Raw genomic sequence first — 576,716 nt, 5'->3', positions numbered from 1 at the left:
TCGAAAATAGAGCATTACGTTCAGGTACAAGTTTTTTGTATTTTTGCAATGAGAGCATATCCGAATCTTAGTACAATTGCCGTTAAATGTTACAAGTTACAATGAATTTTACAAGAATTATTTAAATATTTCTTTCAAAGTCTTAAGTTACTTTATACTAAACAGTTAAACGCAAAACTTGTTCAAAACATTCATAGTATAGCGGTACAAAGAATGTGAACCTAGACGTAGCTTTTATCCACTCATAACATACATGCTAAATGCTTATACTCGTTCGTAGGTGTGATGATAAAAAAGGTTCTAAACAAAAGAAAATCACATCGGAAATCTTCGGTAGGCGTGTGTGCGGGCGTGCCGAAGACCTCCCATTGGCTGATTGGATACCAATCGATAACCGATCAGTGTCCATACGCGTTCCATATTCGAAACCCTACCACGGTATTGGCTAGCTGGATTTTTATTTTCATAATTTTGTCACTTATCAGAGCGGTTTGCGGATTTTCTTTATTTAAAAATACGCTTTAAAAACTTAACGGCGTCTCCACTTAAAGGTAAGTTAGTTACCAACTTTAAATGGAGATACGTCAGTTATAAGCTGTCGTTAGTATTAGTTAGTTTTTCTTCAAATGTGATAATTCTGATGATTTATAAGAACAGACAATAATCATCATCATCATCATCATCATACATATCGTCAAGACGTACCTATAGTCTTCAGGTATCAGTCTTTCTACACAGTAGGTACCTACATATTGTTCTACAAAATTTGGTCCTTCGAACCGAATTATTTTCTTGCTCGAAACTATTGACCTAAATATATCCCACGCGGCACAAACGTTTCTACTTAAGGTTAGGTCTTCCTACTTAGGTATGTGAACTACTTTCAAATGTTTTAGTTTTTGGAAGTGAAAACCTCTTTAGACGTGTTAGGCGACCTTAGGATGGGTAAAAACTTCAAGAACGCTTCACTCACATGCTAATGCATGCAAGCGAGTATAGAATATAGAATATAATATTCGAGTATAGAAATAATAATTATATTTATTTTGATTTTCACTTCTATAAAAGGACTTTTAAATGCTGCAGCATTTCTAAATTATAAACACTTGTTTTTACCTCCAAACATGGTGGTGTTACCTCTATTTACACCAACTCATTATTAACACGAAACTGTCGAACCGGGCGGTAATTAACACTTTAAAAAAGGCAAGCAAACAACTCGTGGTATTAGGTATACACCCCTACACGAACAGGGGTACAAATGTCCAGGTGCCCGCATTAAAGTTCAACCCTTGCAGGGTCGTTAGGACCGGCCATCTTAATTCAGCCCTTCAAAGGACAATCGACTTGACCCTTGGGATTGGGGGATGGCAAACTAATTATTGTTATAGTCCATTATTAGTTGTTCATCAGTAATGTATGTTTTATTGCTGTTTGATGTGATTTTTTTAAGTCTCAATTATTGACTTTTGATTACCGACTTTGTCTTTTTTAAGAATACTAGCTTATGCTCGCGACTTCGTCCGCGTGGACTACAAAATTTCAAACCCCTATTTAACCCCCTTAGGAGTTGAATTTTCAAAAATCCTTTCTTAGTGGATGCCTACGTCATAATAGCTATCTGCATGCCAAATTTCAGCCCGATCCGTCCAGTAGTTTGAGCTGTGCGTTGATAGATCAGTCAGTCAGTCAGTCAGTCAGTCAGTCAGTCACCTTCTCCTTTTATATATATAGATTAGAACGTCATATCACATTTGTGCTTGTAGGTAGGTACTTGGACGACATAGTTTAATATGTAAGATTTGCTCATGACCTTTTGGTTTTCATTTCATTGCATTAATTTATTTCTTTATTGCTAATTTGCTTTAATTCAGACCGTCTCCTAAAATACTGAAACTATTAAGGCTCTACTCTGTTTTATTTTTGAACATAAATCTTCGTGTGTACTTACTTAGTTAATGCAATCACTACACTTTCAAGCACAGTGAAAAATATTATAATGGCGTACTAATACTTACTGGATATCAGTTCAGCCTTCAGCATTAGATCAAAGGTATGAAGTTTTTATCAAACAACGACCTTTTTTAAGAAATCTCCTTTGAATAACAAATAGATATGCTATATTATTGGTCGAACCAATCCCGACCAGTTAATCAACAAAGGGCTCGAAACGTTGTTTGTGAAATCAACTCGACCAGATAAAAAAAGACAATCGCCCCTTTTTCTTCCCTTTGTCCCTTTATTTTTTCTTAATTTCGACTTGATCCCAATCAGGAGTAAATTATAACGGCCAGTTAACTAGAAGAATGTCCCTTGTATTGTCTTTGCTGATTTCTTTTCCCGTTAAAAATCATTGGGATTTACATAGAGTGTTTACTAAAATTCAGAACAATACTTACCAGTTATTATTACAAACACTTTATTATGAAAATTAAACTGATTTGAATTTTTTTGTAGATGTGGGTACCAACTTAATATTTGCACCAGTTTAAACATCAATAGAAATCTTAAATAAATATCTAGTATTTAAAAAAAAATCTTACCGATTAATTTTTGTATGAGTTGTAATTTCATTTTTAACCGACTTTAAAAAAAGGAGGAGGTTCTCAATTCGTCGGAATCTTTTTTTTTTTTTTTTTTTTTGTATGTTCCCCGATTACTCAAAAACGCCTGGACCGATTTTGAAAATTCTTTTTTTGTTTGAAAGGGTATACTTCAAAGTTGGTCCCATTTCAATTTGGTGAAGATCTGATGAACATCTTCGAAGATAGATACTGGAACTCCTCAACGGATAAGAGTAAATTGCTCGCGATCAGTGTAATAGCTTAGTAAACAGTAGATTTTTAACCAGTCATAGCATAATTCCATGGGGCCACTAAAAATTGTGAAATAAAAATTTTTTACAAAAAAAATAAAAACCGACTTCGTTACATAAACACTAAAAATTGAAAAATAATTTAATTTATTACCGAATATATTATGTATACAAGAGTTAATATAGTTCCATAATAATATTTTTTGGGGTCCGTGCCAATGAGGTGCCATTGTGGAGTCCCATAAAAATATGAAGTCTAGACGATTCGCGCAGCTAAAGCTAATTGGCACCGGCACCAAAAAGTATTATTATGGAACTATATTAACTCTTGTATACATAATATATTCGGTAATAAATTAAATTATTTTTCAATTTTTAGTGTTTATGTAACGAAGTCGGTTTTTTTTTTTTTTACTATATCAATTAGAATAACGATTAGGAAACTGTTCAATGAAAAACTTATTATGATATGGTTTTATTATAACACTATTCTATCATAATGAATAAACTTACAGTAGCCGGTAAGAAATATTGTACATCGATCTTAAGAATGAGATTTCGGCTTTGTAGAGCGTTGTCTCTGTCACTCATACCTATGTGACCTTATGTCGGTCCTAACGACAGAGACAAAGTTTCTAAAGGTCGATGTACAATATTTTCTGCCTCGTACTGTATATCTATAAGTACTCTAACTATTTCAATTCATTGTGGCTAGTTCTATAAAGTATAGGTCTAAAGCTTTCCTTTCATAACACTTGCTAGCGAAAAGGATAGTATATTTGGCTCCTGACAATTTATTTAAGTAATTTTGATATGTGTGTGTTGTTTGAATTAGCTATATATCACACTAATATTTACTCAGTCACACTAATACAAGCTCGTAAGAATTAAAATGAATACATAGATACATAGAAGAATTTTCCGCGTCGCGATTTCGTTTCCTCGCTCGAACTTAAATTAACTTTTTTCCTTTTTTTGTTTATCATCAGCCATCTTAACCCTTCCTCTGTTATATTGACGATGACATTGTAAAGGATCTCCACAATGGCGTGGACCAAAATTGAATTTTTATCGAGATTAAAATTTGTATGCCGACCGGCTATTCGATTAGCTTAAACAAAATACAGTCGAAGTTTTTTGTTTTTATTTTGTGATCTAGAAATCTCAAGAATTTCTCAACTACCTATAATGCAGGCTCCAATTATGAATTAAGTACTTATTCTACGTTAGGTAATATATTTTTAACCAGCTATTAATTTCAAGATCTGGAAAAAGTTTGCTTTTACCTTCCAAACAACAAGCCCAGTCAAGCAACTTCAAAATTGATGTTAAGCAATCAAAGTGTGACAATAACACATCCTTGGATGAATGATTACCTATCTCTATGAACACATCATCTAAGTACCTATGTATGCAAAGATTTTTTGCATGGGTATAGTTGAAGATCTGAAGAGAGTAGGCTACTTTTTACCCCGGAAAATCAAAGAGTTCCCACGGGATTTTTAAAAACCTAAATCCACGCGTACGAAGTCGCGGGCATCAGCTAGTTTTTCAATATAACGATATGATGATACTATAACTTAAATTAAGGAACTTAACTTAAAATAATTAAGCTCATATCGTTTTATTGAAAAATGGTCTAACTATATTATATTGTTTTGTCAAAATATTTTTTTGTATAGGTACATAGACTCATTAGTTCGCGCAACTTAAAGCTGCATTTTTTTTAGAATTCTATACGTCTGTAATATAAAGTACCAGGACTTCAGTCCACACTGGAGGTTGCATTAATTAACCGCGAGTGAATGTCATCTCCACACTAGGGCACTTCTCATTGAAAATAAACCTAGCTATTAGGGATTTTTAACACTCAATTGCGCGTTATATTGTACGGGCAGAATGATATGTCGAGGGTTCCCGGGATGATACACTGTTACATTTATGTGTGGGATTAATAAAATAAAACAATAATTCTGTTCTGCCTAGATTTAACATTGAGTGTTGCTTCGTATCCAGAACAAAAAATCTCATTAATTTTGAAAAAGTTTTTAGAACTTTTTTCTCTGAGTGTCGTTCGTAACATGTTAAATACAATTCACATTTAATGAAATGTTGGTCCAAATCTTTTCATCTAACATTTAAAATATAGTGTTCTATTAAAATCATTAGAATATCTTCTCTATAATATATAAAAACTAGAGACCCGCCCCGGCTTCGCATGGGTGCGAAATGAGAGGATTTTTTCCGACCTAATTCACATTATTTCAATTTCCCTAGGGATCTCTAACTTTTTGAGAATTAAACTATACCTATAAACCTTCCTCTTGAATCACTCTATCTATTAGTGAAAACCGCATTAAAATCCGTTGCGTAGTTTACAAGATCTACGCGTTCATACATACATACAGACGCGGATAGCGACTTTATTTTATACTATGTAGAGATGAATCGCTAATTGTTGCTGATCGCAAATCTCGAGAACAGCTGAACCGATTTCGCTAACTCTTTTTTTTAATATTCCTTGAAGTACGAGGATGGTTCTTACGGAGAGAAAAATTTAAAAAAATTTAATCGACTGTTAGGCGGTACGAAGTTCGCCGGGGCAGCTGGTTATTAATAAATTTATGATCGGTGTACCTATCAGAAACCGAAGCAAGAGTGAATAAGTAGGTACCTTCTAGGCAGGTGCGCTCCAACCAAGACCTCATCATCAAGCATAACTGCTGTTAAGCGCATTTGTGATTTCTAACATCTTGTAATTTAAAAAACTCAAAGTCAGGCACACTTTCGCATTTATAATTTTAGTATGGATTACGCAGTGTCTACTCTTTAAGCTATGTATGTACGTACATAGTTGTTAATAGTACAACATTTTATTTAGTTGATCCCGCACACATTCGTAGCTAGGCTGTGTAATAGCATATTACTATACCTGATATACAATTCAAAACAAACTTTCGTTCTAACCATGTTTTTTGAGCAGATATCTTAATAAACCGCTGCTTATTATTCCTTTAACAATTCTGACGTCATATACTGCAGATAGCTGAATCGCATCATCAGCCAAACTCATCGACTATTAGGCCGCAAACGGCATTACGGTTCAGCATTCGACCGAGATGCGACTTATCCGCGGAATTTGAATAATTTTTACATTTAAAATCATTCGCAACGACGACATCCAAAGGGTAACCACGAATCGCGACCATTGCGAAGAGATAAGAAGAAAGCTGGGGGACTTGGTCTAAGTTATAGAAGTTCAAGAGCTAAAGCCAAACCCGCTAGAGCTAAACCCGCCAAAGCAGGCCTGCTTTGGCGGGTGCCGTTAGCTGGGTTGCAGTTGAATGCGTTCGTGTCTTTGTGCCCAGCAACAACTGACGAGACTGAACACCATGGGGGTTTAGTCGGTAAGAGTCCGACACTGTGCCTCCCCAAGCGCGGTGGTATCCATGAGGATTTCCCTACGATAAAAAAAGTCATAGACGAAAGCGAGTAAATCTAAGTGTAAACTACAGCGGGCTGATGCAAGTTATATCGCATCCGGAATATACGGCTGCATAATTGTATTGAAACCACAGATTATCCAAATCTGTACTTTTAATTACATATCTGTCATAAATATGAAAGTGTGTCCGTCTGTCAGCTAGCTTTTCACAGCCTATCACATCTATTTAACCGATTATGACGAAACTTTAAATTTGGCACAGAGATAAGCTTGTGTCTTGGTAATATACATAGAATACTTTTAATTCCAGAAAATCAATGATTTCCCACGGGTTTTTAAAGGTCAACCAATTTTGACTAAATTTGGGAGAGATACGAGGTATGTCTGTATGACTCCAGTACACAATACCAGCTAATGAGTAAGTAAGTGATATTAACGAATTGGTCCAAGAGTTTTTGATATACCTATATAAGAGGAAATACACAAAAGTCAAACCAGGACTGTCCGTCCACACGCAGAAAATATACGCAGAGTAGCTCCCCAAGGAAAGTTGGCTGCTAGAGCAGTCAAGGCTTTTTAGAAAAACGCTTTACGCTAATGACTTGCAATATCAATGCAAATAAATTCCGAGTGATTCTTTTAAATAAGGATTTTAAGCAGATTTTCTGTGGAATAAGTAAAAACGAATCCGTCAGTCCGCTAAAGGTTTAAGACGCTTCTTTGAATATTTATAAGTTTTTCTATTATTTCATTTAATTATTTTTCAACTTCGGTTTACAAATTCAAATTAAACGCTTAGCCCTTGGCAGTATACTGATATTTACAAATCGCTTTTGGTTATTTACATAATTAACGTTTAATTTTTAATTTGTTTTTTATAATCGGTATAGGGTACCGGTAGGGTGGTAGGGTATCGGTATCGCTCTTGGACGATCTAACCTACCTATCGTCCAAGGTATCGCTACATGTGTACTTACACCTACTTTCGAACTTTTAAAGTTGATAAGTACCAATTCAACTGAGAAGAGGCGCACAAATTTAAATCAAAAAATTAAAACCGTAAGTAAGATTTGTGTAAATTTAAGCGTGAATAACCCGTATTTATTTAAATTATCGCAATTTTATTTATAAAAAAATTATAGCACAAAAGTTCAGTATTCTACAACCTTAGAAATCTAAAACTTCTAAACTAGGAGATAATTATATACCTAAGCGTTTACTTTCTTAAGAACTTGCAGGTTCTAGTTAGTGCCTGATCTAAAGTGCCTGCAGTAAATTCATAATGTAAGCCAATATCAGTAAAACACTACTAATTGCTTTAGCCCGCACGCCCGTGCAATTTGACTGAATAGACGATGACACTCGCGTTGAAAAGCTTTTAATATCAAATGAACCGAAAATTGGTACGTGTCAAACGACATTATTAGATGGAATTTACAGAGGGGACATTACTGCTATAGGAATAGATTTCATTAGTTTCCTCAGCCTTTTTTGGAATATAGCAGCTTCAGACGTGGTTTCACTACTGTATCTGTACCTCAACCTGAAAATTCGCGCCGTTTGATGCGTTTGTAAAAATCTTAATTAAATTTTAACCTAAAGCACATTTCACACTACGGAATATAATACTTATTGTAGTCCGGTCAAAATAGACATTCAAGATTACAATGATTCGCATAGAGCTAAAAATTGGTACGAATGTTGGGAACACCAATATTGACCGGACTAAGTATAATTTATATCCCGTACTGTTAAATGAGCTTTGAGTCAAAATAGACATTCAAGGTTACAATAATTCGCATAGGGTTAAAAATTGGTACAAATGCTGGAAACGCCAATAAATAAATGAATTGCGAAAAGTCCCCATCGATTTATATTGATATTTAGCCTTATGCGAATTATTGTAACCTTGAATGTCTATTTCGATCGGACTAAAATATAATTTATATCCCGTAGCGTTAAATAAGCGTAATAATAAAAGATAAAAGATAGAATACGGGCTCTCTATTTCATGCAAAATTGTGTTTTATAAAGTTGTCGAAACTAGTATTATAACACTGGACATCAAATTGTAGGTAAAAAAATAGTTGCAGCCTATGATTAACCAGCCTGCAATTTTTTTTGTTCGGAACAGAAGATACAAAAGTCGCTGGGGCCAATGACATTTTAACCAAGACATGGCGTATGAAATCGTTCTTGCTTACTTGAGTTGGAACAAAAACTTTTAGTTCTAAACTTATATATCTAACATTTCAATAAAAAGAAGAAAAACTTCGGAATATCAGATTTTTTTTTGCTACATTAGTAAGACGTGCCCCTACGGCCATTTGTTAATAATCCATACTAATATTATAATAAATGCGACGGTATATCTGTCTGTGTTTTTACGGTCTGCCCGTTTAACGAAATTTGGTAGGTTACAGAGATTATATACCTTCTCTTGCATCCCGGAAACGGACATAGGTTTTTTAAAAACCTAAATCCATTTGGATGACTTCGGGCATCATCTAGCAATCGCTACCCCTATTATAAATGCGAAAGTGTGTTCGTTTGTTGGTTTGTTGGTGTATTCGTTTGTTGGTTTGCTGGTTTGTCCTTCAATCACGTCGAAACGGAGCAACGGATTGACGTGATTTTTTGCATGGGTAGATATAGTTTAAGACTTGGAGAGTGACATAGGCCAATTTTTATTCAGGAAAATCAAAGAGATTTTTAAAAACCTCAATCCACGCGTACGAAGTCGCGGGCATCAGCTAGTTCACAATATATTGTAGTTTGGGGTTATCAACAGCTCTTGCGTTATATCGGCATGATCATTGAAGTAGAACTAGCTGGGCACTAAATAATGATACTTTAGAACGTAATCACGTATTATGATCGTGGCGAGATGAGTTTCGCTGCGGACTCGTCTTTCTGTCATTGCAACCGACCTAGGTCGGCATGAGCTCATTATTTTGTGAAACAAGTAGTGTAATTTAGGTGCTTTACAAAATTTGCCTTAATAAAGTAATTAAAATAAATAAAATAAAGTAATTATAAGGTTAATATTAATAGGAAAATAATTAACGTTAGAGTTCTAGACCGCTGTACAAATCAAATTCTACGAAGTTAGAAAAACCTTACGGCCTTCACTAATAAATATTTTTTACATACTGCGTAAACATACATAGTTGACGCATGTCGAAATGTATGACGAAAATAAGTTCTTAAATGTTATTAGTCATAAACTAAAAATAAATATTTTATGCAACTTCACAAGTTTGTTTTTCTTTCAAGCTCTTTTGACTTTGTTTTTTCAGCTATTTTTATCACGAACTACGAGTATAGGTATATACTACTTCAAACATTTTTTGTCCGTCTAGTGTAATTTCAACTTTTCTGTAAGACTTTTTCAACGAAGACTATATAAGGGTATATGTCTCTTACATTTGTAATTATTGTTATAACAAATACGCTACATGCATATCGAATTCATTATAGATAGGATAAAGTTATAAAATAATGGCAACTACATATTCAGGTCGTCTTGTAAAATAAAGTGCCGTGATAATTGCAATCATAATTAGCAGCGCAAACTACCTCCGCGTAATGCGTGAGCCGTTTTGAAAATTTGATAACTTTATCCAAATTCGCCTTTGTAGGACACGTTGGGGAAATCTCGCTCGCTCATTATCGCTCGCGCGGGCTGGCGGGGTGCGTTGCTAATGTACGCGCACCTTATCAAACGTGCAGCTGAGAAACTGTACCACTTTGGATATGCTAATGTTTCAAAAAGAAACCGGAAAAAGAAACGTTTGAAGAACTGTTCCGTCGGTCCGACGACATCACCAAGCTTGCGGGAAAAACTTGGGAAAAAAATGGCACCGACATAGCACCAATGCAACCTCAGTGACACTCTGGATTTCAAACGGGTCATCGGTCACATCTAAAAGGTGGCGCAGATTTATTTGGTTTCTAAATCGTGAAAAATTTTGTACGCTTGACCAGATCTTGTCATTTATATTGATGCCAGAATCACATTTTATTTCGTAGCGTCGTAGCAAGAGTTCCTATTTTTGTAAACGTCTTTGCTTGCCGGATTTACGCTATCCTACGCAAATATGCAAGAGTTGTCACAAAATTGGGATTAAAATGATTTTTGTTATTATTAATGTCATGTTATTTTTATTAACATAATGTTATGCCTGCCCGGACGGATCCCACCGGGCACTTGTAGCTTTATACCTAAGGCGCCTGGCCTTTCTAAGGAAAACTAAAGTACCTACGAGTAGGTATATCTATAGTAAAGTATTCTGTGGTATATAGATATCAAGTAGGTACTTATTTACCGGATGATATTATAACAAAGAGTTAATGCCACATTTACTTTCATCATACCTCCTTACTGAATGTAGAGAGTCCACAGTTTAGCATCAGGAGAGCCCTTAAGTGACAAAGTCGGAGATGGATTTTTGCTGTCGGCGCCTCTTAGCCTGTTAATATCGGACATATTTATGTCACACAAGTTTTGGGCCTGTCCCATACACATTACCTCTTGTGTAATATTGAACAACACCACGTAAAAGCTTAGTAGGTAATGTGTTGTGTTGCAAAGTGAAAAGTCCGGTAGTGACTTATTGTGGTACCTAAAATTACTTTGTAACTCCGGAATTACAGAGTTAAATGTACATTTTGCAATACAACATAAAACTACTTATGTATATAGATAATATTATAAATGATGTATTATACAGATGATAGATATAAAAGTAGGTACATCATCATCATCATGATCAACCCATCGCCGGCTCACTGCACGGGTCTCCTCTCAGAATGAGAAGGGTTTTGGCCATAGTCTACCACACTGGTGGTAGGTAACAATTTGGTGTGATTCGAAGTATGAAAGAAAGAATTTTTTTATCCTCATCTGTACTCTGTAGCCCAGAGATCTTTTTACCGGAAACCAACGGCAATACTCTGAAGATAAACTATAAACAATGATACGAAATAAACATTAAGGAGTTATAAACAAAAACGAGCCAGCAAACGATAATTCTCACTTACCCGCGACAAAAAACGGCGCGAAGTTTAAAAACATCCCATTAAAATCGTGAATTATTAACGCATATAAATAACAGTTATTTTATTGTCGCACCTTCTGTCTGCGAGCAAGTTTCGAACATTAATAGCAAAACAACGCCTTTTCAAGGGGGTCCGGATTAACGAAGTGAGATTGTAGAGCGTCTTAATTAATAGCAGTTCTAAAGAAAACAATATCATTTTATTAGCATAACTTTAATGGTGCGTTCACACGATTTGCTCATGTTGCGCGGACGTGGACGGCTGAAAATAAAGACAGCTCCATGTTTACCACCGTCCACTAGATATTAAATTTGGAAATGTGTAGGTACTTACTAGGAGACGTGTATTAAATCCACTATTAGAATCTCTTTATTTCGATAGCTATAGCTCTTCTTAGCTCTAGTAGAAACGTTAATAATTCATTAAACTTTGAAGATGTCTAGCAATGCATGACGTGATTTGTAATAGGTACTATTGTAAAGAAAATAAAAAAAATGAGTTTATACTTTGGCGTAAGATTTTTTACATCTTTATTACCTGTTATCTCCCAAAGCCACCATGATTCAAACAAACATCCGAACAAACGTTTCTCCTAGTGTTGGGGACAATACGCAGATAAACTTTCAGCTTTTTATACAATAAGGAAGGTCTGAAAAGGAAGGTAAACATCTTGTAGATAAATGTTGTAAAATAATTCAGTCTTCATCACTAGTTGTAGTCCAATTGGTTATGTCTTTTAGATGGACTGAAGTGCATTATGCGGCAAAATAGATTTACGAAGTTATTGGAATAAAAACCTAGGTATACTTAGCGTTAAGGTTCTGCAGCTTAGGGGCTTTGTTAAAAACTGAGTTGATAAAAATACCGCTACGATCACTTCGATCAGTGTGAAAGAGCCTTGCAGAAGCGCTAAATAAAGTCGCCGATGACAAGTTTGGAAGTTCGCGGAGTTTAGCAGTTAAGGCCCTTTTTTAGATAAACATACTTTTTGTTCGCCATTTTACGACGCCATTAAAAGCACTTGTTAATGAAGACAACAATGAGTTCGATATTTCGTTATTTTTTCGCTTCTATTTTACCATTTTCTTTAATGTTATTTACTGTACGAACAAGTTTAAAGAGAAACTTAATAACTTGGAAATAATTAAGTAATCTTTCCTCACTCCATAATCATAAAAAATATAGAATAACATTATTTATGTCACATCTAAAAAATCTTATCCAATCTTATTGCTCAGTAATGAGGCCAATGTACCTAGGTACTATATTATCTAGAATATTTTTTCTTCTAGTCAAAAATCCATCCTTCATATTATGCATATCACCGTATAAGTGTATAGAAAAACCGCCATATATCTTCGGTTCCATTTTATTAGAATATTCATAACAATTGCAATAAAATTGTTACAAAAACGCAAAAAAAAACATTAGGTAAGAAACTAACTTCCAAGGGATTCTGCGTTAAGACCTACAAACAGAAATAAACCCCCAAATCATTCAAATTACACTAAAAGCTTTGTAATGTTGTTTAGGAATTTCTAAGTGTCACCTAAAACAAAACCTCGTAATATTTTGAGCAATGCAAATGAAATCAAACTTGGAAGTTATGATCTCTCCGTTACAACTATGACAGCTATTAACATAAAACAATACTTAAAATTCCAAACTGAACCCTTTTGGATAATAAAATTACTGTAGCCACTGCCTGACGTTTGAACACTTTTTACTTTTGACGACAATTCAAAAGTTAAATGGGCCGATTTTTCAAAAAAGCCAAATGTAACTTCTATCCAAGAAATTTTGACGTTTTGCTAGTTTTCGTACAGGAAATCTGTAAAAAAAATTCTTAGTTAAATATCTTTACTTACTTTTTCATAAGTTATTAAAATGTTCCCTCATATAAAACTTGCACGTGGATATAGATCACAACGTGTAGAGGCTAATCGAGAGATTTAATCTTTATTATAACCTAACTGCAATATTAACTTGATTAGGGCACAATTGCTATTGTAACCACTTCATCAAAATAACGACCTAAACACAAAAAGTATTTAATAGTCGTCGAGTCTCGAGTCAGAACGAGACTGGCTTAAAAACCTTCAAACACTGGTATTTATACAAATCGATTCAAGATGGCTTCCCCGCCACAGATCGCGTGACATCGGATGAGTCAAATATTGTCTAATTCATTAAACTAACTTCAATAAGCTAACAATTTAAACGAGCAATTCTTGTGTAATCCTACCAATAAATATAAAATATCGGTGTTAAAAAGTGTATTTGCTTGTTGGTTTGTCCTTTAATCACGCTCCAGTGACGGATGGAAGTGCTTTTTCATACATATGTACCTAATATAATATATATAGTCAAACGACCTGACGATAATCGATTAAGTAAGTATTACTATCATTTATCTGAAATCTAAAACTTTTGCATTTTTCACTGAATCTGCACGATTCACTGGCTGGTCATTCCACGGTCATTCATACGAGGGCATACTGTTGGAGGAATGTTGACCGACTATGAATGATTCGTGTGCTACATTCCAACGTTCTAGCGCAATGGCACTAGTAACTACATATTGAACAGACGATGATTATTTTATTCGAAGTAAATATTAATAGATAGTTAGTCTTCTTAATTTTTCAATTTTCAGGTACGCCAACAGAATTTTACTTTTTTCTCTCTCTCCGGTCGTTCCTTTGGTATCGTGGTCGTATCGGCTCTCAAATGGATCAGCTGTTTCCTTTTTCCCCTGTCGGTGGCTAGCTTAGTCAGCTGGTCAGAATGTGATGTTGGTGAGTGGTTGCTATTTACTTTAGATATAATAAATATTAAAAAGATTAGGTACAAAATAATAAATTCTTAGTGAACTAAATAAACCAAATATTGTAAAGATAGTATTAGCAGGGGCATTACATTAATTTTTAAGTAAACTACACAGGTACCTAAGCTAGTAAGACTAAAGAAAACAATCGATCGATGTCATGTTTTACCTTAATAACACGCTGTTGTTAAAGTAAAACATGACACAGTTCGTCAGTATAGTACATGACAGCTTGAGATGGCAATCGGGGTGGGGCCACCCCGCACACCCCCCGTGCAAACTCGATGCCGGCGTCCCCCCGCTACATATCTTGAGCTGTCAATGCTGTTAGATTGCATAAGCCAGCACGCCAAAGGTGAGTGAGTACACAAGTAATCAGGTGCTATTGAAGGTCGTCAGTTAGAGCAGAAAGATCAAAGAATTGTCTACTAGTCAGCAGTAGTCAGTACGTTGTATTCCATGCATTGAAACGCTTTCAATAAGCTGAAACATGACATATTTTGTCATTACGCTAAACAAGCCAGTCGACGTAAAGGCAGCACGGCGAAGGCACACAGGTAATCAGGCGCTATTGACTGTCGTCGGTCAGAGCAGAAAGAAACGTCTCCCGGTCAGTGTAAACAGCGCTTATAGACTCCATTCACTACGAACACGCCACATTCCATGCATTTGAACACTTTCGATAAGCTGAAACATGACATATTTTGTCAGTACACTAAACAAGCCAGTCAGAGTAAAGGCAGCACGGCGAGGGCACACAGGTAATCAGGCGCTATTGACTGTCGTCGGTCAGAGCAGAAAGAAACGTCTCCCGGTCAGTGTAAACAGCGCTTATAGACTCCATTCACTGCGAACGCTCCGCATTCGGTGCATTGAAAGTCTTTTCGATAGTGTGAAATGGTCAATTTCAGAGGCCTTTGAAGTTCTCTCGCGGGAGATGGGTTTTAATTAATTTTATATTAGTACCGTTTCGATTTTAGCCTATAGTGTAGTGGTAGTGACTAGTGTTTATTTTGTGTCTGAGCTGGTTTAAGTATTTGCTAACATAGATACATTTCTGATTAATTTAAAGCTCGTACTTATAATCATCATCATCATCAACCGATAGACGTCCACTGCTGGACATAGGTCTCTTGTAGGGACTTCCACACGCCACGATCTTTCGCCACCTGAATCCAGCGGCTCCCTGCGACTCGTCTGATGTCGTCCGTCCAACTAGTGGGGGCTCTTCCGGTGCGAGGTCGTCATTCCAGCACCTTGGGACCCCAACATCTATCGGTTTTACGAACTATATGCCCTGTCCATTGCCACTTCAGCGTCGCAACCCGTTGAGTTATGTCGGTTACTTTAGTTCTCCTACGGATGTCCTTATTTCTGATTTGATCACGTAGAGAAACTCCGAGCATAGCTTTCTCCATCGCCCGCTGAGTGACTCTGAGCTTCTTATGAGGCCCATAGTTAGCGACCATGTCTCGGATCCATTTGTCGTCACTGGCAACACCTACCTATCTATAATCTACGTACCTATAATAGATATACATATTATATACTTTAACTAATTTACAGCGTTTATTATATTATAGAAAATCCTGAGCAAAGAAAAAACCAACTGTAAAAAAATATCTCTGAAAATCGTCTTTATCCACGTATCTAATTACTCTAGCTCAAGGTTACCTACTACATAGATAACAGAACACAAAAATATTTTTTCTACTGATTACATTCTTATAATTACGTAATAATTATAAGCATTATTGTTATCTAACCATGCACCGGAAGACGCAGTGCTGGACCCCCTACCAGATGCCGGATGGATTCAGGCGGCGCAAGACCGTGTCGTGTGGTCAGTGGAAGTCCCTACAAGAGACTTATGTCCAGCAGTGGACGTCTATCGGTTGATGATGATAATGATGATGATTTTTATCCAAGTGGACAGAAGATAAATTGCCATTTCACTAGTATGTATTTTATAGTAGTACAATCTTAGTCGAATTTCAATTTCAGGCACTATTTATCTTTTACATTGCTCCCAATCCTAAGGCTGCTTTCACGCTTTGCGTGCTTCTTCTTAATCCTATCGCATAATAATTATCTTTAAGTATATACCTATATTTGATACTCATCAATTAATAGGCTATTTCAAAATTTTCTACAAAATTATATTGAAGAGCAGACTCTACCCAACACAATATGAATGACCAGCTTATGCTCGCGACTTCATCCGCGTGGACTACACAAATTTCAAACCCCTATTTCACCCCCTTAGGGGTTGAATTTTCAAAAATCCTTTCTTAGCGCATGCCTACGTCATAATAGCTATCTACATGCCAAATTTCAGCCCGATCCGTCTAGTAGTTTGAGCTGTACGTTGATAGATCAGTCAACCAGTCATTCAGTCATTCAGCTTTTTCTTTTATATACAGGGTGTAAACAGAACGCGTATATAGCGATATACGCTACGTGTAAGATCAGCCTTACTCGCTGTAACCGCTAAGCGTGTATCATCACGTACAATATAGCAGCTCATCAGAATGTTTGAGCCGCGTGTTGACACAAACTTGCGTCCCTCGCTTATTGAACAAGTTGTTACGTTCGATGTATGTAATATGTACTCGTATATTAAGTACATGTTTATTGTACTTGCAAGTTTGTATGTAGACAGGACCGGGTCTTAATGGTAAATTAAATTTCTTTGGCTTACAGGCAAGTTATCTGTGAGGGAATTTAAAACAGCCAACATGTAGGTACGTAATTTTAGCGAATAAACGTAATATTATCATCAACTAGGTGATGCCCGCGACTTCTTCTGCGTGGATTTAGGTTTTTAAAAATCCCGCGGTAACTCTTTTCTTTTCCGGGAGCCCTTCCCCGGGGTGGAATTTAACTCTATACCTACCTTTATCAATATCGGTTAAACTGTTGAGCCTTGAAAATCTAGCAGACAGACAGACACACTTTCGCATATATAATACTACTAGCTTATGCTCGCGACTTCGTCCGCGTGGACTACAAAATTTCAAACCCCTATTTCACCCCCTTAGGAGTTGAATTTTCAAAAATCCTTTCTTAGCGGATGCTTACGTCATAATAGCTATCTGCATGATAAATTTCAGTCCGATCCGTCCAGTAGTTTGAGCTGTGCGTTGATAGATCAGTCAGTCATTCAGTCAGTCAGTCACCTTTTCCTTTTATATATATAGATTAGTATGGATGTAATCTCGCTGATCACGTTTCATAACGTCACTGGTGCAGTGGTGAGTGATCTTATAATAATTTCTAATGCAAGGTCATGGGTTCTATTCCCAGCAGGGTACTCTGAAATTCGTAGGATTTATGATTTCCCAATTAGTAGGTACTAGGAAGCAGTGAGAGCCTAATGGTTAAACTTCGGCCTCTTATTGGGGGGTCTAGGTTTCGATCCCAGCATCTATGACTTTGTAGATTTATGTGCGTTTTAAGTAATAAATGCCATTTGCATTAACGGTGAAGTAAAACATTGTGAAGAAACCTGCATGCCTGAGGAGCGAAGTCTGCCAATCAGCTCTTGGCTAGTGGCGTAGTGGACTGTGGCTTAAATCTCATTCTCAAAGGAGACCCATGCTCAGTATGGGCTCAGGATGGGTTGAGATGATGATGAGGTACTAAATGAAAACCATAGAACCATTTCATCCATCACATCTTATATCCATGTTGCTTAACTAAATCAATACGGTATCTGACAACTAGTAAAATCAGTAACTTTTATCAAACGTCAAAACGCGCACTTAAACGCGCGATATTCTATGAAATACTGGAATGTGACGTCACATCATAACGACGTACCTTTACGACGTAGTTTAATCGATAATTTAAAATAGAATAACTATTTTAATATATTTTGAAAACTTAAAACTAACAAAGGACGTGAATTTTACGCATTTTGGAAGACCCTCTATTTAATAATCACTGAGAAATAATTTATTTTTGATGTAGTCAAATACCCAATTGTGCTGACGCTACAACAGTGTTTTATTCTATGTAAGTGATTTCTATTATAATTATACCATTAACGTAAGCCAAAACCAAACACCTCAAGTTCCCCATCCGAGTAAAGTCCGGATTGATTAGAACAAATCAAATAACCCTTAAGGTGGCCCTCCTGTCTGACCCTGCGAACTTGCAAGTGCCTCTGAGTACACGGTTAAGGGTGACCATAATAATTATACACTCGACAATCCCAGGTACCGAATACCCGACTTAAAATGCTGGATGTTTTTGTTTAATTCTTAGTCGTATAAAATACAAGCTGACCTGCCCCAACATAGTTCGAGTGAAGTTTTTGAAAACATGTGAAGGGAAGTAAAAATCCTGAAACATGTATTTCTTTATTTTTAACTAAACCCACAAATAGCAATTTTCATAGATATAATATGAAAATGGCGGACTTTCATACAAACTTTCATTCCCTATTTAACCCCTTTAGCAGTAGATTTATATCCAAAAATCCTTTCTTATTGAGTGCTTACTTCATAAAAGAAATACACTCTCAAAATTTTAAATTTCTAACTCTAGTCGTTTAGGCTGTGCGTTAATAGATCAGTGAGTCAATCAGGACATCATTTTTATAGATATAGTCTTAAGATGCATTTAACAATGCAAAGGGTCGTAAGAAAACAATAGTTTACTTTAAACAATAATGTGGTAGACTCCCAAATTCTTTCAACTATGACTATTATGACTACAAATTGAACTTGTATTACCAGATAAGGTTTTTACCGCTACCTCGTCAAATTTAAGTTTTTGAAGACCCCTCATCATCAACCGATAAACGTCCACTGCTGGACATAGGTCTCTTGTAGGGACTTCCACACGCCACGGTCTTGCGCCGCCTGAATCCAGCGGCTCCCTGCGACTCGTCTGATATCGTCTGTCCACCTAGTGGAGGGTCTTCCAACACTGCGTCTTCTGGTGCGGAAGAAACCTACATCTTATAAAACTATTCGAAACTTCTGCAAACGTGGTCACCCGTTGTATGAAGATTCAGAAGGAAATGGCAGCATATTTGCCGTTCAAGTTACTGACCTATATTGACTCAACCGATTTACTAAACCTGGTAGTTTGTGAGTTATTAGGAAACAAACAGTCTAATTGATGTTTGCTCAGGTTAACTGTTATGTGGTAGAAAGACACACTAAATGGCCCATACCTATTTATTACCTACTGAATTTTCCATAGGTACCTAATCTACATTGATCATCATTATGATCAACCCATCGCCAGCTCACTACAGAGCACGGGTCTCCTCTCAGAGTAAGAAGGATTTTGGCCATAGTCTACCACCAAGGCCATTTGCGGATTGGTAGAGAACTCTCAGGCCTGCAGGTTTCCTCACGATATTTTTCTTCACCGTTAAAGTGAATGATATTTAATTTTTTTAAATGCACATAACTCCGAAAAGTTAGAGGTGCGTGCCCGGAATCGAATCCTCGACCTCCGACTAGAAGACGGACGTCCTTAACCACTAGGCTACCATAGCTTTTAATCAAATCATACCTTACCTATAATTTATTGCAATAAACTTTTTGTAGTAATTATTATCAGCTGTAATTGTTTAGTATTCTAGACCACACTTTATGAATTCTAAGGGTTTGATAGTTGAAAAAATAATATGTAAGTAAAGAAAGAACGTTTCTCTTACACTGTAGAGTTTCAAATTAAAATCGTAATTAAAAGCGTTTCATTTGCTGATGATTGAAGTAACTCACTGTCGCTTTATTCTGTTGTACGCAATCTCTAAGCAAAACTACATAGAATAATATTATTGACTCGTCTAAACCTCGTACTATTATTTTCTGTGGAGTCAGTTTATGAAAGGGACAGCAATACATTAAGACCTGTCATTTTAGTTCAGAGATTGTCTTCTACAGAATTAACACCTCAAGGTACATATAAAACATAGATGTCTATGTTTAGGTACTCCTGATTCACGCATATGAAAAATGTTCCAGCTCTAGCAATGCGTTTAACTAAAGTTGCAATTATGCTACATCACGTATTTTTATAGTTAGTTCAAAAGTCATGGTTTATTTCCATATGTGCGCACGATCCCACAATATTTGCACGAGTAAGAAATAAAATCAAAAAATAATTAAGGTCACGTAACACACACGCCTAGCCCATAAATCAAGCCGCAAAGCAATCGTCTAATACGATTCCGCCCAACTAATAGCCGAGAGGACATATTTTATTAATTACCGAGCGTTATCACGAAATATTACCTTTATGTCCCATATTTGCATATCGTGTTAGTCTATACGAAATAGAGGGCGCGGTGTTAGCATGCGATCGTAAGTTGCAAGTAATAGGCTCTAGCGTTTTCTTCCTATCGCTAACTAGCGTTCGCCTGTGGGATTTGGAAAAATAAGGCCTTACCCTTTTTTGTTTTATTTTATTCGGATACAAGTTAGCCCTTGACTGCAATCTCAAATGGTAAGTGGTAAGTGATAATGCACTCTAAGATGAATGCGGGCTATCCTGTCTATATTACAAAGGAATCCTATGTGATTTTGAGTTTTCAAGTTCCAAGGGCTGCGCGTTGATAAGTCAATCAGTGAGTGAGTCTGCAGGATTTTTATTTTTGTAAATTAATAGATGTGTACGTGCCACAGATATCTGAATGGTATTTAAAGTAATAATTGGGGCCGATTATCTTGTACACAATCTTTAAACTAAACTAAATTAACAGGTCTAAATCTAGTGTTATCCTTTTCCACAAGCAAAATTATTTAAGGGATAGCAATAGATTTAGACGTGCCATTTTAGTTTAGTTTATAGATTGGGTACAACGGAATTAGCCACATTGTAAGTGTTATAATATGACAACTCTTTCTTAAAATTTTAAAACTATTGTTATTTTAACCTTATTTTTCTAATGTGCATGTAAAATCCTGCAATAAGAAAAGTAAAAGAAATGAGAAGTAAGTTTTTAAAAGAAGAATTTTAATGGAGAATTGATTGCGATAAAATAATCAAAATTGAAAATATGTACAAAACAGCACATCTGCATGGAATGACTATCGGGGTGATTCGCTAACTGATTAGTGATAACTTAATGATTGCCATGAAACTCATTTAACATTGGTTGGTTTGACATTGCTGCTTCACTGAGTAATATTAAAATAATGTCTTGTAGATAACCTTCAATGGATTAAAAATATGTTTTCCATGTAAATAAAACCATTCACATTAGTTTATAACTTGGACAGTTTTACATGTTTGATGGAAATTTGGGCGTATCCATAGTACGAGCGCGACTGTCCTCGGGTTATTTTTAATGATTTTGATAGACGCCACGGTGCCACGGAGCGATTTATATTTGACGGTTAATGATTAGCGCGATTGTTTCATTACTGGGAAAGGTTTTCGCTGTACCCCCATTAATGATAATTTCGGCGGTTATCGGCTGAAGTATTTGAAGGAATTCTTTCGAATAAAAATGGGGTTAGTTTTTATTATGATAGCCGTAATTACGAACGTTGTAAGATCTACGATTCTTTAATATTCCATTGACGATATTTTCTGCAAGATATTCCACAGGGTTTCAATTTTTAGCTATTAAGAATTAGGTGAGTCGTTTCGCTGGATATATTATCATCATCATCATCATCATCATCATCAACCAATAGACGTCCACTGCTGGACATAGGTCTCTTGTAGGGACTTTCACACGCCACGGTCTTGCGCCGCCTGGATCCAGCGGCTCCCTGCGACTCGTCTGATGTCGTCCGTCCACCTAGTGGGGGGTCTTCCAACGCTGCGTCTTCCGGTGCGAGGTCGCCATTCTAGTACCTTGGGACCCCAACGTCTATCGGTTGTATATCATAGGGTCAAGTTTTTTACCGTTGAATAGGGATCCGACGTAGTTTAATGACTTGCTAAGAACCTATCGGCTACTCTATTTTTTTGTAACACCAGCTGTATAATTTTAATATAAAAGATAGGTATACATACCTACAGGTTTATAGTTTCTTTATTCATATAATATCTACCTTCTAGGTAACCAAACCACAGGAATTCATAAACTTTAAAACACATTAATACGAATTGAATGGCTATTTCAAACTAAAATCCTGTTTTATGAAGCTATCAAAATTGTTATGACACTACACAAGCTGTAATGGACTAAGAGCCAGTGCGTGCCAGACCTTCATTATTTTATAAAAGCTGAAAGTTTCTCTGCGTATTATCCCCAACACTGTTGTAGGAACGTTTGTTTGGATCATTAAAAATCATGATCACAGTACAAAAAAAGAACCTGTTTCATGTCAATCTAAAAAGAAAAAGGTAAAAAAAAATGTCGTGTTAAGCTATACAAATTCTCCGATAACCATATCGGAGGATTGCCAGCGAAACATACATAAAAAAATAGGCTTTGGAAGATAATAAACGTGTAAAAAATCTTACCTCAAAGTAACTATTTTTTATATTTTCTCCAGAACGGTATTAGAAATCACGTCATGCATTGCCAGACACTCAGTATCATGGCAACCCACTGCCAGACACCTTTAAAGTTTAAAAATGTAAGGGTTAGAGATCGTTGCTTGGTGAAGATTGGCAAAACCTCAAACAAAATATTATTATTATGACGTATTTGTAAATATCAACATTTGTAAAACATCGTAACATTTAGTTAACGAGCAAAACGACAAAAATTAATAACTATGAACCAATCGCATGCCTATATACAATTAACGTGAAGGAATTTCGGGACACGGAAATTAGATTTAATAGAGAATTCGGACTAAAAATATACCTAATGCGGCTTGTAAAGTGTAAATTTGGAGGTTTCGATCGTAAAAGGGTTTTTGTGAAATATTTTTGCGATCTACGAAATTGGATGGAATACAACTCAAATTAAATATTTAGTGATTTAATTTGACTATACCTAGTGAACTCTATATTGAAACTGGGTGTTTTTATTGCGAAGTCTTTGCTTACCCGTAAGCTAGTACATAATATAGGTAAGTATATAATCACTGTTTGCCGCCGATAAGTGTCATACTATGCAGGGTGTAACCAGAACGCCGGCAAAAACGAAGACAGGTGATAGTACCTACTGATGGTTATTGATATACCACAAAAAAAACGGGAAAAAATATATAAAAAATCCTATAATTTTATAAAAGTTTACGATATATTTTAAATAAAATATCTGACTGACGCTAGAGGTCAACAAACCTTGCGTAAGTAGGTCACTCGGAGTCAATGCCGCGTTGCAGGCGAAGTATTGAGCCTAGTTTTGCACGATATACATTGCGGGTATGAAAAATACTAAATCATTAAAACTACAAAATGGGGCAAATATTTATTGGTATTGGATTGTGTTAAGCTATATAACAACGCTTAGTTTTTGTTAGCGTTCTGGTTTCACCCTGTATTTAGGTACCTACCACTTTGTATGGCGAAAATCAGACAGTTCCCAAGGGATTTTCTAATTCACAGGACAAAATCTAACTCACGCGGATGAAGTCGTGGGCATCATCTAATATTAATAGAGCAATTTTCTATATTGTACCTATATTAATTTGTCTGGTGACTAAGCTTGACCACCTAACCCTTTAATTATCTTAAAACTATAGAAAACAAAAATAAATGACACATAAACGAACAGTCATGGTCGTTTGTAGTTTATTAAAAATCACTTTCGAAGGTGTGGCATACGAGAAATTTGTATTTCGTGATATTCATGTAATAAAAGATAGCCAATCTCGCGTGGGGGTAAGTTTTAATTTACTTAATAGATTTTAATATATGGCATACTATTTTGTAGAGCATTAGTCCGTGGGTCGGTCATTCGTTTAGATATGAAAGGTGTATTAATTTTATAGGTGTATATGGGGAAAATATTCATTAAGTTTTCTGTGTTTGTAAAGAGATACTTATATCTATAAAAGCCTTGTAGCAATTTTAAAGATACTCATTTCAGAAAATACTTATTAAGTCATTAAGTTTTTTTTGTTTGTAAATAGGTAAATGGTATATTATATATAGGCTTGTTGCAATTTTAAAAGTATATGAGAAAATATTATTTTTCATTAAAGTTTTCTCTGTTTGTAAATAGGTGGATGCTATATTATAGTCTTGTTGCAACTGATAGGTATTTTATTGTTAGCTTAGTTATGCTCCTCTAGGTAGGTACTTAGAGTTGTTGTCGTTTGACAGATTTTTCGTTTCGTCAGATTTTTGTTTCGTCGGTTAAAGAACAATCACAAGGAGCGATGGATTTCGTTGAAGGATTTAACTTTTCACGTCTTCTCCCGTGTGATTTTTTAGGGTTCCGTACCTCAAAAGGAAAAAAGGAACTCTTATAGGATCACTTTGTTGTCAGTCGGTCTGTCCATTTGTCCATCTGTCGTGTCTGTCAAGAAAACCTGTAGGTACTTCCCGTTGACCTAGAATCATGAAATTTGGCAGTAGGTAGGTCTTATAGCACAACTAGGTAAATGATAAAATCCGAAAACCGTGACTTTGAGGTTAATTATCACAAAAAAAAAATTTGTTCACAAAAAATATAAATTACTATATCATCACATATACTTTCTTATTCATAGTAGGTAATATTATTTTAGTAGAAAAGTTAAAAGAAAGAAACAGAGAAAGGATAACCACGTAAAAGATAGTTACCTACCTAGGTTAACAAACAAAAATATGCCGCATCTTCACAAACATAACAGTATCTCAAAAAGCAAATCCCCAAATGTTACTTATCCCTGTACGTATAAGATCATTGTACCAAACCATTAAACTTTTAAACCCTATTAAGAGTCTCAAAGCGAATGACATACGAAGAAAAAATCACTTGACATCCGCCCTACTGAATTTTTCATGTTTCATTAAGACCTGTACCAATTTATTTTACGTTCGCGGATATCACTATAAACTTTATGTCTATCGTGATAAGTAGATATTAAACGCAAAGTTGTGTTTGTAAGTACGGTCATGCGAATTTCGGGAACTTTTTTCGATACCATGGGATATGATTCTTACAGTGCTAATGATGGTTCAAAATTCAAATACAACGGAATGAATGAAGCTTATATCCATGCTAGTAAGGCTTTGCCTGCAACTCATACTGACTCTAAACTAAACGTAGACTAACTACACCAAACTCATACCCCTTAGGTATCGGTTTCTACGCGCCATCGTGCCGGAACGCAAAATCGCTTAGCAACACGGCCGTGTATATAGCCACCACTGAAGCCTCCCACCAGATAAAAAGTAAATCTAGCTATTTATTTCCCACTGTAGTAGGTATAATAAAATAACAACAACCCAAAAACTCATTCGCATACGAACAGCGCTCTTGTGTTCGTAATTTTGCAAATTAGCCCATACAAATCGAAACACTCCATTCGTATGTTACAGGCCAAAAGTGAAACGGGCTCTTTTCAGAAATACCCAATCCTGACGAATTCATTGAAAAATAATCCGGCACATACACAGGTTAAAATACTGGTCCTCAGGCTCTCGCATCTCGACATCGGTCGTTCATTTTTCATGAGGAATCTTTTGATATCCGCCCGCCCCCCCTTTTCGCCCTACTCAGATAATACGCGTGACACACGGAGCCGGCGAATACTCATGACGTCGCTTACAGTAGAATCATTTTATTTTAACAGGCCATTTTTGACATTTTAAATTAGTATTGCCATCCTAACTTTGTATGGGCAGCCAAAATTTACGCGGGCCAAGACCGTCCGCAATAGCTAGGTGAAAATATCTGATATAAGTATCGGCCCGCCATAGTTTAATAGTGTATTTATGATGTAGGCCAGTCATATAAAACAATAAGCTATCAAATGTTTCTGATAGATCACACCTCGGCCCTTTGTTAAAAAGTTTAGAGAACCTTAATATAAATGATGCCTGCGATATGTAGGTTTTCTTTACAAAACATAGGACGTGTTTTAATAATGAAAGCCTAAAGAAAGTAATATTAAAGACTAGCTTATGCCTGCGACTTCGTCCGCGTGTACTACGTAAATTCCTATTTAATATTATTAAAACGCCTATTTCTTCCCCTTACGGGTTGAATTTTCAAAAATCCTATCTTAGCGGATGCCTACGTCATAATAACTATCTGCATTCCAAATTTCAGCTCGACCCGTCCAGTAGGTTGAACTGTGCGTTCAATCAGTCAGTCAGTCAGCTATTCCTTTTATACATATATTTAGATAATACATACTTGGTTTGGTTTAATTTTGCATTTGGTTTACTTTTGTTAAATTACAGTAAATCCTTTTTGCGTCTAGTCCGTGTGTCCCCATACAAAATCCCACCGACGCGGTCGGTTCGTATTGAAATTTTTGAATATGCCAACACTCGAGGACTCGGCACTCCAGAGTATCCGAAAATTTTCGGCGTAATTATACAGTCGAGAGCATCTCGATTTAGTTCGTCGATATTATGTTTGGAGATCTTTTGCTCATTTGCAGTTCGGTGAAATATACCCCATCCCCTATCCCTTTTGTTTTTATTTTGTTATTGAGTTCGTAGGTACTTTATTTTGGCAAACATTCGTTTACTACCTAAGTATTTTTTATTCAATATTTTTGTAGGAAATATTAGATTCAACCTTCTTTTTCTTTTTATGCATGATTAGCTTTTTAACGAAACAGAATTACTAGTACGTACTAATACGCACTAATTACGACCACGCAAATTTCAAACCTCTATTTTAACCCCTTAGGGGTTGAAATTTAAAAAATACGCCATAATAGCTATCTGCATGCCAAATTTCAGCCCGATCCGTCCAGTAGTTTGAGCTGTGCGTTGATAGATCGCAGATCAGTCAGATATGTTTTCTACCTTACTGTTATTTTAGGCCACACCGTCACTTTCCATCAGGTGGTCAAGATTTTGCCTATAATGAATAAAATAAAAATAAAGTCAGTTAGTCAGTCAGTCAGCTTTTTCTTTTATATACATTTAGATTGTAATTATTAGACCACAAAGGCAGTGGCATAATCTAAAAAAGTTTGAAGATGTACTTACGTCACCATCCAGGACCTGTGTTTCCTAACTTTTACAACTGGTTTTTCTTTTAGAAGAGTGAGTAAGTAGGTAGGTATCTTCTAGGTAACTAGGGTCATCCCATCCCATCTTGGGCCACGTCATAATCTCTTTCCATAGTGACTAGTCATAAGGCGAATGCCGTGGCTATAGTTACTATGTATTGTAAAGAATGGGTTTACCTAGATAAGTTAAATTGATACTTATTAAAGTTTTAGATAACAGTAGGTACCTACTTAAAATATCACGAATAGTTCCTAAATAACTACATATAAGTTACCCTCATATTATTATAGTATAGTCTGCCGAGGTTGACTTTTTCACCTTTTAGCCATTCCAAGTTTCAGCCCCAATATTCGTTCTGAATTTAAAATTTAAAGAAACAATATCGAGTGTGAATATTCTATCCCCTCCACCGCCATCAGGATGCTTTACGACCGCGCAGGGAAATACGACAATTCTTTTTTAAAACGATCTTTTTTTTACTTGAAACAAAAAAAATGCATTGGAAATAATGTTTTGCTGCACCAGAGCTAGAGGCAATGCTTAATTCTGGAAAAGTTGAGTGGCTGATTGACTGACTGACTGATCTATCAACGCACAACTGAAACCAATGGACGGATCGAGCTGAAATTTGGCATGCAGATAGCTAATAAAATATAGGCATTCGCTAAGAAAGTATTTTTGAAAATTCAACCCCTAATGGGGTAAAATAGGGGTGTGAAATTTGTGTTGTCCACATGGCCAAAGTCATGGGCATAAGCTAGTTAGTAATATTTTTTACAAAGTAGATATATTCATTTAAAAATTACAAAAATAGTCAAAAATTTAATCACAGAATACAGAATAAGTAGGTGACACACTTACTTATTCTGTATTCATTTAATCACAGAATACAGAATAAGTAAGTGTGTCACCTACTTATTCTGTATTCTGTGATTAAATGAAAAAATCTGGTAGGGGTGTACTTGAAATAATAAATAAGCTTTCTGATTATGGACTAAGAGCCAGCGCATGCCAGACCATCCATATCCATACTATGCGAAAGTGTGTCTGTCTGTCTGTCTGTCTGTCTGTCTGCTAGCCTTTCACTCATGGAACTCAAAACGTAAAACACACAAAAACTCAAGAACTTTTATTTAAAACAATTGCGTATAAGCAACGTGCAATAAGAACGCACTTAGGTGTGAAGTATTGCAAAACTACAAAGGTAAGTACATATTCACAACGCGTACCTGATATCAACGGAGGCATAGACAAACGACAAATTTACTATACCTAGATGGGTATAGACAAACGTATTGTCTCAATGTCTGAATGAGGCGTGAGGGTGTTTAGATAATTGCAACTCGCACAAATCCCTCGTTTAAGTGGTTGAATGACAGATTAAAAACGGAAGAGTGGATTTTTTCTAGGCGTTTCAGTAACACCCTTGCACTATTTTTACATTATAATACGAGTAACTAGCGAATTTCCGCTACTTGTGATGCGTAGGTGCTTTATTTTTTCTATTATTATTCTGCTAGTTTTAGGTCTGTTTAGGCCCTGTTTTCGCCTGAGCGGGGGCGGTGATGAGATATTGTTTTCAATTGACCAACTTAATTATAACAGACTAGCTTATGCTCGCGACTTCGTCCGCGTGGACTACACAAATTTCGAACCCCTATTTCACCCTCTTAGGGGTTGAGTTTTCAAAAATCCTTTCTTAGCGGATGTCTACGTTATAATAGCTATCTGCATGCCAAATTTCAGCCCTATCCGTCCAGTAGTTTTCGCTGTGCGTTAATAGATCAGTCAGTCAGTCAGTCACCTTTTCTTTTTATATATTTAGATGACGTGATAACTTTTAAATCTACCTAGTACCGAGATTCTCATTTTTAATAGTCATCATTATTATCATGATTTCAACCTATTGCCGTTTCACTACTGAACAGGTCTCCTCTCCGAATGCGAAATGTTTAAGCCATAGTCCACCAAGCTGCTACTGCTAAGCGTGGATTGATAGACTTCACATACCTTTGAAAACATTACGGAGAAGGTACCTACCTACTCTCAGGTATGTAGGTTTAACAGCGGATTAACAAAAAGTGATATCAAACCCGATAGAGATTTTTATGGTATCAGTACGTACCAGTGTAATACCTGACTAAAATACCTCTTTCTCGACTGCAATTAAATGAACGCTTGTGCTAGAAGCCAGAAGAATGTAGGACAACAGTTAGGATTTTTGAAGTCAATTTGCTCTATGCTCGTTGAGGCTTTGATATTTGATTTTGTTTGTTTCCAATCCAATCCAATCCATCAGTCTGTATGCATGGTCCGTCTACTGCTCGACATAGGTCTGTCTGACATAATTTTAAACTCTTAGGGCATCAATACATAATTAGATAAGTAAATTAAAACCTCCTCCTTTTTTGAAGTTGATTATAAATACAAAACAAATAGAAGTCCAGTACTATACCTATAATTCTGAGCTTCTATTGTCGGTTTGCATTATCTACAACAAATACAAAACAGCCGGCATTGCGTGAAAACGAATTATTAAGGGCGAAATGCAATTTTCCTGGCCAAGGCACCGATATGTCTCCGGGACGGCCGGGAACGAGCAAATGAATAAAAATCAACCGCTCAGACGCGGCAGTTTGTTAGAGCGGGAGGAGGGGTGGGGGGATCGAATACCGACCCCTATGGACAACACTGGTTAAAAACTGAACAATAGTTCCGTAAATGCTATACACGATTTCAGGGAAAACCTGCGCTGAATCTTAATAATGCTCAGTGGCACTGTAAGTTTGCATGTTAAAAATTTGTCACCCGAATCAGTGTGAACTAGAGAGAACTTCAGGGGAACTCTCGGTATGATCCTGAATCGACAATATGTCAAATATTAGGCTATGGTGACGTGAAATCATAGAAAAAATAGGGCCACCTTAGGGCTACCTGCGTCAAAATGTGTACTAACATTTGACGCTTGCCAAGACGTCGAAGCCTCGACGTTTTGTTAGAAGTTCTCTAAACTATTGTCGTGACTGTGCCTGAATTTATGTGGAGATGACAAATAATGTCAAAGTTTGTCCGTACCATACTATGACTGACTAGCTGATGCCCACGACTTCATCCGCGTGGATTTAGTTTTTTAAAATCCCGTGGGAACTCTTTGATTTTTCGGGATAAAATAGCCTATGTCACTCTCCAGGTCTTTAACTATATCCATACAAAAAATCACGTCGATCTGTTGCTCAGTTGCGACGCGATGGAAGGACAAACAAACAAACCAACAAACCAACAAACAAACACACTTTCGCATTTATAATATGGGTTAGTAGTTTAACAATTTACCTTAACTTCCATGTCAGGGAAAGATATAAATATTCATCAATATTGTATTAATAAGAATATTTTTTCTAGGTGCGAAAAGGTACGAAAATAAAAGTTCGCTTCTTCTGCCAATATTCTAGTCTCTATTAAAGAGAAATAATAATAATATCTACTTATTTAGAAAGCCGAATAAATGAAGTTAAAAAACGCTATTTCAGCAGTGCTAAAATATGCATAGACTGAAACATTTAGTTATAATAGAAGCATACAGACAGAACCAACCTTATTAGAAAAAACTTCATCGGAACGCGGTATTCCGAGCCAAAATATTTTTGCTTTTAAAAAATTGGAATTCCTAATCTAACCATCCGTATAACAAGGAGATAAAAGCTACTTTGTGTTGGGTTAGGTTTTCTGAATCTGTAGATTTAGATTTGCAGGTTTATAGTTAATATTGACTCGTCAGCATTTCGTTTGAAACTTTTCTCATTTCGAACCGAGTCCGGACTCAACTTGAATGCGTTGAGGGCGTCCTTTTCTCTCAGTTTGTACTTAGACACTGTAATGATTAGTTTTATCAATTGTCGAAAAAAGTCATTTAAAACTTTATTGCTGGACATGGACCTTTTCAAGAGCGCGCTCCCGAACCAGGTCCTCTGCCTTACTCACCCGCATCGCGTCACCTTTTTCAGGTCTTGAAAAAGTCCAGCAGTGGACGAATAGGTACCTACAGGCTGATGGATTGGATTAGATTGGAAATTTGTTATTTATCAGGAAAAAGATTCATTAAAATCAATTAAAAGATAATTAATTAAGTAAACTTATAGCTACGAAGAAGCCCACAGCAAACTCAGCCGAGTATTCTTTTTATTATCACCATTTCTCAATATTACTTGAAACTTATTAGAACTATCAGAGCTTTAGAAAGGTTTTGAACTTGAAGTAAATAATCATGTTAGTGATAATAAAAACAGGAACTGAGAGCTCAAGGTTCTCTCCGAGATACGAAGGCAACGAATACTTAGGCCAATTTTGGACCTTCAATAGGTCATTCATCCAGTTACTGACTTGGGTCTCCGTTGCTTAACAGTTGCAATGCGTTGTCACAATTGGAATGACGACTATGTCAAAAACAAATTCTTTCTTAGGAACCATGTATTAAATAGAGGGTCTTATATTTTATTTTTATTTTTTATTGAACCACCAAGAGAATTGTACAAAAAAATTACATTAAGTAGGTATTCAAATCCTAGGTGCTAAGTTAAGTATAATTCAAATGAAATCTACTCCATAAAATCCACGCCCGCTGTTAGTTCTAAGTTTGCTAACCATTTTAATTGTAAGTAAAAAGGTAAGTAAAATTAAAAAAAAAAAGTCGCTGATTTGACTAGTAGTCATCATCCCTATTAGGCCAGAGTCCCTTCGTTGAGCTATTGACGCTAATAACTTTTTAAATTTGAGCTTATCTTACTATAATACTTGATATTTAGTAAGACAATTACCTCATTTTCATACTCCACCACATATAACCATATTTGCACAATAGATAAGTTCCATAAACGTTACGCTTCCATTGAATGCCGCGAAGACGGATCAGCTCTTAGTCTTGGGATCACCACGAACAATAATCTCATTGTTACGACGTAGCCCCTGACCGGCGATAAACCATATATTCGTCCTATTGTATGTTTATGAATAACACGGACACACGAGCACTTTGAACAACATACTGGAAAGTAATGTGAATTGACGTTTTGATTTAGAAAACGTACCTACGGTACCTAGCTCGTAGCTACGGTGTCATTCCCAGTTTTTTTTCAGTTAGTTGATATTATATTATCACGGCTTGATATTAACAAGAGATATAGGATATCATATAAGATTAATGGAAAGAGGTCACACCTTCGGCAATGAGGAATACCTACGACTATAAAGAAAATGATTCAGTTTGATAGAGATTCAAGAAAAGTTGCCCCTTAACCACAAAATAAGCCTAATCATTTGTTTTTATCTTTCATGAACTTAACTAAAATCATGAAAATTGTAGTAAATTCTCCGATGAGATGATAAAAAATCTCTCAATCTACAACTATTTAACTAACTAAAATAACAAAACCGTCTTAGAACTTTTTTAATTGTATCATAAGGCCAGCGCTTGACGACAATCATGCTTAAAAAGCAAATACCTAAGTTGGAACGCGCTTGCCTTCAATTAATGGCATATTTTTAACATTCGACGCGAATCCTTTTGGTAGGAAACACGAACTTTAAGTACCTATATTTCTTTTACTTCTACTAACTACTTCTAAGAAGCTGTGGTAGCCTAGTGGTTAGGACGTCCGCCTTGCAATCGGAGGTCGAGGGTTCGATCCCGGGCACGCACCTCTAACTTTTCGGAGTTATGTGCGTTTTTAAGTAATTAAAATATCACTTGCTTTAACGGTGAAGGAAAACATCGTGAGGAAACCTGCATGCCTGAGAGTTCTCCACAATGTTCTCAAAGGTGTGTGAAGTCTGCCAATCCGTACTTGGCCAGCGTGGTAGACTATGGCCGAAACCCTTCTCACTCTGAGAGGAGACCCGTGCTCCGTAGTGAGCCGGCGGTGGGTTGATCATGATGATGATGAACTACTTCTTCAAGATTTTGCTATTTAATACAATAGGTACCTGACGCAACCAATGTTGCATGTCTTGATGTCATGTGTGTCTCATATTCAATTCAACAATTAAGATTCCTTAGCTCATTCTAATTACACCGATGCGGGTTTCTTAATGAAGTTAAAGGGAATTAATTATTTTAGGGGTTATAAATTTAATTCGCACCGGCCTTTGCTTATGATGTTCTGGGCCTTTGCTTGATTACACTTTATCTTTGTTTTGCGATCTCAGGATCCCATGTTTAGCTCCAGGATGACTTTCATGTTTAGTGATATACTTACCTTCTCTTTTTTACGCTACTTTAATAATGCAAAAGTTTAAATAAACTGGTCAAGTGCGAGTTGGACTCGCACACGAAGGATTCCGTAACATTATACAAGAAATAACACTTTTTCCACAACTTTACCACAAAATCACTGTTTTTGAATGCTACCCTTTACTTGTGCTATGAGAAATTGCTAGTGAGAGCATCAGAAAACCGTCTAAGTAAGTATCTTCTTTCTATATATAAAAATGAATCGCTAAATGTGTTGCTGATCGCAAATCTCGAGAACAGCTGAACCGATTTCGCTAATTCTTTTTTTATAATATTCCTTGAAGTACGAGGATGGTTCTTACGTAAGACAAAAATTTAAAAAATGGCCTGAAAAAGAATCGACTGTTGGGCGGTACGAAGTTCGCCGGGGCAGCTAGTAAAATATTATAAACCCATCGAAATGCAAATGAATATCCCTAACATCTATAATTTTAGTACTTTTGGGAAAAAAGATTTGTATTAGGAACAAAAGTATTGCCATACGGTTACACCATTTATAATTAAAATAATAATAAAACCCATACCATCCATACTAATATTATCAATACCAAAGACATAGGCTACTTTTTATTCCGCAAAATTAGCGATTACTTACAGGATTAAAAAAATCCACACGGACGAAGTCACTGGCATGGTCTGTTATTTTATACATTTTTTTATAGCAATGTCATGGTCAAGACAAAGATGATATCATGAAAATGAGGAATCATATTTGTTATTATCATCGATGGTTATTATCTAAATTGGTACCTAGATAAAATATACTAGGACATTGATAATATTGCTCACTGTGTTGAAAATTGTGCTAAGTCTAATCATATAAAATCGTGATGACCTTCAAAGTAATTTAAATCATTTTAAAATTGCCGATACTGATAAGAAAATTACAAACAACTGATAGTAAAGTTATCGTACGACAATGCGACTCGCTAAACTAAGATAAAATTATGTTTATCTGTTGATAAAAAATTTCGTTATATAAATGTAGAATACGACAAAAATAATAGTATTTCAAACGAATAGAGCAGAGAACTGTGAAAATTATGAGTTTTGTTAATAAAGTTGTTCTTATAACTGGTGGCAGTTCTGGCATAGGAGCCGCTTCAGCTATAGCTTTTACTAAAGAAGGTGCAAATGTAGCAATAGTGGGAAGAAATGAGGAAAAGCTAAAAGGCGTTATAGAAAAATGTACAAGTGCAGGAAAAAAACCTTTATCGATCAAAGCGGACATCACAAATAAGGGCGAACCGGAAAGAATAGTTAAAGAAACAATTGAAGCATTTGGAGCAGTAGACGTGCTTGTTAACAACGCGGGACTCGTAAGATTAGCCAAAATCCTGGACAGTAACATTTTGGAAGCGTATGATCTTGTCATGAACACAAACCTTCGCGCCCAGATTCACCTGACACATTTAGTTGGTCCTTCTTTAATTAAATCTAAAGGGAATATCATCAATATCTCCAGCATAGCCACAAAAACAAGACCAACCCATACAGCAAACATTGTTTATGGTATATCAAAAGCAGCGTTTACGCACTTCTCCCGCGCAGCCGCAGCGGAGTTTGCCCCTCATGGTGTGAGAGTAAACTCCGTCAGTCCTGGGCCAGTTGAAACTGATATTATGGATAACGCTGGCGTAAATAATATATCCTTCTCTGATATAAAAGATCAGTTGCCACTTCGTAGAATATCAGAACCCGAAGAAATAGCTGATATTGTCCTTTACATCGCAAGCGATAAAGCAAAAGCAATCACTGGATCGGATTATATAATAGATAATGGATATTTATTGAAATTTTGATAATGTACCCACGTACTACATAAGTACATAATATATTTTGTGGTCAATATATATTTTTGTATATATATTTTATAAATATAACTCACCATGTGTTTTGAATGTGATTCCTAATTAAGTTTATTAATTCCATTAAACTATAATGAAATCTTCCCTTATAGCTTACTAGATGATACCCATGCCTTCATCCACATGAATTCAGGTAATTGAGAATCCTGTGGGAACTCTTTGTTTTTCAAGCTAGCAAATCCACTGGACCTATTGAGATATAAAACTTTCATAGTCAGAAAGCGTTATTATTTTATTATCTAAATTATTATTAAATATATAAAAGGAAAAGGTGACTGACTGGCTGATCTATCAACGCACAGCTCAAACTACTGGACGCATCGGGCTGAAATTTGGCAAGCAGAGCTATTATAACGTAGGCATCCGCTAAGGAACGGTTTTTTAAAATTCGTCTCCTAAAGGGGTGATATAGGGGTTTGAAATTTGTGTAGTCCACGCGGACGAAGTCGCGAGCATAAGCTAGTACCTAATAAGGTATTGGTTCACTAAAACTTATGGAAGAGCTTAGACGAATTCTATGGCAATTTTTCGGCACTAAATCATTTATCAAAATATAAGTTAGACAAAAACTTCGAACATAATTTTTAAATTTATAGGTTCGAATCCTGTCGGTTCCGCAATCAGTACCTCAGTACCCTTATTAAAAATGCGAAAGTGTGTTTGTTTGTTTTCCTTCACTGTTTTAGCAAGTTTTGAAAAACGTACATAACTCCGAAAAGTAGGGGTGCGTGCCCGGGATGAAACCGAGATATTGATTATTATTAAATTAATAAAACATTTAATATAGCTAAGCAATATTATAAGCAATTTTTTTTTTTAAAGCTACGGAATTCTTTTGCGCAAGCAACTATTTGACCAATTAAATGATAAAGTTTATATCATTTTGATATGATTTTGATAAATTGTGTGTATTTTTTCTTGATATAAGTTGAAAATAATATTATAAAAAGTCAGTCTTGATCTGAATTTTACGGAGGTTTTTTTTATAATGAGTTTTGCAAATAAAGTCGTGATAGTTACCGGCGCAAGTTCAGGCATAGGTGAAGCTACAGCACTACTGTTTGCTAAAGAAGGTGCAGATGTAGTTATAGTTGGACGAAACGACATTAAACTAAAGGTAGTCGCAGCACAATGTGAAGAAGTCGGTAAGAAACCACTAAAGGTCATAGCAGATATTAGCAAAGAAGACGAGGCAGTGACGATCATTGGTCAAACGATTAGTAAATTCGGAAAAATAGATGTCTTAATTAACAACGCTGGTATTATACGCTTAGGAAAGATAACAGATGGAACGATCATGAAAACCTATGATGAACTTGTAAATACAAATCTACGATCCGCCATACATCTTACTACATTAGTAACGCCACATATTATAAAGACTAAAGGAAATATAATCAACATTTCAAGTGCTGGATGCTTAAAACTTCAAACCCCATTGTTATTAGCTTACGCAATTAGTAAAGCTGCTCTTAATATATTTGGTCAAGGCGCTGCTATGGAACTAGCTCCACATGGGGTAAGAGTCAATACCATAAGTCCTGGACCAGTATACAGCGATATTTGGGATAATGCCAATTTACCATCAGATGCACTAAAAGGCGTAGATTTCAAAGTGCCTTTAAATAGAGTGTCAAAACCTGAAGAAATTGCAAGTTTAGCATTATATCTTGCAAGTGATAAAGCTGTTGGTATCACTGGATCAAACTATTTGTCTGACAATGGATATGCTCTAACGTAATTCGTATGAATAGTAAATATTACAATATCTAAATATTTTTGCTATGAAACTGTTTTTCATTTTCATGGGGTTATTCAAGGGGCGGATCAACTAATTCCAAAAAGGCATAACGCGTCGGCGGTTCCTCTGGTGCTGCAAATGTTCATGGGCGGCGGTAATCACTTAACATCAGGTGACCCGCCTGCTCGTTTGCTCGCTATCTCTATTTTTAAAAAAAGATATATCCGCAATATTAGCTCCACATCTTGTCAAGTCAACAAATTCTAATTATAACTAGCTTTTGCCCGTGATTTTGTCTGTATATCGCAAGTTTTTTAGAAACCCCATAGAAACTCTTTGTTTTTCCTGGATAAGTAAGTCTAGATCATTTCTTGCATAGCCATCTATCTGACTGCAAAAGTCTCGTCAAAATCCATTTAGCTGATTCTGAAATTAATCAATTCTTAAAACAAATTCTAAGTTGAAAATAAAAATATTATGATAAGGTGTAAATCTGGTGATTTAATAAGATTAAATTATTATAGAAATAACAGACAGACACTTTTATTTTTATTTGTAAAGATTTCTTATCCTCTATAGAAATTTGATTAGTTAAACAGTAGTTTTTAAAAATAATCCTTAACGTATTCCTGTACAGGTATGAGGTATATCTATAGTACGCGACAGGTCGAGATGGCAATCGGGGTATGAGGTGGGGGGACGCCCCGCACACCCACAAGTCACCCGCGCTCGCCCGCACCGGGTTTAGCGCGGGGGTTGTGCGGGTGTGCGGGGTGTTCCCTCTACGATTGTCATTTCGACCTGTCGCGTACTATACCTACCTACATCTTATTGAGAACCAACTCTTTATTGCGAAGTCTGTTTTAAATTCACGGATGCATTCATTTTCTTCGTGCTCGGGTACAATACCAAGATCTAGGCATTATTTACACCTTTGTCTCAAAAGAAAATAGGTCTGTTCATTAGTGGATGGAAAACACAAAGAACAGGTACGAGTTAAATATGTAACATCTTCACCTCTTATGGAACTAGTTAGTTTTTCTAAGCTTCTCTACTAAGAGCTAATCAGAAATGAGATCTGTAGGAGAACCAGAGTAATTGTATTAAGAAGTAGACGGAATGACACACTTTTTAAACCTTCGTGGCTTTTTGCTGTCTAACGATACGATTCAAAGATTAACCCAGTCAAAAACGAAGTTCGATATCGAGGTTAAGAAAGTTGACTTCAAGGCAAAAATGATCGATGTCCAGGTAACGAAGGTCAGTGTCGAGGTAGCGATAGTCTACTTCGAGGTATCGAAGGTCGATGTCGAGGTAACAAATATTGACTTTGAAGTAACGATGTTAATGTTGAGGAATAATAGATATCGAGGAAACGAAGGTTGACTTCGAAGCAACGAAAGTTTATTTCAAGAAGTTCTATACAATGTCGAGCAAGTTTAAGCGACTAGCGATTATACTCAGAGATATACCTATAATCTAAATATATAAAAGGACAAGGTGACTGACTGACTGACTGACTGATCTATCTATCAACGCTCAGCTCAAACTACTGGACGGATCGGGCTGAAATTTGGCATGCAAATAGCTATTATGATGTACACGTCCGCTAAGAAAGTATTTTAGAAAATTCAACCGCTAAAGGGGTAAAATAGGGGTTTGAAATATTTGTAGTCCACGCGGACGTAGTCGCAAGCATAAGCTAGTATATTATATTTTAAAAATGTTGTATTAAATGCAACAGTAAAAAATAAAATAACAGTGATTGCTCTGGGTGCGTAATTATAGATAATAATAATATTTTAACCTTGAAATGGCCTTTTTTAGAGATGCTTAGCGAATGGCAATAAGCCTCACGTACCTATTATCCATATCTGAGTAAAAATAATTTAGAGCAATTTATGGCCACAAAAAAAATATTGACTCTACATACTGTTATTGTCTTGGAGGATAAAGTATGTACTAATAAAGTCATTGAGAAAACCAAAATGGGCAACACTAAACTTGTTTTTGTAACTATCTTAGTTTATAGTTGTGAACCTAAATAATATTTTTTTTAAAATAGTAACTTGACATTACCAGGTATCACGTAGAAACATTATTTAAGAGTTGATATTAAAGCTGTGGATACAGAACCCTTTTTCTATTTTTAAGATAACCTACTTGTTAATTACAAGTAGGTATAGTGCGCGACAGATCGAGATAGCAATCGGGGTATGAGGCGGGGGGGCCACCCTGCACACTTACACGTCACCCGCGCTATCCCGCACCGAAATAGCGCGAAGGATGTGCGGATGTGCGGGGCGTCCCCACCCTAATTGCCATCTTGACTTGTCGCGTACTATAGGTAATAATAGCAAGTGGCATGCATTATGGTTTTACCATTGTTTGTTTAAAACCTCTTATTACTGTCTCGTATTTAAGAGCAAGTCAGTCTCGCTAAACGATTCGACGAAGTGTCATCATAATGAGTTTCGCGAATAAAGTCGTCATAGTTACCGGTGCAAGTTCAGGCATAGGAGAAGCCACAGCAATATTATTTGCTAAAGAAGGTGCCAATGTAGTTTTAGTTGGAAGAAACGATGTTAAACTGAAAGTAGTAGCGGCAAAATGTGAAGAACTTGGAAAAAACCCGCTAAAAATCACTGCGGATATTAGCAAGGAAGATCAGGCAGTCTCCATCATTGATCAGACTATTAATAAATTTGGAAAAATTGATATGTTAATCAACAACGCTGGTATTCTACGCTTGGGAAAAATAATTAACGGAACAATTATGAATATTTATGATGAACTTATGAATACGAATCTTCGACCCGTAATACATCTTACTACAATAGCAACACCGTACCTTATACAGAGTAAAGGGAATATAATCAACATATCCAGTGCAGGAGGTGTTAAAGTGACAAGAAACCCTATGTTTTTAGCTTATACGATTACTAAAAATTCTCTAAATGTATTTGGTCAAGGTGTTGCAATAGAATTAGGTCCACACGGTGTTAGAGTCAATACCATCAGTCCAGGTGCTGTGTACTCCGATATTTGGGAGAATTGCAATGTAACTCAAGAAGAAGCTATGAAAGATTGTGAATTTAAAGCGGCGCTTAATAGAATGTCAAAACCAGAGGAAGTCGCAAACTTGGCATTATATCTAGCAGGTGACAAAGCTATCGGCATTACTGGATCGAATTATTTGGTTGATAATGGATTTGCTTTAATGAATTAAATGTTATGTCTATATAAACATTTTATTTACGATTACCTACCTATAACCTAGCTTCGCTTTTGTACATTTACCAACATTTTTCATTTCTTAATATTACTACCCATATTTTAAATGCGAAAGTATGTTTGTCTGTTGGTTTGTTGACTTATTGGTTTGTCTTTCAATCACGTATAGTTAATGTCACTTTCCAGGTCTTTAACTATACCCATGCAAAAAATCACGTTGATTCGTTGCTCCATTGTGACGTGATTGAAAGACAAATCAATAAACCAACAAGCTAACAAACAAACACACTTTCGCATTTATAATATGGGTAGTGATACTATAATAATAAGGCATTCGCGCTCGCAATGTAAACCAACGCTAAAGACGACAAGATGATACCAAGGTACGCTCGTACGCTCACGAGATAGTGCTCGGGGGTCATCGCAAACAAATGAGGGGTGTAAATCCACCCCACTTCCCCCCCTTTCCCCCAGGTAGCACTTGCTTAACCCTTTCTTGGCTAACATATGTACGTACCGCACACGGCAGCGGTTAAGACACACTTCAAGTGTTTCGGACGTACTTGTGGATTTATGGGCGGGCTGTATTGGTTTTGTTTTGTGAGGGTAGGAGAGGATAATAGTATATTAAGGAGAAGTTAAGATAACAGACGCTAAGGTTTTTGTCCATCTTATTGTATCTATATATCTACTTACCTTTACATAGCATAATTACTTGACAGAAATTACTGTTCAAACTCAAGTCTTCAAGTCTCAATCAGATTCGGTATTATTGTAATATTGGGTATTATTGTTACATGCTGAATTTGCAATACAATGATGTAGTAGTGATAAATACGTCAACTTAAAACTAAAGCTACGATGGGGAGGGTTAATGTTTTAATGTATTGTTGGAATAAAATTAATTGTGAATATTTGTTTTCACGACTACATTTTAATTACCATAAAAAATCTTTTTTGGAACGAAACGGTTTATTGTTTTTAATGTGCAATCAGATTTGTAACAAAGTCATTAAATGTAGTTTTGTTTTGAAAATTATTAATAAATGTATGGACACTACTTATAACAATACTTACACTAGGAATAACGAAATGGCATGGACACGACGCGCCCTACATGTAAGCTTAATATTTATGGGTATTTCAAGAAACTCTATTTTAATTTTAATTTTTAAACTACATAAACGTGTTAAGTAGCGAATTCTGATTAAACAGATTTTTTATGGTAGTAAAAATTAATCGTGTATCTCAGTAGGTCTGATAATAATTATGATTTATCTAAACTTTCTCTGCAGGAAATATTGAATACATCAAGGGAACAAAATTAATACAATGCACGTAAACTTTATAATATCGTGTGACGGTTGAATCAATCATCGTAATCAGTCGTTGTCCTCTAAAAGGGACAAAAACTAACTATTTTTTACCATCCAGTCCCAAATTCCCCGACCGGGGAAAAGTAATAGATAGGATACGGTGGAACAATTCTGGCTGTAATTGGGGTAGGTGCCTCAGAGGACCTGTGACACGTTGACGTATGACAATATTGTGTAAATTCTATCTCGTTTCTTTCGTGTCGTAAATATGTGCTCTTACCCCAGTCTCGATGACACTTTTGTTAGGAAGTAATGGAATAACAAATAGTAATCATTACTTCGTGAGCACCCCTGTAAATCTATATGTGGGAGGGAATGTCCCGCACACCCGCACAGCCCCCGCGTTAACCCGGTGCGGGTGACGTGCGTGTGTGCTGGGCGTCCCCCCGCCTCATACCCGGATTGCCATTTCGACCTTTTTTGGTACCTACGATTTTGGTACCTACTTTTATAAGACAATAATAATCGTAGTACCTAATAAACAATGGTTTTGATTTCTGTTCCGTGGGTTTTGAAGATCGTTTGAATATTTTTGTCAAATACTTACTTTGTACTCCTCGAATATTAAAATACACATTATCATTATTTTGATTTTCCGGGATATAGCCTATATCCGTATAAGGGATTCAAGCTCTCTGTGTACAATGTGTAATAGTTTCGGACTGCATTAGAAGTCATTAAAAAGTCCGGCGCAAGATTTCAATCAAATATATGAAAACTAGCTTATGCTTGCGACATCGTCCGCGTGGACTACACAAATTTCAAACCCCTATTTTACCCTTCTAGGAGTTCAATTTTTAAAAATCCTTTCATAATGGATGACTACGTCATAATAGCTATCTGCATGCCAAATTTCAGCCTGATCCGTCCAGTAGTTTGAGCTGTGCGTTGATAAATCTGTCAGTCAGTCAGCTTTTCCTTTTTGAAGCTAAATAAAACTGTTTAAAGTAAGAGTATTGTAGCTTTTGAATTGGACAAATTTTACCGTCAATTAAAAGACCTAAAAATGTTGTTTAATCTCCAGAAGCCATACAAGGGTCTCAGGGCGATTTTTCCGCTAACAACGAGAAATTTCCACGGCTGAGATCGATGTCAAAACATCGTACTCTGAATAAAATATAAGGCGAGACGAGCGCTCAGTTTTCGCGATATAATGTTATTGATAAATTTACCAGCGTCTCTCATATGATATTACGGGGTGGGGGTACACCCCGATCTATTATTATGCCGGGCAGGTCGCGACGTATGATAGCTAGGGCTGCCCCTTGCAATTTTCTACGATCACAGTTAAAAAATGGCCAGCTGAACGGCCAGTCCAATTCGTGCAAGTCCTACACAATCGCTAAAATGGCCTCGACAGAGGAAAATGGACACAGCTGATGAATGGCTGGGTACTTGCCACATGCCAGGACCATGATCTTCAGTAAGCAGTAAGTGACATAGGCTACTTTTTATCTCGGAAAACCAAAAAATGCACACGGGGTTTTTAAAAACCTAAAATTCACGCAGACGCAGTCTAATAGTCAAATCTGCTAGTTTATCTAAATGTATAAAAGTGTTGACTGACTGACTGATCTATCAACGCACAGATAGCTATTATGACGTAAGCATCCACTAAGGAAGGATTTTAGAAAATTCAACCCCTTAAGGGTGAAATAGGGGTTTGAAATTTGTGTATTCCACGCGGACGAAGTCGCGAGCATAAGCTAGTCTTTATATAAGTATGGGTTTATGAGTGATTTTCCTATTTCCAAGTGCCAACCCTGGGCTGGGCCGGCGGGACGGCACCGATGACTTGTCATTAATAACGACAGCGGAAATGTATCAAAAGGTGACGCGTGTCCTCCTCCTCCGTCTGTCTCAGCCTTGTTTATGATGCCAACAAACAATATTTATTTCGTTTAGATCCATCTCCACATTAGCGCGTATTGTTTTTGGTAATGGACATTGAGTAGGCTACTCTGTTACTTTGATGGCTATGTTGGTTTTTTGTGACCTCTGGAATTTGTCTCTATTGATTAGCTTTTTTCTTTCTCAAAATAAGCAATTAGGTAGCTTTTTTTCTTTCCAGTGGTTAAGACGTTGACCTCCTATTTAGGAGGTCGGGAGTTCGATTCGGACATGCACCTCTAACTTTTTGGAGTTATGTGCGCTTTATACAATTATTATATCATTTACATCAAACATCGTGACGAAACCTGCATGCCTGAAAGTTCTCCATGATGTTCTAAGATTTCAAGTCTGCGAACCGCACTGGACCGGCGAGCGTGGCAAACGATGACTTAAACCCTTTTCATTCTAAGACGAGACCCGTGGCTCAGATTCTGATGTTTTCTCTAAACTAAATTTAGAGTATCTGCATCTTTCTCTTTTTAATATTGCTAAAACAGTACGGACACTCTACAACAATAGGCTCACGACTGGCACCTAAAGTCATGAGGTTTGTCAGATCTTTTAATTCATTGGTAAGAAAAAGGCTTGAAACGCTAAAAGTCAGCAGAATCAGTATACCATTTGGATTGATTAAAAAAGAGTTGTTCTTTGTAAGATTGTTCAAAGAAGACGAAATTAATTAATAAAATTAAATATTACCCGTTGATATGTAAAGCTATCATCTTAAATGTCCTTACACGCAATTCAACTAACGACTTACATCCATCCCAGCAAACCTTTAAAACGGGGAATTTAAATTACACAGCGAGCGTCCTCACAAATCTCGGAAAACGAAATTTATCGCTGCCTATATCTTGGTTTATTTATAAGAAAGCAAGCACGAGATGAAATTACGTGATACCATTTGGAAGCTGAGTGAAATACTGAACAATTCCTCACCCACCTATGCCGGTGTTATATTTTCATTCGCACCTACTTAGCCGATTGCTTGTTGAATGCCCTTTTCCCAAGATTACAAAGTATTAAAAATTATGATTATCGGTAACTAGGTATATTTCGCAGGAGTTTTACATGCGATTGGATCAATTTCAAGGAGATTACCATATTATTGCATCAGATCCTTCGATTTTTCATGTTCGTAATCATGGTTATAAATCTTATGACAGATTTTTCAATAATTTTAACTGAACCGATTCTAAAAGAAATTAGCAAACTTTCAATGTCACGACCGAATTCAATATCTTTCTAACTTATCTATCTAAACTTGTATGCTGTAACCGCCTATAATTTGAATTATATAATAACTTAGTACCTAGGATTTGAATAGTGTATTTTTTTGTATGATTCCGTGTGTGGTTCAATAAAAAATAAAAAAGAGACGGCATAAACTCAACAGTAAGTAATTCTTTTTAAAAAGGAATATATTAATAGGTACAGTATTAAAGGACATTGAGACCACTAGATCTGAGGAAAAATGGCGTTCCCCCCAACAATTTGACCACTTAACGAAAGCTCATAATAAAACAAAACAATGAACTTACAATGGAGATCGGAAAGAGGTCAATTCCTTAGCCCGCTATTAATCTCACTTGGAACGTTACCGCCGAATTAATTACCCTCTGACCATACGATCTAATGGGTTTCCTGAGGGACTCTGAGGTTTCCGATTAAATCACTACTTCTCATAGGGCGATTTATAGTGACCAGTAGAGTAGGTACTGTACGCGCAGATGTCTCAAATACTGGAAGTGTCTTGGGATCATCCGCATCGATGGAAGTCACATTTTTTGTAAAGACTAGCGCTTGGCTGCAATCAGATCTGCAAGTGATGGTGCAACCTTAGATTGAGTGCGCTTGCTTAGAAGATGCCTACTCACTCTTGACTTGCGCATATTAAAAGTGGAGGGCAAAACAGATGCCGGAAAGAGAAAGTTGCTAAAGAAGTCTAAGGTACAAAATCATTTAGACTTTGCCAGGCTAACGCTGAGTTGTTCGAAATAAATTCAAAAATGTAAGTGGAGATTAAACTAATTTAATTACGAGACTCCATAGAATTGTTCTGATTAAATTTAAGTTTAATCTCCATGGTAAGTGAATTGATTTTCATTACAGCTATAAAGAGTTATTTGAACAGGCACAGATCTATTGCTTTACAAAAAAAATAGAATTCTATGATTCTATGTGACGCATAAGCTACAGTAATTTCACTAAATTACATTATTACTTGGAGCTGAGATTAAGAATAAAAAATATTTTAGGGTCTCTACCTTTTCTACTACGGTGCTTTTAAATTTCTACTAACTTTCTCCTAGGCACATCACCATCTAATCAATTCTCAACGAGGCGATTCCAGATAAATTTACTGCGATGCTTTTCCCCTTTTGCCCTTCTTGTAACCTCTTGCCTGCCCGATTGTTAATCTTGATTCAATCTACTTGTGATTTTCAATAGAATTAAAACATACCATCTTTAAGAAGTTATTTCTAAATTGAATGAATTTTTCATGCAGGACAGCCTGTGCCACTTATAGTAATGTCATGACTCTATCAACTGTTCGGAAAGCAGATCTACTGAAAAGAGTTGGCAAGAAACTCAGCAGTTGCTCTTTTCTGAAACTTTAACTTAATAACTTTGTCGTTTACTGAAAATTACTTTCCAAGTAAGTTTTACTCAGCTAAGTAGTCCTTGCATACAATCTAAACACTTACTTGTTCTCTAAGTAGGTAGTATTTCAGTAATTCATAAATCATTAATGTTCCCAAGGCCCAGGTGGCTAAGACCAAAGACCAGGTAAGATAAAAATGTACCAACAAAATTACTTAGAGTTTTGAATGCACAAATTAGGTACATACGCATTCCACGCTCTTTTTTTCTCACCTCTAGAGTCTCGTTGAAATCATGTAACAAATTACTTATTTTATAATGTCATCATACACCTGTCTTTCCAAGTTTTCTCGAGGCAAGCAATTTCCTTTAAAGATAAATGGCCATATCTCAAGGAGGGTGCCATTTAACCAAATTGCCTCCATCAGATAGCCGATGCTAAACTTCGTGCCGCCGTGGCTCCACAATTTACCTTGCCTCTTTAAACCTAAACCAAATATTGTCACAATTAGGAGATACCATCGGCCTATAAACATGAGGACCAACTGTGCCCTTCGGCGAATCTTGAGACCGACCCACTGAGGATTTGGTATAATTTTAAAGGTCTCGGCGATTTGGCTAAAATCTTAGCATAATGTTTATGAGATCGTGTGCTTTAAAAATTTTTTGCAATGTTTTTCTTTTTAGTAAGCTAGAGTAAGCTAGTTGTACAAGGCACTATTAAGTAGAGGAGTTATATATCTTCTTACCTTCCAATGATTGCCGTGAAAAGCTAGCAGACAGACAGACACACTTTCGCATTTATAATATTAGTATGGATAATATTGTAATTGATCACTTGATAAGAGCAACCGCCGAGTTTCTTGCTGGTTCTTCTCGGTAGGAACGGCATTCCAAACCAGTGGTAAATTAAACCAGTTGATGATTCAAAAGCACTTGTAAAAGTTTACTTGAATAAAAATATATTCCATTCTATTCTATTCTCGCCACTTCTGTATCTTGTCAAAATCTGTTGAATGGTAACAGACAGATATACACGCAGACACACTTTTACATTTACAATATTACTTAGTAAGTATGTATTTATAGTCCTATAGTATTCATCTCGCAACAATGAGACAATTCTCTTTAACTTCGGTTGTAGGAAGTCAAATATAAGCATCCGAAGCGAACTTCGGCCGAGTTATACAGATCTTCCTGTATAGAAGGCCCAAATAATCCTCAAATAATACCACCATCTAACCTCTTAACATCATTAGGGACCATCACACGTAGCGACTTTTCCGTACGACAAAATCGCACGGAGCATCTAGCAAAATCTAGCACCAGCGACCGGTCTTGACTTCACCGGGGTGCAATTTACTATTTACTTAATGAAGTAAATGAAAAGTGTATTGAGAGATAAGTAATTACTTATAATAATTTCCGACTTTTCCGTTGAATTTTCCAAAAAAAAATATTTTCATACAAATCTTTACCAGAAGATACTTTTTACCTTATTTTAGCAATAGGTTACCTACGACAAAATATATCGTTGCACTATTTGGGGTTTGAACCAACCACCAGTTAGATTCCAGTACGCTCCTTGACCTTAGGGTATTGAGGCTTTTATTGACTCAGGTATATGTCGTTTATTTGTCGTCTTTGTTTCGACCATGTAGAAGCCTATTTCCTATGAAACTGCAGGTCAATAGTGAAAGTGTTATGGTGGGTCTTCATATGCCGCCGAGTTTAACCCGCCGACCAAACCCGGCGGCATGTGTGATGCACCATTAGGCATCAGCAAAGGTTACAATATACGTTACACAAATTAGCCTCTTTTCTTCTAAGATGATTGGCCCAAACAATCGTATTGTGTAAAGTCTCTAAAACGGAAACGAGTTATCGCTGCCCTCCCTTAACAAAGAGCGCTAAGACGTTTTCCTCCGCGCCTTAAGATCGTTTTATTGCCAGCCCGGATGGACTTCTGGATAGATGGTCGGGAATGTAAATTTAGTGTACGGAACCGGACGCGAGGAGGTGAGCATCGGATTGTTTTGTTTTCGGTCCGCCCGCATTAAGGCGGCCGCCTTATACACCGATCTGTTAACTTCAAAATACAGCGTGTTTTTTTACTTGGGCAGTATGGGGAAATCCAAAACTATAGGAGGTACAGGGAAAATGTCTTAGGAAACTTCAGCTCTGAAACTGTCAGCTGTGAAAACAATTTTCGCATAGTAATTTTTTTAGGTCAAATGTGAGTTGTCCATAAATCTATAAAAATTAATGAAATTAACTTAATTTTTTTTGATGCTGATCGACTCAGTTTTACGTAAGGATCATTTCATTGTATCGGAAGAAAAAATCAGGACTGCAGAAGTTGGTCAAATTTAAGTAAAAAAAATCCTATAAAAGGAGGAACCAATGTTTTAGTACGAATATCACAGTCGAACTATTTACTCAAGCACATATCATCCAAAAAGTGTTCCACAATTGAATTTCATGTCGATAAGTACTACGTAACCCAGTAGTTGACTCCAGCTTCCTATTCGGAGGTTCGAGGTTACCTACTTGGATAATATGATTGATTCAAGATTAGTTCTATTAATCCGTGTAGATATACCTATTACAATTCAATATACCCTCGTCTTGAAACTTATGATGTACTCTTTTCTTTTACTATGTTACGCCACTGTGTAAACATTATTGTGGTCAATCCTTTAACTAAACTTCAATCAATTTTATACCTACACTAGTAACTAATTAAGTTCAGATTTGTAAAAAACTATTTTCGAAGAGCTGAAGACGATCGCATGTTAGTAAGCATTTCGCCAAGGCCTTTGTTCGGACGTGTTAGATCGATGTGCTTAATGTATGGGAATCGAAGTGCAGTAGGTTCAACTTTAATTTGCCGGCTGTCCATTTGTTCCGATTGTGGGCTTATTTATTGTGGCGTACCAAATTGGCGTATTTGGTAGGAGTGAACTAGTTTCGCCCTTTGGGGTAAAGAGATGAATTGCTGCTAGTCATTGTAGCATTATTTTGTTTTGTAGTTATGGTTCTGTTTACATCAATTAATATAGGTAATATTATTGTAGAGTCAATCATCCCGTCCATTCAAGAACCCGGTCCTGCGAATAGGAATCCGACATCTTAGTCGCTAGGCTATGACCGCTTCGTAGAGTCAGTACCACGGGGGTGGGGTGGCCTTCCAACATCAATGGTCAATACTATGCCTACTTCAATTCAATACAATAAAAAGTAGTATTTACACTAACACTTAGAGATTATTAATTTAATTTTACACCGATACATACATACATTTGCAAAGATACACTTTAAAAATAGTAGCTTCTTTTTATGTCCGCACTAAATCATTTCAAGAATTATTCGTTCCTAATATTATATGTAATAATGAACCTTCGTAACACTAGGACAATGTAATTAATAGGGCACCGTATCACACAATGGACGTTTATTTAATCAACAAGTTGGGATCATCGAAGCACAACACACGTGATCCCAATACGAATATATTCCGTGTATCGATATATGGTCCTTCGAGCCGGATTAAGGACCCTCTCAAGGATTTGTTGGCCCGAGGCGAATTGGTCCGTTCTTTGTCTAAACCGATTGCTTCGCCTTGGGACAGGTGCGGGCTTCCTTGCGGATTTTAATTAATAATGTCTCGATAGTGTATGGTGTGAGGTACTTTAGTGATTTAATCAAACAAGGTAATAGTTTCGATAGTACTCGTACGGAAGGATTTTGTTGAGCAAGTTTTGGGGTTGTATAAATTTTGCATGTCTTATAATTTTAGACTCAATTACCTAGCCTTCTTGAAGGCTTTGTCAATACACTTCCTTCCTCAAAATAGAAAGACTATGTTTCTTAATATTTTAAATCAATGCATAGTAAAATTATATAGGTTATATAGGTAGGTACGTTAGTATCTTATTACCTATTTAATTTCCGCCTCGGCTTCGCACGGGTAGCTTATTACAATGTTCGTAGGGATCTCTTTTTTAAATAGATTGCGCGTTGCTGGATCTAGCTGCTGGTCAAGCACGCTCTTTTATCATTTAGATAATCTTTAATTATGTAATATGCTTTTTTCAGGAGCGTACTTAAACTTGTGTAAAGGCAAATACAAACATACAAGTATCTAGATAACATCATTATTGCACCACTCAGGATATTCGCGTATTTAGACAGACAAATTACTTAGCCAGGATACTTAACAGGTTTCCCTTAAGGCTCTGAATACATGTTAATAGTGTTCAGAGCTTGCCGAGATTAAGGAACTAGTCTTCCTGCGCTTGTTGTGTTGCTTCATGCAATTGTAAATTGTTCATTTGCTTTATCTCATTATACGGAAACACCTGACTCTCTATAGGTTTTTGTTTTGAAAAAGGAATCCAAGAGGTGCTAAAACAGACAGGTGCTGTAGAGTGTTAAAAGACAGGTGATAAAACAGGTGATTACTGGTATGACACCATTAAAAAAACGCGAAAAATAAACCTACATTTTGAAAAAGTTCACGATATATTGCAAATAAAACATCTGAGTAACGCTAAAGGTCAACGGACGTTGCGAGTAGGTTACTCGGAGTCAATGCCGCATCGTAGGTGGGGCATTGACCCCAGTTTTGCACCCTATACATTGCGGGTTTGAAAAATACTAAATCACTAAAACTACAAAATAAGGCAATTGGTTATTGGTATTGGATTGTGTTTAGATAGTATAACAATAACGCTAAATTTTTGCTAGCGTTCTGGTTACATTCTGTATAATGTTTTAACGTTGCACCAATGTCTTAACACCGATTTTAGCACGCTCCCAAACACGGTCGGGGGACGATTGAAATGTTGATTGAAATGGTTTTAGTGACATAGTGTGAGATGATTTATATTAGGTCATGTAAAGCATCGTCCAAACCTGCGCAGTGACTACGAAGCGGTCCAAACATTCGAACCTACGTGACTACCACAGTCGCTTAAAATTGCTCTATAGATTCGCGTCATGAACGCGGAAGCGTTGGTGCGCAGGTGTGGCTGTGGCTTTATGTCTGTGCTATGTTCGGGCTCAAACGCATCAATGGCGTAATCAATGCATAATCGGACGGGATGAACAAGGAGCGTTATATAGATCCATCCTTCTAGTAGTAAAATTGTTACATCCCACTACAAATCTTCTAAAAAAGCAAATTTTTGGTAACTATAAATTTTTGACACTCTCCGCAACACAATACAACCGCAAGATGTTCTTACTACGGTTAACTCCAATATTCTATAGATTCTGGACAGTTACGTAATTTTAACCGTAAAATGTAAACATTAATTCCTCACATAGGATTACTATAAACATTGTAGCAATCTTATACCGTATTTCTCAAGCAATTTACTTCGATCTATAAATCTAGACGGCGAGTGTGAACCAGCTTAAAGCTAAGACGGGACTACCCCCCTACCCCCCCAGCTATAGCCTCACACGGCTAGCGAATATGTAAGCCCACGGGTGTTCATTAACTGAGCATGTTAAGCCGATGATCGTAGATAGAGCTGGTAACGTTTTCATGAAACCTGGGACCCTGATTGAGAAAAGCGCTATACAGAATAGAGTTTGAGACCATGGAGATGTAGACCTCAGACGTTAAAAATCGCCCTCACCTACGAGTAGTTATACATACAAATATTTTGACATACCTAATAATTTTAGTGTTTAAACTATCGTGAGTGATTTCCATTATAAGTAGGTATAGAATGATTGTTATGGCTATATACTCTACTAAACATGTGAGTATAGCCGTAACAATCTATATCTAATAATGTATGACGGCGAGCGTGATCCAACTTAAAGCTAAGACGAGTCCCCCCCCCCGACCCTTCCCCCACGGCATTACTATTCCAAGAAAATAAATATTAATTGAAAAGGGGTCTCGACCATCAATGAGTAGAGACTCTTGTCAAAAATGTTGTATGATAAACTAGATCATTTGGTTTGATTTAGGTTTTTAATAATCCAGTGGCAACTCATTGGGATAAAAAGCCTATATGCATTTCCGAGATGCAAGCGATCTCCGTACTATTTAAACGTCAAAATTGGTTAAACGGAGTACAGATGGGCTGTGAAAAAGTAACAGACAGACAGATACAAATTTGACATAAAGCGATAGTAATTAAGGAAGTAAATGCAAGTTTATTTCCAGTTCACTGACGGATTGGTCCTCTTGTCCCCCAGTCAGGTTGAGGCAGTTTTTCAAAATATAACTGCCTCTAGTTTATAGCACCTCTCTCACATACGGTACGTCTTAAATGTGTATTAGCGGATGAATAGAAAGGCACGAATTGTTTAGATGTACCTAATACGTTTGTATGAAACGGTCTCTATGCAGGATTACCTTTAGGCTCACCTTTTGATTAAGTCCTTCCAGTTACGATTTTATATTTCAATGTTTATTATTTAATGACTCTTATTCAGGCTGAAAAGATATTTTATTTTATTTTTATTTATTATATTTCAGTACACCACCAGCAATTCACCAAGCGCAATGAATAATACACAGTCTTTTTTCTGTGTGAAATGCAACTTATAGGTACACAGCTATTGATTATCTCAGATTCAACCTAGCAATCAATCTGGCTTCAAATCAATGTGTGACTCAAGTCTATGACTGAACGAGTAGTGTTTGACAATAAAAAATAGGTAAGTAGGTATCGAAATCTTCAGCTTCTATCTCGTCAGATTAATTATATAAAGACAATACACATAAGTACAAAAATCAAGCTTGAACTTTTCTGTAGGTAACTGTACCTGTTCTTTATTTGAAAAATGTATTTACCTATCCTTTCACTATAAACCAAAAGTTGAAATCATTATTCACATACAAATAAAATAATACAGCCATGCCTACTCATTAAGAATTTAACACTCATAATTTCATGTCTACACTCAAACGAAAACAAAATGGCGTCATGTAATACGTACATCGAATACTTGAGACTCGTTCTTTTCCCGCCTCCGAGTGTCGTTGGCGGCATTAAATCTTAATAAAACCCGTCATGCATCACGATGGCGTCCTTTGATTTCTCACTCGGCAAACCGCGTCTCCGCATATCAAAGAAAATCACAACTCTTTTCATTGCGCGCCGATAGAATGTTCACAAAGACCAGCTTAATTGATCCCCACATTCCGCCCACCGCCTTTAAAAATGTATCCGGAGAGGGAACGTGGAGCGATACCACGGGGGCCTCGATAGCGTGGACATCGTACCTCCAATTTACTAATACAAATAAGCGAGCCTGGTCCTTCGGGCCCCAGCTACTGGCGACGCTTTCAAAAGAAGCCTCTATTGTGCTCTACCCTCAATCAGGGTCTCGATTATCGAAAAGAAAACACTCATCTATATTTTAAATAATGATCAGGGCACGGGTCGGGGCGAACAATTGAGAGTGATGGATTGTATAGACACCGGCTATAAGAGCTCCTACTACTTGTGTATTGTCACCCTTGGTTCTTGTGGTTAATTGGAAAATGTTTCTTGCTTTTCTTTTGTAAAACTACAGCAGTTTTTCATTTACACTAACTATAGTCTTCCATAATATTATATTGATTTATAAGGATTGTAATTGGTCTGAGAAGTCAGAAATAATAGGTATGATCCACCAATCTTCAGTGGGTCAACGTGGTGGATTAGGTCCAAAATAATGCCCCTATTACGTCATAAGATTCTTTTAGTTTCAACACATAATGAAACTTTGATCATATTTTATCAGTTTTCATCAACGTTTGACCGCTAACCGTAATAATTGCAATTACCTCTGATTAACTGACAATCTCTTTAAAACAATTATTGCAACAAGAATACCATAAATTCAACCAACTGCAATAACCATGATAAATGCAACGTGATACTTAATGACAATTTCCATGCTAGCCCCCCGAATTTATGGAAAGGGATTTTTTTACATTTTTAATTTTGTTAGTTCCATTGGGAACAACTTTTAAGCACCTGTATTGAATAGAAGCAAATCGAGTCATTAGCGCCCAAAAAAAGGTCTGATAAGCAAGACGACACGTAATTAGATTCGCCCAGCCTGCCCTTTAGGGTGTGGAAGGTATACCCGTACTTACTAATCAACAGCATTCACAGAAAATATATTCTCAGAAGAGAGGCCTGAAATTTAAAAAAAGGGCGTCGTCAAACAGCATTTAATGAACGCCCCCCCCTCCCATACATCATTAACTGGTAGGGGTGTCGCGCAAACAATCTCGCTCCAGTTTCGCAGGGACCGGTTGATAGTAGGCAGTAGTGCATTCGTTACAGAAGACGAGTGGTAACCATTGTGAGTCGAGCACGTCTGCGCTGTTGTGTCCGAGATGCGGATAATTGCCCCCGCTGCCTGAAGAAAAAAATATGTTTCATCGGGAGATATCATCATTGTTCGCCTGGATGTATGCAGCTACAACGTTGGATAGCTCGACTTTTTGTTCTTTTAATTTGGTCGCAATTTGTATAACTTTTTCCATCAATAGCAAGTTTTGTACTTGACTTTGATGTATTTCAGGGAAAATGTTGATGCTATACATTTATTAACTATCTTACTTGTTGGTGACGAAAGTTAGCCAGTTACCATAATTACAGCAAAACACTGCTGGCTCTTACCATAAAACCGTAGGCTAAAAACTTATCCAAAACTTAGAACCTATTGCAAATCGAAGCTCCTAATCCATATCCATACTTAATATTATAAATGCGAAAGTGTGTCTGTCTGTCTATCTGTCCGTCTGTCTGCTAGCCTTTCACGGCCAATCCGTTCAACCGATTTGAACGAAGTTTGGTACAAAGATAGCTTGCATTCCGGGGAAGGACTTAGGCTACTTTTTATCCCGGAAAATTAAACAGTTCCCACGGGATTTTTAAAAACCTAAATCCACGCGGACGAAGGCGCGGGCATCATCTAGTTCTTTATAACATTGTCAAAGAATATTGTATATATTTTAATGCTTGGTGTGAAACAAAATTATGCCATGGTAATATCACATTAGGTTAACTTAAGATGTAAAGGGTCCGAATTTATTGATCCTTAATTAAAATCTTTACGTTCAAATTTTGATAATACGCTCCGTAGCCCTTGTAATAAACAGACTTCAATATTTGGTACAGTTTATATGCCTTTAATAGGATCCCACATTTGCGTATTGTTCCTCAAGATGCTTTAGGGTGTCCCTCGAACAGGTAATGGCGTTATTTATTGGCAGTAAACCAAGATTTAGGCTGGAGGACAAAGGGACTAAATGATCCTAGAGGTTGCGGGTACCCCATTAACGGCAGGAATTTTAATAGTTTAGGAATTTGATAAGTTGCTTCAGTTCCATTAAAGGTTTGCACCATTAGTGATGGGTCGCTAGTACAGTATAATAATGGACGGTTCGATGGCGCATAAAGTTTTGACTGCATTGTCCCAAGATACCTCAGCCTACTGATTCACTTAAACTGAATTCAGTTCAACACGTGGACGAGCTCATGTGACATTTATTTTTAATCCATTGAAGTTTTCCTACGAAAAATTATTTTAATATCACTCATTGAAGCAGCAACATAGAACCAACTAATGTCAAATGAGCTCAGTGGCTAACATTCAGTGTAGACACTGAGTTAGCAAGTGGGATTTTATCACATAAACTGCCAGATGTATTTGAATCAAATGGAGAAGAGAAACGGTGATAATATATAAGTTACAACGAATATATGAAGATGTCCCGTGGTGCGTATGAACACAGTGCATAGACGTATACGTCCCGCAAATTTCTATTGCGCTCATTAACATCGAAATAACGCCATTTTGACGTCATTTGACGTATATTTAAGTGAAAATATACCACCAGCTCGTAACTTCAGTCTAGTGCTGATGTCACTAAAATAGCGGCCACCCCGATTAGCAATTTGCGGGACTTATAACACACAAGCGCAGGAGACGCATACTTAGATAATATTGAAATATAATATTGTGTGTCAGTGACGCTGTATTTAGTAAGCGCAGCGTGATTTCGTTGCATTTTAATTCGCATTAAGAAATAGGTAAGTTGTGTTGGTAAGTAATTTACAAAAAAATATTGTAATTTAATACGCTTGAGAATTTCATCCCAGATTTCACTTTTTGATTTCAGGAGCGAAACCCTTAAATAGTGAGTTCGTTCTTGTCCGAAGTCTTAAAAAAATAATGAATGACAACATCTTTATAACGAAGACTTTTGCCCCGGGGGGCCTGATAAAATCAAATTGGAATTATTCAGGGTGAAAACCCACCATGGCATCTTGAAGTCAACAATGGCTTTCGACTTGTTCTTTGCGTTGCACCGTTATTAAAATCTCGTGAAACAATCGACTCGAAAGCGCACTTCCGTTCGCTACGTACAGACTTGGAATGCTGGGGAGAAATTATCGGGAAATAAGTTATTCTTGAAGATCTCTTTCAACCTTTGTACCTAGTGAATGTTGAAAAATCTTTAAAAAAACATTTAAAAAAATAAAAAGACATTTAGCACAGGTATTATAGGAATTGTGAATTTCTTTTTAATTCTTTTACAAGTTAGCCCTTGACTGCAATCTTACCGTGGTATGTTATTATGCAATCTAAATGGAAGCGAGCAACTTGGAAGGGGTATGGCAGTTTTATTAAACTCATCCCCTTATTGGTTTTTACACGGTAAATCTTATAAGCCAAAAAAATCTGTGATAACTCAAGTGATACCTCATTGAATAAATTGTTTAAAAATCTACAGTTCTTAAAAAAATTTTTGTTCACTAATTAATGATGACCGTACTGTCAGAGTTTTTTAGCAGCTAGCATGACTCTACTCTAGCTAATTTATGTGTGTTCTGACATAGGTACACTTTTATTACTTGTTATTTATTACTTGTTTTGGTTTACACTTCAAATAAATTACAAAACTAAATAAGACTAAATGGGTCATATCATTCAGACATTCAACAAGAACGAGGACCTCATACCAAACGTGGTATGACACCTAGGCATATTTTGAAATCTTTTTTAGAATATGTTGCAAAATAGAAACTTTTGAATCTCAGTATCTGTATCAGACAAAATCGTATTTGTACCTACTTTACGTAAACATACTGCCTGTACGCATAGCATAATAGGATTGTGAGATCAATTATTTCAACTTCACTGATTTCTGTAAGCAAGATTTCAAAGTATGAACGAGCATTCAATGCATGGAATATTAATACCAGGTCCACACCGATGGAGGCACCGAACGAATCATTACAGGACAATTATAACGCCACTTCACAGGAAACTGGAGGGGCTCCACTCGGAAATCTGATTCCTTTTGTTTTTTGTGACGGAAGTCAAAAATTCTCAAAGCCGAGCGTTGCCATCGAAAGAGAGGGTTTCTCAAAATTTCTTGTGAAAGTTTTCCCGGTTTTTTCAAGAGGTGCAACGTATTAATATGTTCATTAGAAAATGCTTGCGAAAATTATGTGCCCAGATGGTATAATTGGGTAGTTTATAGCCCCATGCGGGATAATATGATGAGGGTATTTATTTTCACGAAGTTTCTCAACAGCTTTACTTTTTAGATTAGTAAGTATTTCGGTGCTAAATCTGACTGAGCAGTGTCGCTAACGGCCTAAATCAATAAATAAATAATAAATAATCTATTCAATAATATGTCGCTAAGTTTCTTGGTAACATTATTATATTTTATCAAAAATCGTATGGTTTTTTTGACAGTAACTTATTGGCAAATTACAGATGAATTGATTATTATTATTAATTTTGGTTTAAATCGCTTTAACGGAGAAGTAAACTATCGTGAGCGAAGTCCGTCAACCCGCACTTGGCCAGCGCGCAGCGTGGTGGACTATGGCCAAACCATTCTCTAACTGAGAGGAGACCCGTGCTCTGTAGTGAGCCGGCTATGGGGTGATCATGATGTTGTTGATTAATTTCATGAATAAAGAAAAATATTATATTAGAAAATTATATAGAAGGCAATCTGTTATCTGTATAAAATAAACGATTTTTTCCAATATTTTTTTTTCTGTAACAAGACTGCCCAAGACTGGGCCAAAAACTGTGCCGTCTCCTGTGAATTTTGTTGATAGAGCTTGTAAAAAAAGCTTGTAAGTAAATAATTACTATATTAATTGTAACAGTATATAATATGTGCACTCTGGTTACCGTATACGTCGCCCACAGTACCTGATCCTCTGCAGCGGTCGGTTGTTAAATAGTTCAACAATAGATGTGGCCGGTGGTTCATTAATGATGCATCCCTTCGGTTTCTGACCGTCTTTTGTGTGATCTCCGTCTGTTTGCCTTTCGTTAGAAATGTGTTTGATGGTTATTTTACATTCGTCTTTCTATGTACGGTTCACGTGCGGTGCATAGTTAATTACTATTACTTCGTACTTTTCTTTATTTGAGCGTGTTGTTTGTTTTGGCCGAAGGTTTTGCTATTAGCTGAATGAAATGAGTGAATATTTAAGTGGTTTAATACAAAGCTTTTCAGTGTGTTTGTGTAAGAATGAGTTTTACTGCAAAACTTAAAACAATGTTGCCTATTTGTAAGCTGAGAGACTTTCGTAAAAACAATCGTGATTTTTTTTCGTATGGGTTGTGGATCTTAACAATAGTTATTATGATTATATTTTAATCTAAAAACAAGAAAAGACCTGATTCACTGACTTATCAACGCCCAGCCCCAGCCTTAGGACCTGGATAACTTAAATATTGCATAGAGATTCCGTTTATAAAGTAGACAGCAAATATTGCCGTATTTTTCGAAATTCCCACTGGGTAGGGAATAAAGAGGATTTATATAATATATGCCAAGTGAAACTGCGCGCAATCGTTGGTCTTGAATTGATTAAAGAAAAAGGAGTCTTTTCATCCAAATGTGAAATAAATCCATGTACTTACAATTTAGGAATGTTGGTTAAACTTAGTCACCGTTGTGACCAGTGATCTGTCAGCTCTTGAAATCCATACTAATATTATAAATGCAAGTGTGTCTGTCTGTCTGTCGGCTAGTCTTTCACGGCCCTTCCGTTCAACTGATTTTGACGAAATTTGGTAAAGCCATAACTTGCGTCTTGGGGAAGGCCATAGGCTTTTATCCCGGAAAATCAAAGAGTCCCCACGGGATTTTTAAAAACCTAAATCCACGCGGGCGATGTCGCGGGCATCATCTTGTAATAAAATTAAATAAATTGACAAATACGGTTTAGATTCATCTTTGATCTGAATCGCCTTTCGTACCCTAGGCCAAATAATTAGCATAAGCTTCCATGTAGCATTGTCCAGTACATTGATAAGGGTATTTCTTCCTTATAGAAATCATTATAAAGTTTACAATTGCGCGTATCCATTAGTTTAACGCACGAGTCATTTCGTCGCCGGACCTAAGGCATTCGTCTCACCGCCGACAATTAGTGAGAAGCGAGTTGAGCTAGCTTGAGCTAGCTTAGCTAAGCGAGTTTTTTCTTTGATAGCTTTTATTGCTGCATCAGACTAGTGGAAAGAGAGTTATCACATAGAGTGCGTACAGTCGGCGATCAACTTATTTTATTTTAATTAATTAATTTAATGAATTACAAATTAATTTATTTATCTCTTGACCAGCTTATGCCCGCGACCTCGTTCGCATGGACTACACAAATTTCATCCCCCTATTTTACTCCCTTAGGGATTGAATTTTCAAATATCCTTTCTTTGCGGATCTCTAGTTCATAATTATTAAGCTAATAAGTGTACATATATTGTGTTTTGTTGCAATAAGGCTTTATACTTACTACTACTGCTATTCTTTTATTCACACGGAATTAATACATCGTTTGTGGTTTCTTGAACAAGAAAATAGTCGATAGCTAGCCGCTTCCTCGTCGACGGTGGGACAGTTGCCTTGTTGGGAACATTGTTTGTTCACAAGCAAAACTCTGACCTTTCACGCGTAAAATTACTATCACCTCCACCTAAGGTAAATATGTCGGCAAGAAATTCGCTTTGAACCCTTGCGGTCCTTTGTTGTTCAACTAAAACTATTCTCAGTTAATCCCTGGATAAACAGTACTTGCTAATAAATTAGTGTGTTATTAATATATGTTACTGTGACCCTATGGTTGGCAGGTGTCCCCCCGGGCTGTTTCGTATTCAACAAAGGAAACGGCAAGAAGCGGTCTCGGTTCACCGGTAAATATTGTACAGGCAGGTTTTTGTGATGTTTAAATAAATGAGTGACTTACGCGTGACCGACGGGTGGCTTTAGATTTTATGCTAATATTTCGTTGAAAATTCTCTTAGTTACCCTGAGGTTGGTACCAGCTCCTATGTTTAGATAACGATATGTGTATACTGTATATCTGAGATAACTTAAACCTTAACGAAGTCTAGATCCTTTTTAACTAGAACATAATATATTATATTTAAATCATTTTTATTCCCAATGCTTGATTTAATTTTTTTCAAAATTTGGGGACTGAAAATTACTATTTTAGACTTAGTCAAAGGTGACTCGCTGCTGAAGTTCATAGTCGAGATGGCTTCTTTAGAGGACTATTTAGACGATATAATGTCAATTTTTATGCAATAAAATGTCATCTGATGGTCACATAAGGAAGCCCTTATCTTGACTATGAATTCCAGTAAGTGGTAAGTGTGGTCTAAACTCCAGAATGCAGGAAAATTAATAATTCGCAAATATCCAAATTGTATGGTTGTAGTAATAAGTTTTTTTTAGTTTTTTCTGTATGTATACTAGCTTATGCTCGCGACTTCGTCCGCGTGGACTACAAAATTTCAAACCCCTATTTAACCCCCTTAGGAGTTGAATTTTCAAAAATCCTTTCTTAGCGGATGCCAACGTCATAATAGCTATCTGCATGCCAAATTTCAGTCCGATCCGTCCAGTAGTTTGAGCTGTGCGTTGATAGATCAGTCAGTCAGTCAGTCAGTCAGTCACCTTCTCCTTTTATATATATTATATTATATTTATATATATTATATATAAATTAAAGAGAATTATTTAGAATTGTACAATACATACGATATTTTTTCTGATTCGGGATGATTCCAAACTTCAACACATACTTAGGCTCTAAGTTAATAAACAGCGGAAAATCTCGGTCAGTCGGAGGGGGAGGTGGCTAAGTGAGTGCTTTACGTCATATCCGAAATCCCGGTAAAGTGAGTCCGGTAAAGCCGCCGCTGTTCGATGGCCGAGCTCGTTGCGATCTCAGTAATAGCAATAGCTTTGTATTAAAGCCGCTCGGAAGACGTCTTGGTGTTTGGTACAAGAACTATCGAGAAAATGGCTCAATATATTTATCAAAATTCCGTTATAGTATTTATTATTTTTAGTTTTCTAGCATTAGTTATTATTATCTCATCGTCGAGAGAGCATTAGGTACTGTAGCTTACCATTAGGTAAATAATACTAACCCAACCATTGACCCTTAACCTTAATATAGAAGCAGACCTGACTTGGAGCCCAGTGTTAGGTGGTGGTACAGAAAGTAATTGTATGAACTTCAAGGTGAAGAATAGATTATCTCTTTTGGTTGTCAGGTCAAAATTATGCAATTACAGTGCATCAGTATACAAAATCCCTCAACTTAAAACAATCTTTACTCAGAAATTCGTAAATTATCTCGGTCCTAAACTATACAATGCAATATGCAGAAAGATAATGCTAAAAGATTTTACAAGTAATAAACTGAAAACGCAATTAATAAAATATCTCAATGCTCTAAATTATAACGAAACTGAGGATCTTCTGATTAAAATAATATGATTGAAACAAACTAGCTACTATAAACAACAAATAATAAACATACACACATACACACACACATACACACCTTAACACACACACACTCGCATACATGCACACCACTATCACTTGTAATAGACACCGGTATAACATGTCCGACCTTAGCGCACCAAATTGTAATAACATTTATTCAAGTTTTTAGAAATGGAGAAGGCAACCCACTGTAATACAGTGTTTACTAGTGCAGGGGTTGCCCATTCATACGTCTACTAGACCTAGGTCTACTTAATTATTACTTGTTTTTTATCTATATTATAAGTATTTTTTTTGTGTTCCATATATGTAATTTAATATGTAATAATATCCAATAAATTTAAGTTAATTTAAATTTAATTACTTCCAGTACCTATATTGAATTAATGTGTGTGTGTTCATTTGTTCGTTATCTATGCTTTTGTTCATCATTAATCCTATTCAATTTTTTCTTGATAGACATGACAGACAGACGGACAGACAGAAAGACAACAAAGTGATCCTATAAGGGTTCCTTTTTCCTTTTGAGGTACGGAACCCAAAAAAAAAATTAAAACCGCTTAAATCTTGTGGCATAGACACCACCGCTATATCGGCGTGGCTTAGCGCTTTTTCATCAATCCTGCTTTATTACAGCGGATTCGCTTTTGTCTACGTCCGGATGCCGGTCATTTAGTCGGACCGCGCCGGGCCCTATTACAGTCATACGATTCCATTCGTATCTGTCGCGAAAGACCGCCCGAATCCGTCTTCGGACGTCATCGCCTCAGTTATGCCTTTCCACGATCCTACTTTTAGGGCTCCGCTGACCAATTTTATAAATCATCAAGTTCTTACTGTAAAATTATACTCGATATGAGGGGCATTCTAAATCAGTGGTAGATGCATTTCACGATACAAAAGTACCTAGCTACTTGTAAAAATTCTTTTATATACAAAATTCTAATTATACATAAGCTACAGATTTAATCTTCGCAGCATTCTCTGGTATGCATAAGCAATGAACTATATGAACTTACTCATTATTTCTACCAAGGTGCTGGAATAGAGACCGCGCACCGGAAAGTGCAGCCTTGGCAGACCCAAACTAAGTGGACAGACGTCATCAAACGAGCTGCAGGGAACTGCTGGATTTAGGCGGCGCAAGGACGTGGTTTATGGAAGTCCCTACAACAGACTATCCAGCAACGGACTTCTATTGGATTATGACGACGATTTACTATTAAGGGAACATCTAGAAAATCCGAGTGTGAGTTCATTAGAGCTTCAGGTTAGCGCAATTATTAGAGTCTAAAGGTATCTAGCAGTATATCCTGTCAAGCACATACATCTTTTTTTTAATTAAGCATGCGCTTGACTGCTAACTGCAATCACACCAAGTAGTAAGTGATGATACAGCCTAAGGCACGCCTGCCTACAAGGTGCCTTTTTACTCTTGCTTTGAAGGTCCCAATATTGTAGCTGGCGGGGAAACGGAAGACGAAATCTTAGAAATAAAAAGCTGCGGAGTCTTTTATCCTACCACCGTTTTACGCTTGACCATTTTTTCTTTTCTTTTTAAGCCACTTGATGTATAACCGTCCATTGTCCGTTTGTTTTCTGTTTGGCGATTTTTAACAAGATTACACTTTTCTTACTTGATCACGTCTCTCGCTTCCCTCTATTTATGGGGCAATATTTTAGGGAATATCGAGTAAAGTAGCCTTTAATCTACTGATATAATGGGGTGTTAGCTGACTATCTCCTACGGGTTCAATTGTGTTCGGATTCTTATTGCGTGGGGTATACGCTTTTAATGTCCGGTCTTATGATTATTGTATTTACGGATGTGATTCAGGACAGTTGTAAATGTTGTGATATTTTCTCGAAATCGAATATTTCGTGACTAGGTTCCTTACAGTAATTGATGTCCGCTAATAAAAAAAATTGTCCAAAAAGACAGTTTATTATGTATTTTAAACCTAACCAGGCGTATTTTGCAGTAATTAAGCTCCCAGAAAACATATTATTGGAGATATCTCTCAACAAGTTCAAAGATTTTATAAAACGCAAATCCATTGAAAGACTATATTACTACTTATAATGATAAGAAAGGATGGGAATGTGTTACTATATTAGCTTTGATAGTACTTAGTGATAATAAAAATAAGATCCGGCTGAGTTTGTTCCTTGTTTGAAACCCTCGTAGCTTTAGTTTTAAGTTTATGCAACGGCATTCCGAACCAGTGGTAAATTAAAACTACCTGACTATTCATAAACACTTGTAAAAAGTTTACATGAATAAAAGAACATTCTATTCTATTCTATTCTATTCTATGTAATTAATCACCAGTAGGTACATCAAATTCAACAATACTTAATTGACATTCAAAAAGTATACAATGGTAACAAATTTTTGACTTTGACTTAAGTATAGTATGGTACGCGACAGGTCGAGATGGCTATCGGAGTATGAGGCGAGGACGCTCCGTACACCTGCACGTCACCCGCGCTATCTCGCACCGAGTTAGCGCGGGGGTTGTGCGGGTGTGCGAGGCGTCCCCACCCCGATTAAAATCTCGACCAGTCGCGAACCATAGGTGGATCTACCTTGTATCTATATATTTTTTCAAGCAACTGCGCCCGTATTAACAACCTTATACTCCGCTTTATAACCACCGCCACCGTTCCGATATTCTCCGGCACTTGGCAGCGTTCCCAATGTAATGGGATTAAATCATGCGACATTAGCGTCGTTCCGCAACGCCGTCGTAAATAATGCGCCTTTTATTAAACTCGAGATAAATGATTATAGAGTCCAGCCACTGTCCCCCCTTACTTGGTCGCTTCGACTATTGTCATCCTTTATTAATTGTACGCTGTTCTTATATTGCGTGCAGTACCCTTCCGTATTTGGTACCTAATACTTTACATTCTAACGGAAAAAATCATATTCTTTATAAACTTTTGAGTTTATGATTGGCCGTGTCCATACTCCATACCATGACTATGCATAAGCTTGCGCGGCAATTGTTTCAATAGTATGACGTACTTACCTTGGGTACTGGGGCCAAGACAGCGTACACACTACACTTTTTTTAAACTCGCGATAAATGAATTATAGAGTCCAGCCCCTTGCTTGGTCACTTCGACTATTGTCATCCTTTATTAATTGCACGCTGTTCTTATATTGGGTGCAGGTCGTTTTCGTATTGGGTACCTGATCCTTTTCGTTCTAATGGAAAAAAGTTGTGAGTAAGGTATATGTATGCCGTGTTCATACCATGTCGGTGTTCGGCTTGCGCACCCAATGTTTGATTGGTATGAACGTTTGGTTGGGCACCGAGCCGAGATAGCGTAGGCTACACACTAGACCGGAATAACCGAAGATATGTCAACAGTTCACACCAACAGAATATAATATTATTGAAACAGTGTGAAACTATACTGTGACCATGATGAGAAATCATTAGGTACCTATGTAACTATGTACCTACTAAAGATATGCACTGTTAAAGTTATTACTTTAACAGTGCATACCACCACTAAGCATGGATCTCCTCTCAGAATGAAAAGGATGGAGGCCATAGTCCACCGCACTTTCCAAATGCGGATTAGCAGACTTCACACACGTCTGAGAAGAAAAGTCTGAAAGAATACTACTTACATAACTAACGAATGCACAGGTAAACCATGACAAACTAAAAAAATGTGCATTACTGTCATAATTATAGTAAGGAATTATAAAGATGATCATAATAATAGTTATTCCCTAGGTTCCTCCATACATTATCTATCATTAGTTACAAATAATCGTCAAAGAATGCAAAACGCAGCAGACATGACACCGTGACACGTTCCATTCAATTAATTGAAAGTGCATTTAATCAATTATCGCTAAAACTATGAAGTGCCCAAATTACCCCCCTCGGGAATCGTAACGATCGCTCGCGCTAATGGCGAACGATGTTTTTACAAATAACAAATTGACTTTTTTGTCTAATAATAATTCCTAGTAAAATACTGTTGAAACGGTGATAGCCTGGTTGAGATAAGGTTAAGATTTTGGACTCCTTTTTATGCTCATTCAATCCCGGGTACATCTCTATATTTTTGAACTTAGGTATAGTACAGATCGAGATAGCAATCGGGGAGGAAAAGCCCCGCACATACGCAAAGCCCCTCCCCCGCCTCATACCCCGATGGTCATCTCGACCTTTCGCGGACTATATATGTATATGTTTTAAACATTTAAAGAGAAGAAAAACATAATGTGGAAACATACATACCAGAGCGCATGACTGGGTGTCACAAGACAAAAGAAAAATACCTATACTAGGCTAGAATATATTGTTAATGATAGAACATAATGTAAGTATTTTGGAGCAACTTGAATTTCTTCGACCATTAAAGTCATTCTTAGTAAAATTTGAAAAGTTTAGAAATACATTCGCATATAGGTACCTATATGTAAAAATTTGGTGCTTGCTTCGCTCTGCCAATATTATACCACCCTATTTGCTCCAAATTATTTACCTATTACATCCCTAAAAAGTTCTTTTTCTTTTACTTCAAAGTAAAGACTACAGATTCTTGTTAACTCTAAGGTAAATTATAAAGGATGAGTAGGTATAGATTATGGGTTGGTAGGTAGGTATATATATAATAAGTGATAACACGTTGTTGATTTGACGAAACTCGTTAAAAAGCGAACTGATACGGTCACGGGATGGTCTACGGGTATCGAGGCAAGGCAATTTCATTAGAACACAAATTACCACGTCAATTAATATCGTCGTTTGACGGCTTCGCAGGCGCGACGCGTTATAGATGATAGCTGGTAATTAGTGATGTGTTTATATACTGACGAATAAAGCTCGTCACTGACTTAGGAGAAGTGCTAGTAGTCGGAACACACTCCTAGATTATAATTTTTTCTTTGTTTACTTGGTAAATTTTTAAATGAGAATCTTCGAGTATCACATTCAGCTGGCCTTGGCCAATCGTGGTTTGATCTCAAAACTATGTTGCCTACCCCAGCATGTTTTCTCAGTTATATAATTGCTACCTAGATTATTTTGTATTGGTCTAGAAAATCATGCTCACGCTTCTTATCTCATCTCTTTACCGTTGGGTTAGTATCAAAATCTACGACAGCGGTGGGATGGAACTTCGAGAGGTTTTTAGTCGGTAGGTTTTCCGTCATCCACTGTGCTCCCCCGTGGTCGGTGATATACATAATGGATTTTCCTCACAAAAAAAGGATCAACATGTATTCTGGTTAAACATCGGTAATATTCGCCAAAAAATTAAAGTTACAGTTGTAACTAACAATGTTAGAAGATAAGGAAACACAGTAAGTCGGATAATAATTAAAGCAGCCCTAGAAACTATGCACAGTTCGGATCTGTCCCAAGGCGAGGCCACGTCTATCGATAAATCATCGCGTCTCGAATAAGCTTCTTGGCGTCTTGGGTTGTTAATTAATATACTCGCTCCCATACATACGGAACAATAAGGTAGTATTTATACAGAAGCTGACGTGAAAGGGACGTGGCTGGGACGTGATCTGCCAAAAATATAATTTTACTGTCATGTGAATAGGTATATTCTAGGCAAGCGCGCTCCATCTTAGGCTACCTCATCACTTGCCACCAGGTCTGATTGCAGCCAGTATATAAATTTAAAAAAAATGTGTTAGCTTTGAGCTTTTATAGCCTAGCTGTGTAGACGGTAGATTATTGCTATAACTCTTCTTATTCTTAGAGAAGACCCATGCTCTGTAGTGAGCCGGTCATGGGTTAACCGTGATGATGATGATGAGGATGATGATGATGATGATGATGAAAATCATAACACTCCTATATCGTATCAAAGTAAAAATAAATAAGAATTTTTCATAAGCTGTGTGTACACTGATGTTGTTTAAACAAAGTTCCACTCAGAGTACAAATGCAGGTCTGCCGTCACTCCCAAGTCCAGACCACAAATCGTCCTCCCGGGGATATGTACGGGGTGTTTCATCTCAGGAACACAGCGATACCCTTAACATATTAACATGACGGGGCAAGTCACGAATCCGTACTATTGTTTGTTATAGACTACTAGGTATCGAGATATATTTATATTCATTGAGCTGTTGGTGGCCCATACGGATTATTGATTGTTCCGAAATCATGAGTTCGACTCTTCTTCAACTTAACCCACTAGGGCTTACTACTAGGACTTATGTATTTGATAATACACCTACCAGCAACCCGCCCGGCTTCGCGCGGATAGTACTTACATTAGAGAATACTATTACCTACTTAGATCTGCTGACAAACACTGAAAAACTTTGAGAAAACTTTTTGATCATGTTAGAGCCCTGTTAATCCCTCAAAAATAATAACTTACTTATTTACTGTAATAGATTCTGAACAACCTTTAATAAAGCCTTTTATCTACCTATCAATTTCATTTAGATTCCGTATCTTACAAATCACTAGAAATCTTTGTACCTTCGATCAAAAAAAATCTTTTTTTTTTTTCATTAAAATTTAATTCACACGTTAGTGTTTCACTCAAATTGTGCTAGCGAATACATGCCAACAACAATAATGTGAGACATCATCTACTTTACCACGATCAAAGAGTTATCACGGGATGTTAGATTACAACGTCGCCTGAAGACACGACTTTCCAATTTGATGGCCATTAATTTTTAGCCCAAACACTCACGGCAATAACAATTATGATTCCGAACCACGCACCCGTCATTACAACGCTTTATCTACCAGCGCAGTTTCAACCCTTTAATGTCTAATCGTGAATTATACGCCGTAATAAAATTCTTTAATCAAAGAAAACAACCGAGCCACCATTAAGGCGTGCACACGTCGCCACCTCGAGTCGTTACAACGAATATTTACATACATGTGTCATTATGCCCCCTTCTCCCCCATAATTAAGGGTATAAGGGAATCTTAGCGTCTTATTACGCGAACGTAACGGTATCCTTTTAGAAAATTGTAACAACAGTGTCGTTACCGGCATACACAGTATACACTCCCCCGCTTCCCCCCTCGATGATCACCTCGGAAATTTGCTACCGAGTTAAAATATTCCAAGGAAGCTAAGAGCACACACGAAACTTAAATGTGAAATATCCTCTAATGAATCAGACAATATTTTAAGGCGTGGGAGGCAATAAAATCTCCCTCCGCCCGCTAATGTGTACCGACACTGTCTCTGTTTTGGGAAGGGGTGATCGTGTAAATAAATATCGACGCGGACTCGCGGCTGTGGCCACGGCTGCGGCGAACCAAGTATGTACGCGCCTTTACAAAATTTAATTAGTAAAAAGTTACTTAGGACCTACGTATACTTTTTTTCTCTTAACTTTGTAGCAAGAGTTGTAGTAGAAAGTGGAGACCGCGTACCGACCGACCACTGTAAAAACGTGGCGAGGAGTGGGTGGATGTGGAAGGCCTTGAACGGTGTTTCAAGCACACTGTTAAAGGCCTATGTCCAGGTGTGGATACAGGCTGATGGATGGATGATAAGTGATAACAGAAATTAATAATCAATCTATCGGTCAAAGCCAAAGAATTTTTATAAGGATTATTACCTCCTATGTCGATGGTCAAAGCAACGTTGTTAAATGTCAAAAATCCTTTTTTTGGCAAATCAACAGTTGATTGTTTATTAATTTTGGCCGTTAGTGGATGGTGATGAAATTAACGTAAGACGAGACCAATAATTAATCTATGCGTAAGACACAATTTTTACATGAATAAAATGTATAGTTGAAGACTTACATAAGTTAGGACTTTTTATACCAGAAAATCAAAGAGATTCCACTGGATTTTTAAAAACCTAAATCCATGCGGATGAAGTCGTGGACATCAGCTAACAATACATATTTCGGAAAATCATGATTGTTCATATGTATCTCGACGCTAAGTGGGTTAAGAGTATTTTTGTGAGTACTTAAGTACATACATTTAACGCAAGATTCTTCGTTCTGATTAAAACATTCACAGTGGGCCATAAAATCTAATATGCAAAGGAATCGCAATGCGTCCGTGTGTTGTGAATTTGCGACTGAATGTTATTGCAATTACACAAAATTACCTTTTTACATTCTGGCTACCGCTTACCGTTACCGCTAGAATCTAAATGGAACTGACCCCTACACATTCGTTCAGCGCGTTAAGGACGGGGCATGTAACCTCATCATCATGATCATCCCATCGCCGGCTCACTACAGAGCACGGGTCTCCTCTCAGAGTGAGAAAGGTTTTGGCTGGCCAACTGCGGATTGGCAGATTTCACACACCTTTGAGAACATTATGCAGAACTCTGAGGCATACAGGTGTCTTCACGATGTTTTCCATCACCGTTAAAGCAAGTAATATTTTAATTACCTACTTAAAAATTAAAAACGCACATAATTATGAAAATGTTAGAGGATCGAACCCCCGACCTCCGATTAGGAGGCGGATGTCCTAACCATTAGGCTATCATAGCATGTAACCAGGTATTTATAATATTACTAGATGAATTTAGGTTTTTAAAATTACCGTGAGAACTCTTTGATTTTCCGGGATAAAAAGTAACCTTTTTACTCTAAGTAAGCCCTTGACTTCGATCTCACCTGCTGGTAAGTGATGATACCTACTGTATAAGATGGATGCGGGCTAACTTGGAAAGCGTAGAAGTAGCAGTTTACTACGTCTTTTTCCATATTCTTCAAGCACAAAAATCACGTCAATTATCCATTACGGCATGATTGAAGGGCAAATCAACAAACATAGATACTTTCATATAATAATATGGATAGTAAAAACATTGAAGCTTGATCATTGGTCAAAGCCTTGAGGTGTAAGTATGAACGAAATTATAATACTGTAGTTCAACTATTCCAAGCGAATTTATGGAATGAACTACTTACGATCCGACTCGTCACTGGCACTGCTTAGCAGAGAGTAAAAAGACTAGTCGTAAAGCAAATTAAAAGTAAAAATAGGTATCTATCTATCTACCATATATCGTACAATTACGAACCAATTAAAAATGTCACTTGAAAAGCGTGGCAAATACATTGAAACACGTAATCAAAGATACCAATTACTGCTCGCACTCAGCACAGCACAAAGTGACTGGCAACCGATCGACGGTGGCCATAGTCTATAAAAATCAGACAACAAACTTTAACATAAGCACGTAAATCAAAATTGCAATATGAAAAGTCATGATCATCATCTAAACCCATCACCGCGCTAGCCCACTACTAGCTAGGGCTGAGAATGAAAAAGGTTAAGCCATAATTCAGGACGCTAGTCATGAAGTGCGGAAAAGCATACTTTTGTGCACTCATGTAAGGCGACGTCCATCACAGCCCTCGCTTGATCTGCCCATCTCTTGGGCGATCTACTCCATACTCTAGTACTCTCCATTCTTCCTTTAAATACTATATGTTCAAGGGAGACATCGTATTAGATATTTTATAGTGCGTAAAGTTTGAGAAAACCACACAGACCAAATTGGACCTTGGCTTGCAAACTTGTCCATTGAAAGCGATCAGATGCAGCTTCTTTCCAGCTCCGAATTGCCGAAACCCTCATCTTTTTCCACTCCATCAATATTGGACTTACTGTTGTTTTTACTCTGTGGTGACCAATCCACAACATTTTTACTGCGCGTTTACCGCAGATCGCGATCGTAAACTGCCGGTAAGTGTTGCTCCCCCGTTCAGGTGCCTCATTAGACCCCACGAGTGCGTCAAAGGCACTTGTAAAGCGTGGCCGTTTGATTATGACTTCGGAGTTTTTCATATTTCAAAATATTTTATATTGTTAAAATTTTCTACGTGTAAAAGAGATGGTAGAGTTGCTTGTAGAATAATGAAATGCAGCGTTGTTGATCTTCTTGAAAATCATTCTTATAAGGTGGAAAGGCTTATAGTATAAGTATAAGGACATTTATGTCTGCGACTCGTTTGACTCGTCTTTCCATTTAGTGTGGGGTCTTCCAATACTGCGCTTTGCCATCCAGCACCTTGATCAAAGACCAACGTCTATCAGTTTTTTGAACTACTTATTATGTGCTCTGCCCCTTGCCATTTCAGCGTCGTAATCCGCTGAGCTATGCCGTATGTCAGTACTCCTACGGGTCTCCTCATTTATGAATTGATTACGCAGAGAAACCCCAAGCATATCTTTCTCTATCACCCGCTGAGTGGCTGTAGGAAAGGGCCCTAGATTAGTATTAATGTCACTGTGTCAAAGAGCTTGAGTTCCAAATACCTACTAGTGCCGTTAAACCACTGTGCCGTCGCCAGAAAAGGCGTGGAAATATTATGGAAAAAGTGTTTTGGCATCAGTCAACCGCCAAACTGTACACTCAAAGGTCGGTGACGATGAGACTTTTGAGTGTAACATCAAACAGGTACTCGAGCCCCCCTCGGGGACATTATTAGCGACACGGAATTTATCGAGCAGTATCAGCTCGGTAACGGCGCACAAAATGCCCAATTAAAATATTAATTACTCTGAGTTTGTGACACGACCGCTCCTCCTTATAGACATCAGGGGTGTTTGCGGTTCAGTGTGGCTTACCTAAGTACATAAGCGCGTTTAAAGTTAATAATGCTCAGGCATTTATTGCGCCACAAAATACCCATAAAAATTGTTAACTTCGGCTAGCTAAAAAACTGCCGCAAACATATTAGGATACGATCTCTATGTACTAAATTAGGACTGGTACATCGGTCATAAACATCTTCCTGCTTCTAACATTTTAGTATTACCAACTGAAGTGGCAACACAAAACTTGTATATCTAGGCTATGGCAGATATAGGTAGGTTGGTAGGTACTTGACGCGAAGGAATCATAAGCTTCTTGGATCAATGCAAGAACTTAAACAGCTACTTAGTTCTAAGGTCCTACCAGATGATGCCCGCGGCATCACCCGCGTGGATTAAGGTTTTAAAAATCTCGTGGGAACTCTTTATCCTTACGGGATAAAAAATAACTAACAAAACATTTGAAATAAATAGTATAAGCTGAAGACAATCTTCCGATTAAAATGAGCGGGGTTTGGATTGGATACTAGATAGCTAGTACCCATAAAAACACACAGGTAATAATTTGCGAAACTCCTCGATCAACAGAGGAAATCGTTAAGCAAACACATCGCGCCCCGCAGTACTAAATATTAAGTGTTAATAATGTCGCCGACACCCGTCCCGACTCCCGGCCCCGCTCCCCGAGATCAAAAATTCAACATTCGTTCCACCCAAGTTGGCAGAAGGGTTGCGGCGTCGATTTTCAAACTCGTTACCCATTCATCGGATATCGGGACTCTAATAACTTTATCTTGGATAACAGAGTTGTTTTAACTTTTACTAATTCGGTTTTGTTATTGGATATTACTAATCAGATAAAGGCAGACGTTGTTATAACTTTTCATTTATTGTATTTTATAGAAAATCACTCGATGCTTATTAGAAAGAGCTCTATGCTCGGAGTTTCTCTACATGATCAAATGAGAAATGAGAAGATCTGTAGAAAACCCAGAATAGATACCCGCGCGACATAGCTCAAGCAGTTGCGATGCTGAATCGACAATTTGTGGGGTATATTATGTAGCTCGGAGGATCCATTGAGGACCCATGCAGCTAGAATGGCGACCTCCTTCTTTCTGGAAAACGTAATGCTGGTAGGTCCTCCAAGTAAGTGGGCAGGCAACATCAAAATAATTGGATTGTCAGTGAGATGTCAATGAGAAAAATTTGCTCGTTTCAAAATTTTTATTTATTAAATATTTGGCTCGGTTATTCTGGAATAATATTGGCATCAAATTGGCACTTATTCGCGAAATACCCCGTGGTATTATTTTCACGCCTGATATGCGATACTAACAGCACTTTTTGTTTCAGGGGCCTCAACGGGCAGCGCCTGCTCTGCAGGCCTCCTGGTTGCCGGTGTCGGGGCTCCGCGCGCTTATAGACGCTATTGTGTAGTGTTTTAGTGTTTTTATTTTTACGTGTTTCGAAGTATGAACCCCAGTGCTTCTCAAGGTGAATACCTAGAATGCCCCCACTGTAGCGATGGCAGGCAGTTTAAGGGTCGCAAAGGCCTTAATATTCACATCGCACGTTGTCACGGACCGCCTACACGGCCTCTTACTTGCCCAAATTTGATGTGCGATCAAACCCAATCAGGAAGCGATAACCAGGTACCATTTGAAATTTTATTATCCAAATACAGTCAAAATATTCCATTAATAAAACGCATTCCGCGAGGAGCTAGGATATCGTTAGCTAGATCCTTATCACATACAATCCAAAATGTGCTATCAAATTCACTTTTAGATTGGCAAAACCTCTTTTTTTTTGCATATAGACATTTCTATGTTAATAAGTCAGAAATCGGGTCGCTATGTACAAAATTAAAAAAAAATAGTTTGGCTGATCGCGTTTTTCCAATCCCTGACTGCTCATTTCGAACACAAAATTACAATTTGAAGAAAATTGTGGAAAACAAGGTTATGGATGGGGATCTTAAAAACGCCGCCCGCATTTTGTTTTCTAGTGATACACTGGCTCCATTCAATGATATAACGCTGGAAGCCTTACGTGACAAGCATCCCTTACCAAATACCGATTCTGTGCTGCCAGATCCACCTTCTAACACTTCTTATTTACAGATAAAGGATGAAGAAACTTACGCTGCGATAATGTCGTTTTCTAGTGGCTCTGCTGGTGGCATGGACGGCATAACGCCACAACATCTTAAGGATCTTGTGGGAGTTACTGCTGGGGACGCCGGCAAGGCGCTACTGAGCGACATTACCAGACTATGTAATTTCATGTTATCTGGCGAGGTAAATTCATCCTTTCTACCATTCCTTTATGGCGCGAGGCTTTGTGCTTTCAATAAGAAAGATGGTGGCATCCGTCCCATCGCTGTTGGCTGTACTTTTCGCCGTTTGGCGTCAAAATTAGCGTGTAGTCACATAGTCTCTACCCTAAAGGATAAATTCCAACCTATTCAAGTTGGATTCGGCAGTAAAGGAGGTTGTGAAGCAGCAGTTCATTCGGCTCGTACTTTCTTAACGAATGGCGAGGTTGAGGTACTGCTGAAAGTAGATGTAAAGAATGCTTTTAATTCTTTGGACAGGGCAACTTTGCTGACAGAAGTCTCAACGCAACTTCCTGAAATTTACCCATATGTTTGGCAATGTTACAGCTCTGCTTCTAAATTATTCTTTGGAGATAGCGATATTAAGTCTTCTGTAGGCGTTCAGCAGGGGGATCCTTTAGGTCCGGCCCTGTTCAGCTTAGGGATCCATAACCATATCTCAAATTTAACATCTAAATTTAACATATGGTATCTTGATGATGGAACCATTGGGGGCAACGTGGATGACGTTCTAAAAGATCTTAATCATATTAAGCAACAGTTTGGGAAAATTGGTTTAGAACTTAATTTTTCGAAATGCGAATTGTTTTTTACAGAAAAACTGTCGCAAGAAAGAATTCTATTGGCCTCTGAATTATTCAATGAAATTTCACCTAATATTAAAATACTTGATAAACGTTCACTTTGCCTTCTCGGTGCTCCTCTTTATAATGAATCCATACAACCACTCTTGGATCAAAAAGTCAGAACATTTTCGGCTAATACCGACAAATTGGACACTCTAAATTCTCACATTGCATTTTCGATCCTAAAATATTGCCTTTTTGTACCTAAATTAATTTACATTCTCCGCGCGAGCCCAATTTGGAAATTTCATGGACTACTCGATAACATGGATGCCACCCTTAAAAGTACACTAGAACAAATTCTAAATTTAACTTTTGATGAGCACTCCTGGAACCAAGCAACTTTACCGGTCAAGTACGGTGGCATCGGCGTGAGGAAAATTTCCAGTGTAGCTCTTCCGGCTTTTCTGTCCTCTGTGCATAGTATAAAAGAGCTTAGCTCTCAAATTCTCAAATCCAATTCATCATTGACCTATGCCACAGAGGCCCTAGAGAGTTGGAAGGTCAGATGTCCCAATGTCGACATCCCGAAGGAACGTACTACACAAAAACTTTGGGATTTGCCATTGGTTCAACTGACACATACGAATTTGGTTCAAAATCTTACAAGTGACAGAGATCGTGCCAGGCTTCTAGCATTATCCGAAAAGGAATCTGGGTATTGGCTGCATGCCTTGCCATCAAAAAATCTCGGCACACTTTTAGATAACGAAAGTTTTCGTGTGGCTCTAGGTCTCAGATTGGGAACACCACTGTGCCATCAGCACAGATGTCCGTGTGGAAAAGAGGTTGATAAATTTGGAATCCACGGACTCTCTTGCCAAAGGAGCTCCGGTAGGCTGTTTAGGCATGGCTCTCTTAACGATACAATTAAAAGAGCTCTTGCCACCATAAATATTCCTGCGCTCATTGAGCCGGCAGGGATTAGTCGGGATGATGGCAAGAGACCTGATGGATTGACGCTGGTTCCCTGGGAACGGGGACGGGCGCTAATGTGGGACGCAACTTGCGTTGACACATTGGCCCCGTGTCATATCAGGAAGACAGCATCAAGACCGGGAGCCGCAGCAGAAACAGCTGAAAACGGCAAGCGGCGCAAGTATGCCTCTCTTATAGAGAGTTACATTTTTGTGCCGTTTGCCGTGGAGACCCTGGGGCCATGGAGTCTTAGTGCTAAAAATTTTTTACGAGACATTTCACCGCGATTAATAGCCTCAACTGGTGACAGAAGGGCTGGCTCATTTTTTGCGCAGCGGATCAGCCTAGCTGTCCAGCGCGGAAATGCAGCCAGTATTCTTGGCACCATTCCACGCGGTCATGATTTATATAGTAATTAGATAAGGCTAGCTTTAAGTTTTATTGTATTAAAAAAAAAAAAACATAACTAATAAAAAAAAAAAAAAATTGGTTGATGCTAATTTTTCGCTCTCACAAATTCACAGCTGAATTACTCTTCAAATTATCCAAATCTGAACTTATTCAAAGAAAATTTTGAAAATGTAAGTTTTAAAACTGTATTGGTATTTTATTGAAATGAATTGATCATGTATTTAACAAAACTCAAAAACCTTCACACTTCATCGGATATTATACACAAAACACAACACATGCAACGTTTTGCGAAACTTTCTAATCAAACCCTATGAATAATACATCACTTATCATCCCCAACCAGCACACATAATGAACCTAATCAATATATAACGCAATCAAAATACCTAATTAAAATTGCTCCCGCGGTATTTGCATATGAAAACCTTTATAATTGATCGAGATCCCCGTCAAGACAATGAGGAAGGGGGGTGGTTGCACTAAACAAATTAGGCCTCAGGAACAACAGACAGAAACGGATGTTCCGAACGATATGAGGATGAACATTATATTTCATATTTTGTTGTTAATTTGTAATTTTATGTAATGCTTACTCAACTCATGATATGTATTCAGTCTTTATAGGTCTAACTTTGCTATTTGGGAACATTGATGAATATTATAAATGCACAAGTATCTCTGTCTGTCTGCTAGCCTTTCACGATCCATTCGTTCAACCATTTTGACGAAATTTGGTACATAGATAAAAAAGAATAAAAAAGAATTAGATTGTTTATGGATTGAAAAACTTGTGCTTCGGCAGATCCCATACAATGACATACATTGTAGGGGAGTCGGAGTCGGTGGATGCCACTGGATATAAGTGGCATAAGATCTTGTTCTATATAGATTCTGCAAGCAGTGGTGCTGGACATAGGTGAACGCCTATCGCTTGCAACAAAGTTACTGAAAAAGTCAAAGAATTTAAAACAAAGAGATTGTTTAATAGTATTATATCTTTGGTCAGTTAATTAAAAACGCAGGAAGGCTGCCAATCCACGAATAGGTACGTCAATATTCGACACATATGACTGCATATTATGGCGTTAATATCATAATTGCTAAACTTGCGCCGAGACTAAAAGCATTTCCGAAAATAAGTAACATTTCAGATGTGCAATAAACCCTCGGGTTCATTTTAATTTGAACGCAAATTAAGTCCTATAGCTCGAGTAATAAGAATGTCACGAGCATAATATACAACGAATCATTAAAAATATTACCGTTTGATAATCTGAAATATCATGCGAACTCCATATTTTACCCGCCACGATATCATGTCTGTGCATTGCTCGGTGCTGAGCCATGAAAATAGCGGTTAAAACCAAATAAAAAACAAATGACACTAAATTGCTATCCTTTTAAAAGTTTAATGACAACAACCTAATGATAACAAGGAGATAACCACATCACTGATAACAAGTCAATCAAATCAAATAATATTACTGGACAGTTTTGCTTCTAAAAATACCATCAGTTATTGTTATCAATGACTATTACAAAAAACGGCCTAGTTAAAAGACAGAAGGCTTCTAAATTTGGTGGTGTTATATTATAGAATCATTTTGAAAATGTTTCCATGCTATATCGTGGTATTTGAGTAGGTACTCATCTTATTACTGTAACTCTAATCATCACCTAAATCTGAATTAAATCAAAAAGTCGGAAAGCAAAGACACAAAAATACAATAATGAACATTAAAACGAATATAGTTTAGTAGTATTATAGAAATGTTGCCTATATCAAAAATGAATTATTTTTCAAGGATTTAAAAGGTCTTATAAAAGATGAAGAAGATCTTCTTATTTGATTATTTTAACTCGCTAACTGATATTAATTGTCAGTTTTAATACAAGAAGTTCAAACTAATGTCCTTCCAGCGTATTTCATAGCCCTATACAGTTGGATAGCGCGTCTACTACACTCGCGACTGTCTGCTCGCCCGCGGCGACGTTTCAAGAGCTACATACAGCTCTCTGAAAAATTAATATATACTGAGTTTTATGTGAGCGCCGAGCAGTACTGCGAATGGATTAAATGTTTGGCAGGTATGCACTTTGGATAATGCAGCTTCGTCTTCTCATTTGTTCCACGAAACTGTCCTAATGGATTTCTCGAGTGCTTATTTGGATATAATAATAAATTTTTTTTCAAATTGAGTTAAATCAGAGATATCGTTATGAGCTCTAATTTTAAACTTAATCATTCATTTACAGATATAATAATATTGCGTTTGCGGAAACCCGGAAGAATATTACTCTGGGCTTAAATATCACCTTGAATGTTACGAATTAAGCCCCAAATTACTGTTTTACTTACATAATTATCTAAACGCCGTAAAATTGATGACCACTTTAGAACATACTGAAATAATAAAATTAACTGCAAGAATACTTTTCACTTAACTCAACACCTTGCATAACTTCTATCCAATAGCCATCCAGGTTCATCCAGGTAAATGCTATCTATCTCAAACCTATTGAAGGAGCAACACCGTAACTATTGATAAATAAGATGAGATTTTGAAGCAAGCACAAATCAGTAAAACACTGTTCACTGCTTAGTCAAGATTTCATAATATAATAAAAAGCCCAAACTATTAGTCAACATGACATCGCAGTGGTACATTAATTGCTTTAATATCCTACTACTATCATTATGTAGGAAGCCAATCACTCCTAAGTCCTCCCATAATCCTTTCCTAAGGATCCACAAGCAGAACATCCGCTCTAATACACAATAGACGGTCTGAAACCCTGAAACAGTGCGATAAGATACGCCTTAGAGACATTAAAATATTGAAAACGATGTCGCCTAATGAAAATCCGTTTTAGCAAGACGATTACGCCGGGTTCATTGAAGGGTAACTATTAACTCGCCATAAATTGCTCTGAGGTCTCCCGATAACACCTTATCGAGTTGTTAAGGGCCAATATCGGGCCTATAATTGTATCCTGCGGGGAGGCGGTTCATCAAGCCTATTATGATATCAGCTACCGCTACAGTGCACTTTCTCTAATGTTTTGATACATTGTGGAACTATTGTTTAAGTTTGTGGTTTCGATGACTCTGCTCCGACTAATCATGTCTGTGATATTCTGTGCCTGCGTATTCTATACAAGGTGTAACCAGAATGCTAGCAAAAACTTAGCGTTATCGTTATACTACCTAAACACAATCCAATACCAATAACCATTTGCCTCACTTTGTAGTTTTAGTGAGTGAAACTCGAGTCAATGCCCCGCCTAAGACGTGGCATTGATTCAGAATGGCCTACTTAGGCAACGTTCGTTGACCTCTAGCGTCTGTCAGAGGTTTTATTTGCAATGTATCGTGAACTTTTACAAAATATAGGGTTTTTTGTTGGTGTTATCATATCAGTAATCGTCAATCATCTGTTTACATCCTGTATAAGGGACTGGTCCGACTCCCGACAACAAGCAAGAAACGAGTTGAGCTAAAAACCAGAAACGAGTTGGCGAGCAATGAGAAGCGAGTGTTTTATCACTGGGCTTGAGCATGCTATGAGTATCGATATAGAATCTAGTACAAGATTACGCATCATGAACGAAAACTCATAGCTCAAATGACCACTTTTGCACACATCTATATTTCTACGGAATGTAGAAAAAAGTTTTATAAAATCAACAATTTGAGGAATATTCTTTTTTTCGTCGCAGGCTATGAGCGAACGTACGAGTGCAACGGTATGGTATATTTTTGCTGCAACAATGCATTTTAGCCAATAGCGAGAGAGTATCGTCCAAAGATTATACTGACACTGTTATTTTACATCGATGAGTTCTTCGAGAGTTTCATTTTGTGGCAGAATTCAACTATTAGCCACCTCATCGATCATGGTTGAATATTATGATGTAGGAGTAAAGATCTAACGTAACCTCACTCATGTAGGCTTGGGTGTGAGATGAAATTATAATTAAGTCCTGTCAATTAAACAGATAACCAACAGCAATATCTACTGTGTAATAACAAACAAACGTCATCTATCACGTTCAATATAACACACAGTTTGAGCTCGCCCTAGAACCCTTATCCAAACTTATCGCCAACCATGACCAATAAACTTGAAACAGAATTTAATTCACACCGCAACAAACGTACACAAATACATACATATTTTCGTCGAAATAATACGACAGTAGTAATTGAATCGGCCTCGGGCAAACTCGGGGTATGTCGTTAACGTTCCTGAGGGTTCTTGCTATGGCTGTACCCTAGATATGCACTAGAATGCTCCTACAAAACAAAGTGGAAACGCGAGGGCAACATACGTTATTAAATAGAATGGAAAGGGATGGAGCGAATGGAAAGTGTTTATTATAAACAAAGGATGTAGTCTTATTGGTACTGCCGTTTTAATAGTCTATTGGACACCCGTCGGCGAAAATTTCCACCTTAGGAAGACGACACACAAATTGTTAGGGTTGGGTAACGCCAATGTTTAGTCAGAGGCGATTTCGCTCTGAGCGTATTAAGATGTCCTTTGATGTTTTGCGGTCCAAACGTTGGGTTTGACCGGTTAATTAAATGTAGATACTATCGCTCTACAGACGTGTGCCTTGATCGTTTTGTAGGATTAAGTGCTCTGTTTTTGGCATATTGCTGCTTTTGAGCATGAGCACCAAAATTGATATTAAAATGGCAGAGTGAACCAACATTGAACTTAGCCGCATCGAAAGTCGACAATTAGGAACGTAAGCTTACGTTCCTTATTGTCCGTATTCCCGCTATATTTCGTGTATCACAAACCATATTAACAAGGGAAGATATGAGCTAGAAAATTCGCCTGTCATCAATAAATAACAAAGACATATATTCGTAAAAGGTTTCCGGGCGCCGCCCAATATTGTTTTCTGACAGGTGAAGAATAATGGACTCAATCCAAAGGCACTCCGCCGTCGAACGACGATTGTAGAATTGAGCGATGATGGTGCCAAAAGCCCATCTAGTGGACGTCCGATCCATCATAACAGCTATTTCGTCTCACCAAAGCCACTTTATATAGACCCTTGCAAACATCAAACCGTTCACTAAAAGGAGTACACCAGGGGAGTACACTAAGGACGGTAGAGTTCAAAGTATACTGGACTAGTTCCGGTGCAAATTATTTTCAGTACAAGTCCGACCTGACGTTTCGATCTGTTTCCAGATGGATTAATTTGATTTGCGCCCAACAGATGTTTCTAAGCTCTGTTTATCGGACGTGAGAAATTAATATTTTGTTGCTGTTTTAGTGCTGCACGTACCTACGTGTATATCAAACAAGCAATTTATACAGTGTGTATTATTCATACGAGTAGGTATTATGAGACCATAAAGTTTAACAACAAAAAGTAATTAGATATATTATATTATGTGCTTGTATGTATTGTGTCAACAAATAATAATTACAGAGTTATTAAACTCCCACAGAAATTGAAAAATGCAAAATTCTGTCATCTCATAACCATTTTTACCAACTTTTTATTATTTAATATTTAAGTCTATGATAATAATACAATTTGGTAGTTAGGTAGGTAAAAAGAGAAAGTCTACATACGAGTCTTTAGACTTCACTTTAGTGAAGACTGCCAACTAAAACTCATGTTTCACCTCGGAGTAATTAGTAAGTGTTGCACAAATTTAAAAAAAACTAGGTAAAGAACAAGGAAAATCATGTGTAAGTATTCTATTATTTTATTTTATTTCTAACTAGCTGACCCGGCGAACTTCGTTCCGCCTAACAGTCGATTCAAATTTTTTTTTTTTTAAATATCAATTCACTATCAGAAATTCTAAAATCCCCACGATTTAGGACTTCAGTACTTTGCAGCATCAGGATTGAGGAGTTAGGATCCGAAGTTCAATGATGTAGCCTATGCTTGGTACCTAAAATAATTTTGCATCATCCGCAGTTCCTGAAACATTATAGTTTAGGAGTGCTGTACCCTACATCATCAGGGTTGAGGAGTTGAGACTTGAAGTCTGAGAATAAAGTCGTTGCTTGGTACCTACAATATGAATTCACTATGAACACTTCCTGAATCTTGATAACTCAGGCGGGCAGTAACCCTGCAGCATCAGGATTAAGGAGTTGAATCCAGAATTTTTTATGTGAACACCACGAAAACTTTTTTTGTTGATTTAAAAAAAAAATTGCAAATCGGTCCAGAAACCTCGAAAAAATCGATGTAGAAAAAAGAACCACCTCCTTTTTGACAGTCGGTTAAAAACCAATGACCTTGAAATATTTACGGAACAATTTCTAAAATATCCCCTTTCTAACAAAAAAAGAATGAATGAAATCGGACTACGCGTTAATGAATTACAACTCGGTATACATTTTAACTTTCATCCCCTCTCCTACGGGAACCATGCTGAATTTCGGGATAAAAAGTATCCTATATTCTTCCTCATAGTATGACCTCAAATCGTACCAAGTTTCATTGGAATCCATTCAGTAGTTTCAGCGTGATGCGCGGCCGTGATACAGACAGACAGACGGACAGACAGACAGACAGACAGACAGACAGATAGACAGACAGACAGACAGACAAAAATGAAAAAAATTACAGTTTTGGGTTCAGTATCGATTATAGAGTGCCCTCGAAAAAATATTTTCAAAATATCTTCAATGTACAGAATTTGACCTGTTACAGTTTTATTATAAGTATATATTGATTGATGATGATGATTATTACTATACTCAATGAGTAAGAACGGATTTCATAATTATGTACTTATGGTAGTAACGCGCCTGGTCGAGATGGCAATCTGGATGGGGACGCCCCGCATTCCCCCACAGCCCCCGCATTAGCCCGGTGCGGGATTACACGGGTGACGTGCGGCTGTGCGGGGCGTCCCCCGCCTCATACCTTTACATGTATTGTCTTGGTTAAAAGTCATTGACCGGTTCTATGCCCACTAATGCACGAAAGACAATAATAATAAATTGTCCGCAGACTCCGGCATCACTGCATTCTTCCCTAAATCAATTAGGTTTTACGCGATTCCGCCGCAGTATCTCCGTACATTCAATTTTCTAGCCCATTTCCGAATACTATAATTAAATTTGTCCGATCCGAGCTCCGTCGGGCGGCCATTAAATTTTCCAACTGCCTTTGACCGTCCGCATTATCGAATGATGTTATCTTACAATTTTGGACTTAAAATTATATAGTCTTACGAAACGTAGTTTTTGCCTACAGCTTCACCCATTTTTTAGACGTACAAGCTCGTTTCTGTGCTGGACTACATCACAGTCGCCTGAAAATGTGATATAGAGTCAGTTGTTTCCTTTACCTTTAAAAGGGAAAGTTGCTACGTGATACCGCCTATTATAATCATCACCATCATGATCAACCCATCGCCGGCTTACTGCAGAGCACGGGTGAGAGTCTCCTCTCAGCTTAAGAAGTTTCCTCACGATGTTTTCCTTCACCGTTAAAGCAAGTGATATTTAATTACTTATAACGCCCACAAATCCGAAAAGTTTGAGGTGCGTGCCTAGGATCAGACCCCCGACCTTCGATTAGAACCACTGGTGTATCACAACTACTGTAATGGCAGCTACTAAACCTGACCACTAGTGGTTAAGTCACTAGACGTTTCTTTTGACTAGAATTTAAAAGAATCAAAATAGTATTTCAATCTATTCTTCTACAATTGAGGTGATGCTTAAAAGTAACAATCTTAGAACTCTTAAATGTTATTTAGGAACAGGTATATATTTCAGTCTCGTTAGCCAATAAACGTGGTAGAAGCCAGATCGCTTGCAATGCGTTTGATTGCAATCCTGAAACCCAACATCGAATTGCTTCACATTCCTTGGTCCAGCTAAGATAAACTATAGTTTATGCAATCTTCAATTTAAACCTAACTAAGTACTAATAAATAATTTACTTTACCGTACCTCTTAGGACCTAGATTTTTATGCTACATTATGCACTATAAGGCACTGAACATTATTGTTTGGACCATTATATTTTTTCATTTGTTGTATGAATAATCTCGTTAAAATTGAAATATCATTGGAATATTAATATTTGTTAACAAAACAAAGTATCGTAAAATCTAATCAACTTTTGGCATCAGAATCCTTTGGAACAAAAGCAAGATCCCTTAAAGTTTTATTGCCCTTATCATAATAAAGCTTCTTAGCTATTGAAAATATGGCTCCGGTCTCAAGGAAGCGCGCCCCCCCGGCGAAAAAACAATAAATCACAAACATGCAAATCCCGCTAATAACTTGCACAAAACCGAAAACCATTTCACGGCTGCCGAAGCTTTCGTAAAGCAAAATGTCTTTTAGATAACACGTGAAGGATACGATACGACTTTTATAACGATATTGAGATATAACTCTACTTAGTAATATCCTCCTGACCGAATTTAGGGCATGACAGGCAACCTCTGTAGAGATTAGCCAACTGCGCGGGAGATATTAGAGTGTACAAGTGTGTGCGCAAACATAGGTGTACTCTCTATTCCGTCACTCTCATAACCCGATGAGACAGTAATCTGACACGACCGGAGAGAAATCAGTCGCAGGACCAACGGTTTTACGTGCTCTCTGAGGCACGAAGGTGCAACACCGCCAACTTTCTAACTCCGGGGTAGTGAACCCGCACCCTACCTTATGACTTTAAGCCATTTCAATGAAGCGGTTCATCTATGGCACCTGTAATTTATCGACATCGTGTCGTCACGTCACAAAAGTTCCTAATCCAGGAATATTTAATACAAGTACGCAATATACACGGGGGCGGCTGCTCGCGGACTCCGGGGTGCTATTTCCATGCTGATGTTTAATAATTGATAATACCCCGCGAAAAACGCGGTGGGGGACAGGCACGTGTCAAGAGCTGTTAATACTACCAAATTATTCTGATCCAAAATATAACCTCCAAAATCCAAATATACCTACTTACTAATTACTTCACTAGCTGAGTGACCCAGTCTTCTACATAATATTTCCTTCTACATTGACTTATAGTTCATTTTATACCTAGAGAGGGACTAGGCTTCCAACACTGAAATGGCATTGTTTAATTATTTTCAAAAGGAAAGAAAATGTTACAACTTTTTATTGCTTTTCCTCTTGCCTTCAAACATATTGAGCTCGTGCAAAAATTTATTATTGCAATGGTGCTAATTCGGACTCTGCGTTCATCTTATAAAAGTTCAGTTTATAATTTTATCAAAATAATAATCTGGATACTGAAAGTAACAGACATATAATTTATTAAACTCCTTAAAGTATCGGTTATTTGGAATGCACCCACCTTCAAACCAAAGAAACGCCTAACAATGATTATTTTTTATTATTTACCAACAATCTAAACACACGAATCACTGCCTATATTATAAATTTGAAAGTGTGTTTGTTTGTTGGTTTGTCCCACACGTGAACCAATTCGCGGGCATCAGCTAATACGCTTATAAGAAATATAAGCATACTAGCTGATGCCCGCGACTTCATCCGCTTGGACTTAAGTTTTTAGAGATCCCGTGGGAAGTCTTTAATTTTCCGGGATAAAAAGTAGCCTATGTCACTCTCCTAGTCTTTGAGTATACCCATGCAAAAATCAGGTCAATCTGTTGCTCCATTACGACGTAATTGAAGGACAAACCAACAAATAAACACACTTTCGCATTTATTATGGAGGTACCTAGTGATAAGCTAATCACATCAACCACTCTATGTCATTCCACACATACCTGATTCGTAGTATCATATTATCAGCCTCCTCGACTTGTAAACTGAGCAACACAATCGATAATCATCTCAAACAAAGTCGGGGAAGACGCTCTTGTTTTTATCTTACCAATCATCATCTTTTGTATTATTGCTACAGAAAAGCGTCATAGGGGAAATCCAAATGGATGTGGTGTGTCTGCGAGGTACCAAATTAGCGCTTGACTTCAATCTCACTTGATGGTAACAAATAAAGAAAAAAACATTTATTTAGTAAGTTGTGCCACACATCACTTATTTAACTTTATACCGAAGGACGAAATCTACGGAAGACGGAAGTACGCTAACCTGCATGGTGTATGTCAGTTTATTAAACTCATACTCTTTACACTGTGATACTTTAAGCTGTGATAGAGAGTGTTTAGTTTTATACCGATCACAAGCACCCGGCGTCCCTGGAAGCAGCCTGAACAAACATGACAAAATCAGTAGGCTGACTAATCTTTTCACCACGACGCGACGGCTACCTTTAAGACCGAGCTATCGCGGTTGAGTAACGACTTTGCCAGTGGGGTGGTAACTAGCCATGTCCGCGGCCTCCCACCAACCTTGACCAGAGAAAATTTAGGAAACAAACTATTCATATAATTTCCAAATTTCCCCTGCCGGGAATCGAACCCCAGACATCCCACTAATAAGACAACAGCACTCACCACTGCGGCTGCCAGGGAGAAAAGTATCAGTACCCTTATTATAAATGCGAAAGTGTGTTTGTTTGTTGGTTTGATGGTTTGTTGGTTTGTCCTTCAATCATGTCGCAACGGTGCAACGGATTGACATGATTTTTTTCATGGGTATAGATAAAGACCTGGAGAATGACTTTTTATCCCGGAAAATCAAAGAGTTCCCACGGGATTTTTGAAAAACTTAATTCCACGCGGACGAAGTCGCGGGCATCATCTAGTACTTAATAAATTATTATGAACAGGTACAATATCCCTGAAAAATTCAAGACAGCTAACAATTTTTTATAAAAAAGCAGATCCCCACGATGGGATAGGGGATACAATGTACATACTCGCAAATGAAGTCTTACCGTCGCAAATAAGACTGCGCATAGCGGCTTTGTGGGGTATCCTGTATCCCGGAAAAATAAATTAAACGCCGCGGTGGCGGCGAATGGATCCCGGGACATTATTGTATCTATAAACATTTCAATTGCGAAACCCGATTATCTCGGAATGGATATCAGAGATCGGTGGTTTGATACTTGTATAGTAGGTAAAACTTTCTTGATACATTTTTATTTCAATCCTAGATGATGCCTGTGGCGTCCATGTGGATTTAGTATTTAAAAATCCCGTGGGAACTCTTTGATTTTCCGGGATAAAAAGCAGCCTATGTCCTTTCTCGGGTTGCCAGCTATCTCTGTTCTAAATTTCACCAAAATAAGTTGAACGGATGGACCGTGAAAAGCTAGCAAAGACAAACAAACAGACACACTTTCGCTAGGAACTCTTTGATTTTCCGGGATAAAAAGCAGCCTATGACCTTCTCCGAGCAAGCTATATCTCTGTACAAAACTTTGTTAAAATAGTTTCAGGATCATCATCTCCTCCAGCGAGAGGGGGTTGGACTTGAGTTTCGTGTCGAGGCTGCGGTAAAACGGTTTGAACGGATGGGCTGTGAAAATACATACAGACATACAGACACACTTTCACTTTTATAATATAAAAATAAAGTAGGTATACCTAGTAGTCCTATGCTGGATAATGTAAGCTATCAATCAGGAAAAATATCAGGCTCGAATCATTAGTTCTGGAACCCTACAAACAAACTAAACACCTTACATACAAGCTGACTTTTACCTCTTCATAATATGAATTAGTATGGATTTAAACGTTGTCCTTGTCAGCCATTTACAACGAGCTTAGATTAAAATAAGATTACTCTCTATACGAAGGAAATAGACGGCGAAAGCCGCACCGCTAAAATAATTTTTACCCCAGTAAATAAATATACACATGGACACATCACGAGTCCTCGGCAAATAGACGCGATACGCGAAACAGTGGATTATGCGGGGCGAATCATTTATTTTATTATCTGTATAATAAGAGTGAAGCCACACGATGCGTTGCGTTGGCGGTGCGACGACGCCAGAGCGGTGCCGCTGCGTCATCCTACATAGAAATCGCTGCTGTACCATGCCACACGATGCGTTACGACGTCGTGCGGCGCCGTACCCCACACGAAATGGACTTTCGGGCGGGGAGGTGTAATGCGGTGCAACGGCATACTTTCTGCCAGCGCGGCAATGCAGTGCCCGTGTGGTATCCAATACCGCTGCTCGATTGTGGTAGAATGACAGCTACAATGTTACGATCGCAATCACCTCTGATTGGTTGATGCTCGCTCACAATTGGCTACAATGCATTGTTGCAACAAGAATAGCACAAATTCAGCTAATGACAACAATTGAGATTTTAATAATGATTGATTGTAAGGGTGGTAAATTGGGCGGAATAGAAATATACCCGGATACGGAATAATCTACCACCTTACAAAGATTAGAGGAAAAAAAAAATAATTTTACTTACTTGATCTATCTACCTAGTAAAGAATAGAAGCTAGCCGTCGACTCCCTTGTAATGTATATGAGGTGTTATAAATGAAATTTGCTAGATGTTAGGCAAAATTGTTTTCAATGTAACTTTTACCGGGGTCGCTTAATACATAGTGATGGCTAATAATGCTTAGTTATTCTAGCTTAATGCCAAGACTTAATTTAGATACATTAGAATGCCTTAGGTAGATAGTACATAAAATCTATGTTTTAAATTTAAGATGCCATTGGCATGGAATAGACAATGACACAGTACTATTCATAAAATTGTTTCAAAATAAAAGCTCAGTAGTAAAGACAGGGTTCTTACTGTACACATACACTAAGAAGGTTCACTAAACTGTTCCAGGATACAAACATTTGCTTACTTGTAGGTGCGAAGACTGCAATGTAGCTGGACGGCATCGGCCAAGATCCAAAACTCAATTTAACTTGATTCTTCACAACCGAAATGTTTCCTTACAAAGATTTTCACCAAGTCTTATCCATAGAAATTAAGTTGCCAACGTGAATGTGCAAAAGAAATAAATACGGAAAACGAAAGCAAAAAAAAACGGAAAACCGAAAACTAAAAACGGAAACGCAAACGGAAACCCTGCAACAAAGAAAAAACAAGATTATAATTTGTGCTGTGTGAAAATTTCGACACGTGGAATTTTCCCGATCAAACACAACTCACCTATTGAACTCCTGGCCACCAATGGTTTTCAGGAGTCCACCCACAACCCATTATCCTCATTTATTTGGGAAGGTAAAATAACTGGAACTGAAAGGGAAATCATGAAATTAGGATTTTCTCTAACCAAACCGCCATTTTGTCGAATCCACATTACTTGATTTTTCACTCACCATAATTGATGAAACATTGAAATACGTTAGGATGACTAAATTTATAACTATTGTATTTTCCCAGGCGAAGCCATGGGCGAAAAAGAGTGAGATTTTCCTGGAACGAAAAAATTCGTCTTCACATGTTGACTCCAGAAAAATTCTAAATCTCCCCAATCGGTGTTGCCAGACGCAACCCGAGTGTGGCCGCTCTCATTTAGTTTGATCATGAAGCCAATTCATTTTTGAATATTTGCGGAACCTAAGGATATATTATAAGAACCGTTTTGTTAATGACTTAACAATAAACAAATGATATTATGGTTTTATTTAATTATTTTTGTTTTATTTTTACGACAATTAACAACGAAGCAAACGCCATCTATTGTGGCTCGAATGAACTCTGAACATCGACCCACGCGTAGTTCTGCACCTTGATGCTAGGTGGCACCAACATACTTTGAACAAAATAGATTTTAATTAAAAGCGAAACGCTAATTAGTAGTTCAAAATTTACAACGTCACAATACTTCCCCTCCTACGAAAAGGTTCAACAGGTTGAACCACGCTGCCCTCAGCGTCATCCAACAACTACTAACAATTTGCCTGAAACAAACAAACAAAAAAAACACAGAAGTTACGCGTGAACGCACATCTACTACTAACAAGGAAAATTGTCTAACAAAATAAATATACTGAAAACAGTGTAAGGTTTTATACATTATACTTAACTACACAACCCTAACTTCTAAAAAGAATATATACAAAAAAACTTCATGGTGTCTAAGACACTTGAGTGGAAACATCTTGGCATCATTCTTCAGCTGACTGATAGAATGCGTCTAGGCCTACGGTGGTTCACTCTTTTAAACTACCATCTTAATATTTGTTACTCAACAAATACGGAAAAACTGGTTGTGAACGGGTCCATCTGATATGGCAACCGTTCTCTATCCCATTCGGAAAAATAAAACCGAATCAAAATCGGAATATGAGAAAAAAAAACGAAATAACTCTCCTAGAAAATAGATCTCGGAACAGAATCGGAAAAATAACAGAAATGATCCATTATCTAGAAGGAAAACGAAAACAAAACACAAAACCCCCCCTTTTCGTTATCCCCAAAGTACGATATTTGCATTTTTACTTTCTCTACCGGTTGGTCTACCACAAGCATTCCAATCATCACATATTCATCCCTACATACATCCACTACATTCCTCCTCAACTGAACCATGGTAATGTAACTGTTAACTCAGAACATCACTACACTCATTCAAATTCCTAATTGAATATTGATAACTTAAATATTCAAACAGTTTAGACCAAACTAAGTAATGGCAAATATCTACTTCTTAATATCCTTAATATGCCAAGTGCCTATTGGGTGGTTGTCAGCTACTCTAACTAGTTCGTAAACCAAAGGTGACAAAACCTTGACAACCCTGCACTTTTCATACTTAGGTGCCAGCTTAGCTGCGAAAAAATTTGTAGCGTCGCTTTGTGGATAGGTCTTTTTCCACACTATATCCCCAACAGAATAGCTTGCAGACCTACGCCTTAAGTTGTAATGCGTTGCATACTCTGCATGAGCCTGAAACAAATTTCTCCTAACCTGACCAAATATGTCCTCCAAATTTCCAAACTTTCCTGCGTATTCCTCCCTTGGAATTCCGGCCTCGTACTCCTTATCCGTGTCCTTATAGAAGGAACCATTTAAAACCGGTTCTCTAGCGTGGACAAGGAAGAACGGGGAGAATCCAGTGGATTCATTAACCGCACTGATTATGGCGAACTGGACCTTGTACAGGTTTTCGTCCCAGGACCTGTGGTTATCTTTCACAAAAGCGGCTACAGCAGTCATAACAACCTTATTGTACCTCTCAACAAGGTTAACTTGCGGAGTGTACAGTGGTGTGTAGTGTAATTTCGGAATATTATAACGCTTAATGAGATTACGGAATTCAGATCCTGTAAATTGGGACCCATTGTCCACAATCACAGTCTCTGGAACACTATGGTTCAAAAATACAAAATTCTCTAGCGCTTTAACAACAGCGGCACCTGTGGCACGCCGTAACGGAAACAACATTGTATATTTCGAAAAACAACACGTCACCACAAAAAGAAATGTAAATCCTGATTTAGACCTAGGCAAAGGTCCGACTAAATCAGCCGAAATGACCTGAAAAGGTCTCTCGCAGACTTTAGGCTTCCCAAGCAGACCTGGAGTGGCTGATGTCGTGTGTTTATACGCAGAGCAAGTATCACAATTCTTAACGTACTCAACCACGTCCTTATACATACCACGCCAAAAATATCTGAGGGATAATCTGCGATGAGTTTTGAACACACCAAAATGACCTGCAGTTGCATCTGCATGGTTTTGTTGCATAATTCTAAGGATGTCGTTCTTGTGGACTACCTCTTTCCAGTCGAACTCACTGAGAAGCTGGTATTTACATTTACTGTAACGATATAGTTTATCGTTCAAAATACTAAAATTCGGAAAATTTGCTGGATTGATTTTACAGCCATTAAATGTTTTGTCATACCAGTCATCTACCAAAACTTGTTGACTAGAGTTATCATTACGATCACCAACTACATCTACGTGTATGAGTCTCGACAAGGTATCCGGAACTACATTATCACAACCCTTCCTATGTTCGATAACAAAATTATACTGTGATAATCTACAACCCCATCTGGCGAGTCGTCCTGAGGGATTTTCTAAATTTAAGAACCACTTTAGGGATGCATGGTCTGTGATAATTGTGACTGGCTTGGAACCAAAATAAGCCTGAAATTTCTCCACTGCAAAAATCACAGCTAGAGCCTCGCGTTCCGTCGCGCTGTAATTCCTTTCGTTTTTATTTAGGCTCCTACTGACATACGCAATGGGATGATCGCAACCATCGGTTTCTTGCGTCAGCATACCGCCAACACCATATGCAGAAGCATCACAATGTATTTTGAATGGTTTTTCAAAATTCGGTACCGCAAGAACAGGTGCGGTTACCAACGCATTCTTCAATGTATTAAATGCTACCTCTGCCTGTTCGCTCCACTCAAATTTAGGTGCGTTCTTTCCTTTACTCGTTAGTCTATTGAGTGGTGCAGCGATGGTTGAAAAATTCCTAATAAAGCGCCTGTACCAAGAACAAGTGCCTAGGAAAATCTTTACCTCCTGTGCAGTTTTTGGGGTCGGAAAGTTCAAAACTGCGGCAACTTTTCCAGGATCTGTGCGTAAACCAAATTCATCCACTATATACCCTAAATATTTCAAAGAGTTTCTAAAAAAATTACATTTATCAAAATTTATGGATAGTTGAGCCATTTTTAGTTTATCCAGAACTCTGTTTAATAAAATTAAATGGGTTTCAAAATCAGCAGAACAAATAACAATATCATCTATATAACAAAATACTATTCCATTTTCAATATCACTACAAAAATTTTGATTAAATAACTGGTCCATTAACCTCTGCTGTCGTGCTGGTGCACCGCATAGGCCAAACGGCATGACTTTAAATTTGAATAACCCTCTACCAGGAACTGTAAAACTGGTTTTTTCCTGAGAGTCGTTAGCTAACGGAATTTGCCAGAAACTTGAACTTAAATCAATCGATGATAAAAACCTTGCCTCTTTCAAGCTATCCAGAATTTGTGGAATGTACGGTATTGAGTATGAATCCCCCTTTGTCACTGAATTTAATTTCCTGCAATCTAGGCAAAATCTCCAGTCTCCATTTGCCTTTTTCACTAATATTGCTGGGTTATTCCAAGGGCTTTCACTCGGAGTAACTACGTCCATTTCCAGCATCCTATCTAACTCTTTACTTAAAGCTTCCTTCTTTTCGGGAGAAAGTGGATATTGTTTTATTTTTATTGGCAAGGCATCACCGGTGTCAATAACATGTTCAATTAATTTTGTTCTACCCAATCCAATTTTCTCTGAAGAAATATCTAAAAATTTATTTACTACAGACTGGGCTAATTCTTTCTGTTGAGATGATAAGTTTTCAAAAGAAGTGATGGTATGAATTTGTTTATTATCAATCGCACAAATATTATAAAATTGAGAAGGTGCCTTAATTAATTCTAAATTATCAAAAATGCCAGGGGCTAACTGAAATGTTTTCCAAAAGTCACAGCCAAAAATAACATCCGCTATTATAGAGGGTACTACAAAAAATTTTATTATGTGAGTTACGGAATTATAAGTAATCGGAATAAACATATAACCCATGCAATCAAGTTTGTCTCCATTTGCCACTGAAAATGTGGTATCAATACTGCTATGCAATTTATAACCGAATTTCAAAAAAACCTTGTGCGCCTGGTTACCCAAAATTGACGCGCAAGCACCGGAATCTAGTAAACCTGTAATCTCAAAACCGTCAACAAAAACCTTTAAATGTGGCCTAAAGTCTCGTTTATCCACTGAATACAGAACTGTGTCAGGTAAAAGGGATGTTTTGTTGTTAATGACCAAGTTATTTACTTGTGTCTCTGCACAGTTCTTACTAATTAGTTTTTTGAATTTTTGTCCGGAGCGGGTTTACTAATCGCCTTTTTACTACAACTTGGACATGTCTTTACTGTAAAGTTCTGACGTCCACACGAAAAACATCTAATAAATTTCGGAACTGTCCTGCAAAATTTAAAGGAATGGTTACCCTTGCCGCACTTGTAACATAGTTGTTTATTTGTTTTCGTAAAATTAGTGCCTTTACTTGTATCAACCTTAGGTGCAGGTGTGACTGAAAGTGTGTTTATCTGTTTTGTCACTTGTTTGTAAGCAAACTCTGAACTTAAAGTTGCCTTACTGTTAGTAGGCTCAGAAAATAAGGCGGAACGCTGCCTCGCAGCCTCTAGTTTGCGACACTTTTCCTTCAACATTGCGACAGACTTAATGTCAACAAGAGCTAATTGTTCTGAGTAAAAAGGGCGAATATTATGTAATAAAATTTGTAACTTTTGTTCTTCGGAAAGTGGTGTTGACAACCTTGAAAACATGCCAAACATTACAGCGAAATAGATAGACACAGGTTCTTCAGAGCCTTGTGTTCTTGCTCGAATTTCACCTAGCAACCTGTAGTCATAATCTACTGCATCAAATTCCTCTAAAAATAAAGTTTTCAATTCTGACCAAGACGAAACTTGACATTTGTTGCCTCTGTACCATAACAATGCTCGGCCTGTAAAAAGATGAAATGCAGAAACAAATAATTTTCCATCTGAAACGCCATAAGATCTTTTATATTCCTCAACGCGTTCGATGAAACTGCGCGGATCACCCTGTCCGTTGAAATTTAACTTCCACTTGGCAACATTTTTATCACCAGTGCAGTCAACGGCGGTACTCTCGGAATCCAGTGATTCGTCGTGAGACGACTCATTGTCAGCATCTAATCTGGAAATCAAACTCTGCAACTTTGTATGTAATTCACTCTTCCTACTTATTAAGCTGAGTTCGGAACACTGTATTCTCAAAATTCTAAAGTACAAATGTGAAGCTAAAGCTTTAGACCTACAGAGGGCATGTCTATCTTTAGTGTCAGAACACTTTTTTAATAAATCTTGTCTTGAAGTTTTTTAGTAATAACCCCTAACTCACTTTCAGAAGTGAAATCCGTCTCTAAAATTGATTCAGAAGGAATTTCCTGAATTAATTGTTTTAACTGTTTCTTTAAACCTAGCACTGTAGGTGCTGGAGTTTCGGAACGAATGGATACCTCATAACACAATTCGTCCTTCAAAAGTGAATGAAACTGGGCAAAAGTCTGTTCCATTGTGTTAAGTCAAAACACATTTAACAAAATATCGAGCTTGTGTAACTGTCTATGTTTAGCCTTATACAAATTGGTTAAACACAAACACAAAAGAAGTTATTTAAACTATTAAATATACACAAGCAAAATACACAACAAAAACAATATTCTTAAGTCTATCCTAACTATTTTATCAATTATGTTCCTATTCCAAAATATTGTTAATAATACAAGCACATATTATTACTATAGTAAACAAAATATAACAAAATAAACTTCCCAAAATTGAATAAATGATTGTAAGGTGCAGTATCACCTTTATGAGTACACAGTGTGTTACAACCTTTACAATTACAAAAGTAAACAGGCAACAAAGTTGCAATGAACTCTGACTAGCATATTATCTTTCAAAAAAAACAAAGAGATTGTGCAATGGTTTGATGGCTGTTACTTTACACTTTTAACACATAACCTAAAATACAACAAAATCTGTTTCTAAATGTCACTTTAAACTACCAGCATTCAATTAAACTTAACATGTTTTGTGTGTGAAGTAGCTTTTATCATAACCTTAACACAGCTCTAAACAAAATTTCAACAAAATAATGAAGTATCAAGTCACTGAAAAAAAAATTGTTCATAACTTCATACTTGAACTTAATGTAATCTCTGAATATAGTTTATATATTTAGTTTCACAAGTTGTAACTCTTAGTATTTATAAATGTATGTGTGTAACTAGTTAACAGGACATAGCGTTTCAAAACTTTAATTATACTAAGTTACCGGAATTTTCAAACATAAGATGTACTTACTATTGAAAGCAATACCCAACAACAACTCAGTTAAGCAATGTTTATTACTAAACTGAAGGCAAACATTCACTTATACACCTCCAAGGTAAGTCAAATAACATAATTGAACGGCATAAGCACCATTTATAATGTGTTAATTAAATAAGAAAAAACCACTGTTGGACTATACTCAGAAAATTACTTAAACTATCAAACAAAATTTCTAACTATTAGTTATTATTTAGTTAGTTAACCATAAAAAACAGCTTAGTGCTCTTTGCAATGTGTCACTACTTAGAAAATTGTACAATCAGCGGAGTACATTTCATAAAATTCACAAAATTTCTCAAAATATACTGAAATAACTATATAAAAAAACGTTCGGGCGCCATTTGGTAGGGGTGGTAAATTGGGCGGAATAGAAATATACCCGGATACGGAATAATCTACCACCTTACAAAGATTAGAGGAAAAAAAAAATAATTTTACTTACTTGATCTATCTACCTAGTAAAGAATAGAAGCTAGCCGTCGACTCCCTTGTAATGTATATGAGGTGTTATAAATGAAATTTGCTAGATGTTAGGCAAAATTGTTTTCAATGTAACTTTTACCGGGGTCGCTTAATACATAGTGATGGCTAATAATGCTTAGTTATTCTAGCTTAATGCCAAGACTTAATTTAGATACATTAGAATGCCTTAGGTAGATAGTACATAAAATCTATGTTTTAAATTTAAGATGCCATTGGCATGGAATAGACAATGACACAGTACTATTCATAAAATTGTTTCAAAATAAAAGCTCAGTAGTAAAGACAGGGTTCTTACTGTACACATACACTAAGAAGGTTCACTAAACTGTTCCAGGATACAAACATTTGCTTACTTGTAGGTGCGAAGACTGCAATGTAGCTGGACGGCATCGGCCAAGATCCAAAACTCAATTTAACTTGATTCTTCACAACCGAAATGTTTCCTTACAAAGATTTTCACCAAGTCTTATCCATAGAAATTAAGTTGCCAACGTGAATGTGCAAAAGAAATAAATACGGAAAACGAAAGCAAAAAAAAACGGAAAACCGAAAACTAAAAACGGAAACGCAAACGGAAACCCTGCAACAAAGAAAAAACAAGATTATAATTTGTGCTGTGTGAAAATTTCGACACGTGGAATTTTCCCGATCAAACACAACTCACCTATTGAACTCCTGGCCACCAATGGTTTTCAGGAGTCCACCCACAACCCATTATCCTCATTTATTTGGGAAGGTAAAATAACTGGAACTGAAAGGGAAATCATGAAATTAGGATTTTCTCTAACCAAACCGCCATTTTGTCGAATCCACATTACTTGATTTTTCACTCACCATAATTGATGAAACATTGAAATACGTTAGGATGACTAAATTTATAACTATTGTATTTTCCCAGGCGAAGCCATGGGCGAAAAAGAGTGAGATTTTCCTGGAACGAAAAAATTCGTCTTCACATGTTGACTCCAGAAAAATTCTAAATCTCCCCAATCGGTGTTGCCAGACGCAACCCGAGTGTGGCCGCTCTCATTTAGTTTGATCATGAAGCCAATTCATTTTTGAATATTTGCGGAACCTAAGGATATATTATAAGAACCGTTTTGTTAATGACTTAACAATAAACAAATGATATTATGGTTTTATTTAATTATTTTTGTTTTATTTTTACGACAATTAACAACGAAGCAAACGCCATCTATTGTGGCTCGAATGAACTCTGAACATCGACCCACGCGTAGTTCTGCACCTTGATGCTAGGTGGCACCAACATACTTTGAACAAAATAGATTTTAATTAAAAGCGAAACGCTAATTAGTAGTTCAAAATTTACAACGTCACATGATGCAGGTTTTACGAAATCGACCTACTGAAATCCACAGCAGTGCGGTGCGGCAACGCACCGGAAACGCTTCGTGTGGCCTCAGTCTTATTTTATTATCTGTATAATAATAAGCGTTACGTGGAACCACGTTCATTACGTTTGGAATCCATACAAATGTCTACATTTTGCCATGGAGTCGCGGGTCGCGGGAAACGAAATTATTCGACCTGTTTGTTTGTCATTTCTTTTGCTTTGGAGGTTTTTTCGTCTCATTTTTGCTAGATCAAGCGATATTAGCTGTATAATAAATAACAATTATTATGTAGCCAGTCAGTTCCTCCTATTCTACAAAAGAAAGATTCATCTTCATCAAAATCAACCCATCATCAGCCCTCTACTGATTATGGGTCTATAGAAGACTTCACAAACCTTTGAGAACTGAGGCATGCAGGTTTTCTCGCGATGTTTTCCTTCGCGATTAAAGAAAATGTTTTGTTGTTTTCAATATATTTTTTAACAACCTACATAACAAAATTAAAACTAAGTAATAAGGCAAATCAAAGTAGTGTTAATCTAAATAATATATAAAAGGAAAAGGTGACTGACTGACTGACTGAGTGACTGACTGACTGCCTGACTGATCTATCAACGCACAGCTTAAACTACTTACCGGATTGGGCTGTTTGACATGCAGATAGTATTATGACGTAGGCATCCACTAAGAAAGGATTTTTGAAAATTCAACCCCTAAGGGAGTAAAATAGGGGTATGAAATTTGTGTAGTCCATCTGAACAAAATCGCGAGCATAAGCTAGTTTAATATATTTACAAGGCTCCTTCAAAGTAATATAAAACGTGCCTGCATTTCATAGAAATAAAAAATATTAATATACTTTCAACTATTCAAGAAAATCTTTAGCCCAACACGATTAATAACACGTCCCAGTGCGTTTCAAAATGCTCCGTGTAATGAATACTTATAACATAAAAAGGCTTTACATGGCGCGAATAAAATAAAATGCGAATTTACATACTCCTGTAAAAAGAAAATGGTTATACATCGAAAGGTAGTTTCTGAACGCTCTTCAAGCGACCTCGTTACAGCTGGCGTATTTTAGTTTTAAATACTTGATTGTGGACCAGTGGGTTGATGGAGGTACATTTTAAGACGATGATAATATAAAACTTATATGTAAAAAAGTAAACACGTTACATACGTGTCTAAAGTGTTAAAATATAAAGACTTAAAACTTGCGCATCTGGCAGCATAGCCAACTTAATAGATTTAAAAAAAAAATTATTCAATCCATAAATGTATTTTTAAAAAAGTGACTGATTGTTTTGGAACTAAGCTCTATATTGAAGGTATAGTGGTTGAATGTTAAAAAATCCTTTCGTAGCCGATGCCTATGTCATAATATAGCTATCTGCATGCCCAGCCTGATCCGCCCAGTAGTTTGAGCTGTACGTTTATAGATCAGTCAGTCAGTCAGTCAGTCAGTCTTTTTATATTTTTATACCTTTTCCTTTTACATATTTAGATATAGGTAGGTATTAAACGTACAATCTATAAACTCAAGCCCCTGTTTTATACGATTCAGGTATTATAAATTACTCGCTAAATGTACCTACTTTATACTTCGAATGTGTTATTTTTACTGCTGAAAATTAAGCACGTAAAAACGTAATAAACAGTGGTTGGTTAGGGGAGTGATACAACGTTTGTATAGCATTTAATGTATTTTTTTAACAGAAGTGTCTGTCGCGACACGTAACAGTGAAGTGACGAGTGCCGCCTCTCCTGCTTAGCCGCCATTTTGAAAACTAAAGGGTTCGCGGTGCGCTTAAAGAATTTTTCTATTCCACTTTTTTTCTCCTGCCCACTTCACGATTAGTGGTTGTAATGTAAGCGGGATTATGTAGAAACGGTTCGACTTATTTAATACAATATTAGAATAAATCAAAATATCAATATTAATCAATTACGGAGCGGCGCGGCGGGCGGCTACTTCTTACCTAAAGCGGAAAGGGCAAAGAGGCGCAAATATTATGGTACAACATCCATACTAATATTATAAATGCGAAAGTGTGTCTGTTTGTCTGTCTCTCTGTCTGCTAGCTTTTTACGGCCCACCAGCTTAACCGATTTTGATGAAATTTGGTACAAAGTTAGCTTACATCCCAGATAAGGACATATAGGCTACTTTTTATCCCGGAAAATCAAGGAGTTCTCACGGGATTTTTAAAAACCTAAATCCACGCGGACGAAGTCGCGGGCATCCTCTAGCAGAAAATGATTTCATATTTGTGCCTTTTGGGGTGGAAATCATGGGTTCGTGGAACGAAGATGCTAGATTCTTTTTAAGGACCTGTCATCCCATCTCACGAAGTCCACGGGTAAGCGGAGGGCTGGCAGTTACCTCGATCAGCATATATTTTAGTCTGGTCAACTAGGAACCAAGATCATTTTCCAGGACAGGTGTCACAAATCACATTAAGCAGATGTGAACAACCCGCCTTTTTATACAGATGAAATTTGAAACCTTTGCAACACAGTCGCAATTTCAAAAGATATAAAAGTACTGAACTGATTCTATCTCATTACGAAATCAACCTCTACCTACGTAAAAATATCAAGTATTCTTCTCATAATATTATTCTCATTAATGTCTAGGTATGTACATGTTCATAATCCAATTTAAAAGTGATACAAGCAACGATGATACAAGAGACCTCGAAAATAACCTCATTCTATAATGAATCGCGTATATTCCACCTGCCGATATTTTAATGATACCTCTAAAAACATGCACATTATTAAAATATACAAGTGGCTTATTAGTAGCAACAAGTACGTCGTCAACATAGTTTTTACCCTCGACTCTTAAATCAATTGTGGCATTTTTATTCATTTTTGTATCTTGTATAAGTTTAATAAAGGTTGTTATTGTGTGGCAGATGGAAATAATTATTGGGAGAATTAAAATGTTCCATTACATTTGAGATGCGATGCTCTCCTATTAAATGGCAATAAGATATGTCTCATTTTGATATGTAGACGTGGCCTTATTAAGTATACCTACTCATTTTCATTGTTTTCGTATATTAAATATTGTTATTTAATACATCTTTACGTTTAAATAGAGCTATTGTTTCTTACAAAGAGTAAATTATTCATAAAAATAATATCGTAGTTAATTTAATTTTCTTTAGTTTATAAGACTATTTTTTTCTTGTGATGTAACCACAAATTGACGGTTTTCAGATTTTTCCCCGCATGTCTGCTATAAGACCTACCTTTCTGCCAAATTTCATGATTCTAGGTCAACGGGAAGCACCCTAGATTCTTAACATACAGACAGACAACAAAGTGATCCTATAAGGTTCCGTTTTTCCTTTTGAGGTACGGAACCCTAAAAATCATCATCATCATCATCATAAATCATAAATCATAAATCCTTTATTTTGCTAGAATACATGTCACAATGATAGTTAATTTTTAAGGTAAGTAAGAATCAATGGAATCAATGTATCATCAACCGATAGATGTCCATTGCTGGACATAGGTCTCTTGTAGGGACTTCCACGCGCCACGGTCTTGCGCCGCCTGAATCCAGCGGGTCCCTGCAACTCGTCTTATGTCGTCCGTCCACCTAGTGGGGGGTCTTCCAACACTGCGTCTTCCGGTGCGAGGTCGCCAATCCAGCACCTTGGGACCCCAACGTCTATCGGTTGTACGAACTATGTGCCCTGCCCATTGCCACTTCAGCTAAAATCAAAAAATAGCAAAACTAACAAATCTTAATCTAAATTATTCCTTATCACCTCCAATACTCCCTTATAAAACCACGCAATAAAAGCGTATCGTGTTTTTGCGTAACAAGCATTCTAAATTATGACAATTATTCAATGTTGCGCCGTTATCGGCAGTTATAAAATCGGGAGACACTGGGGGGACCTCATTAAGGTGCAACAAGAGGGGAGACACCTCGTATTTTCACGATGTAGTTAAAAAATTCCGAGAGCACGAAAATTGGGACCATCGCGGAACGTCGGGCCAGTTACGTGGTGCTTGAATACAGTTGCTGTTTTTTGTTTTGTTGAAAAATTGGTACAGTTTTTATAGAGTACTTGGTAATTTGCTGCCGTTACGATGATTTGCCTACTGGTAAGAAGGTTTGTAGCTACAAACTATAATGCAATATGTAAGTACAAGTATGGGGCAAAAAATAATTTACATCGACCTTTAGAAGGAGATAGCGGATTTGTAGAGCATTGTCTTTGTCGTTGGGACCGACAAAACGTCATATAAGTTTCCGTACTAGTAAAGAGGTCGTAAAAAAACAGTGATAGCCTAGATAGGCTAAGACGTCGAATTAGCGTTCAGATACGATGCCGTGTAGAAACCGACATAGACACGCGAACACGAACTGACACGCGTACACACCACACGGATCCACAAATCCGATCTCTGACAGGGACCCATATCAGCATCGCAACTATACTTCAAAGAGTTACGACTAATTGACTGAATTCATCACGCCCGGATGCCCGGCGAAGCCACGTTTCGAACAGACTTTAGAGATTTGCTTTTACTCGTAGGTTAGTAGCTACATCTATCTCAAATCGCTTGATGTCTCAATGATTCTTGCTCTATGAATTATTATGAAGTTGGCGATGGGCGAATTGCAAATTGGGCAAAGCAAATCGTAAATTGTTCTTGATTGTAAATCGAAATATCGAATGAACAATTCTTTAAAGTTTACGAATTAGAATAAGGTAAGTTGGTTTTCTGATGTCGTCCGTCCATCTAGTGGAGGGTCTCCCAACTCTTCCAGTCCCTACAAGAGACCTATATCTAGTAGAGTCTATCGGTTGATGATGACGAAATTGGTTTTGTTAATAACGGGCGTCCATAAAATGACCTTCCATTCCTAAAATTAAAAGAATCTTAGTACCAGAAATATTTGAGTTTCTTTTTAAACACTATAAAGCGTCTATAGTGAGGATACTAATAAACCTATCAGTACCCGTAGTATAAGATTTTACGTCTCACCAAACGTTGCTACAATTCGAGAGTCGAAACAAGTACAAAGTAAAATGGACCTAAAGAGCCTTGAATTGAAGTCAAATATTCAATGCCACTGATTTAAATTTCGCAATGTTTCCGCTTGGAGCACTGGCTGTAGAAGTGTAGACAAACTTGAGCTTTAAAACAAGACATTTAAGATCCAGTTTACTGTAGCGCAGAAGTATTTCGACTCTCGAATTTGGTTTGGTTTGGTGAGACGTAAAATCTTATACTACGGGTACTGTTGTGCTAGTAACCCAACGACTGAATAACCCTTGGGCGGTTATGTCTAGTCTAGTCTCTTCTCTAAAGTCCAAATTGCGTAAACTGCTCGATAAAACAAACTGAAAACATCAAACACTTATACTTTAAAAAAATCATCAATATCTTCACCAAGTAATCACAGGGCATCAATAACTTAATTCTTTTAACACTATAATTTTTCGCGCCCCACCTGCCCCCGTGGGCTTAATAAGGCGTCGGTCGTTTGACGCGAGTTTTTACTTGGTCCTTCGTGCCGGATACGCGCCCCCGGCTTTATGGTTTTCATTAATGAAGGCTTTAGGGCTGATCATTCGAGCCTGTATCGAGGCTTGATCATGGGGTGACTCGCAGATTGAATAGTCTATAATATTTTTTAAAGATAAGGGTGAACGCCTTCATAATTATCTCGCTCGTAACACGGCCGAATAAATTCAGTATTGATGACTTTCCATAAATTGGGCAAGCGTTTCATAATATATTTTATATCACTTGTTTTTTTTAAAGAATATGTATGCCACTTTCTTTTAGCGTTTAGCATCACGTAGCGAGCTGAGCTGAGACCCTGTGAAAAAGGACCCCGGATGGGTTCGAAACTAGTCGGGCTTAAGTCGACTACATACATGAGTATAGCTGGAAGAACCTATATTTATTATAATAATAGCCACGTTAATAATGACCAATATTCCCTGTTCCCCTCCAACAAAGCATAAAGCTTGTACTAGGAGTTGGTACGACAATAGTGCAACGGGTGGGGTTTGAATTTGAAACTCCAACTTTCAAAATTCAGTCCGCTTCTGTTACCGTTGAGTTATTGAGGCTCTATGTTTTGCGCAACCAAAAAAAAATGTCTAAGGAAGTCCTACCTTTATTGAAAGAAGCAGTTATGACCAACCGCTTCACGCTGCTATGTTTACTGCAATCTCATACACGAAACTGCTTGAACAGTTGACAAAAACTGCTCAAGCATTCAACAGCCGTTCTTATAGTGATTAGCTTTTCACTGCAACTTCATGTACCTATATCGGTCAAGTGCGAGTATGAGTCACACTTAACAAATTTTTTATCCAAAATATATCATAGTAGGGATCTACACTCTACATTATGGAGAGAGACCCTTGTGATTTGAGCCACAAGATGATATTATATCGCACAGTCAGCGTCTCCTTTTATTAATAGAAATTGCGTAAAAAGTAACTATAATAGCACCCACAAAATAACTCAAAATATTCATAGTTAATGGTATTCTAATCTTTTTTTAAACCCGGATGTTCTATATTTCAATTAATATGCGAAGGGGCTTCAACTCGATCCCTACGGTCCATCGTACCCGATTCTTTATTTAAATCGGATATCGCGCCATTTTCTTGCACGTTTGAATTACAAATCGGAAGGCAGTTTCTTTCGAATTTCGAATTTAAATTCGGGTACTCCCCCCAAATTGCCAGTTTGATTGCCGCTTTTAATGCCACCTCCGAGTTTTCTCTTCGGGATTATGGAAAATTATTAGCGATGCGATGGGCGAGAAGTATTATCCAATTTTTTGGCGCGCAAAACAAAAGACGGTCGCCGGCAGCCCGATGAGTTCGGGAGTTCGGACGCAATTGTTGTTTCCGTTTGATCTTGATTAATTAGCTATTGCAAACGGAATAGATTATTAGGCAGCTGATGGGTGCTTACGCCCAGTAATTATACGTCAAACCACCCGAATAATTAGTCATGTTAACATCGATTCTGACGGCCCGTTTTAGATTCGGGGAGGCAGATTAGAATTTTTCTATCAAGATCACCTCTCGTGTTACAAATTACAATACTTTGTCCAAATAAATTAAGTTTTATTAGCCCACTACCGACGAGGAAGCGACTAGATATTGACTATTTTCTCGCTTAAGAAATGTACAATCGATGTTCGATGTACAGTAATTCCGTGTCGATAAAAAAGATTACTTAGTTGATCGCCGATTGTGCAAAATTCCGGCGAGACTCTATTTCTACTAGTTTGTCGTAGTAAAAAGAGTTATCAAAGAAAAACACACTCAGTGATCCTCTCTTGGTGGTTCAGTTTGTGTAGGTAATAATAAATAATTTCAATATTATTTTAATGTATGACAGGTGATTACTCGCCCGTTGAACTCGCACACTCGCTAAAAGCCCAGCGAAAAACTTTCCCAACTACACAGTCACTTCTCATTGCTCGCCAACTTGTTTCTAGTTTTTAGTATCGTCGGTGGTTGGACAAATGCCTAAGCTAATTTTGACTTTGATCGAGTGAGCGTAATTTTTAATCATGAGATTAAAAATTACGCTCATCCGATACCAAGTATGATAATTTTGAGCGTTTAAAACTGATACATTAAAAGAGTCCCGCGGCGAGCTATTACCATCTCCAAGACGTCCGGGCGCTAAAGGGGGTCTAGGGAGACCGTTTTTTTTTCCAAGTCGTCAGATAGATTGGATGACACTCGATCTCCCCAAGAGGACAAAATTAAAACGCCGGCGATGAGCCAAGCCAAACGAGCGGCGAATTATTTTCCGTTGAGTGATTCCCGGCCATAAAATTTCTGATTGATCAATTCATCCCGTGTTTCCATTTCTCTTTAATGAAGAGCACGTTCTTGGTGGACATTTTTTCGCTCCCCCGGCTCTATTTTTCCGCCTGTTTTCGCTTTAGTGGATGTTTTATTAATTCCTGCCGCTGCTCAACCGATGAGTACGGCAATCGAGAACAGGTTTGTGCTGATGATATTGGTTCCAGTGATTTACTTCACTTGTATCTATATCATAGATATGGTAGAAAGGAAATTCTGACTGACGTATTAACAAACAGCTCAACCCGCTGGGTCTCAATACTTGGGGATTTTGTATGTATTTTGTATAACTTAGATCTTCGAAAAAAATTTAAGAAATTCCATCCGAGCGAAGATAGGGTACCATTACCTACATATAAAATTATAAGATGTCCTTAAATTCCGTATCTCTATTGGCATATATTTACAGTAACTCTCAGAATGCATTTTAAATACGACAGAAATCTGGAAGATTTTTATCCAAGGGTGACCAGTGATCTGTAATAACTAATAACATTAAATATTTAAACTTTACACAACTTTGATTTTACTTTTCTCACTTATCAAGTTTCCGTGCCCCTACTGGTAATACTTTGAACCCCCGTGGGATAAACAAATTTACAGCAAACCCTTCGAAAAGCAAACGGATTTCTATCAGTTAGTGGTATTTTACACACATTTTAGTGAAAGTAGGTTACAGGCTCCACTCGTTGTCACTCGATCGGGTGCGGGAATTTTATAGCGGTCCTCCAGGATATTAAGAGGGAACGGGGGGATAATGGCGCGATCGGACGGACAATGTCGCCGGCCATCATTGGCCTCATTAAAAACAACAATAAGCAAGATAATGGTTGTTCGACCGTGTTTCGCGTGATTGGGATCGTTTCTCGTCCAGCTGTATTATTAGGTTTGTATTATGACTATTGTCGTAATAATTTTCTATACATATATCATCGACCTGGATAAAGCTGTGATAGCCTTCTGGTACGGACGACCGCCTCCTAATCGGAGGTCGGGGGTTTTTTGTTAATAACTTTTCGGAGTTATGTGCGTTTTTAAGTAATTAAAATATCACTTGTTGTTGCTTTAAAGGTGAAGAAAAACAACTCTCCATAATGTTGTCAAATGGGTGTAGACTTGACTTGGCCAGCGCGGTAGACTATGGCCAAAACCCGTCTTACTCTGAGACGAGACCCCTGCTCAGTAGTGAGCCGACGATGGGTTGATCACGATGATAATATCATGGACCTATAGATATATAAAAAGACTTGTGTTGACTGACTGACTGATTTATCAACGCACAGCCCCTGGGGTTATAAATTCCCAAACATCCTTTCCTTAGTGAGTGCTTACATTAAGTATTAAAAAAACTTACTGTTAAAATTTCATGATTCTAAACCCAGCAGCTTGGAGTTAGCGTTGATCGACCAGTTTTTTCCATATACGTACGCGACAGGTTGAAATAGCAATCGGGGAGGGAACGCCCCACACTCACGCACAGCCCCCGCGCTAACCTGGTGCAGGCGAGTGCGGGTGACGTGCGGGTGTGCGGGGCGTCGCCCCGCTTCATACTTACCCCAATTCCCATCTCAACCGTCGCGTATTATTTTTCGTATGATAATTAGTATGATATCAAATATAATGAAATCGTGTATTGAAAACAGTTCCTAACCGATTTTGAATTTAAAAACTTTTGCAATCAAATCCTTAAACCTAACTTCGTAAATAAATCAGTACTAATTGAATCGCTACCCACTCCTTCAGTAAATGAATTATATCAGGCCATTTTATAAAAAGGCTGTTTTTATTAAATTTTAACCTCACTTCTGCCTTTGATGTCAATCTGAGAATTTCCGATCTCCCGATAAATAGAGATTAAACAAACAAAAAACGGGAACGCAAAAGAAAAGAAATGATGGCCCGTCTTATCCTTGCCTCCCCTTGCTGACATAATTTCATTATTATTTGTCATGACTATGCCTACTGAGGTATATAAACTTGCTTTAACGGAAAGATTATATAGTGAGGAACCCTCCTAGCTTTAGTTTAAAGTAACTATCACCATATTTAGTATATCGTAATTTACAAATTCAACAACAGACGACCATTAAAAAGTGTACGTACAATATACTTGAATAAATGATTTGACTTCTGACTTTTATTCCACACATTATTATGTATTAAGCTTATTTAAGCACATACACTAACTAGATGATAACTTTAATATAATGTATATCCCGTAGTGTGAAATAATAAGCTTTAAGCTTTTGAACTACCTCATCGAAGTCCTGGAGTTAATAATGCATAAAACACCTGAAAGTCGGGAGCGCAAACAATTTAATTTACTACAAGACGAGAACACGCCCGATATTGTACATTCCACCCCTCGTTAATACGAATTTCAGGGGCCATCTCACGCCTTACACACCTAAGAAAACAAATTAAAAAATTGGTCCAATACGAGTTTATTTAGTGTAAGAGTTCCGTAGAACAAAAACATAAAAATTGATAAGTTATTTCTGATTACTTAAAAGGGTTTTGGGGTTCCCTACCTCAAAAGGATAAAAGTAACCCTTCTAAGATCACTTCGTTGTCTGTCTGTCAAGAAAACTATAGGGTACTTCCCGTTGACCTAGAATTATGAAGTTTGCCAGGTAGGTAGGTCTTTTAGCACAAGTAAAGGAATATATCCGGAAACCGTGAATTAAAAAAATTAAAATGTGTTCATGAACAAATAATTAGCTTTTTCAATTTTCAAAGTAAGATAACTATACCAATTGGGGTATCATATGAAAAGGCATGTACATTCTAAAACAGATATTTGTTTATTTTTATGCATAACGGTTTTTGATTTATCGTACAAAATGTCGAAAAAATACTAAATATCACTTGCTTTAACGATGAATGAAAACATCGTGAGGAAACCTGCATGCCTGAGAATTCCCCATAATGTTCTTAAAGGTGAGTCAAGTCTACCAATCCGCACATGGCCAGGTGGTAAACTATCGCCAAACCTTTCTCACACTGAGTGGAGACCCGTGCTCTGCAGTGAGCCAGCGATGGGTTGGTCAACATGATGATGATAATTAATTAAAATAAGTCGTAAAGTCGTATATCGTCGTTCATTTTAACGCGTACGTTATGAATATGAAAGTCTCAAGTAAAATAATGACTTTTCTTTACAGTACTCTAAAACAGCGGAAGGACGACAAAGAGAGGCGACTAATAAACGCGGCGTTCGGTAATTCATCATTGTTTTTTACTAATAAAAACATGACAAAGACACGTCTTCCTCCCTCCAAGGGGGAGATGCGATCCGATAATATTATTATAATACATAGCTAGTAAGATATAAATCTTTGTATAATTTGTTTATCTTGATAATACCACTGTATAAAATTTAATTTTATTCCTAACTAGCTGCCCCGGCGAACTTCGGACCGCCTATTTTTTAAATTTTTCTCTTCTTAAGAACCTTCCTTGTACTTCAAGGAATATTATAAAAAAAGAATTAGCGAAATCGGTTCAGCTGTTCTCGAGATTTGCGATCAGCAACACATTTAGCGATTCATTTTTATATATACAGATGTAAGCCTGAGACTATAGTATCGCCTGGTGGAAAGTGATGATACAGTCTAAGATGGAAGCGGTCTAACCTGGAAAAGGTGTATTATAGATTAATTAAACCCATAGCCCTGATCGGTTTTCCACAACGTTCCACAACGCTAAATCACTTGGCAGTACGGCTTGCCCAGGAGGATGGTAACAGTAGTAATTAGCCACGCCCGAAGCCTCCCACCAGACCAGTTAAGAGACAATTTACTCATATAAACTATAAACTCAATCCAATTTTTTCTCAAAAACTCTATATTTATAAACCCAGTTTGGGAAATACCGGACCCAGGACCTCCCGTTCATAAGATCACAGCGCACACCACTGTACAAGGGAAGTCGTATTTTTGTTTTGATTATTTTATTTTAACCTTTGCTGGTTACATGACATGATTTTCATTATTCAGTAATTAGATGTGTTTTAATTAAATACATTTCATAATCAAATTAACTATGTTGCAATTTTTTTTTCCACCTCTAGATCGAGTTCTACGAGTTCTACGTGATTTGTAGAGCCACTACGCCGCGTGCTACGTGGTTACGAGCATGACTACGATAATGACGACAATAAATTATGACACTTTTCATTGACCGTCTCAAACTAGATTACTTGATCAGCAATCAGTTTTTGAATTCTGTATATTTACAATTTGCATTAGGTATCTCAAACTAAAAGGTCTCATATACACACCCAGTTTAAAGACGCTTAAGACGCTTTTACACGAGCCGCTAGACGGATACGGTAACGGCGCGCTTTGAGATACTAGATGGAATTTTTAATGCAATAATTCCGATAATTTATCGCTAGATAGCGCTCCTTTGTGTCTGGGGGAACAGAGGCAATTGCGTTTACTTTTTACTTAGGTTGAAAATGTGGCTGATTCCGTTGAACACAATCTCTAAACTAAACTAAAATGGCACGTCTAAATCTATTGCTATTCCTTTCATAATGTTGCTTGCGGAAAAGGATAGCACTACATTTAGACCTGCTAATTTAGTTTAGTTTAGAGATTGTGTACAAGAGAATCGGTCCCATTGGCTGCCTATAAATAAAGGCACCTACTTGCTGGAAAAACTTGTTAGTCTATCTCAAAAAATCTGCGTATTTTGGCATTGGAAGTCAGTCTTGGTTCTTCTTTTCTTGCTGGCTGGTCACTACTGAGCACGGGTTTCCTTGCAGAATGAAGAGGATTTAGGGCATAGGCCACCATGCTGGCTAAGTGTGGATTGGAAGACTTCACTCACCTTTGAGTACATTATGAAGAACTCTCAGGCATGTAGGTTTCCTCACAATATTTTCCTTCACCGTTAAAGCAAATGGTTTTAATTATTAATATTATGGTCCAAATGCACTTGCACTGCGCTGCAAACATTGTTTAGGTTTATGAGTTTGTATGGATCAAGTCGTACCGTCGCGTCGCGCAGCGCAGCGCAAATGCGTTTGGACCTTTAACATTCAATTCCGAAACGACACCCAGAGATGCGTAGGCTATGTAATTAAATACGTGACGTCACAAGGACAGCAGCCCGCTAATTTAGTGAAAATGGAAAAACGCCCGCGGAGATAACGTCCGAGGTCCTGCTTTTTTATTATTAACTACTAGGACGTGATTGTTTCCCGGTCGTTTTAAAAGACATGGGGATTAGTTAAAACATGGAAAATAAGCGATTTTTTGCGGTAACGCGGTATTTTTACCGACTTCAAAAAAAATCTAAATTCTGTGGGTATTTTGCTATAAATTTCGTTCCTTTTCCTTTCTGTACCAACATTTTAAGTTTTCCTTTTTGTAACTTGTCATTTTCTGTTTTGTGGTGCAATAAGGTATGCACAACATACGTACATAAATTAAAATTGAACCGCTTCCGAAAATTGCGATTTAAGGTACCTACCTAAGTACAAAGTTTTTGTAGTGATTAGACATAAAAATATACCTCGGTATTTTGTTCTAGTACCTACCTACAAATAATATTGGTAAACTTTGCATTACCGAAACCTGTCTTAAATACTATTTACTTGCATGTAATAAGTAAGAAAGTCATTGTATGTTGACTGACCTCATAAATAGTGTAAAATTAAAGGTAAACTTTGTGGTATTATTTAAAAAAACTTTATCATTTTCCCAACTACAACTTTTACAGCTAAAAAACAATGCCACCTATTTGGTGCCAACTTGGATACAGTCAAGCGCGAACGGGCGCGCCGCCAACTTGCTATCGTATCGGCACAAGCAGCTGGAATCGCTTATTTGTAACAGCTTAACTGAGAATTAGCATATTTGCGGGGATTTCTTTCATATTATATGTCCTGAGACTCCGCCTTTCTAAAAAGTCTCCTCAAAAAAGACACTTTAGTCCTCAATACCTACCTTAATCCATACTTCTATACTAATATTATAAATGCGAAAGTTTTCACAGTACATCCGTTTGAATGATTTTGACGTAGGGAGATCATTCACAGCCCATACAAAAAATAGCAAAATTTTAAAGTGCCGGGCAACCTATAATATTTTACCTAAAAATTCTAAAAGAATTATACATACCTACCTATATTACTATCTAGACGGTAACAAAAAACTCACACATATCAGTTTTAGTGCAGGATTGTACATTCAATTTATTGGAAATTAATCGCAATGTTGATACATTGCGATTCATTTCCTCGCAATAAAATTCACTCAATTCCAAAGATATCTATGTTCAAACCATTCTATACGAAGCAGAGCTCCGTGACAAAGTCGCGAGTCGTTTACGCTAAAACGCTCAAAGCTCTCGCCTACCACCTGTCCGCGAACCACCTAAGACGACATCAAGCGCGAATAGTTGGCCAAACTCCGCACATAAATCAACGGCAAGAGAACTACGTACTCTCTCTCGGGCCATTAGCATTTTTTATGCATAGAAATCGATCCACCGACCGTCTAATGCCTCCCGCGATACATTAATATCTTACTTTTTATGACTCTTCTGTAACAATTCGTCTCGACTTCGACGACGTAACCCCCAAACGACTAACATACAAAAACACACCGTAAGTCTTTCCAATTAAAGTACTCCGTTGTTTGTAGTGGAACACTGAACTGTAGAAGCCGGTTCTGAAATTATTCGAGTTGCAGGAGTTGATAATAGGTGGCGCTGGCGATTTCCTTAACGCCTCCATTTTTCTTTCACGGGCACTTTGAGATTAAAAGTTTGGATAATGAAATGAAAAGTTAGTCAGCCAACGCTTCTGGTTCGGTCGTATCGGACTTATTGGGGGATAAGGTTTCCAGAGACGAGAGAGTTTTACGGAAAATCTCAGACATTTTCATATTAAACTTTCAAGATATTTAAATGTATCTATCCACTTGAGTTTTCACTAAAATGTATGTTAAAATGTACCTTAGTAAAGATTTTTGAGAATACATCAGAATTTTGTTACATGCTTCTTACAAAAGCAAACTAATAGCCTTATCTCGTAGCAAAGGTCAGAGAGTAAGTAAGTAATTCTTTAAAACTTTGCCTATCAAATCAGTTTAGAATAATAATGATCGCATACCTTAGTATAACGGGGCAACTTGCACATCATATTATCTAATACCACGCTGTATTTATTATTAGTTTTAATTTTGACAATGCATTGCATGCACCTTTTCAGCTTTTTGCGTTCTTGAGGATTGTCTCGTGATACACCTCTTTAAATAGCAATGAAATGAAATGAAATGAAATAATTTATTTGTATGAATATGGGAAGACAAGGTGTTTACAATAGAGAGTTAAGCCACATATCCAGTCAGGAAACCCTGACGTACAAATGTTTTGACAAAGTAGGTAGCATGAAATTGATCAGCGCGCCCTGCCCCTTCTTCGGAAGAAATTTAAGCAAGGGTGCACAATCTTAAGTTTAAACCTCGGTAGCATAACGATAAAATTAAATATTCAACTCACCTTCATTTTACCCCATCTTCTGAAATCTTCTCCTCCTCTTCTACTAGACTTCTAAGATAATGCTTACATGAAGTGGAAATAGGAACAGAACACGCAAAGTTAGGTTTACGATAGCATGCCTTAATTTTTCAATTGGATATTTCTACCCATCTGATATCTGAGATTTAGAAATTAGAGGAGTAAGAATATTCAATTTTACCTATGGCATAAAATCCAAGCCATAGGTAGGTGATACAGCATAAATTCCCATATTCCGGGAGTGACTGTCCAGAACCGTATCAGAGCTTGGAAGCTGGCCAACTAAGCACAAGCTATATCGCTTTTCATTTTGCGAGGATAATATCGTGATGTAGAGATATTCCGTAATTAATAGCTAGTTGCTTTTAATGTGTGCTGTACGTGGAGAGATCTTAGTTTTTAATTACAAGGAGTTAGAAACAAGTAGTTAAGTTACAAATAAGAAAAAAAACAAAATTCTTAAAAATTAAAAAATTCAACAATATTTAGTCCTGTAGTATTCTAACTTACACTGTCAACAGCAAAAAAATAATTTTGACGAAAATTGGTACAGAGATAGCTTGTATCCGGGGAAGGACATAGGCTACTTTTCATCCCGGAAAATTAAGTTCCCACGGGATTTTTAAAAACCTAAATTTACGCGGACAAATTCACGGGCAGCATCTAGTTTGCAATAAACCAATCAACAAAAAGCAAAACTTATAATATTGTAGGTAGTTTTTGATATCAGCGCCAAATTCGTTATTTATTTAATCGCCTACTAGTATTTTTTCCCTTCTTGGTTTGGCGTCAAACAGCACAGAAATAGCTTGCATCCCGGAGATGAACTTTGTTTTACCGTGATAAAAAGTATTTTATCCCAGAAAATCAGAGTTCAGAGTTCCCACGGGCTTATTAAATAAACTTATATCGCGGAAGTCGAGAGCATCATTCACTAATTAAAAAAACAGTTGACCAGTCCATTTCCTAAACTTACCTAATTAAAATATAAAGACAGCAAGTAAATTAAAATTACTGATTCTTGTTAATTTAGCCCTAAGTGTAAAAGTATTCAAGTTTATGTGTAATTGTAACATCGTACGCCATCTAGTAACGGGTAGCGTAAATAGTCCGTTTTCTGATGAAACCATAATATAATAAAATAAATTATTACTAAATTGTTTTACTTAGGTGTTTTTTTTTTTACCTAATTCTATTTCTTCCACCGAATGATCTCAAAAGTAAAAAAAATATATGATTTATTTGTACATCTACGGTTGTTTTGTTTTTAGGTAAAATATTATGCTTACATTATATTATAATATGCTTACTTACCTGTTTGAAGTAAATATTTTTGAAGGGTTCCAACCATGAATTAAATTGCCATAGGTGGCGAAGTGCAGGTCAAAGTTTTAAAGACTAACTGACTTACCGACTGAATCGCCCCAGCTTCTTGTGGATGAAACTTCTGAAAATCTTACTGAAGACTTACTATCACCAACATTCCAAGCGAGATCGTGGGTCATTATCATCATCATCATCAACCGATAGACGTCCACTGCTTGACATCGGTCTTTTGTAGGGACTTCCACACGCCACGGTCTAGCGTCGCGTGAATCCAGCGGCTCCCTGCGACTCGTCTGATGTCGTCAGTCCACTTAGTGGGGGTCTTGAGGTGCTGGAATGGCGACCTCGCGACCTTGGGACCCCAACATCTGTCGGTTTTCCGAACTATATGCCCTGCCCATTGCCACTTCAGCTTCGCTACCCGTTGAACTATGTCGGTTACTCTAGTTCTACTACGGATCTCCTCATTTCTGATTTGATCACGTTGAGATTGTGATCTTGGGTAAAATCATCCAATTCATTAGCCCTATAGGCCTTTCTGAAAGCACGCCACCAAACGCAGTCCTCCGCCTCACTCATCCACCCGCTTCCCACTACCTTCTTCATGGTGAAATAATTTTCAGCATAAAAATTACAACAAGTACAGTTATTATGATAAGTATTTTTTAAATTAAAACACAATTACCTTGACGTAAAACAACAACACAATCTCTAAATTATTTAAACACGAGCGCTTGTATAATCTTCGCAAACCGCATCTCCGGTCACGTAAAACAAAATGGCGTAAAAAAAAATATGTATCTGTCCGGGCCACCGATAGCGATACACGCGCTGACGCGGGTTGAATATTTTAATTTTTTTATTATTTTATTAAATATGGAAAAATAACCCAGCCACCGCCGCGGGGGGTGAGATGGACCCACCTTGGTTTAATTGTGGACGGCTTAGCGGTGTACGTGCATCTCGAATTTTAATACCCCTACCCCGCAAATCCCCAGCCTTTATTTTTACTGTACTGTAGGGGAAAGCAGGTAGGATTCGTACACTTTTTACTCTAGGTAATGTAAAAACAAAACTAATAAATATTTTAAAATAATTTCAACGCTGCTGGATTACCTAGTTATCTGGCTTTAATTATAGCGTAGTTCAGTGTTGATGCAAAGTAAGATGACAAAGCTATGATGAATTTCCCAAAAAATGGAAATCGTACGAAAGCACCCCACACGCGAGGTAGCTTCGTACATCGACTAGGGTACATTCGTACATAGTGGGGAGCCTTCGTACACAGGAATTAAAAAGGCTATTTTATATGAAATTAAACATTTATTGATATCAAAATTAACACAGAATCAACCTTAAACATAGTAATAACTAACAATATGGTGTTTACAAACAATTTGTTACAATTTAAGTCATTCATTAATCAACATTCTAATTTACCGTTATAGTAACTCGCGTTTCATCTCTTTAGCCTTCTGTTTTCTCTCTTGTTCTTCTTTTTTCATCTTTTTTGCTCTTTCTTTTTCTATCAGTCTATTTTTTTCGGGATTATATGTTATATCCTTAATTTTTCTAATACTTTTCCTTTCTTTGTGTCTTTTTAGGTGCATTCTCATTCACTTTAGGCTAAGGTAAAAGGTTGCATAATTTCTGGCGTCATCATCCCACAGTTGATGTAGATGGTGATGGAGGTGGCAATCTTGATGATAGATCTTGTTGAGTAAGAGTTATTTCTTTGGGAGTTGAATTGGGATAGCGCCTATGTCAAAAATAAACGATTTCTTAGTAATTATTATTAAACAGAGGGTCTTCCAAATTTCGTGAACTCCACGTCCATTGTAAGTTTTAACCATTACTAAACTGATTCTAAAGTTGTCGATTTAAATATAAAGAGTACGTCAAATGTTTATGACGTCATATCTATGTATATCTTTTATACAAGCTGCCATAGGTACCTACTAAGCCAGCGTTTTGACGTTTGATAAGAAGTTGCTGATTTGACTTATAGCGCAGCTAACCACAGGCATGAAACTTCGAAGAAAGAAAACATCGAGGTTTCACCCACACTGGCAGGCGTCAAATGTCACCTATATTTGACGCTCGGTAGGCTATGAAACTACTAGGTATTTTTGATTTAACGACACCCCTAGCCTAATATTTAGCAGATGTCGATTTCAGGATCAAACCGAGAGTTTCTTCACTCTAGTTCTACTCTGGCTAGTCAAGGCACCACCACTATTTGTTGCATGTTATCATCTGGGAGTGGTTTAGAATTGGAATCCCATAACCCAGTTAGTGCAAAAACGATCCTGAACTCACGCGGGGTGCATTCGTAAAGTACGAATCCACCCCACTCCTAACTGCACGAAGGTACCCCAACTAAAAAAATCAAACAATAAATTTAAAACAAAAATAACGGTGAAGGTTATCCCAAAATTAATGTTTACACATGAATCTGAGGCACTTATCCAAAGACTATTATATGTTACTTTAACAATTTGAGCCAAGCTTATTACGAATTAATGTCGTCAAAGATGAGTCGAAAAATTATTTTCGCGGTGTGAAAACACGTTTTGACTTATTCTAAAAAAACTGACTGTTGTACAGCCACTGCACTTAGCTGTGAGCCTATGAATATGAGCGGGCCTCACATATACAAAAACACAAACGCGTCACCATGTAGCATAGTGTAGATATGACTGTTGTACGAATGCTCCCTCTGTACGAATCCTACCTGCTTTCCCCTACCTACTTATGGTGGGAAATTTGCATATATAATTTCGTTTTACCACTCGATGGTCGTTCATACCGAGTTTTATGGGATCAATCGCCAATATAACATTGTCTTTTTTTAATCCAAATGTTTTGCATTTATGGCTTAATCTCGTACTAGCTTATACCCGCGACTTCGTTCGCGTAGACCGCACTAATTTCAAAGCCCTATTTTACACCCTTGATAGTAACATTTTAAAAAATCCTTTCTTAGGGGATGTCTACCTCACAATAGCTATCTGCATGCAAAATTCTAGCCCAATCCATCCAGTAGTTTAAGCTGTAGTTAATAGATCAGTCAGTCAGTCAGTCAGCTTTTCCTTTTATAGCTATAATAGACGAGATGAACACGCAACGGAAGGAGAAACAAATTAATTAGATCCACAACTGTGGGTATTTAAAACATGTCAATTTTAGGAAATAATGTTTAGATTTAGTTTCTGTCATTTTAATTTCTAATTCAATAGACACGTCCGTTACTTATATTGCTGCTTCTGTGCCCCCTTTTTTGGAGATTTTATGTCTCGTGACTGTATTACTTCTGTTATTATTGTCATTATCTGCAGCTATGTAAGTCTAACAAAAAAATAAAAAAATATACTGTCTTAATGTTTGTTAAAAAGATTAAAATTACTAGTCAGTAGCAATTAAGATAACTAAGTATAAGATTTAAAAAAAAACCGTTTGTGGCTGGTTTTTATATCAAACTGGCGTGGGCGACCCGCTCCGGCTTCGTACAGGTGTTTAGATTTGTAATTTTATTATGAAACTTATAAGTTATAATTATAATATTTATTTCATATAATAAAGCACACAATATTTTATGAAATAAATTAATTTATGGAACAATTAATTGTGAACCCACCCCGTTCCCCCTTGGGCCCCTACCGCGGGTTTTAACGACCGCACCGAATTTAAAAGGGTTAACTTTGGTTCTTATCAATAATTACTGACTAATGCACATCTCTTTAATCCAGATGCAGAAAGGTGTGTTTATTATCATGAAGATTTGTTAGTTACAGAGAATATTTGGATATTTCTATATATTGGACTAGATGGTGCCTGCGACTTTGTCCGCGTAGATTATGGTTTTTTTTTAATCCCTTGGGAACTCTTTGATTTTCTGGATTAAAGGGTACCTAATGTTAGTATCCAGGACGCAAGCTACAACTACTAGGCAGAACCATCTTGTTTTTCATTTTTTTTTAATAAGTACTGCTTGTTAGAAAAAGTATGGCACCACTGGAAAAATAGCAATTTGGACTTTCCATCATTTTTTTAAAGAATATTGACCGCGTTCAAATCATGACTAATATTCCCCTTTCCCCTCCAACTAAGCTTATGCTAGGACTAGGTACGACAATAGTGCAACGGGTAGGGTTTGAACCGGCGCGGTAAACTTTCAGATTTCAGTCCGCTTCTTAACCATTGAGCTATTAAGGCTCTAAATTTCTTTCTTTCTTTTCTAGCATTTTTCTCAACTTGCAGGCTGCATCACCGGAATATTCTCTGGAGCTATGCCCAGGATTTCACACTTGACGATCAGGATAACTTTTTCAATTTCCCTGTGAAATAAGCGGACCGCGGGCATCAAACGATAAGCGATTATAAGTATGACGTAAGAGGAAACGAGGCAAGGCGGCGGTGTAATGAGAAATAAGGCGAAAAGAGCGCAAGTGTTTGAACACCTTAGCGACTTTTTGTTTTAAAACTTTTGCCCTGTCAGCTTGATAGTTTAATCCAATTATAATCCGGGTATCTTTAAAACAAGAGTGAATAGGCACCTTCTAGGCAAACGCGTCCCATCTTAGGCCACATCATCACTTCCCATCAGGAGTGATCGTGGTCAAGCGTGGGCCTATAATGAATAATAATAATAAAACTAAATTCAAAACAATGAAGAATTTTAAAACATTTTTTATCAGGCATCGTTTCAACGAAGCCAGTCGTAAGCATGAAAATTATGGTTCACTATACTAAATCACTATGAATGAAATAGAGCCCAGGCCAGGACGTACTTTTACCTAGAGATGATCCATCTGCCTCCACAAATTACGGAATTTAACACAGAGTCGACTCGATTTTGTTATGCGCTTTTCCATAGAAGTCATCACAAGCAATTCTGCTTACTTTGAAATAAAAGTTGACGTATTATAACTACATTGCAGCATATTAATAACTAACGACCGCCCACGTCTTCGCTCCTGTCGGAATTGCGAACAATTCAGCCATACTTCTTGTCTGCGTTAAGGAACCTATGTGCAAAATTTCTGGGCTATGCGTCAGTACTCAGTCAGTGAGTGTGTTGGGAATTTTGTATTTTTAAATTTAAGCAGTTTTAACGATACCATTATTAATCGCCGTTTTTATTATACTCGAAGTTCCAAATCTCTCTGACTCTTCCATAAGTGAAAAAACGTTTTCCTTTTCTGTCGGAGTCATTAAAACTATAAGTACCTAGAATTTTCTCACTTATTTGATAAATATTATTAAGTAAATAGTGAAGTTTGTAGTAGGTACAACTTTTTTTCGAGCAACATTAATTCGATAGTGTGACACGACTCTGGCGAAAAAAGCACAAAAAGCAAAGCAGAAGCGAGGAAGCCCTCCGCCTTGTTCTTTTTATTGATTAAAAAAGTTTCTTAATCATATTATTCCTATGGCGCCGAGATAGTTCCCTATCTATCAGCGATAAAATTATGATTGTATTGCTATTTTACTGATGGATTTTACTCAAAGCCATCCAAGTACACCAATGTTTTCCCAGTAAGCAACCTTCCTCCCTGACGACCTCCCTGGCGCAGTGGTGAGCGCTGTGGTCTTAATAGTGGGAGGTCCCGGGTTCGATTCCTGGCAGGGGTTTGGAATTTTATAATTTCTAAATTTCTGGTCTGGTCTGGTGGGAGGCTTCGGCCGTGGCTAGTTACCACCCTACCGGCAAAGCCGTGCCGCCAAGCGATTTAGCGTTCCGGTACGATGCCGTGTAGAAACCAAAGGGGTATGGGTTTAGTTAAAACTGCCATACCCCTTCCAGGTTAGCCCACTATCATCTTAGACTGCTTCATCACTTACCACCAGGTGAGATTGCAGTCAAGGGACTTGTATCTGAATAAAAAAAAAAAAAAGCAATTGAATTGTAACCAGTAAGATTGCCAGTGATAGCCTAGTGGTTAAGACGTTCACGACGTCGAGGACTTCTTTTCGGGAGGTCGGGACCCCGAATAAGTCGAAATCTGAATTACTAAGCTATCACCACAGATAAAAGAATTCACTTATCTGTGGCTATCACAGATCACTGCAGCCAATTCGCACTTAACCAGCGAGATGGACTATGGCCTACAAACCCACCCTTCTCATTCTAAGAAGAGATGAGGAGGAGGAGAGAGTTGAGATGATATTGATCATATAAGATAACCTTGTGGCTTATGCAAAAAAGCAAAAATGTAGCGTAAACTCCAACCACCATATTTCATTTATAATTTGATACTTGACTCAACAAACAACCTCCTACAACCTACATCTACAACCTACAGAGATCTATATCGAGTGGCCGTCTATCGGTTTACGAGGACGATGAAGTAGAAGAAGCCTACTGCAACCATCTGCTTTAGTTTCTCGACAACTAGGAACATAGACCGTTATAGTATGGAAGCAGTTCTTTTAGAAAAAGATCAGTATAATCTATGTGACGTTTTGTCAGTCTCAACGACAGAGACAATGCTCTACAAAACGCTATCTATTTCTAAAGGTCGATGTACATTATTTTCTGCCGCGTACTGTACTTTTGCTCGTAATTAGGCTCTGATTAACTATATTAACACACTAAACTATGACGAGAATAGTTAAAACTACCGCCCTACAATCGTTAAGGCTTATGCAAATACGATGCATCCATTTTTTTGTGTCTTTATTTATCTAGTAAATATTTAAGTTATACCTACTATACAGATTTTTTTTCCTCATTTAGTCTATGGTAGACTATGGCCAAAACCCTTCTCACTCTGAGAGGAGACTCGTCCTCTGTAGTGAGCCGGTGATGGGTTGATCATGATGATGATGATGATACAGAATTTATGTTTAACTATCATTTATATTGTACAATTATTGTTTTAGGGTTCCGTACCTCAAAAGGAAAAAGGAACCCTTATAGGATCACTTTATTGCCTGTCTGTATGTCTGTCCGTCTGTCCGTCTGTCTGTCGTGTCTGTCAAGAAAACCTATATGGTACTTCCCATTGACCTCTAGAATCATGAAATTTGGCAGGGATTATGGCACAAGTAAAGGAAAAAATCCAAAAACCGTGAACCATTGCAAAAAATTAAAATGTGTATGTGATACTTATAATTACTATTTTCAATTTTCAATGTAAGATAATTATATCAAGTGGGATAACAAGTAAAGCCCTTTCATTACTACCCCTATTATAAATGCGAAAGTGTGGTTGTTTGTTGGTTTGTCCTTCAATCACGTCGCAACGATATTTTTCATATATTATGTATATAATTATTTATTATAAGTATTATTATTGTATATAAGTTGATTAGGGTATTTATTATAAGATATTTATGTAGTTTATTAGATTCTAGTACCGTAGACCTATTCCACTTCTTGATACGCCTTACTCATAACCTTGAATGGGAAGCTGGAAGAAATATCTGTGAGATAAGCATTTCCAATGTAACTTAATTTAGTATTACTTTGTAACTACAATTTTGGTACATTACTTGTGTATTTTGAAGCTGTTGAAATTTTTGTGCACGCTTCGTAGTGCGAATGCTTTCATACAATTTCATGTTTTACCTTCTAGAAGCCGTGTTGGACAGGTTCCGTCGCGCGTCCTGTTTGTTTTAGCCTTTAAGTTTTGGAGGTGCTCCTAACCGCATTCACTAAACTAAACCAAACACCTGGAATCTAATAACCGCTGATAAGTTCCCGAGAAAGCCGGCACGTAAGCATCGTGTATTTTCTACTATCACGGTAAATTTTGAAACCTATTAAGCTCCTCGAAGCGGCTATAATGTTAGCCTGAAGTAACGATTATGTCAAAGATTATGAAATGAAACTCGTTTTGCAGATGATGCGATTCTATCAGTTTAAATTTCTCTAGGCTCAAACAAAGACAAAAAGTTAAGTACATATTATTAAAATGCTTCAAGTAAGTAATTTTTGGTTACAATCGAATCAAATCAAAAGAAAAACAATTAACTACTAAAACTTAGTAGTGAAGTTAGTAGTTAAAACTTAGTAGTTAATTTATTACTTAGTTTCTACTTAAATACATACTAAGTTGTATGGTAGTAAATATATGACTTCGTTGTTATTACAGCAAAACTTTTGTAAATTATATTAAATTTCACTTAGTTTTGTCACAAATACAAAACAGTTTAGTAATTTTTGGTATATATCTTTTTTCTCAGTTTTTATCATGATATGATATGATAAAAGCCTACTGCTACTCTTAGATCTCTGTCAAGGATAACTAAATAAGGTCTTATGCTGGCGCGTTTGTGTCCAGTGACCTACACAAACTCGCTTGAGATCATCTGTCCACTTATGGGCTTCCGACGCTGCGTTTTCCGACGTGGGGTTGCTATTCTTTGGGCTAACTTTTAACAGTTCTTCAAGCTATGTTCCCTTATCTATTGCCATGCTAGCCTTGGTTATTTGAGTCTTGTCTTTTAGTTCATTCGTTGAAACTCTATGAGTCCAACGAATCTTAGGCATAAACTAATTCACTTTCAGAGGTTCTGAACAATTTAGCCATCTACTGTTTTGCGCGCCCGAGTCACCACTCTTTTGTACATGTTATTAGGCGGCTATATCTTGAAATTTGCATATTTCGGCAGTAAAATTAATTCGAAGATTTGCCCGCATCCACCACTTAGACGGGGGTGGCTCTGGGGTGGCGGTTTTTGGATTTGTGCATTTGGATTGAGTTTAACCAATATACTAGTAGATTAGGTACTATAGTAATATTATAAAGAGGTAAAGTTGGGATGTAGGCGGTATAACTTCGGAATAATAATCCGATTCTGAAAATTCTTTAACTAATAGATTGCTAGGTACTTTATCTATGAGTGTTATAGGCTTATCATGCGGATAAAGTCACCGGAAAAAGCTCATATATTATCATATTGTAACAAAACTGTACAAACTAATTTTTGACTTACGTGGCTATAACATATTAATATCCTTAGCTATCTCATAAGACAAGAAAAATGATCATGTAGAGAGTTCTATTTCCACACATGATTGGAGAGATACTACCTATATCGCTTTGCTTACATTTTTTTATCAATCAATAATTTATAATCGAATCAAGAAGCTACATAAGAATTATAAAAAAATGTCTTTAATATGGCATCAAGGTCAAACATGTTGTATTCCGCATTATCCGTCAATATCTGCATTGTCAATTCCGCATTTTGGATTTCCCATGTGATCTATAAAACGAATAGTTTCATAATTAAGGTACTAAAGTAACTATGGTATTAAAAATGATTCATCTTAAAAAGAATTAAGCTTTACAGGTACAACCCTTCCTTAAATGCATCAAAAATGTAATTCTGATGATCCCAAGCTAGCGCTTAGAGCAAGGGTGGCTTAAGATAATCTAGACGGAGGAAATTAGCATATGATCCGTTCGACTAATATAAGCTATAAACGTTAAATCAAAACGTTAATTTAAACTATCTTTAGTGTGCATGTGTACGATACGATATAGGTAGTTCAGCAAGTTTTTCTGAAGTAGGTATTTCTTACCCAACCATTTATAGGAACCCTGGTAACCGGCAATTTTTGAAGCACACTTAAAGGTGCGCAAACTTCGCGCCAATATCTATGTAATCTGTGTCGCAACGTGTATGAGTCATGCACACAACAAAAACATACGAATAAAATAGACACAATTGTATGAGCTTTGCTTACCTGGAGTTTTATAATATCTTTGGTTTGAAGTAGAAACAAAAGCAGTATGTATTAGGTATAGGAACAGATACCACATGATTAGATATCAGATACCATACAGCCCGTTTTAAAACGATACGATATCGTATAATAGAACAACGACCGATCGCAACATTTAAACAACCAGACAGACTTATGATAATAGCCGTTAAAAGGCGCACTACAGCTCCTCGGCGTTGGAAATAATCCTTACAACTAATATTAGCAATAAACAGCCCCTTTCCCACTAATTATGCTAAGATGTTTCGGCTAAGTTGTCGGCTGCGTGGATTTTGCAGTCGGCGTTGACAGCAACAGTTTATGGACGTATCGCATAACCGCAGAGCAAGTTTTTATTGGACTTAAAACTTATCTCACACCTTTACCCTCACCTTTTAAGAGGATCAGATAAGAAGAACAACTTATAACTTGGATGATACCCTTGACATCATCCACGTATTTAGGTGTTTTAGAAGTCTAGTGAGAACTCTTTAATTTTCCGGGATAAAAAGTAGAATGAGTACATGGGTGGTTATTTTAGGTTTTTGCAAACTGTCTTTGTTATCAAATAACGTTAAAATCGGTTTAAAGAATGGGCCCAGTAAAGGTAGCAGACTGACAGACACATCTTTCGCATTTAAAATATATGGAAGTATGGATAAGTATGGATTAGATCAGGTATGGAGAGACTCCAAGCATAGCTCTCTCAATCGCCCACTAAGTTTTTTCTTTTATTTACAATCAAGCGTATGCCAGATAATGTACATTGTTTGTCTCTCGCCAAACTGGTGAGCCACGACTCAAGTGACTCTCTTTCTTATGAAGCCCATAGCAGATGTCTGGAATCCATATATTATCACTGACACCACGCACTGTTCGAAGACTTTGGTATTCAAGCACTAACTAATTTTGAACGAAAAGACATCTCGAAGCTGCCCGAACGCTACCCAGCCAAGTTGGATTCGGTGGCTAAATTCTTTCTCGAAATTAGAAAAATCTATGAACCTAGTCAGGTACATACGGACATTTATTATCGCACTTATTATTTACCTTAATTAGCAGCAGAGCTAGCAGAGCATTTGTTAAAACATTTTAAGGCCAACGTATATTAAGCGTCGGGCGTCGCCATAATTTCTTTGATAACTCCTTATCGCCGGCCGCTGCAACGATTCGAAGCAAATATGCCTTTCGCCTTAAATACCAAATATTTTAACGTTGTTATCGCGATGGGAACATATTAATGAGCTTAAATATTTGCATCGCATAAGCGGAAAGATAAATTTTCAACATATTTCAGGTCTTCTCATACCTAGTAGCGCTCCTAAAACCATAGGTTAACATGAACCAAGAAAAAGAGATAAGTAAGTAAGTTTATTATGTTTTTTTTTTTTACTAGTACTCCGGATCCCATGAATAGGAGACCGATGTCTAAACCACTAGCCTATCACGGCTTTTCTATCCATAGCCATAGCAATGATACATTTTTAAAGTACTTAATTCCGTGGGAATTCTTTGATTAAAATTAACTTAGGTCCGTCTCCGGATGTGCAAGCTATTTCTGTACCAAATAGATGATGCATTGTAATCCACCTGGATTTAGGTTTTTTAAGGATCTCGTAAAATCTTTTTAATTTCCGATACTAAATGTGCAGCCCCGGGATGCAAGCTATCCCTGTACCAAATTTTGTAAAAATTTATTAAGCAGTGGACCGTGAAGAGCTAGCAGACAGATAGACACACGTTCGTATTTACAATATTAGTATGGATTCATCTTTAGTAGCCTCAAATTTTTTCCATTACGTTCGTTGCTTCAATTTCTTAGACCACAACAAGTAATTAAATGTTCACATGTCGCAGACGGATGCCAAACAGTATCCGATCCTGTGCAAACAAGCGGGTTTCACGCGGGAATAGAACCCACGCCCGCTCCGCCAACTTTATTTCGTTCTTGTTAGCTTTCGATTGTAAAGGCTTTATTGTTCTACAAAGTAATGCCTCATTGTTCGTTTCCCGGTTTTGTGACATTGTTTTTTTTTTGTTTTTTCTCACTTGCTGAATGGGTGGGAGGCCGCAAAACATAAGCAAACAGTTAAGAAATTCCAAACTCAAAAATAATTCCTTGAAACGTGAAAAGGGAAAATGAACGTTTCGCAATTAGAAAAATCATATCTATATAAATTTATATAGGTAGGTATATTTTATGCGTCACTGAAATTATAAAATTACGTAACAACATTTCACATCCATACAAAATTTACCTCTTTATAATATTTATTATTAATAAATACTTATTATAAAGAGGTAAATTTTGTAAGTTTGTTTGCAGGAAGTAATCTCTGGAACTACTGAATCGATTTTGAATATCACTTCACCAGTAGAAAGCTACATTATTCCTGAGTGACATAGGCCATAATTTCAAAAAATTACAGATCCTTACGAAAATCGTAATAAGCTTCCCGTGCGAGGCCGGGGCGGGTCACTAGTAAGTTATATAACCCAACTAGCTAATGCCCGCGGCTTCGCCCACGTGGATTTAGGTTTTTAAAATCCCGTGAGAACTCTCTGATTTTCCGTAATAAAAAGTAGCCTATGTCACTCTCGTCATTTATAATGTGGGTAGTAATATGTGTATTGTAATGATTTTCAATTTGAAAATATTAAAAAAAACTACCACTCTAGGTAGGTGCTCCGCCATATCAAAAGATTAACCCTAAAATACACCGCAAAATCCACAAACCATATCAAAGCGAACGCGACAAAACAAACACTTGTTCCCTGATCAATAGATAGATTCCCATAATCCTTTGACCGCCTCCACAACATCGTAAAGCGAATGATCCTGTAAGACTCAATTACGGCTAACCCTGATTTACCCACGACCGATCCAATTTGTAAACGGCACCCGATCGGAGAAAACTATCCGCAAATTCGTCCAAAAAAATTTCAACTCTATTCTTCCACACATACAGTTACATTTCCTTTTAGCAATCACAACCGTCACCTTCGAAGTCGATATTGCCTAGTCATGCGAGTGATGACCACACTTGTAAACTTGCCCACTTAAAATGAACTCTATGCCATTGCATTTAAGTATAATTTGCCGAATCCAGTTGAGGCGATGGACCAATGCGACCTGAACCCCAATTATAGACCAGAAACTGTTTTATCTAACGCCCTGTGACAACGCTAATCTTATTAGAATCTATTGGAATTGAATACGTGGTTTTCTTATCGGGACCCCTTCCTATTAATAAGTAGTTCTCGAACTATTGCAAAGCACGTAAAATATTAATTTATTCAGTCACTAGCTGATACCCGTGACGTCACCCGCGTGGATTTAGATTTTTAAAAATCCCGTGGGAACCCTTTGGTTTTCCGGTATAAAAAGTTGCCTATGTCTGTCTCCAGAATGAAAGCTACACGTTGATTTAAAGATCCCGTAGAAACTCTTTGATTTTTCGGGACAAAAAGTAGCCTATGTTCTTTCACGCGATGCAAGCTATCTCGGTATCAAATATCGTCAAAATTGGTTAAACGGATGGGCCGTGAAAAGCTAGCGGACTAACGAACCGACGAACGGACGGTCTAAGAACATAGACAAATACACAAATCAGTAAATTTTATAATACTTCTTTTTGCATCGGGAATTTAAAATATTCCAGATTATTATCGAAATAAGACCAACTTCTATAATAATGATAATAATCATCAGCCAGCAATCGATTTTTGAACATAGGTAATCCTCTTACGTTTTTAATAGTACATATTGAAACAATTATTTATTCCTAAACTAATGTGTTCTCACAAAGCGTGTCTAGATATCAATTGATAGTTGAGCGCGTGATTCGGCTTAACCAATTTACCGGCTAATCCGACCCGGGAAGATCAGACGCCTTTCGGATCACCCCATACGGATAGAGACAAATTGACTTGTGGATTCCGCGTCTTAGGGGTAGGAATAACTTAGATTTTACAATTATTTTGATCAGAATTCGATGATTTTGATTAGAACTTACAATCACTGATTGATATTTGAGGAAATAATCGTGAACTACAGAAACAACTGAGATAATTAATATGGTTTACCTACCTGCCACAATTTTCCTAGGTATATCTAGGTAGGTACTATACCTAAGAATGTATTTTATTAATTCAAATGTTGAATCTAGATAAATAGACAAAAATTAGTATTAATATCAATAATTTAAAAAAAAATTACGAGATATTTCACCGCGGTTACGATGACAGAAGTGCTGGTTAATTTTTGTTCAAAGGACTGGCCTGGCTGTCAGCCAGTACCTACTCTTGGCACCATTCAACGCGGGCATGATTTATTCAATAATCAGATACGTTTTCAATAAAATTCTAATTTAACACATTATTTAAATTTACGTTGGCTAATATAATTTGTCGAAATCACTTCATTCAATTAAAGCTTTGAGTGATGTAAACAAACACAATCCCTCCTAAACTAGCCGGTAGCAATCTTGCAGGAACATTTGCAAAGACGTCCGATGTCCAGTTAAACATGTCCTGAACAAACTGGCAATGTTTGCATATCGGCCACTTGGATATTTGTTATGGTGTCTCTGAGATTAACATGTCATAAATGTTGAACACAATTTACACAGTTTGGATTGCTTAGTTTGTCTTATACATTAATCCTTCTATCCTCGGAGACACAGCTAAATTAAAATCAAGCTTATAACTCCAAAATTCTAAACAGACAAACTTTTTAGCTGATATCGGGACGTTCGATAAATTTTAAACGCATAAGTATTATGTTAAGTTCGGTTTTAAATTATTTCTAAACTTGTGTTTAATATATTGTGTTGGACCAAAAATAAATTCATATATTCAAACTTTAAACAGACAGACGGGAGGACAGCGGAAACTTATTAGTAATAGAGTCATTTTGCCCTTTGGGTACGGAACCCTAAATAGATCTATGTTACTCAAAGTCTTTAATTCTATAAGAACTACTTCTTGGCCGATTGTATAAAGCTAGTTTTGGATAAGAATTTTGGCATAGGGTAAATTAAGTATTTGGTGAGTTATAACTTTTTTATACACCTGACTCTAAATCTAAGCTAATTTTATTTACTTTAAATCTAACAGTTGCCACAAAATACAATCTTATTTCAATCTGATAAGCCTAAAACTGAATAGAAATATATTTATTCTACCACCAATGGGGAAGTTTCCCACGATTCTCAAGTATTCTAAACACCCCGATTTGTGGGTAGATCACACAAAAAGTCGTCCTTTTATCCCTTTACCTTGGGGAGGAACCCTTACGCCGGACTGTGTTACCAATATCGATGGCAAATTGGGGTTGCTATTTCTTATAAGCTTTAAGAGGGCTTCTGAGATACTTGTAAGGAGCTTTTTATTGGTTCCCGAATTTTCGTAGATTTTATTTTCTGTTGTAATTGCTTCTTAGGGTCAAGTGGTCTTAAAATTGAGGTTTTTGGTAAAAGTAGTTAAAGCGTTATCTAGATATGAGATTTCTAAGTGGTAAGTAGGATTCATTACAAGAAAGATTAAAATCATGAGTTTTAGAGCTTCTAAGTGCTAACTTCTACTTGGCCGGGCAAAAATAATAGTCGCTCCTAAGTGTCTCATTCATCATCATCATTTTGAACCAATAGACATCCACTGCTGGACATAGACTTGGACATAGGTCTCTCGTAGGGACTTCCATACACCACGGTCTTGTGCCTCCTGAATCCGGGCGGCTTCCTGCGACTCGTTTATCTATCTTGTCTACCTTATACTGATCTAACACTTTATTAAACTTACAATAATAAGCATTATAAATATAGCTGATCCTTCACAATAGTTTAAACGCTAAAACAGCAATAATCATTATAATCATGTTACGTTTTCTTTGTTTACATTTGTTAAATATATGATAGCAATGAGATATGTAAATAAATGAGTGAAAAATTATAACTATCATTATCATAACACACACAATTATATCGCAATAGTAATTGCACACAATAATCGCTTCAATCAACACCGAATGCGAGAATTCAAATTGCTACATAAACAGCGAATAAAACAACGTAAAGTTTAAAATTAAAACTTCACCAATGAAATTTCACAGGTGGTTTCGCCGAGCAATTAACGATGCCGCAATTCGGTTTAATTCAAACGTCCGCTGCAAAACATACGCACCGACCGAAAGGGAATGTGATGAAAAAGGCCCCGATGTCCACAATCCACGTACACTTGAGGAGTAGCAATGAAATTACAAGCGGCGGTCGCGGCCGGTGGTAATATCATTCCACGCGAGTCTTGAAAACGAAATTAAATTTTGCATGAAATGAAACAAAATACAAAGAAAGTGGGCACAAAGGCCGACGTGGGGCTGCGGTTAGTTAGTCCTGCGAGTGGCCAGTCGGACTTATCGCGTGTGTGTAATTCGTTTCTAATCATATTATCTTTTGTTTTCGACGCTTTGCCCTGCTTCACTAGTATTGCAAGATGGAATGTTATTAAAATTTACCATCGGTTAACGTTGTAAATTCATTCAACTTGTATTGCAGTCTGCTCACATTTCTATGTAAAGTTAGTTACACATTGCTGGAAGAAGCACAAGAGTCAATTCTCAGAAAACTCGGAACAATTTGGCAACATCAGTCGACGACCGAAACTTCCCTTCGGCGGAGTTTCCACTAGATTATAATATGGGGTTATTCAAGGGGCGGACCAACAAATTCCTGAAAAGCTGGTAATGCTTTGGCGGTTCCTCTGGTGCTGCAAATGTTCATGAGCGGCGGTAGTCAGTGTCACTTGACATCTGGTAACCCCTGCTTGTTTGCTTGCTATTTTCATTTTTAAAAACTTCACTGTGTTTTAGCGCCCCTTTTGTCTCCTGCGGGTCAGCTGTTGACAATAAGATGTCCTTGCTTAGAAAAATCTTTTCAGTGACCTTGTAAACTGAACCATCCAAGGAAGTTACCTTCACCAAATGGACATGGAAGCCTATTTGATTGTACATGCAACTCTTATCACACATTAATAAATCACATAATAGACTTATCTAGTGACAGATCATTTTTACAGTGCTCCTTACTACTTTTTCTGCCACTTTAGAGATTTCTCTACAACCGAATATACAACCAATACACCAATATCTTACTTTTAGGACTACGTTAAATTCGTTATCATTTTCTCGTAGTTCGTCATTTCAACTAATAGTTGTCCTACACTGTTGCATATAGGTCGTAGAGATTTCCATAGAACATGGTCTAGTGCCGCTTCAAAAAAAGAAAGAAAAGAAAACGTTTATTTTTTTAAAGTTGAGCCACACATCACCAGTTATGCCTAAGGGTTTGGTTATCCTGGTTACACTTGATCGTTAAAGCCAAAAGGCCTCAAGTAGAAGAAACGCCAGAACTTGCGTCCAATTGTTTCCAGCTGGCTTGATATCATCCATCCAACGTAAGTTCGTTATCATTTAACACTCTTGATCCACACCATCTCCGCTAATGTGCACATCACTAATGCAATCTACATTATTTCACGGAGCAATTGTGGAGTCTACGAGCTAAGAACATCCGAAAGCCCCGACCGTATTAATATTATCACATATCCGGCCGACCAGAGCTCACTGGGAGAATTTTTAATGGCACGCTTTAATTATTTTGCTGCGGGGTTCTGTACTCTATAACACGTTGATGTAAAGAATCTAAGATACACATAAATGTAGAACCCAAATGTGTCCTCATATATTCACTAAGGGCAAGCATAGAGGACAGACTATTGTCACAGAGTAAGGGTAGTATGTACATACAGAGGCAGAGCAATTGTTCGGTAAGGGAGCGATCCGAGATGGCCCCAGTAATTGAGTTAAGTGATTGATTAATATATATCCTCGGTATGCTTACATATAAAACATCTGACTGACGCTAGAGGTGAACGAACGTTGCCTAAGTAGGTCACTCGGAGTCATTGCCACGTCGTAGGTTTGCAGTTTTGCAAACCCGAGTTTTGCACGCTACGCTATACATTTTGGGTTTGAAAAAATCTAAATCTAAATACTACTAAAACTACAAAATGAGGCAAATGGTTATTGGTATTGGATTGTGTTTAGGTAGTATAATAATAACGCTAAGTTTTTGCTAGCGTTTTGGTTACATCCTGTATATCTTGCATAACTAATACCAACGTTGTACCACTAAGTTCCATTCACATTAGAGATTTCATTTTTGCTCACGGAGGCACCTGACTTTTGAATTATTAACGGGTGTGCCGAAAACTGAAAATTGCCCGAGATCACTGTACGGCACATATTTATAACTGTTTGGGAGGGATTCCGAAACCGTTTGTACATTATGAAGGGACCTAATTAACCGACCGACGTGCTGATATTAATAATTTACTAACTGCCGACTAGGTAGTTCTTCAGTAGACTCTCTAGCTTGTACAGAAGGCTGGAATTTAGACGTAAATTTTTTTGTAATTTGGCTATTTCTTCTACCAGTCTATTAATGCATTCTATAGGACGATGCTCCATTAAATTGTATTATTAACTGACCCTGTTTGAATTTTAGAAAATCCTTTTTGATGAAATTTAACCCAGCTGTTTGACCTGTACGCTGATATATCAATCAGACAATTTCTTCTTATTTTTTTACTGAATCACAAAAAAACTCAAAGTAATGAATCAAAAATGGCATAAAAATATGCGATTGCCTGCTTACAGCTTATCGGACTTTCTTGTCAAGAGTAATCTCAGACTAACCATTTTTAATTTGCTGGTTAGTAAGTATATAGGTTTAATCGATATTTAATTGTCGGTTGAGTTACTGAGATATGTTTTAAGCCAACTTCACCAATATAATATGAAAGTATCGTGATAGAGATTGTAAAAGTAATTTTAAAAGTTCCTATCAATTATACTTAACTAGGTATCTTTAAAACAATTAACAATTTTAATTGTAAGTAGGTATCTTTAAAACAAGAGTGTACATATTTAAGCCAAACGCGTTCTATCTTTGACTACACATAAACTTCCCATCAGATGTGATCATGGTCACAAACTTGGTGAATAAAAAAATTAAAATTCACAACTAAAAAAGAAAAGTAGAATTTACACTTCCTTAAAAACAAAGTGAAATTATTTTTCAAACTCGAAACGCTGTAGAAACATATAAAAATATTTCCATTTCGTTTTTCAATAATATGGAAGCTGAATATCATTCATGCAACAAAACGCAGTTAGTTTCACAGAGCCCATACATATTCATTGCGCACCGTCGCATCTGTTACCAAATTGGGGGTAGATTTAGAACTAACATACCTATCCACGTGTATAAAACACTTTGTAAAAATATAAAATGTGGATCAAATCAAATAGAAACTTAGCAAACTCAAAAAAATCCTGGGAAATACTAAGTTAAAAGAAAAACGTCAGTTAGAAGAAAACATCCAGCTGTAGGAAAACCTCCAATGAACTCCAAGAATAAACCTATATAGTCAAAATCAAAGTCAAAGTCAAATGATTTATTCAAAATAGGTAATAAATTACTCGTATTGATAGTCTGGTATGGTGTTACATTTGTAAGATATAGTGGTGATATAATACTAACTTCTTCCGTGCCTCTTCTGCGACTTCTTCCGTGTGGACTAGGTACATAAATTTTAAACCCCTATTTCACCCCTTCACCCTAAAAGTCTTCTCTTTAACTCCTACGTACTAAGATTTTTTTCAGAAATAGATATATTGTAATATCAGTAATATATGTAATATCTTCTTCTTCTCGGCAGGAAAGGCATTCCGAACCAGTGGTAGATGCATCCGACTATTCGTAAGCACTTGTAAAAGTTTATACGAATAAAAAAGATTTTCATTTTCATTTTCATTTTTCATTTTCAGGGGAGCACCAATTCTGCGTGGTATAGACTAAACACAGAAGTATAATAGGTATTTATTTCCGGGCGCGTTTTTCACTAGGTATAATCTAAATATATATAAAAGGAAAAGGTGACTAACTGACTGACTGACTGACTGATCTATTAAGCAGTCAAGTAATTATCTGCGACTTAAGAAGTCCATTTTTACAAGTGTATAAATGACTACATAATCTAAATTTATAAAAGGAAAAGGGGACTGACTGACTGATCTATCACCACACAACTCAAACTACTGGACGTATCGGGCTGAAATTTGGCTTGCAGATAGCTATTATGACGTAGGCATCCGCTAAGAAAGGATTTATGAAAATTCATCCCCTAAGGGGGTGAAATTGGGGTTTGAAAAGGGTTTTGTCTACGCAGACGAAGTCGCGAGTATAACTTAGTTTATCATAATAATTTGAAACATGTACCTACCAGACAAAATCAATTTTGAACGCATCACCTTACACAGGTATCATTAACATAATATTTTTGCGATGCCCCGCGCTATATCAAAGGGACCGAGTTTCAAAAATACGGCGACACGAGCTCTCATTAACTTTGGATCATAATATAAGGAGTTACACTGAATACTAATTCTTGGCAAAGATTTGATATGTATACAGATGTGTCATAATATCCCACGTAGAACAAAATTGCTTCGAGGTCTAATAAATTAGTAGGTAGCTAAAAGAAGAGAAAGAGAAACATTTGAATTATTATATTTTTAATAATTTTTATGACAGTGTTTTTACTTATACTTCATAATAGAATTTCTAAATAGTTTTTAAATACATATCGAAAAATGCGCAACCGGCAGGATTCGAACCTACGTCTTCTGGTTCAAGTCCTGCCGGTTGCGCATTTTTTTGAGTATTTAAAAATTATTTTTAAATACTCCTTCTACAAGAATTTCTTTCCCAATATCGATTTCTCTATTGCCTAAGTACAAAACCTACATCTCACAGGCCACGAAAATCTGGTCTCAATATGAGACGTTTCATGACTAAAAATACCCGTCGCAACAAGGTGTCGAATATTTGTGTAAAGCAAATTTCCGGGGTAATACCCACCAATACCTATCATGGATTACAAAAAATGTTACCAGCAGTAGTCGATCAACTTCAATAGAGTTCAGTTAAATTTACTTCCTCTTTCTTAATTTGATCTGCTAGAATTTGAATTGGAATAAATTGGCATTTTCTAGGCAAGCGCACTCCACCTTAGATTGCATCATCAGTTGCTAGCTTTTTGATTGCAGTCAAACGCTAGTCTATAAAGAAAAAAAATACTCCAAAGCACAAAATGGGTACTATACGTAGGTAACTATATAGACTTTAGAAGTATTTGGCAGGTCTACGATATTACTCTATCACATTCGACCAAAAGCCAAGGGTGGCGAAGGGATAGGTACGATGATGTTAATTATACGATTTTCTTTGAAATAAGTTAATAAATATTGAATAAGGGACCAACCTCCCACACCTATTCGTTCTGAACATGAGCTGCAGATTGATCGTTTCATGTACTTTTTTCTATATTTTTTCATAAAAACAATTTTGTAGTGGTTGCTACGTCACTTTCTGTCTTATCGTATCGTAAAACTGTAGTTAGGCTATGATTAGGCTGTGTTGAAAATAAACCTTGACAAACTTTTAATATTTTTTTGTTTAACTTTTAATCATAAAAGCCTTGCCAATCTCTAAGTAAGCCAAAAAATCACTAATAAATAAATAAATAAAAATCTTTTTTATTCGTATAAACTTTTACAAGTACTTACGAATAGTCGGATGCATCTACCACTGGTTCGGAATGCCTTTCCTACCGAGAAGAACCAGCAAGAAACTCGAAACAAAACACTGTCTGTCACAACCAATTTGTCCCGAATCTATTGGCCCGATTAAGTTTAAATGCGGTGCACATAATATTATTATTAAATAGCTTATTCCTGCTATTTCATCCGCATAGTAAACCCCTATTTTACACCTTTAGGAGTTGTATTTTCAAAAATCCTTTCTTAGCGGACGTCTGCGTCATAGCAGCTATCTGCATGCTAAATTTTAGCCCGATCCATCTAGTAATTTGAGCTGTGCATTGATAGATCAGCCAGCCAGCCAGTCAGTCAGTCAATCAGCTTTTTCTTTTAGGTATACATTTAGATTTCTGTAAGCACAGACACTTATCTATTATTATTAACGTAAATAAATGAAGTTTGAAAATGGGTGTCAATTTTGGGGTGTAAAAAAATTTAAACGTATACCTATATTAATAGTGAAAAATTACTATTGTTTGGTGCAAGAATATAAACAAAAAGTCCACAACACAAATTCACACGATGCCTCAGGCTCGGAAGCAGGGTCGCTACCCCCTGACCCTATTAAGGTGAAAATTAAGATGTTGATTGCAGCCCCGCTCTGCGCGCGATTGATTGGAATTATTTATTTGCCCCCCGGCTCTACTGATGGCGTTTTGCATCTTTTATCTATACGTAGAGGGTTATTTGTAAAACTCTACTAGCATGCATAGTCCCCGCTATAAAAATATACGTATAGAACTGTCATCTGCAACTTTTATTTTATTCGTAGTTTTTTTTTTCCAAATAAATCATTTTATCACTTTATTGTATTTTTGATGTATGTAAAGTAATTATAGACATGTTTAACTTACGGGGGGGCATAGTCTATACCCTATGACTATACCCCCAAAAAAAAGAGAAAAAATCACATAACTAGAGCTTTTGCTTGCGACTACGTACGAGGTACGCGTGGCAATACTGGACAAGTATAGCCTGCCACTTCGCGTGGATTTGGTTTTTAAAAATTCTTAAGGAAACTCAAATTTTCGGAATAAAAACTAGCCTACATTCGTTTCTGGAATACAAACCTTATGTGTAGGTACCAAATAGATAACCGCGTCCAAGTGAATTAAGGTTTTTTTATTAATTCCACGGGAACTGTTTGTTTGTTTGTGTGTTCAAAAAGTAGGTACAACGTTGTCCGTCCCCGAGATGCAACCTATTTCTTTAAAATTTGTTAAAAGATCTAATAAGTCTCCTAACATTATAATTATTATTGTTCCGATATGCAGCGAACATCGAATAACCGAAAAAAGCTACCAGTCATTCAGTCAGTCATTTGCATCACAAATCCTGATAGACACGTCACATCCCGTCCCGATACAGTGACACGGGCGTGTTATTAGCCCGTATCTCCATCTTGTCAACCCCGTTTTACGATCACTCATTGTTTTGCGAGCACGTCACGGCAAGGGAGCGAATTCGAATCGACATTTCGCGTAAGAGCTTGTAAAAACTCCATACGGCAAAACAAAGTTACCACATACGCCTACAACTCCCTATCATTGTAATATCAACTCTATAACGATTCATATAAAGTTCAAAATTTTAAAGTAACTAAAAGTTTGAAGTAAAAAACCTGAAGTATGGATTATGCCTGAATTATTTAGATGGTAATCGTGCGTCCGTATTCTGATCGTTTATCTCATCGAAATGTTATGCATGTCTTTTGTCTCTGAATTATTGGTTGTGTGTAAAAGGGATGGGGTTAGACGGGTTTTGTGTTTTAACTTTTATGTAAAAGTGGATACTCGGGGTCGCAATGTTTCAGTTATTATTGGGTAATATTTATTTGTGTGAGCTGTTCACTTTCTGTAGCTATGCAACACCATTAGGCTCCTGTAACAGGACAGGGGAGTGGGCAGCATAGGATAGGTTGGTAAATCTTATCCTGAGATATTTGCTTCTTAGTACGCTGGTGGCCAAAAAAAGAACAAAACTTATTGGGAAAACTAAATATGAATCAAAAACCTTATAAAATCACATTAGGTATACTTAAACAATGTTTTCTATTTTGTAATTGTTATAGGCACATCAATTTGGGTTTGTATCTAAAAACCAGCAAGTGTGAGTCGGATTCACGCACCGAGGATTCTGTCCCTTGGAAGGGTTCTGTATCTTATCCAACTGCAAATTTAAGTTAGTGCATAAAATTAAAAAATGTATTATTATATGTTATAGTATTATTTTATTTATTTATTTATATAGGTAGGTACCTACTTCACTACAATCTAATTGTTTTTGGATATATTTACTTGCGCTGTGAGATCTTGCTTCTTATAAAATTTCATTATTCATGATCAACAGGAGATAACCCAAAGCTTTTAAAATATTTGCGAGTTTTAAAATATGCGGCACCTATGGCCGTGTTTATAGAATCTTTGATGGTTTAACAGCTCCAAGTGATAGTAAACCTAAGTAGGTAACAGTTGGTACGGCAGAAAATAATGTAGAAGGAGATAGTGGATTTGTAGAGCATTGTCTCCGTTGTTGAGACCGACTAAACGTCATATATAGGTATGAGTGACAGAGACTAACTACGCTCTACAAAGCCGAAATATCATTCTAAAGGCCGATGTACATTATTTTCTGCTGCGTACTATATTTATATTGATTTCTACCTTGACGCACTTGTTTTGACAGACAGGCAAGTAGATAGACGAAAGACGAAGTAACCTGCAATTTGGTTTTTTTCTTTTAAGATACGAAGCACTAAAAACTACACAGAACATGACTAGTAATCATCTGCAAAGCATAAAAAACTTCGGGGAAAAAAACACCTAACAAATTACCTTTCTTTCATAGGTGTCCGTCGATTTGCAAGACATTTTTCCCGGCTCTGGCCAGGGGCCGCTCCGTAAATTAAAATGTGAATAATTAACACCACCCCCCCTCTCACCCTCCCCCTACGGTGGCTTCCTCCACTCTCCCAAATGTATTAGTTTTAAGCTCGTCGTGTGAACGAGATTTAGTGACGCGCTTTCTGAATTAGTTGATGTTTGGATTATTGAAATTTTTTTCAGTCTCCTTCAAGACTATATATTTTTACACACAACAGTGTTTTCTCCATTTTTATTGTATTTTACTTCTGATGAAGCTTCTCTATATATATTTTTTTTCCTACCATAAAGCACCATTATAAAATGGTAGCTTCTCTATATGAAAATTGTTTTGTTTCTTTGTATCTGTACCTACTTAATAATTATTTATTATAACACACTCGCGATGGATATTAGGCCCAGGGTACCCTGGATGGTAAATGGATGCTACACCCTGACAACAGCTGCTTTTTGTCCCGGAAATTTAAAGAGTTCCCACGGGATTTTTGATAATCCTGATTCCACGTGGAAGAAATTGCAGGCATCATCTATTTCGTACAGAGATGCCTTGCATCCCGTATACGGACATCCTGATCATCATCACCATCATCATCAGCCTGAGGAAGTCCACTGTTGGACATAGGCCTCCCCTAAAGAGCGTCACCACACCCGGTCCTCAACCTTCCTCATCCAGCCACTTCCCGCCAGCCTCTTTATATCATCAGTTCATCGTGTCCAGAGGAGGGCGTCCCACACTACGCTTGCTTAAACGCGATCTCCACTCAAGGACTTTCCGGCTCCAACGGCCATCGCCTCTACGACAGGCATGACCTACCCACTGCCACTTCAGCTTGCTAATAGTTTAGGCTATGACAGGGACTTTGGTTCTCCTGCGGATCTCCTCATTTCGAATTTTATCCCTCAGGGAAACTTCTAACATAGCCCTCTCCATAGCTCGCTGAGCGACTTTGAATTTGTGAACAAGGCCGTTTGTCAGTGTCCACGTTTCAGCACCATAGGTGAGGGCGGAAAGAACAAACTAGTGCAACTTTTTATCTCGGAAAAGTGATAAGTTCCCTTGGAATTTTTCAAAAACCTAAATCTGTGCCAACAATGTCACGGGCGTCATGTTGTAACCTAATAAAAGTTGGTTTTAAATGAGTACTATGTCTTTTTGTGAAAACAAATATTCACTTAGGTACATTGTTTTGTACCTAGTAGCTAATATATTTATGAGTGAAATAAAGGCAAAGCCTCCCAGAGCGGAATATAATATTGATCCCAATTCCAGGATTGTCGATTTAAACGGAAAAACTGGGGCTTCCCACATTGGGATAACGTTAATTATTAATTGCGGAGTACAAAGAGGTACAACCTTTACTAGATGCGACCAATATATTCCTCATTTTATTAAACACGATAGGATTTTTTTGGATACATATTAACTATTGCAGTCAATTAAATAATTTAAGTTAGACAGCTACAGTACGATGATTGCAGTCACTTTGAGATTTGCACTATTCGATAAAACTAGCTTATGCTCGCGACTTCGTCCGCGTGGACTACAAAATTTCAAACCCCTATTTCACCCCCTTAGGAGTTGAATTTTCAAAAATCCTTTCTTAGCGGATGCCTACGTCATAATAGCTATCTGCATGCCAAATTTCAGCCCGATCCGTCCAGTAGTTTGAGTTGTGCGTTGATAGATCAGTCAGTCAGTCAGTCAGTCACCCTTTCCTTTTATATATTTAGATATAGAAGATGTAGAGACAGTTGTAACAAAAATAAAAAATAAGATGATTGTAATATTTGTGCTTTACTACCAGTTTCTTTAGCAGAGCTGATCTTTCTGTAGTTTTCTAAAGACATACCTACAAATAACAATAACATTAGACCATAGACTTAAAGTTACGACAGTACGCAGCAGAAAAAATTGTGCATATTAGAAGGAGATAGCGGATTTGTAGACCATTTTTTCCGTCGTTGAGACCAACAAAACGTCATATAAGTATGAGTGACAGAGACAACGCTCTAAAAAGCCGAAATGTCATTCTAAAGGCTTCATTATATAAACTTGTGCTTGACTGCAATCACACCAAACAGGAGGTTATGCAGCCTAAGGTGTAGCGCACAGAAGGTGACTGCCTATTCATTCTTCTTTATAAGGTACCAATATTATTACTAGCGGGAAAAAGGGAAATATTCTAGCAATGCGTACCTATTAAAAACGAGAAAGCAAATACGAGTCCGTGGGATTTCAACTATGTAGGCGGTTCCACAGTAAAGAGTTCCATGTAAGGGTAGGAAAAATATGTTGTTACCGACAGAAGTCGTAAAGTTGGCCCCGCTGAAGTCAATTTGCAAACAGATATTTTATTCGGATCTGCCCGATCCTGCGCTCTTTGTTGCCACCGGCTCAAGACCGGCTCATACATTTAAATGTTTAAAGATAATAACATCGATACGAGTTCAGAGTTCTACCTTCCGAGCTCATTCCTGGCTTTTGCGATAATTTGGTTCTCTACTCACAAGATGTTTTTTCCACGCACATTACAAATTGTGGGACCAACTCCCCTGCGCTACCCGATGCGAGATAACGCAAGTGACGTGGCGCCGGCGGTGTGCGGGGCGTCCCCCACCTTATACTCTGATTGCCATCTCGACCTGTCGCGTACTATAGGTATAAGAACCAACTCTATCGATATAAAGTGTCACCGTGTCCCCTTCGCGGGGTCATGCACTCGGCACGCATATTAATCGCACGCAATAATAGAATAAATTAATAATATTCTATCGTTAACCCTCCCTCGTAATTTAACTTTCTTTTAACCGCCCTAGCGCAATGGAACAAACTTCACTAGCAGGGTAAAGCGAGTTCGATTTCCGATAGGATTAATTAAAAAAACTATCCTTTCTAAACTAGCATTAGTTAGATGGGATAATTGAGCTGCAAGCTATTAATAGTCTTACTTGCAAAACTGCTGAGTTCAGAGTACTACGTTCCGCGTTCATTGTTGCCAAGTTTCTTGCTGGTTCTTCTCGGTAGGAAATCATTCCGAACCAGTGGTAGATGCATTTGACGATTCAAAAGTAGGTAAGTACATGTAAAAGTTTAATTGACTAAAAATGTTTTTATTTTTCCATTTATTTACTGTGCAATCACCTTGGATCTCTACATACAAAAGCAAATTTAATAAACCTACTCACGATTATAATGTTACATACTTACTTGATTCTTCGCGTTCTATACCTACTGTAGATTATTTCTTAGTTAATAGGTACCTAATCGTTGCAGCTAGTCACTGAGGAAAAACCTCTGTGGTTTTTTCGGTGTTTTTAGTTTAAGCTTTTTGATTGTATGGATTTTGATTTGATGATAAATAAAAATAAAAAAAAAGTTGACCGCGATTATAAAATAAAATTGAAAACTTTTTGATGCATTTGTCTTTGATTGGTCAGTTTTGATATCAGAATTTTAGTCCGCTTATGTGGTCTCAACACCTATTGGAGTTCCGGTACGAAATGATGTAGGATTACATCAAGACTAGCAACTAGCAACCTCTGATATATTTATTATCTTGACAGTTCTTTACCAAGTCAACTAAGCTTAATTAAGTAAGTAAAAGATTTTATAATATTATGATCATAATAAAAGCTAAAGAAATAATATACCTAAAGGAGGCTACGTCGTAGAGTGGCTACAAAATGCGTACCATGGGTTTTTAAATAGTAAGTGCCAAGTCGTAGCGTGGATTCCCAGAAGCATTAAAAACTTAGGTATCTTAGGAAAAAAAGACTAATAAAATGCTTCGCCTGTATGGAGTTTTATAATATCTTTGTATAAGTTAGCCTATGTAAAAAAACAGATGAAAATGATGTTGACTCTGCATCATTCAAAACTAGACATAAATACATCGCCCAAGTCTATTTTGAGTATCGTTCTTCTTCTAAATAGAAAACTTTTTGATATAATATTTTCACTTCCCATTTTTTATCGTCAAAAAGGGTTCAAAATTTTTACCCAATCTCTCATTTTTTTATTAAACACCGCTCGAATATTATCACCACTTCACAATTCATATTATTTGATTGCATACCGTCCATCATAGCCTTTTATTGGCGTTAGAAAAAAACGTACCACCCAATCGTCGCCCATTGTCCCGTTCAAATAATCGTAAATTCCGAACGGACAAAATATAATAAATTGCCGATGAGATCTGTGCTAACACTTCAGCAACACCAAACTTGAAGCTCATAAAATTACACTTAACTCTTAATGCCAAAGCAGTGAAGCCTAAAACTGAATGTCAGAGACTTTACCGAACGCAAAAAGCTAAAATTCAGTCTATATTTGCGCTGTGTACCCTCTGTTGTCGGCTTTTTTTCGGTTGTTTCCGCGTAGAGGCTGATAGAACACGTTTTCAAATCATTAAACAGTTTCGACCGCGGCCGCCGGTTGAAAAAGGAAAGGCTTAAAAAGAGAATAGGAAAAATCGCTGGCTGCGACCGGCCCGAGGTGATCGTTGTAGCGCCACGATAATATCCTACCGCGCTGGAAAGCTCTTGAACTGTGTAATTTATTTTTTTACGAGAGGGCAGACAGCTAACAGCATGGGATATTCAAACTCCCGGAAAAAAAAAGAATGGGGATGATGCCTGGGTCAAAATTAAATAATTTCTTGGTAATTATTAAAAAGAGGGTTTCAAAAAATTCGTAAAATCCACATTCGCCACTAGTTTTAGGTTTTTTAACTATTTAAAATTATTAATTTAACTAAAAAGTACGTCAAATTACTTCAAATGTGTATGACGACACATCTGTGTATGTAATTCAAGCTTTCATACTAGGCCAGCGTTTTGACGTTTGATGAAAAGTCGCTGATTTGACTAGTAGCTATCATCCTTATTGGCGGAAGAAAAAGTGCCACCAAATTGCTTTGCTTTGAAAGAGCCTTGAGAGCAGACAGCAGTATACAAAAGTGACTGCTACCTTAGGTACTGTCGAATAACACACACACACACAATACGACGACAAACAACACCCGAATAAAAATTATAATGTGGTTTTTTGAATCCGTGAACTCACAAGAATTTTTGTAGTTACAATTATAGGATTCATTAAGTTCCTACACAAATTATTATTTATTAACTTGCTCTCCTTAGATATTATTTCCACTAGGTTATTATTATTTATTTATTTATACTAAGTTGTAGCCAGCAGCTATGGACTACTTTTAAGTACGCAATGCCAATATCACTTAATAATAAAATCACCTACTGTATTTCTTTTAAGTACTTAACGTTTTATAAATCACGGTTAAGTACCAAAACTGTTATCGCACTACACAGTCCCGATCGCTGCAGCGTTTCAGCTATCGACACTCGCCCCGCGTGATTTTCGCACTCGTGAACACGGGCTGAGTCAGCAAATTCGCAAGCAAATTTAATTTTCATGTTGGCTAACAAGTGTAAAAAATATTTCAAGTATCAAAACTGTTTGTCGCACTACATAGTCCCGATCGCTGCAGCGCTTCAGCTATCGACACCCGTCACACGCGATTTTCGCACTCGCTAATATGGGCTGAGTCAGCAAATTCGCAGTTTTCGTGTTGGCACAGCTTTAACTTGATTATAACCGGTCAAGGGCAAATCAAACTTGCACAGACCTGCGGGACATTCTTTAATTTGTTCCTAGATTTTTATTCCATTCTGTTCGCATTGACTATAGTCTGCTAGACGTGTTTTACCATTAGGTACGCTCTTACTTTCTATACCTTCTCGCACATCAAGGCTAACATATAGCCTAAGGCTATATGTTATATAAGGCTCGTATCATTTGAATAAGCAATCGCATATTTTCAGCATCTAAACTGATTTTCAGTAACAAACCATAAACCCGGGTGCGGCGGCATTTGAACATTTCTTAACAGCAGCAGAGAAGCTTGGGATTATTTTTGAGATGCTGTACGGCCACTAGAGTCATTAATGTAGGTAGTTGTATATAACAACTAGACACTCAAAATGTAGGTTTAAAAAAATTACCCGTGTCAAGAAACTATTGTTTCACAATAAGGGATGCTTTGAAAATCATATTGTGTGTTATCAGTCTGGTACAGAGATAGCTTGCATCCTGGAGACAGACAAGGGCTTCTTTTTATCCCGGAAAATCAAAGAATTTTCACGGGATCAAAAAAAACTAAATATATATTCTAAGAAACAACTCCACTCTGATATTAAAACATTTGCTAAGTGATTGACAAGAAATTACTTTAAAAACTAATTGTTGACTTTCTGCAATCCAAAAAGAAGACGAAAAGTACTTAGAATTCATAATTTTTTGCACCAAAGGTTGTTATAATATTAGAAACATCGATCTCTTAAAGGCTATATAAAAACAAGCAGGTCAAGTAAGGCGGGGCGAGCTTATCCGATGCACCGGCCAGCAGCACCGAGGAGCAAGCTCGTCAAGCGCGAAGCGTGCGTCCACATAAATTGCCCGCCCCGCGACGCCGCAAAACTTTCGCACCATTAATTCTTTCCCGCCACCTACTGCATTTTTACCATCGTTTTTCATACAAAATGAATCGCTTTCCTATATGCAAAGTGAGCCCGAAAAGGATCCCTGGATCTATACGGATCCAAATCATATAAAATATTGGGGTATTTTTAACGTTTTATCGGTCTGCGGGATTTCGGTTCCATTAAACTTTTTTCGAATTTTATGTTACGGAAGATATTGTTCTTCTTGTTCGGATGTTTAATGGGGGATGTATTGGCGTTGTTTTGTCTCCCCTCCGCCCGTTATAGATGAAAATGCTAATTGGACTCGACGTGCCTCGACTCGGATGATATGTAACTATATACAAACACGAACAGGTCATGTTGAACAGTTGAAATGTACGAAATATATCTTGATTTGTAAAGTATCGAAAAACTTTCAAAGCGAAAGAATAAGACTAACTTCCTTTATCTTTTTCACGAAGCAATATGAACGACCAGCAATCAAAAACAGACGGGAGGTGTCAAGGAATTCAATAAAGCACTTCGGCCCTGCATCAAATGATCGCGGATTGCCACAATCAATTCTCATTTGCGGAGAATAGAAAAAATTCGTGGGCAACCATTTTTAATCGTCGAAGAACCGGAAAGAAGAAGAATGCGTGGCAGTCAGCCGCAGACAAATCGAGGATAATTAATGACGTGCGTTTTTCACTCCGATACCGATAGAAATAAAGGAAGGGACAAAACAAAACAGGGCCGAGTGTCGAACGAAAGAAGAATTTATCATCGAGACGGCAGCGGCAGTCGGAGCGACCGCCAATGTCCATTTGGATAATGCCCAACGCGATTAAAAATATAAAAATACCCACCACCCCAGGGAGAAGGGGGTTTGACGGAGGACACCGCACTGAGGACACAAAAGGATTATAAATGAGAAGGAATTTTAGATAATATTTGTACGCTGGATGTGGATTGTAATGCTGGCAGAGATCGCCCGGCGGCGGGCGGCCCCCCCACGCCGCGGCGCGGTGCGGGGCCGCCTTGCGATCCGCGCCTAATGAGTGTTTGTATCAATTTGTTAGTATTGTATTTGAATATTTTTGTGCGTTCGTTACGATTTTAATCCCCTGTGGTCGTGCCGGTCCGGACTCCGGATCGATGCTTTTTGTTTTAATATTTCACGGTTCACTTGTATATTATTTTTATTTTTAATTCCGGTCTCGTTTGATCGCGGCGCCCGCCCGTTTGTGTTGATTAAAGGCGTCGTAGGTGTTTTCCGCGATATCTGGACCGCTGATGGCGGGTTTTGTACTTTTTAGTTTTGCATTTGGCAGCCGCCCGATCAAACACAAAAGGCATTAGCATTGTTAAAGAAGTAAAAGGAGTATTTTTTTACGTAAAAGATGTGGTTTAAATGACTTCTAATGTATAGAAGTCATTGGTATGGTATCAAGTACTACCATGTAAGTTAAAGTCAAGTAATCTTTAAGTTTATTTTATTGTTAATGTAAACTTTAAGTATTTTTAGTTAATATTAGCCTTATATTCTAATTATTGTACAAATCATGCCCGCGTGAAATGGTGCCAAGAATACTGGCTGCATTTCCGAACTGGACAGCCTGGCTGCTCCATTGCGCAAAAAATGAGCCAGGCCTTTTGTCACCAGATGAGGCTATTAATCGTGGCGAAATGTGATCCACGAGTGTTTATCATTACAGAATTATGTAAACGTAAAAAGACCAAAACTCTAATGAAATAAAAATGTTTAAATTATATTTTTATACTTAACTCGTTCGGAAGTGGAACCGTTGTGTGTCGACGATAGCACAGAACGAAGTAAGATAAGCTTGGAAAAATAGAATTCATCCTCATAATTAATACACACATTAAAATAATAATTTATTTTTTGGCTTTTTTGCGCGCCTCGTGAATCCGTACGAGCGCGAGAAAAGAATAACAGAGGCGCGTCGCGACGCCCGCGCGACGTGTTTTCAATTCATTATCTCAAAAACAAAAATTTCATTAGCCCCGAGATTTCCTTTTTAAATTTAATTATTCATATTTAAATTAAACAAAATATAATAGAGGTCCGCGCGGCGTAAAAAAGCGGCTTTATCGTATCATATTTTATTAACCGAAATTTATAATTCTCCGCCGATTCGGAGCGCGGGACGCGGGGATCCATCCGAAATATTTATGAATGCGGAGCAGAAAAATCCACAATAATATTTTAGGGTGGACGTCCGACGGTCTTTACTTACCCTCTCTGATCTATTTAAAAAAGAGGCCCGGAAGGACAAAGGGCTGCGGCTCGTAAAAATACTGGACACGTATAGAGGTCGACCGCCCGAGCTCGCGCCCGCCGCACGGCATTGTCTGATTCTTATTTTTTACCGAATCGGAACCTTTCCCGAGTTTTTATCGGTTTTTGTTCCGGAGACACCGGGCCCCTATTTGTACGGCGTTTGTTCTAATGTGAGGTCGTTTGTAATTCTATTTTTTCGACGGTAAAAAGTAGTGACCCTTTGGTATGCAAAAATTCTGTGATTTACGTTCGCAGACGGACCGAAGGTTTTTCTTCAACCGGTCCTTTAAACGGTCTGCGATTTAACTAATTGTGTTCTTTGTTATTTTTACATCTGTTTGTTGAATAAGATTAGGCTTAAGTAGATAAATGTTGTTATCATTTACAGTGCTGGCTTTTTAAATATCACTTACTATTAATAGGTCTTTAAAATGATGGATCACTTACTTGTAATTACAAAAATAAATATCAGACATTCTTTGAAAATTTTGGATAATGGTAATCATATTCTGTGAAAATGGTCAGATATTTCGAGCGCTCTTCGCTCGAGATAATTTTTCTCTAACTTTTCCATTTTTGTCTATCTATCTATCTATCTAATCTGTCAGATTGTACGTACGTAACAACCACGTTATTTTTTCAATTGGTAACTGCATGGTTGTAAAATTGTTCGACATAAACCTACCGAATAACAATTGAGTATCTTTCCATTTAACTTTTGTATTGATAGTACTGAAGTCAGTAAAACTCTTTAAAATATCGTCATCATCATGGTCAACCCACCTGCTCACTACTGAGAACGGGTCTCCTTCCAGAATGAGAAACGTTTATACATAGTCTACCACGCTGTCAAGTGCAGATTGGCAAACTTCACGCACCTTATGAAAATATTATGGAAAACTCTCAGGCATGCAGGTTTCTTCACAATGATTACCTTTACCATTAGATAAAGCAAGTGATTGAATTAAATCCGAAAAGTTAGAAGTGCGTGCTCGAGATCTAACCCTCGACCTCCTAAATAGATGACCGACGTCTTAACCACTAGACTATCACCGCTTCTTTAGCGTTTAAACTACCGTGAGTGATTTCCATTCTAAATAATATCTGTCCCGGCTGTACTCACGTGTTTAGTCGACGTTAGCCCGACTAGTTTCCCCTTCTAAAACGTTCTCGTTTCGTTAGTTTCTCCCTTGAAAAAGAACCCCGGATGGGTTCGAAACTAGTCGGGCTAACGTCGACTAAACACGTGAGTACAGCCGGGACAGATATTATTTAGAATATCACCGCTTCGCTAAAAATATATTAGGGGAGGAATAATATCCTTAGTTCCGCATTATACCTACCCCCTTACTCGCACGCCAAATCGGCGTAACCAGGTGGTTTTTACGCTGGCCATTATCAGGAAAAAACCGGGCTTCATTCATTATTCCCGGTGATAAATACCCGGCAGCATCCGCGGTCTCGCCCTTAGGTCGCTGTGATAATGTGATTGCGGCTAGCCCGGCCATTTTGTTTTTACTTTTTACAATTTTTTAATCGAGCGCTGAGAAAAATGATTAGATTGAGGCCTGAAAATTCATCCTTAGTACTTGTACACTGTTTATTAGTCACGTGCGTCGGGGGCGCGTGCTATTCTATAATATTTTTTTCTATTCTGATATAAGTTAGCCTTTGACTGCGATCCCACCTAGTTGTAAGTGATCATGCAGTCTAAGATAGAAATTGGGTTTCTTAGGGGGTAGTTTCAATAAACCCATACCTACCCCTGATACCGATTTCTACGCGGTATAGCACCGGAAAGCTAAGTCGCTTGGCGGTATGGCTTGGTGATAGCTAGCCACGGCCGAAGCCTCTCATTAGACCAGACCAGAGATTATTTAGAAATTATAAATTCCCAAATTGCCCTTGCCAGGAATCGAACCCGGGACTTCCCACTTATAAAACCACAGCACTTACCACTGAGCTAGGGAGGTCGTCAAACCTTGTGTGCACAAGTTTAGCACCCAATGTTTTGTAGAGTTGTGGCCTAAATGTTTCTAAGTTCTAGACCACAGATTTCTGACAAGACACCTACATACTCTTTGCTCTTATGCGAAATTAATATAAAGCATTCTTTCAAATACTTAATTATTTATTCGTTGAAATAAATAATCCGACGGGTTATGAAAACTGCATTCTGTACAAGGAACCAAAAGCTTAATCACTACCCATATTATAAATGCGAAAGTGTGTTTGTTTGTTGGTTTGTCTTTCAATCACGTCGCAACGGAGCAACGGACCGACGTGGTTTTTTGCATGGGTATAGTTTAAAACCTGGAGGGTGACATAGGCTACCTTTTATCCCGGAAAATCAAAGAGTTCCAACGGGCTTTTGATAAATCTAAATCCACGCGTACGAAGTTGCGGGCAACAGCTAGTTTGATATAAAAGATTTTTTACTAAGTACGTGATTTAATAAATGAATTATCTCGAACTAAAATAAGTACTTATCTCTCTAAAATAAGTATTATCTCTTAATTAAAATCTAACGTCACTACAACATTTGATAACAAATTTTCGGCTAATTCCTAATCACTTTGGACTAATAAATCAAAATATCTTGACACTTGCTTGCTCTTTTAACCAACTACAATGATGATGATTTTTTTGAAGACAAGCTAGCTCTAGATTAGGTACGAATGATCTTAGCTAGTGGTAGGTAAATTATGAGAATGTTGTCTAAAATGATAGTGGGCTAACATGGAAGGAGTTGTCATCATTATCATCAGCCTGACTACCGCAAAGCCAAAAACAAGCGTTATGAATTTGGCAGTATATGTATGTATGTAGGTATAGGTATATGTTTGTATTTATGTGTTTTCCACTGTATTTCCACAGATTTTGATACATGAGGTCCGAGTGACATAGGCTATATTTTATACGAACAAAATCGATCGATTGATGGCCGATGTTCCATCCAAAAAAGTGGGGTCTTTAATTTTTTTTTTTTGCTATTGTATCGAGTGGGATGTCAAATGAAAGAGAAAAAAAAACTGAATTCATAAACAGAAGTATAGTATACTATTGAAATATACCAAGCGAAAGTAACCCAATTTTACTATAATATTTCAAGACAATCGTAGTCGGGTTTTAGGATTGCACCAGCTATTTAAGAAATACTCTTAGATTAATTCTGCAAGAAATCAAACCCAGGACCTACCACTACCATCTAGTAAGACCATATCGCTCACCACTGCGCCAGGAAGATCATGAATGAGTTATCTTTTTCGATAATCTAGTTACAGCACACGGTTGCACTAATTATCTAATTCAGCAATGACAGTAATTAATTATGATTAGTAATGCATTTCGCGTTTCGATATTTTTCTATAGACAAGCAGATAAGTAATGTTAATCTGCTTATCACCAGTAATTGATGTGTTTTTAAATATTCTTAAGCAAAATATGATGCCCGAGACTTCGTCCGCGTGGATTTACGTTTTTAAAAATCCTATGAGATCATTTTGATTTCCCGGGATAAAAAGTAGCATATTCCACTCTCCAGGTCTTTAAGTACATAATTAATATACATGCGAAAAAAATCATGTCAATCCACTGTTTCGTTGCGGCGTGATTGAATGACGAACCAACAAACAAATACACTTTTGCAATTATAATATTAGTAGGATTAGTAGGATACTTAATAATTTAATAGTAGGTAGATGATAACGAGATGGTACCTATATAAACAGGTATTTAGCTAGAGGAGCTCCGTGGTCACGCAGTGGTAGTAAAATGAAAATCCTCGTGGTGTTATCCCTGGTCGCGGTGGCTGTGAGCCAACCTATAGAGGAAGACGTTGCCACTACGTTCAATTACCACGAGCACACCGGTGTCCACGAACTAGCAAGAATCAAGGCGATTGAAGATGCGATCGATTTTGATGGAAGCAGAATCGTGGGTGGGGGCCCAGCCAACCTTGGGCAGTACCCATTTTTGGTAATATAATTTCTTAAAACATTATATTTTATACATTCAAAAGGATGTTAAGTTTTGTTTTTGTTCATTTGCTTGGGAACCCTGGAGCCTATTAATACCTACCAAGAGTCTTAGGCTGAGATCTATAAACCGCACTTTGACTTTGCTCAGACTTAAGATTGAGTTAAAACGAGACAGATTTATGTGAGAGATATAGCTCTGTCTCGTTTTAACTCTGTCTTAAGTCTAAGCTAAGTCAGAGTGCGCTCTATAGATCTCACCCTTAATGTTAATTTTTATGAGACATTTCATAGCTGTTAATTCATAATTGCCTCATCTGGTGATCAGGTCCTGATTGTCCAGTGCGGAAATGTAGCCAGTATTTTTGGCACCATTCCAGGCGGGCATAATTTATGCAGTGTTTAGATAAGATAGGCTTAGTTTGATTGTAACAATTTCAATTAAAAAAAAAGTATATTATTAGGTGTTGCAAGTGCCGTGCAATTGGGTTGAAATATTGACAAATAAAAACAAAAATTTATCGTGGTATGTACCCGTTTTATACATTAAAACATATTAGGTGTGTATAAGTACATTTTGTGTACAATTTAGAACGATCCACATATTTGTGTCATCATTTATTATACATTATATTACTTTCACTTTTATTTTTAGTTTTACTGTGGTCATTATATAGGTACAAATAATAATTAATAAGCATCGTTTTTATAAACTTAAAAAAAACGCGCTCGCTTTGCTCGCGGGGATATATTTCATGATATTATTAGTTCCTGCTTAAATCTATTGAGCATATTAAATGATTCGGTGTATTCAAATTCTTCTTATCTTTTCTTTTTACTGGTAAAATTTTTTAGTACGAATATATTTTAAAAAATACTGATTTTCTGTTTGTTTTCTGTAGTGTAACGTGGACGGTAGAATGTAGACATGTGTCCGCTATAGCTTAACGTAACTGAAAACAGTTGCCGTGCCTATAGCGTACTGTATCGTTATCGTCGTAGCTAGCAACGGTTATCAGCTATCATCTATGACGAACCACCTGACAACGCAACGCTGCCAACTGGCAACTGACAATGCATTGTTTGGTTTTATGGTAGCTAGAAACGCAATAAGTATGGCCTTCTTTTTCTTTGTTTCTTTGTTCCTTTGTTTTCTCACTGAAAGCTGAGAAGGAGCGGTTATTGGCTACCGGCTTAGTAACTAAGAGCTTGATAAACCAAAGCCAACCTTATCTCTATTACGCTAAGGCTTAACTGTACAAGTAATTGTCCATTACACTTTGATCTATCAATCTTATTAAAGTTAGCCTTAGTGTAATAGAGATAAGGTCCTCTTTCGTATATCAATCTTCGTGAAATGTTTTTGGTTAACTGGACTGTGGCAAACTATCCGTGCAGGCGTCCACTATAGTTTGACCTATGTCAATGATCCTTATAATTAAACTTTGCTGCTATGAACTTAAGGTTGTTGTTTGTTGTTTGAACTTCACGATATTCATGAAAGTAAAATAGGTTTTATTTTACTGAAATATGCGCGCGCTTGCTACAGACGGTATTGATACGGCAGCTAGCTTAGTTACTGTAACGGTTGAAACACAAGTCTGATACCGATATTCGGCAACGGTTATCAATATCGGTATTGAAACGAAATAACTGCTGGATAACCGTTGCCAGAAATAGCCAACAACGTCTAGTAGAATGTTAACTAGTGTAGGTACGCATACGTGTTTCTGTGAAAGTAAAGGAAACTTGTCGAACAAAACATCAATCCATCTTCAAAAATCAACTGATGCTTACTAATATTAATAAAGGACATAGGCTACTTTTTATCCCGGAAAAATTAAAGTTCCCACGGGATTTAAAAAAAAACCTAAATCCACGTGGACGACGTCGCGGGCATGTCTAGTTTTCAATTAAAATGACCAAACGGATGGTCAAGTTTTGGCCTAGGCCCTCAATACGGTTCAGTCCACGTTGATATAACCGTTCCGTAACCAGCTACGAAATAAGATTTATCTTCGTCTTTTCGTAACTGGTTATTAATGAAGAATATATTATCCAGGTTCCTAACGAGGAAAAGTATTCCGTTGAATAAGATTGAAATTAGGTACATAGTTTCGTACCTAGTAACCAGTTACAAAAAGACAGTATAAAATATCTTATGTCGTAGCTGGTTACGAAACAGAGCCTCAATAGCTCAGTCGGTAAAGGACTGGACTGAAAACCGAAAGGTCCGATTCAAACCCCGCCCGTTGCACTACTGTCGTACCTACTCCTAGCACAAGCTTGACGCTTAGTTGGAGAGGAAAGGGGAATATTAGTCACTAGCTTATGCTCGCGACTTCGTCCGCGTGGACTACACCAACTTCAAACCCCTATTTCACCCCCTTAGGGGTTGAATTTTCAAAACTCCTTTCTTAGCGGATGCCTACGTCATAATAGCTATCTGCATGCCAAATTTCAGCCCGATCCGTCCAGTGGTTTGAGCTGTGCGTTGATAGATCAGTCAGTCAGTCAGTCAGTCAGTCAGTCACCTTTTCCTTTTATATATTTAGATTTAACATGGCTAATATTCTTTAAAAAAAAAATTATTACCATCGAGGGCGGAAGCCTGCCCACGACACCTCCCGGTTTGTTTTAAAGATAAATGCATGTCATTTCTCCTACTTCACCAGGGCGGTCTCATCATCACACTCGCCGACGGTCGCCAGTCCGTCTGCGGTTCCTCCCTCCTGACCAACACACGCTCAGTCACTGCCGCCCACTGTTGGTTCGACGGCAGGAATCAAGCAAGGACATTCACCGTGACCCTTGGTACCGTACGTCTCTTCACTGGCGGAACTCGCATCAACACCAACAATGTTCGTATGCACCCCAACTGGAACCCAAGGAATGCCCAGAATGATGTTGCAATTATTCATATTCCACATGTCGGATATACCAGTATGTGTCTCTTTCATATTTATTAAAAAAAAATTAAATTTTTGACCAGTTCTCGCCTATCAGTAAGTTTTATATTTCAGACAACATCAGAAACGTGAATCTTGCCACTGGCAGCAATCAATTTGCCGGAGTGACCGCTTATGCTGCTGGATTTGGTCTTCAAAGAGACGGTATTCACCTTATAATAATTGAGGAGCTGACAAACAAAACGGTGTAATTACTCGAAATAAAATTTACAAAAGGAGCAAATAACTGGGTGTCTGGTGCACTTCGACCGTCCGCTGCGCCATTTTTCTTTCCACGCACGTGCAAACTGTCGAACCAACTCCCATCGGCGGTGTTCCCACTAGATTGCAACATGAGGGTTATTCAAAGGGCAGACCAACAAATTATTAAAAGGCCGGCAACGCATCGGCGCGCGGTTCCTCTGGTACTGGTTCATGGGCGGCGGTAATCACTTAACATCAGGTGACCCGCCGGCTCGTTTGCTCGCTATATCTATTTAAAAAAAAAACTGAATAAAAGCTTCTACAACTTTTAAAACTTCACTGTAATTATGTCGATATACAAACTTTGAACTCAGTTTTGGCCGTTTGAAGGAAATGAGTTCAAAAAAACAGTGTTCCAAAAATGTCCGGATTAAAGAAAAAAAGTACCTGCCTAGTTTGATCAGAAGCGTAATTACACCATTTTATTCGCCAGCTCCTTAATCATTATTATCCTTCTTTAACTTACTTTCTATAGCTTCAAATTTTCATAATAGTACCTAAACGATAATCTAGGTGCATTTATAAAAAAACTTGTTCTGCCAGACCACTAGACTGACTGAGATTTATCTATCAAACGTAGGTACAGCTTACCCTAATGTGGTTAGAAACTAACTTGTAACATTAGTTTCCTTTTATAACGTACGTAGGTAGGTAGGCATTAGACACTCAATAAAAAAGGATTTAGAAACCACCTCAAGGGGGTTATATCTATTATATAAAAGGAAAATCAACGCACAGCTCAAACTACTGTTAGGATCCGGCTGCTTAGGTAATCCTCTATTGACCAAAATCCATTACAACAAGAATATCATAAATTCAGCAAATCACAACAATTGAGATTGTAGCAATGATTGATGCAGCTTTTGGTAATGTTCTATCCAACAACCAATATTAACTTGCAGGTGGTCAAATCACTCAGCAACAAACAAAGCACCACGTAGCACTCCAAGTAATCACCAACCAGGTGTGCCGCAACACGTACCGACTGATTGTCGTCGACTCCACACTATGCACCAGCGGCGCTGGCGGTAGGAGCACCTGCAGTGGCGACTCCGGTGGCCCTCTGGTCACTGGCAGTGGCGCTAGTGCTCAGTTGGTTAGTACCTTCAGTACCTTTTCGCTTGTCGTACTTAGCATTCTTCAAAAACTATTGGGTCTAATGATTTTAAGCTTATTTCGTGGTTTAACGACATATTTTAAAGTAGATATGTAGATATGTATAAACGAGTACATACCACGATTAATTTGAAGTTTTTATTTGTCGATATTTCAACCGAATTGCTCGGGTCGTGGTCACGATGGGACTGCGGTGCTGCGAGAGATATCGACAAATAAAAACTTCAAATGAATCGTGGTATATACCCTTAGCTGTGATGGCCTAGTGGTTAGGACGTCCGCCTTCTAGACGGAGGTTGGGGGTTCGATCCCGGGCACGCACCTCTAACTTTTCAGAGTTATATGCGTTTTAAGAAATTAAATATCACTCGCTTTAACGGTGAAGGAAAACAATATCGTGAGGAAACCTGCATGCCTGAGAGTTCTGCATAATGTTCTCAAAGGTGTGTAAAGTCTACCAATCCGCACATGGCCAGAGTGGTAGACTATGGCCAAAACCCTTCTCACTCTGAGAGGAGACTCGTGCTCTGCAGTGAGCCGGCGATGGGTTGATCATGATGGTGATGATAATGTACCCGTTATCTACATTAAACTAATGGGTCTGATCTTTATTTTCCAATCACAGGCGAATATTGTGGAACCAACTCCCTTTGGCGGTGTTCCTACTAGAAAACAATTGATAGCTGAAGGTTATTTAAGGGTCAGATCAACAAATTCTTGAAAAGCCTGCAACGCATTAACGGTTCCTCTGGTACTGAAAAAGTTCATGGGCGGTGGTACCTACCTAATCACTTAACATTTATGGTTACCTGTCTGTCCGCTATTTTTATCCGACTGTGGTGAAGCCCAAAAGGAAGTTTATGTTTTTGACCTATATCTATAGGTGTTTTTTGTAGGTATGTCCGCTCGTAACTACTTAACGGCTCAACCGTTTTTAAAAAAAAGAGGAGGAGGAGGAATTCGTCGGAATCTTTTTTTTTATAAGCGATACCTCATTAGATTTATTTTGATGGCACGAGTGTCTCTGTGTACATTAAATTCTCAAAATCAAAATGGCGGATTTTATATGCTTTAATGTGCGGGCTGAGAAAGATGCAGTCCTAAACGTAATCGGGGTTTTTTTGAAAACTTTTTAAATTACTTACTTGTAGGTATATTTTAAAATAGATAGTCTACTCTACGATACTGTCACAACAGTGGTGAGCGTTGCAACGACGAACCGTTTCTTAAGACCGTTTTCCGTTTTCGTCGTCGCTCGGGAATACGGCTGCGTTTCGTCCGTCAAAATACGACAACGACCCATCACTAACGTTAACTAACAAATTTTATGTATAGTGCTAATACTATTGCGCTTGATAAATGCGTCTTGTTTTCCAGATTGGTGTCACATCCTTCGGATCCCCACGCGGCTGCCAGGCCGGCGAGCCAGCTGGTTTCGCCCGAGTCACCTCCTTCGCAAACTGGCTGCGATCATAAATTCAACCTATATCTACCTACCTACCTACCATAAGCATTCATTTGGACAACTGATAAAATATGTTATACAATTTAATTTATTATATTTTCATGTTTTATTTATTACTACCCCCTACCCTAACCCGAATCAATTGGCTTAGGTAAACTATAGGTAATTTATATGCATCTACTATTAGTGGTACCTACTCATTGACGTCATAGTGGTGGTTTATAGTAAAAACTTAAAATTAAGCAGTCATAACTCATAATAGGTACTCATAATAGTACCTAGGTTCTGTTGACTTCTGGTGTATCACACCCGCAACGCAATTTGTGGTTCACGGATTCTAGGTCAACGGGATGTACCCTTTGACAGGCACGACAGGCAGACGGTCAGACAGACAGACAGACAACAAAGTCATCCTTTAGGGTTCCTTTTTCCTTTTGAGGTACGGAACCCTAATAAACTATGTAAGTAGTACCTACCTAAATGTCTCCCGTAAAAAAGTCTAAAACTCGTATTTTTAATGCTGGTAACCCGTTTATCATGAAGTGGCAGATGGCAACCCTAGTTGTGGTGCACTTGTAGTGTGTTATGGTTGTAAATTAGTACCTATGTACTTAAAATGATTTGGTTGTAAGTTGTAACACGACAATTGTGTACGGTTTATTCAAAAATCTGCACAGTGTACACCAGTATGTTGTGTTCCGAATTAACGAACAAACAACACTACAATTATTATAATAGCGTGAACAGCATACCTAGTTATGTATTCTCGGAGAAGATAAGGAAAGCAAGAAGAATCAAGCAGAAGAAAGAAAGCCGTAGCTTGGTTGAATGTGTGGCCGATTTTTTTATTAGCTAATGCCAGGCCTGCCTTGCTTGCAATGTTTCTCGTACGCCACCTATTTACGTTGATGGTACTAACTACGTGAGAAACCCAGACCTTTATGCAAGTGCCAACATCAACTGTACAAAGTTAGCCCAAACAGTAGGTTAACATTGTTATAGTACAAAACCTGACAAAACCCGGTTTAAAAAATCTTTTAGTACAAAACACACTTTAAAATAATTTACGCAATTTTTTTAAGGACCTATCATCCTAAAAACCACCTATCTACCCCTTATATTCTTAAACATCAAAGGGCCTGTATCCAAAACAAAAAATTGCAGTTGCCAAATTAAAATAATAGTTAGTGTCAAACTGAAATGTTTTTTTGGTCGGTTGTGGTCGGTGTGTTGCACTTTGCAGTTGCAAACTTCATGAATTATTTTCGTTTGATTAACAAATTACAAACCTAAAAACGTATTGTGATCAGAATTTAAGCCGATTGTTTTCTAGAAAAAGTACCGAAGTGAGTACACATCCAAATTTTTTACATAATGTGTTTGTGGCGTATTATTTTTGTGTCGAATTGATAGTGCTGAGTAATTTTGGTCAGGGCGCTTTATTCCCGATTTGTTTCGTTGTTGTCACGATGCCAAGTCTGTTGCTGAGCGCGAGCCAGGCTGCCTGATCTACGGCCTGTCTTGGAAACTGCCACCATGGTACTCGATTTGCCAATATTCCAAAAATTTCTGATAGGTAGGTTATTGCCATGGTACTGATTATCGTCGATGTAGTAGTTTTTATTGTTTTCATTCTTTTGTTGTGATAATAACACTCCAAACATAGTTTATTTTTAAGAAGTTTCTCATTCATGGTTAAAATATACTAAGTACAAGATTACTCCTTATTTATATTGATAAGTAGTATTAATGACTTATTTACAGCCAGCATATTTTTTCTTATACTTTTGATAAATTATGCAAGTAGGTAAACACTGAACACCTACAATGATTCACTTGATTCATTTAAATTATTAAGTACCTAGGTTAGTACAAGCTCTTAACTGAAGCTGAAGTTGTAGAAGATTTCACTTATTTACCATTGTTTATTTTCTCTCGTATAGTCTATTTTTCAAACAACTCCCTAGCCTTAACATTGTGTATAGGAGATTGCTCTATATTGATTAAATTGCAATATTGTACCAACTTCATAATATATCCACTAACATTTTATCTTTATGGTGTGTAATGAAAATAGAAATTATATGTGAACTAGCTTATACTTGCGACTTGGTCCACATGGACTACACAAATTCCAAACCCCTATTTCACCCCCTTAGAGGTTGAATTTACAAAAATCTTTTCTGAGTGGATACATACATCATAATAGCTATCTGCCTGCCAAATTTCAGCCCAATACGTCCAGTAGTTTGAGTTGTATGTTGATAGATCAGTCAGTCAGTAATTTTTTCCTTTTATATATTTAGATTATGTAGTCATTTATGCACAGTGTAAAAATGGACTTCTTAAGTCGCAGATAATTACTTAACTGCAGGTTTAGATCAGGCAGTGCTATAAATAAATGTACATACTTTAGAGTTTTTTTTATTCAGATACAAGTTAGCCCTTGACTGCAATCTCACCTGGTGGTAAGTGATGATGCAGTCTAAGATGGAAGTTTTTATTAAACCCACACCCCTTTGGTTTCTACACGGCATCATGCTGTAACGCTAAATCGCTTGGCGTCACGGTTTTGCCGGTGGGGTGGTAACTAGCCACGGCCGAAGCCTCCCACCATACAAAACTTTACAAACATTACTTATTTTGTCCCATAATTACAAACCTATAACAAAGCAATGACAATACCCGGTTTTAATAATTGTTTAAAAGTGGTTAAGTACTATCTAAATTGTTTTTGGATACTAAATGACCTTTTTGAATGTCATTCTTAATTACTGGTCACTCAACTGGAAATCTTGGCTCTAGATACAACAATTATTATTGCTCATAAAAAATGTTTCCTTTGAATCATTGTTACAAAATTAAACATGGTTGATAGCAGCCGGAAACGTTTAAGTGTGGAAACCAGCCCAGAGAGAGAAGAAGAAGATGGTTGACCATATTTCCATGTATTGTGATTGTCCCAGTTCATAACTTGTCTTTAAGATATCTCGTGAACGTGTAGTGGAAGTCCAAGACTCAAGCTATAGTATAGCTTCCAACTAGACTAAACCAAGATTTTTATTCAATTCTTGTATAATATAAAACCATCCTCAACTGTCAATGTATTATACTGACTCCTTATTGAAGAGCTGGCGAGCAGAAAGGGACTAATCCTTTGTTAACTCAAATATACATATTAAATATATTTTATTAATCATAGTATCTGGATCCAGTTAGGTGGAGTCCTGTTATTGTTTTCGATGTCTACAGGCTCGAAAATGGGGTAAAATAAGCATCAAAAGAGCGTTTTCAAATAAAACCAGCCCCCCAATTGTGTAAGAATAACCATTTCATGGCTATCGCAATCGTCAAGAAATTCTGCCCTTTGATTGGTTGATTCGCTGTTTACATTTTTTCACAGCCAATCAAAGGGCAGAATTCTTGACGATTGCGATAGCCATGATATGGTTATTCTTACACAATTGGGGGGCTGATCAGTCCAATATTAAACATCTTGAAAATGCATTCATATTCCTGTAAAGTTTAATTTTGAGAGTTTTGTAGGCATCTTCTATGCAAGCGCGCTCCATCTTGGGCTGCATCATCACTTGCCACCAGGTCTGATTGCAGCCAAGCACTAGTCTGTAAATTTATTTAAAATAAGTAGCCATCTGTTGTACGTGAGTGTTTTGCTTATAATTTGAAGGAAGTTTGTTATAAGTATTTCTTCCACATTTCCAGGTACATGAACTGATGAGGCAAATGCAAGAGATGTCTCTCAAGCCGAGAAATGTGGACTTCCAGGAGACTTGGGCCAGTCTCAAAGAAACTGTTAGTAAATAATATCTGTCCCGGCTGTACTCACGTGTTTAGTCGTTAGCCCGACTAGTTTCGAACTCATCCGGGGTCCTTTTTCAAGGGAGTCAGTTCGCGCACGCGCCGCGGTTTTGACTGCGGGCCGCGCGTGCCGCTGCTCGTAGAGCCCGTAGAGTACGTGAGTACAGCCGGGACAGATATCCATACTAATATTATAAATGCGAAAGTGTGTCTGTCTGTCTGTCTGTCTGTCTGTCTGCTAGCTTTTCTCGGCTCAACCGTCCAACCGATTTTGACGAAATTTGGTACAGGGATTAATTACATCCCGGGGCAGGACATTTATCCCGGAAAAGCAAAGAGTTCCCACGGAATTTTTAAAAACCTAAATCCACGCGGACGAAGTCGTGGGCAGCAGCTAGTTATTTATAATGGAAATCACTCACGGTAGTTTAAACGCTAAAACTGTTAGTATAATGAATACAATAATAATAATGAATACAATACAATGAGTCACTGGTCAGTGGAGACGAGAAATCTGTAACTCAAATCATCATCATCATCATCAATCGATCACTGGCTCACTACTGAACACAGGTTTCCTCTCAGAATGAGAAGGGCTTAGGCCATAGTCCACCATGCTAGCCAAATGTGGGTTGGTAGACTTCACACATCTTTGAGAATATTATGGAGATTATATTTAACGAGAATGGACATCATTTTCGTAATCATCCAAAGAAACCTCAATAATAACATCATTCCCAATTATCTAAGTAATTAAAGCATCAGCTGAAATAATGAACCATAACCCTCCCTCATGTATCTGGCTCCTAAGGGCGGTTACGCAATCATCCGATCCGAATCCGTGAAGATAAATTCCAAAGTAGTCATAGAACTATTTATTATGTATATTACGTATTCATTAGGTATATCTATATTAGGTATTTTTATATCCGTATTTTCATATCCGTATTTTCACGGATTCGGATTAGATGAGTGCGTGATCGCTCTTACACCCCCTACGAAAGCTCTAAGGCTAGCTGCCTATCATATTTTCTGCGAACATCAGAGGCATACGTCCGATCCGGCAACTGTTCGTGGCGTGTCTGCCATGTGTAATAAAAGGTATGAGCAGAGTGCCTTCTAGCGCGAGTATGAATTTTTATGACAGAAATTTCTGATGATATTATGCGGCCGGCCTTGATGTCCCCGTTGAACGACTGTATTGATTTCTTTAGAGTTTAGACGTTAGTGGGGACTTGATAAGAAAGGACACGTATTGTTCCAGGTGGCTGGCGTGGTAGCTCTTCGGGCGGTGGAACGAGGTGTATGGAACACCCGATTCTCAGACGTCTACGCGCTTTGCGTGGCGCATCCTGAACCGCTTGCCGATCGCCTCTACGACGAAACTAGGTTATTTTATTCAACTTTGGCTATAAATCCATCCATGAATAAATAAATACGAAAGTGTGTCTGTCTGTCTGCTAGCTTTTCATGGCCCAACAGTATATCCGATTTTGATGAAATTTGGTACAGATTTAGCTTATATCCCAGGAAAGGACATACGCATACTTTTTATCCCGGAAAATTAAAGAGTTCCCACGGGATTTTCAAAACCTAAATCCACGCGGACGAAGACGCGGGCATCGTCTTTCATGGCTTTGCCGTATCCACCCACCAGACCAGAAATTTAGAAATTATAATATTCGAAACCTGGTGGAACCCCTGCTGGGAATCAAACCCGGGTCCTCACACTAATAAGACGACTGCGCCAAGGAGGTTGATGTATTGTGTAACATACTGCAATAGGTCTTTAGATCTTAGTCAATATTCACAACCAATAATTGCATTACTACCCTCAATAGGTCTTTTATAACAAGATAAATTTCGCCATGGTTCACATTTTAATTTAATTTAAAAGATCTTTATTTTTTTCAGGAACTTTTTAGAAGAGCATGTAGGCGGCTTGCTCCAGAGAGTCCAAGGCACAGCGCCTTTGGAGAGTAGTGATTATAATGATGGACTACTTAACAGGTAACATAATAATATTAATAATAGTACAGTATACAGTATACAGACGCCCCGCACACCCGCACAGCCCCCGGTTTCGGACTAGCGAGGGTGACGTTTGGATATGCAGGGCGTCCCCCACCTCATACCCCGATTACCCCATACCATTACATGTTTTCACGGTTTCAGGGCCTAAACCCATTTGGATGTAGGGGGTATCGTTAGAGTATCGTTATAATCCATTGACACTATAGCTATAATTTTTAAAAAACAATATGGCTGCTGTACAGCCGCCATTTCCAAATGTGATTTTTTTAAATGTTTAGTTCTTTTTTGGCAGATCAGTCGTGTTTTTAATTTTTTTTGTTCAGTACGGCTTGCTCTTACGTTTTAAATTTTTTGTTTTGGCCAAGTTTGATCCAGATCTAATAATATTTCAAGTCAAAAATATATATTTTTTTATTATTGATTTGATTTTTATTGGATTGATTCGATATTGACTGATTTGATTTGATTTGTTACGAATAGATATGTGACAGCGTGGCACGAGTACAGTCAAGGCGTGGCCTACCTCAACTCTCTCTATTCCTACCTCAACTTACAACACGTCAAACGACAAAAGGTCAGTTACCAAACAATTATATAATGTACCTGATGCCCTGCCTGATAGCCTATGTCACTCTCCAGGTCTTTACTTTTATCCTTGCAAAAAAATCATGTCCATTCTCTTGCTCCATTGCATCTGTTGCTCCATTGTGTCGTGATTGAAGGAAAAATCAACACACAAACTCTTTCGCATTTATATTATGGGTAGTTATGGACAAATATAGGTATTAATGTGTTATACCTATTAGAAACTATCTATTTATTTAAACATTCCTCGTCAAATGTTCTGATTTCTGAATACTAATAAAACCACTAAATTTAATTGCACTAAATTAAATTGCACTAAGAAAATTAGGCGCATACCAATTTTTTTCCGAAATCAAACCTGTTACTAAGTAATAGGGAAGAAATGAAAATGTATCGCCTTTTTAGTATTAATAGTGATATTATACATATAGTAACTACTCAAACTAAGCTTCTTCTACCTTTCTCTATAGCTCTTTTAAATCTCCTTCGTGTTTTCAGTATACCAATTTCAACCGTATGTTAACACGTCTTCTGGAGTTCTAAAGGGTCGTCCATATGGTGGCTTGGCTATTCTGTGGAGTATTATACACAATTAACATATATAAAATTGAGTTTGACTTAAAACGAGTAGGCTCCATTTCACCTTATGCGTCGGTTCTTATACTATCTCTCTACTTTGCTCAAAACAAAATGTTTGTTGAAGTAACTAGAACATGTTGTGCCAGGTTTCAGACGCGGAGATAATATACGGTTCTTCGGCGACAGTCAGTTGTCCCGAACATGATTCCAGGCAGTTAGAGGTATGTACACACAATAGTATGTACCTATACTATATACACACAATGGATTCGTAGCTCTAAGAAACATACTAGACTGTCATCTAACCACAAAAAATAAATAGGACTCATGTACAGAAAGTTCACTATGACATTGGTGCTGATTCAGACCACAATTAAATTTTAAAGTGTTTGCATCCTTTTCTTACTAATGTAATACAAAAAGGATTAACACAGTTTAACATTTCTAAATGTGATTTAAGACTCAAATGTCGTGACTTTAGGTGCCAGTCTTGAGTCTATTGTTTAAACTTGTAGAGGGCACTAAAATTTATGGTTTTTAAATTTAATTTAAAATTCCTTTCCCGTTCTTTTTTAGCAATACTAAAAAGAAAAAGATGCAGACTCTTAATTTAGTTCCGAGAAAAACATCGGAATCGACTTGGTTTCTTTAAAATATGGTTGCTTGTATTAGTCGTGTGTCGGAAGGATGGTTATAATATTATTTCTTTAGTTTATATTTAGTGTGTTTAATTAGAAAATGTTTTCATAGTCAGCACCCCGAAAATTACATTCATATTTAATACTAGCTTATGCTCGCGACTTCGTCCGCTTGGTCTACACAAATTTCAAACCCCTATTTCATCCCCTTAGGGGTTGAATTTTCAGAAATCCTTTCTTAGCGGATGTCTACGTCAAAATAGCTATCTGCATGCCAAATTTCAGCCCGATCTGTCCAGTAGTTTGAGCTGTGCTTTGATAGATCAGTCAGTTAGTCAGTCACCTTGTCCTTTTATATATTTAGATTTCCTATAAAAAACTTCGGCCATCTTGAATTTGAAATGTGATTTTTTTTAATGTAGTGTATTGTTAATGTATGACGTCACTAGGTAGGCGAGCTAGGGCTAGTGACGTGGGAGCGCGTGCTAGTGCGGCCGCTCGCTACCGCGCTCAGCTCGCGGCTCGTGGCGGCGCTGAGCGCGGCGCGGGACGCCTCGCCCGACCCCTCCACGGCTGACACGCTGCGCAGCGCCATCCACAGCACCGTGCATGTACAGGTATTGTTACGTCACTCGGCAGGCGAGCTAGGGCTAGTAGTGACGTGGAAGCGCGTGCTTGTGCCACTGCTGGCCACTGCTCAGCACAGAGTCAATAAGCATTTTCTAAGCAAGCGTGTTCCAACTTACAGCTCATCCTTAAGGTATGATTCACGTCAAGTGCAAGTCTATCCTGTACTAGGATATTTGACTATGACAAAAATAAATTATTTCTCAGTGATTATCAAGCAGAGGATCTTCCAAAATAAGTAAAATCGACGTCCTTTAAAATTATTGATTAAACTAAGAAAGTACGTCATTATGAATGATGTGACGTCACATTCCAGTATTTCATAGAAACTTGAATACTAAGCGCGCGTTTTGACGTCACTGATTTGACTAGTTGTCAAATACCGTATTAAAAAGAAGATGACATTTGTCCCACAGGCGTTCAGGGTCCGCGCCCCACTGTCGCTGTACGCGGAGCTGGTATTGGAGCCGTTCCTCGCGGCCGCGGGCGCGCATCACTCGCGCCGCGCCGCTAGCTTGCTGGCCGAGGGAGATGTCTCACATTTTATGAAACACGTACTCGACGGTAAGTGTACCCATGTGTAAACACCAAAAAAAGAACTTTTATCACGTTCCAATAACATTCTTTGACGTGACTCAATGTTGTACATGGCTTCTTTGAAAGGACTTTGCAGACTAATCTTACTTTTTGTGCAGGCTTCATATCACCAATTTATTTCCGATATTTTACCATTATTTTTAATGTATTTTTTCAACCAAATATAAATGAGATCCTAATTTTTATACCATTTATTAATAGTAATTTATAAATTATCAGAATCTACAAATTTTTTTGATTCACTGACAGAAATTGTGCTTTAAAATTCTTCAGTCTTACATCTAAAACGCTTTTTAAGTAACGAAATATAAAAAGTTTTTTTATCTAAAAGTGTTAGCCTAATAATGTTTTAAGTTTAGAAAATGATAATAATTCCGTTATTACCTAGGTCTCGAACGCGAAATAACATTAGCAAGGCGATTCCTCCACTCGTCCTCAATAGAGGCCGTCAGAGCATGTTACGAGCAAGCGTGCGTCGAGGCGCACTTACCCGCCCTACACGCTGATATAGAACGACTCCTGAAAGAGGCCAGCGCGGGCAGTACTGAGAGACAGGACGATTTGAGGCGAATGTATGCCCTACTCAAGCCGTTGGGAGCTAATGCATTGAGACCTTTGGTGGACGCCGCTCACCAACAAGCCGTCAGAGATGGAATCGCCTTATTGGACGCTGATCATCCTAAAGACGAGGTTAGTACTTAGTATACAGTTCTTTGAAAGAAAACCAGTTAGTTAAAATCCTATTATTAGACCTGCGCCTTCCTCATCGATATGATGGTCTGCACCATCATATTGATGAGGTAAGCAAACAAGGACGACTGAATTCTTTTATTTTCTTCCAATAATTATATACCCTCGGCTTAAATTCTGCTCTCGCCTTCGGCTCGAGTAGATAAACGTCTCGGATAAGATGCCTTGTTTTACGCCCTTGTACAGTACGCGGCCGAAAGTAAAAATTTGTAGAGCACTGTCTCTGTCGTTGAGACCGACAAAACGTCATATAGATATGAGTGACGAGAGACAACGCTCTACAAAGCCGAAATATCAGTCTAAAGGCTGATGTACATTACTTTCGGCTGCGTACTGTACGTACTGTTGATTTTTTTTAACTTTGTCGACAGGCCCATTCACACTTCGTGCAAGCGATGCTGTCTCTACATCACAAATACAGTGCGCTTTTCGCTGACGTCTTCGGTGGAGCACAACCGTTCGTCGGGGCGCTGGACAAGGCAAGTGTCCAAGTTGACTAGTGTTGTCTCTCACTGTCACCTCTAAATAGACTATGGTACTGATTCTGAGCACAACCTCATTTTAGAGTATTCGCATCCTCTTCTTACTAATGTAATATGAAAAGGACAGACGCAGTTCGACAGTTTTAATTTTAATTTTTAGATGGTAAAACCCGTGATTTTAGCGCACAGTCGCGAGCCGCCTACTGTTTAAATTTGTAGTGTGCACTAAAATTTAGAGTCTTTAAATGTAAAGTTCATGTTCTGTCCCTCTTTAGCATTGTTAAAAATAAAAGGATGCAGATACTCTAAATTTAGTTTAGAGAAAGACAACGGAATCGGTGCCAATTTATAATAGCGACTGAGTGAGAGAGAAAAAAGAAAGACAAAAAAGCGAGTGAATGTGTATTTAAGTTTAAAATCCCAACGTCAAATTAACGTTACTGCGTCGAAAAACTAGAAAACCACGCCGACTTGTTGTTTCAATGATGTCATTTAAGCTTTTTTTTTATTGAGTGATAAGCTTGGGCTTGACGACGTCATGCCTGAGAAATGGAGCAATGATGAGGTCTGGGTTGGACTGCATCTGAGTGAATATAGTGAGGTTCACTCTTGCCTTGAAGAGCTGCAATGCCACAAGGGCCATCCCACCATGAACCACTACTACCTTCTACTTAGTACACGTTTTACTATACAGATGTGTCAGTTTCGGCGGATTATACGAATCAAATTTTTTGTTCCTTCTGTACCCTGTACTAGCTTATGCTCGCCACTTCATCCGCGTGGACTACACAAATTTCAAACCCCTATTTCACCCTTTTAGGGGTTGAGTATTAAAAAAAATATTTCCTAGCGGAAGCCTACATCATAATATGCCAAATTTCAGCTCGATCCAGTAGTTTGAGCTGTGCGTTGATAGATCAGTCAGTCAGTCACCTTTTTGTTTTATATATTTAGGTAATATATTAACCGTAAAGTGACGCGTGCTTCTATCCAATATATTATTATTCAATACATTGTCGTCCTAAAGGCATGTAGTGCAGTAGTAAACCGCCGGTGGACGGGCGAATCTTGCGCTCGCGCTCCGGAATTAGTCGCGCGGTACTGCGACGCGCTGCTAAGGCGTCGCGCGGCCGACACGGACGCGGACGATAAACTCGCCGCCGCGATCGTCGTGTTCAAATACGTCGACGACAAGGACGTGTTCCAGAAACATTACGCGAGAGCGCTGGCTAGAAGACTGATACATCAATTGTCTGCGTCCATGGAACAGGTAACCAATCTCTTGACTTATTTGATTTGATCCATTTCCTTTTCCTTTTCATCTACCATTTTGTCCATCGCATCTGCTCTCTCATAAATGCTCACAGAAACAAGTGCGATGTATTTAATAGTTCTTTGGCCTCTTTTAAAAAACATGTCAGAAGTTGTTTCACTAACATGTAATTTTATATACATATTACCTCGTTCTTGTTATTCTACGCTTCGTTCTTATTCCATCCACTCATTTATTATTCCATCACTAAGTATTGTTAAGATCATCTTCTCATTTATTGTATTATTGTTGCGGGTTTTTTCGTGTATTCACATAGTTTTAATACGTCTATTTTGTAGTTTCTGTTTCTTTTTTATGCATGCTGTGGTCGCTTCGAGTAGGCTCAATTCACATATATGTAATATAATAGTTAGTTAGGTATTTAAGTTTACGAATTGTAGCCAGTTTAGCAATCCAAAAAAAAAATCCATCCCTTCTGTGGGCGGTGGGCGGGTGAATCTTGCGCCCGTGCTCCGGATTCAGACACGCGATACAGCGACGCGCTTCTAAAACAAAAGTCAAAACATTATTTTCTGCGGCGTACTGTTAAGACCCTTTACCTAGAATCATGAAAGGCAGGCAGTTTATAGCACAAAACCCGAAAGCCGTGAATTTGTGGTTCCATCAAATAAATTGAAATGTGTCCACGAACATATAATGAGTTTACTAATTCACATATAGATGAGAATAGAATAGAATAGAATGTTTTTTTATTCATGTAAACTTTTTACAAGTGTTTATGAATAGTCAGGTAGTTTTAATTTACCACTGGTTCGGAACGCCGTTCCCACCGAGAAGACGTCATTACCTTGCAGTGATGCACATAAGAGTGTTGAAATATCTTGTACGATCGATGGTACGGAACCCTTCGTGTGCGAATCAGACTCGTACTTCACGATTTTTTTATTTTTATCATGTGTTTTTTATTTGGGTAATTAAACTGGTTATAACCGTAAACTACAAATAAATAAAACCGGCCAAGTGCGTGGCGGGCCACGTGCAGTGTAGGGTTCCGTAGTCACAATCCTCGAAAAACAGATATAACTCCTTAACCTGTGAACCCTACTTAGTGGGGTAGACGAGAAAAAAATTCATCCCCACTTTACATGTAGGGGAGCTACCTTAAAAAAAATATTTATCAAAATTTTATTTGACCACTTTGTCGGCGTGATTAATATTTATACCCATGCCAAATTACATATTTCTAGCACTAATAGTCTCTGAGATTAACCGAGGACGGACGGACGGACATGGCGAAACTATAAGGGTTCCTTGTTTACTACGGAACCCTAATTAGATTAGCCTATATTACAATAAATGAACGCAAAGATGATCTTAATTTTGTTTATGTTTAGGAAGAGGCTATGATAAACCGGCTGAAGGCGGCGTGTGGGTACGAGTTCACGAACAAGCTACACCGTATGTTCACGGACGTGGCGGTTTCCGCAGACCTTAACGCGAAGTTCCAGCAGCATCTGCGGGAAAACAACCTCACTACTAATACAGGGTTCTTTATACAGGTAACGGCGCCGATTCTGTTGTCTTTCTCTAATTTAGAATGTGGCTAATTCCGTTGTACACAGTCTCTAAACTAAAATGACAAGTCTAAATCTATTGATATCCCTTTAATAATGTTGCATGCGGAAAAAAATAGACCTGTTAATTTAGTTTAGAGATTGTGTACAAGAGAATCGGCCTCAGTATCTGCATCTTTTTCTTTTTAACACTGCTAAAAAGGACGGAAAATGAATTTTAGATTCAAAGTCCGTTCATCGTAAATTGACGCGTGAGAATTGGCACCATTGTTGCTTTGTTTGCTTTATTCCTTAGAAATAAGGGCTTATTATTGTGTGATTTGCAATGGTGCCAACATATTCTTACGCGGCAAGTTACGATGAATGAACAATAAATACGATACCTGGGCGCGTTTGGAACCCTCGTAGCTTTAGTTTTAAGTTTGCGTAATTATCACCGCTATATCTTAGAAATCCAACATCTGACCATCAAAAAGCGTTATTAATTACCTATTTTGAATAAATCATTTGACTTTGACTTGACTTTATCGCGTATAGAAACGGGCACATTATACGCTGGGAATGGTGTGTCATACAAAATGACGCGAAATCAGTGCCGATGCGAAGCACTCCACCAAGTGTATCGGGAATCGAAATTGCGACTTTGTGTCAAATGATCTTCGTGACCCTATGTTGACAGCTGACGTCGCATTACTAACATTAAGGGCAATCTCCACGGGCCAGGGAATCGCAACGAGTCCGACCTACTATCGTCGGCGATAGTATCGCTCTGTGGAAATTGGCCTCTAAGAGTTGTATCGAATCGATAGAATCAGGCGTTACTTTGCGGAAATCCATGACATACAATGAACCAAACGCTTAATTTGCTATAATCCGCTGAAACAAGTCGAATCTGCGAAACATGCGTTGAGTGTGTTTTGGGATTTGTGTGGTGCTGCATGGTGGTGGTGCGTATTGCTTGCCTGGTGCTGGTGTTTTCTGCATGGTTAGTAGTGGGAGGACGGGCGGTAATGCGGTATGTTGCACCATACAGATTCGACTTGTTTCAGCGGATTATAGCAAATTAAGCTTTCGGTTCATTATATCGAATTCGGTGGCACGGCGAGACTCGCCGCGATTCTCTTGTCCGTAGAGATGGCGCCTAATTACCGAGTAAGTACGCTCACTGCTGCTGTCAGCGCCAAAATGGACGCACCAACCCAATTCTGGCGTCCAAAATTCACTATACATATATATTTTGTAGGTTTTACAAGCGGGCGCGTGGCCGCTAGGCGGAGCGATGGCGCCCCTAGCGCCGCCGGCTCAACTAGAACGGCCGGCTAGATTATTTGAAGCTTTCTATAGAGCGTCCTTTAGCGGCCGGCGGCTTGCATGGCTTCACCACCTCTGTACAGGGGAGTTGAGGACGCGATACACACAGAGAATGTATCACCTCAGTGCTACAACACCACAGGTATTTACATATTTCATGCTACCACAACACGTATTTACAGTTTACTCACAGATATTTACCGGGCAGTAAGTGAACCAACCAAAAGATGGTCACTTATCAATTCCGCTCTGCCTTTGCTTGCCTGACCACCAGTCAGTGCTACCACACAACAGGTATAGGTATTCACATAATAAGTAAAACTTTTAAAAAACTAACGTTTGATGATTAAAACGAACTTACCTGTGAAGTTCGGCCTCAGTTTTGTCGCTTCATTCGAAGATACAGTAAGAATTCGCAGACCAGGGCGCGTTTGGAACCCTCATAGTTTTAGTTACGTAATTAATTATCAATTTTACATACTCAACTATTGACTACCAAAAAGAATACAATAGGACCTATTTTGAATATTAAATGGCTTTGACTTTGATTTTAATTTGTTTTTGAAAAAAAAAACATAAATCCATCTATAGTACGCGACAGGTTGAAATGGCAATCGGGAAAGCAACGCCCCGCACACCCGCACAGACCCCGCGCTAATCCGGTGCGGGGCGTCCCCGGCCTCATACCCCGACTGCCATGTCGACCTGTCGCGGACTATAGGTACAACTTCCCAACTTAGTAGCCGTGAACTTTCAGTAGAACCAACGAGCGAATGAATCTAAAAGTGTTTGTTTTCCACAGTGCGCACTCCTCCTTATGTTTGAAAACACAGACGTGGTATCAGCTCGGGAGGCCCGCGAGACCCTCCAGGTCTCAGAAGAGGCCTGGTCCAGACACGTGAAGCCCCTTCTAGACGCGGGCCTCTTGACCGCGAAAGGAGACCTTCGTCTCGAGTCCCCGGAGAATGATGAAGGAGAATTGGCCTTGAATCTAAGTTTCACCTGTAAAAGGACTAGGATAAGACTTACATGCGCCGCGGCACCGCCTAACCAAGGTATTGAAACAATTTTGAGCTCGTTGAAACAAAAATTATCACTATAAGATTTGCACGTTTCTTTGACGATAATTATTATACCTTCACAACATAAAGTCAGGGGACAAGCTATAGTGAACGCTCTGTACAGCATATTTCGATGCGCCGCGCAGCGCTGCTGTAATGCAATCCAACCTGTAGACAGCACTTCTGGTGCATGCAAAATCGCAATTTTACAACGTCACATTAGCACACTTGTATCATAAACTATTAATAACTCAAGGAAGGCCGTTGTTTTAGCGATTTGTAGGAAAATTAGCTCGTTCGTGTGACTTCGTACCGCCTAGTTTCTATCCAATACTTTGTTGTAAGGAGGCGGTTCGGGCTCGGGCAGCGGCGCGAGCAGCAGCGAGACGGCGCACTGTGACGACGACAGGAAGATGTACCTCCAAGCTGCGCTTGTTCGCATCATGAAACAAAGAAAAGTAAGTACTTTTTATTTATAGATCAGCGCTTGGCTGCGCCTGCGCCTAGATGGAGCGCACTTGGCTAGAAGATTTATTTTATTTTATTCAGATACAAGTTACCCCTTGACTGCGATCTCACCTGGTGGTAAGTGACTATGTCTACCGAAAAACAGGGCTCCCAACTCGGTGAAACAAGTACCTAGTATTAACTCGCTTTCTTATCAGTCTGTTTGTTTATTTGTCAGTTTGGCACAAATAAACAAACATAACATATTTTGCACGCCATACATAAATGGCAAAATGTGAAAGGGACTATCTATGTATGTATGATCATACACTACTCACATTTAGCAAAATTAAGTGATTTCATTTCATTTCAAAAATACTAACTTGCTGATGAGCTTCAAATTTTAAACATAGGTTGGCACATCTAGATGACAATGCAACAACGTACGCGGCAGAAAGTAATGAACGTCGATCTTTAGAAGGAGATAGCATATTTGTAGAGTATTGTCTGTGTCGTTGAGACCGACAAAACGTCATAGAGGTACGAGTGACATAGACAACGCTCTACAAAGCCGAAATGTCATTGTAAAGGCCGATGTACATTACTTGCGGCCGTGTATTGTAATAGTTAAGCGTATGCTGACACGCATAGTTCTCAAAGGTGTGTGAAGTCTTTGTAGACTTTGGCCAAAACCCTTCTCACTCTGAGAGGAGACCCGTGCTCTGTAGTGAGCCGGCGATGGGTTGATCATGATGAATCATGATGATGCTGACACGCAACTGGCGTAGCACATCATCTGCAGTTGAGGCAGACATAGGCCACGAGCGGATGCTGCGAGTTGCGACGCAGCAGAGTGGCACAGACTCGTTCTAGTTAGTACAAAGAATAGACGTTTCTGAGTTGACGTGCACGCGTCGCGCAGCAATCTGTGCCGGTACTACAACGCGACGCAGAGTAGCACAGACATGCCTGCGTCGCACGTGCCTGCGCCGTAGAATACGCAGCTATCAGTACGTTCATGCAATACAAAATCTGCACTGCTCTGAATTACGTCGCCTGCGTGATCAGCATACGCTTAGCCCTACTTGCTTTCTTGTTCTGTTCAGGTACTCCGTCACACGGAACTAATACAGGAAGTAGTATCACAGGCGCGCGGCTCGTTCGCACCCTCTGTCGCCATGATAAAGAAGTGCATCGAGGCTCTCATAGACAAGCAGTACTTGGAGCGAGCGCCCGGCACCCTCGACACCTACTCGTACCTCGCGTAAAACACATCGCCGTCACGGTCTTAAGCTGATACAACTCGCGTCACCAATGTTGACACTGCTAATTTTATCCGCAACACACATCTACGGCACAGTTCACGACTGCTAGGGAACTTCTAATAAAACGTCGAGGCTTCGACGTCACTGGCAGGTGTCCCGTGTCACATCGCAGATAGGTCTAATGTAGTTCTATTTTTCTATGATTTCACGGATTTGAATAATGTAAATTTTTTTGTATGATTTCGTTGGTGGTTTCATCACTATCAGTCCACTTTGGATGCAATGCAAATATGTATCATATCAATGCATTGCCCCGTTGGACGTGATTGAAGGACAACCCAGTAAACCAACAAACAAACACACTATCGAATTTATAATATGGGTAGTGATTAATTTATTTTATTTTTATGCTTATGATATGAATATTTTAATTTTTATATCATTCTATCGTTTTAAATTCTGCAAACCCATGTAAATATCACATCAATGGTATTGCCCCGTTGGACCTGATTGAAGGACAACCCAATAAACAAACAACACTATCGAATTTATAATATGGGTAGTGATTAATTTATTATTTATTTCATTTTTTTGCAAATTAATATTTTAATTTTTATATGATTCTATCGTTTTGTATTCTGCAGACACTAGAATTTAAATAGGTATTACAGACAATAGCTCCACAATGGATCCAGAGGCAAAACTGATTTCAGAGGGCGCCACAAGAGGTCCGGCCAATGTCAATGTCAAAATCAACATTGGTTGTTTTATTTGTTTGCTAGCTTTGCTAAGAATTGTTGATATCGATACAATATACGATTATTTTGTAAATTATTTAAAGATGTATGATACTTGGAAGCTCGTAAAATTAAAATTATGGCGTTTGACAGCTCAGTGGCCCTACCGCTGTTGTTTGACAGCTACAATGTCACGATCGCAATCATCTCTGATTGGTTAATGCGCGCTCACTATTGGCCACAATGCATTGTTGCAACAAGAATCGCACAAATTCTTGTTGCAGCAATGCATTGTACCCAATATTGAGCGAGCGTCAACCAATCAGAGGTAATTGCGATCGTGACATTGTAGCTGTCATTCTCCCGCAATCGCGCGGCTGGTTCCACAGATAATATACTACTTCTATGGCCGGTGGGGCCGTTTCGCTTATGCGCCACCTGTCGGTATAAATTGGAAGTCCGGATCCCCGTTATGAATGTATGACAAAGTATTTGAAACTATCGATCAATCAATCATTTACTTTATTATGTTTTATTTGACAAAACGCGATACAGTCGCGAATTCGTTGATCACCTATGCTAAAGTAAGTGTATGATTTGGCTCTAATAGAAATTACGTCACTAGTCGACAGCATCAAACGCGCCAGAGAAATACGGCTGTGCTGTATTGTGTGTAATCAGCTTTAGCCAATAAATTATCAAGAAAAATATCATGTATATAAGTAATCGAAAAAATTATTAATTCACAAGACTTGCTGAGTCTCCAATAGGACGGTGGGGTGTGTGTACCCTATTAGGTTTAAAAGTATTACTAATAATGAACGGTATGTTGATGTTGTAAGAACGGATAATACATTTTTTATGCTAGTATAGTACGCGACAGGTCGAGATGCCAATCGGGGAGGGAACGCCCCGCACAGCCTCCGCGCTAAAGGTATCTGTCCACTGAAGCGCAGCGGAGATGCGTTGAGCAGACCAATCAGATTGTCGGTGAGTAACGTGATATTTTTATTCAGTCATCTGATAAAACTGATTGGTCAACTATACACATCAACGCACACGTCACACACGTCTCCCGCGCTATCCCGCACCGGGTTAGCGCGGGGACTGTTCAGGTATGCGGGGCGTCACCACCCCGATTGCCATCTCGACCTGTCGCGTATTATACTCATATTTTCTGTACCTATCGAAAGTGGATTAAACTTGTTAACTTGGCATGTCATGCCATTGTATGGCAGATTGTGACATGTACCTACTTACTTAATAATGTATGTAACATCTGTCTTATACTTACAATCATGCAATAAATGAATATCTAAATCTAAATATATAAAAGGAAAAGGTGACTGACTGACTGACTGACTGATCTATCAACGCACTGCTCAAACTACTGGACGGATCGGGCTGAAATTTTGCATGCAGATAGCTATTATGACGTAGGCATCCGCTAAGAAAGGATTTTTGAAAATTCATCCCCTAAGGGGGTGAAATAGGGGTTTTAAATTTGTGTAGTCCACGCGGACGAAGTCCCGAGCATAAGCTAGTGTAAATCTAATCGATTAATTGGTCACCAGTCAATGACCAATAATTAATTAAATCGTTGCATCAAATTATTATGTAAAATTAACCGTTCCTACACGTAAGGGTAATGATTTGACTTAGTTTTTCTGTTCCTCTCATGTTCATAAATGGACTTGAAGCAGACTATTAATATGTATTGCATCTCTTTCGCGCTTTAAACTGCTAGAGAGGATAGAAAGACCGTAAAATTAAAATTTCACGTACTCATAGAGTGATGCGATTTTAAAAGCTATTGTATATTGTAGTGTAAACTTAACTGTAATCGTTATTTGGGGCTGTTCATTTTTTATGTAAGATATATTTTTTGTTAGGTCTATTATAGGTATTTGGTGAAAATTAGAAGTTACCTACTTACGTAGTTCGATATAGTGCATATTATTTTTCAAATCATGTGGTTACAGATTACAGCAAAGAAGGCTTATTATATTGCATTAGATTAGGCAATTTCTCACTCTTAAATAAAAGCTTACATAAGAAATGAAAAGTCCCTTTCTGCCGTCGACACAAATTAGGTACCTACATTGTAAAAAGTGGATGCGATCTGATTTAAAAAAACTTTTTGAAGTAACTACCTACTGAAGATTTGTTTTAATTATTTATTGTTTTATATAAATAATATATAGGTAGATTTAGTGTTAAAAATTAATTGTTGCCTATTTGGTTTATCTTTACATATGATTAATTCAACATACTAACAGTTTTTCAATGTTTTATTCACTTCATAATGATATGTACCTATATTATTTGCAATTATGAATTAAAGGTATTTTTAGTAATAAAAATGCAAACACCAATAGGATTATTAGAGCAAGATCCCACAGCCGCCAGACTTCCTTATTTTCTGAGAAACAAAATGTGTGGAATAGTGTAGTGTTAGTGTGTACTAATTAACGTACGCATATCTGCTAGCTTGTGCCGTGGGCCAATTTATAGGTATCAGCTACTAAAGGTACTTATTTAAAAAAATACTCATTTTTTTTTAAATCTGACTGCTGAGTTTCATGTATATTAATTTATAGAATATTGTTAATAATTAATATTCAATACTTCCTGACGGCGGCAATTTCCGCCAGACGTTTTAAAGCTCGAAAAAAAGTAACACAGGTCATCTTACTTACAGTCGTAATTTTTATATTTTGATACTCAGGTAATATACATAAATATCAGCACTCAGACATTAAGAAAGTAATGTTTTTACAAGACCTTTAGCAACTGATATCTTTAAATTGACCCGAGGTACACGCTAAAAGTACACACTACACTACTATATTCCACACATTTTGATTCTCAAAAAATAAGGAACGTCTGGCGGCAGTCGGATCTTGGACCATATAGATAGACGTAAAGTGTCGTCGGTAGCGAGGGTGTTTCGATAATTCGTTAAGCGGTAACTTATTACTAAATAAATATCTAATTAAATTAATAAACATTGTACGGATGTCGTTAATTTGAGTTTCATTTTGACGAATTTTAAGGTACGAAGGTCCAAGATAGTGTAAAGGAACCCTATAATATGCACATAATATATAAGCCATGGTCTAAAAGGGCAGGAAGATATTATGCCTACGGCATATTATCTGAAATTGTATGACAGAAAACTTGTCAAATATCAGAAGCGTACGTCCGATCGGTGGAGCCGGCAAAATTCTGAGTCTGCGGAATGTAATAGGTAGACAGTAATCTAGAAGGTATAGTAGGTATAATGCATGAGCAGAGGGTTTTCCAGCGTACGTACATCAGATTTTTTTCTGACAAAATTTTTGATTCCCGCATTGCGCGTGACCGCCATTTTAGTGACGTCAGCACTAGACTGAACTTTCGAGCTGTGGTACCTATATTCTTATTTCGGCTGACGTCAAAATGACGTCATTTCGATGTTAATGAGACATGGTTCCAGCGCAATAGCAATTTGCGGAACTTATAACATGCGGTCGACATAATAGATTGTGTATGGCCAGCGTAAAATAAAAATGTTCTTATCTGTTGTCGCAACTCTTACGGAATTAATTTTACTCCAACGAAATTGATAACATTGTATGTAGGGTATGTACTTTCACAAGTTTCTATCAAATCACTTTACCATGCAATAACTTACCGAATTGTTCAGAAATAATATGTAACACATTGATACACACTTACAAAATAGACGCGATAGCACTGCAATATAGGGTACCGCGCAGCCTGCGTGTGCGCATATAGAGATCGACGGGATGAAGGGTTTTCTCATCTGTCTATTTACTGTGCTGCAGGTGAATTTCTTTTAATAAATTTTATTTTTACTATACATTATGTTTGCGACTTCGTCCGCGTGGACTACACAAATTTCAAACCCCTATGTCACCCTCTTAGGGGTTGAATTTTTCAAAATCCTTTCTAAGCGGATGCCTCCGTCGTAATAGCTATCTGCATGCCAAATTTCAGCCCGATCCGTCCAGTAGTTTGAGATGCGCGTTGATAGATCAGTCACCTTTTCCTTTTATACCTATATTTAGATAAATTATGGTAGCGCCTCATTATCATCATCAACCCATACGGGTCGGTCGGGTCTCTTCTCAGAATGAGAAGTGATCAAGTCATCAAGTGCGGATTGGCAGACTTTGCACAGCTTGGAGAACTCTTAAGTACCTATGCAGGTTTCCTCACGATGTTTTCCTTCACCGTTGAGGCAAGTGATATGTTGTTAGTCTAGTGACTAGCTTATTTGGCTACGGATCTGGCGCATGATGAGGTCCGGGGGTAGTGCCAAAAAAGTTATTGGGTACCATTTATATCAAGAAACTCTCAGTAGAAGCCTAGAGTTGGGGAGTTGGCGGTTTGACACACCCGTGCCTCGGAGAGCGCGTAAAGCCGTCGGTCCTGCGCCTGATCTTTTTCCGATCGTGTCGGATTGCCATCGGACTACCAATGCGAGGGAATAGAACGCACACACTTGCGCACTATAATATCTCCTGCATAGTTGGATGTGAAAAAAATGATGAGACTCACGTGAACCATGTCAAAGCAGAGACTAAAGACGTGGAAAACAACTGCTGCTAAAATTCACAGGGGAATAAAAGGACTAAATCATCATCATCAGTAGGCTCTGAGATTGACTGCCATGGTTGGAATTCGGTAAAGATAAGATTAATACTTTTTCTTTCCACAGCAAGCGTTGTCAATATGCCTGCCAGCATGCCCGACATTGTCACCACCGGCGATAGACCTGCTTCTACCACCGCTCTTACCGTCTACGCCTCTCCCCGCCCCGTACGCGTGCCCCGCATGTCCACCCGCGGTGAACCTACTAGCGTCCACACTGTCATCGTCAATCGCTGCGACACTACCACCGCTATTGGAAGCAGCATTGCCAACTGTGTTGACTTCTGCTTTGATGGCCGCAGCGCCATTAATGTTGCCAGCAGCTCCATGTGCGTTACCAACAGCCCCTTGTACGTTACCGGCCCCAGCACCGTTGGTTTACACTACCCCAGCACCAGCACCTTGTGCTTGTCCAGCCCCAGCACCTTGTGCTTATCCAGCACCAGCCCCTTGTGTGTACGCTGCTCCAGCACCAGCACCTTGTGCGTACCCAGCCCCAGCACCTTGTGCTTGTCCAGCCCCAGCACCGTTGGTTTATGCTGCTTCAGCACCGACCCCTTGTGCTTACGCTGCCCCCGCACCTTGTGCGTACCCTGCCACAGCACCAGCCCCTTATGCGTACGCTCCGCTAGCCCCGGCCCCTTACGCATACGCTGCCCCCGCACCGGCTCCTTATGCGTACGCTGCTCCAGCACTAGCTTCTTGTGCCCCCCCAGCATACTATACAGCACCAGCGCCAACTTACCTGTCTATATGCCTATAAGCACCATCCGTTTTGGTTAAAAATAAATGTTTTTTGTATTTATTTTATTGTAGTTTTTCTCTTGGAAATAAGTCAGATCTTCTATTTATAAAATGGCTTCCACACCACACATCGGCAAGTATATCGTCCAATTTACATAACAGCTTGAATTTTGATACAATTAGGTAAATCACACCTACATTAGACGAACTTTTGTCGTATAATGTAATAATTGTATTATTCTACCTAGTATGCTTGTCATGCAAACTGACAATCTTTCCCACTGTATCAAGTTTGCATGATTGTAAGCCTCAAATTGGACGATATACCTACTTGAGTTGTTATTCTAAGACCTACTTGATATTTTAATCTACATATATAAGTATATATGTAGGTACTTATACCTAGAAAAAATACCAAGTCAAATTTTCATGTTTATTATTTTACCTTTGGTTACAGAATTTAATCACAAACATTAAATTCTAAACAAAATCTATATGACGAGAGAACATTCTATACATTTTTCTATAAAAAATATAAGAATAATACATCGCGTCATGCGTACCCCATAACCAAATTCAATAAAGTATAAATATCTGTAGAAATATACATACATTGAAAATATATTGAGTTTAAATAATTATACCTACCATTTTTTTTTCTTTAAAGTGAAATTCAAGTGTTAATAAAGAAAAAAAACATTTGCACTGGAAATTGTGAACACGGCAATGTACAAACGTTAAAATAATAATTATGTTAAGTAATTTATGTCATTGTTTATTAAACTTTTAGTTATCCCAAATAATATTGTTCATTTTTTTTTAATTTTAAATTATTTTTGTTTTCTACAAGCTTACTCTTAGTACCTACTGCATATTAGTAACATCACTTTAGGGATTCTACATATTATTATTATGTTAGACAGTACAAAATCTATTATAATTATAATATAAACTTTTATACTCAACTGTAACACTAAATTCTAAAATACTTACCATAGTTTGTGCCCAGTAGATACAGTTACATTAAACAGTGGCTAATCTATTTTTTGGTGATATTGTAAAAACTATTTTAATAAAAACTTGACTAGAAAAATTTGCTAAAGCTATTTTGGTTCCTCAGACTGTTTGAGATTCTCATTCAGATAAATGTGTGAGACCATGCTAACACATCGAATTTGGACGTAAACTTTCTTCCTCCGGGACCTTTTAATCAAGGTCTTATTATTTGAAGCTGTTAAGGTTGTAACCAGTCAATGGTGCTAATTCATTTTATACAATCCCTAAACCAAAGTACAGTACGCGGCAGAAACTAATGTACATCGGGCATTAGAATGACATTTCGGCTTTGTTGTGCGATGTCTCTGTTCCTCATACCTATATAACGTTTTTTCGGTCTCAACGACAGAGACAGTGCTCAACAAAACTGCTCTCTCCTTCTAAAGGTCGATGTACATTACTTTCTGCCGCGTAATGTACTTTGCATGGTTACAGTTAAAGACCAGGAGAGGAGGATATGCTACTTTTTGTCCCGGAAAATTAAAAGGTCCCCACAGGATTGTCAAAAACCTAAATCCCGCGGACGAAGTCGCGGGCATCAGCTGGTTAAGAATAAAAACCATGTTTGATTAAGGATAGCAGGATGCAAATTCAATGTGATTGCACAAGCCATTAGAGATTTTTACTTTATGTTTCTAGTAACTCAAATTATAGTAATTCAGTGTTTTTAAGTACAAGAACTTAATTATTATGATTAAAAATGGAAAATTGCAAAGTTATATAGGTGATTTTTCTATATTCTACATATTTTTATTAAAATTATTTTTTATTTATATTTGGTATGAGCCACTAGTTTAATAAACCATACTAAACGATTCAAACTTTGGCATATTTTTTTTATGAAATTGACATTTTTTTACATACCTTATTCTAATTTGGCGCAATATTGCACGAAGCACTACGATATTATACAATCCTAATCAATGAATAAATGTAAGATAAACATTCTATGGCATTTTTATGACACATCTTTTTCTTTGAAATTTTCAGGCTTTTCATTTTTTATTGATTTTTATTTACGGACACCTGCCCAAATATCATCATGCTCAACCATCGCCGGCTCACTACATAGCACAGTTCTACGCTCAGAGTGAAATTGGTTTGGGCCATAGTCTACCACGCTGGTGAAGTGCGGATTAATTACTTTAAACGCACATAACTCCGAAAAGTTGGAGGTGCGTGCCCAGGATCGAATCGGGGTGTAGGCTATCACAGCTGGCCCAAATACAGCGCCAGACAGTTACAGGTATATAAAATTGCAGTTATTTATGTTTACACACCTAAAAAACGTATTGGATTTTTTACAAAACGATATAATATACACATGGCACGTATTTATTTACGCAAACCACAGATATTTTCCAAAACAATAGGTCTTTTTTATATTTAAAATTTTAACACAATACAATTTCATTTTTATCACAACACTATACACATGAGTATAGCGAGAAAAAACTTTAAAAAATTACCTAAGCTTCCATTATAATTATAATCATTTTGATAGAGGCAATAATATGTAGGTACTCATAATTCCAATAAATTCATGTCATTTACTGAGAAAATTATTATTATTATTATAATTATATTACAAATAGGAAGTTTAGGAACAAGTATTTTCCTGGACATTTTATGAGCAAACTTATTTGCATAGTGATACGGCTTTATTATCACACATAAAGTCGACACTATTATCAGTTAAACCAAATATCGTAAATTTTGCTCTTATAACGAATTTGCAGTCAGGAATTGGCGATTGAAAAGAACTTTTAATTGCACATTACCGAGCCGTCAACTTAAAAGTCAATTTGAGTAGGTACAAAATAACTATTTTGAATTTTTGAAAAATGTTGAATATTATTGTCATAAACAATGAAATAATATTTTACACAAATGTATGTTATAATATAACAAATCCTATATTTATGATGTTTTATTCCATTTCTAGTAAAACATCATTATATATTTTTTTAAACTGCACTAAAGTCTGCCGATAATAGTTTTTCTTACCATACATTCTTGACTTGTCAAAAGTAGCCAATTAAAAATTCATTGATTGAACCCATAACATCTCCAACTAACCAGGTGGCCATTTCATTTGCCTGCCTCCCAAAACATGTAGGTGTAGATGGTAAACGCTCTGGGCGCCATGGACGCCGTTGTTCACCACCAACCGCCAGCCCTGTGGAGCGCGGGCTGTTCCGAGGGAGCGCGCTACCAGCATTAGGTGACCCAGAAGCTGTGGAAATACAAAAAGATAATATATCAAAAATATTTCAGTAACAATATTTTATTCTCAACAAACATGTTGATTAACCAAACCATTGATAAACCAAACAATTTATTCAAAATAGGTAATTTATTCAAAATCAGTAGTAGTTCATACTTTTTGACATGTTAGTAGGTATTTTAATGAAACAGTACTTGAATTAGTAATTTATTAATTGATGTTTTTGCTATACCATAACAGGGTTACAATGTTACATGTATACTTGATATGTAAAATTTGTGTGTATAAAGCAAATAAACTTGATATGAACATTATTACTGAATTTCAAGTTTTGTTGTTTTAGAAGTTATAGGGGTCTGAGAACAGATGTTCAGACTAACAAAGTGCTAACCCAAATAACCTTGCTTCACTCTGTCAAAGATGTAAAAATTCCAAGGCTGACAATCTCCATGTTTCTAACATTAAGTATTTAGTAATATAATGGCACAATCAAAGAGTTTTGTGAAACCTGATTTTAATTTCACAAACACCTGATAATAACATTCCAACAACAAGCCTTAAGCGTTTGCTAGTTGAATAATCATTAAAAATGACTAAGTTACTCAGGAATGTCCTTTGATAAACATCTGATTGAGTGTGTATGAATATAACACATTGTACAGCAATTATATTGTGCTAATATGATCCTTATCTTGAAAGACATAAGGATGATAATTGTTTGAGGGGTTTATCTTGTATGTATCAGATAAGAGATTATTTTAATTAGTTAGGTATGTTATTTATGTGGGAAATTTCTGAAAGATTTTAATTTAAAAATTTGTTAGACTAAATTCAAATTCCCAATTTTCGCCTCACCTTGTATATTTTATTTCTATAGGATAATTACAGTTATTCTCAGAAAAAGATATTTTACATCTGTCTCTATAAATATAAAGTAGCCATTAAGGATATCTTGTCAACAACTGCCTAGTTATATGTATACTAGTCGGTTGTGGTTTGTTTTTTGTTTGTTTAATAAGTTGTAACCTACCTATCATTCTTGTTATCATGCGAGTGATATACCCAATTATTTAGTTGTAGATATAATTTTGTAATAAGTGTTAATTTTTCATTGAAGACTATTAAGGTTTAAGAGTTTTATATAATATGTACTAACTATCCATGTAATTATTACCGTTTGTTTCCATAAAAATAAATAAATAATATTATGTTTATTTCAGTAGTTCAGTATTCCTGACCTAGACAGTTCCAAATCTTAGACATCAAGTAAAAGTTTAAGTATTCTTGATTTAAACTTGCTTCACCTTCAGTACATCAAAGCATGCAAAAAAATTTACACTCCTGTGTCACCGTCTTCTTGCCGCTGTGCCGTGGTCACGCTTGGTTCACGCCAAATGCGCAATTCGATCTGTTTGCATATGTTTCTGTGATATGCTATGAACTAGTGACTGTTACCGAAAGTCAGATAACTAATTAATATTATACACTGGTTTTTTTACTAAAAAGTTAAAAAGAATTAACAAATTTTAAGCGTCAGTCTACTTTAATTTTAGTTAGTTGGTAGGCATGGAAAAATTTACTAAGTATAATATTTTATATACAAATTGATCGAACCCTAGAAGTACACTTCTATTTTTAAAAAGAAATATTTTCTTTTTACTAATATACTGACTATATGGTAAGTAATTTAGGCAAAGTAACTGTAGGTCTAACTGATTGGCACCAATAATTTGAAAGTAAATAGTTATGTAAACCGACTAAAAAAATTTACTTCTATTGATAATTAATAAGTGAGATGAACTATAAACAGTTAAATCCCATACATCTAAGAGAATAAACTCTAAACAAACCTCTTTATCACTGGTTTCACTGTCTTGCAAAGTCGTGATTTTCCTCTTCGGTATCACAAGAAAATGCACTGGAGCCTGCGGAGCAATATCATTGAACGCCAGGCAAAGATCGTCTTCGTAAATTATATCCGCTTTCAGCTCTTTTGATATAATTTTGTCGAATATTGTACCAGTGGAAGGATCGGGGGATTGTGCGCGTTTTACTTCATCACTATACGGCCTTCTAACAGCTATAGCTGCTCCCTTGGACAAGTCATATACATTTGTGGGATAACTCTTCCTTATTCGAAACTTTAGAGCACGCCGGAAAACTTTATCAAACATTTTTCTATCTAAAAATAAAACTGCAAATAATTTATACCGCGATCTAATTCATTCGACGCGTTTTGAAAATGAATGAAAATTTTGACAATGACATTGACATTTGACAATATTGACTTTAAAAAAAAAAAGTTAATATTGACATTGACATATTTTGTTCGCATGTACAGATTACCAATCTTGCACTTTTTATTTGGCATTTAGTGGCAACGGGTAACTTTAGTTAAATGTAAAGTCAAAAAACACTGTGAAGACTATTCAATGGAAAATTATAACGATGTATTGTGTAGTTTTAATGATAAAAAATTAATCACCTGCAAAAACAGGCAAAAAATTACTTTATTTGGCAGAAGTGTTCTTTGCATTGCATCATAGATAGCATCTTTATTGCTAATACGAATCTAAACAATTGAACGTAAAAATTACAGATCAAAACGTGGTCGTGACGAGTTGACGTATACCTTTCCAATTCCAGCGTAATCAAGCCACACAAGATTTAGCCTTGGAAAAACAGTGATTGAAATCTGATGCTGAATGTAGCATTTTTGCCCTTTATATTTTCACCTACGGCTTCAAGCGATTTATTTTTTCTTAAATTTTCATTTTTTGGAAGTCTGTTATGTAAAACCCAAAATCATGGTTACTCTAGCGTGCGAGTGGGACACCGTTCTTCAGGTTTTTGGCTCTCGCTCGGCACGTTTTCTCTAGTTGATTATGTCATAGGAAAATTACTTTTATCACAATAAAATAGAGTCTATTTTTCTTTCGGTGATATCCTTAAGTACTAAATCCGGTTTAAGTATAGATTCGTGGTGTCACAATAGGGCTACTTACAGTCCTTATTCTGACTGAGCTTTATCCTTGCTTTATCTAATTTTAAGCCTTTGTTACTTGTCGCCTTCTTCTAAGAGTGCCTTGTCGCATTCTGTGTAGGTCACGAATGATGGTAAAAGTATTTAGTTATTACTACTTACTTTCCTACTTACACTACTATTCGTTCGTTTGGAATATGGATTCAAACTTTAACGAGCGTATCCATGATATATTATATCATGATCGCATCCAAAAATATAATTGACAATCAAAAAGTGTATACCAATTTTGAATGTTATTACGTAATTAATTATCACCACTCGTCTGTGTGACGTACTGATTTATATATCACACAAACCACTAAATTTTAGCGTAAGATAACGGCGTCTAGCGCCATCTAGTACTTGAGTGAGAAATCAATCACTTTCCTTGTACTTTTAACCGACTTCTTTTTTATTAATTTGACTTATAGAGAGAGAGAGAGAGACAGAGAGCCAGCGCGTGCCAGATCTTCGTTATTTTATAAAAGCCAAAAGAAGTTTCACTGAGTATTGTCCCCAACAGGTACCTACCTAAGAACGATCAGCGACTAGGATCATGGTGGCTTTAGGATTATGACAGGTAATTATAGGTGTAAAAAACCGGCTAAGTGCGAGTCAGGCTCGCGCAACGAGGGTTCCGTATTACAGTCGTATTTTTTCGACACTTTGCACGATAATTCAAAAACTATGATGCATAAAAATAAATAAAAATCTGTTTTAGAATGCACAGGTGAAGACTTTTTATATGATACCCCACTTGATATAGTTATCTTACTTAGAAAATTGAAAATACTAATTTTAGTTCATGACCACCATTTAATTTTTTTTGTGTGATGTAACCACATATTCACGGTTTTCAGATTTTTCCCCAAATGTCAGCTATAAAATCTACCTACCTGCCAAATTTCATGATTCTAGGTCAACGGGACTCACTCAGAGTCGCTAATCGTTGCTTAAGATTGAGTTAAAACGAGACAGATTTATGTGAGAGATATAGCTCTGTCTCGTTTTAACTAAACTTAAGTACGGCAGTAAGTTTTTGCTAGTCTACCTACCCACTTGTCGTAACTATTAAAACGCGACATGGTGAACTGGGGATTTGAAGCAAATAAAAGTAATTTTGATTAATACGGTTTTTTTATTAAGAAGCTTATTGGTGATTTTCATATACTTACTTAATTGTTTGTAAAATAATTATTTACATTTTAAATAACATTTAAATATTTACTTACCTACCCGCTACCCTCATCGCTTCCAATTCCGATATAATTAAGTATATACCTAAGCTTCGTACCTTACATAACTATGCATAATTCACATTTTTAATAATTCTACTAAAAATATTTTGTACCTGCACAGTAAAAAAAAGGATTTTATAAAATAACAATAAAATGCAATCTCCAATCAAATTTCTACTAAAGTACCTATACCTACACCTAGGTACTTATTAGGACTTGTGATGTCAGTGTTGCAATGCAACTGTTTTATAAATTTCCACATTTGTTCGATAATGCTTAGATATGCATTCAAAAATTAGAAAGTAGGTACTCTACAGTACGCGACACAAAATAATGTACATCGATCTTTAGAATGAGATTTTGGCTTTGTACAGCGTTCATGTCTCTGTCACTCATACCTATGTGACGTTTTATCGGACACAACGACACAATGATCTAAACCGCTATATCTTTCTAAAGGTCGATGTGAAGTGGGGGCAAACACTATAGGTCGCAGTTATTCAGGGATACCAAGGACCTGTATAGCCCCAAAGAAGAAGAAGTGTGTAGTAGGTATAGTACGCGACAGGTCGATATAGCAATCGGGGTATGAGGCTGGGGGAAGCCCCACACACCCGCACGTCACCCGCGCTATCCCGTACCGGGCTAGTTTGGGGGCTGTGCAGGTGTGCGGGGCGTCCCCACCCCGATTGCCATCTCTACCAGTCGCATATTCTCTATGTAATACATACATCATTATCTATTCTATAATCACATTAGGTTTCTAAGTATAACATAACATGTTATAAAACATGGTTTTTTATAATATTGCTTCATGATTTAAGAACATTTTTATTAGCAGGTAGGTAAAACAATGTGGACTTTCAAATTTCAAAGGTGTATGTACACATTAACTTGTGTTGTGGTGTGTTGTAAGCTGCAACGCAATATGTACCTACCTATATGTAGCTATTAATCGGGAGCTCTCCAAGCATGCCAAAGCGTGAAGACTGATTGACTATTTAATTAGTGTACCCTAGTCTTCATATACCTACATCATAATATGACACTGATAAACTATCGCGGTCATACAATAGCACTATAATTTGCTTTGCGCCTTTATTCAACAAAAGTTTTTTATTCCTACGTCTTAACTACCTACTACTTAGATCATGGAATACAAACAAATTAACATGATCTGGACGCAATTTTACAGTACAAATAAATGATATAATCAATATCTTGTCTTCTGGTAAATTTTTCCTGTTGAATCTTTTTTATTTTATTTTGTTTCCTTTATCTGCCTAGTGCCTACTGCTTCATTCAATGCCTATCAAGTTACTGAAGGTAGCGAATAATAGAGACCACAGCAATCGCAGTGTTCCATATACTACATCTCTTATAGACTTATTTTGTAGCATAAGCCTGAAGAGAAGAACCATCACGAAGAACTGCACGCCTTTGTGTAAGAAGTACATTCTGTGAAAAAAGAGCACATACAATTTTAAGAATACAAGTTATGAATGCGCGTTTAAGTTATTTGGCTTAAGAATGGTGCCGATCATACTGGCTGAATCTTGTGCTGAACAGCCGGGCTGATTCTTTACGCAAAAAAGTAGCTATCTGAACAAACTACTTATCTTGTAAAAAATTTATGCACTAAAATTTCATGGCCCTATAGGATTTTGATTTACCTAGTTATTTAACTATCATAAAGTATCTAGGTAGGTATAGTTCGTGCAAAATGACTTCTCACGCACCATTTTAACTGTTAAATGTCAAAAGTACGGTTCACCTTTAAAATAAGGACTAAAATCTAACCTGCTAACGTGTCTTTTTGCCTCTGCAATATCTTGATCCTTTTCTTTCAGCAAATATTTCCTCGTGCCTTTAATGAAATTCTTGTACTGTTCAGTCCAGCTGAAAAAAACGTTACATTCATTAAATGTTTTTTCAATTTATTAGAATTTCCTTATTACGGCATTATTTTAGATAACTAGCAATATTATTTTGAGGATTGAGCAAGAAATCTGGTGCTGCAAATGTTCATGGGCGGCGGTAATCACTTAACATCAGGTGACCCGTCTGCTCGTTTGCTCGCTATCTCTATTGAAAAAAATCGTAAGGATAGTTACTGTTCCTACATAGAACGTAAATTAAGGTATAAAAAAGTATGGAATGGCTAATATTGCCATTAAAGAGTCCTATGGTATTTTCCCCCCTTCACTATCATACCAGCTCAATGGAACCATAAATATAATGTTCTCCTGACCGCATTTCACAGGTGCACTCTAATTGCTCTATCTTATAGTTGGACAAAACAGCTATCCAACATCGTGTAGCAGATAGGTTAGATATAGAACTGACGGCTTTAAGTGCTTTTTGAATCACAAGACGCACTGTCATTTCTCCTGATAATTTCTTGATAGAAAAATCGACTGTTTCAAGGACCTCTGCAGTTGAATACTAGCCACTACGACGCCAGTGACGCAATAGTATTAAAAGTATTGTATTGTCATCAAGAGATCATCAGAGTTGTATAAGCATGTAAAGAAAGATAATGCTCACTCAATAGTCTTGGGATCCAAATTGTATATAGCGGCATCACTCGCAGAAAGCCTATCCCGTAGTTTTGCGACATTCTCAGTCTTGAACTCCCATTCGCGCAGAGCGAAGAAGGCGAGAACGTCGTCCATAGCACGCATTTTCTGTTCAGCTGTTATTAGACTAAGTCTAAAAATAACAATTAATATTAGGTACCTAAGTATACATATAAAATATGTACCTACCTACTTTATTTATTAGTTCATTAACCGCAGTTGTATGAATAAAATATAACAGTATACATTACCTATTAGACAGTGATTAAGATCTATTCTGAATAAATATCCTTCAAGAATTAGAACTCTCAAAACGCCAATGATCAGATCGGGCTGAAATTTGGCATGCAGATAGCTATCATGCCGTAAACATCCCCTAAGAAAGGATTTTAGAAAATACAATCCCTAAGGGGGTATAATCTGTAAAATAGGGGTTTGAAATTTGTGCAGCGCGGAAGAACTCGCGGAAATAAGTAATTAAATAAATAAAATACTTTTTGGGGTAGTCTGTGACTCTGAAGTCTGATCGTCTTCTATCTCGTCACGAGTTAAGACACATTACAACAAAGTAATTAAAGGTGAGGAGCAACATCTGTGATACACGTCAAATCTTACTTCATTTTAATTCCAAATGTCCGAATTATGTACTCGGCAAGGTGAAGGGGGAGTGTCTGTAAAAAGAACTGCAGTATTTTGTGTGCATAGCTGAAACAAAAATACTTTAATTACAATTACCTAAAATACAATTTGGCAATGCCAATAGAGAGAGAGAGAGAGAGCGCATGCCAGATCTTCGTTATTTTATAAAAGCTGAAAGTTTCTCTGCGTATTGTCCCCAACACTGGGAGGAATGTTTGTTTGGATCACCAGTGGCTTTGGGAGATAACAGGTAATAAAGGTGTAAATTAATAATCTTACGTCAAAGTATAAAGTCTATTTTTTTACTTTCTTCGAAATAGTATTGGAAATCATCAAGTTGACGTAAGATTTTTTACACCTTTGTTACCTGTTACCATAGTCGCTGATCGTTCCTCCCTGTGTTGGGGACAAGCAGCAAAGAAACTCTCAGCTTTTATAAAATAACGAAGGTCTAGCACGCGCTAGCTCTCTTTACGAGACCACGAGAGCGAAATTGCGAAATTTCGTTAAATAGGTATAGTACGCGACAAGTCGAGATGGCAATCGGGGTGGGGATGACCCGCACAGCCCTCGCGCTAACCCGGTGCAGGATAGCGCGGGTGACGTGCGGGTGTGCGCGGCGTCCCCCCGCCTCATACACCGATTGCCATCTCGACCTGTCGCGTATATACCTACTCGTATATAGGTGTAAACAATGCTAGTGTTTTGAAATCCGTTGCTTTTAAACTGCGGGGCGATTATCTAAAACCTGCATCAATCATTATTACAATCTCAATTGTTCTGATTGGCTGAATTAGTGCGATTCTTGTTGCAACAATGAGCAACAATGCATTGTGGCCAATAGTGAGCGAGCATTAACCAATCAGAGATGATAGCGATCGTGACATTGTAGCTGTCAAACAACCGCGGTAGGGCCACTGGTCTTCATTTAAGTCAACATAGCTTGCGTCAGTATAATCAAGAATAGGAAGGTTGTGGGAAAATCGCGCGTCAAATGGGAAGAAAAGATCGAAGGCGACGCGACGCTTAGCTGCAAAAAATTTAATCATTCAAATGGTGTGCAGTTGTTCAGTTTATAACGTTAGATTGCTATACCTAATACTTAATTAGGTACAATACGTGCTACAGTTGTTAGTTGGCATCAGGAAAAAGAACCTACAAGGTGGATGACATATCTTCTGTACCTATCAATCGATATCGCAAGTTCTCTATCGATTGATGTCGCATGTTCTAGGTAAGTACATTCATCTATTTGGCAGTATGAACTATGAACTACGAAAAGTAAGGAGTGACGGTTGTCCGGGCTGCCGCGCGATTGGTTCTTTAGTCAACCTTTCGATTTCCGCGCAATGCGAGACTATAGTACCTTCCTTGGTAGTACTTATCTGTAGCAGACAGATCCCCTCTTGACTGGCAAGTGATGATTCAGCCTAAGTAAGAGCGCGCTTGCCTAGAAGATGCCTATATTCTCTCCTATATTAAAAATGGAGAGGAAAACTGACTCAGGGATGTTTCTTAAATCTTACGATCCAATTCAATTACTTACCGATTCTCGACTCCAGATCCACTCGGATACCAAAGGCAGTTATCCAGTGGATTTAGCGGGAGGTACCGTTTGAGCGCGGACTCGAACTCTAGCCACGTTGTCGGGTTCTCGTAAGTACTGCAGTTGTAGACACGGACTTCTGGAAGCCTGTAATAAAGTATAGCATTGATAGAACCGCAGACATAAACAGAACATCTCTTTTATTTTACTTAAATTTTCCATTCTATTTCACAAGTAATATTTACTTAGGTGAGCCAGGATTTTATTGCTAGTTTTCGCCCCGGCTTCGCAGTTCGCACGGGTAGCTTATTATAATAATTTTCGTAAGGATCTCTAATTTTTTGAAAATAAAATAAACCTATGTCACTCAGGAATAACGTAGCTTTCTACTGGTGGAAGAATTTTCAAAATCGGTTCAGGAGTTCCAGACCCCCTACAAACAAACTTACAAACTTTACCTCTTTATAATATAATTAGGTCTTGACTGCGATCTCACCTAGTTTAAGATGTAAACAAGCTTAGGTACTTGATTAAACCCATGACCTACCTACTCATGATTGGTTTCTATGCGCTGGAATCGGAAGTCGGAACGCTAAATCGAAACTTCATAGTTCATACTAACTTGTCCACCGCAGTTTCCCACGCGACAGCCAGTAGGGTATCGATAGCGATATCCACCGGTAGAAGGTCAGCTCTAGCGTCGGGCTTCCTGCAGAACACGTGGAGGAGGCCCTTGCCGGCTGCAGCGATCACGCCACTCGGACCGTTGAGGTTCTCGATCCAGCCGGGGTACGGGTGACGGAGTGACGAAATCACTGTAGAAAAATAAACTAGTCAAGTACAATCATAATACACAAGGTAGAAAGAAAAAAATAAAAGAAAGAAAAAGTGTATGTCATAAACTAGCGTAGGTCTCGTAGGCTAGTTGCTAGACCTTGGCGGCCATTAAGTACAGTACGCGGCAGAAAGTAATGTTACATCGACCTTCAGGAGGAGATAGCGGATTTGTAGAGCATTGTCTCTACAAATCCGCTGAGACCGACAAAACGTCAATGCCGAAATGTCATTCTAAAAGCCGATGTACATTACTTTCTGTCGCATACTCTATTTTTTTTCCATAAACTGTCGGAGAAACCACATATTACTTGATAGACTTGATATTAAACTAGCTTTTTATCAGTATCAGTTAAGGGGATAAACCAATTTTTTTTTCTTTTCATATTCAGGAGGTATTTTTTCCTGTAGTAGAAGTTTTAGGACGTCTGTCTATCGATTTATCGAATGTAGAGAAAGACTAATTAATTAGCACTAGTCTGAACGAGAGAAAAGTAAAGGATGAATAGGCAAGGGACATATATATGGTTTTTAGGGTTCTGTACCTCACAAGGAAAAAGAAACCCTTATAGGATCACTTTGCCGTCTGTCTGTCTGTGCGTCTGTCCGTCTGTCCATCGTGTCTGTCACGAATACCTATTACGGGAAGTATCCTATACTTCCCGTTGACCTAAAATCATGAAATTTGGGAGGTAGGTAGGTCTTATAGCACAAGTAAAGGAATAAATCCGAAAACCTTGAATTTGTGGTTATTTCACTAAAAAAATTAAAATGTGTTCGTGAACAAATATTAGTATTTTTAATTTTCAAAGTTAGATAACTACATCAAGTGGGATATATGAAAGGACTTTACTTGTACATTCTACAAATTTCTATTTATTTTTCTGCATAATAGTTTTGGATTTATCTATCGTGCAAAATTTCGAAATAATACGACTGTAATGCGGAACCCTCGGTACGCGAGTCTGACTAGGCCTTTTTTATTTATTTGAATAAACAAATAAATAACTTTTATTTCAGACGCATGTTCTAAGTTGATTTATTATTTTTGGAATACTTAGTTGACCCACAGACCGCTCGAGTAAAAAGATTGACAGCATAATTTAGCTAAAAAGTAGAAACCTATGGTTGGTCTGAAGATGGCGATAGGGTAGTTCTTACTGGCCCGACTACGCACCGCTTCCTCCGCCATCGCCTTTGTGAACGTGTAGGTGTTGGGTTTAGGCTTTATGTACCTGAAAAGAAACAAATTTGTGAGTACTTACCTACCTTAAAATAGATATAGGGTGTAACTGAACCTCACTTAAACGCGGTTTTTTCAAAATTTATAAACTAGCACTTTGCAATCAGACTTTCTGGCAAATGGTGGAGCACGCTTGCCTAGAAATAGGCATCTTCTAGGTCACTCTTGACTGGAAGGTAGTAACATCCTATTATTAAAAGTGAAGGGGAAACTGATACCGGAAAAACTTTCCATATTCCATATAGATTTCCATTTTTTTTGGATTAAAAACGAGGAGGCAAATTGCTTCGTATACGTGTAAGTGGAATTTCCACTACGTACGGGTGCAGACCTTGACGATGCATTGCAGAACGATAGTAGAAAGGTGAAAGAGGGATCAGGTCAAAAATGTCATCAGTTTTTCTTCTCCAAATGTACCCTCAAAAAACTGTAAGTAGGTACCTCTATTTTCACCTAAAAATCCCAATTTTGGCTACTGCAGGACTTCGTAATCGTCTCAAATGATCACCAAACGATATGATATAGACGTTCACATCTCTTGCAAGAATCTCCACAAAATCCGGTCTTATGACGCTTGTGTCCCGCGGACAGCTCTGTAATAACTGTAAATCTTATTGTGAGAAATGTTTCTATACAAAAATAGTAAATTAATAAGTTAAATTTGAAGATTTAAGTCCGCGACAGGTCGAGATGGCTATCGGGGTATGAGGCGGGGGGATGCCCCGCAGACCCGCACGCCACCCGCGCTCGCAAGCACCGGGTTCTTCTTCTTCTCTCTCTGTGCTGGTTTCCGCACTTAAACGTTTCCGTCTGTTGTGCGCACCGGGTTATCGTGGAAGCTGTGTGGGCGTGCGGGGCGTTCCCTCCCTGATTGCCATCTCGACCTGTCGCGTACTTATCCACACTAATATTATAAATGCGAGAGTGTGTCTGTCTGTCTATATGTCTGTCTGTCTGTTTGTCTGTCTGTTCGTCTGTTTGTTTGTCTGTTTGTCTGTCTGCTAGCCTTTCACGGTCCAACCGATTCACCGATTTTGGCGAAATTTGGTACAGAGATAGCTTGCATCCCGGTTCCTTCCCACAGGATTTTTAAAAACCTAAATCCACGCGGACGAAGTCGCGCGCATCGTCTAGTACTTAATAATGAAGGCTCTTTAAATAGTCTTCAATATTAAGTCTTAGGCCTTCAGCCTCAAAACAGAGCGGGAACTATGCGAAACCTGTGGCGCTGGTTTTCACGATCACGGATATGTTTTTAAATTCAACTGTACTGCCTATGTAGGTACCTATGCTATATGAAAATGATCATCATCGTCAGCATAAAACTCATCGTCACTCAATAAAACTTACTGTGGCGTGATATTGGCAAGAAGTTGTGACGGCACAGCCTCCACCATCGCGAGAAGACGCGGCAGAGACGCTGGGGCAGGGTACACCTTCTCTTCTATTACACTGAGCTCTGGGTTGCTGTAGGCTGTGGACACGTGGATGAGCGCCTAGGGAAACAGAACCATATAAATACTAAAGTAATTATCTAAATACAATATGAAAGGAAAAGGTGACTGGCTGACTGATCTATCAACGCACAGCTCAAACTACTGGACAGGCTAAAATATGGCATGCATATTATAGCTATTATGACGTAGGCATCCGCTAAGAAAGGATTTTTGAAAATTCAACCCCTAAGGGGGTGAAATAGGCGTTTGAAATTTGTATAGTCAACGCGGACGAAGTCGCGAGCATAAGCTAGTTTTGATATAATTCGTCAGGAGTTTTTTAGGTTTTTTTAAATCCTGTCGAAACTTTTTGATTTTCCGGGTTAAAAAGTCGCCTATGTCAATTCCCGTGGCGCAAGCCTCTCAAGACCTCTGTAGGTACCAAATTTCGTATAAATTGGTTAATCGCATGGGCCTTTAAGAATCCTGTGGGAACTCGGTTATATTCCGGAATAAAAAGGCCTATGTCCGTCCCCGAGATGCAAACTAACTCTGTACCAATCAAAATCGGTTAAACTGTTGGGCCGTGAAAATCTAGCAGACAGACAGACACACTCTCGCATGTTTAATATTAGTATGGAGTATGGATATGGATTACACTTTATACTTTTAAGTAAGATTTTTTAGGTCTTTGTCATTGTGTCAGTATGTTATGTTTATCTCCCAAAGCCACCATGATCTAAACTTCATTGTTGCTGCTCCTTCCTTCCTGTGTTAGGGACAATAGGTACGCAGAGAAACTTTCACCTTTTATAAAATAATGAAGGTCTGGCCCTCCTGGGCTCTTACTCCATTAAGGTGTCAATGCAAGTAACGAAATACTTAATGTACCTATTTCGTCTAGGTTATTTCGCCTCTTGATAAATTAAATTCCTGTGCGAAGTTAGAATCGGTTCAGTACAAATAATTAAGTAGGTCCTACCTAAATTAAAATTTGTTGCAAGATTTGAATTAGAAAGTGAAGCTAAAATAGATAAACTGCAACATTTCAAGTAGGTAAATGCACTAAATAATTTCAATCTACTTAGAAGGAAAGGTGAATATTACTTAGTAGTTTACCTGTAAATTAGGAAGAGTATCACAGAGATCCATGAGGCGTATGACTGACAACACATTTTGTTCCACTGCCGTTGATAATGCCTCATCGAACTTCAGCGTCGCTGCGGAGTGGAACACGATGGATACCTTCAGATAAATACCAGACTTTACAATTTTGCTACCGATATTTAGCCATAAGCAAGTTGAAATGGTTGAATGGATCATGTCATATCATGCTTGTCGAAGAAGCTAAGACCATTGGAACCGGCCATTGGACTATTGGAATTAAGACCTAAATAGCTCAACGGTTTAGGAGGGGAATGAATTCCGAAAGGTCGGCGATTTAAAGTTCAAACCCGTTGCGCTATTGTCGTACCTACAGAATAAATGTCGTACCTACCAATTTTCGGAACAAGCGTTACAGCATAAATTGTCTCCATTGAAATCAACAAGAAAATTATGTAAGTAGCGACTAATACAATGCTAGTTATTTTAAAATATTATTTTTATTTGTTTCTTAATTTGATGAAAAAATTCATAAGTAGGTACAATTGGAGGCATAAAATTATAGATACCTCTTGTAGTTGTCGTAAATCCTGTGGAGCGATGCCGAGACTTGGGTGTGCGACGTCTCCCGGAATCATGCATAGCTTGTCCAATTGCGAAGGATGTTTTTGACGGACTACGTCGAATACCTGGGCATTGGTTGTTCTTAGTTTATTATAAGATCACATCATCATCTGATGACAGAAGGGCTGGCTCATTTTTTGCGCAACGGATCATACTGGCTGTCCAGCGTGGAAATACAGCCAATATTCTTCGCACCGTTCCACGCGGGCATGATTTGTATAGTAATTAACTAATTAAATAAGGCTACCTTTTAGTTTTATTGTAATTTTTATTTTATTTAGATACTAATTTTAGTCAATTATTATTATCAACACTTTTTCCCTGCAGAGTTTCCCCTTAGTAAATAATTGTAGATAGGGTTGCCAGGCGTCTGGATAAAGCCGGACATAGGTAGGCTTTTTGATTGCGTGTCCGGCCAAAATAAACGGTGTCCGGCTTGTCCGGCTTTTAATAGGCTTTTTACATTTTGCAAACGAGCGTAGCCGAGCGCAGGCGAGTCGACTGTCGGTCGCTACCGCAGACGGCAGTGCCGCCTGACATCAAGATTTATGACAATAATAAAAAAAACTTGATTTTACATACAATTTTTTGTCGTACTTACCTATTAATACTAAGACACAAAATCCTCAATAATGTAGGGTGTCCGGCCTTTCTACCCAAATGTCCGGCCAAACTGGCTGGTCTGTCCGGCTATTAGGTTTGGCGACCTGGCAACCCTAATTGTAGATAAGAACTTATAATAAGTACGTGAGGCACGGTGCGAATATTATAGCAAAGCAAAAAAAGATCACGTCATATTATAATAAGCAATTATGGATTCTAAGATAGCTTACATCTAAAAGGAGTAAGGAAAGGTAAAAGGTGTAAAAATAGACAAAGCAATGAGATTCCACAAATGACCGGCACTGATGAAATGCAAAAGACCAAGCGTCCATAGACAGGAAGTTACCGTTCGAGTTGAAGGCTTAACCTTAACAAGGCCAACAGCGGATGCATAATGCTACAATTTTACGATACATCGTACAACGGTGATAATGCTAATGAAACTTGTAATTAACTAAGATAATTATGAGTTTGATATTGTAAATGCACTACACGTCAGCGCACAGGCGATGCCAAAACATAGTTTTTAGGGTTTTGTACCTCATAATGGAAAAACGGAACCCTTAGATAAGGATCACTTTATTGTCCGTGTGTCCGTGCGTCAACTATCATGGCTTTTAATATCTCAGAAATTGGTGAGGACATCAGGCTGAGACATTAGGTACTATCGTCGACTGCTGTAATATTTCAGATTTCTAGTTTACAAACTATTTGATATTACTATCTGGAATAGAACTATACATATTTGGCTTTTGATATTACCTTATGTCTTCAGCCTGATGGCTAAACTAGGAACTTGAAATTTTACAGCAGTGGACGTTAGTTGATATTACGTATAATGTCTCAGCCTGATGGCTTCACCAATTCCTAAGATAAAAGGTCTTGCATTGCAGTTACATATTATCTTCTTTTTTGGGTGCCTTTCCAACTATAGCGATGTGAGCTTCGTATACCTACGGCCTTAGGTATATTCTTCGCGAGGTGAAACAGTTCTTGCGTTTCTCGTCAACGCTCGGATGATGCGTTGTCAAGTCTTCTGGTATTTTTTCTTCTTCCGAAGAGGGAAAACATCTCTTGCCTAAACACGTGCACCAGATATGCGACTCATCTTTTTTTTTATGTAAGCATCGCAGAACTTCCACATTCACGACTTTGCCAAATACTTTGAGAGTATTAGGAAAGGAAGAAAATATATACCTGTGATTGTTTAAGTTGCTGCAAGCGCTTCTCTGGAGTAACGCCCTTCTTCTGCCTCATTAGGAGATGCAGGCGGCCGATGTCTGGACATGTTGACAGCAGCCTCTCTATCAGCACCTGTACCATAACTTGCTACAAAATCTTTTACTACTTCAAGTTACTACAGAAACAAACTTTTCAGCAGGACTATTCCGTATTTTAGTCAGTGGTAAGGTCGCCCAACAAATTTACCACAAAAGTTATGACTATTCCATTGCGATAGCTAAGACTGCTGTGATAAGTATGGTTCCTTCAAGTTAATAGGCAAAAGTTAATAGGCATCTCCTATAGGCAAGCGCGCTCCATCTTAGGCTGCATAATCACTTGCTGGCAAGTCTGATTGTAGCCAAACGCTAGTCTATAACTTTCAAAAGCAGCATTTATGACGCGATGCTCTTGCTAATTTTGCACAGAATATTATAATTTAAAAATAATATAATAGTCAATTGTGCGAGTCTGCCAATGAGAGGTTTTTGCGATCGTCTACTTATAATGTTAGACGTTGATGCTGGAGGGACAGATCGGTTGTGATTCTGCTGATAACACACCATTATTGCTACTCTTTTCAGAGCAAAGTCCGGTATAACGCGGCGTCACTTTAACTCTGCGTTAGTACTTAAGGCAGCTCAGTTCGGTGCTTTCTTCATACAAACGTAGGAGGGAAAATACAACAATATTCGATATTGTACGCACAAAACTAAGAATTATATCGATTTATCTCGTCATTATCTAGGTTCAATGATATCTAAAACATTGAAAAAAATATTGATTTAAAAGTTACGAGCCTCAAAAGATTCCTATTTAAACACTAAATCTATGACAACTTTGGGCGTAAATAAATAAGATTAGGGATATGAAAATCCTAAAACAATTTATCATTACACGTAGTTTATTTATTCATTAGTTGAAATAACTTTACTTTGCAAACCTAAATTCAGTCGTTTTTTCTCAAAAATACTTTTCCCAAACTACTGTTCAACCCTTTTCAAGCGCTAGATTTCGGCTAAAATCATCATGCTTCTCACCCCAAAACATTAGACACCGCGCGGGTGGCGGAGGGAAGGGCCAGCCCAGCGGCGCGCGGCTGCGCGTGTAATATTGTGGTTTCTATGACGACAACTGTTGTTATTAATATGTTTTCAAAAACAAAAGTCGTAATGATTTTATAAAATTAATTTTTATTCAGTGGCTATGCAAATGTGTAGAAGATTGAGCAGAGCAGAGTCAATAAGTCCTTCAAATACTTATTGCATTTTGTACATTGACCTCTGGAATTTGAAATTTGGACACCAATTTTATTCATTGGTTTATTGACCTGACTTTGTTGTTGAGGTCCTAGTAGGGATATCTACTCGTGTGGTCCTAGTACAATAGGTAAGTAACTTTGTTTAGTTATTTATTTTATCTAATTTTAAAAAACCGGCCAAGTGCGAGTTGCTCGCGCACCAAGGGTTCCGTACTCAGGTATTTTTTTGACATTTTGCTCCATAAATCAAAAACTATTATGCATAAAAATAAATAAAAATGTGTTTTAGAATACACACAATACAGTAAAGCCCTTTCATATAATACCCCACTTGGTATACTTATTATACATTGAAAATTGAAAATACTAATTATTTTTTATTATACACTTTTTATTAACACACTTTTTTTTTTGTAAGTTGTAATCACAAATCTATGGTTTTCGGATTTATTCCTTTACTTGTGCTCTAAGACCTACGTACCTACTAAATTTCATGATTCTGGGTCAACGGGAAGTATCCTATAGGTTTGTGTGACAGATACGACACAGACGGAGAGACGGACAGACAGACAGACAACGAAGTGATCCTAAGGGTCCCTTTTTTCCTTATAAAGTACGGAACCCTAAAAAGGTACCTGTATATGTATAATAATATAGGTAGGTAGGTACCTACCTGGTGGTATTTCTTTGTATTTTTAGGGTTCCGTACCTCAGAAGGAAAAAACGGAACCCTCTGTCTGTCTGTCTGTCGGTCCGTCTGTCCGTCCGTCCGTCTGTCCGTCCGTCCGTCCGTCCGTCCGTCCGTCCGTACGTCCGTCAGTCCGTCCGTCCGTCCATGCGTCTGTCGGTCCGTCCATCGGTCCGTCTGCCCGTCCGTCTGTCCGTCTGTTCGTCTGTCGGTCTGTCCGTCTGTCTGTCTGTCCGTCTATCTGTCTGTCTGTCTGTCTGTCCGTCTTACAAATAAAGTACGCAACGCTTCGTACAAATAGTACTTTTTTATTTATTTACTAGCTGACGCCCGCGACTTCGTCCGCGTGGATGTAGGTTTTCAAAAGCCCGTGGGAACTCTTTTATTTTCTGGGATAAAAGAAGGCAGGTCATGCCTGTCGTAGAGGTGATGGCCGTTGGAGCCGGAAAGTTCTTGAGTGGAGACCGCGTAGGTATAAGTACGTAGTGTGGGACGCCTTCCAGCACGATGGACCGACGATATACAGAGGCTGGCGGGAAGTGGCTAGGTGAGGAAGGCTGAGGACCGGGTGTGGTGGCGCTCTTTAGGGAAAGCCTATGTCCAACAGTGGACGACCGCAGGCTGATGATAATGGAAAAAATCACGTTGATCCGTTGCACCCCTCACACGTCCCTATCCGCCTTCTCCACTCCTGTCACGCTGGCGAATAAGTTTGGAATAGAATAGGATTTCGATGGAGTGCGTGGATTTTTGTGAACGGAGTTCAACCATGTAGTCGTGGTTTGGTACAATAGTAAATGGTACAATATTAATTCACCAACAACAGTTCCTAAAACCCATAGAATAGGAGTGCAGTACCCTGCAGCATCAGTATTGAAGAGTTGGAACTTAAAGTTCAATAATGGTATATATGTTTGGCATCTACAATATTATCTCACAATCAACAGTGGCTTAGGAGTGCAATACCCAGTACCCTGCATCATCAGGGTTGAAGAGTTGGGATATCGAGTTGAATTATGAAGTCGTTGCTTGGTACCTAAACCAGAGATAGTTTATTCTAAGCGTACCTTTAATATCAATTCAACATCAACTATTCCTAAAACAGCTGATTGAAATCCAAAAGTACAAAAGCTACCCGTGATTATTATGATGATGGTTGAGAAGTTGGCACTTGAAGTTTTAACATGTATGGTTTCTAACAAAAAAGAATGAATGAAATCGGACTACGCGTTAATGAATTACAGCTCAGTATACATTTTAACTTTCAACCCCTCTCCTAAGGGAACCATGCTGAATTTCGGGATAAAAAGTATCCTATATCCTATATCCTCATAGTATGACGTCAAATCGTACCAAGTTTCATTGGAATCCATTCAGTAGTTTCAGCGTGATGCGCGGCCGTGATACAGACAGACAGACAGACAGACAGACAAAAATGAAAAAAATTCCAGTTTTGGGTTCAGTATCGATTATAGAGTGCCCTCGAAAAAAAAATTTCAAAATATCTTCAATGTACAGAATTTCACCTGTTACAGTTTTATTATAAGTAATAAAATAATAATAATAATATTGATTCAGATACAAGTTAGCCCTTGACTGCAATCTCACCTGGTGGTAGGTGACGATACAGTCTTGCTTACGACTATTTCGGATCGGAAATTCTTGGATTCAGGTTAAATGCAGTGCAAAAAGAGAGATCATTAGGATTCCGTACCTCAAAAGGAAAAAGGAACCCTTATAGGATCAGTTTGTTGTCTGTCCGTCTTACAAATAAAGTACGCAACGCTTCGTACAAATAGTACTTTTTTATTTATTTATTCAGATACAAGTTAGCCCTTGACTACAATCTCACCTGGTGGTAAGTGACGATACAGTCTTGCTTACGGCTATTTCGGATCGGGAATTCTTGGATTCAGATTAAATGCAGTGCAAAAAGAGAGATCATTAGGATTCCGTACCTCAAAAGGAAAAGGGAACCCTTATAGGATCAGTTTGTTGTCTGTCTGTCTGTCTATCTGTCAGTCTGTCAGTGTGTCTGTCAAGAAGCCTGTAGGGTACTTCCCACTGACCTAGAATGATAAAATTTGGCAGGTAGGTAATAACAGTTATAACACACGTAAGGGGAAAAATCTGAAACAATGAATTTGTGGTTACATCACGAAAAATAAATAAAAATGTGTTCATTAACGAATAGTTAGTATTTTCAACTTTCAAGTAAGATTAGTAAACCAAGTGTGATATCATATAAAAGGACCTTACTTGTACATCAAAAACCGATTTTATTTATTTTTATCCATACTAATATTATAAATGCGAAAGTGTATCTGTCTATCTGTCCGTCTGTCTGTCTGCTAGCTTTTCACAGCTCATCCATTTAACCAATTTTGATGAAATTTGGTACAAAAATAGCTTGCATCCCGGGGAAGGACATAGGCTACTTTTATGATAAATAAGATTTAGTGGATACCGCTATTTTTCTGGAAATAACGTTAGATGCGAAACTTCAATGGGGCTCTCATATAAATAACTTATCGAACAGACAGTTCTGCTGCATATGCGGTAAAAAAGATTCGCCAGTTGACAGACATAGAAACGGCGAGACTAGTATATTTTAGTTACTTTCACAGCATTATGTCATATGGCATATTATTAGAAAAGAAAAAGAAAGAAAAGAAAAAACGTTTATTTTTTAAAGCTGTACCACACATTACCAGTTACCAACTGGTTAGGTTATCCCAGCGCCTCTTATACTTGAGTAATAAAGTCAAAAAACCTCAAGTAGAAGAAGCGCCGGCATAAAGTATGTCATGTGTGGCACAACCCAAAAAAAAAGGTCCCTACTCAGCATAAATGCATATTGTCTTGCACAAGTACAAAAACATACAGCGCTGGTTTTCAGTAGAAACCCTGATTCAGATGGCACCACGGAATTATTATGGGGTAATGCTGCTGATATAAATTCTATTTTTGTGCTGCAGAAAAGGGCTGTTCGAGCCATATATAGTATGGGACCACGAGAGTCGCTGAGAACTAAATTTAGAGAAGTTAAAATTATGACAGTGCATAATCAATATATTTTTGAAAATTTATTGTACGTATATAAAAACATAAATAAATTAACAAAAAAAGTGACTGTCATAAGTTCAAAGTGACTGTCATAAGTTCAAAGTTTTCATAAAACGTAAACTAATTAAAAAATCCTATTACATTGTAAAGGATTATTTAAATGATAAGCAAGCTTGGGAATGAGTTGCTCGGCTTTGTGATAGTTCTAATAAGTTTAATTTATGATTTTGTAAAGTGGTGATAATAAAAAGAATACCCGGCTGAGTTAGCTGTGGGCTCTTCTCAGTCTTGGGCACGTTTGGAACCCTCGTAGCGTTTGCGAAATAATTATCACCACTATATTTTACAAATCCAACAACTGACAATCGAAAAGAGTAATTTATTACCTATTTTGAACAAATCATTTGACTTTGACTTTTGATCCCGGAAAATCAAAGTTCCCACGGGATTTTTAAAAAACCTAAATCCACGCGGACGAAGTTGCGGGCATCATCTAGTGCATAATAAATAGTTTTTGATTTATCATGCAAAATGTCAAAAAATACTATTTACCTATTTATTTATTTTTATTTTTCACTAGCTGCCCCGGCGAACTTCGTACCGCCTAACAGTCGATTCTTTTTCAGGAATTTTTTAAAAATTTTCTCTCCGTAAGAACCATATTCGTACTTCAAGGAATATTATAAAAAAAGAATTAGCGAAATCGGTTCAGCTGTTCTCGAGATTTGCGATCAGCAACACATTTAGCGATTCATTTTTATATGTACCGAAATTCTAGTTACATAGTAGTAATAAATTAAGTTACATTGTAAATGCTTATCTCTAAACAGAGATTTAGAGATAAACATTTTACTATTGTAGTACGGAAACCTCGGGGCGCGAGTTTGACTCGTACTTGGCCGGTCGGTCTGTCGGTCGGTCGGTCGATTTATTTTAGAATGCATCGTATCGACAGCTGGTGGTAGTAGTTTACATATATCCTACTAATATTATAAACTAGGTGAAGCTATGATAGCCTAGTGGTTAGGACGTCCGCCTTCTAAACGGAGGTCGGGGGGTTCGATCCCGGGCACGCACCTCTAACTTTTCGGAGTTATACGCGTTTTAATTAATTAAATATCACTTGCTTTAACGGTAAAGGAAAACATCGTGAGGAAACCTGCATGCCGAGTTCTCCATAATGTTCTCAAAGGTGTGTGAATTCTACCAATCCGCACATGGCCAGCGTGGTAGACTATGGCCAAAACCCTTCTCACTCTGAGAGGAGACCCCTGCTCTGTAGTGAGCCGGCGATGGGTTGATCATGATGATGATGAGGTGATGCCCGCGACTTCGTACGCGTGGAATTAGATTTTTTAAAATCCCGTGGAAACTCTTTGATTTTCCGGGATAAAAAGTAGCCTATGTCACTCTCCAGGTCAACCATACCCATGCAAAAAATCACTTCGATCCGTTGCTCTGTTGCGACGTGATTGAAGGACAAACCAACGAACCAACAAACAAACACACTTTCACATTTATAATAGGTGTAGTGATGTGTGTGTGTGGATGTTTGGATGTTTGTTACTCAATCACACAAAAACGGCTGAACGGTTTTGGATGAAATTGGGAATGGAGATAGATAAAAGTGTTAATTTAGGGTATACCCTAAATTAACACATAGGCTACTTTTTATCCCGGAAAATCAAAGAGTTCCCACGGGATTTTTAAAAACCTAATTCCACGCGGACGAAGTTGCGGGCATCAACTAGTAATAAAATATAATTTGGACTTATCCGAATTCCGAAAGTCAGGGTTGTCAAATCACACTTATATTATAAAGGCGAAATTTTGTATCTGCGTGTGTGTGTGTATAGGTTTGTTACCCTTTCACGCAAAAAGTACAAGACGGATTTGGCTGAAATTTGAAATAGTGATCGCTTTTGAAAGAGTTCTCGCGGGATTAAAAAACCACTATATCCTCGCGGACGAAGTCGCGTGTATCATCTAGTTACAAATATAAGTATGTAGGTCATATTGTGTGCTTAGACAATTTAATTATATACTTGAGTTTTCATGTAACAGAAACAAAAATGGATTGGCGGAAGAGGAAAAAGAAACGGTTTAGACTCGCAAAAGCAAATCCCTTGCAAAGAGGAGATCTATTAAAATTCATCAGAATCTTTCCAAACCATAATATTATCTTGTGATGATAATGCCATTACTTTTTCGGGGTTATTCCCGTGCGTCACACCCGACGTGAGTAACAATGTGACTCGACGGGAATTTTATTTGACTGAATATGTACTTTTCCGGGATGCTGAATTTGATAATGACATTTATTTTCAAATCCAAAATAGCAGACATGCACTTTTCACAAAAAATAGAAATGGGTGTCGTTTTCAGGGTTTCCAGGATGCTGGTTTTGATAATGACATTAATTTTTTAATCTAAGATGGCGGGCCAGCACTTTTTATAAAAAATAGACGCGAGTGTCGTTTTCAAGGTTCTCCAGGATGGTGAATTTGATGATGACATTTATTTATTTTTAATAAATACTTATATATTATACTTCTATTTTAGTGGATCACGGGATTTTCTTTGGCAAGGAAACGACAAAGCAAAAAATCGAATTGAATTAGATTATGATGCTATCACACCGTACCATTTAGAGCCAGCTTCTGAAAGTTTGACACTGTGTTTGTAAGTTGATATTATTTAGATACTAGCAAATGCCCACGACTTCGTCCGCGTGGGCTACACAAAATTTCGAACCCCTATTTCACCCCCTCCAGAGTTGAATTTTCAAAAATCTCTTCTTAGTGGATGCCTGCGTCATAATAGCTATCTGCATGCCAAATTTCAGCACGATCCGTCCAGTAGTTTGAGCTGTGCGTTGATAGATCAGTCAGTCAGTCAGTCAGTCAGTCAGTCAGTCAGTCAGTCAGTCAGTCAGTCAGTCACCTTTTTCTTTTATATATTTAGATTAGGAATTAGGATTAGGATAATATAATTATTATGTTACTAGCTGCCCCGACGAACTTCGCACCGCCTACAGTCGATTCTTTTTCAGGACATTTTTTAAATTTTTCTCTCCATAAGAACCATCCCCGTACTTCAAGGAATATTACCAAAAAGAATTAGCGAAATCGGTGCAGCTGTTCTCGAGATTTGCGATCAGCAACACATTCAACGATTCATTTTTATATAATAATATAGAGATTTACTATTTGTTGTCAGATTTGTCAATGCTGAATTATGTTGTATTTTAGTGACTCAAGACATTCCTTTTAGAAGAAAACAAGGAAAATAAAATGAATGTGCCCAATATACGTACCACTGAAATCCAACATGATGCTGCAACATTCAATTCCGTACTAAATATTGAAAGGTCTACCCATACCATACTTGTAAGTTGTTATGCTATGTTTTTTGCATACATTCTATATAGATAATACTCACAATATATTTACGTTGATTGTATGTTTATTAATTCCAGAAATGAAATGGAGAGCTTCAATAGTTCTGCGTCGAATGATACATCTAATGTGACTGTTGAAACAGAAAATGATACATATTGTGTTTATGTGTGTAGTGGGCTTTTAGAGGGAAATTGAATTGTACCTACTTCCTACTTATAAAAATAAAATTTTCATTTTTTGAGATCAAAGTGGAATTTATTTAGACTTTTTTATACACAAGTAGATGGTATATATAGTTTTTAGTCGCTACTAATAGATAAGTGTAGGCAACAAAATTTATTTTCACAGACAAACGAATGTGTAATCATGTGTTCCTAATAGGTAATCCGCCAGCACAGAGAATTCAACTCCTAGAGTACGCATATACAAGGATTTACATGAAAACAAAATCGTAAAATGTTGGCGGGGGACAGGGGAGAATGCTTTGTTGTGATTGGTGGACTGACTAATAAAAACAATGTGCGGAATGAGGGTACCGAACGGGCGTGGGCGATGATTCATTTAAAATTCCGTGGGATCACCACGATTTAGCAATGCAATTCCTTAGGTACAGCATCAGGGTCGAGAAGTGGGTCTTCGAGTTCAATGATAAAGTCTTTACTTGGTAGATATAGGTACCTACCTCTCAATATCAATTTATAACCGACAGTTTCAAAATCCCATAAGTTTTGGTGGTCATGTCCCCTGCAGCATCAGGATTGAGGAGTTGAAATCCACATTTTATATAGGACAATGTTGCAAAGTTTCTTTATCAATTAAAAAAAATACGCAAATCGGTTCAGAAATCTCGGAGATTTCTGTGTACATAGGTAGAAAAACACAACTCCTTTTTTAAAAGTCGGTTAAAAAAGTATCCTTTGTTAATTCTCTACTTGTCTGTAAAAGTCCCGTCAAAATAGGTTCTGCCGTTCCGAAGATTAGCCCGTTCAAACTTCAAACAGACAGACAGACAGACAGTTTTTAAAAACATTTGATTCAGCTGTTATGGTACAGTTCAAATAACAATATAATGAGCTTGCGGTAGTTATTTCGAAATTACAGACAGACACTTCATAGAAGTATGGATTTCTATAATATAATATAAGTACGAGTTGTTTATACACGCTGAGGTAGTAGTTACCTAATAGGTATGTATGTAAGTGAGATTTTATAGTATTCATCAAAAGATAAGTAGGTAATCATTATCATTCAAAAAAAATTTAAAAATATCTATTTCAGTAGGTAAAACAATTTCACATAGTGCGTAGTAATTGGGACCATCCCAGTAAGTGTTTTAGTATTGCTACGAGTACTCGTGGCAGGCGACCCCGCTCTTCCATAAAATCTTATACAATAATAATTGAAATAAGTAGTTCCTTCATAAATCATATATTTACAAAAATTCATCGGTGACATCTGTCCAACTATCTGTGTGCCATCATCAATATATCCGGACGCTAGTGTGAGCGCATGCACTCGCTACACTGCTCATCACTGAGTCTATCTCTTTCTATCACAATGTTAGGTGAAATAGCATACAGGTTACCCACGTGGGCCGAGCAGTTCGGACGTGCATCCAGCGTCACCTTAATAGGTAGGACGTAGGTATAGATATTATTTAAGGATAAGTTAAAATAGCGTCAAAATGAAGGAAACCAATAAATTGTTATGTCTTTCGTTTATTGGCACATTATTTATCATTATAGTTGACAATAAGATCATTAAGTACAGCATAATTGCTGGGTGTCAACACGTCAAAATAAAAGGCCGCAATGTCGAGGTTACAGGTGACCTACCTGGTGTATTTTCGAATTTCCTTGTTATAAATTATTATTGATCGTATCATCATTAATAACGACTGGTCATTCATATTAACATGAGGGTTAATTATAAAGTATATACCTACCTAGCTAAGTAAATATTTGAACAAATAGGAAAGCAAACATCAGGGACTATTTTTTTAAAAGCAGTGGTGGTTCCCGTTGAGTCACACTCCCGTAAGTAACACTGTGACTTAACGGGGGGAAAATCCTCTTGACTCCCAGTGTGACACAAGAAAATTTTTATTTTCCCGACGAGTCACACCGTCCACATCCTTGAGTCACACTGTGACATAACGCCACTGTTCCCGTTTAGTTGTATACTATAGGTAAATATATATATATTTATTTATATATATAATATGGACGGAATTGAGAATCACCTGACTATATTTTTGACAAAAATAGCACAACTCAAAAGTCATATCTCTTCTAAAAATCAAAAGTTTTTGTCCATTTACCTAACAGACTGTGAGGCTGAAATCTATAGAGCGTGCTTTGACTTTGCTTGGATTTAAGTCACTGTTAAAACGAGACGGATTTATGCCAGCTATATAACGCTGTCTCGTTTTAACCGTCTTATGTCTGAGCGAAGTCAGAGTGGGCTCTACAGATCTCACCCTGAGATGTCATTAGATTGAGACATGAGAATGCTGTTAGCTTAATTGTAGCGTCACGCTATCCTTTCTGTGGTCGTTTCGCTATTAAATATAACGTCATGACAAATACACCATACCTAGCGGATATGGAAATGTAAACAGGTACCAAGAATCTTTTGGTTTCTATTCTGATGAAGTCACGTAGGCTATATAGCAGTTATGGCGTACACGAAGTGTCTATAAATATATCATTAGTTAAATAGGCGCATAAAAGTTTATATTCATGGACCCCACACACGATAAAGTAGGTATATCATCCAAGTTACATGATGACTTGAGGCTTAGAATAAATAGAATAGAATATATTTTTATTCAAGTAAACTTTTACAAGTACTTTTGAATCGTCAAATAGTTTAATTTACCACTGGTTCGGAATGAAATTCCGGTGGTTCTTCTCGGTAGGAATCTACCGAGAAGAACCAGTAAGAAACTCGGCAGTTGCTATTTTCAAGTGTTCAATTCACAATATTATTAGACCATACTGTACAAGCCCCGTGCATTTCTGGAGCGAGTCAAATCCAAGCTTTTTTATCATTTTCTAGGAGCATACTTTTAATAGATTTTCAAATTTGTGTAAAGGCAAGTCTAAAATTAATTGTGGAATTTTATTATAAAATATTAAGTTCACTCATTCCCACAAATGACTTTCGCACTTTCCCGAGGCGGAGCGTAGGAGTTGCGAGCTTATGACGGTTCCTAGTTTGCCTGTCGTGCCTGTCATGCCTTAATCCAATGGGCAGTTCTTTCAATGTAATGCTTGCCATGCATACAGACATCCTCACACAACTAGTTCGTATAATCAAGCCTCATGCAAATTAGAAGATGAAACAAGATGTCATCATCATCATCATTATCATCAACCGATAGACGTCCACTGTTAGACTATAGGTCTCTTGTAAGCAATTCCACACGCTGCGGCCTTGCGCCGCCTGAATTCAGCGACTCCCTGCGACTCGTCTGATCGTCCGTCCACCTAGTGGGGGGTCTTCCAAAGCTGCGTGTTCGGTGCGAGGTCACCATTCCAGCACCTTGAGACCCCAACGTCCATCGGTTTTGCGAACTATGTGCCCTGCCCGTTGCCACTTCAGCTTCGCAACCCGTTGAGCTATGTCGGTTAGGTACTCTAGTTCTCCTACGCATCTCCTCATTTCTGATTCGATCACGTAGAGAAACTCCAAGCGTAGCTCTCTCCAAACAAGATGGTAGTGTAGCATTATTACTAGTCTGGCTTTACAGTCTTTACACACATTATTATTTACCCCGCATGGGATCGCCAGCATGTCACCGGTAGAGAGATTGTGATGATCAACATAACTAACTAATGTGTGCTGATTTTTATCTAACTTACCTAACAGTATACACTACGTGACATTGGCGAAGTTATATTTGTGCCCATTTATCACTGAATATTGAACATACAGTGCTAAAGTAAGTTCCATGAGAATCGCGCGCGCCATTCTTTAGTTGAAATATTCAGTTGCCACTTGCCTCGTCAATGCACCAGCGGACTCAGCTTGAACAAATATACTCTAGGCTTGAACTCGCACTAGACTTAACCTAGGTATCTTGAACAGGAAGCCTACTTAGTACGAATTTGCACATCTCGATAACGATTGTCTTTTTATTGCACCTAAGTTTTACTCAAGTTTCCTCAACAAAGTTCTATTACAGTTGGTACTCACAATTTACTCAATATATACAAACTCACCTTGCCCATAAAGCCAGTGGCTCCAGTGATGAAGATGTCCCTCCCGGCGTAGAACTGCGGCAGCAGAGCGCTGCATGGCGACCGTGGTCGCGCAACCATATTATTTTCTCACCTGCATCAAAAAAAAACTAGGTAGTCACGTAAGTAAGTATTATTATTGCACCATTTGGCTCTTTCTTTTTATTGCACCAAGTTTTACTCAATTTTTCCTCTACAAAGTTCTATTACAGTTGCTACTAAAAATTTACGAGTACATTGTCCTTACCTACCTATTCACACATGACGTGATTGACTGATTGTACTAACAATGGCTAGAGCCAATCATTCATAAAATTCATCGGGTCGAGGTATTCTATAAACGTAAATGGTAGAATGCAATCGTTTGGCAATCCGCCCGAGTCTATATTAAATTTGAGCTAGTCTTGGTCAAAGAGCTCTATACAGGCTATTATAATATTATAGAAGCGATCGTCCGCGGCTTCGCTCGGGCAAAATTCCCTATCCCGTGGAAATTTCAAAAAATCCGACCTTACATTATTACCTGTACCTACCTACCTACTAGCTTACTCCCGCGACTTCGTCCTAGTGTCATGTTTTTCACAGATCCTCCTTAATCTACCCATACCATAGAATATTTAAGAAATATGTTATCTTATAGGTCCCTGATCTATGCGTTGTCTGTCAAGTTTTTAACATACACCCATATCACAGTTTTACGATCTATAAAACTGCCCATACAATTAACAGGAATATTTTTTTAAATTTAGGTGCACTGATTCATTTCAGGCGAACACAATTAAAGCAAATAGATAAATTACTTAGGTTAGAATAAGGTATTACTGGAAAGTGGTAGACCCGTAAAATTCGCAGTAAGATGAGATTATCCATCGCATGACGCATCGAAGAAATATTATTGACGTCAACAGAGGTCGACGCTGACGTGACCTCTTGGCCCGCACTTTTGCATTGCGCTCGATGCTTCTGAAGTCATTCAGTCTTGTGGCTCCTATGACTGCAATCTCCAGTCACCAGTTCAGTTGATACAAACGTAGGAAGACTAAGTAATATAAATCTAGAACCTGCAAGCTCCATACATCCACAAGTAACTAGGTACTAGGCTACGTTGACTAAATTCATCAATTAATTAATAACTAGATGATGCCCGCGACTTCGTCCACGTGGATTTAGGTTTTTAAAAAACCCGTGGGAAACATTTGATTTTCCGGGATAAAAAGTAGCATAATGTCCTTCCCCGGGAAGCAAGCTATATCTGTATCAAATTTTGTCATAATCGGTTGGACGGATGGGCCGTGAAAGGCTAGCAGACAGACAGACAGACAGACAGACAGACAGACAGACAGACAGACAGACAGACAGACAGACAGACAGACAGACAGACAGACACACTTTCTCATTTATAATATAAAGTATGGATAATTAATCTAAAAAAAGGTGACTGAGTAACTGAACTGACTGATTAATCTATCCATGCACAGCTCAAACTAAGTACCTATTGGACGGATCGGGCTGAAAGGCATGCAGATAGCTATTATGACGTAGACATCCGCTAAGAAAGGATTAATGAAAATTCAACCCCTAAAGTGGTAAAATAGTGGCTCAAAGTGAAGTCCACGCAGAAAAAGTCGCGGGCATAAGCTAGTAGGTTGATAAATTTGGAGTTCATAGATTTTCTTGCTAAAGGCGCGCTGGTAGGCTATATTCCGGCTTATCTCTCAATGTAAAGGGCTAATACCACAATCGATATTCCTGAGCTTGCATTGCTTGAAATAAAAAAATGAATTTTTTCCGTTACCATCATTTTCCTCAATACCATATTGAATAATGTATGTGGTACACAAGTATGCAAACGTTGGAGACGATACAGGTAAGTGCACCGAGCCTCGTGTGAGACTTTACGCGATATGCATCTTGTTGAAAGAACATTGACCAAGACTACGGACAGAGAGCCACTGGACACACTTAGCAGAAATAATTATTTATAGAGTGTAGAAGAAGAAACCTACAAGAAATTCCAATTACCTATACCTGCAAACAATTCCACCCTCACAACCTGGGTGTCTGGAGCACCTCAACCACCCGTTGTGCCAGGTCCTTTTTTCCACGCACATGCAAACTGTGGAATCAACTCCCTTCGGCGGTGTTCCCATTAGATTACAACAATTTGGGGTTATTCAAGGGACGCGGCGGACCAACAAATTCCTGAAAGGCCGGCAACGCATTGGTGGTTCCTCTGGTACTGCAAATGTTCATAGGCAGCGGTAATCACTTAACATCAGGTGACCCGCCTGCTCGTTTGCTCGCCATTTTTGTTTTAAAAAATAATCTGAATAAGTAACATTTGTTCAGCAGTAAGCGTCCATCGATAGACATAATATTATACCTATCTGCCACCACATTCCTGCCTTCTAGCACAGCCTTGAAGTATTTCGTTAAACTGTGCTTCTACCCACATACCCCGCCACCTTCTTTAACTCTATTTCCAACTATCACCAGCTTGAAACGTTTGCCGATTCGGGCGCTGATGGGATAAAAAGTGGATGCGGGCAGGAATTCTATTGTGAATTAATTTATCTTCTTAACTTAATTTATATAATTGACCAAAACGCTAACCTAACTGTTAGATACACAACACATAGTCCCTGAGAAATAACGGTACAGAAGTAGACTGTCTAAAATCCTTGTAAATTATTTAAAAAATGAAGGTATCTACCTACGGACAGATCGTTAGAATTCCCAAAGTACATTGTACATTACAAGATACATACTAATTTGATATTATACTAGCATACCACCTGGTTTGGCTCGTGTGGAATTCCTAACAATCCTTTCTTATAAGGTTTTTGTTTTAATTCAGGTACAAGTTAGCTCTTGACTGCAATCTCACCTGGTGGTAAGTGATGATGCAGTTTACGATGGAAGCGGGCTAACTTGCAAGGGGTATGGCAGTTTTTATAAAACCCGTGCCCCTTTAACTTTGCCGGTAGGGTGGTAACTAGCCACAGGCGAAGCCTTCCATCAGACCAGACCAGAAATTTTGAAATGATAAAATTCCAAACCCCTAAGAATATATAATAAATAATAATAAATAAGACCACAGTGCTTACCACTGCGCCAGGGAGGTCACTAGGTGCTATACCTAGGTGGCTAAGTACCTACATGTAAAATCTCAAACTTTTAGACCCAGTGGTAAAGATCTGTTGATAAGTCTGTTTCTCCTTTTATAGTACTTAGGTATGTAATATGTATAAAATGTGTACTCAGGTTGTTTAGTGATTACACGGATTTCGAGGAGACTCATCCATAGGCCAAAGATTCGCGTCAATAATAAAACTACATCATCACTTTGACGAATAAATATTAGATGTAACAGTTCAAATCGAACAGTCATATACTGGTAAACAAATGATACTTGTATCACTTGATTGAGGATAGGAAGCTATGACAAACATACGAAATTTGCTTAACCAAACATCTATAGCTACTGTTTAAACACTCCGCAAAAACCTTTGCAAACTTTAACATTATGGTTTATCCTTACCTGTTATTGACAATCGTGTGAATTGTATTGGTTTAGTTCGACAAACAAACCTTGCTAATATATTATGTACTAATGGCAATAGTTATTAAGTACAGTTTATATAGCAAAACTTCTGTGTGATTTATCAATTAGGTTGAAACTTCAAATTGTGTACATTATTAGGTAGCGGTCCATACCTGTAAGGTACTTATGACTTATCTAAAATTTTGTCTTATGGAGCTTTTTATTTGAAAACTAAAAATACCTGCAATACTTGACTTTAATGTTTCATTGTGTTTTTTGGCTCCTTAATCTAAATGCCTCATAAAATAGAGTGCGTCCAAAAACCCAGGTGCAGCAAAACCCAAAAGGAGGGTACGTTTTTGACCTAAGTACCTATCAACATCATCATCATGATCAACCTATCACCGGCTCACTACAGAGCGCGGGTCTCCTCTCAGAGTGAGAAGGGTTTTGGCCATAGTCTACCACGCTGGCCATGTGCGGATTGGTAGACTTCACACACCTTTGAGAACATTATGGAGAACTCTCAGGCATGTAGGTTTCCTCATGATGTTTTCCTTCACCGTTAAAGCAAGTGATATTTAACTAACTAAAACGCACATAACTTCGAAAAGTTAGAGGTACGTGCCCGGGATTGAACCCCGACCTCCGATTAGAAGGCGGACGTCCTAACCACTAGGCTGTCACAGCTTCCTATAGTACCTACTTCCTAAGTACCTATATCAACATTCAAAAATTCAAAATTATAAAATGTCTGTTCCTGCATCGGCCTGTACCTAACTAAGTATTGTCGAAATGCAACGCATCATGCTGGGCATCAGTTCGCAAGAACATCGGTCAAGTGCGAGTCAGACTCGCTTAGGAACGGGGTTCCGTACCATCATACAGAAATAACATTTTTAATTTTTATGGTGGCAATTTTGAAATTTTTTCGTATCTGTGGTAATAGAAATACACATTCTGTTAAAAAATTCAGGTCTCTACCTAATATGGTTCACGACATACAGCCCGCTTACAGACCGACGGACGGACGCACGGACGACGGAGGCTTAGTAGCTGATTGGGTAGCGTTGGCACCCTTCGGGTATCGGATCCCTATCAGCCCATACAAATAGTTAACAAATAAAAGTATAGTAGAGTAGGTGGGGCACCGATTTCGCACACCCGTACAGCCCTCGCGCTAACACGGTGCGGGATATCGCGGGTGATAGTGTGGGTAGGGTTGCCAGGCGTACGGATAAAGCCGGACATAGGTAGGCATTTTGATTGCTTGTCCGGCCAAAATAAACGGTGTCCGGCTTGTCCGGCTTTTGTTAGGCTTTTTACATTTCGCAAACGAGCGTGGCCGAGCACAGGCGGGTCGAATGTCGGTCGCTCCCGCAGGCGGCAGTGCCGCCCGACAACAAGATTTAATACATTAATAAAAAAGCTTGATTTTACATACAACTTTTTTGTCGTACCTATTAATACTAAGACACAAAATCCTCAATAATGTAGGGTCAAGGGTGTCCGGCCTTTCTACCCAAATGTCCGGCCAAACTGGCTGGTCTGTCCGGCTATTAGGTTTGGCGACCTGGCAACACAATGTGCGGGTGTGCGGGGCGTCTCCCCGCCTCATACCTGTAGAGGACTATAGATAAGTATATTTTCTGAACACTTTTTTTTAAGAATATTAGAAAAGTTAATTGCTGACTAATATTCCCCTTTCCCCTCCAATAAAGCTTGTGCTAGAAGTGGTACGACAATAGTGCAACGGGTGGGATTTGAACCGGCGACCTATATCGGTTTTCAGTCCGCTCCTAACCGTTGAGCTATCGAGGCTCTAAAAACTCGGCATAACACAATGGCTGCCCGCACGGCTGACGGCACGTACGGTTGCATAATGTAGCGCCAGAAGCAGCCGAAGTCAAGGTGATCTGCGGCATCTGATTGATCGACAAGGGGAAAGCCATAAGTATCTGTTATGTGTGAAAAGTATTCCTCTGGGGAATTATTCCGTTCTACAACTAATACCATCAACGACAATGATAATGTTAGATGGATATTTATACACATCCAACTTTCATTCATTTATTTTTATCATATTTTTAAAAAACAACAAACAATAAAATAACAAAAACAACAAAAAAATTAAAGTAATAGTAACAGAAAATCAAATAACAGGAACAACAAAAAATAAAATAAAATAAAATAAACAACAGAAATATAAAGTAACAGAAACAACAAACGATAGAATAACAGAAACAACAAACAAAAATTAAAGTAACAGAAACAAAAGAAATTAAAACAACAGGAACAGCAAACAAATTAAATAAAATAAACAACAGAAATATACAATAACAGAACAAACAGAAACATAAAGTAACAGAAACAAAAAAAACACATCCATGTTATTATTAGATACTATGCGTGGATTTAAATTTTTTTAAATCCCGTGGGAACTTTTGGTTTTCCAGGACAAAAAGTAGCCAATCTGTAGCAGTACGTCAGTACTATTACATATTATATTCTGTGGTAGCAGCCCGTCCCCGGTATGCAAGGTATTTCGGTAGGTACCTACTAAATTTCCTAAAAACGGAATGCAATTTCTTACATTTCTTACAGCATCAGGGTTGAGGAGTTGGGTACTCGAGTTTTCAACAATAAAGTCTTTACTTGGTAGGTACCTCTAATATCAATTTATAACCGACAGTTTCTAAATCCCATCAGTTTTGATGGTCAGGGCCCCTGCAGCATCAGGATTGAGGAGTTGGAAGCCAAATTTTATATGAGATAACGTCGCAGAATTTCTCTATCGATTAAAAATAATTATGCAAATCGGTTCAGAAATCTAGGAGATTTCAGTGTACATAGATAGAAAAACAAAACTCCTCTTTTTTGAAAGTCAGTTAAAAAGTAGCCTATGTTACTCCTTGGTTAATCCTCTACTCGTCTGAATGTGAAAGTCCTGTCAAAATAGGTCCAACCGTTCCGAAGATTCCCGTTCAAACAGACAGACAGGCAAAAATTTTAAAAACGTGTGATTCAGTTATCCTAGAGCTAGCTTATAGACTTCATCCGCGTATTTTACCCCCTTGGAGAATAGAGGTTGAATTTTCAAAAATCCTGTCTTGGCGATGTCTTAGTATATTTAACTTTTTCCAGCGGACTCCGCAGCGACGGCGACGCCGCGCCGCGCCGGCGCGGCGCGGCGGCCTCCCGTGTCCTTCGGTCGAGATGGCTTGGCGACAGTGCTAGTGCACGTCGCGTCCGTCCCACAGCAGACATATTTTGCCATAATATATTTGACATATGAGATTATACTATATTATTATAATAATATATATTACTTGCTGATGCCCACGACTTCGTTCGCGTGGATTTAGGTTTTTAAAAACCCCGTGGGAACTCTTCAATTTTCCGGGACAAAAAGTACCTCACGTTCATTGATTAGGGCATTTTTTAAATAAAAATCCCGTGGGAACTCTGGTTTTCCAGAGTAAAGGAGCCTTTGTCCGTCTCTGGGATGCATGCTATCTATCTAGCTGTACTTAGTAGGTAGGTACGGTCTACTCGGTCTACTATATTTCGTCAAAATCAGTTTAACGGAAGGGCCGTGAAAAGCTCAGGTAAAATCCGGAAACTACACATTATTGATCTTGTATGATTGCAATTTGCAATGTTTTGTATTAAACTAGTGGACTAAGAGCCCGCGAGGACCAGACCTTTGATATTTTATAAAAGCTGAAGTGTATTGTCTCCAAGTTCCAACACAGGAAGGAACGATGAGCGACTATGAAGTTAGTATATTTTTTTTATATTTTCTTCGGACTAATATTATAAATCACGTCATGCATTGCAAGACACTTAGGGTCGGGGCAACCCCTTGCCAGTTGTTTGTTGAAAAACTTTAACAATTTATTAAAATTGAAGGGTGTCTGGCAATGCATAACGTGATTTCTAATACTATTGCGAAGAATTTAATATAAAAAATAGACTTTATATACTTTGACGTAAGATTTTTTATACCTTTGTTACCTGTTATCTGCCAAAGCCACCATGATCAAAACTTTGTGTTGGGGCAATACGCAGAGAAACTTTCAGCTTTTATAAAATAACGAAAGTCTGGCCCTCGCGAGCTCTCTCGCCACAGGTAGTTAACCCCAAACTTAAGCCTCGGGTAAAAATTTGCTCGCGTAAAATTGTACCCCTACGTCTTTATTTGGAAGTGTCATGGATAAAATTTTATAGGTAAACAAATCGGAAGTGAGGATATCCGATTACAGTATATCAGAGTAACGGACATAGCTCAATGGGCTACGAAACTGAAGTGGCGATGAGCAGGGCACATATTTCTAAAAACCGAGAGTCCCAAGGTGCTAGAATGGCGACCTCGCACCGAAAAGCGCAGGTTGAAAGTCCCCCCACTAGGTGGACAGACGACATCCAACGAGTCGCAGGAAGCCGCTGGATTCCAGGCGGCGCTAGACCGTGACGTGTGGAAGTTTGTACAAGAGACCTAGGTACGTCTGGCGGAGGACATCTATCGGTTGAAACTGATGATGAAAGACTCGCAGATTTTTTTTCACAGAAACTCATAACCTTTAACCAGGTTGTACCACACATTCAATCAGAGTTATCCTAGCGCTTCTTTGAGCAAAATGTTCGAGTGATGGAATCGCTGAGGTAAGTAGCTGATACTTTTAAAGTAGATATGATTTAAGTATTGTCTAGTGTGCCACAATGATGTTACTTAAGTGAAAAATATTTTTCTTTCTTTCTTCTAAAGAAAAATAGATAGTTAGTACCGGGATTACTTACTTGTTTTTTCTTCGGTTCTTATAATATCGGCGTTCGGCATTCTGCCCTTGGATAAGTTAAAATATTGTTGATTGCTCACACTGCCTGCATCCATTTCGTCATTTTGGTGCAAAACCGGACGACCTTATGGTCAATAAATGAGTTCCTAAGTATTTCTCAATTTATTCACTAGGTAGGTACCTACCAAAGAAGCCTTAACCTTTCTTCGTCTCCGTTCTCCTCATAATAATTAAAATTTCGCTGACTTTTGACTTAAAGTATCTACCTATTTCATGATTTTTTTACTACTTAAGTACCAAAGGAGTCTTGAACTTTCTTCGACCGGTTTTCGTTCTTACTATAATTAAAACTAGGTAGACGTGCCTACTTACTTTTTATAACCCTAATAATTGATTACACACAGCTTACTGGTGTGTCTAGAAGTTTGATATAGATATGTACAGGAGCTCAAGTAGGTACCTAATAAATGTTTCTAGAGAATGGACACTGCCCCCATTTCGCCATTTTGGACTGCGGAGTCAGTACTTAGTGCTCAATACGTGATTTTCTAAGTATTTTGACTACCACAGAATTCTTATTCTTTCTTCAGCCGGCGCGATGTTCGTTCTCCCCATAATAATTAAAATTTCGCCGGCTCTCGGCCCTGGGTGCTAGGCCGCCGCCTTCGCGTTCCGAATACGGGTGACCTTCTGCATTTCGTATCATTATTTCATATTAATGAATCAAATGCGCGACGGCGCGGCGTGCTGCTTCGCTTGCATAACTTCGCAATGGTAACATGTTAATCGCAGACTGTTTATTGATACTTGCGGTCTCGTAAGAAGGTTGACGTTGCCAGCCAGTGTAAGTATAGCGTAGCGTAGATAGGCTTTTCAAGTTCTCTGTAGACTGCACAACAAATACCTATCTACGAATGGTTAATTCGTGATATTTTTTTTTTATTGATCTCTACCCGAAATTAGGTAGAATTCATTAAATCATTAATAAGATATTACTATAATTTGTACCTGAGAATAGCTCGCCCGATTGGATAATAATATTATAATACTAGGTACTATATTTACGAATTGTTTTTAAGATTTTTTCTCTACAGGTACGTAAATTGTAACTAGGAAGAGTTCTTTAACTTAATTGTTAAGTAAAAAATTAAAATATAATAGGTAAGTATCATTTCGATCGTTTACCTGAGAAAAGCTCCCATTGTTAAAAATTAAGTCTTGTCGGGGAGACCGGGGAGACAATTAATTACAAACGTAACACTACCGTGGTGTGAGCTTTATAAATTCTGGCTATCAATATTTTTTTATTAGCTCCACTACTTGCACAGTCTACAAGTGTCGTCAAAATCGATTCAGCACTAAGTAAAGCGCATTAGCCCGGACTAAGATTTGTATGGGTTTTGATAACTTGTAAAATAACAATAATAAAAAATTATGAGCAACATTAACTTCTAGTATATTTACTTAGACTTAAATAAGGTAAAGCTTATTAAACTAATAATATTTATGATTAAATTCAGAAGAGCATTTTTGAGCTAGTATAAGTATAGATATAACATACCTAACAATATAATTAAAATTGATTTTTGAATAGATAAGTACCTACTTGAAGTAGGTATGGTGTACCTCTCCGGTACGATAGACGATTCGCACAAATTAACATCAACATCTGCTCCGTCAAATTCGAAGCGCACTGCGGTTTTTAACTGATTTTATTTTTAAGCATCTTTATAAACTAAAATTATTTTTTAATTAGGTTAAGATAAGTACATTTTTAAATTTCAGTTTTCTACTAAAACTTAAAGTATTAAGTCATAGATTAATTATTGGTCTCGCTTTAAGAATTAAAAAATTTAAAAATTACAAATAAACTCACCTCAATTAAATATCACTTATTATAACCAATAGACAATCACCAAAACAAATTTAAAAAAAAATTAAAAGTCCAGTTTTAGTAAAATATTAAATTCAAATTATTTCTTGTCGACTTCGCAAAAACTGAACTCGAAAACGTTTGTTTTTATTAATCAAAACGTGACATTTGCTGTTTATTATTATTTTATTGGTTTGTTATTAGTGTACAAATTCACGTCCGTCACCCGCGAAAGCTGAAACAAAACTGGCAATTTCTTCCGCATTTCCTACATATTTAGGTCCGAAAGGAAAAACGGCGGATCTTGATGCTGCGCGTACGCACGTAACGTAGAAAACTAAAGGTTATCGTTTAATACTATATGATTTGCAATCATAATATTTAATTTTACCACATTAAGTAGGTAGGTACTTACTTACTACCAAATTACTAGTGAAAATATAATTATATTGTTTAAAAATTGATTAAAAAATTTGCAAATCTATCCCGAAACCTCGAAAAATCGGTGTACATGCATAGAAAAAAAACGGACCGAATTGAGAACCACTTCCTTTTTCGGAAGTCGGTTAAAAATCGGTCAATCGCTTGACCTTCGGGTGCAAGTAGGGCTCGCACACGAAGGGTTCCGTACCAGGATCGTACAAGAAATAACACTTTATTTTTTTCATGGTGATCATTTTGATTTTTTGTTGTTAGGTATTATGTGAATATTTCAGCTCTCTGCCTAATAACGTTCACGAAATACAGCCCGCTGACAGACGGATGGACGGACAGCGTAGGTAGGCTTAGTAATAGAGTCCCGTTGGTATCCTTCGGATACGGAACTCTAAAAACAAATATAATATTATAACAAAGACTTCATTCTCTCTCCACAGGAACTGTGCTTACTACTTTTTTGGTCGGTTATTTGCATTGAGGCTGAAAATTAGCGTCCTGAATCTTATGCGTATTAATGCATATGATGCAAAAATGCAAAACATTATGCTGAGCTGTAGGTACACCCATTTGGGGTGGTGTCACAGATGAAAATGTTACAAAGTCAAAGTCAAATGTTGTATTCAAAACCATAATTTACAACTTACAATTTACAATTTATTACTAATAAACAATAATAACAAGTGTAATAAATTACACTTTTTGATGGTCGGTTGTTGCATATTTTTTAAGATGATATTATAGTGGTGATAATTTTTACGCGAACTTAAAACTGAAGCTACGACTCTACGAGGGTTCCAAAAGCGCCAGATCTGAGAAGAGCGCACAACAAACTCAGTTGCACTTGTACTTTGTTTTTATCTGTGACACCAACATCAAATACTCAAATGCATTTTCTTTCTGTCTTTCCTCTTTCTAAGTTGCGTGGAAGCAATCGGCTGAGGTTTTATTTGCCCACAAGATGTTGTAGTTGTATAATTATTGTTACATATTATATCTCAATAGCTCAACGGGTAAAGGAGTGGACTGAAAACCGAAAGGTCGACGGGTCAAACCCCGCCCGTTGCACTATTGTCGTACCTACTCCTCGCACAAGCTTTACGCTTAGTTGGAGAGGAAAGGGGAATATTAGTCATTTAACATGGCTAATATTCTTAAAAAAAAAAAACATATTTCTTACATATATTGAAAAGAGCAACTGCTGAGTTTCTTGCCGGCTCTTCTCAGTATAATCTGCATTCCTAACCGGTGGTAGAGTTGACGTACCTAGCATAAGACACTATGCAGTTATCCTACATGAAATAAATAAATTATGATTTTGATTTTTCAGATAGGTACCTAGGTACAACCTTTGGTAACAGTAGGTAATAATTTTCTTTCAATCATCATCATTCCGTCTCTACTTCAATTGCCGTGTGTGCCAAGTAAATTTTCCAAAATGGCGGGGCGCAATGTTTAGGTAATAAATACCTAGTAGGTTAAGTACCTACTTAGTGGTTAGGGCGTCCTCCTCCTAATAGAAGGTCGGGGGTTCGATCCCGGGCAACTCTAACTTTGTGACGACCTCCCTGGCATAGTGATAAGCACTGTGCTCTTATTAGTGGGAGGTCTCGGGTTCGATTCCTGGCATCGGTTTGGAATTTTATAATTTCTAAATTTCTGGTCTGGTCTGGTGGGAGGCTTCGGCCGTGGCTAGTAACCACCCTACTGCCTACTGGCAAAGCCGTACCGCTAAACTATTTAGCGTTCCGGTACGATGCCGTGTAGAAACCAAAGGGGCATGGGTTTAATAAAAACTGCCATACCCCTTCCAGGTTAGCCCGACTGCATCATCACTTACCACCAGGTGAGATTGCAGTCAAGGGCTAACTGGTATCTGAATAAAATAAAAAAATCTTTTCGGAGTTATATGTGAGTTTTAAGTAATTTAATAAATATCACTTGCTTTAACAGTGAAGGAAAAAGTCGTGAGGTAACCTGCATGCCTGAGAGTTCGTCATAATGTTCACAAAGGTGTGTGGTGTCACTTGGCTAGCGTGGTAGACTATGGCCAAAACCCTTTTCACTCTGAGCGTACACCAGTCCTCTGTAGTGAGCCAGCGATGGATTGATCATGATGAGGTAAGTACTGGTACTTATTGGATAAAAATGGATTCGCTCCTGAAGCCACAAGAACGATGAATTTAAAGAAATCCTTCCGGCTTTGCATATTTTAATAATTTTAAACATGAAATTTTTTTTATTACTTATCTTGACAAATGTTTTCAAACTTATCATACTTAGTTTTATATTTTTAAAGGTTTTCGTCAGCCCAAGAAACCTTGGTGTCTCAAAAGTCAGAAATATTTTAAGTATCCGAGCTCTGAAGGTCGAAATAATTTTGAATGTAGGCTTTCGTAATAGAGGCTAGAGCCCGTAGTCGGTGGTCATTGACACCGAGCAATGGAGTGTAAACTAGCTTTCAAGTGTGAGACCGGAACATGCAGAAGGACTTTCGAGTTTCGACTGAGTGAGCCAGGGAGTTATCAATTACCTACTAGAGGCATTCTGAACCTGACTGATGTATAGAGTAAGGGCGAGACGTGTGGTCTAGCTGTTGTAACAACGCATAATATCTCGGTTGCGATTGTTGACCCAAATCAGCAACTGAATGGGTAACCGACTTTGAAGATCCGAATTTGGCCTTTCCGTTACCTCCGTGCCTCGGAGAGCACATAATGCCGTCTGTCCCGGTATATCATTCTCTAAGGTGCAGTATTTGGAAGGATCAAGAAAGCCACCGCATTATAATCGTAAGTAAGTACGAGACTGTAAAAGCATACCTAATAGTTAGGTACTAGGGTTGTTGCGGATGTCAATATTTTGATATGCGAATGTCCCGCATTTGCGGATGCGGATGCGAATATCCGTAACACTCCTGTTGGGTATCATTGTACACTTTTTGATTGGCCAGTTAGCGAACGAAGATATCAACTAGCAAACACGCGCGAGGCACGCGCCACTCTAGCCCCGTCCACTTTCTTTGCGCGTCGTTACTTGTTGCAAATATGAATCCGCATCCGCAAAAGCTCCACATTAGTTGATGCAAATACGGATGCGGATGTCCGAATTAATGCGGATGTTCCGCATTTGTGGTTGCGGATGCGAATTTCCGTAACACCCCTGATAGGTACTTATGCGAAATACCTATTTGTTCTCCACCCTCTGACCCAGACCTTTTTTCAGAAACAAAATGTTTCAGTCATACTTTTTATGAGTCAGTAAACGTTTTGGACCAACTTTGTAAAGTAGCCCGTCTTACAGCTTCTTCTTACTTCTTCTTACAACTTCTAGGACTATTTAATATTAGCAGTTGTTGTTTACTCTTACGTGGGAAGAGGTGCATCAGAGGTTTAAAAGTTTGGCAATAAGTAGACGCCTTACAAAATTTTGTTAATACATCTCTTGCTTAAGAACAATTTTTATATTAGCTAGAGCCTAGAGGCTGTTTCTAAAGCGATTGTGATGAAATTGCGTTTGAAAAATACTTATAATTAGCATGTGGATGTGGATAGTCCGTGAGGGCCTTGATATTATAAATCATTGTGCACTAGCAACGTCTCTACTCTCGAGTAGGGCGAGGTGTCGAATTCAGTAGAGGTACAGACAGTATCACGAGGTGCAAAATATTTGTACTCCGTGATCCTTGCTTTGTGACTATACTGGCTGACTCCTGTGTATCTGATCCTATTGAGTACGTCTTGAGTACGTACTAGATGATGCCAGTGGCTTTTCCCGCGTGGATTTAAGTCTTTTGAAATATTCCGAGGGTACCTACTTACTCGATAATTTGCTGGGATAAAAAGTGCCATAAGTTTAGTGTCCGACCCTGGGATAGCTACTCGCGTAATCGCGACGAAAAAAAAAAACATTAAAAGTAGGTAGGTACATAATAAAACCGGATATGAATTTGCATGTGCATATACATTTGATAGATAGATAGAACATTTATTTTAATATATAAAATACTAACTGATGCCGGCGACTTCGTCCGCGTGTAATATAATATTATGGGTATAATATAATAATAAGTATAATATGGGTAGTGATTAAACTTAAAATTTTCTTAAACTTTTAGAAGCTGGCAAAGTTAGAAAATTCTAACGTTATAATTTTGAATTTTCTTTTACAGGTCGATGGGGCGGGCGCGCGCGGGCACATTTTTCATGAATATTTCAAACTTTAATGTTGCATATAATCCGGTTTCTAATATTGTAGGAAGATTATACATGTAGATATAGTGGTAAGTAGTAATACCTTTATGTAAATTACAATATGATTAGTAATATAAATAAGTAGGTAGATACCTACCTAATTTGAGATCACTAACTTATTTACAAAGACATTTTAATAATGTATTTATGTTTATTGAGCACGTTTTATGGTTTTATGATATTATCTACTTATTATATTATTCTGTGGTATTATGTTCAAATGTTTCCGTTTGGTCGCTCGGATGCTGTTCTGCCGTCCTTCAACTAAAAAACCGCTTCGGACACTATTCTGTTGTTTTCAGCAGTTAAGTTCTTATCGCGATTACAACTTGCGTTAACTTGTAATTAGCTTGTACAACTTGTAATTTACAAATTGTATGTAAACTTTATAGCATATCCAGTGGCGTAGCTAGGTAACAGGTTTGATTCCGAAAAAAAATTAGTACCTACGCACCTAAATTTCTTAGTGCAATTCAATACGGGTTTCATTAGTATTCAGAGCATTTCAAGAAGAATCACTACCAAGAAGTACGGGATTTTTAAAAACCTAAATCCACGCGTACGAAGTCGCAGGCATCAGCTAGTGAGTAGATATTTTAGCAACTAAGAGCAAACCGCTGATTCAGCAAACAAACAAACACACATACCTAACTGCCAAAAATTGTACCCATACCATTTCGTAATCGGGTAAATAAACTCGGGTTACGTCACTAGGTTCAAATTCATCTAGATAGGTCCGTATGTACCTGAGCTAAACGACATTGAAATTTGAACTGATTTATTTAATAATGCAATTAGCAGTTATACCTACTTACCACTTCAAATAAATTATTTTGGTGCTTCACGTTGGTTTACCTATTTATTTCATAATATCAATATTTTGCATTTCAATTAACTAAGTAGGTACTTACTTACGGCTTAAACCTTGAATCAGTGTACAAACACTTTTCTTCAAAAACATGTTGACTTCGATGGCGCAACGGTTCATAAGTAGGTCTCAGCGGCGGACTAACCCCGTCGAAGGGCGGGCCGGAGCGGCATGCATGATCTGCAGATGATGCAGTGATCTCTGTTGGTGGTTGGTATCGATCGTGTATCCGGCCTTTTAATGAGGCGCTTGTTCTCTGTTATACCCACGGATTAGAGAAACTAAAGTCACTCATCTGTGGTTATACCCATTTGGGATCAGAGGAATATATTATGATATTATTATGCGAGCGAGCGAGTGCGATAATTTTTCTTAATTTTATTAGCCTCGATGCTAAATATCATTAGGTACGATGTCAGGATCTTGTTACATATTTTTTTTATAAAGAATATTAGCCAAGTTAATTGCTGACTAATATTCCCCTTTCCCATCCAACTAAGCGTAAAGCTTGTGCTAGGAGTAGATAGGTACGACAATAGTGCAACTATGAAATTATATGCCGGCAGGTAGGTAGGTCTTATAGCAGACATTCGGGAAAAAATCTGAAAACCGTGAATTTGTGGTTACATCACACAAAAAAAATTAAATTGTAGTCATGAACTAAAAATTAGCAAATATTTTCAATTTTCGAAGTAAGATAACTAGGTACCTATATCAAGTGGAGTATTATATGAAAGGGCTTCACCTGTGCATTCTAGAATAGATTTTTATTTATTTTTATGCATCAGTTTTTGATATCGTGCAAAATGTCAAAAAAATACGACTCTACGGAACCCTCGTTGCGCGAGCCTGACTCGCACTTGACCGGTTTTTTTTTCTAGTACGATGGTACGGAACCCCTCGTGTTCAGGCTCGCTTGCCTCAAAGATCTATCTACCTACGCCAGGCTGGAACCTGTATGTGCTGAAATGGTCAATAAGTGGAGACCGACTTTTTAAAAGTCAAGGTAGGGGTCAAAGGATGCCCAAACTGGATACAACCTTCGGTCAACGAAAGGCGATCGAAGGGTCATGACCTACTTGTTGCGAATGTCACACTAATATAGACATTTTACCTAATTTCTTATTTTTTATTATTTACTAGCTTATGATCGCGACTTCGTTCGCGTGGACTACACAAAGTTAAACCTCTATTTTACCCCCTTAAGAGGAATATTTTCAAAAATCCTTTCTTAGCGGATGCTTACGTCATATTAATAGCTAGGTCATGCCATGCCAGTATCTCTATGCCAAACAGCCCGATCCGTCAAGTTTTATCTGTGCGTTGATAGATCAGTCAGTCAGTCAGATTTTCCTTCTAGGTAGGTACCCTATAGATATTTTTATTATTTCTACAAGCTAAAGCACGCCGGAATAATTTCACTACCTACTTTGAGCATCTGATTCAGCACCATCAGCACAACTAAATTTTAGAATATTCGCATCCTCTTCTTACTAATGTAATGTGAAAAGGACAGACAGTTTGAGTTTTAAATTTAATTTAGAGCTGCATGTAGCGTGCACTAAAATTTCAGTCTTTAAATGTAAAATTCATGTTCCGCCCGTTTAAGCAATATTAAAAAGAAAAAGATGCAGATACTATACTGCAATTTGTCGATAACAAGTTACTTTGCAATGTTATTTGGGCCATCAGCCTGCCACGGTGACGGGTGTAAAATTTCAGCTATTATAAAACACCAAAAAAATTAAAGTTTTTATGTTCTAGGCAATTATAACTAGGCAGGTACCAAGTTAATATATTATCTAAGCATGTATTAAAAATATTTTCTTTTCATAAGTCCGCACCATCGTACAAGTAATCTCAAATCGGTATAACTACTAAAAATTTGCAAGTTAATGACGGACAGCGCATCTTGATGTGATTTAGTAAACTAATTATTATTCTAAGTCAAAGGGAAAAAAAACCTTATAGGTTTTGATTTCCCCGAATTGTCAGATACAATAGACAGACAGACAACAAGGTGAGGTGTAGAACCCAAAAATAAGGAAATCAAATGAAAAAATAAAATATTTTGTACTATACCATATATTTCTCCGAAGATTTCAATAGAATATATTTTTATACTTCATAAAAAATAAAAAATGAATATCAGATTAATTTAGACACACATATTTACATTACAATTTAATATATTATGTAATATTATAGTTGACTAACACGCTTAGAAACTACTTCGAAAAAGTATTAATAAATAGTTAGATTTTAGTTAATTTTTCTACCTAATACAATAAATACACTTCTAATGTCACTTATTTTTAAATGTAGACATCTCTATCTAAATAGATAAGAACAAAATTGTGCTTATAATATAGATAAATTTTAATTTATTTTCATTTTCATAATATTATAAACTAAAATTGGTTTAATGCCCTTAAAATGTAGATATACATACATAATTATTATGGTACAATTCTGGCAACACTGGTGTGTATTGTTAGTACAAAAAGTTTAAACGACTTCCTAAAATAGGTAAAAATTAAAAATAGTTTACTTACTTAGGTACATCTCTTTTTTCCTACATGTGAAAAAATAATTCAATATTAGACCTCGTTAACACGGGCGCTTTTTTAACGCGCGTTTAAAAACCGTTAGACTGAAACAAATGGGTTTACCAATAGATGTCAAGACATAATCATTAATTTTTCAATGCTCTGCAGTTGAAAACAACAAGGGCACATTTTTTTTCATTAGACCTTTTAAAACGCGCGTCATTAAAGCGTCCGTATAAACGTGGGCTCATTATTGCGAATAACTTAAAACCATAAAAACATCTAATAAATACAGATCCATTCCATTATGATATAATTAAGTGCTATAAAATATTTTGTTCAAAAGTTAGTAGGTATGTGTCTGGCCACATATTTAATGTCTTTATCAAAAATAGAAAATTTTATACCAGTGTTGTCAACCAATAAAATACTACTTACCATTTTTACACAACAACACAACAGGTAACTTTGCAGTACTCTTTTTTTAAATCTCATAATAAAGAGAAATATGGTTTTAGTATGCCCAAGACTATTATAAAATCAAAGTCAAAACTCTTTACTATAATCACTACTCGTTTTTACAACAAAATAATATATTAAGAGAACTTAATGTAGAATACAAATATTATTTACCTATAAATTACTTTTAATTATTTAAGCGTTAATTAAATATATTTTTTTTACAATTTACTTCACTAGAGAGTGTAGAATAAAAAAAATACAAATATACTACAATTACGATAAAGTTTGTCAGGATTTACAAAATTTTACTATAGCCTATATACCTACTAAAACTGTATAAGTAGTTTTAAAGAAATGTGCGTGGAACATTTTTTTGTAAAACTAACTTGAGCCTTATTACAGTGGAATAAGTATCAAATGATATTTTTATATATAAATATAAAGCTCTTCAATTTTCATTTAAATGGCGCGCTATGGACGCACGTTTACATAGCTGCACAGATTAAATGTAAATGTGTATGCGAAAGTAAACAGGCGCCTGAAACGCGCGCGCGCTTACTTTGCGCGTGAAAATATCGCACTGTGCAAAGACCCTAACAGCCTTAATAAGATTATCCTTGACTATTAACCGATCAACTGCTAGGTGGTTCGCAGGACAATTTTAAATAGTACTGTCAAGTAACATTATCAGGCAGGTTTAGTCCGGCGAACTAAGGCCGTCTATAAAGGTGCGTTTCCACTGAAGCGGAATTGAGCGAAGACGTGTGCTAGGCCCGGTATCCACCTAAGCGAAGAGGAGAGGAGATGCGTTCAATCGACCAATTAGATTCAAAATAGATGACGTGAAAAAATTATCACGTCATGTTTTAAAAATCAGATTGGTTTACTGTACACATCTCCTCTCCGCTCCTCTTAGGTCGAAACCGGGCCTTAACCAATCAGATTATTCAGAGATGACGTATCGTATAAACTATCACGTCATCGAACAATAACCCTGATTTGTCTCAAACACGTCTCCGCTCCTCTCCGCTTCAGTGGAAACGCACAATTAGCGATTTAGACTAAAGTTTTACTAGTTACATAGCACAACTTAAATAATAAACAATATATCAGTACATCTCAGTTATATTGGCATTCATTTGATTAATTATTATTATTTAACTACCCATATTAATTGTCTGTGCCATCTATAATATTATTATGTTAAGTCCCGAAGCAAAGGCAGTTTCAATGTTCAAATTGGGTAACCACATTATTTTTTGGATATATGCGCAATTATCAATTATTATCACTTAATTATATATTATTAAATCAGTCTTTACATTTTTTTTAATATAAGCATGCTCAGATAGAAATTAGTACTTGAAACATTTGGAAAAAGCAGCTAGTTCACACAGTAAGTTTGCATGACCACTTTCAGTTCAGTAATAACATTAGAAGATGATGATGATTAGATATGAGTACGTTCATGCAACGTTTGGAAAAAAACAGCTAATTCAGACAATAAAGTCTACAATGACCACTTTTAGTTCAGGGATTCATATGTATTTGAAAGAACATGTTCACACACACACACACACACACACACACACACACACACACACACACACACACACACACACTCACTCACACACACACACACACACACACACACACACACACACACACAGAGATAGAATCAATATTCTGGATCCAGTTAAAAATACAGAAGTAAAATGTTTTTTAGCAAAAACTGGAATAAACAGCAAAAAAGGAATCCATATCAACTTATTATGGCTGCTTTACAGCTGTAGGATGGCAGGGGTTTGGAATTTTATAATTTCTAAATATCTGGTCTGGTCTGGTGGGAGGCTTCGGCCGTGGCTAGTTACCACCCTACCGGCAAAGCCGTGCCGCCAAGCGATTTAGCGTTCCGGTACGATGCCGTGTAGAAACCAAAGGGGTATGCGTTTAATAAAAACTGCCATACCCCTTCCAGATTAGCCCGCTATCATCTTAGACTGCATCATCACTTACCACCAGGTGAGATTGCAGTCAAGGGCTAACTTGTATCTGAATAAAAAAAAATAAAAAAATTCTTCACCATCATCATCATCAACTGATAGACGTCCACTGCTGGACATACATATTATGTCTCTTGTAGGGACTTGAACACAAATGTGCATGACAAAAATTATTTTACATGAAATAGTGTTTGAATTTATCTTTTTATAGCTGTCTTGTTTAGTCTGATCCTGAAAAAACGGAACTGAACATGTTTTGTGAGCATCACAATATCTAGTGGCAAAGGATTGAAAAAAACGATCCTGCAATACGATTATTATCGTATTCATCATCATTCATCATCACTATCAACCGTTCACAATTGGAAATGGGTCTCTTGTAGGGACTTCAACATGCCATGGTCTTGCACTGCTTGCATCCAGCGGCTTCCTGCGTCTCGTTTGATATCGTCTATCCACCTAATGGTTAATTTTATTAATCAACAGTATTGTTTAGTAAAGAAAGAATTCAAATTTATTTAAAATTTTATCTGAAATCAAAGTTGAATACGACAAAGAAGACGACACAGACGATTGGTGAGAGCATAATGTTGCACGTAAACAGAACTAAGAATGTTTTTAAATATTGAAAAATGTTAGAAGTTTGGTTAACTTTAGTTGTGATGGTGTGGCAGAGATGCATTGATTAAAGTATCACCAGTGGCAATTGATTGAAACTTTTATCTTATAGTAAGTCGCTTTCAAGTAAAAATATTGTACAAAATTGTATGTGAAAAAGTTTTTTTCATTTACAATTTCCACTGGCAGTTTTATTGCGTTGTGACATGACACTAGTTAACATACAGTCTAAATTATGAATTAGATAAAAAATCCAAATTAATACATGGGAGTTAGACAAAAATAACTTGCATTTACAATACAACAATAATTTTTGGAAACAACTAATATAAAGACATCAGTTTAAAGGTAGCTATAAATCTGGCAAACACGCCTGTTCATAAAGACACAGAACTTTGTGTATAAGCTCATACTGTTCAGAGTTCTGTACCATTCCACCACGATTCAACCTCATGTTACACACTATGCCTAAAACATCCACTTTCTGTTCATGTGTTAGCTGTTTTATCCCATTTAAAATAGCAATTAGACACCCAGTCCTGCCGATACCCGCTGAACAGTGAACTATCGTTGGTGGAAACTGATTATCTATAGCAAAGCTGGATGGCGAAGAGATACTACTCACTTTAACAGGGCACGCACCACTTTGAGTCTCTAATGGGGGGAACACAAATTTTGAGCTGGGACTGCTACCACACTTGCACTGTTCTTCGGTCTCCTCCTTACAATCGCTAAAATCGTAACACTCTTCATTTAAAACGTCTAGACTCAAGTTTAACAGAGCTGTCACGTCCTTCGGACATGTATGATCGGCCCAATTGTGAAACCAGTAATGGTAAACGACAACACTATCACTCGATTCAATAGTCTCATACCGCACATCCAATTTTCTTATAGTATAACCGGATTTTCTTATGATACCATCATTTTTTATTTTAAAATTATTTCTTGGACTACTGTCATCTGAGAAAAAAGTAGTTTCACTGAAATCCGGACTATGTACTATTATTTCTTCATCAATCTCAACTGGGAAGTATTTCTCGCATTTCTGTTTGATTTTTTCGAAAAAGTTCGTGAGCATCACGATCTTCTGTATGCATTCAGTTGGGAGGGCATCTATAGGTCTCTGAGATCGAAAGTCGAGCACGTTCTGCCGGACCATGAGCCAGAAATCGTAAATTGTGTTTGGGAGTGGCCCTTGGGTTGCGATATAGCTGTTTTTCGTGTATTCATGCCCCTGAAAGAATTTAATAAAGGTATTAAAACATTAACAATGAAATAATCTGCTACTATACATGTATAGATTTAACTAATTGCATCGGTCGTGAAATTTTGAAGCTATGAATGAAGAGAATCACGTGGCTTTATAAATCTTGAAATAAGAATAAAGATTATGCTTGGAAGAATTAAAAGATTATGTGATAATATAAATAACTAGCTTATGCTCGCGACTTCGTCCGCGTGGACTACACAAATTTCAAACCCCTATTTCCCCCCCTTAAGGGTTGAATTTTCAAAAATCCTTTCTTAGCGGATGCCTACGTCATAATAGCTATCTGCATGCCAAATTTCAGCCCGATCCGTCCAGTAGTTTGAGCTGTGCGTTGATAGATCAGTCAGTCAGTCAGTCACCTTTTCCTTTTATATATTTAGATTCATTTCAAAATTGATTTTGCATAAAAAAACAATCCTCACCTTAATCAAATTGGCATTAATATATCCTTCGCTATTTCCAGTGTCCGCTCGCAGAATAAACCTAGAATGTTCGTTAGGAAGGATTGTCTTATATCTATTCTTTGGGTGGGATCCAGACACTATCGGCTTCTCCTGAAAATTCGTGGGCATGTCCCAAAACTCCTGATGTAAATTTCTCAACAGGCTCTTTTGGTATTCGGAGCAAGGTAGGGTCGCAACCTCTGGTATTTCCATTTGGGGGTTTTCTTTCGATATGTCGTCACTGACACGGCCTGAACAACAGTGTTGCCCGTCACCCAAACCAAGACACTTAACCTTCGAATATCCATTTTTAAATATCTCATTCAGATCTTTCAACTGCTGACGAGTTAAAACGCTCGAAGCGTTTTGCAGATGCTGCATATTAGCCAAATATAACCTGAAATCCTCAGAAGTACTCTGAGGACTTAATGGTTTTGTGGTGATATTACGTATGAAACCTGGTTGAAAATTAGTATCCTCTTGACGACCGAACGCGTATATTATTTCATTTTCCTGATCTCCACAAACGTATGTCAAGTTTTGCCCACATTCTTGGTCTGCAAACGACCCTGACCAGAGATTATCATGAGATCCGAATCCCAGGCCCTTCTCTGTGGAACGTAATCGAGTTCTATTTTTGTAAGATTTAGGCATCAAGTTTTCTGTACTCAAAGATTTTCTGTGTTTATCCCTGTGTGGTATGCCCTGTAAATTTGGTTCGATTAAAGTTTCATCAATCTCCAAATCCCTAGGTTCTTCTGGTTGTATATTAAGTGTCAAAGACGTATTCGAACTGCGCCTTTCTAAAATTCCTTTCCGGGGTTCAGCTATATCTATGCTGTGATTGCTATTATATCTGCTGAGATTGCAGGTTGAGCTGTTTAAATTATAGTTGGAAATGCTTAAAGCTCTGTCTGTTGATAGTTGTGGATTCGACGCATTAATGTTTAAAGTCAAAGAAGTATTTGAACTTCGTCTTTCTAATAGACCTTTCTTCTGACTGAGTTTCGCGTCTTTGTTCAACGAACTATTGCTCGAATGACGGCTAAGATTGTTGCTGGAAAGGATATTCAAAGTGAGACTGTTATTTGATCCACGACGCTGTAAAAGGCAATTTTTGGAAACCTCTCCAGACAAATTCGTATTGGACGAACATATCACTCTCGTGGTCGGTGTCAAATGATCACTTGGATTAATAGACGTGTTCGAATCCCTCCTTTCTAGGGATAACTTTTTCTGTCTGTAATCAGAGTTTAAACTAAAATTCGATATACTTGTCCTAACAGTACTTAAATTATGACAGGACGCGCCAGCGCTGCTTAAAGAACAATTCGAGCCCTGAAGACTATGCGTACTTAACATTAAGCTTTGATTTGAATTCCGTCTGTGTAATTTCTTAACTAATTTCTCGTCTTCCGCGCTCGGTTCGAAATCATCAGAAGGGACGCCTTCAGGCAGAGTCTTTAAATTTGTACTTGATACACTTAAATTTTGTTTATAATTAACAAGATTTGAACCAAGAGTCTGCACAGTTTCAACATGAAACGGTCGACTTTCAACACCAGAAATATTAATTTCTGGACCGGTATCAGACATATTTTCATCAAAAGATCCCATTGTTCTTGACCCCATTCTAGAAGTTCCTGGCTGGTATAACATCAGAGATGCATGGTTTTCTCTCAAATAAATACCGCTATCTTGTCCCTTCATAAACAGCCTACGCTGATCAGCTGTTTGGACCATATTGTGACCCATTTTTCCACCAGTCAAGTCATACTTGGTGCTTTTCTGAGCTAGGATTCGTTTAAACTGACGTTTAGGTGTATTCGGCACCGATATAGAGTTTTGGGGAACATCTAAACACTTTTGCTGTGGTAAAGATAGATTAACGGTTTCTGAAGAATCCAAAGATGTTGCTTTGACTTTTAATGTTGGCGTTTTAACTTTCTTTTCTTCAGCATCTGTGTATAGTTTTTCGAATTCCAGTAATTCTTTTTCTAAATCACTATCACGTTTGGACAGATCTATTGTTAAGTTTCGTAAATTCTTACCCTTTCGTTTCGTATGAGTTTCGGCAGCTGTCGTTGCACCTTCTTCAGACGTTACAGTTATTTCAAATTCTTTGGGTGAAAATCGAGGCATATCTATAAAGGACTGGGTATCAGAGCTTTGTCGCAAGCATTTCTTTTGTTTTAAGTCAGGCGATTTAAGCTCTGGTTCCGTTTTTTCTTTTTGTTCTGCATCAAACTTAAATACAGGCCGTTCACTGGATGAAGAGACCCGATTCGTGCTGCGCTCCATACTTTCACATGACGTACTTATTTCTTGGTTTTTGTATGCCTCATTCATTTGATCCTTCATTTGCTTAGCAATTGGTAAACCTAGATTTTGTTCGATTATTTTCGCATTATCAGAATCAAGAGATATGGATTTCAACCTTTGTCGTCTGGCTTGCGCAGAATTAGGAATCAGTGTCAATTCCTTTTTCTCGTCTTCGACCATTGTGTCTACTTGAAGAGAATCTAATTTGGCACAACAATCAACTACATCTTTTTCTATGACTTCTATTTTTTTACCGACCTCAGTCTCTTTGATATCATCGCACTTCGATATATTTAGTTCGACGCTCTTGTAATTAGTATCGCAACTATTATGTCTTCTATATTTTTTAGCTTCTTTATCAGCAGGAGGAGTGAATCTTTCTCTTTCAATGGAATTTCTTCCTCCGTATCTCCTCGGTCTCGGGGACACTCGCGCTGCATTTTCTTCAGTAGCATTTGTATGTTCGAATGTGAAGTAATTTTCCTTATTACAACTAAGAACCTTAGGGCTAGGTCGAGCACTTAGGACTCTAGGAGAGCTAGGTTTTTCGGTTAAACCGTTCGTTCTGATTCGATGATCGCATAAACCTCTCGGTGACTGTGGAACTTCCGCATCCCTGGGAGTTTCAGGAAAGAACTTTGGAGACCTAATAGTGTCATAGTAAACTGATTTAGGTGATGGTTCCGCAAAAAACATAGGAGAGACCATTTCAGGGGGTGTAAAAAAACGTGGTGAACTTATGCAGTCTGCTAATATTTTTGGGGAGAAATCAAACTTAGATCCGGACGATTTTTCTTTTGCCGAACTACATTCAATAATGCGTGGTGAGTTTTGCATTTCTAAACATTCCTGCTGTGATTCCGTGTGCGGTCCTTCACTTACGCTGCACATGTTAAGTCTCGTGCTAACGGATCGAAACCTTCTTAAATTACTTGGCGACATTTCTTTATCGCTCTCGTGCGGAGACGAGGGGGACCGTTCACCCATCTCATTTGCTTTTTCACCGTCTCCGCTTAATTTTCTCACAGATTCCACGTCGAATCCGAATACCTCCGAATCTACAACCTTTGCACTGGTAACAAAGGGTGATTTTTCGTCTTTTTCTAAAGAAGGCGACCTGGTGGCACTGTATTTCTTCGCACGAGACTCTCTCTGCAGATCGACTCCTAAATCGGAGCTAACTATTTGAGCTAAAGGTCTCGGGATGGCTGAATATTTGTAGTCGAAAGGTCTTTTATGCATCCACTGCTCGGGAAGAAGTAACTTCGGTATTCCACGATACTCTAGAGGGGGTTGTCTAGACACTTGGGAGCTGGATGGTTGAGGGGTGTCGGGTTGCGAGATAGTGTTCTGTGTGTAGTTCTGAACGATGAGGATGTGTGAGGGTTGTGGTATGGGGCTCTTGGGGTCGGCGGGGGGATCGGGCGCGGGCGCGACGGCGAGGGAGGCGCAGATACGGTGGGGCTGCGGCGGGGAACCCACGCGAGTTACGCGCGCCGGTCCACCACACACTATGTGCACCTGGAAATTTAATATAACGATTTTTTTACATAATGTACATATATGAGACAAGGACTTCATATATATACTGATAATAGGCCGCCATATTTTAAACATGCTCGTATGTGTCGTTTTACCCAAAGGTGTGTAAATACCGCACCAGTATCTATGTAGTCTGTGCCGCTACATGCATGCATATCATACACACAAGTTTTGAAGAGCTGGCGAACAGAACTGGACTACATCACGAAATTAAAACTTACAGGATGGCGAGAAACAAAGAGTATGATAACATTTTTAAGATTAATCTATTGGACTAATCTGGGTTTGTTTGAAAACATACTTTTTGAGGCTATTTTTATCCTACTTTGGGCTCGCTGGTATTGAAAATATTAACAGTCTTGATCCAGTTTCGTCAATATAATGAAGTCGGTTAAAAATATGTTCAAGTTACAAGAGAACTATTCCGGTTTTATTCGCCTGCTTCTCATGTCTTCATTTTTTAAATGTGAATGTATGAGCTTGGCCTATTTGGAGTTTTAATAGCTTTACTATTACTTACGTGGGTGACTTGCGGTTGGTGGACGGACGCGGGCGCTCTCTTGGCGGCGCGGCGGCAGAGCGCGAGCAGGGCCAGCAGCGCGGCCGCCAGCGCTCCGCACACCCACCCCGCCTGCGCGCCCCACATGCCACCACCCTCACATCTGATGAGCAAATACATCATTTATACCTCTGAAGCAATGCTACTGTCTCAGCGTTTAAACTATCGTGAGTGATTTCCATTATAAATATAGATTATTCCGACTGTTCTCACGTGTTTAGTCGACGTAAGCCCGATTAATTTCGAACCCATCCAGGGTCATTTTTAGGGACAAAATGAAAAACGGAACCCTTATAGGATCACTTTGTTGTCTGTCTATCTGTGTTTCGGTCTGTCAAGAAACCTACAGGGTACTTCCCGTTGACGTTGAATATGCTCCATAGATCTCAGCCTTAAAGTTTTAATATTGGGCCACAAATTTAACTAGATAAGTAATCTGTTTTTTAATACACAATAACTCTATGAAAGGTGACTTAATCTTACCAAAATTGTATCAAAAACTGCTTAAGAATTAACTATGAAAGATTAATTTTTTCTTACCCAATTTGTATGAAACTACTCAAATAGAGGGTACCAAAGCAATGAAGCTTGTTCATCATCTTATTTTTTGCTCCATGGACAATGCTGCGACTAATTACTGTACATACACTACTTATTTAATTACTCAACAACTTCACTTTAACCAGGTTAACTTAATTATAGGTACTTAATTAATAACTGTTTCAATTACTTTTGGCTCCAATGAATTTATATTATAATATAAACAAAACATCAGAAAATCCTGTCAGAACAGATCAAATGACAAAACTAGAATGACAACATTCGACTTGATTTCCCAACAATGCTGAGTCATCGGAAACTCAAAGAATGTCTCACCATATCCCTTGCCACCATTTACCTTGCACAGATCATTCAAGATACTTATTTGTAATTATCCTATTATTACATTTTGTTATCACTATATCTTGCAATTTATTTCAAATGAAAATCATCATAGATATCAAAATCATCTACATGATATCGATACCTCTGGGCTCAAAGGTCGTAAAGGACAAAACGCTACTTTTCAGGAGAAGCAAAAAACGAAAAAAAATAAAATTCTTTTTTCTCTAGCATCTTCGTTTCTTTAGCTATTTAAATGAAACCTAGGAAGAAAGTGCTTAGAATTTATAGTGTTTTCTAAGGCAGTGTTCAAAAATTTCCCTAGTGCTGTATTTACTGAAATAGATTTCCTTTACGACCATAAATTTGAAAATAAATGTCCTTTACACCCTACAAATTATCATTCTATGATATCACCTAAGGGCGTAAATTTACTTTACTGCACAAAACTGAACAAAATAAGGAAATAACCGACATGTGTAATAATTTTTAGGTTCTTAAGGGTCACCCGCTAAGGTATTCTGTAAGGATAAAATAATAATTACAGTTAAGTATTAAACGCATTATGTAATTTTGTATGTAATTATGCATAAATTATTATATTTTCTCTAAAAATAATAATGAAATAACATATTGTTCAAATAAAACGTATTTTTTCTAACCAAACCGAGATCATTTATTTGGAATTGAACACGAAGCCTTACAATAAATCTTATAATTTAATATTTTGGTAACTATTTTTTTATCCACTCTCTTCTTTAATGTTATAATTAGTTTCACTTCTTTCTTAAATCAACTTTATAAACATAAGATGGTTTATTTATTCATCTTCCTTCTCACTTTCTTCATCATCCTCTTTATCTGTTTCGTTCAAGGTTTCAAGTAGCTCATAATCGCATGGAAGTTCCCTGTATTCGTTATCAAATCTTTTACGTGTTGTTCCATTTTCACACTAACTTATCAGGTAAATATAAAGTATTTAACTAATGATTTTAAGCTTATTTCGTCATTTAACGACATATTTTAATGTATTTAATGGGTACGGGTACGGAGAGATGTCCTACCTACCTTTTGTAAAAGGAGTAACTGATAAAATAGGTACATTGTTGAAAAAACAATACAACATTAAGATCGTGTTTACTCCCTTACAAAAGATTGTCCATTTGATGCTATCAACGAAGGATCGTCTTCCATACCAATGTCCGGGTGTATATAAGATCGACTGCAGCTGTGGGAGCTCCTATATTGGTCAAACAAAGAGACCCATAGCAACTCGGGTATTAGAACATTTCAAAGCGGTGCGAAACAACGATCCTCAGAAGTCTGCGATCGCGGAGCATATTCTACTGCCAGGCACAAAACATTGGATTGAACTCCACAATTCTCGAGTTCTCTCCATAGACCTCCACTATATACCTAGACTAGTGCGCGAAGCAAACACCAGAATTTCCATCGTGAGGATGGTTTTAAACTAGCAAGTAGGTATGTGGAATTCAATGGTAGAATTATGCAAATCAAGACAGCATCGAACGACATCGAAAGTTAATAGTGACGCTGTGAGTGTATTTTGCCGGACAGCTCGTGAAGTTCCAGCGAAAAGAACAAGAAAGAGGGTAGTTCGCTACTGCCCTTGACAACTCGAACTTAATCTCTCGCAGCACCGCAGTCCCGTTGTAACCACGACCCGTGCAATGGGGTTGAAATGTCGACAAATAAAAACAAAAATTAATTGTGCTATGTACCCGTTGTATACATTAAAGTATACAGTATTTATATAATCTTTCTTATTACAATTTACTTACTTTAATTCTAAGATCAATAAAGTACTTGCTTGTACTAGGTATCTTAACCTAATTAGAAAAAAGTCATTTATATTAAATAAAAAATGCCCAAAAGTAATTTTACTTCTTTTTTCTATGTTCATCTTACAGGAATTCTGAGACCAATCATGTAAATTCCTATAAATATCCTTATTTACTGCTAAAATATTTCTACTATTTACTTCTGTGAGATGGGTAAATTTGTTTGGTGTACTAGTACTATCAAAGATATAATTTTGTCAGAAATTAAAAGTTTGAAATCACAAGAAAACTCAAATAAACCCTCCAAAATTATATGTGCTATCGAAGCAGGCGTTACTTTGCGGAAGTCCATGATATACAATGAACCAAAAGCTTAATGTAGACCTTACAATCCAATGTAAGGTCTTAAAATTGATGATAAAATTGATGCTGAGCCAGCACCTATATTAGATAACAGTGAAAGATGTTAATATGTTGGCCAATCTGAAGTATTTGTAATAAACGCTTTTTGTAGTCGAGCGAGTAGTGTACATTTAAAGATACATAATATGTAAAAATGACATCATAAAACCATTGGAATTGTTTTATAATATTGACATTTATCGATATAAAATATTGTTCATATAATTTTGTATGGTTATTTCAAAAATTTGACAAGAATAGTATTAAAAATAAATATTTTTACTTCGCGCAGACACCGACATTCGGTTTATCATTTCAGGTTCTGCTGAAAATGTGATGTTTCAAATAACGCATTTATATTTTTTTGTAATTTAGTAGTGTATGAACTAATACAATATTAAAAAAATAAAATTAAAAAAGGTTTCGTGTAGTGTCAGGATTTTTTCAAAGTGTGTTGTGCATTACAATGCACACTGCCAAGAATAGGGTTAATCAAGTTAGGTAGTATATTCTAGGACTTATGGGACTATTCCTCATTTACTTTTGTTTATTTACGCCCTTAAGGGCGCAAATGAAAGCGCATTATTAAAATGAAACTAGGTAGTAAAGGACGCTTTCATTTTTTTATTTTAAATTGTAAGGGTGTACAAGACAATTTGTAAATATGATGTCCTTTACGTCCAAAATTTTGAGGTGTCTTATTAACCATCTAAGGTGGTATAAGACAATTGATAATTTATTTGTATGTTACGCCCAAAGGTTTTTTTAATACTTTGCTTTACTACCAAAAGGAGTAGACTCTGGTAACCAAGTGTTACTTACACCCATATTTTCACGGTAAACTTTGTTTAACGTGTCAAATTATGTGGGTCGTAAAGGCATTTTTTTTACGAATTTCGTGAAACGGAATATACAGATCGATAGAGAATTAAAAACTGAGTAAAGCAGTGTCAAAAAGTCATTTTCGGTCAAATGTCCTTTACGACCTTTGAGCCCAGAGGTATCGATATACTTAAATATATAGCCTACTAGCTGATGCCCGCGACTTAGTACGCGTGAATTTAGATTTTCAAAAATCCCATGGGAACTCTTTGATTCCCCGGGCTAAAAAGCCTATGTCACTCTCCAGGTCTTTAATTATACCCATGCAAAAAATCACGTCAATCCGTTGCTCCGTTGCGACGTGATTGAAGGACAAACCAATAAACCAACAAACCTACGAACAAACACACTTTCACATTTATAATATGGGTACTGACTAGTGGCCTGGCCAGACTTTGCTCTGGTTATTTACACATAATATATGTAGGCTCGCCGCCATTTAATTGTAAAGACTTTGCTCATTGAACATCGCGTCATCGTCCCCACCGTCACTGTGAGATTATAAAATGAGATGCGCAGTGTGTCTCGAGACATTATTCGTTTGGCTTTGGCCAGAGTCGCTTCTCAGTGGATACTATGTGTGTCGTACTGTAGGTTTTATTATTATCATTGTCGTTGTGACCTAATGTGGTTTCAGTTGTTTGAGGTTATACTACTAGGTTGTGAAAGGTTGCTGTGAGTGTGTTTTGGAGATCTAGACAGGTTGTTTATCGGGTGAGTCCTTTTGTATCGTTCCAATTTGTATTCGACAAACGTGATCGTTGTAGTTGATGTTAATTGAACTAATTGTGGTGTGCTAGGTTAGCTGGTTGGTCTGGGGCCGGTATGGGGACATGGTGGAGCCGGTCGCTAGGTAGGGTTAGGTTTAGCTAAGCTACGTTACGTTACGCTAGTGGTTTTCACGTGTGATAAGTGAGTATTACAATGATTGTAATTGAAATTACTACCTTCTGATGTCGGCCATCCCCCTTGTTCTCCGACATATATAATATTATATAATATAATGGATTAATGTACTTTTCAAAATGACGAAATAGTTTTTCAAAATATAGCTGCAGTGGTTCCAGAGACTGCCCCCTAAATCATCATTCATCTTCAACAACCTCCGAATAAATACCTGTAGAAGTAGTCCTATTGTGACTCTTACTGTTAGAGCGAGATAGCTAAATGCATTTAACCTATTATTAGAATGTGACAAAATGATTATGTTTTGTCCTTATCACTGTGGCCACTTTTTTGTTTTTCAAGATGTAGGTATTTTGTATGTGAGATCTTGAAAGATCAATGTGAAGTAAGGTTACGTTGACTCAAGTATTTAAAAAAAAAAATTGATTTGTTTTGTTGTTTTTGAAGTTATTGTGCGGGTTGAAGTTTACTAGGCTACAATAGCTGAAGCAAATGTAAAATAGAAGAAATAACATCTCACAAGTTAGTACCTCTGCTTGAGTGAGAGGGACTGAGGGGCCACGCTAGTTGCATATCTGTAGGTATATATCTGTGTCAACAACCGATAGACATCCACTGCTGGACATATGTCTCTTGTAGGGACTTCTACATGCCAGTCTTGCGCCCCTACATACAAACCAACAAAATTTACCTCTTTTTAATATTGGTTTAGACTTTGTCTATCATATTCATAATGGTTTTGCTTTTAAAAACAGAAACAACAAATCTTTAAGAAATATCTATGTAGCTTCTACTCATAACTTCATCTGTACATCATGTAGGAATTGTGGTTGAGAAAAAGCAGTTTAATGAAGAGGCAAAATAAATGTCTTATTTAAAGGAATTAGGAACATTACAGTGGTTTGATAATATACTTAGTAGGGCTACATCATCTTTTTGAAAATTACTAGCTAAATTGACCAACGCAACGTCCGCGACACGACAATCGTAAATAGATCGCGCGCTGTAAATATCATTTCTATTTATGAAGCTGACATCCTCCGATGATATTCAGTTATCATGTCGTGTACGAATATTATTATCATTACATGGATACTATCCGCAGTACGTACATACTGGCCTTTGTTTTAAAATAATATTAACGTGAGACCTCTAATGCAAGGGTGTAGGTATAATTATTATTAATTTAAATGATAGTCATCTCATTCAAACAATTTTGTATGAGATTGTTTTACTTAATTATTGTTGAAACATTTTTCCATTGAATGTTTATGGTGTTTTTCAATCAGAAAACGTCGTTTAGCTAACTTACTGTGCATCAGAATTGTATGTACAGTTGTTGCTTTCCGCGCTCCAGGGTGTAATATATATGTTGAAAGGATGAAAGCACAAGAAAACACAAACACAAATCACTTTACAGACACTGAATGAGCACTTTTTATCGTCGTTTTCGATAAAAATCACACGTTTTTCAAAAGACACTCGCCCAAGAAGTTTTGACGTTAAGAGTCGGCCATTTTTCTTAAATTTCCGACAGTTCGTGTGTTGCCAGAAAAAATGTTAAATTACCCTACGTTGCCCAATCGCAACTGCAAAATGTTTTTTTCATTTTTTACTATTTTAGCTTCTTTAAATGTAAAAGCATTACGCATGAATTAAAAAATACGAAACAAAACAACAAAACAGGACTCGAAACTGATTAAAAAGATGCATTACAAAAATTTAATTTCTAGTATTCAAATCCATCAAATAAGTTCTCACTATGTTAAATATAGCTGTAACAACGTGTTTGAATGATTCATAATTTAAATTAAAATAACATGTCCTTCCCAGGAATTTTTCCCAGGAAATGAAGTAATTTTTCCTTCCCGTTCCGCGGCGAGGCTCCATTCAAGCCTTGAAGTGCACATGCGCTACAAAGTGTGCCACTAGGGCATCAACAGTCCTTACCTACATTTATACAAGGTGGCTAGGTCATCGTTCACACAGCTACCTATAAATTGTTTACTATGTAGGTCGCAGAACTATTGAACTAAACTATTTTTTTTGTATTCGTTATCAGTACTTTGGTCGAGGTCTACAAAAAGATTAGGTGCAGTGCTAATTCGGTAGCACACAAGCACAACGGTATTAAACAAGTCATCATAAATTATCATGATCAACCCATCGCCGGCTCACTGCAGACTGCAGAGCACGGGTCTCCTCTCAGAGTGGGAAGGGTTTAGGGCATAGTCTGCCACGCTGGCTCATTGCAGATTGGCAGACTTCACACACCCGATGTGCGTGCCCGGGACCGAACCCCCGATCTCCCGAAAAGAAAGCCGGCATCCGGCATCCTCTAACCTAACCTAACCATAAGGCTATCATCACTCTCATAGTTTCAGTATAAATAAGTAAAATTATTGAAATACAAATGTATAGTTCGTGACAGGTCGAGATGGCAATCGGGGTATGAGGCGGGGGGACGTGCGGGGCGTTCCTTCCCCGACTGCCATCTCGACCTCTCGGGTACTATAGGTAGATGCCCGCGTACATTTAAGTTTTTAAAAACCCGTGATTCTCCTCCCCTCCAGATTTTTAACTAAGTATATCCATGCAAAAAATCACGTCGCGTCGGTCCGTTTTACCCCTCACGCCTTTTAAATTTCTCAAAGCCTGATGCAAACAGGAATGGCAGCAGAATTTAGAAGCAAGCGGCATCGCAAAGTTTAGTCGATCTCTTTTCTAACCGACATAATAGGCCAGTTTCTAAGTCACCATGATTTAAGAATGCAATCCATACACACCATCAGGGTTGAAGTCAGGAGTTGGTTCCTCGAATTTAACGATAAAGTCTTTATTTGGTAGGTACATCCATTATAAATTAATAACCAATAGTTACTAAATCCCATCAGTTTTGGTGGTGAGGTCACATGCAGCATCAGAATTGAGGAGTTGGAATCCTAATTTTTATGAGTGTCGTAAAAAAATTCTATCGATTAAAAAAATATACGCAAATCGGTTCAGAAAGCTCAGATTTCGGTGTACATTAGGTAGAAAAACACAACTTCTTTTTTAAAAGTTGGTTTAAAAAGTAGCCTATGTTACTCCTTGGTTAATTCTCTACTTGTCTGTGAAAGTCCCGTCAAAATAGGTTCAGCCATTCCGACGATTAGCCAGTTCAAACGGACAGACAAACATTTTAAAAACGTTTGATTCAGTTATGGTACAGTTTAAATAACCATATGAGCTTAATAAAAGGTAGTTATATCGAAATTACAGACATACACTTCAACTTTATTTATTAGTATAGAATGTATACATAAAGGAAGAAAGGTAGGTACTAATTATTAGACAACGAAAATTTAAAAAATTGAAATTTATTAAATCTTACAACTAGTTAGGATAAAAATCATTCGTGAGCAGGCATAATAATAATATCATACTTATAAACTACTAACATAACATTTGTTCTCATACAAGCACATTTTATATCACAGTAATTTTTCAGCTAACTACCTATGGTCAAATGTATTTTAATAGTAGACACTAAAATATTATTTAGCTAATACATAATATTCACTTTGACATTCCCTTATGAAAAAGCGTGAGCATAGTGTTATTCAAATGTCATAAGGATTGGTAACTTTTTAAGGTTCGGTACCCTAAGGGTGCCAACGGGTGCCTTTACTAAGCCTCCACTGTCCATCTGTCGTCCTTCCGTCTGTCTGTCGTCGGGCTGTATCTCGTGAACTGTAATAGTTTGAAATTTTCACAGAATATGTAATTTTTATTGCCGCTATAACAACAAATAATAAAAATTTCAAAATGGCCGCCGTAAAAAAGTGTTATTTATTGTATGATGGTACAGAACCCTTCGTGTGCGAGTCCGACTCGCAGTTGGCCGATTTTTACAGTAATTATAATAAAAAAGCATAAGACATAGATATGTTTAAAACATTAAAACCGACAAATAATTTCATAACACTAATATAAAGACTGTGCCATTAAAAAACGTTGATACCTATTATAAAACATTATATTTGGAAAGAAAAGAAGTTCATCTTTGGTAATATTTAACATAAGATGATATTTATTAATAAAATTACTAAAATCTGTTTAAAATATTCTCAGAGCATAACAAAAGATAGTAAGTACCTATAGTAAAAAATAGTTTTCGTAACTGGCTACACACAAATAAAATGGTCATAGACTAAAAAGCATAGATTAAAACAAAGATAAATAAAAAAATTAAAAACATGATCAAGAGCTCATAGCGTAATACTACAAATTATAATGCGCACAAACTAAGAATAGGAGTGACTTTCCGCCACATTCTTACAGTACAATTCAAACTTAAATGCGCCCCTGAAGTTTGCGCACGACGTTGCGCACCACACACATTTTGGGTGTCCGGGGAAGCGGGGAGGGTATCTGCGCACGTGTCGCAACTTCACGCAGACGTATTCAAGTTTGAATCGTACTGTACGTCTTAGATGGAAATATATTATTACACAATAATATAATTTCCAGCTAAGACGTCTAAATATGGCGGAAAGTCCACCCCATTCTTAGTTTGGAGTTTTGGGCGCATCAGTCTACTGAATAAAAAGGGGTCAGAAGTAGAACCCAATTACTATAATTAATAAAGAAAAACTTCTCAATATGACGAACACTTAGGAGCTATAGCACCGCATGATTAAAAATAAGTCACTGACAAACAGTTTTACTTATAGTATAGGAGCTAGTGCATACTAAAATAAATTACTATAGTTGAACCGTTACAAACGTGTGAACTGAGTCATAAATTATTACGATCATAGGGTTGCGAGAATGTTGCAGAAGTCGTTATCGATAAAGGGATGCCGTTCGGACGTAGGTAGCTGGGGCGACGCTGTAGGTATTATTTCCTTCACCTCTAGGGTCCTGGATTTTTACAACCTGTTATCGACTATCGCGAAATAATTTTTATTCTGTTACACACAACACCAGAGCACCAGGTTCCAGTTCCATAAGGCCTGTAAGTGTGAGTGAGAGGTCCGATAAAAATGATTTATGACTCAGTTCGTACGTTTGTATTGACTCAACTGTAATTTAAAACACTGGTATAAGATGTCTAGGAGTATCGGCGAGAGGGTCGTCCAATATGAGCAATGCGTTAAAAGAGAAGAAAATGGCGGACGCTGAGGCCAGATGCCATAAATCATGTGAATCTAGCATATTTAGCGCCGAACACTCGGCGTTGAGATTTCGGGACTGAGCTGGCGTTTGCTGTAACAAAAGACTCAGGTTTTTCAATATGGTAGTTTAGGAGTTAGAGGCGGGAAACCAAACTCGAGTAAAACTGCTACTTTGGTCCAACAGCTAAGCAGTAGCTTTTTTGAAAAAAAACTACTTAATACACCTCATAGTGATTTTTAAATACCTAGTCAACGATAACGAATGACCTCAAAAAAAATTCATCTTCAGCTACTACTACCCTAAAAGATTTTTTCAAATCTGAATAGTCGTCTATCTAGCGGTAACCAGTTTCTTTAACCATGCCAAATTTCAACTTTACAGCGTTATAAGTCCCGCAAATTGCTAATGCGCGTGACCGCCATTTTAGTGACGTCAGCACTAGACCTACGTTTCAAACTGATGGTATATTTTTACTTAAATGTACGTAAATGACGTCATTTCGATGTTAATGAGACATGGTTCCAGCGCAATAGCAATTTGCGGGACTTACAATAGTTTTTGCAAAAAAAAATGGCAGTGGCATAGTTCCTTGTTTTACTCAAGGAGAACCTAAAAGCCTAGGAAACCTAAAAGCGGCAGGTATAAATTTCCACTCACCGACCAATGAGTCTTCGAGTCTGTAAACAAAATTGCAGCCAGAACCCAAGAGGCATGGGCCAAGGCCAGCCACAGCCAGGTGGCTTTGGATATTTTCTCCCTATGGACCAGCTTTAGCACTACATATCCCAGTGTGTAGAGGAGTGTGTTGCCCAGTAGAATGGCAAGGAGGTGACGGGCTATGTCTTTGCCGTGTTTATAGATGCTGAAAAGAGGGTTAACTTGTATTATGTCTGTGTAAAGTACAGAAATCCTTTGTCTGGCTGAGTATTTTGCTTTTATAATATTGTATCAAAAGAATTTTTAGATTTGGCATATCTACACAAACCTACAAGGTTGCGTGGAAGCAACCGAGCAACCGCCGAGTTTCTTGATGGTTCTTCTCGGTAGGAACGGCATTCTGAACCAGTGGTAAATTAAACTATCTGACGATTCAAAAGCGTTGTAACTGAGCTTTCAGTTACCCACAGAATGGTGTAGTGTAGTGTATTTGTTACGAATTTTAAACGTCTTAATCTCTTTAAAAGCAATTTTGTACTACAAAATTCATTGAAAATTTATCCGACTAATATTATAAAGGCGAAAGTTTGTATGTATGTGTGTGTGTGTGTATGTTTCCACATGTAAATCCACGCGGACGAAGTCGCGGGCATCAGCTAGTTAAAAATATATTGAATCAAAATATTTTTTGACACAACGCTCTACAAAGCCGAAATGTCATTCTAAAGGCCGATGTACATTACTTTCGGCCACGTACTGTAAGTTCTTCTTCTTCTTCACCCTGGGCTGGTTTCCGCACTTAAACATTTCCGTCTGTTGTGCGTGGTACAGTAACTTACTACTAAGTATCCTATGGTGATATTTACCCATATGCAGCAAGAGCCCAGTTAGCTATATTAGCAATCACGAGTAACACCCCTCGGGCGCGGTACTTGGGTATAAACACTAAGCGGCCATGTTGTTTTATGCCTTCCCATGCTTTAACGACGATCGATGGTTCTGAAAACAATATGACAGAATTAAAAAGATCTTGTTCACACGGCAATAACAGTGCACGTTTTCAGGACAAGCGAATTTGTATCGTGCGTAAACGTATAAATACTGATTCTGCGAGTTAAGTGCGAACACTAAACGTTTTTTCTCCGTCAAATAGGCCGTGAAGTCCGTTGTGATGTGTAAGTGATAATTAATCTGTATCTTCAAGATTCTCTTCTTTGATCCCACAAACATTGTCCCTGAGGCAAGTTAATCAATTTTTAAACATCAATTTTTCATGTTTAACGCACGAAAGTGTATTTAAAAATTATAATATATAAGTACGTATAAGTACGACTAACTCGCATCCAGTATGCATCCCTTTCTTTCAGTAGTTCTTAGAAGGTCGGGATTGTGCGTGAGTATTCGTATGTATTCGCACGAGTTAAATTCGTACGAAAACGCATTAAACGCGCGCCTCGAGTGGATGTCAGGCTTTACGATTCCATCATAAAATTACCCTGACCTTACCTATCTTAAGTCTACCCACATAATATATTTGCAAAGTGAGTATGAAGCATACGCCGAGATGCATTATGGTGAAAATAGTCCAGAAATACTCGTTGGGATACATCATGCCCAAACAACCTGAAATAGAAAATATTCTTCATTTACTGTCATTCAAACCATAAGCATAAGCATTATATTATTATTATTATTTTTAATAGACTAAGCAGCTTTCGCTGATGCGGCTGTATCAGAAGTGCTTCGAGTTTTCCAAATGTTTGTCTAATCTTCTTGAACTGGTTAACAGAACTTGACATAACCACATCCTTAATTCCTTAGGCAATTTATTCCATATGTGAACAACTCTGTTGGTCAGAAAGTGTTTAAATGGGTTTGATGATGGCAATTGATATTGTAGCTTCATATCATGTCCCCTAAATCTAGGATTGCTCCTTCTCGAATACATGCTCTCAAAATTTGGGACATTATATAATTATTTAGTATTTTGTAAGTTTCAATTAGATCGCCTCTTTCTCGCCTGCTTTTGAGAGTGCTGAGTCCAAGTTTTTTAAGTCTTTGTTCATAGGGGAGATTTTTCAGTTCCCTAGGCAACTTAGTGGCTCGCCTTTGCACCCTTTTCAACAATTCTATATCCTTAATGAAATATGGATTCCAGACCTGAAATGGTCTGATATGTCTTATAGATTTTTAAAAAGGTTTTTTTTGGTGATGTTGAAGAATGCTTTTCTGATTAGGTACAGGATTGATTTGGCCTTATTATATTGGCCATGAAATGCTATTTTTTGTTCTGTGTCGAAGTTATCAGATCTAGGATGTTGTGGCTCCATCTTAGGCTGCATCATCACTTGCCACCAGATCTGATTGCATCCAAGCGCTAGTCAATAAAAAAAAAGCAATCCAGTTTGACGATACCAGCGGAGCTAGCACGAAAGTTGTGATAATCAAAATGCGGATGGAACGCATGATCTTTGCCTAAGTTAAAGATATTTAAAAAAGCCTTACCGATAGCCATCAACAATGCCAGAAGCATAAAAGTTGTATGGGCGCTAGCATTTACATCTGGGTGACGACTTTGGTATAGCTTTATCATACACAAAACTGCGATCACGTACATGAACGATGAATCTAGAATAAAAAACAAACCATATAAAGCCTAAAGAATAAGCCTTTAGCTTTACGTCATTGTGTGTAACCCATAAATGCGTCAATCCTTTCATTACCGCGTGAAAAAGGCGTGTACCTACCTATAGTCCACGTAAGGTTGAGATGGCAATTGGGGTATGGGACGCCCCGCACACTCGTACGTCACCCGCGCTATCCCGCACCATGAGGCGTCCTCAACCCGATTGCCATCTCGACCTGTCGCGCACTGTACCTATATTAGTGATGGGCGATTGTTGCAAAAACAATCGAATAAAAATCGACAATCAATTGTTCGATTCATTCATTATTTAGTCTACGAATGCGGAGCGCATGGTTAGTACAGAGTTATTATTCGATTGTGCAATTTAATACTTGATTGTTATCGAATAATCACAACAATCGAGTAATTTAGCAATAGTTATTCGAATGAATCACCCATTGCTTACGTGACTGGTTTTTTTTTACTCTAGGAGGAGGAAAAATCCCTAATGGACTTCTGTCTATCGACAGGGTGTGTCCCACTCGCACGGACTAAAAAGACCTCCCCCTCTGCGAGATCAGCACGGAACCGTATTACATTACTTCGTGCTGACCCTCTGGTTGCTCTCTCTCCTTTTTTTCTTGTTTTTCTCTGTCTTCCCTTCTCATCATTCCAGTACATGACTGGTTGAAATTTCAATCGGGGAGGGAACGCCCCGCCACCCGCACAGCCCGCGCACTAACCCGGTGCAGGCCAGCGCGGGTGACGTGCGGGTGTGCGGGACGTCCCCCCACCTCATACCCCAATTGCACTCTCAACCTGTCACGGACTATACATGGTTTTACTACCACTTTGTATGTGAATTTGACTTTTGTTTTTTTTGATCCCACGAATCGGAGCCTGTTTGAGAAGATATGACTATTTATTACTAGCCGATGCCCGCGACTTCATCCGTGGATTTAGGTTTTTAAAATCCCGTGATAACTATTTGGTTTTTCCGGGATAAAAGTAGTCTGTCACTCTCCAGGTCTTTAGCTATACCCATGCAAAAATCACATCTATCCGTTGCTCTATTGCGACGTGATTGAAGGACAAACAAACTTTCGCATTTATGATATGGGTAGTGATGATGGATGGTAATGAGTGGTCATGATGTGAAGGTTATCTCACCGAACTGGAAGTTCATCTTGTTGGGGCAAAGGTGGTAGCAGGCCGATAGCAAGCCTTCCATCACCAGCGCCAACCCCATGGAGTAAAGCAACCCTCTGTGCTGCGGAATGCCTAATTCCTGCAACATTTGACTTCGATCAGGTTAAAAAATTGATATTATGTCAAAGTGAAAACTTGCGTCACATTTGTACAGCGCTATCTCTTCTACTCTTGTGCGTATTACACTCATATCCTCTTTCACGAATCCATCTACCTTTTCTTTGGTCGTCCTCTCCTCTTTTTTCCTTCCACATGCATATTTAACATTCTTCTAGTGACATGGCTTTCTTCCCTCCGCATTATATGCCCATATACCATGCCAGCCTATTACCCCTCATCTTTTATACCAATGGCGCTACTTTCAAACTTCCCCTTATATATTCACTAGCTGATGCCCGCGACTTCGTCTGCGTGGTATTAGATTTTTTTAAATCACCGTAGGAACTCTTTGATTTTCCGGGATAATAAGTAGCCTATGTCACTCTCCAGGTCTTTATCTATACCTATGCAAAAAATCACGTCAATCCGTTGCACTGTTGCGACGTGATTGAAAGACAAACCAATAAACCAACAAATAAACACACTATCGCATTTATAATAAGGGTACTGATCCCTTATCTTATCCATCCTTGTCACACCACACATCAGGAAAGTATAAAAAGATATTCTGAAAATCAACAAATTCGGGGATCACCTGGTCATCAATGTATCTGAACTTGCGCCGGCACCTGATCTGCGCCATGAACACCAGCCCCAGTATGACGTAGCCGATGTTGGAGTAGACGTGATTGAAGTCCGCCAGCACGCCCAGCGGGTGGGCGCACAAGAAGTTGTAGTAGCACACGTCTTGATCGCCCGTTTGGAAGATCAACTGTGGATATAGTCAAGTTCTTATTAATGTTATAAACTAGCTGACACGCCCCGGCTTCGCTCGGGTGGAGTTTAGAAAATTGAGGGGAAGGTTAAATTAAATTTTTCTCTCCTTAAGAACCATCCTCGTACTTCAAGGAATATTATAAAAAAAGAATTAGCGAAATCGGTTCAGCTGTTCTCGAGATTTGCGATGAGCAACACATCAAGTGATTCATTTTTATATTATAGACTAGCGACCTGCCTCGGCTTTGTTCGGGTGCAATGTAGATATTATTGGGGTGTCAGTGTGGCTATTTTGTCATATATAATTAGTAGCTTATGTAAGTAGCTTACGTGATTAACTTAAGACTTTACTAATTTAAATACTCTTATAAGTACACTTAGCTTATGCTCGCGATTTCGTCCGCGTGGACCACACAAATTTCAAATCCCTATTTCACCACTTAGGGTTTGAATTTTCAAAAATCTTTTCTTAGCGGCTGTCTACGTCACAACCAATCTGCATGCCAAATTTCAGCCCAATCGATCCAGTAGTTTGAGCTGTGCGTTGATAGATCACTCAGTCAGTCAATCAGTCACCTTTTCCTTTTATATATTTAGATTTACAATAGTAAAGTTGTCAACTGGATACGTAAGCTACTTACGTGAGTAAAACTTACAGGTGTAATCGCGGCTTAAGTCTACTCCAGAACATTTTGCAACTTACCCGTTGGTATGTGAACAGTAACTGTACAACTGGCAATGCGTATACCACTGCCACAGTGAGAGCGCTCCAGAAATACCTGCCAATGTAATAGACAATCTGTTAGTCGAGTGCGGAAAAACTGGCCAAGTGTAAGTCGGACTCGCACACAAAGGGTTCTGTACCATCGCACAATAACACTTTTTTTAATTTTCATGGCAGCCATTTTGAAATTTTTATTATTTGTTGTTAGTCATAGAAATACACTTCTGTGAAAATTTCAACTCTCTACCTATTACGGTACAGCCCGCTGACTAACAGACGGACGGACGAACGGACGGACAGCGAAGGCTTAGTAATACCTAGAATTTACCTATTAGACCGTCGTCTCTGGGCGACAGGGCAAGCTCGACTGAGTCCAGCCACATTCAAAGGCATTGGTAGCGAATTGCCAGCAATATCCGGCTCTGATTCCAAGTCTGAGTCTATAATAGAGAAAAATCTTGTTGGTCAATCAGTTCAATAAATATTTTCTTAACTTAAAGGAATTTGACTTGTATATTTTTTCCAAATTCCAGGTGTGTGAAGCCCGCCAATCCGCACTTGATCAGCGTGATAAATCATGGCCAAACCTTCCCCATCCTAAGAGGAGACCCGTACTCAGTAGTAAGCCGGCGATGGGTTGATCATGATAAAATTTTAAACTCATATTTTAAAAAAATGTTAAAACACATATTCCAAGTTTTTCCACTTACCCTTACTATCATGATTTAAAACTGGTACTGATTCGCTAGTGCTCGGTTCGGTTCGAGAACTGGACGGTCCAGGAGTTTCATCATTTAAAAGTATTTCTTCTGGAACAAAAACATTTCATGTAATGTGAACTCATAAATAAAGGCTGGACCCCAAGGCTATAAGGCTAGACGCACTTTGGTTCCGATTTCGTACGAATTTGACTCGTGCGAACACGTACGAACACGCACAAACAATCCCGAGCTCCAAGAATTAAGGAGTGGGCAGACTGGGTGGGGGTTAGTTGTACTTACACCCAGTTTGCGCGCTCCCATAGTGTTTGTATAGTCGAGATTGTTCGTGCGTGTTCGTACGTCACGTGTTTACACGAGTCAAATTCGTACGAAATTGCATCCAAAGTACGGTTAGCTATTCTTTACAATACCGAATAGTACAGATTGGCGGTGACATATACATAGATGACGTCAGAATAATATGTACGACAAAAATATCCGTTTTTACATGTTAGTACTTTGAAAAGTCGGGTTTTAAGGTCTGAAATCTTGTTTTACATGCCTGTTACATGCATTAAGAAAGTTCTTGCATATTTCGAATAAGAACCCACTTGTATTTCATGCGCATGCAAGTTGCAACAAGCAACTAAATTTTGGTGAAACAATAAATGATTTATTTATTATATTATTTATTTATTAACTCGTGACTGATAGACCAACTATTGGTTTCTCTGTCTACGATTAAATATTATTAAGAAAGCAGGTTCCCTTAAGTACGGTTATATTTCTTACCAACACCCATTGTGTCAACAGGCTCAGGTAAATGTTGTGTGTTGGGCCCTAAATGTTTAATAATACAACAATGTACATAACTATAATTCTGTTTTACATAATCTCTAAACTAAAATGAGATGACTTAATAATATATTGCTATTCCTTTCATAATTAAAACTTTTATAAGTTCTTTTGAATCGTCAAATGCATCTACCACTGGTTCAGAATGCCTTTCCTACCGAGAAGAAGCAGCAAGAAACTCGGCGGTTTGCCCTTTTCGAAGATTTGATATACAATATTATGCCATACTTATAGAAAAAAAGTAATTACAATCCAGCGCAATGCTGTAACGAGCTGCAGGTCAAATCCACGCTCTTTTTAACAGACTTCAAAAAAAGGAGGAGGTTCTCAATTCGTCGGAATCTTTTTTTTTTATGTTTTATGTATGTTCCCCGATTACTCGAAGACGCCTGGACCGATTTTGAAAATTCTTTTTTTGTTTGAAAGCGTATACTTCAAAGGTGGTCCCATATAAATTTGGTGAAGATCTGATGAACATCTTCGAAGATAGATAATGGAACTCCTCAACGGATAAGAGTAAATTGCTCGCGATCAGTGTAATAGCTTAGTAAACAGTAGATTTTAACCAGGCAGAGCATATTTTAATACCATGGGGCCACAAAAAAATGGTGAATTTTTTTTACAAAAAAAATAAAAACCAACTTCTATACCTAGCCACAAAAACTAAAAATTAAAAAAAAAAAATTATTACCGAATATAATTATTATGTATACAAGAGTTAATATAGTGGCCATGATAATATTTTTTGGGGTCGGTGCCAATAAGGTGCCATTGTGGTGTCTCATAAAAATATGAAGGCACCGGCGCCAAAAAGTATTATCATGGAACTATATTAACTCTTGTATACATAATATATTCGGTAATAAATTAAATTCTTTTTTAATTTTTAGTGTTTGTGGCTAGGTATTGAAGTTGGTTTTTTTTTTGTTTTTATCATTTACATAATCTTCGATTGTGTAATATGCTTTTTTCTGGAGCATAGATTTAGACCTGGTCAATTTAGTACAGTTTAGAGATTGTGTATAACAGAATCAGCCACAATATTTAAGTCGCTGGTCCAACGGATGTATGACATCATTTTTTCACATTATGAGGCTTTAGAAAGTAATCAGACACTCTTAGACTCCAATGGTAAATACTTTTGAAAAAATTATGAAAATAAACGAAAACAACAAACGTAAAGCCGGGGCTCGACCGCAAAATGAGCGAGGTCATTAATGAGTCCGTTTAACTCGCAACGATAATTTCCATAGTCAGCCCGCTCCGTTAGGGCGGTTACAGACTTGCGTTTTATACGTGTGTATGAGCTCGTTTTTGTAAGCGCATGTAGGCGCGCCTTTTGGCACACGCTCAACTCGTACGAGCGTTGACGCGCTTCTAAGCTCGTATAAGCGCGAGCCGCGAGAGACACCTCCCCGCAACACCACCGGTTCGAGCGAACACGCCGAAATATGCCCGTATCCGCGAGTCCGGTTTTAAGAAGCGCGTAATGTAGCGCGCGTGTAAGCGCGTATGCTGAAACGACCGTATACGCGCAAAAAATACGCTAGTCTGAAACCGCCCTAAGACTCTTTCACGGTCGAGCCTCAAACTGTGCCTCAACTATGGAAATTATCGTTGCGAATTAAACGGACTCACTCATTTCGCGGTCGTGCCTGCCAATCGAAAGTGGGAAAAAAATTGGTGCTAAGGAAACAGGTAACCAAAATGTATGTATGTATGTATGTATATACTTTATTGCACCACAGAAACACAAATGCTATTTGATTAAAAAATATAAATACACATACGAGTTCGACTCCTGCAATAGATGGCGGTCCCGATTGGTCCTAATAAGGCAACTAACGACATAAGCGCGAGCACGACCAAAACGCCTGTTACATAGTCTCCGTACGACACCGCTTCCACTACGCGAAACCTGGACGAGAAATATGTATTCGTAGATCATTTTGAAATAATTCGATTATAATTAGAGTTCGACCGAACTATCGGCTTCGGCCACAATGGGCCGAAGTTGTGACCGAAGTCGAAGGTTTCTAGCAGGCGCTGAAATTGAACGAACTGTTACGAATGCACGAGAGCGCAATGGTATGGAAATTTTCGATGCCAGTAGTTATTATTTACTAGCTGAGGCCCGCGACTTCATCTGCGTGAATTTAAATTTTCGAAAATCCCGTGGGAACTCTTTGTTTTTCTGGAATAAAAGGTAGCCTACGTCACTCTTCAGGTCTTAAACTATATATTCATGCAAAAAATTAGGTTGCAGCGTGATTGAAGGACAAACCAATAAACCAACAAACATGTAGGTTTCCTCATGATGTTTTCCTTCACCGTTAAAGCAAGTGATATTTAATTCATTAAAACGCACATAACTCCGAAAAGTTAGTGCGTGCCCGGGATCGAACCCCCGACATCCGATTAGAAGGCGGACATCCTAACCCCTAGGCTATCACAGCTTTTAAAAAAGAAAACAGATGCTTATAGTTATTTGGTTGACTTATTCACGATTGTGTTGTGGTGAATAAATTGACTTTTATCTTAGAACTCCAACAATTGACAATCAAAACTATACAATGGTATCAACTTTGAATAAATGATTTGACTTTGATCTTAACTTTGAACATCTCAAAAGCAAATCCTTTTATTTAGGACCACATGACTAAGTTTATTTGTAAGAGATTATTGTGTCTCGTACACACTACCAGATAAACGTTTTCTGTTATAGTTCTTGCATTTCACGAAGGCCACTGACTCATGCTTGTGTTTAAGTCGTATCGGTACAAGGTGCACTAAATGTGTGCGTTTGACAGCGCTTGCTCGCGACTGATTGGTCCGACATGCACGCACACTTACGCAATGACCATGTAAACAACGTTACCACAAGTAAAGTTCAGTAGCCTTCGTGAATTGGGTATTTTCCTACTTTTGAATTTGATAAATGTTATTACTTTATTATAAACTAAGAAAAAAATAATGTACGTACACTGAAAAAATATTAAAATCCAACAAAGATTTACAAAGTTACAGGCATTTTCATTTTGGAGTGGGAGGGTCTTCTATCCCTTTCTAGCAAAACGAAATGTATAAAACCGCACGAAGCTACTATGGCATTAGTAGGTGTGATGTCAAACTGCTGTATCGCTACCTCTGTCTAATCAGAAATATTTAAATGCTTATAACTTTTTTGTTATTTGATCGATTTAATTAGATATTTCGGTTTACGTCATTATTTTTATTCTAGTTTATAATAAAGTAATAAAAAAATTGGAGTCAAATACCCAATTGCAAGAACTGTACATATTTCGATGGTTCAAAATTTAAAAAAAAATGTCTACCCACCTGAAGGTTTTGAGCCGACTGCCGAGATTCCTCACTCCGCCTTCTGAATCGCTAATTCCAGTGCAGTCTTCGTCGCTCTCCTTCACTATGAATACTATGTAAAAGCCGCGTGGAAACATAGATTGCTGAAAAACATTACTTCTATTTGCCTCTCACTTGCACAATTTATATATGTAAATACTAGCTTGTGCCCGCGACTTGCGTCCGCGTTGACTATACAAATTTCTTACCCCTATTTAACTCCCTATTTTAGAAAAAATCCTTTCTAGGCGGATGGTTACGTCATAATAACTATCTGCATGCCAAATTGCAGCTCAATCCGTCCAATAGTTTGAGTTGTGCGTTGATAGATCAGTCAGTCAGTCAGTCAACCTTTCCTTTTTATATATACAGATGAATGAATTATCCATACTATATTATAAATGCGAAAGTGTGTCTGTCTGTCTGTCTGTCTGCTTGCTTTTCACGGCTCAACCGTTCAACCGATTTTGACGAAATTTCGTACAGGGATAGCTTGCATCCCGGGGAAGGACATAGGCTAATTTTTATCCCGGAAAATCAAAGCGTTTCCACGGGATGTTTAAAACCTAAATCCACGCGTACGAAGTCGCGGGTATCAGCTAGTTTTTTATAAAGCATAGGCTCAATGGGAATCCACACTGCCATAAAGGTACTACCTTTAGTAGTAACTAGTATATCATCTGTGGAACCTGTAGGGCGATTGTCTAAAACCTGCATCAATCATTAATACAATCTCCATTGTTCTGATTGGCTGAATTTGTGCAATTCTTGTTGCAACAATGCATTGTAGCCAATAGTGAGCGAGCGATAACCAATCAGAGTTGATTGCGATCGTGACATTGTAGCTGTCATTCTCCCGCAATCGCGCAGCAGCTATACTAAGCTGTCAAACGCCATAATTTTAATTGTACGAGCTTCCAGGTATCCATACATCATTAAATAAGTCACGAAACAATCGAATATTGTATTGATATCAACAATTATTAACAAAGCTAGCAAATAAAAAATAAAAACAGGCCAAGTGCGAGTCAGGCTCGCATAACGAGGGTTCCGTACTCCAGTCGTATTTTTTCGACATTTTGCAGTATAAGTAACTCAAAAACTATATGATGAATAAAAATAAATAAAAATCTGTTTTAGAATGCACAGGTGAAGCCCTTTCATATGTTACCCCACTTGATATAGTTATCTTACTTCGAAAATTGAAAATACTAATTATTAGTTTATGACCACAATTTAATTTTTTTTTGTGTGATGTAACCACAAATTCACGGTTTTCAGATTTTTTCCCCTAATACCAGCTAAGACTAACTACCTAATAAGACCCACCTTTCATGATTCTAGGTCAACGGGAAGTACCCTCTAGGTTTCTTGACAGACAGACGGACAGACAGACAGACAACAAAGTGATCCTATAAGGGTTCCGTTTTTCCTTTTGAGATACGGAACCCTAAAAAAACAACTGTTGATTTGACATTGACATTGGCCGGACCTCTTGTGGCGCCTTCTGAGATCATTTTTACCTGTGGAGCCCAAATTCAACGGACCATGTCCTTTGAATTTGAGATTATTTAAAGAGAAATTAAATCTACTAACGGTGATAGTAATGCCTCCCTTGTGAGTCATCGTGAAGAAGTACCCTTGGTACAACATATCCTTTTCGTTGTCAAACACTGGACACTGCAACAAATTCATGTGTGAACATTGGCTGTTGTTAATGGACTAAGAGCCCGCGAGGGCCAGACCTTTCATTATTTTATAAAATCTCAAAGTTTCTTTGTGTATTGTCCCCAACACAGGGAGAATAGATCATGGTAGTTTTGGCAGTTACAGGTTTATTACCTTAATAGGCAGACGTATAAAATCTTACGTCAAAGTATAAAGTCTAAATATAGTATAAAGTATTTTCTTCGAAATAGTATTAGGAATCAAGTCATGCATTGCCAGAAACTTAGTATCGTGGCAACCTCCTGCCAGCCCCTTAAAGTTTAAAAATTTAAAGTTTAAACCCTAAAAATTAAAAACATTACATTATCTTACCGAATTATTTTGTATGGAGACAAAGGCGCACACATCGTCATCAGAATCGATAATGAGAAGAACACTTTTTGGCTTGTAGTTGAATCTAAAGCAGAACAAAATACTATTTTTAATTACACTTTTAAAAAATTTGGTTGCCATAAAGTTCCATTATACAGCGTGTATTGTGTAATGGTAAAATCACGCGAATCCAGTCGCGGGAAAAGCTAATATAATATGAAGGCTCCTATATGGCAGAGCTTTGGCACTTACTTTGGAACGTATGTTGAATTTTCGGTTTCGGTGAGGTTCCACGGATCCCGGTCAAATGAAAAATAGTAATATTTCGGCGAACTAGGAGTCACGTTTAACGTTACTTCCTGAAACGACGAATTTTATTTTGTATGAAGGCACACCCAATGGTGTTGCTCAGGTAGGCTAAGCGTATGCTGACACGCTGGCAACGTAGCACAGCACAGTACAGATTTTGCAGGGCGGGGCAGTTGAGGCAGACATTGGCCACGAGCGTGTAGGCGTTTGTGCTCTCATCCGTATTCGGTTCATATCAGTGATTCTTCGAAATAGCCGTCGTACAAATACGTACATACAATTCGTATTTTTTTCACGGATCCGTAAAATCACGGATGCGTGCACAAACGCCCTATGTGGTGACCACGTTGTGACGAAGCTTAGTGACACAGACTCGTTCTAGTTAGAACAAAGAATAGACATTTCTGCACGCGTGCACGCGTCGCGCAGAAATCTATGCCGGCAATACAACGCGACGCAGAGCAGCACAGACACATGTATGCGTCGCACGTGCCTATGCCATAGCTTACGTAGCTTTCTTTTTTCGCTATGGGCTGGTTTCTGCACTTAAACGTTTCCGTCTGTTGTGCGTAGCTTATAGCTGTCAGCGGTATATTCATGCATTACACAATCTGCACTGATCTGAACTACGTCACCTGTGTCTTGCACAGTCAGTTCTGTGCAACAATGTTCTGTAATGTGTTCTGAAAACGTTCAAGTGAAAAGGGTAAAATGGACCTAAAGACCCTTGATTTAAGGACAAAAGATCAATATCGTCGATTTTAATTTGACAAGGTGTCCGCTTGGAGCGCTGCCTGTAGATATATGATAAGAACGAACTAGAGCTTTAAAACAAGGTTGTTTAAGCACACACTTGTGCAACACAAACGCTCCATTTTAACTGAACAGATATACCGTACAGTACCTTTGAATAAGTACACCTTGTGGCTAATTCTGTTGTACACAATCTCTTAAGTAAAATAACATGTCTAAATGTATCCCTGCGAAAAAGGATATCATAAGTCATAACATAACACTGGATTTAGAATTATTATTTTACTTTAGAATTTCTTAAAAAGGGAAAAAATTAAGAGAATGGCATTACACATACCTTATTAACTTCTACGTAAAAGTTTTGAACACGTCTTAGTTTAATCTTCACTAAAATATTTTCTGGACTCGAAGTGGCCAACGTCAATGTAGGTCGGCTTTGGGCTGTTATATCTGAAGATGACAGAATATCCTTTAAGAATCACTTATCTATCTTAACCACCTGAATTGAATCTCTGCAGATTGAGGAGACAAACATGCTCGAGACGTTTTAATGGTCAGACCAGATAATTGATTACGGAAAAGCTGTATCAATCATTGCTACAATTTAAATCGTTGTGATTAGCTTATATTACAATCATGCATTTTAGCCAATAGCGAGAGAATGTCGGCGCATCAGAGGTGATTGTGAGTTATTGTGATCGTGTACAGTGTGACCTAACCATATAAGTAAAATCTATATAATAGCCCATAAGTAGACATACATATGGTATCTCAATGCATTCCTTTAATAAATCAGTCCAAAACCAACGCTGGGTCGTACGCTCATTTCCGACACCTTGTCCCAACCTTAGATCGTGATCGTCGCACTACACTGTACAGTGTAAAACTATGGCAGTAGGCCCGCTGATAAGAGAAACAGTTGATACACGCACTTACTCGTAAATAGCATTCGAACGGCTGCTAATAGGGAGAAATGGCCTAACTTTGTAAAGGGAGTTATCTCCAGGGACCCTAAAATTAATTGAACGACGCCAGACAGTTATCCGCAAGATATAATTTCTTTAGTCCGATGATAAGAGTCTTAGACTGAATAAGTTATTATAATTTCCATTCCGAAGGCAGGTGTTAAAGGAACTTTAGTAAGACTAATAACTTACTTGGCCCTGCGTCGTGTGGACAAAGGGTCCTTGCCATGTCGTGGAACTGAAGTACAGTGGTGCGTGTAGGAATTACTAGGGGCAGCTCCCATGATGACACCCCTGAGAAATTAAAAATAATATTAAATTATTATTAACTAGCTGATGCCATGCCAGAACTCTCCAGGTTTTTAGCTATACCCATGCAAAAAATCACGTCAATCCGGTGCTCCGTTGCGACGTGATTGAAGAACAAACCAATCAACCAACAAACAAACACACTTTCGCATTTATAATATGAATAGTGATTACGGAAACAAGGTACAATAAACCCCCAGAAGGTTTATTCCCATCTTTGTACCTACCCGGCTACCTTCTTTAGAAATGGTGTCGAAGACAAGAATGTTGAATTAGTATTAATCATCATCACGATCAACTAATCGCCGGCTTACTACACGGGTAGTACGCACGGGTACGGGCACGAGCACGGGTCTCCTCTCAGAGTGGAAGGGGTTTGGCCATAGTCTACCACTGGCCAAGTGCAGATTGGTAGACTTCACACACCTTTGAAAACATTATTAAGAACTCTCCGGCATGCAGGTTTCCTCACGATGTTTTCCTTCACCGTTAAAGCAAGTGATATTTAATTACTTAAAACGCACATAACTCCGAAAAGTTAGAGGTGCGAGCCCGGGATCAAAACCCCCAACCTCTGATTAGGAGGCGGACGTCCTAACCGCTAGGCTATCACCGCGTAGGTACAGTATTAATATTTGTGGGTATAAATGAATTTTCTTTCTTTCTTTCTTAAAAGTTTCACACTTACAAGTAGGTATGTAGGGCTGAAGGCAAGACAATACAGTCATAGCATGTCTACATTTACTCTGAACGCAGAGGGTATGAGGTAAATAAGGCAGAATTTTCCTCTTAGTTCTAGAAATAAAGGAATCCATGTTTTATTATGTATTTACATTCAATCAATTGATTGAATATAACTTTTTCCTGAAGTAGACAGACAATAATATTTTTCCTATTGTGTCTATTTCTGTTTCACTACAGAATGTCAGAGTAAACTAATAATATAGGTACCAAACCTATATAGGCTTTAACTCAACATACTACATAATACCTAAATAATAATTTATACCTACACTAGCTTATCCTCGCGACTTCGTCCGCGTGGACTACATACGTACATTTAACCCACTTAAAGGTGTAATTTCGAAAAATCCTTTCTTAGTGGATCCTACTCTTTACAAAGAACACACCCCCCAAACATGTCGCTAGGACCAGCGGTTTAGGCTATGCGTTGCTATTATAAGTCAGTCAGTCAGGACTTTGAATCAGTACCCTTATTATAAATGCGAAAGTGTGTTTGTTTGTTGGTTTATTGGTTTGTTGGTTTGTCCTTCAATCACGTCGCACCAGAGCGACAAATCAACGTGATTATATGAATGCGTATAGGTATAGTTAAAGACCTGGAGAGTGACATAGGTTACTTTTTATCCCGGGAAAGAGTTCCCACGGGATTTTAAAAATCTAAATCCAAGTCGCGGGAATCAGCTAGTTTTATATATACAGATGGAAAACGTGGACAATTTAGCTCCAAATAAATGGGACGGGAGCCCTAAAATGTAAGAACAATGATCGATCTCCTTTATGAGTTTAAATAAATTTTGAAATGACTTTGCCGAGTCGGACTTTGGAGGCAGGGAACGGGAAAGTTTTGATACAAAAAGTCCCGTATGTAATCCTACGGAAGTGATAACGAGGTAGTTACATTATTATTGTTAGGTATCCTGCCTACGCTTTTGGACTTCACAGAATTTGCTTAGGATGTAGGTACTTCATATAACCACAAGCAAATTCCAAAGAGTCAAGTTACAATAAACAGTACAGTGTGTGAATGTAGGTACTATAAATAAATGTTATTATTCGCTGTAAACACTGACTTCATTGTATGCGAAATATTTAAAACAAATATAGGTTTCTTATGGCTTTAACGAAATAGAAATGGTGTGTCATATTCTTTAAAACGAGGCCAGCGTCACAGAGTAAGGATATGACATAACATCTGTAATCTGTATGTTATATCATATCCTTACTCCACGACGCCGCGCCGTCTAGACTCTAGACATAGTAAGCGCGGGACGAAGAAGCGACCCGAACTGGCCTACGTAGTTAGGCCAGTCGTCGTCGTGGTATTCATTTTAGTCCAGTAAATAGAGCATTTAACCTCGCACTAAATTTCCGATCCATTTTCTTTTTTTTTTTAGGTTAAGGGTCACTTACTGACCATAAAATGACAAAATGCTGACAGATCCAGGTGGAGCTTCGATCGCAATTTTGAAGGAAAGTTTTTGGCTGATATCTAGAAAACTATCCACTTTAGGGCAAAAATTAGGTAGACCATTAGTGTAGAAAATAAAATTTCGCTTCTTTTGTTTCCTGTAAACTTTTTTGTAAAACTTACCGTTTACGATTTATGGCCGATTGGATGAACCGGTTTAACTGGTTTTTCTATTTCGGCCGACAACTTTTAAAATATTTGAAAACCTGGTTCATTAAATCGGTCATAAATCGTAAATAATCGGCTTTATTTACTGTACTATTTACCATGAAATCATAGGCTTCGGACTACTGTCGCTCTTTGGAAATTTGGTCTATGTAACAGGTATAAATATATCGAACGCACTTATTAAGTTACCAGATGACCCATACTTTGTTATTTCTCTTTCCTAATTAGACAGGAAAGGAAAGTAGGAAATTGTTGAAAATGAGTGAAAGAGTGTTCCCAAAAACCCTGAAACATTGACTGACTGATCTGTTGTTCAGATCTGTGATCAGTCAGGAGTCAGGACCAAGTCTTTTTAACAAGTTTTTAATTAGCTCGCTTTCTTTTCGGTCTGTCTGTTTTGTTTGTTTGTCGGTTCAATGTAGTTTGACTAGACTAGAAACTAACTTCCCGATGAGCTAGAGGTATTTAATTTACATGTATATTAGCTGATGCCCGCGACTTCATACGCGTGGATTTAGTTTTTTTTAAATCCCGTGGGAGCTCTTTCATTTTCCGGGATAAAAAGTAGCCTATGCCACTTTCCAGGTCTTAAACTATACCCATGCAAAAAATCACGTCGATCCGTTGCGACGTGATTGAAGGATACGCCAATTCTCCAGCATTTCATTCAAGTTCTCGTCCGGTAAATACGTAGAGTATTGACCGGACGAGGGCTTGAAAGTGATCCCAAAATCTAATTGTTTGCGCCCTATTATGATAGCTGTTGTAAAAATAAAATAATAATAAAATGTTTATACTAACATAGTTTTTAAGCATTATACTAACAAAATATACTAACATAGTTTTTTAAGCATTATATGTGTACTAACAAAATATGGGTCTTTGTTGCCTTATTAAATAAAGAATTGAAAAAAAAATTGAATTGAAGGACAAACCAACAAACAAACACACTTTCGCATATATAATAGGGGTAGTGACTAGCTGATATCTATCCCGCGACTTAGTACGCGTGTATTTAGATTTTCAAAAATCCCGTGGGAAATCTGATTTCCCGGGATAAAATGTAGACTATGTCACACACCAGGTCTTTAACTATACCCATGCAAAAAATCACGTCGATCCGTTGCTCTGATGTGTCGTGATTGGAGGACAAACCAACAAACAAACACACTTTCACATTTATAATATGGGTACTGAGGTACTGATGATAATGTAGATTATTTATTTACCTTTCTGTTGTGCTGCAGTGACAAACAGTGGGTATTCTAAATTGGTCGTGTCGTTGGTGCTGACATGGACACGAGTCGGGAACCCAGACAAGAGTTCCGATTCCTAAAAACAAAGAATATTATTATATACCAACTTAGCAAGTCCCACCGCCTGGTGGACTAGTCCGACGTAAACTCACGTTTACGATACATCGATATGATAAATATGTAACTAATCGCAATATGGCGAAAAACTAATTTTTAACACCAATGATAACGTAATGCTGTGCATTATACACGTATATTGGGGCCAATTCTCTTGTACACAATCTCTAAACTAAACTAAATTAACAGGTCTAAATCTAGTGCTATCCTTTTCCGCAAGCAACATTATGAAAGGGATAGCAATAGATTTAGACGTGTCAATTTAGTTTAGTTTAGAGAATACAAGAGAATCGGCCCCATTATCTGACATGATAATATATCAAATAGTAGGTATATATTAGTACGCCACAGGTTGAGATAGCAATCGGGTATGAGGCGAGGGGACACAGCCGCACGTCACCCGCGCTCGCCCGCACCGGGTAAGCGCGCCCCGCGGGGGCTGTGCGGGTGTGGTGTGGCGGGAACACGCGGGGACTATAGGTAATATTGCAATCTGTGTAATCATCACCACCTCAAGCCATCGCGCCGGCCCACTATTCAGCACAGATTTTCTTCAGAATGAGAATACTTTAGGCCATAGTCCATCACACTGGCCAAGTGTGGATTAGAAGATTTCACACACTTTTGAAAACATTATGAAGAACTCTCAGACATGCAGGTTTCCTCACGATATCTTATTCACTGTTAGAGCCAGTGATATTTTTTAATAAAATTACTTAAAACACACATAACTCAGAAAAATTAGAGGTGCATGCCCAGGAAGAACCCCTGACCCCGACAAATAGAAGGCTAAAGTCTTAACCACTAAGTCATCACTACTTCTGTATCTATCTAATAAAAAAACAAAATATTTTACCTCAGTGAAATCAAGTATTTGAGTTTTTGTGCCATTTACAATCACATCTATAATATTGTCATATTTATATCTGAAAACAACAAAGACAATGGTGATAATTTGGTAAATTGTGAAGTTCAAAATTAGTGCTATCTTCTTCTACATGGGACATCGTGATAAGGATAGATAGCACTTATTTCAGACCTGTGAATTTACTTCAGATATTTTTATACAATCAAACTGGCACCAAAACCAATATCAAGCACTTTCTTTATACGCGCGGATTTAGGTCTTAAAAAATCCTGTGGGAACTCTTTGATTTTCCGAGATAAAAGTAGCCTATGTCACTCTCCAGGTCTTGAACTATACCCATGAAAAAATCACATCGATCCGTTGTTACGTTGTGGTGTGATTGAAGGACAACCAACAGACCAATAAACCAACAGACCAACAAACAAACACTTTGATTTTTCAAGCATAAAAATAGGTGTACCTATTTAGCCTATGTTCATGTCCAATTCTCCAGGATGCAAGCTATCTATAATTTTGCTTTGCAGAGTTCTACAGAACTATTCTACCTAGTTACCCCTTACTATTTTACTATCACACCGCAAGGCATCTCACTGGTCTGCACTCCTACATAAAACATAGTCGAAATCCCATGGGCTTGTTCGAAGCATTTTTTTCCTCATCTCTAATAATATGTCTTGCTATGAAATGGCATTCCGGCTTCCGTTTTTCACCAAGGCTATAATATTCTATCTATATATTGCACCTTCTGGGCAGGCACACTCCACCTTAGGATGCATCATCTCTTGTGTGGTGTGGTTGCAGTCAAGTGCAAGCCCATTTAGTCATTAAAAAATTGATGGTAATTGCAAAATAATTGCCTTTCTCAATCTTGTTTTTGCATGTTCAAAACCCAAACACCAATAATTATTGTTCTTAATTTTTAGGGTTCTGTATCTCCAAAGAAAGGAACCCTTACAAGTTACTTATGTACGTTCAAATTTTTTTTTAATAATATCCTTGCATCATTAATTACTAGCTTATGCTCGCGACTTCGTCCGCGTGGACTACACAAATTTCAAACCTCTATATTTTCACCCCCTTAGGGTGTTGAATTTTCAAAAATCCTTAGCGGATGCTTATGTCATAATAGTTATCTGCATGCCAAATTTCAGCCAAATCCATCCAGTAGTTTGAGCTGTGGGTTATTAGATTAGATCAGTCAGTCAGTCAGTCAGTTACCTTTTCCTTTTATATATTTAGATTATAGATCTCTGTTAATATGAAAATAATTTCAACCTCATACGAAGTGGAAACTTGTAATTTAAAATTCTTGCATTATTTAAAATCATGTACATGCAGGATATGAGGGAATCCCCGAAAAGGCATAGATATGAGATCCAACTAGCCTCCATCTATATTTACAACTGATAAGTTTGATTTATTAACTGTGCATAAGAAAATAAAATAAAATGACAATGAATTAACAAATACAAGTAATCAATAGAAGTACGTACGTGTTGTTATAAATAAAATCTTTATTTGCGAAATTTCGCCCAAGGTGATCAGAGGCATGAACGCTTTTACTAATAACAACAGTAAAAATTATCACACCAAGCATTATTGTTTCATTGAAGATAGCACAATTATTACTATTGATGAGAAATATTAATTCAAAATTGAAATATATTGGAATTTTTTAAAAGCACCCGACTCAATTCAAACAAATCTCATGAATGAAAATGAATGACAAAAGACACAGACCAATAAGACAAGAAACAAATATGACAATGACAACATTGACAAGACGTGACACAACGACAGATCGAGTGAGTGTTACCATTAACGATTTTGGTTTTGCCCTTACGTGTACGTTCCTCGAAATTTTTCTCGAGTTCAGCTTCGGTCGCGGTCACGCCCCTTGGCGCCTTTATAAATCGGCCGAAAAGAGTTAAAATAAATAAGAGCACGGCGCCACTTTCGTATTATCACCATGTACATACCTGCTGCAACCAAAACAATATTGATCTATACAAATAACAGGTAAATTTTGTACGTCTGTTTGTAGGAGGTAATCTCTGGAACTACTAATCCGATTTTGAAAAGCCTTTCACCAGTAGAAAGCTACATTATTCCTGAGTAAATAATATAGCCTATATGTTATTTTCAAAAAAATTGTAATGAGCCATCCATGCGAAGCCGGGGTGGGTCGCTAGTATAATAAGCACTGAGGAAGCATATATCGTAATAATAGTAACTTTCTTTATTTTATAATATCCATCATAGAGTTAACTGCACTTACCTACTCCATGCATGACCTGACTTGTTTCGGCAACAAGTTTTGGCAAAAATTATCGTAAACAAGTTTCCGTAACAAGTTTCAGCAATAAGTTTCATCAACAAGTTTCAGCCAATCAACCAAATATTTTTTTATCAATTTAAATTCCAAAATAATATTAAATTTACTCTAAACGGTCACATTGTACTGTCAGCTCGACTCGAAAGTCGAAACATAATAAAAACGTAAGTGTAGAGCCTATTGATAGGTACTGTATCCAAAATCCATAGAGATTGAATTGAAATTGAACCAGAACACAGAATACATTTATGAACCAGAACCAGTAAACAGAAAATGGCGTCGTTTTGCCGATTAGATGAATCAAAGAAATTATTTATATGATGTCCTGTTTTAATTGACCAAACACAGTTAATTATACATTTAATTATTTTAATCCCATATAGAATATATTTTTGAGAATACTTGTTGTGCGTTGTGTACTAGGAAGCAGTGTAAAATTCGCGTTAAGCGAAATGATTTTACTGTTAGAGCAAGATTAAAGTGTTTACATGATTTCGGTGCGGGTGTGTTGGCCACGATGCTGCCCACAGTGGAGGAGAGCCGTGGTTACGATTTCCAGGACCCGGAGAATTCGGAGAAATGGCGGGGCCTCTTCGTCACATCACTCCGAAAGGTTTGTGTACAATATGTCATACCAAGGTGTTTCAAAACAATTGATGCTTTTGTCTCGGCAAATAAGTTCATTATAAAAATAACACTATTCCAGAAATTATAAATTACATAGTTTCTCATTCGTACACTCCAAAGTTACCTTACCTTACAGATAATCAAGACATTTAGTAGGTCAAGTAGAGCACAATCAATTTTCTTTGAGAGAATAGTAAATGTTGTGCATGACATAGAAATTGGGGACACAAATCATGGGTCAAGGATGTATTTGAGATGAATTTGTTATTAATCATTTTGATTTTTAGTATATTACGTACTTTATATAATATTTCTTATTTAAATTTTTTATGATAGTGTCTTTACATACACTTTATTGAAAATTCTAAATAATTTTAAATACATATCAAAGATTGCGAAACCGGCAGGATTCGGAATAAGATATTAGACTATTTTCAGACTGACGGAAAGTTATAGCTGTAGACTGCTGTAGTCATCGTGCACAAAGATTCAGACACTAAGGTTGAGATCTACAGAGCGCACTCTGACTTAGCTTAGACTTAAGAAAGAGTTAAAACGAGACTGAGCTATATCTCTCACACAAATCTGTCTTGTTTTAACTCAATCTTAAGTCTGAGCAAAGTCAAAGTGTGCGATATAGATCGCAGCCTAAGTAATATTGTTGATGCTATTTAACCCCTGATGCTAAAATTCTTCGTATCTGTTCTTCGCAATGCTTGGCATAGCGATTGTGCTCATGACTGCAGTGTTGTGGCACACATAATGATAAAGTCACTAAAGTTAATTATTAAATATTTAATTTATCAGTCTTGGCCCGATTGAAACCAACATAATATATGCTTGAGTAAGTGCTAGCCTGTATATTGTCCAACCAAGATTGACTAAAAAGACAAACTTAAGTAACAACACAATACAAGTATTGTTATATGTCAGCAGCGGCTACAGTAATCATTATAGGAATTCAAATATGTGTTCATTTATCAGGTCCTGGAATCGGTGCATCCATCACTGACAGCAGAGGAGAGTGCACTGGAATTTGTGGAGTCTCTCTGCCTAAGACTGCTTGCCATGCTCTGCGCTGTACCCTCCCCACTTACTGTGCAGGTAGAAAATAATAAATACACTATAATTTTCAACAAAAGAAACAACACATACATTTACAACTTCAGTGAACAAGAAATTAGTTTATTTATAAGACCGAAACATTGTCTGCTGCTAAACTCTGTACAGTTCTTGCAATTCAAGAAGGCGAGTGAATTTTACTTGTGGTTACGTCATATACACGGGCATTGTGTAAGTGTGCGTACATGCATGTCCGACCAATCAGTCGCGAGCAAGCTCTCGCAAATCTCGCAAACTCTCTATACCGATATGACATAAACACAAGCATGAGCCACTCGCCCTCGTAAAATGTAAGAACTGTAACACCATGTTAAATTTTTCTGCAAAACTCCTAAATGTTGTTAATACAAGAAATGGTATGGAGGCATTCACACTAACAAGCGTGTGGGTGATGTGCTCCTGCAGGCGTATTTCCCTTTCTGTCTTCAACTGTCCGGTCAGCGACACCGGTCCTGTGAAATCCGCACGCTTTTGTATTACCACGCAATTCAAGGAAACCGTGCTCATCTCGCGTCAATTGAGCACGGTTTTTTAATTGGTTTGTTCAAAAGAAATTTAAATGTTCGGAATAAACCCGGTGCGGGCGAGAACGGGTGACGTGCGGATGTGCGGGGCGTTCCCCGCCTCATACCGCGATTGCTATCTCAACCTGTCGCGTACTACAGGTCCTTCAAGCTTTTTGGTCAGCCGCATAATATCAGAATTAAATAAACTCACTTCCTCACTCACTCTGCGAACATCGGAAGTGTATGTCCACTTGTTGATTTCCGATCCGGCAAAATTTTGACTGTCCGCGGCATGCTGCAGAGTCTAGTATGTATGAGCAGAGTTACCTTCTTGGGCGCGTCCGAATTTTTTTTAACAGAAAAATGACCGCGGCCTTTTTCCTTCTGATAGTATGTGGCTGGTCTAAATCTTTGACTGCCAACAGGATGTGGAAGAGAGAGTAGCCCGCACATTCCCGACGCCTCTTGACCGATGGGCGCTCACAGATGCTCGCGACGCTTCCAGCACGCGGCGTCGCAAAATGCTGCTGCCGTTGGACAAGTTGCACCAACTGCTGCAGAAGGTATGCCTGATAGGTCCAATTTAAACTTTTGAAAGAACAATTTTTTATATGTTTAGTAAGGGTCCTTTTTCCCTTTTGAGGTACGGAACCCGAAAAAGAAGAAGTAGGCACTAAAATAGGTACATCTCTTTCAGGAGGTGCTCCAATACAAGATAGACATGTCAGTGTCAGTGTTCATGACAGCAATTCTTGAGTATGTAAGCACTGACATCCTGAGGCTGGCCGGCACGTTCGTGAAGAAGATCTCACAGAAGAGTGGCTATCAAGTCATCACAAGTAGAGATATTAAGACTGCCATGTGTGCAGATAAAGTAAGTATGGTACAAACCAATTTGATTTTCAATTGCGTTTATGATTATACTAGATGATGCCCGCGACTTCGCGCGTGGATTTAGGTTTTTGAAAATCCCGTGGGAACTCTTTAATTTTCCGGGATAAAAAGTAGCCTATGTCCTTCCCCGGGATACAAACTATCTCTGTACCAAATTTCGTTGAAATCGGTTGAATAGTTAAGCCGTGAAAAGCTAGCAGACAGACAGACAGACAGACACACTTTCACATTTATAATATTAGTATGGATTAGTATGGATTTCACTTTCATAACAAGAAGTAAAGTAATCCTTATTGACAGGTTTTTTAGGACAGGGTTTTACATACAGCGACATATTTACGTCAATTGAAGTGCATCATCATCATAATCAACCTATCGCTGGCTCACTACAGAGAACTGGTCTCCTTTTAGAGTGAGAAGGTTTTGGCATATTCTACCACGCTGGTCAAGTGCCAGAAAAAGCAGCAGCTTCTTGGCCGGGATGTAGTAGGGTGTGGAAGAGACAAATAATGTGTAAGGGCGTTTCCGCAGCCTCCCAGCAGACCCTACACACATCCGTGTCTTGAAGCTAAAAGTGATTTTTAACACAGGTTTTTGAACTGCTGTTCAGGTTTCATTTTTACTAGGATTTTACAAAAAGATTTTAGAGAGAAGAACCGAAGTGCCATTATGACATACATAATACAGTAGCCAGCAGGAAATATTGTACATCGGCCTTTAGAAAAGATTTCGGCTTCGTAGAGCGTTGTCTCTGTCGCTCATACCTATGTGACATATTGTCGGTCTCAAAGACAGAGACAACGCTCTACGAAACCGCTATCTCTTTCTAAGGTCGATGAACAATATTTCCTGCCAGGTACTGTAATAAAATATTATCTATGGGCTGCGTTCCGTTTCACCAACAAAGCTTGATGTTAAACATGCGTCTATTCAATCTGCAGGTGTTAATAGACATGTTCTACCAAGACTCGGAGTTAGAGGGCGCGGCGGCGGTCAACGCCTCAACACTGGGGGTCGAGAGGCGCGGCCGACGCGCGTCCCTCAGTTACGGCGAGCTAGTAAGAGACCTCCTCGCTGACGAGAGGTCCTTTCTGAGGGATCTCAACCTGATCATTAGGGTGTTCAAAGACGAGCTCGAGAAGATACTTGAAGGAGATAATAGGGTAAGTTTCTGTTGTTCATTATAGAAAAATCAACAATTTCTCAAGTGTATTACTGGATAGAAGCAGCACAAGATCACGTTTGGTCAGGATCTTTGAAAAAACATAATTATTTTGTAAAACCTTCAACTTTTCAAATTTATCATAGGCAAAGGAACCTATGCTAAATTGAAAAATTGTGATGATGTTAAAGGTAACATCAATTGATATTTTCGGGATCAAGAACCCAATATCCATGAACAATTTTATGTGATATTTTATTTATCTATTTATTGATGTCAAAGCTACAATATTTCTTAAATTATACAAGAAAAAAAATTGCAACAATTCTTAAAACTACTTATTATAAATTGTTATTCAGTAACAACGATTTTATGTGTACTTTTTTATTGTTGTCAATTTTGTTTAAACGGGGAACGGCGATACGTGGGGAACGGGGGTTTGATGTGCAAGGGGAGCCATGCATAATACTTAAATCTTTTGTTTTTCTAAGTAAATAAATAAATTAATAAGTATAATAAATAGAAAGAAACATACATATTATTATACTGGAGTATTTTCCTGTTTCAGGCGATATCTCTAATATTCGGCAACATAGTCGACATCTACGAGCTAACGGTCACATTGCTCGGTAATCTGGAAGATGCCATGGAAATTGCCCAAGACTCGCCAACGCCATACGTTGGAAGTTGCTTTGAAGGTACGTAGAACTTGCTAAAGTTGAACTAATCTAGATGACTGGCTGACTGACTGATCTATCACAGCTCAAAGTACTGAGTTGAAATTTGGCATGTAATTTCAACCCCTAAGGGAGTAAAATATGCGCTATATCACTACCCCTATTATAAATGCGAAAGTGTGTTTGTTTGTTGGTTCGTCCTTCAATCATGTCGCAACGGATCGACGTGATTTTTTGCATGGGTATAGTTTAAGACCTGGAGAGACATACGCTCCTATTATCCCGGAAAATCAAAGAGTTCCCAGCAAAATCCACGCGTACGAAGTCGCGGGCATCGGCTAGTAATACATAAAAATGAAATGCTGTTCGTTGGTAAGTGTATCTCTTCAGATTCGTTCTGCTAAGCCTATTTGATATTTTTTTGGTTTAAAATGTATGTAATAGTGTGAATGCAAATTTCATGGAAAGAAAAACTGGAAAAGTTTCCCAGAAAATTTTCGAATTCTAGAAAAACCGAACGCCCTTTTTTCTATGAGATTTTTATAAACTCATGACCATATTCACGATTCGAACTGTAGGTATGCTCAATTCTTTGTTGTTTTGTCTTTCTCTCAAAATATAAAAATAGTAAATAATAAGCATTATTTTTAAAACTACTTCTAGTTGCAAATGGGTGCAATGGCATTTCTTAAAATTAATTATTGGGTTGCTCAATTTCTTTGACATTAAATATCTTTCTAGAATTGGCAGAAGTTGAAGAATTCCGTGCGTACGTACGGTACGCCAATATCGTCACGCAGAAGCAGTCGCGGGACGCCCTGCAAAAAGTTGTGGACGATCCTGTGGTGAGTTATTTGACTACTATTATTACAGTACGCGGCAGAATGTAATGTACATTGACCTTCAGAAAGAGATAGCAGATTTGTAGAGCGTTGTTTCTGTCGTTGAGACCGACAAAACGTCATATAGGTATGAGTGACAGAGACAACGCTCTACGTTTTATGAAAACTTTTAACTTGTTGAGAGACATCTCCAATAAGTCTTCTGTAAGCTTATTATAAAAACGTATAGAATTACTATTTATAATTATTATCTGTAAACGCCCTATGTACTCAGCTCGCGGAGCGACTAGACACGGCGGGGCATGGGTTCCGGCTGGCCGTGAAGTACTGTCTGCCGCGTCTGCTGCTGTCGCCCGTCGCGCACGTTTTCCTGTACCACAGCTACGTGCGCGCCCTGCTGCCCGTCGCGCCCTCGCACGACGACCGCGAGAGCTTCAAACAGGCAAGTACTTTTTCTTCTGTCCACTGTACGTGAGACCACTGGTGCAGCTCCTCGCCGGATCACTCCAGCCAGCCAAGCTAACTCCAGAATCTAAGTCACCCAAGTTGGCGAGAACACTGCCTTGTACCACTGCTACATGGCCCTGCTGCCCGTTGCGCCCTCGCACGACAAGGTAAATACTAGCTAGGGTTACTGTGCGCAGACCAACATGCGCCGGCGCACCCTCCTCACATCATCGTGACTCCAATGCCGCGCCGCTCCGTGCTCAGAGACGCGGAAAGTCCGAAATTAACGAATATTCCAGAACAGTATACTTTAACCACTGTGATTAACTGTAGTTTGAGCTTTTACAGTAACAAACTCTTCTTGCAGGTCGAGTGCAATCTACACCCAATAGAGAAATTGTTAACAAAAGCTTTAGGAAATGGACCAAAGTTGTAAGTAATGATTTAATCTATCTCGGCGATTTTATCGAAGTCTTTTATCTTGATTATCTATTAAAAAATATGACATGTGTGTATGCAGAGAAGGAGCAATAAGGTCTGCGAACCGCGCGAGAAGACAACTGGCAATAGAGAAGTGCAATGAGCTCACCAAACTCGTCGACAACTGGGACACGCGCGACGTGCCGCAGTGTTGCAACGAATTTATTAGAGGTTAGTCACAGTTTGAATTATTTTTAGGGGTCCGTACCTTAAAAGGAAAAACGGATCCCTTATAGGATCACTTTTTTGTCTGTCTGTCAAGAAACCTGTAGGGTACTTCCCGTTGACCTAGAATCATGAAATTTGGCAGGAAGGTAGGTCTTGTAGTAGACATGAGGGGAAAAATCTGAAAACCGTGAATTTGTGGTTACACCACAAGAAAAAAATTAAAATGTGTTCATGAACAAATATTGCTATTTTCATCTTTCAAAGTAAGATTACTATACCAAGTGGGGTATCATATGAAAGGGCTTTTGAAAATCAAAGTCGCGGGTATCGTCTAGTTTTGAATAAATTATTTGGATATTGAATTTGCGCTTTCCGTTGCAAGGTACCGTACTCGCACTTTGGCATATTATTATTATTTTATCACGCTTTCTCAGCTAAAATTAGTTTTTATTTTACAGAGGATACATTATCGAAAATAGGTCCGGGCAAGCGGATAGCAGAGAGAAGAGCTTTTTTATTCGACGGCCTCCTGCTTCTGTGCAAACCTATCACGAGCTTGGTATGTTATAATCTTGTAATGTTACGTATTAGATGATATCAACCCGCTTCAGTCTTCGTTCTGCTTGAATCACGGGGGTTACGCACTCATCCGATCCTAGTCCGTGAAAATACGTTCTATGTCGTAGATAATAATCGTTGGTATTCTCACGGATGACGGTTAGAACTCGGATGACGAAAGTGCAATGCGTAATCACCGTTAGCGTTATTTAAGTTCCATGGAAACTAATTTTCCGGGATTTCCTTAAACATTTAAATGTCAGTCTGTCTGTTGGTAACTTTTTACGACTGATCCGTTTAACCGATTTTGATGAAATTTTTACAGGGATGGCTTGCATCCTGGAAGATATATTTTATCTAGGAAAATCAAATAGTTCCGACAGGGTTTTTAAAAAACCTAAATTTACAGGTAACGGTGAACAGCGGAGTAACCGCCGGTGGACCGCAGCAGTTAAAATTAAAAGAAAAGTTGCACATACGGAAGCTCGAGATTGTAGACCGACCCGATGGTGAAGGTGGGTAAACTTTTTATTTCACTAATCTTCAGAATAATTTTTCTTCAAATGATAAAAAATCCTGTGAGTCTGTGAGAGATATAGATTTGTACCTATATATAGACGGGCACAAAAATGATCTTATAATACCCGGCAAATAACTTGGACCTAAAGCAGCGTAGTGGAAGAAAGTTGGCGAATCCGGGAAGTGAAAGTCGACGTATCAACCAATCGCGTGCACTCGCGATGACTGATCAACCAATCGCGTGAACCCGCTATCGGCCAGCCAATCGCACCAATACTCAAGTTGTTTTCCGGGCACTGTAATAGGATGGATAAAAACGGAAAGAATCCACCACTGACTATCTGACTGCAGCGCGTCCATATGAGTGAGCGAGATAGAAAATGCAGCAGGCAGTGTATTTTCTATACTTAGATCTGCACATATCGGGTGTCCCAGGACACCTCACGAGTTGTTCTTTTCACAGAATTGTAGTTGGAATCTGATAATATTATATTAGAGAATTTATATATTTTTAAGTATGGAGTCTGGCCGGTCTACATGTCCATAATTTTTTCAAAATATTTTTTTCAAAATAGCCATGCATAAAACTAGTATTAAACAATGCTGGGATCAGTACAAACAAGTATTGTAAGAGACCAAATCTTCCAAAATGTTATGTTAACAAGGTTTTATGCGTAGGCGCTATTTTAGAAAAAAAAAAGAAAATGGCGAACTACTAAATAGGCCGAAATCTTCATAGCCCTTTACATAGCAATCCATACTTCCATACTAATATTATAAACTGCCTGCTAGCTTTTCACGGCCCAACTGCTCAACCGATTTTGATGAAATTTCGTACAGAGTTAGCTTACACCCCGGGGAGGGACATAGGCTACTTTTAGTCCCGGAATATTAAAGAGTTCCTACGGGATTTAAAAAAAAACCTAAATCCGCGCGGACGAAGACGCGGGTGTGAGATTTAGATAAAGAGAGAAGTTAAGACAGTGGGCTTTAATAGTGATGATAAATTAAATCCAATGATTACTAATGAAAGTTATCATTTATCAATTATTTGTCAGGTAAGGCCAAATACTAAGTAATTAAAGATCAAGCAAAGCATCTGCCGTATTATTTCAAAGTAAGAATCCTAATCATCTAAACAGGCTTCTATAATAATTAGAAGCTAACAACCTAGTGTTTACTTTTATCTCAATGTATAAAATAAATAGCACAAGAGGGTAGGTGATAAATACAGAAGTAAAACCAACCAAGTCGAATAATAATTGAATTGTATTGTTCAGCATTGATCTATTTATATTAAAATGAATCTACCACCCGTTTCGCTAAGGTGTTTAGTCATGGAGAAGAAAGGGCAAAGAAACTCCATAACACACATCTTTTAAAACATTAGAACGTTGAGTAAAGTAGTAGGTACATATTTGGTACACAGTTACAACAGGTAACCTATAAAAGGCAAATGATTACATTACATTATAATACAATATAAGAATACTTAACTTCAGTAAGGTCCGCTGTGTTTGCTCTGGGCTGTCGATACAAGACTGTCCCCCCTCTGTCGAGGTAGGGTACTTTTATAACACTGCCATCGCAAACAAGGCGGATATCGACTATCATATGATCTTAATATTAATCATTATTTATTTTAGGTTTGTTGACAAAAGGTATGTTGACACACCCAATTTACAATAATAATAAGCGACTTAAATTGTCAGTTTACACAACATTATTATTTCACATAATAGCTATTGTCAACTGTATGTTGACAATAGCTTAATATAATGTCACTCTTAGTATATTGACAATATTTAATTTACAATGAATAATTAGTGACATGTATTGATAATTTATATAATATTATTTTTCATATTTTCATATTCCTAGATACCAAATTAAACAAGAATAAACAATAATAGTTTTACACTATTGTATTGTATGATGACAGTAAGAAACTAGGAACATTGACATTGTATCCGGAAACGGAATAACGATTCTGTTTTAAACATCACAACAAACATTTACTTCAGACTCCCAAGTTTATGATTAGATGAATTTTAGCATAATAATTATGTATCCAATTTTATCGTAATATAACACGGCCATACTGACAAGTACTTCGCTCCCGAAGTACATAGGGAAATACGGAGAGAAAGGAAAAAAAAATCCTTATGTTTTTTTTTTTTTTTTTAATACCATTCGGCAATAATAACATTTGTCCCTTTTAGGATTAAAAACTCTTGTCCCGTTTGGGAATCTCAACGTTTGTCTCATTCGGACATCTCAAATTATTTATTATTATTATTCGTATTACCACTATACTTATATTTATTATAAATTTACTATAATATGTATTTATTATTACATTTACCATATTTATTTATTTTATTTTTAATTTATTTACTTTTATTATTATCAATATTTGTTCCATTCGGAAATCTCAAGCTCGTCCCATTCGGGAATCTCGATATTTTGTTCCATTCGGAAATCTCAAGCTCGTCCCATTCGGGAATCTCGATATTTTGTTCCATTCGGAAATCTCAAGCTCGTCCCATTCGGGAATCTCGATATTTTGTTCCATTCGGAAATCTCAAGCTCGTCCCATTCGGGAATCTCGATATGTGTTCCTTTCGGAAATCTCTTAGTTCGTTCCTTTCGGAAATCTCTCAATTTTTTTTTTTTTTTTGTCCCATTGGGAGTCTTAACATTTTGTCCCATTGGGAGTCTTAACATTTGTCACATAGTGAGTCTTAACATTTTGTCCCATTGGGAGTCTTAACATTTTGTCACATAGTGAGTCTTAACATTTTGTCACATAGTGAGTCTTAACATTTTGTCCCATTGGGAGTCTTAACATTTTGTCACAATATAGTGAGTCGTAACATTTTGTCCCATTGAACTTTTTGTCACATGGTGAGTCTTAACATTTTGTCCCATTGGGAGTCTTAACATTTTGCCACATAGTAAGTCTTAACATTTTGTAAAATTTTTTTTTTTTTTTTTCTTTTTCTTTTTTTTTTTCTTTTTTTTTTTCTTTTCCCTTTCCTTCCTCTCCGTTCTCCTTCTGTCATTTAGCATAAATTATTAGTATGTTTTATTATAATTCGGCCATCTTGATAAGTACTTCGTTCCCGAAGTACATAGGAAAATAGAAAACTGCAGCCCGTGAAATTAAATCAACTACGGCAACAAAAGCACCGACACAAAAAAAAAAATAAGATTGTGCCATTCGCAAAACAAAATTCAATGATTCAATGTCAATGTTACTGTCATAAAAACTAGGATAGACGTCAGACCGAAATTAGAGTAGAAGAGAATTATGTTTTCTTTGTTGATTATGTCTTATAAACAAGTGTAGTGTATGCAAACCAACTCAAAACAAGAATAAATTGATAACACGTAACGTAGGTATTTATAAAATTAAAATGTTCTGATAGCATTACTGAACAGAAAAAACTTGAGCAGGTAATCTGCCTTACGTTGCTAAAAAAAGTAATTTAGTTAAATAATAAAAGTTACTTGAATGGACCATCTCTTTTGTGTTGTTTTAAGAGAAGATAAATGGTCGAGTTATTTTAAGAAGCAAAATAAATAAATAAATATAGTTTATGTTTAAGTTACATAAATCAGAATAAGGTAATTTCTTCAAGTTTCGAGTTGTAAGTACGATGCAATTTCTCAAAAGCAAACCTACTGATTTGATTATTATTATTGTTTCGGTATATCATAACTTTCTAAATGATTTCACATTGTTATATACTTTATCAAAAACCGTTCGGCCAATCTGACCTCTAACTAGACTTATTCTTATCCAAATAAATTATACCACAAACACGTGGTTTAACGTTAAAAGTTGCACAAAGTTCACTTTAAAGCAGCACATAAATACACTTCACTTATCTTTCAAAATTGAAGCGACGTTCTAACCAAAGGTGCCACACGAGCACCAAGTGCCGATGACAAAAGCGCTGCAGGGTGCTTTGGGATCATCGGACACGAACACCACGTGCCGCCGACGACAGGTGGCAGCCTGTCGCTTCGAGGAGAGGCCACATCCACGATTACTGAAAGCATTTGAAAAGTATTAGTATTGCGACAAGAAAAGAATTATCGTATCCCACTTCTGATGTGAGATTTAGATAAAGAGAGAAGTTAAGACAGTGGGCTTTAATAGTGATGATAAATTAAATCCAATGATTACTAATGAAAGTTATCATTTATCAATTATTTGTCAGGTAAGGCCAAATACTAAGTAATTAAAGATCAAGCAAAGCATCTGCCGTATTATTTCAAAGTAAGAATCCTAATCATCTAAACAGGCTTCTATAATAATTAGAAGCTAACAACCTAGTGTTTACTTTTATCTCAATGTATAAAATAAATAGCACAAGAGGGTAGGTGATAAATACAGAAGTAAAACCAACCAAGTCGAATAATAATTGAATTGTATTGTTCAGCATTGATCTATTTATATTAAAATGAATCTACCACCCGTTTCGCTAAGGTGTTTAGTCATGGAGAAGAAAGGGCAAAGAAACTCCATAACACACATCTTTTAAAACATTAGAACGTTGAGTAAAGTAGTAGGTACATATTTGGTACACAGTTACAACAGGTAACCTATAAAAGGCAAATGATTACATTACATTATAATACAATATAAGAATACTTAACTTCAGTAAGGTCCGCTGTGTTTGCTCTGGGCTGTCGATACAAGACTGTCCCCCCTCTGTCGAGGTAGGGTACTTTTATAACACTGCCATCGCAAACAAGGCGGATATCGACTATCATATGATCTTAATATTAATCATTATTTATTTTAGGTTTGTTGACAAAAGGTATGTTGACACACCCAATTTACAATAATAATAAGCGACTTAAATTGTCAGTTTACACAACATTATTATTTCACATAATAGCTATTGTCAACTGTATGTTGACAATAGCTTAATATAATGTCACTCTTAGTATATTGACAATATTTAATTTACAATGAATAATTAGTGACATGTATTGATAATTTATATAATATTATTTTTCATATTTTCATATTCCTAGATACCAAATTAAACAAGAATAAACAATAATAGTTTTACACTATTGTATTGTATGATGACAGTAAGAAACTAGGAACATTGACATTGTATCCGGAAACGGAATAACGATTCTGTTTTAAACATCACAACAAACATTTACTTCAGACTCCCAAGTTTATGATTAGATGAATTTTAGCATAATAATTATGTATCCAATTTTATCGTAATATAACACGGGCATCATCTAGTTTAATATATTCCTTGTTATTGTTTTATCAGAGGGCCGTAACCTCATCGAGCTATGTCCACGCGTGGGCCCACCCGTGATACTAGCGGCGGCATCGATTGCGGAGAAAAGGAACTGGATGTGCGATCTTGTGATGCTAAACACTAAGCCTATGTTGGACAGGAGTTTGGACAGGTAATCCTTTTTTCTAACAAGCATTTACTATGTTTGTTAAAAGGGAGTTGCATTGAATGATTTATGGGCATAATTTATACTAATATTATAAATGCGAAAGTGTAAAAGATTTTTTTTTTAGTAAACCCATACCCCTTATTGGTTGCCGGGAATCAAACCGGAGACCACCCACTAATAAGACCACAGCTCTCACCACTGCGCCAGGGAAGTGTTCAAATTAATTTGTGTATAATTTTTATAGCATGCCCCTTATCGGTTTCTACTTTCTACACGGCATCGTACACCGTTGCCGGTAGGGTGGTAACTAGCCACGGCCGTAGCCTCCCAGCCCTCCAGCCAAGAATCGAACCAGGGACCGCTCACTTATAAGACCACAGCGCTCACCACTGCGCCAGGAAGGTGGTCAGAAATGGCTGAACAACGTGATATTTTGTTCCAGCATACTGCTAGACCTGGAAAAGAGGCATCCGCTGCAACTACCGCCAGTAACGCTATACCGATTCGCGGAACCGGACTCGCAGGATAACATCGTTTTAGAGGACAGAGCTGGTCCAGCGCCCTTGATAAAGGTAAATTTACGTATACATATTCTGTTATATTGTCTAAAAAAACGGCCAAGTGCGAGTCGCTTTGTTGGGCGATTTTGGGACGGTTAAAACCTTCAAGGTCGCATCACCGGCATATGCAAATTTTATTAGCTTTTTAAAATTTCTCCCTTAACATAACATTAGACACTGAGCTAGCGAATCAGTAGGCTGGTCGACAGTCGACACTTCGTAGTTATTACTATTTGTGGCAACTCAAAACTCAAACTTTAATTATTAATTCAGTTGCTGAATTTGCAATACAGTGATGATAATTAATACCTCAACTTAAAACTAAAGCTACGAGTGTAAACGCGCCCGGGTCTTAGAAGAACCCACAACAAACTCTTTTTTACTATTACCACTTTACTAAATCACTTGTACTTCTTAGAACTATCAAAGCATTTCATTCTAAACTTTTGTCATCCAGGGTGCAACGTTACTAAAATTGGTAGAACGTCTAACGTACCACGTGCACGCGGACTTGAACCTCGTGCGGACATTCCTCACGACCTACCGATCGTTCTGTACGCCCGCCGAACTGCTCGAGCTTCTCATCGAGCGGTTCGACATTCCCGAACCGCATTTGGTGTACGACGCGCCGAGATCTGGTAAGTTTTACAGAATTAAGCTATTTACACTGAAAGGGAACGGATGCAAATTTCTAAAATATTACATGACCAAATAAGTTTAATCTAAATATATAAAAGGAAAAGGTGACTGACTGACTGCTTGACTGACTGATCTATCAAAGCACAGCTCAAACTACTGGACGGATCGGGCTGAAATTTGGCATGCAGATAGCTATTATGACGTAGGCATCCGCTAAGAGAGGATTTTTTAAAATTCAACCCCTAAGGGGGTGAAATAGGGGTTTGAAATTTGTGTAGTCTACGCGGACGAAGTCGCAAGCATTCCGTACCATCAAAAACTGAATGTGTACAGTGTGTTAAAAATTCTATGTATTGATATGTTAAGTTATAAGATACCCTTAAGCGCAATAGATTTATAATACTTCCGCTTGACTCTATTTGATGTTTGCACGCTGCCAGTCCCGAGGATCAAGCCACCCAAGAAGGACATCAGTCCCAATGCTTCGTTGTTGGACCTAGACCTTGATATAGGTATACGATTATGAAACTTTTCGTATCGAGTTCGATACATCATATTATTTTTTAGAATACGAAACTACGAAATACGGACCATGAGGTCATGACTCATGACTTATTGGGATTTTCTGTCATGATACTCTCAGTAACAACGCAGACTACCTACTCCACCAGATCTTACCAGATCTTACCTGCAGGGGAGATTGCAGTCAAGGGCGTCAGCCCTTGATTGCGATCGTCACACTGTAGCTGTCATTTTCCCGTAATCGAGTCACGGATTCGCCCACACTCACGCTATTGGCTAAGATGCATTATTGCAGCAAAAATACCATAAATAGCAATGATTGATGTAGCTTTTCCGTAATAGACCAGCAGATGAAAAATATTATAAATCGCAGTCTTCCGCACCAGAGAACCAGTCTGAAACTAATGTATTTTCATAGCCGAATGTGTGGAGATCTCAGCGAGTAGCGACGCGGAGAAGCTCAGCAAAAACACGGCCCGGGAAGACTGGAAGAGGTACCGGAAAGAATTTCTACAGCCTGTCAAGTTCCGGTAAGTACCCTAGATTGAGCGAATAACAAACATAGCGTCGTCGATTCTGTTCGATTTGCGTATGGAGTGTGTATAAGAGATAGTGCTCTTTATCCCTGTAAGGAGCACGATCTCTTATGGGGGAAAAGTTGAAAAAGTGTCCAGCTATAAACAGTAAATAATATTTCAAAAATGCTCCAAATTGGCGCTGGCGTCGGCTGAGGTAGTAGTATGAATGTTGTTAAAAGTTGTTAACAGAGTGAAGTATGCTGAGGTAGTAAATTTAATATTTTTACTAGAGTACTTAGTTACAATCCAGTATACAATACCTCAACAATTTACGTAGTTATTACAGAACACGCCAGAAAATAATGTACATTGACCTTTAGGTTTTTGTAGAGACCGTTAAGACCGACAAAACATCGTATGAGCGACAGAGACAACGCTCACAAAGCCGAAATGTCATTCTAAAGGCCGATGTATATTATTTTCTGCCGCGTACTGTACGCAGTTACGTAGTTTATTACTCGATTTTAAATTTATTGCTGTTTTTAAAATGTCCTCACTGGCTATTGTAGCGCCACCCAGATTTAGCACATTTTAACGGACACACGAAACACGGAGATCGTGCTCCTTACCTTCTACATCATCATCAACCGATAGACGTCCACTGCTGGACATAGGTCTCTTGTAGCGACTTCCACACGTCATGGTCTTGCGCCGCCTGAATCCAGCGGCTCCCTGCGACTCGTCTGATGTCGTCCGTCCACCTAGTGGGGGTCTTCCAACACTGCGTCTTCTGCCACTTCCCTTCTACACTCCATAGATTTACGTCATTCGATTGTTTCTGTCGATTACGGTAGCATGACAGCTACAATGTCACGATCGCAGTCATCTCTGATTGGTTGATGCTCACTTACTTTTGGCTACAATGTATTGTTGCAACAAGAATACCATAAATTCAGCCAATCACTACGATTACGATTGTAATAATGATTGATGTAGTTTTCCCGCAATCGAGCAGCAGATTTGATTTTTTGATTGATCTGATTGTTGCAGAGTAATAAACGTGTTACGACATTGGGTGGATCAACATTTCTACGACTTCGAGCGTGAACCTTCTCTGTTGGACAAATTGAAAAATTTTCTGGAGTCAGTGGACGGAAAACCTATGAAGAAATGGGTACAAAGTGTGCTCAAGACGGTTCAGAGGAAGGTAAGGATCCAAAATGAAATATAGATTTAAAGCTGCAAATGACTGGTTGATACGCTACTCTTGATATCGTACTAGATGATGTCTGTGACTTCGTTCGCGTGGATATAGGTGTTAAAGTCCCGAGGGAACTCTTCGTATGTGAAGTACAGTACACGGCAGAAAATAATGTACATTGACCTTTAGAAGGACAAAACTTCATATAGGTATGAGTGACAGAGACAACGCGCAAAAGCCGAAATGTCATTCTAAAGTCCGATGAACATTATTTTCTGCCTATGTGTTTATTCAGAGTATCTTCATTAAAATTTCATAGAAATCGATTCAGTCATTGTGGCATTAAGAAATAACACACATCCAAACTTTCCCATTCATAATAATATATTACTGGGATATTAGGATAAGGATATCGTTAAGTCGTAGTCTGTGTTTATTCAGGGTATCTTCATTGAAATTTCATAGAAATCGATTCAGTCATTGTGGCGTTAAGAAATAACACACATCCAAACTTTCCCATTCATAATAATAATATATTACTGAGATATCAGGATAAGGATATAGTTGAGTCATAGAAGTTTCACTTCAACCGCGCCTATGTTTCGCACTAATATTTTTTTTCTTGTCTAGTGTGCTCAAAGCAGTCAAAGTGATACCGATTCGATCGCGAGCGGGATCTCCACATCGGGATCGCAATGGTCGGTCAGTTCGGCGTGTTCGGGCGTATCACACGTGTTTGACCGCCTGCCACCCGCGCCCTTGCGTCACCTGGCTGATCCTGACCGACACGGCTGGAACCCACTGGCGTTGCACCCTCTAGAGTTAGCCAGGCAATTGACTCTGCTCGAGTTCCAGCTGTACCGACAGGTTCGTCTAGTCCTAACTTTAGAGTCGATGGTTTCTCACTTCACTTCCTTAATAGGGTATAAGATGTTTCCATCAGCCGGCTGTAAAAATCCCTATTAAGAAGAACTTTTCATCTATAAGTAGACGAATGTTAAGACGACAAAGTTGACGCTTAAATCAGTCTAATAGTGATACCGAGTAGCAGAAATCTACTCGAAAAGGTTTTCCACAATGAGGAGGTTTCCAGGCAACGTTCGAGAAAATTTTCATAGATGGCGCTGAATTACCACCACTAAAGACGAAATATAATACCTAAATCTATATCATATATGCTTTAAATTTTTAAATTCAAATCGGATGGGAAATTAATTAATTACTTCTATTATAGTTCACAGATTTTGTGGGGAAGAAACGTAAGGAAAATTGCAGTGCACGCTAGCTCTTACTCTTCATCTATGTCATTGATTGACCCGACCTAAACATTAAAGCATAGATCATATAGATATAGGTATAATTTTTCCTCTCTCGTGGCGACCTATGCGCAATATTCAAGAGACATCTATGAAAATTTTATTGAAGCTGTCCCTGAAACTTCCTCATTGTAAGATAAAATGAAGCAAAATGTTTCGCACGGGTTTTAAAAAAAACCCCGAAGTCCTAAGTCAATTTAGGTCTCCTTTTCAGTACAATGCATCCCCAAAATCCGTTTAGGGGTCTTTTTATTCCTCAACATCTCATGCTACATTCCCTAATATTCTAGATATGAACAAATTACATTTAAAATTTGTTGTTATCAGGTAAAACCTTCGGAGTTAGTGGGAGCGGTGTGGACCAAAAAAGACAAGGAGATGAGCAGCCCCAACCTACTTAGGATAATTAAACATACCACCAATGTAAGTTTACTATCCTTTATCTTTTTATTAAAACGTATATTTTACCAATCGTGATTCGTGATACGGATTCGTTATTTAGAGTTCGCTTAATCTGTAAAGTGATGATTTACCAATGCAGAATTTTCATAAACCCCAGCATGCTGGCTTTGATCTTCACGAGGAAAAAAGGAACCCTTGTTGTCTGTCTGTCATGTTTGTCAAGAAACCTGTAGGGTACTCCCCTACAGGGTTGACCTAGAATCACGAAATTTGGCAGGTAGGTAGGTAAGGACAAAATCCGAAATCCGTGAATTTGTTGTTGAATCATAAAAAAATTTAGTTTGATAAATCACATGACTGGTTTTTTTGTCTTTAGTTTACACGATGGATGGAGAAATGGATCGTTGAAAGTGAAAACCTAGAAGAAAGAGTGGCGATTCTCGGCCGGTTTCTAGAGGTAGCGATAGCATTGCGAGACCTCAACAACTTCAACGGGGTCCTAGCGGTGGTCTCGGCCTGCGGATCTGCCTCCGTGTATCGGTTGAGATCGACTTTTCAGGTATGAAGACCCTCAATGATCCATACTAATTACTACCCATATTATAAACTAGCTTACCGCGACTTCGTCCGCGTGGGTTTAGGTTTTGAAAATCCCGTGAACTCTTTGATTTTCCGGGATAAAAGTAGCGTATGTCATACCCCAAACTATATCCATGCAAAAAATCCGTTTATCTTTTGCTCCGTTGCGACGTGATTGAAGGACAAACCAACCAACCAACAAACAAAAACACTTTCGCATTTAATTATAAAAATCGCATTTACACATTTATTTTATATCGCAAGGCCCCGATTGCCATTTCGACCTGTCGCATACTATACGTTATAATAGCTATCTGTATGCCAAATTGCAGCTCGATCCGTCCAGTAGTTGAGCTGTGCGTTGATAGATCAGTCAGTCAGTCAGCTTTTTCTTTTATTTATTGCTAGCTGATGCCCGAGACTTCGTACGCGTGGAATTAGGTTTTCAAAAAATCCCGTGGGAACTCTTTGATTTTCCCAGAAAAAAAGTAGCTTAAGTCACTCTTCCAAGTCTTTAAATACATGCAAAAAATCACGTCAATCCGTCGCTCTGTCTCGAGTCTCGACGTGATTGAAGGACAAACCAACAAACAAACACACTTTCGCATTTGTAATAACTAATAATTTTTATAATATCCTCTACCCTAAGGTTGCCTGGAAGAGATCGCTATTTTAGCGATAAGGCCGCCTATTGTACATGTTGTATTTGTTATATGTCTATTGTTTTTGTTTTAGTGTACAATAAAGCATATTTTACTTTACTTTACTTTAATAAGGGTACTGATTGACACATCTTTTTATATCCTTAGTTGGTATCGAAGTGTCTGAAGGGTTCGCTGGAGCAATTGCGGGAACTGAACTCGGATCACTTCCGACGGTACCAGGAGCAACTGCGCAGCATCAACCCCCCTTGCGTGCCTTTCTTTGGCATGTACCTCACCAACATTCTACACATCGAGGAAGGAAACTTGGGTAAGTTAAGTGATATCAGTGCTGTCGGAACAGAAAACTCAAACACTTTTTTTACCCGACTGCGACGAAGCTCAAAAGGAGGGTTGTGTTTGACCGAAATGGCAATCGGAGAAGAACGCCCCGCACAGCCCCCGCGCTAACCCGGTGCGGGAGAGCGCGGGTGACATGCGGATGTACGGGGCGCCCCCACCCCCCGCCTCATACCCCGATTGCTATCTCGACCTGTCGAGTACGATATGTATATAGGTACATATATTGTCCGTTCCTGTGTCCGCTCGTAACTACTCAACGGCTTAACCGATTTTGATAAATGATACGTCATCATGTCGATACGTCGTCATACGTCTTGATGTCTTGATGGCGCGAGTGTCACTCGCGTAGTACGTAAAATTAAAAAAAAAATTAAAATGGCGGCTTTTATGCGTTTTTTTGTGCGGGCTGAATTTTTTTCCAAGACCAAATCCTCGAGTGGGGTATCAAAATACCCCACTCGAGGATTTGATATTTGATAAAGGCGAGTACAAAAATGTATGTTTGAAAACAGTTTGGAGTGGCAAATCATAGAAAATGATTCTGTTCGTTCTATCCGTTCTGCGTGCTGAAAAAGATGCAGGGGCTTTGTTTGAAAACTGGAGGATTACTTGTTATTTGGGCGTATTTTATAGAAACTTTCCTACTCACAATCAAGCTGGTACTTGGTAGGAGGGAATAGCAACGATTCCGACCTACTATCGTCGGCAGTATCGTCCTCTGGAGATAGGTCTATAAGATTTGTGTCGAATTTGGGGGCAAGGCGAGACTATCGCCGCGATTCTCTCGTTCGTGTAGCCGCCGTCTAAGAGCCGCTTGACGTTTAGTTTCATTTACAGATTACCTACCGAACACAGAGCTGATCAACTTCTCTAAACGGCGGAAAGTGGCGGAGATTACAGGCGAGATTCAGCAGTATCAAAATCAGCCCTACTGCCTCACGGTCGAACCTCGTACCAGGGTTAGTTGATTCATTCAACGTATTTCATTTGCATAATTTCGTGCCTACAAGCGACTTAGCGTTCCGGTACGATGCCGTGTAGAAACAAAATGGACATGGGTTTAATAAAAACTGTCATACCCCTTCCAGGTTAGCCCGCTTCCAGTTAGACTGCATCATCACTTACCACCAGCTGAGGGCTAGCTTGTAACTAAATTTAAAAAAAAATTTGATAAAATCCTGTTGCCAGTGATGACTTACGGCTCCAAAACATTGTCGCTTCCTATAGGCCTTAAGGCCGGACCGCATAACAGCAGCGCGTTGTTTTGCGTCAAAATATTCTCTACAGACCGTTCACCTGTTCCCTGACGTTATGTTGGCACCATTGCAGGTCACACAATAATAAACCCTAAAATCTACGGAATAAAGCAAACAAAGCAATGGTGCCAACATGACCGCAGTGGACAAGTTAAGTGAACGGTATGCATGCCGTGAGGCGCAGCGACGCGCTTTACAGCGCCGCTCTTATGAGAAGGTACAGGGTTATCACGTGATCATATCAGAAATTAAAAAGATCTGAAGAATAAAATGCTATAGATGGTGGCCTCTCACCGGAAAGAGTGTCGTGCGTCCAGTTTAGCGTCAATGTGCTTTGAACGTAAAACAATGTAGCCATTTGTTTTCAGGCATTCCTAGAAACGCTGGACCCATTCCCGGACATGGAAGACAATGTGGTGGCGAATTACTTGTACGAAAAAAGCCTGGAGATCGAACCCCGAAGCAAACCTATGATCAAAGTGGTGAGATTTTTTTTTAAAATAAACAAATCTTTATTTGATAAAAAAATTACAAGGTAAACACTAAGTTACCATGCTATAGTACATAAAACATAGCTTGATACCTGTAGGGCGATTGTCTAAAACCTGCATCAATCATTATTACAATCTCAATTGTTCTGATTGGCTGAATTTGTGCGATTCTTGTTGCAACAATGCATTGTGGTCAATAGTGAGCGAGCATTAACCAATCAGAGATGATTCCGATCGTGACATTGTAGCTGTCAAACAACCGCGGTAGGGCCACTGCTGCGCGATTGCGGGAGAATGACAGCTACAATATCACGATCGCAATCATCACTGATTGGTTAACGCTCGCTCACTATTGGCTACAGTGCATTGTTGCAACAAGAATCGCACAAATTCAGCCAATCAGAACAATTGAGATTGTAATAATGATTGATGCCGGTTTTAGACAATCGGCCTACTGAGACGTTTGTCATAATGACATTTAATAGGTATGGGACCGTCTTTCGTATTTTATCGATATTCATATCGATAATAGCATAGTAGATAGAGTTTTTCAATGATTTATTAGTTTGTTTATACTTTTATATTTATCTATATTTTAATTCCATTGCTTTAAATATGAACATCATCATGAAACTTCCCCATTCAGCCACGGAAGTACCCCTCGGAGCTGTCCTTGAAACCTGTGAAAGTGTCGCGGCGGCACCACGAGGCGCAAAACTACAGAGAGTCCACGTCGTCCATCTCATCTGTGTCCGACGACGTGTGTAGTAAGTATTACACTTTACTCTCTCTCTTTACTAAAAGCCGTACTCAGAGTCGCTAATCGTTACTTAAGATTTAGTTAAAACGATACAGATTTATGTGAGAGATATAGCTCTGTCTCGTTTTAAGTGATTCTGAGTACGGCAGTTAGAAGCTTACGCTGAGTTGTTCTAACTTAGAAGCAATTCAAAAATTTTATTTAGTCATGAGACTCCATAGAATTCTGAGTTCAGTTTAAAGAATTTCTTTATAGACCAAAATACAGTACAGTACGCGGCAGAAAGTAATGTACATCGGCCATTAGAATGACATTTCGGCTTTTGTCGTTGAGACCGACAAAACGTCATATAGGTATGAATGACAGAGACAATGCTCTACAAATCTGCTATCTCATTCTAAAGGTTTGATTTGATTACCGCCGGAATTGATTATGGCATTTGGCACCAAAATTCAGCAGTCCGTTGCGTATGCGCGTGCCGCACTAGGCGATGTAAATCATAGACAGTACAAAAGGAACAGAAAATAGCATACGTCTTACGTAAACGGTCGAGGGCGACGCGCGGACCTAGAATTCAGAGCCGTGAAACAGCTGAACTGTACTTTAATGGAAAAAAAATTAAAGCTTTTATTTCAAGAACTTGTAAAATAAAAGGTGACTGGCTGACTGATCTATCAATGCACAGCTCAAACTACTGGACGGATCGGGCTAAAATTTGGCATGCAGAATAGCTATTATGACGTCTACGTCCGATTTTTGAAAATTCAAGCCCTAAAGGGGTAAAATAGGGGTTTGAAATTTGTGTAGTCCTCGCGGACGAAGACGCGGACCATAGGTATTCCACATATATTTCAGATCTAAAATTTCCGTTACAGGTCTCTCGCAACTGTCGCCGACGAGTGCGTGGGACGGTATGTCCGTCACTTCGCTCAACGTACACGATCCCAGTGAGTACACAGCGTAAATGTATACAGTTAGATCACGCCCTTGATGTTTGTGGACGAGCCGGCTTTCGGAAGTCGGTATAAAATCCATATCCATACTAAAGCGCTTATGGCTGAGCCATTACAAACGTGCGAACTGAGTCATAAATCATTGCATCAGGTAATCAGGGTATGGGGCAGGGAAACGCCTCGCACACCCACTGCACGTCACCCGCGCTCGCCAGCACTGGATTAGCGGGTGTGCAGGGCGTCCCCACCCCGAGTGCCATCTCGACCTGTCGCATACTATAGGTAGCTCTTTATAACCTGTTATCGACTATCGACAAATCCTTTTTTTTTACTGTTAACACACAACACCAGAACATCATGTTCCAGTTCCATCCATAAGGCCTGTAAGTGCGAGCGAGAGGTCCGATAAAAATGACTAAATGATATATGACTCAGTTCACACATTTGGAATGGCTCAACTATAGTACTCGGTGTCAAAAATATTGAGTTGTTTTCAGGGTTCCGTACTTAAATGGTAAAAAGGGAACACCAAGCCTAAGTCTATGCTGAGACACAGCTGGTGTAGCACAATGTTGCAGGATAAGGCAGGGCAGTTAAGGCGATAGATAGCGTATGCGACACAGCTGAGTAACTCGTTCTAGTTCGTACAAAGAATAGACATTTCTGGGTTGACGTGACCGTGCCGACACAGATTTCTGCATGACGCGTGTCATGCAGAAATCTATGCCGTCACTACGTGACGCACAATATGTCTGCGTCGCACGTGCCTGCGCCGTATCATACACAGCTCTCAGTACATTCATGCATTGCAATATCTGCACTGCTCTGAACTACGTCGCTTGCGGCTCAGCATACGCTTAGCCTTATGGTGCTATTTAGTGCCTCTGTTCGTCCGTGCGACCGTCATAGCTGCTTATTTCAGTAACAACTAAATGCGACTTGAAAGGAATAGTATTAAATAATGCTTGCCTAACGTTATTGCAAAAAAATAATCAAGTCAAAATAAACGATTAATTCAATTCTATCGTATTATTTCTGTCGTTTCGTTGTGTGTTGTTTCTGTTACTTCATTTTTCTGTTATTTAATTTTTGTTGCTCCTGTCATTTTATTTTTGTATTTTCTGTTTTTTTATTGTTTGTTATTTTTGTTATTTAAACACGTTTTTAAATTATGATGCGAATGATATTTGTGTAAATAAATGAGAGGAAAAAAAAATCAATGCTAGATCAAGTGGTGAATGGGCTTCGTTTACACAATCTTAAAATACCTAAACAAACTACCAACCTCCAAATAATTATCTCAGGAATTTGCTGAGCAAAACATCTGAAATAGAGGTGATAGATGTTGTCGTAAACAGTATATTACATTACAGTACGTTACAGTAAAAATAAAACCAAGTCACTTTTAAAAAATCTGCGATAATCCTGTACTACAAACAAACTTAGTTATGCGGTCCCAAGGAGAAGGAATTTGTATTTGAGGCGGGCAAATACTTAAACCAAATAACTATGTATACGTTTCCTTCCAAGGTACGGAACCCTCGATGCAGTTCATGTCCACTTGCACGCTAAACAGGTAACGTTATACACGCAGGTTCTCGGGAAGATCGGGGCTTGTTGCCCAGTCCACAGGAGCGGCTGGACCGCTCGAGCTCCAACTCGCTGGCACAGCTGGGCCAGTTCAGCCTGTTCGACAAGGGGCTGTCTTTGTTCGACAAGAGCAAGTCCACCAGCACTCTGAACAGGTAACATTATACACGCAGGTTCTCGGGAAGATCGGGGCTTGTTGCCCAGTCCACAGGAGCGGCTGGACCGCTCGAGCTCCAACTCGCTGGCACAGCTGGGCCAGTTCAGCCTGTTCGACAAGGGGCTGTCTTTGTTCGACAAGAGCAAGTCCACCAGCACTCTGAACAGGTAACATTATACACGCAGGTTCTCGGGAAGATCGGGGCTTGTTGCCCAGTTCACGGGAGCGGCTGGACCGCTCGAGCTCCAACTCGCTGGCACAGCTGGGCCAGTTCAGCCTGTTCGACAAGGGGCTGTCTTTGTTCGATAAGAGCAAGTCCACCAGCACTCTGAACAGGTAACATTATACACGCAGGTTCTCGGGAAGATCGGGGCTTGTTGCCCAGTCCACAGGAGCGGCTGGACCGCTCGAGCTCCAACTCGCTGGCACAGCTGGGCCAGTTCAGCCTGTTCGACAAGGGGCTGTCTTTGTTCGACAAGAGCAAGTCCACTAGCACTCTGAACAGGTAACATTATACACGCAGGTTCTCGGGAAGATCGGGGCTTGTTGCCCAGTCCACAGGAGCGGCTGGACCGCTCGAGCTCAAACTCGCTGGCACAGCTGGGCCAGTTCAGCCTGTTCGACAAGGGGCTGTCTTTGTTCGACAAGAGCAAGTCCACCAGCACTCTGAACAGGTAACATTATACACGCAGGTTCTCGGGAAGATCGGGGCTTGTTGCCCAGTCCACAGGAGCGGCTGGACCGCTCGAGCTCCAACTCGCTGGCACAGCTGGGCCAGTTCAGCCTGTTCGACAAGGGGCTGTCTTTGTTCGACAAGAGCAAGTCCACTAGCACTCTGAACAGGTAACATTATACACGCAGGTTCTCGGGAAGATCGGGGCTTGTTGCCCAGTCCACGGGAGCGGCTGGACCGCTCGAGCTCCAACTTGCTGGTAAAGCTGGGCCAGTCTATGAGCAAGTCCACCAGCACGCTGAACAGCTACCATTATACACGCAGATTCTCGGGAAGATCGGCGGGGTGATTACGTAAAACGTTGCAGTAGTGACAGCAACGCGACAGCAGTAGCAATGCGACAGTTCATTTGCTGTCTCTCTTCTTCTTCTTATTTTGCTTTGTGGCTATTGCTGTCTCTTTCTAGCCAGACGTTTGACAGCAATGATCGCGAGATTTACACCTGCCGCAAGCCTGTCGCGAGATACGTAATCACCCCGCGGCGCTTGTTGCCCAGTCCATGCGAGCGGCTGGAACCTATGTGGTATATAAGGTAATTTTTTCCGTGATTCCTTATCAAGTAGTAATAAAATGTAATGAAAATGTTAATGTTCACATTTCTTTGTTCACAGAAGTAGCGGTTCAACTAAAGATGAACCACCTTCGCCGGGAAATAACCATTCTCCAAAGTACGTTGAAATTATTATTTTCTTATTAAATCTTGTTTAAGTTTGTAAATAGAAGATCCGTTCTTTATTCATTAGCATCATGCATCAGTGCCATCTTCTAAATAAAGCTAGTCTATGATTTACATCGCTTAACGCGGCGCGCTTTTTTACTTCAATGTTGTTTCCTGCAATATTTATCAAGAAAAGCTTAGTATCAGTATCAGTTACCCAGATTTTATGGTTTGGATTTTAAGATATGAGGATAAATTATAATGAAACTCGACATAATTAGGTATTATGCAACAGTTTCGTAACTACTATTAAAGTGTATTTTGTATAGCTGTATAAATATTAGTTGCAGCATATGGACTCGAAAGCCAGTTCTGTCCCCCCGGGGGCCGTATCCAGAGTCGACTGTCAGTGTCAGTATGGAGCACCTCGCCTACAACAACAAGAAGCCGGAACTGCTACAGGTAAATTGGGTATTTGACTCCAATTTTTTTATTACTTTATTATAAACTAGAATAAAAACAATGATGTAAACTGAAAAAAGTAATTAAATGGAACAAAAAAGTTATAAATATTTAAATATTTCTGATTAGACAGAGATTGCGATACAGCAGTTTGACGTCACACCTACTAATGCCATAGTAGCTTCGTGCGGTTTCATACAAATCTTCGTTTTGCGAGAAAGGGATAGAAGACCCTCCCACTCCAAAATTAAAATGCCTGTAACTTTGTAAATCTTTGTCGGATTTTAATATTTTTTTCAGTGTACGTCATTATTTTTATCCCAGTTTATAATAAAGTAATAATATTTATCAAATTCAAAAGTAGGCAAATACCCAATTATTAACACATATAAACATACTCATCATCATCATCGTCATCGTCAACCCATCGCCGGCTCACTACTGAACACGGGCAGAGTGATCTAGAGTAAGGCGCCATCTCATCGGACGAGAGGATCACGGTAATAGTCTTCCCGTGTGATAAAATTCGATACAAACTGTATGGGCCAATCTCCACATAGCGATACTATCGCGGGATACTCCCTTCCGTGGAGATGGCGTCTAAGGAAACTCGGTTTGCGACGTTAGATACCTAGTCGTTTCATAGCCTACCCTGCGTTAAAATACGTAGGTAGTTGCCAGTGTAGATGAAAGCTTGACTTTCATAACTGTCGTGAACTGTGACACGTGTCCCGTGTCCCGTGTCCAGAATGAGAAAAGTTTCGCCATAGTCCACCACGCTGGCAAAGTGCGCATTGGCAGACTTCACCTTTGAGAACATTATGGGGAACTCTCAAGCATGCAGGTTTTCTGACGATGTTTTCCTTCACTTTTAAAGCATTATTCTTTAAAACACACATAACCCTATAGTTAGAGGCCCGGGATCAAACCTTCGACCCCCTGAATAGGAAGCATCTTAATAGTTAAAAAAAACTTGAGATGAAGAAAAATAATTCACAAAATGAATGACATGTTTTCTAAATACGAGTTTTATTAACAGGAACAAGTGCCTTCTCTACCACCGCGCACCAACATACCGCAGACTAACTCTGTGCTGGCGTCAGACAACGAGGCCCCTCCCGTGCTGCCTAGGAGGCCCCCTTCACCACACACTGGTACAGAACACTTTACCCGAGTATATTAGCAGGAATGAGATCACTTTCCCCGCAACAACGTACCTCTCGTACCACAGACAAACTCTGTGCTGGCGTCAGTCAACGAGGCCCCTCCTGTGCTGCCTAGGAGGCACTCTTCACCACACACTGGTACAGAACACTTTACCAGAGTATAGCAGCAGAAATGAGTGTCTTCACTTTCCCCGCAACAACGTACCTCTCGTACCACAGACAAACTCTGTGCTGGCGTCAGTCAACGAGGCCCCTCCTGTGCTGCCTAGGAGGCACTCTTCACCACACACTGGTACAGAACACTTTACCAGAGTATAGCAGCAGAAATGAGTGTCTTCACTTTCCCCGCAACAACATACCTCCCGTACCACAGACTAACTCTGTGCTGGCGTTGGACAACGAGGCCCCTCCTGTGCTGCTTAGCACACCATTGCGAGCATCCTCTTGTCAATAAAGAAAATAAATGTAAATAAACTCAAAATTATTTATCCAGAATTGGTAAAATTTTACGCTTCCTGATTGTCATAAATTTATTATTTGTAAGATATGATATAGTGGTGATAATTAATACGTACTTAAAACTAAAGCTACGAGGGTTCCAAACGCGCCCAGGTCTGAGAAGAGCCCACAGGCCACAACAAACCTCATTTCAATGTCCTAACACTCAATTTTAAAATATGTGCAATCAAAAGCTCTACTCTCCGCGCGGGTCCAGTTATAAAAAAACACTGTTAGAACAAAAAATATTTTTTTTCAGCATTAAGCGATACTCCGCCTGAACCGCCCGACCGGCCTTTACCTAGTCCAAAGCACCCCGAATTGATCAGGTACTATACTAATTACGTAAATACTTACGCCATTCTAATTATACAATGTGTAAATAGAACGCTAGCAAAAATGAAGACAGGTGATAGTACTAATAAATACCACATAAAAAATCCTGTACTTTTTAAAAGTTCGTAATGTATTGCAAATAGAACATCTGACTGACACTAGAGGTTAACGAACGTTGCGTAAATAAGTGCCGAGTGGTCAATGTCGCGTCGTAAACGGGGCATTAACTCCGAATTTGGCACGCTATACATTGCGGGTTTGAAAAATACTAAATCACTAAAATTACAGTTATAAGGCAAATGAATATTGGTATTGGATTGTGTTTAGGTAGTATAATAATAGTGCAAATTTTTTGCTAGCATTCTAATTACATCCTATATGTATATAAACAAGACAACAACGAAAACAACGTCCCTGACTCCATTTTGTGGCCTGTAACTGCTTAAACGCTAACAATATAATACGGTTATGATAACTTGATATTTTAAAATTGGGAATCAGAATTTTTCCACTGAAAGTATATGTGAAAGATTATATTTATAAATAAGTATAGATGTAATTCAATACAATCACTATAACAGCATGTGGGATTGCCGTTAATTGATAGCAACAGTTAGACGGGACATTTGGTAAAGTATCGATTTCGGTGAAAAACCGTTTGCGATATAAAAGCAAATGTGAATTTTATCACCCGTAGACCGTTCTCGTAATATTATGTTTGCTGTTTCAATTTTTTATTAAATCATTCAAAATTACGTGCAATAAAAATTACAGAAATAATATAACAGTTTTATAATAACAATTAGTGTGACAACTTCTTTATAAATAATTTTACTGTAAGTACTAATTGTACATTGTACGCAATCTCTTTTTTAAAATATACAGCTGGCTTTTTCATGATACTCCTTGCGAAAAAGATAATAATAATATGGTAGTATGTCTTCAAAGACTTACACTGGAATTGATAGTCAAGATAGGGGCTTCTTTGAAAGACTATTCAGACGACATGTGTCATACACAACCTTAATGCATTGCATAAATGTTGAATATGACACATGTCGTTTGAATAGTCCTTTAAAGAAGCCCCTATCTTGACTATGAATTTCTGTGTTAGTCTAATTAGTGTGGGGTGGGGTTTTACAAATGTGTTTCTGCCATAATTTAAATATCTTGTCTGAAAAAAAATTAAAGTGATAAAATATGTATTTAACAAAACAGTTTTGTCAAATTTAAACACTTTCTAATGGTACCCACACTAGGTAGTCCTGTGTCGTATAAATAATGTAACTGGAAATTGACGCTCGGTTTACTAGACTAAGTTCACTAACTAAAGTATCTAAAATATGTTAAGGTACAAATTACTTAGGTGTTTTTTTGTGTTGCATGTATTATTATTATTACAAGTATAGCAATAACAGAGTGCCCTTTTATATTAGATGCAGGAAAAGATTTTCCGTTGCGTCGTAACTTAAGGAAGCGAGCCATCTAAAGTCTGATTGTAAAGCTTATATAACTCATTCTTGACGCAGCCTTACTCACAAAAGCCCCGCCATGTCCCCCAAGAGATCTCCTGCGCCCGCGCCGCCCATCAGCCCCATGGTGCCAGACAGGTAATTTCACTATGTTCTTCTTCTTTTCTTGTTTGGCGCCATTTTGTAGTGCCAGACCAGTATGGATAGTTCAATCGGCAATCCATGATTACGCGCCCCACTCTTTGTCCCAATCGTTTACAATGCAAATGTGCTGTGTACTGTTAGAGTGTAAGTTCTATCGTAAGTCGTAACCGATCCGCGATGTGGGCACACGCACAAGAAGATAAATTAGATAAAAATCACTCCCCGCACCCGTGGTTTCCCCGCACGAAAAATAATCAGGGCGCGTCTTCGTGGATTGAACTATATATTCAATGCACTTTACCAGTGGCAATTGGCTTGAAGAAATCACTATACAGTGTTTTCTTTAACTGGGACATTGGTACGGATTCTGATCACAACTTAGATTATTCGCATACCCTTCTTACCAATGTAATATGAAAAGGACAGACACAGTTTAACAGTTTTAAATTTAATTTAAAGCTGTTAAACCTCGTGACTTTAGCTGCCAGTCGAATTAGTAGTGTGCACTAAAATTTAGTGTCGTTAAATTTAAAATTCATGTTCCGTCCTTTTTTAGCAATGTTAAAAAGAAAGAGATGCAGATACTCTAAATTTAGTTTAGAGAAAAACAAGAGAATCGACGCCAGTATAGAGAAATCTAAAACCATAGGAGATACAGGGAAACTGTCTTTGAAAACTTTAAGCCTTTTTTAGAGAAAACAATTTTGGCATAGTCAACTAGCTTGTGATGATTCCTGTTATCTTGTAATAATGGATATTGTTTTTGTTTGTATAGAGCGGCGTTTAGTTTTCCTTCCACAACAACGTCTCCATCAGCGCACCACCATTGTAAGTAATATTATTTTTTATAAAAGTTGTAGAGTAAAGAAAGCAGTCATTTGTTTGAACAATATAAACTATTTATTACTAGCTGATGCCCGCGACTTCGTACGCGTGGATTCAGGTTTTTAAAAATCCCGTGGGAACTCTTTGATTTTCCGGGATAAATAGTAGCCTATGTCACAACCATTTTTAAAAACCTAAATCCACGCTGACGAAGTCGCGAGCATTAGCTAGTGTAGGAATAATTGAGTTGCAGTACGCGGCAGAAAGTAATGTACATCGACCTTAAGAGATAGTGGATTTGCAGAGCATTGTCTCTGTCGTAGAGACCGACAAAACGTCATAATAGGTATGAGTGACAGAGACAACGCTCTACAAAGCTGAAATGTCATTCTAAAGGCCGATGTACATTACTTTCAGCCGCGTACTGTAGTCATTCTTTATTTATTCCTAACTCATGTATGTTTGTTTGTCCGTTATAGCGGACGGCTCGGCGCCCCCTCCACTGCCCCCGCGCAAGAGGAGGGACTCTACGGCACCGCATACTCCACATCTCGTAAGTTTGCTTTACTTTCCTTCTTTTTTAGGGTTCCCTACCTCAAAAAGAAAAAGGAACCCTTATAGGAGGACTTCGTTGTCTGTGTGTCTGTTTGTTAAGACATCATCATCATCATCATCATCAACCGTTAGACGTCCACGGACATAGGTCTCTTGTAGGGACTTCCACACGCCACGGCCTTACGCTGACAGAATCCGGCGGCTCCCTGCGACTCGTCTGATGTCGTCCGTCCAACTAGTGGGGGATCTTCCAATGCTGCGTCTTCCGGTGCAAGATCGCCATTCTAGCACCTTGGGACCACAACGTCTATCGGTTTTACGACTATGGGCGCTGCCCATTGCCACTTCAGCTTCGCAACCCATTGAGCTATGTCGGTTACTTTAGTTCTCCTACGGATCTCCTCATTTCTGATTTGATCTGAGTTAAGACAAGGAACTCGAAACTTTTTATCCCAGAAAATCAAAGAGTTCCCACGGGAGTTCCCATTGTTCTTTGGACATCATCTTGTTCTGCATAATTGTAGACCCACTTACAGCTTGCAAAAAATAAATACAACTAAGTTAGAAACCCCCTCTCACTCTGAGAGGAGACCCGTGCTCTGGTGCTGTAGTAGCCGGCGGTGGGTTGATCATGTTGTCAAGTTAGAAAAAAACCCTAACTCACGAGCTTGTTTGGTAGACGTGCTCGGGTTTCGCGTCGTGGTGCGGCACGGACGGCTCCCCGTCGGGCGCGTCCCCCGCGGGCTCTGAGCGCCCCGCCGCCCCCGCCTCCAGCACGCCGCCGCCGCTGCCGCCGCGCCCGCCGCCGCCGCCCGAGCTGCTGCGCCCCGCCAGCTCCGCGCTGCTGCAGCGCCGGCACACCGCCGCGTGAGTAGCCGCTCCATGTTACAACCATCACAGCGTAAATATAAAGCATATGACGCCAGTGCCGTCTTTAATTGTAAACAGATTGCTCATTGAACATTACGTAATCGTCCTCACCGTTTTTATGAGACTATAAAACCGAATGAGCTGTGCGAACTGATTCATTATTCGTGTGGGTTGTCGAGGGCACTTCTCATTAGACACTGTGTGTCGTACTGTGGGTTTGAGGTTATAGTACTAGGTTGTGGTGTGCTAGGTTAGCTGGTTGGTCTGGGACCGGTATGGGGATGGAGGAGCCGGTGTAGGTAGGGACCTAGGTAGTGTTACTTAGGGTTGTCTAGTCAAAGGAGACGTTATTGTGACATGACTCATAAATGAGGGTGCGATAGTTATTGTTGAGGGTAGTCTGTGTTGTCTCTCGTAGTGCGAGAATATTGTTAGTGCGCCCACAAAGGCTCGGTTAATCTAATATGTTGTAATCCTGACGTATCCGTTAATCATCATCATCATTATCTTTATAAAGGCAGCAGGCCTATCCCGACACATACATTTTAAGAACCTTACTCGCCATATTTGTTCTATGTGTCAAATGGTGTATGTAATGTGGCCATATTTTTGTAATTAGCGTCTAAGAAACTTATTGTAATATTTCGCTGTTGACTCTACTATAATAAATAAAATAAAAATGTACGATTCACCCTTAATTTAAATTATGGCCTAAAATCGTAATTTTGACTTGCCAGTTGACCACACAGAGCAAATAATATGGCGAGTGAGTTCTCCAAATGTACGCACTATACTTTAATGTCTGCCTTAAGGTGACGCTGGATGCACGTCCGAACTGCTCGGCCCACGTGGGTAACCTGTATGCTATTTCACCTAACATTGTGATAGAAAGAAATAGACTCAGTGATGAGCAGTGTAGCGAGTGCATGCGCTCACACTAGCGTCCGGATATATTGATGATGGCACACAGATAGTTGGACAGATGTCACCGATGAATTTTTGTAAATATATGATTTATGAAGGAACTACTTATTTCAATTATTATTGTATAAGATTTTATGGAAGAGCGGGGTCGCCTGCCACGAGTACTCGTAGCAATACTAAAACACTTACTGGGATGGTCCCAATTACTACGCACTATGTGAAATTGTTTTACCTACTGAAATAGATATTTTTAAATTTTTTTTGAATGATAATGATTACCTACTTATCTTTTGATGAATACTATAAAATCTCACTTACATACATACCTATTAGGTAACTACTACCTCAGCGTGTATAAACAACTCGTACTTATATTATATTATAGAAATCCATACTTCTATGAAGTGTCTGTCTGTAATTTCGAAATAACTACCGCAAGCTCATAATATTGTTATTTGAACTGTACCATAACAGCTGAATCAAATTTTTTTAAAAACTGTCTGTCTGTCTGTCTGTTTGAAGTTTGAACGGGCTAATCTTCGGAACGGCAGAACCTATTTTGACGGGACTTTTACAGACAAGTAGAGAATTAACAAAGGATACTTTTTTAACCGACTTTTAAAAAAGGAGTTGTGTTTTTCTACCTATGTACACAGAAATCTCCGAGATTTCTGAACCGATTTGCGTATTTTTTTTAATTGATAAAGAAACTTTGCAACATTGTCCTATATAAAATGTGGATTTCAACTCCTCAATCCTGATGCTGCAGGGGACATGACCACCAAAACTTATGGGATTTTGAAACTGTCGGTTATAAATTGATATTGAGAGGTAGGTAGATATCTACCAAGTAAAGACTTTATCATTGAACTCGAAGACCCACTTCTCGACCCTGATGCTGTACCTAAGGAATTGCATTGCTAAATCGTGGTGATCCCACGGAATTTTAAATGAATCATCGCCCACGCCCGTTCGGTACCCTCATTCCGCACATTGTTTTTATTAGTCAGTCCACCAATCACAACAAAGCATTCTCCCCTGTCCCCCGCCAACATTTTACGATTTTGTTTTCATGTAAATCCTTGTATATGCGTACTCTAGGAGTTGAATTCTCTGTGCTGGCGGATTACCTATTAGGAACACATGATTACACATTCGTTTGTCTGTGAAAATAAATTTTGTTGCCTACACTTATCTATTAGTAGCGACTAAAAACTATATATACCATCTACTTGTGTATAAAAAAGTCTAAATAAATTCCACTTTGATCTCAAAAATGAAAATTTTATTTTTATAAGTAGGAAGTAGGTACAATTCAATTTCCCTCTAAAAGCCCACTACACACATAAACACAATATGTATCATTTTCTGTTTCAACAGTCACATTAGATGTATCATTCGACGCAGAACTATTGAAGCTCTCCATTTCATTTCTGGAATTAATAAACATACAATCAACGTAAATATATTGTGAGTATTATCTATATAGAATGTATGCAAAAAACATAGCATAACAACTTACAAGTATGGTATGGGTAGACCTTTCAATATTTAGTACGGAATTGAATGTTGCAGCATCATGTTGGATTTCAGTGGTACGTATATTGGGCACATTCATTTTATTTTCCTTGTTTTCTTCTAAAAGGAATGCCTTGAGTCACTAAAATACAACATAATTCAGCATTGACAAATCTGACAACAAATAGTAAATCTCTATATTATTATATAAAAATGAATCGTTGAATGTGTTGCTGATCGCAAATCTCGAGAACAGCTGCACCGATTTCGCTAATTCTTTTTGATAATATTCCTTGAAGTACGGGGATGGTTCTTATGGAGAGAAAAATTTAAAAAATGTCCTGAAAAAGAATCGACTGTAGGCGGTGCGAAGTTCGTCGGGGCAGCTAGTAACATAATAATTATATTATCCTAATCCTAATTCCTAATCTAAATATATAAAAGAAAAAGGTGACTGACTGACTGACTGACTGACTGACTGACTGACTGACTGACTGACTGACTGATCTATCAACGCACAGCTCAAACTACTGGACGGATCGTGCTGAAATTTGGCATGCAGATAGCTATTATGACGCAGGCATCCACTAAGAAGAGATTTTTGAAAATTCAACTCTGGAGGGGGTGAAATAGGGGTTCGAAATTTTGTGTAGCCCACGCGGACGAAGTCGTGGGCATTTGCTAGTATCTAAATAATATCAACTTACAAACACAGTGTCAAACTTTCAGAAGCTGGCTCTAAATGGTACGGTGTGATAGCATCATAATCTAATTCAATTCGATTTTTTGCTTTGTCGTTTCCTTGCCAAAGAAAATCCCGTGATCCACTAAAATAGAAGTATAATATATAAGTATTTATTAAAAATAAATAAATGTCATCATCAAATTCACCATCCTAGAGAACCTTGAAAACGACACTCGCGTCTATTTTTTATAAAAAGTGCTGGCCCGCCATCTTAGATTAAAAAATTAATGTCATTATCAAAACCAGCATCCTGGAAACCCTGAAAACGACACCCATTTCTATTTTTTGTGAAAAGTGCATGTCTACTATTTTGGATTTGAAAATAAATGTCATTATCAAATTCAGCATCCCGGAAAAGTACATATTCAGTCAAATAAAATTCCCGTCGAGTCACATTGTTACTCACGTCGGGTGTGACGCACGGGAATAACCCCGAAAAAGTAATGGCATTATCATCACAAGATAATATTATGGTTTGGAAAGATTCTGATGAATTTTAATAGATCTCCTCTTTGCAAGGGATTTGCTTTTGCGAGAAGCTTTTGCGAGTGTAAACCGTTTCTTTTTCCTCTTCCGCCAATCCATTTTTGTTTCTGTTACACGAAAACTCAAGTATATAATTAAATTGTCTAAGCACACAATATGACCTACATACTTATATTTGTAACTAGATGATATACGCGACTTCGTCCGCGAGGATATAGTGGTTTTTTAATCCCGCGAGAACTCTTTCAAAAGCGATCACTATTTCAAATTTCAGCCAAATCCGTCTTGTACTTTTTGCGTGAAAGGGTAACAAACCTATACACACACACACGCAGATACAAAATTTCGCCTTTATAATGTAAAGTGTGATTTGACAACCCTGACTTTCGGAATTCGGATAAGTCCAAATTATATTTTATTACTAGTTGATGCCCGCAACTTCGTCCGCGTGGAATTAGGTTTTTAAAAATCCCGTGGGAACTCTTTGATTTTCCGGGATAAAAAGTAGCCTATGTGTTAATTTAGGGTATACCCTAAATTAACACTTTTATCTATCTCCATTCCAAATTTCATCCAAAACTGTTCAGCCGTTTTTGTGTGATTGAGTAACAAACATCCAAACATCCACACACACACATCACTACACCTATTATAAATGTGATAGTGTGTTTGTTTGTTGGTTCGTTGGTTTGTCCTTCAATCACGTCGCAACAGAGCAACGGATCGACGTGATTTTTGCATGGGTATGGTTGACCTGGAGAGTGACATAGGCCACTTTTTATCCCGGAAAATCAAAGAGTTCCCACAGGATTTTTAAAAATCTAAATCCACGCGTACGAAGTCGTGGGCATCACCTCATCATCATCATCATGATCAACCCATCGCCGGCTCACTACAGAGCAGGGGTCTCCTCTCAGAGTGAGAAGGGTTTTGGCCATAGTCTACCACGCTGGCCATGTGCGGATTGGTAGAATTCACACACCTTTGAGAACATTATGGAGAACTCGGCATGCAGGTTTCCTCACGATGTTTTCCTTTACCGTTAAAGCAAGTGATATTTAATTAATTAAAACGCGTATAACTCCGAAAAGTTAGAGGTGCTTGCCCGGGATCGAACCCCCCGACCTCCGTTTAGAAGGCGGACGTCCTAACCACTAGGCTATCATAGCTTCACCTAGTTTATAATATTAGTAGGATATATGTAAACTACTACCACCAGCTGTCGATACGATGCATTCTAAAATAAATCGACCGACCGACCGACAGACCGACCGGCCAAGTACGAGTCAGACTCGCGCCCCGAGGTTTCCGTACTACAATAGTAAAATGTTTATCTCTAAATCTCCGTTTAGAGATAAGCATTTACAATGTAACTTAATTTATTACTACTATGTAACTAGAATTTCGGTACATATAAAAATGAATCGCTAAATGTGTTGCTGATCGCAAATCTCGAGAACAGCTGAACCGATTTCGCTAATTCTTTTTTATAATATTCCTTGAAGTACGAATATGGTTCTTACGGAGAGAAAATTTTTAAAAAATTCCTGAAAAAGAATCGACTGTTAGGCGGTACGAAGTTCGCCGGGGCAGCTAGTGAAAAATAAAAATAAATAAATAGGTAAATAGTATTTTTTGACATTTTGCATGATAAATCAAAAACTATTTATTATGCACTAGATGATGCCCGCAACTTCGTCCGCGTGGATTTAGGTTTTTTAAAAATCCCGTGGGAACTTTGATTTTCCGGGATCAAAAGTCAAAGTCAAATGATTTGTTCAAAATAGGTAATAAATTACTCTTTTCGATTGTCAGTTGTTGGATTTGTAAAATATAGTGGTGATAATTATTTCGCAAACGCTACGAGGGTTCCAAACGTGCCCAAGACTGAGAAGAGCCCACAGCTAACTCAGCCGGGTATTCTTTTTATTATCACCACTTTACAAAATCATAAATTAAACTTATTAGAACTATCACAAAGCCGAGCAACTCATTCCCAAGCTTGCTTATCATTTAAATAATCCTTTACAATGTAATAGGATTTTTTAATTAGTTTACGTTTTATGAAAACTTTGAACTTATGACAGTCACTTTGAACTTATGACAGTCACTTTTTTTGTTAATTTATTTATGTTTTTATATACGTACAATAAATTTTCAAAAATATATTGATTATGCACTGTCATAATTTTAACTTCTCTAAATTTAGTTCTCAGCGACTCTCGTGGTCCCATACTATATATGGCTCGAACAGCCCTTTTCTGCAGCACAAAAATAGAATTTATATCAGCAGCATTACCCCATAATAATTCCGTGGTGCCATCTGAATCAGGGTTTCTACTGAAAACCAGCGCTGTATGTTTTTGTACTTGTGCAAGACAATATGCATTTATGCTGAGTAGGGACCTTTTTTTTTGGGTTGTGCCACACATGACATACTTTATTCCGGCGCTTCTTCTACTTGAGGTTTTTGACTTTATTACTCAAGTATAAGAGGCGCTGGGATAACCTAACCAGTTGGTAACTGGTAATGTGTGGTACAGCTTTAAAAAATAAACGTTTTTTCTTTTCTTTCTTTTTCTTTTCTAATAATATGCCATATGACATAATGCTGTGAAAGTAACTAAAATATACTAGTCTCGCCGTTTCTATGTCTGTCAACTGGCGAATCTTTTTTACCGCATATGCAGCAGAACTGTCTGTTCGATAAGTTATTTATATGAGAGCCCCATTGAAGTTTCGCATCTAACGTTATTTCCAGAAAAATAGCGGTATCCACTAAATCTTATTTATCATAAAAGTAGCCTATGTCCTTCCCCGGGATGCAAGCTATTTTTGTACCAAATTTCATCAAAATTGGTTAAATGGATGAGCTGTGAAAAGCTAGCAGACAAACAGACGGACAGATAGACAGATACACTTTCGCATTTATAATATTAGTATGGATAAAAATAAATAAAATCGGTTTTGATGTACAAGTAAGGTCCTTTTATATGATATCACACTTGGTTTACTAATCTTACTTGAAAGTTGAAAATACTAACTATTCGTTAATGAACACATTTTTATTTATTTTTCGTGATGTAACCACAAATTCATTGTTTCAGATTTTTCCCCTTACGTGTGTTATAACTGTTATTACCTACCTGCCAAATTTTATCATTCTAGGTCAGTGGGAAGTACCCTACAGGTTTCTTGACAGACACACTGACAGACTGACAGATAGACAGACAGACAGACAACAAACTGATCCTATAAGGGTTCCCTTTTCCTTTTGAGGTACGGAATCCTAATGATCTCTCTTTTTGCACTGCATTTAATCTGAATCCAAGAATTCCCGATCCGAAATAGCCGTAAGCAAGACTGTATCGTCACTTACCACCAGGTGAGATTGTAGTCAAGGGCTAACTTGTATCTGAATAAATAAATAAAAAAGTACTATTTGTACGAAGCGTTGCGTACTTTATTTGTAAGACGGACAGACAACAAACTGATCCTATAAGGGTTCCTTTTTCCTTTTGAGGTACGGAATCCTAATGATCTCTCTTTTTGCACTGCATTTAACCTGAATCCAAGAATTTCCGATCCGAAATAGTCGTAAGCAAGACTGTATCGTCACCTACCACCAGGTGAGATTGCAGTCAAGGGCTAACTTGTATCTGAATCAATATTATTATTATTATTTTATTACTTATAATAAAACTGTAACAGGTGAAATTCTGTACATTGAAGATATTTTGAAATTTTTTTTTCGAGGGCACTCTATAATCGATACTGAACCCAAAACTGGAATTTTTTTCATTTTTGTCTGTCTGTCTGTCTGTCTGTCTGTCTGTATCACGGCCGCGCATCACGCTGAAACTACTGAATGGATTCCAATGAAACTTGGTACGATTTGACGTCATACTATAAGGATATAGGATATAGGATACTTTTTATCCCGAAATTCAGCATGGTTCCCTTAGGAGAGGGGTTGAAAGTTAAAATGTATACTGAGCTGTAATTCATTAACGCGTAGTCCGATTTCATTCATTCTTTTTTGTTAGAAACCATACATGTTAAAACTTCAAGTGCCAACTTCTCAACCATCATCATAATAATCACGGGTAGCTTTTGTACTTTTGGATTTCAATCAGCTGTTTTAGGAATAGTTGATGTTGAATTGATATTAAAGGTACGCTTAGAATAAACTATCTCTGGTTTAGGTACCAAGCAACGACTTCATAATTCAACTCGATATCCCAACTCTTCAACCCTGATGATGCAGGGTATTGCACTCCTAAGCCACTGTTGATTGTGAGATAATATTGTAGATGCCAAACATATATACCATTATTGAACTTTAAGTTCCAACTCTTCAATACTGATGCTGCAGGGTACTGCACTCCTATTCTATGGGTCTTAGGAACTGTTGTTGGTGAATTAATATTGTACCATTTACTATTGTACCAAACCACGACTACATGGTTGAACTCCGTTCACAAAAATCCACGCACTCCATCGAAATCCTATTCTATTCCAAACTTATTCGACAGCGTGACAGGAGTGGAGAAGGCGGATAGGGACGTGTGAGGGGTGCAACGGATCAACGTGATTTTTTCCATCATCATCAGCCTGCGGTCGTCCACTGTTGGACATAGGCTTTCCCTAAAGAGCGCCACCACACCCGGTCCTCAGCCTTCCTCACCTAGCCACTTCCCGCCAGCCTCTGTATATCGTCGGTCCATCGTGCTGGAAGGCGTCCCACACTACGCTTACTTATACCTACGCGGTCTCCACTCAAGAACTTTCCGGCTCCAACGGCCATCACCTCTACGACAGGCATGACCTGCCTTCTTTTATCCCAGAAAATAAAAGAGTTCCCACGGGCTTTTAAAAACCTACATCCACGCGGACGAAGTCGCGGGCGTCAGCTAGTAAATAAATAAAAAAGTACTATTTGTACGAAGCGTTGCGTACTTTATTTGTAAGACGGACAGACAGACAGACAGACAGATAGACGGACAGACAGACAGACGGACAGACCGACAGACGAACAGACGGACAGACGGACGGGCAGACGGACCGATGGACGGACCGACAGACGCATGGACGGACGGACGGACTGACGGACGTACGGACGGACGGACGGACGGACGGACGGACGGACGGACAGACGGACGGACGGACAGACGGACCGACAGACAGACAGACAGAGGGTTCCGTTTTTTCCTTCTGAGGTACGGAACCCTAAAAATACAAAGAAATACCACCAGGTAGGTACCTACCTACCTATATTATTATACATATACAGGTACCTTTTTAGGGTTCCGTACTTTATAAGGAAAAAAGGGACCCTTAGGATCACTTCGTTGTCTGTCTGTCTGTCCGTCTCTCCGTCTGTGTCGTATCTGTCACACAAACCTATAGGATACTTCCCGTTGACCCAGAATCATGAAATTTAGTAGGTACGTAGGTCTTAGAGCACAAGTAAAGGAATAAATCCGAAAACCATAGATTTGTGATTACAACTTACAAAAAAAAATTAAAGTGTGTTAATGAAAAAATAATTAGTATTTTCAATTTTCAATGTATAATAAGTATACCAAGTGGGGTATTATATGAAAGGGCTTTACTGTATTGTGTGTATTCTAAAACACATTTTTATTTATTTTTATGCATAATAGTTTTTGATTTATGGAGCAAAATGTCAAAAAAATACCTGAGTACGGAACCCTTGGTGCGCGAGCAACTCGCACTTGGCCGGTTTTTTAAAATTAGATAAAATAAATAACTAAACAAAGTTACTTACCTATTGTACTAGGACCACACGAGTAGATATCCCTACTAGGACCTCAACAACAAAGTCAGGTCAATAAACCAATGAATAAAATTGGTGTCCAAATTTCAAATTCCAGAGGTCAATGTACAAAATGCAATAAGTATTTGAAGGACTTATTGACTCTGCTCTGCTCAATCTTCTACACATTTGCATAGCCACTGAATAAAAATTAATTTTATAAAATCATTACGACTTTTGTTTTTGAAAACATATTAATAACAACAGTTGTCGTCATAGAAACCACAATATTACACGCGCAGCCGCGCGCCGCTGGGCTGGCCCTTCCCTCCGCCACCCGCGCGGTGTCTAATGTTTTGGGGTGAGAAGCATGATGATTTTAGCCGAAATCTAGCGCTTGAAAAGGGTTGAACAGTAGTTTGGGAAAAGTATTTTTGAGAAAAAACTACTGAATTTAGGTTTGCAAAGTAAAGTTATTTCAACTAATGAATAAATAAACTATGTCTAATGATAATTTTTTTTAGAATTTTCCTATTCCTAATCTTATTTATTTACGCCCAAAGTTGACATAAATTTAGTGTTAAAATAGGAATCTTTTGAGGCTCGTAACTTTTAAATCAATATTTTTTTCAATGTTTTAGATATCATTGAACCTAGATAATGACGAGATAAATCGATATAATTCTTAGTTTTGTGCGTACAATATCGAATATTGTTGTATTTTCCCTCCTACGTTTGTATGAAGAAAGCACCGAACTGAGCTGCCTTAATGTATGCGGACGACTGATTCACTGCGAAGTAGTGTCAGACCAAAGCTCGATTTTTAGGCGAAGCCGAAGCCGATTGATCTGCTATTGCCACAACCTTCGGCTGAAGCGGCCAAAACTTCGGCTCATTTATTCCTCCCGTCAATATAATGTTCAGAAGTGTACGTCGATTTTTAATGAAAATATTACAATAAAACTTAAAGCTAGCCTTATCTAATTACTATACAAATCATGCCCGCGTGGAATGGTGCCAAGAATACTGGCTGCATTTCCGCGCTGGACAGCTGATCATTCACACATTACGTCGATAGGCTGATGTGAGGTTGATCATGATGTTATTACGTTTGTTACAGATTAGCACCGAAACTACCACCGAAGCCAGCCGCCACGGCCGTCGCGCCGCGAATGTAGCCACGCACTCTCTCGTAATAACTATACAGGATGTAACCAGAAACTAGCTAGCAAAAACTTAGCGTTATTGTTATACTACCTAAACACAATCCGATACCAATAACCATTTGCCTAATTTTGCAGTTTTAGTGATTTAGTATTTTTCAAACCCGCAAAGTATAGCGTCAACCTTGTCTAAACTCGGGTCAACGCCCCACCTACGACGCGGTATTGACTTTCACCTGTCTTCGTTTTCGCAAGCGTTCTGGTACCAAAGTATAGCCCTGTATAGCAAAGTTCTGTATTTCCATCTCTATTCCCTACTATCGATCACCGCTGAAATCTACCATACATACTTATAAGCATCAACTATTCCAGCATCTTTAAAACTGGCTTCATACTTGAGAAGTTTAATGCATACATTTTGAGATCTCACTCGCCATTTTAGCACTATGTGTCAACTGTCTTGTCAAAAGTACGATTTTAGTCCTTAATATATAGGTTAACCCTCAGAATAAGGACTGTTAGAAGTAGCCCTATTGTGACACTTACTGTTAGAGCGAGATAACTGAATGCATTTAAGCTCTTGTTAGAACGTGACATAATGATTGTGTTTTGTCCTTATCACCGTGGCCACTTTTTTTTGTTTGTCGAAATGTATTTGTACGTGAGTATTTGACAAACAACGTGAAGTGTAGAAGGAATGACATTTCACAAATAAGAAAATCTGCTTGAGCGAGAGGGACTGAGGGGACCACGCTAGTTGCAAATCTGCCATATCTGTGGGTTAACCGTACTTTTGACATGGCAGTTGACAGCTAAAATGGCGATTGAGATCTGAAAATGTACGCACTATACCGGTAATTTTTTTTTGGAGTCTCCCACCAATCTCTTATTTTGTCTGAAACAACTTTTCGAACGTCGAACTTCTATAAAGTCAGACTAAAATGCCTGTAAAGAAGATTTATTTAAGATTTTTTGTGTTAGAGATAAGTTTAGAGTTCATCCAAACAGATAGGGTAAACTCTAAACTTAAAACCTATTTTAGTCAAAACCATTTTACTCTGACAATATAGTATTCCGATATTCGAAATATCAACTTTGTCGAATTGTGCAAACTTGTATTGAGCCTAAGTGATAATAACATTCACACATAAAAATTAATAGAAGTTGCAATGAAACATTATGTATTATATGGAATTATGTAAAAATAATAATTATATAATACACTAAAATATATGTACATATGATATAAATATATATGAATGGGACAGATTCTTAAAGTAGGCATCTCATATTATATGATTATAAAAAAGTCCTCGAAAATGTAGACTAGTTGATATAATAATATGTAGCAGTAATAACATATAGATATTATAATTGGTGTGTATATATATTACTAATTACTCATCCAGGGCAAATGTAAACAGGAGTGATTGGAAACACCTACCATAAAAATTTATAATAAATACTAGTTGATGCCCGCGACTGCGTAGATTTACATTTTTTAAATCCCGCGGGAACTCTGATTTTCCGGGATAAAAAGTAGCCTATGTTAATCCAGGATATAATCTATCTCCATTCCAAATTTCATCCAAATCCGTTCAGCCGTTTTTGCGTGATTGAGTAACAAACATCCAAACATCTCCACACTTTCACATTTATAATATTAGTAGGATTATTACGGCCGAAATTAATAGTAAAAAATCAATATTGACTGTGATCTGTCAATAAGTTATTTAGCAACGTTGATATTTGTCTAAAGTTATAAAGTAGGTATGGTCTTTTTTGACAAACAAACAGAATGTTGCCAAATAATTAATCGACAAATTACAGATCGATTTGTTATATAATTTCGGTTGTTTATCGATTGAGAATGGAACAGAACGATACTTTGATTAATAACTGTACCAAATGTCATTTACACTTGTAAGAATACAAACCTAATTTTACCGTTACTATATTTTTAACGTTAAAACTAACAAAACACTTCGTTATGTCACGTTAAAAATGTAATATTTATAAAAGCGGTATAACGATTAGATTTAACGTTTTTTTTTTGTTATCGTTACTCGGTTTATGCGCGTCGAACAACGGGAAAATAGATGGCATTATTAGATAGTGTATAATTACCGGTATAAGTATAGTTATTATTAGCGGTATTAATAATGGTATCTAAATAAAATTAATGAATGTATGGGTATCGTTATTTTTATCGTTACTTTGATAACGTTCAATATCATAACGGTATTTTGATAACGCTGCACAAACTACCGGTAATTCGGTATCTGCGCACAATGCAGTCTACTAGCCGGATCATTAGCTAAGAATGTAATAGGAATAAACAATTACAGACCCATACATATATAGTTTACCTACATCACAATGTACAATAATGCTCTTCCAAATTTTGATAATTTTGTTGAGAGATAAAAAATTTGTAAGAATTTGTTAAGTAATTGTGTCGCGGCCGTAAATAAATACATAATATTTAACATTATATTACATTTCAATATCATTCTTTATTTTACTTTGATACTTACTTAATTTGTGATTTGACCATAAGATGTTGACAATAAAATTGGTACGAACTCACAACAACTATAGTCTACGACAGTTTGAGATGGCAATCGGGATATGAGGCGGAGGGACGCCCCGCACACCCGCACATCACCCGCGCTATCCCGGACCGGGTTAGCGCGGGGCTATACGCGTGTGCCGGGCATTCCCTACCCGATTGCCATCTCAATCTGTCGCGTACTATACATTGATAGGATAAAAATGTACTTAGCTGTTCTTTTGCTAAGAATAATAAGAAAAAAATGTTAGATCATAAATAAATAACAAATTGGGTATTTGACTCCAATTTTTTTATTACTTTATTATAAACCAGAATAAAAATAATGACGTAAACTGAAAAAACTAATTAAATTGAACAAATAACAAAAAAGTTATAAGCATTTAAATATTTCTGATTTGACAGAGATAGCGACACAGCAGTTTGACGTCACACCTACTAATGCCATAGCAGCTTCGTGCGGTTTCATACAAATTTTCGTTTTGCGAGAAAGGGCTAGAAGACCCTCCCACTCCAAAATTAAAATGCCTATAACTTTGTAAATCTTTGTTGGATTTTAATATTTTTTTCAGTGTACGTCATTATTTTTATCCTAGTTTATAATAAAGTAATAATATTTATCAAATTCAAAAGTAAAAATTAGGCCGTGACACACCAGTGGAGTTTCGCACAAAGTATAGGTAATATAAGGCGATATTATAATAAGAATAAAAATAATAAGTACGTTGCCTGTAAATTTTACTTACAAATATCAAATTAGCATAGACAACGGCACGAATGCACTCGAAACTGTATTTATATTTTAGGTATTTTGTGATGAAATTGAAGAAAATCCATTGACTCTGACGCTTAGGACCAATTTTACCATAAGAAAAAAAAACTTTTCAATCAGTTGTGGCATAATTAAATTGTATATTTAGCTCGTTAGGTTTGTTTTTTTGTAAATAATCTGACGTCTAACTTTTATGTATTTGCCTATATTAATTAACTTCGCCAGTAAGACTGTGCACCTGATTTTGATGACGTCACGATGTGAGAAGGTGAGAGATGGATGCGAGAGACGCAACGAGCGAGCGAGAGGAACGTATTCCACTGAGGTGCACAGTTAATAGTCTGTTCACTAAAATAGTGTACACCCGCAGGCGCACTTATTATTTTGCTTTTATTTTATTATTTTTTACCGTGTTTGTTAAATACTTTTTTCTATTGAAAGAATACTATTTTATTCTCATGGTTATTTATTATAATAAAATACGAATATAAATAATAAACACAAGTTAGGTAGCAAAGAGAAAATATGGGTAGGCAGATGCCAAATTCTCCTGTGGGTGTATGCCGCACGCGGCGACCTTTGATGTCGCGGCGGCGACAAGATGCGGCGCGACATATAGGCGATCAGCGAACAGACTTTGTGGTGGAGGAAATTGTCGAGTGTGTCTGCATTACGTGTGTTTAATGTCTTTTTCAACTACAAAGGGAAAGAAATTAATTATGGTAATTGGCGATCATATTAGGTCTCAACTTAGTTGGCCCTACAGATATCAAAGTTATATAAATGTAATAGTAATATTATATTTGCCATCGTCCTGTAGTTGAAAACGACAGATTTTAAGGAATATATAATAAACTAATAAAATTAGTGATAATATAATTCTGCCATGCCATAAAAAGATGCCACAATATAAAATTATAGATAAAGTGAAAGATTAATAAGGTAAAACATATAGTTATTTCAACTTACGACTGGTAAAGGTCTTATCATTGAGAGGACCCGGGTTCGATTTCCGGCAGGGGAAATTCCAGAATTTTTAAATTTCCTCCGGTCTGGTCTGGCCGTGAGTTTCTTGCGTGTCATCAAGTAGCAATACAGACGGGGGTTATTTTTGTCAATATTTAAAACGATGCAAGTATTCGTGTGGACGCCGCCTAAGACTCGTAATAACTCAAGTCGCGCGTTTAAACTATAAAAATATCAGTACGAAAAGCCGTCTTGGGGGGGCATTTATTTATTCTTAAAATTCAATGGTTATACCAAATTGTAGTTATGAGGTATGAGTATTATCGTATCGATCACAATATATCGAGAAAGTACTAGCGGTATTGCAACGTATCCAATGTTGTTGAAATCCTGCGATACCAATAGCGATACGGTATTGATATTGTAACATCCCATATACGAGTAAGTTTATTGTCGAATATAAGTATACAGTGCAAAAAGAATTTATAAATAAAATTGATGTTGAATACGTAGAGGGTTAGAATATTGATGTTTCAATTTGTTGCATAACAATAAGTTATATGGAAATGTAAAAAGTTGTCTTAAAAATATAGGTATATATATAGCATTCAACAATGTACAATAAGGGATAGATATACGAAATATCTGTCTAAAAGCGATTTTTGGACATGTAACTTCGCCTTGTAAATTTTATGCGAGTAGTAGGTAGAATAATAAAAGGGATAGAAAGAGACGGAAGGACTTTTATGACTTTCGTCTGCCATTGAAGTAGCATAATAAATGGTGTACTACCAGTTTAAATAACAAATATACAGTCGCCCGCGTTTATAATGTTAAGTAGGTACCGAGTTTATATTATTGTATAATAAAGTAGTCGCTTAGGCATTTGTGAAACGTGGCTGACTGTACTCCACAATGTAAATATTGTAAGCTTGGCTAGATTTTAATGTTCCGAAACGACGTCATTTTATATGTTCAAAGAAAAGTAATGAATTAGACAATTTATAGACGGTGATATTTTTGTCAAGCTTAATTAAGGAATTGCAATATTTTGGGTTTAAATACTGGTAGAAAGAGACAATGAGTACGAAACAATATGCAATACTTTACTTTAGGTACAAAGTTTCTATGTCTCACTTTTATAGAACGTTGTCTTTTTCTATCAATACGAATTATGACCATTAGTTTACATAAAAATTATGGTGATAACTATATATATTGCTTAAAAACTTTAATGTGGCCAGAATAAATGGTCATAGACTGTAGATGCGGTTTTTTTAAAGCTGTAAATGCAAATCGATGTTAAGTTCCTTTGGTAGCACAAGCATGTAGTTTTTATATGAATATTAAAAGATTTTTAAATGCTCGCGTTTAAAGTCTATGGCGTTTATACTATATTGTTAGCTAAGGACCATGTAAAAATGATATAATAGGTGTAAATATAGTGACGCGCAGTGTAGAAATATATTATATACAGTTATAAATATTGTGTTTTATTTACAAAAACCTAACGCGTGCCATAATGCCTAATGGTCCCAACGCACTCGAACTGCGCTGCGCGACACGGCGCGGCGAATATAGTTTGTATCAGGATACATAATATAATCTATGGTTTGTATTATGAGTTTGTGGTTTGGAGCAAGGCCAACCAATCGCAAGCATCTTTTCAAAAAATATTCGTTGATTAGTTGGTGTTCCAAAATGGTTAACGCCAACCAGACGTTTGATACATTAACAGAAAACAAGTCTGGAATATTTCAGTGAATATTTCAGTTTTTATGTAAATGATTCGCCACTAAAGTCACGGCAATCTTGCCACTGTCCTATGGAAAATATAATATTTTCTACTTTTAATAGGGCCATTCTATTCGTGGTATTTGTACACTATCCACGGGCGTTAACCATTTTGAATCGCCAAAAATCACAAATATGATATCAAAAAACATCCGAAATTCAATTCGTAAATATTTTTCAAAAAACATTCACTGAGATTTTTGTCTGTTATTATCATTACATAACAGAGAGAGAGAGAGAGTGTGAGCCCTATACTAACTTCTTTCCATGGATAGAGTATAGAGAAGGAAATGGAGCCTTACAGATCGTTAGAATAAAACAAAACCACATTCAATGAAAAACATCTCATTTATTCAATCAACACATTCATAGTAACATAACAAATTGCTAAGAAACGTGGAGCCGTTTCGGCAAACGCAAAGCACCATAATAACATACCAACGTAGTACACTTTATGCTATGAATTGTTCACCTATAGTCCATACATATGAAAACCATACGACTATATTCATCACGTTTAGAAAATGAGCAATCGTAAATATATGCTATCTGCTTATTCTGTAAGGTTATGTCATTTAGCAAGTCCCGGTCCTATACTCTATTAAGTTAGTATAGCGCTCTCTCTCTCTGTTACGTAGTCCCATACAAATGACAGAGCCGAAAATCTCAGTGGGCGTTAACCATTTTGAGTTACCAACCAATCACAAACGAAAGTATGTTTGCGAATTGAATTTCGAATATACAATGAACCAAAAGCTTAATTTGCTATGCTACATGCTTTATTTTTGTATAATAACATAATAATAATAATATTATAATTTAAAGACATGAGTTAGTTTTTAATTATACTGCTGGACTGTGATAATGAAAATCTATTTCGAGGTACTCCAGTGGCCCTACCGCGGTTGTTTGACAGCTACAATGTCACGATCGCAATCATCTCTGATTGGTTAATGCTCGCTCACTATTGGCCACAATGCATTGTTGCAACAAGAATCGCACAAATTCAGCCAATCAGAACAATTGAGATTGTAATAATGATTGATGCAGGTTTTAGACAATCGCCCTACTGTTATATATACCTATCACAATCCAGTACCATTTTTATAAATTTCTAATAGGGAACTTAGTTCTCGACTTGAAAATTTAACTCGACTTGCACAGAAATCCATTTTTTAGATACGCGGAGATGTGCCATGTGTGGCACGATCCTAACTTTTTGACATTTAGCAATTTTTGCGCTAGAGTCGTGATCTGTCATGCGTTTTCATGGCAGGACACCTACAGAGCTACAGTGACTTCTGGCCGACACTCTCGCGATTAGCTAAAATGTGTTGTTGCAGCAAAAGTGCCATAAATTCAGCCAATCACAACAATTGACATTGTAGCAATGGTTGATACAGCTTTTCCGGAGTCGACCAGTTTGTATTAGATAAAAGCTTGCAAACGAGAACAACAGCTATACTCTATCCATGGAAACAAATCAGTATAGCGCTCTCGCTGTTACGTTATCCCATACAAATGACAGAGCGAAAACTCTCAGAGGGCGTTAACCATTTTGATGCACCAACCAAACTCCCATACATGTTTTCAAAAAACATTCGAAATTCAAATGTTGTATAGAAGCAGGCGTTACTTTGCGGAAGTCCATGATATACAATGAACCAAAAGCTTAATTTGCTATAATCCGCTGAAACAGGTCGAATCTGTATGGTGCAATTCGACCTGTTTCAGCGGATTATAGCAAATTAAGCTTTTGGTTCATTCTATATCATGGACTTCCGCAAAGTAACGCCTGCTTCTATACAACATTTGAATTTCGAATGTTTTTTGAAAACATGTATGGGAGTTTGGTTGGTGCATCAAAATGGTTAACGCCCTCTGAGAGTTTTCGCTCTGTCATTTGTATGGGATAACGTAACAGCGAGAGCGCTATACTGATTTGTTTCCATGGATAGAGTATAGCTGTTGTTCTCGTTTGCAAGCTTTTATCTAATACAAACTGGTCGACTCCGGAAAAGCTGTATCAACCATTGCTACAATGTCAATTGTTGTGATTGGCTGAATTTATGGCACTTTTGCTGCAACAACACATTTTAGCTAATCGCGAGAGTGTCGGCCAGAAGTCACTGTAGCTCTGTAGGTGTCCTGCCATGAAAACGCATGACAGATCACGACTCTAGCGCAAAAATTGCTAAATGTCAAAAAGTTAGGATCGTGCCACACATGGCACATCTCCGCGTATCTAAAAAATGGATTTCTGTGCAAGTCGAGTTAAATTTTCAAGTCGAGAACTAAGTTCCCTATTAGAAATTTATAAAAATGGTACTGGATTGTGATAGGTATATATAACAGTAGGGCGATTGTCTAAAACCTGCATCAATCATTATTACAATCTCAATTGTTCTGATTGGCTGAATTTGTGCGATTCTTGTTGCAACAATGCATTGTGGCCAATAGTGAGCGAGCATTAACCAATCAGAGATGATTGCGATCGTGACATTGTAGCTGTCAAACAACCGCGGTAGGGCCACTGGAGTACCTCGAAATAGATTTTCATTATCACAGTCCAGCAGTATAATTAAAAACTAACTCATGTCTTTAAATTATAATATTATTATTATTATGTTATTATACAAAAATAAAGCATGTAGCATGATAAACCATGTTACATCTGGAAAACTGCAAATCAGCCATACACCACGAAAATCATCATTTCATTTTAAATGTTGACTACTATTAAATAAAAATGATAAAAATATCTTTCAGAAATAGTCGCTTTTTTTTACAATTCACTACAGAAATATTTCAGATACAGTACATAACTGAGTAGGCTCCTGCGGTAGTGGGGTAGAGGGTGACAGTTGTTACAATTTGACGAATCACTAAGCTCTCGGGGGTGGGTCTCACCATTACCCATTGAAATGGTAATACCTACTTTAGACTACGTTTTTTTCAAATCAGTCTCGCCATACTCTTTGACTAAAGAAACGACGAATAGAAATAGTAAGACTCATGTCCTCCTACAAAATGTCTCGGTATTCCCATTTGGAGCGTTTTTTTAAACGCCTGATGAAAATCAAAATCGACGATATCTTACCTTACAGAATATAGTCACAACAAGTCAATGCAACGATGTCTAGTGGTCAGACTGATAAAGAGGACATAATATTGAGTCGAAAATATTATTGAAATAATAAAAGGGCTAGGTCAGAAAACAGCAACTTGGTTGCGAATAGTCGCGGTATAAAAACGCAACGGGAATAGTGATGCAAGTAATATCAGTATTAATCGTCACGGGATGTATTCATTCATCATTTATTGTTACATTTGGCAAAATAAAATAAAAATAAAATCATTTCATCCTAACCCTTCCCGCACCGCACAACCTACTCAGTTATGCGTCGTGCCTGTAAATAAAAAGGGAACCGTTAAAATTTCTTTAATTTTAATTTCTTTTTGAAAAACGGATTGATAGGCGACGGTGTAGATGGTTTCAGATTTGTTTTGGTCGGCAGTTTACTGCTATCAAAAGGTATATTCGGACTCTGTCTCACACTTTTGTAGTAGTCTACAGTTTCTTGCATGCTGTTATTTTTTAGTACGAATTTCACCTTTTTCGGTGTCTCCATATTAACTTTTTTCTTTGGAGTACCGTCTTTTTTCATTATAGCGTTCACTCGTTTCTGATAGTATTTTACTTTATTAACATAAAGTTGCGGGTTAAAATTTTTATTCACGTGCTTAGCATTCAAACCTTTTTGCTTTTTAACAATAGGTTTATTCGTAATATCATTTGTCGGTTTGTTTGTTTTAATGTTTACTACTTTGTCCTGTATTGTTTTTTTCTTTTCCTTACTAATTGTGTCTTTAACTTTATTACTACCATCTGATAGCTTGTTATCTTTACCCTTATCACTATTTGATATTTTATTATTCTTTATCATTACAATTTTATTTTTATTTTCTTTTTTGCCACTTTCTATTTTAAGATTTTGTTTGTTTTCATTGCTATTTTTTATAACCTTTTTATCCTTAACTTTATTCTTCTTAGTTTCTAACTGTTTCGATTTATTGTTTCTGTCGACTTTAGGTTTTTTGCTTTGCTCTTGACTGGCCTTTTCTTGAAGTTTCCGCTTTCTGTTCTTTTTCTTGTCAACAGCCTTATTTTCTTTATTGGACTCGCTTTGCTTGTTTTTGTCTTCTGTCGCTGTGGTTTCAACGTGCCAAGCGCCATTCTGAAACAAAAACGGTTGCCAATCAACATAGGAATTAGTGTGAATAAATCATAGTATAATCCAGATCACTACCCAAGTTTGTTGATTTATATGTTTGTCCTTCAATCGTTTCGCAAATGGATCGATGAATTTTTTGCATGGATATAGTTAAAGACCTGGAGTACTTTTTATCCCGAAAAATCAAAGAATCCCTGCGAGATTTAAAAAATCTATATCCACGCGGACGAAGTCACGGGCATCATCTAGTATTGTATAATTTACACTGGAATTAATAGTCAAGACTCAAGATAGGGACTTCTTTAGAGGACGATTCAAACATGTGTCATATTCAACAACAATATGTGTGTGTGTATGTGTATGATACATGTCATCTGAATCTTCCTCTAAATAAGCCCCTATCTATTGACCAATTGACTATGAATTCCGGTGTTATTTTTTAATAAAATATTTTTATTGGAAAAACAATTTTTATTTACAGTCGAATCAGCCGGTATGCTTCCAGAAGACAATAATTCATCCACAATATTAACTCCAGATCTACTTTTTGCCAAAAGTCTTTTACGATGTTTTCGACTTAAACCTGTAACAAATAATAATATTAGAATAATGATAGAGCAAACATAGGAACTGTGATAATAATCAACATAAACAACAAGCAATAAATAATACTGCTTAAGGCAGTTTGCTACTGCTCTAAAACTACGGAATTTCACCGGGTATATGTGGCCTAACTTAGTTTTAATACCGAACCTCTTAGGGCCAGCTCGTCGGACTGCTTGACGAGCAGTTTCTCGAGCGCGCGCAGCCTGGTGGCGGCGCGCTTGGGCTCGGCGCGTTGCGGCCTGGGCTCCGGCCCCGCCGCCTCGCCGGCTGGCACCCGCAGCGGGTACTGGTTACGACTCAGCTCTTCGAAACTATAAGGCAATCATATTTGAAAGGTGTCTTAATTTGATTATATTTATATTTTAGGTGATAATTAATTAAACTGCCAAAAATTTCACAAAAGTTTTATTCGATCGATAAGTACAATAAATACATTCAAAGTTTAACGCGAAAAGGTTTACTGTCATTTTGCTTAGGTGATTGAGCTGTCATGACGTCACACGGATTGGTAAACAACAACCATAAAAATTAAAAAAAAATTAAAAATTGTTATTTCTTGTACGAAGGTACGGAACCCTTCGTGACTCGCACTTGACTGATTTTATGTTACCTTTTGACCTCATTAAAAATAATCTTTAACTATTTTGCATTAAACTCGTTTTTACATAGATTCTGATTTAATTATTTGGCAATAGCATTTGTTAGAATTTTCTACCAGGTCTCTTTGTTGTGTAATTTTTTCTTGATTTTATGATTTTTTTGTAATTTTTTTGTACCAATGCATAGCTAATGAAACGTAGATGTTTTTAAAATAATCCGCAGGATAAGTGCCATAGTAATTTTTACAGGAAATTTGCAAGTTATTCAAAGAATTAAATTTAAAATTCGAAAACCTGTACAGTTTTTGGGCTGTAATTTTAAAATGCTTGAAGATTTTTTTAGTTTTATAACTGTTTATTATTAACAAGGATATGTACTAGCAAGAAATAAAAAAAAAATCTGCTGAAATACATTGTTCCTTTTTTTTAAATTTTTAAAGTGGCAAACACCCTTTTACCAATAAAAAAATGAATAACTCGAAAACGATACACTTTCGCATAAGCACTTTAGGGGTCGTTTGATAGCTAATGTCCTGTACTATAACCCCTTAACGGGATCGTGTCTTATTTTCCTGTAACCCTGTATATATAAAAGGAAAAGGTGACTGACTGAATGATCTATCAACGCACAGCTCAAACTACTGGACGGATCGGGCTGAAATTTGGCATGCAGGATGCTATTATGACGTAAAAGTCCGCTAAGAAAGGATTTTAAAAAATTCAACCCCTAAGGGGGGTAAAACAGGGGTTTGAAATTTTCATAGTCCACGCGGACGAAGTCACGAACATAAGCTAGTGATTTATAAAATTCATTTACTAAATACAACTAGCGCTAACTATAGGCAGTTCTCGCGTAGTAGTCGCCGACCGGGCGTCAATTACCTCGAGAGCTACTGCGATCGCCATCACCAGCGCGGCACGCAGGCGACCCCAGCGACGACGACATCGACGACGACGCGAGACCCACCAGGCTTGACTTCGTATCCGCGCAAGACGGCGAGTTAAGCGCCGTCATGCGGAGACAAAACACGGATTGACAACATCCCCGCGCGCGGTGGCGGGAGCATCGCCCGCAGCGCGGAGAACGAACTGGCACAGCAAACTAGCCCTAGGGCCCCAAGCCAAGATTGGCGGGCCCTAGCTGGTGAAATTCCGGCTAAAAGACATTTACCGGGGCACTAAGGTGCCCTGCGCCCCACCCGGGTAAGGAGGCCAGGCCTCGAGGCCCGTACCCCCACTTGGCCGTTCCGGCCAATCGGAGAAGACCCGGGGTCTTCTCCGATTGGCCGGAACGGCTGCTGCTGTTTAACTTTACCTTATTAACAAACGCTACCAGTAAAAGTGGTGTAAAGTGTAAACATTTCAACTCACCGTTCCAAGCATATCTTGGCTCGCTTGTAGGCCTTGGACGAGGCGGTGGCCATCAGTATTCTCAGCTGCTCCGCCACCATGCGCGCCGGCACGGGCAGCGGCTCCAGCGTCACGTCCACGCGCCCCGCGCGCGGGTCCAGCGGCTCCGGTCTGACATCACATTCAATAGTATACAAGTACTAGGATAATATTATGTTATCAGTCCCATTGGAATAGAATACCTAAAACTTTCAGGCAATGTATAAGTTTCTTTTTATTTTTTATTCTTTATTCAGTCAAATAACAATTATACAATTTTACGCTTGACATCCTAAAACTCTGTTGAGTTTGTATGGATGTTGCACATTCCTCTTATAATACTAAACTAAACTAGATAATAACTAAGTACAAATCAAAACTGATGAAATCGATGCGATCTTAATAATATTGGTAGGTAAAATGTAGGTCGGTAGGTAATTAGCGAATGTTACTGAATGCTCGCGATTAAGGTACGTGTTTTGACGTCGCACAGCGCACCTTGCAATCTAATAGCCACTCGCCAAACCGGTTTGTGCATCGCGGAGCGCCCAAGCATAATATACAGGTTGTTTGCACTTGTCTTATTTCATGTGTCAATTATTTCGAGGTAACGAAGGTCGATATCAACCGAGATAACAAAAGTCGATATCAACTGTCGATATCAAAGGTAAAGAAGGTCGATGTCGACAGTCGAGAATTCGAAATCATATTATTCGTGGTATGTACCAGCTATTTCCAATATTATTGTCGTTAAACCACGAAATAAGCATAAAGAGCCTATAATACGAGTTTGTAGTTGCAATGAGTAATAATTTCACTCACCCGTTATTTTGTTTGCCATTTTTCAGGGATTCGTCAGCTTGTTCAGAACCGACGTCATCATCATCGTCATCGCTGTCATCATCTGACACGCGCTCCAAAGCCTCAGGGCCACCAGCGGGACAACCTAACTATAAATTAAAATATGATTAAAAATCATTTAATACCTACTAGATGATGCCCGCGACTTCATCCGCTTTGATTTAAGTTTTTTGAAATCCCGTGGGAACTCTTCAATTTTCCGGGATAAAAAGTAGCCTATGTCCTTCCCCGGGATATAAGCTAACTCTGTACTAAATTTCATTAAAATCGGTTGAACGGTTGGGCCGTGAAAAGCTAGCAGACAGACACACTTTCGCATTTATAATATTAGTATGGATAAAATATAGACGACATTTTATTTACTAGTGATGAGTCGGATCATTAAAAATGTAGATCCGCGGATACGGATCCCGATCATTGGCGTCAACATCCGCGGATACGGATCTTAACTTTCTTGCTCAATCGGTGTCGGTGCGCATGACCTTGAAACGATATTTGACGCCACTTGTCGTTTTGATTGAGAGGACATGTTTCGACTTGCACTGCGCGGGTCTTTCTTTTGTTTTGTTTATAGTTTAGTTTGACTCTTGATTGAAATTTAAAATAGTATTTTATTTCTACCTAATCACCTACAGATATAATTAAATCTATGTATTAAAAATTAATAAAGTAAAAAAGCCCAAGAAGTAACGGATACGGATCTTTACTCTGCCGCGGATATCCGAGGCTACGGATATCTGGAACATCACTAATATTTACATACCTTGTTCCAAGCAGATGTTGCAATATCATACTCCAATCCGAGTTCGCTTTGTTTGATTAAATTAGTAAGTACACTCCTACAAGACATAGCAAGAGTGCCCTCCCCACCACACACTTGCACGCTGATCGGGTATAGTAGAGCCACTAGACTCTCGTCCGGGATTTCACCTTTGGACACCTGTAGAGAACAAAAAGACGGATTTTAGTGTTTAAATTATCGTGCGTCCACGTACATTTTAGTGTTTAAATTATTATAGCCGGCAGAAGACCACCTGGCCGAAGAAGAACATCGTGGCTCAAGAATTTACGCCAGTGGTACGGAAAGAGTACCCGTTTTTTTCCGCGCAGCAGCGTCCAAGGTGCAGATAGCTCTATATATAGCCCAATATAAGAGGAAAAGAAATTATCGTGAGTGTTATTCATTATAAATATAGCTGACTAGCTGATGCCCGCGACTTCATCCGCGTTGATTTAGGTTTTTAAAAATCCTGTGGTGACTCTTTGATTTTCCGAGATAAAAGTAGCCTATGTCACTCATCCAGCTCTTTAACTATAGCCATGCAAAAAATTACGCCAATCCATTGCTCCATTGCAAAGCGATTGAAGGACAAACAAACAAATCAACAAACAAACACTTTCGCATTTATATTATGGATACCACGACTAACCACGTGAATACAGCCGGTATCACGACAGCCCTATTATAAATGCGAAAGTGTGTTTGTCTGTTGGTTTGTCCTTCAAACACGTCACAATGCAGCAACGGATCAACGTGATTTTTGCATGGGTATAGTTTAAAACCTAGAGAGTGACGTAGGCTACTTTTATCCCGAAAAATCACGCGCACCAAGTCGCGGGCATCAGCGGCATCATATTTATAAGACAGATTTATTGCAAGATAATATATTGTATATTTTGTTCTTTATGACCATCACAATATAAGTAAAGCAATGATTAGGTCTAGATCTAAGTCGGAGTGTACTTGAAGTTGAAATAAAAATTGAAAGATATTTTCCATTCCGATGTTACTGTCAAATCAGAAGATTAAAATTAAATAGTGTTATTTCTTGTACGATGGTACGGAACCTTTCGTGGCAGACGATATATTTTTATTTACCTTAGATAATTCTTCCAAGTAGCAGTCTGTGACGTGCAACATCAAGGAGGCTGCGTTTCTTGCGTACAATGGCGTCTTTAACGCCAGGATACCTGCGACTCACAATACAATATTTCAATAATATGACTGTAGTAATAAAATGATGTGATTTTTAGGGTTCCGTACTTCAAAAGGAAAAACGAAACCCTTATAGGATCACTTTGTTGTCTGTCTGTCTGTCTGTCAAGAAACCTACAGGGTACTTCCCGTTGACCTAGAATCATGAAATTTGGCAGGTAGGTAGGTTTCTTGGGGAAATTTGGGGAAAAATCTGAAAACCGTGAATTTGTGGTTACATGACACAAAAAAAATTAAATTGTGGTCATGAACAAATATTGCTATTTTCAACTTTCAAAGTAAGATTACTATATGCTAACTGGGGTATTATATGAAAGGGCTTTATTTGTGCATTCTAAAACAGATTTTTATGAATTTTTAGGCATAATAGTTTTTGATTTATCGTGCAAAATGACGATAAAATACGATTGTAGTACGGAACCCTCAGTGCGCGAGTCTGACTCGCACTTGGCCGGTTTTTTTGTACAGCGGCAGTTTATGGGGCTAGAATTCATTATTAAAGAGCTTACCATCACTAGAGCACAGCATGTCGGCAAACATCTGGCAGCTTGTGAGCTTCCATTCGCATCGCTGCAGACAGCGGAAGCTGCCGCGAAGGTAACGCCGGACTAACTGTATAGAGGGCATCACTAATTAGTAATTACAATCGAGAAAATACTATCTTAGCCGCACTTGCACAAGGACAGTTATGATTATAGTCCAATTTTTAATCCCAGAGACTAAAATGACAGCTAGAAATGTCAAACATATAAATAATGATTAGCCACAAAGCAAAATAAGAAGAAAAATAATGATACCAGCTTAGTAAAAAAAGTGTTGTCCTCATGGCCCCGGTTATGTAATTAAGAAATTAAAAAGTAGCACTAATAACATATCATTTGACAGATTTAAAGAATAATTGGTATGTAATAAGTCGGCACCCTCAAAAGCAGGCGAGAAGGAGGCGATCTAATTGAAACTTACAAAATACTAAATAATTATTATAATGTCCCAAATTTTGAGAGCATGTTTCCGAGAAGGAGCAATCCTAAATTTAGGGGACATATGAAGCTACAATATCAATTGCCATCGTCAAATCCATTAAAACACTTTCTGACCACTTTCTTAATTTGATGATAAGTAAGCCTACTTACTGTACTGGCTAGTCTGGAAAGGGTATTCTTATATTAAAATTATCATCATCATCAACCGATAGACGTCCACTGCTGGACATAGGTCTCTGGTAGGGACTTCCACACGGCTTGGCCTTGCACCGCCTGAATCCAGCGGCTCCCTGCGACTCGTCTGATGTTGTCCGTCCATCGTAAGAGCAAGTCAAGTTCTCAGGACTGAACGACTGCGTGCGAATGGCACGAGTAATCGCTCGTCGCACTTGCACACTCGCTTATAGCCCGGCGACAAAACTATCAAAATTACACACTCGCGTCCCGCTGATCGCCAACTCGTTTATAGTTTCTAGTTCTACTCGTTTTTCGTTCATCGTCGGCGGTCGGAACACTGCCAGAAGGTATAGTATAAGTAATTCATATGTTACCATAAGAAATTTATCCATTCTATGCTGATCGATTCCATACCACTCTGTGGCAAGGACCTTGAAGCCTGCTTTGATCATCATTATAGCATATTCTATTTGGTCTGGCGGAAACAAGTCCAGGGTTGCTGCAATACTCTCACACAGATCCTCCTGGAATCAGGGAATTATATTATTACTAGCTGATGCCCGCGACTTCATTCACGTGAAATTAGGTTTTTACAAATCCCATGGGAACTCTTTGATTTTCCGGAATAAAAAGTAGCCTATGTCACTCTCCAGGTCTTTATCTATACACATGCAAAAAATCACGTCAATCTGTTGCACCGTTGCGACGTGATTGTAGGACAAACCAACAAACAAACACACTTTCGCATTTGTAATAAGGGTACTGATATACTAGTAATTTTGGATTAGTAAATTGCACTTACTTACACTTAGAGTTCATCATTAGAAACGTATTCACTATGTAGTGTCAAAACAAATTGAGATTGTCATAAAATTTCGCAACCTACCCACTTACAGTATGCAGCAGAAAATAATGTACATCAACCTTTATAAAGACAGAGGTTTTGTAGAGCATTGTCTCGGTCGTTGAGACCAACAAAACATTGCATAGGTATGAGTGACAGAGATAATGCTCTACAAAGCCAAAATCTCATTCTAAAGGTTGATTGTACATTATTTTCTGCTGCATACTGTACATTAACCTAATTCACAAAACAAAGTAATAAGTGGGTTCCTACCCTATAATGCAAACTTTAAAACTCTTTCAGTAGTTACTTAATAATAATAAAGTCTGGAGTTTCATCTTCTCAGTAAAAAAACATTATTTATTCTCCATATTTAACGTTTTTCCTATCAATTTACCTGCACTAAGGGTTTGTCGGACATCCAAACAGCATAGAAGAGACCTTTCCATACTCTGATAAAATCATCCTCTTTAAATTCTGCAATATAAAAGGAATCTAAAATGTTATTTTATCATAACAGCTATGTTAAATTTCAAAATGTTGTCAGAACAAGTTTAGTAATGATGCATAACAGTCCCTTAAATATTTTTTATTATTATTTATGTTGAAAATTGCTTTATCTATATATAAAAAAGGAAAAGCTAACTAACTGCCTGATCTATCAACGCACAGCTAAAACCACTGGACGGATCAGGCTGAAATTTGGCATGCAGATAGCTATTATGACATAGGCCGCCGCAAAGAGGATTTTTGAAAATTCAATGCTTAAGGGGATAAAATAGGGGTTTGAAATTTGTGTAGTCTATGCGGACAAAGTCGCGAGTATAAGCTAGACTATGTATAAAATACAATAAAAATATTTTGAAGCAAGATAGGCTTGCCCTTAACAACAAACGTGCAATGATAAGAAAGATTAGAGCTTGCCTAGGAGATTCCTATAAATATATCAATAGAGGGTGTTACACTGTCAATTTTATATCTCAAGTCTGGTATAACTGAATTTCAAACATGTCCAGATATATTTTGAACCTGCCAATACCATTAATATTACCTCGATACAGGATCGCGATATTGCGTATGGAGTGATAATATTGATAGTGTAACAAGCCAGATTCACACTTGCCTTGAAATTTTGTATTGACAAAGGCATATATATAAAGGTACTATGGATACTTCTACTACTTACACCATTTTATTCTACTAAACGAGATTGATACCACCCTTACTAGAAAGTTTAGCGAGGGCAAAAGTGTGCGTAGTAATCTATAGTACGCGACATATAGGTCGAGATGGCAATCGGGGAGCGAACGCCCCGCACTCCCGCACAACCTCGGCGCTAACCCGGTGCGGGCGAGCGCGAATGACGTGCGGGTTTGCGGAGCGTCCCTCCGCGTCATACCCCCATTGGCTATCTCAACCTGTAGCGGACTAGACATACTATTATTATACAATGTTTTGCTTTTAGGTTATGCTACATACTTCACATGTCAATAACAAATCACTATTTTTTATACATAAACGAACTTAACACTAACCATATTTCTTCTCAAAACAGTTCGACAGCCATTTTTTCAGCGTTTTAAGAACACGATCGCGAGTTCTCTTCTCATTTCCAGAAAGAAGACGTGCAAACTTAAATTCTTGAGCAACAAGAAATACCTTCTCCTTTTTAGGTTTGGTTATAGTTTTCATTTTTGTTTTCTGCTTTTTGGGGTTCTTTTTGTCAGGGAGTTTCATGTTTAATTAATATAGTTTGTAATAATTTTCAGCATAAACTGTGAATTGAATTACAAATTCCAAATTCGAGCAAAGCCACGCTTGACAGCGCCACAGATTATAATACTCTTTGGCGCCACCTTGACAGATTTCAAGAATTGAGCCACAGACCCAGTAACTAAGAGCATTAACAATTTAAAAAATGAGTGACACTGCTAATCATCATCATCATGATCAACCCATCGCCGGCTCACTACAGAGCACGGGTCTCCTCTCAGAGTGAGAAGGGTTTTGGCCATAGTCTACCACGCTGGCCAAGTGCAGATTGGCAGACTTCACACACCTTTAAGAACATTGTGGAGAACTCTCAGGCATGCAGGTTTCCTCACGATGTTTTCCTTCACCGTTAAAGCAAGTGATATTTTAATTACTTAAAAACGCACATAACTCCGAAAAGTTAGAGGTGCGTGCCCAGGATCGAACCCCTGACCTCCGATTGGAAGGCGGACGTCTTAACCACTAGGCTACCACAGCTTTCACTAGGCTATGGCTACCACAGCTTCTAATAAATGTTGCCATAACGATTTTTGTTTTACCCAACTAGAAATGGCTGAAACGTCAAGCGGGCGCAAATATGACTCTCTGATTATCGAGAGTTACATTTTTGTTTCATTTGCCGTAGAGATCCTGTGGCCATGGAGTTGAGACTCGCGATGACATGTCTCGTATACAGTGTTTAGCACTAAGGAACACATGCTGAACAAAAGGGCTGGCTCATCTTACGGATCAGCCTGGCTGTCCAGCGCGGGAATGCAGCCAGATTTCTTGGCACCATTCCACGCGGGCATAATTTGTATAGTAATTAGATAAGGCTTTAACTACCCCAAATGCCCGTCAAAATAAAGAAAAACCTAAATCGCACCTAATATATAGTCATTTTGCCTCAAAATGGGGAGAATCCCTGGAACACTGGATGAAATATTCATAGAGCATAGACTACAAAACTGTCAGTAAAATAGTGATGTGCCACATGTACTAATGGTGTAAAATAATAGGGGTTTAAAATGTGCAGTCCACGCGGACGAAATCGCATAAGCAGCATAAGCTAGAAACAACATTAAACAGAAATACCAACAGTTAAGTTTATTATATTAAATTCATACAAACTTAACACAATATTACATAGGCACTTAGTTACAGCTTTAACAATTTCTAAAAACCACCTATTGGCTTTCTACTAAGTATCAACTTTGCAATCCACAAATGCAAAAGTAGGTATTTTACGCTTCAAATTAGTCTATATATATAAAAGGAAAAGGTGACTGACTGACTGATCTATCAACGCACAGCTCAAACTACTGGACAGATCGGGCTGAAATTTGGCATGCAGATAGCTATTATGACGTAGGCATCCGCTAAGAAAGGATTTTTGAAAATTCAACTCCTAAGGGGGTGAAATAGGGTTTTGAAATTTTGTAGTCCACGCCGACGAAGTCGCGAGCATAAGCTAGTTTTATATAAAATCATAATTTGCCATTTTTACCCGACTGCGGCGAAGCCTAAAAGGAGGGTTATGTGTTTAACCTGTATGTATGTATATCAGCTCGTAACTATTCAACAGCTTTTGATAAATGATACGTCAATAGATTCGTCTTGATGGCGCGAGTGTCTAGGTAGGTACATGAAATTCATAAAAAATTGAAAATGGGAGATTTTATGCGAAAATGCAGGCTGAAAATGATGCAGTTCAAACCGCAGTCGGGTTTTTTTAAAACTTTTATAGTCCGCAACAGATCGAGATGGCAATCGGGGAGGGAACGCCCCGCACACCCCCCGCGCTAACCTGGTGCAGACGAACGCGGGTGACGTGCGGGTGTGCGGGCGTCCCCCCGCTTCATACCCCGATTGCCATCTCGACCTGTCGCGTACTATGTCTTGGTATTGAAGTCACACAATCTAGAAATAATAAATCATGCATTACTAATTGCAAAGTATACATCTGTATAAAACTCTGATTTAACATCATGTTAAAAGCGCGTCTAACATTAAAGGCGTACAAAAAATAGTACGTAACTATAGTAAAAAATGTACTGTCGATTTTTACACGAGTTTTACTTTAAAAACATAGATGCGTGATTTTATTTTGATACAAAATCTTGGTATATTTATATTAATTTGTTTCAATAACACACTGTAAAACGCTTTATTTGTCTACATGATTTACATTTAAATTTACGGAATGATTGATTGCATTATATAATAATAACAATAAGTTAATTTTCTATACTTATTTTATAATTTTTTAAACTAGATAAACTGTTTAAAATAAAAAATATTTTTTTGACATTGGAAAATTGGTTACTGATAATTTCATTTTATTAAAATATGATTTGAATATTTAGAAGTCTTTAAATGGTTGCGTTATAAATTATAATGCTTATTTAAGAACACATAAATAAATAGTAAGTAGCATTTTTACATACTAAACTGTTATAACAATATAATAAAGAATCTCATAAACTTTTGCAAGTGTTAAAAGTTAAAATAACCAGTAATCATTAATATTAACAAGTGATACTAGCCGACCAAGCCAACTAGACGATTGGGTAGAAATAATTTTTGAACGGAAGGACATATTATTTAAAAACATTGTAAGTTAAATAAAAGGTTATAATTAATATTTTAATAAAATTAATTTTAGTTTGAATTTTGTTTTATTTTCATCATATCGATAAAAACGTTCGACGTCCCATTCCCATCACTACGTAGGCGTGACTTCATTGTCTCGATTAAGTGACTTTTGAATCCACCCATCACAACAAAGCATTCTCCCCTGTCCCCCGCCAACATTTGACGATTTTGTTTCATACAAAACCTTGTATATGCGGACTCTTTGCGGTTGAATTCTCCGAGACCGTCCATGAATCCATAATATTATATAAGTCTGTATAACGCTTATGAATGCATAATATATACCTGGATTGCCTATTCGTAACGCCTACTTGAAGCAAAACCTACTTATCGCTATCCCACGTCGACTGCCGAGCGAGAGAGAAAGATCGGACCCCACGCTCTAATTTGTTAGTCGAAGTGGGATAGCGAGAAGTAGTATTAGAAGTGACCTCTCCATTACTTCACTTCATGATACCGCCTCAAGTACTGCGTTCCCCTTACTACCGTTCGCAGTATCAATACACTCGCAGTTCGCACGTGTTACGCTAATCATAATTTGCTATCTGTATCTATAAAATGAGCGGCTGAGGTCACGTTTGCCATTCGTCTACTTTGCTTGGTCAGCATTATATAGTTAAAAATAATCTCTATAAAAGTAATATTCGTTTTACAATTTCCTAATAATACAATTTTCAGCTGGCATCACCAAACATAGATAAGGGGTCTTCAAAAACTGGCTCCGATGTTTTAGCTGCCACTTCTTTTGGTTTTCGTATATTTTGTCTTACATTTCCTGCAAAAGGTAGGTGCGAATTAATACTAAGATAGATACATTACTAACTTAGAGAATAAATCATTAAAGAATGATATCCGAAGAAATCAACCAAAATACTACAAGTAAATACTTGAAAATACTTGGAACGCCCCCAGAGTCTAAATGTAGATTGTAGACAGCTTTAATGTTAGCATAATGTCAGCGATTTTTTCCACGTGGATCTTAAAACGACCATTTGAGGCGTCAAAAAGTAAATAACAAACAGACACCTTTTCGGATTTATTTATACATAATATCACAAAAATTTACCTGATGTTTTTTTTGCTTTAACACCAAACAAATCACTGTCGTCATCACTCTCATCGCCAAATAGGGATCCTTTAACAGTCTCTTTTTTAAGTTCAACAGTTGTGCTATCTCTTTTACTCTTAACGAATAATTCACCCTCGCTATCAGAATCAAATGTATTAGCTTTTTGTACTGGGGGCTTTTTGCTACCACCGAATAATTCATTTTCATCGTCACTTAGATCATCAAAAAGTGACTTTTTAGTTTTAGGTAAATTATCTGTTACATTTCCACTAGCTTTTTGTAAACTTCCTTTTGACACAGTGGTTTTGGGCTCTGGTTTTAGGTCATCTGAGCTGTATACAGTTTTATTTTCATAAGCTTTACCTAAAGTCGATATATTGGGTGTTTTGAATAAACTTTCATCATCGTCGTCGACAACGTTGAGTACGTTTTCAATCTGCACCTTTTTACTTTCATTATTGTCTTCTTGTTTAGGATGGATATCATTAAATATGTCTTCGTCATTTAAAATATAAACTACTTTTGATTTAATGTCTGCTTGAGTGGTTTTTGTATCAATAAAATTATCTCTTTCTATATGTAACGTTTTTGGCCAAGGACTAATTACATTTGTAGAAGTTGGAATATCTGATGTACTTCTATTTTCTTTAAAAGTGTCACTACTAGATTTTGTTTGTGTCATATTTGAATCAACTGTGGCTTCAAGCCTTTCTCTATTAACTACTTCTTTATTAGGAGGTTCATCAAAAGAACTAGAATTATCAGTGGAATCTGATGCAAGTTCAATCCGTGATTTTCTAACTGCTTCTAATCGAGCTCTCCTAGAAGATGGTCGTCGTTTGACTTGAATTTTCGCTCTTTGCTTTGAGAAATTATTATCTAAAATTTCTGAGTCTGGATCTCCGTCGAAACTAACGGATTTCACCATTTTCGATTCAGTCTTTTCAAAACTATGTATATTTAATTCTTCATTACTTTTTGTCGATATAGCCTGACCGTCAGTTTCTTCGCTTGTTTTTGACTTCTTTAAAGAAGCTCCAGGAAGTAAACTGTTTACGTTTATATTGAAATTCATGGGCTTTAATTTTCCTATTGATTTTACTGGTTCAATTTCGTCTATTAGATCTTCATTTGCAAGCATTTCAGATTCGCTAACTTTTGGTTTGTCACTTATGTCTTCGGACGAATCCATTTTAGTATTTTCTTCGAAGCTTTCTAGAAGTTTGGAAACATTTATTTCCTGGTTTTTGTCACTTTCTTTGGAATCTTCAATTAGTTTTGTGATATCAACTACATTCATCAACTTATCGTCATCAATTAGAAATACATTTTTATGTGAATCATTTACTTCTTTGATATTATCTATTTCAACATTTTTGACTGTATGTTGTGCTTGTAATGAAGGCGAACTTCCAAATAAGTCATCATCAGTCAGTTCACCTAAAGTGTTGATGTTATTTTTTAAAGGTTTCTGAGAAAAATCTATATCAATCTCAGGCGGCTCATCATGAAATATTCCAAATCTATCACCACTAAAATTCAGTTCTGGTTTTTCATCACTTACAGCTTCATTCTTTTTAAAAAACAGCGCTTCATCGTCAGAATCATCATCGAATAAAGCGTTTACGTTTTTACTTTTCTTTGGTTCTAAAGGTTTTTCAAACTCAGGAGGCATATCGGGAAATATATCATTTAATATGCTTGGTTCGGTAGACTCCAATTTTGAGCATTCGGGTATTGAATCTGGGGGTAGAATATTTTCAACATCTTCATTTAAAGTTTCAGAATGTTTTAATTGCTCTGATTTTTTAGAATTATCATCTACATCTGCAAAGTATGAAATTCTAGTATCTTGTTTTTGGTCTAATATCTCTTCGTCGTTTACATCGGCAAAATTTTCTTCAGGTTGTGATAATTTAGCCTTATCTTTATCATCTAAAATATGACCTTTGTTTGTTTCATCTACCAGTATATTACTTTTTGCAATAATATCACGTGATTCTGAAATTTTATTTTCGCTATGTGCATTATTATCATTTATCTGTGGTATTACTTCTTTACGCATGGTTTTATTTGATTCAATATTTTCTGTGTTTTTTGCATCTTCAATAATAATATGTTCAACGTCTTCTAGATTGCTTAAGTTATTTTGTTCAGTACTTAATTTTGTTGATGCAGTAAATAAATCATCGAATTCATCGTCATCAAAAAGAGAAGGGCTTTCTAATTGAGTTTTTGAATTAATTGATTTTAATAAACTTTTGCTTTCTGATTTATTCGATAAGTTATTTACATCGTTTGTTACAGTTTTTGTATTCGAAGATTTATTTTCACTTCCTAATGTCACTTCCGCCTCTTTAACATTATCAATTTTAGGATTTTGAGACTTGCTAATTTTACGGACTGTTTTGACATCTGAAAATAGATCATCTTCACTGTCATCATCAAATAAACTTTTATGCGCAGTTTGTTTTGATTTCTTATCACTTTCCACTTTAGCATTAAGAGTTTCTTCGGCAATATCATTTATGTCAACATTTATAGGATTACTAGGAATTTTAACTTCAGTGTTTAAACTATTTTCATTTTCGTTAAATAAATCATCATTGCTATCAAACACATTTTTTGTATCACTTTTATTACTATGTTTCTCAGGCTTCTTTATAGTTATATCGGCAAATAGATCGTCATCATCGAAAATAGATTTTTGAAGTTTATGGTCTTTCGGTTTAGTAACAATATTTGTAGTAAAAATATCATCAATATCGTCGAAAAGGTTATCACTAAATAGATCTATTTTATCTTTCGCAGGTTTAACTTTTTCAGGCTCTTCCTTTCTTTTGATTTCCTTCTTCTTAGTCATCATCTTCGAAGGTTTATTAAATAAGTCTTCGATTATTTTATTCACTGGTTCTTCATTTGTTTTTGTTTTTTCTTTATTTTCTGTATTACTTGTGTCTTCATCAGAAGTTGAAGATTTTCTTTGATTTCTCTTCAAAATGGCTGCACCAATGCTTTCTGCACCTTTGTTGGTTCCAAATAGAGATATACCACCAACTGGTTTCTGTAACAAAAACTTTGGTCTTTTCACATGATCAATTGAAAAGCTTCGTTCATAATAGCTATAGCCTTTATATTAAACTTTACTTACTTTAACTGCACCTTCAGCCTCAGCTTTGGTTTCTATTGGTCTCTGTTTAGGCACAGGTTTTTCGATGACCAAATTTGATTCCTGGCTCTCATTAAATAGAGGTGTTTTCTCCCTGCCACTGGCACTTGCCTAAAAAAGCAAATATAAGTAAAGCATTTAATTGTCAGGAGTAAAATAATGAGTATGTTAATTAAATTAATCAAATTTATTTTAAAGTTTCGTTACTACTGCATTTTGGTAAAGTTATGATTTCAGAAGATCGGAGCCCTGAGTGAAATTTTTCAAGTTAACTTTAACAGTGTGTCAGTCTGTTAAAATATATGAAATTTGTCTCACGATTTTTTCTTCGATTAAACTCCTTAGGCTTCTGAATACAAGTGAATGACTAAGTGTTATTCGGTCATCATTCAAACTGCTAGGATTTGGAACGCCCTTCCGGCATCAGTTTTCGCCTTCACTTTTAATATTATAGGTACCTTCAAGTCAAGAGTGAATAGGCATCTTCTAGGCAAGGGTGCTACATCTTAGGCTGCATCATCACTTGCCAGCAGGTCTGATTGCAGCCAAGCGCTAGTCCAAAAATTAAAAAAATAGGAAGATAGATTTTATCATACTTACTTTTTCATCTTGATAGTCCACATTTCCTATATCATTGTCACGGGTTTCCACTTCACCGAACAGATCATCGACGATATTATCATTGAGACCACCAAACAAATCCTTGGCCGCACGATTCTGACTTCTATTTGCATTGGGATTAGGTTTCTTATGCAACTCCGCGAATATATCATCGTCGTCCGTGTAGTCGGATTTGTAGGATTGATAGTCATCTAGAGGTGGCGGTTCGTCGGCGAAAATTGTAGCTAAAATAAAAAATAAGTAAGTAGGTACAGTCAAAAGCGTTTGAAATGAAATCATTTTATAATGACATTTTGGTTGGCCCAAAATATAAGTCCCGGCTATTTGTAGTGTAAAGACTAAACACCATTTATTACAACTAGTCGAGGGCACCAGCTAGTTTATAATATTACAGACCATTTACTATAACTTATCCCCGGACGTTATGTTGGCACCATTGAAATCACACAATAATAAACCGTATGTTCAATGGAATACAAAGCAATGGTGCCAACATGACGGCAGGGCACAAGTAAAAGTAATACTGACCGGTCTGTAGTATGGATATGAATTCTACAAATGTACGAAAAGCAAATCATTTAAGCATGCTTTAAGCATGAGCGCCAGAATGGGTAAATAAGAAAGAGAAAGGCCAAAACCAGTGACCTAGAATCTGGTTGTAAGCTAGCAATTTTACTTGAAACTCAAAAGTTTTTTACATAATTACAATATTATTATACTAGATGATGCCCGCGACTTTGTCCGCTTGGATTTAGTTTTTTTTTAATTCCCGTGGGAACTCTTTGATTTTCCGGGGTCTATGTTCTTCCCCGGGATGTAAGCTAACTCTGTGCCGAATTTCATCAAAATCGGTTAATCTGTTGGGCCGTGAAAAGCTAGCAGACAGACAGACACACTTTTGCATTTATAATATTAGTATGGAAGTATAGATAACTAGCTTATGCTCGCGACTTCATCCGCGTGGACTACACAAATTTCAAACCCCTATTACACCCTCCTAGTTTGAATTTTCAAAAATCCTTTCTTAGCGGATGCCTACATCATAATAGCTATCTGCATGCCCTATTTCAGCCCGATCCATCCAGTAGTTTAACCTGTGCGTTGATAGATCAGTTAGTCAGTCAGACATCTTTTCCTTTTATATATTTAGATATCATCACTACCTATATTATAAATGCGAAAGTGAGTTTGTTTGTTGGTTTATTGGTTTGTCCTTCAATCACGCCGCAACGGAGCAACGGATTGACCTGATTTTATAAATGGGTATAGTTGAAGACTTGGAGAGTGACAAAGGCTACTTTTTGCTACCAGAAAATCAAAGAGATTCCACAGGATTTTGAAAATCGGAATACAAGTGGACAAAGCCGCGGGCACTATCTAGTATCTAATTAAAAAAAATACATACTTGGAGCAGGTTTCTCCACTCTATAAACCTTTTTGGTTGTCGGCTCAGGAGGAGTCTCTATAGGCACAGTGTCACTAGCAGGCAACTGTAAACAAGGAATGATTTAACTATTGAAGAGCTACATACTAGGGCTGTGCTATCACCGCTTTTTAGCACCCCAATAGATATACATAATAATCTATTATTTATTATATTAACTATGTATCTTACCTGTTCATGTTGGCCTCCCAATCGCCTCGCCAATTCCGCGGCAATATCGGCAGGTTTCGCTGGTTGCCTGGGAACCTCACTGGTTGCTTGTGGTTGTGACGTCAACTCCGATTCCATTGATGAAGATGATATCTGTGTAAAATATTTTTATAGGAGACTATATGACTTTATTCGAGAATGGGGCTAATTCTGTTATACACCATCTCTAAACTGTACTAAACTCTACCTCAGATCTAAATCTAAAGTTGTCCTTTTCCACAGAAAGCATTATAAAAGGGATATCAATAGGGGAGGATTTTAGGTTAGTAGAAAGACAAACAAACAAACACTTTGTACAAAATTACTTCTCACGCGCCATTATAACTCTATAAGTCAACTATCATGTCAAAAGTACGGTTCACCTTTGAAATAAGGACTTAAATCGTACTTTTGTCATGAAATTTAATACATAAAGATAAAATTTTATTTTTTGATATACTTTTATTTTTTGGTTTACATATTATTAGTATATCAAATACTTACCGTTCTGTGTGCAAGTTTATCCGTCGGTGCTGTTTCTGGCTCAGATTCTGAATATTCATCATTATATATCCCGATATTGTCTTGTTTAGATACTGAACTGTCACTGTCACTCTCCTCTTGTATCAGCCCTATAACACATTGAAATCAATACACCATGAGGAGAAAACCACATACATTTACCATTCTACCACAGGGCAGCGAGAAACCGGGAACATTCGCATCCTTATGTGATCGACATCCAATCTACTTTCACGAAAAGTTTTTGCTCAAATATTGTGAGTTGACACCACAGAGTACATTGAATGTTGACACCGTAGACTGAATAAAAAAGCTAGACTAAAGTACTGTGTAACCGCGACTGAGATAGCGATAGCCCGACGTAACGATGAATAACACGATTGTTTAGCAGTCAATATTTGTATAAACCGCTCAACAATATTTGTATTAAACATTTTTTATGTGAAAACAAGTAAATAACTAATGAGAAATATAATGACGAAAAATGCCACGAATTCTCAAAATTTGTTTTGCAACTAAAGTATTCCTTGAAAAAAATCGGTTACACGATAAGGGACAAAAACTAGGTTAGCTGCGTCTCTGTTTAAAACATTAGTAACATTAGTAACACAAGTAGTAGTTTAGTGTGAATGAGAAAGCAAACGTTCCTTTGTCTGGATTTTTTACTCTGTCTATGTTATAACTGGAACTTCATAGATAAATCCCAGTGAATCCCTATTACACTTTATACTAGGATGAGGAAGAATAAGATCTTACCGGCATGCCACTTGTTCTTCCAAGCTTGTGAGCCAATGATGTACGGCAGTGGGCGATGTGAATAAATCTCTTTTGGTTTTAATATTATTCTGAAATATAATTTTACAAAACTATAATAACTCAATGCAGCCCATGCAAAAAAAGCAGATTTCCGGTATGATGCTGTGTAAAAACCCATAAAGGGTATGAGTTTAATAAAAACTACCTTGCCCCTTTCAAGTTAGCCCGCTTCATCAATTACCATCAAGTGAGAATGTAATTAAGGACTAACTTGTAATAGAATAAAAAAGAAAAATCCTGTGGGAACTCTTTTATTTTCTGGAATAAAAAGTAGCCTAGTAGCAAGATATCTCTGTATTTTTTCTCTGAATCGGTTAAGAGGCTGGGCAGTGAAAAGACAGATAGACAGACAGACATTTTATGGATATTTTTTTTACAATCATTTTAGGATTACTTTGTGCTGATGACTCACCTTCCATCATCTTCATCATCAGAACTGTCACTGTCCAATATGTGAACAGGTTCATGCATTTGCTCTAATTTCTGTAAACTGCTCTTTAATTTTGCTATTTCACTCTCTGCATCTACTTTAGGTGATTCAACCTGAAAGGGACGCATTTGTTTGTTAGTGCATTCCATCTAAACAAACTTTTACATACTGGATTTGGCCTTGCATTCTGCAAAAATGTGCAGAGACACTTAGTGTATTTTGTCCACTTGTGGGCCAATGTTGGCTGGCTGCTAATTTATGAACAAGTGAACAGATTCTCATATAAACATCAAAGGTTGTAGGTGAAATTTTAAAACAGCATATACACATTAGCCATCAATCGCCAAGAACAATCAAATTACGCAACAAATGGGCCAATGGAATTATTTAAAAAAAATCCATGATATTAAAGAAATCCTGAATGTATTTACATTTACAATTAAGTACAAGTTTGATATTACATTTAAAATATGGCAGTGCTCTTCTTAAATAAAACACATAGTACTTATAATAATACCTTTGCAACGCTTTCTTCAGTTGAGACATCAACATCATAATCGTAAACTCTGCTTTCCACAAATTGACTGTTACTCAAAGCCATGAATCTACAGAAAAACACACAAATTTTAGTTTAATAAGGTAACTATTCAATCTGATTGTTATGTAGATGGTGCGATTGAAAGTCCACTGTTTAGTCCAATATTACACTAATAGTGGGACCGATTCTCTTGTACACAATCTCTAAACTAAACTAAATTAACAGGTCTAAACCTAGTGTTATTAATATATTAACCTTTACCGCAAGCAACATTATGAAAGAGATAGCAATAGACTTAGACGTGCCATTTTAGTTTAGTTTAGAGATTGTGTACAACGGAATTAGCCACAATGAGCAATTTAGTTTTAATTTGAAGAGTTTTTATTTGATGGCATATCAACTTTTCAATTCGTAAACTCCAATAACTCTTATTTCACTGAACTAAAAAACTTACTTATTATTTACATTTTGTAGATCTATACTGGCATTATCAAGCGCATCTACCATAGCATCCAATTTCACATTAGCCTCCTCACATTTTGTCATTATTTTCTGGAAAATATAGAAAACATCTTAGAAATCGACATTAGCAAAAAAAATTAGTTCTTAGTTTGATTAGGGCAGTTGTGAGGTCACAAAGTTGTTTATATCACATTTCTACAATCAATGTTGTTAGAATGAGCTGAATTTATAGGATTTTTGCTGCAACTGTGCAATTCAGTCAATAGCAAGAGCTTTTCAGTCAATCAAAGGTGATTGCGATTATCACTTTGTAGCATTCAAACTTTGATGATAGGCTAACTAGTACAAAGGAAAGATTAGACCTAGGATATCCTACTCATAGGGCCACAGTCCCACGACCAACCACTACACCAGTGAACTTGTTGAATAAGGATACTTGATTTTGTATCTAATGAGGATGTGGATTTTGTAACTAATGAGGAACTGCATTTTCTTTCCCACAACTCTCAGTAGAACTTGCTTTACTAACTGGTAGTAAAGTTTTGACATATTATAAAAACCATAAGTTGGCCTAAAAAAATATTGAGTAAAATATTACAAACCAGATGTATTTTCTGTAGCATTTCCAGTAACTGCTTGTCTCCAGCTAAGTTCCAGTTTGGAGCTGCCTTACGGAGAGACGCTGTGTCTGCCTCCATGATTCCTTTTATAAACCTGAAACTTTACGTGAATATCAAAAACTGAAAAATGCTAGTAAAAATGAATGTTCTCTGTCCTTGAAGCTTTAATCCGCAAAACTGTGTATTTGTATAATGTAACATAGAAGCCACATAAGTGGGCGTCTAAGCGATAGTAAATATAAAATACATCGGTTGTTATACCTAATCGTAAAACATAAAAACTCCCTAATGAGGACTACCCGTGTGAAAGAAATTTTTGCACTTACCGATTTGTATGACACTTCACATTACAATTTCGTACTGTAGAAAGTTTATAAAGTAGTGCACTCGCTGAACAATAACTGTAAACTTTCTAAATTACCACTAAATCACTAACAAAACAAAAAGTAATTATAAATTTTGTGTACACTCTCCTACAATTTTTTTTTTTTTTTTTTTTTTTTTTTTAATGGCGCGCAGCTGCACCAAGCGGGCGCAATTTACTTCGCCAATGTCGTGTGGAATTGAAGAGACACGATACGAATGGTTGGTGATAGCTGGGAAGAAGACTATCTATTAATTTGGATAATTTATAAGTAGCAGGTTTTTTCAAAGAATAATATATTATTGTATAGGGTTAGTTTCAGGCCTGGAACAACACAATTATTAGGTACACAAAATACACACTATATTACATAAATATTTACAGCTTAATATTATTATATTTGACATATTTACATAAGAATTTACAGTAACGACTAAAAACAGACATTAACAAACACTCAACATTTACTGGACGGGGAAATTTTGGAGGAAGGACATCATAGAGGGGGTGAAGAAGTTTAGGACAAGAAAAGAATATATGGGAAATAGTACCTTCGTCTAAGCCACATTCACACAGGGAGTGATCTCTAACTCTGATCTTGTGCAGATGGACAGGTGTGCAGGAATGACCAAGGCGTAAGCGACATATTGTGGAGGTAACCCACCTGTCTGCGTATCTATGGGAGAAGAACCATGGGCGCCTTGGAATATCCGGTTGAACTGAGGCATAGAATTTACCTTTAACCGATTTTGATTCATTCCAGTATGTGTTCCAGGACTTGTCCAGATATGTTTTAGATAATGCACTCAGATCTTGGGAAATGGTTTTAAAATGTTCATGGGAACCCGTTTGTACAGCAGATTTAGCGCAAGAGTCAGCCGTTTCGTTGCCTGCAATGCCAGAGTGACCTGGAATCCAGACAAGTGTTAAAGCTATTCCATTTTGATGACAGGAGAACAGAGCTTCCCTAATCTGTAGAATAATGGGAAATCTTGATTTACTCCTGAATGGGTTTTCCTTAATGGATAACAAGCAACTAAGAGAGTCAGTAAAAATAACAGTTTGTTTCATGTTATGGGAGCGGGTAAACAGGATTGCTTCTAATAAGGCAATGGCCTCTCCTGTAAACACCGAAGACTCAGGAGGGCATTGGAATTGTAGAATTATTTTAAACCTGGGCACCCAGCAGGCTGCACCGACACAACTTTCTGTGGACATTTTTGAAGCATCGGTGTAGATAAGAAGATGATTTGACCAATTTTGATGAACTAAGCTTTGAAATTTTGAGTTAGTATCAGGGGCACCTTTGACCAAACCAAGATCAGTAACCACAGAGGGATTGAATACCAGGGCTTCATATGATGTGGAGAATAGAGGATTTTTTGATAAAGATAACAAGGGATGAGGGAGATTGGTAAACTTACGGAAACTATCCAATAGGTAGGAGGAAGGATTGCGTGTGCTAAGGACTTGTGATAACTGGTCCAATTTGGTCCACAATGGGTGAGAGGAAAGCTGTAACATTTTGCTGACAAAGCGGTCACATAGGTATTGCCGTCGGAGATGTAAAGGAGGATCAACACATTCAACCTGTAGAGCGTTAGTGGGGGAAGACTTCATTGCACCCAGAATGATTCTGAGGCAACGGTACTGAATTTTATTCAACTTCTCAGACACAGTTTTATTTAAGGGGTCTAATACAAATGAGCAGTAATCAATGTGGCTACGAACCAAAGCATTATATAAGAGTTTGAGGGAGTAGGGATGAGCACCCCACCAAACTCCCGCCACCGCACGTAGAACATTGATGCCCTTTTCACATTTATTAATTATATATTCGGTATGAGCCAATCCGTTCAGTCTGTAATCGAGAATAACTAACTCCAAGGAACTTTGCCTTATCTACCAAGTTGATGAGTTGACCCTCATAATAAAAGTTAAAGTTAGGGATAGATCGCTTCCTCGTAAACACGACTGCTTGGCATTTAGCCACTGACAAAGATAGGCCGTGGTCAGAGAGCCACTGCCCTAGATAATACAAAGCAGAGTTAAGACATTGGGATATTTCCTCTACAGAGCCTGAGCTATGATAGAGGACGATATCGTCAGCATACTGCAAGATGTTACAAAAATTATTTACAGACATTTCTAGATCTTGGGTATATATGCTGTATAGCAGAGGACTGAGAACAGAGCCTTGGGGAAGACCTTTCCAGACTAGTCTGGGGGGGAGAGTGGATGACTGGTGTTTTACCACAACTGACCTGCCAGCAAGCAGGTTACATATGAAATGTGATATCCTCGGCGGTACACTCAGCTGGTGCAGCTTTTGCCTGAGCAACGGAAGAAGTACATTATCATATGCAGAAGCTACATCGAGAAAGACACCCACAAGGTATTCACCCTTACCAAAGGCAGTTCGAATGTCTGTAGTGAGTATACTGAGACTGTCTGCTGTACTGAGACCCTTGCGGAAACCAAACTGTGAAGGGGCCAGTATTCCTCTGCTTTCCATTATCCATTCCAATCGGTTTTTAAGGAGGACCTCCGTAACCTTCGCTAATGTGGACGACAGTGCAATAGGCCTGTATGAATTAGGGTCTGAAGCTTTTTTCCCAGGCTTAAGAAGTGGGATCACTATTTGGGACTTCCAGGAATCTGGGATTATTCCTTTTTCAAAAAAACCGTTAATTAAATTTAGATAGCGATGTTTAGAGTTTTCATTTAAATTTACCAAAAAAGAGTAGGGCACACCATCTTCCCCTGGGGTTGAGTCTTTTAGCCCACCGAGAGCAATCTGAAGCTCTGAAAAGGAAAAGGGGGCATCCATTTCGCCCATAATGGGTGCTGGTGTAAAAACAGGGAATTCGTCCTGATGGGGAACAGACGGAGGAGCAAGTTTGTCAGCAAAAGTACTAAGCCATTCAGAGGGATCGTTGGAGCTTGGATCGGAGTAGTTAAGGGTTCTGCGGAATCTTCTTATGTTTAACCAAACAATCGAAGAGGGAGATCTAGGGTTAAGTGATTCGCAGAACTTAGTCCAGCCAAACTTTTTCTTTTTTGAAACCATTCTTTTTGTTTTGGCATCAATACGCTTATATTTAATAAAATTTTCTTCTGTCATATGAGCTGAGTACTCTTTCTCTGCTGCCACTCTCTGCTTGAACAAATCTTTGCATTCCTCATCCCACCAGGGAGGGGAAGGCAAATGATTTGAGACAGAAGGATTTTTACGGGGAATATTGGAGTCGGCCGAAGAAATAAGAGATTTGACGAAGTGATCATAGTAAATCAAGAGGTCACCATCACACGGAAGATCAGGTAGAGAGTCCATCAGGTCATCCACGGTTTGAGCATAGCGGGACCAATCTGCTTTGTGCAATTTATATTTTAACAAGGGGTTAGGGTTGGGGGAAGGAATTGTTCTATTATTCATAGTTAGGATGATAGGGAAGTGGTCGCTACCATAGGTACTAGGAAGAGTTTGCCAGGATAGCTGAGATGCAAGAGAAGTTGAAGAAAGAGATAGATCTACTGCAGATTTTGGGTTCTGATTGGGGTAAACTCTGCGAGTCGGGGAGCCATCATTCAGGATACAAAGGTTCATATCCTCAAAAATGTCAACCAACGACGGAGCGAACCCGTCACAGTTATAACACCCCCACAAAGTGTGGTGGGTGTTAAAGTCACCCATAATCACAGTCGGACTGGGGAGAGAGGAAAGGATACTTTCAATTTCTGGAATCAGGGAGGGGGTTGGGTGAGGGATATACAAAGAGAGGAAGGAAATATTTACAGCTCTCACAGCAACAGCATTAATCTGATTACTGTGAGAGGGGATAGGAATTGAAGAAAAGGGGAGATTGTGCCGAATGAATAAGGCACTACCTGCATAGCCGTCATCCCTGTCATCCCGCAAACAGAAGAAACCAGGGACCCGAAATCGGGCTCCAGGCCTCAGCCATGTCTCCGAGATGGCAACCATGACAGGACTATGCAGGTTAATTAAGGATATAAGGTCTTGTTTTTTGGAACGGATGCTTTTACAATTCCATTGAAGTAGAACTGTTGGGGCCATTGTTTAAAATATTAAAGAGACGGGATAGGTTTTGGGCAACGTTGGGCGGTAATGGGAGTTCGCTGCATGGAGCAACGATGCTTAGGAGCAATGCGGTAAGGTCTTCTAACATTTTTCCTTGGGATAGCGGAAAGTCGGGTTGGCTGTTGCCAAGAGCACAGCCATTGGGTAGGGAGGAAGATGGGTTGTTAATAATTGATTCATGTGCCTGTTTATTGTAGCCCTTCGGTAAGGGGGCACGGGGACGAGGAGAACGAATAATTGTTTCCCGGTATGATTTTTTAGGAGTAACATTGGGACGAGATGAGTTTGTAGGATGGGGAGGACGGGGAGAGAATGTAGGAGTTGAGAACAACTCCCTAGTCATCTCAGCATATGACCTACGGACTGGGGGGAAACGCGCAGATGCCTCTATATACGAAATGTTGTCTTGAGACATGACAAGCTTAATGCTTTCTTGGCGGGAAAACTCTGGACAGTCCTTATCTGACGCGAAATGGCTACCTGAGCAATGCAAGCAGGTAGCCTTTTCCTTCGAAACATCGCAGGACTCACCTGTATGGGGCTGGGCACACCTGTAACACCTTGGCTTAGACCTACACTGTGATTTAATGTGGCCAAAACGGCAACAATTTAGGCACTGAATGGTCGGGAATTTGTAAGACTCAACAGGGAGGGACGTGTAAAAGGAGAAAATTCTTGAGGGGAGCGTCTGGCCTCTAAAGGTTACAACCACCGACTGGGTAGGCACCCATTCAACACGACCTTCAATGGTATTTTTACGGTTCAGGCGGCGGGCTTTTAAAACCTCGCCACAGCCAATCGGTAGTTCAAGGGATTCGACGAAGTCCCCCATAGACCAGTCTATAGGAACACCCCGCACTAGACCCATCCGAGTGATATTGAATGTTGGAATGTTGGCCTTATACTTTGCCAACGTCAAGATCTGGCTTGCTAGGAAGTCATTGGCTGCTAACGCGGTTGAGAACTCTACGCTGACTCTATTGCGGCCAACACTTTTAACGCCGTCTTTAATGATGTGACTGAACTTGTTATGGTGCAGAAACTGGCCAAACTGCAATGCTCTAATTGATGTGGCTGCGGATGGGTCCGAGACCTCCTTCGAGACGTGGACTATGAAGGGACCTTTGTCATCCCTACTATAACCTTTAGGGCCTTCAGAAAATGAGGGATGGGTGTATACAGAATGCACAGCTGCATGGGGAGGATTCAACACCGTTCTTTTTCCGCCTTCTGCGGCAGGCTCATCGATATCGACAGGTCGCTTCCGAGAGGAAGCCGCCTGTCGAGAAGCGTCACACGCGTCTCCGTTCCGCGACCCATCAGGGTCCGGGGGCTCCGGAGGTGGGTCCACCTCCATTCCCATCGCACCGAGTTAGTCCCACCACCAAAAAACACTAGTTAAAGCGCAAAAACTGGCTACTTTTTAACAAGAAAAACAGTCCGAAAAACGCCGCACGTGTGTCGACAAAAGCCAACACAGACGAAGTCCCTCTCCTACAATGCAGCCTGAGATTTCTTGACAACTACAGCTGTCAACTGTCAATGTCAAACCAAGGTGTGACCAACTTAAAATCGATGATCCTGCTAGCTGTTGAACTAAAAACTACTAACTATAACCTTTTCTATTTTTTAATAGAAAAATTACAATAAAACCCTAAGCTAGGCCTTATCTCATTACTATACAAATCATGCCCACGTGGAATGGTGCCAAGAATACTGGCTGCATTTCTGTGCTGGACAGCCAGGCTGATCCGTTGTGCAAAAAATGACCTAGCTCTTCTGTCACCAGATACCTAACTAAATCTAGAACCTGACTTTACACCTTTACTTAGCTTCACAAACCGCAGACGAAACATATAGTATAAAAAAATTATAATATTATTAGTATTAATTTTTTCACTTAGCCACGACTGCCCTGCATATTATTTCACTTTTTTGTTTTTGTTTGGCAGACAGATAATTTTAATAAAGTAGGACGAAACGTGAAATTAATTTTATATTAGTTACACGCTAATTATGCTTTAAAAAATTGGCCTTGACAGAGTTGGCAGTATATTATCTTTCTTTTCTTGTGACTTTTCGTAAGTCAAAAGTTAATAAATTGAAAATAATAGAAGTTTTTTTTTAATTTTTTGTGTTACTTTCCATGTAAAATTCCCTTAATGCTGAATCACGCAATATTTATTAAAAACTACCAAATTTTTCTGACCTGTGACAAAATCTGCCAAGCCCTAAAGTAGGTGCGATATCCTACTAAAGTAGCAGGATCTTGCTAAGTTTGATCACCCTAGCGGCTTAAGTGTCAACAAAGAAACGTCAAAGTCAACTTTTTTAAACCTACTTGTTCAGTTTCGTTCTGGAATTCAATAGTTTTAAAAAGGCGTCAAAAAAGTTTTGACCAATACTATTATTTATGTATAAAAGTCATTTAATATTGTAAACGTGTCAAATATTGTGTGTTGACACCGTAGACTGAATAAAAAAGCTAGACTAAAGTACTGTGTAACCGCGACTGAGATAGCGATAGCCCACTGAAACAGCAGAACCATCATATGTTATGTTCAGCAGTCAGTAGCCCAATCAGATTATATAGATATGACCCATAGAGCTTCTGCTCTATGATATGACCTAATAAAATTAATACGTCACCTCTCAAAAGTAGCTGTTATTAACACGTTTCCGATTTACAGGACAGGTGCCTTTAAGGGACATGGTAAGAGTGCTTTTCTTGTTTTTAGGGTTCCGTACCTCAAAAAGAAAAAAGGAACCCTTATCTTACCTACCTACCTTAAAGGGTCACTTCGTTCTCTGTCTGTCTGTCGTGTCTGTCATGAAACCTATAGGGTAGGTACCTACCTACTTCCCGTTGACCTAAAATCATGAAATTTGGCAGGTAGGTAGGTCTTATAGCACACGTAGGCGGAAAAATCTAAAAACCCGTGAATTTGTGGTTACATCACAAAAAAAAAATCAAAATGTGGTCATGAATAAATAATAATTTAGTGTTTTCAACTTTCAAAGTAAGATTATTATACCAAGTGGGGTATTTATGTTTATGCATACTTAATAGTTTTTAATTTAATAGAAAAATAATGTAGAAAAATGACGACTGTAATACGGAACCCTCGGTGCGCGACTCTGATTCGCACTTGGCCGGTTTTTTAACCTACCTTTCAAAATATGGCGAACGAATTTTCTAAAGTGATTCCGGAGTGACAGCATCAGGGTGATATCAATCCTATACAATCCACACGCCTGCCTATAAAACATCTATAGCTATATTTAATACACCATAAAGCATGTGAAAGCGATGGGTAAAAGGCCTCATTGTCCAGCACAAATGAAACACTTTCTGTTATTAGTACACTGTACACTACAGCCAGTCAGTTTATTGGTAGACCGTGAGTCATTTTATACGTTGGCTTTCACTGGCCTCCAATATTTGTACCAAGGTTTGGTCACTGCCTATTAATGACCGCAGCAGCTATAAGCTTAACTTTTGCCCGTGATTTCGTCCGCTATAGATACATAGTATAAACTAGAACATAATATAATATAGCCTATTATAACTCCCCTATTTACTTGGAGATAATGTACATACCTTTCATTGATTTTTTTTAAATCGGATGAGCTGTTTCGGGCATTAATTCCAACATCCAATCATACTTTATAAGTATTTGTAATAATTGAATAGTTAATAAAGAATCAATAAAATATAATAATATGAAAAGCTACAGCTGAATAATGAATTCTATTATCGTAATCAATATAACTATAATATATCTCTGGTACCCCCATAATAAAATTAAGAAAACCATTTTTAAATATTTTAATGTTAAGTAAGTAGCTTAAAGCTACGTTAATCGATAAAGCTAAGTTAATCGATTATTTTCTCTCTTCTAAATCCTTGATAAAGAGCAATGTAGTGAAACGGTGATGCTTTCAAGTTTTTAGGTACTAGATATAACAAAAGTTTTTAGGGCCGCGCGCCGCCGCACCGGTGCGACGCCGCGCCACGCCGCGCGCCGCCGCAATTCAGTTAGGTAAGTAATTTAAAACAGCTGTGACGGATGGACGGGCAGACGAATAGATGGTCAGACAACCTTTCTGACATGTGTATAGACTTAACAGACGGACTGGACGAAACAATAACGAATAAGGGTTTCTTGTCTTACTACGGAAGTCTAACAAAACGATCATCGGAGATAAAAAAGGGTGGCCAGTGATAATTTCTAGATACCTACCTACATAAATAACTAATCAAATACTAGGTACCTGTTTTATCAATTAAAAACATCTTTGTGACCCAAAAAGTGTCAGGTTCAGTACAATAAAAGTTGTTGTTGGAGTTAAAAACAAAAGATGGCCCACTTTTGTTTTCTACCCATAGTTGGGTTTTTGTCCGCCATGAACCGTGGCGCGGTTACGAACAAATACGAGCGTTCACGAAACAAACCGAGCCCTCGATGAAAGTTCTGTGTCAGAGTTGTCATAACAGAAAATATTGGGGCTTTGTAGGGGAATTTCTATGTAGGTACTAGAATAAAATCAGTAGGTAAGTACCCTTATTATAAATGCGAAAGTGTGTTTGTTTGTTGGTTTGTCCTTTAATCACGTCGCAACGGTGCAACGGATTGACGTGATTTTTTGCATGGGTATAGATAAAGACCTGGAGAGTGACATAGGCTACTTTTATCCCGGAAAATTAAAGAGTTCCCACGGGATTTTTGAAAAACCTAATTCCACGCGGACGAAGTCGCGGGCATCAGCTAGTATAATTTATAATTTTAATCTTTAATTTGCCTTGAATATAGAAATCGCAGAAATAGCAATTAAAAGTGTCGTCGTCTTATCTAGTGTTGTCTTTTGTTCTGCATATTTATAAAAAAAATTACGTGGTTCCAGTTTCCACATTAGAATGGAACCTCCTACTTTACTGTAAACATAGTGTAAAACTTACTTCATACGTATGTAAGTAAGTTAAATGTAGTATTTCAATATCGGTAACCACACTCGGCGACTCGACGGCGACAGGTGACTTGGTTGCGCAATCCATTGCTTTTCTATGAATTTATATAGAGCGCTGACAATCGCAAGAAGTCTCTACCTATATACAGGCTGTAACCAGAACGCTAGCAAATACTTAGCGTACTTCTTCCAATAACTGAATAACTTCCGGGAAAAGATCTTTGTATCTTGGAAGTCTTGAGTCTTATCTGCCATTCTCAAACAGTTTTAACACACTGCACTCACCATGCTCAGTAGTTTATTTTATAATTCATAGTTAATATTATTAGATACACTTCTATCATGTCTTTTTTTGTATTTCATCGACTTATTGTTGTTGTTGTTTCTGGTGTACGGAAAAACTTATTTAAAGTTTATGAATGCACTAAACTTGTTGTAACCTGCAAATATTCTTCTTTAATAAATAAATAGATACAAAAAAAAAATGTATTTTTATTTTGTAACAATTATTTTTGTTAATGTTGTGTTAACTTGTAAATGGCGACTACATTTAGTAAGTTATATTATATTCAGAATAAGATTTTTTTAATGTATAGTTTATTTAGTGTAAGTAGCCTAAAGATAACCTAATAAATAAAATAAAATAAAACTGCTGCGTATTTACTTTTTTTTCTAGTTATCGTGGCAACTGGCAACCCCCTGCAAGACACCCTTAAATTTTTAAGAGCGTCTGGCTGGGGGTTGCCACGACTTAAGTATCTGGCATTATATGATGTGATTTCTAATACTATTTCGAAGAAAATATAAAATAATTAGACTTTATACTTTGACGTAAGATTTTTTTACACTTTTGATCCAAACTTTGTAGTCGCTGATCGTTCCTCCCTGTGCTGGGGTGGGGACAATACGCAGAGAAACTTGCAGCTTTTATAAAAAAAACAAAGGTCTGATCTAATGCACACGACTTCATCCCCGTGGATTTAGGTTTTTAAAAATCTCGTGGAAACTCTTTGATTTTCTGGGATAAATAGTAGCTTATGTCACTCTAACTATACCCATAAAAAATCACGTCACTCCGTTGTTCTGTTGCAGCGTGATTGAAATTTGAAAGATAAACCGACAAACAATTACACTTTCGCATTTAGAACAATATGTGTCGGGATGGGTAGTGATTACTAATTAATATTAGTGGTTTAATATTCTCCCCGTAGACTAAATAATTTTCCCGGCAAAACTCATTCTAACGACTCGCAACACTAAGCAACTTTTTTCAGAGCGCGGCAGTGTGGCGACAACATTCAAAGGTTTAGCGTGTATCGTTTCGTACCGCGGATCGCAACTACTTTTACGTTACCGTTTAAAACCGGTTTGAAAGTGCTCTGAGGTGTGGCGTAGGCGGTCAGTGCAGCGTTCAACCGTAAAATACTCTTTTCAAAGTTCATAATCAACTTTGTAGTTCAAAAAAGTGCATCTGTGAGTCATCGCTCATCGGACAACTGCGGTACAATCAAGGTAGGTAACTTTTTATCTTTTCATTATCTATTATACCGATCAATCGTAACACCTATGTTACAATTTAACCTGTGCAATATTGCAACGTGCTTTATTTACCATTGTTTCATTTTATTCTGTTGTGTAGATTTCTTTGTTTTAATCCTATTGTGAATTAATTATCGAGCTACCTGCATTCATAAAGTTACCCACCTACTTTCAAATGCTAACGGGCCTTTGTGTAGGGTCACCGTTCCTCAGATTTGAGTTTTCAGACTTTCCCACTGTACGAGTTTGTTCTCATTAGAAATTAATAACTATAGCTAACTAGACTGAGGTAGGTAGGTACCTACTTACCTTCTACAATTCAGTAGAAGAACAGGCAAGGAAAGAACTTACCTATATCTTATCTACCTATTCTATATACAAAAAAATCGGTATGCTTTAATAATAATTTTTAAGTCTTTACGTTTTACCGGGTTTTTTTATAAAACGGCTCGCGTATCCAGAAAATTATTGGACATTTTAGTACCGGTATAGCAAGAACCGGTAAAGAACGTATTACGTTACACGTACCTACCTACCTTCATTATCTACCTGCAAAGCGGTCTAGCTTCTGAGTCAAGCAGTAACTATTATAGTACCTAACTTAGGTAGTACCTACGTACCGATTTACTGCGATCGCACATAAGTGATGATGCGGTCCAAAGTGGAAATCGTTTACCTGGAAGGAGAATAGCGTCGGCCGTCGAGGAGTAAAAGTATTCATGTGGCTCTCAACTTTGGAATTTTAAAATTTAATCCTAAAACTAATAATAAGTATGGACTTTAATAAGCTGGCCCCATTTTTCGGAAGGTAGGTAGGTAGGTAGGCAGTGATTTCAAGCTCCACCAAATCTTTTTCGTCTTCATCTTTTATAATGCAGCTAAGCTAAGGACTTTATTTCTCAACTTCTCTTCTGGTTTTCCCCTAGTTCTATTGGTTTTATTTGGATTAAGTATGCTGAATAGGCCTTTCTGGCCGCTACAGCGTCACCACTTTTTCGGCAAGCGCGAAGCTTAGCCTAGAGGTGAGCTCTACGGGTCGCCCCGCACACCCGCACGTCACCCCCGCTCGCCCGCACCGGTTTAGAGCGGGGGCTATGCGGGTGTGCGGGGCATCCCTCCCCGATTTGCATTTCGACCTGTCGCATACTATACCTATATGTTTCCTATGAATCATAAATGGTGTGCTGATGCTTGAGCGGGCACTAGTAGAAAATAACGGTGTTACGACAGACTCTTGGGCCCTGGCAAAGCCTGCATATCTACCTATTTCTAGTCTCTTTAAAACATGTTCCCCCAGGTTCATCAGGTTCATCAGGTTCATCAGGTGACCCGCCTGCTCGTTTGGTCGTTATCTCTCTATCTCTATTTAAAAAAAATGTTGGCAACCCTGTTAGGTAGTATGACTTTATCGGTATTTGATACAGGGTGACTCAATAAAACTTGTGATTTCTGAACGATTTCTGAATATTGATCGAGTTAATTTTGAGTCACCGAATTATGTGTGTTTAAATATTATAAACCTGTTTTTGAATGTTAACGGACGATTCATTCATAGTAGAACAATTTATTCTGATCACACATCACATCACTTCATTATCCATCCATACTAATATTATAAAATATGCGAAAGTGTGTCTGTCTGTCTGCTAGCTTTTCACGCCCCATCAGTTTAACTGATTTTGATGACAATTGGTACCGAGATAGCTTGCATCCCGGGGAAGGACATAGGCTACTTTTGATCCCGGAAAATTAAAAAGTTCCCACGAGATTTTTCAAAACCTGAATCCACGTGGATGAAGTCGCGAGCATCATCTAGTTATAAATAATTAAAGTCTCCCGACGCGCTGAGTTCCTGTTTGATCGGGCCAAACTCAAATCAAATCACTGTACGGATTTTCATACGGTTTTCACCGATAGAAAAAGGAATTATTTGAGGTTATAATAAGTAAAATTAGGCCAGCAACCTGTATTGTACCTACTGGGTTAGACTTTAATTTTTGAACATTTTGCAAAAATAATCTGTCGCTGTTGTTGTAAGATGAGAAAAAATGGTCCGACCTGAAAGCTTTCTTTGCGTGCACTGCATAAATAGTAGGTGTATACTGTATATGCTACCTAGTCATAGTTCATCTACCGTGCGAAGTCGGGGCGGGTTGCTACCTTGCTAGAGTAGCTAGTAGGTAGGATATTTTAAAAGGTACGTTTGAACCTTCGAGGAGCAGGTAAAGTTTCCTTAGCAACAGGTAAATGGGCGTAGGTTCTATTATTATCGTTCGGAAGTCGGCTATTATTTGTACTCCTTGGCTATTACCTATAGTACCCTACAGGTTGAAATGGCAATCGGGGAGGGAACGCCCCGCACACCCGCACATCCCCCACGCTAATCCGGTGCGGGCGAGAGCGGGCGCTGTGCCGGTGTGCGGGGCGTACCCCCACCGGCTGCCTCATACCTACCCCAATTGTCATCTCGATTGGCACAGATCGTAAAACTCTTGCAATAGGTACCTAAGTACAAGTTTATTTGAATAAAAAATCTTTCTATTTACGGGATATATCTGCGGAATTCTGCTCGCGTCTATATTGCCAAATTAGGACCGAGAGCCATATAAGGCATAAACGATAAACATTAACATTTTTTAAAACCGATTTCAAACTAGGCAGGTAGTGTAGTTGACTACCCATCTATTTTATTTGGTACTTCACATCGTTTCCGGTAACTAGAAACTCATACTAAGGGTAACTATTACTTCTATTTGCTAGCGATAAAACTTTTCATGTTCTTTTAACTTCTTGATATCAATTAAAATGGCATCAAAGGCAAAGAGCATTTCATTGATGTTTCACTGGCCCACTGACCAAATAAATTCTCGTACGAGTAAGTAGGTACTTAAAAGTTGGTGGTATACCGTGTATCAGGATCGTAAAATTCGCCCGTTTTAATTGCCATAAGCGGTTTATTTCATTGCAACATTTCCGTAAAGGCTACGGAAGAGGCTGTGATCGACTAAAAGCGAAGTTTAAAGAGTGCTCACTGCTCTCTATGGTCGCTCCAAATCGAGAGTGAGCACAAGCTGTTCCAACCAACATTTACAGGCGGGGCATATGAATAACAAACTGACAATTGTTAAGGATAAGTGGAATTAATACGAAGCGATTTGCCTCCTCATTTCTAATTCGAACCGCTAAGATTTGGAATTTGGACCAAGGGTCTATAAATTTTTAAAAAAAGTGGCTAGTGGACGGTCAGTGTTTAAAATGGAGCTATTTACCAGGATTAAGGAATGCGCGCCACTGTAGGGGGCTCTCGGATGCGCTGGTTTTTCTGGCCCCAGATTGTAAAACTTCGCTTCTATATTATATTTTGTGATTGCCATCTCGACCTGATGGTTACTTATACCTTATACTTACCTTATTTAATAATTTACTTTTACCCTGCAGTCTACCTGCAGCTCGAATCGAGTTGGTACGATAAGTAGGACGATCTATTTGTTTTTGTGGCGTAGACCTCTTAAAATTTTCAGTGGACAAAGCCACGGTTCGTTATTCCCGTTATTTGTTTATCGTTAGACAGGTGTCGATGGACGCTATACAGGCCTTGTAGTATGTTTGTTCGCGTGGATTTTGGTAAAAAAATCGGGATAAAAGTAGACTATGCCCGTCTCGGAGAGGAAAGTTCTGTACCCGTCAAAATCGGTTAAACAAATGGGCCAGGTCTTCTCATACCTGGGCGCGTTTGGAACTTTCGTAGATTTATTTTTAAGTTAGCGTAATGAATTTTGGCCGTGAAAACAGACACTTTCGCATTTATAAATAATGAATTTTCTGCATCCAGTACGTATATTTGAGCCGACTAGCGAATGCACTTTTGTGCATTGAATTATTCTGTACTGACGTCTACGTCTATTTAAAATAGTCTGAACAAATAAATTAAAATTCATTAATACTTACTTGCATCAGCTTCAAATCTAATGATAGATTTTAAAAAGTCCTGACTCACTCACTGACTGGTTTATTAACACTCAGCCCAAAGCCTTGAACCTAAAAAACTGAAATTTTGCACAGAGGTCCCCTTTATAATGTAGACAAGGAATAAGGCAACTCAGCCTCTTAGGAGCGCGCGGTCTCTAGTTTATTCCTCAGAATCAGGCTACGATTTCAGAAATGTCAAATGGTTGCAAAAGTATAGCTATGGGAATAAATTGTGTTTCCAATGATTTACCGTATTATCGTAATCAAGCCAAGATACCGTTGGTATCTACAAACAAAAATAGTGTTATCTCATTTATTTAGAGTCGTTGAACTCTCCCAAGACGATCTAAAACTCGAGCATGTTTGCAAATCAAAAATAGCTCTCAAATATTTTGCGTGTGGGATGCGGTTACGGGTAATCGACATGTTTTTTAGAGTTCCGTACCTCAAAAGGAAAAATGGAACCTTTATATGATCACATTGTTGCCTGTCTGTCTGTCGGTCTGTCAAGGGTACTTCCCGTTGACCTAGAATCATGAAGTTTATAGGATATTTTATGGAAAACATTGTAATTAACTAAGCAGGTACCTTTACTTAGGAAGACTTTCGATGACGAAGGACGGAAATCGGAAGTGTACACCTTGACCGCAACAGACCGAAGGGGAAGGGAAGGGACAAGAACGTCCTAACTACTAAAATAACAGGCTACCTACTTTAGTATTTTTTATCTTTTAGACGAAGGCGGTAAACTAATTTATTTTATTTATTCGAAATTGTAGTTCCAACTGTGTTTCCAAACGTCTACCTACTAAGTTTACAGTTTATAAAGAAACCATTTTACAGATATACATGTCAATAGGGCCTTTCATTTACATGTACACAGGCAAAAAGTTGAATTTTTTCAAGATCTACAGGACATAAAACTACAAAAATGTGGAGCTCTGTTTTTCTGTTACTCGTCTGTCATTAAGCGTGTATTCACACGTACCACAACCACACCACGTCGCAGCGACAAAATGTGGTCAAGCTGTGGTTACGTGTGAATAGTGTCGCAGCGGCTTTTTGCAGTTGCGTTGTGGTACCGGCAAAATGTCGATGTGGTTGCGTTGTCGCTGTCGTTGCAATGTGGTAACCACGTGGTCATGTGCAGTTACTCCGGCTTTCGTAGAGGAAACACGGCTTGACTGAACGTAGTCATGGAGGAAAGATTTTTGTTGCTATCCTTGTTATGGCTTTTATTAATAAGAAGAAGACGACGACGCCGCCGGTGGTGGCGTTGCCGTCGCGATGTGGTCGCATTACACAGGTGGTCGATAACAACGGCAAAATGTGGTACGTGTAAATTGAATATTCATTTTCAATACAAAATATACGCCCGACCACATGGCGTCGTTGTGGTGTGGTTGTGGCTGTGGTGTGGTTGTGGTACGTGTGAATTAAGCCTAACACACGTGGGTGGGTTTAAGAGTTTAATTTAACCTCAGGTAAAAAAAGTTGTATGTTGGGGGTTTCTTTTGTCTTTGATTACAAATTTACAAGTAAATGCTGGACTGTGATTTCGCCTGATAGAACCTAACTGATATTATGTATACTGTAACAAAAAAGTCCTTATATCCCCTATAACGGCTTGTACCGGCAAGTTAAATTGACTTTAGTTTTTGTCTACTCTGTACAATAATGTGGTGACTGGAAAAGAGAGCTGATTTTAAAAATTAGGACTTCCTAAAATAAGCTCTGATAGCCTAGCTAGTGCTTAGGACGTCCGCCTTTTAATCGGAGGTCGGGGGTTCGATCCCGGGCACGCACCTCTAACTTTTCGGAGTTATGTGTGTTTTAGTTACTTAAATATCACTTGCTTTAACAGTGAAGGAAAACATCGTGAGGAAACCTGCATGCCTGAGAGTTCTCCATAATGTTCTCAAAGGTATGTGAAGTCTACTAATCCGCACATGGCCAGCGTGGTAGACTATGGCTAAAAACCCTTCTCACTCTGAGACCCGTGCTCTGTAGTAAGCCGGCGATGGGTTGATCATGATGATGCTGAAAAGAATTGACCCTGCTGGTAATCGAACCGCGGCGGCGGTCCTCCCAGTTATAAACCCATGTGCAATATCGCATACGCTAGGGAGGTCTGCTGGGAGGTTCGCTGGTTATTCGCATCTAGTTTCAAGTAATTTGTCTGAAACGCGTTTGGTACAAATGTGCTCTGGATATTTTGTTTTAACTAGTTAATTTACCACTTAATTACTTAACTCATGTTTGTAAATGAAAGCTGCATTTTCGTGATGAATTTCTAAGATAGATAAGATACCTAGATACCTAGGTAATAACTAAATATAATACCCGAAAGATAAAGTAAAGTAAATCCGAAAGTAAAATATAAGAAAGTTAGGTAAAAATTTTACCTCTTTGTCATCTCATCTGAGAAGGTCACTGACTATTGAGTTTTAAATATCTACTTAGATCTTACTTAGATGCTTAAACTGAAAAATATTTTTAAAAGATAGAAAGTAGCTTCCCAAAAATGAAAGGAAACTAGACTTACTTATAATACGCGACAGGTCGAGATGGCAATCAGGGTATGAGGCGGGGGATGCTCCGCACACCCGCACGTCACCCGCGCTCGCCTGCACCGGGTTAGTGCGGAGGCTGTGTGGGTGTGCAGGGCGTTCCCACCCAGATTGCAATCTCGATCTGTCGCGTACTTACACATTGCTAAAAATTAAAATATTCTAATGGACGATGGTCTGTGACTGTCATAGTTCGTCGTACGGTAAGACTTGACGATCTCACCTGGTGGTAAGTGATTTTTTTAGACTTTTTATCACGGAAAATCAAAGAGTTCCCCCAGCATTTTAAAAATCTAACTCCACGTGAATGAAGTCGCGGGCATCAGCTAGTAATTTATAAATCCCAAATTGCTTCTGCCAGGAATCGAACCCGGGACCTCTCGCTTAGACCTCAGCACTCACCACTAAGCCAGAAAGGTTGTCAGTCTCACTATAATCGCATAACATATGACCAGACTCGCACTGAATTTTGATGTGCCGCGACGACGACTCAAAGCTCTGTGTGAATTCGCCCTAAGCTTATTGTGCGATGCGTCATGCCTAATGTATTAGTCTCGAGAGATTTTTATCCGCTTTTTCCCTTATTTTTGTTTTGATAAATTAACCCCAGCGTTGCAGAATCGCCCTGTTATGGAAACGTATAAGTTTGTTAAAAGGATTTTCATTTATTTGTCATGAAAATGAAATTGAAAATAATACTTATATCAAATTTCGGTGCCCTCAGGTCAAGTTTGCACATCTCGAAATCTTTCAACGTTGTCCAAATGTACAAACTCGTACTACGTCTTCTAGTAATCAGAGCTTCAAGTAAAAGCTCGTTGTTGTCTTTAGTAAGAGTTAAATGTCAATAATAAGTACCTATACTTATGTACTAAGTTTAAATAGAGAGAAGTGTAATTAGGGTCTTATGGATCTGACATATTATGGATCTGATTAAAAGATCCCAAAAAATTTAGAATTAAAAAAAAAAAGTACCTATACGGATACCTAATGGTATTGGAGAAAGGACGGAAGAAGGATATTTACTAGCTGGGTTAACTGTCATGTTAAAAGGTACCTAGTCGGGTAGTTAAATGTATGCGGTAAAACGTACTTTTATGACTGATAACACATACAGCAAATACAGCAAATATCAAGTCCTTTCTCTACGCATTATATGCGTGGAAAACTGGTTATACGAACAGCGGCCCTAGCGGACTTTTTAAAAGCTCTAGTTTTTAATAGAAAATAATAATTACTAATGTACTACAAACTAAAATGAAGTTTTATTTAATCAAAAAAATACACTGGTCCGTCTAGCTGTTCTGCAAACTATTACATAATATAGGTACATTTTCCAATAACTTTCTCACGATCAGCCCAATCACTTTCAATATCTTCATTTAACCCCGTCTGTATTAACATTAAGACAAACACTTTCTAACGTAATTATATATTTGCAAGCATGAGAAATCTATTGTTCTACTGTATTATACGGAATTTTACATGACACGACAAGGTTCCGACGACACGACAAAGATGTTTCTAACAACAACGACGTCTAATTTAACTTCATGGCCAACCCATCGCCGGCTCACGGCAAGAGGACGGGTTTCCACTCATAGTGAGAAGGTTTTGGCCATAGTCTATTGGTGGTCCAAGTGCGGATTGGCAGACTTTACACATATTTGAAAACATTATGGAGAACTCTCAGGCATGCAGGTCTCTTCACGATGTTTTCCTTCACCCTTGAAGCAAGTGATATTTAATTACTGAAAACGCACTTAACTCGAAAAGTTAGAGTGGCGTGCCCGGGATCGAACCCCCGACTTCCGGTCAGGAGTCGGACATCATAACCTAACTAGGCTATCACAACAAATTTAACTTACGGTCAAGCAAGAATATGAGAGCTTTCTAGTTTTTACTTATAGGATTTTCAAACTGACTAATCCCTGCAGCCTTGTAAGTATATGCAATTTTTCCATTCCTTTAAATAAACTCTTATGTTAGACGATTTTTTTTTGTTGAGTGTCGTATACCTACGTATATTATAAAAGTAATGTGAATCTTGCAGTGGGTATCGTGTCTCATTGTTTATAGTTTTTCTTACATAATTCATGCTTTGTGTGTATAAGATTAGTTACTTAGGGAACTCTTTGATTTATGCTTATAACAACAATAGATAGTGAATATACACCTAATTACTAAGCTGAGACGTGATTAACAACCAATTATTTTTAGGGTTTCGTTGTAAATCAAGGAATCCTTACAGTTTAGACCATATACCTACCTACTCAGTGGTTTAGACATTCTGTCCGTTGCTCCATAACACTTCGTACACGTCCCGCCCTTAACAGTGGTCTATTCACAGCACAGCACTGGGACCGTCAGTTTGACTTTGGAGTAAAGGCAAATGTTTAGCTGAAAATTTCCTACGCTAATATTACCTATTCTGTTCAATACACAAATGGCGGGGAAGACGGATGGAGAGTTTAAAAGTAATTAGCGATGGGACCAGCGAACATCCATCCTGGGAGGTAGGGCTGCCACACTTCGGAAAATTATATCTATTTTTATAAGATTCAGCTTAGTAAATAATTGATTACTCGGCAAAAAGCTTATGAACGTTTTAAATCCTAGTAGAATTTTTAGCAATCCGAAAAAGAAACATATTTAAGTCTAATTTTAATGATTAATATGAAAACTTAAAGTCAATCGTTTAAAAAAAGTTATGAACTGTAACTATAATGATTTATTATAAAGATGACGGATTTTGCTAGTGTCGTCTCGACCGGTCTGTTGGTTTTTGCGTGACAGCACAAGCAAATAAACATAGGTACAATTACCTGCAAAGTGACTGACTGACATATCAACATACAGCTCAAATTGATAGCTGGGTTTAGACACTTTAGAACGCTTCTTGACTTTTTTTATAACATGACCTATAGACCTCTATTCTGAAATGATATACAGAAATTCCGCCCTAGAGAAACAGAGGCCGGTCAGCTAGTTTTATTATCTAAATAGCGATTGTGCAGTCAGAAAGAGATCACAATTTCGTAGAGAGTTGTCTCTGTCGTTGAGATCGATAAAACGTCACATAGGTATGAAGTGACAGAGACAACGCTCTACAAAGCCAGAATCTCATTGTAAAGGTCGATGTACAATATTTTTCGGGATACTGTAATTTGTGCCAACCCTATCCAGTGCATCGAGGCGGCCATGATTAATGACGCCGGGCAAAGAAAACATCGCTTTAGCTTTAATAATGTGTGCTAGCGAACTTCCACCGAATCCCGATGCATTGTACGCTTCATTTTTGCTCAAATTTTGTATAACTTAGCGCGTGAACAAAGGCGTATTTTAGAACTTTTACGTGAAAATTCGTTTCACTAAATGTGAACATTATTAAAACCATGTTCTCTCTCTCTCCGGTCGTTCCTTCATTGCTGAAGATCGTGGTCCTGGCAAACTGCCCTCGAATGGCTTATCTGTTTCCATCGGCTTCTGTCGGTGGCCATTTTTACAATGTGATGAAATCCACACCTGCTGGACTCCTTTAGCTGGTCGGACCACCTAGTTGGTGAGCGGCCTCTCGGTCTTTTGCCCTCAGTGTTGCCCGTCACTATAAGCTTTTCTAAGCTGTCGTCCCCCCGCCGTATGATGTGGCCGAAATATGAGAGTAATCGTTGGTAACATATGGAGGAGAGTCGAGCAGTGATCCCGAGTTGCGAAAGGATAGACACGTTTGTGCGCTTGGCAGTCCACGGAATCCGTAGCATCCGCCTCCAGCACCACATTTCAAACGCGTCTATTCTTTGCCTTTCTCTTGTTTTGATAGTCCATGTCTCTACTCCATACATAAAAATTGGGAAGATTAAGGCACGAACGAGACGGGTCTTGGTTTTGAGTGATATGCCTCTGTTCTTCCAAATCCCAATTAATCCTGTCATGGCATTTTTCGCCATCGCAATGCGTCTCTTTATCTCTGGCACACAACTGCCATCATTGCAAATTTGGGATCCAAGGTAGATGTAATTCTCCACGACATCCACAGATGGTATTATATTACAGTTAGCCAGCTTACCAGCGCGATCAACTATCATTAACTTGGTCTTACTCCTGTTAATGGTCAAACCCAAATCCATACTTTCTGCTTCTAGTTTTTGTAAAAGTTCTTTCATGTCCTCCAAAGTGGTGGTAATGAGAACTGTATCGTCGGCATAACGTAGGTTGCATATTCTTTTTCCTCCTATTGGAAACCCTTTCTCCCAATTCTCTGTTGTTTTGCGGATTATGTACTCGCTATAAATGTTGAACAGCATAGGTGAGAGGATACAACCCTGTCGTACGCCTTTCTTCGTAGGAAACACATTAGAACACTCGGTGTCAATCCTTACAAATGAGCGGTTGTTGCAGTATAGATTCTGGATAAGGCCAACAAGATGTTGAGGCACTCCCATTTCTGACAGTACCATCCATAGCTTGCTCCACATCACGCAGTCAAAAGCCTTACTGTAATCAATGAAGCACAGTACAGCAGGACTATTGAACTCCCTACTCTTTTCTATAATCTGCCTGATATTGAGGATTTGTTCTCTTGTCCCCTTCCCTTTAACAAAACCTGCCTGTTCTTCGGGTATCTGCCGATTAAGATAACTTTTTAGGCGCTGATTGATCACGTGTAACAGAATCTTACTGGCGTGTGATATTAGGGCGATAGTTCTGTAGTTGCCGCATTCCATGGTGGAGCCTTTTTTATGTAATGGTATAAAGACTGACTCGGTCCAATCCACTGGCCAGTGTCCTGTGGTCCAGACCGCGTTACAGATTTTCGTCATTATGTTAATGCCTTCTGAGCCAAGATTCTTAATGAGTTCCGCTGGGATGGCATCTTTTCCCATGTTACTTAAGCAAAAATGAATTAGGTTCATATTTAAAAACCTCTCGTTCGCCTTTAAAGTTGCTTAATTGATTTAGGTCCATTAGAAACAGCGAGTTTTGGTTCATCAATAACTTCTGTATATAAAGTTCTAGGCTAATTCTTGCAACGCTTGTATAAATAATGTCGGTCACGTACCTTGCCTAACCTACGTCGGCCGCGTCGGTCGCGCATAATATGAATACATCTAGACTGCGATATTGACAGGAGAAGTTCAGCTGTTAAAATACCCTACCTTGAAAACCTCCTCCTTTTTCTATAGCTGTGCAATATGCACCTCACTCCAAACTCCAAAATGGAATTCAAAGTTAAGATATTACGAAGTGTAGGTCCAAAATGAAATTCATATAACTTGTGTATAGGTTTCTGAATTTGACAGTATCATACCCATTTATAATCACGGAATCTTATCTCATCACAAAGCCGACGAAAGACCTAACTTCTTTATCAGTAGTGTGTAAAACTTTCTTAACATTTTGTGAATACGCCAGTGTTGTACGTCGGAATGTCAGCTCTGAGCGCCTTTGTTAATTACATTAGCACATACCTCTGTACAGTTGGAACCTTTGTGATGCCGACCACATTTGTACAAATGTTGGGTGCTTACTGCCAACTGGGACAAATGTTTGTTCAATTCAAAGCCAAGATTTGTGCGCAGTGATCGGGAACATTGTTTTCTGATCAAGCATCCTTTGACATTGGTCAGTACTCAGTAGTCTGTACTAAATGCCTGCTTCTAACCTTTTCGCTCCAAAACCTGCTGGGCGATTGTCTAAAACCTGCATCAATCATTATTACAATCTCAATTGTTCTGATTGGCTGAATTTGTGCGATTCTTGTTGCAACAATGCATTGTGGCCAATAGTGAGCGAGCATTAACCAATCAGAGATGATTGCGATCGTGACATTGTAGGTGTCAAACAACCGCGGTATGGCCACTGGTAAACTGATTATTTTAATAGGAAAAACGGAATCCTTATAGGATCACTTTGTTGTCTGTCTGTCTGTCTGTCTGTCTGTCTGTCTGTCTGTCGGTCTGTCAAGAAACCTACAGGGTACTTCCCGTTCACCTAGAATCATGAAATTTTGCAGGTAGGTAGGTCTTATAGCAGACATTCGGGGAAAAATCTGCAAACCGGGAATTTGTGGTTACATTCCACAAAAAAAACATTGTGGTTATGAATTAATAATTAATATTTTCAATTTATAAGTAAGATAACTATATCAAGTGGGGTATCATATGAAAGGTCTTCACATGTGCATTCTAAAATAGATTTTTATTTATTTTTACACATCATAGTTTTTGAATTATCGTGCAAAATGTCGAAAAAATACGACTGTAGTACGGAACCCTCGTTGCGCGAGCCTGACTCGCACTTGGCCGGTTTTATAATTAAAAGTTACTTAAAAAACATTGAGTTAAGTACAAAAATGAATAATTTTTGACTTCTATACGAATATAAGCCGATAAATGAGTTTGACATTACATTTTGAAAATACTTTTCACGACGGGATAATCTTTTAGTCTCATAGAAAAAAGATAATTCGAGTGCATGAACTCCATGTGGATAAAATTGCGGGTTAAAAAGTGAAGACGATGAAGTACTTATCTATAGTAAAATTCAATAAGTTCTTCATATTTCTAAACCTATGTCACAATGATTAACAGAAGGAAGAAAAAGGTCGAAGGTACAAACAACTTGATGCTATTTTCTTAGAATATACTACCTAGAGACTTTCCATTATAACCTTCGAAGGCTTGATGCTTACAGATTGAACCTAAGTCATTGAGCAATAGACGTATGACCTACTACGAAGAATGTAATAGGTACCAGCTCTCTGAAGAAATGTTTAACCAACTGTTTTCTACCACATATAATAAAAATGTTAGTATCGTTTCTCCTCTAATACGCAGACTCAGAGAAAAGTATAGAAATTACAAAAAAAAAACTGTGATTTCTAATCGGAGGTCGGAGGTTCGATCCCGGGCACGCATTTCTGACTTTTACCAGCTTATTTAAAAATAAATTTATTTTAATTTATTTTAGTTTTAAGTTAGTTTTGTTTTTTTAGAATTAGGTTTATTTAATAGAATAACTGTCTATCCCTTTTTAAATATACCAATAAAGAAATAACAAAAAGTATAGAAATAAAATTAAAATACTATTTCATACGTGCCATCTAAGATTCGAAACAAATATTCAAATGAATTGACAAGTTCTTTTGAATCACCAAAGATCTGCTAGGGCGGCTAGGACGTTGATAAAGAAAATATCTAGCACCACGCACGCCCCACCTAATGCCTAGAACTTTATCTATAAGTTTGTTCAAAATTACAACCAGCTGTTTTAATATAAGAACATACTTTCCCAAACTTTTAAAAAGTAATAAAACCTAACTTGGCCTTACTTGGCCCAACATTGGCCAGTTCACACACCCTGCAGGCCACATCACATACAACTATAGGTACCAACAATTGCCTATGTGCAGACAGTAAAGAACTCTTTGTGAAAAGAGTTGTTAAACTTTTTTACAATGCTTTGTGTACTTTCACAGCGGTTTGAGCACGATGTATGTACTGCTACAGTAGTTTAGTGGTCACAGTTTAGCAATCTCACAGATTCGTAATGCACATTTACAGTTTTTTAGCGGATGACATCTTTACCACTTGTATGAGTTATCTAAGTATACCGTACTCAGTATGAGAATTTTTTTATTGTAGAAAATCCAATTTTCATTCATAGATTCGGAATTTCGAAATCGGTAGATCAAGATGTTATGTACAACAAACCCGTGCAGCAGAGGCTGGTATTACCGAATCGCTATTGACAAATCCCAACCGTAATTACAATAAGTTTCATTTACATTTAAGGTTCCTACATTTTGCTTAGCGGGTCTATACCCCCTAAGACGTAAATAACAATAAGTAAGGTCCATTTTACTTTGAAGATAGTTATCGATAGACTAACAGTCAGTTTTAGCCTTCTTTGAAGTGCCTTGATAATGGACAACGGCAGTCGATACCTTTGTGTCTTTGTCCTAGCACATAATACGTACTATATTCGTTAGCCAACTGTATGGTTGCTTAGCTGTGATATTGCGGAGCTTGGATCGCTGTATTTATTTTTACTACCCCTCTTACAATGGCTAATGTACACTTTCTTACTAGTTTTATGCTTTTAAAGAATTAAGTGACTTCGTATAGGTAGTAGAAATAGGATTATTTTCTACTAAGTTGTTGCCGTCCATGACTCTGTTGTCTACGTTAAATGCATATAGTTCGCGATAGGTCGAGATGGCAATCGGGGTAAGAGGCGGGTGGACGCCCCGCACACCCGCACGCTACCAGCGCTCGCCCGCACCGAGTTAGCGCGGGGGCTGTGCGGGTTTGCGGGGCGTTTCCTTCCCGATTGCCATTTCGACCTGTATAGATAGAAAGATTTCTATTAGGTATACATTTATTAGCACTTATTGCTATCCACAAATACATAAATCTTTAAAACAAGACTGAATAGGCATCTTCTAGGTAAACGCGTCCCATCTTAGGCACATCATCACTTTCCATCAGGTGTGATTGTGGTATAATGAATAAAAATAAAAAGAATTGGGTGCTTGTAATATTTTTGTCTCTTTGAATAATTTTCTTTTAAATGACTTGGAAACCTTTTGATTTTCCGGGATAATAGAACCCTGTGTTCGTCTTCAGGATGTAAGTCTTTGTATGATGGGAAGTTAAAGATTTCAAATATTTGCCTCCATAATAATTTACCCTCAAGTAAAATTCTACACAAAAAATTCTACTGCTTTTTCACAACTGCATACTACTGCAAAGCCGACGACGACGTTTTAAATTAATCCCAGTAAAATATAAATTAACTAATAATATTGTACATATATTAAGTACTAGATGATGCCCGCGGCTTCGCCCACGTGGATTGAGGATCTTTTAAAATCCCGTGGGAACTCTATGATTTTTTGGGATAAAAATTATGTATGTAAAGCCTTTGTCCTTCCTTTCCCGGGACGAAAGCTATCCCTGTACCAAATTTCGTCAACATCGGTTATACGGATGGGCCGTGAAATGCAGCTAGCAGACACACAGCAGACAAACTTTCGCATTTATAATCATCATCATCATCATGATCAACCCATCGCCGACTGACTACAGAGCACGGGTCTCCTCTCAGAGTGAGAAGGGTTTTGGCCATAGTCTACCACGCTGGAAATGTGCGGATTGGTAGACTTCACACACCTTTGAGAACATTATGGAGAACTCTCAGGCATGCCGGTTTCATCACGATGTTTTCCTTCACCGTTAAAGTAAGTAATATTTAATTACTTAAAACTCACTCAACTCCAAAAAATTCAGAGGCGCGTGCCCGGGATCGAACCCCCGACCTCCGATTAGAAGGCGGACGTCCTAACCACTAGGCTGCTTATAATATTAGTATGGATTAATGTTACTTGATGTCTCTGGTAGAGTCAGTGCTGGTTATAAATAAACTTTCCTTGCTAGTCTGCGGCGATTGTGGTTTTCGTCCCGAACGTGTGGAGTAATTTCGACGCAATTTATTTTTAAAAGACGGCAAGCCGGTATAAAAAATTAAAGAGGCCAAAATATACTTGAAACCTTTATTAATAAACTAGATGATGCCCGTTCGATGATACTTCGTCTGCTGGATTTAGGTGTTTAAAAATCTCACGGGAACTTTTTGATTTTCCTGTTATAAAAAGTAGCCTATGTCACACTCTCTAAAATAAATTTTTGCCTAAATTCATACAAAACACCTTAATAGTTAAGGGACAAATTAATAAATCTTTTGCATTTACATATAATATATATAGTGCCTACTAATATAATAAACCTATACCTGATAGGTACTTTTCAACGCACGTAATAAGTGTAAAGAAAAACATTTTAGTATAGCGATTTCTCCCAAAAATTTCGATAAGCGCTCCTGGGTATAGAGGAGGAACTCGAAGTTATCGAATTTTGTTGTTTTTTTATTTCGTACCAGAACTTCTGTTTGTAAACTTTTGTTTACTCACCTACGCTAGAAACCTTAGGTAGGCTAAATACCTACACAATTTTGACAAAATGAACATCATTTATTGTGCTAATCCAACCTGCCACTTATTAAATCGGACAAAATATAAATTTTAAAGAATACTTGAAACAAAACAAACGCCAACGCCATATAACGAGCAAATTTTTCCAAGGAATATTATCGCAGTTTTTTCAGTCAAAAATGGAATAATTGTCGTAAGTATTTTCAAATAGTTATATTATCTCCACGAGATAGCGCAAACCACATTTTAATATCCGGCGAACGCGCGGCCGAGGCGCGCAGATTTATTTGCCCATTTCCGAACAAATAAGGATCAGCGCGCAGTTTCTTACATTAATTTAGTTCGTTCGCAGCTAATTTTGTAATAAACTAGCCACAGGTTTTCTTAAATAAATATTTGGCTTGAAATTTTCCTATGTAAGTAGGTTTGTTTACCCAAGTGTTCATTATTTCACACTTGATTTGATGAGCCACCAAGCTGTCGAGTAATTTATTATCGCTGATTGTGCTGATTCTTGTCAGCAAAATCAGAAGGTAAGCCTAATCCACACTAATATTAGGTAGGTATAAATGAAAGTGTGTAGGTCGGTCTGCCAGGTTTTCACGGCTCATCCGTTTAACCAATTTTGACGGGTAGGTACAGACTACAGAGATAACTTCCATCCCAGAGGCGGACAGTAGTATATTTTATCCCGGAAAATCAAAGAATCCCGACGGGGTTTTTAAAGGCCCATCCGGTTACCTGATTTTGACGACATCAAGTACAGAGGTAGCTTTACATCCCGGAGACGGACGTAGGCTACTTTGTTAGTTGTAAGTTGTGGACATCATCTAGTAACAACTAATCGTAAAATGTTCGGCCATAAGTGAAAAGATCAGAAAGCCCTAGTCCTTATACCTATCAGAAAAAAATGTATTAGAACTAAAATAAGTCCTAGTAGGTAAAGCATTATAGGTTCTTACCTCTAAAAATAACACCATAAATGTGATTCGATTTTTTGTGGCAGAAATGAAAATAAATAAATAAATTGTATAAAGAAATGAAAGTTATAAATTGAGACTGAAAGACCAAGCTCAGGGCGAGATCTATAGAGTGTACTCTGACTCTGCTTAGACATAGGACAGGGTAAAAATGAAACAGAGCTATATCTCTCACATAAATCTGTCTCGTTTTAACTCAATCTTAAGCCTGAGCAAAGTCAAAGTACGCTCTATAGATCTCAGCCTCATAGTGCTAGGGCTAAACTTATGACATTCGAACAGATCCTGTTTCATTCGATTTTCTCTATTCGCACTTCAGCTTCGCAGAAACATCTCAATAAGCGTTCTCGAGCGAACCCGATAATTAAACTAGTAATTAGTTGAGTCATGCCGCCGGAAGGTGGCACGATCGTGGCTTTCATTCAACTTTAATGTGATGGATAAAATGTATGTTTCCCACAGCCTCTTGATCTTAGGTATTACAGATAGAAACTACTTACCTAAGTTCGAGTTTGAAGTGTGAATCTTCATTATAATAAATCAGGGCATAAGTTACGACGTACAGATTTTTTGTTTGTTGGTTCCTTATTATTGATGCATGGAATCCATCAACTGACTCATGAAACCATTATACTATGTCTATTTTTATACTAAACACATTATACTAAATCTAACACCATACCAGACCATCAATAAGAGTAATTTATTACCTATTTTGAATAAATCATTTGACTTTGACTTTGACTTTGAATATGCTAAAGCGTATCGTGTTGTGCTGTGATGCGTCAGAAGCATATTGGTTTCATACATTTGGTGTGTTTAGAGAGAGACACGACACAAGGCATCACGACACGCCACTTCTTATATCTCTCTAAACTATGAAACCGATCTGCTTCTGCAACGTACGCGTTACGAGTTACGACACAACACGACACGCTAGTATATTTCCGGCTTGAAAAGTATTTACTCAGAAGGGGTATAGCTTACGAAGTATGTAACTAGTATTTAAATTGTGGTAGATATACTTAGTTACTGTATTGTTTTTTTTTTCGTAGGTAAAATACTTGTATGGTTGCTTCCTTCAGCTACTCGTTTAACCGGTTGCGAAAATCAAAGTTGGCAGTTGGTCCTTATAAAAACTTGTAGCAAGTCAAATGGGTTTAGAATAATAAGTAGACTAGAAAGCAGGCTAACGAACGGAGACTGTCGACCTATTGTTTCTTTGCGCTATCGTATCAGAGCGCTAAATCTCTGGTAGAGCGAGTGACGACGCCAAATCTACTCGTAGAAATTTAGATTCATTGTTAAACACCTGGATCACAGTTTAAAATATTACATACCTTTATCTGAAAGCGAGGTGAATAATTAAACTGGTAATTAGTTGACTCATGGAACCGGAAGGCGCCGCAAACGTCGCTTTCATTCCGCACCAGTACAACGGATAAAATATTTACATACTTGCTATGTATCGAATTGGCAAAGGAAATAAAATGTTGATAGGTAAATTACTTGGAAGTAAATTTTTATATACTTACATATGTAGTCGTTATTATCTACTTCGTCCAAATGCTAACAGGATCACCTTGAGAGCTTCTGCTAACTTTAACAAGTCACAACTTCGTTATGGTATCAACGTTATTTCATTTGAGCGCGGTTTAGCGCCAGGAGTTATCAAGGTTATCCTATTACATGGAATTTGGATAGGCTCAAGATGGTAGTTGGAAGTGGGCGGGTGAAGAGGTACCTACTTCGCAGAGACGTTTCCTTAAATGCCTTATGGCCAGTAGTAGACGATTTATTTACTTTGCTAAGCTAGTTGGACGTTATTTTCGTGATGAAAATACTGGCAGCTTGAAAATGCTTTTCATGTTGATTGTTTTAGAGGTGAAAAAAAGAGAAAGACAGGTATTCCAAAAAATTAAATACGCCATAAGTTTGTAAGTTTATTTATTTAACAAACACTTAATAAATAAAATAACTTGGTGGTTGCTTCTCGAAGTCCAGTGCCCGATAGAGCATACGCAATGATAAATAGAGGCGAAAGAAGCTATGACATTTAGGGAATAGAGGGTACTTACCCTCTGGTTGCGTCTCGAAGTCTATGTCAACACCACCGCCGCCGGCTAGAGCATATCAATATTTTCAATACATTTTCATATTTGTAGACTTGCTTGTAGAGGGGATCATATGGTGTGCAGTTTTACTTTAAAAAGTATTTCTTAATACAGTTCATGCAATTCACGAAGGCTACTGAACTTTTCTTGTGGTAACGTCGTTTACTTGGTAATTGCGTAGGTGTGCGTGCATGTCAGACCAATCAGTCGCGCCTTACGTATACCGATACGACTTAACACAAGCATGAGTCAGTGGTCTTCGTGAAATGCAAGGAATATACCTATGTAAAAGTATTATGTAGAATTTTATTTGTTTTTCAAAAGATAAAGTTTAATGACGTCTGCATACCGAGCGCCAGGTATTGTATCAAGTCCCGACTGACGTAACTAATTACGAGTCAATTAATTAACCCGCTCGCTTGGGAGCGGGAGTTGTAATCGAGTTCTTTATTGAGATACAGCAGTAGATATATACTCGTACCTGCCTACTAGTGATGTGTTTTTTCAAGCTATTCTCATTTTGTAATCCCGGTTTCATTACTGAAGTGAGTGATACTGCAATGAGTTTCCAATTATAAACAAACTAGTTGATATCCACGACTTCGTCCGGTTGGATATAGGTTTTTAAAAATCCCGTGGGAACTTTTTAATTTGCCGGAATAAAAATAGCCTAAGTAGGTATGTCATTCTCCATATCTTGCAAAAATCACGTCGATCCGTTGCTCCGTGCAGTTTTATTGAAGGATAAACCGACAAACAAACACACTTTCGCATTCATAATATGGAAAGTGACTAGCTTTTGCCCCCGACTTTGTCCGCATGGCATAATAAAATATATTTTATAGCTTATAGAAATCGGGGTGTAGCGATCTATCAGTACAAAAGCTATCAGGATCTGATCATTAGTTCCGGAAATTACCTTCTACATCTAAAGTTACAAACTTTACCTCTTTCTAATATTAGTATAGTGTAATGAAAAGCTTCCATAAATTTCATTTAAAATAAAATATTAGTACAGAACCAATCTCTGCATTAACACCTTTAGGTTAATAAGGATTGGTCCTAAACCTAAACTATTTTCATTCTGAGAGGAGACCCTGTTCTGGTAGTGGACCACGCAATGGGTTGATGATGATGACGATGATGATTTGATTAACAGGACTTGTTGCCACACAATAATCGCAAAATCACAACCCTTGTACTGGAAAAAATACACAGTCTTATTGAGAGAGAGTTATTATAGGTAAGTTCATCCGGTCGATAAAAGCAGATCGCAATGCAATAATAAGAAAGAATTTTGGGAAAATTCACCATCGGTAGTTATGGGAAAAACAAAACCCCAAACGGAGGACTTGGCATTGTAGATTTCGGGAAAACAGCCATTGTCTTTATTGTCTTCTTCAGAGACATGAAAGAAATGTGTGTCGTGTGTGAGGTGGGTGGGCGTTAGGTATGTGTGGCCTTGTTATCCTCACAGACAGATCACTCTTCCGGCTATCGGGTTTGTAGTTTGTACGTGGGTTCGGTAACGTGAAACAAACGCGAAAATATGACGCGTTCACCTCTTACGGGCATAAAAAAATATAGCTGTTAATAACGATCGCCATAAAAGTTTATTTGCGAACATTGTAGAGACGGTACTTTATCAGGCAAAATAAAATTACAACTACAATTTTGTACAGTTTAATATGCTGGATAAACAAAAATGGTTCGATGTAAAATAATTTTGCGGCGCCCAAAATCCTTTGCGTCCGTCGGTTAACCCGCCATCTTGTGCCATCTGTCACACGAGAATGCCATCTTGTGACGTCAGCTGCGCGGGAGAGTCTTTTATTTTTAATTTAAATATAGAATCTTCCAGCCAGGACTTCCGCTGGATTGTGATTATGTGAAAGGAGTTTTTATGTGTCTTTGATCGATTTATTTGTTTTTTGATAGTTGTGGGAACGTATTTCATTAATCAATTATTGTATGACGTTAATTTTTTTGGATTATAAATGAGAAAGGAACCTAGTATTAAAAGTCTGGTTGGTCTGGTAATATATTTCTTTTTGAAAAGATTTTCCCAGAACTAGACAGGACCGTGATTCCTAATTAAATTAAATACAAAATGAAACAAGAGAAAAAGAGGTTTTACACCGTTTGGAGAGTCTTACTTAATTAACATCCGTCCAGCATCTCTTGGATTTATACTAAGTTAACGTTACCTGGAATATCCAGGTTACTTAGTTTATTTGTTAGAGCCGTTCCGAATTTTCTCAAATCTGTAAATCTTTTATTTAGGATATTTCTCTCTGTTTCTAGACGTAGAGATTCTACCTACTGGAAGTAGAAATTCAATGGCGATGATATGTAGTAGCTAGTAGTGTTAATGTAAATAGTATAATAATTAACATTGCGATAATAATAATAATAAAAAAAAAAATCATTTATTTCCACCAAATACAATTCATATTTTTGTTAGTATTGAATAATCCAATTCTTATTTCAGTTTTTATTATAACTACCTACCCGTTTTTACCCCAAAATTGTGATTATTTGTTTGTTTGTCTTTCTATCACGCCCTAACGGAGCAACGGATCAAGTGATTTGTTGCATGGAGAGTGTGCCATAGGCTTCTTTTATCCTGGGAAATAAAACAGTTTCCATGGGATTTTAAAACCCTGAGTCCACGTGGACGAAGTCGCGGGCATTATCTTGTAATAGGTATATTTTGCGATTCCAACGCTTCTTACAATTTGATGCAGTGAATTTCCACACATTATCCCGTGTCAGTAACCTTTGAGTCACTGTTCTCTATAAGCTATTCGATATTGTACATCGCTCCCGAAATATTTTACCCCATTACATCCAGATGAAATTACATTCAAAATGGCGGACACTTGTAGGCACTACAGAGTACAGATAATTATTAATCCGTCGATATGAATCATCATCACTGGATTTTGTGAAGCGAATTAATTTGAGATGCCTTCCTACCCAATTTTTTACAAAACAAACGCTTGTATATAGGTATAAATATCAATTTTTTTTCACTCTTCTCATCTATCTGTAATTAGTCCTTGCACTATAAATAAATTTAGGGTTCTTGTAAAAGTTAAGGCTTTGCTCATCCACATGTCCTGGTATACTTTCAAACTTAAGTGAAGGGGTAAGTATTATTGTTATTAGTTGAAGCAAGGAACGTGCTTTCACTGGCATTAAAAAGCTGAACAGCCAAGCTGATAAAACGACGAGCACAATGTAGACTGCAGACTGAAGGCAAAAAGCAATGCTGCCTCAGTCCGTTCCAGTCGCACGGGTTCGTGAAGCAATACCTAGCTGAGAGGCAGCCTATCATCTAGGCCTTAGAATCTCTCTTTCTTTTCAGTCGGTCCCTCATGGCCATAACTGAGAATCGTGATGCTCCATGGCCAGTCACGTGGTTGGTGTAAAATTCCTCCATCGGGTCTTGTTTTTAACATAATGTACAGAATCGTAAAAGTTAGACGCACGGGTCTCCCAAGAATAACGGTAATCTCAGGATGTCCGTTTTCTTTCTTTGCATCTCCACTTCTATGCTGCTTAATTTGTCATCTTGAATAAGGCCTTGGGAGTTCTAGGTCCCGATGGAGGGATAATAGTATATGTATGCTTAGATGAGGATTTAGTGCTTCTAGTGCTCCAGTGTTAATTCCTTGTGGTGTCACCTGGTGATGGCAAGGCCGGTAGCACATTTCAAACCACCATTTTTGGAGTGGTGGCGCTGGATGTTAAGTTCCCTAAGGGTATTGGTTGGTAATTAATTTCCATTTCTCTCATTAAGGTCTCATTTCTCAAACGTATAAAACTGCTATCGTCAGGGAAAACGTAATATTCCTTGATTATTATAGGCAATCATGAATATTTTATGAAGTCTGTAAACTCGGAATTACAAATAAAAGTTATTCGATTCCGCTCAGGGCAATTGGGCGAGTTAAATAAACTGGAGCGGTCTTATAAATAAAATATTGCCCAATCATTTTAGCATGAATTCAGGCCTAAATTTCGAATTTTATGTACATAATTGAATATTCAACTTTAGTATAATAAAAACATATTTGTAAGACTTTGTGGGCGGAGTACATGGCCTAGTATCACCGATAAGAAATCCCAAGGTGCTGCGATAATGACTTCAGTAAGTGCTGGTAGTCCCCAAAATAGGTGAATAGACGCTACTAAGGGAGCTGAGTTGCGGGGATTCGCTGGATACAACACAAAATACCGTGAAGTGTGGATTGTGAATCACTCTTCTAAATACGTACCTATGTATTTCTGTGATTCGATTGCGGTAGAATTACAGCTACATTGTCACGATCGCAATCACTTCTGATTGGTTGATGTACTGTTGCAACAATAATACCATAAATTCAGCTAATCACAACGATTGTAATACTGATTGATGCAGTTTTCCCGCAATCGAGCTGCTGTGCCGTGCAGGTACATCTATCGGTTGAGACGACAAAGAATATGAGTATAACATAATGTATACTTGAACATTGATCATCATTTGTTCTGCTTCCATCATCCTCTCGCCCATTTAATCTAGCGATTATTTGGTATTGGGCGATTTTATTAGCGCTGTCATTTTAATGGGATTGGTTGACTTTATGGTTGGAATGGTTTTATGAAAGATTTCAATCTATCAAGTGAAAGATGTGGCCGAAATTTTACGGGTTTTGATCGACTGCAAACCGTTCAATATAAAGTGAACGGTCTTTACGAATACACTTAATTCCCTGAGTCCTCAATCCCTCACAGATAATGAAGCAAATAGCAATGGTTCTAAAATAATTGATTTACTTACTAAAGTAGCAATTGAGAGTTTGTTCGTTGTAAGATCTTTAACTTTAATTAAGTTTGAAGAGATCTCATTACAGCTAAACCCTTCGTGAGAATTAATAAAAGTGAAACGAGATCTAAAGATCAATTTCGGAATTTATTCACAACGCGAACGGTGTGGATTTCTCCGTATTCGTTGCTTACGGGTGACTCAGCAATAGTGCTTGTCTTGAATGTCTCGCTTTTAAAAGCTTAAAGTCTCTTCAAGCTACGATAAGATTTGAGTAAACAAAACTCATTGGAGATGGCATTATTTTGTACGTCAAACCTGTGCTGTGGAGCCCCAGCGTTGAAAATGGTCCGTTGAGGTGCCGCTAATTTTTTATACTTGTCATTTTAGTTAGCTCTACTACTAAGGTGCCCTGAGAATAACTTTTCTAAATCTACCCAGATTATATGAATCAAACACGACTATGCCAGTCTACCCTCACTTAGAACCTCTGCGAATTTTTTTAAGAAGCTCAATGCTTAGGAATTTGCTGATTCACCCCTTGAATAAACCCATATTGAAATCTAGTGCGAACTGCGAACACCGCCGCCGAAGGGAGCTGGTTCCACAGTTTACATGAATGATATGGCAGAACAGTACTGGGGTTCCACAATTTACATGATAGGAAAAAGATATGGCACAACAGTTCTGGTGACTCTATACCCACCGCGTCCGGTTTAAATTATATAATTGCTAATAGTTATTGCTTCATACCTAACATATTATGATTCACGCAGATATGCAAAATAAAAAACTTTTTGCACGAAGGCCGCGTCATTCTGCGAACCCGCGCCATATTGCCAACCATTGCCAACCGTTAGCGGTTAAAGACCTCGGTAACTGCAGTTATCAGCGCTTTACTGCCATTGTAATACATATCTTTTTCATTTGCATTTTGTACTATAGTACGCGACAGGTCGAGATGCCCATCGGGGAGGGAACGCCCCGCACACCTGCACAGCCTCCGCGCTAACCCGGTGCGGGCGAGCGCGGGTGACGTGTGGGTGTGCGGGGCGTACCCTTGCCTCATACCCCGATTGTCATCCCAACCTGTCGCGGACCATACTTTATTGCGAATATAGATTAGCTGTTTTTGTCACCTATTGTTTTGTGAATAAGGTTGTGCCAATAATTTTGAAATTATAAATTTACTAGATGATGCCCGCGACTTCGTCCGCTTGGATATTTAGGGTTTTTAAAAATCCTGTGGGATGTTTTTGATTTTCCGGAATCCATCCCCGCATGCAAATTTCTTTATACTCGGGATGTTATTAGTGTATCGAATATTAATTATAATATTTTTTTGCAGGTAACCAGCCTTCAAAGATCTGCATCTCTTGCAATTAGATGTAAGTTAAAGATGCTGAAACAGATTTTCTTACGGATATTGATTATTTATATTAAATATACTTATTATTAATTTAATTCTTATTTTAGTTACATTAATAAAAACTTATTGTTCTAGCGATAATATATTATGATAGTTAGCGCTATTAATTATTAATGCTAATAATTATAATAAAATTATAACGTATGTAGAATATGTACAATAAATACTAATCTGAAACTTAATGCATTAGATCCCATAAATCATAACTTTGTATCATTAATAACTACCTATCTGAATCTGCAGTTTGATAGTTTTGGATAATGACTCTCTCTGGCGCTATTAAATTAGTTACGAGAGGGAATTAATAGCGCCTCTGAGTTTATTTTTTTGCTCAACTCAAAAAGTAACAAATCACTTCAGTAACCCCCCCAAAACAACAACAGGTACATCTGTTCTGTGTGTGCCGCTAAAAGTAATATTATGATCTTGATCATCAGAGATTTCTGAAATTATGTGCACAGGGCGAAAAACCCGACTTGACAATTTGCAATTTGCTTCGAGCCTACTGGCCAATTAAGCAGTAAGTGACACATGAATTTCTGCATCCCAAACATGGACGTGTAACGTAAATAAATGAATTTTGAATAGGTACAGGGCTCACTTTTGAGAGGCAAATTAGAAAATTAAAAATTTACAATTTAGAAAAAGCTCTATTATCAAAATATGAAATATGTTTGTGTTATAATTTTAAAATAAATTTATTTTCAAAAAATATAGCAAATAGATGTTAGTTATACATTACAGAAAATCCTACAAGTCTATGGTCTTAAAATAATATGGTAAAACATGATATACTTTTACTTACATATTATATTCATCGCACAGAACCCTCTCTCTCAACTCACACTTGCCCGGTTTTTTAATATTACAGCTATAACAATTTAAAGTATCTATCAACGTAACCAATTAAAGCAACCTATCAGCAACTCGGCCTTCGTTTACTTTTGTTTTCTGCCCCGCTCTGATGAATTCGGGCTAATCTTGTGGCGATCACGAAAACAATTACACAACCATAAATTACGTGTTAATAAATAATTTGGTGTTTGGAAAAGGGTGAGCTGTCAGCAACTGATGGCATTATTTTAATCTCACAGAGAGAATAATAATAATAATAATAAATCTTTATTTTCAGATATAAATCAATTTTTTTTTTTTAGAGGAAGCTTAGGTTTTTATATAATAATATGAAAATCCTAAGCTTCCTTTATCTTTATCAGGTATTCTTGCATCATCATCATTATCAGACTCCACAGCTGGGCATGAGTCTCCTGTAGGGACTTCCACACGCCACGGTTTTGCACCTGAATCCAGCGGCTCCCTGCGACTCATTTGATGTCGTTGTCCACCTAGTGGGGATCTTTCAACGCTGTGCTTTCAGATGGGAAGTCGCCATTCTAGATTCTAGCACTTTGGAACCCCAATGTCTATCGGTTTTTCGAACTAGCCCTGCCCATTGCCACTTCAGCTTCGCAACCCGTTAAGCTAAGTCGGTTCCTCTGGTTTCCTACGGATCTCCTCATTTCTGATTTCTGATTCTTGTATAACGAAGAATTATTCTTTTTCTCTTGGCCCTCCAGTATTGGAGATTGATCGTCATCGCGTCATATACTGTCCTGTCTTTCGCCAAACGGAAAACTTGAGCTGCGTTAGCTATCTTTCACCATCTCCCAGATGACTCACATCGACTAGTCTTTCAGAAATTAAATTAAGTGAGTACTAATAAATACAAAAGTCAAAACAGTTTTATTATTTTTATTAGTAGGACAGACATAGGCTTTCTCTACATTTTTTTCCGTATTGTCGAATGAGTCGTGACAAATATCGTTCTTATATTTTTTCAGTTGTCATAAAGATTATCAAATCATAACATCCATTAGAGAGAGGTAATCTCGAGTCACGATTTAGAAAGCTATGTGGTTAACCATCAAAGAGCTGAGCAATTGATGGCTTTTGATGATTCAGCCAAGCGCGCAGACGGAAATTTGGAAAATACCAGACAATCGCGTGCTTGTCAAAGAATACAATTCTGTTCTATAGATTCGAGCTTCGAATATGGCGACTAAAAATGTAGAATCTAACACAACAATGAAAAGGGTTTAGGTACTCAAGGTTCTAAATATTCTGAAAGACTTCTGAATCAAAGGAGACGTAAAATAGCTACCGTTGAGAAGAGATAAATAATAATAGGTACAGAAACGCTTAACATTGTAATATCGTTGGTTGATTTACGTTTGGGAAAACACAAATGATAACTTTGAAATAGTTTAAGAAAACAAACTGTTGTAATAGAATCGCCCTTGTGGTAACCCAAGAAATTAATATTATGCCGATTCGCTAGTTCAATCATTGATCGGCGTTTGAGAAACTCGGGGTCTCAGAGACAAAAATATATTCGAGGCTTTGAGTGCCGATGTCTGGATCTAAGTAAATCGCAAAAGGTCGAAAAGAATCCCGAAAGTTCGCGGAAAAGGTTTTCTTAGAAAGCTTTCAGAATCTAGCCCCTAGCATAAGCTTCATTGACATAGTTGCATAGTTTTCTATTACTCCCTGTTTCTGCTACTTATGAGTGGATTATCCACTCCTGTATCTTCGAAATCTGGATAGTAATATGGTGTTCCTAGTTATAATAAACTTTCGGATATTGTACCATTTGAACTCCCATTTTCATTTGGTTAAAAGAAGCGTATAACAATGTGTTATTTCTGCTCACGCGGCGTGAAACTCAAATTGTAAAAGGTTTGAACTGGGTCACGTTACATCACATGGCTTTAGTGTTTTAGTGGTTTTATTACTTTAACTGACAGCAAAACAATGAGCTACCTTCTCACTGACAAGCTGACATGGATTCTAACCATATTTTAATGAGGCAGATGGAAATTTTTGGGTTTTTGCTGTATGATCAGAGACTGTTTTTTTTATTCATTACAGGTAAACGCTTGACCACAATCACACCTGATCGAAAGTTGATGCGGCCTAAGATAGGACGCGTTACCTAGAAGATTCGTATTCACTCTTGTTTTAAAGATACCCGGGTTGTAATTGGTAGGAAACACATATCGTGGAAGAGTATTCCAAACCTTAGCCATGCGTATGAGGAATGATGACGCAAAACGTTCGTGCGTGTATATGGGATGTCGACAACATAAGGATGGAAACTCACCCTACGTCTTGCTTGTTACTTACACAGCAGATCATTGTGCTACTAGCTTTCACCCGTAACTTTGTTCATGTGATTTTATTTACAGCCTACAGCATTCGGAGTTAATGTAGCTATCTATCAGTGAGAACTTTTTCAGAATCGATTCAGTCCCATGACAGGCAATTAATGTTACGTTACGATTAATGTAATGTTATTTGTTATAAAATTTGATTGTCGTTAATGAGTCAAGCCCCGGGTATCTGAAGTCAGGATTTGTTAACTTTGCATCAAAATTTTAACTTTACTTTTAATCATGGAGGTGTAAATAGTGACTTGTGAAACCATTTTATTGGTGGAATTTTTTTAACCATAACCGTAACGTAACTTTACCCGCCTGTCATATACAACTGTACCTAAATAAAACAAAAGAAGTAGAAGAACATAAAAAAGTTGGCCAATGTCGCTAAAAAGCCTTAAAATGTGCGCAACCTCACGTATCTCATTTCGCGTCAAGGAAACCTGAGCAGTAAACAATAATGTTTTATTTTGTATCAACGAAAATCAAGGCTGACTGAAACCATACTAATGTTATAAATGCAAAAGTATGTATGTATGTCTATTACCTTAACCACTGAAATGAACTTGACGGACACAACTTGCATTCTGAGGACGGTCATAGGATACTTTTATCCAAGATGCAACCGAGTCGAAATATCAGCAGTTAAAAATCGCCTAATTAATCGTGGTATGTGCCCGTTTTATATAAGTCCCGCAAAGTGCCAACGCGCGGCCGCCATTTTAGTGACGTCAGCACGAGACTGAAGTTTCGAGCTGATGGTATATTTTTACTTAAATATACGTCAAAGGACGTCAAAGTGGCGTCATTTTGATTTTAATGAGACATGGTTTCAGCGCAAAAGCAATTTGCGGGACTTATACAATACAATATTTATCCAAGAAGTTTCTACGGGATTTTTAAAAACCTAAAACACGCAATGGTTATCAACTAGTACATCATACATTCATCGAGTTAATACTTTTTTGGCAAAGCTACTTAAATAGGCAGTCCCTAAAAAAAGGCCTAATTAGACGGAGTAAAGTTAGTCAATTTTGCTTAAAAAACCTTGAAAAAAGAAACGTTCGCCACCTCACGTATCTCATTCCAAAAGTTGGTCTAAGTAATTAATTTAAATTCTAACGTCTTATTTAATACTCCTCTAAAATCAAGAAGATCTAGATCTAATTATATGAAATAGAATCTAGATTGTATGAATTGGAATGTACCATGTTACCTACTTTACCACTTTTCAATGTTTAGGGTTCCCTCAAAGAAAAAAGGAACCCTTATAGGATCACTTTGTTGTCTGTCTGTCGTGACTGTCAAGAAAACTTATAGGGTTACTTCCCGTTGACCTAGAATCATGAAATTTGGCAGGTAGGTAGGTCTTATGGCACAAGTAAAGGAAAAATTCGAAAAACTGTAAATTTGCATCACAGAAAAAATGGTTCACGAAAAATTCACATAAAGATGGCGCTGTCCATTGCTTGATTTACTAACTTTATGTAGACCTTGCAATGCTCTACATAAAATGAGTGTTAGGTATATCTTGTACGATGCGATGGTACGGAAACCATCGTGTGTGAGCCAGACTCGCACTTGACCGGTTTTATTTTTTCTTTATCCTAACTTTGTGCTCCACTGAATTCTTTTATTAATTAAGTAGCATATCTGACATGTGGTAGTAAGGCATCGTAGCTTTTCATTGCAAGGGCTAAATTTCCAACCAATCAAATTAATCGAACATGTTTTTAAGCGAGTCAACAGCCTTAATTAGACGGCTAAAAGTTAGCCAATTTCGCAAAAAAAGCCTTGAAATGTCCACCACCTCACGTTACACGTACCTCATTCCAAAAGTCGGCCCCAGTAATTAATTTCAATTCTAACTTCTATTCACGTCTCTTGCAGTAGACCACGAGGTCGACGAACTAAGAACGTTCTCATTGTAGACTGTAGTACAACCGGTTGCCTTAGCTCGGGAGGCGGTTGGGAGATTTGCTTTGTTATTTTTTTTAGTTTGTGAAGTCTTATTTATAGAATTGTCAGTTACGATTCCGTGAAAACGTTTTTAAACCTTTTCTTAGACGCTTGAGATGTTTTTATTCAATTGAGCAATCAACTCCTATACTCTACCTACCTAGTAGGTACACCTATACCATAGTAATCCTATAGATATAGTTTTATTGAGTACCTGACCTATAGTGATCAAGCCTCATTAGCTCAACGGGTAAGGAGCGGACTGAATTAAAATAAAGGTCGGCGGTTCAAACCCCCACCCTTTGCACTTTTGTCGTTCCCACTCCTAGCACAAGCTTTTCGTTTGTTGGAGGGGAAAGGGAATGTCATAATATTAACATGGCTAATATTCTTCAAAAATAAAAGTTTGATTCTGTTTTTTACCCCACTTTTAGGTGCCAAATAGGACATCTGTTTGGAGGCCGCCATTTTTTTTCGAGATGTGTAGTAAGAGATAGTTTCATAGATTCTTTCCTCGTCTTTACCACATGACAGCTGTTCAGAATTGCGTCTCCTTTCAAAAATGGAATCTCGCGCGCATCTAATTTTAATGCAACCGCGCGTGAAGGTTACACGCATATTATTTTATGTTTCAGTTGATATAACAGAAACTGGTGTACATGCATAGAAAAAAACGCACTGGATTGAGAATCTCCCTTTTTGGAAGTCGGTTAAAAAGAGGATTTTACCTTACTCTTTTTCTATTATGTACATTTATAACTTTCGACTGCTTCGATGCATTTCTATGAATCCCATATCAGCTTATAAATGCAAGTAGAACTGACCATCCATTAAAGTTTGGTAGCATTTCAAATGCTGGACAGCATGCTAAGCAGCTAGCGTATTTAATATTGCAGCAGCACAACTTCAGAACTATATTATGATTGTTTGGTTAACTGAGTTATGCGGTCGATTCCTAGTAGACTTATACCTACCGTCCTCCTTTCACCGACAAGGGCTATCAGATTGCGATCTGTTGGGTCCTCGTTACCTTCAGCGTTGTTTTTGACGTCACTCATTTTAGCTTTTTCAGGAGGTTTTCGAGCTGTTATACTTTTGTCTTTGTTTTAATTAAAATAAATAGTAGAGACAACATCAAAAGGCTTTTGGTTAACTGAGTTATGCGGTCGATTCCTAGACTATACCGTCCTCCTTTCACCAACAAGGGCTATCAGTTTGCGATCTGCTGGGTCCTCGTTACCTTCAGCGTTGTTTTTGACGTCACATTTTAACCTTTTCTGGAGGTTTCCGTGCTGTTATATTTTTGTCTTTGTTTTAATTATAATAAATAGTAGAAAAATACAACTTCAAAGGGTGGCTGTGGCCTGCACCGTGATGTCGGAACATTTTCGTATACAAAGTTATTTAAATTCAACTTCTTTATTGTTAGGTTTTAAAAAGAGTAAAATTCTTAAAACAACTCGTAATTTATAGAATGTAGTCAAAGTCAAAGTCAAAGTCAAAGTCAAATGATTTATTCAAAATAGGTAATAAATTACTCTTATTGATGGTCTGGTATGGTGTTAGATTTGTAAGATATAGTGGTGATAATTATTACGCAAACTTAAAACTAAAGCTACGAGGGTTCCAAACGCGCCCAGGTCTGAGAAGAGCCCACAACAACTTAAAAAATTTAAATAAAAATAGCACCAGGTGGTATTTTTTTTAATCTTCTTCTAAATAATATAAAAGAATTTCCAACTCCTCAATAATGTACTCTAGGTAAATGATAGATTATACACTGTCTGAGGACTCTTAGGTGATAATAAAATATGATAAAGATTATAACAGGAAGCTTTTCTCTCGTAAGCGGAACCAATAACGATAAAATTTGGGAAGTTTTCAACAAAATAAGTAATTATGATCATAATACAGTAGGTAGGTACGTTTATCTATCTACAGTGTGTTTTTTTAAACTTGGACAATATGGGGAAATCTGAAACCATACGAGGTACAGGAAAACTGTCTAAGGAATCATTTGCTCTTTTTTTTGTCGAAACAATTTTGGAATTGAATCAATTTTTTGGTCAAGTGTGAGTTGCCCATAAAAATCAATGAAATTGACTAAAATTTTTTGTTTGCCGATCGACTGTTTCATGTAAGGATCATTTCATTGTATCAACTGATTTTTGAAAATTCAACCGCTAAGGGGGTAAAATAGTGGTTTGAAATTTGTGTTGTCCACGCGGACGAAGTCACGGGCATAATCTAGTTGTACAGTAAAACAATATAAGTTTATGTATAGATATTAGATACGCACTAGTAAATATTTACAATTCCATAGCCCATCCTATTCTAGAGTCGAGAGAAATTGGTAGAGCTGGATCGTCAAAGGACGCGAGTATTACTACTCCTTAAATAAAATCAGTACAAATAAGAGCTCTCAGTTCTAATAGTGGCGCTGGGTTTTATCACCAGCATCTCAATAAATCACAATTTACACGGACCCCGTGTATTGTTGACCCACTGCGATATATTTTCATTACGCCTGCGCGCCATATCGCTTCCGTAAAGTGGGTTTATGGTGTATTTTATTAAGACGTAGAGTAAATAATAATTGAAAGTTTTATTTTTCTTTCTTATATATTATGTTGTATAGAAATCTATCATCATCATCATCATCATCAACCGATAGACGTCCACTGCTGGACATAGGTCTCTTGTACGGACTTCCACACGCCACGGTCTTAAATAAAACGTCTCAAATAAAATAAAGAATTTAAAAAAAAACAACCGGGTTAATAAATAGGGTTCGTGGTAGTGTGCTAGTTTTGTTTGAAGATGTGACACTATATTTATAGTTGTTCAGTATCGCACCACTAAGCCGCTTTCAAAGAAACATGGCCGAGTACTTTCAAAAACTTTCTACCAGTATGATAAGATTAAAGTCGTATTTGACAAGTCACTACCAAGAGTTATTATTGCATTATTAGGTTGATCGGATAACAGACTCGAATTTATAGATGTGGTTCCGTATATCTAACTCTAGTATTATACAGTTGACAGTTTGTCTTTTAATTAAGTTATTAGCTACGGGAGTTATGTAGAGAGATGGTGTTTAGTGTTAGTGTTAGAGGGAATTTTCCTCGAGGACCAATCCTACTCTGAGTTATAAAAGCTTCCACCGCTTTTATGACGAATATATCGGACCTCATGTTCTAACCCATCCCGGTGGCTAAGAATGAATCCTTGAAATAAAAACACCACGGAAAATAAAACGCCTGAGATGTCATTATCGCTTGTTGGTTTAAAAGTACATTTTAAAATGTTTGTTCTTGTCAGTTGTCTGATGTAGATTTGAAGTTTAGAGAAAGATCTGCTCTTCAGTTGCAGTATAGTCATGATTTAATTGAATATAGGATAGTTTGAATGCGCGTTTCTTGAGTTCGTATCCTCAAGTTAATCAGGTTCATCCTCTTTTACGACTCGAGTCTAGACGTCATTGAGAACTTTATGTACCTCATGCATACAAAAGACACGGGTACGAATAGGTACCTTCCTAGTTTCTACCTACTATAAGATGTAAACTATCTTTGAAACTTATAGTAGCTTCTTTATTATTAAGCAGTTAGTTCGGAGCATTGCCCACGGTCATTTCACTCCACAGTGCCCTTTATAATGAGCTTATACATCTCGGATGATGCATGTATGATGGTTTTCGGTACTTTATATTTTGTACCAAGATATTTCATCCTCACAGTTCTTATCAAGGCCACTCGCTGTAGATGACTGGAAGACCTCGCTGGAAGAAAGTTCTTTCGACGTGTTAAATAACTTTACCACTATCTCAGATAGTAGGTATCTGTCTTGTATATTGATTTCCATCTTGATGCATCATCACTTACAATCATTTGACATCCTCTGCAGATAATGCGAATATTGTAATATGATATATTACCTAGAGATTACGAGAAAATTACAAGCTTAATAGCTGTCGAATGATGTGAATAATCGATTCCATAATATTTCTGATGATGTCAAAATAGAAGATATTTTAGATGGATCCCTAAAAATATTTTGAATAGATACCATCAAACGCGTGCCAACCTCTCTCAAACATAATCGAATTATGCTTTTAAAACTTTTGACGAACAGACATTTGCGCTTTACTTTCTAATTATTAGGAATTCAACTTACTTTTACATTTACATCATACTTTGAAGTAGACATACCTAAATGTTATCTACGAAAAGAAACTTTTTTCTCGGAATATTTTTTCCTTTTTGTATGTTACAGCAGAACTTAAGACTTAAAATGAGGTATCTTTTATTAAAAAACTCTCTGAACTGAAGATGTATTTCGCGGTTTTGTTCTGATAAAATATTTTTCAAGGAAAAAGAAAGATTGAAAGATACTCAAGTCTAACTTTTTGCGTCAAGAAAAACCGCTCACTGGAGTTTGTGCTGAATGTTAAAATGTACTCGTATGTATTGAGAGAATAAACATGGCACCAACGGATAATTTCAAAAGCTCTGGCAAAGTAACTAGTTCTGGTAATACAAATTGACGGACGCCAACCTCGGCCATAGAGTTTTAAATGAGTGTTCACTTTCCAATCTATTTACACGTTTTTCAATTACTTCTGAACTATAATATTGAACCAATTCTTATAGAACTTTGCACATGAATTTTATTCGCCTAACAAAACCTTTTCCTACCTATTCTGCAATCATGATGCTGTGCCATTCAAGTGGACCCACCAGAACTACGAAGATTAATGTCGTCCAAACCAAATGTAAGTTTATATCGTCGCTATGTTCAAGAGTAGACTTCATTCTTCAGTTTCCAACCCCTCAATCCTAATGCTACCGGGTAATATTCACATAAACCGTTGGACGGAGGATCTGTCGATTATGACTTGGGGTAAAATAATAAAACTATGTAAAAACAATTTTCATGTTAATTTAAGTAGGTACTTGTTTTTGCTCAAGAACTTACACTCAAAGACCGGTACTTAAATTGTAATCTACTTAGTAGGACTAGGATTTCTCGACTCTAATCATCCAATACTCAGAAGTGTTGAAATTGTATGGGCATTTGAACGGAACCTTTAATTAGTACAAGTTTAATTAAGTTACTTTTCAAGTGTCAATATCGGTAACTGAGCATAATGATTACAAGTTATTTTTAATCAGCACACTTTCAACGAATAAAAGCACTTAATTTTAATAAAAATAAAGTTAATTTTTATTTTAAAATCGCTTTTAGTTTTTTGGCGTAAATTTCACTTCCGTAACTTTTAGGGCTTAGTTTGAATAGAAAAATGTTCTGAAATATGATATGTACTTAAATAAGTATTATTTTTATTTTTGTATACCTTCATAACTTTCTTATTTTTTTGTTTAATAGCTTTTAGATAGGTATCCTAACAAAGCACGAGTTACTTTGCCGTAGAAAAAGATTTTGTTAGTAAATTAGGGTTTTCTTCGCTAAAAGGTGCTGAAATGAAAAATTATCGTTAATGGCGTTCCCGTTTCTGTTTTGGAATATCAATTACTAAAAGATGGTGTGAAATTCAAATTACCATTAAATTAATAGACAAAGCATTATTGGAAACACAAATTGTAACGAATTTTAGCACAAATCAATTGATGGAATTGTGAACGTTAATGATTGATTCATTTTTAGAATAGACTATAGGTTAGATTATAACATAATAGGTCTTATTATGTTATAATCTAATCTATAGAATATTTCCCGCGACTTTGCTCGCATGATATAAGTTTTAGCTGTAATGTGTTGACTGCCCCTCGGTCAGGCCATAGTGTGATTGACAACCACCAATGTGAACACTGAATGATAACCACCGAGCTCATTTGACATTGGTTGGTTCTACATTGCTGCTTCACTGATCAAAAACAAATGTCAAATGAGCTCGGTGGCTGTCATTAATCGTTAGACACTATCCCACTCATCCCACTGGTCTGACGTTGGTCAGATCAGATAAGAGAGGCAGTCTGCATACTCATCTGTGATGCTAATTTACACTACTTACTGTTTCCATTACAGAGAAATAGTGTAAAAATATCTTTATAGAAACACCATACTCAAAGATCAAATTCGGTTTATCTGCTATGCTACAGATAGACAGGTACATCCATACACCCATACACAGATACACACGATAAACTTATAACACCCCTGTTTGCATCGGGGGTTAAAAACAAAACGAGGAGTAAATTTTTAGTGACCCAGTTCTCGTTTCTATCTATAATCTACTATCAGTCTATCTTCAGTCTACTAAGAATTCAATTTATTTCTAGTTTCTACAAATACTATAAATGTGTAACATATTCTATTGGAGAAGTAGCTAGATGCTATAAAATAAGACGCGGCGTACGAAACGCAGTGTGTCAGCAGTCCTAACATAACTGCAGTTGTCGATAAGTGAAACGGGGCCGCCATAACGTTTTATCACAATGCAAGACGTGGTACGTTATCGACGTGCTAATTATACTTTATTGGAGCTTTTCTCTACTTAACAACGTACCAAGTATATCATACTTTTCTCCGGTGGATACCTTTAAATTAGCCGTCTATTGGGTTCACCTTCATTTCTGAGTCTAGATGGTGTCAATTCATTCAGCAGTATACTATACGTATATAAACGTACAATGAATCAAAATAAGTCATATGTCATAAATCAAAATAAGCAAAATAATAAATTTTCGCAAAAAGTGCAGGATCTGACCTATAAGGTCAGTCCATTTGTCAGCAAATATGTCACAGCGAGGGGACTCCCTTCTGTAGACCGTATTATCCATACCATATACCAGACGATATTATCACCATATTATAATTAATTATTTATTAGCTTTAATAAATGGAGTTAGTAACACATAGCTACGTCTTGCGTGATAATAAAACGTTACGGTGACCCCGTTTTACTTATCGACTGCAGTGCGAATATTAGTCACACCACCATGCAAGGAGGAATTTTTAGGAGAGGATTTGTACTATATAAGTAATTACCTACTATTACTGGTAAAAGTCAAGATTCCTCAAATGGGTTATAGAGGCTATGTTACGTTACTTAAATTATAACATTCGTTTCAGGATAGATGAAAATAAAATCTTATAAAAGTTAATGGTGCAAATCCTCGTGAGTCACTTTTGCGTAGAATCTCATCACTGGACTTTTTCATTACAACATAAATTAAACCAATACGCTCCAACATCCGCCCACAAGCGATCACCGCTGTCAATAATGATAGTTTTGTACTATGAAGCCGAGTTGTGACTTGTGATTCAAAAAGTTATTGCCGCACCATAGTTTGACAAGTTTAGTATTATGATCGCAATCACCTCTGAATGGCTGACACTCTATCCCCATTGGCTAAAATACCATGTCGCAGAAAGAATAAATTCAGCCGATCAAAACAACTATACTTACCTAAGAATTTAAAAATTTTGTACCGAGGGCCTCAATTTTACTTTTAATGATTACTAGCTTATGCCCGTGACTTCGTCCGCTTGGACTACATAAATTTCAAACCCCTATTTTACCCCCTCAGGGGTAGGATTTTGAAAAATCCTTTCTAAGTGGCTGTTTACGTCATAATATTTGCATGCCAAATTTCAGCCCGATCTGTCTTATAGTTTGAGCTGTGCGTTGATAGATCAGTCAGTCAGTCAGTCAGGCAGCTTTTCCTTTTAGATATTTAGACTTAGAATATTAATTTCTTAAGCCTTTAAGTAAGGCATTCCATGACTGCGCATCCCGTAGTCTGTAAGCGTCCATATTATAATGCCTGCTTTGATCAAGTATTCGTGTAAATCAGCCCATTTCCATTAATGTTAACCAAATAACGGGATTCCATTGCGTCGCATTATATTAACGGAATAGATTTATGGCGTGTATGGCTGTCCGCGATCGATGCTGCTTACATGATTTATGCTAATTGCTTTGTGGTTTTGATGTATTGTGTTAATGGGCCGTGTTTTCAGCGCTCTTTTGTCTTAAGGCATGATTTATACTACGCTGTGTCCGCAGCGGCCCCGGTTGAGCTGGCGTTCTTCTCACGCTGATAGGCTCTAGCTGTCCAGCGTGTACATATACTGTCTGTACACCTAGTTAGCGCCGCCGATCTGTCAGCATTTCAGGAAGGCATAGAGAATAGAGATGGACATTATTGCTACTTTTAAATCATTTTAATTTAGTGATATTGTTATTTGCTTCACACTGTTCACACAAGTTCACAGTCATTTCACAAGTGATTTTTTTCACGCTTTTCTAATCGCTTGTTTGCTACATTAATTTGACTAGGAAATTATGATTAAGATCAATAGCGTTGTTTTTCACAGAAAGTTATTTTTCAGTTTGCACCCTTTTATAATCGTTTGCTACATTACTATAATTAAGTGATATTCTCTTTCTAAGACGAAGCGATGGAAGTGTTCTCGCTCACACACTTTTTAGCGTCTTCGCTTGGGGCAACTCGCACATGATATATAAAAATATGTTATAATTTTCAAACTTTGTGAGATTTTGCTTCTACGCACAGACTACTTTAAAGTACCTAACGAAGCAAGCGTTACATAGGTATATGAAAAGGCTTTTTACGTAATTTTCCATACATATGGCTACCTGGGATTGCCTATCTCTCGGGATTGCGCTTCATTACGAATACGATGCAAGCGCGTACGTACTTGTGCAAAATATGTAGGGATATAGCCTATGTCAAAAATAAATAAATACTTAATGAGTTTTAAATAGGTCTCCCAAAATACGTAAAATCCAAGTCCTCTGTTAGTTTTAGTTTTAAAATTATCGATATAAATAAAAAATCATGTTTATGACGTCTTATTTTATTTCACTATTTCATACAAGCTCTCATACTAAGCCCGCGTTTGGACTTGTGATAAAGAGTCATTAATTTAATTATTTGGCAACAACTCTAGGCTACTATGGTTATGGAGAGTTAGGTGAGCCAAAACCTGATATGGAACAAAGTTATAGACAAAGGTAAGGATGTAGCAGAGTGAATTGTAGTGAAAATATGTTGCCATAGCAAATGTATTGTTTAACGCTATAATGACTTGGTGTGTGAAGTCACGTGACGCAATGGGGTGGGGGTGAACGAACCAATCAATGGTTTCTGAGCAACGGAGTGCCAACAATGACGTCATTTGGCTTACGAGTACCTAGTTACCTACGATAGGTTCCTGTTACACCGTAGCCTCTACGGCGTAGCGTATCATATTGAAAGTTTTTCTATTTTTTCTCTTCAGTTGGGTAAATGGTGATCTTTTGTTTTATAGTTATCTAGAAAAGGGAGAAGGAGAACCTTGCCTTCCCACTCTTCAGAAAACTGGAAAGTTGGTAAATAGGAAGAGATTCTAAAACTACATAAATGCATCTTTAGTCTATCATAAATCCATATTTATATTAAAACTGCGAAAGTGTGTCTGTCCGGTACCTTTTCACAGCTCTGTTCAACCGATTTTGACGAAATTAGGTAAAGTGATATCTTGCATTCCGAATACGGACGTAGGGTACTTTTTATCTCGGAAAAGCAAAGAGTTTCAACGAGATTTAAAAAAAAACCTCAATCCACGCAGACGCAGTCGTGAGCATCATCTACTACCTAGTAAGTAGGTACTCAGCATTCTTAGAAAGCTATGCTCAGTAATTCCGAATAAGCGCTTACCGATACATAAAATATTTTAAAATACTAGGTACGAGTGAAATGCGAAATAAATACAAATACAAGACTACCTGAATGATGACTGTCTAAACTCCTAAAGTCTTAAACGAACGTGAAAGAAACTTGGGGCTCCGTCAAGAAATTGCAACTCATCGAGCGAAATTATTAACACAGACTACGACTTACAGGAAAATGAGGGTAGGTACTTACAATTTAAAACACCTCCGATATTCCCTGTTAAATACACACCTTTGATAATTTACCAACAATACATGTAACATACATATTATATGTACTTACATTTCATAAAATAAACGTACGTGTTAGACGTAAATAATGCTACTTGTAAATAATAATAAATAATCACCCTGTATATGTAGCAAGTATGCACGTACAGTTATCTTAGACGAGTCAGAGGTAAGTACTGTACATTTTAAGTACGAGTGTGGTTGGTGCGAGTAAGAATAGGTTGTTAAATGTTATAATGATAAAATTATGGCATAGAAAATTATAATGGGAATGTACTATTAAGTACTGTAGAATTAAATGTGGAATCAACTCCCTTCGGTGGTGTTCCCATTAGATTACAACATGGGGTTATTCAAGGGGCGGACCAACAAATTCCTGAAAGTCCGGCAACGCATTGGTGGTTCCTCTGGTGCTGCAAATGCTTATGGGCGGCGGTAATCATCACCGCGGTAACAATCAACATCAGGTGACCCGCCTGCTCGTTTGCTCGCGATTTTTATTTTAAAAAAATCACTTAAGGTTACCTTTGTGCTACCTTGTTGTTTTACAGCCGTACTCAAAGTCGCTAATCGTTACATAGAGTTAAAACGAGACAGATTTATGGGAGAGATATAGCTCTGTCTCGTTTTAACTAAACTTAAGTAACGATTAAAAATAACTCAAACGTGAAAAAGTCTATCATCAAAGCTGCTGATGTTTAATTAAATTTTGCCGCAATCAGTTAGTACCTAAGTACCCATGCTTACAAAAATTGAAATCAATACTCCCTTTTAACCTTGGCGTCGTTTTAACTTGGACTCTATGCACTCTGTTTGTGTAATGATTTATTAAAATGGCTTTTTGTGCCGAGTTTGCGAAATCGCGTGCAATAACAAACCAAGCGCGACACTATCGCGCCGAATAAACAAATATCTAAACAATAAATTAATTTAGTATTTGTACTAGAGTTTTTGATATTGCTGAGAGCGGTTTATTTGACATTTCACCAATATTACCTACTTCTACTACGAGTCAAAATTCATAACGTAAGAGCAGTAAAAATATTATTGGTTAGGAATAAATTGCTTATTTTCGAGACTTGTTTTAACTGATCAATAATTTAAGTACTTTTTGTAAAGATTTCAACTGTAATGGACATTTCTTTTTCAATGTTATGTCTGGTTTTTTGTTCAGTTGTTCAGAGTAATGTGAAATTGATATCTTTATTAATGGCTAGCTTTTTTTCGCAAAATCGTACCTACGCGTGATATAATTTATCACACTCGGAGATAATGTATAGCTATCATCAGTGAAAGAATTTTCAGAATTCGATCATTAGTTCCAAAGATTACCCCATGCGAAAGTGTGTTTGTTTGTTGGTTTGTTGGTTTGTTGGTTTGTCCTTCAATCACGTCGCAACGGTGCAACGGATTGACGTAATTTTTTGCATGGGTATACTTAGATAAAGACCTGGAGAGTGACATAGGCAATTTTTTTATCCCGGAAAATCAAAGAGTTCCCGCGGGATTTTTAAAAAACCTAATTCCACGCGTACGAAGTCGCGGGCATCAGCTAGTTTCTAATAATATTCGATCCCAGTAAATTTTTTGTATTTAAACTTGCTAAAATTAAGCTGTGTTTCATATCGGTGTGATGCGTTCCCCGGAACAATACTATAGCGATATGAGTGGTTTTATACAATAGAACTCGACGTTCCTGCTGTAATTGGAAATGGATAATATATAGATAGACTTTTTACATTCAGCAAGATGGAGCTTATCGAAGTGACAAATCTATACAATTGGTGCGACATGAAAAACGTTGCGTCGAGAGCTACCATACGATAAATAAGTACCTACTACCTACCTGAATATAAAAGTATTATTTATTTTTAAATTCATAAGCTTTAGAAAACCTGAGACCCATTAAAAGATAAAAGGTGTATCACCTTACAAATATTATAAATAATTAATGCCAAAGTGTATGTCTGTCTGCTAGCTTTTCACGGTCTATCGGTCTACCAATTTTGACGAAAGATACAGAGATAGCTCGCATCTCGGGGAAAGACTACTTTTAGTCCCGGGAAATCAATGATTTTACATGGGATTTAAAAAAAATCTAAATCTACATGGACGAAGTTGCAGGCATTCACTGGACATAGACTACTTTTTATCCTGGAAAATCGAAGGGTTCTCACGGGATTTTTAAAAACCTATAGCCACGTGGACGTAGTCGCGGGCATCATGTTCTAGTTCTGTATAATGAAAGATTATGTAGAGTTCTGTAAAACTGTAAATTATAAGTTGTTGTTCAAATCTTTAATAGGTATTTATTATTGTTGTTCGTTGATTTGTTTCTTAAACTGATGCAGGCGCTCTAATTTTTCTACTATAAACAGTTTCTACTATTTTTTTCAATATAAAGAGCCAATAAAATCCAGCGGTGGTTTTTGTATACAAAGACTCCCTTTAGTCTTGCTTGTATTTGGAATTCAAAGTTTACTTATACCTTTAGAAGATTATACCAATACCGTAGTGAGGAACTGAGAACCCATTTGACGATTAATACAAGCTTGTGAAAGCTCGAGGTAGCTAAAGTACATTTTGAGCTTGGATTTGAGTTTGGGAACATTTGGTATGAATATAAATACGGCTACAATCAAAACAAGAACCAAGTTGGAAGCGGGGAGTTTTGTGTTTATTTGTATGTCTGCTACCGTTCACACGCACTCGGCGAGGTACCGTTGCCATGAACAACAAACAAGTGTTTTATTTGTTTTCAAAAGTAGCTTCTTTATTGAAATGTTTTGATTAGTTGTCTGGTATGTAAAATGTTATACAATATAGGTACACACGCACGCTATGTTACTTTAGAATCTTTAGATGATCTTTAATTTCATGTAGTGTAAATGTTACAGTCAAAACTCTTATCCGGTCAAAACTACTTTTAACCGCAAAAAAGCAAGTGAGACGCGCATCCGACAGCAGAGCGAATATAACTTACGTCTTGCTTTGGAACTGTCAAAAGGTAGAGGCAAAGATTTCAAGTCCAGAAATGTTTATGGTGCGTTCGGATGCGCGTCTTTCAAAATCAGCTACGGTATTGAAATGTTTTGAATAGTTGTCAGGCGTTTCTTAATGTTATACACACGCAATATATTACTTAAGAATCTTTATAGATGATTTGTGAGTTTTCCTCGCCAGCAAATTTCAAGTAGTGTATTTGTTACAGTCAGAAATCTTATCCGGTCAAAACTACTTTTAACTGAAAAAAAAGTAGTTTTGAGTATAACGGTTGCAGTTAAAAGAAGTTTTGACCAGGAGTTTGACTGTAACATATATATGCAATGTCTATTCCCGTTTGTGGTGGGAACTGAGAAGTAGGTGAAGAAGGCGGAGGACCGTTTACGGTGAACCGCTCTTCAAAAGGTCCATGTTCAGATGTGGAAGTGTGCAGGTTGAAGTAAACTGAAAATATAAGTCACGCCACTGAATATATAATAGACACCAACAAGGAGGACGTCTGCTAGTAAAACATTAATCAACAGCTCACTCAGATTAATTTTTAGTGTAACCTTAATTATTATTAATGAAATACGCTTTGCAAACCAGGTTGGGGTCGCAGCGATTAGTTAATTTTCTAATCGCTACGACCCCAACTAATGGATGTTAGAAACTGCCAGATCAGAATAGTTATATGCCGATCAGAAAGTTTGAAGTTTCGTGCTTGATTACTTACGCTAATAACGTGCCCATTAGGTAGTAGAAAAAAAAACACCGAATTTAAAATGCTTTGTAGTTGCAAAAAGAAATAAGTACCTACCTAATGAATGCTTGAAATATTATTTTCGCTACCACTAGGGTTAATTTATTGATATCAATATGTTGTTTAGTATTTTTATTGTGAGTATTTTTAATATGAATATTGGTATTTTTAACTGTATTTTGAACAAACCTCGAAGGTTTGTTCAAAATACAGTTAAAAATATTTTTTCGGCAATGAAAGTGTATAAATTTGTTAGTGATTCTCTCAAGTTGATATAGTTTTAGGTTTAATTAAGTAGTTTGATTTTATTTTGGTTTGTAACGATGGGGCTCGCATATAGATTATATCTGTAAAAGCTCCTTACAAAATGTTAGATTAAAAAAAACTCTTTAAATTGATATTAACCTTAAATAATTAATTAAGTACTAGAAAACTAGAATCAAGTATATCGGTTACAAAAATAGAATCAAGTAAGTATATCTGTTAAATTTTTTTTCTGACCCTCCATGACACTTCGATGCGTGTGCGCATCCGCCGTACGTTGCGACGTACAAAAATAACTTCGACTTTGTCTTATCGAAGATCCTTACCAATCGAAGTTTGTATCATTTAAAGATATAATATTATTTAGTGATACAAAAGTCTCAGCGATGCTCGTCTTTGGCTCTTGTTTGTTATAATATTATTTGCTCCCTTTCGTAAACCTGTCGTCTCATTTCGTGTGTGATAGTGAAGTGACAAATATCTACTATGGGCACACTATGGGACAAAAATACTTACTGTATCTAATCCATACTCCATAGATAGCTAATTCATTGTTCGCAATAAAAGCTCCTACCCTCGAAGACAGAAAAAATATAAAAAAGCGTAAAAAGTAAGCGATCCTATATTTTAATTGACGTGGACATTGGCGTTTTCTCCATACAGCAAACGTCTGCAACTGTCTCTGAAATTGACAAGTACGCTGGAAGAGGTGTGCCATACACAATTATAGTTATTTTTTGTGCTGATTCGAAGCGCCTCACCAAACGTACCAGGAATTAAAATTAACACTTTCTGTGAAATTGTCTTTGTGTGTGACACTATATTGACAGATCTCTCATCACTAGCATTTAGTTCCGAATACGTTCACATGACGCTTACTGTTGCTATCAGCGCCAAAATGGCAAAAATGTTCAAAAACAGGTCGGCAGTTGAAGTCCAGCGTACTTGTAGGTATTAGTAGAGATCAGTGGTAAAAAGTAAGCGATCCTACATTTTAACTTTTGGCATTTCGTCCATACAGCCAAACGGCCCAAACATCTACAAAAGTTATCTGAGATGGCCTTTAATTAATTGACGTTTCACTCGAGTATTCGTTCGATAGAATAGGTATAGTCCGTACAAAATGAGAACTCACTCGCCATTTTAACTCGTATGTGTCGACTGTCATGTCAAAAGTACGATTTAGTCCCTATTTTAAAGGCGACAGACGACATGTCTGTCGTCCTCGTCTATTCATCTCTTATTTACTGTTATTTATTATTATACATATACCTTACATACGTATAGTGTGTGTATTTAATTAGTACTTCCGCTTTCTCTACCCTAAGGTAGCCTGAAAGAGATCGCTATTTTAGCGAAAAGTACTTGCAAACTTCTTTGTAATATATTTCTATTGTTTCGGTGTACTATCTCGAATATTTTACTTTACTTTAACGGTAACTGTCCTTTTGACGTGACAGTGGACACAGAGTTAAAATAGCGAGTGAGATCTCATTTTGTACGCATTATACAAGCTTTCGAAACAACGGAATACCTAGCTGTGAAACAATTCTTGTTAAAAATTGCTCATCTTTGAAAAGCACAATTTTACATTTTACACATGGCAAAATGACGGGAGTGAGGCAATTCAATTTCACTGAAATTTCAATGTCTCAAACAGCTGAATTCTCGGAATTTGTTAGACGGGAAACGATATTCAGAAACTTTGGTACAACTTGGTTAAAACAATTTGAGTAAGAGATTGTGTTTCTTAAGATTCGCTTTTGTAAAGTCCTGAATGAATCTTTTGAGTATCTTTTTAAATAACGAATTCCCATTATTAGAAAAAAACAGAATATACCGATCCAGCACTTTAACGCTGCTAGCTTCTGCTAGTTAGGGTTCCGTACCCGAAGGGTACCAACGGGACCCTATCAATAAGACTCCGCTGTCCGTCCGTAGGGTTGAAAATTTTCACAGAATGTGTATTTCTATTGCCGTTATAACAACAAATAAGTATTAAAAATTTCAAAATGGCCGCCATGAAAAATTCAAAAAAGAAAAGTGTTTTAATTAAAAAAAATGTGAGCAAACAACCGGATCACCTGATGTTAAGTGATTACCGCCGCGTATGAACATTTGCAGTATCAGAGGAACCGCCAATGCGTTGCTGGCCTTTCAAGAATTTATTGTACCTATATTTGTGTACTAGATGGTGCCCGCGACTTCGTTCGCGTGGAATTAGGTATTTTAAAAATCCCGTGGGAACTCTTTGATTTTCCAGGATATAAAGTAGCCTATGTCACTCTCCAGGTCTTTATCTATACCCATGCAAAAAATCACGTCAATCCGTTGCACATTTGCGACTTGATTGAAGAACAAACCAACAAACCAATAAACCAACAAACCAACACACTTTCGCATTTATAATAAGGGTACTTACCGATTTGTTGTTGTTGTTTGTGTTATATTATCTTGTACGATGATACATCATCTTTCATGACGACTCGCACTTGACCGATTCTTTTATTAGCAGTGCATTGAATTCTGTGAGAAATCCAGTCTTGTAATTGAATAATGTACACAATTCCCTCAACTTCTGTCCAGCGCTGCAATTTGCTGTAGGATTTGAAGTAATGTGGACCGGAATGAATAAATGTATAGAGTAGCTGATGATCATAAGATATAACACTATTTTGATGGAATTGTTCTAGAACTAGATAACTTAGGTACTACCTAAACTATTACAACATTTTTTTTTGATTTTTTTAAAATTCAAGTATCTTTATCAAATATGTAGATTGTAGGTACTTTTGCATCGTCAAATGCATCAACCATTGTTTCGGAATATCTTTGCTACCGAGAAGAATCAACCAGAAACTCGACCGTTGCTCTTTTCAAAGATTTGATATAAGTACAATAATGCTATGTATGAAAGCAATTGCAGTCCCGCGCATAAGTTACAAGTATAAGCATTTTAGAAACGAGAATATGTAACAGTGGTACTGATTCAGAGCACACCTAAATTTTAGAGTATTCAAATCCTCTTCTTACTAATACAATATGAAAAGGACAGTTTGACAGTTTTAAATTTAATTTAGAGCCGTCAAACGTCGCGACTTTAGCTGCCAGTCGCGAGTCTATTGTTTAAATTTGTAGCGTGCAATAAAATTTAGAGTCTTTAAATGTAAATTTCATGTTCCGTCCTTTTTTAGCAATAGATAATAAAAAGAAAAATATGCATATACTCTAAATTTAATTTAGAGGAAGACAACAGAATCGGCGCCAGTATCTTAAGCGGCAGGTTTTTCTGTTTCTATACGAGGAGGCTTCAGACTAAAGTCCTAGCCAAGGATCATACATTCTGAGTAAATCTGATTAAAATCAAAAGAGCAAGTAATAACCATAGCACGAGCTTCTCAAACTTTGCAGCCAGGTTGTTATCTAACCAGATATGACCGACATGTGCTGTGTTTCAAGACAACGACCTGTATGTATGGCCCTATTGTTGCCAGACTCTGCCAGTCTCGCAGAGGCGGATTTGCAGTCTTGGCCGCTCTAGGCCCCAGGCCAGAGCCGCCCCTTTCCCAGCTCTCATCATATTAAAGACTAACTTATGCTCGCGACTTCATCCGCGTGGACCACACGAATTTCAAACCCCTATTTCACCCCCTTAGGGGTTAAATTTTCAAAAATCCTTTCTTAGCGGATGCCTACGTAATAATATCTATCTGCATTCCAAATTTCAGCCCGATCCTTCCAGTAGTTTGAGCTGTGCGTTGATAGATCAGTCATTCATATACGTGTCAAATACGTGTTTCAGGATTTTTGAAAATTCCACCCCCATGCATTTTTTTTAGTATCGTAAAGTACTGACAACAATACTTTACTATCATTACAATCTAGCCTATGAGAGAGGCTAATAAGTATTATTATATTAACCTAAACTTATAAACGTACTTACTACACCTAAGAATCGGTCTATTGAGTCTTTATTGGTAGGCACTTTGTTCTTGTGTTCTTTAAATTGCACTAGCACTATGCTTTCACTTTGTTCGTGTGTTCTTTGAATTGCACTAGCACTATATTTTTACCCCCACGCTGATATTCTAAATCCCACCCGAGTGAAGCCCGGGCAGATCAGATAGTGTGTTACAAATCTCGTCTGCACTTAAAGGACTCTGCTAAGGGATTGGTCAACTTAGTTTGACTCGAGTGACTACCAGATGGTGTCCAGATGGCAGAACATCGTTTAAAACCCAAAACTAAGATTGTCATTAGGACTGTCAAACTAGGATTGTCAAATTCGGAATTCAACTAAATAGTCGTATATTTTTCAAATCACATAATAATATGTACTGAATAATTAATATTTTTTCTTAATGTTTTTAATGTTTTTTCAACTCCCCAATGAATAAAATTTTAAATTCACTAGTAACTAATAAAATAGGAGGCACTGGATGTCCTCTACTGGTAACTGTCAAAAGATCTGCATTTAATAAGGACAAAAGTAGATTCATAACAATATCTTTAAAAAATCGGCCAAGTGCGAATCAGACTAGCGCACTGAGGGTTCCGTACTGCAATCGTATTTTATCGACATTTTGCACGATAAATCAGAAACTAAGTACTGACTAGATCTCGTTCAAACCAATTTTCGGTGGAAGTTTGCATGGTAATGTACATCATATATTTTTTTTAGTTTTATCATTCTCTTATTTTAGAAGTTACAGGGGGGAGACACACATTTTACCACTTTGGAAGTGTCTCTCGCGCAAACTATTCAGTTTAGAAAAAAATGACATTAGAAACCTCAATATCATTTTTGAAGATCTATCCATAGATACTACCACGTATAGGTTTGATGAAAAAAAATATTTTTTGAGTTTCAGTTCTAAGTAGGGGACCCCCAAAATTTATTGTTTTTTTTTCTATTTTTGTGTGAAAATCTTAATGCGGTTCACAGAATACATCTACTTACCAAGTTTCAAAAGTATAGCTCTTATGGTTTCGGAAAAAAGTGGCTGTGACATACGGACGGACATACAGACAGACATGATATTATACATTTATAAGGGTTCCGTTTTTTGCTATTTGGCTACGGAACCCTAAAAAATCTATAGCATCCATTAGCATCTTTAAAATTCATCGGCACCTTAATAATCGTTTTTTTTATATCACGTAGGTATAAGTTTTGTAGTGATCGCTCTTTATATGTTTTCTCAAGGATTTACTTTATTAATCGCGATTTTTCAAACAGAAATTATTTAAATCACACAAACACTCGGACATACACCCTATACCCTACCCTATACCCTATCTGTATTATTTTGCCAAAATGTATCGCGTAAAGTTTTATGGTCTCGTTTTGGTGGTGTCGTCCGTCCCTCCTGTTGTTTATGAATAGGTTTTCTGTACCATGTGCGTTCGAACGCAACATGAGACCTCATAGTAACATTTGTGAATATGGGTTGTAACTGTTTACGCTTTTGCCTTTCTTGATCCTTGACCTATTGTTTCGTTCACGTAAAAACAATGATCTATTGTCCTTTTATTAGTTGCTTACGCACTTTCTATTCCTGATTTCTCTTGAACTTATTGATTATTTATATAAGTTCAAGTTAGTTATAAGTATTAATAAGATGCATTGCAGAGCGGCCGCCCCTAATATGTGGCCGCTCTAGGCGCGGGCCTATTGTGCCTAAGGGCAAATCCGCCACTGCAGTCTCGTAAGCTAATTAAGTGCAGTCGGAGCTTTAGCTAAGTTGGAGTTTGAGACTTTTAATCTCTGTAACAGTTCACATCAGTTATCTAACTAAATCGAGGCTTCGACGTCACTGGCAAGCGTATAATGTTAGTACATTTGACGCAGGTAGCCTTAAATAGCCCTATTTTTCTTTGATTTTACGTTACCATAACATAATAGTTGACATATCGTCGATTCAGGATCAAACCGAGAGTTCCTTCACTCTAGTTCACTCTGTCTCTGTTGTGTCACTGTGTCCACATTAAGTTATAAAAAGTCACCACCAAAGGAATATGAAGGAACTAGCTGATGCCCGCGACTTCGTCCGCGTGGATTTACATTTTTCAAAATCCCGCGGGAACTCTTTGATTTTCTGGGGTGAAAAGAAGCCTATGTGTTAATCTAGGGTATAATCTAGTATCCCCATTCCAAATTTCATCCGATTTGAATGAAACATTCACATTTATAATATTAGTAGGATAATTCCAGAGACTTGGTCCGTATAAAATTTCCAGTTTCCAGTGGGACTTGGACTTCCAGTTGGAACTATGGTGTATGTCAACGATCAGCATGCATATCTATACTATCTCTGTAGGTACTAATTTCATATATGTAGATCTATTCAAACGTGATAATGTAAATAACAGATAGACAGGCACACTTTCACATATTTTATATCATGAATGAATATTAAATCACGGACAGAACCAAGATGCTAAAAAATAATAAACATCTTTACAAAAAAGCTTGATAAGAATATACAAAAAAACAAAATGTGTATTTATTAAAACATTATTACTTTCGTATCTCGGTCTCTCTACCTTCGTCTTAAAAGAATCATACCTAGGTACCTCATCTTTCTATGCCCAGTTGATATTGACCTTCACAACAACGGTTTCTAACCGAAAACCATTTATGATGAGGCATTTTCAAAGGTCTTTGGTTGGACACTCAAATTACATAATTCGAAAACACCTTGGCTTAAAAATAATAAAAAAGTAGACCCTACAATCCTACATAGTTGTGTTTTTTGTTACAGGGTGAAAGAGACAGCAGAACAACGCGTGTGAGGAAGTGAGAGGGGACGAGTCCAGTTTTACCAGTTTGGGAAAGGATACAGTTTTTTTAAATAGAGGAAAAAAATAGTGACCACGTTCGTGTGTCTAGTAATGCGAGTGTTCAAAATCAGTGTTTTGTGAGTGATTTTGTTTTCGCCGTGGATAAAATGGCCGCTCTTCCCGCGCTTTTTGGATTGCTTATGGCCGTTGTAGTAACAGGTGAGAGCACTTACAATAACTTTTAATTGGTACTTTAAGCTTTTTTACCTGCCTCAGGTAGTTGCGGTTTATGAAGCCTATTCAGCCTATTATTTGGCTAGCGTATAATAGCCACATGGCACAATGAAATCGCCAGTAGGGTGCTGAATGAGCACGAAAATTTAGATTTTCAAATACCTAATCGTTTCGGGTGATGATAGCAACGCCTGTTCGATATAGGCTTCAGACGTTAACGTTAACTGTGAGTAAATATATTATCAGTATAGACGGAAAACCAACCGAAAATTTGCCGAATATGTGAAAGTATGATTGCTTAAATTGATCTGTCCTTCAATCACACCACAAAGGAGCAACCGATCGATGTTATTTTTTGCATAGATGTAGGTACTTACCTACATAGTTAAAGACTTGGAGAGTGACATGGGCTTCTTTTTATCCCAGAAAATTAAAGATTTTTTACGGGATTTTTAATACCTAACCCTAAAGTCACACGGATTAAGTCGCAGGCATCATCTATAAACTTAAAGAGAAGCTTGTGTGTGACACCATACGCTAGATATTTGTGCGTGGTTTACGCACCTACTGACACCTTCGAGCGTGCTTCATAAAATCGCGGCCAGTTACCAGGGTTGACGGCAAATTGGACCCGCTGCAGCTGGTCCGCGGTTGGTGATTTCTAAACTTTCAAATATTTTTATCTTATGTAACTAAGAATCATCAAGTAAAATAAAGTAAGCTCATGTAAAGAAAACAAACCCTAGTTAGAAAGTGCGAAAATAATAATAACAAATTGGTCGAGTTTATTTAACGTCTAATAAATCAGTAAGCACGCTAATTCAGAGCTAAACCCTACGTTTCATATTTATTTCAAACATTTTTATATAAATTACCGCAATATATTTTATGTTTGAACAGCATTTTTTCTTATTAGCATAATGTTGTTGCAAAGTTGGTCATATAAATCACTTTACTTCGAAACGGCGGTTTCCTATAGACGGGATTTAAGTAAATTATTCGAAAAGTTTCAGAATTTTCTAAAAATATTTTTGCTTATATTATTAAAGCCATTGTCGCGAATCCTATTTTGTTTTATCTCATTTACCACAGCTTACAACACGTAGAATTATTATAGTTTGAATTACTTAACAAATACATAATATGTATGTAGTAAATAATATTTGAATTATGCAAAAAATGCAGTAAAATATCAATGTGGTAGTATACATTGCATGTGGCAGCAGTGACGTACGACATCAGAAGAGTCACAGGGACCCGCAGTCCAGCAGTGAACGTCTATCGGTTGAAGATGATGACATGATGATGATGATGAAACTTTATGGCTATCACGTAACTATTTGAATGATAAAACACGCATAGATTACCCGTATTCATATCTTATCTTTATCATTTCATTGAGGATAATATGAGTAGTATCTATAAGTAGGTACTTTTATTAGAAAAATTCGCTTACGAATATTTTTTTCTAATTTTTACAGTTTTTTTACTTGTCAATTATCGATTTATACAAGTACCAAATTAAGTTACTAGATAGTTTTGTCTTTTAGGCAGGTGGGTAGGTCTTATAACACAAATAAAGGAAAAATCCGAAAACCGTGAATTTGTGGTTACATCACAAGAAAAAAATTAAAATATGTTGTGAACTAATAATTTTTTTATTCAAAATTATATGAAAATGAAATGAAAATACAATAAACAAAAATACCAAACTTATTCTAGAACATAAAAATTACAGATCGAAAATATCATCTAAAGCACCGCAACGAGGCAGGGTGCCCAGAACGCTGGCAGCGTTACCTCGTTGAATGGCCAGACTAATATACTGACCGAGGTAACTGCCAGCCCTCCGGTCCCCCGTGGATTCCGCGAGACGGGATGAAAGTTCCTTAAAAAAGGATCTAGCATCCTCGCCCCACGAGCCCATGGTCTCCACCCCAAAAGGCACAAATATGAAACTATTTTCTATATTTTATACTAATAATTTGTATTTTCAACTTTCAGAGTAAGATTACTATACCAAGTGGGGTATCACATGGAAGGGCTTTACTCGTACATTCTAAAACAGATTTTTTTAACAAATATAGCAGCAATCACTCAGATGTGGCAACACCCCGTGGCTCAGATCTAGAAACGCTGTAAAATGTTGCAACTTTACGTAATTTTCTTACTTTACCGTACATTTGAGTCACGATTTATCCTTTTTTTACAATAACTTCCAGTTTTGTTGGAGTAGGAAATAAAATTTCTAAATAAGTAGAAGAATTTATTACTTTAATATTGAATCATAATTTATGATATAAAAAAACGTTCACCTACCCATTTTAAACATTTATAGTACCTACTTACTTATTAAATAAACTTAACCTAACTACCTAATAAAAAATTAAGTCCGTAATTGGTTTTAAACTTTCTGATTCTGTGATACAATTCTATACATTATTAGATAAAATACCCAAAATATACTTGTAAAAAGACAAGCAAATTTTAAAAAATTGCTTTGCTAACCTTTTCATTTACGCTTATCTTAATTTTAAAAGGTTAGATATTAACATCATATTTTATAGAAAAACTTTTTTTAAATAATGTAGCAATAATTTAAAGACCGTCAAAGTATCGCTAACCTGTTGTGTTAACTAAATGTAAACATTCAGTTCCTGTACGCTTCCCGACACTATGAAGGGTTCCTTCGTAAACTTGAAAAATCCTAGTTAAGTGCTGTAACTACAATCGTCGTAAATCTACTTGGGCTCATGCGTGTCATAATGGTCAAGGAGTTATCACCTACGAGTTAGTCATTAACGTTATTCCTTTTAATTCATTCCGGTATGACGGTATTATGTCAAAGTTTAATTTTATAAATTACCGAACTAGCTTTTTCCCGTGACTTCGTTTGCGTAATTTATACCCCACTAGCTGATGCCCGCGACTTCGTACGCGTGGAGATTTAAAAAATCTCGTGGGAACTCTTTGATTTCCCGGGATAAAAAGTAGCCTATGTCACTCTCCAGGTCTTTATTTATACCCATGCAAAAATCACGTCGATCCGTTGCTCCGATGCGACATGATTGAAGGACAAACGTGTAGGTAAACACTAAACAGTTGTGGTAAGAGAGCCGTAGGCGCAGCTCGCAGTTTAAAGTCGAAAGTTCATTATGTAGCTAGAATATATTATTAAGTATATATACTACGTTATACAACTTGGTATGAGTACATTAGAAATATAGAAATAAGTTAGGTACCTACAGAATTTTTTGAATTGTTAGATATATACATAGTTTGGACATAAAGCCTTACGCGCATTTACCTGCGGAACCCATCTATATTTAAACCTTCGTACACAATTGGCTTTGTTTAAATTTTTTCGTATAGACGCGACGTCTCACTCGCGTGTTTACGTTAACGCCTGTTCAAATATTTGTAGAAGACATTGTACATACAGGTTGTTTTTTTTTTGTTCAAATGTAACTTACACCTGATGCATGATATGTTGCTGCCCAGTTCGTTTGTTTGTTTTTGTAAAAGCTGACTTGGGTTTAATTTCAAAATGTATGATCGGTAACCAAAAAAACTATTTAGCTGTAGCTATCAAACAAAGGCATCACAATGAAATCAGACTAAGAGATCTAGTTTTCAAGAAGCGTGCTTTTAAAAATCGTTCGAATTTGTTTTACGCCTTTAACATGAGCAATTCATCCTCCCAACTCTCAAAACTATAGTTACATCTTTCTTCATTCCATCAAACCATCGAGACCTAGATCTTTCTCGGCGTCTTCAACATTTTACCTTTGTGACAAGCAACTTTTTAGAAGTTCTTCTTGAGTAGTTTAGTTGTGACTTGTATAACGTATCTTACCTTATTTTTTATCTGTAGAAAAAACCCCTGTACATTCCATTCGGTAACCTTCCAAGGCACTTCCAACTTTTCAAACTATACGCATACATCTTTTTCTTTTCCATCAATCCATCGAGACGTAGGTCTTCTTTAGATACTCCGACATTTCAATCTGACTAACTTTTTAGAGGTTCTTCTAATGTTCACTATATTCATTGCATTGTTGTGTCAGGTATCGTTCTTACCTTTTGTCCTCGAGTCGGAAGGCCACCTTTGTGATTCTGGTGCGCCTCAGACGGTGTGTACTGTGTAGGGAATTTTTTGGTCTCGAAGGAGGGTCTAACTCTACAGCAGGCGCCGCTGGCTGGGTTGCGCGAACGCATCTGGTCCCGTATGTCTAGTCCCCTGGTCCAGCCACCAGGTGATGCGTGGAACATCGTGGAGTTTTAGTCAATCGACATAACCTCCGTGCTTCCCAGGGTGCGGTGGGAATTATGAGGATTTTCTCACGAAATTATATCCCCCTGTATATTCCATTCAGTAACCTTCCAAGCACATGGCGCAGCATCTTTCATTGAGGTAGGTCGCGTAAAAATAAACTTTACGGACGTGCACTTGTCTTGGAACGAAAGGTTCGTTGTTTATAGGTAGCTCATAAACAAAATCGCCCCTCGTGTTACAAAATTTTAATGTACAACCATAGATCTATAAATACTGTACAACAACAACTGTACAACTTACTCTACAACTAATAAGATCTATCCAGTAGCACGGTTATACCCACCACCTCACCAGTAATATCGCGTTTCAAGTAAAATGGTTACTATGTGACACTTCTTGCTTACTTCATTCACAACTGTAACATATTTAAGCAATGTTTTGTCAACAACAGTAATTGTGATTCAAGTTAGCAAACTGCACCTGAAGAATTTAAATTATCGTTTGTAAGTCACCTGTTAATGTGTACGGCAAAACTGCAATTGTGGTAACTGTAAAAAGATTCTCACTACGAGAATATACGGAAAACTACATTGCCCAACAACGCGGATGATGTGGAGGTTTCTCAAATGCTGCAAATGTGCATTCGTCTTTCGAGGCTACCGCCCCATCTATATTTTTCATTTTCCATCGCAGCCTAGAGAAAAATAATTGAGTCTCTTAAAATTAAAACCCGTACTTATGAAAAAAGACGTTGGCAATGAATAGGGAGGTGTGAAATATTATCTTCATTCTTAATACTTACTTACCTGTAATTCTGTGGTGCTAAACAATCTACTTTTGTTGGATATAGACTTATCCTAATTCCTAACATATCCAGTAAGTACTTACTCAGAATTTCCTCACCAAGCCACTTCGGAACAGGAATTTTTAACCCTTTTGTCAGAGACTAACAAAAATAAAGTAACCCTTTAGAAATCCTTAGAATTTTAGAAACTCAGTTTTTTGAATAGAAAATATGTTGGATACAAATATATTTTTCCTTGTGAACATAATAGGTACATTTATTACGTAACCCTTGGAATACGCTTTTCCATACAAAACTTTAACACCCCATTTAACTTCTTAAACGAGTAATTTTTCATGAATTCTTTCTTAGTGCACGCCCTTATAATGTAAGAAAATACTTATTCACATCTTAAAACCCTACATTCTAGGTACATACTTAAAATCTAGATGCGTATCTAATGTATGTATTTATGTACCTAACTATTTATTGATCAATGTACATTTTATGTACCTAATAATTAACATAAAAATGATAACTTCAAATCGAATAACTGCATAATAGATCCGTAGAATAATAGGATTTTTATATAACCGCGATAGGGAAGTGAATCACAGTTAATCACTGCATCTGAGTCATTAGTGAGTCAAGTGGCTATTGTGGAAACTTTATGCTCTGATAATCGTTGATGCCTAACTACTGGTTAGAGCTAGCTAGGTTAGGTCCAAGCTTGGTTTAAGTATAATGTGTCACAAGTAACAGTAGCTACGGCTAGCTCTTTAAAGTAGGTCAAAGCTCCGACATTCAATGAGTCCTAGTAGTTTTTTTTAACAAAAACAAAGCTTATAGACAAATCTTTTCCTTGAATATCTGGAATTTTAAAGAGAAGTTTACGTAGCACTTTCCATACAAACGTAGTTTGATTTTTATTTTATTTTACAAATCAAACTCATTAATTTTTTTTTAAGTAAGCTTGAGCCTTTGTAACTTTAAAACTACACATTTCTACAGAAAAACTTTTTTTAATACAATAAAACTTAAAGCTAGCCTTATCTAATTACTATATAAATCATGACCGCGTGGAATGGTGCCAAGAATACTGGCTGCATTTCCGCGCTGGACAGCTAGGCTGATCCGCTGCGCAAAAAATGAGCCAGCCCTTCTGTCACCAGTTGAGGCTATTAATCGCGGTGAAATGTCTCGTAAAAAATTTTTAGCACTAAGACTCCATGGCCCCAGGGTCTCCACGGCAAACGGCACAAAAATGTAACTCTCTATAAGAGAGGCATACTTGCGCCGCTTGCCGTTTTCAGCTGTTTCTGCTGCGGCTCCCGGTCTTGATGCTGTCTTCCTGATATGACACGGGGCCAATGTGTCAACGCAAGTTGCGTCCCACATTAGCGCCCGTCCCCGTTCCCAGGGAACCAGCGTCAATCCATCAGGTCTCTTGCCATCATCCCGACTAATCCCTGCCGGCTCAATGAGCGCAGGAATATTTATGGTGGCAAGAGCTCTTTTAATTGTATCGTTAAGAGAGCCATGCCTAAACAGCCTACCGGAGCTCCTTTGGCAAGAGAGTCCGTGGATTCCAAATTTATCAACCTCTTTTCCACACGGACATCTGTGCTGATGGCACAGTGGTGTTCCCAATCTGAGACCTAGAGCCACACGAAAACTTTCGTTATCTAAAAGTGTGCCGAGATTTTTTGATGGCAAGGCATGCAGCCAATACCCAGATTCCTTTTCGGATAATGCTAGAAGCCTGGCACGATCTCTGTCACTTGTAAGATTTTGAACCAAATTCGTATGTGTCAGTTGAACCAATGGCAAATCCCAAAGTTTTTGTGTAGTACGTTCCTTCGGGATGTCGACATTGGGACATCTGACCTTCCAACTCTCTAGGGCCTCTGTGGCATAGGTCAATGATGAATTGGATTTGAGAATTTGAGAGCTAAGCTCTTTTATACTATGCACAGAGGACAGAAAAGCCGGAAGAGCTACACTGGAAATTTTCCTCACGCCGATGCCACCGTACTTGACCGGTAAAGTTGCTTGGTTCCAGGAGTGCTCATCAAAAGTTAAATTTAGAATTTGTTCTAGTGTACTTTTAAGGGTGGCATCCATGTTATCGAGTAGTCCATGAAATTTCCAAATTGGGCTCGCGCGGAGAATGTAAATTAATTTAGGTACAAAAAGGCAATATTTTAGGATCGAAAATGCAATGTGAGAATTTAGAGTGCCCAATTTGTCGGTATTAGCCGAAAATGTTCTGACTTTTTGATCCAAGAGTGGTTGTATGGATTCATTATAAAGAGGAGCACCGAGAAGGCAAAGTGAACGTTTATCAAGTATTTTAATATTAGGTGAAATTTCATTGAATAATTCAGAGGCCAATAGAATTCTTTCTTGCGACAGTTTTTCTGTAAAAAACAATTCGCATTTCGAAAAATTAAGTTCTAAACCAATTTTCCCAAACTGTTGCTTAATATGATTAAGATCTTTTAGAACGTCATCCACGTTGCCCCCAATGGTTCCATCATCAAGATACCATATGTTAAATTTAGATGTTAAATTTGAGATATGGTTATGGATCCCTAAGCTGAACAGGGCCGGACCTAAAGGATCCCCCTGCTGAACGCCTACAGAAGACTTAATATCGCTATCTCCAAAGAATAATTTAGAAGCAGAGCTGTAACATTGCCAAACATATGGGTAAATTTCAGGAAGTTGCGTTGAGACTTCTGTCAGCAAAGTTGCCCTGTCCAAAGAATTAAAAGCATTCTTTACATCTACTTTCAGCAGTACCTCAACCTCGCCATTCGTTAAGAAAGTACGAGCCGAATGAACTGCTGCTTCACAACCTCCTTTACTGCCGAATCCAACTTGAATAGGTTGGAATTTATCCTTTAGGGTAGAGACTATGTGACTACACGCTAATTTTGACGCCAAACGGCGAAAAGTACAGCCAACAGCGATGGGACGGATGCCACCATCTTTCTTATTGAAAGCACAAAGCCTCGCGCCATAAAGGAATGGTAGAAAGGATGAATTTACCTCGCCAGATAACATGAAATTACATAGTCTGGTAATGTCGCTCAGTAGCGCCTTGCCGGCGTCCCCAGCAGTAACTCCCACAAGATCCTTAAGATGTTGTGGCGTTATGCCGTCCATGCCACCAGCAGAGCCACTAGAAAACGACATTATCGCAGCGTAAGTTTCTTCATCCTTTATCTGTAAATAAGAAGTGTTAGAAGGTGGATCTGGCAGCACAGAATCGGTATTTGGTAAGGGATGCTTGTCACGTAAGGCTTCCAGCGTTATATCATTGAATGGAGCCAGTGTATCACTAGAAAACAAAATGCGGGCGGCGTTTTTAAGATCCCCATCCATAACCTTGTTTTCCACAATTTTCTTCAAATTGTAATTTTGTGTTCGAAATGAGCAGTCAGGGATTGGAAAAACGCGATCAGCCAAACTATTTTTTTTTAATTTTGTACATAGCGACCCGATTTCTGACTTATTAACATAGAAATGTCTATATGCAAAAAAAAAGAGGTTTTGCCAATCTAAAAGTGAATTTGATAGCACATTTTGGATTGTATGTGATAAGGATCTAGCTAACGATATCCTAGCTCCTCGCGGAATGCGTTTTATTAATGGAATATTTTGACTGTATTTGGATAATAAAATTTCAAATGGTACCTGGTTATCGCTTCCTGATTGGGTTTGATCGCACATCAAATTTGGGCAAGTAAGAGGCCGTGTAGGCGGTCCGTGACAACGTGCGATGTGAATATTAAGGCCTTTGCGACCCTTAAACTGCCTGCCATCGCTACAGTGGGGGCATTCTAGGTATTCACCTTGAGAAGCACTGGGGTTCATACTTCGAAACACGTAAAAATAAAAACACTAAAACACTACACAATAGCGTCTATAAGCGCGCGGAGCCCCGACAGCGGCAACCAGGAGGCCTGCAGAGCAGGCGGTGCCCGTTGAGGCCCCTGAAACAAAAAGTGCTGTTAGTATCGCATATCAGGCGTGAAAATAATACCACGGGGTATTTCGCGAATAAGTGCCAATTTGATGCCAATATTATTCCAGAATAACCGAGCCAAATATTTAATAAATAAAAATTTTGAAACGAGCAAATTTTTCTCATTGACATCTCACTGACAATCACAATAAGTCACAAAGAAAAACTGATATTTATTTCTAGAACGCGTGAACAAAATATCATTGAGTTTGATTGATAAATATTCAAATGAGAACCAAACTCCGTTTGCTTAGAGCGCGCTACGAATAAACCCGGAAACTCTTTAAGCCTCAATACAATTAGCATTACCAGCTTTACCCGCCTGAGGAACGTGACATAATGAAATTCAATTCTGATATTCTTACTATCAGCTATCAGATTTTTCGTTATTTTAAAATGTGGAAACTTAGCTATTCCAGGTTTCCGCTAGTATTTCCTCGTACAAAGGTTTTCAAACAGTGCTCGCTTAGCTTTTGATTTTTGTGACGTTCGGCTTTTAACGGACCAAACATTGAAGCGAGATAAAATGCTGTTCTGAGCTCTCTTTGAACTTTCCTATGTCGAATTGACTTTAACTAAAATAAAGCTGTGAAACTGACTGATTTATCCGAAACATTGAAGCTACACGCAATTAGGATATACCGGCTATCCGTAAAGCCATTAGATTTATTGTTCTTGTCTATTTTCGTATAGAAGCTGTCTGATATATTTACTCGTACCTAGTGTCTTACCAAAACAAGTACCTAGGTAGTCATATCTGAAAACGAGGCGTAGATATGACTGTGCAGTGTGCATTGTGCAAAAACAAACCTCAGCCGGGCTTGTGTATAATAATTAATTCTCAATGCCCTGCGCAATCCGCCTTGTTGCAACTTTAGATTGGACTTCTTGCTTTGCGCGCTCTATTAGGTCTTTCAAATATCTTCTCCTCTACAAGTCTTCCAAACTCTATCTGGTGTACTAATTGATATCTGAGTTAATGATGACAAAGAATCTGAGTCACAGTTTAGATGTGAAGATCCTAAGCGAGATTACGCACTGCACTTCCGTCATCCGAGTTCTATCCGTCATCCGTGAGAATACCACCTATTATCTACGACGTTATGTCATAAGCTCCCATAAAAAACAAAACGTATTTTCTCGGACTTGGATCGGATGAAAATAAAAATAAAATAAAAATAAAAATCTTTTTTATTCGAATAAACTTTTACAAGTACTTTCGAATAGTCGGATGCATCTACCACTGGTTCGGAATGCCTTTCCTACCGAGAAGAACCAGCAAGAAACTCGGCGGTTGCTCTTTTCAAATATTTGATATAGGTACAAGATTATGCCATGTATAAAATAGTATTTGCAGTCTTGTGCGTTGCTGGAACGAGCTGCAGGTCAAATCCACGCTCTTTTATCATTTAGATGAGTGCGTAACCGCCGTTATTATCTAAAATCTAGCAAATTGACGTAGCCACAAAGAGAGCGGTTTATTATTTCATTATAATATTAGACAATTTGTTTGTTTGGTTTCTAAACCCAAGTAATATTTATATAGTGCAAGTAATAGGTAGGTATATTGGTATAGTGTTAGTTGTCGATAAAATAGTAAATTATTTATTAATCGACTAAAATAAAATTGTTTCAATTTATTTACAGTTAATTGCCACGATTCCTTTCTCATCACCGGTTTTGTTGATGGAAACAAAAGGACGTAATTTCAAATACTCATTCGTGAGCTATTTTAGGATACAATTCGCTGTTATTTTCTGTAACAAAGCTTTTCAAACGGTGTCGATTTACGCTCAGCTGGTCTTTATTCTTTCATCAGACTGCCTACCTATCTATTAACTTTTAATGAACGTTTAAAAATCACCATGCAGTTCAGTTTCTGTATATCTACCTACCTAAATTAAGTACTTAAATCGATTTTTATGACGCCAAAATTGCCGATATATGTTCGCCTTACGGCGCGGGCGGTTACGCACTCATCCGATCCGAGTCCGTGAAAATACGTTCCTTTTTGTTTTGTATGGAAGCTTATGACATATTATGTCGTAAATACTCGCTAGTATTCTCGCGGATGACGGATAGAACTCGGATGATGGAAGTGCAGTGCGTAATCACTAATCACCGTAAACACGACAAAATGTCGAACGCCTTTTAAAATGAAATACGATGGTACGAAACCTTTTCTGTGCGAGTCCGACTCGCACTTTACCGATTTTTATTTATTTACGTACTTACCTAAAAAGTAATACATAAATTCACGTTTTAAAAGCATGACAGCTATTCCAGGTTTTCCGTTGGTATTTTTCATTGACAAAGGTTTCAAACGCTTGCAGAGAACGCTTGGCTGATTTTTGATTTATTCTGACTCTGACGGACAGAATAATATGGATCATTTTATACAGGATAGCCTAAATATACGTTCGTTCAAATAAAAACTTTAGCTTCCTTAGAATACAATAGAATTTATTTGAACTTAGACAGGTGCAATTTTATTTTCGGGAATTTCCACATTAATTAAAAGTGAATTTCAGATAATGTCCCAAGTATGATCTATCTACCAAATTTTTGGAATTATTTGGGAAGGGTAGTACCCAAAAATTTTGTATTGTTAGTCTGAAGTGATATAACATTATACTAGACAAGTTTTTAAAGTATTTTTAACCTAAAGTTTTTATTCAAAGTATAATATAATAATAAGTTTTTATCAAAAGCAAGAAAATCTTATACACCAATTTTTGAGGAGCTCTAAGTCGTCATCATCATTATTGTACCGATAGACGTCCACGGCTGGGTCTGCTGGAAATAGGTCTCTTGTAGGTTTTAGGTAGTACCCGGCCGAAAGTAATGTACATCGACCTTTAGAAGGAGATAACAGATTTGTAGAGCACTGTCTCGGTCGTTGAGACCGGAAAAACGTCATATAGGTATGAGTGACAGAGACAACGCTCTACAAAGCCGAAATATCATTCTAAAGGCCGATATACATTACTTTCGGCCGCGTGGCGCGTACTTAGTAAGTAAGTACCTTCTCATGGCGTATGTGGTATTTTTCTCATGCATTTTCATAACAAACAGGTTCCCATGTGTTTAGCATACGTGTCGAATTGTTATGCCGAGTCAGGCTTAAGCAACGAGCTCCGATAAGAGTTGTGAGAAATGCGGCTAATGACGCGGTTATGTATAATATGAACTATGGACGGGCGACGTAATTAATACTCAAATAGTAGTAGGGTATATCATTACATTAAGTAAGTATGTATATCAAAATGCCTCATTGGTCTCACACAGTGAGTTTAGAGTCACGAAATTCTCAACAGCAGCCAGCCAGCAGGTACAATACGTGGCAGAAAGTAATGTACCTACATCAGCCTTTAAAATGACATTTCGGCTTTGTAGAGCATTGTCTCTGTCACTTATACTTATATATGACGTTTTGTCGGTCTCAACGACAGAGACAACTCTAGAAATCTACAAATGTACATTATTTTCGTAGCTGTAAGTGTACTGTAAGTGGGTTGTGTTACACCCACGTGCCCCAAAAAACACCTAGATAACGGATCTAGGTGTTTTTTGAGGTCCTGATTAGTGTTAAAATTTTTAGACAGGTCACAGTAGGTAGTAGGTACATAGTTAGCTTTTTCAAGATAAGTTTTTTCGGAAATTCCTGCTGTCAAATATCTGTTATAATAACAAGTTTGTCAAAACAATCCCTAAAAGGTCACTCCCCTTCACCCCCTATCAGGGGTTGTTTTGATAAACTTGTCAAAGTTGACTCCCACGCCTTAATTCGACCACTGTTATGTCTACAACACGGATTCCAAATTAGCAACGTCGCCATCACCCAGTTCTTTATTAAAAAATGTTAATCGACGCGATGCGATGAAAGTAACATCGAGAAACGAGTACTTATTTAGTACTTGAGTACTGAATCTGTGAATGCACTGCACTCTAGATAAAACAAATGAAAGTCCTGAAATTCTAGACCATAATATTATTCGCAGTGAAAATTATAAAATGTGCTATTCTGTTTGTTTGTATAGTAGTAAACAAAACAATGACCCGGTCCCCTGTCGTCACAGTGCTTGCTCGTCAAAACGGTTACTAGTTTTTTGCTCTTTTGTTTGCGCATTAAATCTGGTTTGCTTTGTATTTTGCACAGGGAGCTACAACATCTCGTACTAGAGGCGGTTATGTCAGGAAAAACGACTTCAACCTTACTGGTGAACCAGTCATACTTTTGTCCTTTAGTAAATTAGCATTGGACTTTTTACTTTGCATATCTACCGGTAGGCCGCTGTAGTTTGACAGCTAGGTACAGTGCAACGATCGCAATCAGTTTTGATTGAATTCCTTGCTTTAGGCTGAAATATGGCTGAAGGCTGATGAAATACACAGTTGCAGCAAGGATACCATAAATTCAGCCCAAAACAAAGATTGCTTTTATGATCAGAATTTTCGTGCTAAACGGGCATGAGGAACTGTCGCGGCTTTTGCCACTTATTGAATTGGCTTTTACTTTGTTTGGAAATAATTTCACAGTATCAAGATATTATAATTACTTAATATGAAACAGTAATGTCACAAGCGTATTCGATTAAAATATATACTTATACCTATATCTATTATGTTTACTTACTCACTAGGTGGAGCCTGGAGCCACTTTTATTTCGCGTGCGGTGTGTGGGGTCTGCATCTCTATGGTCTATAACTCACTGAGTTAACCCTGTAGTTTTATGCGGTCTTTTCTCTTTACTAATGTTCAGGAAAATGCGGCAGTTTTTCTCGTAACTATGGCCACGTTGTTTTTAAAACCATGCCCAACAAAAAGGGGCTAGACAGGGAGACATTTGATGCGATAATAAATATAAAGCATGTAAAATAGAGATCGTTTTGCTCTTTCGTTTTATGAGTTTTAAACAGTTCATATTTTGTGAAGCTTTACTAATGTTTAGTAAAAATGCGTCAGTTTTTCTTGTTGCAATGCATTTTGTGAAACAAAAAGAACTTGAAATTTTATGCAAGGATTAAAATCTCCATGAGTTTGCAACCTACGAGTGTATCTATGGTTTTAAAAGTTAATGCGGTTGTCTGTTGTTTTATAATGTTTTATATCTCTAATCAATTTAGACGAAACTGAGATTTCCTTAAAGGTACTGCGTTAATCTTAATATGAACTAATGTGTGAAATCCACCACGGTAGAGAGAACATAAAGAATATTTTCAAACCGTTTGATTTTTTTCGAGCCAAATAGTTTTTTTTAATAATTATCGAAGACAGGATTATACAAAAAGAGTAAACTAGCTAACAAAGGCTTTATTCGGGTGTCTTAGGTCAAACAGTTTTAAGTTTCTAGATGCAGTGGTTAGAGCTGTGCGTAGATATTATGTCGGTCAGTCAGTGCCCTATCTATAATCTATGTTTAATAACTTTTATATCCAGGTACTCTCATTGTAAAAATTAAAGTGCCACGTTTCAAAAATATTTATTTCCCAATGGTTTTCAGCACCGTAGAGAATTATTTTCTAATTTGTCGAACTTGTTTATCCTTAACATCTAACCTCATAGTCGAGTCACGTTCGGTAGTCATAAGAGCGACTCCCATCTTCTTTTAATAAAAGCTAAAAAATATTTTGTACGTGGTTCACACCAACACAAAGTCTACCCGTATGTAGTACCTACTTACTTGTAAGACGATCGATTGTTGTTGCGGTTTGATGTTCACGTGTTTTTTCCTCTTCCACCGTAAAGCCTGTTCAATCAGAAATGTCTTACTATGTAAGTAATACTTACGTAGTTATAGATTTTGTTTGTGAGCTTTCAGCTCCAAAAGAAAAAGTGAACTAAGAAAAAAAGACGGCATCTAAAATTGCTAAACTGTTTTGTACTCGCGACGAAGCTAAATTTTATAGCACACTAGCTGACTCGGCGAACTTCGTACCGCCTAGCATTCGATTATTTAAATACTTACAACTTTTTAAATTTTTCTCTCCGTAAGCCATCCGTACCATCCTCGTACTTCAAGGATTATTATAAAAAAAAATTCAGCGAAATCAGTTCAGCTGTTCTCGAGATTTGCATTCAGCGATTCATTTTTATATATAGAGATATACCTACATTCGAAACTCAAAAAAATTGGCAGTCAGTGAGGTGACAGATGAAGTACGAAATAACTGGTGTTTTATTGGATTTTGAAATTAATCGTAGTATTAAAAAAAAATAAAAAAAATTGAATTTCATATTCATAATCATAATGTAAATCAAAACCAAACATTCGTTTTTACATTTAACGGCACTCCGAGTACTATTAACATTATCATGTCGGTGACGTGACGTTGAAGTTTTTACCCATCTCAAAATCGACCAACGCGCCTCAATAAGTCTGCACTCTATTATTTAAGTTCTGGTTAAGCCGTTGAACATTTTCATTTTCCAAGTGAACAGAGTTACGAGTATGCAATCAACTGCGAGTAGTTGATTCATTAGCTGCCTTTACACTATACGCTCTTTCGCTCGCGATCGGAGTGTGTAGTGCAGGATAGATCGCGTGAAAGCGTACGCTCAATTGCAAGGGATTGTTAATAACCATTTTTTTGATGATAAATCATTCGTGCGCGATTGTCCGCGTGATTTTCATCCGAGGGGGGTGTTTTTTGGTTATTTGATTTGTAACGAACTTCAACGTGAGCTAGAGCCTTGATATTTTATAGGTTGGAACTGGATGGCAAAGCAACATTAAGTTACTTCCTTGTCTGTCTGTTTGTCAGTCAGTCAATCTCTTTAGACAGTCTGACTGACAAACAGACAGTCGCTCACAGTCTTGCAGAATGGAAAGCTCGAGTGATTGCACGAGCGGCGCATTCTCTTTCTCCTTGCTCATCTTTACAAGCGCGCTCTTTCCCGCACGAAGGCCCCCGATTCACCAGCGGCGACAAGTCCGACCGAGAAGACGGGTCTTCACGCTCGCACTCGCCGCCGCGCCGCTCGCCTTCACTCGGCGAGCGTGTAGAGCCAGTATGAAAGAGCGTGTAGTCGTGTAGTGTAAAGGCAGCTATTAGCACTACTAATAAGTGTTTGGGCTACTGATTGAACATACTCAACGCGACATGACATTTCGCTTGTTTTGAACTGATTGACATGCTCAAAATTGCCCGATAATTGCGTAATGCACTTCCAATCAACATAGCTATGATTAAAGCCAATCAAGCTTCGATTTTGTCAGTTGATTCCACAGAACTATAAAGTCCAAAAAAATGGTATCTTGCAGTAGGTAATTGACAGCTGATTTCTGCAAGTTTTATTGTCAGTAGATTCAGCACTAGATAGGAATATTCCTAGGATATATTGACAAAATTAAAGAATAATAAATATCTCTTCCTAATTTTTCTTTCTAATCACTATCTACACATACTCGTACGTGCACATTTCCGTGTCTCTCACAATATGTCTCTCAAATATAACTCTAACTCCGAATGTATAACTCTAAACTTAACGTAGTTTTCATAAGTTTCTGCAAGTCTATTGCTTGCTCACTTAGTAGTTGATAGGAATATTCTTAGGACATACTGTCAAAATTTAAGGATTTTTTACGAGCAAGTAGCGCGAGCAATATGATATCTCTAAGTACCTAATTTTTCTTTATCTATCTACACATACGTGCACGTTTTCGGCACATTTCCGAATATATCACTCAGATGAAACATAGTCCTTAATGGCCTCTAAGCTGATTTATCTTAAGCGCTTACGGTGCAAGTCACGTATCTACTAGACAGACAGCAGTCTGTCCGTTAATAAATTGTAAAAAGTATTACGCCGAGTCGAGTCAGAACCTTGTTCCTTTTCTTGAACGCATTTCTTAACTACAGTAGATATATTAAGTTACACTTTAATGAAACTTTATAAGAAGAAACTAATCACATTCAAATATTTGCCGCAAAATCTTAGCGTAGTTTTGATAAGTCAGTATACAAAAAATAAAGTAGGTATGTAGTCTATGTATAGTGGCGTGCACAGAGTTTGAAGCCAGGGTAGGGTTTGGTAGGAACCTGTTTACTGGCAGGTTATAATAAAAAATATGCATTGAGCTATAACAACTGGGGTAAGCATGCTTTCACGCTTCTATGACCTACACGCCACTGTCTATGATATTTACTTACTACGCAACGGGTTGCCTTTTTTTCTCAAATCATTATGTTTATAACAGGATTTTAAAAATTGTATGAAACTATTTAAAACAGTACTTATTTTTTAAATTTTGAACATTTTCAAAATACTATTGTTTTAAACATTTTTTCAAAACAATACCAACCCTGTTGACCGATTTTTGATCATCATTAACAAGCGATGGATGTCCACTTCTGGACATCAGTCTAGTAGGAAATTCAACACGCCTAGGAGTTTTTTCAATCAATCGTCAAGTAAGTCGTCATTTCTGAGGAATTCATTGGACGATTTGTCAGTTTTTGTATAGAAAATAAGACAAATCAATACCTTAGTTAAAGTATAAAAAGACTGAAAAAGTCAGCCGTTTTTACAATAGGTATACGGGCTACATAATTTATTAAAGGCTACTGTCTAGTGTCTACGGTTAGTTTGGAATGCGATCCCTATTCCCTAGACCCTACCGATAAGAATAAATTAATTCAGGCCTCACAGCTAGCAACTTTTCAAATATTAACGCCATTGAAATTCAAAACACTGTCTGTGAAAACATGCAAAGAAATTTCAAGTTTTTAGAAATAAAAGTAGCTTGGAAAACCCTTTTTCTTGAGCCGTACAGGATAAATTGACTAAGGGGTGGGTAGGGAGAGGCAATTTATTTAAGATTTTAAAAAAGGTTGTAAAATGGCCAATGGGTACTAAGTTCTAAGATTTATGCCCTAAATAAATCGTAGCAACTATGTTTGAAGCGGTAATAGCCTAGGGGTTAACCGTCTGTTAAATTCCGGCTTCTATTCGGGAGGTCGGGGATTCGTTCCCGGGCACGTACCTTTTTACATATAATAATATGTGCGTTTCAAGTAATTAAATATCATTTGTTTTAACAGTGACGGAAATGTCGTGAGGAAACCTGCATGTCTGAGAGTTCTCCATAATGTTCTCAAAGGTGTGTGAAGTCTGCCAATCCGCAATGGGCCAGCATAGCGTGGCCTAAACCCTTATTCCGAGAGGAGACCTGTGATCAGAAGTGGGCCGATGATGATTATAATGATATTTAAATTCGAGAAGGCATCATTATTGAAAAATAAGCCTGTCAAGCTAAACTCCGTAAATCATTTGACTGTGGCCAAACTCTTGATGGTCTGAAAAAACCTTTGTAAAAATTTGGCATCGATGGGGCTTGTGCCTGGCTCTGTGTGAGGGAAAATACAAGGATCGGAGATAACAAGTTTTTTGACTGACAAAAGTTTGAGTCCCCTTAATCAAGTGTACGCCAATAAATCTTTCCGAGAAGGTTCTAGGTGTCTCTCCTATACATAAATTAATACGTAAGCTCACCTGTTAGAAGCCGAGGCGAGTCAGGTCGTAAATTACAATATAGTTACAGCTACTGGATGTTACCTGCTTCATGTCAAAGTGGAAGTTTTTAAGATTATATGGAACAGAATATAATAAACTAGATGATGCTTGCTACTTCGTCCGCATGGATTTAGGTTTTTAAAAATCCCGTGGGAACTCTTTGATTTTCCGGGATCAAAGTAGCATATGTCCTTCCCCGGGATGTTAGCTAGCTGTACCAAATTTCATCAAATCGGTTAAACGGGTGAGCCGTGAAAAGCTAGCAGACAGACAGACCGACAGACAGACACTTTCGCATTTATAATATTAGTATGGATCTTTATTCAAATTACCACTGTTTATATTGAAAGAGAGCTTTCAAAATGAGCTATACGAATTTATTACCCGACTACGGCAAGGCCAAAAGGAAGGGAACTATGAATTTAGCAGTCTATGTATAATATATTATGTTTGTATTTATTTATTGCTCTTGGGAAGGCCTATGTCCAGCAGTGGACGCAAACAGGCTGATTGATTGATTTATTTATGTTCCACTGTACCTAGTGCCTAAACTATTGAGCCGATTTTGATGAATGAGGTACCAATCGATCGTTATTATGGTAGTATGGTCGGGTGACATCTAGGCTACATTTTATAAGAACAAAATGAATAAAGCAGATGTTACATCCAAAAAGTGACAATGTATTATTTTTTTGCTACCATTTCGAGTGGGATGTCAAATGAAAGCGGAGAAAATTCTGAGTTCATAAATCGAACCCATTTTCTCGCAAAAACTTTAACTTAGGTTTAACTTAACTCACAAAAATCTCTCACTCTAACTTAAGGTTCCGACGAGAATAGTACAGGTGCTATATCTGTACATACATAATATGTAACACTATTGCATTAATAAGACTTTATATTAAGTACTGCATGAGTTGCTGTAACTTGGCCGTAACTTAATTAATTAGTTATATTAAGGCTGAATAAGACTTTATAGATATTTCTAGGAGTTCCTGTATGGAACTTAGTTTAGTTTTAACTACTAAGTTTATGTCTCTGTAACTCACATGTTAACTAGTTGCAAGTTAAGAGTTTTTACGGGTACCCATATATTAACTGAGCTTATACATCTTCTGCGAAAGTTACTCTGTTTTTTATTGAAAACTTTAGCAAAAAATCTTTTAAACACAACTGAGAGTAATTTGACTTTATTTGATTTCATAGTGGCTGATAGTATGTACCTATATGATTTTGATTCCTAGTAGTAAGACGGCAGTTTGATCCCGGACACGCACCTCTAACTTTTTGGAGTTATGTGCGTTTTAAGCAGTTGAATATCACTTGCGTTAACAGTAAACGAAAACATCATGAGAAAACCGGCATGCTTGAGAGTTCTCCATAATGTTCTCAAAGGTGTGTGAAGTCTGCCAATTCGCACTTGGCCTGATGGTAGATTATGGCCCATGTCCAAATCCTTGTCACTCTGAGAAGAGGTCCGTTCTCAGTAGTGAGCCGGCGATTGATCATGATGATGATGATGATAGTAGCTGATGAATTAACCCTGTAATGATAGTTAATTCCGTTTAGGTACGGCTTTAGAATAACATGAATTATTAAATTCGCGCGTTTACTGAAATGTTTTCATTTAGCGAAGTTTTTCAAAATAATATATTTTTTAATATAAAAATAAAAAGCTGCAAAACATTACGTCAACCAGCGAGGCTTTGTCAACGAAATAAAATGAAATGGAATAAAATTTTGTCAATTAGGAGTCATTACTTTCGTTAAAAATTGCGAAATAAAATATAACTGGGCAATTTATTTCTCGTCGGAAACAAACCTGCTACGTGTTGGCACTCGCTTTCATTACTGTGCGCCGTTTGTGCCATTTATATAGCTTTTCGCACTTTGCGATACGATTCTTTTAAAAGTTCTACTAAGTTCTTAGTTGATCGTAGAAAAGGCGATTTACAGCATTTAGTGAGCTACAATGAAGTAATTAATTTTAATAACAACGCTACTTACAATATACTTACTTAAACTAGCTGACCCGCCCCGGCTTCGCTCGAGTGGAGTTTTTGAAAATCGCTGAGGGGGTGGCATTTGGCAAAATCCTGAAATACGTTCTTCTTGATTTTTGCCGACCCATACATTTGGTATTTCATAATAACTTGAAATGCCCTATTTATTTATTTAATCCCCATGGGAATAAATTTTCTAAAAATCCCTGAAACTCGTAGGGTGACATGGTAAACAGTGAACCACTAAAATTTCAAACATTTATAGATCCACCGTACGTGAATTTAGTTAAGAACTATTGGCATTAGACGAAAGGTAATTTATTAAACTTGTGTTTTGCATATCAATTTCAGCACTAATTGTAATAGTTTATAGGTAATATTGTTTTATTTAAAAGATGGCGAATGGTTCACTGTGTACCAGTATATGTACACAGTGAATCAGGGGGTGAGTCGACAGTGAACCAATGTGTACACAGTGAATCATCATTTTAATTACCTACATTTGTCACATATTTAAAAATATTTATTGATATAAATGTCGTTTAATAAAACTACAGTAAAGTAATATTTAATCATTTCTTTAAATGTTTGTATTCTTCAGCAACAATCACATAAAATCAGTACAAAAAACAAACTATTAGATACTAATTTAACTTACAAATCTAATTAGGAATACTGACTATATAAATTAAAGCTTGGATTTTTATATTTCCACTTATTAGTATTTTCACATAAATCTTGTCATAGTAGAATATTTTAAATTACATTCTTGTGCTGCTTTGTGTATACTTATTCCGTTCTTTACAAGATCTACAGCTTTTTTCATGTCTTTTGCATCATGTTCGCCAATTTTTCGATATTTTACTGTAGTTCGACACATTCTAAAACAAAAAGATTACTATTATTATATTAAGTATTAGATCTTCTATTAACGCCTTTTTTTGTTCATAACAATCACAGTTGAAAGTTAATGCACAAATTGTATCGGACATAATGAACAAAGTGATTGGTACACAGTGAACCATGGTTCACTGTGTACCCTACGATTTTGAGCCACTGTGTGCAGACACCACTTTCTAACCTTTAAGGTTACATAACTATTAAACATACCAAATTCAAAGGATATTTATATATCTAAGTTATTAAGGAACAATTACTTTACACATGGAAACAGTGCAATATAATGTTACTAAATATACAACGATTCTAGAAAGAAAATAAATGAAAACACGTGTACTTACTTTTTTTAGCTTCAAGGACAAAACCATACACTGTGCCACTGTTACGGGCGGGAGAGCGCCGTCGACTGGGGAGTGCGGGAGGTGGTAGAAGGCAAATTGTTTCGCGTTTGCAGTACGGTTTTGCAACGTCGCGTTTTTGAGATATGAGTGGTGGTGCACTGTGTACTACTGGGCCACTGTTTACCACCTGACCCTATTTCTTAATTTTTAACTAAAAGCCCAAATACCAATTTTCGTAGATATACTTAACTAGAAAAATGACGGACGGGTTAGGAGATTAAAGTTTGCATTATGAAAGCAAACTTTAATCTCCTAACCCATTACGGCGATTGCGCACTGCACTTCCGTCATCCGTGAGGATACCAGCGATTATCTACGACATAATAGGTATGTCATAAGCTCCCATACAAAACAAAAAGGAACGTATTTTCATCGGATGAGTGCGTAACCGCCGTTAGGGATGGAATTTCCGAAAATCCTTAGATTACGATATCGTATTGCTTCCGTGTCGCCCTTTAGTGAACTAAAGGACCTTCTATTACCGTTTGCCATTTATTTCATTCACACTTCACTAGACACACGTTTTTGCGACAAATAAAATGTCAACTGGGAAAGAAACGGCCAGGATCGTTTTTTATGCACGTCGGTTCCGCAGGAATTGTAGGGATAATTTTCTTGTGAGTGTATACCATACCTATCTCAGGCTTACCTTAATGCCATACATTTTAATTATCAAGGTCATACCATACACGTTAATAAAATGAGATTCTTTATTGGTTTATTTAGTTTTGCTAAGGTAAGTATTACTCTGAAGATTAGTCATGTTGTACCTAGTGGATTTTATGTAGATTTAAACTCTTAGCCCTGGTCACATACTGACTCTATGCTTTTATAGGTCCTAGACAGTACCACATCATGTTTTCCTACATGAAACATACAGCCCTGGTCACACACGAGTCAGAAGCAGCACGGTAGGAAGTTACACTGGACGTTTTGCAGCAGCAGTTCCTAGAGATTTGTAATACATTATACAAGTACAGTGCGACAAGGTTATCTTGGCTAGGAACTAACGTTGCCGTCAAGTGTCCCCTTTGTTCCTGTTTGTATATTCTAAGCCTTTGTTCTCCAACAGCACCCCCCTGTCAATGTCATTCAAGTGCCAAGAAAGCCTGGTCGCGCTGTAGAGAGGAGGACTGAGGAGGGTGAGGGTGACAATTTGATGTGCTGCATAGATATGCAGCACATCAAATTGTGAATCGCAACGTAAGCGGCGCGTGACTTAGTGAACATCTTCCTCTTCATACATTTCATTGTATATAATAACAGCAAATCGCTTTGGAGCCGCTCTGCCACGCATAATCAGGGCTTAAAAGGGGTTTATTCGTAGTGCGCTCCATAAGTGGCTCCAAACAAACGTAGGTAGGTACTTAGTTTGACTCTCATTTGTATACTGTAAACATATAAGGTGTTCTAAGATGTGAACTAACATATTCAAATAAATAAACTGTTTCATGACATTTCAAACTACGTTTGTATGAGAAGCTTAAATTCATGCGAATGGTTTCGTTATACGTATAATCCTCTAATCCCGCCTGTCATTCCAGGTTAGTAAAGTAATTTTCTGTTGATTGGAATTTTTATCGCGATGTTTTATAAATTTCTATACAAACGTTTTGATCAATTTCGTCGGGAATTTTTCACAAATATTTGTGATACAAAATGTCTCGATAAAAATTAAATTTCGAGCGAGTTATCGTTTGTCAATTTTTTGTCTGACAGAATAACATTTTTGGAATTTTTTGGTCTAGGTTGTTTACATTGCAGCTTAGCTAAAAATTTATTCTACTATATTATTTTGATTTCTTAACTTGGATGGGATATAAGTACCTACATAATATTATGTAGGTACCTACCTACCAATGTCATGTATCTACTACCGACTACGCTTAGATACCTTTAGGTACCTACACCTATAATTTTATATGTGCAGATAGAAGTTTTATAAGCACAGATTTATTTATAAGTAATTTGTAGCTCTACGAGTCCCTACCTACTATTAAAGAACTAAACAATGTTAAAGTCTTAAACTTGATCTTAATCAATGTCGATTCTACCCGTTAAAAATTAACAATGGAGAGGGAGGCTAATCAATTCGACTCCTACGTTACTGACTTCGAATTACTCGTACATTTTTGCCTTGGGAGATTTACTTTTAACCTTCGATTCGCGTGTATTTTTTGTGTTAACGCAATCTCTGGGATTTCTGATCGGATAAGACGTTTTTTGTAAAACTAACGCCCAAATTGATTCGGTTTCTTAATTTAAAATCTTGTACATCTACCTAAAAATTTTAATAAAGAACTGATTAATTAGTTATCACTGTTTCGTAATTTAGAAGATATTATGTTGAGATACTAAATAAGGACAATATAAGGCCAGGATTACAACTGTAAGTTTAAAGCCTAATTTACACCTATTCTATTCTATAGTCTACCAATCCGCACATGGCCAGCGTGGTAGTCTATGGCCAAAACTCTTCTCACTCTGAGAGGAGACCCGTGCTCTGTAGTGAGCCGGTGATGGGTTGATCATGATGATGAAGCTGTCAAGTACCTACCTAATTGACTAAATTTTAACTTAATTTTAAGCGACTTAATTTTAAGTAGCCTACTTAATTAATTGACAACATAATATTGACATCAAAACTAAGGTAAATACTAAATGTACTTACAAGAGTCTTACATTAGTAAATATGTCGTAAGTTAATCATGCAAGCTACTTACGTAAGTAAACCTTACAAGTGTATCCGCGGCCTAAGACATATTTTTTGCTGTAGACACTAGAGTTCACTAGTCGGACAATTTTATTGCTCTAACTTAGATCGAAGTGGGTACACTAAAACTTGGGAAACAGTTTGAAACAGACGAATTTCTCGACGACAAAACTAAGAGTAAAAACAAGCACTTAGCTACTATAAAAACTATAGATATTACCAGTCAATCTACAACTATAGATATAAAAATCAATTACAAAACGAATAAATGATATTGCATAATTGATGAACTGCAACAAAAAACTTGTCGTGAAATTAAATTTCACGAATTCGACACCCGTCCCCCTCGAAGGGGGGATGAACCGTTGAACCCTAAGTGCACTGACTCTTAAGATCGTTCACCTCGCATAATCTTGTCTAGCTTTACTTGTAGGTTTACGAAAATAATTTCTAATAAAAAGTAAAAACCGACCAAGTGCGAGTCGGACTTGCGCACGAAGGGTTCCATGTCAATATGAAAACGAGCAATAAAATCACGTTTGTTGTATGGGATGGGAGCCCCCTTAAATATTTATTTTATTCTGTTTTTAGTATTTGTTGGTACAGCGGCAACAGAAATGCATCATCTGTGAAAATTTCAACTGTCTATATGATTTTTTTTTTAAAGTTCAAACTTATACGCATTGCATTCACGGTTTACACGATTGCATTTTCTCGACCGCTGTGTTGTGCGCCATATTTGATTGTACGGCCACTTTCTCTTGAACAAGTTTTGTGCAAGGGTTTATTGAGTTAAAACCACAAATTATTACGGTGAGAGTAAAATCTCTCTCGCTCGCTGCATAAGTTATTTTTTAATGATATGCTGTAATAGGTTGCTTTTACGCGAATAGGTTGCCCACTGCAGTTTAGTAAACGGCTGCGCGATTGCGGTAGAATGACAGCTACAATGTCACGATCGCAATCACCTAAAACGCACGTAACTCCGAAAAGTTGCGTCGAAGATCGAACTCCTACCCTCCGAATAGAAGACTGATGTCTTAACTATACAGTACACGGCAGAAAGTAGTGTACAACGACCTTTAGAAGGAGATAGCAGATTTGTAGAGCACTGTCTTTGTCGTTGAGACCGACAAAACGTCATATAGGTATGAGTGACAGAGACAACGCTCTACAAAGCGAAAAATAATGTCATTCAAGGCCGATGTACATTACTTTCTGCCGCGCCTTCGGTATATCAATAGGCTACTTGACTCATATCTAATTTCGTCCAATAAATGATTATTTATTATAGTATTTTGCTTAAGACAACGAAATATATCAATAACAATTATTAAAAACGCAGGATGGATATATAAATCCAATTTAAAAAAATACAATTTTTATTTTTATTTGAAACGCAGAAAACGCTGTAAATATGTAAACAAAGAAATTTCATCCCGATGTGACGCAGGGACTAACGTAGTATCCATATATATAAAATTTAGAGTCGTGACTAACTTATATATCAACGCACAGCCTAAACATCTAAACAGCTGGTCCTAGATACATGAAATTTGGTGAGTGTGTTCTTTGTAGGTAAAGAGAAGGTGTCCACTAGGAAAGGATTTTTTGAAATTCCACCCCTGAGTGGGTTAAATGGAGGTTTGAAATTTATGAAGTCCACGCGGGCGAAGTCACGAGCATAAGCTAGTTTTTATATATTTCTAAAAACTCATAGTAAACGTAAAAAAATATCGTTTTCTCTTTATAAATTGAATAAGTTATTAAGTAAGACTTACAACAAAGTGATCTTTGCAAAAATAAATTTGGGTTGAAGTCGTTAGTCATATAGGATCCCTTTAAGCAAGTCTTTGCGTGTTACGTATATTTATTTCACTGGGCACTCTAATCCACAACTTTCCTGTGGTCTTTATCGATGCGTTTTTTACATTCTCGGATGATACAATAACGATAATTACTATATTTTTCATGTAAACTAGTATAGAAGTCATGTTTATTAAACTTTGGGAGGTTATGCTGTTGTTTACAAATGCATGACGTCAGAGCACAGATAATCTATCGGCCAAACATGGCCGACAGTGTTTTCACCTGTCTAAGAAAAATATTTTTTTAAATTAAAGTTTTACGGTTTTAGGGCGCAAAAAAATATAGTGTTAATTTTTTTGATATAATAGGACAAATATTAACCATTTAAGACCAACTTAAAAAAAAGTGTCAAGTAGCCTATTTATTCATTTTAAACAACAACATTATTCGTCCTTTCAGACGTCAGATTCTCTATTCGATATTGTGAACCACAACATTATAACAAGGTATGGCTCAAAAAGAGAATATTGAAATTGTTGAGTAAACAAAGATAATATGCGTCATGCGCGTAATAAACGGATTGCCGCAGGATGTGATTGAGTGCCTTTATCTTGTTACGGGGTATCATATTACTAATTACGACCAACCCTTCCATGATACTGTTCCCTAATAATTTTTCTTTTGTAACGAAGAAGCTCGCAACGACCCTTATTAACCACACTATCATGTTATCACTACCCATATTGTGAATGGGAAAGTGTGTTTGTTTGTAGGTTGATTGTTTGTCCTTCAATCAAGTCGCAACGGAGCAACGTATTGATGTGATTTTTTGCATGGGTATTCAAAGAGTTCCCACGGGATTTTTAAAAACCAAACCCACGCGGACGAAGCCGTGGGATCAGCTAGTGTAATAATAATATGTACAGATCGCGCGGCGAGAGTTTGGCTTTGACCTTCGGGTGGAGGGGATTACTGCGCATGGGTACTGTCACGCACACAATACTTTTCCTTTTTTATGTACCAGGTTGGATATTTGAGTGGGTCAAAATTCATGTACAGTGGTAATAATGCTAGAAAATAATACGAAATAGATAAACTTCTTCATTTATTAAAACTATTGATAGTTATTTTACTTATATAAAATGTTTATTTCCTTTTAAAGTTTACAGAGACAGCGATGAAAATTCTAAATAATTGTTTTTTAATAAAATTATTTATTCCAAGATACATGTAAAATTGGTACATACAAACAAAAGAAAACTTAAAATAATTATTAAATACAAAAGTTAACATTAAAAAAAAGTCTTAGCAGCAGTGCTATTCAGATTCTGAATCAGTTAAAGGTTTAACGCCTTCTATGAAATCACCGCATGGTCCAGTGGTGCTGCCGCGACACGAAATTGTGCAACGTCTTTTGCTTGTTGAGGGTCCGGGTTCAGGGCTTCCTCGGTTGCAGTTGTCATCATCATCATCTTCATAACCATCATCAGAATCATCGTCTTCGGAATTATCATCGACGCGAATTATAAATTGCTCGGTAAGTAAATCAACTACATGGTCACTCTTGACGTACTCTTCTTCTATATCTTTTACCTTTTTACATATTTTTCCCCATTCCTGGGCACCCATTAAGGATACTTTTTCTTTGATAAGTTTGGTACATTCTTGTAAATTCCATTTAACATTTTTGCTAGCTACATATTGTTTAATAGTAGCCCATGCCATTTCTATGGGGTTGAGGTCTGGATGGTAAGGCGGTAATCTCAATATGCTATGGTTTGCTTCTGCTAAAATTTGATCTATTGAAAATAGCAATTCACTTGTGAACGTGATTGTACAACACGAGTGCGCGGTACGTCGTATCGATGCGAGAGGCAGGGAACGACTGGAGCAGTGGAGCGCCAATCAGAGCACCGCGTGCGCCTACACACCCGCCCCGCACCCCACTAATTGCCCGTTGATACCCAATTTCTGATTTCTGCGCAATAACGGTCAAAGCCAAACTCTCGCCGCGCGTACTGTATAAGCGGTGAGAGCTGAGTGGTTATATTAGGTACTAGCTTATGCCCGCGACTTCGTCCGCGTGGACTACACAAATTTCAAACCCCTATTTCAACCCCTTAGGGATTGAATTTTCAAAAATCCTTTCTTAACGGATGCCTACGTCATAATAGCTATCTGCATGCCAAATTTCAGCCCGATCCGTCCAGTAGTTTGGGCTGTGCGTTGATAGATCAGTCAGTCAGTCAGTCACTCAATCACCTTTCCTTTTATATATATATAGATGTGCGTTTTAGACACTGAAATACTATTTGACTGTAAACGGAAAACATCCAGTCCATTTTCCATAAAGTTCTCAAGGATGTGTGAAGGCCAGCGTGGTAGACTTCAACGAAACTCTTCTCAAAAACAAACAAAACTTTCCCCTTTATAATATAGTTTTCTGTTATTTCCAGAATACTTAAGAGACATTTCGAATTCTCTCTTATTTCTTAACTTCGTAATATTTTGTGGACGAGTGACTACCCAGGTTGGACATGAAAACAAACCGCTAACAAAAGACGTCCCGGAACAAACCAAACGGGTCTATAAAATATACAAAACCGTAGTCCACCCACGCGGTATACTCGGTGACTCACCGGGAAACCGAACCTACTACGCCCCCACTTGACTAGTTGACTACCATCGCAGGTAAATATTTTTTAAAAGACAAACAGACAGACAGACCACCTGTTGCTTGTATTTTATAAAATTTATAACACAACTAGCTAATACCCGCGACTTCGTCCGCGTGGATTTTTACATATCCCGAGGGAACACTCGTTTTTCCGGGATAAAATGTAGCCTACTTTTCTGGAATAGCTAAATTATTCCAAAGTATTTAAAAAAAGTATTTGTCGGAGTTTCATTTATATTTATTTAATGTATATCTAATAAATAAACTTATCGAACGACGTAGTGTAGTGATTAAATCACGTGTAATACCAGACCCAGAATTCATACTTTAGGTAGGTATTTGGTTAACGTACTTGCAAAGTCATAGTCAAGGTCGTTTCTCTTCAAAGGTTGTCTAGTATCCTAATTATGATACATGGGTAGGTAGATGCTACGACGATGTCGTCTGCGGTTGGATTACATTTTAATTAACCTAGAACTTACCTATAGTAGGCGGCAGAAAATAATGTACATCGACCTTTAGAAGGAGATAGCGGATTTGCAGAGCATTATCTCTGTCGTTGAGAACGACAAAACGTCGTATAGGTATGAGTGACAGAGACAGCGCTCTACAAAGCGGAAATGTCATTCAACAGGCCGATGTACATTATTTTTTGCCGCGTACTGTACATAACTTTTATCAAAAATCAAGTCCGAGTTGGACTTGCACACGAAGGGTTCTGCACCATACAAGATATATTTTTTTAAATGGAAGGCTTTTAGAAATTTTCATTATTTTTGTTATTATAGTGACAGTAAGAAATACACACTCTTTGAAAATTAGTAATAGGAAGCTTGGTAATAGGGTCCCATTGGCAGCCTTCGGGGTATGGAAACCTGATAATATTTATACAATTTCCTTGGTACTTAACTACTTAGTCATCTCTGATATTTTGTGATAGTACCTACTTACCTAAATATTCTTCTAAATATTATAAATAAATCACGTTATTTCTATCATTTACACGAGCTTTTGCAAAAAAGTAGCTTGTAAGTTACACAAATTATAGTAGACAACTAATTTCGCACTGTTTGAATAGTGTAAAAGAATTCTAACATTTTCTTTATTGAAACTTAATGGAAAAGCGCGCAAGCTTTGCTGAGCTTGAGAACTTAGAAGGAATGTAAGCGTTTCGTACATCGTGGTGTCGGAATGGTTAAAATTAGAAAGACATGAAGATAGATACGGCATGCACTTCTGTTCTGGTTAATTTAGACGCTAAGAATGCAAAGATCAAAATGATGTGTAGGTACATATTATAAAATTTAACTTAGTGGGAACTTAGCACTAAAGCTAAGGATCTACGGGCTCTACAATTTAAATATTAGCTCAACGGTAATGGACAATAAGAGCCTTGTAAACTTTAAACTTTTCAACTTTAAGGGCGTCTGGCAAGGGGTTGCCAGGTAATGCATGACGTGATTTCTTATACTATTCCGAAGAAAATATAAAAAAACTAGACTTATACTTTGACGTGAGATTTTTACACCTTTATTAAGCTGTTATCTCTCAAAGCCACCAGCAAACATCCAAACAAACCTTCTTTCCCGTGTTGGGGACAATACGCAGAGAAACTTTCAGCTTTTCTAAAATAACGAAGGGATGATGTCTCATTTTGACGGGTTGCAAGCTGCAGCCATTGATGTTTAACAGATTTTCGAAATTAATTACGGAAACGTTTGATGTGTGTGGTAAACATGATCCCCTCTCGAAGTGCAAATCGACTTTGATTTAAAAACACGAGCTCAGAATTACGTGACACGGTTATGTCAACATAAAGTCAATCCCGATTTAATTAAAAATAAATAATTCAAGCGCAGTTCTCTTGAATTTCCATCGAAATCGGAATCGAATATTAAACCAATTAATTCATATGAAAGATCATTACAATGCTAATTGGGATATTAAAATTATGTTTTAACTGCGAATATCTACCAGGGTTGCCAAAATTTATTGAATTCTGAATTTGCCAGAATTTCGTCTCTTAATTTTAATATCCATCGTCGACCTGAATACATGTATTTTAATTTTACATTATAATTATGTTAAGTAGAAACTAGTTGCAACAGTTAAATGGATCTGAAATCGACGTCTGAAATCTGAAAAGACGTGAGTGTGCAAAACTTATGCTTATAACCCGTATACTTTTAATCCCGGAAAATCAAAGAGTCCCTACCCGTAGGGACTCTTTGATTTTCCGGGATAAGAAGTATCCTATATCTGTGTCCGGGATGCAAGCTATCTGTGTACAAAAGAAAATGGCCCAATGAAAGAAATTAATTTAAACTAAAAACTTATTTATTTTTACAATGATCCAGAAGCTTAATTTGCTATAATCCGCTGATACAAGTCAAATATGTGTGGTGCAACATGCAGCATGCGATATGCACCGCCTGCTAAACATGCAGGAAATGCCAGCCACCAAGCAAGCAACACGCACCACCACCACGCAGCACCATACAAATCCCAGAACACCGGAACCTCATCCTCAGGGGATGTAGACCTTATAATCCACAATTGCAAAACACACACATAAAAATTGCAAAGAACACAGATTTGATCTGTTATAGCAAATTAAGCTTCTGGATCATTGTATATCATGGATTTCCGCAAGATAACGCCTGCTTCTCTACAACATTGATTTATTTTTGTTTGTGCTGTCTGAAAACATTAATAATGGCTATTTATACAGCTCAACCAAGTTGTTCATACAATTTTTATTCATGTTGCAAGTAATTGTGAAGCGAAAAAGCACACAAAACTCGCAAAAGCTTAAATCCGCGAAAAGCAAAACTTTGCAAAGACAAAAAGGAGCTAAAAGCCCACATATCCTGATCACGCTACCAGTCATAATGAAGCCATGTGCTTTTACTATGTACTAAAACCAATTTAGTGCTTGCGGGAAGATTACGACACGTTTTTAACTTTTATATTCTCTACTTAAACAATATAATGAGATGGTGCCCACGAGTACACCGCGTGGGTTTAGGTTCTTTAAAAATCTCGTGAGAACTCTTTGATTTTCCAGGACAAAAAGTAGTCTATGTCCGTCTTCGAGATGCAAACTAACTCCGTACCAAATTTTGTCAAAATCGAAAACTAACAGACAAACAGACATACCTTCGCATTTTATAATATTACTTAGTATAGTATGGTATTACCTTTTGTTACATACCCTAAAGTTTTCAGGAATAGAATAGAATAGAATATATTTTTATTCAAATAAGCCTTTACAATTTTAAATCGTCAAAATATTTTACCACTGTGTACCACTGAATGCCAAATAGTTCGAATTGCCGTTTCAGGGCAAGGCATATGATTCTTTGTGACAACTTATCGACAGGCTGAAATTTTATTGCGCTCAATACGTGCTTGACGAGCAAGTTTAATACAGGCATTGCTCATCGTCACGTTCGGCTATTTTGATTTGCTTATGTAAACTAAAAAGGTCGAGCATGTACGCACGTGAAGACAGCATTTCTACGATTTAGTTGACTCACTTGACACTCGCGTTTTCTTGTTTAGTGTAGGTACATTAAAAAGAATTTACGTAAATAACTACATTATTATGTCACATATTTACATTATAGAAATTCTAGAAATTAATTTAAAAAAATGTTCTGCGTATAGGTAGAAGGTCTGCCAATCCGCACTTGGCCAGCGTGGTAGACTATGGCCAAAACCCTTCTCATTCTGAGAGGAGACCCGTGCTCTGTAGTGAGCCGGTCATAGGTTATTCATGATGATATATAGAAGAAAAATTCGTCCCAAAAATTTAATTACAATCGGAAATACGAGGAATATTATTCAAAGCGTTTAATAAAGTTTAGTACCTACTTAAGGTCGTCAAGAGTAAACGGTTTTATCTTTAAAAGAGCATAAAAACCTTTTAGTGCTTTATGAAGCTCGCATAGTCATTTAATGTGTGTTACTATTTAATTATGCCTCTTGAAGACGATTGCTTATGAGTTTTTATTTAGCAGGAAACGCTTTTATAATATGAAAAGCACTTTAGCTCCATATAATTTTTTAATATGAATTTTATGTGACTGTTTTATATTATGTGAGGTGTTTTTTCCAGCGTTAGATTTGCCAACCTGTAAATCATGCAGATATCATTGACATAGACTCTACATAAATGGTTGATACATTAAAACACGTTATAAGTATTTGTTACTTAAAGTTAATATACTCACTTAATTTTGGTGTTATATATTTCCACTATGTTATACAATTTTATTTTTATATTTTAGGTAATGAGGATTACTACATCTATTTTTAACGGTAAAAATATTTTATTATTAACTAGGATATATAATTAATGTTATTCTCTCCTTTCAGGTAATTTAATTGGTTGCGTATGGGATTCCTAAACAGTGCCAGTCGCAAGCAGTGTGAGTGATTTCAATAAAAGCTAAAAGTTTGTAATACTTGTCTAGAACATTTAAAAAATCCTCCTCCTTTTTTGAAGTCGGTTAAAAAACCTTAGTGAGTATTACTAATTCATCCAACTACTTGCAGGATACCTTGGCAGCTCCTGCTAACTTCACTCGTTGACTACAAAACCGCAGTACAATGAGCCATAGAGAAGAAAAGAAATTCTTATTTCATTTTTGTAAGCGAAGTTAGCAAAAACTGTCAAGGTTCTAAACTTCTAATATCCTATTAACATTTGGATGGGACAAATACCTCATCGTTTTTCATGTCGTGTCGCAAGGTATAAAAGTCTCTCATATCTCGTAGAGTGGAAAGCTTTTAGCATGACACCGTGCCGTGGTGCTGGTGGTAGTCATTACAACTCTGGTTCGCTCTTACTCGGTTAAATGACGTGTTATGGTGGGTACTTTAGATTAAATATTATTATACCTGTAATACATAGTGTGACGTTGTAAATTTTGAACTACTAACTAGCGTTTCGCTTTTAATAAAAATCAATTTTGTTCAAAGTATGTTGGTGCCACCTAGCATCAAGGTGCAGAACTACGCGTGGGTCGATGTTCAGAGTTCATTCGAGCCACAATAGATGGCGTTTGCTTCGTTGTCAATTGTCGTAAAAATAAAACAAAATAATTAAATAAAACCATAATATCATTTGTTTATTGTTAAGTCATTAACAAAACGGTTCTTATAATATATCCTTAGGTTCCGCAAATATTCAAAAATGAATTGGCTTCATGATCAAACTAACTGAGAGCGGCCACACTCGGGTTGCGTCTGGCAACACCGATTGGTGAGATTTAGAATTTTTCTGGAGTCAACATGTGAAGACGAATTTTTTCGTTCCAGGAAAATCTCACTCCTTTTCGCCCATGGCTTCGCCTGGGAAAATACAATAGTTATAAATTTAGTCATCCTAACGTATTTCAATGTTTCATCAATTATGGTGAGTGAAAAATCAAGTAATGTGGATTCGACAAAATGGCGGTTTGGTTAGAGAAAATCCTAATTTCATGATTTCCCTTTCAGTTCCAGTTATTTTATCTTCCCAAATAAATGAGGATAATGGGTTGTGGGTGGACTCCTGAAAACCATTGGTGGCCAGGAGTTCAATAGGGTTTCCGTTTGCGTTTCCGTTTTTAGTTTTCGGTTTTCCGTTTTTTTTTGCTTTCGTTTTCCGTATTTATTTCTTTTGCACATTCACGTTGGCAACTTAATTTCTATGGATAAGACTTGGTGAAAATCTTTGTAAGGAAACATTTCGGTTGTGAAGAATTAAGTTAAATTGAGTTTTGGATCTTGGCCGATGCCGTCCAGCTACATTGCAGTCTTCGCACCTACAAGTAAGCAAATGTTTGTATCCTGGAACAGTTTAGTGAACCTTCTTAGTGTATGTGTACAGTAAGAACCCTGTCTTTACTACTGAGCTTTTATTTTGAAACAATTTATGAATTTTACTGTGTCATTGTCTATTCCATGCCAATGGCATCTTAAATTTAAAACATAGATTTTATGTACTATCTACCTAAGGCATTCTAATGTATCTAAATTAAGTCTTGGCATTAAGCTAGAATAACTAAGCATTATTAGCCATCACTATGTATTAAGCGACCCCGGTAAAAGTTACATTAAAAACAATTTTGCCTAACATCTAGCAAATTTCATTTATAACACCTCATATACATTACAAGGGAGTCGACGGCTAGCTTCTATTCTTTACTAGGTAGATAGATCAAGTAAAGTAAATTAAAATTATTTTCCTCTAATCTTTGTAAGGTGGTAGATTATTCCGTATCCGGGTATATTTCCATTCCGCCCAATTTACCACCCTTACAAATATTAAATTACAAACATAAGATGTACTTACTATTGAAAGCAATACCCTTACAAATGGCGCCCGAACGTTTTTTTATATAGTTATTTCAGTATATTTTGAGAAATTTTGTGGATTTTATGAAATGTACTCCGCTGATTGTACAATTTTCTAAGTAGTGACACATTGCAAAGAGCACTAAGCTGTTTTTATGGTTAACTAACTAAATAATAACTAATAGTTAGAAATTTTGTTTGATAGTTTAAGTAATTTTCTGAGTATAGTCCAACAGTGGTTTTTTTTTCTTATTTAATTAACACATTATAAATGGTGCTTATGCCGTTTAATTATGTTATCGACTTACCTTGGAGGTGTATAAGTGAATGTTTGCCTTCAGTTTAGTAATAAACATTGCTTAACTGAGTTGTTGTTGGGTATTGCTTTCAATAGTAAGTACATCTTATGTTTGAAAATTCCGGTAACCTAGTATAATTAAAGTTTTGAAACGCTATGTCCTGTTAACTAGTTACACACATACATTTATAAATACTAAGAGTTACAACTTGTGAAACTAAATATATAAACTATATTCAGAGATTACATTAAGTTCAAATATGAAGTTATGAACAATTTTTTTTGTCAGTGACTTGATACTTCATTATTTTGTTGAAATTTTGTTTAGAGCTGTGTTAAGGTTATGATAAAAGCTACTTCACACACAAAACATGTTAAGTTTAATTGAATGCTGGTAGTTTAAAGTGACATTTAGAAACAGATTTTGTTGTATTCTAGGTTATGTGTTAAAAGTGTAAAGTAACAGCCATCAAACCATTGCACAATCTCTTTGTTTTTTTTGAAAGATAATATGCTAGTCAGAGTTCATTGCAACTTTGTTGCCTGTTTACTTTTGTAATTGTAAAGGTTGTAACACACTGTGTACTCATAAAGGTGATACTGCACCTTACAATCATTTATTCAATTTTGGGAAGTTTTATTTTGTTATATTTTGTTTACTTTAGTAATAATATGTGCTTGTATTATTAACAATATTTTGGAATAGGAACATAATTGATAAAATAGGTTAGGATAGACTTAAGAATATTGTTTTTGTTGTGTATTTTGCTTGTGTATATTTAATAGTTTAAATAACTTCTTTTGTGTTTGTGTTTAACCAATTGGTATAAGGCTAAACATAGACAGTTACACAAGCTCGATATTTTGTTAAATGTGTTTTGACTTAACACAATGGAACAGACTTTTGCCCAGTTTCATTCACTTTTGAAGGACGAATTGTGTTATGAGGTATCCATTCGTTCCGAAACTCCAGCACCTACAGTGCTAGGTTTAAAGAAACAGTTAAAACAATTAATTCAGGAAATTCCTTCTGAATCAATTTTAGAGACAGATTTCTCTTCTGAAAGTGAGTTAGGGGTTATTACTAAAAAACTTCAAGACTTAGAAGATTTATTAAAAAAGTGTTCTGACACTAAAGATAGACATGCCCTCTGTAGGTCTAAAGCTTTAGCTTCACATTTGTACTTTAGAATTTTGAGAATACAGTGTTCCGAACTCAGCTTAATAAGTAGGAAGAGTGAATTACATACAAAGTTGCAGAGTTTGATTTCCAGATTAAATGCTGACAATGAGTCGTCTCACGACGAATCACTGGATTCCGAGAGTACCGCCGTTGACTGCACTGGTGATAAAAATGTGGCCAAGTGGAAGTTAAATTTCAACGGACAGGGTGATCCGCGCAGTTTCATCGAACGCGTTGAGGAATATAAAAGATCTTATGGCGTTTCAGATGGAAAATTATTTGTTTCTGCATTTCATCTTTTTACAGGCCGAGCATTGTTATGGTACAGAGGCAACAAATGTCAAGTTTCGTCTTGGTCAGAATTGAAAACTTTATTTTTAGAGGAATTTGATGCAGTAGATTATGACTACAGGTTGCTAGGTGAAATTCGAGCAAGAACACAAGGCTCTGAAGAACCTGTGTCTATCTATTTCGCTGTAATGTTTGGCATGTTTTCAAGGTTGTCAACACCACTTTCCGAAGAACAAAAGTTACAAATTTTATTACATAATATTCGCCCTTTTTACTCAGAACAATTAGCTCTTGTTGACATTAAGTCTGTCGCAATGTTGAAGGAAAAGTGTCGCAAACTAGAGGCTGCGAGGCAGCGTTCCGCCTTATTTTCTGAGCCTACTAACAGTAAGGCAACTTTAAGTTCAGAGTTTGCTTACAAACAAGTGACAAAACAGATAAACACACTTTCAGTCACACCTGCACCTAAGGTTGATACAAGTAAAGGCACTGATTTTACGAAAACAAATAAACAACTATGTTACAAGTGCGGCAAGGGTAACCATTCCTTTAAATTTTGCAGGACAGTTCCGAAATTTATTAGATGTTTTTCGTGTGGACGTCAGAACTTTACAGTAAAGACATGTCCAAGTTGTAGTAAAAAGGCGATTAGTAAACCCGCTCCGGACAAAAATTCAAAAAACTAATTAGTAAGAACTGTGCAGAGACACAAGTAAATAACTTGGTCATTAACAACAAAACATCCCTTTTACCTGACACAGTTCTGTATTCAGTGGATAAACGAGACTTTAGGCCATATTTAAAGGTTTTTGTTAACGATTTTGAGATTACAGGTTTACTAGATTCCGGTGCTTGCGCGTCAATTTTGGGTAACCAGGCGCACAAGGTTTTTTTGAGATTCGGTTATAAATTGCATAGCAGTATTGATACCACATTTTCAGTGGCAAATGGAGACAAACTTGATTGCATGGGTTATATGTTTATTCCGATTACTTATAATTCCGTAACTCACATAATAAAATTTTTTGTAGTACCCTCTATAATAGCGGATGTTATTTTTGGCTGTGACTTTTGGAAAACATTTCAGTTAGCCCCTGGCATTTTTGATAATTTAGAATTAATTAAGGCACCTTCTCAATTTTACAATATTTGTGCGATTGATAATGAACAAATTCATACCATCACTTCTTTTGAAAACTTATCATCTCAACAGAAAGAATTAGCCCAATCTGTAGTAAATAAATTTTTAGATATTTCTTCAGAGAAAATAGGATTGGGTAGAACAAAATTAATTGAACATGTTATTGACACCGGTGATGCCTTGCCAATAAAAATAAAACAATATCCACTTTCTCCCGAAAAGAAGGAAGCTTTAAGTAAAGAGTTAGATAGGATGCTGGAAATGGACGTAGTTACTCCGAGTGAAAGCCCTTGGAATAACCCAGCAATTTTAGTGAAAAAGGCAAATGGAGACTGGAGATTTTGCCTAGATTGCAGGAAATTAAATTCAGTGACAAAGGGGGATTCATACTCAATACCGTACATTCCACAAATTCTAGATAGCTTGAAAGAGGCAAGGTTTTTATCATCGATTGATTTAAGTTCAAGTTTCTGGCAAATTCCGTTAGCTAACGACTCTCAGGAAAAAACCAGTTTTACAGTTCCTGGTAGAGGGTTATTCAAATTTAAAGTCATGCCGTTTGGCCTATGCGGTGCACCAGCACGACAGCAGAGGTTAATGGACCAGTTATTTAATCAAAATTTTTGTAGTAATATTGAAAATGGAATAGTATTTTGTTATATAGATGATATTGTTATTTGTTCTGCTGATTTTGAAACCCATTTAATTTTATTAAACAGAGTTCTGGATAAACTAAAAATGGCTCAACTATCCATAAATTTTGATAAATGTAATTTTTTTAGAAACTCTTTGAAATATTTAGGGTATATAGTGGATGAATTTGGTTTACGCACAGATCCTGGAAAAGTTGCCGCAGTTTTGAACTTTCCGACCCCAAAAACTGCACAGGAGGTAAAGATTTTCCTAGGCACTTGTTCTTGGTACAGGCGCTTTATTAGGAATTTTTCAACCATCGCTGCACCACTCAATAGACTAACGAGTAAAGGAAAGAACGCACCTAAATTTGAGTGGAGCGAACAGGCAGAGGTAGCATTTAATACATTGAAGAATGCGTTGGTAACCTTAGATAGAGAGGTATCTTTATTTACCTTAATGTTGTAAAATGAAATGAGAGAAATGCAGATAAGACTTAGTTAAGGTTCCGCATACAAAATGAGGCTGAAGCTATTTTATGTTTCCTTATTTCATAACCTGACCTCACCTGCAATGGTATCATCCAAATATAAGTCCCGCAAATTGCTATTGCGCTGGAACCATGTCTCATTAACATCTAAATGACGTCATTTTGACGTCAGCGAAATAAAAATATACCATCAGCTCGAAACTTCAGTCTAGTGCTGACGTCAATGCCCAATTGCCCAATGCTCAATGGTCAATTTGCGGGACTTACACTAGAGGATACCCAGCGTGTGCTACTACGCTAAAGAAAACAAACTCTAAAACCATCTTCACATTGGATGGTTTCAAAATCTATAATGCACATAGGTAGAAACATTTCTTTCATTTATCAAAATTAATATAAAATAAAATTCAAATAGGTATAACTTCGAGCAACTTAAACAAAATAAAGAAACTTCTTTTAATTCGTTTAAGGTTACTATACCTGCCAGCAGACTGGGATCCTTCTTAGATGGAAAGTTTTGGCCTTCTGGTTTGGTGTTTAGAAGATATAAAGAGCGATTCACGAATACCGCCACTAAACACACCAGAGTATGATAGTACACCAAACAAATATTGTTTTTTTTAACCTTAGAATCTAAAATTTAATTTAATTTTATATTTGAACTTTGTAATAATATGGGTACAATTTGCCTGAAATAAATAATAATAATTATTATTATTATGGATATACATCTACTCTCACGCCCGTGTACAAAATAGATAATATAAAAGCCAAAAGAGTTATAATATACTTACATACATAAAAATAAATAAACCTACATAAACATTACATACATACATATTTGTACCGGGCGGAGGATTACACCCCGGCAGGGGAGACCAAACGGCCGGGGGTCAGGGCAACAGGTGAAGAAATCGGCGGACTATCCTAGCCGAGTCCAGCAAGACCGCTTTTTGCATCCTGGCTGCGAGCGAAATGCCACGGAACCCCAGTCGCCTCAGATGGTGAGCGAGGCTGACTGGGATCAACCCATTCGCAGATATGACGATTGGGATGATTTCAGTGGACTCCACATGCCACATGTCGGAAACCTCGTGAGCCAGATCGAGATACTTGCGCTTTTTCTCCGTCTCAGCTCTCACGAGGTTCTCGTCATACGGAATGGTGATGTCCACCAAAAACAAAAAAAAATATTATTATTATAATACGTGAAATTGATCCGTCGTGGTCGTGGTCAATTGCGTACTTTTTGTTTGTGGAAATCAAAGCCATCGCAAAAAAATATTTCTTACGGGCGGTCTACGTTGGTACTTACTTATCGCATAGATAATGAACGCTGAACTCAGAACTCCATGGGGATTAGTTCTGTGTATTAGTTCTAGGTATATTTACAAGGTTAGGTTATACGCCGACGCGACGGAACCCTAAGACAATGATTCTTATAACAATGGCGCGACGAATAGAATCACGTCGCTTCGTCGATCTCCTATTTGGCACCGCCAGTGCGTTGACCTTAAAGGTTCGTACGCACCTGAGCGGCGCGGCGCGGCGCTTCAGCGAGCTGCACGTCGCGGCACAGAGCTTCAAAATATCATTTCTATCATTTTGTATGGCGCATATCGCACTAGAGCGGCGCTGCACAGCGCTTCACCGCGCGTTGCCGCGCGGCACGGCTGGAGAGAATATTTTGAAGCGCAGCGAAGCGACGCGCAGTGCAGTGACGCTAGTGCGACATACCCAGCGGCGCGGCGCGGCGCTTCGCGCTCGTACGCGAACGGGTATAAAAGTGACGCACAAGTGACGCGAGGTGCCGCGTACTGGAGTTGTAGTGCGGTAGGCACCGTCGAGCGGCCTGAGGTGACGCGTTCTGCAGTCGGACTGAAGCGCCGCGCCGCGCCGCTCAGGTGCGTACGAACCTTTAAACTATCGTTGTGCACTCTAAACGAATTTATTGTTATCAATTCAAACATTATTATCCATATCCATACTAATATTATAAATGTGAAAGTGTGTCTGTCCGTCTGTCTGCTAGTTTTTCACGGGACAACCGTTAAACCAATTTTGATGAAATTTGTTACCTACAGAGTTAGCTTACATCCCGGGGATCATAGAGTTCCCACGGGATTTTAAAAAAACCTAAGTCCACGCGGACGAAGTCGTGGGCTTCATCTAGTATTTTATAGCTGTAAGTAAAGACGTGTCGATTTATCGCTACATTTTTTATAACCTATGCAATTTTAATAACGTATCTAGGTACATATATTATACTTAGGTACCTACAAATTTTACAGTTGGGTATTGAAGGGTAAAGAATAATAATATTAGTTAAAATTGGGAATTCTTTGATTTTCCGGGATAAAAAGTAGCCTACGTCACTTTCCAGATCTTTATCTATGCCCATGCAAAAAATTACGTCGATCCGTCGCACCGTTGCGACGTGATTGAAAGACAAACCAACAAACAAACACACTTTCGCATTTATAATAAGGGTAACTGATGTTAATCATAGGACGTGTAATGAGTAGGTAATCAAGTGCTTACTCGTAAGTTCCTTTAAACAAAGGGTTTATTAACACTCATTTACATGAATTCTTTAACTAAATTTGCATGACATATTTAAGGAGAAGAAATCAATTCAATTTTATGCGAATGCTTCGTTTTCTCGTTGGCTTCGTTCCAGTGGAATTTTCGAAAATCGTTCAGGGGGTGGAATTCCCAAAAATTTTGAAACATGTACCTGCTTACCTCTTCCTTAAAAAATGATAGACTTTAAAAGTTCTTTCTTAGTTGGCCTACGTTATAAAAGGTACCTACTGTTCTTCCAAATTTCAATTTTATTTTTGGTAGGAAGTAGGTACCTACCATAATTTAAATAAGAAACTTTGGGAACCATGTATATTCAAGATACTTGTTGATATTTTGGTTATTTTTACTTCGCTTATGTCACCAAAGTTCTGATACTTACAGTTCCCACAATTTTTCAAGTCACGTTCTTTTGCATAAGAGTCGCATTAAATTTGACCGTCCGCTTTTCGTTTGCAGAATCACAATAATCTTTAGAGACATAATAGTTTTGTATGTGGATTACGACGCAACTCCGAAACGCGGCGGTTTTGTGTGAAACTTTTTGTATGGTACGGCAGCTGTATCACAGAAATTACGGAATCACAAATAGGTAACGTTCTACCAGTGAAAATTTTAAGTTTTTGTTCAAGATAAGCGACGGCGCCTGTTTACTGGTCAAGTATTAAAGGTGCTAGTTTTGCTTGCCATTCCAATGGTTTTTCTAATTAATATTGAGTCACTTGTGTGACCTAGCTCCTTATATCAGATGTCTTTCTTTTTCTTTATAAATAGGTATATAAAAGGGTTGACTGACTGACTGATTGATCTATCAACGCACAGCTCAAACTACTGGACGGATCAGGCGGAAATTTGGCATGCATGACGTAGGTATCCGCTAAGAAAGGATTTTTGAAAGTTCATCCTCTAAGGGGGTGAAATCGGGGTTTTAAATTTATGTAGTTCACGCGGACGAAGTCGCGAGCACAAGCAAGTTTATCATAATAATATGAAGCTTTGATACTTTTTCGTCCAAAAATTCCACAGTTCTAAAAGACCTTATAGCCTTCGAAGTGCTAATGACATTTGGCTCTAAAATCTGCCATGCTATCGATAGATACCTACGGGTTTTGGGCATTTTGCTAAAACTAAAACGTCACAGACTTGCGTCACCTGAAACCAGTGCAGCGGCTCCCTGCAACTCGCTTGATCGCTTGATGCCGTCTGGTGGTCTTCCAACGCTGCGCTGTCCGATGCGAGGTCGCTATTCTAGTCTGAAGATAATTCGACCAAAAATATTGCATTCATTAAATGCTATTTTTGTGGGGTTTTGATCTATGATACCAAAAATTGCTGGTTACTGGGTAGCACATTGCACAGTGGCCCATAAATCTGTCTGGCGCATTTGTTGTAAGCTAAACTCAAAATGTAGGTTATAGTAGGAGATGATATTAATTTTGTTTATGTTTATGTAAATATTCTTCAATCTTTGTGTAAACGTGTCTATTCGAGAAGTGGTATTGTTTTAGATATTTTCATCTTATTTTAAAAGCTTTTAAAAATAAATACCTCCTTAATCTATTCCTTAAGACATCCCTCTTGGCCTTGTAAGTTGTAACCCCACTTAAAAATTATGGTCCCCTATTTCAATCCCTTTTGCAACAATTTTTTTTTAATATTTCAATACGGTTGAGAAATTAGTAATTTACTTGTACTACTTTAACCTACTCGCCAAATTTCAAGATTCTAAGTCAACGGGAAGTAACCGGAAGGATTTCTTGCCAGACACGACTCGGACAGACGGACAAACAGACAGACAGACAACGAAGTGATCAAAGTGGTACGGAACCCAGTTCACGCAGTTGTTGCAAATTATAACAAGTTGCTACGTAGTAAGAGTCGCACTATTCGAACCGTAACTCCGTAAGGGTTCCTTTTTACCGTTTTGGTACGGAATCCTAAAAACCCACGACCAATGTGAAATAATACGAAACGTACCCCAAACTTTATACAGTTGAGCTTCCATTGGAAACAAAGTTTTACATTATTAATGATTTATATCCATTTTATATCTAACCGTTACTTTGTCTGTACCCTCTATTTCATGGTCGAGCTCCCTTTCAACCTGACTTCCGGTTCAGGTGCTATAATTATGCGTATAAATTAGTCAAAAATACGCTTGTTGGGGGTTCTTGGATATTAAACCGGAAGTGATTATAAATTCGTGTCTCCCTGAGTTATGGTTTTTAGGAATATCTACCTAGTTGTTTTAACAAAATTTCAATTGTATCTGATGGATACGCTATAGCTTCTCTAAATTATTACAATAGCTTGCTGACTTTGCAAACTATAGTATAAGTTTTGAAAGTCAATGGGGCCAATTCTCCTGTACACAATTTCTAAACCTAAACTAAATTAACAGGTTTAAATCTAGTGCTATCCTTTTCTGCAAGCAACATTATGAAAGGGATAGCAATAGATTTAGACATATCATTTAAGTTTAGTTTAGAGATTGTGTACAACGGAATTAGCCACATTAGTGACCTAACTCTAATACAAGTACTTAGCGTTAGGTCAATATTCATTTTCCAACTTTGATCTTTCAATCGTATTATCTGATACTATACGCTATATTTTCTTCTCTAAATTATTACAATAGTATGCTGACTTTGCAAACTAAGATATAAAAGTTTTGAAAGTAAATAGTGACCTAACTCTAATATGAAAACTTAGAGTTAGGTCAAAATACCTATTGACTTCCTAATATTGATCTCGCGTAAAAACTGTTGCTTTTTATAAGTTTATAAAAGTTTAATGTTTTTCTGTGTGATTTCTAGTACATATTTTTGCTTAAATGATGAAGTTAACCAACAAAATATTAAAAAATTATAGACGTAGCGCAAAATATTAATAGGTAAAGCTGTCGCGACTTGTGTTGCTAGAGATAATGATGTTTGTGGTTGTTGAGAACCTGCATGCTTATTCGCTAACTCATTGTTCAATGATGGATGATAGCCACCGAGCTCATTGTCCGAGTGGACGACTCCGTGGGCCGTGTCCCAACCTAACCTAGTCAAATAAATAAACTAAATGAAAAAGATGATGAAAAAATAAAAATTATGTTGTGTTTCTGAAGTCTGAACATGTTGTTACATATCCGTTCCATCATCATATCCGATATGTTCGACATATCCGTTGACAAAAAATTCAGTCTATTTTTGGCAGCAATTTCATCGGTAGCTCTATTCGACACATTCCGAAAAACCGACAGCAGAAATATTACTTGTTGAGAGCATAGGAAACGCTAGATTCGTGTAAAATAATAACGCAATCCAAATTAAGTATATTAAACCAGCGACAGCCACGCCTTCGCTCTCGTGGCAATTAAAAAAAATATCCTTGTTCATTAACTACATTATAAAGGAAACCTTTGTGTAAAATTTCAGCTTTCTAGGTCCAAGGATTTGAGCTGGGTGATGATAAGTCAGTTAGTTCGTCAGGTCTTTTCTTTTTATTAAACGAGGCTAGATGATGTCCGCAACTTGTTTTTCAAAATCCTGTGGAAACTATATGATTTTCCAGGATAAAAGAAGCCTTTCACCGTCTCCGAGATGCAAGTTATAATTATACCAAATTTGCTTGGAATCGACTAAGCAGATGGGCCATGAAATAAGGTAGATAGACAGACTGACACACTTTCGCAATGATAATATAAGTATGGATTCAAAAACAAAAACATCTATTACAAGCGAAATTTGTTTACAATTGATGTATCTACCTACCTAACGGTCATTATTTCCGGAGTCACGCTCTGATGACATCTGAACTCCAATTTGGTTGGTTTTTAGGGTTCCGTACCTCAAAAGGAAAAACGGAACCCTCATAGGATCACTTTGTTGTCTGTCTGTCTGTCTGTTTGTCTGTCCGTCTGTCTGTCAAGAAACCTACAGGGTACTTCCCGTTGACCAAGAATCATGGGCAGGAAGGTGGCTCTTATAGCTGGCATTAGGGGATAATCAATCTGAAAACCGTGAATAAACTAATAATTAGTATATTCAATTTTCGAAGTAAGATAACTATATGAAGTGGGATATCATATGAAAGGTCTTCACCTGTGCATTCTAAAACAGATTTTTATGCATCATAGTTTTTGAGTTTCATGCAAAATGTCGAAAAAATACGACTGAATTACGGAACCCTCGTTGCGCGAGCCTGACTCGCACTTGGCCGGTTTTTGAACCATTTCGCCGTTAGCACGTTTGACTGACTGCACTACGTAACCTGGATAAAACAAAGGTTCCAATGTTGAAGGCTTCTAAAAAGCATAATTCGAGGATAGTTACTAAAATTACTATTAGTTATTATACCAAATTGGGGTTATTAGCTTGACCTACCGGGCCGTTTGCTACGAGCCATAAATGGTTTAACTCTATTTTAATGACTATAACGTGAGGGTCAAATATTAACTGAATCACACCTCTGCCTCCGTACCCCTAGTCCCTAGTCCCTAGCATCTTTGACAGCTAATGTGACAGATTTATATTTTACACAAATTTTAATGTCAACTGTCATGTCCAAAGTACGATTTTAGTCCTTACTATAAAATATGTGAATCGTACATTTGACATGATAGTTACCACATAAAGTTAAAATGGCGCGTGAGTTTTCATTTTGTACGGACTATAATTTTTTTGGATATGTAACCACAACAAAGTAAGTAAGAGCTGTGTCTGTGCTGTGTGTGTGAGTAAGAATCTCATCTCAGGGGCTAGACAAAAATGTGATTATATCGTGGCTAAACGCCATCCTACCTAATCTAAATATATAAAAGGAAACGGTGACTGACTGACAGATCTATCAACGCACAGCTCAAACTACTGGACGGATCGGGCTGAAATTTGGCATGCAGATAGCTATTATGACGTAGGCATCCGCTAAGAAAAGATTTTTGAAAATTCAACCTCTAAGGGGGTGATGAAATAGGGGTTTGAAATAAATTTGTGTAGTCCACGCGGACGAAGTCGCGAGCATAAGCTAGTGATTATAATAACAATTGATTAGACCACCATTAATTCTAAAGTTTTATTCTAGAAAGTTTCCATGCAAAGTTGTAATAATACCACACACAACTCTAGTTTTAATAATTTCTCATTCAAGTTCGTTGTTTTTAAATTTTTGCATAAATTGTACAAGCGCTAGTAAAATTATCTTCACAAAACCGGTTGAACTGCGATGGATTTAAAAATTAGTTTCATATTTTCTAGTGCCTACTCATAGTTTATTGGCCTTTAAATGAATTCAGATTTACGCGAATTATTAACAACTTTAAACAGGTAAGTAGAAATATTTAAATTATGTTGTAAAAAAAATCAACGAGACCCTCGCGTTGATTTTTTATGTCCACATAGACCAATATCTACTCGACTTTCCATTGCCAAAATACTAGACCGCTGGGTCAAAAATACCCAAGGTTACCTAAGTATAATTTTTCACGAGTTCAATGTTATTGTTGTTATGACGTGTTAATGTTTTGGTTAAGTATGAGCTATGTGAATTGTGAATTGTGATGCATATTAGCAACAGGTTATATTTTGTCTATATTTTATTTTGCCAATGCCCATAAAGCAACATTACTTACATTAGGAGTCAAAAAGGCGTGCTCATCTTATGATAACAAAGACAGATCTGGGTAGTATTAAATATTTTAAGTAAAAATATATCCATAGTCCATACCCATCTCTTTTGCTTACTCTTTTGTTAACGTAAGAGTTGTGTCATAAATTATAAAGATAACGTTATTATTTTTGAGACACAGAATAAATGCAGGTCAAGCGCTAAATTTCTAACGATTGTTGTCCGACAGATTTGACCTTCAGCGTTCTGTTGCCGCGTGGTTGCCGCACAAAGCATGCAGTACTACAACCGTGCAGTAGCAGTCCGTCACCAAGCGTCTAAAACGAAAGAGCCATTAATTTTAGTATCGGACGTAAGTCCTACGCCCACTCCTAGGCGTATCGCTTGATGCTATTGTTGTGAAGACCAAAGACCTTTCTCATTAAAGAAATGCATTGAGCTTAGACGCCGACCACGTTGCTTTGTTTGCGGGTTTGTGAGTTGGTAATGCGCAGCTTTGCCTTTTAAGGGTCTAGTTAAGGACTTTCACGCGGGCCAACATAGCACGAATCTCTTTGTTAGTGTCTCTACGTTGATTACGTACACACCTACTTCTTAGGTACTCTTACCAAGATTTAATGAACCGCGCGAGCTTTTTACGTAATTACCACTAGGCACTACTACGTATACAATTAAGTTATACGAACTTTTCTTGTACCATTGGACTTTGGAAGCAATGCTTTTTGTACCAGACATCGTGCAGTCGTGCTTATGTAATAAACTGAAGCTTGCTAAGTATGAACCTCTGCAACGTGAAGAACGTAAACGAGCAAAGTCTTCTTTTTTTCTTATAAATATATAAAAGGAAAAGCTAACTGACTGACTAAGTGCCTGACTAACTGATCTATCGGCTCTGACGGATCGGGCGGAATTTTGGCATTCAGATAGCTATTATGATGTAGACATCCGCAAAGAAAGGATTTTTGAAAATTCAACCCCTAAGGGGGTAAAATAAGGGTTTAAAATTTGTATAGTCTACGTGGACGAAATCGCAGGCATAAGCTAGTATAAAAATAATTTGATACTGAACGAGTTCGACGCTATTGTTAGAATTTTGATCATAAATTTTAAGCTCATAAAAAGTAATTTATCTAAAACAGAATGTTAAAAATATTTTCACCTATGGGTTGGGCGTTGGGAATCTATATGGCTACAAAAAGGCGGGAACGCGTGACAGCTGTCAATGCAAAATGGCGAACTCATTAGCGCAGGGTGCTCACGAAAAATATACGCTAATGGTTTTCTAATATTGACAAAAAAATTCTACGAAACCGGCTATCCATCCGGCTGATAAATAAACCAAGCTAACTTAAATAGGCTTTATTATCATTATTATCCATTTATTCTGCAATCGATTTTAATTGTATAACTTTAATAGAGGTGAATTATTCTTTATCACACATCAACAATCGATTATAATAATCGGAATAATTTAATACTCGTTACAAATTCCAATAGTGCAGTCTTTTATCATATTCATTAGTATATCAACTTACAGAATCATTTGTATAAATTTTTATGATAGCGGATCTACCTAGGTATATAGGGAAGGACTTACTTGACATTTTGACTAATCGATATACTTATATCTATGATGTGATAAATAAATGTTAGTTTCGATAGTAAATAAATTCTATGGAATATTTCTATACTCAGGTATGCATAAAAATGCATGTTGAATCTATTCCTTTCACCAACACGAATATAATTGATGGGCATACCTATCTTTTGTTGTTTAGAAAGTTGTTCACTGTATATACTTAATCTATGGATAATTGCTTTCAAAGTGCGCGTTCATGGGAAAATGTGTTTATAAACTTGTTCTGAGCGTATGCTGAATGAAGGCTAATTTGGTGCTCGTTGGGTAAAGAGAAGCTGTCAGAAAAATTTACTTTGTTGAAGTATTCATTTGTAGGACAAATTTGTGAATTATAATGTTGAGTTACGTACGATCTTTTTATATAACAATAATTAGGTAATTATTATCTGCAGACGACTGTCTTTTGGGTTTCATGACATGTTTCATGACATATTTTAATAAAAATAATCGTGGTTTAACGATATATTTTAATTAAAATATGTCGTTAAACTACAAAATAAGCTTAAAATCATTATGTTTCATGACATCAGACAACGTAGTTAATCTGTTCTAGAATTATTAACACTGTGGTGAGTATAGACTATAGACCTCATGATTCGATTTGTTTTAAGATGCGTCGCGTCACTGAGCTGACGACGTGTTCATGTCAAAGTTTTTTGTTGTACCTAATTTAACAGCAACAGTTACAGTTCTGATTGTAAAACTCTTCCGCTCCTGGCCAAAATGCACTATGCAGTTATAAATTAATAAGTGGCTTATAAGTTTTAAGCCAAACAATTATATAGGAATTGAGATTGTAATTTGTAGCACTTGAAAATCAAAACTTTCGCAATCAACCTTCGGAACTCGGGACGGGTTTGTAACTTCGACATGTGAATCTATGAGTAGTTAGTAATTGGTATCCGTATGCACCAACGAAATACCAGACTTGAGTGTCAGCTTGGATTATAAAACAGATTCTATCACTTTTATTCTCAATGATCTTACCTCTATACCTATGTACATTAAAACTTTATGCTATGCACTGCGTTTACCGTAGTTAGCAAAACACAAGTATGTACCTAGTACATTATGTGTGTAATGCGTACAAAATGAGTTCTCACGGGCCATTTTAACTTTATGTGTCAACTGTCACGTCAAAAGTAGGTACAGTACGCGGCAGAAAGGTACATCGGCCTTTAGAATGACATTGCGGCTTTGTAGAGCATAGCTAGTAGATGGAGATAGTACATTTGTACTACTATCTCCTTCTAAATGTCGATGTAGGTACATTACTTTCTGCCGCGTAGGTACTGTACGATTTTAGTCCTTATTTTAAAGGTGAACCGTACCTACTTTTGACATGAAAGTTGACACATAGAGTTAAAATGGCGCGTGAGAACTCATTTTGTACGGACTATATATAATGGAAGTCCTTTGTGCATTATTATACTATATATAGCTCAATTACCACTCACTCACTGATTGACATAATTGTTCTCCTAGAAAGAGATAGAAAATGATATAATAATGTATGGGAGATATGTTCAGAAGTGGGATTCGAGTAGGGAAAAATTATGACATTTCAGAAAAACAAGATGGCGGCCGACCTGACTTTTGTAACTTTTTTGTTTTCCAACCGATTTTGTTACAACTTGCAACAATTGAAGATATTAGCAAACGATTTTTAGAAAAAGTGTAAAAAATTGGAAAAACAAGATGGCGGCCGAGATTTTCAAAAAATTTCCTCCTGTAAAGTTTTGTATGAAACTTTTTTTTTTCACTTATGGTTTCATATAGAAGACAAAGATTCCTTTAGGGCAACATATGGAGGGAGCTGATGATTGAGGATTTCGGAGACGGGTGAAGGGCACGCTCAAGGTATTGAAGATAGGTGGGAGGTGCTCGACCAAATGTCATTCGAAACCTCATCCAATTGCCAAAAATTTGGAAAAAAATTCAAAATTCCGAAAAAAAGATGGCCGCCATACAAATTTCATCGGCGTCCATCTCGGAGGGTATGAGAGATGGAAGAGTGGTTTCTTAGCAAGAGATGATCAGGGTCCGAAGGTCTACTCGATGGATGGAAAAAAAATTCAAAATGGCGGAATTTATTTTTGTATGACTTTTTTAAAATTGTTCAAAATGGCCATTATAGACCTCGAGAGCTGCTTTAGCAGCTCGAGCAGCGAGCAAAATACTAGTTATACTATATATAGCTCAATTACCACTCACTCACTGATTGACATAATTGTTCTCCTAGAAAGAGATAGAAAATGATATAATAATGTATGGGAGATATGTTCAGAAGTGGGATTCGAGTAGGGAAAAATTATGACATTTCAGAAAAACAAGATGGCGGCCGACCTGACTTTTGTAACTTTTTTGTTTTCCAACCGATTTTGTTTAAACTTGCAGTTATTTTAGATGTTATCAAACGATTTTTAGAAAAAGTGAAAAAAAATTGAAAAACAAGATGGCGGCCGAGATTTTCAAAAAATTTCCTCCTGTAAAATTTTGTATGAAACTTATTTTTTTCACTTATGGTTTCATATAGAAGATAAAGATTCCTTTAGGGCAACAGATGGAGGTAGCTGATGATTGAGGATTTCGGAGACGGGTGAAGGGCACGCTCGAGGTATTGAAGATAGGTGGGAGGTGCTCGACCAAATGTCATTCGAAACCTCGTCCAATTGCCAAAAATTTGAATTTTTTTTTAAAATTCCGAAAAAAGATGGCCGCCATACAAATTTCATCGGCGTCCAGCTCGGAGGGCATGAAAGATGGAAGAGTGGTTTCTTGGCAAAAGATGATCAGGATCCGAAGGTCTATTTGATGACTTGAAAAAAAATTCAAAATGGCGGAATTTATTTTTTCCGCGGACTCACTCATTGACATAATTGTTCTCCTAGAAAGAGACAGAAAATGATATAATAATGTATGGGAGATATGTTCAGGAGTGGGATTCGAGTAGGGAAAAATTATGACATTTCAGAAAAACAAGATGGCGGCCGACCTGACTTTTGTAACTTTTTTGTTTTCCAACCGATTTTGTTTAAACTTGCAGCTCTTGCAGATATTAGCAAACGATTTTTAGAAAAAGTGAAAAAAATTGGAAAAACAAGATGGCGGCCGAGATTTTCAAAAAAATTTCTCCTGTAAAATTTTGTATGAAACTTTTTTTTTTCACTTATGGATTCATATAGAAGACAAAGATTCCTTTTGGGCAACATATGGAGAGAGCTGATGATTGAGGATTTCGGAGACGGGTGAAGGGCACGCTCGAGGTATTGAAGATAGGTGGGAGGTGCTCGACCAAATGTCATTCGAAACCTCATCCAATTGCCAAAAATTTGAAAAAAAATTCAAAATTCCGAAAAAAAGATGGCCGCCATACAAATTTCATCGGCGTCCATCTCGGAGGGTATGAAAGATGGAAGAGTGGTTTCTTGGCAAGAGATGATCAGGATCCGAAGGTCTATTCGATGACTTGAAAAAAAATTCAAAATGGCGGAATTTATTTTTTCATAGAAAATGTATGACTTTTTTAAAATTGTTCAAAGGGCCATTATAGACCTCGAGAGCTGCTTTAGCAGCTCGAGCAGCGAGCAAAATACTAGTTATACTATATATAGCTCAATTACCACTCACTCACTCACTCACTGACTCATTGACATAATTGTTCTCCTAGAAAGAGATAGAAAATGATATAATAATGTATGGGAGATATGTTCAGAAGTGGGATTCGACTAGGGAAAAATTATGACATTTCAGAAAAACAAGATGGCGGCCGACCTGACTTTTGTAACTTTTTTGTTTTCCAACCGATTTTGTTACAACTTGCAACTATTAAAGATATTAGTAAACGATTTTTAGAAAAAGTGAAAAAAATTGGAAAAACAAGATGGCGGCCGAGATTTTCAAAAAATTTTCTCCTGTAAAATTTTGTATGAAACTTTTTTTTTTCACTAATACTTTCATATAGAAGACAAAGATTCCTTTAGGACAACATATGGAGGGAGCTGATGATTGAGGATTTCGGAGACGGGTGAAGGGCACGCTCGAGGTATCGAAGATAGGTGGGAGGTGCTCGACCAAATGTCATTCGAAACCTCATCCAATTGCCAAAAATTTAAAAAAAAATTCAAAATTCCGAAAAAAAGATGGCCGCCATACAAATTTCATCGGCGTCCATCTCGGAGGGTACGAAAGATGGAAGAATGGTTTCATGGCAAGAGATAATCAGGATCCGAAGGTCTACTCGATGGATGGAAAAAAAATTCAAAATGGCGGATTTTTTTTTTCATACAAAATTTTTTATTATTCAAAATGGCGATTATAGACCTCGAGAGCTGCTTTAGCAGCTCGAGCAGCGAGCAAAATACTAGTTATACTATATATAGCTCAATTACCACTGACTGACTGACTCATTGACATAATTGTTCTCCTAGAAAGAGATAGAAAATGATATAATAATGTATGGGAGATATGTTCAGAAGTGGGATTCGAGTAGGGAAAAATTATGACATTTCAGAAAAACAAGATGGCGGCCGACCTGACTTTTGTATCTTTTTTGTTTTCCAACCGATTTTGTTTAAACTTGCAGTTATTTTAGACATTAGCAAACGATTTTTAGAAAAAGTGTAAAAAATTGGAAAAACAAGATGGCGGCCGAGATTTTCAAAAAATTTCCTCCTGTAAAATTTTGTATGAAACTTTTTTTTTCACTAATACTTTCGTATAGAAGACAAAGATTCCTTTAGGGCAACACATGGAGGGAGCTGATGATTGAGGATTTCGGAGACGGGTGAAGGGCACGCTCAAGGTATTGAAGATAGGTGGGAGGTGCTCGACCAAATGTCATTCGAAACCTCATCCAATTGCCAAAAATTTGAAAAAAAATTCAAAATTGTGAAAAAAAGATGGCCGCCATACAAATTTCATCGGCGTCCATCTCGGAGGGTATGAAAGATGGAAGAGTGGTTTCTTGGCAAGAGATGATCAGGATCCCAAGGTCTACTCGATGGGTGGAAAAAAAATTCAAAATGGCGGAATTTATTTTTTCATACAAAATTTAAAACTTTTTTTAAATTGTTCAAAATGGCCATTATAGACCTCGAGAGCTGCTTTAGCAGCTCGAGCAGCGAGCAAAATACTAGTTATACTATATATAGCTCAATTACCACTCACTCACTGATTGACATAATTGTTCTCCTAGAAAGAGATAGAAAATGATATAATAATGTATGGGAGATATGTTCAGAAGTGGGATTCGACTAGGGAAAAATTATGACATTTCAGAAAAACAAGATGGCGGCCGACCTGACTTTTGTAACTTTTTTGTTTTCCAACCGATTTTGTTACAACTTGCAACAATTGAAGATATTAGCAAACGATTTTTAGAAAAAGTGTAAAAAATTGAAAAAACAAGATGGCGGCCGAGATTTTCAAAAAATTTCCTCCTGTAAAATTTTGTATGAAACTTTTTTTTTTCAATCACGGTTTTATATAGAAGACAAAGATTCCTTTAGGGCAACATATGGAGGGAGCTGATGATTGAGGATTTCGGAGACGGGTGAAGGGCACGCTTGAGGTATCGAAGATAGGTGGGAGGTGCTCGACCAAATGTCATTCGAAACCTCATCCAATTGCCAAAAATTTGAAAAAAAATTCAAAATTGTGAAAAAAAGATGGCCGCCATACAAATTTCATCGGCGTCCATCTCGGAGGGTACGAAAGATGGAAGAGTGGTTTCTTGGCAAGAGATGATCAGGATCCGAAGGTCTATTTGATGACTTGAAAAAAAATTCAAAATGGCGGAATTTTTTTTTTCATACAAAATTTTTTATTATTCAAAATGGCGATTATAGACCTCGAGAGCTGCTTTAGCAGCTCGAGCAGCGAGCAAAATACTAGTTATTATACTATATATAGCTCAATTACCACTCACTCACTGATTGACATAATTGTTCTCCTAGAAAGAGATAGAAAATGATATAATAATGTATGGGAGATATGTTCAGAAGTGGGATTCGAGTAGGGAAAAATTATGACATTTCAGAAAAACAAGATGGCGGCCGACCTGACTTTTGTAACTTTTTTGTTTTCCAACCGATTTTGTTTAAACTTGCAGTTATTTTAGATATTAGCAAACGATTTTTAGAAAAAGTGAAAAAAATTGGAAAAACAAGATGGCGGCCGAGATTTTCAAAAAATTCCCTCCTGTAAAATTTTGTATGAAACTTTTTTTTTTCACTAATATTTTCGTACAGAAGACAAAGATTCCTTTAGGGCAACATATGGAGGGAGCTGATGATTGAGGGTTTCGGAGGCGGGTGAAGGGCACGCTCGAGGTATTGAAGATAGGTGGGAGGTGCTCGACCAAATGTCATTCGAAACCTCATCCAATTGCCAAAAATTGGAAAAAAATTTCAAAATTGTGAAAAAAAGATGGCCGCCATACAAATTTCATCCGCGTCCATCTCGGAGGGTATGAAAGATGGAAGAGTGGTTTCTTGGCAAGAGATGATCAGGATCCGAAGGTCTACTCGATGGATTGAAAAAAAATTCAAAATGGCGGAATTTTTTTTTTTCATACAAAATTTTTTATTATTCAAAATGACGATTATAGACCTCGAGAGCTGCTTTAGCAGCTCGAGCAGCGAGCAAAATACTAGTTATACTATATATAGCTCAATTACCACTCACTCACTGATTGACATAATTGTTCTCCTAGAAAGAGATAGAAAATGATATAATAATGTATGGGAGATATGTTCAGAAGTGGGATTTGAGTAGGGAAAAATTATGACATTTCAGAAAAACAAGATGGCGGCCGACCTGACTTTTGTAACTTTTTTGTTTTCCAACCGATTTTGTTACAACTTGCAACTATTGAAGATATTAGTAAACAATTTTTAGAAAAAGTGTAAAAAATTGGAAAAACAAGATGGCGGCCGAGATTTTCAAAAAAATTCCTCCTGTAAAATTTTGTATGAAACTTTTTTTTTTCACTTATGGTTTCATATAGAAGACAAAGATTCCTTATGGGCAACATATGGAGGGAGCTGATGATTGAGGATTTCGGAGACGGGTGAAGGGCACGCTCAAGGTATTGAAGATAGGTGGGAGGTGCTCGAGCAAATGTCATTCGAAACCTCATCCAATTACCAAAAATTTGAAAAAAAATTTAAAATTCCGAAAAAAGATGGCCGCCATACAAATTTCATCCGCGTCCAGCTCGGAGGGCATGAAAGATGGAAGAGTGGTTTCTTGGCAAGAGATGATCAGGGTCCGAAGGTCTACTCGATGGATAGAAAAAAAATTCAAAATGGCGGAATTTATTTTTTCATACAAAAAATTTTATTATTCAAAATGGCCATTATAGACCTCGAGAGCTGCTTTAGCAGCTCGAGCAGCGAGCAAAATACTAGTTTATACTATATATAGCTCAATTACCACTCACTGACTCACTGACTGACTCATTGACATAATTGTTCTCCTAGAAAGAGACAGAAAATGATATAATTATGTATGGGAGATATGTTCAGAAGTGGGATTCGAGTAGGGAAAAATTATGACATTTCAGAAAAACAAGATGGCGGCCGACCTGACTTTTGTAACTTTTTTGTTTTCCAACCGATTTTGTTTAAACTTGCAGTTATTTTAGATATTAGCAAACAATTTTTAGAAAAAGTAAAAAAAATTGGGAAAACAAGATGGCGGCCGAGATTTTCAAAAAATTTCCTCCTGTAAAATTTTGTATGAAACTTTTTTTTTTCACTAATACTTTCGTACAGAAGACAAAGATTCCTTTAGGGCAACATATGGAGAGAGCTGATGATTGAGGATTTCGGAGGCGGGTGAAGGGCACGCTCAAGGTATTGAAGATAGGTGGGAGGTGCTCGACCAAATGTCATTCGAAACCTCATCCAATTGCCAAAAATTTAAAAAAAAATTCAAAATTGTGAAAAAAAGATGGCCGCCATACAAATTTCATCGGCGTCCATCTCGGAGGGTATGACAGATGGAAGAGTGGTTTCTTGGCAAGAGATGATCAGGATCCGAAGGTCTACTCGATGGATGGAAAAAAAATTCAAAATGGCGGAATTTATTTTTTCATACAAAATTTAAAACTTTTTTTATTTATTCAAAATGGCGATTATAGACCTCGAGAGCTGCTTTAGCAGCTCGAGCAGCGAGCAAAATACTAGTTATACTATATATAGCTCAATTACCACTGACTGACTCATTGACATAATTGTTCTCCTAGAAAGAGATAGAAAATGATATAATAATGTATGGGAGATATGTTCAGAAGTGGGATTCAACTAGGGAAAAATTATGACATTTCAGAAAAACAAGATGGCGGCCGACCTGACTTTTGTAACTTTTTTGTTTTCCAACCGATTTTGTTTAAACTTGCAGTTGTTTTAGATATTAGCAAACGATTTTTAGAAAAGTGAAAAATATTGAAAAAACAAGATGGCGGCCGAGATTTTCAAAAAATTTCCTCCTGTAAAATTTTGTATGAAACTTTTTTTTTTCACTTATAGTTTCATATAGAAGACAAAGATTCCTTTAGGGCAACATATGGAGGGAGCTGATGATTGAGGATTTCGGAGACGGGTGAAGGGCACGCTCAAGGTATTGAAGATAGGTGGGAGGTGCTCGACCAAATGTCATTCGAAACCTCATCCAATTGCCAAAAATTTGAAAAAAAAATTTGAATTGTGAAAAAAAGATGGCCGCCATACAAATTTCGTCGGCGTCCATCTCGGAGGGTATGAAAGATGGAAGAGTGGTTTCTTAGCAAGAGATGATCAGGGTCCGAAGGTCTACTCGATGGATGGAAAAAAAATTCAAAATGGCGGAATTTTTTTTTTCCGCTGACTCACCCATTGACATAATTATTCTCCTAGAAAGAGACAGAAAATGATATAATAATGTATGGGAGATATGTTCAGGAATAGGATTTGAGTTGGGAAAAATTATGACATTTCAGAAAAACAAGATGGCGGCCGACCTGACTTTTGTAACTTTTTTGTTTTCCAACCGATTTTGTTACAACTTGCAACAATTGAAGATATTGGTAAAAGATTTTTAGAAAATGTAAAAAAAATTGGAAAAACAAGATGGCGGCCGAGATTTTCAAAAAATTTGCTCCTGTAAAATTTTGTATGAAACTTTTTTTTTTCACTAATACTTTCGTACAGAAGACAAAGATTCCTTTAGGGCAACATATGGAGAGAGCTGATGATTGAGGATTTCGGAGGCGGGTGAAGGGCACGCTCGAGGTATTGAAGATAGGTGGGAGGTGCTCGACCAAATGTCATTCGAAACCTCATCCAATTGCCAAAAATTTAAAAAAAAATTCAAAATTGTGGAAAAAAGATGGCCGCCATACAAATTTCGTCGGCGTCCATCTCGGAGGGTATGAAAGATGGAAGAGTGGTTTCTTGGCAAGAGATGATCAGGATCCGAAGGTCTACTCGATGGATTGAAAAAAAATTCAAAATGGCGGAATTTTTTTTTTTTCATACAAAATTTTTTATTATTCAAAATGACGATTATAGACCTCGAGAGCTGCTTTAGCAGCTCGAGCAGCGAGCAAAATACTAGTTTATACTATATATAGCTCAATTACCACTGACTCACTGATTGACATAATTGTTCTCCTAGAAAGAGACAGAAAATGATATAATAATGTATGGGAGATATGTTCAGAAGTGGGATTCGAGTAGGGAAAAATTATGACATTTCAGAAAAACAAGATGGCGGCCGACTTGACTTTTGTAACTTTTTTGTTTTCCAACCGATTTCGTTACAACTTGCAACAATTGAAGATATTAGTAAACGATTTTTAGGAAATGTAAAAAAAATTGGAAAAACAAGATGGCGGCCGAGATATTCAAAAAATTTCCTCCTGTAAAATTTTGTATGAAACTTTTTTTTTTCACTTAAGGTTTCATATACAAGACAAAGATTCCTTTAGGGCAACATATGGAGGGAGCTGATGATTGAGGATTTCGGAGACGGGTGAAGGGCACGCTCAAGGTATTGAAGATAGGTGGGAGGTGCTCGACCAAATGTCATTCGAAACCTCGTCCAATTACCAAAAATTTGAAAAAAAATTCTAAATTCCGAAAAAAAGATGGCCGCCATACAAATTTCATCGGCGTCCATCTCGAAGGGTATGACAGATGGAAGAGTGGTTTTTTGGCAAGAGATGATCAGGATCCGAAGATCTACTCGATGGATGGAAAAAAAATTCAAAATGGCGGAATTTTTTTTTTCATACAAAAAATTTTATTATTCAAAATGGCCATTATAGACCTCGAGAGCTGCTTTAGCAGCTCGAGCAGCGAGCAAAATACTAGTTTAAACTATAAGTTCCTTTGTATGGAGTTTGTATAGAGTCAGCTTTATTAAGGACCTAGCTAGTGCTAAGATTACTTCTTACTAAAAATTCGTAGTTAAGAGTCGTGGTTAGAAGCAGGACTAATTATTATTATTTTAAGTAAGCCTTTCTTCGGTTTCACCTAACCATGAACTATCATGAAATGACGGACTGGCGGTGTCTTTATCCTACTCGAAAGCATTGCCGGACTCGGGGTGAAAAACTTCGGATCTTCGCAATCAGCGCGTTTCTATTCATCTACTAGTAGGTACTTTTTTACTAGATAAATAATTAATATACAAGGTATTATAAGAGGAAAGATTTGTTTGTTTGTTTGTTATCGATAAACAAAAACTACTGAAGTGGTTTTAATCATTCTTTCACCACTAGAAGGCTGATTTATCAGACGATAGGCGATAATATACATAATATGTATGTGCCGCGCAAAAAGTCGCGGGAAAAAGCTAGTCGTCTATAACATTAGGAATCTCAACACTTAGCTGTCAAGAGTGTTTCATTTAATTTAGCTAATTTAAATTAGTTGGATTCTGCGATTTCATCAAAATTGCTTTCTGAGTAGCTGTCGTAAAAGGTCTTTGAAGTTTGGAGTAATTTTCATTTAAAAGTTAATAATTGTAAGTAGTTCCTGTAACTATATTGTACTACCTATTCACCGCAATGTTATTAAGCGTATTATAATTAATCTCGCATAATACTAGCATTAAACTACACCGTGATTAAGGTTCAACGTGTATTAACTATAGAAATGTCTTACGGATGTAGAGAAAGCTGTGTGCGGTAGTGTTGGGATTCTTTTTGTCGATATGTGAAAGCCGACGTATCCTATCTGTGATTGTTGTTTGATTTATTGCGAGTAATCTTTTTTAGCGTCTATCTTTAATCTTTTCTCTTCGTGCATTTTCTAAGCCGTGGTTCAGACTTCAAGGCCCCATATCGCTTTAGCGATTTTTGGAAGCCATTTAATTTGAAAAACTTTAAATACAATAATTTTGATATTTTAAATATGTACTTTTTATCTAAATTCGTCGTGAAATGGAAACAGTTAGATAAAATTTCTTCAATAAAAAAAATCCGAGAACGATTCTAAAAATCGATAGATACTTAAATAAATAAACAAAACATACATAAAGTAACATAATCTAGACTTTGAATTTTAATCGGAAACAGTCATTAATTTTTTTTTAACAACCACGGCCAACTTGCTTTATCGACATCTATTTCTCAGTATAATACTGTGAATAAATGGATCCTTCTCAAATTTTGCTAAAATCAGTTTCGTTATGACCCCTTAAAGTACTTTTACTTCAGTAGAGTTGTTTAGAAAATATCGTCGATAGTCGATACTCTATCAACTTTAAACGTCCGCATGCATTTTCAATACATCCGCTATTAAGTTTTTAAATTATTTAAATAATGCATAGTAGTTTATCGACATCGATATTATTGCATCTAAACACATCACTATTTAGTAACGGTTGTATCGATTCCCACATCGTGACGGCACTTTGATTATGAAGTAATGAACAATAATAACTCGAAGCTAATGAACGACTCAGTTTTACGTCATTTTTTACAGGATTTCCTGGGGAATGTAATCGTGTAACGATTTGCTTTTCATTCAATTCCATTTCAATATTATTATTACATAAAGTAGATGAACGCTTTTATTTATTCTAATATAAACGAGTTTATTGATTGTTTTCAATGAACAGCCATCTTAACTGCGACTTGCAAGTGCAAATAGTTCGAATAAGAAAAGTGTCTTGATACAAAATGCCAGTTTCAATGCTAAAACTAGTTAGGTAAACTATGAATAATTATTGTATTAGTAAAAGGCACCTTTTAAGTAATCTAAGCTACCTTTCTACAGGATACAAACAGGCTCTCTGCAATGTAATACTTGCTTACTTACTAATATTATAAAGAGATTAAGCTTTTAAGTTTGTTTGTAGGGGGTAATCTCTGGAACTACTGAACCGATTTTTAAGAATTCTTTCACCAGCAGAAAGCTACATTATTCTTGAGTGACATATTTTATTTTATTTTCAAAAAATATATAGATAGAAAATTGTAAGTAATAAGTTACCCATGCGAAGCCGGGGCGGCTCGCTAGTAATAAAATAACGGCTCTGATAAGAATATTGAACTTTCATCTGCATTTTATTTGTGAAAGAGAGTCAATACTTTTATTTGCATGCAGTCTGAATTTAACGGATTCAATTTTATTTATCGCCACAAATTATGCCAATACTGTTTAAACAGCAGAAATCGAATTAAGTTTCGACAACAAAGCGTCGTTTGCGCTCGCTATATCTATTAAAAAAAAGCGAAAAGCCTGAGTGAAAATATCGTCGATAAAAATTTTTCATTGCACATCACTAAAAAAGTTAGTCAATTTAGAGTTAATAATAAATGAGGTGGTAATGGAAGTACGTACGCTCATCAGTGAGGAATTAAAATTCATGCTTAAAGCATTCAAAATGACATCGCGTATCAGTACCTAGCAAGCGTCGCTTTGCCAAAAGGTCTTAGGTTCGATTTCTGACTTTAGAAATTCCCTGTTAGACTTTAAAAAATGGAAAAAACTCTTGAACATATTTGACATATTTTGTTATATAGACAAAATGTCAAAATATACATATATTGTCTACTAGATGATGCCAGCGACTTCGTCGGTGTACGCAGGTGCACTCTCTGTTCCCTTTCTCTCATACTCTGATGGAACGGAAAGTCGACACGACCGGAGAGAGATCAGGCGCAGGACCTACAACGGTTTTACGTGGTCTCAGGCACGGGAGGGAGTGACGCACCGCCAACTCCCTAACTCCGAGTTAGTACCTACTGACAATTTCTTAACAGAAAACCCCAATTTTTGGCCCGACTCAGTCCGAATGATATCCACTAGATCAGCGAGTTACATTTAAATAATATTAGTACGATTACCTACATTAATATTAAGAACGCTCTTAAGCGTTAAGAGACGTTTCAGTATTTGACCATTATATTCACTAAGCCATACTGCGGACTCAGCGCTTCCGTGCTTATACTAATTAAGGCCATAGCTCCACGAATATCTACTCCCTATAATCCCCTTAATTCAGGTTAACGCTTCTGGGTGAACCTTTTCACAATATTAACTCAAGAGTTCAAAACTATACCTACACTAGATATTACTAACGACTGAGTACTAACTGTGATAGCCTAGTGATTAGGACGTCCGCCTTCTAATCGGAGGTCGGGGCTTCGACTCCCGCCTCTAACTTTTCGGAGTTATGTGCGTTTTAAGTAATTAAATGTCACTTGCTTTAACGGTGAAGGAAAACATCGTGAGGCTTCATCTGCATGCCTGAGAGTTCTCCATAATGTTCTCAAAGGTGTGTGAAGTGTACCAATCCGCACATGGCCAGCGTGGTAGGCTATGGGTTGAAAATGATGAGGTACTAACTATTAGTCCGCGACAGGTCGAGATGGAAATGGGGGTATGAGGCAGGGGGACGCCCCGCACACCTGCACGTCACCCGCGCGCCGCGCTTGCCCGCACTGAGCTAGCGCGGGGGCTGTGCGGATGTACCTACGGGGCGTTCCCTCCCCGATTGCCATTTCAACCCGCTGCGTACTTATAGCTGTATGTTGTAATCGTTGCAAGCTCCAGTTTTGATTCCTGCATGTTTGTCCGCGTGAATTTAAAATCCTAGGGAACTCCTGTACATTTTCCTGAATAAAAAGTAGCCTTTATCTGTATACGGGATTCCAAAAAAACTCTGTACCGAATAGATGATGCCCACGACTTTCTTCTACGTGAAATTATTACGTTTTCAAAAATTCCGAGAGAACTCTTTAATTTTCCGGGACAAATAGTAGACTATGTCCATCCACGGGATGCAAATTGTAGGCTGTCTCTTGAAAAGCTAGCAGCCAGACACAAATATTATCTATATCAGTACCCTTATTATAAATGAGAAAGTGTGTTTGTTTGTTGGTTTGTTGGTTTGTCCTTCAATCACGTCGTATAGGTGCAACGGATTGACGTGATTTTTTGCATGGGTATAGATAAAGACCTGGATTGAATATTTAAAGATTTTTAAAAACCTAATTCCACGCGGACGAAGTCGCGGGCATCAGCTAGTTAATATTATAAATACGAAACTATATAAGCCTGTGAAATAATACTATTGCTTACTTATTATGGATATGGATTATGAAAGGCAAGGCATAATACTTGTTCTCTTCGTAATTTTTCATGTAAATTGTTAAAATGTCATAGGCAATTTTAGTATAATGCTAGTACATAATTAATTTGATACCGTCTCGTTTAATCCATTAACAAACTGGGCCACAGCGCAGACATACGTCGCGTGATCAAATCGCGTGTGTAATAAAATAATCGTAATTACGTCCGTCTGTCTGTGCGGAGTTGTTGGTAGTATCAAATGTTTGGCCTCATCTATACTTATAATAAAACTGTAACTGGGCGATTATGTTTTCAAAATTTTAATTGGAGGACGCATTTTAATCGTTGTAGACCCCAAAACAATTTTATTTTTTACTAGCTGCTGCCCGCTTAAAATCCGGTAACTCTTTGATTTCCCGGGATAACAAGTAGCCTATGTCACTCTCCAGGTCTTTATCTATACCCATGCAAAAAATCACGTCGATCCGTTGCTCTGTTGCGACATGATTGAAGGACAAACCAACAACCCAATAAACCAACAAACAAGCACACTTTCACATTTATAATAATATGGGTACTGATTTTTGTATATCTGTCTGCGCACTCTTCACACTAAAACCACTGAACAGATTTAAACACAACTTTGACGCACATATACTTATGGCTCCATATTAAAATATATCCATATAAATATATAGTTATCATGAATATTAACCGTATGCGAAGGAGCACGGGTCGGATTATAAATTTTAAGCTTGTTCTAAGCCATCTTAGACTTAGTAGCAACGCAATTCAATACCTCTTGGAATTCCCAGAATATATTAATTACGCAGGCTTAGCTTAATCTGTAGGGAGCTATTAATGACGTCATACACGAAAGGCCTGTACACTAAGCTCGATAGTAACAAAGCGCGACAGGCGCCGATACGGCACTGCAGAAGCCACAACTCTCACTGTAAGCGTAATAACACACCTCCCCGCGTGGTGCTTAGTTTTATACCGCTCACAAGCACCCGGCGTCCCTGGAAGCAGTAACTAATACAAAAACAGATAAGTAGGCTAACTAATCTTTTCACCACGATGGCCACCTCTAAGACTGAGCTATCCGAGCACAGTTACGACTTTTTGGGTTGCCCGTGTTTGAGGTGACCGTCGACTCGAGAATAAGAAGAAGAATCGTAAGAAACTATTTGAAAAAGTCACATTGCCAGATGGCAATATGGAAAAAGACAGCAGATCAGTTCTTCGTAGTAAAGAGGATTTCATTATTGTTTTGTGATGATATTATACTCCTTCTCCTGGCGTAGGAGATGCTGCGTTCTCGGTGACGGAGCGGGGATGGAAAATGGTTTCTCACGCCTACTCGGATGACGTAATACTTTCGAATATAGATCCAATTTTTGACAGTTAGAGAACCTACCCTTATGGACAACCAACCCAGGTCTCCCATACGCTATTCGTGACTCTTTGCGCGTCGGATCTATGTATGTCGAGATCGCAATCGGGGGTATGAGGCGGGGAACGCCCCGTACACCCGCATATCATCCGCGCTCGCACGTACCGGGTTAGTGCAGGGGTTGTGCGAGAGTGCGGAGCGTTCCTACCCCGATTGCCATCTCGACCTGTCGCGTACTATATGCGATAACCTGTCATCTCAATGTATCGTGTAAGCCGCTGCGATGCCATGTTGGCAGAATAGTAGTTTTATTTCCTGCCTGTTATCTAACAAAATGACCTAAGATAAGCTCTTCCACGTAAGAATCAAATATTCATAGAATCGCGATTTTACATGAAAATCTCATATGGCCAAATAAAGGAACTTGGATTCTATGTCTTTCTAGATAGACTTCAATATCGTGCGCTCCGGAAAAGCTCTCACTATCAGAATTTAAATTCGTATTTTCAATCTATTTGTTACAAAAATCGGGTTGGGAACGGCTTAAACTTGCAAAATACGAGTCAATTTTCTGCGTTTGTTCAGTAGATAGCTCGTACCTAGTAAAAATGTTGCTTTGTTTAAGTGTAATTTCATGATTCTAAAGAAAAAAATTTGTTTAAATTATTCTGAAGTGACTAGCAATGATTTTATACACTGCCTTTTGCCATTGCAAGTTTCTATCAGTCTACATAGTGAAATCTAAACTGCATCTGCCTGAATCACAGATTTATGTTTGATAGAGAAAAAGCGCGACCGAAGTCTGAAATCGGAACGACTTGTTATTTCATACTAATATTCCCTCTATTTAATACTTCTCATACTTCATCATCATTATATCATAGCGATGGGTCGATGATGATACTTATATTTATAGATGCGAAGAGAGAGAGAGATTGTCTGGGTTGGAGGCACTGACCTCTATTAATTAACACGCTGGACCTGTGACTTTTGAGCAATTTGAATTTCGCTATTTTAGCGCTGCAGCAGTGAGCGTCATGTGAGCGTACTTGGAACTAATGTTACTGTTAGTGATGCGACGTCTGTCAACATAAAGACCATTTGACACAAAACTCGGTGGGGCGCTACGAATCGGTTCTAAAAATAACTGGAATTTCTATGGCACACGTCATCCAGCGGTAGGTACCTACTTGTACACGCATACATTCCAGTGGTATACAATATACACGTATCCATGTCAGTGGCTGAAGGTGTATACTGTACGCGTGTTCAGACATTCTAGTTCGAAGCCACCTGGGTACTGGGTAGCTCGTAATTAATCACCCGTAAAATATCGTTCCGGCTGCACGCTTGAGAGCCCAGTTCTCTTCCGAATTGAGTATTTTCGATCACCGTTGGGACTTTTCGTGCTATGCTCTAAATATCCCTAGTGTAACATTGTTTCTTCCGAAGACCAGTAGCAATAGAGCCTATAGGTGTCCACGGGCAACTTTTGTCTTTTTCGTCCTTGGCAATATTGTCAATATGGATCGGATCTGTTAATTATTTAATTATTAATTAGTCGAAAGTTGCGTTCATACCAGTATTTTGCTTCTTGAGTCTAATAAAAGATGCATGCGGTGTAAATATTTTAGCTGCACATTCGATTCTAGATTCTGCAGAAAGACATCAACACTGAATAAAGTGAGAATAAAGGCCAACGACTCAATAATTTTCGCTGAAACTACGCGCCACGTAAAATTCAGATTTTTATTGTTGCGGACAAGGATTAAATCAATAATTTTAGGCCACTTCAAATACGGCCAACTTGCACAGACGTACACTGATTAAGGTTTTTAATGCTGTTAAAAAGCAACCGCATTATGCTCTTGATAAAAGACAGCATCACAAAAATAAATCTGTTTGAGTGCCCTTATCCAAGTGGGCCATAGACTGTTTTAGACTTTTGTATTATGTTTGCAAAATGTCGAAAAACATGCCAACTAAAGGTCTCCTAAAGATTTTCTGTATTTTCGGGGGGAAAACATAGTTCAACACTGTATGAAAAAACATCTATTATGTCGTACATAATGATGCGGTAAAATAAATTCGTTCCAGCAAGGAAAATATTTATTTGACAGCTGATAATAGATTTCATCCAAGGTGACGACATGAAGACGTTAAGCTGTGCTTCGAATTCAAGCGATATTTTCTTAATTTTCCCACACATTTCCACTTTTTATTTTATTATTCAAACATTTTTTTAAATCGTGAATTGGCTCAAATTATATAGTTTAATTTGCCTATAGAATTTATTATATGCAGAGAGATTTAAGTAAAGGTATAGATGTTACTATAAGTGAAGCAAAAGTAGTACAAGTATGAAGGAACATTAACGGTACCTACCTCTAATTTTACTAAAAAATGTATGAGCGGAAACCATTAAAAAGTAATTTTCCATCTTGCACGTTGTAGATTTCCGTACATAAAGGAAATAAATGCGTGAGTTTTGCTTTAAATGGTACTTTCACGTCAACCATTGCATTTATCAAAGAACCGTGACTGTGCCATATATTAATTTAACTATTCTATAAGTAGTTACTGTACAGACGAGTATTGATTGACCTCATAATCTACATTGACTTTTCACATAGGGCCATAGACCAACGAAGATAGCTAGGTGAGGCTGCCATTGGTAGGCTTGGCCATGAACTATGAATACGCACCAAATTGAGAAACATTTTTTTTATAGTCGGTTAGCAGTTCTTATTATAATGATATATATAAGATTTTTCATGATGATGGGATTTTTTTCATATAAATATTCAACTCTTTTTTGAACTAAGGTACCTAGTTATTAAATTGTCATTTAACTTTGACATAAGGGGAAAACTTCCTCCATGTAGGAATTCGATAGAAAAATATTGCTATATTATATAGCACGTCATATTATTCGATTAGCTTAGGGAATCAAGCCGCATCCTTATGTATAAAGGGTGTGAATTTAATGGCACCGCACCTGTTGTCAACACCCTGTCGTAAAACGCGGTCATGTCAACTTTTTATATTAGAGTAGCGCTCCTATAGGGCAGTGTGACCTAGTTACAACACTGTTATGAATATGATATATTGTTTTAGTAAGGCGATTTTGTATCCAATCGGTTAAGTCGGGGTTGTTCGGATCGCTTGTTTTAGTAAGGCTACTTTGTATCCAATCGGATAAGTCGGGGTTGATCGGATCGCTTGTTTTAGTAAGGCTACTTTGTATCCAATCGGATAAGTCGGGGTTGGTCGGATCGCATAATATCGCAGTCGACGCGGGCTAAATTGTCATTTGTCACTAACTAAAACAAAACGGTGAAGTGCGAGTCGGCCTCGCACACGAAGGGTTCCGTACCATCATACAAGATGACATTACGTATTTTATTTTATTTTTAAATTTGCATTGGCGGCCATTTTGAAACTTTTATTATTTGTTGTTATAGCGGCAAAAGGAATACATACCTACTATGAAAATTATAACGCTCTAATCATTACGGCCCGCTGACAGACAGACAGACGGGCGGACAGCAGAGGCTTAGCAATAGGGTCCCTAAAAATGAGACTAAAGTTTAGTCGCCAAAATCGGGACATAATCCTAGCTTCGTTTTCGGGTGACGTTATTTTCGGATACATTATTACATTTTCTGCAACAGTTAGTAATAACGCCCGCCCTAAGCAAAATAAACCGCCTTACCTAATATTTCACGTACCACCCACCACGTACCTACCCATAAATACTATAATGCTGTTACAATTCAGTTTTAGCAAAAGCAGTAGGTAATATTATGTAGGTCTGTAATCTGTATGTATGATTCCTTATAGGGGTATGTAAATTGCTCAGCGTGCTATGAAGCGGGCTATGTTGGGTATCTCTCTGAGGGACACACTCCGTAACGAGGATATCCGTAGAGGAACCAGAGTGGCCGACATAGCTCAACGAATTAGCCAGCTGAAGTGGCAGTGGGCAGGCCACCTCAGCCGCAGAACCGATTTCCGCTGGGGCAGACGTGTTCTGGAGTGGAGACTGCGTATCAGCAAGCGCAGTGTGGGACGACCTCCAACCCGCTGAGCTGACAACCTTAGAAAGGTAGCGGGAAGTGGGTGGATGAGGAAGGCGGTGGATCGTGTGTGGTGGCACGCTCTTGGGAAGGCTTACGAGTATGTTCAGCACTGGACGCAAACAGGCTGATTGATTGATGTAAATTTTACTGGCATCGCCGGTTCATTGCAGAGCACAGATCTTCTCTCAGAACCAGAAAGATTTGGCCACAGTCTTACCACGCTGGCCAAGTCCGGAATGGCCACACACACCTTTGAGCGCATTATTGAGAATTCTCATCTCAGGCATGCAGATTTCCTTACTATGTTTTCCTTCGCCGTTAAAGCAAATATTTAATTGCTTAGAACCGACAAGTCATAAGTGCATGCCCGGTATCGAAGAACCACGGACCTCCCGATTAGAAGGCTGACGACTGACGTCTTACTCGTCTTAGAAGGTTATTATCCATACTTCCATACTAATATTATAAATGCGAAAGTGTGTCTGTCTGTCTGTTAGCTTTTCACGGCCCAATAGTTCAACCGATTTCGATGAAATTTGGTACAGACTAGCTTACATCCCGGGGAAGGACATAGGCCATAGTCCATACTTTTGATCCCGAAAAATCAAAGAGTTCCCACGGGATTTTAAAAAAGCTAAATTCACGCGGACGGAGTCGCGGGCATTATCTAGTAATATTATAACTTTTCCCCCGTGTCTTGAAAATCTCAGGCTTATAATCCCGTTTATTATTGCTAAAAGCTAATGTTAATCCCTAAGTGAAAATTAATTCCAAACTGAGTAGTTATAAACTGTTAGCTTATCCTTAATGAGTTTTAGAGGTCAGATGGCAATAGCTCAGTGTAAACTAGGTACGAATTTATAGAGCAAGTTCTTAAGTCAGTGGCAGTAGTAACGGCATTTCGAAGCAGTGGTAAATTTTTTGACGATTCAAAAGCACTTGTAAAAAATTACTTAAAAATATAAATATATTCTATTCTAGTAGTCATAATATTAGTGGAAATCTGTGTCGTCAAATTACATCATAATAGTAAGGCTTTCTACAATTTTATCCCTCAAAAAAGTGATAAGCAGATATAACGATAAAAAAATTAATATACAATATTCGTTATATTTTCTAGGACTGTGGTCTTTCCAAAATACTTATATTAAATTGCTTTGTTGTCTAGAAAAACGAGCACAAAGTTGGGCCTTTTTTGGTCGAAAAATACAAATCTTTGAGCCCGTGTAACTTTAAAACTACATATTTTTAGAGAAATCTAGAAACCACAGACACAGATATTAGTTTCTGCAAAATTTCATAGACTTTGGTTGAATGAGAATCAAATATCTGTGGAATCAAACTACGATTGTGTGGACCAAGTGACGGAGAGTCTCCTGTTAAAAGGAAAATCATTGATATTAAAATATCACACCACTTTTTGTGTCGTTTAAAACAGCACACCGAAAAATAAAATAATTAATTTTCCAAAAGGTGCAGCCGTTTTGACAGCTCACGCGAAATGCCCACCGACCGCCAGTTTAAACTGAATTATGACTCTTTAATCCAATTAACACGTGACCCGGATAGGTGGAAAAATTTAACCTTATTTGGTTAAAAATATTTTTCCTATGAGTTATAATGTTCTGCTGACCGAATTTCGGCCACGGCAACCAATCTCAAGAGACAAGTGAAATTAGCAGGTGATTCTACTCCCTAAAGTTTGGGTCATTGATGTTGGAGCTCATGGATTTTAGAATGTTTGTTACTCCTTCAACCCAAAATCAACATGTGTTCCATATGTGATATGAAACACATTTTGATTATGGATTTTGGTGGAAAAATATAACCTTATTAGTTTCAAAAATATGTTTCCTATGAGTAATGTTCTTCTGACCGAATTTTGGCTACGGCGGCTAATCTCAACGGATAATAGCGAAATAAGCGGGTGATGCTACTCCTAAAGTTTGGATCATTGATATCGGAGCCTTTGGATTTTGGAATGTTTGTTACTCCTTCAACCCAAAATCAAAATGTGTTTCATATTATCTCATCACATCTCACTAATATTATAAAGGCCGAAGTTTGTATATGTGTGTGTGTATGTACTACGTTTGTTACTCTTTCTCGCAGAAATTACTGGACAGATTTGGCTGAAATTTAGAATGGGGATAGCTTATACCCTGAATTAACACAATGGCTACGTTTTCAATCAAAGAGTTGCCGCGGGATTTTTAAATAACCTATATCTTGATGAGTACCTACCTGGTTGTTGGTATGTACCCTAATTAATTATTTACCGACCACGGACCAAATAGCTGTTAAATTTTTATCTACCTATTAGCGTCATGATTATTTATTTATTTCTTTGACCACAATACGCATGGGAGAATTGGAAATACTTTCAAAGTGTAATGCTATTTTTACGTAAAAATATGAAAAAGATTTGCTCTTTTTGAAAAAGAATTTTCGTTGCAAATATCGTTTATCGTATTGTTGTAACTCGTAACATCCAACATTTCACCTCGCTAGTGTGAAAATACAATTTAAGAAAAATTACTGAAACTAAGTTGACAGCAAGCTGTGATACCACCTCCACCTCCATGATGTCCACCTCCTATTCGGGGGTTCGATCCCGGGCACGCACTTCTAACTTTTCGAAGTTATGTGCGTTTTAAATAATTAAATGTAAACCTGCATCTCCATAATGTTCTCAAATGTGTGTGAAGTCTGCCAATCTGCACTTGGCCAGCGTGGTAGACTATGGCCAAAACCCTTCTCATTCTGAGAGGAGACCCGTGCTCTGTAGTGAACCGGCCATGGATTGATTATGATAATGATGAAAGTGATTATTGAACAATACCTTGTTCCTTTAACCATAAAAAGGTTGAGAATTTCCTGAGGCACACTCACTGATGATGAATGAAATAAGCGAATGATGTCACACAAGTTACCTTCTCCACTAGAACGCAGTCAATTAAACGCTAAGTGCACTTTTGTGCTCAGTTTAACAAAAAAATTCTAGTAAAGTGCAAACACACTAATGGAACTGAGTACCTAATGTCCACACTCTCGTATTCCGGGGACAAAAGAGCTTTTTAATTATTTTTTTGCCTAAAATAGTGGTGTTTTTTGGAGATTAGACTAAAGAGCCGAAATTTAGACCAATTATGGATCTGGAAGTCCACTTTATTATTATCACAATTGAACCCCCACAACTATGTGATTTATGGAAAGGGACACGTTCCTCAGCAATTTAAAAAAATATCATTGATGTCCGAAGAATTTATAGCTCTGTGAGAGATATCTACGATCCAGAAATAAAAAGAGAGACCAGCACTAGATTGCACCTATACCTACCTAACTTTAGTACGGTACTTACTGCATAATAATAATTTCTAAGTAAAGGGAATTAAGGGGGAATTGATCCCTATAAGAGATAGGCCGTCATTTCACGCACGAATACGTTGCCATACCAAATATAATCTATATAATATGAATATCTACAGACCCTTAAATTAAATGATCAATCAGTGAAAATAATGAGATAATAATAAATTGCAAAGTCGGTCCAGTAACTACAGCTTTTTTTTTCTAACCAGGCATCATATTTTCATGGTCCAGTTGCATAACAGGTGGTTTAAGTTACGTTACAGTTAACGGTTACAACTTTGACCGTCAATATAAAGCAAAGCAAGTAATTGTGCAAATCGTTTTGCTTTTAGTGACGGTCAAAATCTTTAAAAAGCCTGTCATCAATTGGACCTTAGTTCTTAGGTCTCTACCTATTTATTACTAGCGACCGAAAGCGAAATAATAAATTCTCTTTATTCCCTGTCCCGTGGAACGAAAAAACAGCTTTCTACATTGCACAGGTTAACGTTAACCTTAATAGTTACACTAGTCTCTGCAGAATTTAACTAGTAAGTAACAAAATTCCATTTTCGTAGTCGCCAGTCGGGTAGAAAGAAGCGCGCAATAAATTGGTCCTAACTAAATTACAGAGGACCCCCGCAAACTTTGCCAGTTACGCCGTTAATAGTTAGGGGTTAATTTAAGGTCCTTTTAATGTAGTAGCCCGTAATAATTATCTTTTAAATGGTATTTTAATTATGTTCTTTATTAAAATTCCATCTGCACGTACGAAACGCTTGGTGTCGTCATTCCTGTATACGTATGGCTAGGGTTTAGGGTCGTCTTGACCTAGTTGTGACGACGCATATCAGCAACTTACGCGTAGCAGATAGACAGACAGACACACTTTTGCATTTATTGTATTAGTACAGATATAGACTATTATGTTTCTAAATAATTTGTACTAGTTTCTGCTCGCGACTTCGTCCGCGTGGAGTACACAAACTTCAAACCCCTATTTCACCCCCTTAGAGGTTGAATTTTCAAAAATGCTTTCTTAACGGATGCCTACGTTATAATAGCTGTCTGTATGCCAAATTTCAGCCCGATCCGTCCAGTAGTTTGAGCTGTGCGTTGATAGATCAGTCAGTCAGTCAATCCTTTTATATATTTAGATAGATAGATTTAGATAATGTCAAAAATTACGGAACCGGCAGGATTAAAATAAATAATACATATCTGCGGCACTGGGCAGTAAGTGAACCATGGCCTAGTAGTCTTAAACGCTCCAGGCGCGATACCCAGGGGAGACGCAGCAGGTTCGAATCCTGCCGGTTCTGCAATTTTTGGTATGTGTTTAAATTTTTTAGAAATTTCCTTGAAGGCAGGGAAGGGTGCGATTTTAAGCTCAGCCATTACATTTTGAGGTTACGTTTGGAACTTCTCTAATGAACCCATCCGATCGATCCGTAGATCTATGTAAATATATACCTATTTTATGAGATATAAAGGTTGGAATTATGTTTCCTCCATTTCGTATTTTCTTTCGCTAACACGATTATTTTAGGAATTCCTCGTATCAAGTAAATCCAAAGATGGCATTTCCAACGTAAATCTGCTAAAGGGTTCGTGGATTACTTGAGTATCTGAAATATTCAACATTTCTTGTGAAACTCTGGCATTTTGTGAGATTCGGCATTCTTAAGGGTAGGTGTGTTTGTTTACACCATACTCCTCCCCCTTACCCTCTTTTAGCTTTACTTTAGAACTTCTCTTTACAAAATAAACATTAAAATCTAATTAAAGTAGGTACCTAAAGTAAAAGTAAAATATTCTTGATTGGATATCATAGAAAATTTATCTACAAATTCAAATCATTATAAGATAGTAAAGTTGTACAAAGTGGCTTTATCCCTAAAAGAGTAATTGATTTTTTTCCGGTCTTATCTCCTTACCGTAGATGATACAATGTATAAAGTAAGCGAAAGGAGTGCACTAAATAAATAAAGTAAAAGTTGCATACCTATACACAAAAATTATAATAAGTAGTGTATTTTAATAAATGAAAAAGAGGAATAGTCGATAGCTGATAAGAGGAATATAAAGTAACTAATTAGGTATAATATGGATATAAGGAATTAAAAACTAACTTCAAGATCCAAGTCAAAACTTTGTACCTACTCCTATTGCTATATTTTCGTAATATTTTAATCCTGATTCACGATCGACGCGCAGAAGACACACAGCTTAAAGCGCTTGGTTTCTTCTCTCTAGAACTCTATAGAAGCATGAAATTTTGGACAGAAGAAAGTTTTACTGAATATTCATCCGCTGAGGGGGTTAATTAATACTGGCGGAAATTAGGAAATCTCATCAGGGACAAGTTAAAATAAAACCATAAATAACTCTTTTCTTCAGTTTATTACGAAACATCATAGTTTTTTTTTTCATTTCCATCTGTCTTTTAATATAAAATGTCTATTTTATGGAACGCTCAAAAGAAAGCCTTCGGCACTCGTGGTGCATGCAGTTCAGGCTACATAGTGGGCAATACAAACCGGGGCCGGCGGCGCGCGCGGCGGCCCGACGGCGTCGGCCTGGTTCGTGTAGCTACTAGCTAGACTTACAGTTGTTTGCATACAAATTAAAAGCCTTTTTTGCAGCGATGTACAGTTGATCGCATATACGACTCACTAGACTCATAGTCCGTAAAAATGACTCCTCACGCGCCATTTTAATTCTATGGCTCAACTGTCATATCAAAAGTACGGTTCATAAGGACTAAAATCGTACTTTTACCATGAACAAAAAGTTAAATTTTATTAGGCGTATTTGCGGAAGAGTGGACGGACGACATCAGACGAGTCGCAGGGTCCTGCTGGATTCGGCGGTGACCTTGACCAAGAGACCTATGTCCAGCAATGAACGTCTATCAGTTGATTATAATGATGACGATGATGCGGATGTCGATTTAAGACTGCGTCCATGGCGTCCATGACTGTTCGGATTCGGATAGGAAGCAATGTGCAAGCATTCATACATTGTGGTTAATTCGATCCGTGAGCATGATGCTCCGAATTTTAAATTTTCTCGGCTTCGGGTAATGCGCAGTCCCTCATAAAAAAGTAGGTGCTACGGCTACTTCTCGAGAATTGTCGGATTCTGTCGGATGCCGTGATAAACGGGGCGAAAGGTTTGTGCAAAGAGATTCAGTCGACCAATCAGATGTTTAAAGATGACGTGATAATTTTTCACGCCATTTATTAAGAGTCTGATCGGCAGTCAGACCGCCCGCGCCCCCGGTTCTGGTTAAAACTGTGTAGCATCCCTTAAGTAAACTGTTCTAGTTTATCCAGCTCTGAAAAAGTACCGATCTACTACATTTATTTTTCATACAAAAAGCGCTAAACAAAAATCCAACAAACTGTATTCTTGAACGGCGGACGAACTTTGGATCATTTAATTTTATTCTCCCGGTATTAACACGGAAATGCTTTCAAACTGCACTGTGCCGGCCACCTGTTCCCGGGATACTGTAAACTTTGCTTTAAAGGAAAACCCGACTGTGCATTGATAAATCACGGATATTTGACGACCTCCCTGGCGCAGTGGTAAGCGCTGTGGTACTATAAAAGGTTCTGGCAGGGGCATTTTGGGACTTTATATTTTCTAAATTGTCTCTGGTCTGTTCTGGTCTGGATTTACCGTTCCGGTACGGCCTTCCATCTTAGACTGCATCATCACTTACCATCAGGTGAGATAACAGTCAAGGGCTAACATGTATCAGAATGAATAAATAAATAAAATTTACGCAAAAGTAGCCTGTGTTATAAATCTGTTGAGATTGTATTAACGCATATGCCGCATTTTATGGACGCATAAAGGTTGATGGATTGGGTTGGATTGGATTGGAAATTTTAAAGCTAAGTTATGGTTGTTACCACAGATTAGAGAAACTAGTTGTTACCAAAAAGACTCAACTCCACACTATTCCGTGGGTATGCGTCGGTCTTTAGTGGGAGCTACATGCAAAATATGAAGTTTCTAGAACTTGCGGTTTAAGCTGTACAATTGTTGATATACATTATGTCAGTCAGTTAATGCTTTTGGATGTAGGTACATAGGTTTTGCTCAGCTTTGTTTGAGTTTGGTTTGTATCTGGAGTTCTAGCAAAACGATTTTAATCTAAGTTGGAGCAGTAAGTCCTCACTAAATGCCTTTGAACTGGGAAAGTTTCGCTTTAATCAGTCCCGTGGTTTTAAGTGATAAGGACTACTAAACTACTGTGCATTTTGATAATATATATATTCTATACTAATATTATAAAGAGGTAAAGTTGGAAGTTTGTTTGTAGGGGGAAATCTCTGGAACTACTGAACCGATTTTGAAAATTCTTTCACCAGTAGAAAGCTACATTATTCCTGAGTGACATAGACTATATTTTATTTTCATAAAAATAAGAGATCTCAACGAAAATCACCCTAACCGTTCACAGTAACAGTTAACAGCTTCGCAATGCGTCTTACCTACACACATACCTCATACATCATATTACTGTCACTGTTGTAAGTACGGTAACAAGCTCAGTGACCCAAAGACCCACTACTTGCCTCCAACACTAGAGTTACTCATGCGTGTATTGCATTACTAAATTACGTCTACGATCGTTATCATACACTCTATATGCACTATCATGTGGCGTAACTCTAATGTAACGAGTTGTGTTAAAGCTACATTTTCATTATGCAAGTGTGTGCAAGTTGTATGCAGCTTGTCACACTAATATTATAAAAGACGAAAGTTTTGGTGTATGTTTTTTTTAAAACTAGAGATAGCGAGCAATCGAGCAGGCGGGTCACCTTTTTTTTTTTTTTTTGTCGTAAAGCACTGACACCAGTACTTTACTACCATTACAATCTAGCCTATGTAAGAGGCTAATAAGCAATATTATATTAACCTAAACTTATAAACGTACTTATACCTAAGAATCTGTCCATTGACATAGCTTAGTTTATAGTTAAGATACCTTATTGGAAGACACTTTGTTCTTGTGTTCTTTAAATTGCACTAGCACTATGCTTTCACTTGTTCGTGTGATCTTTGATTTGAACTAGCACTACACTTTCACTATAACTACACTAGCTCAAAAGGCTTAGTCCTCTTAAGTCTACGTATTAGGTCTGTGTTGTCAAGGAGCTGGATAGCCTCGACGTTAACATGTTCATGGAGCCTGCGTCACCTGATGTTAAGTGATTATCGCCGCCCATGAACATTTGCAGCACCAGATTTCTTGTTATATTTTCTCAATCCTCAAAATCATATTGCTAGTTATCTAAAATAATGCAAGTGACAAGCAAACTGGCGTACAAGCTCTTCATTTACATTTACGCGAACACTTGATTAAAACCAAAATCAAAATTAATTACTTTTTAAAAAAATTGAAAAAAAAAATCACGCAGGACAGCTAGTGTTTCTTATGCTACGTCTGTAGTTGTCAAACTCTAGTTTCCACAGAGGGGAGACCACCACTAACGCAGATGCTAAACCTTGCATGGAAAGTGCAAACTCTGGCAAAAAAGTTTCTAATGCAAATAATTTGCTCGCGAAATATGTAACGTCGTATCTGAATGCAAGAACTTGCATAATGAAAACGCGGCTTAATGCAAACTTGCAAGTAGCATTATTTCATAATTTCGACCTATTTTAACCTGCCCTATTTTTATTTCAGGTAATAAAACCATCATGGCCGAGCATCTGCGAAATAAAGTTAATTAATTTAAGAGGGTATAGGTAAGTATTCATAATTTAACTAGCAGAAGGAGCTTCTGACTAGCGAGCAACCGAAAAAAAGTCTTGATTCGAGGTCAGGCTTCAGGCTTCAGGCTTCTCGTGCCTAGTTCATGTAATATTTACAATGTTGATAAAATTACTGTTTCTCCTAAGCAAATTTAGTATCAAAGATTTACTGAGACGTAGGTATCTACGTAGATATAATCATATAAGTGTAGGCTAGTGTTTACTATTGCTTTATAAACTCCTAAACGCCACAAAACCAACTTATGATTTCTTATATTTGTAAATGTAGGAGACGAGCTGGAAAAATACAGGACACAATGGTCAAATGCATTCAAACCGTGTCGGCCAAAGTGCAAACGCTTTTTGCGAATTGCGCTAAGGTCCTTTCAATATTTGTGTGAAAACCCCTGAAGTTGGCAACTTGAGTAGAGTTGGATGTATGCTACAAAAACTTTGTAGGATAAAAAATATTATATTGAATCAAAATATATTTCTAGTTAAGATGTCACAACGTACATGGTTCGGAACTTTATTAGTTCGGATGTATTATACGACAAACAGCGTGCATTTTGTAGCGCACTATACCAACACATTCACCGAGTTCAGCTGAGCGTGGTGGGCTAATGTGTACAATTACTGTACTCTAAGAATAATTTAAGTTTTGGTCATTGATACATTACCATGACTAAACGAATTTTTATAAACAAATAGATCGCTGATGCAGTCAAGTGGTCAAATAGCATGACACAGTTTATACGATATGTTGTACAAGTCGCGCCCACTCTATTTTTCTAGTGACATAAGCAATTTATCCTAATTACGCGTCGACTCAACTCTGTAATTGATACTAACAATTGTCCTCAATTGGTCATTCTCACGGTTTGGTGTCCTAAAGTTCTTAAATTCTTAGATAGCTTAAGGAGTATTTACACGGGACCTTGGCGTGGCGTATCTGTCGTCCTAGGCGCATCGTTCACAGAATGAATGAATGAGTGAGTGAATAATATGGCACCTCTAAGAGCGGTTACGCACTCATCCGATTCGAGTCCGTGAAAATATAGATGCATTTTCACGGACCAAAATCCAAGCTATTCAATGGACATCTTTGACATATCTACATCATACGTCCGAGGCACATCCGAGATATTCTCACGGATAACGGAGAGATATCGGATGACGGAAGTCGGATCTAGTGCGTAAACTACCATACACATTATAGTTCTATGACTACTTCGGAACGTATTTTCACGGATTCAGATCAGATGCAGTGTGTAATCGCCCTAACTTTTCGGAGCTATGTGCATTTTAGTCAATTAAAATATATCACTTGCTATAACGGTGAAGGAAAACATCCTGAGGAGACCTGCATGCCTGAGAGTTTTCCATAAATTCAATGAGTTCTCAATGGTGCGTGAAGTCTGCCAATTCGCACTTAGCAGAGAGAGAGAGAGAGACCGGTGTTTCGTAGTGGACAGGTGATGGTTTGAGATGGTCTATTTTTGACATTTTGTCCATTGAACAAGGTATACCAAAAACAGCATCAGGAGTGTACTATAAATAAGTGTATGACGTGGGCTGAAGAGGCACAGAATAGGGATTGTGGAAAAATCAGAGGGAGACGTTTGCCCAGATGTAATGTCTTACATTATAGGCTAATTTAGATTATAATAATTATTAAAGTGTAATTGTAAGTATTCGGCTGTTACCCTAATAACATTTTTGACTACCTTCCGGCCACTAGCATGTCACGATTCTGTGTAAATAGACCTTTAAATAAAAAAGCGTAAAGTGTATGTAATTATTTATTGGCGGCTTCGTTTCTCTGAAGTCGACATTCCGATGCGACCGTAGATAAATTACCAATAGACGGACGTGTGACGGTTGCAAATGTACATTTTGAACGATTCGCGTCGATCCGAGCTTATTCCTTTTGCTTCTGCATGCTTACTCTTAAAGCGATTCCGTCGAATCGAAAATCCGATGCTGAGCCTCGAGATTCTTTTCCGACGAATTGAAAATGTCATGAAAATTACGCATTGTCTCTTTTTGCATCAGCATTATCATCATCTCAACTCATTGCTGGTCCATAATTTGGGCACAGGTGTCCAGGTTCAGTATAGTCCATCACGCTGGACAACTGCGGATTGGCAGACTTCACACACTTTTGAGAACATTGTGGAGAACTCTCCGGCATGCAGGTTTTTTCACGATGTTTTCCTTCACTGTGTGTACAAGTGATATTTAATTTCTTAAAAAGCACATAACTACGAAAAGTTGAGGTGCCCGTGTTCGCGTGCGCGGCATCGAACCTCGAACCCATCGAATAGAGTCGATGTCTTAAGAAACCACTAGACTTTTCACTGCTTTCTTTTTTTTAATCTGTTTGCATAGTGATGAAACCCATTCTAAAGTGAACAGTTCTCCAAAACTTGTGAATTTTCGTGCTTGAAATCTACTCTAGCTGCAATGCAATACTGTATCATGTATGATTCAGTATTGTTCCTCGATCAAACAGTCATGGATTCAGAGGTGGCATGCGGTGGTTGGAGTATTTCGCGCCGAGATCGCCGCACGCCGTGTGGAGGTGTAATGATCCTTGCGCGCCACAGCATTATGATGCGCCGCCGACGAGACCTCGAAACTGATGCCGGTGAGGACCTCTGGGTGGTCTTTACGCTACACAATCGTTCTGTTTATGTTTGTGTCGTTTATATCAAACCAAGCGCAAATGACTCTGACTATTTTGATTGGTTTTGCAAAGTAGAATCATTTATAAATAACTTAAATGGATTTATTATTATTTTAGGCGATTTAAATCTTAATAGTGCCTCTCAGAATGTTAAAAACTATTTTTGTTATTTCATGTCATATTGTAATCTTTTTGAAAAAAATCACATTATAAACTCACATGGTTCGGTACTAGACGTCATATTGGTTCGGATCCTAGCAAATAATGTCACAGTGTCGGTTAACTCCTTAGAAGGCATGGTTAACCCAGATGCATATCATCCGCCCCTAGATATCTTATTTGGTTTTGAAACCCAACGCCCCAAAGATCGCATTGAACCTAGTAATATTGGTAGGGCTAGAGATTGGAATTTTAAAAAGTGCAATCATGAGGCATTGTCACAGTTACTCTATGAAACCTCGTGGAGTAATGTTATCGACTCGACTGACGTAGATACTGCAGTTCACTACTTCTATCAAACCATCTATAACTTGTTTGACAGTTGTATACCCAAGAAGATAAGATCTGGGATAGTTCGCCGCTATCCGGTATGGTTCACAAAATACATTATCAGGGATTGTGAACGTAAATTAAAACTACATAGAATATGGAAAAAGTCACAGTTGGACTCGGACTACAAAAAATTCTGCGATTTAAGGTCCAGCCTTAATAATAGAATCCAAATTGCTTATAAAAATTACATCAAAGATATCGAGACTAATATCAGGAAGCATCCTCAAAAGTTTTGGGCTCACGTCTCGTGCTTGCGATCAAAAGGTGGTTTCGAGCCAACAGTGGATTCCAATGGCGAGCGCCTGGTGGGAACCAAAGCAGCCGAAGCTTTTGCAAAGTTTTTCTCAAGCGTATTTCTCCCCGAGGTTCCATCACTAAGTGCTTCGCAGGCTAATAGTTATGATAACAGCCAAAACAGTAATATGATATGTATACAAAATTTCTCTCCACAGCAAGTAAAGCATGGTATTACTAAGTTGAAGCCGAATAGCTCTATAGGCCCGGATGAAATTCCACCCTATATACTCAAGAAGTCCAATTATTTTGTGCTCCCCCTCTTTCATATATTCAACTTGTCTCTTAAATCTGGTACTTACCCATCACAATGGAAGCTATCAAGGGTTACCCCTATTCCTAAAACTAGAAATACCGTAGCTGTTGAGGATTTCCGCCCTATAGCAATCTTGTCTACACCGGCTAAAGTTTTTGAGAGCATACTACATGAAATAATTCATAAGCAAGTCAATGTGTTTCTCTCTGATGAACAACACGGCTTTAGGAGCAAGCGATCAGTTAATAGTAACCTATTGATATTGGTAGACTACATTTCCGAATGCTTGGATCGTGGTGGACAAGTTGATGTCCTTTACTTTGATTTTCGGAAAGCGTTCGACAGGGTCAACAATGATATATTACTATCCAAGTTGTCTAAGATTGGTTTCGCTCCCAACCTCCTACATCTAATGGCAAATTATCTGCAAGATCGAAAGCAATTTGTACGGCTTGGCATGTATGAGTCCAAACCCTACCACACTCGTTCAGGCGTCAGTCAAGGCTCGATTCTTGGTCCTCTCCTTTTCTTGATAATGGTCAATGACCTGCCATTAGTGCTGGAAAGGGCCAAGTGTTTACTATACGCTGACGACCTGAAATTGTTTATGGAAATAAAATCTGAGGCCGAATGTGTTGAACTCCAGGATGATATCGATGCTGTCATCAAATGGAGTGACGAAAACAGAATGGAGTTCAACACCAATAAATGTTCGGTCATGACTTTTGGACGCGGAAGGTGTCCAGTTTTCTTCCCGTATAAAATGAGCGGAGTTCAATTGCCCAGACAAACTAATGTAAAAGACCTGGGAGTAATATTTGACCATAAACTGACATTCCATGACCATATTTCTACACTCGCCTCCGAATCATTCCAGCGGTTGGGGTTTGTTTTGCGTAATACTCAAGATTTTCAAAATTGTTACACGATAAAACTGCTATTTGACGCTTTGGTTCGTGCCAAGCTAGAAACCAGCGCTTGTATTTGGAATCCATATGAAAGCACTTACACCTTGCTACTTGAAAAGGTTCAAAAAGCCTTTCTAAGGTATTTATATAAAAAATTGCACGGGTATTACCCATTTATGTATCCCACAAAATTTCTCCAAGGGCACTTGGGTTTCCACTCGCTCAAAACCCGAAGAGACTGCGACCAAATTGGTACAATTTGCAAGATTCTTAGGGGTGTGATTGACTGCTCTGAACTACACAACAAGCTCTGCTGCGTTTATGCACCCTCTAATTACAGCTATCTCCGCCACCGCTCCAAATTTTTCGTAAGTCCGTTTAGTCGCACGGTAGCGCGTTCCAGGTCACCCATACCGCGCACTTTGGCTGCGCTCAACGCACTGCTGAAGGAGTCCCCTCGCTGTGACATATTTGCTGACAAATGGGCTGACCTCATGGGTCAGATCTTGCACTTTTGTGAAAATTTATAATTTTGCTTTTTAAAATTTATAATTTTAAGTTGTTAATTTTTGTAAGTATGTTTATGTTAGTTTGTACTCGTATTTTAATTAGTGTAATTGGCTTTATGGCCGTTCTGATTAAATAATAAATAAATAATAATAATAATAATAATAATAATGATTCGTACATTTGAAACTATTTGTATTACATAGAAACTCTATGAACAACTAATAAAACTCGTAGTTTTGTACAAAAAGTTTGTTAGATCAATGTTTCCCCCTAAATCGTGCAATGCAGGCGAACCCGCATGCAAGCAGGTACTGCAGTAAATAAATTACACAGACAAACGATGTCAATAGTTTCAAAAGTGATATATCAGCATAAGCTACACGGGTGAAGTCGTAAGTATTACTTAGTTTTTACCACAGAGATGTCATAATATTATAGAGCGTGCAACGCCCCCCCCAAATTGCAGAAAATCTATTCATTCCTACTGGTATAAAAATACTTGTCCTTGCTGACAGGCTGACTGAAGTTATGTCAATAAAAATTAGTATTTAGACTGTCGGTTAAAATTTAAAAAAATAGGTGTATCACGGTTTGTGGAAATTCCACTCCTTAAAATCCGTCATTTTTAATGTATCCATTCCTACATCAATGAATAATCCATGAAAACTGATATTTGAACTTTTACTCAAAAATAAAAAGTCCGTGCTTCAGGATTTTTTGAAATTCCACCCCCTCACCGGTTTTGAAATATCAAGTAATCTTTTTAAAAGTTTGTTACTTAGGGACATGAGATTTTTTTTACACCTTCTAGTAATAGGTTGGAACGCTTCTGAATCACCAATGTATAGTCCGCGACAGGTCGAGATCACAGTCGGGGTATGAGGCGGGGGGACGCCCCGCACAACCGTACGTCACCCGCGTTTGCCCGTACTGGGTTAGCGTGGGGGCTGTGTGGGGCGTCCCCACCTCGGTTGCTATCTCAACCTGTCGCGTACTATATGTATGTGGTTTCCTCCTCTAGTAATAAGACATCTCTGGTTTAATCACACAGAGCCGCGTTTCTCGGAGTGCAATCGAGTGAGATGCGTTGCTTGCATTTAATTTCCTGTTAGAAACGACCCAGGGCGATAAGTTACGCTATACGAGGCGGTTATAAGTTCCCATAAAGTTTTTAAACAGCGTTATCCCTATGCTTTGTATAACTACTAACTTACTTTCAAATAGTGAAGATCTTTTACAAGCGGGATTCAAACTAGACTAGCAAAGTATGGTGGTTATCAGGCATCGTTGAACTCAAGCCGTTCTTCCCTAGAAAATATGGTTTTTAAAACAATTAAAAAACTATACACCTAGATCACTAAAAGGTTTTACATAAGGACTAGTGAGGCAAGTCAAGCTAGCGGGAACTAGATGGACTTATGGTGAGCCATTGATGAGTGTCTATGACCTTCTCCTACCACCATCATCATACTAGCTCATAATGATATTATTTTTCGTCAGAGTTGTGTTAAAATTTTGAATTTCAAATTGGTACTGCGATTAGAAATGAAATAAATTTTGTTTCAACTATAGGTACCTACCATAATCATCTCTTGTTATTATTGTCATCAAAAAAATCGGTATAATATACCAACGATATTTATTTAACAATCTAATAAAAGCCTTTAAAAAAGTTAGTTGCTAGAATCCTTAAAAAGAAAGAATGCCTTCGTCATGTCATGTTCGTGGTATTAAAACATCTGTCTGCTTATTATTCTAAGCACATTTTGACGGGCTACTGGGTGTGGCGGAGCGATTCATCTGACCTTCGCAAACGGTTAAGGGTAAATGAGTTGCTGAGGAGGCTTTAGTAAAAGAGACCCATTAGCATTGCGTTATATGAGTTTTCATTTCTACTAGGTATTCATGGACCATAACACATAAAAAACCACCATACATAAACTTGGTACTTCGTAGGTTATTCTTTATTCTTGTAGGTTTTATACAGGGTTCATCCTAAATAATGGATCTTTCATCTTGAAGTGGAAGATACAATCATCTTATTTTTAAAACAAATTTGATTAGGTACCTACTTAAAAAAAATAGACTGACCAAGTATTTTTTACTTAGTCACTTTTTTTACCCTACATCGGTTTTAAACTCCGATTTTTTTAATCTGATTTCTGTTTTTGTTATATTGTTGTTGCAATATTGCTGATTCATTTACCAATCAATTATGTAGCCATTGCCGTAAAAAATATTTTATCTGTTTCGGAAAAAGAAATCGAATCGAATAGGTACTTTTTCTCTAAATTAAAAAGAATCTCCTGTAAAAAAATGTATGATACCAAACTGTACCATTTTCTTAAAAACTTGTACTTGATACCTAGGGATAGGGATTATATGACCTGTTTTTGTGAATGAGATAGAAAATACCTTGTTCATAACTTTATCAGCCCAATTTATTAGTATAGTTATATAGCGCCATTTTGTGTCGTTATGTATCAAAGATCAATCAAAGCCCAAGCATTAGCTCCATGCATATTGCATATATCGCAAATGCATTAAGTTAAAGACGATGTTTGGCACAAAGCCATGCCGTGTGACCAAATTCAACTATCATCTAGTTAATTTCCTAACATGAACATTGAACACGCACCTAGAATACTAAATTATTCTCCCACTTCAATAAAGGCTGAAATCTTAAGAAATATGCTAACTCCTACTTTAAATAGAGTCGGTTAGAAATAACGATTATTGAAATATTAAGAGTATTCAAAACTATCCTTTCCCGTAATGCAATATGCATGAAAGCTCCTAAGAAAACGAACATACAGAACAATATTTTTCACGGTTTTTTAAACGCTGGTTTTATAATAACAATTTATTTTATTAGTAGTGTAACAAAGCTTACTAACCGCCTAATATAAAGGATAATGGTTATGACTAATTAACACTAAGCATTTCAATGTTTGATGAATATTACTAATTATATCTTTTTCTAGCTTACCTTTTTCACCATCTAATTGCTCTTACAGTAAGAGCAATTAGATGGTGAAAAAGGTAAGCTTGTGATGTGTAAAAATATCAATTCCTTTATTCAAAATGTCAAGTTTATTCAAAATCAGGAAAATGAATATCTATACCTATTCAACACGATGATAATTGATATAAAATTTGAAATCTCAAAAGCCTCAACGGTCACTGGGTGGACTAGAATTTTTAAAGTAAACTCACACATCACCTTTTGTACTATTGTCATAATTATTCCTAGCACAAGCTTTGAGCCTAGTTTGACTCCAACTAAGCTCAAAGTTTGTGCTAGAAATAAGTAGTAATAAGCTTTCTTAGTCATGTAAAGAAAGCTAGGCTAGTATTCTTTTTTTTAAAGAGTTCTACGAGTATATTGTCGACGTATTAAAACGAAAGCTTAGCCCGTGTGTTTCCAATATAGAAGAAGGAATGAACCCATACTGTATGCATAATGGGGTAGACGCCTTCAATAGCGTCTATATGGAGCGTATGTTCGGGATTCGATGCCCGGAATCTCAATTGATATGAGAAAGATCTTTATCGATATACTTTAAACATTTTCAGTTTGGCGAGGAAGACATTTATCATTTCTAAGCTTAGAGTGTAACTTTGAAAGTCCAATTTAGGCTAAACTTTTCTTGATACGGAAATACATTACCTTCGCGATGATGCATAGTACATCGCTCTTTCTTGAGCTTGTTATGAGTTGATAGAAAAGAAGAAGAAAGAAAGAAAAACCGGTCGAGTCCAAGTCGGACTCCCACATGAAGGGTTCCGTACCATCGTACCAGAAATAAAACTTTTTTTAATGATGTAACCACAAAGTCACAATTTTTGGATTTTTCCGTATACTTCTGCTATAAGACATTGCTATCTGTTAAATTTCATGAGTCTAGGTCAACGGAAAGCACTCTATAGGTTTTGATTCCGGTGACGGTTTTCGGTTGTCGCGACAGACATACAGTGATCCCATAAGGTTTCTTTTTTTCTCTAGAGATACAGAACCCTAAAAACCTTTATCATATAATTGAGTAGGGACTCTTCACTTCTTTCTATTCGATTTAGTTAAACTGATCTATGAAATACTTGCTTATCCCTGCGACATCGTCCGCGCGGATTACACAAATTAACCCCCTAATGGATCGAATGTTCAAAAATCCTTTCTTAGCGGTCCTCTACGCCATAATAGCTATATCTACATGCCAAATTTCAGCCCGGTCCGTCCAGTAGTTTGATCTGTGCGTTGATAGATCAGTCAGTCAATCAGTCAGTCACCTTATCCTTTTATATTTCTAGACTACCAAAAAATCCGCCGATCGCTTAATACTTTTAAAAGACAAGCAGTCGATTTGTTTAAGTACCTACCTACTTCCTCACCAAAGTTTTAATATGGCTTATATTGTGACTACCTATAATGTGAAATGAAACGACTATCAAATGAATGACGTTGAACAATCAGTTAGTCCGTCTGTCCGCATATTTCTCGGAACCGTTTGACAAACACTATCATACAAAACACATACGGCCTATGATACGGCCATTCTGTATAAGAACGTGTGTTCATTGTTTTCATACGTCATGTTTTATTTATTTTAATAAACTTCTTTCAACTTCGTAGACTTCCGATAAAATCCTACTAATATTTATGAATGTAAAAGTGTGGATGTTTGGATGTTTGGAAGTTTGTTACTCAATCACTCAAAAACGGCTGGACGGATTTGGATAAAATTTGAAATGGAGATAGATTATACCCTGGATTAACACATAGGCTACTTTTTATCCCGGAAAATCAAAGAGTTCCCGCGGGATTTTAAAAAATGTAAATCCACGCGGACGAAGTCGCGGGCATCAATCAGCTAGTAGACAATATTCACTGTTATATTATACTACCTATCCTATTACTATTATCCTATTGCCTATTACTACATATTAATGCTAATTTACTAGTTAGAGAGTTCTGAAAGTTTTATGCACTTCTAGAAACGGAAACGGACGAAAACAAATAAACGGAGATCTTTTCTGTTTATACCTACTTTTCTTAAATATACCGTCTAGTCGTAAACTGTTATTTTGTGTTTTTCGAAGATCACAGTAACTGTTCACTTTTTCTTAAATATTTAGCTGGAATCGATTTTTTTTTTAATATTACTTATGGCGAATTGGTGCATTCACTCGGTCAAAGTATTCACACGTTGACGTTATAATGCAGGGCAGACCATATATGACCGACTTTCGTTGTTTAATTTAATTTAATTAATTTTTATTTGTATCTAACCACCAACAGAAAGATACAAAAAAAGAAATACATATTATTCAAATCCTAGGTGCTAAGTTATTATATAATATAGGCGGTTGCAACAAACTAACAAAATTAAGAGAAAGTTAAGTTATTAAATTGAGTTAACAAAATTACAGAGAGTACAAGATACACTAAAAAACAAATCTTAGTTTCTATTTTGTTTACTTGTCCCATTAAGTTATAATGTGAAGCAATTTAACTGATTCAATTAAATACAGTACAAGACCGAACGTCGGTAATAATTTACCGAATTGGATGGAATAAAGTAGGTTTTCTCGGTTAAAATGCGTGGAAAGTATTACGTATTATAGTTAGTATTTGTGATCTTGTTTGTCTTTATGTTTTTTTTTCGTGTACGTTTGTTTGGTGTTGTTGTGTTTTGTATAACTGTAAACTGTGCGCTATGATCCCAAATAAAAGATTATTTATTTATTATTTAATTAGTTACTTAGGCCCAACTTACGTTTTTCGTCATATTATAATTATTAGTAGTGAGGTCCGATTTTGTTATATTCTTAGACAATGGAGCCGTGATCCCGTAACGGTAGATTAACCGTGTCAAATGATTGGTAAGACTCATTCGTACACTTTGCTTGGCTTCTTTCGAAGAACTACATGTAGTTTTCTTTTTAATTATTTCTTCATCCTGCAGTTAGGTTTACTTACCTTCTCATATTTCCTCTTAATCAATTAAGTTCGTAATATTAAACTGACGTTCAAAGTTGCAACTAAAAACAATGCTTAACCTTTTTTAGGTGCAATCGGGTAAAAAAAGTTTTTTTGCATAGCATATAATATAATCCTATAGCCTATCCTATAACGTTGGGGATAATATAGCTACCTATCAGGGTAGGCTACATTATCCCCGAGTGCTTAAACTATATCACGCGAACGAAGTCACGGGAAAAATCTAGTCATAGATAAAATCTCCACTTAATGCCTACTAATACATTACAATATAAAAAATAAATGCCCCCATAAATAACCGCGCCCCAAACACGAAATGTCTCGCACAGGAAGCGAACACAATATAAGTCGTAAATAACCACCGAACCGGAGGGTACTCAATGACTTCCTTAGGAAAGCATTACGTGTTTTATTGACATGACATCGTCCGAGTTCCTAATATCCTAACTTTTAGTTGACAGTAATAGTTGGTTCAATACGGTATTTGACAACTAGTCAAATCAGTAATTTTTTATCAAACGTTAAAACGCGCGCTTTGTATGCAAGATTCTATGAAATACTGGAAGGTGACGTCACATCATAATAATGTACAGTACGCGGCCAAAAGTGATGAACATCGATCTTTAGAAGGAGACAGCAGATTTGTAGAGCACTGTCTCGGTCGTTGAGGCCGACAAAGCGTCATATTATGGTTATGACTGACTGACAGAGACAACGCTCTACTAAGATAAAACGTCATTCTAAAGGCCGATATTCATCACTTTCGGCCGCGTACTGTACTTTTTAGGTTAATCGATAATTTAAAATGGTTATTATATTACACTTAAAACTAACAAAAGACGTGGATTTTACGTATTTTGGAAGATCCTCCATTTAACAATCGCTGAGTACCTAATAATTTATTTTTGATGTAGTCGAATACCAAATTATTCCAAAATCAAACAGGGACTGGCCACCTACGCAGGAGATATTATTATAGAAAAAGAAAAGTTTTTAGTTTTTATACAACTGCTTTTGAATCGTCAAATGAATCTACTAGGTTCGGAGTGCCTTCCCAACGAATTTTGGCGATTGCTATTTTCAAAAATTCAATTAGCAATATTATGCCTCGTACATTTTTCTGTCCCGCGCTTTATAGCGTACAAGTGTATATATGCGCAAAACCAGTTGCTTTTTCTACTCCCTCACTCTCATAGATCGATGGACGGCAACACACGAGTAGATATACATAGGTACGGCAATACCATATGCCAAGAATTCTTGGCAGTATATATATTAGAAAAATATATTAGATTTTTTGAAGCATAATGATTAACGATATTCCAAGAACAGTCATATAAAAATTTCAAAGACGGCCAATTTTGAAATCGATGGATTGCAGCAATTTGTCTTTTTATCCTGAATGGTAGAATAATATACCATAATATTTTCCGGCCGTCTGTCACACCGAGGCGCTTACTATCAACAGAGTTGAAAGAGACAACTTTTTTGGAGAAATTTCGCATCCAGATTCCAGTATCATCTATTACATCTTTCATGGACATTTGCTCCCACTATTTATGACCAGACTGCGCAGCTTTTAAAAATAATAATTTAGAAATTTCTGGAGAAATTCTATTTCGGCTGCCACTTAAAAACACTTTTTAATTCGTTGATAAGACGTATAAGCTTTCTCACCTGGTGGTAAATGACGAAATGTCTAGAAATGAGTTAATCTGGAAGGGTTATGGCAGTTTTTACTAAATGTATCGGGTCAAACTATAATTAAATAAGAATATCGTTTTTTTTTCAATTAAATTAAATAAGAAAAAATATAATAAACATCTATCGTTTTTTCTTTTAATTATAAATCAATTACATTACATCGTGTTTAATTATTTGAAAGAGCACTAATATTTTGAGAGATAAAGTTTGTGAGTTTTGATATAGGGGGTAGGTAATCTCCGGAATTAATGATCCGATTCTAAAAATTCTTTCACCAATAGATACTTAGCTAGATTAGCCTCGAGCGCTATACTTATCTAGGCTATAATCTAATATCATATCATGCGAACGAAGTCGGGGGCAAAGCTAGTTTGTCATAAGATTGCTATAATTTTTACCAGCATGCAATATCAAACGTGTTAACTTAAAATTATAAATGAATAAGTAAATATTTATGTAATTGTATATTACGGTGTAACAAGATGTCGTTATACAGTTGACTGAATCGCAATTTATTCGTTTCCTTCAAGAAAATGTAAATTCTTACGTAGAGGTATTTTTCTTATTACATTTTACATTAGCGTAAAAGTCAAATGCAAGTTTAGACTTTCATATTATTCAAATACTTGCAAAAGCTCCAAGCAATGAAAGCTAATAAGTACAATAATATAATGACGTATATCATTTTGAAATGTTTATCGTACTTTGCTATTTATTTATTTTACTAGCTGATACCCGCGTGGAATTTAGGTTTTTAAAAAATCCCTTCGGAACTGTTCTTTTTTCCGGGATAAAAAGTAGCCTATGTCATTCTCTAGGTCTTTAACTCTACCATGCAAAAAATTACGTCAAGCCGTTGCTCTGTTGTGACGTGATTGAAGGACAAACCAACAAACAAACAAACACTTTCGCATTTATAATAATATGGGTACTGATTATTGTATTTAATATAGTAGTAACTTTGTGTAAAGAAATGATTTTATGTAAAGTTCAAGTAGGTATTACACAAACTGTCATAATATCAAGTGTAAACTATAAGCAGGAGGGAATGTGTTTAGTATTTTAACAAAGAATGAAATAAGCATAACCACAAATAAAAAGCATTTTTTGCGGACAGAATACAAACAAACTTTCAAAAGATATTTACATTGGTACCGCGACTACCCCTTCGCAAATCTCATTATGCGGACACCCCTCACGCACTGCAGTTTTAATCCGTTTTTTATTAGAAAACACAGATGAAAGCACTGTGGGATGCTTTAGCCACACTGTCGGTCATATTAAGTAGGCCGTGGGTAGGGTATATAAACGGCTAAACCATGGCCAAACCCAAACAGTTTAATCCAAATTAATTGTTTTCTTACAAGTTTAATATTTTTTGAATATTTTAAATGAAACAACTATAGGTTAGGTAACCTAACTAATATTGTATCGAGTGTGTGTGCATGAATTTACCTAGAGCTTGCGTTATATACTAACTACATTGAATTGTAATAATAATTCCTCAAAGGTTATACCCATGTTATAAGAAAAGAGCAAATGTTACCTTGGAAAATTTTCCTATACTATATTCTCCTTTGGTTAAATATTTCCCCGTATTTGATCTATAAATACATTTCACTTCCACTCTTATTAATAGGTATTGTAGAGAATCAGATAGCTAATATGGAAAAAGAAACGGAGTCTTCAGAAGAAACTTCAAACTACCACTATTTACTTGAATTACTCGTATTTTATGTATACAATGAATATTTGGAACATTAAACTATAAAGCACTTTCAGCCGTCAAAGATCGCCCCAAAGTGATAAAACTCATTAAATCCATAGCGACAGAGTACGCAAATAAAACATGTATATTGCTTCTAACTCACTGACTCCGGAAAACGGAAGCTGGCACCCCTGCGCCTCATGCGTGATGATACGCCGGGACACTTGCGCTACAAAATAGCGGAGTTAGTAATAACCACTAATATAAAGCTATTTCATGTTTGCTCGGTAATATTGGTAATATTCATCATCATTTTCAACCGATAGACGTCTACTTTTGGGCATAGATCTCTTCTTTCTTTCCTCTCTCTGGGCAGGTTTTATTCATTTATTGTGCGTGCATTGCCTCTCCCTACCGGAGTCTTCACTTCAGCCATCCGCGCTCGCTCCAGAAGGCGAGTAGAAGGTCTTTTGTAGGGACTTCTACACGCTACGGACTCGCGTCGCCTGAATCCAAGGGCCCCCTGCGACACGTTTGATGTTGTCTGTCCACAATCCACATAGTGGGGAGTCGCAACGCTGCGCTTTCCGGTGTGAAGGCGGCATTCTAGCACCTTAGGACCCCAAAGTCTATCGTTTTTTTCAAACTATGTGCCCTGTCCATATGGATTATAGCCAGTGATGACGTAATATGGATACGAGACATTGTCATTGACTATATGGGACTATGGATTAAGGAAGCTCAGATTCCTGTAGATCCACATTTCAAAACCACGGGACCACATCTATGCTCTGATCTTTCAATTTCAGATGGAAAGGACTTTCAGGTTTCGTTGAAATTAACATTGCTTTAGATTTACCGACATTGATGGATAAGCCTTTAGCTTCACCAGCTCTTGATACTTCGGTTAGTAATTGTTGCAGCCCGGTGGCAGAATTAGAAGTTAATAGGTACTGCATCGTCGGCATAACGGATGTTATTTACGCATACTCCGTTTATATTAATTCTTTGTTGGATAGAACTATGATTAATAATATTTAATAAATAATAGCTATCTATTTTATATACTTATAATCCCCCAAAAAAATTGTGTAACTCGATATAAACCGCATCTGCGCCAAGTGGCTATTGTGACAGAGTTCAATGACAAATTGTAAAATAAAAAATAGAATAACTATAGAGAGCGTTAACCATCGTGGTTTTTGGCATACCTTACACAAGGATTTTTTTTAAATATCGACAGAAATAAATTTCTTTGCATAGAATCGTAAAATTATATTTGCCTTGTGATGAGGTAGGTACCTCTATAATACTTACTACTATAGTTTACTCATAATCAGGCTTTGAGACTAAGTAACTAAGTACGTAACTGCACCAGTCTATTTAGAAATTATGATAAAACCGTGAAAATATAAGATTTTCCTTATCATAAGTCTCTAGCTGGTTTCGTTTTGTTGCTGTTAATCCTTTCCTACGTTGAAGGTCTACGTTACATAGGTCGAGATGGCAATCGGGGTGGGGACGCCAGGCGCACATCCGCACGGCCCCCGCGCTAACCCGAAGCGAGATAGCGTAGGTGACGTGCGGGTGTGCGGAATATACCCCCGCCTCATACCCCGATGGGCATCTCGACATGTCGCGTACTATAGGTACCTTAATCTACCTGCAAAATCTCACATTTCTAGACTCCGCGGTTTGGACTATTATATGCTGATATATTATGTGTTTGCTTATCCTTTTATGTGTATAGATTCCCTTTGACTTTAATATGGCGGCTCAAAGGACCTATGAATATTCATAACATTAATATAAGGGTTGTTATCACGTTTCGTCCAGATTAATTTTCCAAGGCCATAACTCGTAGGTATACTGTCTAACATTTATTTATAAAGATGTGTTAGGAAATATTAATGTTTGAAGGAAGGAATGAAAGTTTATCTTTTCACTGTACACATACCTACTCTAAGCTGTGATAGCCTAGTGGTTAGGACGTCCTCGTTCTAATCGGAGGTCGGGGGTTCAATCCCGGGCACGCATCTCTAACTTTTCGGAGTTATATGCGTTTTAATTAATTAAATATCACTTGCTTTAACGGTGAAGGAAAACATCGTGCATGCCTGAGAGTTCTTCATAATGTTCTCAAAGGTGTGTGAAGTCTACCAATCCGCACATATGGCCCAGCGTGGTAAACTATGGCCAAAACACTTCTCACCCGAGACCCGCGTGCTCTGTGGTGAGCCATTGATGGGTTGATCATGATGATGATGATGATGATGATTGATGATGCATCAAGCTTTAAATGTCACCTAGCAGAAAATAACTTTGTGGTTGTATAAAGCAGTAACTGAGAAAAAACATGTCTATCTCATTCCTCCCCCTTTCCGAACGACCCCATTAGCGAATTGGATTACTATTCTGGATACCTACCTATTTTACCTACCTATGCAAATAAAAATAACTATACCTACCTATCATCAAAATCAATAAATCTAAATGAAACGCGATAACGACCCATTATCTAAATAAATATTCAAATATTTAAAAAAAACTAGAAAACCGGTCCTGTCGGCCGTCACATCTCCATTGACAATAGGGTGTCCATCAGAACAAGTAATTGGACACGCGTCGCGATAATCTCTCAGCAAATAAGCGTATTTGCTATACGGGGAGCTTGTTTTGGGGATTATGAGTAGGATGTCCATGTAAAAAATTTAATATACGCTTCAGTTTTGATTTTTAGGACATTTAGGTTATTTTATTATTACAATAAGCTCAAGACTGGTTCTAAATTTTGTTTTTGTTGCAACTTTGCCTAATTAAAGTGGTCATTAAAATGGTAGGTATGTTATATCCAGTTCTGTCAAATAAGATTGGTTTAAAAACATGGTTTAATAATATCGTGAGTGATTTCCATTATAGATGCTTCCGGCTGTATTCACATAGTTAGTCGACGCATGCCTGACTAGTTTAGAACCAATAATAATAATAAATCCATATGCCATGCTAAACTATTTAATTTTACTATAAAAGTTATGATAATAATATAGGTACTTGCTTGTATTTTTCTCGAAATTGTAGTCACAGCCATGAAAATAAAACTTAAGCAGTAAACACTAGCTAGATATATTCGTGGCAAAGCATTAAAAATATACTACTGTTATACGACCATGAAAATACGGCACGTATTTATAACATGGTTGTCATTTATCAAAATTAGACTAATTTTAATTTCACAAACTGCCGTCAGAGGAGCTTCATTAATAACCGGCTTAAAGTTGGTCTCATCACAATATCCCATTATATTTGTCATTCTACTCACCCCAGCCACGAGTACAGTAGCGGTCGGGGTGCATACATTATTGTCCTTTTGAGATTGCCACCAATTTCAGTGCGGTCGGGAAGCGTTTTTGTTTTTTTTTTCATTGAGATATCATATAATATTGCGTTATGTATCTTTTGAAAGATATGCTTGTTTACTTACTCCCTTTTGTTAACTTGGCCAGTAGGTATGGAATCACGATACATTTATCATACAGGATTTTTGTATAATCCGAGCTAGTAGTGACCAACTAAGTGGTAAACTAACTTTACTAACAAGTTGTCTAAAATAATTTAGTCGATTTTTTTTAGTTTTTCTCAGTACCAAAAGTATCACAAAATAATTTAAATCTCTAAACTAATAACAAAAGTAGGTATCTTGTATTCTAGATACGAAGATACATGTGAAAAATTCACAATAGAATTAGTTCTGCACAATGATATTATTATATATTTAAAAAACCGGCTAAGTGTGAGTCAGACTCGCGCCCCGAAGGTTCGGTCACACATTCTGTAAGACAGACAGACAGACAACAAAGTGATCCTTTAAGGGTTCCTTTTTCCTTTTGTGGTACGGAAAACTTCTGTCTTACTTATCATAAGCACGGATTATATACACCATGTAATGTGAACATAACATGTCTATGGTATGATGTCATTGGTTCTGCATAATAATGTCAACAATGCATTTCTAACAAGCCCAAAAATCAATACCTGAACGTCAATAAACCGGTATCGTAATATCTCTTCACAGCATACCCCGTGGTAACGAAGATAAACATCCCATCAAACCATGTGACATGTATATTGAATAGCTACTGGATAATCACCATCTGCACTAACCGCTCGCAGTACAATGGTTTACAAATGAGGGGGACCACTTGTGAAACAAGTACGTACTTGTGGTGAATTTGTTTTGGAATAGTATTAGTTTTTATAGAGTTGCGTGCTCGAAAAATAAACCAGGACACATGGGAATCTTCTCAGTTTTTGTCTGGTCTTACGAAATAGCACCTATACCTAACCCAAGAATGGAATATCGCTTGAATATCTCTATTTGAATAACTCAATTTATTTTTTATGTCTACATACTTGGTATTAAAAAATCTTTTGTACCCATATTATATAATATTATTTCATAGCTCGGAGGAATATAAATATAAAGACCAAGTTAGTTGCTGACTGTTCAAAGCAAGAGCAACTTCTAAAAGGATCTACACAAAATTAATTGAAAACGTTTCACAATACAAAGTGAATTAATAATAAGAGTTCTCATTCAATAGTTATTTTATAAAGATAATATAAATCTTATATATAACTTTATGTTTGTCTGTTTACCTGTTCTTTACCTATACGTTCGCGCTTGCATCCAAATTACATTGACATTTTGTACAGTTGTTGTTGGCACTTACTTAACGTACAAACAAAAGAGGCATAGAAACGCATGATGGTAGAAGTAAGTAGCATTTTAAAAATAAAAATCACTTAAGCACTTTGTTAATACCTGAGTAGATGTAGAAAGTAGTGAGACTAGTCCCATAAAATCCCTCAAACAGGGTTGTCCCACGCTCATTTATCCTTCGTCACGCGTTCATCCAACATTGCATATATTATATGCAGATCTGTGTTTATACAGACTGGACGTGTTATAAACTTATAATTACTTGTACAGTAGTCAAATACTAGTTCATATGAAATTTCAAATAAAAGTTACCATATTTTGATTTAATTAGTTTGCTGCTAACATCGTCAAAACATCTCATACAAAACTGTTACCTCTGAGCTTGCTTCTTGGAACAACAAAAGCGTTCCTTTAATATTTAGTTAGAAAATAATTATTACTTTGCTTTGATTTGTTTTCCTAAATCTCTGCATAAATAGTTTTGTAAGAGATTGCTTTTGGGCGATAAGACTGCCTCTTTGTACCTACTCATACCTCTTTTTGGTTTAATCAGAAACGGATAAAATAACAAATGCAGTGTTATACAAATATATTTTATAATTATAATTATAATATAGTCGTATATATAATATTATTAGTATATATTATTATAGTCGTACAGTACCTCATACTATTTTATTAGGAAACTAGAGAATACTCGCGACTTTGTCCGTGTGGATTTAATTTTTTTTTAAATCCCGTGGGAACTCTTTGATTTTCCGGGATAAAAATTTCTATGTTTTTCCCCGGAATGTAAACTACTTCTGTACCAAATTTTATCAAAATCGGTTAAACTGTTGGACCGTGAAAATCAAGCAGACAGATAGACAGACAGACACACTTTCGCATTTATAGTATTAGTACGGATTTTCAGACACTTGGGTGTTCATTCAACTCTAGTATAATCATTCGGTGTTTTCAGATTAGCTTTCCTTACACTATAAAACCTCGTTTTTATGATAGGCGCGCTTATAAGTCCGTATACGCGCGAGCAGTTTATTTGCTACTGACTGACTCTCGAGCGAACTCGCCGCGCCACCGCCGAAAAGAACGCGTATCGCGTTCTATTTATTAAAGCGCGAATCGTAGCGCGTGTAAGTTGTAGCAGAGACAACTCATAGACAAGTGACCAATTATTGTCAATGTCGTACGTAGGTGTCACCTGTCATGTGTCAACGTCAATTGATAGACTTTCACTTGTAAGTGTTGGCCAGATCCGTGCACACTAAGCTCATTGTATTAATATTAATTACTAAGATAATCCAAGTGTAAATATTAAAATAAAGCCAGATAATTTAAAGAAACATTATTTTATTTAACACAACGTTACATGGCGCAGCCGTTTTCGAACAAAACATCAGATTAAAACGGATTACAAGTTTGGACTGAACAAAGACAATGGCTGACGGGGCAACGACTACGATGCAAGGTGACATGTGTGGTGTCGAATTTAAGATGCCGCGAGGAATAGATCTGGAAGATTTGGATACGTGCTGGCAGCAGTGGCAAAAATTCAAGGATTCGTTTAAGATATTTATGCTGGCGGCGGGTTTTGAGAAGTTGTCTGAACCAAGAAAAGCAGCATTATTATTAAATTGCATTGGATCTTCAGCCCTGGAACTATACCTCAACGTATTAAAAAAAGAAGATAAACCGAAATTAGAGGAAGTTATCAAGTTATTCGACGAATATTTCAAGCCGAAAAGTAATGAAGTAATGGCAAGTTACAATTTTAATAGAAGAGTACAACAAGACGGAGAAAATTTTGACACATTTTACTCAGACTTAAGAAAACTGGCAGACAGCTGTAACTTTGGTCAACAAAAGGACAGGATGTTACGGGACAGACTCGTCATCGGCGTGAAACAGACACGAGTGCAACAAAAATTATTAGAAATTAAGGACCTCACACTGGACAAGGCACTGGACATATGTCGATCAGCGGAGCTGTCCAGTCAGCAACTTATGGTGCTACACAGCTCGGAGGTGAATGCGGTGGCAGCAGCAAGCACAACCCGGCAGCTGACTACCCCGGCGAGCAACAATAGCAAAGCTAAGTATAGTAGGCCCCATAATAATATTAATAATAAGAAAAATTGTCAAAATAATTATAAAAATAACTTGAATAAAAACAATTATCAGTGTAAAAAGTGTAATAAGGTACATGGTCCTAGGCAGTGTCCAGCCTTTGGAAAAACTTGTTTAAAATGTGGAAAATTAAATCATTTTAGTGTAGGATGTATGTCTAAGAATCAAAAGCTGGATAATATTAATAACATTCATGATTTATGACTAGTATACTCAATAGATTTTACTAAAAATGAATGGAATACATTGTTGCAAGTTGAAAATAAGAGGGTCTGTTTTAAGTGTGACACGGGGGCCCAAATAAATGTTTTGAGTTTGCGGGACCTTAAAAAAATTGTCGATGATGAGACAAAAATAAAAATGTCTGAGACAAAAACCTTAATAGAAGTCTTTGGTGGAGGAAAATTATTTCCTATAGGAAAGGTCACATTAAAAGTATATTCTAATAATAATATTAATAACAATGAGTGGTTCAACACTGAGTTTTTAATTATTAATGAACCGGTTAGACCGATCCTAGGGCTAGGCTCTTTGGTAAGGCTTAGGCTCTTAAATACTAATAATAATATTAATACATTTACAAGTTGCACTAATACTAATATGAAAATGAGTAAAGACTCAATTGTTAATATGAATAACGAACTGTTTCAGGGAGTCGGGGAGTTTAAGAGCTCACTGCAGCTACGCATTCAACCTGGCGTGGAGCCTGTGGTGCGACCCCCACGGCGAGTGCCTAACGCACTGAAGGATCGCCTTGCGGACAAGTTGGAAGCTCTGGTGAAGCACAAAGTCATCGCGAAGGTCGATCACCCTAAAAGTTTTGTAAGCAACTTGGTTATTATAGAAAAGAAAGATGGTTCACTTAGAATTTGTTTAGATCCTAAAGATCTTAATAAAGTATTAATAAGAGAACATCATTTGATTCCCACCATTGATGAAATTATAACTAAACTTTGTAATAAAAAGTATTTTTCAGTGCTAGATTTATCCGATGGTTTTTATAATATTAAACTTTCAGAAGATTCGAATGATTTATGTACATTTAATAGTCCATTTGGTTGTTATAAGTTCCTAAGAATGCCATTTGGTTTATCAGTAGCACCGGAAATTTTCCAAAAATATAGTGAAACAGCCTTTGGAGATATTCCAGGCGTGATAGTGTACTGTGATGATTTGTTAATATGTGGTGAAACTGAACAAGAGCATGATGCAATATTAAAAAAGGTTTTTGAACGGGCTAGAGAACATAATGTTCGCTTTAATAAGAATAAATTTCAATATAAATTAAAAGAGGTGAAGTATTTTGGCCATATTTTTTCTGAGAAAGGTATGCAAATAGACCCAGAGCGGGTAAGTGCAATTATTAATATGAAAAGTCCTAATAATAAAAAAGAGTTACAGATTTTCCTTGGCATGGTCAATTATTTAAGAAAATTTATACCTAACTTGGCTGATATTGCATCAACGCTTCAGATATTATTAAAGAAAGATGTTGAGTGGTTATGGACGGAAGTTCATGAAAATGTTTATAATAATATTAAAATTAAATTAAGCCAAGCACCCATTTTACAGAATTTTAACAGTAAATTGCCTATAACGATTCAGTGTGACGCATCAAAGAGTGGTCTCGGATGCTGTTTACTTCAAAATGGTAAACCAGTTTGCTTTGCTTCAAGAAGTTTAACACCTGCAGAATGTAATTTTTCCCAAATTGAAAAAGAGTTGTTAAGTATAGTATGGGCAACTAAGAAATTTCATTATTATATCTATGGTCATAAGATTACCGTAGTTAATGATCATAAACCTTTAGAAAGTTTATTAAAAAAGCATTTACATGAGGTACCGTCTCCTAGACTACAGAGATTAAAGTTAAAGTTATTAAAATATAATTTTGAATTTAAATATTTACAAGGTAAACAAATGTACATAGCAGATTTGTTATCAAGGTCGTATCAGGAGTGTAATGATACAGATGATTCTTATATGTATGAAGTCATACACTGTATAGGGTTAGCACAGAAATTAGAATGCACAGATGAACAAAAATTAGTATTAATCTCAGAAAGTTCTAAAGATGAAGAGTTATTAAAAATAATTGAATTTATACAGAATGGTTGGCCGGACAAAATTTCTCATATTCCAGATGTAATAAGAAGTTATCATAAATTAAGAGCTGAACTTAGTGTGGACGATAATTTAGTCTTCTATAATGATAGGTTAATAGTACCGAAGTGTTTAAGATTGAATGTCATTAAAACTTTACATGAAGGGCATGTAGGTATGTCAAAAATGAAGCAGACAGCTAGAAGGTTGTATTACTGGCCTTATATGGACTCTCACATTGAAGAGTATGTTAAGAAATGCTTTCCTTGTCAAACGCATCATAATAGTAATGTTAAAGAGCCATTATTATCACATCAAGTTCCCAACCTTCCATTTTTAAAATTAGGTATAGATCTCATGGACTTTAGAAGGAAAAGTTATTTAGTAGTATATGACTATTATTCTAAATGGTTAGAGATAAAATACATATCCAGTAAAACTGCTACAAGTGTAATTAATACATTAAAAGATATTTTTAGTACTCATGGAATACCTGCAGAAATAATATCTGACCATGTTCCATTTGATTCGAGGGAATGTAAAGAGTTTGCACATAATTGGGGATTTAAATTTACTTATACTAGTCCAAGATATGCCCAAGCGAATGGTATGGCTGAACGAGGGGTACAAATTGCGAAGAAAATGCTAACAAAATGCCACGAAGATAGAACTGATGTAAGGCTAGCATTATTACAATATCGGGCTTCTCCCGTTTCTGGTACAAATTTTTCCCCCAGTCAGCTACTAATGAATAGAAATTTAAAAACTAAGTTGATTGTTAGCTCACAATACCTAACACCTAAGTTAAATCAGAATGTAACTCAACAGTTTAATAATGTACAAACTAGAAATATAAAAAATTATAATAAGACAAGTCGATTTAAAAGTAGGTTTACTGTAGGGCAAAAAGTTTGGTTCAAAAAAGAGCCAAGTAAGAATATTTGGTCAGAAGGCGAAATTGTTAGATATAATGGATATAGAGCATATGTAATAATAGACAAAAATAATGTACAATATACTAGAACCTCGTTTCATATTCGACCGGCGGCGTAGACTTTGTGTTTCAATCAGACAGGCTGTCCATCGCTGGTTGAATGGGTAGTTTAAGAGTCAATAATTGTAGTAAATTTAAGAAGTGTGGCACAATAATATTATAAAATTAATTAAGTAATAATTATGTAAATTGTAAATTTAAAAGGGGATGATTAGTTATGTAAAATTAAAAGGGGATGATATATGTAAGTAATTTTTCAAAATTGTAACTGGATGATTATGTAGATATTTTTTTTAAAAAATAAAAGGGGATGATGTAGCAGAGACAACTCATAGACAAGTGACCAATTATTGTCAATGTCGTACGTAGGTGTCACCTGTCATGTGTCAACGTCAATTGATAGACTTTCACTTGTAAGAGTTGGCCAGATCCGTGCACACTAAGCTCATTGTATTAATATTAATTACTAAGATAATCCAAGTGTAAATATTAAAATAAAGCCAGATAATTTAAAGAAACATTATTTTATTTAACACAACGTTACATAAGTGAGTAGGTATGCCAAAACGAACGTTATACGTTCAAAAAACGCTAGTTTGTTATCGTCCTTATAGAAAATCAAAGGTATTGCCTATTTGAAAAAGAGTTTTAATGGGTAACGTCCTACAAACAAAGTAAAGCATTGTCACCCCACACTCATTTATCCCTCGTCATGCGTTGAATATATTACTACCCGGTGCAGTTCTGTTTGTGCAGACTGGGCATGCTATTGAGGTGTTACTGAGGCTAGTTGACCGCTAAGTACATAATCCGAATACCTATTCTTATACCTACCTAAGTAGGTAAAAGGTATGTAGGTAAGGTAGGTAGGGAGCTTCAAAGTTGAAGCTTACCTTTTTTTTTTTATTGCATTAACCTGTATTATCCTCATTCATGTACCTATAAAGTCGTCGTCAAGCACAAATCTGTCCTCAACAGTAATAAACAAATTCGTAAAAAGGGTTTTTGATTATGCCTTCTAATTACTAGCGAGATATAGAGTACAGTCCCTTAACGTGTCAGGCACAGGGTCTTTCAGGGCCGAAACTCCTTTGAAGTCAGTATCTACATATAAAGTGGCTTCGCATAAACACCAATAAAACGCCGCTGGCAATTTGCCCACACAACTTTATTACGGAGGGACTTTATTAAGGGACGTTATAACTTATTCTCACCTCGTCCATGTCCCTGATACTACGCAAAAACTCAAAATGACGACCTCCCTAGGACAGTGGTCTTACGGAGAGAAAAATTTAAAAAAATTGTAAGTATTACATAAAAAAATTAAAGAATCGACTGTAAGGCGGTATGAAGTTCGCCGGGTCAGCTAGTGTTCATTAAAAAAGAAAAATACATCTTGTTGTTATCTCAACTAACTCTGCATTAACATTGTCAGTAAAAATCTCCTTGTTACCAGGGTGACATAAAAATCGACATCCAATCATAGCGACCAGACTTTCCCTCATAGGACTTAATTCTAGCATCTAAACTAAGACTCAATTATCATACCCTCACAATGAACCTTGAAAACCAATCTTGCTGATATTCAAAAACACCACAAAGCCACCCGTATCAAATATTCATCCCTCGTGCCACAGAAAATCTAATTGCGAATACTGTATCGCCACTTAGATGGTTTTAGCAATCTATGTATGTAATATGTACATATTTACAGTACGCGGCCGAAAGTAATGTACATCGATCTTTAGACGGTGCAAGCAGATTTGTAGAGCGTTAATGTCCCTGTCGTTGAGACCGACAAAACGTCATATAGGTATGAGTGACAGAGACAATGCTCTACAAAGCCGAAATGTCATTCTAAAGGCCGATGTACATTACTTTCTGCTGCGTACTGTATGTTTGTATTTACGCATGTTCCACAGTAACTGAGTGATGCCGTTGATGAATGAGATGTCAATCTACTCGTCTGTACAGTGTGACACACTGTACACGTCAGTATCATGGCCCGGGTGCCGCTGGCTACATTTTGTCCGAACAAATCCAATATGAGAGATGTTGAATCCAAAAAGTGGGGGTTTCTGAAACTTTTTGTCGTATCCAATGGATATCAGATGAAAGAGGAGAAAGTTCTGATTCCATAAATATAAATATAGTAGGTACAATATTAAAATATGCCAAGCGACAGAAAATAATTTTATATATTTCATCGTTCACGAATGTTTGTTCGACATTCGTATTTCTGTTTCTCTTAATAGATAGACAAGATAAGTCAGTGGCTCTACCGCGGTTGTTTGACAGCTACAATGTCACGATCGCAATCATCTCTGATTGGTTAATGCTCGCTCACTATTGGCCACAATGCATTGTTGCAACAAGAATCGCACAAATTCAGCCAATCAGAACAATTGAAATTGTAATTGATGCAGCTTTTAGACAATCGCCCTGCAGGTTTTAATATCATCTTGTTTAAGTACAGGAATATTATTTTTCTATCTATATTTTAGTATAGTAGCACAGCTAGGTACCGATATATTTTTCTTTCTCGGTTTATGTTTAATGCTATTGATGAATGCTATCCTGAATGAATTGAGTTGATGGTTCAAATGATAGCATTCACACTTAAATACCAATAGTCACCTATTTATTTAACACTGTAAGTACAAAAAAATCGTATATTGGATTAAAGAAACACATACATACATGTAAGGTAATGCAATGTAAGGTAAAGGGGGGGTAAGGTAGTGCACTTCCACCTCAGCGCTCCAACAGTCAACCTCACCTGCCCGCGGTGCCCCCTGCTGATTAACGAACGAGGCTCTGGCGACCGACAAATGGCGGTATAACCATTTCCAAGTAGCTAGACAAGTTGACCAAATGACACAGCCTGGTGTCGGGCAGCAGCAACACCAGCGAAAGCAAGTCTAGGACTGCGATGGCCAACACGCCTGCCCAGCGTGGTCATTATGGGCATATTCTCCCCATGAGTAGCGACAATACACAATGGCCCCCAGTCCCCGGCAGCCCTACTATTCCCGTCCACGGTAGCGATAAAGAGGCTGGCGGGAAGTGGGTGGATGAGGAAGGCTGAGGACCGGGTGTGGTGGCGGTCTTTAGGGAAGGCCTATGTCCAACAGTGGATGTCCACAGGCTGATGATGATGATGATGATGATACATACATGAACTCTGAAAACATTTATACACTCCTTTTTTGGTCAGTCGTATAATAAGATAAAATCAGCCTTGGCATACACCACAAAGCCGTAATTACCATGTATTCATCCCTTTCGGCGTAGTATGCGTAATTGCAAAATACTGAATCGCCTCTTAATAAAATCACCCTTCTTCGTAATAAAAGGGTGTGGCTTAATAAAACCACCCTTATAATGAACTGCGTGGCGAAATCGCCGACGGCTTACCGCTTATCAAATGTGTTCAAATACAAAATGGCACAGACATTCTTGGAAATGGATTAAAAATTCTTGCATTAATTATATATTAGGTAAACTATAATTATTAGTAGTGAGCGGTGATAACCTAGTGGTTCAGAGTGATCAGACGTCGGTCTCCTTTTCGTGGAGTCACCCGTTCAATCCGACCTCTAACTTTTCTCTTTTTGGAGTTGACCGGGTGTGCGTTTTAATCAATTAAATACTTATCACTTTCTTTAACGGGGAAAACATCGTGACGGAACCTGCATGCCTGAGATTTCTCCATAATGTTCTCAAAGATGTGTGAAGTCTGCCAATCCCCACTTGGTCAAACCCCTCTCATTCTAAGAGTAGACCCGTAGACAATAGTGAGCTGGCGATGGGTTGATAGTCTATAGTCTATGCCTATTACGTAAGTGACCGCAGACTTTTCGACTTCAGTCTTGCGATAAATACCCAACGTTATTTTTTATTAACATTGCTTTCGGTGGCGTGCGATGCGCGAGAATAATATCGTTATGCAAGCAAAGTCACTAATTGTACAGTACCTATAGTCCACGAGATGGCAATCGGGGAGGGAACGCCACGCACACCCGCACAGCCCCCGTGCTATCCCGGTGCGGGCGAGCACGGGCGACGTGCGGGTGTACGGGGCGTCCTCCCGCCTCATACCCCTATTGTCATCTCGACCTGTCGCGTACTAACTATACCTACTTGGAATGGAATAGACTATATTGATACCTCTATGAGATAGATAATATAGTTTAGTTTGGTATAGTAAAAACACTCGTGTACCCAAATAACACACAATATGTTTGTCCCTTTATTTGCTAACCGAAGCGTGGAAAGCCGGCGGCAGGCCTTAGCACCCAATAAAGTGAAGCCGCAGGGTATTTCGGACACCCTTTATTATAGAGGGTGTTCCGTCTACCGAGGTGATTTAATTTACGGTATTACAGTACAGGATTACCAAGTCGGCTCTATTAAGACCCGCTGTGGAGTAGTAGATATATATATATATATATAGGTATATATAGGTACCTACTTACTTAGTTGGAAAATGTGACTTCATATGGTCAAACCCGAGTGTCCTGCATCGAAATAATTTTAAAATTCACTATCAAATATTTTGGTTGATAATACTTTTCATTCCATAAGGTGGTCTTTACCAAACAATGCATCTAATTTTACTAGTATTTTTGTTGGTACTGGGTTAGGCCGTGATAATCATTTGAGACTCTGCTAAACAATATTAGCAAAAATTACCAGCAGACCCATTTTCAAAGTACAATTATTGTAATAGTGATTACCTATTCTAGTTCTTATTTTTGTAGGTATAAAACTACCTATGTTATTATTAATCTAGTAGTGTATTTTTGTTTATTTATTATTCAATGGTGGATGAGTTACACAAATTGTTTGATATAAATGGCGTACGCTTTAGCAACTAGGCCACTCTCCCGCTAAAAATGATAATAAATGAACACCACTACACTTGCTCCAATATTACTAACTCATCCAATCAAATATATTCAACTCCCTAAAGACTTGCTCAGTGATATGAGTGCACTGTAATATTTCACGTTCTATCGTACAATAATTTGTTTTTATTACGTGGCAACCCTCTGACAATCGAGGGGATGGATTAGGGTTGCCAAAATCTACATCGTGCATTATCGTCATCGTCGCCGGATATACAACCACCACTCTGTCTGTCTGTTATAGGAATTTCTACGCCGCTCGCGCTGTCTTGTGCCACCAACACTGGGCTTTCCAGTGCATGAAATTCCAGCTCCTTGGACCCCAATATTTATGGTTTCGGAACTATGTCCCACGAAATCACTACATAGTATAAAGTAAAGGCAGTGGGGCAGACCCACACTACGTCTGTCACCGCTAACTTAAAATAATTATTGATAGTTTATTTTATTTTATTTTGACTAACAGATATTCAGAGCGATTATTATCAATCGTAGCCAGGGCGAGTCATAGCCTGTTTTCGTTCGCGTGAATTTAGGTCTCATTTTAACAAACACATGCGACACTGTGACTAGCCAAAGCGGAAAACTCCGAACCAAAATTGAGTTATTTCATAAATCCCGTAGAGACTCAGCCGGAGATCGAACCCAGAGCTTCAATGAGGCCACAGCGCACACGACTGAGAGATATTGCAATACACGGAATTGCCAATTTCTTCACATAAAAAGGGTTCCCAAATAATCGTAAAATCATCGGTTTTCTGTTGGTTGGAAATTGGAATTTACACAGCAATCCGTACATCGTTCTAGTGCAGGAATTTCTCACACCGGTACGTGAAGAATGACGTAGAATCGTGATTGAAAATACCGTTTTACGGAATCCAATCTGTTACGATACCCTACTTTTACGTATGTAGGGTAAACCTTTAGACGTTCTTTGTGCCTAGAATAAATCTTACGTTAAGTATAACCTTCCATCTTAGACTGTCTTGTAGGTCGTTAAACTACTATAATCCGCCACAGGTCGACATGGCAATCCAGGTATAAGGCGGGGGGACGCCCCGCACACCCGCACGTCATCCCGCGCTCGCTCGCACCGAGTTAGCGCGGGGGTTGTGCAATGTGCGGGGCGTTCCCTCCCCGATTGCCATCTCGACCTGTCGCGTACTTACCTATACATAACAACGTTTGGCGGTAGGTAGGTCATCTTTGCTGCGGTCAAAGCTAAATTCGAGAGATCGAGTAAATAATTATTATATTTTTATTCTTTGTGCTAACCCTAGCATCTCATAATAATGAAATCAGTGAAATGTACCACTTAAATAATTTACCCATTATCCTGAAGTTTCTTTGGGTGGATTCGACTAACTTCTCTTAGAAAATAACATAAAACTACTAACACATAAACTTTTTATGTACTTACCTAACTAGATTACTTTACAAAAACGTCAGGAACGAAATGTATTAAAACACTTTAGCTAATAATACCTACCTATTGATAGTTTTTAAACTAGTAGGTGAAATAACAAACGTATAGGTAATTAGGTATTAAATAGGTTTTCCTTTAGTAAAATGTACTATCTACTTTCTTATTATTGTAATACATGGCAGTACTAGATACCTACAGTTCTATAGAATTAAACTAGGTACGTATTATTATTAAAATATTATAGTGAGGACCAATAGTATTTTAATAATTAATTTAACGTTATTGGTTTAGTTTGTAGTTAGTTTGTCTATTATACTTAATATTATAAAGAGGTAAAGTTTTTAAGTTTGTTTGCAGGGGGTAATCTCTGGAAATACTGAACCAATTGTAATAATTCTTTCACCATTAGAGAGCTACTTTATCAAGTCACATAGGCTAAGTATAATATATAATTATATACTTATGGATTAGGTATTTACCGAGTGGAATCGGGAAGATCAGCTAGTATATTTAATATTTAGTTTAAGGTTTATATTTTGAACCTAAAAAGTACCTAATAAGAATTACCTAGTACTCTATATTTAAGTGATTTCAAAATGTAAACGTACCCATTTAAATTTTAAATCAAGGCTAATTAGGACGATGTCAAAATTTAGTGGCTTTATCAGCTGACCCGAAGTGATTCCAGTGAGCTGATAAAAGCGTTCCGCTTAACGCTTAGCTAAAGCTTAGCTTCAAACCTTACAAACATAATTATTATGATAATTTCCTGCACTGCTATCACGCTGTGCTTGTGCCAAATGTTCTCTGAAATCTGAATATGTTTTGTTTTAAATAGCATTACGTTATATATATATTTTTTAAAGAATATTAGCCATGACTTATATTCCCCTTTTCCCTTCAACTAAGCGTATAGCTTGTGCTAGAAGTAGGTACGACAATGGTGCAAAGGGTGGGATTTGATTTGAACCGCCGACCTTTCGGAAATTAGTTCACTCCTTAAGTCCTAACTACTTTTAAAAACCTAATTTTAAGTGGACGATGTCACGGACATTGGTAGGTAGAGATAGCGTGCATCCCTGATACGGATAAAGGCTACTTTTTATCCCGGAAAATCCACGATGCCATTATGCTTCAACACTTTCCGTTTTAACCCTCTCTATAAGGATAGAGAAGATTGTAAAATAAAAATCCTATTTTCATATTATAACTTTCCAAGTAGAAATGATTCTTTCATTTACACAGTATTGCTACACACAAAATAGTATAGATACAATATTATATACAATTTGACCTCGTCCTCATAAGATTTCATCGTTGTTCCCATTCATTCTAATAGAGATAGCAATTTTGACGATCTAAGAAAATTAAGAACGGGGAAATGAGTAGAGACTTCTTATTGCCTCTGAGAAAAATGTAAAACCGTAACCTTAAAATTTTTCAGAAGAAAGAGTTTGGTACTCTCTTGCTATATTTACTACATTTCATAAAGTTCATAATTTCATTATGCATAGTCATTACTAGGTTATCATTACTTTACTATATTTACGTTATACTCAATTTAAAATGCTTGTCTGTTTGTTTGACTGAAATAATCTTCAAATCGGCTAATAAAACTTGGTATCTCCGTAGGTAACAGGTAACGTGATTTTCAGAAGACATCATTCCACGGGGACGAAGTCGCGTAAAAATATGCGTAGATTAGACCAGCCAGTGCAAGTGTGGTGTGGGATTTTGAAAAATCTGGTCTTATTCCTTGTCTACATTAGAAAGGGAACCTCTGTGCAAGATTACAGCTTTTTAGGTCTAAAGGTTTAGGATTGACCGTTGTCGTTGATGAGTCAGTCAGTGAGTGAGTCAGGACTTTTCTCTTTATACTTACCTATACTTATTTGTAATTTGGATCATTTTGGACATAGGAGAGAGGATTACTGTACGCATTTCCCTGTTCCATTAAGAGGCGACTCGAGTTGATTGTCTGACGTAATACGAGCGGTGTTTTTTCATCAATTGTCGCACTTATTAGAATTCCTTGGGAATCCGCAATAAAATTTTGATGAAATGCACACATAGAGTTCCGTACTCAAATTTTTTTTTAATTCTACTAAAAGTCTTAATAACCATCGACGACGATGTCAACTGACTACTGAGGGTAATCGAAGCAGTCACTTAGTCTGCTAAACAGTAGGCCTTATATATCTCAGTGACTACGTAATTGAGTGGCTAAGATCTAGCGCGCACTATGGTAAATTTCCGTACGTTTTTTCCCGCAAAAACTTAATAGAACTAAATAGAAGCGCGCGCACTGCAGAATTAATTTGCGGATTTTCATACATTTAAATTCAACTGAGGGACATGACATGTTCAAGACACAGGAGTACTCTATCTCGCGATTACGCGATCATCGCAAGTTCGCGCGAATTTTTCTCATACTAACGCGCGATCAAACCTAATGTGTCCTAATTAGCATTCGCGAGGTGATCGCGTATTCTCGTTCTATTTGACGAAAGCACGCGATGGTCGCATCGCTTACTCGCGCGATGCACGATGATCGCGTAGTCGCGCTGTATTAGGACAACGCCTGACGAGTACCGGGATAAGGCCATCCGCATTCGGCATCCATCCTAGAAATAACCGTCAATCCAAATTTTTACATCATAATCACTGAGTTTTGGTGCTAGAGAACGGTGTCCGATAGGGATGGCGTAACTCTGTAGCGCAGTTATTTTAACACTTTCTGTAGTGTACTTTATAACTAAAAATCACTGGAAAATCCACAAGTAGAACAACATAGGCACTGAGACGTTGAATAAACTTGCTGGAAGAGGTACTTATAGTACGCAACAGGTCGAGATGACAGTCGGGGAGTGCACGCCCCGCACACCCGCACAGCCCCCGCGCTTATCTAGTGCGGGTAACGTGCGGGGGTGCGGGGCGTCACCCCGATGGTCATCTCGACCTGTTGCGTACTATACCTACAACAATTTTTTTTAAACCCGCTAATCAGTTCTAGTATCTACGCGATATAAGTTATCTATGCGGTATTTTAATAAGCTCACTTTGCCAAGTATTTTAGAGATTATTATTATTCATACCCACATACTGGTTTACTCTCAAATTCGGCCAGTTATTGAGTTTTATCGAGGCAGGCGAACTTTCACGAACTTCGTAACGCTTTGGTGCCGTTTCAGCAGAGTTATCCCTTTACATAGCGAAATAATAATTTAGTAGTCGTAAATACGAACTACGAAGCCACAAGTTAATTAAACTAATAAGTATATTTTGGGAATATCAAAGAAATTAACTACCTAACGAATAAGTAGGTACAGTGAGACAACGATGGATGGATGTTTTATTAGTCTCAACCTAAACTCTCATTATTAGTTTTACTTCTCATCATTATACGTACAGTACGCGGCAGAAAGTAAAGTTAAAGTCGTCCTTTAGAAGGAGATAGCGGATTTGTAGAGCACTGTGTCTGTCGTTGAGACCGAGAAAACGTCATATAGGTATGAGTGACAGTAACTACTCGGTCAAAGCTCGTTTTTGTTATGGACTGTTTGAATCCTAAGGCGTGTGATTTTAAGTTGGAATACTCAGCATAACTGAGGAATCAAAAGGCACAACTTTTCACCTCACTAGCGAGAAAATACAAGATGTAGGTAAGAAATACTATTTTCGAATGAATAAAGTTTTAAATAAAAAAACCGGCCAAGTGCGAGTCAGGCTCGAACAATGAGGGTTCCGTACTACAGTCGTATTTATTCGACATTTTGCACGATAATTCAAAAACTATGATGCATAAAAATAAATAAAAATCTGTTTTAGAATGTACAGGTGAAGACCTTTCATATGATACCTCACTTGATATTGTCACTCACTTCGAAAGTTGAAAATACTAATTATTAGTTCATGACCACCATTTAATTTTTTTTGTGTGATCTAACCATTAATTCGCGGTTTTTAGATTTTTTCCCAAATGTCAGCTATAAGATCTACCTACCTGCCAAATTTCATGATTCTAGGTCAACGGGAAGTACCCTGTAGGTTTCTTGACAGACAGACGGACAGACAGACAGACAGACAGACAGACAGACATACAGACAGACAGACAGACAGACAGACAGACAGACAGACAGACAGACAACAAAGTGATCCTATAAGGGTTCCGTTTTTCCTTTTGAGGTACGGAACCCTAAAAAAACAAATTAATCGAAAATTCAATAGTTTTCTTCAATAATACAGCAATTATTAAAATATGCTCTGCAAAGATAAAATGTGTAGGTACGAAGTTTCTGAACGTTTCGTGACTCATGACTATGAGCCATTGAAATTATGAAACTGCCAATTTCCAGCGTTATAAATTCAAAACACTTTTTGAATGAGTGTGAGTGAGCAAAATTGACTTTTGCACAAAGGCGCGCTTTTTGAGCTCGTGAGATGAAAATATATTTTTCTAGATAATAAATAATAATAAGATTTCACCAAGTCGGGGATGAATAATCTAGGTACTGGTACGAAACACTAAATAAAGTAAGCTAACAGTAGGAAGAAGAAGATCAAATATGTTAAAATAAAATTCAATCTCCAAGCAGCCTGCAGTAAGGGCATTACCACAAACTACTTAATTCGCAAGTCGGCCGCCGCCGGGTGCGAAGTTGGCCCAGAGCGCAGACGGCGCAACTTTGGGGAACTTCGTTACCGCTTTTGATGCCGCCATTTTACTGGAATTATCCTTGTCTCGAATTGCAATTAGGTATAAACTATAATTCACTAAGTGTTGGAGTAGCGTTCGATTGTAAAGCTCTTATGTTATGGCAAGACGACCACAGTAAGGGAACTCAGCAATTATACATATAAGTACAGTACGCAGCCGAAAGTAATGTACATCGGCCATTAGAATAACATTTCGGCTTTGTAGAGCGTTGTCTCTGTCACTCATACCTATCTGACGTTTTGTCGGTCTCAACGACAGAGACAATGGTAAAAGATACTATTATTATTTATTGATCAGTTCCAACTTCCATATTATGATAAATGGCAGAATAGATAATTATGTATTCTGCTATTTCATATCAACTAACTTTACTACAATAGCGTTCGTCACAAAGTTACATTGCATCTTTTGAATAGCAAGGGTCAAACAGTCAATAAATACTTATATCGATATTGGATCGTCCCAATATCCGTTCGTTCTTATAGCAAACGCGAGATAATAAACATTGGGGGAACACATTGACCGTCTGAACCTAAGGACTATGTAGGTAACTATGTAAGAATGTGTACTACTTAACTTCTAAAGTTCAAGTTTTATGACCGTTTAAATATTATACTTCACGCATATTATTTAGTTCAACAATAAATTTATCCCGAAATTTTAAAGAAGTAATTGATTAAAAATTGTTTGATAAAGAATTGGAACTAGTTTAAAGCGGTCCGAAGCAGTTAAACCAGTACAAAGCGGATCAAAGCAGATTGGAATGCTCGGAGTAGCACTCTGTGTAGATTCACTCGATAGATTCGGAAATATGTCTTTAAGGCGTTCACTGGATAGTTCAGGGAAAATTTCGTGCATGAGTAATATGCTGGAATACTGGTAATGTGCTTCTATTTCTTATTGATTTAGTATAACATACCTACTTACCTGCTGTCAGTGTGCTTTTCAAGAATTCTTCATACCTAGGTACTTCTATTTAAGCCACTAGATGAATACAGATTTTAAACCTTACTGATGTGGCTAAATGGAATTTTCTATCTTCATGAATCTAAGCTAAACTAACTTTATTTGCGGGCTCCTCTTACATCCTCCGTTTTTCTACTTCTTCCAATGCTTGGGTGTATTTAAAATAGAGCCAAAGTCATTGGCTCCACACCAAGGAATGAAAGTTTATCTTTTAGTGTTCACTGTACATGTACCTACTCTAAGCTGTGATAGCCTAGTGGTTAGGATGTCCGCCTTCTAATCGGAGGTCGGGGGTTCGGTCCCGGGCACGCACCTCTAACTTTTCCGAGTTAAGTGCGTTTTAAGTAATTAAATATCACTTGATTTAACGGTGAAGGAAAACATCGTGAGGAAACCTACATGCCTGAGAGTTCTCCATAATGTTCTCAAAGGTGTGTGAAGTCTACTAATCCGCACATGGCCAGCGTGGTAGACTATGGCCAAACCCTTCTCACTCTGAGAGGAGATCTGTTCTCTGTAGTGAGCCGGCGATGGGTCATGATGATGATGATGTACCTACTTACCAGTCTAACTTTATTTTTTTGTTAATTTCCAGGTCAAAATCTAGACATCACTCCAAGAGAAGCCGTGCGACGCGTCGGGGATGATCTCACCGTGCTTTGCAAAGTGCCCTACCCCATTGATGCATGTCGGTTAGTACAACTTTATACCATTCAAAGTTTGAGTGAAGGCATTCGTATTTCAATAAAAAGCCTTCTTTTTTGGTCCACTTAGTAGTATGCATCTGGTATTTGAATATTGAACTACAGACGCAGTGATGTGGTTAGGTATCATAACTCTATGTACGGACGTTTCCTCTTCTTCGGTGGCGTCGGTTAGTGCAACTTACTTTATAATTCAAACGCCTTCATTTTGGCCTAGTAAGTAGTACACTTCTGGTATGTCTATTTTGAAGGACGCTTATTCTTGTTCTACGTCTCCTTGCATTTTTCTGATCCGAGTCTACCTAATTACTATTCTTAACATCACTGATAGGCTAGACACTAGTTTCTGTTTTGTGTTCGTCAGTCGGATCGTCAGTTCAACGTGCTCTGCGGGACACTAGAGAGGAACATTATCATTAATTTAACATTTCTATTTCCAGTATGACAGTAGGAACAACGTCGTACAGACTCATCCCGAACAACCAAGATGAAGAAATTGTCTACGCCGGTCAAGGGTTACAGGTGAGAAAGGGCGTACAATACCTAATCATAAAAAGATCGTATGCATTTAATCGGAAAATAGTAAAAAATTGTACCGAAACAACAATACAACAAAAAAAAAATTGAACAAACAAACAAAAAGACTGGCAAGAAAGTGAGTTAATGAAGTGGGACTCCCGACAGAAGTGAAGCTGTACTCTGTCTCGTTCACTCATATTATACTCGTAGGCTAGGTACTATACGCGCTGCCTAGTCGTGTTCCTTAGTCCGTTTCCCCCACAGATGAGTTGGTTTCCCCTTTTTGCCATTTAGGTTCCCAGATGTCCGTTAAGAAGCTTCACTTCAATAATAGTTTCAGAGTATAATAATTAATTATCTCTGACTGCATCGTATTCCTGATTTCTGAGGATTATGAATTTATGACTACTTTCATTGATCACACAATGTTGCAACTTGCAACCATTATTTTCCAAGGTTTCTTTTGGGATAACAACGCAGTATTCCTAGGAACATACAGACCATACTTTAAACTGTTCTGCTAAGGTCACGAAATACTCTCTGAAATATCCACACACCCGATGAGATAATCCTCCCAACCGAATCTCCATGGAGATTAACCAACTGCGCGGAAAATATTATATTGCGCGCAAACACACTGATACACCCACTATTCCCTCACTCTCAGCGCCTGATGGGACGGATATCCGATACGACCGGATAGGGATCAGGCGCGGGACGGACGGCTTTACGTGCTCTCCGAGGCACGGGGGTGAAACACCGCCAACTTCCTAACTCCGGACTAGTAATCCAATACCTACCAATTTTTTTGGCCCGACCCGGGAATCGGACCCATGACCCCGTCACCTGCAGTCGAACATGCTAACCACTAGACCAATGAGGCCAAGGATCTCTACTTAGAAGTGCTTCATCATCATGATCAACCCATCGCTGCCGGCTCAGTACAAAGCACGGGTCTCTTCTCAGAGTCAGAAGGGTTTTGGCCATAGTCTAGCACGCTGATCATGTGCGGATTGGTAGACTACACACACCTTTGAGGACATGATGGAGAACTCTCAGGCATGCAGGTTTCCTCACGATGTTTTCCTTCACTGTAGCAAGTAAGAAGTGCTTAGAACAGTGCAATAAACAAGTTCAAATGCCGCTTTCCTTTAAGGTTGTTCTTAGTATAAACGACATCATTTATTTCTTGCTCCACAGCACGGAGAATGCGGCGCCCATATAAAGCACATAAAAGAAGAATGGAACGGTAACATAACGTGTACGCTACCGCCGCAGACGGGACAAATTGAGGTCACTGGGACCATGAGGCTACTCGTTGCCAGTAAGTACAGTGTTTTGAGTCTTCTACACAAGAAAGCATCAATAATTCAGTGCAGTAGCCTTCGTACTTCAACCCTTTGAACTATTGTTGTATCCTATATTATAACAAGAGTAAATAGATATAAGACATGGTACATGTTAACCTGTGACCTGACCTATAGACGCATAATAGCCGAACACCCCTCAATCGCCAAGCTTAGGCAGTTGCTTAGCATAAATTTCGGCCCACGCCCGTTCGGTACCCTCATTCCGCACATCGTCTTGATTACGTGACTTTTGAGTCCACCAATTGTGGTGGTGTCCACCACAAAGCATTTTCCCCTGTCCCCCGCCAATATTTTACGATTTTGTTTTCATACAAAACCTTATATATATGCGTACACTTGAGGTTGAGTTCTCTTTGCCTGAGCCACAATATTTACAAAGTACTCTGTGGCCACAGCCCACACGTATTTAAAAACATGTTACCAGAATGAAGTTACGAACATCTACATCTGCCAAAATTATAAGATGTCAAATCACGACGCTTTAATTCCCTTCCATACTAAAATGACAGATTTACGCACAATTAACGTTAACTTGTTAACGTAAAAAGTTAGGATTATGATCATCCATATAAGAGTGGTTCCATTCAATGCATTAGGTTGTAGATATATTGTATCTAAAATTGAGATATCCTCCCGGCATCTACAAAAGATTTTGAGAATTTTATTCATCCAATTTGAGAGGTATAAACTGGGGATCTATCATCTAACAAAAATAATCAATTTTTATAGTTTTGTCCTTTGTACCTAATTCCTGCGTTGCTCGATCACCATCTGTTTGAATTGGCTTCCCAGTTTTTTTGGTTTCAATTAACATCGGAATCATGTACCTTGAGATATGTTGTGGCCGTATGGTAATAATTAAATGCGGCAACGGTGGAAGATGTTTATTGAGAGCCGGCTTATGATCTACTCTTGCTTATGGACTAACAATACTAATAAAGAAATCTTACACACTATTGTTTTAAACTTATTGCTTAACGACCTAACCTACATAATTTTGCATCACCTCTCTTTCAATCCGATGTGCAGGCAACCTACTTTGATATATTGAGGAGTTGCATTTTTATGTTACTTAAACTGACAATTCGTACATATTACAACTCCCCTGAAAATGTATGCGGTTACCCCTCCCCTTAAAAGAAAAAAAATGTTAGACGCTACATCGAATCAGAAGAAAAGATGATGACAATCACAAAAATAAAATCTAATGCTAAATAAAATTAAAATTATGTAAGGAAACATTTTTTTTTAGTTACTTCCTGTGCTTAAAGTGCAATTTATCTTATCTCTTACTTCGTATGGGCATACTTTTAACCTTACTTATATAAATATAAAAATCGTAATCTATTAAGTGCACAGTCAAGGATTTAACTTTTACAAAAGTTTCGAAAAATCTCATCATAATAAAATAATCTCAAAATAGCATCATAGGTATTAGATATTGAGGTATCGATTTCACAAATCGACTTCAAAAGATTCTTTGACCTATCAAATCGTCGTCATCATAAGTATACAGCTGTCGTATAGCATCGTCGTAAGACGGTAAATATAAGGTTTCTATTCTATAACCCATAATAATACCTATTATTAAGTAAACATCTCAGGTATTCATATTTCCTGGACAGTCAAAATAAATCTCTCCTAGTCTTCATCTTCCTTTCAAGTTACTTCTTCACATAATACAAATAAATAAACAAATCAACAAACGCGGCGCGTACTCTCTCCTAATTAATATTTAACATAACATGCTTGCAAGCATTTTTCATAAGACTTATAGTCTTCATCAAACTTATTTCTTTCAATAAGTATTTCAATAACATTCAACTTTTCATAAAAATTCTAGGTCTTTCACTAACACCAGCGCGGTAGATAATGATCAAGAGTCTAGACAAATATATAGTTGAATGAGGAGGTACTAAATATGCGCAAAACATCGCGTTTAAACAAATAAATAACAATCATCTTCCTACGTCAGTATGTCTCAATCTAAAAAAAAAATTGTATATTTTATACCTATAGCACTTCTACAGCCGAAGGGTGATCAAGCCTTTGGTTTGCAGAGTCCTAACTTGTCAAAGCCGGGTATAGTCTTATATCGTCAAAACTTGCACGAAACTAGACGAAAAACGTCTGTAGGGGAAAAAATTATCTTTATTTCATATTCATTTCGTTGTATTTGCAAATTGCATCTCGAGCAAAACCATTGTCTCGTATAACAATACAAAATGTTCGGGTACGCGTGTGTCGTTGACCACGCGATGACACCGTTATAATTCTCTGAATTATTAATATTTACGAAAGAAGTAAGTACCTACCTACTTATTCATTTATTAATTATTATCTATTATTAGTTTAAACTATCCTACACACTATATAAAATCTTACAAATAAAGCACGAACGGAACTTATTAGTAGATAGTGGAGGAAGTATCATTTATTATAAAAAAACCAATATTCACCTAACCTATACCTACGTACAAAATTTAATTATCTACCCAAGAAAAAAAAATTACAATTGCTACACATTTTACCTATTTGCCCATTACGAGAGATAAATTGCACTTACTTTAACTGTTAGCGACGCATTTCAATAGTCAATTTCGTGACCGCCGTGTAGTCGCCGTCGTCATCAGGACAGGTTTTGGTCATCAGGTCCGGAGGTCTGGAGTCTGCGCCTCTTCTTTACTGCATCTTAATGGGCCGGGAAAACCCTGGACTCCTCGAACTGGGCCGGGAATACCCTGGACACCTCCTAGTTTTGGCCGGGATAACCCTGGACGCACGATGATGCTGGGCCGATCAATGAAGCTTGAGATGTCTTCTGTTCATAAGCGATTCATTTTTTTTGGCTTATTTCTTGATGTTAGTGTTTCTTGATTTTTAATATAGGACGTGGAATTATTTTCTTCTTTTTGTTCTAGCTGAGTCTTGAATATTCTTTTGAAAATTGTGTAGTCTTCTTCTTGATCGGTGCCCAGCCGGTGCACGCACTTAGATTAGGCATGCACCGACTGGCAAGGGTCGCCATGAGATATGTTGTGGCCGTATGGTAATAATTAAATGCGGCAACGGTGGAAGATGTTTATTGAGAGCCGGCTTATGATCTACTCTTGCTTATGGACTAACAATACTAATAAAGAAATCTTACACACTATTGTTTTAAACTTATTGCTTAACGACCTAACCTACATAATTTTGCATCACCTCTCTTTCAATCCGATGTGCAGGCAACCTACTTTGATATATTGAGGAGTTGCATTTTTATGTTACTTAAACTGACAATTCGTACATATTACAACCTACTATGCCAACTATGTCGTCTGTAAAGGGTCAACTATTGACAAACGTGATCATTTAGCGGTATGAGGTATGAGTCTATAAATAAAACTGCTTCAGGGTTACTCTGGATTAACATGATTTCTTGTCATTTAAAAAAAAATGATAAGAAATCATGTCGGTCTCAATGACAGGGACAACGGTCTACAAATCTGCTTCTAAATGTCGATGTACATTACTTTCTGCCGCGTACTGTACCTACCTAGTCAAAGGCAAAAACATCATTAAACAAGAAATTTCTTCAACAGGAGCTCCCGGTAACCCTCAACTGCTTTCACCACCCCAGTCTACCTTCAGGGAGGGGGACGGCTTCATGGCACAGTGCATCGTGCCTAACGGACGACCAGCGGCTAAGATCACTTGGTTTTTGGGTAAGTAAGCAGTTTCCGTCAGTAGGTAAATTATTCATCATCATCATCATCAACCGATAGACGTCCACTGCTAGACATAGGTCTCTTGTAGGACTTCCACACGCCACGGTCTTGCGCTCCCTGCGACTCGTCTGATGTCGTCCGACCACCTAGTGGGGGGTCTTCCAACACTGCGTTTTCCGGTGCGAGCCGCGAGGTCGCCATTCCAGCACCTTGGGACCCCAACGTCTATCGGTTTTACGAACTATGTGCCCTGCCCATTGCTACTTCAGCTTCGCAACCCGTTGAGCAATGTCGGGCTAGTACCTCCTTGATAAGTAATTCGACCAGATAAAAAAACAGTGTCTATATATTCGTAAAATCAAAGTGAATTTTGCCAAAAAGTAACGAGTAACCAGAATGTAGCTGGTATAGTATAGTTGTTATTTTTGTCGAAGACAAGAATGATTTAAGTGATATTATTAGACTTGCCCAAAAGCAAAAAACCCTTAACCTTTTGTGATTAATTTCGATATTCGCCCATTAATCTTTTTTAATAAATCTTTTTTTTTCAGACGAGGTCCAACTCCTTGCTGGGATACACCAACCTGTCATAACTTCGGAACCTGGAAGCGACCTGATGACCATCAGCCAGAATGTGTCCAGGACTCTGGCACCTGAAGACAATGGCCAGAAACTGGTCTGCAGAGCTGAACACGAGGCTTTGGATGCCCCAAGGGAAGCTGCTAGACAACTTGTGGTACACTGTGAGTATATTTGGACCTTGAATGGTTGAATTTGGAAGGCCTTTCGCTGTAGTTTGACAGCTACCATGTGAGGACCGCCATCACCTGATTGGTTTACATTAGGTACATAGTCTTAAGTTGACACTCTCATTGGCTGAATCCGGTATTTGACAACTAGTCAAATCAGTAACCAACAGCTTAAATTGTTCTAAAATTAGGTAACTAGGAGCTAATAATAGGTTATTGGTCCGGGATAAAAGTAGCCTTTATTAATCCAGGGTACTTCCATTCCAAATTTCAGCCAAATCCGACCAGAAGTTTGTGTGTGAAAGGGTAACAAACATACACACAAACTTTCGCCTTTATAATATTAGTGTGATGTGATTATCACAGGAGTAAGCTAGTTTGAAAACTTACTAAGTTTGTATGTATGTAATAACTAAACTTAATTTTTATATGCAGACCCACCAAAACGCCTCGAATCCGGTCCACTCACAATTTTCGGGCTCAAACTGGGCGCAGAAGGGCGTCTGAACGTCACCGTGCGAGCTAACCCCGCGCCTTCCACCGAGTGGACCATCGGAGACCTGGTGCTCATACCGCCCAGGAGCAATGAAGATGGATCCGTTACTGCGCTGGAACCTCTACATTTGGTAAGAAATGAATCTATAGTACGTAAAAGTCCGTGATAGCAATCGAGGTATGAGGCGGGGAAACGCCCCGCATACCTGGACGTCACCCGCGCTCTCCCGCACTGGGTTAGCGCGGGGGCTGTGCGAGGCATTCCCTCCCCGATTGCCATCGCTCGCTTCAGCTAAGTGCGGGACTGCAATTACCTTGTATAATATTGTAAATCGAACATTTGAAAAGAGTTTCGCCGCCGACTGCAGAGTGTCTTGCTGCAGTTGTTGCTGTCATTGGTAGATTAACATCAAGCAAATCTAGCTTTTGTAAAAGTTTATATTAATAAAAATCTTTGTTTCTATAATACTAACGTGTCACCTTAATTGCAGGGTAGCGGATTCTACAATGTGACATTGGTACTGGCGCGCGTGGCCAAAGAAGACGTGGAACAGACCTACTACCTTCGCGTCACCAACGATTTGGGAAGGGAGGAGTTCGCCCTACGATTGTCTACCATGGACGAGCCCGCTGGTCAGTAGAGGATTGTTTTCTACTTAGAAATTGTTTTGTAAATTTAAAAAAAAAATTCAATGGTTATGTCATTTACACTTGCCGAGGAGTTAGCGAACATATCGGTGTAATGACACTTCTGATCAAAATACTTATTTTTTTTCTTCAATCTGAGCATTTTTGGCTTACTGTATACAAATCTGGACTCATTTCCAAGCAAAACGGCCTAAAACTGTAGGTACTGAAAATGCTGATTTCGATCACTGAATACAAAGTTCAACTCATTTTCAAACATAACGGTTAGGTCGTTAATATGACTGTGCTTAAATTGAGTCTCAAAGTTCGTGATTTCAATCAAAACTGTAATAATTACAGTAAAGTTTCAGTAGCTTTTATTCAGTTTTTGTCTCCTCCTATAAAATTTCATTTCGTGTACCACCGTTTTATTCGCCAGCTTCCTTCCTCTTCCTCATTATAAATCTATCCATAATTTATAGATAAGTTACTTGCGACTTGGTTTTATAATCAAAAAACACCATTTTTTTGACAAATAACGTTGTTTAATAACCTATCGATATTTAAAAGACTGGTTTGATAAGAATAATAACCGTATTACCGGTGGTTAGTACCACCTAGTAACTAATTTTTTTATACTTACCTACGCTAAGAAAATACCTACTCAAATTAAAATATTTTCAACAGCGCGCAAAGCAAAAACATCCTATTTGATTATCGACGTTTATGGTAAGAAATGAATGTAGTTTAGAAGCCTGCCATAAAGTGGATGTTATTTTGTGCAATTTATAGTGTCCTGTGATAAAATTATAGTCCTGCATTTTTGATTTATTGAAAATTGAATATATTGCTTGTTAGAAAATACTAAGAAAGTTACAGGCATAACGCATACCTAACTGAGTAGGTTTAGTCCGCGACAGGTTCAGATAGCAATCGGGGTATGGGCACATGGGAACACCCGCAAGTCACCTGCGCTCGCCCGCACCGGGTAGCGCGGATGCTGTGCGGGGCGTTCCGTCCCCGACTGCCATCTCAACCTAGTGGAACGGTGTGGGAGGGGTGTGATGACGTGACGCGAGAGCTCAGTGATTCGTCAACTTGTGACAACTGTCACCCTCCCGCACCGCTCCACTGCCGCGGGAGTTTAGATACTTAGCTATGCGCTATACCTATTTATTTAATTAATTATTTTTGTAAGTGATAGGTATCCATGTTATTGGTATGTTGTGTCTAGTGTTAAAGTGAAAAGGTATGCTCCCCTGATGAAAAAAGATTTCGTAGTTTTATTTTACTTTAGTTGCTTGATTTATTTGAAAATTAAGTAAGTATTTATAAGTAGTTATAAGCTCGTAATTTCTTTCAAAACATTTTAGCATGTCTACTTTTACTAAGATTTTTCCGAGAGATTAGACTGGAATGCCGTATTTACGTTACTTTGAATTTAAAAGCATGAGAAGATTTATTAAAATTACATAAAGTTTTTTACTATGTATGCTATGATTATTTAGATTATTATGATTATAATAATTTAATGGTGACAGGCAGCATGTACCTACCTAAACATAATTTAAAATGAATTAAGTACGTACCTACCTATATTTTCTAAGTAAATTCAACATACGTAACTAGTATTAATATGTATAGGTACTTAACTGTAATAAAAATAAAATATATTTCCTAAGGTTGTAATATACAGACATCTGGAAGTGTAACGCACATAAATATTTCATAACAAAAGTAACTTGGATTATTATTTAGATTCTTAAACATCGATTATTATTTATAAAAACTCAGGTAGGTATCTATTCCGATATAATTAATAATAACAGCAATTATTCTTGTCTATAAAAGATTAAATTGCAGTACCTATACTATGAAACTACTAACATACTGAAAAAAAAATATAATACTGAAAATAATTGCTTTACGGTAGCTCATCGTTGTGTCGAATAGACATAGATAGCATTACATTATATTGAATGAAGATTGAAGACCCTAAAGTTATTAGTAAATTACTCTCAAATCTTAATTAGGTATAAGCATATTTTACCTGAAGCTTATTTTTGCGCCTACCCCAGATAAAAAATTCTTTCCTGTATCATATTTTAAAAGGTACTTTCTTATATAAAACATTGTTTATTGTTTACTAGGTGTGGAATTAGATACTGGCGCAATCGTCGGAATCGTCATCGCAGTGTTGATACTACTGATCGCCATTGTCCTCGTGGTGTTCGCCAAGGCAACTGGCAGGTGGTTCTTCGCAGGTTAGTTGGATTTAGACTTTTTTTTTAATATTCATGGTTTGAAACGTTTGGTTGTTTGGATTGTAGAAAAGGTGTCATTGTTGGTTTCATTAATTGCATAGGATTCTTTTATCTAGTTTTATAACAAAATACATAAAGAAAAGTGCGTAGTTATATTATACTACATTGACTGATACACAAACTTAAAACACCTGCTGCGAAACAGTATAATTTTGCATCAAGTAAAAAGAAAAAATCTTTTGTAAATTCAGTAAATCTTATTTTTGTAAATGTGTTGTACTTTTATGAATTTTACAAACTTCACATTTTTACTATGTCATGTAAAAGTCATTATTATACGTAATATTAAGTTACAATATTAGGCCGCTTTTTTACAATCCATAACTAATACAAATAAAATTGTCGAATGCGTCGTGAATGAAAATTAATTTATCGATTGTTTCCCCTTCATTCACAACTAACATTAATTTATTGCGATGTCACAACAGTAATTAATTCGTACCTCAAAAATTAGACCTATAAAAATATAGAAGACTAAACTAAATGTTTCATTAATCTAATTTCTTCTACCGAATTACTACTGTTGCTATGTCGTGAAGATACCTACCATTTTAGTAAAGAATATTGACAAAAATTTTATCTGCACGTTTTCCGCCCCAAAAATAAACAGTTTTTTTTTGCATATAAATTTAAATGTACCCGTCGATATTCTGTAGAATTTATTTGATCATTGTGTATAATTTTTTAAATTTTTTTTTTTTTTACAAAAACTTTTGTCAATATTTCGATCCTATTGCATTTTTGATTATAGACCATGCTTTCAATATTTGCTTAATCTATCTCTTAATAATAGGCATGACGTGATCTTTACGAAATCAAAATAATAATCCAAAATTGTCGACAGGCTCGCGAGCAAATCGATAGGTAAAACTAAAATTACAATATAAAAACACCAAATAGAATTGCATTTTTCATCACGCAAAGTTTTTAAAAATTTGTATTTTGGCAGTGTTTTTTGGCATTTATTGTGTAGCTAAATAGTTGTTATGTTATTATTGTTATTTTTTACGGTAATGCCATGTAACAATATTAGGAGCGATCAAGAATTTAAAAATAACGTAACAAATATACGCATGAAAATTTTGAAATACACTAATTCAAGCATGTACTTCTTTTTTCCTAAAAAATCGTATTTCTTATCTTTTAACGCATGTTTCAAATAGAAATATAATTGCATGACTTTCGATTCGATTGCCATCTATACCTACCGTTTTTTAACTACTTTTTAAATCAATTTATTCTAATATGTCTGTAACAGCTTTTACCTTAAAACGGTTGTACGCTTACAATAAAATGTAGTTACGTGATATTTATAAAAAAGTTCAAAAAGTTTAATGTTTGTAATAAATATGACTTAACGAAATTTTTTTTATGGTGTTGGGTTCTTTTCTACGAATCATGTTGCCTAGCTCTACAACGGATTAATTTACAATCTTTTAATAAATTAAATATTAATCAGGTGATGGTTACATCTATCTATTAGTTAACAAATCTAATCCAACTAGTAACTTTATGTAGTCATAATTGAACATGATAAATATATACTCAATAAAGACATCAGAATTGTGTGGTTCATTCTTTCTTTCTTTCAAAACTTTCCAAGGAAGTAATAATAATAAATTAAATACAACCCTACAACTACAACTATTACAGGTTTATAACCACGATGCTCCAAACTTCATAGTCGCTGATCGTTCCTCCCTGTGTTAGGAACAATGCGCAGAGAAACTTTCAGCTTTTATAGAATAACGAAGGTCTGACCCTCACAGGCTCTTTCTCTATAATGGAAAAGTATATGTACACGAAAGATTTTCAAAGAACCTAAGAAGAATAATAATATTCGGTTCTTTGAAGACCCGTCAAATTTCTTTTTCTATTCAATTTGACTTGCTCTTTAGAATCTACATCGAGCAAGCTCAAGCCAAAAAAATTAGAAGTCACCAGCAATTAGTAACACAACAGAATGCTTTTGGGTAACACGAACACTTGTCATTTTTATAGCAATTAGTATGCATACGAAGCGATTATCACGCTTAACACAAATCCACGCAAATCAATGAAACAAAACCACACAAACCGCTTGACTAACAAAAGAAACTTCGAAATTACCGAACACGAGTTCTTGATCGCTTAACATATTGGTATGTGGCAGGGAGGTCCCATCGTACCGACATCCCTGATGGCGCTGATTCCGAAGCTCCCCTCCCTCCTCACGATGACGTCAAAGGATCCGAAAATCCCTCCCATGACCATGGGGAATATATCAGCAATGGGGACACAAAACACCCCGAGAAGAAGCCGGACACCGCCGTCTAAGTTGTAACTTGTAAGTTAAAAAGCTGTCACTCGATTAATCGAATTTTAATTCTTTACACGTATGTTCTACAAATAAATTTCGTACCTAATTACCTATTTGATATGGTAAAGTTCATTAAATTTTTTTATTGGCTTCATAGGTAGGTATATAATTTGGAATTAAACAGGATTTTTTAAAATTATTGTTAGACTGTACTTAATAGTTCTGCATCTTGATGATTAGTTTTAACGGTAATATGTCTATAATACATATTATATATATATATATATATATATTATAAATTAAAATACATATATTATGTTTAAAAATCTGTAAAGAGTGGCAGCTTATCAGTGTTAATTTGGACTCAAAATATTTTGTGTAATTTCGTTTACAGATGTGTTTACAGTTACAGAATATAACATAATATTGTTAGTTATTATAATGATTTTAATGCCAACGAAATACAAAATTATATTTGACAATTTTACAAATTAATGCACTATGTATTAGACGAATTTTAGTGGCAGTCTAAGACTGTTAATACTGCCCGTTTTTATATACTATATAACTTGAAAATTGTACTACCTACTATCTCTAAACTTAATATTGTTAACATAATCCGAGAGAAGATAATCTCTTAGATGTAATTACAAGAACTTTCTCGATTGTGTTCTAGCCTAAATCGTTTAAAATGTATTCGTAGAAGTTATTAAGAATCTCACATGTTGTCAGAAACAACGAATCCCATCGTATATTATGTAGTTAAGGCAGGTTTTCAATATACATAATATTAATAAATAGTAATATACCTACTTAATAGAAATGTATTTTACAGCTGGTTCAATTATCTTAAGTTTAAAAGATTTTTATTAAGACTATTGTTATACATTTTGGACACACTTTACGTTACATTAAAAAGATAAAGTCTTAATGACACGTTTACATTAATTTTTATACTTTTTTAAGATACAAGATTTTTGTAATATAAACTGGCCATTTTTATACTCTTACTAGGTTTTGTATAACTTTTCTAAAAAAGTACACCTTCTTTTTCATAATTTTAAGATTTAATTGTGTTCGAACCACCATTTTTCATTTTATTTTGTATATAATCTGTCATTATATTAATGCCTACTTAAAATAGAATATTATGGATATTAATAAGGTTGTTTTATTTTTAACATGAAACTTGTCACGATTTTTTTTATATTTAATTGTAAAAATGCAGATACTAAATTAAGAAGTGTAAGAAATCTCAATATTACGTTTTTTTGCAATTAATATAAAAAAGTCGAGTATATTATTAGTTCTTTTGTAAAAACATAAGGTATGAAATGACATTTTTAGCTTAAGTTAGTGAGATAGGTCACCGTCATTGTGATGATTTTAGTATTTTTATAATTAAATACAATTATTTAATAAGAATTTATTTTTGTACCAATTTAGTTAAAATGTTTTTAATTGAATTTCGTTTTTCACATTTTGTCTTTTTATGTCCATTCAAAAACACTGCCATCCTGCACAGCCAAAAATTAAATTAAAATTGTTCTTCTTCAATAGTTATCTAAACATTTCTTTTCATTCATATCAATGAATTACGACTAAGACCTATTTTATTCATAAATTACAAATTCTTACGAATATTAAAAATTGTTTGTAAAATTCTAACAACTTGTACAATGTATAGTTATAAAATTCTTAACAGTACATAGATAACCAGAGTAATCAAGTTTGCAACTTTCATAAAATAATATACCACTGCGTTATTAACGAATTATAATTGAATATAAAGTATTTATTAAATAAGACATATTAGTTTCATTTACATTACTCAATGCAAACACTATTTTACTTAACTATAAATAGTAGTAAGACATAATCATGCCCTTTTTATTATTTTTATTAATAGCAATAAAAACATTATTTTTATATCAATTTGCAAACTACGATACATGTACGAAAATGGATTTTACAATTTTGCTCTTACTGTTTTTAAAAGAACCGTACAATTAAAATATTACTGAGCAAAACGTAGTTAGATATTTTTTTACGACTCATGTTATTTGGGTTCTTACATTATAGGAAGCAGAGGACGTGACCATACAAAGAGCTCTGGAGAATCGTGAGTAAAAAAACTATTACCTCTTTTAGTGTAAAATATGTAAATACCTAATAAATAATACAATATTTAGAAATAAAGAATATTAGGTATTAAGAAATTTAAAGAAATGCGTGTAAATAATACTTGGGTGGTTGTGATAGTGGTTTGGGTCTTGAAATTTACTTTTAAAAGCCAAAACGGTTTATATAAAGTATAGAGGGGCTTTTGAAGGTGTAAAACATTTGGCTATGACGTAACGTAAGTAGAATTGTAACTGGGAAGAACTTGTCAGTCGGAAATATTTATTTTTACTGATATAAACAAGATGAAAGCAGTTATTGATGCTTTGCACCTTCGATTACTCTTAAATGGCTTGTAAAATATAGCTCATTTTTTTATAAGGACTCCGGCTGGGGACGTGCTTTTAGAGAGTGGGACGCTACCTTCTAGAACGTATGTTTAACCTTCTGTATCTTGTATATAAATAATAAATCATATATGGTATCACATACATTAATTCCAATAAATATCAAAATCTATATGTAGATTAAGTGTGACTGGCATTTTCAGCTAGTTTGTATTGTAGTCACTGTTTCCCCGCCTTTAATTTGATTATATTCTAATAATTGATTTGATTAATAACTTCTTTTAATTAAACTCAATAGTTTTCATAACTTAACTTATTAAAATGTTATACAATATGTGCCTTCTTTAGAATTTTTCAATACAACATTGCACTAAGTATAAATGGTTGCACTGCACCAGTATTCAGTAATCTAAGAAAGTTGAATCACACAGGCTTTTGTAAATTATAATATATTGTATTATGTTCAGTGCAGTAGAGATTTTTTGTCGGTACTCAGTACGCTTTTTCCTTTCTTTTACGTATTACCAACTTAATTTTGCTTTGGGATTTCGCTAAAAATAAGTTTTTATAAATTTCAAATTTGATATCATTAACTTCATTACAATTTTGTGTGATTTAGCGTGTTTATATATTAACTAGCGTATGCCCGCGACTTCGTTCGCGTGGACTACACAAATTTCAAACCTGTTTTACCCATTGAAGGATTGAATTTTCAAAAATTCTTTCTAAGCGGCTGTTTACGTCATAATAGCTATCTGCATGCCAAATTTCAGTCCGATCCGTCCAGTAGTTTGAGCTGTGCGTTGATAGATCAGTTATTCAGTCAGTCAGTCAGTCACCTTTTCCTTTTATATATTTAGATTAAAGATTAATAATAGATATTGACTGATTATTTTATTAACTGTGGTTTTTTAAAATTATTGTTAAATAACATGGGACTACATATTTTGCTTTTATATATAAATAACTTATTTATTACTTACTATATTTTGTTTATTTCGGCAATGTTAAATGTAATCGTGTATTTCTGCTAGTAGCGACACCGAGAGTGCGGCAGGACAACGCTCACGGTTAAGTGCTTTAAGTGCTCGAGTTCGGGCAGCGTTACCGCGTGGACGTGATCGCGTGCAGGCCACAGAACCTATACCAGAAGTTGAAGATAAGGTAATCCATATTTTAAATGTTTAATTTGAAAATTCTTCTATTAAAATAAAAAGTCGTGAGGTGTCGACGGAAGCTAAGATGTACTCACTCATACCTACATATGGGAACAATACGCAATCCATGCATAAGTTGCCGCATTTGTTCAGTCCATTCGGTTCAATTTAGGTTCCCAATTCCCATCCCAAACGTCTGATAGAAGTTTCGCTTCAAAAATAAGTTTTTGTAACTTGTGTAAACAATCATATTTTTTGTAATAGACATAAAAGTTTTATTTTTATCTTCTTGCTTTTAAATTCACTAAATATATATTTTGATTAGAATTGACTTTAATTTATTCCGCAACTTATAGGCTGTCGCAGAAGAAAAGAAGGCAGTCGTTTACGCTGAGCTCGCTCTTGGTGAGCAAAATGCAGACAAGCCTCCTCCTCCTTCAACGGAGTACGCTGAAATTGTGTACACTGACCAACCAGCGCAGATTAAAGAGACTAAAGAATAAATATATTTTATTGAGGGACCTTTTTACATCAGCCTCTTTCATTCCGAATTTCTATTCTTTGTCATATTGTTTTTTAAATCAATTAAATTAATTACTCAAGAATTTTAAATGCATTGCAAGATTTTTTTTCGAATTAAAATAAGTATTTAATAAATGTAATGCATGGTCCGCACAAAATATAAAATAACTCCTCACGCGCCGCTTTAACTTTATGTGTCAACAGCCATGTCAAAATTACGGTTCACCGGTGTACTACGTAGTAGTACCTACATGCAAATTCTTTGGGTTCTTTGGGTTCACTCAAAGAATTTGGATGTACTACTATAAGGACTAAAATCATACTTTTGACACGAAAAGTTAAAATGTCGCGTATGGAGTTCATTTTTACGCGCTATACCTACATAAATAACGTTTGTTTAAAAGGTTATCAGTACCTACCTACCTATGAGATAGATCATCACAATTCACAAATATATTATATTGGATGAGACCACCGAGAAAAATATATGATATAGGTACCTATATTTATTATGTAAAAGCGAGGGGTAAAACGAATTTTCGTATATTATAAATGTCGATTTTGCACACAGTAATTTATTAAAATGATCATGATAAAATAATAATTGTTTTGTTGTGTGTGAGGTCAATATTGTTTTTCTACAATAATTTTATTACAGTAGTTGTAAAAAAATGCGGTAATCTCATTTATTCGACTAGTGTTAAGTAAATGTGTGCTTTGATATTATTATTCCATATTCCTATGTAAACTATAAATATAAGATTTTTTAAAATAAATCACTGCCTTCATGCAGTTATTGCAGCCTAGTAATTAATTAATAGAATAAAAACTATTTAATATCCTCAAAATAAATAAATGTCTATTTATTAGAATTTTTGTGGTTTCAAACATTTGCATGATTTTGCAAACAACCTGAAAGAACTGATTTTGACCTAAAATAATTTATATCAATTTGGCGAAAGTAATTTTTTATATTTAAATATCTATGAATTTGAGACATATTTTATGCTTAAACGTTACTTATAATTTTAAAAATTATTTACAAAATTAAAACCTAATTCTATATTATTCGAATGAAATATTATTTATAAAATTTTAACTATTGATGCAAAGTAAAGTAACTTATGATTAAGTTAATTCTAAGTAACAACAGGGTTTCAATGGAGGCTCTATGTTAAAGCGTTCCATTATTTACACTGTTTTGTAATTGTAAGGTACAAACAAATTTATTTTTATGCTTAATGTGAATCTATACAGTAGATATATAAACATACGAGTTTATTTCCTTTATGTGGCTGTTTTTATCTATGGCAGTACCAGTAAGTAAAGACTTAAGTATAATATTTAAACGAAGATTTGCTGTGTTGGTTCACTTTAAGGACTTTTAAGTTAGCATAACGTCAAACTAAAGAGTCACTTGTGTTTTCATGTTTTAGTTTAAAATCCGTCCATAATTGTATATTTTAGTTTAAGCATTGCAATAGGTACCAGATATTATTTTCAAGGCGAAAGTATACTCGATTACATAGTGATGAATTTAAAGAGATTTCTCACACATTTGATATACCTACGTAATTGAGAAAAAAGGTGCTGTATTAGATCTTCAATATTATTATTCACATTCACTTTTAGGTTCCACCCGTGTTACCATTTTTATTGAATATCAAAAAAAATACAAAAGTGAAAATAAATTTTGTTACTTATAATATCACGTAAATAATACGATAATTTAAATATTTTGTAAAGTATTTATCGAAGAATGAATAAATAATTTTGATTGATATTTATTAATAGATGTAAGATGCTTTAAAAACCACGCACATTTTTGAACATAAAATATTTTTAGGTACCTATCCTACCAAGGTTATTTATTCTTACACGAACACTTTAATTCCGTTTATCATATTAACCTAATTAATATAAAAGGCGTCAGTCACGTCACGGCTTCACGATCATAATTTTCATGTATTATCCATTCGCTGTCTCTATTCATAGCTCTCTTGTATTTTTTATCTTTTTGTCACATGATAATTATGAATTTCCCTAGGCTTTGTGCACTGTACCTACTATATTTCGTTTTTACAAAATGACCTAGGTTATATAATTATGGCGATATATTTGTAAAGCTTTTAATATCAATAATATCCAAACATTTTGTAAGCTTTTATCAGGCAACATACAAAAAATTCAAATCTGATGGAGAATAGTAGCTTATAATACCTGTGTAGTGTGTATATTATAGAAATGTTTTGAATGGTAAACTTCGTGGTACTTAAACGCCTATGTATGTGTATTATTTTATTTAAGATATTAAAGATCTTGTGTCATAAAAATCTTTTTTTTTACCCTCAAATCCTCATTTATTTCTATAACACTTGTTCAAAACCGAAGTGGAGACGAAAACATAAGTATATGGCTTTTTGAAATTATAGTAAAAGGAAGCGAATAAAGACGTTTATTCAAACTGCGGGATGCGCGTTGGAAAAATTCTACTGCTGTCTGGGAACATTACGCGCCGTGTATTCTTTGTAAGTAGGTATATTAAGTACTAGCGACCCGCCCGTACCGGTATCTCTGATTTTTTTTAAATAGATATAGCGAGCAAACGAGCAGGCCGGTCACCTGATGTTAAGTGATTACCGCCGCCCATGAACATTTGCAGCACCAGAGGAACCACCGATGCGTTGCCGGCTTTTTAGGAATTCGTTGGTCCGCCACTTGAATAACCCCATGTTATAATCTAGTGGGAACACCGCCGATGGGAGTTGGTTCCACAGTTTGCACGTGCGTGGAAAGAAGGATCTGGCGCAGCGTATAAATGTTACAATTTTTAGGGTTCCGTACCTCAGAAGGATAAACGGAACCCTTTTAGGATCACTTTGTTGTCTTTTTGTGTCTGTCAAGAAACCTATAGGGTACTTTCCGTTAATCATGAAATTTGGTAAGTAGGTAGGTCTTAGAGCACCTTAACGGGAAAAATCCGGAAACCGTGAATTTGTTTTTTTGGTTAGGTACATCACAAAAAAATTAAAATGTGTTCATGAACAAATAATTAGTTTTTTTAGACTTTCAAAGTAAGATAACTATACCAAGTGGGGTATCATATGAAAGTGCTTTACCTGTACATTCTTAAACAGATTTTTAATTATTTTTATGCATTTAAGTTTTTGATTTATCGTGCAAAATGTCGAAAAATATGACTGCCGTACGGGACCCTCGGTGCGGGAGTCTGACTCGCACTTGGCCGGTTTTTTTAAATGAAATAAAGCCTATGTTAATCAGGAATAATGTTACTTCGTACTGGTGAAAGAATTTTCATAATCGATTCAGTAGTACAAACAAACTTACAAATTTTACCTCTTTATAATATTAGTATAGATTAAAAATGTACGCTTTAGCAGTCCAGGCAGAATGAATATGAAAAATTAAAACAGAATATACGATAGATAAGCATTTTTATTTTTTGCCAATTAGTACCAGAATAATACTACAGTATTCGTAATGATTTGTTAAAACTAGGACCCCATAAATATATTAAAGCTAGGTAGGTACGTGATTTGCTTGAAATACCGACTACTAAAATACTGTAAATTGGGCCACAGAACAGCTCATATTTGGTTGCAAATATTATTTTTTACATAATATAATTTATTAAGAATAACATTAAATTAAAAGGGAAGTCTAAAATAGGAACATAAAATAAGTGGCATCCTTATATTAATTTTGAATTATTACAACAATAAACGAAAACTCTATAATATGTACTTAACTATAATAATTTATAATGAGAACATACATTACCTACACAGTGAAATTCATCACAATAACAAAACTGAATATTTGTAAAAAAAACATTGTTCTTTCATGATTCATGACTATCATCTTGTATTCAACAAATCTATTTTTAATACTTTAGAGCAAATCACACCTAATGTTATTATTACTTTTTTGTTTTTCTCGTTAAATCGCTAATTGTATTTTTTATTAATTATTTCATTTATTTAGCTAATTTTGTAAACTTCATAAATAATATTATGAAGTTAAGAAAATTTTTAAGTAATTTTTATGTATTTTACAAAACAATAAGAAGTTACTTTTTGATGAGTTAAATATAGTTAATTAATATATATTAATTTTCTGGTGTTCTTTTATTTTATGTTTTATAAGTATAGTAAAAAAATCTAGTAATAAAAAATATGGTATTTTAAACAGGCAAATAGAATAACAGTTCCTTATTAATTAGAAAAATAAAATGCTTAGGCCAAGAAATGAGGTAACTTATATATATTGATAGGCGATACGTTTGACCGAGACGGTTGTGCGCGGTGAGTGACAGCAACAGGGGCGAAACCATAGAGCAGAAACAAAGAGGAGATGTTGTATTAAGATTTCCCTATGAAATATCGAGTGACATTTTGCGGGGTGAGGGGTTGTGGAACGCCGCCCACTTCTCAATTTTCCATCTGCGGGTTAGTAGCAAAACTACTCGCTTAGCGACCTAACATCGATATATTGATGTCACTACATAGTTCAGCTATCTCACACTAGATGTCAATAAGTGTAGAAACAATTTAATAATTACGTATAAAATTACTTACAAATGAAATGTGATACCATTCATAGCATCAGAACGTCTGTCTGAATAACTTTGACACAATAAAACACAACACTTCATCCTTTTGTTCTTAAAAACGCGAAAACACACCGATAATACGAGTCTCAATATATGTGAACCTGACGAACGCAGACAGCATACTAACTAAGTCCCCGCCCACAGTGATGACGTCAGGACCTAGTTGAAAATCACAGTGCACAGTTGCTTAGGCCAACTCCTCTTTGTTTCTGCTCTATGGGCGAAACCGAAAATATTTTTCAAAAATTGGATAGATTTATTTACTGGTTGTGTTGTACCGAGAAAGACATGATGACATGTGAACAAAGCAATTAAAATAATAAGTACCTTTTATAGTTTAAAAAATAAACAACTTATGAAAAATTTCTTCATGTAAACACACATAAATGAAAATCATAAAGAAAAATCATTACTGTTTCTAATTAAAACCAAGTAAAACAAAATTCCAACAAAAAAATAACAATAAAGTATCTCTTTATTAAAAAGAGACAAAAAAGACAAAAAAATATTTTTAAATTACCTACCGTGTTACCTACCGAGTCACAAATCCTCAATACGGCCCCTTAACGTCAACTGTCACCCATCTCACATTGCGTATGTGTATGTATATGTACCTAGATCTCCTAAATTAGTCTTCCCATCTCTGACAAATGGTATGCCTATAAGTTAAAAGAGACAGTTTTCCAATATAATAACATATCGACAGTCCAATTTCAATTAGCTACCTATATATAGAAAACTTAACCGATTGAATAGATAAAAAACATCTAAGTTTCATCAAACAATTACATATCAACCAATTGGAACTCCTCCGAATGGAACATAAACCTGATTCCTGTATAGCATCTAAATTAGTACAGTAGCCGTCAAGAAATATTTGTACATCACATCTCCGGCCACCCTGTATATTGTACATTAGAATGATATTATTTCGGCGTTGTATTATACCTATGTGACGTTTTGTCGGTCTCAACAACAGAGACAACGCTGTACGAAACCGCCATCTCTCTCTAAAGGTCGATGTACAATATTTTCTGCCGCATACTGTATGCAATTCTTATTTTTAAGCCAGATATCTAAAACTTGGCAATAGAGATCTTTAGTACCTAATACATATCAACAAAAAAATTAACAAGTATGTACCTACATACATAGTACATACATTTAGTTCATCATCATCTGAACCTACCACAGCTGAGCATGGGTTTCCTCAGTCTCATTTATTAATATTTATTAATAGCGATCCGTAAAATGTTTTAAATTTAAAATTCTGCCAGTAGGCGGCCGCAGCGCTGCGGCAGCGCATCAGTTCATCAATCGAAATTACAGTACGACAAGGCTCTTTTGGCACTTGAATGACATTGACAGGGGGGCGTAAGTGTAGAACCGAGGCTGCCAGCAAATAAAATCTCCTCAATTTTACGGAATATATTGAAAATGAAAATTCGAGTAAGTTTTATCTAATTTTAACCGAATGAGTAATTGGGAAAGCCGTCCCTGTTTCCAATTCGAGAAAGAATAATGAAAAACATTAATAGGCCATGAACTTGCAACTTATCATGTTTACATGCTCAAATACTGTATTTACTTAGTGCTAAATATAGCTATAACATGCAGACACATTTATGCTGTATATGTTATCAGGTTATATCGTGATGTTATGTAGGTATATATGTAGAACGGCTCGAATATTTAACAAAAACAGTGAATTTTAGATTTTTTACTTAGAAACACCGCATATAAGGGGACAGCGTGACAATTCACAAGATTGCGGCGTTAGTTCCGATTTTGGCTACGCGCCTAAAGAGCCTTGTTGCACTGAATATGGATTTACAAAGCAGCGTAGTCGCAACGCTGCGGTTTATTGGTTTTTGGTTTGTCTTTCGACCACGTCGTAACGTGAACGGAGCAACGGACTGGCGTGACTTTTGCATGGATATAGTTGAAGACCTGTAGAGTGACACAAGCTACTTTTCATCCCAGAAAATCAATGAGTTTACACGGGATTTTTAAAAATCTAAATCCACGCGGACGAAGTCACGGGCATCAGCTAGTCTACATACAATAATTTGGTTGGTTGAACACACGTCTCCGCTTCAGTGGGAACGCACCCTTAGGCATGACCTATAGACGGATTTTCCTTAGTTTGCCTAAAAGACAAAGAAACGCGAAGCGACGCGATTTGCCCGGCGCTTTAGACCTAGTAGTCACTCTTAACATAATTTCATTTCAGGTCAAAGATCGTATGGGCCGCGTATAGTGCGCCACTTACGCATTTCAGCGAAAACCTACTAAGAAAAACTAAAGTTTACGAGTAGCTATTGCCTCGAGAATCTACGAAATGCACGCTTCTACTACACCAAATAGTAACTTACTTACAAACTTTTTACTATAGCGATTAAAGAAAATTCACTTTAGAGAAATAACCCCAAAAATTATGTTTGAGCCAAAGGCTGTATAAGCGAAAGGCTTTTAAAAAATATATTATTTCCCTATAATTTCCTCAGTTTTGATTTCTGATAACAATTCGTCGTCACTGCTTTCAACTTGTTTGATATCCAGTTTGATTTCCAAACCCTTTTTCAACACAACATTTTCCCACACATCCTTGGCTACACTCGCATCAGTATCGGTGCAGTTGTATGTATCATTAGGATGCTTCCTACTATAATGTCTAACTATATTTTGTCTATGTGAAAACGTTTTGGGGCAAACCCCACAGATGAAAGGCTTCGCTTTAGTATGTGTCCTCATATGATAGATCAATCTGCTTTCCTTTGGGAACTTTTTACTACAGACTGAGCAAACTAAATTTTTCTGTTTCGCATGCCTTAACTGATGCCTTTGCATGTTATGTTTGTGAGCAAACCGTTTGTTGCATATCGAGCAAGCATAAGGCTTCTCCCCGGTATGCTTTCTCATATGAGGTTTTATAAGCCCAGAATGGGTAAACTTTTTCTTGCATATGTCACAGGAGTACGGCTTAATGTTATTGTGTAGTTGCACGTGACGTATTAGTGTGGATTTGTATTTGAAACTCATTTTGCACTTGTCACATGTGAACGGGCGTTCGGTAGTGTGTTTGCGTAAATGACTCTTTAATAAGAACTCCTTTTGAAATACCTTGTTGCAGACGTTACATACTATAGGTGCGACGTTGGGAACTTTACACCGGCCCGATCCTTGGTGCTTCACCAGATTAGCTTTGACGGCAAACTGTCTCGTGCATGTTTGGCAATGAAACGGTTTTATTGCTAGGTGTATGCGCTTATGTTGTTCTAAATTTGATGAAGTGCGAAACCTTTTGTCGCACTCGTCACATTTAAACCGTTTTTCCGTCGAATGTGAGAGCAGGTGTTTTTGATAGTGCCCATGTTTGATGAATTTCCGAAAGCACACATTGCATTCCAGTTTTTCTCTCGTGTGAGCTCTTATAATGTGACGGCCTACGTTTCCTTTGTTCGCAAATATTTTCTGACATATTGGGCACATGTACTTTCCATCAACTGTAGAGTTCAAGTCAAGAATTTTGTCAGAAACTGAAACAAAATATTCATAACTACTTCAATGTGTTACAATATATGAACATTTAGTTGTAAAATATATTAAGTGACTCAAATAGTGACTAACTTCAATGGAGGCACTCCAAATCGTTTACAAACCAGTCAATGTAAACTGAACCTACGCAATAGGTTGCGATGACAATCGGGGAGGGAATGAGTTTTTAGGAGTAATACAATCAGTATTTATAAGACTTTGCGATATGCAGGTTCACAGTTCGCACAGAGACAGTGACGCGTCCATAGGCGATTGATGCGTGTTGTATGCGCGATTCGAGCTTGCGTAGTTGTGCTTCCACCCTAAGATTCTATGATGATGTTAATAAAACTTAGTGCAGGATACAGGTGTGCCTATTTGCTTTTGAATCAAGAAAGTTTTACCTCAATCAGGTCTAGTGGCTTTTCATGATTCACACGCTGGTAGATTAAGCTACGCGGCCGCTACACGCGATAATTTGGAGATGTCACTTATTTTGTGTAGAAATGTACAGTGAGCATTAAAGTTAGAAAACGCGACGTACGGCACTTAGCACTTTGTGTCATGTTTTGCATCTGCCTAGCTCAGTATAACCAGACTAACTTCAGTCTACACTATTACAATTTCATAATAGAACAAGATTGAATAGGCATCTTCTAGGCAAACGCGTCCCGTCTTGTGCGACATCATCACTTCCCATTAGGTGTGATCGTGATCAAGCATGCGTCTATAATTAATAAAAAAAAATAAAAAAAATGTTCTTATCCCACAACAATATTATATTTTAATGGAGAGCCAGGAGACTATTTTAATAAATTAGTTGAATGGGTCTACTCACCATCACTTATAAACATATTGCATGGTTTCTGAATCTGTGGTATAAAATCTGGCACAATATAATCGGAATTTTGTTCCTGAAATATAAACAATACATAATACAGTATGTGGCAGAAAATATTGTACATCAATCTTTAGACAGAGATAGCGGTTTTGTGCTGTGCGTTGATATCAGTCAGTTTGTCAGTCAGCTTTTCATTTCATATATTTAGATTATTATTTATTTCACTTACAATTGTTGGCATTTCTGAGTCAGTCGGTTCCTCTTTAATGGACACTTCAACATTAATATTGTGGTATCCAGCTTCATATTTAACTGGTACATGGTGCCACATTGCTGTGTCATCATTTGGTGATATTGGCTCGGACTTGACACTGAAAATGCAATACAACTGATGATTGCTCAAGATTGAGAATATAATTTACAATTATTTATTATATACCTACTAGCTGCCCTGACGAACTTTCGTTCCGCCTAACAGTCAATTCAATTTTTTTTAATTTTCTCTTCGTAAGAACCATCCTCGTACTTCAAGGAATATTATAAAAAAAGAATTAGCGAAATCGGTTCAGCTGTTCTCGAGATTTGTTTTATTTTTTTTTATATTATTTTGATTTATTTATTTCAACCAGGTTATTTGATGCCTTGAAGACTGCACCCCATTGACAAAACTAGTTAGTGTACTTACTCCCAAATAATAAAAAAGCTTTTATTCTCAGTATTTAAACATGAAACTCAGATCAAAATTTTAGGTTCTAGTGCATTCATTTTGAAAGGAGAAATAGGTCAAGACCTGCGGGCGAACTGTGAAAGTTCCGTCGCAATCGGTTAAGGGATTTCTGCGCGCGCACACTCTGATAAAACTATTCTAATATTATAATTAACAGATAGGTTAGAACCCCACTTTCATGCATACTTTCATTTGTATCGTTTTTGTACGTTTTTTTACCGATTGATCATTTAATACTTACGTGTCCGGAAGGCCCGGTTCCTTTTTAACGCTGACAAACTCCGGATTAAACACAGGGTTTCGGTCTTCCTCTCGTACACAATTATCATTTTCACTAATTTGTTGCTTATTTTCACCAGAAACTCCAATATTATGATCACACAGAACAGATGAAGGTTCTATAATTTCGGACTCTATCTTAATTTTAACGCACCCTGTTACTGTCTCCATTACGCTAGTCAGATCTTGATTTAGTACATAATTAAAATACTAGCACATAACAGGGATACTTCTTCATTTTCGTATTGTAATTTTGTAATTAAATAAAAAACAGCTAAATTATTCTACTCCCAATTTTACCATTTTACGCGTTTTGACGTATATGTGGTTTGACATTGACACTTGATATTTGACAGCACAGTGTTCCCACTTTTAGAGATTTTGCCCCATTTTAAGGCAAAAAGACTCATATCAGAAATGACTTAGAGCGTTTTGGATATTTAGGGTAATTTTGAGGTAAAATAATTAACCGACCCAATGTAAATTTTGTATTTTTAAATTTATTAATAAGGATAGGTTCAAAAGGGCTAAAAAAGCATACAATGAAACAATTTTCGGAATCAGAATTGTGGCTAATTCCGTTGTAAATAATCTCTAATGGCAATGACTAAACTAAAATGACACGCCTAAATCTATTGCTATCTGTTTCATAACGTAACGTTGCTTGCGGAAAGGGATAGCACTAGATTTACCTGTTAATTTAGTTAAGTTTGTGTCGGCCCCAGTAATTAAGTAGCTGGGTATTAATAATTAATTAATCTAAATATATGAAAAGAAAAGGTGACTGATTGACTGATCTATCAACGCACAGCTCAAACTACTGGACGGATCGGGCTAAAATTTGGCATGCAGATAGCTATTATGACGTAGGCATCCGCTAAGAAAGTATTTTTGAAAATTCAACCCCTAAGCGGGTGAAATAGGGATTTGAAATTTGTGCAGTCCACGCGAACGAAGTCGCGAGCATTAGCTAGTTATTGATAATAATGTGACTTAAAAGTATTTTATCTTGAAAATGGAAGAAAATGATAACAAAACACCTCATCATAAGGCTTAAATATTGATCCTAAATAGGATCGTGAATTAATATTGAAAACTTGAAATGATGTTGTTAAATAATAACTACGTGAAATAACAATTGCTAAGCGGCCTAAATCAGGGTATTTCAAAAAAATTTAATGTTCCTAATAATTTTAGAGTGAATTCCTACGGAAACCAGGGTAAAATCAAAAATGTAAATGGAAATACTTATGTGGGATGACAATGACAGCTGCCATTGTCATTGTATTGCAAACTGTCAATGTCGTGGTCATCAATGTGTCATGGCGGTAAAACGTAAAGCATATTTTGCGCGCAGCTTATTTACCTAATCGATCGACAATTTTACTATTTTTATGTATTTAAAATGCCTGGATCAATTATTGCAAGTATCCTTTCGGGAAAATTGGAATGTGATTTGCTGTGTAGATGGTTAAAAAATGACCCGATTGAGGTACCTACATAACCTATTAAAGATTTTGTTGTATTTGTGTTATAATTTTCTATTTATAACATGTTTAAATTATCTTTTAGGCTGCATCAGATGACTGTGTGTTAGTATGTTCGAATACAAATGAATTTGTGGTGTATTTTCTGTCTTATCTGAGGACTCAGACTGACAGGTAGGTCCAAATATTATAATAATTTACTTATCAAAATAACACTACTATGTTATCTTTTCAAAAACATTTCTTAATCTCAATAAGTTCTACGGAAAGCCACTTATTTATCTTTTAAGTCAGTTGAGGAAGAATAGATTGTATTTTATACTTATAGTTGTGAATGACCTTCCTAGTTTATACTAATAATAAATATTTTGTTTTTTCACTACTTTTAGCATTTTACAAACAAACAGCAATGCCTTACTACATCACCAAGGAACACCTGAAAAATCCCTCAGCCAGCGTCAACACCACCGCTCAATCAGTGACCCCACCTGTGACAATGACAAGTCAAACGACAGTCTCACAGTCAAATCTGACAAAAAAACCCAGGAATCTCCCAACCGAGAGCGTAAGAAACAGGGACGACGCGTTAAAACAAAACTGTTCACAGATGAAAAAAGCAAAGAGCACAACCAGTCTCTATCCACGGATGAATCAAGAGTCAGCCTTGGAGTTGAAAGACTCATGCTGTCAAGCACTCCAATGAAAAACGGTTTTAAAGAGTATCCTCAACCTTTGACAAGCCCTGTGACACCTCATTCCCGTTCTTTCAACTTTGAAAGATGCGACACTCCTAGACTAGTAAGGCATTCCAGATCGCAAGATAAAAGTGTCAGCTTAGCTGACTATTTGGTAAACGTTCAACCTAAAAGTTCCAAAAAGAGACGTTCTAAAAATGTCTCAAATGATGACAGTGAAACAAAAGTCGATTTAGATTTGAGTAATTCAGAGATTTTCCCTGAAATTGGTGCAAGGAAATCGAGTTCTCTTAAATCTGAAAGAAGAAGAATCAAGCCAACCAACATAGACAGGAGTAAAAAAAGTTATTCACTAAATAGTTTCACACCAGAAGCATTTCAGCAACCTTCACTGGGTTTGGAAGAAAATTTAGCATTTAAGCCCAATCTACAATCGAAAGAATCATCTAATACTTTCGAGGCTGAAAGACATATTCTAAAACAGGAGAGGCATAAATTAATGGAGAAATTCAACATTCTAAACATGTCTACATCACCTAAAGTCTCTACCCCACAAATCAAAATAACTCAAAAAGATTCCATTGAGAAAAACCATAATTATATAGAAGCCAATTTTAATAAAGTCTTGTATAAGGACAAAATAGATATCTTGGTTGAAATATATGATGTTTTATTGAAAAATAACCTAATATTAAACGTCAATACAGAAATATATTTTCTTGTTACTATTCTGTTGTCGAAGCAATTAGAGGAAGATTATAGACTCTCTGAATCTCAAATTCAAGTAGATATGTGTGATAATATACTTAAACCAATACACAACAGTACATATTTTGCAGTCAAATCGTTATGGAATGAACGAGGAATACTAGAAGTGATCTTAGATAAGAATTCTCTCAAAATATTGGGCGAAAATAAAAAAGTTCGAAGTTTTTACCCAGAACTGGCCAAGTTTTTGCTGAATTCTTATGGATTGAAATGTGAAGCTGAGTCAAACTCTGACAGGTCTAAGATAGGGTGTGATAGTAGGTGTTCAAATGGCATGGTGTGCTTTAACCTTGAGACTGACAATGCAGAGAACTTTCCGTCCATGCTTAGCTTCCAGAACTTCAAGAAACAGAGGGACATGTTTTACGAGATTTTGAGGTAAGACTCATTTATCATTTATCTTTGTTGTCCTTATGGTTCCATAGCTACATTATAAGATTAATACGTCTTTTCGTAACTGGTTATAAAGTAATATTAATCAAGATTTTTTATCCAGGTTTGTAACGTAATAAGAGGTCTTTTTGTAATTGATCACTTGTCGATTTGTAACTTATTATAAAACTAGAAGATGCCCGCGACTTCGTCCGCGTGGATTTAGGTTTTTTAAAATGCCGTGGGAACTCTTTAATTTTCCGAGATAAAAAGTAGCCTATGTCCTTCCCCGGGATATAACCTAACTCTGTACCAAATTTCATCAAAATCGGTTGAACGGTTGGACCGTGAAAAGCAAGCAGACAGACAGACACACTTTCGCATTTATAATATTAGTATGGATGAAAACTGGTTTTCATTTGTCAAATAATCTTGATCTCTTTATCCCACTTATATTGTTTCTCTATATTTAAGTCAGTACAATGTTGTAACTGTATGAAAATATCTTGTAACTGTATCCTTTTGTATGAAAATACTTGTGTATGTGTAAATGTTGTTGGTTAGTCAAATAAAATAAAATAAATAAAATAAAATAAAATAAAACTACAAAATGTTCTAGTTTTAAAAATAATAGAATTGTAAGTTAAATTTAAATCAATAAACCCTTACATTGTAGATGGTACCAAGACTGCCAGAATTCAGGCCTGTCTCGCTCGAGCCTTCGAGCGCGTATCAAAGCCCTGCTGTGTACGGGGACGAGCGCCGCCAACTACGCGCACCTGGCGGCTCTGTTCACGCAGATGCTGCTCGACTCACTGCCACCCAACGAACAGGTGAGCCTAGAGTATCAGTTACAGTAAAATGTACCTAAACACGATTGTTTTAAAGTAGGTATGTAGTTTTTTTAGTTTAACCAATTTTTGCTTGAAGCGCTGACTGTAGCTTATGAACGAATTCAAACCTTAAAGGAATCGTCTTTAGGGTCATTTTACTCTAATTCGATGTTAATGTTCTGTCAATTTTGTCGAGTTTTCAAAGTCATACTAACACAATTGAATCAAATCGATCTTCTCGAATGGCTCTCGATTCTCGCGTGGCGATTTCCTGCGCCGCTCGATTGATGATGGATTATTAGTCAATTCAACCTCAACTAATGATGGATTGATACACACAGTTGCTGCTCGATTCATTGCCACCTAACAAACAGGCAAGTCTAACACATGTCTATAGAGGATACAAATGTATATCAAAAAAATAATAATGTAAAAATATTAATTTATCTTTTAGCTATTATATGTAAAGTGTCAGCCTTAGGCCAAGTAACAATTCATCAAATTCTGCACACATAGACACCCTAATCCATTTAATCTATTAAAAAATGTATGCAAAAACTACATATTAAAACCATCTCATTTCCTCAGGAATCGAAGCTAAGTAAGCTCCAAAGAAGACTGACCTGTTCCTCTGCGTCGGAATCCAATCGACTGCCACATTTCTCTGACAAGGAAATGTTTTATAAGTGAGTTATTCTATGTTCTATCTGTTCTTATAAAAACTAAACTGAATGCAGATGAAATAGAAAAATGAAAATTTCCCAGCTGAAATCAGAATCAGCACTGTATGCTCTTGTGTATCAAGGCATTTTTCAAGCAAACTATTTTCAGATTGCGCCACACATGACACAGTTTATTTCGGCGCTTCTTCTGCTTCAGGCATTATAACTTAAAATGCTCGAGTGGAGGAAGTGCTGGGATAACTAACTCTTAGGTATAACATATGGTGTATGGCATAGTTTTAACATAAACGTTTTTCTTTCTTTTCAAAATAAATAGTTCCAAGTCTTGCTACTCCACTCTATCTGTGAGCGTTGCACCATTAGCTAAGAAAAAATCCGTACTTAATATTACAAATGCCTGTCTATCTGTTTGCTAGTTTTTCCCGGCCCGTTTTTTTAAATTGTGACAAAATTTCGTACAGAGAGAGCTTGCATCCCGAGGGTGGACATAAGTTATTTTTTATCCTGGAAAAGCTAAATCCAAATGTACAAAGTCATGGGCAATACTATTTGGTAAAGGAATAGTTTGAATCTCAGGGACAAATATAGGCTACTTTGTAACCCGGAAATTCAAGAAGTTCCCATGATTTTAAAAAAAAACACATTTATTGAAAAAACATTCAGAGACAAATTCGCCGGCATCATGTAGTAGATTACTATAGATATTCATGCTGCTTCATTTTAAATTACTACTTTGTGTAACGATTTCATGTTTTCAAGAGGGTAGATTTGTTTTTCAGGGAATTCGTAATGTACTCGGAGAATGAGAGTTTTAGAGTGCATCTGCGCGATGCGTTGGCTTCCGAAATTATCGCTTTGGACAGTACACCACTTGGAAATGAATCTTGTAAGTTGTTTTAATTTATTTTCGTATGGAAAATTAAGATAGATAAGTATTTACTTCAATGAAAAAATTAAGGAGACTATTTTAGGATACCTACCTTATACTTACTAAGGTGAAAACCTAAACCTTTTTAAAGTTTTTGAGCTCAACTAGGGTCAAGCTGTAAATTGTCAAGTCTCAAATTCCACTCCACCAATTTTAATCAAACTCCACATAGTATAACTCTGAGTGCGTACGTACGATGCGAATGAGATGCGTACTAAACTAAACTAGTACATACTGTATAAAACATAGTATATTACTGAGTAGATGTTTGAGAAATGGTCCTTCGAACCGGATCATACTAGAAATGAAATTGTCTTAGTTAATTTATTCACATCCTTTTATTTCAGCCAATGAAGCAGATATATCCAAAGAATTCCTCCAGATTTCAAAAAAGCTAGGTCTTTTATCCAAATTCCTGGGATACCTAACCTCTTTGCCCTATGCTCAAATACCGGTGGATGTTTTACTGAAAACTGGTATATTGATTGTGGGCAGTCAAAAGGAGATATTTACTGCGCCTAAGGAAAAAGTTTTAGAAAATAATATAGCCTTGAGAAATTATGTAAGTATTGTGGTAAATAGTAACTAAATATCTATAGGTTTAGTACGAATTGCACATACTCTACAGCGTTGTTCAAATTTCAAAATCTGTAACTTTCATGATCATCATGATCAACCTGACTTCACACACCTTTGAGAACATTATGGAGACCTCTCAGGCATGCAGGTTTCCTCACGATGCTTTCCTTCACCGTTTAAAGCATATATATACATATATTTAATTAATTAAAACGCACATAACTAAAAAGTGTTAGAGTTGTGTGCCCGGGTTCGAACCCCCCATCTTCGATTAGTTCACACACAGTTCGGCTATCACAGGTTCCTGTCCAGTAACTTTGCTATCTCGACAAATTCACATTCACACTTCACATTTTAAATTTTTGTTACAGAGCCAACCGGCCATAGACTTAAACGGAATTTTAACCACAGCCTACGAAAACGGTCGACTCAGCGTAACCCTACCATGGATAGTCCACTACATATCCATGCTAGACTATACTACACTACGCCTCAAATACTACCAAAACCTACTAAACATATTATTCCACATATACAAACTAAAATTCAAACATATAAAGAAAAATACATTAATATATCTCAAATCTGCTTTAGGCTGGCTGTTCGACTTACCACATTTCCCTCAAGAAGCGTTTTACGAAAAGTCCGAATGTTCTGTGATAAATTTTAACATCGACAATATTGATATCAAAATAATCGATTCTTACGATTTGATCGATGAATCGATTTTATTCGAACTCTGTCCTTATTTGAAAGATGTTAATGTATTGGTATCGACGTCGCGAGTGATTCACGACAAAGATGCGGGTAGTTTTAGACATATAACGCCTGTGAGTTTGAGTATGAATTCCGAAGATCGAATACGGAGTAAAGAAAAGGAATTACAGGTAATTTTTTTTTTCTTGTTGTTTGGCGATAGTGCGCAGCGATGCGTGTCTATTTGTTTTTGTTTTGTTGGATTATCTACATTATTTACTATAAATAAAATTAAGCTTGCTTCGCAACATATTATAGAAGAGATGCTATGTGTCGCTTTGACCTTACCAGAGTGAACTAGAGTGAGGGAACTCTCGGTTTGGTCATGAATCGACGATATTATGTCAAATATTAGGCTATGGTGACGTGAAATTAGAGAAAAATAGGGCTACCTAACGTCAAATGTACTAACATTTCACGCCTGCCAGTGACGTAGAAGCTTCGACGTTTTGTTAGAAGTTCCCTAACTGTCTTGAACTGTGACTTTACCGGAAAGTGCCTGGAGTTTTTTTTTGTCTAACAAAGAGTGTTTACAAATTACAATCTTTAAATCGTCCATTTCGAGTCGTAAACAATTTCCCCTTCTAGATTCGATTAGAAGAAGAGCTAATCAAGAGTCAGCCATCATCGACGCGCCGTGTGCTGGAGCTGGTGACGGAGCGCGTAGCATCGGGCGCGGTGAAGGATCTCACTGCGCACGCCTTGGCTGAGGCGAGGCGGAACGCAAGGAAGAACGCTATTGATATCGTTCACAATTGTAAAGATAAGGTAAGACTATTATTTATTTTCATAGCACCTCATCAAATAACCCAATCCATATCCAAACTAATACTATATATACGAAAATCTGTCTCTCTGTCAGCTTTCAACGATCGATTTTTTTGGTACAGAGCTAAATTGCTTGCATTCCCGGGAAGGACAGATAGTTTTGTAGATAACGGATACATACCATGATTAATTAGGTTTTTTTTATTTGTCGATATTTCAACCCAATTGCACTGGTCGTCGTTACCACGGGACTGCCGTGCTGCGAGAGATGAAGTTCGAGCTGTCAAAGGCAATAGTGAACTACCCTCTTTCTTGTTATTTTCGCTGGAACTTCACGAGCTGTCCGGCAAAATACACTCACAACTTCACTGTTAACTTTCGATGTCGTACGATGCCGTCTTGGATTGCATAATTCTACCACTGGATTCGTTACGTTGAAATCTTTAATTTACAGACATTGCTTCTACCAACTCTGCAAGCGATGTACAATGACTGTCTATCGCGATTGCGCTCAGAGGCGTTGGAGACGTGCCGGTCTAACGTGCGCCAGCGAGTGTCCACCGCGCTGGTCGCTCTGCTACCCAACGCCCCGCCGCCCCTGCACGCCGTGGCTGCTAGAGCCTGCTACAGCCGTCTGACCAAGTGGACCAACGATCATTGGTCCACTACTGGTAAGATTTACCCTAAAATAAGGTGTGAAAATACAAGCAAGAAGATATCGCTGTTGCACATGGAGGCGGTAGAGGCGTGCTGGTTCTACGAGCGTCCACCGCGTTGGACGGTTTACCGAAAGGTTTGCGACTTTATCAGTCTATTTGTGTTTTGAATGCAAGTACATCCATTGCCTCGTAACCACTAAAGTAAAGTACCAATAAAGAATTTAATTGCAACAAAGCATCGCTAGTTATTCCGTCTCACTCGCACACTATACAAATTATGTTCTGTGCAAGTGAGATCTAATTTTTACGTTGATCTTTTCTATTCGTTTTCTTATTGGCACACATTATTCTTATTACATGATCTTTTACATACAAATAAGTAACCAATCGTCTGTGGTTTTATTTCAAAAAAACTGGATTTGACCTTTAAATAAAACGACTATCGATCACAATAGCTGAGTCAACACTCCATATAGGCGATAATCTACTCGATGGAGCAAAATCTAAGTATTTCGATAAGTAAAGTGGTCTATGAATTTTATAAGACTTATACAGACCACTTATAATATAAGTGGTCTGTGTTTTACTTGCACTCGAAGGAAATAAATATAAAATTGTTTTGGTCTATGTATCATTATTATTACAGTGGTCCTGTGTAAGAACATAGAAGACGAGATGAACTCTTTGCTAGCATTGGGCGACAGCGCGAATGTGACTCCCAATACCGAAACAGCCTCCGTACTCGCCGCAGAGTTCCATAGCATGCACAGCCCAGCGCACACCATTATCATTCTTAAGGTGAGGAAATAAGCGTGAGATTTCTTTATCAATGACAGCGCGAATGTGACTCCCAACACGGAAACAGCCTCCGTACTCGCCGCAGAGTTTGATAGCACGCCCAGCGCACACCATTATCACTCTTAATGTAAGGAGATAAGCGTGAGAATGCTTTTTTCAACGACAGCACGATAGTAACTCCAAAGTCCCAACACATGTAGTCCGACCTCTTGCACTAATTTGGTGGTCGAAGTGGGACAACGACATCTTTATCTATACATTCATGATCTTACAAAATTTTAGGGATTTCATTAATTTATGCGCAATTCAAACCAAGTAACAACCATAAAGTATATTCCGCTTTCTTAATCATAACATCTCCACCTAGCACCGGCCCACTACTGAGTATACCAAAATGAGAATGATTTAGGCCATAGGCCAAGTGCGGATTTGGAGTCTTCACACACCTTTGAGAATATTGTGGAGAATTGCTTCCTAATATCGATTGTGATTTGTAGGAACAAATCTGCCTTTTGCTGGACTATGAGGAAATCCCGGATCCGTCTGCAGTGCTAGAGTCTTGCGTGAACTGCTGTCAAACCTCCAACGTGCTGAGTCGACCTCCCGCGCAGAGGGCGATACTACAGCTGTCTATTGACTTCTGTTTAGTTTACTGTGAGTACCAGTGGCGAAGGGTGAAAATCTGAAAAAGGGAAGCCGGAAACGTACTTACCTAAAAGAATATCAGCTGTTCGATTTTTCGATCGATTTTTGTTTTCAAAACTTAATTTAGAAAAATTACTATCGTTACGTAACAAGAAATCTGTTAAACAACAATCTATGTGAATTAAGGCCATTTCTGATTTTGGCTTACCAAACTGAATCAAAATTACCGTAAACTTACACTTATAAGTTATTAATCACATCCCCAATTTATTATATCAAAATAAAACACCACTAACAACTTTAAAAACAAACAAGCATGGCCGCTTCACAAAATTCACAAAAACAAATGTATCAAATATCAAATCACCCTTCAAAATACAAAATACTCAAAATAGTAGCATGTACCTGTTAAAACAATAGTATTAATATAATTTTTAATTTGGAGGTATTATAGGGTAACTCGGATCCAACCGAGTTATTTACGTCAATTTTGTCTGACCTGTCAGAGTTCCAAATTCGTATTCGCTACTGGGCCAGATTAAATTGGTTGGTTCTTTACTAGTCAATCGTAGAGCGAGACAGACCTAGTTCGCTCCTTTCGCTTTCGCTAGGGAAATGAAAGAGATAAATACTAATCAAAAATCTAACTAGGGAATCCGATATTTTACGGCTTGTACGGTGTAGGACTGTAGGTGTATGTTACTTACACTAGCTGTTATGCTTTTAACTTAAATTAGTACTTAATAACAAAAAAAAAAATTGCATTTGTGACGATCGAACCTTTGTATTTACGAACGTATTACCGAATTTATGTGAATAGTACCTACTTACGCTATATTACGCCAAGTCTTAAAGGGAAGCCGATAGGAATCGTGTTATATTGACTCTTCGCCACTGGTGAGTACTCAATTTATTAATACATCTCTTTAAATATTTTTCTGTAAACCAGACTAATATTGTAGTGTATTATGTATGTGCAATAAACGTTTCTAAATGAGTAGATAACTAAATAATATCATGAATGTGAAAATGGATTATTTGGTAGCTTTTCTCGGCTCATCTATTTATATCTAAATTTGGTACAGAGATAGCTTGCATCCCAGAGAAGAACTTAAACTACTTTTGTCCCGAAAAATTAAAAAGTTTCCATTGGATTTAAAAAAAATAAGTCCATACGGTCGAAGCCGCGGGCATCATCTAGTATTTCATCAAGATATTTTTCTTAAACTTACGATTTCACTTTCAAATTGTTTAATTTTGATGAAATGGAAATATATCTATATTAAAATGCATCGTTAGAGTAAAATCGAGTTAAAGCGATTATCATACAGTCGTTTATCATCATTAGCATTACCGATTTGTTGTAAAGACCTGAACCGTAAGTTATGAGTATTTAGGTCCATTTCGCTCGGACGTTATTCTTCCAGTAAGCAGACACAAATCCAAGATAAGCGAGATCCTGCCCAAACTACACACTATATGGGATACTTGCTGTCCTGATCGCAAACCCAACACCCCTGAAGATCTGGACCCCCCAGAAAGGAGACTGGAACTGTCTCCTACCTTCCGGAACTTTGAAGACGAGCGTGCCCCCACGCCTCAGTCCGATGAAGAGGTCATTGACGTTAAGGAGATCAAGGTCATTGAAGTTAAGGAAATCAAAGGTAAGCGAGGTACTGTCCAAACTGCATACAATACGAGACACTTGCTGTCCTGACGGCAAACTAAAGCCTGAGGATCTGGACCCCCCGATAGGAGGTTGGAATTGTCCTCCTTTTGGAACTTCGAGGACGAGCGCGCACCCACTCCTCAGCCTGATGAAGAGGTCATTGAGGTTAAGGAGATTAAGGTCATTGAAATTAAGGAAGTCAAAGGTAAGCAAAATCCTGCCCAAATTACACACTATATAGGACATCTGTTGTCCAGACCGTAAACGCAACACCCCTGAAGATTTGGACCCCCCGGAAAGGAGACTGGAACTGTCCCCAAACCCTCCGGAACTTTGAAGACGAGCATGTCTCCACTCCTCAATCTGATTTAGAGGTCATTGAGGTTAAGGAGATCAGGGTCATTGAAGTAAAGGAAGTCAAAGGTAAGCGAGATCCCGCCATAACTACACACGATATTAGTATAAGACCCCTGCTTTCCTGATCGCCAAGCGTCACACAGAGAACGGACAGGAGGCTGGAACTGTCCCCATCTTCCATAACTTCGAGGACGAACGTGCCCTCACTCCTCAGATGCAGAACTCGTAGTCTGATGAACAGGTCCTTGCGGTTAAGAAAATCAAGGTTATTGAAGTAGAAGTCTAAGCACAGAATAAAAGGTTTACTCTGCAAAGACGTTTAAAATTTAAATAAGTTGCTACTTTTGTTAGGAACGCAAAAAAGCTTGTACAGCACTGCAACCCAAAATTTTATAAATGCTTCTCTTTCTATCTGCCTTATCTCTCTTTCTCTCCATCACAGAAGAGTTACGCTAGTGCCGTCGAAGGGGCAACCCGCCATAAGTATGTTACGAGACCACGTGAGCCTGGCCTGGTATTATGCCCTATATATATATGGCCCTATGATCTACGGTTTAGTTTAGTAAATGCAGATTTTTTTTGCACTTGAATATGGTAATACAGAGAAGCATTTCATTCTTCCAGTTCTACCATCAGTGGAAACCCCATCAAAACAAGCACAGGAGTCAGAATCGAACGGTCTATTGGAGTTCTTCGACCGCATACTATGTCCGCGCAACATAGTGTTGCTGAGTGATACGAAATGCAAGGCCAGTGAAGTTTGGGAGGCACTGGCCGATGTGTTGGTGTTTCTACTGAAGAACAACTATTTGACTGAGGATTCTTTGACGGAGCAATGTTTAGCTGTTTACAGACAAGACTGGCCGCAGGTACGTTGCTTTGATATTGCACCCTTAAATCAAAACTTTCTTCTCAAAAAATACTTTTTCAGAAACTAAGATAAACTGATTTTTGATAATCTAAGATATTAAAATTCTAAAAAAATTCAAAAGGAACTATTGTGTTTTGAATATACAAATTCCCATAAAAAATTGAGTAAGGGATCATAAAATGATGTTATCTCAGAATGCGAGTTTTATGAGTAGTTGGTTTTTCTCAGTAGGAAAGGCATTCTGTCACTCATACCTATGTGTCGTTTTGTCGGTCTCAACGACAGAAACAAAGCTCTACGAAACCGCTATCTCTTTCTAAAGGTCGATGTACAATATTTTCGGCCGCGTACTGTAAGAGTTTTATTGAAAATCCTTCTATATTTTCTATTGCACAATTAGGAAGCCTGCTTATCATAAAAGCGTGTTTTTTAAACCTGATTGATTTCTTTCAGAATATTCTGGAAAACCTCTCAACCTGTATGAAGTCAGTGTCTTCGCGATGGTCCAGATCGTCCACGGGCAAGTTTACGTTGTTTTTAGACTTCTTAGCGGACTATTGCAACGATATGGACTATGACTTAGTCGAATAAATACTTAGTATGTATTCCGTTCACATTATTTCATTCCAGTTAAAATTTTACCGCTACAGACAACATAGGAGTAGGTCCTGCGGTAGTAGAGCGGTGCGGGAGGGGTGTGATGACGTGACGCGAGAGCTCAGTGATTCGTCAACTTGTGACAACTTCCACCCTCCCGCACCGCTCCACTACCGCGGGAGCCTCCTCAGTTATGCGCTATACCTATAGCCTGGTATGGATTTCCCAGTATTTGAAACGTTCCAGACTGGACTGGAATGCCATTTTGGAATAATGTGGAATCGCTATATAGGGTATCTACAATCGAGAAGCTAATAAAAAAAGTATAAGTGGAGGTAGTTTGTGAAATTGTTGTAAAAAATGAGAATATTTTAAAATGTGTGGATTGGTTTACAAAAAAATTAATTCGTAGGGAAATGACAATTCAATGACATGTAAATTTTAAACATGTTTCATACATGACATAATTTCTCGAAGAATCCGTATTATGAAAAACTGGCAAGCGGATGCAAGAATTGCGTTGCAATGAGACATACAGTGCGACAAGGCTCTATTGGCACTTGAATGACATTGACAGGGGGGCGCTGTTGGAGAACAAAGGCTTACAATATTCAAATAAGAACAAAGGGGACACTTGACGGCAACGTTAGTTCCGATTATCGCCACGCGCCAAGATAGCCTTGTCGCACTGTAATTGCTTTAAGACTGTATGAAAACTATCAAGTTGACTAAAAGTTGCGTTTCACGCGTGGTTACGACTTGAATGTCAAAGAAAATACATGCTCCCAATATATTAAATGAACAAACTACTTTGTTTTGTTGTGTACCAGGCTATAGCCGGGGATCAATTCCTGTTTTTAGCAGTCAGTGGGTACATCTTAGCGTCACGGCAGACTATAGTTGGGCCAACACAAACGTGCGAATCATAAATTATTTTTATCAGACCTCTCGCTCGCGCTTACAGGCCTTATGGAACTGGAACCTGATGCTCTGTAGGGCGATTTCGTAAAATCTGCATCAATCATTATTACAATCTCAATTGTTGTGATTGGCTGAATTTGTACGATTCTTGTTGCAACAATGCATTGTAGCCAATAGTAAGCGAGCGTCAACCAATCAGAGGTGATTGGGATCGTGATATTGTAGCTGTCATTCTACCGCAATCGAGCAGCAGGTGTTGTGTGTAACAGTAAAAAAAAGGATTTATCGCTAGTCGATAGGAAGTTATAAAGAACGAGGGGAAACGATACAAAATTAGCTACCAGCTACCTGTGTCCGAACGGCATCCCTTTATCGATAATGACTTCTTCAGTATTCTCACAGCCCTGTGATAGTAATGATTTATGAGTTACTAGCTGATACCCGCGACCTTTTACGCGTGGATTTAGGTTTAACAGAATGGCATGGGAACTCTTGATGCTGATAGCTGATGCCCGCGACTTCGTCCGCGTGGAATTAGGTTTTTAAAAATCCCGTGGGAACTCTTTGATTTTCCGGGATAAAAAGTAGCCTATGTCACTCTCAAGGTCTTAAACTATGCCCATGCAAAAATCACGTCGATCCGTAGCTCCGTTGCGACATGATTGAAGGACAAACCAACAAACAAACCCACTTTCGCATTTATAATAGGGGTAGTGATGACCTAGTTCCCACGTTTGTGATGGCCCGACTATAGTATGTAATGTGGACGCCTTCATATAAAGGTTTGGCTGCGATATCCTTCTGACGCACTACGACACATCACAACACAGTAGTTTAATTGCTTCTTTAATCTATTATAGTGTTGTGAACATTTTTATCAATTTTATCGTGCGTAAATAGATTTTAGAGTGAAAAAATATGACAAATAATATAACATAGCAACACCAATTTGAATGTCTTATAAATGTTAGGTATTTTACGAGTATATGTAGAGTATATACTAGATGAAAAAGCTAGATTTATACACGTATTTTCAAAAATATTTTAAATCTTAACTGTAGAACTAGGCTGAGATCTATAGATACATACTTTGACTTTGCTCAGAGTTAAAAATGTACCAATATGTCTCGTTTTAGCTCTATCTTATGTCTGAGTTGAGTAGTCAAACTATGGACTCTATAAATCTCAGTCAGGGAAAAAGAGAATGAAAACAAACTTTTTAACCGACTTAAGATAAAGAGGGATTTTATTATTAGATACGCATTTTTATTACCACAATATGAAAATTGTGTAGGCGTATGAATTTTAAATGAGTACATTGTTGTTAAATTTTTTCTTGTTCTAAATAATATTATTAAAGTAAAATGAAGAAGTAAGAAATATTATTAAATTCTTTTGTACATTATAGCAAATACGTTTTTGTAAATATTTTGTAATCGTTTTAGCATGTTTGTAATTACTATTTTTTTAGAATTTGTGATTCATATTGATACGGAGATAATCGGGCATTTTAAAATCATGGTTGGAAGAATAATCTAGTGTGTGGCATCGTTTACGTGTTTGAGTTTTGAATGTTATTGCAGCAAATAAGCCCCCCAGTCTCAAGTTATTTTAAATTTAGTAGATACGGGTGGCGCCAAACTTTTTGATTGCTCTGAAACGGTGACGAGTATTGTCGCATTAGGGGTGATTTATGCTAACTCGTGGCGGGTGCGGGCCGTGCCACGGACGAGGCATGGATTCAAACATCAGGAACATTTCATATGCAGCAGTATGGCGTCTGTGCACGGACACGGCACGGTGAAGCATCATCATTAAGGGCAGTGTACTTGCCGGCCACGTGGTCCTAGATCAGTACCCTTATTATAAATGCGAAAGTGTGTTTGTTTGTTGGTTTGTTGGTTTGTCCTTCAATCACGTCGCAACGGATTGACGTGATTTTTTGCATGGGTATAGATAAAGACCTGGAGAGTCACATAGGCTACTTTTTATCCCGGAAAATCAAAGAGTTCCCACGGGATTTTTAAAAACCTAATTCCACGCGGACGAAGTCGCGGGCATCAGCTAGTATTCTATATAATGTATTGTTGTCTCTGGCGGTCCTGACTTTTCTTACAGTATACGCGGCCGAAGGTGATGAACATCGGCCTTTATCTTTGTAGAGCGTTATCTCTGTGATACCTATATGACGCTTTGTCGGTCTCAACGACCGAGACAGTGTATACAAATCTGCTGTCTCCTAAAGATCAATGTTCATCACTTTTGGCCGCGTACTATACCCCCCGTTCCCACTTGTCGTTTGTCGCTAGATGTTCCAGTGGCAGTACATATTGACACAAAATCGGTTTCCGTCAAGTGTGAATGAACAGCTTCATATAAAATGTTTTGCTACTGGAACATCAAGTGACAAACGACAAAAGTGGGAACGGGCGGTTACTCGGTTCGCCGATTGCGAAAGTTTGTGCTTATCACTATTTTTTTTAAATTCTGATACAAGTTAGCCCTTGACTGCGATCTCACCTGATGATAAGTGATGATGCAATCTAAAATAAAAGCGGGCTAAGGAAGGGGTACGGCAGTTGTATTAAAAACCCATACCCTTGATTGGTTTCTACACGGCATCGTACCGTAACGCTAAACGGTATGAATGGTATTATGGCTGTGATAGTAATTTTGCCAATAGCGAAACAGCGACAGCACTGATGGCAATCGTCATACTGTAGCTGTCAAACGATAAAAGCGACGAGTAATTTACTCTCAAGATGTATCACAGCATACTTCACGCGTATTTGTTCCCAAGTGGGGTAAAGTTATTTATGTACGTCGCAAACAAGCGGGCCGGTTCAACTTCAGACCGATCAATAAGTTTGGTGTCACCTATAATTAGACTGAAAAAGTGGTTTTGACCATTGATATCGAATTGAATGCAAAGCTTATTTTTAAATAACAAAAATACATTATGCCAATACATTTACTGCCATTTTTGTTAGAGCTTAGATTTAATAAAATGTTAATATTATTCATCTTGGGAGTCTTTTAACATTTTATACGCGTTGATTTAGTTTTGAAAAATATTGCGAAGTCAGCCCATTTCTTAATGGGCTTACTTCGCAATATTTTGTTCTTCGCAATATTCTTAAGTGTTCAGTTGTCGAATCCACGCGATTAAATGTGAAAAGACTCAATGCAATAAATTTTATGTTGAATTGAATCAGTTAATTATAATGGAAAATAAATATCTGCATTTTATCTTGCATTGTTATAGAGTTCGTTGTTTACAAGATTCCGAGTAGGTACGCTCACTGCCGCATGCCGCTATCAGCGCCAAAATGGCGAAAATCAAGTTGCTTCAAAGATAGGTCGGCAATTGGGATGATGACTGTCAAAAATAAATTGTTTCTTACGAACTATTACATAGAGGGTCTTCCAAAATTCGTAAAATCCACGTCCGGTGTTAGTTTTAAGCTTGCTAACCATTTTAAATTATTGATTTAACTAAAAAAAGTACGTCAAATTACGTCAAACGTTTATGACGTCACATCTGTATATTACATACAAGCTCCCTATAAGCAAACGTTTTGACGTTTGATAATAAGTCGCCGATTTGACTAGGTACCTAGTCATCATCCCTATTGCCGGTCCAGCGTACTTGTATTAGTAGAGGTCAGTGGTATATGAGGTAATATTAATAATTAATTAATCTTGCAATTTTAGGGTCAAAAACTGAACCCTTTTCGTGTCTAGGTAGATATGTATTGTTGTACGCTTTTTGTACTATTTATTTGTGCAATTAAACCTGTATATAAATCAGTATTGTAGTTTTCATTTACTGAACTCATAACTGTTCATATTACATGGCGTATGAAATTCTCGCTCTTAGTCGGTTTTTTTCATTTAACTCGCTAAAATAAAAATGAACATTTCAATTATCTGAGTAATTTTAATCTGTATATTTTTGTAACCATGTGGACAGTCGCTCCTTGATGGGTTGGCCGTGTGTGGGGTGAGGGACAGTGGTCATGTCTGAAGAACAGTTGCCTTTGTTCGCGGGGAACCAATCTGTAAATCCATTGAAGCCCTACGTCATCTTCACGGACGAGAGAATCACGGAGATCTCTCGTTTCGCCGCCACCAAATTCGATACAACTCGTATATAGGCATGTCTATACGGGGCGATACTATCGCCGGTTACGGCAACAGCGGATTGGTGGCTGAGATCTGATAGCGTACTTTGACTTTGCTCAGACTTAAGACATTGTTCCAACGAGACAGCGCTATATCGCTGACATAAATCTGTCTCATTTCAACTGAAACGCAAGTCCGTAAGTCTTTCTGATCGTGAAGTTCCTTGTCTTGCTTTGTTGAACAGAGCAACCGAGAGTTTGTCGCTGGTTTTCCCGGTAGGTACGTATATATATAGGAAAGGCATCCCGAACCAGTGCAGTGGTAGATGCATTTGACGATTCAAAAGTACCTACTCATAAAAGTTTATGGAGTTTAACTTCTTTCAGTCTTGAATGAACCTACCTACCTACTTAACTATCTAATTTAATTTAGCACTCATTAAGTCTTATAAAATAGACGATACTTACAGTATCCTGAAAAATAATAAAACATCATATTTAGAGCATAATTTTATTACCTACTATTTATTTTACTTTTGCTCTAAGCTTTTATTTTATCTATTCTATACATAATTAGCGATTGACCTAGGCAATCCTGAATTATGTATTTAAATGTGCTTGGATAAAATAAAAACAATAAGCATGTTCGTTATAAAATCTGCCTTAACGTCAAAGAAGTTATACTGCATCCGCGCTAAGATTAGGTAGGTTTCTACCTACACACACTAATTATTATTTTTCCTGCACTCATGTGTTACTGTTATGCATGTACGAGTGTCTCTTAACCCCCTCCCCCCCTCCACTTGTCGTTTGTCGGGCCCGGATTTAAATCGGATGTTCCAGTGGCAGAACATTTTATATGGAGCTATTCACACTTGTCGGAAATCGACTTTGTGTACTGCCACTGGAATATGAAACGACAAGTGGGAACGGGGGGTTACGCGTTTCTGCGAGAAGCGATTTGTTAAGCATTTAAGGGAGCTTTAAGTAAATAACTAAAAGTTACTTACTCTTTAAGTTATGTATGCAGTTAGCAAGTTCCAAGTAGCACATGTTTTCGAAGGTCTTGTACTCGTATTTGTACGCCGACTTGTACCCTGGTATTAGCCGCATGCCGCAAACGGGGCCGTAACTAGATATTATAAGGAAAATAAAGACATCACTTTGTAATGATTTCGATAGCGTCTGTCAACCTAGTGGGGGGCTTTCAACGTTGCGCTTTCCGGTGCGAGGTCGACATTGATAGCGCCTTGGGACCACAATGTCTATCGTTTTGTCGAACAATGTCTATTGCCACCTCAACTTCGCAACCTTCGCACATAGAGAAACTCCAAGCATAATAGCTCTCTCCATCTGCATAATAAATCATCACTGATCTGCATCGCCAGCTAAGTGGCTCTGTGCTTTCTTATGTTATAGTTAGCGAGCATGTCTCGGATCCATGGATCCATGTCACTTAGTTAAAAGTGGTTAAAAGCACAAACAACTTGTAGTTACTTCGTACTAATAAATGACAGATCTACGCACAGTTACTTTACTCTAGTAGATAGGGCTTCAGATTGCATTGGAAGTTGGAAGTAAAACACCATAACAACACTATATAGTAGGGCCATTACGAACGTGCTAACTACTATATTGTGCTTGCACCTTTACTTACTCCCGATAGAGTTCTACACATATTTGATTGCATTCCCTGTGTAATGTTGAGCCAGTGTTTAAAATAAATCGTGTTGGATGTTTGGTTGATTCCTTTCTGCAATAAAAAAACTGATTAAATACAGAGAATTATTTAAAAAACCGGTGAATTGAATGTTTTACTTTAAATGATAACCCTTACCTGTAATACACCCAGTCACCATTGGCCCAGTATGGTTCATAATAGGTATCAATTTTCACTTTATGGTTGATTCCTTGGGCTCGCGGAGGTTCCAGAGAAGGAGGAGATTTAAAATAACAATAGGCTTATTTTAATACTAGCTTATGCTCGCGACTTCGTCCGCATAGACTACAAAAATTTCAAACCACTATTTCACCCCTTTATAGGTGTTGAACTTTCAAAAATCCCTTGTTAGTGGATGCCTACGTCATAATAGCTATCTGCATGCCAAATTTTAGCTCGATCCGTCCAGTAGTTTGAGCTGTGCGTTGATAGATCAGTCAGTCAGTCAGTCACCTTTTCCTTTTATATATTTAGATTAAACAGAAAAACATACCTACTTACATAATAATTTGAAACGCACGTGCAGTCAAATGACCGGCGATCTATCGTTTTACTCATAGGTATAGGTAGGTACGTATAAACACCGTGCCATGCAAATATATGGCTACTTATCTTGTTTGCAGTCACACACAATCCTATGTTTGTCTTCACTTTTTAATTAAGTAGGTAACTAAATGTGTGCACTGTGAAATCTATATATTATCTGCAAATAATCTAGCGGCTGAGCTCGTCTCATCCTGAGAGGGGAGTGGAGCCCGTGCTCAGAAGTGGAGCTAGAGATGGGTTGTGATGTTGTTGATGAATTTACTTATCTTCGATAAATTTTAAGGGTGATGTTATTTGCATGAGGTGGAGTTGTTCCATTTATTGATTTTGTATTTATGCTCAATAAATTCCAACTTAATATTATATCTGCAAAACATATTGGATTTCACTGGAGAGGTGAAATATAAGTTCACACTTTTGAAACGATTTATAAAACTATCGTGAGTGATTTTTCAATTATAAATCTAGAAAGTTAGCCCGACTAGTTTCGAACCCACCCGGGGTCCTTTTTCACAGGGACTTCAGTTCGCGAACGTCCACTAAATACGTGAGTAAAGACGGTTTCTTTTACATTTATAGTGCTACTAGTCGATGCTCGCGACTTCGTCCGCGTGGATTTAGGCTTTTAAAAATCCCGTGGGAACTCTTCGATTTTCCGGGATAAAAGGTAAGCTATGTCCTTCCCCAGGATGCAAGCTATCTCTAGCAACAAATTTCGTCAAAATCGGTTGAACGGATGGGCCGTGAAAGGCTAGCAGACAGACAGACAGACACACTTTCGCATTTATAATATTAGTATGGATAAAACGATGAAATATTACCTATGTTACAAAACATAGTTTTATAACGGTTAAGTTTTGTAAAGGTTGGGGAAAACATAAATAGACTTACCACTGAAATCCGCGCCACGTCCAATCGCCTCGCCACGTTTAGAGATCCTAATTTATTTAAATCAGGTAGTTACCTGATAAATAAATTAGAGAATAAATTAGGATCTCTAAACGTGGCGAGGCGAGTGGACGTGGCGCGGATTTCAGTGGTAAGTCTATTTATGTTTTCCCCAACCTTTACAAAACTTACAAACTTACTTACTTTATTTACTTTTTTACAAAAATAAGTAGGTACCTACCTACCTAACATAACTAAATATAAATAATAATATAACAACTTACAAGAAACCAAAATTAAAATACTATTCAAACAGACTTTACTCATTCTTCTAGATTGTAAATTGATTAAAGAAATTCAATTTACACGGTCAATAAAAATAGTTAATAAATTCTTAAGTTCTTTATTAGATACCTAGCTACATTTACATAGCAAAAGGGCAAACAGTGAAAACACAATAATATAGGTACCTACCTATTGTAAAAAAATTACAGTTAGTAGGTAGTTAGGCAGTTACCTACCTGTAATATTAATTTTATTATATTCTAAACAGCTGCCTGTTTAGCCTGCAAGCTGCAGGCTTTCCCTTATTATAGGTTTATTTTAGGTTATTATTCAAAATTATGTACAAGGTGGACAAGTTACAACTTCTGCTCCTACAACAACAACGCCAGCTATAGTAGCGACAGGTCGAGATGGCAATCGGGGTGGAGACGCCCCGCACAGCCCCTGCACTAGTCCAGTGCGAGATAGCGGGTGTGCGGGGCGTCCCCCCGCCTCATACCCTGATTGGAGCCAGATTGCAATCTCGACCTGTCACGTACCTACTTACTATATGCATTTATTATTAGGAATTTATGGTGCTACACGCGGTCGACTAGTCGCCCGGCAACTCATTCGACGGCGACCGTTAGAATCTGTAACTTCTGTGGAAGGTACCTACGGCAACTT

At 37.4% G+C, this 576,716-nt stretch overlaps 15 protein-coding genes and 4 long non-coding RNA genes across 39 annotated transcripts; 10 read left to right on the top strand and 9 right to left on the bottom strand.

The window, feature by feature from the left end:
- The first annotated feature begins 34,516 nt into the window (after positions 1-34,516).
- On the top strand, positions 34,517-35,292 carry LOC117985205 (3-oxoacyl-[acyl-carrier-protein] reductase FabG-like). The gene has a single exon (XM_034971897.2). The coding sequence runs from the start codon at positions 34,534-34,536 to the stop codon at positions 35,290-35,292; it is 759 nt and encodes a 252-aa protein (XP_034827788.1). The 5' UTR covers positions 34,517-34,533.
- Positions 35,293-36,346: 1,054 nt separating this feature from the next.
- LOC117985204 (3-oxoacyl-[acyl-carrier-protein] reductase FabG-like) lies at positions 36,347-37,099 on the top strand. The gene has a single exon (XM_034971896.1). It carries the CDS (start codon positions 36,347-36,349, stop codon positions 37,097-37,099), a length of 753 nt encoding a protein of 250 aa, XP_034827787.1.
- A 2,422-nt stretch (positions 37,100-39,521) lies between these two features.
- On the top strand, positions 39,522-40,334 carry LOC117985348 (3-oxoacyl-[acyl-carrier-protein] reductase FabG-like). Its single transcript, XM_034972041.2, has one exon. The coding sequence runs from the start codon at positions 39,567-39,569 to the stop codon at positions 40,326-40,328; it is 762 nt and encodes a 253-aa protein (XP_034827932.1). The 5' UTR covers positions 39,522-39,566; the 3' UTR covers positions 40,329-40,334.
- A 33,418-nt stretch (positions 40,335-73,752) lies between these two features.
- On the top strand, positions 73,753-76,336 carry LOC138402755 (uncharacterized). The gene is made up of 3 exons (XR_011237090.1): positions 73,753-74,219; positions 74,691-74,867; positions 76,264-76,336. It is a non-coding gene; the product is annotated as an uncharacterized lncRNA (long non-coding RNA).
- A 75,803-nt stretch (positions 76,337-152,139) lies between these two features.
- Positions 152,140-158,146, top strand: LOC117985586 (collagenase-like). The gene is made up of 5 exons (XM_034972345.1): positions 152,140-152,343; positions 155,018-155,285; positions 155,366-155,455; positions 156,457-156,650; positions 158,048-158,146. The coding sequence occupies exons 1-5, from the start codon at positions 152,140-152,142 to the stop codon at positions 158,144-158,146; spliced, it is 855 nt and encodes a 284-aa protein (XP_034828236.1).
- A 1,182-nt stretch (positions 158,147-159,328) lies between these two features.
- Cul2 (cullin 2) lies at positions 159,329-178,942 on the top strand. The gene is made up of 16 exons (XM_034972342.2): positions 159,329-159,481; positions 161,859-161,948; positions 163,219-163,343; positions 163,869-163,964; positions 164,469-164,562; positions 165,299-165,373; positions 166,240-166,407; positions 166,834-166,981; positions 167,403-167,704; positions 168,136-168,243; positions 169,274-169,516; positions 170,914-171,078; positions 172,337-172,546; positions 173,207-173,459; positions 173,811-173,923; positions 175,019-178,942. Exons 2-16 carry the CDS (start codon positions 161,871-161,873, stop codon positions 175,178-175,180), a joined length of 2,340 nt encoding a protein of 779 aa, XP_034828233.1. The 5' UTR covers positions 159,329-159,481; positions 161,859-161,870; the 3' UTR covers positions 175,181-178,942.
- A 2,794-nt stretch (positions 178,943-181,736) lies between these two features.
- On the bottom strand, positions 181,737-186,852 carry LOC117985587 (uncharacterized HIT-like protein Synpcc7942_1390). The gene is made up of 2 exons (XM_034972346.2): positions 186,451-186,852; positions 181,737-184,609 (listed from the first exon to the last, which is right to left on the bottom strand). The coding sequence occupies exons 1-2, from the start codon at positions 186,772-186,774 to the stop codon at positions 184,448-184,450; spliced, it is 486 nt and encodes a 161-aa protein (XP_034828237.1). The 5' UTR covers positions 186,775-186,852; the 3' UTR covers positions 181,737-184,447.
- Positions 186,853-188,743: 1,891 nt separating this feature from the next.
- LOC117985585 (putative fatty acyl-CoA reductase CG5065) lies at positions 188,744-223,828 on the bottom strand. Of its 2 annotated transcripts, none has more exons than XM_034972344.2 (13): positions 223,572-223,828; positions 213,335-213,446; positions 200,669-200,785; positions 198,814-198,933; positions 198,260-198,385; positions 197,055-197,200; positions 195,584-195,696; positions 194,250-194,442; positions 193,628-193,774; positions 192,058-192,147; positions 191,411-191,575; positions 190,664-190,762; positions 188,744-190,321 (listed from the first exon to the last, which is right to left on the bottom strand). In XM_034972344.2, the coding sequence occupies exons 2-13, from the start codon at positions 213,431-213,433 to the stop codon at positions 190,162-190,164; spliced, it is 1,575 nt and encodes a 524-aa protein (XP_034828235.1). In that variant the 5' UTR covers positions 213,434-213,446; positions 223,572-223,828; the 3' UTR covers positions 188,744-190,161. The 2 variants fall into 2 exon arrangements, with proteins under 2 accessions (XP_034828235.1, XP_069356810.1); XM_069500709.1 differs by lacking the exon at positions 223,572-223,828 and adding an exon at positions 213,604-213,625.
- LOC138402769 (uncharacterized) lies at positions 205,420-210,166 on the top strand. The gene is made up of 3 exons (XR_011237106.1): positions 205,420-208,389; positions 208,959-209,096; positions 209,186-210,166. It is a non-coding gene; the product is annotated as an uncharacterized lncRNA (long non-coding RNA).
- Positions 223,829-231,197: 7,369 nt separating the features above from the next.
- PTP-ER (Protein tyrosine phosphatase-ERK/Enhancer of Ras1) lies at positions 231,198-247,217 on the bottom strand. The gene is made up of 4 exons (XM_034971555.2): positions 247,082-247,217; positions 240,857-240,998; positions 236,452-240,315; positions 231,198-235,993 (listed from the first exon to the last, which is right to left on the bottom strand). The coding sequence occupies exons 2-4, from the start codon at positions 240,980-240,982 to the stop codon at positions 235,109-235,111; spliced, it is 4,875 nt and encodes a 1,624-aa protein (XP_034827446.1). The 5' UTR covers positions 240,983-240,998; positions 247,082-247,217; the 3' UTR covers positions 231,198-235,108.
- A 1,895-nt stretch (positions 247,218-249,112) lies between these two features.
- Positions 249,113-272,634, bottom strand: LOC117984897 (SID1 transmembrane family member 1-like). Of its 4 annotated transcripts, none has more exons than XM_069500703.1 (21): positions 272,428-272,634; positions 270,923-270,992; positions 269,923-270,025; positions 266,197-266,298; positions 265,377-265,489; positions 264,230-264,336; positions 263,978-264,062; positions 263,534-263,617; positions 261,917-262,041; positions 260,368-260,495; positions 258,515-258,562; positions 257,732-257,830; positions 257,350-257,461; positions 257,001-257,076; positions 256,116-256,292; positions 255,383-255,500; positions 254,092-254,214; positions 253,093-253,209; positions 252,453-252,585; positions 251,587-251,791; positions 249,113-251,019 (listed from the first exon to the last, which is right to left on the bottom strand). In XM_069500703.1, the coding sequence occupies exons 1-21, from the start codon at positions 272,529-272,531 to the stop codon at positions 250,843-250,845; spliced, it is 2,406 nt and encodes an 801-aa protein (XP_069356804.1). In that variant the 5' UTR covers positions 272,532-272,634; the 3' UTR covers positions 249,113-250,842. The 4 variants fall into 4 exon arrangements, with proteins under 4 accessions (XP_069356804.1, XP_069356805.1, XP_069356806.1 ...); XM_069500704.1 differs by having other exon boundaries at positions 257,732-257,827; XM_069500705.1 differs by lacking the exon at positions 258,515-258,562.
- Positions 272,635-273,537: 903 nt separating this feature from the next.
- Positions 273,538-322,795, top strand: Sos (Son of sevenless). 5 transcript variants are annotated; one of them, XM_069500687.1, is made up of 36 exons: positions 273,538-273,882; positions 274,881-275,000; positions 275,950-276,087; positions 276,222-276,398; positions 277,360-277,581; positions 278,149-278,278; positions 278,999-279,102; positions 279,374-279,541; positions 279,914-279,978; positions 280,067-280,197; positions 280,653-280,753; positions 281,162-281,267; positions 286,581-286,722; positions 287,162-287,291; positions 287,737-287,917; positions 288,359-288,430; positions 288,859-288,970; positions 290,009-290,165; positions 290,790-291,026; positions 291,803-291,898; positions 292,254-292,436; positions 293,266-293,428; positions 294,298-294,419; positions 295,085-295,195; positions 295,854-295,974; positions 296,843-296,914; positions 298,451-298,496; positions 300,012-300,068; positions 300,403-300,520; positions 301,560-301,674; positions 302,444-302,513; positions 304,050-304,130; positions 304,912-304,964; positions 305,441-305,514; positions 306,196-306,383; positions 316,959-322,795. In XM_069500687.1, the coding sequence occupies exons 1-36, from the start codon at positions 273,787-273,789 to the stop codon at positions 317,014-317,016; spliced, it is 4,317 nt and encodes a 1,438-aa protein (XP_069356788.1). In that variant the 5' UTR covers positions 273,538-273,786; the 3' UTR covers positions 317,017-322,795. The 5 variants fall into 5 exon arrangements, with proteins under 5 accessions (XP_069356788.1, XP_069356787.1, XP_069356789.1 ...); XM_069500686.1 differs by having other exon boundaries at positions 295,085-295,198; XM_069500688.1 differs by lacking the exon at positions 288,359-288,430 and having other exon boundaries at positions 295,085-295,198.
- A 2,802-nt stretch (positions 322,796-325,597) lies between these two features.
- On the bottom strand, positions 325,598-554,406 carry LOC117984903 (zinc finger protein OZF-like). The gene is made up of 5 exons (XM_034971573.2): positions 554,064-554,406; positions 553,325-553,466; positions 553,093-553,168; positions 548,819-552,256; positions 325,598-325,638 (listed from the first exon to the last, which is right to left on the bottom strand). Exons 1-4 carry the CDS (start codon positions 554,270-554,272, stop codon positions 551,202-551,204), a joined length of 1,482 nt encoding a protein of 493 aa, XP_034827464.1. The 5' UTR covers positions 554,273-554,406; the 3' UTR covers positions 325,598-325,638; positions 548,819-551,201.
- On the bottom strand, positions 326,051-336,630 carry Nnp-1 (Ribosomal RNA processing protein 1 homolog Nnp-1). The gene is made up of 11 exons (XM_034971562.2): positions 336,331-336,630; positions 335,193-335,272; positions 334,326-334,475; positions 333,301-333,403; positions 332,675-332,766; positions 331,559-331,735; positions 330,757-330,884; positions 329,917-330,066; positions 328,094-328,257; positions 327,820-327,923; positions 326,051-327,343 (listed from the first exon to the last, which is right to left on the bottom strand). Exons 1-11 carry the CDS (start codon positions 336,530-336,532, stop codon positions 326,537-326,539), a joined length of 2,157 nt encoding a protein of 718 aa, XP_034827453.1. The 5' UTR covers positions 336,533-336,630; the 3' UTR covers positions 326,051-326,536.
- Positions 337,644-349,556, bottom strand: LOC117984905 (WASH complex subunit 2-like). Of its 3 annotated transcripts, none has more exons than XM_069500614.1 (13): positions 349,344-349,556; positions 349,065-349,176; positions 348,455-348,552; positions 347,980-348,067; positions 347,445-347,575; positions 346,973-347,061; positions 346,199-346,326; positions 345,677-345,808; positions 345,467-345,551; positions 344,041-344,285; positions 343,423-343,551; positions 340,269-343,335; positions 337,644-339,977 (listed from the first exon to the last, which is right to left on the bottom strand). In XM_069500614.1, exons 2-13 carry the CDS (start codon positions 349,158-349,160, stop codon positions 339,877-339,879), a joined length of 4,389 nt encoding a protein of 1,462 aa, XP_069356715.1. In that variant the 5' UTR covers positions 349,161-349,176; positions 349,344-349,556; the 3' UTR covers positions 337,644-339,876. The 3 variants fall into 3 exon arrangements, with proteins under 3 accessions (XP_069356715.1, XP_069356717.1, XP_069356714.1); XM_069500616.1 differs by having other exon boundaries at positions 349,065-349,182; positions 349,409-349,556; XM_069500613.1 differs by having other exon boundaries at positions 349,409-349,556.
- On the bottom strand, positions 349,689-351,317 carry LOC138402743 (uncharacterized). The gene is made up of 2 exons (XR_011237088.1): positions 349,998-351,317; positions 349,689-349,770 (listed from the first exon to the last, which is right to left on the bottom strand). It is a non-coding gene; the product is annotated as an uncharacterized lncRNA (long non-coding RNA).
- On the top strand, positions 359,788-546,417 carry Fas3 (fasciclin 3). Of its 10 annotated transcripts, XM_069500714.1 has the most exons (16): positions 359,788-360,028; positions 385,838-385,877; positions 411,800-412,037; positions 527,736-527,832; positions 528,285-528,366; positions 529,564-529,687; positions 533,318-533,440; positions 533,995-534,186; positions 534,628-534,818; positions 535,179-535,320; positions 536,002-536,043; positions 537,465-537,578; positions 542,020-542,059; positions 542,441-542,491; positions 543,440-543,569; positions 543,919-546,417. In XM_069500714.1, exons 3-16 carry the CDS (start codon positions 411,986-411,988, stop codon positions 544,063-544,065), a joined length of 1,527 nt encoding a protein of 508 aa, XP_069356815.1. In that variant the 5' UTR covers positions 359,788-360,028; positions 385,838-385,877; positions 411,800-411,985; the 3' UTR covers positions 544,066-546,417. The 10 variants fall into 10 exon arrangements, with proteins under 10 accessions (XP_069356815.1, XP_069356816.1, XP_069356814.1 ...); XM_069500715.1 differs by lacking the exon at positions 385,838-385,877 and having other exon boundaries at positions 543,443-543,569; XM_069500713.1 differs by lacking the exon at positions 385,838-385,877.
- Positions 554,407-555,419: 1,013 nt separating the features above from the next.
- dlt (codanin-1 like protein dlt) lies at positions 555,420-572,297 on the top strand. 2 transcript variants are annotated; one of them, XM_069501032.1, is made up of 15 exons: positions 555,420-555,593; positions 555,674-555,762; positions 555,978-557,429; positions 558,100-558,256; positions 558,845-558,942; positions 559,719-559,825; positions 560,215-560,429; positions 560,818-561,333; positions 561,791-561,970; positions 562,425-562,641; positions 563,276-563,427; positions 563,925-564,081; positions 565,500-565,736; positions 566,723-566,967; positions 567,423-572,297. In XM_069501032.1, exons 1-15 carry the CDS (start codon positions 555,507-555,509, stop codon positions 567,558-567,560), a joined length of 4,047 nt encoding a protein of 1,348 aa, XP_069357133.1. In that variant the 5' UTR covers positions 555,420-555,506; the 3' UTR covers positions 567,561-572,297. The 2 variants fall into 2 exon arrangements, with proteins under 2 accessions (XP_069357133.1, XP_069357134.1); XM_069501033.1 differs by lacking the exon at positions 555,674-555,762 and having other exon boundaries at positions 555,443-555,593.
- A 140-nt stretch (positions 572,298-572,437) lies between these two features.
- Positions 572,438-574,364, bottom strand: LOC117984907 (uncharacterized). The gene is made up of 3 exons (XR_004673914.2): positions 574,269-574,364; positions 573,622-573,743; positions 572,438-572,546 (listed from the first exon to the last, which is right to left on the bottom strand). It is a non-coding gene; the product is annotated as an uncharacterized lncRNA (long non-coding RNA).
- Between the last annotated feature and the right edge of the window lie 2,352 nt (positions 574,365-576,716).

This window comes from Maniola hyperantus, chromosome 9, assembly GCF_902806685.2.
Source record: "Maniola hyperantus chromosome 9, iAphHyp1.2, whole genome shotgun sequence".
NCBI classification, from domain to species: domain Eukaryota; kingdom Metazoa; phylum Arthropoda; class Insecta; order Lepidoptera; family Nymphalidae; genus Maniola; species Maniola hyperantus.
The sequence above is the reverse complement of the archived record's forward strand: the minus strand, read 5'-3'. Positions and strand labels throughout refer to the sequence as shown.

What these genes read in the sequence shown, in the direction of transcription:
- LOC117985586 (XM_034972345.1), top strand. Translation starts at nt 152,140, where the DNA reads ATGAAAATCCTCGTGGTGTTATCCCTGGTCGCGGTGGCTGTGAGCCAA. An exon ending in TCCACATGTCGGATATACCA is followed by an intron (nt 155,286 to 155,365) that starts GTATGTGTCTCT and finishes TTTATATTTCAG; the next exon opens with ACAACATCAGAAACGTGAAT. An exon ending in ATTTGGTCTTCAAAGAGACG is followed by an intron (nt 155,456 to 156,456) that starts GTATTCACCTTA and finishes ATTAACTTGCAG; the next exon opens with GTGGTCAAATCACTCAGCAA.
- dlt (XM_069501032.1), top strand. Translation starts at nt 555,507, where the DNA reads ATGCCTGGATCAATTATTGCAAGTATCCTTTCGGGAAAATTGGAATGT. An exon ending in CTGAGGACTCAGACTGACAG is followed by an intron (nt 555,763 to 555,977) that starts GTAGGTCCAAAT and finishes CACTACTTTTAG; the next exon opens with CATTTTACAAACAAACAGCA. An exon ending in TTCACAATTGTAAAGATAAG is followed by an intron (nt 561,971 to 562,424) that starts GTAAGACTATTA and finishes TTTAATTTACAG; the next exon opens with ACATTGCTTCTACCAACTCT.
- LOC117985585 (XM_034972344.2), bottom strand. Translation starts at nt 213,433, where the DNA reads ATGGTTGCGCGACCACGGTCGCCATGCAGCGCTCTGCTGCCGCAGTTC. An exon ending in ATTTACGACAACTACAAGAG is followed by an intron (nt 198,386 to 198,813) that starts GTATCTATAATT and finishes ATTTATCTGAAG; the next exon opens with GTATCCATCGTGTTCCACTC. An exon ending in GCAAAAAGACACGTTAGCAG is followed by an intron (nt 190,322 to 190,663) that starts GTTAGATTTTAG and finishes CTTTTTTCACAG; the next exon opens with AATGTACTTCTTACACAAAG.
- LOC117985204 (XM_034971896.1), top strand. Translation starts at nt 36,347, where the DNA reads ATGAGTTTTGCAAATAAAGTCGTGATAGTTACCGGCGCAAGTTCAGGC.
- PTP-ER (XM_034971555.2), bottom strand. Translation starts at nt 240,982, where the DNA reads ATGTGGGGCGCGCAGGCGGGGTGGGTGTGCGGAGCGCTGGCGGCCGCG. An exon ending in ACCAACCGCAAGTCACCCAC is followed by an intron (nt 240,316 to 240,856) that starts GTAAGTAATAGT and finishes TTAAATTTCCAG; the next exon opens with GTGCACATAGTGTGTGGTGG. An exon ending in TTAATGCCAATTTGATTAAG is followed by an intron (nt 235,994 to 236,451) that starts GTGAGGATTGTT and finishes AAATTCTTTCAG; the next exon opens with GGGCATGAATACACGAAAAA.
- Fas3 (XM_069500713.1), top strand. Translation starts at nt 411,986, where the DNA reads ATGGCCGCTCTTCCCGCGCTTTTTGGATTGCTTATGGCCGTTGTAGTA. An exon ending in TACCATGGACGAGCCCGCTG is followed by an intron (nt 535,321 to 536,001) that starts GTCAGTAGAGGA and finishes TATTTTCAACAG; the next exon opens with CGCGCAAAGCAAAAACATCC. An exon ending in TGGCAGGTGGTTCTTCGCAG is followed by an intron (nt 537,579 to 542,019) that starts GTTAGTTGGATT and finishes CTTACATTATAG; the next exon opens with GAAGCAGAGGACGTGACCAT.
- Cul2 (XM_034972342.2), top strand. Translation starts at nt 161,871, where the DNA reads ATGAGGCAAATGCAAGAGATGTCTCTCAAGCCGAGAAATGTGGACTTC. An exon ending in AATGATGGACTACTTAACAG is followed by an intron (nt 163,965 to 164,468) that starts GTAACATAATAA and finishes TGTTACGAATAG; the next exon opens with ATATGTGACAGCGTGGCACG. An exon ending in ACAGCACCGTGCATGTACAG is followed by an intron (nt 166,408 to 166,833) that starts GTATTGTTACGT and finishes TTTGTCCCACAG; the next exon opens with GCGTTCAGGGTCCGCGCCCC.
- LOC117984905 (XM_069500614.1), bottom strand. Translation starts at nt 349,160, where the DNA reads ATGGAGGCAGACACAGCGTCTCTCCGTAAGGCAGCTCCAAACTGGAAC. An exon ending in CTACAAAATGTAAATAATAA is followed by an intron (nt 348,068 to 348,454) that starts GTAAGTTTTTTA and finishes GTTTTTCTGTAG; the next exon opens with ATTCATGGCTTTGAGTAACA. An exon ending in AGTGGAGAAACCTGCTCCAA is followed by an intron (nt 344,286 to 345,466) that starts GTATGTATTTTT and finishes TTTTTATTTTAG; the next exon opens with CTACAATTTTCGCCGACGAA.
- LOC117984897 (XM_069500703.1), bottom strand. Translation starts at nt 272,531, where the DNA reads ATGCTTGGTGTGATAATTTTTACTGTTGTTATTAGTAAAAGCGTTCAT. An exon ending in CACTGCAGCACAACAGAAAG is followed by an intron (nt 266,299 to 269,922) that starts GTAAATAAATAA and finishes TTAATTTCTCAG; the next exon opens with GGGTGTCATCATGGGAGCTG. An exon ending in CAGAGACGACGGTCTAATAG is followed by an intron (nt 257,077 to 257,349) that starts GTAAATTCTAGG and finishes TTACATTGGCAG; the next exon opens with GTATTTCTGGAGCGCTCTCA.
- LOC117984903 (XM_034971573.2), bottom strand. Translation starts at nt 554,272, where the DNA reads ATGGAGACAGTAACAGGGTGCGTTAAAATTAAGATAGAGTCCGAAATT. An exon ending in GAACCGGGCCTTCCGGACAC is followed by an intron (nt 553,467 to 554,063) that starts GTAAGTATTAAA and finishes TTGCATTTTCAG; the next exon opens with TGTCAAGTCCGAGCCAATAT. An exon ending in CAATATGTTTATAAGTGATG is followed by an intron (nt 552,257 to 553,092) that starts GTGAGTAGACCC and finishes ATTTTGTTTCAG; the next exon opens with TTTCTGACAAAATTCTTGAC.
- LOC117985587 (XM_034972346.2), bottom strand. Translation starts at nt 186,774, where the DNA reads ATGTTTGATAAAGTTTTCCGGCGTGCTCTAAAGTTTCGAATAAGGAAG. An exon ending in GTGAAACCAGTGATAAAGAG is followed by an intron (nt 184,610 to 186,450) that starts GTTTGTTTAGAG and finishes GTATTTCCACAG; the next exon opens with CTTCTGGGTCACCTAATGCT.
- Sos (XM_069500686.1), top strand. Translation starts at nt 273,787, where the DNA reads ATGCTGCCCACAGTGGAGGAGAGCCGTGGTTACGATTTCCAGGACCCG. An exon ending in TCAAGACGGTTCAGAGGAAG is followed by an intron (nt 290,166 to 290,789) that starts GTAAGGATCCAA and finishes TTTCTTGTCTAG; the next exon opens with TGTGCTCAAAGCAGTCAAAG. An exon ending in TAATTAAACATACCACCAAT is followed by an intron (nt 291,899 to 292,253) that starts GTAAGTTTACTA and finishes TTTTGTCTTTAG; the next exon opens with TTTACACGATGGATGGAGAA.
- LOC117985348 (XM_034972041.2), top strand. Translation starts at nt 39,567, where the DNA reads ATGAGTTTCGCGAATAAAGTCGTCATAGTTACCGGTGCAAGTTCAGGC.
- LOC117985205 (XM_034971897.2), top strand. Translation starts at nt 34,534, where the DNA reads ATGAGTTTTGTTAATAAAGTTGTTCTTATAACTGGTGGCAGTTCTGGC.
- Nnp-1 (XM_034971562.2), bottom strand. Translation starts at nt 336,532, where the DNA reads ATGAAACTCCCTGACAAAAAGAACCCCAAAAAGCAGAAAACAAAAATG. An exon ending in ACTTGGAAGAATTATCTAAG is followed by an intron (nt 331,736 to 332,674) that starts GTAAATAAAAAT and finishes TGTTCTCTACAG; the next exon opens with GTGTCCAAAGGTGAAATCCC. An exon ending in GCCAAGATATGCTTGGAACG is followed by an intron (nt 328,258 to 329,916) that starts GTGAGTTGAAAT and finishes ATTGCCTTATAG; the next exon opens with TTTCGAAGAGCTGAGTCGTA.